Raw genomic sequence first — 566777 nt, 5'->3', positions numbered from 1 at the left:
TCCCCCTTTTGCTGTTTCCAAATACCTTGTTCGGTGGACACGCCCCATAAATAGCAACTTGGCTAAAGGGTGGGAACATCCAGCTGCTTCAACAGAAGGTCCTGGACACTTGAGATCAAGTAAGATTCATCTTGTTTTCTGGGTACTCATCACGTCTTTGTTTATCATAAGCTGGTAAATGGAAAATAGGTTTCACTTTTGATCCAAACTTATATCTATAGTTTCAAATTATGGTTTTATTTCAGGAAAACGCTGTGTTCCAAATCCTCATTCTTTTAATGACGAGGGAACGTGGAGGGATTTCAGAGGAGTGCAGAACTATGGTTCTATCTTCCTTGATTCATTTGGCTTTCAGTGTCCAATCCTGGGATGCTGGAACATCTTCCAGACACAGAGAGATGGGAGAGTGTGGTTTGCCTCAATGACTGTACGAACCACAAGAGTTTCTCCGGGATGTTCTTTTCCTATATATAAGTGGCAACATTTATGCATGTCCCTTTGTATAGAAATTTTAAAAACATGATTTCTTACTGTAATATAAAATTCATTTGCCAATAACTTTAAATTTCATAATGTGGAATTGAAAGGCTTGAGTGGGAACAGTTCTCCATGATGGCTTCTAAGTGGAAGCCACTGACACATTTTATACCTCTGCTTCCTTTAACATGTGAGCTCAATGTAGACTTTTTTTGTACCACATAGGTTTGTTTGGTTTTATTTTTTTGGTAAAATAATTTATATTTTCAGGGGAATAAGCTGTGGGAAATGAGTTGGCATCTTAAAAAATTCAATAATTCAAAAAAAACATTTTAAAAACTACATTTAGAGTAGGAATCTATGGATAATTCCTTATCTCTAATCTTCAAATATGTAATTTCCTTACTGTTAGCAGGCCAGTCCAGAGCATACCAGACATCTTTTTACCAAGAGAAGGACAATGTGAGATTGGTAGCAGACAGTTTCTTTTTTTATTTTTTTTTTCATATTTTGACCTTGAAATGGTTCTCTGTTTTTGCTTTTGAGGTATAATTGGCATAAAAATTATATTAGTTTCAGGTATACAACACAATGATTTGATATTTGAATATATTTTAAAATGATCATCACAGTAAGTGTAGTTAACACTCATCATAATACACAGTTACAAAAATTTTTTTTTCTCGCAGTGAGGATTTTGAAGATCTACTCTCTTAGCAACTTTCAACTATGCAATTCAGTGTTATTAACTATGGTCACATGTTATACATTATATCCCCAAGACTTACTCATTTTATAACTGGAAGTTTGTGCCTTTTGTCTCCCTCCCTTCACCCATTTCACCCACCTCACTCCCCCGACTTCTGACAACCACCTGACGATCTGTTCTCTGTATCTGTGAGCTTGGAAACGTTCTTCTGTGGAATCTCTTTTGTCCAAAATGCTTTCCTTGGCAAAACCGGGGAGTAATCAAAGACACCACACTCTGCAATCTCAGTTTTCTAACTGTGATTCTCTTAGTAATAAATAAATCCTTTCCAAGTCTTTAGCCTTCATGATCTGAATATGAAGGAGATTTTATAAATTCTCTTCATATAAATAAACTTTCAGAGATTTAGCTATGTACTACCCCGAATATGGCAATTTCCCAGAGTTCCCAAAATGCAGACTTTCTTTATTAAAAAATAATAATAGATAATCCTTGTAAAATGCTGTGTACCAAGTGCTGCAAAGCATTTCACAGGTGTTAATTATCACATTTATCCTGAGAAAAATCCCATAAGGGAGGCACTGCTATTATATCCATGGAACACACAAAGAACCTGAGGCTTAGAAAGTTTAAAGAAAAGAATACACAGATCGGGAGTATGAAAGAAGGTTTTTCAGAGACCAAAGCCCATCCTCTTATTTGCTATAAGACACATGGCTGCTACATATACTGCTAAGTACTGGGGATGCTGAGAAAAATCAGAGGGTCCCCAAATCTTAAAAAATTATAGGCCAATGGGAAAGATGATCAATAATTTTATTGTGACAAGAGTGTAACCAAGACAGGTACAAAGTGCAGTGGGAAAAGTAACTGAGTGGATGAAGCCATTTAAGATTGCAGCTGGACGAGAATGAAACCTCCAGGGGGGCATCCGTTGCCACATCTGACATAGATTCAGGGCAGTCCCACCGGGAGGGAGGACACACTCTTCCCTGTCAGCATCCCAGTCGTTTCCCTTGAACAGTGCTCATCAGTATCAGTCCTCCTGCTAATGATCTCTGCAGGCTGTACAATCCTTTACACATTCCAGAAGCCCTGTCACCAAGCCCTTCTTACGTGACTCTAGGAATTTGTTTGGATGTTGGTAATATTGACAACTGATTTTGTAAAAGTTAACAGCATATTAAAACAATGTTTGTGGTACCCAGCATTGATGATACTCTTTAATACTTTTTAAAATCAATGTAATACATATTCCAATATTAAAAAGTCAAATCATATTACAGAGATTATAGCAAAAAATAGCAGTGCCCTGATATACATTGCAAAGTGGGCTATTTTTTTTTTTTACGGAGTTGACATTTCTTCTGAGTATTCATGTTATTCAATAGGGTTCTGATAAGAAAACAAAGAGCAAGTCCTGCACCTGCAAGTTGCAGGTTTTGATTGAAGTCAGGGAACTCACAGTGTGTTGGCCAGTACTTCTGAGAAATAAAAGCTCCCCGATTTGCTGGGAATCACAAGAGGGAAACATTTTGACCACTGGGGGAAATGAAAAAGCACAGAAGAGGCAGTCAACAGGTAACCCCGGGACATACAGTACCAGAGATAAACATCACCAGTATCAATATTTTTCCAAGCAAATCTTGACTGGTTAAGTGAGTCCTACTGATCCATTTATTCCCGCCCGGGGAACTGGGAACATGAGTGATAAGCTGCCACCACACAGAGAAAAATATTTGGGAGCCCCAGTAGCCTCTGCCCCCCTGTCTGTTATGCCACTGCTGTAAGAACATGACTTGGAATTATTCACACTCCTATTCAGTGTCTGACTCACCATCTTACCCCCAGGACAAAGCCATCTTTTATCACCTCTTACTTGTAAATGTTTCTTAAAGCACTGTGGCAAGCTAATATTTTAAGGATTTAATAAGCAAATATTTGAAGACATGTCAAAGTAACAATTTGTAAGGTTAGATTGTGTGAAAAATTTCATTTAGCTATTTCCAAAAATAGATGCTTTAACTTCCCTTTCTACTTGAGAGTGTGTTGTCTCACTGACGGTAAGCAGAGCTTACTCCTTGACCCATAATGCTTGTAAAGGGATTCTAACAATTGGGGCACTTCTGGTGCCAAGATTCATCCAACACTCAATGAGCAAACATTTTACTGATCCATATTGCTATGCTGGGTGCTGAATTATATAAGACAAAAGTTCTTATTGATGACTTGATTCTTCAAGAAATATAAAAGTTACCAAACCTTTTTTTAGTGATTTGTGCTTCAGCATTGTGCCACGAAGCATTATCATAAGATAGAAGGAATTTTCTTAGAAAATGTCATTCAAATGTACCTTTCCAGGAAGCATCCTATTTCCCAGAACAGCGTGGGTGTGGATGGGAGGAATAGTGAGAGAATAATTGAAGTTTCAGAGAGAGAAATCTCCTTTGAAGTCATAGTTTAATTTATTGCCTACTTTAGGTTCAGAGTCAAAATATTTAGGCAATATAGTATGAGAGGCAAAATACTTTTCTGCAACTTCTACTGGAGGAATTACACTTTCTCACTTAAAATAGAAAAATGAAAAGAAAGAACTCCTTTGTGTGGAGAATGATTTGTCACCAAATTCGACTCATCTGGAGAAAACAGCACAGATGGTGTGGTTTGCTTCAGAATTGTGGTTTCATGCCCTGCATGACTCGCCAGAGGAGGTAAATCAGCATCTCATTTCACTTTGGGTTCACTGTTGTACTAATAGATAGCAATGTCAATAACATTCTTTAGACTTTAGCAGGAAAATGAAATGAGATTATTTTTCCTATAGTTAACATTCAAGTGAATGAGGCAATGCTTTAAAAATACCTTTGCAAGCTTAATAAAATTCAGGATGACTTGACTTACAAAGCCCTCTGGCTGAGGTCGAGCAAATCATTCCTCTTTTTTTTAGTGAATATCATGCTAATTTATCAGAAAGGAAAACCTGGGCTGGAAATTGGCTATACTTACACATGGTCATTTCTTAAAATATTGTCACAGGGGCTATTTCTGTGTATAATTTGCCTGTGAGAATGGATATTTAAAACATACTTCAGCATATAGATTTGATATAAATATTACCAAGAATGAATGATACATTTAATAATGGGAAATCTGATTTCCTAACCCCTAGTTCAGCAAATAGATTTATGCAACTCTGAAGAGGTTAGCTCCTGTGTGAGAAGCAGATGTCTCCCAGGACTGTGCACAGCACAGATTTCTACTTTCCTTCTGGTCATTTCCTGCATTACAGTTTATAGTTAGGAAGCTTCATTCATTTACAGCAAACCCCGTATATGTCACTGGACTGAAGCTTACTGAAGAGCAGGTTGTAGCATCTCCTGTGTTTTGGTATCTCTAAAAGATTCCATTGTGCATCAGAGAGAATAGTCCATCCGTGGGCACAGCAAGCATTGTTTACATTGTTGGCTTCCTCTGTGCCACGCTCTGTCATGGCTGCTACTAGTACCAAAACGAACAAACACCCCCAAATCCCTGAGTTTTATTTTCGTGTGGGGAAACAGGTAGCAAAGAATTGAACATATAATATACACAGTATGTTTGAAAATGGAAAGTGCTATGAAGGAAAATAAAGTCTAGTAAGGGCATAAGGAGGATTATGTGTACAGGTCATAAATGTAGATAGGTTTCCAGGGAAGGCCTCACTGAGAAAGTGCTATGGACTGAATTGTGTCCCCCCAAATTCATATGTTGAAGCCCTAATCCTGATTGTGACTATATTTGGAGGAGGTCCTATAAAGAGATAATTAGGATTTAATGAGGCCCTAAAGGTAGGACCCAATACTATAGGATTAGTGTTCTTGTAAGAAAAGATTACAGAGTTTCTCTCTCTCTCTCTCTCTCTCTCTCTCTCTCTCTCTCTCTCTCTCTCTCTCTCTCTCTCTGTCTCTCTCTCTGCCATGTAAGGACAAGCAAGAAGGAAGTCTCTCCAGAAACCACGTCAGCCAACACCTTGATTTTGGACTTCCCAGCCTCCTGAACTGTAAGAAATTAATTTTTGTTGTTTAAGCCACCCAATCCATGGTCTATTGTTGTGATTTCCTGAGCTAATATAAAGGCAATATTTGAGTAGAGAACTGAAGAAGGTATGAGGGTGCAGAGGTATGCCAAGTGGGCATCTATCTGATGGAGAGCCTTCAGGGTGTAGGCAAAAGCAAGTGTAACATCCTAGGTCTCTATGCTGTGGTAGATAATTTACATATAATTATCCTAATTCTCAGAATAGCCCTTAAAGAAGGGGAAGCTCTCACACAAGGCAAAATAATGAACTTCTAGGCCTTCCGTTTACCAAGACTCTTGCGTGACTGTTGGGATCAGCTATTTCCAAAGGCCCAACTTGAGAATAAAGTGTAACTTTCCCAGGAAATAATTAAAATCAATTATTTTTCCTTTGCCCATATTATTAGCTTCTAATAAAAAGTTGGATTATTTATTCACCAAGCAAGATATTAAAAGGGTATCATATATCATATCATCTACTGCCTTGCTAGTTCTAAAGCCACCTCTAAGAGCTAAGAAAGTGTATGATCCACATTTTCAGATAAGGAATGTAAGAGTCAAACACATTAAGTCAACTGAAAAGGACCCTGTGTCTCCAAAGGCCAAGCCCTTTGTAAAGCATGCAGTCCTGTGTACATGTCAACATGCGTGAACTACTCCAGAATTAGCTTCTCTGTCATAGCCCCCTTCTGGTTACGAATAGCTGTAAATCTTAAAGAAACTGTCAGCGGGGATATGTTTTTGTGTCATAGAGCATTTTACTACATCTTTTATTCAAAACCTCTGAACAATATATATACCGCGTTTTGACCTGTTATTGATAATTGCACCATCTGAAATGCAGAAGCTTACAAAAAATCAAAAGTACAATTTTGCCTCTCAGTCATCAGCTCTGAAGTATTCCCTTGCCATTTATAAACAGCATGGGGGAGGAGACAAAGCAATAACCATGCAATAACCCTTTATTGAACCAGGAAGAAACTTCATCTGCCTACCTAGACGTGCACCTTTCTGCGTATAGCCTTACAGAGTCCTAGACATGAATGAATATAGGTCATAGCACCAGAAAGACTTCATTGAATTCAGATTTTGATGTTGACAAACAATGTGATCTAGGTTAATTTACTTAATCAGTCTGAACCTCTGAGCTTATCCATGTAACCTGGAAAGTTTGTTATGAGAAATAACGATACATGTAAACAGCTTAGCATAATGTTTGTTGCACTCAAGATACATGACCTCTTGTATTCAAAGAGACATTCTTCCCCACAGTGTCTCCAATGCCTGCATTTTAGTTGGAAATGAACTCTTTATAAATATCAGTATTCCAGTGACCTTACCCTAACCTTAGGATTTATCATCATTTCCATTTCATATAGGAAGAAATGGAAACAAGTGAAATGTAAATGTTTTTCCAAGTTTGTGTATTTCCTGTTAACAGTATTACTGAGGCCTCTGACCATATCATTTTATTTAGAGTGTGAGTGGTTCTGAAACTTCAGTATGCATTTAAATAGCTCAGGTAGCTTGTTAAAAACTGCAGAAGTCTGGGCCTCAAACCTGGAGTTCTGATTTAGAACGAATCCAAGTAATTCTGATCGAAATTTCTGGTCAGAAAGCTAAAAAACACATTGCACCAGGATCTCTCACTATATGAAATACTAATTTACCACCTCACGTTGGAAGACTGAAAACCATCAGCTATCTAGCCTTCAAAATTAGCAACAGTTGTCTATAAGAGTAAATGCTAGAAACATTGGTAAATAATTGACAAATGCTTAACAAGGAGGAACTGGTTATAAATTGTTCTAGCCATATGAGGGAATATTATTGAATAACAATATAATATTGCAAAAGGATATTGAATGACATGGGGAAATAATTCACATTATGTTAATAGAAAAAAAGCAGTTTAAAGTGTTATGTAAAAATAGACATTATTATTGTTGAAAAAGACAAATAATAACAAGTGACTATCAATGGTTAATTTAGGTTTGGAGATTTTGAGTAATTTTGTTCTTTCTCCTTTCTGAATTCTTCAACATTTTTTCTTTGAATATATAAAACTTCTGTTACTAGATTTTTAAAGGTACTAAAAGTAATGACAACTTTTAATTATTAGGAAAACAATGTATGTCCACCTACAAAGTTATCCTGAGTAATGTTAAAATTTCATATTATGTTCATAGACTAATGGGTCATCAGGTTTAATGTTTTGAAGTTTTCTCATAGTCGAATATCCTAGTTTATGTTAGAGAGAAGAGTTAGATGAATATAATCTATTAAAAGATATTTTGTTGAAAAAATGTTGTCTTTTAGTATGCTAAACTGTAAGAGATACGATAAAACAATAAGAAAGTATATTCATGCAGTATATTTATCAAATTTCTGCTGCCACCCAGTGGCTGCCCAATCTGTTTTACATATTTTGTTCACCTAGCTAATTGACCAGTAAAGTTACTCTACATCTGTAGGTAAAATCAGCCTTCCTGGAAGAAGCCAGCTCTGAGAATGACCAATTAAACCTTATCAAGTAATAAAAAAAATTTTCCATAGATCAGCGCTAAGATGTTTTGGATCCACATAAGTAACATTCCAACAACCCTGCTTGTTCCACAAATTCTAGAATCTCTCTCTTGCTATAACAGAGTCCTTCTTAAGCTAATATTCCATGAGTCCCATGCAAGGGACAATTGCCACACAGTCACAATTAACACCTGCTCGCTGAATTGGATCCAGTCACTTTTAACTCTCAGAGAAGAGAAAAGCTGAGGATGAGGCCAAATCACACTTGGACATCTCCAGAGGGCAGCCACCTGCAATTCAATAAGGGCATAGCTAGACATAACGGGACTGGCAGTTCTGCTAAGAGCTGAAGCAAGGTCCCCAGAGCATGATATAAATGAAAATATGTAAAAAATCATGAAGGAAGAATAAGAAAATAATACCTGAACCAGTTCCAGTTCCAGTGCAAAGAAGTTTTAGAAAAGAAGCCACATCTAGAGAACCAAATGAAAAATGTAAAGGTCAGATATGTAAATCAGTGTTTACATAGGTTTGCAAAAGCCTTGGGAGAAGAATGGAGAGATAAACACCAAAATGCTATCATTGGTTACATGATGTCAGTGTAATAAAAGGAGAAAACTACCTTTCTCCTCTCTCTCCTTGTTTTGATTGTTACAGTGAACATACATAACAGTAAATGTAATTTTTTGAAAAACTCTATGAAATAGTTATTGTGAAATGAAGGAGAATATGATAAGTATTGGTCTAGTGACTCCTTCTTGTATTTCTTTGAGTAGGAAGAGAAAAAAGCAAACTGAAATTGTCTTCAGGGCTGTAAAAGGGTCATTTTGCCCAGAAAAGACATGAATGTAAGAAAGGGGAAAGGTAGAGATTCTTCCACACGAAGCCGGGCAACTTGGCGCCCAAATAGAACCAGGTTAACAAACGTAAGACAGGTATCATCTGACTGAAAGTTATCTCACGAAACTGAAGCTAATACTAAATCGAGCTTATGAAAGGGCAATGTCAAAAGTAATTTAGGAGCTAAAGGAAAATGAGTAAAAAAGTGTTTGTATGGAATAATGGCACATTTCAAATTCTAATTGAACCACAATGTCCAATAATCGTTGCTCTGAACAGGGGCAGACTGGAAAACCCTTCAGTAATTGTGAAAATCATACTCATGACTGATGCCTATGTGTCATTACTTCTAAATCAGGGAAGTGGCTTTGGAGGTTTTGAAGGGTAGAACAGGGATTGGTCGGTTGTAAAGATTTGCATCTCAAAGTCTTTCATTCATGAATAGATCTTTTTTGGCCCAGGCTGCCATTTTAAACTCAGAGGGATAGGCATGTTTTTACTTGATTGTGTGTATGTGTGTGTGTGTGTGTGTGTGTGTGTAGTGTGTGTGTCCCAGGACTCTTGTCTTTAAAACACCCTTTTTGTTTGGCTTGTTCCTGACAGATTTTTGACTTTGGATGGCTGTGACATCAAAGACATATGGAGATCTGTTGTTTATTTCTGTCTTCTTGGAGAATTAGCTTCTTACAAACCTAAAAAAGGTAGGATTTTGATTGCCTTCTTTTGACCAATTTAAACACATAAGTGATTTTTATTATTAAATTAAGAATATGTAAAATGACCACATTTTGTTTAAATTATGTTTCTGAACTATTCGAAAATCAATTATACATAATTTATCTTCTTAGTTTCAGGACAGTAACAGTTGGTATACATTTATATTACTGATGAAACTACCAATGTTGAGTAAACAATACAGGAAATACATTAAGACCAATTAAAGTGTTAGTTTCTATGTCTTTATAAAATTGAATACTTGCTGACCACCTGTATACAGTAGCCTTCCCCAGTCACCTCTCTCTCTTCCCCTTACCTGCTCTATTCTCCTCTGTATAATTATCATTACCAAAGACAAAGCTTGAAGAATGGGGGACAAGAATAAAAACTCAGCAATCAGTTATATAACATAGATATGATGCTTTCATCTTTTTCTGATCTCAAAGTTAACTCAATGTGAGATTGGTTCACTTAAGCAAGAAAAGAAAGAAAGAAGGAAAAAAGGACTCTTTTTCAACCACAAACTGTCTTCAACCAGTACTGAAATCCATCTGGGATTTGATCGATATTACTACTACTTAATTTATATTGTGATATTCTTAGACATATTCTCATTTAACTTTGTAAACAAACAAATCCAGTTTGTTAAACCTTTATATCTTATTTGTTTCCACTTTTAGTTCCTATTTGGTAGTTATATATCTTACACTGTAATCAATTATATTAGCTTGAAGCAAAGTTCTTAAGTATTAGTGTGGCAACCATCAACGTGGATGCTTGTTGAAAAGGTAGATTCTGGGTCTCAGCCATCAGAATTGGTATATCAGCAATAGAACCCAAGAATCTGTATATGCAGTAGGCAACTCAGGTAATTACACACATAGTCTAGAGATTTAGAGTATGTGATTGTCATCTGCTTTTATTATATCCAGACATGTAGTGTAACTCTAATAATCCCTTTAGAAGTCAGTAATTCCTGGAGGAAAGTGGACAATGCAAGCCATAATATCAATACCTCTGACAGGTAAGCTTACCATTGAGGAGGATGGTTTGTTGGATTTTTGGGAAAAAACATATGAGACTTTCCAAACGTATGAAATGAGGTCATTTCACAGTTTTACACATTGGCAAATGATTTGTTTTTCCTTTCCTTTGCTTTTTCAATTTAGTTTCAGCTCCAGGGTTCTGTCTCTTCCATTTTACCTTTATAATTTATTTGACTGTTCACCCCATAGGCTATTTGAGTACAGGGATAAAAGTAAGTTTTTGACAAGTTTTCACGTACTTAATATTATTTTCTATTAACCTTTTCATTCAAGAACATTTCACTTGAAAAGCAAATGTGTCCTGCTGGTTAAAAGTGAAGTCTCTTGGCTTTAATTTATTTTCCAACTTGTAATCAGCCCTTATGTTGAATCAACTAGTGTTATGTCATTTATCTCCTTGTGTAGAAACCAGAAGTACATATTTTTTTGAAAGGAAATTTATATAATTGAATAAGTGTGTTATTCTAAGTATCCTGTATCATCTTTGTTTACATATACATGGACTCATATATTACAAATTTAATATGGAGTTAACTTTACTGCACTTAATTCATAGAATTGATATTATTATATTTATAACATCCTCCAGCTAAATTTTGAATTTGCTCACAAAATCACTAAACAAGATTTTGGCAAACACTTGCCTTTATAAATACTAATACACAATTTAACAATTTAAAGTTTTGTCTTCTGAACTTTTCTAAATCATGGTGTGGAAATAAGTACAGATAGACATTTCTCCAAAGAAGGTATACAGATTGCCAACAAACACATGAAAGGATGCTCAACATCACTAATCATTAGAGAAATGCAAATCAAAACTACAATGAGGTATCACCTCACACCAGTCAGAATGGCCATCAAGAAAAAATCTACAAACAATAAATGTTGGAGAGGGTGTGGAGAAAAGGGAACCCTCTTGCACTGTTGGTGGGAATGTAAATTGATACAGCCACTATGGAGAACAGTATGGAGGTTCCTTAAAAAACTAAAAATAGAACTACCATATGACCCAGCAATCCCACTATTGGGCATATACCCTGAGAAAAACCATAATTCAAAAAGAGTCATGTATCACAATGTTCATTGCAGCACTATTTACAATAGCCAGGACATGGAAGCAACCTAAGTGTCCATCGACAGATGAATGGATAAAGAAGATGTTGCACATACATACAATGGAATATTACTCAGCCATAAAAAGAAACGAAATTGAGTTATTTGTAGTGAGGTGGATGGACCTAGAGTCCGTCATACAGAGTGAAGTAAGTCAGAAAGAGAAAAACAAATACCATATGATAACATATATATGGAATCTAAAAAAAAAAAAAAAGTTCTGAAGAACCTAGGGGCAGGACAGGAATAAAGACGCAGACATAGAGAATGGACTTGAGGACACGGGGAGGGGAAGGGTAAGCTGGGACGAAGTGAGAGAGTGGCATGGACATATATACACTACCAAATGTAAAATAGATAGCTGGTGGGAAGCAGCCGCATAGCACAGGGAAATCAGCTCTGCTTTTGACCACCTAGAGGGGTGGGATAGGGCGGGTGGGAGGGAGACGCAAGTGGGAGGGGATATGGGGATATATGTATATGTATAGCTGATTCACTTTGTTATACAGCAGCAACTAACACAACAATGTAAAGCAATTATACTCCAATAAAGATATTAAAAAAACAAAAAGTAATGGTGATCAGAATTTGAAAAGAAGAGGATATTTCAGATATTGGAAAATTAACTGCTGCGATGTTAAAAAATTGAATGTTGTAAAGTGAACTAATTGCATTTTTCTCATCCTTTAGATAATAAAATAGTAACAAACCATAACAAATTAGATTACAGGTGAAGCCTTTAAGCTTTTGATCCATAGAAACCAGAAGACCCCAGACAAAGCTCATAAAAAAACACAGAAAGAAAGATTCTTTTGATGTGAGTGATTGAATTCATTTTGTTCTCATTCCATTCCTAAGTATGGTTCTTTGAACCATACAGGTATGAATTTGACTTATTATCTTCAATATATATCTTACATGATCTGTGTCCACACTGTGGCTCTCTTTGTACCATCCCCCTGAAATATATTTCCTGGCTTTCTCAGACTGTCTGAATTTTACTATTTCTCACATTCAAGTGTGTTTTTCATAAGCATGATGTAGCTTGTTTGAAATAAAAGAGTGTTTTTATTTTTGGTTACCTTCCCAGAGCGCTTTTTTACATGTAAAGTGGAAAGAACTTGGAGTCTAGAGTCTGAAATCAGGGGTTTGAGTCACAGCTCTGCCATTAGGAGCTACGTGATTTTTAATTCTCTGACTCTTAATTTCTTTGCCTAATTTACACACATTACATTCAGGAGTGCAAAGAAAATTTATCATCTTTACATTCCAGCTGAAGACAGCATGAGGGAAATTTAGAAATTAAATTTAGTCAAATCTGGTAACCTCTGTCTGATCCAATTATTATAAATTATTTATTTAAGTAATACCCTCTTTTAGAAAAGTACTTGATTTTATTTTTTAGAACAGTTTTACATTTACATCAAAATAGAGGAGACAGTAGAAAGAGTTCGCATATACCCTGTGTTCAGTTTTGCCTATTATTAACATCCTACATTGCTATGGTATATTTCTTATAATTAATAAAACAATATTGATACATGATTACTAACTAAAGTCCCTAGTTTATTCATATTTCTTTAGTTTTAACTAATGTCTTTTTCTGTTCCAGGATCCCATCTAGTGTATCACATTACATTTAGTCAATATGTCTTCATAGGCTCCTATTGGCTGTGACAGTTTCCTGGCTTTTTGCAGTTTGAGGAGTACTGGTAAGGTATTTTATAGAATCCCCCCTGTAGGAATTTCTCTTATGTATCTGTTCAGATCATTTGTCCATTTTTTAATTGAGTTGTTTGTTTATTGTTGAGGTTTAAGAGTTGTTTGTATATTTTTAATACAGGTACATTATCAAATTTGTTTTGAAGATATTTTCTCCGAAACCATGGCTGTCTTAATTTTCTTACAGTGTTTTCTGTGGAGTAGAAATTTTTAATTTTGATAAATCTAACTTTTTTCCTTTCATTAATCATTGCTTTAGTGTTATACATGAAAAGTCATCTGCAAACTAAAGGTCATATAGATATTCTTCTATGTTTCTCCTAGATCTTTCGTAGTTTTGCTTTTTGCATTTAAGTATTTGATTGATTTTGAGGTGTTTTCTTTTTTCTGAAAGGTATAAGGTCTACGTCTAGTTTTACTTTCTGATCGTGAACATACAGTTCCAGCATAATTTGTTGAAAAGAGTGTCCTTTCTCTACTTTCCCTTGCTCCTTTGCCAAAGATCAGTTGACTATATTTGTGTGGGTCTGTTTCTGGGCTCTTTATTCTGTTGCACTGATCAATGTGCCTATTCTTTCATGAACCCCATGTTGACTTGATTACTGTAGTTTTAGTATTGGTCTATGACTATGCTCTTCTTCCTCAGCGATGTGTTGGTGCTTCTGGATCTTTTGCCTTTCGGTATAAACCTTAGAATTAGTTTATAAATATAGACAAAATACCATTTTGGGATCATGATTGAGCTTGCATTGAATCTATAAATCAGGTTGAGAAGAATTGGCAATAATATTAAACCTTCCAGTACATGAACATGGAACATATCTCCATTTATTCAAATGTTGCTTTTTTTCCATTTACTCTTTTTTTTCTTTAACATCTTTATTGGAGTATAATTGCTTTACAATGTTGTGCTAGTTGCTGCTGTATAACAAAGTGAATCAGCTATATGTATACATATTTCCCCATATCCCCTTCTTCTTGAATCTCCCTCCCACCCTCCCTATCCCACCACTCTAGGTGGGAACAAAGCATCGACCTGTTCTCCCTGTGCTATGCAGCTGCCTCCCAGTAGCTATCTAGTTTACATTTGGTAGTGTGTATATGTCAGTGCTACTCTCTCACTTCATCCCAGCTTACCCTTCCCCCTCCCTAGGTCTTCAGGTCCACTCTTTATGTTTGCATCTTTATTCCTGTCCTGACCCTAGGTTCATCAAAACCATTTTTTTTATATTCTATATATATGTGTTAGCATACGTTATTTGTGTTTCTCTTTCTGACTTACTTCATTCTGTATGACAGACTCTAGGTCCATCCACCTCACTACAAATAACTCAATTTCATTTCTTTTTATGGCTGAGTAATATTCCATTGTATATATGTGCCACATCTTCTTTATCCATTCATCTGCTGTTGGACACTTAGGTTGCTTCCATGTCATGGCTATTGTAAATAGTGCTGCAGTGAACATTGTAGTACATGACTTTTTTTGAATTATGGTTTTTTCAGGGTGTATTCCCAGTAGGGGTTTGCTGGGTCATATGGTAGTTCTATTTTTCTTTTTTTAAGGGACTCCATTACTCATCTCCATAGTGGCTGTATCAATTTACATTCCCACCAACAGTGCAAGAGGCTTCCCTCTTCTCCACACCCTCTCCAGCATTTGTTTATAGATATTTTGATGATGGCCATGCTGACCAGTGTGAGGTGATATCTCATTACAGTTTTCATTTGCATTACTCTAGTGATTAGTGATGTTGAGCATCCTTTCATCTGTTTGTTGGTGATCTGTATATCTTCTTTGGAGAAATGTCTCTTTAGGTCGTCTGCCCATTTTTGGATTGGGTTGTTTGTTTTTCTGATATTGAGCTGCATGAGCTGACTGTATATTTTGGAGATTAATCCTTTGTCAGTTGCTTCATTTGCAAATATTTTCTCCTATTCTGAAGGTTGTCTTTTTGTCTTCTTTATGGTTTCCTTTGCTGTGCAAAAGCTTTTAAGTTTCATTAGGTCCCATTTCTTTATTTTTCTTTTTATTTCCTTTTCTCTAGGAAGTGGGTCAAAAAGGATCTTGCTGTGATTCATGTCATAGAGTGTTCTGCCTATGTTTTCCTCTTAGAGTTTTATAGTGTCTGGTCGTAGATTTAGGTCTTTAATCCATTTTGAGTTTATTTTTGTGTATAGTGTTAGGGAGTGTTCTAATTTCATTCTTTTACATGAAGCTGTCCAGTTTTCCCAGCACTACTTATTGAAGAGGCTGTCTTTTCTCCATTGTATACTCTTGCCTCCTTTATCAAAAATAAGGTGACCATATGTGCATGGGTTTATTCTGGGCTTTCTATCCTGTTCCATTGATCTGTATTTCTGTTTATGTGCCAGTAACATACTGTCTTGATTATTGTAGCTTTGTTGTATAGTCTGAAGTCAGGGAGTCTGATTCCTCCAGCTCCATTTTTTTTCTCGACATTGCTTTTGGCAATAACATGGTATAGATTTGGAAGATGTGTAACATCTAGAAAAAACAGGATTCTGGAACCCCCTTAACCAGTATGTAGTGGAGAGGGAATGAATAAGTGGATGAGGGATGGGATGAGACTGAGATAACCTTTAGTTTTCAGGGTTAAGTACAAAACACACTGATATCTGTGTTATCCCACAAAGGAGGAGAGTCCATTTAGGGGAATGGTGTAAAATTCAATTTGATACATATTGACTTGGATGCGTTTGTGAGGCATCAAAATTGTAGTAGGCGATTGACTAAATGATTCTGAAGCTTTGGAAAAAGATGTGAGCCAAAGCTAAATATTAGCATGTCCTCAGCTTATAAATAATTATTCATATCATTAGAATTAAAGAGAATGTTCCAGGATAGTGTGTAGAGAGAGGAAACCATAGGCCTGAGGATGTAACTCTGGGAAACCCCTGTATAAATGGGGCAGGATGTGCAAGCACTCCCAAACGTGACCAAGAAGTAACGGTTTGAGTAAAAAAGAACAAGAAGAAACGTCATAGAAGGCAAGTGTCAGCAATATCACATGCAGCTGAAAATGCCAGCAAAAGTCAGGATGTAAAGATATCCTGTGTATTTGGAATCATGGATTTAAGATTTTCCAAATCATTTTGGGATATATATATTAAATGACTGAATGAGTACAAAATAAAATCCTCCAATTATTCAAGGTATTTTTGGAAGAGCCAGAGGTCACAACATAGCAGTTGAGGAATGAATAAAAAGTGAGAAACTAACACATATATATGGAATCTAAAAAAAAATTAAAAGTTTCTGAACAACCTAGGGGCAGGACAGAAATAAAGACACAGACATAGAGAATGGACCTGAGGACACAGGGAGGGGGAAGGATAAGCTGGGACAAAGTGAGAGAGTGGCATGGACATATATGTACACTACCAAATGTAAAATAGATAGCTAGTGGGAAGCAGCTGCATTGCACGGGGAGATCAGCTGAGTGCTTTGTGACCACCTAGAGTGGTGGGATCGGGAGGGTGGGAGGGAGACGCAAGAGGGAGGAGATATGGGGATATATGTATACGTATAGCTGATTCACTTCGTTATACGGCAGAAACTAACACATCATTGTAAAGCAATTATACTCTAATAGAGATGTTTAAATAAATAAATAAATAAAATAAAAGTGAGAAACTGAATACAGCAAATACAGACAAAAACTTGCCAGAAAACTGAGGAAAATGGGAAGACAGGACCAATAGAAAAAGCGTGATGCAAAGTTAAGAGGGTTTTGTTTTGTTTCTGTTTGCTTTATTTCTTACTTTTAAATAGAAGAGACTTTAGCATGTTTATGGGTTGAATTTCCTTCAGTCAGGGGAGAGAGACTTTGAACCTACAGGAGGGAGAAAGTGCTGGAAAACAAAGAACCAGAGAAAGTGGTGTGGAAGCGAGATGAAGATATTGGACTTCGGAGGGACAGGATCAGAGAGAAAGAAGTTAGGATGGTTGCAAATATAGACAGAATTCTGGGCTGGGGAAAAGTCCGGTCCATTTACTCTTGGAGGAAATGTGATATGCTGAGCATAATGGGGGCTGGGTATGGAATGCATATGTAAATTTTTCATGAATCTAACTAAGTAAGGATTGACTATTAAACCATTTAATTAGAAGTGCTTATTGACGCAATGCTTCAGAGCTCCGAGGCTTTGTGTTCTCAAAGATACTCAGAATTAAAACCTTTTATCTGGACTGTCAGGCAGAAATATAAAAACAAGCAGTCATAATATTGACTTTCCTTCTGATTAACCTGCCCATACCATTTTAGAGAGAGGAAGAAAAAAATCACATGATGCTTGAGAGTTCTTTATGTCCATCACCCTCTGGGTTGTGTTGCGCCGTGTTTGCTTTCCTATCTTTCCCACTAGAGGTAGTGTGGTAAAGTGGGAAGAACCCGAGGTTTGGAGCCACAGAGACTGGGTTGCATCTTACTCTTTCTGTTTAGAAGCTGAAATGTCCTGGGGTAAATTACTTCACGTCTCTGAGCCTCATTTATTAAATACATACATCTCATAAACCTACTGTGTGGGTTTGGCACAAAACACAAACTTTGAATGTTGCCCAGTGCTTGGGACTCACTAGGGCTACCAGTCTCAGTTTCTTTCCTAGGCTGTGAACCCCTAAAGGGCAGGGAGTGTCTTAGTCCTGGATTCCCAGTTCTTAGCACAGTACTGGATACACACATGTGCACACACACACACAGACACACTCTTAGAAAATATTGGTTGATTGGTTGAATGAACAAATAAATCAACTAAGGAAGTTCTACAGCTGTTAACATTTTATAATTAAAAATAAAAACTTAATGAGAACAATATACACTGATTTGTTTGAATGTCTTTAAGCAGAGGCTTTGCGGGATCCTGACCTCCCCCCCCCCGTGCCTAGCACAATGATATATAGTAATTTTTTTCTTTTCTTTTTTTTTTTAACATCTTTATTGGGGTATAATTGCTTTACAATGGTGTGTTAGTTTCTGCTTTATAACAAAGTGAATCAGTTATACATATACATATGTTCCCATATCTCTTCCCTCTTGCGTCTCCCTCCCTCCCACCCTCCCTATCCCACCCCTCCAGGCGGTCACAAAGCACCGAGCCAATATCCCTGTGCCATGCGGCTGCTTCCCACTAGCTATCTACCTTACTACGTTTGTTAGTGTGTATATGTCCATGACTCTCTCTCGCCCCGTCACAGCTCACCCTTCCCCCTCCCCATAACCTCAAGTCCGTTCTCTAGGTCTGCGTCTTTATTCCTGCCTTACCCCTAGGTTCTTCATGACATTTTTTTCCCTTAAATTCCATATATATGTGTTAGCATACGGTATTTGTCTTTTTCTTTCTGACTTACTTCACTGTGTATGACAGACTCTAGGTCTATCCACCTCATTACAAATAGCTCAATTTCGTTTCTTTTTATGGCTGAGTAATATTCCATTGTATATATGTGCCACATATTCTTTATCCATTCATCCGCTGATGGGCACTTAGGTTGTTTCCATCTCCGAGCTATTGTAAATAGAGCTGCAATGAACATTTTGGTACATGACTCTTTTTGAATTTCGGTTTTCTCAGGGTATATGCCCAGTAGTGGGACTGCTGGGTCATATGGTAGTTCTATTTGTAGTTTTTTAAGGAACCTCCATACTGTTCTCCATAGTGGCTGAACCAATTCACATTCCCACCAGCAGTGCAAGAGTGTTCCCTTTTCTCCACACCCTCTCCAGCATTTATTCTTTCTAGATTTTTTGATGATGGCCATTCTGACTGGTGTGAGATGATATCTCATTGTAGTTTTGATTTGCATTTCTCTAATGATTAATGATGTTGAGCATTCTTTCATGTGTTTGTTGGCAGTCTGTATATCTTCTTTGGAGAAATGTCTATTTAGGTCTTCTGCCCATTTTTGGATTGGGTTGTTTGTTTTTTTGTTATTGAGCTGCATGAGCTGCTTGTAAATTTTGGAGATTAATCCTTTGTCGGTTGCTTCATTTGCAAATATTTTCTCCCATTCTGAGGGTTGTCTTTTGGTCTTGTTTATGGTTTCCTTTGCTGTGCAAAAGCTTTGAAGTTTCATTAGGTCCCATTTCTTTATTTTTCTTTTTATTTCCATTACTCTAGGAGGTGGGTCAGAAAGGATCTTGCTGTGATTTATGTCATAGAGTGTTCTGCCTATGTTTTCCTCTAAGAGTTTGATAGTTTCTGGCCTTACATTTAGGTCTTTAATCCATTTTGAGCTTATTTTTGTGTATGGTGTTAGGGAGTGATCTAATCTCATACTTTTACATGTACCTCTCCAGTTTTCCCAGCACCACTTATTGAAGAGGCTGTCCTTTCTCCACTGTACATTACTGCCACCTTTATCAAAGATAAGGTGTCCATATGTGCATGGGTTTATCTCTGGGCTTTCTATCCTGTTCCATTGATCTATCTTTCTGTTTTTGTGCCAGTACCATACCGTCTTGATAACTGTAGCTTTGTAGTATAGTCTGAAGTCAGGGAGCCTGATTCCTCCAGTTCCTTCTTTCGTTCTCAAGATTGCTTTGGCTATTCGGGGTCTTTTGTGTTTCCATACAAATTGCAAAATTTTTTGTTCTAGTTCTGTGAAAAATGCCAGTGGTAGTCTGATAGGGATTGCATTGAACCTATAGATTGCTTTGGGTAGTAGAGTCATTTTCACAATGTTGATTCTTCCAATCCAAGAACATGGTATATCTCTCCATCTATTTGTATCATCTTTAATTTCTTTCATCAGTGTCTTATAATTTTCTGCATACAGGTCTTTTGTCTCCTTAGGTAGGTTTATTCCTAGATATTTTATTCTTTTTGTTGCAATGGTAAATGGGAGTGTTTTCTTGATTTCACTTTCAGATTTTTCATCATTAGTATATAGGAATGCCAGAGATTTCTGTGCATTAATTTTGTATCCTGCCACTTTACCAGATTCATTGATTAGCTCTAGTAGTTTTCTGATAGCATCTTTAGGATTCTCTATGTATAGGATCATGTCATCTGCAAACAGTGACAGCTTTACTTTTTCTTTTCTTATTTGGATTCCTTTTATTTCCTTCTCTTCTCTGATTGCTGTGGCTAAAACTTCCAAAACTATGTTGAATAAGAGTGGTGAGAGTGGGCAACCTTGTCTTGTTCCTGATCTTAGTGGAAATGCTTTCAGTTTTTCACCATTGAGGATGATGTTTGCTGTGGGCTTGTCGTATATGGCCTTTATTATGTTGAGGAAAGTTCCCTCTATGCCTACTTTCTGCAGGGTTTTTATCATAAATGGGTGTTGAATTTTGTCGAAAGCTTTCTCTGCATCTATTGAGATGATCATATGGTTTTTCTCCTTCAATTTGTTAATATGGTTTATCACATTGATAGATTTGCGTATATTGAAGAATCCTTGCATTCCTGGAATAAACCCCACTTGATCATGGTGTATGATCCTTTTAATGTGCTGTTGGATTCTGTTTGCTAGTATTTTGTTGAGGATTTTTGCATCTATGTTCATCAGTGATATTGGTCTGTAGTTTTCTTTCTTTGTGACATCCTTGTCTGGTTTTGGTATCAAGGTGATGGTGGCCTCGTAGAAGGAGTTTGGGAGTGTTCCTCCCTCTGCTATATTTTGGAAGAGTTTGAGAAGGATTGGTGTTAGCTCTTCTCTAAATGTTTGATAGAATTCGCCTGTGAAGCCATCTGGTACTGGGCTTTTCTTTGTTGGAAGATTTTTAATCACAGTTTCAATTTCAGTGCTTGTGATTGGTCTGTTCATATTTTCTATTTCTTCCTGATTCAGTCTTGGCAGGTTGTGCATTTCTAAGAATTTGTCCATTTCTTCCAGGTTGTCCATTTTATTGGCATAGAGTTGCTTGTAGTAATCTCTCATGATCTCTTTTATTTCTGCAGTGTCAGTTGTTACCTCTCCTTTTTCATTTCTAATTCTATTGATTTGAGTCTTCTCCCTTTTTTTCTTGATGAGTCTGGCTAGTGGTTTATCTATTTTGTTTATCTTCTCAAAGAACCAGCTTTTAGTTTTATTGATCTTTGCTATTGTTTCCTTCATTTCTTTTTCATTTATTTCTGATCTGATTTTTATGATTTCTTTCCTTCTGCTAGCTTTGGGGTTTTTTTGTTCTTCTTTCTCTAATTGCTTGAGGTGCAAGGTTAGGTTGTTTATTCTAGATGTTTCCTGCTTCTTAAGGTGGGCTTGTATTGCTATAAACTTCCCCCTTAGAACTGCTTTTGCTGCATCCCACAGGTTTTGGGTCGTTGTGTCTGCATTGTCATTTGTTTCTAGGTATTTTTTGATTTCCTCTTTGATTTCTTCAGTGATCACTTCATTATTCAGTAGTGTATTGTTTAGCCTCCATGTGTTTGTATTTTTTACAGATCTTTTCCTGTAATTGATATCTAGTCTCATGGCGTTGTGGTCAGAAAAGATACTTGATACAATTTCAATTTTCTTAAATTTACCAAGGCTTGATTTGTGACCCAAGATATGATCTATCCTGGAGAATGTTCCATGAGCACTTGAGAGAAATGTGTATTCTGTTGTTTTTGGATGGAGTGTCCTATAAATATCAATTAAGTCCATCTTGTTTAATGTATCATTTAAAGCTTGTGTTTCCTTATTTATTTTCATTTTGGATGATCTGTCCATGGGTGAAAGTGGGGTGTTTAAGTCCCCTACTATGAATGTGTTACTGTCTATCTCCCCTTTTATGGCTGTTAGTATTTGCCTTATGTATTGAGGTGCACCTATGTTGGGTGCATAAATATTTACAATTGTTATATCTTCTTCTTGGATCGATCCCTTGATCATTATGTAGTGTCCTTCTTTGTCTCTTTTAATAGTCCTTATTTTAAAGTTTATTTTGTCTGATATGAGAATTGCTACTCCAGCTTTCTTTTGGTTTCCATTTGCATGGAATATCTTTTTCCATCCCCTTACTTTCAGTCTGTATGTGTCTCTAGGTCTGAAGTGGGTCTCTTGTAGACAGCATATATAAGGGTCTTGTTTTTGTATCCATTCAGCTAATCTGTGTCTTTTGGTGGGAGCATTTAGTCCATTTACATTTAAGGTAATTATCGATATGTATGTTCCTATTCCCATTTTCTAAATTGTTTTGGGTTCGTTATTATAGGTCTTTTCCTTCTCTTGTGTTTCTTGCCTAGAGAAGATCCTTTAGCATTTGTTGTAAAGCTGGTTTGGTGGTGCTGAACTCTCTCAGCTTTTGCTTGTCTGTAAAGGTTTTAATTTCTCCATCAAATCTGAATGAGATCCTTGCTGGGTAGAGGAGTCTTGGCTGCAGGTTTTTCTCCTTCATCACTTTCAGTATGTCCTGCCACTCCCTTCTGGCTTGTAGGGTTTCTGCTGAGAGATCAGCTGTTAACCTTATGGGGATTCCCTTATGTGTTATTTGCTGTTTTTCCCTTGCTGCTTTTAATATGCTTTCTTTGTATTTAATTTTTGACAGTTTGATTAATATGTGTCTTGGCGTATTTCTCCTTGTATTTATCCTGTATGGGACTCTCTGTGCTTCCTGGACTTGATTAACTACTTCCTTTCCCATATTAGGGAAGTTTTCAACTATAATCTCTTCAAATATTTTCTCAGTCCCTTTCTTTTTCTCTTCTTCTTCTGGAACCCCTATAATTCGAATGTTGGTGCGTTTAATGTTGTCCCAGAGGTCTCTGAGACTGTCCTCAGTTCTTTTCATTCTTTTTTCTTTATTCTGCTCTGCAGTAGTTATTTCCACTATTTTGTCTTCCAGGTCACTTATCCGTTCTTCTGCCTCAGTTATTCTGCTACTGATCCCATCTAGAGTATTTTTAATTTCATTTATTGTGTTGTTCATCGTTGCTTGTTTCATCTTTAGTTCTTCTAGGTCCTTGTTAACTGATTCTTGCATTTTGTCCATTCTATTGTCCATTCTATCTCCAAGATTTCGGATCAACCTTACTATCATTATTCTGAATTCTTTTTCAGGTAGACTGCCTATTTCCTCTTCATTTGTTAGGTCTGGTGCATTTTTATCTTGCTCCTTTATCTGCTGTATGTTTTTCTGTTTTCTCATTTTGCTTATCTTACTGTGTTTGGGGTCTCCTTTTTGCAGGCTGCAGGTTCGTAGTTCCTCCTGTTTTTGATGTCTGTCTCCAGTGGCTAAGGTTGGTTCAGTGGGTTGTGTAGGCTTCCTGGTGGAGGGGACTAGTGCCTGTGTTGTGGTGGATGAGGCTGGATCTTGTCTCTCTAGTGGGCAGGTTCACGTCTGGTGGTGTGTTTTGGGGTGTCTGTGGCCTTATTATGATTTTAGGCAGCCTCTCTGCTTGTGGGTGGGGTTGTGTTCCTGTTGTGCTAGTTGTTTGGCACAGGTTGTCCAGCACTGTGGCTTGCTGGTCGTTGAGTGAAGCTGGGTGCTGGTGTTAAGATGGAGGTCTCTGGGAGATTTTCGCCGTTTGATATTATGTGGAGCTGGGAGGTCTCTTGTGGACCAGTATCCTGAAGTTGGCTCTCCTACCTCAGAGGCAGAGCCCTGACTCCTGGCTGGAGCACCAAGAGCCTTTCATCCACACGGCTCAGAATAAAAGGGAGAAAAAGTAGAGGGAATTAGTAGAAGTATGAGGAAAGAAAGAAGGAAAGGAGGGAAGGAAGGAGGGAAGGAAGGAAGGAAGGAAGGAAGAAAGAAAGAAAGAAAGAAGCAAAGAAGGAAAGAAGGCAAGAAGGAAAGAAAGGAGGGAGGGAGGGAGGGAGGAAGGAAGGAAGGAGGGAAAGAAGGAAAAACAGAAAGAAAGAAGATACAGTAAAAATAAAATAAAGTATAATAAAGTTATTGAATTAAAAAATTCTTATTTAGAAAAAAAAAAAAGGGACGGATAGAACCTTAGGACAAAAGTTGGAAGCAAAGCTATACAGACAAAATCTTACACAGAAGCGTACACATACACCCTCACTAAAAGAGGTAAAGGGGGAAAAATCGTAAATCTTGCTGTCAGAGACCACCTCCTCAATTTGGGATGATTCGTTGTCTAAAGGAGGGAAGGAAGGAAGGAAAGAAAGAAGGAAAGAAGGAAAGGACGAAGGTAAAGTATAATAACGTTCTTAAAATTAAAATTGATTATTAAGAAAAAAATTTTAAGATAAAACCATGGACGGATAGAACCCTAGGACAAATGGTGGAAGCAAGACTATACAGACAAGATCTCACACAGAAGCATACACATACACATTCACAAAAAGAGGAATAGGGGAAAAAATCATAGATCTTGCTCCCAAAGTCCACCTCCTTAATTTGGGATGATTGGCTGTCTATTCAGGTATTCCACAGATGCAGGGTATATCAAGTTGATTGTGGAGCTTTAATCCGCTGCTTCTGAGGCTGCTGGGAGAGATTTCCCTTTCTCTTCTTTGTTCTCACGGCTCCCAGGGCTCAGCTTTGGATTTGGCCCTGCCGCTGCGTGTAGGTCGCTGGAGGGCGTCTGTTTTTTGCTCAGACAGGACGGGGTTAAAGGAGCCGCTGATTCGGGGGTTCTGGCGTACTGAGGCCGGCGGGGAGGGAGGGGCACGGAATGCGGGGCGGGCCTGCGGCGGCAAAGTCCGGCGTGACCCTGCACCAGCCCGAGGCCCGCCGTGCGCTCTCCCGGGGAAGTCGTCCCCGGATCCCGGGAACCCGGCAGTGGCGGGCTGCACAGGCTCCGCGGAAGAGCGGCGTGGAGAGCGACCTGCGCTCGCACACAGGCCCCTTGGTGGCGGCAGCAGCAGCCCCAACGTCTCCCGCCCGCCTCTGGGGTCCGCGCCTCCAGCCGCGGCTTGCGCCCGTCTCTGGAGTCCGCGCCCTCAGCCGCGGCTCGCGCCCGTCTCTGGGGTCCGCGCTTTCAGCCGCGGCTCGCGCCCGTCTCTGGGGTTCGCGTTTTTAGCCGCAGCTCGCGCCCATCTCTGGAGTTCCTTTAAGCAGCGTTCTTAAACCCCTCTCCTCACGCACCAGGAAACAAAGAGGGAAGAAAAAGTCTCTTGCCTCTTCGGCAGGTCCAGACTTTTCCCCGGACTCCCTCCCGGCTAGCTGTGGTGCACTAACCCCTTCAGGCTATGTTCAAGCCGCCAACCCCAGTCCTCTCCCTGCGCTCCGTCCGAAACTGAAACCCGAGCCTCAGAGCCTCAGCTCGCAGCCCTGCCCGCCCCGGCGGGTGAGCAGACAAGCCTCTCGGGCTGGTGAGTGCCGGTCGGCACCGATACTCTGTGCGGGAATCTCCCCGCTTTGCCCTCCGCACCCGTTGCTGTGCACTCCTCCGCGGCTTCGAAGCTCCCCCCTCCGCCTCCCGCAGTCTCCGCCCGCGAAGGGGCTTCCTAGTGTGTGGAAACTTTTCCTCCTTCACAGCTCCCTCCCACTGGTGCAGGTGCCGTCCCTATCCTTTTGTCTCTGTTTATTCTTTTTTTCTTTTGCCCTACCCAGGTACGTGGGGAGTTTCTTGCCTTTTGGGAGGTCTGAGGTCTTCTGCCAGCGTTCAGTAGGTGTTCTGTAGGAGTTGTTCCACGTGTAGATGTATTTCTGGTGTATCTGTGGGGAGGAAGGTGATCTCCGCGTCTTACTCTTCCGCCATCTTCCTGCTCTCCCCTCTTTTTTTTTAATGTGGTAACTTTTTGCTAAGGTTGCCTTTGACACCTAATGAAAAATAACTCTTCCCCTTTCATTCTTTTTTTAATTTTGGTATAGACAAGTGGGCAAGTGTATCCCACAATGACAAAGACTTATTGACTGTGCATGTCTCTCTTTTTTCCTCGGTTTCCTCCCCAGCCTACTTGTTAGACATAAAAACTTAACATATATAAAGGTAATGTGCAGTTCTCTGCTTTGTTTTAAAAGTTTCCCAGATGCTGTAAGACAGGGATCCCAAAGAAATCTCCTTAAAGTCCAGCTTGGTTAAAAGCTCCTGTTCCTGGGTTATCAGAAACTTGGGGGAAAAGGGTACAAAATAAAGAGGGAATATTAAAACTAAATCTTGCAGAAAGCAAATTTTAAAAAAAGTATTGGCCCATATTTCCACGGTCACAGCTGATTTACTTATTCTTTATGTACAGAGAAATTTGGTAATGACATCATTAGTCACTGAGCGGTGGTTACTGAGTCTTCCAGACACAGAACAAGGCCGAGTGGGAGGCATTATGACATTTGCTCGTTAGTGGATCTTTTCATTCGCTGTTCTCTGTTTCCCTCTGGACATGCAAGGGGAAATCTGAAACTCAAACTCTCGATTCTGACACCCATCTTCTGCTCCCACTAAGGGCAGCTGAGTGGAATTGCCACCCATATCTTTTTTTTCCTCCACAGCTCAGTTTGTTGGCTCAGTGTACAATTAATTAGCCTGTTCATGAAATGCAATCATAGCTGACACTTTGTGTGCAACACAGAGGATAGTGGAAGGGGCCTGTCAGTCTTTGCTCAGGACTCAATGGATTTCTGTCCCTCGAGGCTTGGCAGGGACATTTGAGGAGCACAGGCTCCAAGGGGCAGGAGTGGAGAGCTGAAAGTCTAAGGAGATGTTTTACCTGCAATGGGTTATTTAGGCCTCCTCCTGTCTGTCTGTCCTTGTCATATGGTATCCAGGGGAGTGTTACCACATGGCCTTATTTTAGGAAACTGTATGTCTCTAGTCATTATAACTCTGCTCTGTTCAGGAAAATAGTTGCAGTGCAATCAGTGAGCAGTAATGATTTTGGCAGAAAATTTCTTTGAATGGATTTAAAGATGGATTCATACTATGTCATCAAAAGGGGAAAATGCAATTCGTTTGCTTGGTTTTGTTTTCTGTGACTTAATTGACCAGTAGAATATGAAACTGAGATCTTCCTTTTTTTTTGGGGGGGGGGCATTTAGGGAACAAAATTATCCCTGTATATAAGGACATCATCATTTATTTTAAAATGGCCTACTATTTTTCCAGTCATCAGCTTTTTCTACCTATGAGAGAAAAAGCTTTTCTTTCCTCTTTTGAACATTCTCCCCTACCCTCCCCACCCCGCAAACTTACATTTCAGGTTCTAGAAATCCTTTTTATAGGAATGTTTAAAAGATATAATTTTAAGAATAGTAAAGATAGTGAAAATGGAAAGGACATGAATGGCTATCAATAGAGGGCTGTTAATATAAGTTGTGGTTTGTGCAATGTTGTTCCCTGTAGCAGTTAAATAAAACAAAAACCTATATATTTTGATCTGGACGGGTGACAGAAGCAAGTTATAGGGTAATACATGTTGTATAATCAATTTTTATAAAAATATAGATGTGATTATATGTACATGTGGCAATGTCTGTATAAGGCTGGCAGAAAAAAAAAAGAATTCCCAGTGGGAAAATATCTTAAACTATATTTACCAAAACGTTAATAATGATTGCCTTTGAGGTCTGAAATCAGTGAAAATTTTACTTCATTGTATAAATACTTAAAAAGAAGTGGATGATTTTAAGGGTGACTTTTGTAGCTTTTGGTCTTTAAAAATTAATTTTTATTATTGTTAGTATCTGACCTTTACCTTATAAAGGTATTTTTCTGTGCTTCGGCATGGACACTCTATATATCTATAGGCCATTTATAATCTTCAGATGGAATCTTTACTCCCACTGAAACTAAAAGAAATCACCAGACAACAACAAAAATCATACATTTCTTTAAAGTTAATGAAGATCTATAGATACAAAAATATCTAAAAAACAAGCAAACAAACAAAAAAATAGTAAACTCCAGAGGGATGAGCCCTCTGAGACCAATTGCTGGAGGTGGTGGCAGGGCTTGTAGTGGTTCAAGCCTGCAGAATTTTGTTTAGACAAGGAGAAACCAGCTACCTTTGAACAAGCCCATGCACTGGCATGCTGGATGCTGGATTTGAAACTGTAGGAGCCTCAAAAGCAGAAAACAAATGTTTTCAACCAATAAATTGTCTTACATAGGAATTTTAATAAGTAAGGAGAAACTGGGGGTGGGACTGGAGAACAGAAAGAGATCTCTGCAGGTTTCTGTTCTGCAATCCTAAGTCCTGAAGTCTTATGGTCTCACAATCTCATGGTTTCACAGATGTGCATTCTTGAAGTTCTCCTGTTTTGTGATTTGGTTCCAGGGCCCTACTGTAGGGAGACAGTTAGCTCAAAGTCAAAGCAGTTGAAGCCGAAGATGAATTGAGTCTAATCAAAGTCATAACTAAACTCCCACTCTATTCAACTTGTGATGAGATCATGTATATCAGTGCTGCATCCATATAAGAAGTGGGGTTGAAGAGCAAAGAGGGATTTAGTAAACTCCTGGTGTTCTAATTCCAGTGATCTGTTAGAGGAATTAGAGCCACGACCCGACCTCACTCCAAACCAGCTCAACCTTTGATTGAATCAAGCTGAAGTCAGGTCTAGAAACTGAACTCAGCAGAACAGTAAATCCAGTTAGATTTCTGCCTACCTTACCTAAGGTATCTTTTTGAAGACAATTATCTATCAATCAAGGTTCAAGCAGAAGACAGAAACCACAGAGAAATTTGAACAGGGAAAGTTTAATGTAGATTTATCACCTTTAACAGGAGATTGGAGTAATGAGGGATGGACCAGGGAGAAGTAAGAAGAACACTTTTGACTTATTTCACTGGAGTACATACCTTGGATATGTAAACCCTAGTTCATCCACAAAAAAACAAACAGGCACACAAACCAACCAAAGTATAGATAGCTAATGAGCCGAGAGAGAGAGAGAGAAAATGAAATCGTAATAGTGCTTCATTAAAACAAAGAAGAAAAACAGAAAATAGGGAATATTATGAATATTATAAATAACTTTATACTAATAAGCTTAATGCCTTAAATGAAAATGCTGTCCACAGATATCTGTATTTAAATATTTATAGCATGCTATTCATTGTAGCCAAAAATTGGGAGCAATCCAAATATCTGTTAACAGGTGAATAAATAAACAATTTATGGCATATTAATATAATGGGATGCTAGGCAGCAATGACAGTGAATGAACTTGTGATACACACAATCACATGGGTGAATATCACAACCATGTTGGGCAAAGCAGCCTGATCAAAGAATATACACTGTATGCTTCCATTTACATGAACTTCTATAACAGGTGAAATTAAGTGTAGTTGCAGATTTTAGGTGTGGTTGCCTGTTGACAGTGAGAGGGGAAACAGGAATTATTGACATGAGAGAACTTTTTTGGGTGATTGATAGAAATATTCTATATCTTGTTTATAAGGAGCTGCTTAGAGAAGTGTATACATTTGTTAAAACTCACATAACTGTATATTTAAAACTTGTGCATTTTGTAGATAAATTATAATTCATTAAAACTGATAAAATATTTAATGAATAATTATTTAGTTCCTTCTGTGTGTAAGGCAAAATTCTGGGTATGAAATCTTAGCATACAATTTCACATTACTTACAAAAGATGGTCTTTCTCTTCTATGTAGATGTTAGTCTCCCCTAAAACTATGTTTATTGATCCCTCCTTCCTGCCCTCCACCGTTCTCACCCACATGCAGCATCAGGTATCTCGTTTTTTTATTCTTGAGACTAGTTTGATTAAAGTAAGTATAATGATCTTAAGATGTTTTATTTGCTTGTTTTGTTAGTTTTGAGAAGACGTAGCCACATCTATGTTTTTAAAAATCGGCACAATAAAGAGATGAACAGATAAGCATCCAACTTTCATTGTCATCCCTATCAGTTATTTCATGCAAGAAATCATTGAATATCAGTCTGTTATTGCCTTTGTACAGATGAAGACTCTGGTGGTCAGGCCAAATAGTGTTCTCAGATTCATATGTCAAGACCTCAAAACTCTGGGATTCAGATGTCATCATGCCCCACTTTCATATTTATGAAAAATTTGTTTTCACTGTATAATTCCATTTATATATCTCAAAATACTCCTCTATAATTTGGGGGAATAAATAGTGCTCCTTCTGTCCTACTATAAGCCAGATCACAAAACTTGCCCCTTTGCATCTAAATATCTGTTTTCCTTTTGATGTTGCTACAGATGTTAAAAGAAAGGATAGAATAAGAGAAAAAGCTGGAGTGATTTTTTTTTCACTATTTCTTTATACTCCACTTGTATAACATATAGATCTTGGCTAAAATTCTCTAATTGAAGTTCTTTGGAACTTCAGCAAGCTGGATTCAACAAACCCTAGAGATTTCTTCATAAATTTCTGATTGCATTTCTCTCCATTTGTACACTGCCAGTCTTTTAGTGGTTAGTATGACCCAAGAGAAAGTCCAAAAGTGAAAATTTACATTCTTATATGCTTCATTTATTAGGTATGAGGCACGTAACTTATACGTTATTTTATTTAAAATATATATGAATGCATGTGTTTGATATAGCACACTAACCAACTGCTTCATGTTACAGAAATTGTCATTTGCTTTAATAACAACTTTGGGGAGTTGTTATATAATTCTTAGAAATATTAAAGTAGAAAAAGAAATATACCTTGATTTTGCAGAAATGTTCTCCCAAACCAATGGTAATAAATAATTAACTTACCTCATTGGAAATATTCTTTAACCTCGGGCTAGTCCACAATTGCATTATTCTTTTTGATCAAAATAGTATAAACAAGTCATAGGCAAAATACTCTGTTGGCTTCAGGATCTGAAACAGAGTTTTGATCATTTGCCTTCAGGCCTATCCAATCTTTGTTCTTTTGGTTGAATTTTCTGTGTTTGTGATGAAAATGAAAGAACCTAAAACATTGCATGTTCTAGTGTATTTCCACCCATGATTCACAATACTCTTTATTTTTCTCTCTCCTTATCAAGGCTCAGCTTATATTGTTGTGTGTTCTTCTTGTTGAAAATGTGCCAGCTCTGATAAACCAAAGCCCTTTCCTTTACCATTTTTAGAAACAGTCAAATCTCAAGGAGACTTGTTCTGAGGATTAAACGGTGTACAAATAAATACATACTGAAGCCCAATTCATGATCATCTGCTAACTTTGAGAGTATCAATTAATTTTCTCTATGAATTAGCCTTGTGTAGTTTGACTTTTCCCACCTAGAAGTAGTGATGTGCATGTGTGTTTCAGTCAAATCCGGTGCAGAGAGATTTCTACAGCTTGTAGTAGATGTGAACAAGGAGGGGGGACATTCTCACGAACACTTTGGGGTTGTATTTCTCCCTTGTCCCTTTGTGTTCCATTTCTCTGGCCTTTGTTCCCTGAAACCTGAACTGTGTTTCTTACTGAGGCTGGGAATAGGTCTTGCCACAAATCGCAGAATCATGTATATGTGTATGGGGGGTTGGTGCTCGTTTTTCTGGTCATGGAGGCTGAAAGCTTGGATCTTTGAGTGGCCATTGGTAGCATGTTCATTTGCCCACCCCCATCTTCCATTGTGGATCTCTGATAGGTATTGTTGATCATGTAGAAAATGGAAAATTAGAGCTAAGTCATCTTTTCTTGTTATCCTCAAAAGGAGTCAGAAGACGGAAAGAGGAAGAGCAAAAAGAAACTGTCTATAGGACAAATTTAATTATCCAGATTTTCATATGGAGGGGCTTGAATCAAATGCCCTCCAGAGGCAACCAGGGAGCAAATATTACACATCTGAGGGACAGACTCAATCCTGATGTACAGCTACTAATCTCCTAGGCCACCCATATTAGGATAGGCTGCCTGAGTTACCTGGGTGTCCCATGATTGGCCAATAGTAAGGGCAGAATTTTGCTCCAGCAGGTGTAAAACCTGTTGTTTACTTAACAGTGTTGGCACTGGTCGCTGCTGCTTGTGCTGTTTCAAAGCAATTAAAGAGGGTGCTGTTTATAAGGTTGCCAGGTGCTGGTCTCCCTATGTGCTGTGACAGGTGGGGCAAAATTTTATGAAAACACCTGCCAGCCTCCAAGACAGACCTGTGCTAACTGGCTATTATGTACACAACATTTAATCTTTTATGGGTTTAGCTGACAAAGCAGGAAACGGCTACGATGCCCTCCACCAAGGGCTGAAGAGATATATGTAAGCACTTTCTTGTTCGCCACTGCAGACAAGCATATTTTGGATATTATGAAGACTTTATGACTTTACATTTATCAGTTGTATTTGGAGAGCATAGAAAACACCCCAAGTAGGAAAAAAAAGTGTTATCTAGAGACATCATATGTTAATAATTAATTATCATGACCAAACTGATTTATGAAACCATAAATACTATAAGACTATTTTCTCCCAGTGCCGAAAAGCTTCTCATTGTCTTTGCTTTTAGTCACAGTTTGTTTCTTCTTAGAATAGTTGACATAAGAAAGGTACCTAACACTCATCCTGGAAATAAATAAATGAAAAGAATTTCTACAGCTTTTGGATTTGTTTTTTGGAACACAAATGTGACTTAGGTCTTTAGTTTTCATTACACAAACAATGGAAAACTTATTGTGGAAGAAATAGAAATCTAGAGATATTCCAAAGGTTAGATCACAACTATTTTCTCTTTGGTATTAAAAACCCCCTCAGATGAACTCAGGAGATACATTTAGACTTCTTTTTAAAACATGCTTGACAAGTCTTAGCCATCTACCAAGAAAAAATTCTTCCATCAGTCTTAGAGCTGTGGAAACTCAGTAAACTCAATAAAGAAGTCTAATGGTGTTATCTTAGAACTATATTTTTTGTGTTTTTAATTTTCCATTGAAAAAGTGCCTGATATTCTGCCCCCAGACAAGGAAGCTAAACAGAGCTAACAGTTTGTGGTATTTGAAGTGTATCTTCAACCTACTCCACATGCACCCCTTTTTTCCACTTCCTTTCTTCTATTAAAAGTTGGCTTTCTATTAGGTTATTACAACTATATTGAATATAGTTCCCTGTGCTATACAGTAAATCCTTGTTGTTTATCTAATTATATATAGTAGTGTGTATCTGTTAGTCCCAACTAATTTATCCCTTCCCCCTTGGAAACAAACTGTAAGTTTGTTTCCTATGTCTATGAGTCTATTTCTGTTTTGTAAATAAGATCACTTGTATCATTTTTTTAGATTCCACATGTAAATGATATCATATGATAGTTGTCTTTCTCTGTCTGACTTAGTACCACAATCTCTAGGTGTAACTGAATCACTTTGCTGTACACCTGAAACATTGTAAATCAACTTTACTTCAATAAAAAGTTGTTTGCTTTTAAAAAAATTAAAATAAAATAAAATAGGGCTTCCCTGGTGGCTCAGTGGTTAAGAATCCGCCTGCCAATGCAGGGGACACGGGTTCGAGCCCTGGTCCGGGAAGATCCCACATGCCGCGGAGCAACTAAACGCGAACGCCACAACTACTGAGCCTGCGCTCTAGAGCCCGCAAGCCACAGTTACTGAGCCCATGTGCTGCAACTACTGAAGCCCACGCACCTAGAGCTTGTGCTCTGCAACAAGAGAAGCCACCGCAATGAGAAGCCCGCACACCACAATGAAGAGTAGCCCCCGCTCGCCGCAACTAGAGAAAGCCCGCACGCAGCAACGAAGACCCAACACAGCCAATCAATCAATAAAATAAGCCAAAAAAATTTGCCTTTCCAAAAAGAAGCTTAAGAACTTACTCATACTATTTATTCATCAATGACTGATATAGAATGTTCTGTTACTTGTTCCTAGAACATTTGCATTTTAGGAGCAAGTAATAAATATTAGGTCAAGGGAAACAAACAAACAAAACCCTAATTCTGAAATGTGAAGGATCAGCAAAGAGAGAGGGGTGTATTTGGGAAGCAAAGGCATTTCTGGTTTGCATGCACATGCTTCATGACTGGCTCTTTCATGTCAATCCTTAATGAAGCTCACATGTGTTTCCTTAAGAGAGGCAGAAGGTTGGCTGGAGCAGTGATTTGAATCCCAGTTTGGCCATCTGCCAACTAGGTCTAGCATTTTAAACTCTGTTCCTTCATCTGTGAAAATGGAGAGAATATCAACACCTTCAGCTAAAAACTATTGAGGGAATTTCAATTAAATGGCAATATATAAAAGTACCTAGGATAATACTAGATGCAAGTGAAGCACTGGAGAAATTGTGATTTTTCTTTAATTCAAATCTGTTTAAATTTCTTCAGGAGATAAAGTTATTCTAAGAGCACCCTTGCTGGTTCATATTTGGCGAGGTGGAAACTGACCACATCTTGGCATTTATCATTGTAGAGAACCACTCAGTAATGATTTATTACTTTTCTGTGAGAAAGGCTTTTGGATGAAATGTGAATCTTTGACACTCTCCTCCCCATCTTTCAAGGAAATATTTCATAACCATCTGATTTAATTGTGAAATGCAAAGTTAGTTTTATTAAATATATTGAGTTTCATATGACCTTCAACTTCCCATTTCATCTGGCATGAACCTTCATTAATGTTCACCACTGTGATTAAGGTAACATTTTAAAACTGTCACAGAATAATCGAGAGGTTATTATACCTGAGAAAAAATATGCCTCCATTTCCAAGTTTCTGCTAAGAATCTAGGTTGCCCCCATTACAAATTCTTTTAAACCATGTGGAGAAACTAATTTTTTAAATCAGGAAAAGCACCAGGTGGCAAATATACATTTTCTATAATATAGATGTGACATTTTGCCATTGTGAAACATAGGAAGAAAAGACTAAAAAGATGCGAAGGAGAAGCAGATAGAATTCACCTACTGGAAAGAAAATTGTCTCTTGCATCAATCCAAAGATATGCCCTATCATGGACACTATAAGAAGTTAACTTTATCAAATAGAGATATGGGGCAGTGGGTCTTATGGGAAAGCAGGACCATGTTTTTATAGGAAACAATGTAAAAGAGTAAAAGTCATTTTCTTGGTAGGGAGACAGGAAGAACAATAGTAATGAACGATGTGGGGGACAAAAAGATTGTAAAGAAAATATAGAACATATATGTCAAAAAATATATTTATAAAATGCCTTAAGATTATATTTACACATACTAGAAATAAAGGGGAAATGGTTCTTTGTTCACTTTAGGCTTTAGAAAAGACTCAGTACTGTAGGTTTGACATGCGTTTTTTTGTTTTGTTTCGTTGTGTTTTTGTTTTTGTTTTTTTAAATTTTTTGGCCATGCCACACAGCATGTGGGATCCTAGTTCCCCGATCAGGGATGGAACCTGTGCCCCCTGCAATGGAAGTGCAGAGTCCTAACCACTGGACCACCAGGGAAGTCCCTGCATGTGTTTGTTTTTGATGTACATATTTACAATTTTAGTTTGTTTCATTGTTGTTTTACTGGCCGCAACTACAGATAAATAAGGATACTGGGTGTGGACTGGATACTATACTACAGCACGCTTGATGTGAGTAGGATGTTGGAAGCAATGATGATAAGATTGCAAGGTCAACCTTGAGCCAAACTGACTGGCTCTGATTTCTTGCAATTCCAGCTGTGTGTTTTGGGCGAGTTGGGTTCCCTGTTGATCAGTTTCATCTTTAGTAAAATGAAATGAAATTTTATATCTCATAAGGTTACTGAAAGGATTCAATAGACAATGCAAATGTTTAAAATAGAGCCTGGCTCTCACTCAGTAAATAATTGCTAACTCTTGTTATTAACTATTAAAATTAGATTTTAACTCATTTTCTTTTCATAGGTAATTTTTTTTGAAGAAATGATTTCTACAAAACCCACAACACATAGTCCTTTTCTTTCTTGTTTAACTTCTGACCTCCAGAAAGTAAATTTTATCTCCTTCCTAGGTAAAAAAGTGAAAACTTCATATTGCAAATATAAAATCTCATAATTGGGTTTTCCTAATGTAATAATCAATGAAGATGAAATCTGAATTTATATTAGGATGTTAATGTCTTAATATTTATGGGCTTTCCATGTCAGATAGTCAATAAAAAAAGGAAACGGATGCTAAGAAAAGTGATTATTATAGTTAAAAGAATGATATTAATGATTAAGGACCTGTGGTCATGGTAGAAAAGAATAGCCAATTAGAATAAACATTTCCTCCTCATAAAGAAATTACCACCCAGGTTAGTTTAAATAGTTTTGATTTACAGAAGAAAGAAATAATTAAAATTATGCCAATACTCGCAGAGGGTGATTTTGTGTATGACGATCAGAGAAGTTTTCACTGAAATATAATTGTGATCTGCTAGGGGCACTCTTGTATTTTATTTGTAATCTATAGGAGAAAACTAGACCCAGAGATCTTAGTGTTTTTCTAACAAAGTATCCCATATAATTTATTTCTTGATATACAAGGCTGGTCAGTTCATTTTCAATTTTGATGAAAATACTCCATTTTCTGTAACAAATGTATTCTATAGACTAAATTAAAAATACAGTGTTTCGCATGCCTCATGCATGTTGAATGTTCTGTTTTGGGGAGGTGAAACAAGAACTATTTAGTGCCCCAGCAGAACAAACACCAAACTAACTTGCAATTCCCACTGAGTATCTCCGGAAGATATTGCTGCTTTTGTAGTATTATAACTAAGACTTAGCAAGAGACAGAGCCTTCACAAATGTAAATAGAACCTTTTCCCCCTTCTGACATGTCTCTTGCCCTGCACTTAGTTTGCTTTGAGTCTATGATCACCAAATATAAATATTCCAACCTTATCATTATAACTTTGAAATGTTATTGACCAATAATATTCTTCCACAGTTTATAAAATATTTTTGTGACCTATAGTTTATTTCAATTTTAACAACACTGGATCAAAATTTTACAGCTATGTTTTCTATCTCCAAAATGTGAATGTTAAACTGTTGTAAAACTTTAAATGTTAAGCAACCATTCAAGAACATAACCAGCTATCCTAGACAATCTCTGCCCTTTACCTAGACAAATCTAAAATATGGAGTAAATGCCTCTTTGAGATTTATTATCCAACTACAAAGGAAGCAAATATTTTTCAGATGGCAGATCTCCTCCTTTGGGAGTCTCCTTGAATGAGTTGTTCATTGGGTCGTATTCATGACTATACCCTATGAACAAACAGAAAACAAAACCACTAGACTTTTCATAAAGGTGTTATAATGCTATTCTAGGAATTTCTTTTCCAAGGAATTCAGGTCCCTGGGTTGCTGAACCATCATTTCATCCATTACTCTATTTACTGCCCACAGATTCTTGAGTCCTCTCTACCTTGACAATTCATTACCTCTCTACTGTAATGAATTTGAAAGGAGAGGGGATTCTTCATTTCAAAACATCAGTGTTTCAGTTTGGAACTTAAAGTCTTTTTGTTACCCTGTTTACTCTCACATTCTCTTCTTATCATTCCTCCTCATTAGTTTCTTCCTCTTGCTTATATTATTAACATATACAGAGTTTAAACATTTTAGGAGAGAGAAAGAATACCATTTTGTTCTATTATGTACATAGTATATACATTTTATGGTAAAGTACTCAAACAATATACAAATAGGCAAAGTCTAACATGAATTTTTTTCTTTGTTTCTTTTCCTCCAAATTGAGGTTGTCCCCTCTGAGGTAACCATCACTAAAAGTTTGATATGTAAACTTTCATGTGTGTTATATCCACATATACTCACATTCAAACATGCTCATTTCATTCATATGGTTATGTGATTTGCTTTCTTAAAAAGATGTTTTGGGGATCTTTCCAATTCTGTATACATAATTCTACTTCATTCATTTTAATAGCTATATAGTATTACAAAGTATGGATGTTCATTTATTTTGTAATATCTAAGATAAAAGGTATAAGGATTACTTCTGATAAAATCCTTGTCCAGTTTAAGAAATGACATGTTACCAATATCATGGAAGCTCTCTATGTAACCCTCCATGACCCTATCCCAATCCCTCCCTGTCCCTCCCCTCCTCCAGTAACTCCAAACTTGAATTTGGAATTTACTATTCCTTCACATTTCTTTGTACTCGCTACTTTTTATTACATTATTTATGTATGCTTAAACACTATATCATATTTTTCTGCATGTTTCTAAACTTTATATAAATAGTATCAAAATAAATTTGATATTTTCCCTCAGCAAAATGTTTATGATATTCATCGATGTTGAGATAGAAATTTCTAATTCATTAGTTGTTAATTTTTATTGATGTAAGATAATTTATTATATAACTATAACACAGTATATTTATTCACTCTCCAGGTAATGGACATTTATGTGTTTTCAATTTTTCAGAACTAAAAATAACATGTTGAGAACTTCTGGTTTCTGGTCCAGCATGTAAGAAGCTTGGAAGTCATCACTCCCATCCTCACAGAGGCTGAACATATTGAAAGTCAATAACTCTTCTTAGATTTATCAGAGAATTGAAGTAAAAAGACAAACTGCTGACACTAAAACTGAAGAGACAGACAGGTGGATACAGAGTATCACAGGTACTAGAACAAAAGCCCAGGAACAGAAACATTCTCAGAAATAAGTACCAGGGTAGAAAAACCTAACTTGCAATTAACAAATTGCTAGAGGTCAGGAGAGGCAAATTGAGGCGGCCCAGCCTCAGGGGGGCCTGATACTTTTGTGAGTCTTACCTCCAGAAGCCCTACCAGGTTCTCACAGTAAACATCAGGAGAAAAATTCCCTTTGTTTATGGCAGGGAGAGGAGAAAGTATCCATACTGAAATATGTCCAGGGCCTTCTGTTCTTTGTTCTTAACAAAGCTTATCATCAAGGGAAACTATTTTACCAGAGCCTAACCAACTGGTGTCTTACCAGAGACTAATGGACCTGAGACAAGGGAAACATGTAACTCGAGACCCCTCTGGCCTTTCTGTCTCACCTAAGGGGGAAACAACTGAAATGCTGGTAAAGGTCACAGACCAGGGGTACAGCTCATTAAGAGACTGAGACCTAATTCTAAGACCGTGCTATCCTCTCCCCACATCTTACATTACGTCAACAGGACTCCTGTGTAATAACAGGAAAATACAGCAGAAAGAACCGCATGAATTAGACTTATATTAAAAGTCTCTAGGAAAAACCAAAGACAGCAGCAGAGATGAAAACAAGGACACCTGAGGAAATTTTAGCCTCTGACACTCACAGTTACAGCAAACCATAAACACAGACTAACTCCTGGCCAAATGAATGTAAAACCTCACACTAAAAACTATTTCACTCAGATCCTTTAACTAAGCACATCATATCTGGCTTTCAGCAAAAAGAGGCAAAAAGCACAGTTTGAAGAGGCAGAGCAAGGATCAGAACCAGACTCAGATAGTGTAGAGATGTTGGAATTATCAGACCAGAAATTTAAAACTGTCATTAACATTATGAGGACTCTAGTAGAGGAGTGGACAAAATGCAAGAATATATGGGTGATGGAAGCAGAGAAATGAAGACTCTAAGAAAGAATCAGAAGGAAATGCTAGAAATTAAAGCAACCACACTGTAACAGAAATGAAGAATGCCTTCGATGGACCCATTAATAGACTTAATATGGCCAAGAAAAAGTTCTCTGTGTTTGAAGAAATGTCAAAAGAAACTTCCAAAACTGAAAGGCAGAGGAAAAAATAAAAAAACAGAACAGAATATTCAAGAATATGGAACAATTACAAAAGTTGGAAGTTACACACAGTGGAACTATCAGGAGAAGAAAGAGTAAAAGGAAGATAAATATTTAAAGCAGTAATGTCTGAACATGTTCAAAACTTAATGATATACACTAAATCACAGATCCAGGAAGCTCAAAGAACAACAAGTAGGATAAATACCAAAAACTACATGTAGGCATGAATATCATATTCAAACTGCAGAAAATCAAAGACAAAGAAAAATCTTGAAAGAAATGGTGGAGGGGAGACACCCTACATATAGAGGAGCAGGGAAAAGAATTACATCATACTTCTCTTCAGAAACCATGCTAGCAAGAAGAGTGTGGAGTAAGATATTTAAAAGTGTTGAAAGAAAAAAAAAAAAAAAACACCAACCTAGAATTTATCTTTCGAAAGTGAAGAAGACATAAAGACTTTCTCAGACAAAAATTGAGGGAATTTGTTGCCGGTAGACCAATCTTGCAAGAAATGTTAAAAGAAATCCTTAAGAAAGAAAGAAAATGACTTATGTCAAAAATTCAGATCTACATAAAGAAAGAATTAGAAGATAAATAAATGAAAATGAAATCTCTTATTTTTCTTAATCTTAATTTATCTAACAGACAAAATTTGTTCAAAATAATAATGGCAACAGTGAATAGCTTGTATAATGATTGAAAAAATGACAACAATGGCATAAGGAATGGGAGAGGGTTATCAGGAAGGTACTCACACTACATGTGAAGTGGTCTAGTGTTATCTGAAAGAGGATTTGGATTAGTTGCAAATGTATTTGCAAATTCAATGGTAACCACTGATGAAAGGAAAAAAATAGTATAATTGATATGCTAAGAGAGGAGAAAAAATGGAATTATTTAAAAGGACAAATTTAACACCAGAGAAGAAAAATATTTAGTATGAAAGACAACAAAAGAAAAAAAGAAACAAGGGCAATAAATATAAAACAGTAATAAGTATGATAGCTATTAATCCAACTATATCAATAATCACTTTAAATGTCAATGGTTTAAATAAACCAATTAAAAGACAGAGACAGAGGGGATAAATAAACAAGAACTAACTCTACTTTATCTACAAGAAACCCACTTTAAATATAAAGACACAGATTAAAAGTAAAGAGGTAGAAAAATATATACCTTGCTAACGTTAATCAAAAGAAAGCTGGAGTAACTCAATTTCAGGCAAAGCAGATTTCAGAGCAAGTGAAATTATCAGGAATAAAGAAGAGCATCACATGATGATAAAGCAGCCAGTTCTCCAAAAAGACATAGCAGTCCTTGACATCTATAAAATACTTCGTCCAACAGCAGAATACAGATTCTTCTGAAGCTCACACAGAGCATTCACCAAGACAGACCACATTCTGGGCCATAAAACACATCTTAGCAAATTTACAATAGGTGAATCATTCGAAGTGTGCTCTCATACCACATTACAATCAGACTAGATTGGTAAAAGAAAGATAGCTGAGAAACCCTCAAATATTTGGAGATTAAACAATATACTTCTAAATAATGCATGAGTCAAAAAGAAGTCTTAAGAGAAATTTTAAAATATTTTAAACTAAATGAAGATGAAAACACAGATCATCAAAATTCATGGTATGTAGCAAAAGCACAGTACATTGAGGGAAATTTATAATTTTAAATACATATATTAGAACAGAACAAAAATCTAAAATCAAATATCTAAACTTCCATCATAGGAAACCAGAAAAAGAGCAAATTAAATCCAAAGTAAGCATAAGAAAATAAGTAATAACAATAAAAGCAGAAATCAATGATTTGAAAATAGACTATCAATAGAGAAAATCAATGAAGTCAAGAACTGGTTATTTGAAAAGATTGATAAAAGTGATAAACTTTTACTCAGGTTTACTAAGAAAGAAAAGAGAGAAGACATAAATTCTCAATATTGATAATGAAAGAGGGGCCATCATTACTGATTCCATAGACATTAAAATACCATGAACCACTCTATGCCCACAAATTTGATAACCTAGATGAAATGAACCAATTCCTTGAAAGAGATAATCTACCAAAACACATACAAGGAGAAACAGATAATATGAGTAGATCTATGCCAGTTTAAAAATTTAACCTGCAATTAATAGCCTACAAAAACAGGAAGCACCAGGCCCATATGGTTACCCTCATGAATTTTACCACATCTAAGGAAGAAATTATAACAATTGTCTGAACTCTCTTCCAGAAGATAGAAACAAATGGAACATCCTAACTCATTCTATGAGGACAGAATTACTGTAATACCCTCAACAGACAAAGAAGTTGCTAGAAAGGAAAATTACAGGCCAGTATCTCTCATGCACTTGGTTACAAAATTCCTCAGCAGAATATTAGCAAATCAACTAGCAGTGTATAAAAAGGTTTATACACCACTACCAAGTGGGATTTAGTCCAGGTATACAAGGTTGGTTTAACATTTGAAAATCAATTAGTGTAATCTACCACATCAATAGGCTAAAGAAGAAAAATCATATGATCATATCAATAGATATAGGGGAAAAAAAGACAAAATTCAACACCCATTATGTTGAGAATTCTGAGCAAACTAGGACTAGACAGGAACTTCCTCAACTTAATAAAGAACATCTCCCAAAACCCCCCAAACCCTAGCTGCTTCTGGATGATGGGGTCCATTTTAAGACAAGTAAAATTCAGGGCGATTATACTTTCAAACCTCTTTTGCCATAAAATGTCCCAAGGTCAAGGATGATGTCGTGTGGGGTACTATGGCAGTAAATAATACATTCAGCCATTCCAAGTATTATGGTTTCGCAGCAGCATATTAGGAAGGGAAGGCAAATCCATGTCTAGAATACTGGGAACGCAATCGCTGTCAGAAGTGTTGCAAAGCAGCTAGAAAGACAAGGGGAAATACCGTGACCTATCTCTTCCCACCTCTTGCTTGCTTTCTGTGACCCTCATTAGTCACACCCACATGAGAGCCAGAAAGTAGGGACCTCCAGTCTGCACAAAATAAGGCAGAAAAGGGGAAACTGGTTCAAGAAGGGTGGAAAACTGAGAATAATAAAACACATTGACATTCTTATATTCTTCTACTTGCACCAAATGTATGATGTGCTCGGGATCTCTGATTCAGTCTCTAGTACTGCATTGGGACCAGGAGACACATTAGTTCAAACAGGAGAAGGGGTGGGACTGCCTAGGTACAAATTGCACACCAGGCAAACCAAGGAAGAGAAACACATCTTGATTGACTGTTCTAGTAAACTGTAGGAAAGCACGTGGCCAACGTGAACTAGCAATAATAAACATAAATAGATCCTTCATGTGAAAAAACAGCTATCATGGACCAAATATGGTTATTGACACTTGTTGCCTCTCTAAGAATAGCCAAGTACTAGAAGGCAAGTGATTATTGAGAAAGGAAATGTATTCTATTCACAATCAAATGAAATGAGGTGGGCCCAAAGCCAGAGAATATTCTTGATTGGACTCATTTTATTGCCCTAAATTTAGCGAGCTGAGTTTTGGTAAGTATCATCCTATTCAATGTTTGAAGTGGAGGCTTTGGCACTTATAAAATCTCATTTCCATTGCAGAGATATCATAAGGCTCTATAATTAACCCACAGAAAACAGTCTTTTTTTGGACACAACATACATAGCATACAGTGAAGTCTCAGATTATATTATTGTTAACAGGTTGCCCTGGAGGAATCCAGACATGAGGATTTGGAACCTTGATGAGAAGACATGGGGAAAAACTGTCATTTTCAAGTTGCCAGCTGTTCCTCTCTTTTCTAGAAATAGTGATTTCAACACACACTTGGGGCAGATTTTCCTTTCATGTTAAGGAAACTCCAGGAATTAGCCTTCAGTTACACAAATATAAAACACATATCTACATGCTGTGAGGCAGAATGTCATTTCCTGCACAACTTTAAGACATTTGTAATATGTTTATTTTGGTAATGTTATATTAGTATGTCTTTGAGCTTGAGCTGGGGGGTAAAATGTTTTTGGAGTTTATTAACTGAGCCCTTATTTTCCCTGAATACTCATGTTTCTAAAAAGATTTTAAAATTTTATATTTTGAAATGATTCTAGACTTAGAGAAAAGTTACAAAATAATACAGAGTTCCTGTTTACTCTTCAATCAGTTTTCCCTAATGTTAATATCTTGTATAACCATAGTACAGTTATCAAAACTAAGAAATGAACATTGGCATAATACTGTTAACTAAAGTCTTAATTTGGATTTACCAGTTCCTTCAATAACATTGCTTTTCTTTCCCAGTATCCAATCCCACATTGCATATTGTTGTTATGACTACTTAGTTGTCTCCAATCAGTGACTGTTTATCAGTCTTTCCTGGATATCTTTGAAGAATATTGGTCAGTTTTTATTTTATTTTATTTTATTTTGGCCTCACCACATGGCATGCAGGCTCTTAGTTCCCTGACCAGGGATTGAACCTGTGCCCCCTGCAGTGGAAGTGCGGAGTCATAACAACTGGACCACCAGGAAATTCTCTATTGGTCAGTTTTTAATAGACTGTATCTCAATTTGGATTTGTCTGATCATTTCTAATGATTAGGTTGAGGTTATGCATTTTTGGCAAGAATATCACACAAGTGATGTGACTTTCTTAGTGCTTCATCACATCACAGGGCATATGAGTTTGATACTTTTTTTTTTTGCGGTACGCGGGCCTCTCATGGTTGCGGCCTCTCCCGTTGCGGAGCACAGGCTCTGGACGCGCAGGCTCAGCGGCCATGGCTGACGGGCCCAGCCGCTCCGCGGCATGTGGGATCTTCCCGGACCGGGGCACGAACCCGTGTCCCCTGCATCGGCAGGCGGACTCTCAACCACTGCGCCACCAGGGAAGCCCTGATACATCTTATCAGTAGTGATGTTAACCTTGATCACTAGACCAAGGTTGTGTCAAGTTTCACACTTCCCAGTCTGACACTATCCAAATATTCTTTCTTTTCAAACTTTTGCCCCACTGGTGGATCTTGCCTGTAATAATTATTACTGGGGCATTCTAATGGTGATTTTCTCTTATTTCTTCAACACTTATTAATTGAAAGTTTGGAAGGAAGAATCCTCCATACATTCATAATTTATTCACTAATTTACATTTGTCAGTATGGATTTATGAGTATTTATTTTATTCTATGTGTTATAATCCAATATTATAGTTATTTATTATTTGCTTAAATCACTCCAGCTTTGGCCACTGGGAGCTCCTTCGGGGTGGCTCCTGTGCTTGTTCATCATGTCTACATCCTGTTTGAGAGGTTATTTACTTTCAGGCACTACTCAATGCCCCAGCCTCATCTCATTTTCCCTGGCCCATTCCTGGAATCCACTTCTTCTCCAGAGAGCCCTGGTTCTAATTTTTTTGGAGAACAGTATTTATAAACCAAGGCCTGGGCTCCTAGGTGTGCTCATTGCTAGTAGATAGAGTGTCACTATTTCTAAACCTGTCATCAAACAGAGGTTGGAATATAGGTATGTATACTAACCTATGCATGCAAACACATGTATATTTTCATGTATATATGTATGTATACTAACCTATGCTTGCAAACGCATATATATTGATACCTTTGATTCCAGTCTTAATACCACAAAGTTCATTCCAGGCTTTCCCTTTTTCTTTTCTTCCCTTTTTCTTATTTGTAACTTCCTTCTATAAGAGTGAGAAGCCTGGCTCTCATTATCTAACAATGTATTGACTTGTTTGTCCAACTCTAGTACATACATAAAGTACCTTCAGAATTTCTAACCCATATTGCTGTGAGAAACACACTTGCTAACTGCAATAGTTGTATACAAATCTTTTTGTCTTTAGCCTTTCTGCATCTGGTCAAACTATTGTTTTCCTACATGAGTAGGTTAGTTCTTTTCTTCACCATCCCCTTCGTGCAGTCATGTTATTAATAAGTATTAGTTTAATTTCTTTAATAGACATAGAATTATTCAGATTGGTTATTTCTTCTTGTGTAACTTTTGGCAGCTTGTGTATTCCAAGAAGTTGATTTGTTTCATCTGGGTTTTCAAATTTATGGTTGTAGAGTTGATCATAGTATTCCTTCATTATTCTTTGAATTTTCATGGGATCAGAATTGATAGCCCCTCTTTCTGGTATTAGTATTTCTGATATTAGTAGTTTGTGTCCTCTCTTTTTTCTTAAACTTTCTAGAGGCTCATTAATTTTACTGATCTTTACAAAGAACCAGCTTTTGATATTGCTTATTTTCTCTATTGATTTCCTATTTTCAATTTCATTAATTTTACATTAATTCTTTTTTTTTTAGTCATTGTTCCCTTTGCTTTTCTGTTTTTTTCTGTTTTTGAAAATTCTGTTATTTTGAAAATTCTCTAGCTCAGCAATTCTTTCCTCAGCTGTGTCGGGTCTACTAATAAGCTTATCAAAGGCATTCTTTATTTCTATTACAGCTTTTTTTTAATCTCTAAGCTTTCTTTTTGTTTTTTTCCTTAGGATTTCTATCACTCTGCTTCCGTTGCCCGTCTGTTTTTGCATGCTATTTTATCCATTAGGGTCCTTAGGATATTAATCATAGTTTACAAAAAGATTCCCAGTCTGATAATTCCAACATCCCTGCCACGTCTGATTCTGATGTTTCTGTCTCTCCAAATTGTGTTTTTGATATTTTGGTATGCCTTGTAATATTTGTTAGCGGCCGGGCTCAATGTACTTACTATGTATAAGGAACTGTTGTAAATAGGCCTTTAATGATGTGGTTTTGAGGTGTGTAGTGGGGGAGGGGAAGCCTTCCGTAGTCCTATGATTCGTTCTCAGTCTTTTGTGAGCCTGTGCCTCTGGACGGGAAGCTTCACAAGTGTTTCTCAGTTCTTTCCTCCCCCTTAGGTGGGATGGGGGACAGGTTGTCTTGAGTGGGCTGGAATTGGGTATTTTCGTTTCCCAGGTCAGTTAGGCTGTGATAAAACCCCAGCAGGTTAGGCTCTGGTTAATTAGTTTCTCCTGATAGGAGGCTATTTAAGAAGAGCTGCATTCTCTGGCTTATTTCAAAATGGCTCCTTTACCTCCCCCTTCTCTGATGCCCAAGGAGATTTTTCTCTGATATTTACTGTGGGAATCTGGTTCAGTTCCTGGAGGTAAACCTCACAGATTGCAGGGGGACCCTCTGACTGGGTCCCCCTGGATTTTGTAGCTCTCAGACTTGTCCACACCGAGCCTCCAACGATTCATCAGTTTCCGTTCCAGCACTTGTTCCTGCAGCGGATCCTGCGTATTGGTCTCTGCCCTGGTAAGTTGTTATTCTCTGTATCCCACTGTCAGTCTCTCCAGTCTTGAGTCCAGCAGTTTGCTCTGTATGCTCCCCTCTCTTAGGAATCCAAGAAGAGTTGTTGATTTTTCAGTCTGTTCAGATGTTCACTTGTTGTTAGAACAGAGTGGCAATTTCTAAACTTCTTACATGAGGAATTAAAGTCCGATTTCTAAAAAAGAAAAAAAAGTATATACAGGTAAAGACACTCTTTGTGGAGCACAGTTCTATGGGTTTGACAAATATATAACATAGAACGGTTCCATCACCCACCCCCAAACTCTATGTGCTGCCTCTTTGTAGAGTCACCATGAACCCCCATCTCTTACAACCAGTGATTTGTCTTCATCCTTAAAGTTCTCCAAGTCATATAAAGGGAATCGTGCAGCCTTTTGGACCTGGCTTCTTTTTCTTAGCAAAATGCATTTAGAAGTCACCCTTTTTGTTGTGGGAACTAATAATTTGCTCCTTTTTATTGCTGAGTAGTATTCTGTTGATATGACATATCGCTGGTAGTTTATCCATTCTTGGATTTAAGGGCATCTGGATTATTTCCAGATTTTGGCAATTATGAGTAAAGCTGTAATAAATATTCGCATGTGGATTTGTGAGTGAACGTAAGTTTTTATTCCCTTTGGTCAAATACCCGGGAATGCAGTTGCTGAGTCATATGGTAAATGTCTGTCTAACATTGTCCAAAACCGCCAAACTGTTTCCAGGGTAGCTGTACCATTTTGTTTTCCCACCAGCAGCGTATGAGAGTTCTGAATGCTTTGCACTCTCACCGGAACTTGGTATTTTAGCTTTTTTCCCCTATATTTTTAGCCATTTTGAAGTTAGAATTGGCATGTATCTCACTGTGGTTTTAATTTGCATTGCCCTAATGACTAATGATACTGAGCTGTGTGAATTTTTCCTAAATCATTTTTAGCTGGTTGGTAGGTGCAGGGAAAGATCGACAGTTCTCGGCAAGAGCTGGGGCACGGAGGGGAGAAGCTGAGGGATTTTTTGCTTGTGTGTGGTGGGAAGGGGTGAACTACTAGTTGTAACCTATGATAGTTTGCTGCCCAGATTACTGGGTAGATTTTTTTCCCAATCCCCACATAGAACCTGACACAATTCTGATGTCATCCATTAGGTGGAAATACTGAGATCATTGGAAAGCTGCACCCAAGACAAGAAATAACTCTATTGTGAGGGGTCCATTAGAAGAGGTTACAGTACAAGTCCTCCACTGGTTGCTGGAGCCCTGGGAGAATAACCCTGGGTGACTGTCACTCTTTATTTTTTTCTGATAGTGAAATTGGGAAAGTTAAATTTATTTTTTCCAGTTTTATTGAGATATAATTGACATACAGAACGGTGTAAATTTATGGTGTACAGTATAATGATTTGACTTCCATCATGAAATGCTTATTACTATAAGTTTAGTGAACATCCATCATCTCATGTATAAATGAAATCACACAGGTATTTGTCTTTCTCTGTCTTATTTCACTTAGCATAATACCCTCTAGGTCCATTCATATTATCACAAATGGCAAGATTTCATTCTTTTTTATGGCTGAGCAATATTTCATTTTATATATATATATATATATGTATACATATATATATATTGGTATTGGTGGTGGTGGTTGATTAGTTTGTTGATTTTAATAGCCTTTCCTTCTCTAGGGCTCAGGCCTAGTCCCTGTGGGCTCAGTTAGGAGACAGAAATTGTAAATAATGTGGCAATGAACATAGGGGTGCATAAATCTTTTCAAATTTTTGTTTTCATTTTCTTTGGATAAATACTCAGGAGCAGAATTGCTGGATCATGTGATAGTTTTAGTTTTAAGTTTTTGAGGAACCTCCATATTGTTTTTCATAGTGGCTGCACCAATTTATATTCCCACCAGCAATGAACAAGGGTTCCCTTTTCTTCACATCCTTGCCAACATCTGTTATTGGGTGTCTTTTCGATAATAGCCATGCTGTCACGTGTGAGGTGATATCTCATTGTGGTTTTGATTTGCATTTCCCTGATGATTTTAGTGATGTTGTGCATCTGTTCATGCGCCTGTTGACCATCTGTATGTCTTTTTAGAAAAATGTCTATTCAGATCCTCTGCCCATTTTTAAATTTTGGTTGTTTTTTTTTTTGATGTTGAGTTTTATAAGCTATTGTGGATATTAACCCCATATTGGATATATCGTTTCCCTCATTTCAAATTATACTACAAAGCAACAGTAATCAAAACAGTATAGTACTGGCACAAAAACAGACATGTAGATCAATGGAACAGAATAGACAGCCTAGAAATGGACCCACACTTATACAGGCAATTAAGCTACAACAAAAGAAACAACAATATACAATGAAACTACATCAAACTACAAAGATTTTGCAGTGAAGGAAACGATCAACAAAGTGAAAAGGCCACTTACTGTATGGGAGAAGATTTGCAAATGGTAAGTTTATTTTTAACTACTGAGAAAGGCATTACATTTTTAAAATACTTCTTTTCTAAGACTGTGAGTGCTTTTGGAAACACTGGATTAATTAGTTTGCGAAGTGTGATCTGTGCCGACCCTAAATTGCAGCTCCTCAGCCCCTGCCAGTAAGTATGGGCACACTGGATCTAATGACAGTTATACTCAGTGCCTGGAGTCAGAAGTGGGAAAGCTGGGGGACCAGAGACCTCTATGATTTCTGACTCCTAACTGAGCCCACAGGGACTAGGCCTGAGCCCTAGAGAGGGAAAAGCTATAAAAACCAAGAAACCAATCAACCACCACCACCAATACCAAAAATCTTAGACTATTTTTTTAAATTTATTTATTTATTTATTTATTTATTTTGGCTGCATTGGGTCTTCGTTGCTGTGCACAGGCTTTCTTTAGTTGTGGCGAGCAGGGGGCTACTCTTTGTTGTGGCGCGCAGACTTCTCATGTGGTGGCTTCCCTTGCTGTGGAGCATGGGCTCTAGGCGCATGGGCTTCAGTAGTTGTGGCATGCGGGCTTCAGTAGTTGTGGCTCGCGGGCTCTAGAGCGCAGGCTCAGTAGTTGTAGCACACGGGCTTAGTTGCTCCGTGGCATGTGAGATCTTCCCGGACCAGGGATCGAACCCGTGCCCCCTGCAGATTCTTAACCACTGCACCACCAGGGAAGTCACTTAGACTATTTTTAACAAGGACATTTTGGTGTAAATAGTGTTGCTTCAGATTCTATTAAACATTAGTGCAACAGGAGTTGGGAGAAGCCCAGACTCCTAACTGTATGTGGAACATAGCGTGGATCTAGGCCAATGAAGAGTGAAAGCAAAGCAATGCACACCCCAAGTTCTGCATGTTTGGGCCGGCAGGACTTGCCATGGAGCATGAAAGTGCTATTGCTCCAGAAAATGAGCACCAGCCAGCATGCGACTTGAAATGTACAGTGGGAACTGTCCACTCCACGAGCACATGGGAGACGTCCTGGGGCTCCCAGAAACAAATGAGGAGCCTGGGGATTGTCAGCGAGGTCCTGTGGTGAGGCAGCTATTGGCTCAGCGTCATCCTTATATGACCTCTTACACCCACAGGCTGATGCAGCCTAGTGAAAGATGGGTTACACCTGGGTCCCTCTACTGGTAGAGAATTACCTTCTCATCAGGGAGCTTGATTAGAAATGTGTGTGTGTTTAAATGAATTTAAAAAGCCAGGTTCAGGGGCTTCCCTGGTGGCGCGGTGGTTGAGAGTCCGCCTGCCAATGCAGGGGACACGGGTTTGTGCCCCGGTCTGGGAGGATCCCACATGCAGCAGAGAGGCTGGGCCCGTGAGCCATGGCTGCTGAGCCTGCGCGTCCAGAGCCTGTGCTCCGCAACGGGAGAGGCCACAACAGTTGAGAGGCCCGCATACTGCAAAAAAAAAAAAAAAAAAAAAAAAAAAATTTAAAAAGCCAGGTTCAGGACTTCATTGAAGAAAACTGAAAATTTCCACCTTATATAAATAATAAAATGAAAAAATCCAACTTCCTCATTGATGGACCTCTTTTACATGATGCACATCTCAATGGCCTTCCATTTTCCATGATGGATATGTCTCTGTACCTCTGTTCCTTATAAACAAAGCTTTTTACTGTTCTTTTAAGAGCATCATCTTTCTCTCTAGGATAACATAGTAAGGTTATTCTGGAGGTCAGGTGACCTCACACCACTCCCATAGATCAGGGAAAAATATGGTCAAATGTCTTCATTGCAGAATGAGTCAGAAAGTAAAGCTGGCATTAGTCGTGTTTTGTGTAATTACAGGGAGTGGAAAAAATGGCAACATAAATATCAGAGGCATGAATGTTTTGTTTTCACTTTTCCAATTTGAGCTCATCCCAGTGAGAGAGTTACAACAAAAACCCTGGATCCAAACTTGCGTGCATCAGAAAGACAAGCCCCTTCTCTGCTGCTTTCCTAATAACACATGTCAGTAGTCAGTGATTGCAGTTTAACCCGAGCCCTTGCTCAGATGGCTGCTTCACAAGCTGATCTTCTAGGTTGACACGAAGCTGTTGATATTTTCTTACCCTCTGCCCCCACCCCATTCCACTCTCTCCTGCTAGCAATACCCAGAAAAAAGGGGGCATGTTCCTCCTCTGGTTGGAGAAGGTGAAGGCTCTGGGGTCTGAATGGACGTGGGAAAATCAGTGACTCTAAAAAGTTGGTTCGTCATAAGAGCACATTTCAAATTTGTTACACAGGTTCTCATTGGTGCCTGTGCATCTGAGGAATGTAATTTCAACCAGAGAGGGTGAGCCAGGGTAATGATAACTGTTTCTATTCTGTGACTTCCTTTCTGTTATAAAGTAACAATGATGATTCGTAGTGCCAGACCTGGGACATTAGCAAAGCCAAAATCTCCACTATATGCAAGATTTAACATCTAAAGTACTGGTTACAGGTTTCCAGATTTAATGGAAGAATGATTTTTAAAAAAAGGAACAATTTTAATAGCTAAACAGGAATAAAAATAACAGCAATGGTTAAAGTTTTCAATGTTAATGCCATACATGTCTTCAGTCTGTCATTCACAGCTCTCAGTATCCTAAACTCAATCTACATTTGCATCCTTATATTTCTGTCACTTTCTATTCCCCCTGCTACAGACTCCACCTCCAGGATTCTGGCCACTCTGGACTACTCATCCCTCCCCTCACTACTCAATAATTTTTTGGATTTCACACCTTGATTTTCCCCCTCCTTACCCTTCTCTTTTTTATTTGTTTGTTTAAATCTTTATCATATATCAGAAACTATTTCTCATGATGGTGAAATCCACTCCAAGTCAGTAAGAATTGCTGTCTCTCTATGTTCACTCATTACATTTGTTGATACGTCTAGTTTATTATTGATCATACTTTTCTTTAGAGTTTCTGACTGTGTAAAGAATGCTTCCCAGTATCTATTCCCACCTTCTTCCTCAGTCTTTGAACTTGCAATTTTTTAGTGACCCATTTCCCAACCACAACTGCAGCCAGGAGCAGCTTTGTGGCTAAGTTTTGTCAAAGGAAAACAAGTGGAATTGGTGTGTCAAAGATCCATATAATGTCATAAAAGGAGGGAAGTGTGCCCTTTTCCTTCCCTTTCTTGTTGCTGTTCAGAATATAGATGCAGTGGCTGGAACAGTAGCCACCACACTGGGCTATGAGGAGAAAGGAGCCTCTGATCTTAATAATCATGTGACTCCCATAGTTATATTGCACTATAATGCATTTCTGTCTTATTTGAGCCTCTGTTATTTTGGTTTTATGTCTTTTGAATGGAAAGCCAGGCCTAACAATTAGACCTTTGTAAAAGTAGAACTCTCCCATGAGATTGTGATACCTGGGTGGTAGGTTTTCTGTGTTATTTTGCATCTACCTTATCACTTCCCAGCCATTAGCAAAGTGCATAACGTATATCAATTGCCAAAAGTTTTAAAATCATATGTTTGTAGAATTTAGTCAAGGTAAAAAATGTACTTTTTGATATTTTCTCAATACAAGGCAAGAAATGGAAAAATAATTGACAGTTAAAAAGTACATGGGGCTTCCCTGGTGGTGCAGTAGTTGAGAGTCCACCTGCCGATGCAGGGGACACGGGTTCGTACCTGGTCCGGGAAGATCCCACATGCTGCAGAGAGGCTGGGCCTGTGAGCCATGGCTGCTGAGACTGCGCGTCTGGAGCCTGTACTCCGCAACGGGAGAGGCCACAACAGTGAGAGGCCCGCATACCGCAAAAAAAAAAAAAAAAAAAAAAAAAGTACATGAAAGCAGTGACTATTCAGAACAGAATTCACTTAAAGAATGTGCTAAAGAAGGGGAGTCACAGTCCACACATATTATACTAGACATATATGGAAGATGGTTCAGTATGAGCATAATTCTTGTCATGGTATACCGAGTATTTAAAGCTATTTTTAAAGTGACTTAATGTGTTTACTGAAGTGTACATGTTTGTTTATTCTATCAATATAAATGTTTGGAGTATCTACTATTGTCAGGTGCTTCAACAGTCGGTAGAGATAGAATGGTAAACAATCAGGTGTGGCCTTGACCTCACGAGCAATCTAATGAGTAGTTTTTTATTATAAAAATTCTCACAGAATTATTATAAATTATTCATATAATTCATAGCATATAATTTATAATAATTCATATAATTATTTTTATGGAATTATAGTTGATTTACAATGTTATTTTAGTTTCAGGTGTACAGTATAGTGATTCAATATTTTTAGATTATACTAACTTTAAAGTTATTACAAAATAATGGCTATATTTCCCTGTGCTGAACAATATATCCTTCTTGCTTATTTACTAGATAAAAGGTTGTTTGTATATATCTTGCCTCTCCCCTCCTTCCCTCTTCCCACTGGTAACTACTCGTTTGTTCTCTATACTGGTGAATCTGTTTCTGTTTTGTTATATACATTCATTTGCTTTATTTTTTAGATTCGTATGTAAGTGATAACAGTGTATTTGTCTTTCTCTGACTTATTTCACTAAGCATACTCTCTAGGTCAATCCGTGTTGTTGCAAATGGCAGAATTTCATTCTTTTTTATGGCTGAGTAGTATTCTGTTATATATATATCACAACTCTTTATACATTCATCTGTTGATACATACTTATCTTGCTTCCTTATCTTGGCTATTATAAATAATGCTACTATGAACATAGGGGCACATCTTTCTTTTAGAATTAGTGTTTTCATTTTCTTTGGATATATACACAGGTGTGGAATTGTTGGATCATATGTTGGTCCTATTTTTAGTTTTTGGAGGAAACTCCATACTGGTTTCCATAGTGGCTGCACTCATTTACATTCTCACCAACAGTACAGGAGGGTTCCTTTTTCTCCACATCATCCACATCTGTTACTGGTGGTCTTTTTGATGATAGCCATTCTGACAGGTGTGAGGTGATTTCTCATTGTGGTTTTGATTTACATTTCTCTGATGATTAACAATTTGAGCATCTTTTCATGTGCCTTTTGACCATCTGTATGTCTTCTTTGGAAAAATGTCTATATAGAGCCTCTGCCCATTTTTTGGTTTGTTTTTGATATTGAGTTTTAGAGCTGTTTATATATTTGGGGTATTTACAACTTATTGGTCATATCATTTCCAAATATTTTCCCCCATTTCTTAGGCTGTCTTTTCATTTTGTCAAGGGCTTCCTTTGCTTTGCAAAGTTTAATTAGGTCCTATTTGTTTTAGGTTTTCGTTCACTTTTATTTCTTTTGCCTTAGGATACAGATTCAAAAAAATATTGCTATGGTTTATGAAAAGAGTGTTCTGCATACATTCTCTTCAAGGAGTTTTATGGTCTCAGGTCTTACATTTAGATCTTTAATCCTTTTTGAGTTTATTTTTGTATATGGTGTGAGGAACTGTTGTGAATGCATTCTTTAACACGTAGCCGACTAGTTTTCCCAGCGTCACTTATTAAGAGACTCTATTTGTCCATTATATATTCTCGCCTCCTTTGTTGTGGATTGATTGACCATAAGTGCATGGATTCTGGCCTCTCTATTCTGTTGCATTGATCTATGTGTCTGTTTTTATGCCAGTATCATGCTGTTTTGATTACTGTAGCTTTGTGGTGTAGTCTGCAGTCAGGGAACATGATACCTCCAGCTTTGTTCTTTTTTTTCAAGATTGCTTTGGAAATTTAGGGTCTTTTGTGGCTCCATATAAATTTTAGGATTTTTTTCCTGTGAAAAATGTCATGGGTATTTTGATAGATATTGCATGAAATCTGTAGATTGCTTTGGATAGCATGGACATTTTAACAATTTAAATTCTTCAATTCAAGAATGTGGGATATCTTTACATTTCCTTGTATCATTTTCAAATTCCTTCATCAGGATTTTTTAGTTTTCAGAGTATAGGTGTTTCATCCCCTTGGTTAATTTATTCCTAGATATTTATTCTTTTTGATGCATTTCAAAAAGGGATTGTTTTCTTTCTCTTTCTGATAGTTCATTATTAGTGTATAAAAAGTAACAGATTTCTGTATATTAATCTTGTATCCTGCAACTTTACTGAATTCATGTATTAGTTCTAATAGTTTTCTGGTGGAGACTATGGTTTTTATATATAGTATCATGTCATTTTCAAATAGTGACAGTATTACTTTTCCATTCTAATTTGGATGACTTTTATTTATTTTTCTTATCTGATTGCTGTGGCTAGGATTTACAAACTATATTAAATAGAAATGGCAAGAGTGGGAATCCTTGTTTTGTTCCTGATTTTAGAGGAAAGGCTTTCAGCTTTTCACAGTTGAGTATAATGTTAGCTGTGGGTTTGTCATAAATGGCTTTTATTATGTTGGGATATGTTTCTCTATACCAAGTTTGATGAGAGGTTTTATCATGAATGGATGTTGAATATTGTCAAGTGCTTTTTCTGTGTATATTGAGATGATCATGCAATTTTTTATCCTTCTTTTTATTAATGTGGTGTATCACATTGATTTTGTGAATATTGAATCAACTTTTCATCCATGGAATAAATCCTACTTGATCATGGTGTATGATCCTTTTTATAAATTATTGAACTTGGTTTGCTAGTGTTTTGTGGAGGATTTTTGCATCTATATACATCAGAGATATTGGCCTGTAATTTTCCTTTTTTTCTGGTGTCTGTCTGGTTTTGATATCAGGGTAATGGCCTGAATTTGGGGAGTATTCCATCCTCTTCAATATTTTGGAACTGTTTGAGAAGGATAGGTATTAGCTCTTCTTTATACATTTGGTAGAATTCCCCTGTGACGCCATCCAATCCTGGACTTTGTTTGGCTGGGAGTTTTTAAATTACAAATTCAATTTCAGTTCTAGTGATTGGTCTGTTCAATGGTATATTTCTTCCTGATTCAATTGTGGCAGGTTGTATGTTTCTAGATATTTGAGTATTTCTTCTAGTTTGTCCAATCTGTTAGTACATAACTGTTCATAGTGTTCTCTCAGGATTTTTTTGTATCTTTGTGGTATCTGTGATAATTTCTACTCTATCATTTCTTATTTTGTTTATTTGGGTCCTCTCTTTTCTTCTTGATGAACCTGGTTAAAGGTTTATCATATATTTTTTTAACTTTTTTAAAAAGCAGCTCTTTGTTTCATCGATCCCTATTGTTTTTATCTATTTTATTTATTTCCTCTCTGTTGTTTATTTTTTCCTTCCTTCTGCTGACTTGGACTTTGTTGTTCTTTTTATGATTCCTTTAGATGGTAAGTTCGGTTGTTTATTTGAAATTTTTCTTGTTTCTTGTGGTAGACCTATATTGCTGTAAACTTCCCTCTTAGAACTGCTTTTGCTGTGTCCTATATTCCCATTTTCATTTATCTTTAGGTGTTTTCTGATTTCCTCTTTGATTTCATTTTTGGCCCATTGATTTTTTAGTAGCATGTTGTTTATTCTCCAGGTATTTTTTGCTTTTCCCATTTTTCTTCCTGTAACTAACTGATTTCTAGTTTCATACTGCTGTGGTTGGGAAAAAAATGCTTTGAATTGTTTTTGGTAAATTATTTCGGTTTCATTAGTTTTTTTTTTTTTTTTAGGGGTTTTTCTTGTTCTTTCAAATGAGACAAATTCTTCAGTCTTCTCATTTTTGAATGAGAGTTGAATGAGAGGTGAAAGAGTTACCTATTGCAGTCTTGAAGGGGTGTCCTTATGTAGGAGCATGATATACAGCCTGCGTGTGCCCAGTGGCTTTGGTGAGAGAGCTGAATTTGACGTAAACACAAGTCACGTCTTTCCTCAGGGTGCTGGCAGCTATCACCTTGGTAGGATGTGGGGCTGGAGACAGAGGGGTTAAGGCCAAGGCCAGGTGCGGGCTAAGGATTCCCCTCTGCTCAGTGACTGTACTGCCCTATCTGGGGTGGGGTCAGGTCCCAAGCTGCTGGAGCAGAAGCCCTGAGAGTAGGGTCTGAGCTGGCTCTTTTCCCTTTTAGTTTGTGTTCTCTCCCCTCCTAGAACTGGCACCCTCACACTGGTGTGGAGCTGCACCACAGAGCAGGTGGGGCCTGTGTGGTCTCTTGGCATGGGTTGGGGTGCAGCCTATGGCAGTGTGGCCAGGGTCCAGACCTGAACTGCTTCTGATGCTCTACCTCTGTAAGCACCAATAACGGTTGCCCCAGCCCTGCTCAGATGCCACTTTGGGTTTGAGCTGCCTCTGTGTCTCACAGCTGAGGTCTCTCCTTGGCCTTGGCAGCCCTAGCCCCAGTGTGGAGCTGCATCATGAAGCCAGCAGGGCTGGAGTGTTCACTGGGCTCAGGCTGGGCCACACGCCGGCACAGTGATGGGAAACCAGCAGCCACATGGGAAGTTTTCAATCTACCTTCTCTGCCCTGCTTTGGAAGCGAGCAAGCATCCGTGCACTACTCACAAGAAGAATCTAGGCTTCTCACAGCTCTCCTGTTAGTCTCACTGGCCCCCTAACCAGCTAAGCGTGCTTGTCTTCCCTCTGTCAACCCCAGGGCTGGGGCACCCAAAATGTGGCTTGAACTGCTCACTCCCCAGAGGAGATCTCCAACAGTGTAATTTCCCTTTTCCTCTGAGTCCCCTCCCAGGGTACAGGTCCTGACCTAATCACTTCTCTTTTCTTCCTACCCAGTGCTGTGTGGATCTCTCTTACAGCCTTGGTTGTACAGGAGTCTTTCTGCTAATCTAGAGTTTTCAGTGAGAATTGTCCCACATTTAGATGTATTTTTGGTATGTTCACAGGGGGAGTTGTGTTCCACATTCTTCTACTCTGCTATCTTGACCTCTTCTCATAATTCATATAATTTATAATAAATATTCATTTATGTTAATATAATTTATGTTTCTATAATTTATAACTATAATAAATGCAATAAAAAAGTATGTGCATTCCATTAGAGCATTAGAGATAGAATTGAAAGACTGAAGAGCGAGAGATGGGGATAAGTATAGAGAGAATATGAGAATGAATATATAAATGTGGGGAGCTGGATTTTTTAATTATGTAAAGTCATTGTGGAGAAGAGAGTGAGGTCATAATATAAATGTTCTTCTTTGTAGTTTTGAGCGCCATTTGAAGCCGGCATTCCTGAATTTGTTTGGAGCTACTCTTCCATTAAATGTGACTTTCTCCACCAGCTCCTGGCCTCATTGATGCAGCCACAAATAAATTATATATATATAATAATAACCTAGGGTTGGAGTTTTACCCAATGGCTATGATGAAGAAGATGATGGACCAGTGAATTAAGTTATTAAGCTAGTTGCAAAATTTATTCAAATGATCACTGAAGAGATCTCAGCTACATAATGTAAAAGGGAAAGTATGAAGGTTTGGAAAAAAGGAAAGAGGTCAAGGACCTGGAAGTCCTAATGAGTTCAAGTCATGGCTGCAGTTTGGGATAGAAATGTTGGGTGGGGTGGATAGAGTGAGCGGTGACTTGTTGGAAAGACAGAAGATTGGGTGAGGGAGTGGGATACTTGAATTTGTGATTTTAGAGGTAGTACACTGTCACATGATAAGAGCCAGCCTGTGACCATGACCTTGGAGGCTTAGGTGGAGGGGAAAGAATCACTGGGCACAAGGAGGTCAAGAACCAGAGTGACCTGAGCATCCAGGGCATTGAGTGGGTGGTCCATGTTGATGTTAATATCACCAAGGATGACAGAATGTGGGGGTGTAGAGAAAGACATAAAACCAGGCGTCTTAGGCTAAAATAAATGAAGGAGACTGACCAGAAGACTGGTAAATGATCACAACAGTGGTGAGGGAGGGACAAAAGATCAGAGTGGAAACGTGTGTGTTTGTTTGCCTGTTTCTTTAATTCTAACTCTAAAATTCTATCTGTTCTAAAATGAGCTGTTAGAAACTTGATGTCACCAAATCCTCTTTTACTTCTAAATAAGTTTATGTAAAATAACTCATAAATAACAACAAGGAGCAAATGTATCCCTTAAAAATGATTGCCTTTAAATTACAATTATGATTGTAGTTAGAAGCACGGATTATAATTCTCCTCAGGATCAGGAGTTGAAAATGAAATAAACAACTGAAGCTTTTTCAATTTCTGTCTTTTTCAAACAGCCCTTTTTAGTCTAAGCTGGTTTGTAAATATAAGCACTGTAGTTCTGCTAATTAAAACTTCTGTGGCAGACAAGGTAAGACTTTTGGACAGGGAAAACAATAGGCTGGCTGAGGAGAGGAAGATCTGGAGATATTAACCCCTGTTTTATCAGCTAAATCATATTACTCCTTTCTAGTAATATGAAAGAGAAACTCAGAATTTTTGCAGGTCATTTGCAGGAAATTGAGCTGATAGTTATGTTGCATATGGAGGAAGTCCACTGAAATGAACCGGGATTAGAGATACAAGGAAAGGTCTAGAAAGAGAGAAAAACAACAGATACATGTGTGGAGCACCAGGGTAAAAACTTGTGTTACCCTTAGAAGAAGAGAAACAAGTCACAGGACCTGATATTTTGTTTCCAGTGATTTTCCCTCTGAGGACCAGCTATATCTCATTTCCTGTTCATGGATCTATATGCAGATTTCTATAGTATACCAGACCATATAGCTGCTTTTTTTACATAGGCTGATTGGATTCTTCATTTGTGTGAGAGTCTTAAGTAGAAAAGTACCCACCCCAGCAACAGACATGTTCTTCTAAAATTTGTTTACTTCTTTTTTACTTTTAAAAATACTTTCCTTAAACTCTGGAATTTGTTTTGTTGCATCATGTGAGGAAAAATCTCTACTTGATTGTTCCATGTATTTAGTCAATTCTTTCAACGTCATCTCTTGAATACTGATATTTCCCCATTTATTTCTGATGATTCCTTTGTTATTTATGAAGTTGTATAATTACTATTTCAGAGCCTCATACATTTTACCACATTAATCTACCTGTTTCCTTTTTTGTCAGTACCACGTTGTAATTAGTGAAGGATTGTGCTCTGTATTCATATTTGATAGTGGAAGGTATATTATTTTTTCCAAAAATTTAATTTCTTGCTTGTTTGATCAGCTGCAGAAACTTTAAAACAATTTCATCCAGTTACCAAAAAATTCCCTGTACAATTTTATCTTAATTGCATTAAACCTATACATTAATTTGGAAAGATTTAACATTTTATCGTATTACCTTTCTATGCAGTAATGTGGAGTATTTTTAATTTTGTTTCAAACACTTAAAAAATCTCTTAGCAAGACTGCACAGCCTTCTTTATAAGGGATCTTTACATTTCTCTTTGAGATATTCTAAGTTATTTTTTATATTTTTCTATTGTTGTTAAATATTTTCTCTGTAGTCTTTAATTCTTTATTGCTTGTATGTAAAAAGTTATTAATAGTTTAGCATTTTTCTTGTACCTTAGAGTTTATTTTGCTTTCTTCTTAATTCTAAGAGTTTTGTAATTTATCATCATGAATTCTCTAGCTATATGATCACATCATCTGCAGATAATTTTATCTCCTTTCCAATAATTATGCTTTTTAATTTTGGTTTCATTGGTCTTATTTCATTGATTAAAATGTAAAACTATTAAATAGTTAACGGTGAGCTGTGGATGGACATTCTTCTCCTATGACTGATTTTAGTAAGTTAAATTAATAAGCCACACTTCCCAATATGTTCCTCATGTAACAATAGTCCCACAAGACCATCTCTGAAAATGAAATCCAAGGATTTTATAACTGGGGAAACACTCTTCACTATTATCACCCCTCCTTGAGATTAGCAATTTGTCCTCTTCTGTCTCCTCAAAAATCTTCTATAAATCATATATTTACTAGTAAATGATTTGTATTGATTTCATGCAGTTTTTAACTTTCTTGGTTGTGGAAGCAGGATACAAAAATGAGCTGGCGTTCTCAAGGCAAGCTAGGATGAGGTCACCAGGGCAAATCAGGAGTCCCTGTAACTTGTAGATGACACAGTTGATGATTCCTTAAGCACACTTCCAAGTAGGGAATGAGATTTCATCCTCCCCTTCTTGCAGGCATCCGCAGTCTTCATGAAGTATTATTTCAAACAGCACCTCTCCCATGGTTTGTGGGAGGGGGTGCGTGCAAGGTATGCAGGCAGCATGACACTTTGCCACAGGCCAATGATTGAGGACCAAAGATTTGTCTCTTTCTGTGCAAGCCCTATTTTTCCTCTTATAGAGCCTAGAGGAAGGTGAGGGGGACCTGGGACGATGCTACAGTGGTACCATAGCCTTCTGAGGTTGTTTCTTAATAAACCCAGGGGGGCCAAGAGTAGTGTGACCTCAATTTTCATATATTTCTTTAAAATTTGAGTACTTTTTTTCTCTTTGCCTTCAACTAAGAGTTCTAATAGCCATTTCCAAGAAATAGGAAATGTTTATTAATCATGTTTTCGAGGAACACTAAAATATGTACTGTAGATAAGGAAAGTTTTTTTAATTAAAATGTTTGATATTCAGTCTGAGTTTATTGGCAGAAGAAAGTGTAAAGATCTTTCAAAAGTTCTAGGAGAACCTGCAGGGTTTCTGTAACTGGGAGCTTTGCAAATAATCGTCAACTCACAGTGAAGACTAGAACAAATAATCCTTTGAAATAGATTCCAGCTCTAGGATTATATGTTTCTGTGAAATGACGAGTGTAAACCACATCACAGTAATAATCCTTGTTATTTTGCTGGCAGATAACTAATGCTTTTCGAAGTGACAAGCACTATAATGACTATGTGACATAAGAAAAGTATATCAAAAGATGACGGAGCCATTGTGACATTATTGCTCCTTCAGTATGGTTCAAAGACCGTGAGGCAACTATGAAACTAAATAACTTCATCAGTGATCGAAAGGATAAATGCCATTTGGTTTACTCTGTGGCAGCTATAATTTGTTCTAGTATTCCTCAGGATTATACTTTGAACAGTACTGTTCATTTGTTTGTTTTACTTTATCTTATTTTGAAAGGTTTTAAGGTAGCTTACAAAGATCTACAGATTATAGCATGATAAAAATAAATGGAAAAAGAAAACAAAGAAAGAATGAGGCAAAAGGAGTTTATGTAAGATGATTTCAGCATAGTGTGGTTTAGTGGCCAAAAGACATGCCATGAAGGCCTTTCAGGGGATGATGTAAACAGAGAAACACCAAAAAGTGCATGATTTAGAGGATCCAAAATTTATATCAATCAGTTCCTATGGGAAGCAAAATTATATCCGATGCTGAGAGCTGTCACCCATTGGTTGTCATAGAGAGAGCACTTCTTATTGTAAAGAACAAGGTCCTAGATGATATCATTAGAGTAAACGCAGTAAAGAATTTCATAGGACTATGCCAGACTGTGACATTTTAAATTACTCTAAGACCACATTCAAAGAACACTCTATCATTTTTTGTGCAGTGAAGGAACCATATAATGGTAGAACCTCCAGACCTCATAACATTGTTGTCATTCATTTCACTTATCCATATGCTGTGATGACTTGACGCATTATTATTATTTTAAACTGTTATCTTTTAAATTAATTAAGAAAAAATTACTTTCAAGTTTTCCTTCTCTAGTACCCTTCCTTTCTTGATCTAGATCAAAATTTCTGACCTATGTAATTTTCCTTTCCTTGAAGAACTTCTTTTAACATTTTTTAACTGGTCAGCTGGTGATGATTTGCAACCGTTTCTGGTTTTGGTTTTGATTTTTTCCTGAGAAAGTCTTTATTTCTTCTTCATTGTTGAAGAAAACATTTCCTGGATATAAAATTATAGGTTGGGTTTGTTTTCTTTCAAAACTTTGAAGATTTCACTCATTATTGTCTTGTTTGCTTAGCTTCTGATGAGAGGTCTGCTTTCTTTCTTTTTGCTGCTCCTCTATAGATAAGGTACTTCTGCACCTCCCTGGCTCATTTCAAGAATTACTCTTTGTCTTTGGTTTTCTTTTGTATTTAAAATGTATGCCTACCTATAGTTTTCTTTGTTTTTATTAGAGTTTACATTTTACAGTAGTTTTAGGGTTATAGCAATTTTGAGCAGAAGATACCGAGATTTCCCATTTATCCCCAGTCCACAAACATGCATAGCCTCTCTCATATCAACATCCCCCATGTAGTGATGCATTTGTTATGACTGATGAGCCTACTCTGACACATCTTATCACCCACAGTCCATAATTTACATTACAGTTCACACATGGTGTTGTACGTTTTATGGGTTTGTATAAATTTATAATGATATGTATCCACCATTACAGTATCACACAGAGTAATTTCCCTACTAAAAATCCCTGAAAATCCTCTGTGCTCCACCTTTTAATCCCTCTCCTTCCTCTAATAATCTGGCAACCACTGATTTTTTTACTGTCTTGATAATTTTGCCTTTTCCAGAATGTCATATAGTTGGAAGCATACAGTATGGAGCCTTTTCAGATTGTATTCTTTCACTTAGTAATATGCATTTACATTTCTTCATGGCTTGAAGGCTCATTTCCTTTTCGTGCTGAATAATATGCCTTTGTCTGGATGTACCACCATTTATCCATTTGCCTACTGAAGAACATCTTGGTTGCTTCCAAGTTTTGGCAGTTATGAATAGTGCTCCTATATACATCTGTGTGCAGGTTTTGCATGGTCTTAAGTTTTCAACTCACTTGGGTAAATACCAATGAGCTCGATTGCTGAATTGTATGGTAAGATGTGTTTAGTTTTGTAACAGACTTCCACACTGTCTTGCAAAGTGGCTGTACTATTTTGCATTCCCGCCAGCAGTGAATGAGAGTTCCTGTTGCTCCTCATCCTGGTCAGCATTTGGTGTTGTCAATGTTCAAGATTTTGGCCATTCTAGAAGTGTGTAGTGGTATATCATTGTTTTAATGTGCATTTTTCTAATGACATATGACATGGAGCATCTTTTCCTGTGCTTATATGCCATCTGCATTATCTTCTTTGGTGATATGTCTCTTAAGGTCTTTGGCTCATTATTAAAATTGGGTTCCTTGTGTTATTGTTGAGTTTTGAGTTCTTTGTATATTTTGACTAACAATCCTTTATCAGATATGTCATTTGCAAATATTTTCTTCCAGTTTATGGCTTGCCTTTTCAGTCTCTTGACAATGTCTTTCACATTGCAGAAGGTTTTAACTTTTAATGAAGTCCAGTTAATCAATTATTTCTTTCACGTATTATGTCTTTGTCTTGTATCTAAAGAGTCATTGCCTTGCCAAGGTCATCTAGATTTTCTCTTATGTTATCTTCTAGGAGCTGTGTTTTTTCACATTTTACATTTAGGTTTGTGATCCCTTTTAAGTTAATGTTTGTGAAAGTTATAAGATCTGTGTCTAGATTCATTTTTTTTACACGCAGATGTCCAGTTGCTCCAGCACCACATGTTGAAAAGACAGTCTTTTCACTGTCAATCTTTCACTGTCACTGCTTTTACTTTGTCACAGATCAGTTGACTGAGGCATCTATTTCTGGGCTATTTTGTTCCATTTGTTTGCTTATTCTTTTGACAATACCACATTGTCTTGAATACTATAGATTTATTAGTCTTAAAGTCAAGTAGTATCAGTCTAATAACATTGTTCTTCCTCAATATTGTGTTGGCTATTCTGGGTCTTTTGACTTTCCATAAACAACTTCAGAATCATTTTGCTGATATCCATAAAAGAACTTGATGGGATTTCGATTGAGATGGTGATCAACCTGGGAAGAACTGACTTATTGACACTACTGAGTCATCTTTTCCTTGAACATGGAATGTCTCTCCATTTATTTAGTTCTTCTTTAATTTCTTCCATCAGAGATTTCCTCATTTTGAACTTGAACATATTTTGTTAGATTTATGCCTAAATATTTATTTTGAAGAAAATTTTGAAAATTTTTTCATTTTGAATTTCATTTTGAAGGTATTGTTTTAATTTTCAAACTCTACTTATTCATTGATTTTGTATATTAATTAACCTTATATTCTGAAACCTTGCTGTAATTATTTAATAATTCCAGTAGTAATTTTGTTGCTTCTTTTAGATTGTCTATAGACGATCCTGTCATCTGCAAATAGTTTTCTCTTCCTTCCCAATTTGTATACCTTTTATTTCCTTTTTTTGCCTTATTGCATTAGCAAATAATTCTAATATAATGTTGAAAAGGAGTGGTCAGAGGGGACATCTTGCCTTGAACCTTATCTTATGGGAAGGCTTCAAGTTTTTGACCACTAAGTATGATGTTAGCTGTAGGTTTTTTGTGGATACTCTTTATCAAGTTGAGAAAGTTTCCCTCTATTCTGAGTTTACTCAGAGTATTATAAATGGGCTTTGAATTTTGTCAGATGCTTTTTCCGCATCTATTTATATGATCATGTAATTTTTATTTAGTCTATTGATGTGATAAATTACATTAATTGACTTTTGAATGCTGAAACTGTCTTGCATACCTGGACTAAATCACTCTTAATGGTGGTGAGTAATTCTTTATATACATTGTGGATTTGATTTGCTAATATTTTGTTGATTTTTGCATCTATATTCATGAGAGATACTGGTTCATAGTTTTTCTGGCTTTAGTGTTAGGAAAATGCTGGCCTCACAGAATGAGTTAGGAAGTATTCACTTTGCTTCTATCTTCTGTAAAAGATTGTAAAGAATTCTTATAATTCCTTCCTTAAATGTGGTAAAATTCACCAAGGTACCCATATGTGCCTTACGCTTTCTGTTATGGAAGGTTTAAATTATCAATTCAGTTTCCTTAATAGATACAGGCCTATTCAGATCATCTATTTCTTCTTGTGTGAATCTTGGCAGATATTGTCTTTCAGAGAATTGGTCTATTTCATTGGTTATCAAAATCTGTTGGCATAGAGTCTTTAATAGTATTTCTTTTGTATCCTTTTGATGTCTATGAGATCTGTAGTGGTGCCTCTTGTTTTATTTGTGACATTAGTAATTTGCATCTTCTCTTTATTTTTCTTAGTTACCTTGGTTAAAGTCTTGTCAGTTTTACTGATCTTTCCAAGCAGCATCTTTTGGTTTTGTTGATTTTTCTCTATTGATTTTTTTATTTTTAATCTCACTGTTTTCTGTTCTAATTTTTAATTTCTGCTGCTTGCTTTGGATCTAATTTGGTTGTTTTCTAGTTTCCTCAGATGCAATCCTAGATTTTTGATTTGGGGTCAATCTCCTTTTCTAATATATATACTTAATGCTATAAATCTCACTATAAACACTGCTTTCACTGCATCACACAAATTTTTGAAATTTTCGTTGAGTTCAAAGTATTTTTTAATAGCTTGATTTCTTATTTGGCCTATGCATTATTTAGAAATGTGTTGTTTACTCTCCAGGTATTTGGGGATTTTCTAGCAATCTTACTGTTTTTGGTTTCTAGTTTAATTCCACTGTGTTCTGACAGCATGTATATTCTGATTTCTATTTTTAAAAATTTGTTGTCGTATGTTTTATGGCCTAGAATGTGGTCTACTGTGGTGAATGTTTCATGTGAGGTTGAGAAAATGTGTATTCTATTGTTGTTGGATGAAGTAGTCTATAGATGTCAATTATATCAATGTAGGTGATTGATGGTACTATAAGAGTTCAACTTGCCCTACTGATTTTCTGCCTGCTGAATCTGTCCATTTCTGAGAGAGAGTTATTGAGATCTCTAACTATAATAGTAGATTCATCTATTTCTCCTTGTAGTTCTATCAGTTTTTGCCTCACATTGTTTGACGTTCTGTTGTTAGGCAACATACCCATTAAGAATTGTTCTGTCTTCTTGGAAAATGGGCCACTTTGTCATTCTGTAACATCCCTCTGTAGGTCTGATAAATTTCCTTGCTCTGAATCTGCTCTGCCTGAAATTAACATAGCCACTCCTTCTTTCTTTTGATTAGTGTTAGCATGGTATATTGTTCCCCATCCCTTTACTTTTAATTAACATATGCCTTTATATTTAGAGGAGGCTCTTGTAGACAACAAATAGTTGGGTTGTGTTTTTTGATCCACTCTGGCAATCTCTGTTTTTGAATTGGTGCATTTAGACCATTGGAGTGTGATTTTTGATAGAGTGGAATTAATATCTACCATATTTTTTTTACTGTTTTCTATTTGTTTCTCATGATCTGTTTCTGTTTTAATCTTCCACTCTGCTTCTGGCTTTTGTGGTTTTAACTGAGCATTTTATAATTCCATTTTCTCTCCTTTCTTAGCATACCATTTATACTTCTTTGTATTAAAAATATTTTAAGTGTTTGTCTTACAGTTTGCAATATATGTGTATATCTGATCAAATTCCATTTTCATATAACACTACACCACTTAATCTGAGAACCTCATAATAACAAAAAAATCCTAATTCCTCCCTATCATCCTTTGTATCATTGCCTTCATTCATTTCACTTATACATAAGCATACAGCATCAAATACATTATTGTTATAATATTTAGAGCAAACTGTTGTCAGATCAAATAGGAATAAGAAAAATGAACAATTTTAATTTTTCTTTCACTTATTCCTTCTCCAGTGCTCTTCCTTTCTTGATGTAGATCTGAGTTTCCACCTATATCATTTTCCTTCTCTCTAAACAATTTCTTTTACTAATTCTTGCAAGGCATGTCTATTGGCAACAAATTCTCTCAATTTTTGTCAAGAAAGTCTTTATTTCTCTTTCCCTTTTGAAGAATAATTTTGTTGTGTACAGAATTATAGGTTGGTGAGATTTTTTTCTGTAAGTACATTAAATATTTCAATCCATTCTCTACTTCCTTGCATGATTTCTGTGGAGTAGTTGGATGTAATTCTTATATTTGTTCCTCTGGCTTCTCTTAGGATTTTTAAAATAATCTTTGATTTTTTTCTGTAGTCCAAAGATAATATGCCTAAGGTATAGCTTTTTTAGGCATTTATTCTACTTGATCTCTGAGCTTCCTGGATCTGTGGTTTGGTATCTGACTTCAATTGGGGGAGATTCTCAATCATTCTTGTTTCAAATATTCCTTCTGGTCCTCTTTCTGTTTCTTCTTCTCTGGTATGAGTATGTTACAACTTTGTAGTTTGTCTCACAACCCTTGGATATTCTATTCTTCAGTCTGTTCTCTTTGCTTTTTGGTTTTCTATTATTCTATTGATATATCCTCTAGCTCAGAGAGTCTTTCCTCAGTCATGTCCAGTCTACTAATAAACCTATGAAAATTATTCTTCATTTCTGTTACAATATTTTCTTTTTATTTCTGGCATTTCTTTTTGGTGTTTTCTTAGGATTTTTTCTCTCTGTTTACATTGCCCATATGTTCTTATATTCTGTCTACTTTATCAGTAAAAATCCTAAGCATATTAATCAGAGTTGTTTTAAATTCCCGGTCTGATAATTCCAAAGTCCGTGCCATGTCTGGTATGATGCTTGCTCTGCCTTTTCAAACTGTGTTTTTTTGCCTTTTAGTATATATTGTTAATTTTTTTCTTAATAGCTAGAACTGATTTACTGGGTAAAAGGAACTGTTGTTAAGTAGACCCTAGGTGATATGGTGTGAGGTGGGGGGAGGGGAAGCCTTCCATAGTCCTATGATTAAGTCGCAGTCTTGTCTTTTTTTTTTTTTTAGAGACACAGATGTAGAGAACAAACGTATGGACACCAAGGGGGGAAAGTGGGGTGTGGTGGTAGTGGTGGGATGATGGGAGATTGGGATTGACGTATATACACTAATATGTATAAAATAGATAACTAATAAGAACCTGCTATATAATAAAAATAAAATTCAAAAAATAAAACATTTATATATTAAAAAAAAATAAGTCTCAGTCTTTTAACGAGCCTGTGCCTCTGGATTGGGAACTTCACATTTGCTTCTCAGATCTCTCCCTTCTTAGATGGGACAAGATTGCTGGAGTGGGCTGGAGTTGTTTAGGCTGTGATAAAACCCCAGCAGGCTAGGATTTGGTGAAATAGTTCCTCCTGAAGGCAGATCTAATTACGAAGAAAAGAATGCTCTGGTATATCTCAAAATGGTTCCTTTTCCCTCCCCACTGCTGGAAGCACATGGCGAATTTTCTCGGAAATTCACTGTGAGGACCTGGTAAATCTCCTGGAGATAGAACTCACCTAAGTGTGAGGTGTCTCCTTGGAGTTCCCAACTCTCAGACTTGTCCACAGTGAGCCTCTAGCAACTTGTTAATTGGAGGTCAGGTTTGCTTACCCTGGCACTGGTTCCTGCCAGGTTTTCTGCTTGTGAGGTTCTGCTGCAGTTGGTTGTGATTCTCTGTATTCACTGGTGGTCTGCAAATTTGGAGGCAGTGGTTTGCCCTATGACCTCACTTCTCTTAAGGATCTAACTAAGACTTGTTGATTTTTTAGTTTGTTCAGCTTTTTACTTATTGTTAGCATGAAATGGCAACTTCTAAGCTTCTTATATGATGAACCAGGAGTCCCGTGGAGGTTTTTTTCCCATGTTTTTCTGCTTGATAACCTGCAGTTTCTATATTCCTATATGTGAGCTGCCTGTATTTGTGGTATTGTTTCTGTCATTAGTTTTTGAAAGTTCTGAGTCATTATTAATACAAATATTTCTTCTACTTTATTCTCTTTTTTCTCCTTCTGATATGCTAATTATGCATATGTTATACCTTTAAAAATTGTCCTACATTTCTTAGATATTTTGTGTTTCAAAAATTCTGTTTTTCTCTTTGCATTTCAGTTTGAGAAGGTACTGTTGTCCTATCTTTGAGCTCACTGTATTTTTTTTCTCATCTGTATCCAGTCTACAAATGAGCCCGGCAAAACCTGTTCCATTTCTGTTACCGTTTTTTTGATTTCTAGCATTAATTTTTATTCTATCTTAACATTACCATCTCTCTGTCGACATTACCTATCTGTTCGCTCTTGTTTTCTTTTTTATCCATTAGAGACCTTGACGTATTGATTATTATTTATTTAAAATTCCCTATCTGAGTGTTTTAACATCTGTACTGTATGAGTCTGGTTCTTATGCTTGCTTTGTCTCTTCCAATTGTGTTTTTTCTTGATGTTTTGCATGTCTTATAATTATTTGTTGAAAGCCAGACATATTTTATTGGGTCATGGGAACTGAAGTAAATAGGCTTTTATTGTGAGGATTTATTTTCATGTGTCTAGGCATTGGGCTGTGTTTAACATTTGCTGTAGCTGTGGGTGTCAGAGGCTTCAAATTCCTCTAGTGCTTTTGTTTTTGTTGTTTTGTTTTCCTCTTGATTTTGACTTTAAGTTGTTCTTCTCAGGGAGAGTATGCATCCTGTAGTTTGCTTAGCTGTAGTCCACTGTTGTTATACTGAAACCCTGTTAGTGGTGTGGTAAGGTATGTGGGAGGGGGAGCATTCTATCATGTTATGATTAAATCTCAGTCTTTCAGTGGGCCTTTGTCTCTGGATCTGAGCCTTCACAAGGATTTATTTCTCCATAATAGAGCTTCCCACCACCCTTAGTTGAGACAGGAAGAAATGGGGGCACAGAGTAAGAGGAATGCTTGTTCCCCAGTTCAGGTATGGCTCTGGTTAAGTCTTTTCCCATGAAGAGGAGACAGTTGCTATGCAGAATGCTCCTTGCTTCACAGTGATGACTCTTTTCCTCTTCCTAAGCCACAAAGGACTCTTGCTTGGACCTTTTACCATGACATCCAGATGGGGTTCCTCGAGATAGATTCCTGATTGTGGCCACTCTCCTAAGAATGCAATCCTCTAAGTTTCTCATTGTCATGCTAGTCCATGCTCAGCCTTCAGAAATTTGTCAAAGTGATCATTTAAGTACTTCTGCTACTTTATGCCAGTGGCTGTTCCAGGAAAGCAGATCTCAGCTGTGGCTCTCGATTTTTGGCTGTCTTTCCACATTACTAGGTAGTTCTTTTCTCTTGAGTCTTCAGTTCTCTGATGGGTCCAGGAAAAGTCACTGATGTTCAAGTTTTTCTTGTTATTAGTACAGGAGAGACAATTTCCAAGCTTTTTGCATGTCAGAGGTAAAACTGGAAGTCCCTGTTCTTGATTTTTTGGTTCTGTAAGATTCACTTTTTAAAGCAATTGTGTCTTCATGACACTTCCCTGAAGGGGGTTCTATCTTTCCATAATAGAGACTGCTAGAACTTTGAAACAAGACTTTCAAAAGACTTGAGGCTCACACAGAGAAATCATCACCTAAACATTATCTAGTTTACAGGCTACAGATTACTTCATTTAAATTTAGGGTTACCCACAGGTGACCTCTTTGCAAAGTTTCCAGTCAGCTTCTCTGTGACAAAGGTCATATTATCTCTAACCTCCCAGAGCCTTCTCAAATATTTCTAAATTCATCAAAGATCAAAGACATTGAGAGAAAGAGAGAGAGAGAGGAGAGAAATATTGCCAAGCATGTTCTAGCTGAAGATCTGATCTTTTCACATGACAGCTCCCTTCAGTGGGCAATTTGCTGTCCTACCTTGTATTATAAACTTGTCTCAAGGTCTCAACAGGTCAACCCTCCACAAAAGGTAACAATGTATCTTAAAGCAGAGGAAAATTAGGAAGGAATAGATTTATATGCCTACTGGGTAGTAGATACCCAGAAAGTGTTTATTTTTTTTAAATTTATTTTATTGAAGTATAGTTGATTCACAATCTTGGGTTAATTTCTGCTGTACAGCAAAGTGATTCAGTTATACATATGTGTGTGTGTATTTTCCATTACTGTTTATTACAGGATATTGAATATAGTTCCCTGTGCTATACAATAGGACCTTGTTGTTTATCCATCCTATATATACTGGTTTGCACCTGCTAATCCCAAACTCCCAATCCATCCCTCCATTCCCCTCCCTACCCCTTGGCAAACACAAGTCTGTTCTCTATGTCTGTGAGTCTGTGTCTGTTTCATAGATAAGTTAATTTATGATATATTTTAGATTCCACATATAAGTGATATCATATGGTATTTGTCTTTCTCTTTCTGACTTCACTGAATATGATAATCCATGTTGCTGCAAATGGCATTATTTCATTCTTTTTTATGACTATATACTATTCCATTGTGTATGTGTATATATACATATATATATGCACACACATATACACCTCATCTTCTTTATCCGTTCATCTGTCGATGGACATTTAGGTTGTTTCCATGTCTTGGCTGTTGTAAATAGTGCTGCTGTGAACATTAGGGTGCATGTATCTTTTCGAATTATGGTTTTCTCCAGATATATGCCCAGGAGTGGGATTTCTGGATCATAGGGCAACTGTATTTTTACTTTTTTAAGGAACTTCCATACTGTTCTCCATAGTGGCTGTATCAATTTACATTCCCACCAAGAGTGTAAGAGGGTTCCCTTTTCTCCACACCCTCTGCAGAATTTATTGTTTGTAGATTTTTTGATGATGGTCATTCTGACTGGTGTGAAGTGATATCTCATTATAGTTCTGATTTGCCTTTCTCTAATAATTAGCAATGATGAGCATCTTTTCATGTGCCTATTGGCCATCTGTATGCCTTCTTTGGAGAAATGTCTATTTAGGTCTTCTGCCCATTTTTTGGTTGGGTTTTTTGAGTTTTTTTGTTATTGAGTTGTATGAGCCATTTGTATAATTTGGGAATTAAGCCCTTTTCAGTCACATCATTTGCAAATATTTTCTCCCAGTCTGTAGGTGTCTTTTCGTTTTGCTTATGGCTTCCTTTGCTGTGCAAAAGCTTATAAGTTTGATTAGGTCCCATTTGTTTATTTTTGCTTTCACTTGTATTGCCTTGGGAGACTGACAGCAAGTTTTTATTCAATCGATGAATGAATGAAACTAACTCTAGGAATTTGAAGCAGAAGAAAATAGATTTGAAGTAAGGTAATAAAATGGTTTTGAATGCTTTCTGATGATCTTTATCTTCCAGAACACAAGAGGGAAATGTGGATTAAAATAAAAAAGTCTAAGGAATGGAAGGCGATGATGAGATGCAGAATTGTAGCAATCACTTGCCTTTACCAAAAAAAACAAAAAAAAAAAAACAAAAGAAAGAAGAAAAAAATGATTGGAGATATTTTGGGGCATTTGGAACTGACAATGAAACTAAGTCTGTTGCTTTAACGAGCAGAGTAGCCTAACTTGGTTCTTTTTGACTCCCTTCCAATTTGTCCTTCATTGTGCACTCAGAGTTTTCCAGAATATAGATTTGATTATATAATTCGCCTGCTAAAAATCTCTGAATTCCTACCACCTAAAATTAATAACTTAATTTTGGTGTTCAAAGCCAAGTTATTATCTTGCCTTAAATCTTTTGTTTTCCCCTAGCTTCGTCTCTAGTCCCTCAAATGTGTCCTCCAGTCAAAAATCTCATCAATTCCAACATCAACCACCAACATTTCCTATAGCTACAACACCATATTTTGCTTGTTGAACTTCTATGCATCTCTTAAAACTCAACTCATTTACTGTGTCAAGACATTACTGAAGAGTCCCTCCTTTTGGTAGGTTCAGTTGCTCTTTGCACCATTTTATTATTTAACATTTTGTAGTGGGAAAGTGAATTTATAGACTTTTATTGCTTCCTGTGGGCAGCTGTATCCTGTTAAGACCCTTTGTCTGCTGAGTACTATGGAAGATGTGGTGTGAGAAGCAGTGTCCATGGCAAAGAGCACAGGCTACAGTTTCAGTTGCCTACATCTGAAAGCCCTGCTCTATCTCAAACTATACAATCTATGTAATTTTTGTCAAGTTACCTCACCTCTATGCCTTAGTTTCCTCAACTATAAAAATGTGAATGATAAAAATAAAACCTAACCCATTGGGGTCTTGTGAGGATTAAATGAGTCAATCCTTAGAAGAGTGTTGGACACAAAAGTGCGTATAATGTTTGCTTTGCTCATGACCATGAGGATCATGATGGTGAAGATGATGAGATGCAGAATTGAGGGTACTGAATTGCATTATCTAGTAAGTGGTGGAGACATTTGAGTTTGGTGAGTGGAGGAGTGGGGAGAATTCAGTAGGGAAAAGACAAAGGTTAATGAGGCTGGGCAAAGAAGGGACATATTGTTGGTACCATAGGAAGAATGAATTTTAGAAAACAGACCCATCTGGTTAAAATTTTTAATATTTTTTTCTGTGATGTAACCTTCCCCTGTCCCCATCTTCCATACGAGATCACGAAATGTACTTTACAAATAACACTTTTGGTGCTACAAGTTTCCTTCTCAGTTCCTCTTCTCACAACCCAGATCTGTTTCAGTGTAGCATGGGGCACAACTACCATTTTGTGTGGGGAAAGCTGACTTCAGATTGCAAGTCTGTGTCTTTTAACAATGAATCCTGGAGGTCAGTACCCATGTCTTATACTGTAAACAACATTTACTCTCCAGCTTTGACTGCCTAAGAGAGAAAAATATTATTATTTTTCTAATACTAATACAGCGAGGATATTAGTATTTGTTTACAAACTCCCAAAAATAGAACTACTGGAATCCCTCCCTACACTTTCTCTTTCTTTCCACTCCAAAAAATATTTCTCAATCATCACCTGTGAGTACTCCTAAATGGTTCCCTTAGCCACACTCAGCTGGCTGATAGTCAACAATGATAATATGTTTCTTGCTGTTTTCTTCTTTTATTAGTAGTAACCCTTTGCCATTACAACTCCCAGTGTCTTCCAGTAGGATAGCCTTGTTCCATCAGTTTCTGATAATACCTCTTGTGTTTCAACTCTTTTTCAACGTTTTCATTTTCAGGCACTTTCCTTCTGAAACTTAAAATACTTCCTTAGGGCTGGTTAGAGAACAATAAAACTGATGCTTCTTGTTATGCTGCCCCCAAATTCCATCCCCAGCAATTACATACCCAGAGTAGAGCCCTTGAGGAATGACCCCCATTTATCTGGAGTGACACTCTCCTGGATATAAAGACAGCTTTGTTCCTCATTTGTGTTTGAGAGCTTAAGTCCCAAGGACAGCTATTCATTTTGACAAGTTTTATCCACATTTCTCTCAGGAGGACTCTAAGAGTCTCATGCAAACCATATCAGTCTGTTCTGATAAACTTGCACTCTATACTGGGACCCATCTCACACTCTTTACTGGACTTGGACTCTGCTGGAAGCTTGGTTTCATGTTATTCCAAGCTCAGGGCTGGTGGACTATAGCTGCTCTGCACTCCATTCCTTATCCATGTGAGTGTCAAAGGGCATGGAAACCCATCAGCACATTTGACATTTTAAGAGGTATCTCTTTATATGGATTTATTAAACCATTAACAGGACTGTGAACCATCAAAGTATCTTCATATGAAAATAATATTTTTAAATTCTGGACTTTCCTACAAATGGAAGGTAATCATATTCTAAAATGTGCTCTCCGAAATTTATGTGACCTAATTTAAGAGTATTTTACAAGGCAGATTAAGTAACCTGGTCTGAAATAATTGGCCAAAGAAACCAAGTTCAATTTAGTCTACCTTATTTATAATTTGAATTTTGTTCATTTCCTTAAAATATTTAAAGTCAGTTTATGTTAATAAAACTGACACGAAACAGAGAAATTATAATAAGTCTAAAAAAAGGGAGAGACAGAAGAAGCAGGTGTCTGGGATGAGTCAGCTATAGCAAAAGAGTGGATACACTTAGCTCTGAGCCTCCTGTCAACAGGGTCAGATGCAGAAACAAATATGTTGTCACTGTCATCTCTTGAATGCTTACTATGTGTCAGGGCCAGTTCTAAGGGTCTTTTTATGTGTGAGTTTCTTTTACTTCCACAGCTACCCTATGAGGCAGGTATTATCAACACCCACATTTTACAGATGAGTAAACTGAGGCAAAGGAAGATTAAAATAACTTGCCCAAGTTAACATATTGGATTGGCCAACAGGTTCATTCAGTTTTTTCCATAAGATGGCTCTAGTAGCACTTAGTTGTCTTTAATTTCATTCAAAACAATTTTGTTAGATTGTATGTGATAGCTGTCATATCAGCGTGCATTTAAAAAAAGACGTATCAAAATTGGTGAATTTTGGGGGCTTCCCTGGTGGCACAGTGGTTGAGAATCTGCCTGCCAATGCAGGGGACATGGGTTCGAGCCCTGGTCTGGGAAGATCCCACATGCCGCAGAGCAACTGGGCCCGTGAGCCACAACTACTGAACCTGCGCATCTGGAGCCTGTGCTCCACAAAGGGAGGCCACGACAGTGAGAGGCCCGCGCACAGCAATGAAGAGTGGCCTGTGCTCTCCGCCACTAGAGAAAGCCGTTGCACAGAAACGATGACCCAACACAGCGAAATAAATAAATTTATTTTTAAAATAATAATAAAATAAATAAATAAAAAATTGGTGAATTTTTGTGTAACCATTTTAATATTGAAGATGGAAGAAAAAAAGCAACATTTTCAGCATATTATGCTTTATTACTTCAAGAAAGGTAAAAACGCAACTGAAATGCAAACATGATTTGTGCAGTGTATGGAGAAGGTGCTGTGACTAATTGAACATGTCAGAAGTGGTTTGAGAAGTTTCGTGCTGGAGATTTCTCGCTGGACGATGCTCCATGGTTGGGTAGACCAGGTGAAGTTGATAGCGATCAAATCGAGACATTAACTGAGAACAATCAATGTTATACACAGGGAAATAGCCGACATACTCAAAAATATGCAAATCAGGTATTAAAAATCATTTGCACCAGCTTAGTTATGTGAATTGCTTTGATGTTTAGGTTCCACATAAGTTAAGCAAAAACCTTCTTAACCATATTTCTGCATGCGATTCTCTACTTAAACGTAAGGAAAACGTTCTGTTTAAAACAAATTGTGACAGGCAATGAGAAATGGACACCGTACAATAATGTGGAATGGAAGAGATTGTGGAGCAAGTGAAATGAACCACAACCAATCACACCAAAGTCTGGTCTTCACAAAGGAAACTACAAACAAGATGAAAAGACAACCCTCAGAATGGGAGAAAATATTTGCAAATGAATCAACAAAGGACTAATCTCCAAAATATATAAACAGATCATGCAGCTCAATATGAAAAAAAACCCAACCCAATTAAAAAATGGGCAGAAGACCTAAATAGACATTTCTCCAAAGAATACATAGAAATGGCCAAGAAGCACATGAAAAGCTGCTCAACGTCACTAATTATTAGAGAAATACAAATCAAAACTACAATGAGGTGTCACCTCACAGCAGTTAGAATGGGCATCATCAGAAAATCTACAAACAACAAATGCTGGAGAGGGTGTGGAGAAAAGGGAACCCTCTTGAACTGTTGGTGGGAATGTAAATAGATACAGCCACTATGGAGAACAGTATGGAGGTTCCTTAAAAAACTAAAAATAGAATTACCATATGACCCAGCAATCCCACTACTGGGCATATACCCTGAGAAAACCATAATTCAAAAAGACACATGCACCCCAATATTCATTGCAGCACTATTTACAATAGCCAGGTCATAGAAGGAACCTAAATGCCCGTTGACAGATGAATGGATGAAGAAGATGTGGCACATATATACAATGGAATACTATTCAGCCATAAAAAGGAACGAAATTGGGTCATTTGTAGAGATGTGGATGGATCTAGAGACTGTCATACAGAGCGACGTAAGTCAGAAAGAGAAAAACAAATATTGTATATTAACCCATATATGTGGAATCTAGAAAAATGGTACAGATTAACCGGTTTGCAGGGCAGAAATAGAGACACAGATGTAGAGAACAAACGTATGGACACCAAGGGGAGAACTTGGTGGGAGTGGTGGTGGTGATGGGGTGAATTGGGAGATTGGGATTGACATATATACACTAATATGTATAATATAGTTAACTAATAAGAACCTGCTGTATAAAAAATAAATAAAATAAAATTCAAAAAAAAAATTCTGGTCTTCATCCAAAGAAGGTGATGTTGTGTATATGGTGGGATTAGAAAGGAGTCCTCCATTATGAGCTCCTTCCAGAAAACCAAATGATTGATTCCAACAAGTACTGCTCTCAGTTAGACCAACTGAAAGCAGCACTCAACGAAGAGCATCCAGAATTAGTCAACAGAAAACATATAATCTTCCATCAGGATAACAAAAGACCACGTGTTTCTTTGATGAGCAGGAAAAGCTGTTACAGCTTGGCTGGGAAGTTCTGATTCATCCGCCATATTCACCAGACATTGCACCTTCAGATTTCCATTTATTTTGGTCTTTACAAAATTCTCTTAATGGAAATATTTCAATTCCCTGGAAGACTGTAAAAGGCACCTGGAACATTTCTTTGCTCAAAAGGATAAAAAGTTTTGGCAAGATGGAAGTTGCTTGAAAAATGGCAGAAGGTAGTGGAACAAAACGGTGCATACGTTGTTCAACAAAGTTCTTGGTGAAAATGAAAAATGTGTCTTTTATTTTTACTTAGAAACCAAAGGCACTTTTTGGCCAACCCAATAGCTAGTATATGAGAGTTGAAATCTGAACTCAGGCAATATGACTCCAGAGTTTATGCTGTTAACCACAGTGGTTCTTCTTACACTCCAATAAGAGTCCACCAAGAGGTAAAATCTTCTTCCCCAGATTTTAAGAAAAATGCATTTACTGTAGCCTTAGTCTGGGTAATGTAATCAAAAAATGAAAATTAAAAACTTGGTTCCATTTTTGCAAAAGAATATATTCTCCATGAGGCAACTTCTTGTGTCACTGTCTTAAAGTTAGGGGAACAGCATCCACCTAGAACTTAGAGGCATACGCACTTAGCTTTATAACGTTGCAACCAAGCACAGATTAGGTTTTAAATGTACTCGGAGATACCTGAGTGAACTTGTCTCTAGACTGTCTTGCTCACATAGTAGATGTTTTAAGTAAGATTTTGGAAGTATCTGCTTGAAATCAATGCAGAGTTGGCTTATTTAGCTAATGCTTAAAAATATATAGTGCAGATTATTGATAAAAGTCCTCTGTAGGGCTCGGAATGCTGGTTTGTAGGATGGTGTTGTCATCTGGATGAGCACAGGATTATGGGTTCGGGATGGTTACTTTATCTCCACGTGGATGACGGGTTTGGTAGTGTGACCTATGGAACTGGAAGGCACAAATCTGATGAAGAAAAAAAAGTCAGGTGTAATTAATCAGTCTTGTCTATAAAATAAACTTAATATTTTATAAGATACATTTTAAAAATCCAGGGCCTATATTTATATGTTATCATAACATTATATTTATAATATTATACATGAAATTTACTCCATTAAGAGTTAAAGAGAAACTGAAATAAATATGTGTTAATATAAGTAAATATGTATATGTGCTGCCTCTAATATTCGGAAAAATTTTTTTAGAAGTTTAACTTAGATAGCCCTTACAACTACATTCCTCAAGAGAGTGCCAGCTGGTGAGAGTTTATATAGAGATAATCATTAAACAGCTTACATTTTAAGAATAGTTCTACAGGGAAAAAACTAATTTGTTTTTAAAACATATCCTATGTATAGACTTTCTTTTTCTATTTCACTGGTAGCCACCTCATACTCCCCTTGCTTCACTGTTTATTTTGGAAGTAGAAAGTAATATAGGGGATTGGGAAAGCAATTGAGCACATCATTTATTCTAGCAAAAAGAAAATTTTTGTTTTCAAATAGAAAAGCTTGAAGTGCTTTCTCGCTGGTTACTGTTTGTTGTTACTCTCTCTTCCAGTAGGGGGCAGGATGTCGCAATTTGTGAACTCAAAGTTTTAAGGGGTTAAATGGAGAGGAGTATCACATTCATATGGAGTTACTGTTTACCTAATAAAACAGCTCTTATCTTTTTCCTGATATATACAATCTGTTAAGTCCCCCAGAGAGAGATTGTGATCATTTGAAAAATATTGTAACAAATCAATAGCTGTCCCGGTTCTGCTCCAGAGTTACCTATATGCTTTCACAGATTTCAAGAAAGTATTTTCCATTGTTTGGTAAACAAAGCAAATGGAAATTCACTATATACTCCAGTCTGTACCCAGATGTTGTATTTTAGGACAAGAAGACAGTGTAGACATTTGTTATTAACTAAGAGGGAGCCACATATCAAATACTTTGCAGCAATACTTATGCCTGGCCCTCTTCCAGGCATGCATTACAGAAATAAATGGAACAAAACTCCACCTGCAAGGAGCTTACCTTCTACTGAAAGGAGACAGAAGATCTAACAGAAGTTACCAGCTAAATAAAATGACTGTAGGCACTCATAATTGTTGAAAAGAAAATGAAATAGGTTAGAGAGTAGAAGGGTAGCCTGGTGGTCAGGAAGACCTCTCTGGGAACTGAGAAGTAGTCCCCAAATTCTATATGGGCTGCTTTCTAATAGTGCATTTTTAGGTCCGTGGTTGCCACTGAGAACTGCGTTTCCCACTAAATATAAAACATAGTGATTGTATCCTTAAAACAGCTCATAAAAAACTTGGAGTCAGAAAAAAAACACAGCAAAGCAGTGTTTGAGTTCTGGCTGTGATACCAGCAGTCTGCTTTAGACACATCTGACCTCTTTTCCTCAGCTGCAATGTCATGATCATAATATAACTAGCAAGGTTATTAAGAACATTAAAGATCATTTATAAAAGGGGCCTAATAGAGTGCCTGACATACAGTAGGAGTAGTAGATAGCTATAATCTATAATATAGTCTTCTAGACCAGGAGTTGACATTTTCTATAACGGGCCAGATAGTAAATATTTTTGGCTTTGTGGGCCATAGAGTCTCCATTGCAACTACTTTGCTATTATAGTGTGAAAACAGCCATACACAACATGGAAGTGAATGAACGTGGTTGTGGTCCAATAAAACTTTATTTACAAAAGCAATGAGTAGGCTGGATTTGGCCCACTGGCTGTGATTTTATGACCCCTGTCCTGGAAAACATGTATGGCTTCAACTGTATTTATAAAAGTATCGGTAATTGGAATATATTATAACTGAACTCAGTTGCCAGATGTAGCACTAATTCTGTGATAAAAAGCATTCAGTGATCTTTCTCAGTGTGCCAGAAACTTGTCTCCCTGCTGGAGAGATGGAAAAGACTGGGTGGTTAGCAGTGTCCCTAACTGTTATAACTCAGAAGTCCGTGGCCTGAGGCCATCCTTCTAGAGCAGAGCTGCTAATAGATAGAGTGGAGTCTCTTGAATGAGAAAGCGTTTTGGCACCTTATTTGGTGGGAAAGTAGAAGCCATGGGGTTCAGAGCTTCTCAATAGCGTAATTTTCTAGGAACATTTCGCAACCTTGGGCTCAGGGTGTCACTTTATTTTCCTTCAAACATGGCCACTTACTGGCCCATCTCTTCCGTTTCTCTGCTCTGGGCCAGAAGTTCTGAAATTTTCAAGTTGTATCCAAATGATCTAGGAGAGCTTACAACAATGGCAGATTGCTGCACCCCAGCTACTCTGTAACCCCACCCTCCAGGGCCCCATTGTGATTCAGATACAGCTATGGTGATGCTCTGGCGTCTAGATTTTTAACACATGCAAACTGGTAAAAAGATAAACTGAGGCATATTACAAATTTGAAGACTTTATTTGAGCAAAGATTGATTTCGTAGGGCAGCACCAAACCAGAAATGATTAAAATCGCACTGCCAGCAGGAGCCAGGGAAAAGACTTTTACAGAGAAACTGCGGAAGCAAAGAAAGGAAATTATTGGTTGGCTATAGCTTAAAGCCTAGTTGGCTGTTTGCGATTGGTTGTCCTTGGAGTTTGGCTTCTGCGGTAGCAAGGCATTTACAGGCTTAGATTTGGGTTTGCTTGAGAAGTAGGCAGTCATGGCTTTAGATCCTCCTCTGTCTACTGGTCTCCTTGTGTATTAATGTGACACCGCCTAGCTCATTCAGCTGACACTTTGTGAGAAAGACTGCCCTAGGGGAAGGACTTGCTTGCCGTCTGAGAGAGATGGACTGGCATAAAAATGGGCTCTTGTTCCTGAAGGAGAAAAGAAGGGCTCTTCCTTTTGTCTTCTTTCTCTCTTTTTCTCTCCTCATCTGCTACCATAGAGGCACCTCTATTTGCCCTACCTAGTAAACTTGGTGTCCATGGGAGCAAGCTGGGGAGCTGAGGGCAATGAGAGGGAGTTGAGAGGAGAGAGCAAGCATGAATAAAACATATGAGGCCTGGTGGGCTGCCTTCCCTTAACTTGGCCTTGAGGCTTGGCCCAATCCGCAGAGACAGGCCAGCAGTAGGTGCTACCTATTCTTTGCAGCTGAATAAGCCGTGGCTGTCAAATACCAATTTTGAGAGAAAGCTCAAACATTTTCACAATTAAAACACATAGCTTGCACATGTTCCCTCTGTCCTCTCCCCACAAAAAGGCCATTTAAAGACTAGTCAAAATGAATTCAGCTGTCGTTTTCTGAGAACTACCTCTCTAGGTAAAGAAGTGTTTGGGGTCAGAGATCTAGGATGGCATAAAGATGGCATTTGGGGCATAAAAAATGGCATAATTTTTGGAATTAGAAGTATCAGGGGACTAGGATTTTGGCATGTGCATGTATGTTCATAGTGAGCTCATTTTATTTTCTCATTGTAAGTCAAGGCTTTATGTGAATCTTAGGATTTTTCACTGATAGGAAATAAATGGCTAGAGAGGCAGGGGAATGTGGTACTTAAGATTCAGCCCCTTTTTAGCTGAATGGCATTGGAAAAGCTAATTTTACCCTTCTATGCTTTTGGTGTCTCATCTGTAAAATGAGATAATAATACCTCCCTCCTATATACGCTAAAGGCGTAAGAAGTCATACCTGCCAGAACAGCATGTCACATACTGCTGTTCAAGGCGTGCTGGCTGTTATGGACCAGGGAGTCATAGTCTTGACCTGGTCCTGCAGAAAATGGAATCCATCCTGCACTGACTCTACTTTTTCGGTTAAAACATTAGCAAGAGCAAAGTTTTTATTGTCTTTAGTGGGAGGTTCTTAGGGAAATACGGAGTGCATGGCTCAGGTATTTCAGCAGAGTGACCAAAATCGTGGGCATCAGAAATAATGCATGCATGGTTCAATTCATAGTAAGACTGAGAAGTAATATATGGAAAGTTCCTGGCTCCTATTAAGAGCTCAGAAAATATTAGTCATTGGCATTCTTCCAACATAAGCAGGGAGGCGGGACGTGGAGAGAATGGTATGGCACTGCAGGGAGAGGGGGGTGCTCCTCCAGACAATTTTGGTGCCTTTTATGGATAAATGATGTGGGTTTGGGTCTGGATCATAGTTTTAAAGAATTAGAAAAAAATAGTCCACGTGGCGTTTCAATGTGAATTGAAACTTGATGTATGATGCTGTTGTTTTCAAGTGTCCAATTGCCAAATAACTGTGTCCAAAACAGAGTGAGCAAACCGAAAATCCGTTGTGGCCCGAGTGTACCTTATTTTCTAAGTCCGTGTGCTTTCCCTGTACATGGACGCCCAACACGGGCCTGGTGCAAGCAGCACGTCTGTGGCTATTACTTTGCTGCCTAAGTGTGCAGAGCAGGGCTGAGAAGCATGTTTCCTATCAAATACCGAGACAAGGTCTTATGTTTTTAGCTTTCATTTGGTTATGTTCGTCCGGCAAGAATTGTTCTTATTTTCTAAAATTAAACAACACTGCTGAGGCTTTGAATAGAAATGCAAAAGAGAGTAGTGCTCTTTAATTCTAAATTTTATTTGGTGTGTACCTTAAAACCTGTTCCATTTTCATATGTACTCCCATGCTTATATTTGTGAAAGAGCTTATTCTCATTTTATGCGTGGACAGACGGATCTAGCCCAGTGGTTGTCAGCACAGGGCCTCGTGCCAAAATCCTCGCTGGTGACCTGCACGCCCTCTGCGAACATGTATTTCTTTTCTGTCTAAATCCCTTACCTCTGATGCCAGAGCAGCACGGGGTTCTGCAGGTTAGAGGCATTTCATACATTCTGGTTGAATGACTTTCCTAATGAATTTTTATTAGGAAAAAACCAAACCTACAGGCAAGGGAGGAGAGAAAATCAAAAGATATTCTGGTTTGAACGTCTCCGAGGTTATAAATGTGTCAAAGGATGGGTAATTGAGTGGAAAAACACAGATATAAGGTATGTTTGTAACACATCAAAGAAACAACTCTTTGAAATGCAATGTGATATAATGGGGAGGGGTTGGAGACAAGAAAAACACAGCATTCAGAATGAGAAGACCTGGCTTCTTGTCTTGGTGGTAACAATTAGACCGTAACTCTGAGCTTCAGTTTCAGAAAATGATTATAAAACCTTCTGTCTTCCCTGGGATATGGATCAAAGAAAGCAATGCATTATGACAGCGCTTTCTAAGTTATAAAGCTCTCAAAATGCTCCACTTAAAATTATATTTTTAAAGATAAATATCATGTGCTAGTACTTTTGGTATGTATTAAGAATACCTGCACAGTTTCTTATATTCTGCTTAATATTCAGTGAGTTATCAGAAGGAGTTTGATGAGGTGTGAAGAGGGAAGTAAAAGATTGTGTAACGTGAGTTTGCCAAGTTCAGCTGCGCTTTCCTTTCTGAGCAACCATAACTGTCTGTATATTTAGGATTCATTTCCAGTGTCAGCAGAGGTGGCCTTTCCTGTCACAACACCAGCAGCAATGTTTTGATTAATGAGGAGATGTTGTCCCGAAGGACCGATGCCCCCGTACACAAGTTTTGCTTTATATGCGGGCAGATCCCCAATTCAAATAGGTTTTTTTCATTTTCCAGCTGTTTCTCCTTACTCTCCAGCCTCACCCAGTTTGGACATGGAGTCGCTGGGGCTGAAACCTCTGCTGCCACTTCCCTGGGGCCCAAGAGCAGAGGAGGGTTGGGCTGCTGAGAGCCCTCACCCTGAGGACTCAGCAAAAGCGCACCCAACCCACCCTGCCCATAAGTGTAGAATGAGAGGGAAGATGCCCAGATGATAAGCGGCTCTGGGGAGAAGGACACACCGACTTACTCCTGTGGGGGGAAAAGTTCAGTGAGAAAGAAGTCCTCTCCAAACACGACATCGAAGTCACCAGTGAGGAGTATGGCTTCCTATTTAATTCTAAGATCTTACGTAGAAATCTGAATTTGACCTTTGGCTTCGGCAGTCTCCGAAGCCAAACTGCATAATAATGAAGAGAAGAGGAATAATTGATTTAGAGATGGAGCAGGCACGTCATCGCAGTCCTGCTGGTCTAAGATCAGCACTACTCTGCTCTGCATGGCATGTGTAGAGCACAAATGACATGTCACATGTCAGATGGTCACATCTTCCAAAAGAGACACACAATTCATGAGGAATTTTTGAAACAAAACAAAACAAAAACCCAAAATGTATACCATGATATGAGGCTGTGGTTTCTGTGCCAAACAAGTCCCCATCCAGTGCTAGGCCCACTAGGGAATCTTTGATGTTCTTGTCTCCAATCTTCAGAGGTGTTCCATGCTCTCCTTGCTCGGGCACGATGTATAAGGCATCCCTCCTATCTGTTTCAATAGTGGATAGAAAATACATGCAATAATAGATTTTTCTTTCTTTCTTTCTTTTTTTTTTAGCGCTCTTGATGAAAGATTGCTTATAATGAAAGGTTTGTCATAGGTGACATTGTTATAATTTAGGGTTATCAAATGAAGTGAGAGGTTGTTTCTCTGGTTTATAGTTTATTGTTGCAAGCCAAGCATTTATTGTAGATAAAAATGTTTTATTGGGAGATACTTTGTTTCAAATGTATTTTTTTAACTGAAAAATACTTAATTTTTATTTTTTTCAACATCTTTATTGGAGTATAATTGCTTTACAATGCTGTGTTATTTCCTGCTGTATAACAAAGTGAATCAGCTATATGTACACATATATCCCCATATCCCCTCCCTCTTGCATCTCCCTCCCATCATCCCTATCCCACCCCTCTAGGTGGTCACAAAGCACCGAGCTTCTCTCCCTGTGCTATGCGGCGGCTTCCACTAGCATTTTACATTTGAGAGTGTATATATATCTATGCCACTCTCTTACTTTGTCTCAGCATACCCTTCCCTCTCTCTATGTCCTCAAGTCCATGCTCTACATCTGCATCTTTATTCCTGTCCTATGCCTAGGTTCTTCAGAACCATTTTTTTTCTTTTTTTAAGATTCCATATATATGTGTTCACATACACTGTTTGTTTTTCTCTTTCTGACTTACTTCACTCTGTATGACATACTCTAGGCCCATCCACTTCACTACAAACAACTCAATTACATTTCTTTTTATAGCTGACTAATATTCCATTGTATATATGTGCCACATCTTCTTTATCCATTCACCTGTCGATGGACACTTAGGTTGCTTCCATGTCCTGGCTATTGTAAATAGTGCTGCAGTGAACATTGTGGTACATGACTCTTTTTGAATTATGGTTTTCTCAGGGTGTATGCCCAGTAGTGAGATTGCTATGTCATATGGTAGTTCCATTTTTAGTTTTTTAAGGAACCTCCATACTGTTCTCCATAGTGGCTGTATCAATTTACATTCCCACCAACAGTGCAAGAGGGTTCCCTTTTCTCCACACCCTCCCCAGCATTTATTGTGTCTAGATTTTTTGATGATGGCCATTCTGACTAGAGTGAGGTGATACCTCATTGTAGTTTTGATTTGCATTTCTCTAATGATTAGTGAAGTTGAGCATCCTTTCATGTGTTTGTTGGCAATCTGTATATCTTCTCTGGAGAAATGTCTATTTAGGTCTTCTACCCATTTTTGGATTGGGTTGTTTTTTATATTGAGGGGCATGAGCTGCTTGTAAATTTTGGAGATGAATCCTTTGTCAGTTGCTTCATTTGCAAATATTTTCTCCAATTCTGAGGGTTGTCTTTTCATCTTGTTTATGGTTTCCTTTGCTGTGCAAAAGCTTTTAAGTTTCATTAGGTCCCATTTGTTTATTTTTGTTTTTATTTCCATTTCTCTAGGAGGTGGGTCAAAAGAGATCTTGCTGTGATTTATGTCATACAGTGTTCTGCCTATGTTTTCCACTAAGAGTTTGATAGTGTCTGGCCTTACATTTAGGTCTTTAATCCATTTTGAGTTTATTTTTGTGTATGGTGTTAGGGAGTGTTCTAATTTCATTCTTTTACATGTAGCTGTCCAGTTTTCCCAGCACCACTTATTGAAGATGCTGTCATTTCCCCAGTGCATATTCTTGCCTCCTTATCAAAGACAAGGTGACCATATGTGTGTGGGTTTATCTCTGGGCTTTCTATCCTGTTCCATTGATCTATATTTCTGTTTTTCTGCCAGTACCATACTGTCTCACTACTGTAGCTTTGTAGTATAGTCTGCAGTTGGGAGCCTGATTCATCCAGCTCCATTTTTCTCAAGATTGCTTTGGCTATTCGGGGTCTTTTGTGTTTCCATACAAATTGTGAAATATTTTGTTCTAGTTCTGTGAAAAAAGCCATTGGTAGTTTGATAGGAATTGCATTGAATTTGTAGATTGCTTTCAGTAGTATAGCCATTTTCATAATGTTGATTCTTCCAATCCACGAACATGGTATATCTCTCCATCTGTTAGTACCATCTTTAATTCCTTTCATCAGTGTCTTATAGTTTTCTGCATACAGGTCTTTTGTTTCCTTAGGCAGGTTTATTCCTAGCTATTTTATTCTTTTTGTTGCAATGGTAAATGGCAGTGATTCCTTAAATTCTCTTTAAGATTTTTTATCATTAGTGTATAGGAATGCAAGAGATTTGTGTGCATTAATTTTGTGTCCTGCTACTTTACCAAATTCATTGATTAGCTCTAGTAGTTTTCTGGTAGCATCTTTAGGATTCTCTATGTATAGTATCATGTCATCTGCAAACAGTGACAGCTTTAATTCTTCTTTTCCAATTTGGATTCCTTTTTCTTCCCTGATTGCTGTGGCTAAAACTTCCAAAACTATGTTGAAAAACTTTCAAAACTATGTTGAATAAGAGTGGTGAGAGTGGACAACCTTGTCTTGTTCCTGGTCTTAGACGAAATGCTTTCAGTTTTTCACTATTGAGAACAGTGTTGGCTCTGGGTTTGTCATATATGGCCCCTATTATGTTGAGGAAAGTTCCCTCTATGCCTACTTTCTGGAGGGTTTTTCTCATAAATAGGTGTTGAATTTTGTCAAAAGCTTTTTATGCATCTATTGAGATGATCATGTGGTTTTTATCCTTCAATTTGTTAATATGGTGTATCACATTGATTGATTTGCATATATTGAAGAAACCTTGCTTTCCTGGGATAAATGCCACTTGATCATGGTGTATGATACTTTTAATGTGCTGTTGGATTCTGTTTGCCAGTATTTTGTTGAGGACTTTTCATCTATGTTCATCAGTGATATTGGCATGTAGTTTTCATTCTTTGTGACACCTTTGGTTTTGGTATCAGAATGATGGTGGCCTTGTAGAATGAATTTGGGAGTGTTCCTCCCTCTGCTATATTTTGGAAGAGTTTGAGAAGGATAGGTGTTAGCTCTTCTGTAAAAGTTTGATAGAATTTGCCTGTGAGGCCATCTGGTCCTGTGCTTTTGTTTGTTGGAATATTTTTAATCACAGTTTCAATTTCAGTGCTTGTGGTTGGTCTGTTTATATTTTCTATTTCTTCCTTGTTCAGTCTTGGAAGGTTATGCTTTTCTAAGAATTTGTCCATTTCTTCCAGGTTGTCCATTTTAGTGGCATATAGTTGCTTGTAGTAATCTCTTATGATCCTTTGTATTTCTGCTGTGTCAGTTGTTGCTTCTCCTTTTCCATTTCTAATTTCTATTGATTGAGTCTTCTCCCTTTTTTCTTGATGAGCCTGGCTAATAGTTTATCAATTTTGTTTACTTCTCTAAGAATCAGCTTTTACTTTTTTTGATCTTTGCTATTGTTTCCTTCATTTCTTTTTCATTTATTTGTGATCTGATCTTTATGATTTCTTTTCTTCTGCTAACTTTGGGTTTTTTTGTTCTTCTTTCTCTAATTGCTTCAGGTGTGAGGTTAGGTTGTTTATATGAGATGTTTCTTGAGGTAGGATTGTATTGCTGTAAACTTCCCTCTTAGAACTGCTTTTGCTGCATCCCATAGGTTTTGGGTCTTTGTGTTTTCATTGTCATTCATTTCTAGGTATTTTTTGATTTCACCTTTGATTTCTTCAGTGATCTCCTGGTTACTTAGTAGTGTATTGTTTAGCCTCCATGTGTTTATATTTTTTACAGATATTTTTCCTGAAATTGATATGTAGTCTCATAGCATTGTTGTCAGAAAATGCTTGATACAATTTCAATTTTCTTAAATTTACCACAGCTTGATTTGTGACCCAAGATATGATCTATCCTGGAGAATGTTTCATGAGCACTTTAGAAGAAAGTGTATTCTGCTGGGTTTTTTTTTTTTTTATTAATTTATTTTTGGCTGTGTTGTGTCTTCGTTTCTGTGTGAGGGCTTCCTCTAGTTGCTGCGAGTGGGGGCCACTCTTCATCGCAGTGCATGGGCCTCTCACTGTCGCAGCCTCTCTTGTTGCAGAGCACAGGCTCCAGACGTGCAGGCTCAGTAGTTGTGGCTCACGGGCCCAGTTGCTCTGTGGCATGTGGGATCTTCCCAGACCAGGGCTCGAAGCATGTCCGCTGCATTAGCAGGCAGATTCTCAACCACTGTGCCACCAGGCAAGCCCCTATTCTGCTGTTTTTAGAGGGAATGTCCTATAAATATCAATTAAGTCCATCTTGTTTAATGTATCATTTAAAGCTTGTGTTTCCTTATTTATTTTCATTCTGGATGATTTGTCCATTGGTGAAAGTGGGTCTTAAAGTCCCCTACTGTGATTGTGTTACTGTTGATTTTCCCTTTTATGGCTGTTAGCATTTGCCTTATGTATTGAGGTGCTCCTATGTTGGGTCCATAAATATTTACAATTGTTATATCTTCTTCTTGGATTGATTCCCTTGATCAATATGTAGTGTCCTTCTTGGTCTCTTGTAATAGTCTTTATTTTAAAGTCTATTTTGTCTGATATGAAAATTGCTACTCCAGCTTTCTTTTGATTTCCATTTGCATGGAATATCTTTTTCCATCCCCTCACTTTCATTGTGTATGTGACCCTATTTTTGAAGTGGGTCTCCTGTAGACAGCATATGTACAGGTCTTGTTTTTGTATGCATTCAGCCAGTCTATGTCTTTTTGTTGGAGCATTTAATCCATTTACATTTAAGGTATTTATCGATATGTATGTTCCTACTACCATTTTCTTAATGTTTTGGGTTTGTTTTTGTAAGTCTTTTCCTTCTCTTGTATTTCTTGAGTAGAGAAGTTCCTTTAGCATTTGTTGTAAAGCTGGTTTGGTGGTGCTGAATTCTCTTACCTTTTGCTTGTCTGTAAAGATTTTAATTTCTCCGTCTGATCAGAATGAGATCCTTGCTGGTTGGAGTAATCTTCATTGTAGGTTTTTCCCTTTCATCACTTTAAGTATGTCCTGCCACTCCTTTCTGGCTTGCAGCATTTCTGCTGAAAGATCAGCTGTTAACCTTATGTGGATTCCTTGTATGTTATTTGTTGTTTTTCCCTTGCTGCTTTTAATATTTTTTATTTGTATATAATTTTAGATAGTTTGAATAATATGTGTCTTGGAGTGTTTCTACTTGGATTTATCCTATATGGGAATCTCTGCACTTCCTGAATTTGATTGACTATTTCCTTTCCCATATTAGGAAAGTTTTCAACTATAATCTCTTCACATATTTTCTTGCTGCCTTTTTTTTTCTCTTCTTCTTCTGGGACCCCTCTAATTCGAATGTTGGTGTGTTTAATGTTGTCCCAGAGGTCTCTGAGACTGTCCTCAATTCTATTCATTGTTTTTTCATTATTCTGCTCTGTGGTAGCTATTTCCACTATTTTATATTCCAGGTCACTTATCCGTTCTTCTGCCTCAGTTATTCTGTGATTGATTCCTCCTAGAGAAATTTTAATTTAATTTATTGTGTTGTTCATCATTGTTTGTTGGTTCTTTAGCTCTTTTAGGTCCTTGTTTAACATTCCTTTTATTTTCTCCATTTGGTTTCCAAGGTTTTGGATCATCTTTTCTTTACTTTCATTACTCTGAATTCTTTTTCAGGTAGACTGCCTATTTCCTCCTTATTTGTTTGGTCTGGTGGGTTTTTACCTTGCTCCTTCACCTGCTATGTGTTTCTCTGTCTTCTCATTTTGCTTAACTTACTGTGTTTGGGGTCTCCTTTTCGTAGGCTGCAGGTTTTTAGTTTCCATTGTTTTTGGTGTCTGTCCCCAGTGGCTAAGGTTGGTTCAGTGGGTTGTATAGGCCTCCTGGTGGATGGGACTAGTGCCTGTGTTGTGGATGAGGCTGGATCTTGTCTTTCTGGTGGGTAGGTCCACGTCTGGTGGTGTGTTTTGGGGTGTCTGTGACCTTATTATGGTTTTAGGCAGCCTGTCTGCTAATGGGTGGGGTTGTGTTCCTGTCTTGCTAGTTGTTTGGCATATGGTGTCCAACACTGTAGCTTGCTGGTTATTTGGTGGAGCTGGGTCTTAGTGTTGAGATGGAGATCTCTGGGAGAGCTTTCACCATTTGATATTATGTGGAGCTGGGAGGTCTCTGGTGGACCTTTCTCCTGAACTCGGCTCTTGCACCTCAGAGGCACAGGACTTACACTTGGCTGAAGCACAAAGACCCTGTCAGCCACATGGCTTCAAAGAAAAGGGAGAAAAAAAGAAAGAAAGAAAAATTAACAATAAAATAAAATAATTAAAATAAAAATTTATAGTTATTAAAACTAGAAAAATTAAAAAGTAATAAAGAAAGAAAGAAGAGAGCAACCAAACCAAGAAACAAATCCACCAATGATAACAAGCACTAAAAACTATACTATAAACAAACAGACAAACAAAAAAACCCAGACAGACAGAACCCTAGGGGAAATGGTAAAAGGAAAGCTATACAGACAGAATCACACAGAGAAGCATACACATTCATGCTCACCAAAAGAGAAAAAGGAAAAAAAAAATGTATCTATATATAAATAAAAGAAAAAGGAAGAGAGCAACCAAATCAATAAACAAATCTACCAATGAAAATAAACTCTAAATACTAAACTAAGATAAACATAAAACCAGAAACAAATTAGATGTGGAAAGCAAACCCCAAGTCTACAGTTGATCCCAAAGTCCACCACCTCAATTTTGGGATGATTCATTGTTTATTCAGGTATTCCACAGGTGCAGGGTACATCAAGTTGATTGTGGAGATTTAATCTGCTGCTCCTGAGGCTGCTGGGAGAGATTTCCCTTTCTCTTCTTTGTTCACACAGCTCCTGGGGTTCAGCTTTGGATTTGGCCCTGCCTCTGTGTATAGGTCGCCTGAGGGCGTCTGTTCCCTGCCCAGACAGGACGGGGTTAAAGGAGCAGCTGATTCGGGGGTTCTGGTTCACTCAGGCCGGGGGAGGGAGGGGTACAGAATGCAGGGCGAGCCTGCAGCAGTAGAGGCCAGTGTGATGTTGCAAGAGCCTGAGGCGTGCCGTGTGTTCTCCCAGGGAAATTGTCCCTGGATCAGGGGACCCTGGAAGTGGTGGGCTGTACAGGTCCCTGGAGGGGTTGGTGTGGAAGTGACCTGTGCTTGCACACAGGGTGAAGGGACTTCCCAGTGTGTGGAAACCTTTCCTCCTTCACAGCTCCCTCCCACTCGTGCAGGTCCCATCCCTATTCTTTTGTCTCTGTTTTTTCTTTTTTCTTTTGCCCTACCCAGGTATGTGGGGAGTTTCTTGCCTTTTGGGAAGTCTGAGGTCTTCTGCCAGCGTTCAGTAGGTGTTCTGTAGGAGTTATTCCACATGTCAGATGTATTTTTGATGTTTTGTGGGGAGGAAGGTTATCTCCACGTCTTACTCCACCATCTTGAAGGTCTCTCTCAAATGTATTTTTAAAAAAACTTGGAGAAACTACTCTTCCATGTCTGCCTGCCTGACTTCCATTCTTTGCTGTTGGTTGGATATACAGGTGCCATACTGTTTGTTTATATTTTATTCATATTTATGGGCTATGTTCATTGTTATACTTACTGTTTCTCCAAATACAGTGTGATTAGGTTCTCCCTGACATCTCTTTCCCCCTTTTTCTTTTTCTATCTAAACTCACACTTCTTCTCTTTGACCTGCATCCTGAGGGTGAGGTATTTTGAGTTCTATCTGCTTTTGTTTTGCTGAAAGTTTGGAGAGCAGGGTTCTGGGAGGTGATGCTAGCTGTTGAGATTGGGGTAACCAGTCTGTGATCATTGTCTTCTGCAATGTCATTTGTAGTCCAGTTTCATAACTCACTCCACTTAGGCAGAACTGTGTGCTATCCATATTGGGGGATAGGAAATTTAAGATTCCTAAATTCCCCAGTTTTGCGGTGGACACTCTGGAACTTCACTTTGACAGAGGCAGTGAGATCCAGTAGCTCATTTCTCCTAATGCCTTCCCTTTCCTCCAGCACCTTTGCCTGTTTTCCTCTCAGAAGAGAAAATCAAATAAGACAACTGGACCTCATAAGTTTTGGCCACTGACTTATTAGTCAGGGGTGAGGAAGAGGTAAATGAGAGGAGAAAAAGGACAGGATGGGAAGGGGGCAAGGGAAATGCCGATTGTATCTCCATTTCTTTTTGTAGAAAGCATACCCTTGTATCACTGTATTCCTCTTTACTCTTCAGCTTGTCTTTTTCACCAGAGAACACATGAAATGGCAAGTCCTGATGGTGTTTCTACTTCTGGAAACTCGTCGGGAGGGCAGCAAGGGTCTTGCGTTCCTGAAGGTTGTGTACATACTTTTCCACAAGCTGGTTCACTCACCCCTCATTCTCCTTTCTTCCAACTAGAACTTTAATAGTGGGGTTTTCAACATTCCTTTCCATTCAGTCTCTTTCCTCAGATCTGTTTCCTAAGGACGAAGTCACATTAATTTGTGACATTTACTGAATCTTCACGGCTCCCACCTTTCAGTGGGCGTAGGACAAAGCCCATTCCTTTATTGCTCATATGCTACTTATGTAATACTTTTTGTTTTTCACTATTAGTTTTATTTAATTTACTTTTGGGGATGGAGGGAGGTCCTGTGATCTAGCATTACGTCATCTTCTTCCACTGAAGTTCCAGCAAATAGTCAACAGAGGTGCCAATGCACACTTACCACTGTGTGAACCTGCCAGGGTCTCTCCATCCTCGGCCGGACACAGCCAGGCTCCTTTGCATGGCAGGTCTGGCCCTGCATGATCTGGCTCCTTTATTCCTCTCCAGGAGTCAATCTCTTTTCATCTCAAACTCTGCCTTCTGGCAACACTAAACTGCTCAAGTGACTGCCCACCATGCTATTCCATGCCTCCTCCATCCTCAACTTGTGGCGTACTCTGTAGTTGAAAAATGTCTTTAACTCACGCATCTTTCATTCGTCCATCCTCCCTAAACAAACTCAACACTTTTGCCAAGTATTCCCCACAGCTCCATCTCTGTGACCAACTAGCTCCCTGCACCTACCCTCCCCCACTCTTATAGAGGTCTGTGCCCTCCTTTGACCTGTTTGGCATGTTTCTATCATTACATGTTACACTGTTTCTCTTTATCCTTTTGTATTATAACCATCTGTACCTCTGTCTCTCTCCTCCACTAGATGTGACCCCTTGAAGCAGGAATAGTTTTTCTGTATCAGAGCCTGATGCCCTGCACATAGTAGGTCAAAGAATATGCTATTCAAATGAATGAAAAATAAAACGGGCGAAGAGGCTTACTACTCTATGGGTTTAGTTCAAGACAGACCTCGGAATCCTTCCACTAGCAAAGGAACTAAGATTAAATAATCTGTTGTGGAATCTCTGGCCACTTGTTCCGTCACTGCAATGGAGTGCTTTACATGAGTAGAGGCATTTCTCATGGGGGGGCCTGGGGTTATCCATTCCCCAATAAACAAAGAAAATGAGAAGTCAACACTTTAGAGGGAAAAAAACTGGTGCCAATTCCACACTTTGAGTAATAGTATTTCCTCTCTGTGGTCTATGCTTTACTGTTTGTTTGCTTTTTCTCTCACAGCATTAAAAATGGTCTTGAATTATCTTTGATCTTCTTTCAGTGGATAGCAATTGAAAAGGAAAAAAAAAAGCACAGTAGATGAGGGGAAATAAAAATTTTAATATGTTAATAAAATAGTTTTCTCACAAAGAAATGGAGGTAAAGAGGTTTATTTTTTAAACTCATTTGATTATCCTAAATTCAATAGGTATGTTATTGCCAAACCCTTCCTTTTAAAAGACATGTCATCTAATAACATCTAATATTAATATATCTTTTATTCAGAGTAAATAAAACACCACTGGTAATTACCACTAGAAGTTTTATGAATGTGGTTGCTTTGCTTACAGAATTTGATTAAGCTTTGGATCCTCGTGTACCTATTCTGGTCTAATGAGATGGCCTTAAACATATCTCAGAGAATTTCTTGGGCAGAAGCACTTTCTAAGAAATCAAAGTAAGGAAAGAATTCAGAGGTATTTTTGTTTAAAAGACATGTCATCTAATAACATCTAATATTAATATATCTTTTATTCAGAGTAAATAAAACACCACTAGAAGTTTTATGAATGTGGTTGCATTGCTTACAGAATTTGATTAAGCTTTGGATCCTCGTGTACCTATTCTGGTCTAATGAGATGGCCTTAAACATATCTCAGAGAATTTCTTGGGCAGAAGCACTTTCTAAGAAATCAAAGTACGGAAAGAATTCAGAGGTATTTTTGTTTCATTTCCCTTGAAAGATTTAGCTGCACATTTACCATATGTATTTGTTTATTACATTTGATTTGAATGTGAGAAATTAAAGAAAAATGTCATTAAAATAATTTCCAAAAAACTATACCCTTCATAAGAAGAAAAAGTACAGATACGGCAGCTAACAATTACTTGTAAAATATTTGTGCTGCTGACTTAGGATCTTTACTACAGGTGAATGGATGAAATACAGTTGGGTACAGAGGCATATTAAAAAAAAAAAGGGAAATTAAGATAACTAGAGTAGGCAGACTAATGCCCCCCAGAGAGAGATGTCCACATCTTAATCATCAGAACCTGTCAATATGTTTTGTTATATGTCAAATTAAGGAATTAAATTTATAGATGAAATTAAGTTTGCTAATCATCTGACTTTAAAAGAGGTTGTCCTACTTTATCCATATGGGCCCAGTGTACTCACAAGGGTCCTTAAAGGTGGAAGAGGGGGCAGAAAAGGAGGTCAGAGTTACAGAGAGATTTGAAGATGCTAAGCTCCGGCTTAGATGATGGAGGAAGGGACCCCAAGTCAAGGAATGCAGGCAGCTTTCAAGCTAGAGCAGGCCAAGAAATGGATTCTCCCCTTGAGCCACCAGAGAGGAACATATTCCTGCTGACACCTAGATTTTAGCCCAGTGAGACTTCCAACTTAGCAGACTGAAATAAATTTATAGTGTTTGTGGTAATTTGTTACAGCTGCAATAGAAAATTAATACAAGTACATTCATACAATGTAATACTATAGTCATCAGAAATAATACTTAAGAAGAATACCTAATGATGTGGGAAGTATTCATAGTATATTTTTAGGACAGAAAATCAGATAAGGAAACACCATATACAGTAAAATCAAACAGAAGAATGTTTATATACCTGTTTAGATAAGCTCTGAAAGATATACTATAAAATGTTATTCATGGTTCTCTATGGCTGCTGGGATTATCTTTCCTTCTTTTCCTGTATTTCTCAAGTTTCTTTTGCAATCTGAAAACAAAATTAAATGTTGAAAATGATTGACCTTAAAACTGGAGATAGGTTAATCTACTAGTCGCATTTTTATCTCCTTTCAAAATATTTTTAAGAAAGGAGATTTTAATCATATTTAAATGGCAAACTCCTGTAGGTTAGCTTGTGCTCAATCTTTACCAAATTTCTGCATCTCAAACACAATTTAAAAGATAAACAGTATGTTAATGTGTTGTTTACCTGCTTTATTTTTGGAACTTTTTCTTTACAAACTAAACTTTTGAAACCTGGGCTGTACGAAATTAGAAAATATTTTTGACATAGAAAGATAAGTCTTTGAATGGTATTTGTGTTAATGGTACCAGGATTAATCAAAAGAACAAAATAGCACCCGCCTAAGACTGAAATCTCAGGTGAACAAACTTACCTTTGCGGGTTCAGCTGGATAATCCCTTTTCTCTTTCCTTACCGGATTCACTACTGGCACCCATCATTGTCTTTTTTTTTTTTTTTTTTAATAAATTTATTATTTATTTATGTCTGCGTCAGGTCTTCGTTGCTGCACGCAGGCTTTCTCTGGTTGCGGTGAGTGGGGGCTACTCTTCGTTGCAGTGTGCAGGCTTTTCATTGTGGTGGCTTCTCTTGTTGCGGAGCACAGGCTCTAGGCACACGGGCTTCAGTAGTTGTGGCTCACGGCCTCTAGAGTGCAGGCTCAGTAGTTGTAACGCACGGGCTTAGTTGCTCTGCGGCATGTGGGATCTTCCCGGACCAGGGCTTGAACCTGTGCCCACTGCATTGGCAGGCGGATTTTTAACCACTGCGCCACCAGGGAAGTCCCCATTGTCTTTTTTTTTTTTTTAAAGTCACTGCCTTTTCTTCCTGCTTTATGTATTTGATTTTCATTAGTGGTGGGCTTTATTGTAGTTCTTTATATTTGTAGAGAACATAACTTAAAGGAAATTAAACTTCTATAAGTGGGATAAAACTCTCCGTGTTTAGTCAGATCGTTTATTTGATGTCATAACTATTATTTAACTACACAAATAAAACTGCTAAACTTTAGCATAAACAGGCCTGGTTCCAAGTCAGTGCAGAATGTTAAGGATTTAGTACCTGGGAGGCAACAGATTGTAGCGACCAATAGGGGGTGCTCCAGCGCTAGGCCTACCTGGGTCAAATAATGGCTTCAAGTTCTCTCTAGCTCGGTGCTCCTGGCGGCAAGTTACTTCATTTTCTTGAGCCTTCTTGTAAAATGTAAAGTGACTATCCCGATCTCCTAGTGTTATTGTGAGAATTAAAGGAAATACAATGCCTTTTCCATGTGTAAATAATCAGTAAACAGTGGCTATCGTTCCTGGAATGCCCTTTTTACCAAGTGCTGTTCCTTAACACAATTTAAGAAAATTCAGTAACTGCTTGTGTTTGCATTCTCTATGGTTACTTCAAGGAATGTTTTCTTATTAAGTGTGATAAAGTAATACATATGTGACAAGAAACTGCTGCTGTATGAAAAGCTGTCAGAAGTGGCAGAAAATTCTATTTGACCTCCGTGTTTATGAGAGTTTTATATCACCTCATTTGAATGAGAATATGAACCTGCACCCAATTTCTCCAGAATGCTTTATAAAGGAGATGTGATCTCTATTCTCTTGTGACAGAGGGTTAAAAAGGACCAGAGTGTTTTCAGGTACAAGTTACAAAGGAAAAGGAAAGCAACATGGTACTTCGTTTTGGCCTTTGAGCTCTCCCCTGGAAACGATGGGAATCCTGGTACCCTCATTCTTTTACATAAATGTGCAAAAAGCAGAAGATGTGGGGGGAATTTACTCCTTGGTGGATGGATGTGGGAGTATAAGTGAAGATGAAAATGAAATGAAAACAAGAGCACCTTGCTGGAACTCCCTTTCTCTAATCCATTTGCTTTACTATCGCTATTAAGGATTTTTTATGTATAGGCTGATCTCAAACCGGGGTGTTACTTTGTTAAATGGTAACCATGCCAAAGCTTCCAATACTCTTACGACAAAACCCAAAGCATAAACAGGCACTTAAAACAGGTATGCTTCTCCCAAAATGTTAAATTAGGAGTGACTAAAAGAGCCAGATTACTCATGAAAAATGGGGAATAAAACATAAATTCTTAAATCAGATTTAAACAGTCAGATGAAATACCCATGGTTTGCTAATCTGCTTTACCCCTTCTTGGAATAAATTATTTATTAGACTGAATGTGGAAGCTCTGGGGGACCTTGGGATGTTCTTGAAATATATTTGAACTGTCAATTTTGTGCTAAATGTAGGTATAAAATAACATTTCATATCATTCAGAAAGTTTATAAGGTTTCACAATCAGTGTTTTAACACAGAAATCTGTTTATTAAACCCAACAAAACAGAGAAAATTATACCAGCCCTCAGTTTTTGAATTTTCATTTAAATAAGCAAACTCTAAATCCACACCTTAAAAGATGTTTGTGCATCTATGTATTTCCAAAATACTCATATTTCAATAAGATTTTCACATTATATTCACCAACAGTATCACAAAAGTTCTTTTTTGTTTTTTTGTTTTTTGTTTACGTAACTGTAAGGAACAGTAATTCTAGAAACACTAGAAGAAAAGAGCATAGCAATGTCCACAGTTACAAGAAAAAGTGCACATTACTTGGTCACAATCACAGTCATTACTTGAAAAACTATAGGTAACAAGTAGTTAAGAGATATCACTGATGTCTTCAACTTATCAAAAACCAAATGACATAAATTTTACATGAAATAAGGCAAATTCAGGAATGCACAAAGAACCTGTAATCCAACCGAAGCCAAACAACAGAAAAAAATTGTACAAGAAGCGTAAACTGATGTACTCCTCCCTAAATATTTAAAAAATAGGCTTGCCTCAGTGCACAAAGAAAACACCATTCATGTGTATTCAACACTATAAAATCAGGAAGAAGGGCAAAATATGGGGAAGAGGAGGGGACAGTTCATTGTAGATTGCAGCTGCATCCACTGAGAGTTCTTTACATCATTTTTACCTACAACTGTAAATTATACAAATTATATCAGGAGAGGTAATGGTCTTTTTGGGAACTATTTCTGAAAGAGAGAAAAGAAAACTACACACAAGAGTGCAAATTTTCAGATTGTCACTTGCAACCTCTTTAACATTCAGTCATCGACATCCAATGGCTGCTAGAGGGATGCCCATAAGACAGCAGCGGCAATCTGGGGAGAGCAGCTGTAAGAAATCAAGGTGTCATTTTTTTTCAATGATATGTCTTTTTCAATATTAAAAAATTCTGTGGTGAAAACTGCTATGGTAAAGCTGCAATGGTGAGTGGGATGCTTGAGACCAGCATGAGTGCAGAAACGCAGGCTTCTCTTGGAAGTAGTTCCTGATGCGACGATTTAAAGAACGTAGGCAAGGGTATTTTTTTGCCCCAGCATCAAGTGTTATTTTTGTAGAAAGAATTTGGAAAGAGGAGAAGGCAAAGGGAGGTGGAAAAGGTACTTACAGTAGTTTCTCAAAACAGTTTTCTTTTAGGACCTATGAAAAAGTTACCAAAGTAAAAATGACAATTCTGAATGAAAAACAAGTTTTCTTTTTATAAAAATTACATATTTTTTTAAAATACAAGATCCTTTTCATTGTTATATCCTGTAGCAATGAGAAATTTTGGCTTTATTTTTTGCCAGATACTGCAGCTTTCAGTCCAGTAAGTCAGTAGCAAATTCCACTAATATTTCAGTTGGATCTTGAACTACTTTTTATACCACAAGCTTCTTCTGTTTTATCCTTGAATTAGGAATATACAGCCTTTTTTTTTTTGCCCCAGGTATTTATGCTGGCACACTGAAACAAAAAACAGTAGGCTGGACACATTAAAGTATCTCAAGTACTTCAGAGGCCAGAGTTCCTTTGAAGCACCTAAACACATCACTTTATGGATCAAGGACAATGTGGCATAATGGAAATATTTCTCTTAAGACTGTGCAGTAAGACCAGACGCATCTCTGCTGGGAAATCAAAACGTCATTAGTGGAAACTGCAAATTTAAACCTCAGTGAAGAGGATCATCGCTGGACTCAGTTCTGTTGTAAAATAAGATTTTCCAGTTCATCTGCGGAACGCAATAAAAATGCAGCGGATTCCCGATATCCTGCAACCAGCTGTCTCACTGCATTGATTTCAGTTGGACTCAGCTGGGGTCTGGAGCTCGAACTGCTGGAGGATCCTGAGCTGGTCGCCAACTGCCTCTTCATGCTGAGATCAGTGGGTCCTAGAAAAAATCAGCACAAATTAGACATGGACAATTTTTCTTCTAGTATCTTGAACATGAGCACTAAATAAATTAGTGTTGATTTAATTCACCTATTCTTTCATGAGAAGCTACTGATACCCTTAATCAAATACATCTGCTCTCAGAAAGATGGAAGAGCAGCACGATGGGAAAAGAGTGGCTGGATTTTCTTAGACTCCTGGCCCAGACTCTGGCGGTCACTTCTGATTGTATAAAGACAGTGAAGAAATTCTCTTAACATGTGCTTTTTGGAAAATTCAATGTTAAGTCCACCTTCCACAAGTAGAAGCTTCTCTGGAGTAGTAGAAAATGATGGAATCCATTTTTTATTTGCTACATTCGATAACAAATAATTTGGACCCCACCAATTCAGAAATGAAAAGAGCCTACATGGTGAGGCTAATGACCCTAGATTACAAACTTTTCAATTTAGAACAGAGAAAACTGAGGACTGCGGGGGTTCGATGACACGTTTAGAGGTCAATAACTTTTAAGTGGCACAATAGGGACGTGAATTGCATATTTTTTTCATTTCAGGCCACTGCTTTTTCCACCAGGTTGATTAGTATTTAAAAATGTGAATATATTAGACTGAAGTTTGCTTTCAAAGTGTATTGTAAGTATATGATTAGTACAAACCATACCACAAAGAAACTAGACTTGGAATACTGCTTTAGGGTTTTTTTTTTTTTAAACATCTTTAGTGGGGTATAATTGCTTTACAATGGTGTGTTAGTTTCTGCTTTATAACAAAGTGAATCAGTTATACATATACATGTGTTCCCATATCTCTTCCCTCTTGGGTCTCCCTCCCTCCCACCCTCCCTATCCCACCCCTCCAGGCGGTCACAAAGCACCGAGCCGATCTCCCTGTGCCATGCGGCTGCTTCCCACTAGCTATCTACCTTACATTTGGTAGTGTATATATGTCCATGCCTCTCTCTCGCCCTGTCACAGCTTACACTTCCCCCTCCCCATATCCTCAAGTCCGTTCTACAGTAGGTCTGTGTCTTTATTCCTGTCTTACCCCTAGGTTCTTCATGACATTTTTTTCCCTTAAATTCCATATATATGTTAGCATACGGTATTTGTCTTTTTCTTTCTGACTTACTTCACTCTGTATGACAGACTCTAGGTCTATCCACCTCATTACAAATAGCTCAATTTCGTTTCTTTTTATGGCTGAGTAATATTCCATTGTATATATGTGCCACATATTCTTTATCCATTCATCCAATGATGGGCACTTAGGTTGTATCCATGTCCTGGCTATTGTAAATAGAGCTGCAATGAACATTTTGGTACATGACTCTTTTTGAATTATGGTTTTCTCAGGGTATATGCCCAGTAGTGGGATTGCTGGGTCATATGGTAGTTCTATTTGTAGTTTTTTAAGGAACCTCCATACTGTTCTCCATAGTGGCTGAACCAATTCACATTCCCACGAGCAGTGCAAGAGTGTTCCCTTTTCTCCACACCCTCTCCAGCATTTATTCTTTCTAGATTTTTTGATGATGGCCATTCTGACTGGTGTGAGATGATATCTCATTGTAGTTTTGATTTGCATTTCTCTAATGATTAATGATGTTGAGCATCCTTTCATATGCTTGTTGATAGTCTGTATATCTTCTTTGGAGAAATGTCTATTTAGGTCTTCTGCCTATTTTTGGATTGGGTTGTTTGTTTTTTTGTTATTGAGCTGCATGAGCTGCTTGTAAATTTTGCAGATTAATCCTTTGTCAGTTGCTTCATTTGCAAATATTTTCTCCCATTCTGAGGGTTGTCTTTTGGTCTTGTTTATGGTTTCCTTTGCTGTGAAAAAGCTTTGAAGTTTCATTAAGTTCCATTTGTTTATTTTTGTTTTTATTTCCATTTCTCTAGGAGGTGGGTCAGAAAGGATCTTGCTGTGATTTATGTCATAGAGTGATCTGCCTATGTTTTCCTCTAAGAGTTTGATAGTTTCTGGCCTTAATTTAGGTCTTTAATCCATTTTGAGCTTATTTTTGTGTATGGTGTTAGGGAGTGATCTAATCTCATACTTTTACATGTACCTGTCCAGTTTTCCCAGCACCACTTATTGAAGAGGCTGTCCTTTCTCCACTGTACATTCCTGCCACCTTTATCAAAGATAAGGTGTCCATATGTGCATGGGTTTATCTCTGGGCTTTCTATCCTGTTCCATTGATCTATCTTTCTGTTTTCGTGCCAGTACCATACTGTCTTGATTACTGTAGCTTTGTAGTATAGTCTGAAGTCAGGGAGCCTGATTCCTCCAGCTCCGTTTTTCGTTCTCAAGATTGCTTTGGCTATTCGGGGTCTTTTGTGTTTCCATACAAATTGTGAAATTTTTTATTCTAGTTCTGTGAAAAATGCCAGTGGTAGTTTGATAGGGATTGCATTGAATCTATAGATTGCTTTGGGTAGTAGAGTCATTTTCACAATGTTGATTCTTCCAATCCAAGAACATGGTATATCTCTCCATCTGTTTGTATCATCTTTAATTTCTTCCATCAGTGTGTTATAATTTTCTGCATACAGGTCTTTTGTCTCCTTAGGTAGGTTTATTCCTAGATATTTTATTCTTTTTGTTGCAATGGTAAATGGGAGTGTTTTCTTGATTTCACGTCATTAGTATATAGGAATGCCAGAGATTTCTGTGCATTAATTTTGTATCCTGCTACTTTACTAAATTCATTGATTAGCTCTAGTAGTTTTCTGGTAGCATCTTTAGGATTCTCTATGTATAGTATCATGTCATCTGCAAACAGTGACAGCTTTACTTCTTCTTTTCCAATTTGGATTCCTTTTATTTCTTTTGCTTCTCTGATTTCTGTGGCTAAAACTTCCAAAACTATGTTGAATAATAGTGGTGAGTGTGGGCAACCTTGTCTTGTTCCTGATCTTAGTGGAAATGCTTTCAGTTTTTCACCATTGAGGATGATGTTGGCTGTGGGCTTGTCATATATGGCCTTTATTATGTTGAAGAAAGTTCCCTCTATGCCTACTTTCTGCAGGGTTTTTATCATAAATGGGTGTTGAATTTTGTCAAAAGCTTTCTCTGCAATTATTGAGATGATCATATGGTTTTTCTCCTTCAATTTGTTAATATGATTTATCACATTGATAGATTTGCGTATATTGAAGAATCCTTGCATTCCTGGAGTAAACCCCACTTGATCGTGGTGTATGATCCTTTTAATGTGCTGTTGGATTCTGTTTGATAGTATTTTGTTGAGGATACTTGCATCTATGTTCATCTGTGATATTGGCCTGTAGTTTTCTTTCTTTGTGACATCCTTGTCTGGTTTTGGCATCAAGGTGATGGTGGCCTCGTAGAAGGAATTTGGGAGTGTTCCTCCCTCTGCTATATTTTGGAAGACTTTGAGAAGGATAGGTGTTAGCTCTTCTCTAAATGTTTGCTAGAATTTGCCTGTGAAGCCATCTGGTCCTGGGCTTTTGTTTGTTGGAAGATTTTTAATCACAGTTTCAATTTCAGTGCTTGTGATTGGTCTGTTCATATTTTCTATTTCTTCCTGATTCAGTCTTGGCAGGTTGTGCATTTCTAAGAATTTGTCCATTTCTTCCAGGTTGTCCATTTTATTGGCATAGAGTTGCTTGTAGTAATGTCTCATGACCTTTTGTATTTCTGCAGTGTCTGTTGTTACTTCTCCTTTTTCATTTCTAATTCTATTGATTTGAGTCTTCTCCCTTTTTTTCTTGATGAGTCTGGCTAGTGGTTTATCTATTTTGTTTATCTTCTCAAAGAACCAGCTTTTAGTTTTATTGATCTTTGCTATTGTTTCCTTCATTTCTTTTTCATTTATTTCTGATCTGATTTTTATGATTTCTTTCCTTCTTGTAGCTTTGGGGTTTTTTGTTCTTCTTTCTCTAATTGCTTGAGGTGCAAGGTTAGGTTGTTTATTCGGGATGTTTCCTGCTTCTTAAGGTGGGCTTGTATTGCTATAAACTTCCCCCTTAGAACTGCTTTTGCTGCATCCCATAGGTTTTGGGTCGTTGTGTCTCCATTGTCATTTTGTTTCTAGGTATTTTTTTATTTCCTCTTTGATTTCTTCAGTGATCACTTCGTTATTAAGTAGTGTATTGTTTAGCCTCCATGTGTTTGTATTTTTTACAGATCTTTTCCTGTAATTGATATCTAGTCTCATGGCGTTGTGGTAGGAAAAGATACTTGATGCAATTTCAATTTTCTTAAATTTACCAAGGCTTGATTTGTGACCCAAGATATGATCTATCCTGGAGAATGTTCCATGAGTACTTGAGAACAATGTGTATTCTGTTGTTTTTGGATGGAGTGTCCTATAGATATCAATTAAGTCCCTCTTGTTTAATGTATCATTTAAAGCTTGTGTTTCCTTATTTATTTTCATTTTGGATGATCTGTCCATGGGTGAAAGTGGGGTGTTTAAGTCCCCTACTATGAATGTGTTACTGTCTATCTCCCCTTTTATGGCTGTTAGTATTTGCCTTATGTATTGGGGTGCTCCTATGTTGGGTGCATAAATATTTACAATTGTTATATCTTCTTCTTGGATCGATCTCTTGATCATTATGTAGTGTCCTTCTTTGTCTCTTGTAATAGTCTTTATTTTAAAGTCTATTTTTTGTGATATGAGAATTGCTACTCCAGCTTTCTTTTGTTTTCCATTTGCATGGAATATCTTTTTCCATCCCCTTACTTCCAGTCTGTATGTTTCTCTAGGTCTGAAGTGGGTCTGTTGTAGAGAGCATATATAAGGGTCTTGTTTTTGTATCCATTCAGCCAATCTGTGTCTTTTGGTGGGAGCATTTAGTCGATTTACATTTAAGGTAATTATCGATATGTACGTTCCTCTTCCCATTTTCTAAATTGTTTTGGGTTATTATAGGTCTTTTCCTTCTCTTCTGTTTCTTGTCTAGAGAAGTTCCTTTAGCATTTGTTGTAAAGCTGGTTTTGTGGTGCTGAACTCTCTCCGTTTTTGCTTGTCTGTAAAGGTTTTAATTTCTCCATCAAATCTGAATGAGATCCTTGCTGGGTAGAGGAGTAATCTTGGTTGCAGGTTTTTCTCCTTCATCACTCTCAGTATGTCCTGCCACCCCTTCTGGCTTGCAGTGTTTCTGCTAAGAGATCAGCTGTTAACCTTATGGGGATTCCCTTGTGTGTTATTTGTTGTTTTTCCCTTGCTGCTTTTAATATGCTTTCTTTGCATTTAATTTTTGACAGTTTGATTAATATGTGTCTTGGCGTATTTCTCCTTGTATTTATCCTGTATGGGACTCTCTGTGCTTCCTGGACTTGATTAACTATTTCCTTTCCCATATTAAGGAAGTTTTCAACTATAATCTCTTCAACTATTTTCTCAGTCCCTTTCTTTTTCTCTTTTTCTTCTGGAACCCCTATAATTCGAATGTTGGTGCATTTAATGTTGTCCCAGAGGTCTCTGAGACTGTCCTCAGTTCTTTTCATTCTTTTTTCTTTATTCTGCTCTGCAGTAGTTATTTCCACTATTTTATCTTCCAGGTCACTTATCCGTTCTTCTGCCTCAGTTATTCTGCTATTGATCCCATCTAGAGTATGTTTAATTTCATTTATTGTGTTGTTCATTGTTGCTTGTTTCATCTTTATTTCTTCTAGGTCCTTGTTAAATGTTTCTTGCATTTTGTCCATTCTATTTCCAAGATTTTGAATCATGCTTACTATCATCATTCTGAATTCTTTTTCAGGTAGACTGCCTATTTCCTCTTCATTTGTTAGGTCTGGTCCATTTTTATCTTGCTCCTTCATCTGCTGTGTGTTTTTCTGTGTTCTCATTTTGCTTATCTTACTGTGTTTGGGGTCTCCTTTTTGCAGGCTGCAGGTTCATCGTTCCTGTTTTTTTTGATGTCTGTCTCCAGTGGCTAAGGTTGGTTCAGTGGGTTGTGTAGGCTTCCTGGTAGAGGGGACTAGTGCCTGTGTTGTGGTGGATGAGGCTGGATCTTGTCTCTCTAGTGGGCAGGTTCACGTCTGGTGGTGTGTTTTGGGGTGTCTGTGGCCTTATTATGATTTTAGGCAGCCTCTCTGCTAATGGGTGGGGTTGTGTTCCTGTTTTGCTAGTTGTTTGGCATAGGTTGTCCAGCACTGTGGCTTGCTGGTCGTTGAGTGAAGCTGGGTGCTGGTGTTAAGATGGAGGTCTCTGGGAGATTTTCGCTGTTTGATATTATGTGGAGCTGGGAGGTCTCTTGTTGACCAGTGTCCTGAAGTTGGCTCTCCCACCTCAGAGGCAGAGCCCTGACTCCTGGCTGGACACCAAGAGCCTTTCATCCACATGGCTGTTCTTATCCTCACCCACCAGCTCCAGCCTTGATGGCCTCCTCCTCGGTGAGAATTGCAGCTTCACCACTTACTAGCTGTGTGATCTTAGGCAGCTTACTTACCCTCTCTATGCCCTAGTTTCCAATTTTGGAATACCTCAGATTCTGACCGTCCCTGCAAGCTGCTGCTGGCTTGTCCCTGTCCCTGGGTCGTGGACCCAGTGAAATCCAGAGAAAGAAGTCCCGCGACTTCGCAGCCAGCTGCGTCCACTCGTCCGCTCCTGCTTTAGGTATTGTTAAATACCTATTTAACAATATTTATTTGCACAAAACACTCATGTGTCAACACTTTTTCCTCACATATATTTAACTAAATCATATAGGTCTGCTTTTTGATGACATTTTTGTAAATTTTTACTGAAAAAGAATTTATTAAGTGATTTAAAACTCTTGAAGCATTTGTGTTAAGATTCTTTGTATGATTACTCTTAGATTATTATATTAGGTATTTATTGTATACCTAAGCATTCATTCTTATATTTCTTACCTTTCGTTAAGCAATTGCTATAATTATTAAATTTGCAGTAATAAATTTAAAATCCTTGAAAAAATATTATTAAGCACATAAGTAAAGGCATGCTCCAAAACTGTAGTGATTCTATAACTTGAAAGTATTTTAACAGATTTTTTCCTAAACATGTTATAAATTTTCAGATAGTAGTATTCATTTCATGAACTAAAATGAAGGTTGTTATTTTATCCTCTAGTTCTTCTTGAGGCATAATGGAGACAAGTCAAGATCCATCCCCTTACATCCTCTCCCCCAAAGGGAGAGAAGGAGTTCTGTCAGCTAGGAGGCAGATGTCCCATAAGAGGGAAGTAGCTTCACTTGGAATTTAATTAGGAGAGAGACAGGAGTAGCACTCAAACTCTGACATCTGAGAGAAACTTATCTCCACTTCTGCCATGGCCTTTTCAAAGCTTTGGTTTTCTAGCAGGAGTCGGCTGCCATTTGTTCTCCTGTTCACAAAATCATGACACAGATATAACAAGCCGAAAGGGAGAGATGCAGGGATGTTACACTTGCAAATAGGAATACTGTACAAGCAAACCATTAACAGCAACTGTTTGGGAAATTCTGAGCGGATTAAGAAACCATCATGACATAATAGGAGTTTGGGTCTCTGAATGAACCAACTTTAAATTTTACTTCTTTCCTTTACATTCAAGAATCCTAGTACAAATCTTATTTATCTATATATTTATTTATTTGAAGTATAGGTGACCTACAATGTGTTAACTTCTGCTTACAGAAAAGTGATTCATTTATATACATGTATGTGTGTATATATATATATATATATATACATATATTCTTTCTCATATTCTTTTCCATTATGGTTTATCACAGGATATTGAATACAGTTCTCTGTGCTACACAGTAGGACCTTGTCGTTTATCTATTCTATATACAATAGTTTGCATCTGCTAATCCCAAACTTCCAACCCATCCCTCCCCCACCTCCCTCCCCCATTGGCAACTGCAAGTCTGTTCTCTACCTAGTACAAATCTTTATGAAAGAATTTTCCTCTCAGTTATGTAGATACCTAGTGTCTGGCTGATTGTCATTATGTCATTAGAAGGTGTAACATTTTGTGATGGTTTTGCTGTCCTGCCAAGTTGCTGACTAGCATCTTGAACTGGAATTGAGAAAGGGTGGGGTGAGGGCTCCGGTTCTTTTTGGGGTGAGAGAGGTTGTGCTTTTATTCTAATATTGCAGTTTATGGATTATTCTCCACCTCTGGCTCAAAGGTCTACACCTCTAAACTGAGACATGGCTTTTGCTTTCTTTCAGATTTTTATTAACATAGGCAAACTCTAGATAGCTCAGTAATTGAGAAGCCATTCACAGCTCTGCTAGTTTTTGTTCTGAAAGAAAGTTAACTTCATTATCTTTGTTTCTTTTAGATCTACAGGATCAGGGTTGAGAATATAAATCAAAAGTACAAGAAATTCTTTTTGCTGAATGTTGATTATTCAGATCATCAAAGTTATGAGGTTGGAGAGTGAAGCAAAAAAAAAAAAATTAAAATATTCACAAATCAATAAATTATTTAACTAGTGACTGCTCAAACAGTCCTTCCCTGTTTGTCACTAATTTCCATTTATGCCTCATTGAGTCAATGTCATACTTGACTGGTTTGGCCTAACTCAAACAATACAATGTAATTAAAATGCATGTCAACTATAAAGCAAAATTTCAAATTTTATGAAGTTGCTGAATTTAAAGAAGTCGAGAAAAGTATTCTTGCAGACCTGATCAAATCACAGACAAGGCCACTGAAAAGTATGGTTCTGGAAGAGCAGGACCAGTTAATAAGAAAATGAGCAAGGAAAATGACCCACTAGATGCTTCAAGAGAAAATGATTTGAATATCTAGTATTAAGGCACATATTCAGGAAAATTGACAAGACCAATTTTATATAAGTACAGCTGACCCTTCAACAGGTGAGGGTTAGAGGTGTCCACCCTCTGCCATGGTTGAAAATCTGCCCTCTGTATCTCTGGTTCCTCCACCTGTGTGGATTCAGTCAACTGCAAATAGTGTAGGTCTGTAGTATTTGCTATTGAAAAAAAAAATCTGTGTAAGAGGATCCACATAGTTGAAACCCACATTGTTCAAGGGTCAACTGTACTTACTTTTAACCCAGATGATGCAGACCTTCTTAATGTTCATTCTGAAAAGCTGAACAAGAAATAAAAGATATTTCGTGCCAACATACAATGTTGTTAGAAAAATTAAGGCCCACTAAAATCAACCCTTGATTTATTTTTTAAGGTTTGGGGGGGACAATTAAATTATTAGCAAATTCCAATTAAATGAAAATATAGATCCATAATTCTTTATTTTTTAAATTAAATATCAATTGAATACTTTCCCCCTATTTATGGTGCATTTTTGGCCCCTGTTTTAATTAGATTTACCTTTGTGGTCCTATTTTGGTGTCAATTATCCACAGATAATAGAAAGCCCTGGACAAAGTTTTGTTGTGATTTTTAAAAACTTTGATAACCATTTTTATTATATGTACTGAGGAAGAATGTAAGACCCATGAAGGCAGGCACCCTTTGTGTCTTACCACATTGTTCTAGGTAGCTGTGGTGGTGCATGGCATAAAATAAGGCTCAATAAATATTTGTGTAACAAATGAATGAGAAATGCCAGGTACTGTCTACAGCTAACACTCAAGAAACGGAGAATGAGTGATGTCATTGATAATACCCAATTATGGTTAAATGAAAACTAGTTAGACATGGAAAATAGTAGATTTAGTGTAACTTATTCAAGTAAAGTTACCTCTAATATACGGGAATATTAGTATTGCTCTGAAAGTTATCAGAAAAGTTATCAGAAAAATAAGTAGAATTGCTTATAACAGTACTTTCCATGTGAATTGTTGCTGAAAAAGACAATAATAGTTACTGTCCATTGCCTAAATAATGTTTTGCCACTAAATGTTACAATGAGTATTGAGTTGGACATAAAAACGTCCTAACTGCATGCAACCTTCTCCTACTTCTCCTCCTTTACCTACAACCTCTACTCCCAAGTCATGCACTCTGAAATGTTTGGATAACTGGCAATTCACTTAACAATTTTAAATAAGTTTTCAGATTCATGCTTTTAAGCATGATGGGCCAGATAGTAAATATTTTAATCATTACAGGTCAAGAGGCATTTAGGTACTCATAGTTAAAAAGTTTTGTGAGAATTTACTTTCTTTATTGAGATATAATTGACATATAACATTATTTCAGGTGTACAATATAATGATTCAATATTTGTATATAATGCTAAATGATCACCACAATAAGTCTAGTTAACATCCATTATCACACATTGTTACAAAGCTTTCTTTCTTCAGATGAGAACTTTTAAGATCTACTCTCTTAGCAACTTTCAAATATATCAGTACAACACAGTGTTAGTAACTGTCTCACCATGCTGTACACGACATCCTCATGACTAACTTGTAACTGGAAGTTTGTCCCTTTTGATGATCTTCACCCATTTCACTCACCCGCCCAGCCACCAATATGTTCTCTATATCTATGAGCTTGTTTTCATGTTTGTTTGTTTTTTTTCCCAATTCTGCATGAATTGAGATCAAACAGTATTTATCTTTCTCTGAGTTATTTCACTTAGCACAATGCCCTCAGGGTCCATTCATGTTGTCACAAATGGCAAGATTTCCTTTTCTTTTTATGGCTAAATCAAATTTCACTGTGTGTGTGTGTGTGTGTGTATTTATAATTATATATATATAATTTTATATATTATAAAATTATATATGTATAATTATATATGTAAGTATGGTTATATAATATATAATTATATGTATTCATAAATATATATATAATTTTATATATATATAAAATTACATTTTCTTGATCCACCCATCTATCAATGGACAATTGCTTCCATGTCTTGGCTATTGTAAATAATGCTGTGATGAACATGGGGCTGCAGCTATCTTTTCAGGTTAGTGTTTTCATTTCCTTTGGATAAATACCCAGAAGTGGAATTGTTGGATCATATGGTAGGGGGGTATTCAAACGTGTCTGATTCAGGATAAAATATAAACACATCTTATTAGAAATTTCTTTTAGATTTTACTGTTATGCCTTCAAATAAAGACTTTTGTTAAAGACCCAAAAAAATCTGGTCTTATGCCATATGTAAATGACTTGTTTGGTTTAGGTTTGCAGTAGAGAGGCCTTACAATTTAGGGAGGTGAGAGAGAAAAGCCAAAGTCCCTTGGATCCCAATGTGGCCCTTCCCAGAGCTCCTGCTCAGTGCTCTGGGAAGATGGTGAGGGAGGCTTTATATATATATAATGTACACACATATATGTATATAAAAATTTTTAATTTTGTTGAAGTATAGTTGATTGACAATGTTGTGTTAATCTCTTTTGTAAAGCAAAGTGACTCAGTTTATATATATATATTCTCTTCCATATTCTTTTCCGTCATAGTTTGTCACAGAATATTGAATATAGTTCCCTGTGCTATACAGTGGACCTTGTTGTTTATCCATCCTATATATAATAGTTTGCCTCTGCTAATCCCAAGCTCCCATCTCTTCCCTCCCTTATTCCCCCCTTCCCCTTGGCAAACACTAGTCTGTTTTTGTTTCATAGATATGTTGATTTGTATCATATTTTAGATTCCACATACAAGTGATATATGGTATTTGTCTTTCTTTTTCTGACTTCACTTAGTATGATAATCTCTAGGTCCATCCATGTCGCTGCAAATGGCATTATTTCGTTATTTCTGGCTAATATTCCATTGTATACCTATATATACCACATCTTTATCCATTCATTTGTAGATGGACATTTAGATTGTTTGGCCATTGTAAATAGTGCTTCTATGAACACTGGGAGGTGCATGTATCTTTTTTAGTTAGAGTTTTCTGCAGGTATATGCCCAAGAGTGGGACTGCTAGGTCGTATGGTAACTCTATATTTAGTTTTTTTAAGGAAACTCCATACTGTTCTCCATAGTGGCTGTACCATTTACATTCCCACCAACAGTGTAGGAGGGTTCCCTTTTCTCCACACCCTCTCCAGCATTTGGTTATTTGTAGACTTTTTAATGATGGCCATTCTGACTAGTATGAGGTGGTATCTCACTGTAGTTTTGATTTGCATTTCTCTAATCATTAGCAATGTTGAGCATCTTTTCATGTGCCTATTGGCCATCTGTATGTCTTCTTTGGAGAAATGTCTACTTAGGTCTTCTGCCCATTTTTCGATTGGGTTGTTTGTTTTTTTTGCTGTTGAGTTGTATGAGCTATTTGTATATTTTGGAAATTAAGCCCTTGTCAGTCATATCATTTGCAAATATTTTCTCCCATTCCATAGTTTGTCTCTTCATTTTGTTTATGGTTTCCTTTCTGTGCAAAAGCTTGTAAGTTTGATTAGGTCCTATTTGTTTATTTTTGTTATTTCTATTGCCTTGGGAGACTGACCTAAGAAAACATCGGTACAATTTATGTAAAAGAATGCTTTGCCTATGATCTCTCCTAGGAGTTTTATAGTGTCATATTTTATGTTTAAGTCTTTAAGCCATTTTGAGTTTATTTTTGTGCATGGTGTGATGGTGTGTTCTAACTTCACTGATTTACATGCAGCTGTCCAACTTTCCCAGCACCACTTGCTGAAGAGATTGTCTTTTTTCCCATTTTATATGCTTGCCTCCTTTGTCATGGATTAATTGACCACAGGTGTGAGGGTTTTTCTGTGCTCTTTATTCTGTTCCATTGATCTGTATGTCTGTTTTTGTGCCAATACCACAGTGTTTTGATTACTGTAGCTTTGTAGTATTGTCTGAAGTCTGGGAGGGTTATGCCTCCTGCTTTCTTCTTTTTCCTCAGGATTGCTTTGGCAATTCTGGGTCTTTTATGGTTCCATATAAATTTTAGGATTATTTGTTCTAGTTCTGTGAAAAATGTCATGGGTAATTTGATTAGGATCGCATTAAATCTGTAGATTGCTTTGGGTAGTACTGCCCTTTTAACAATGTTCTTCCAATCCAGGAGCACAGAATATCTTTCCATTTCTTTGAATCTTTAATTTCCTTTATTGTTTTGTAGTTCTCAGCATATAAGTCTTTCACCTCCTTGATGAGGTTTATTCCTAAGTATTTTCTTTTTCTTAATGTGACTTTAAAAGGGATTGTTTGATTACATTCCCTTTCTGATATTTCATTGTTAGTGTAAAGAAATTTTAAATTTTTGTAAAACGGATAGGGGGTGGGAACCTGCTGTATAGCACAGGGAGCTCAGCTCGGTGCTCTCTGATGACCTAGATGGGTGGGATGGCGGTGGGGTGGGAGGGAGGTCCAAGAGGGAGGGGATATATGTATACATATAGCTGATTCACTTTGTCATACAACAGAAACTAACACAACATTGTAAAGCAACTATACCCCAATTAAACATATATATATATATATATATATAATATATATATAATGTTTAATGGGGACCTTGTTTAATGAAGAACAAAGTTGGTAGTACAGGTGAGAGCTGTGGGGGCTCAGAAGAAGGGGGGCAGAGAGGACTGCAATGGTGGGAGAGTGAGCAGGACACTGCCTCCCAGCACCTTTCTCCTTGCTAGAAAGTCACACTGTCCCTTCTTGGAGTCTCTCTGCAGTTTGGTGGGACAGCAGAGCAGGATAACTTGCCCCATTTTATAACTGGAAAAACTGAGTTACAGACAGGTTCACTGGCTTTCCCAAAGCCACACAGGGTTACTGGTTTTTCTTCCTGTACCACTGTGGCCTAGCTCAGGAGAAATATTAGTAGTTGGATAGGGGAAGACAAATGTGCCCTTTAGGAATAGCAAACAAAGATGTGGAGACAAGCAGAAGTGAGCTGCATAGAGTGCTGGCTGGAGTCAAGTGGGGATACAGTTCAGGGGTACTTTTCTTTAAAGCCAGAATTTATTTCTATTTAAAACTATCCAAGAGACTTGAAAAAGGCCCAATGTCCCAAAGATGTCTGGGTTTAATACACGATTATACTGAAGTGGCGTCTCTTGGTTCCTCCTTTGCTAAAGCTTCAATTTGATCCTGGTTAATCGCATGCACTGATAATTCTTCTAATTGGATAGTGGTGATTTCCTCAGACTCCTGGCATCTTTCATAAGTGGCCATCAGACTATGAACCAAACAAAAACAATACCAGAAACACTGGAGAAATGCTTGCAGTTTCTACTTGACATACTTCTTGCATTATTCTTTGAAACCAGGTCCTCTAATTATCAGCTTGGGCAGCTGAGATCATGAGCCTTATGTGGTGTTGGGGTAATGCTGGCCTCATAAAAATGAGTTTGGAAGTGTTCCCATCTCTTCTGTTTTTTGGAAGAGTTTGAGGAGGATTGGTATTAGTTCTTCATTGACCGTTTGATAGAATTCATCAGTGAAAATGTCTGCTCCTAGACTTTTGTTTCATTGGAAGATTTTTGATTACTGATGTGATTGCCTTACCAGTAATTGGTCTACTCAGATTTTCTAGATCTTGATGATTCAGTCTTAGTAGGTTGTGTTTATAAGAAGTTTATCCATTTGTTCTCAGTTGTCCTATTTGTTGGCATGTAATTGTGCATAGTATGTTATCATCCTTTGTAGTTCTGTGATATCCTCTTTCATTTCTGACTCCATTTATTTGAGTCCACTCTTTTTTCTTAATGAGCCTAGCTAAAAGTTTGCCAGTTTTATCTTTTCAAAAGAATAGCTCTTATTTTTATCTTTCTATTGTCTTTTTCACTTATTTCCACTCTGATCTTTGTTACTTCCTTCCTTCTGCTAACTTTGAGCTTAGTTTGTTCATTTTCTAGTTCCTTGAGGTGTAAAGTAGAGTTGTTTATTTGAGATCTTTCTTGTTTCTTGATGTAGGCATATATCACTATGGACTTCCCTATTAGAATTGCTTTTGCTGTATCCCATAAGCTTTGGTATGTTGTATTTTCATTTTCATTAGTTTTGAGCGTATTTTCTGATATCCCTTTTGATTTACTCTTTGACCCATTGGTTGTTAAGTAGCATGTGGCTTAATCTCCACATATTTGTCAATTTTCTAGTGTTTTTCTTGTAATTGATTTCTAATTTCATAACATTGTGGTCAAAAAAGATCCTTAATATGATTTCAATCTTAAATTTATTAAGACTTGTTTTGTGGCCTAATATATGATCTATTCTAAAGAATGTTCCATGTGCACTTGAGCTATTCCATATATATCCATTAAGTCAATGATCTAACATGTCATGTAAGGCTGATGCTTCCTTACTGATTTTTTCTGGATGCTTTATCCATTGATGTAAGTGGGATATTAAAGTCTCCTACTATTATTGTACTGCTGTCTATTTCTCCCTTTAGGTATGTTAATGCTTGCTTTATATATTAAGGTGTTCTTATGTTGGGTGCATACATATTTACAAATGTTATATCATCTTGTTGTACTGACTCCTGTATCATTATGTAAAGACCTTTTTTGTCTTAAAGTCTATTTTGTCTGATGTAATTATAAATATCCCAGCTTTATTTGGTTTCCGTTTGCATGGAGTATCTTTTTCACTTCCTTCACTTTCAGTCTGTGTGTGTCCTTACATCTGAAGTGAGTCTCTTGTAGGCAGTATCTAGATGGGTCTTGTTTTTTTTAATCCATTCAGCCACTCTATGTCATTTGATGAGAGAATTTAGTCCATTTGTATTTGAAGGAATTATTGATAGGTATGTACTTATGGCCATTTTGTCAATTGTTTTTTGGATGTTTTGTAATTCCTCTGTCCTTTCTTCTTCTCTTTCTCAATTCATTTGTGATTTGATGATTTTTCTGTAATAGTATGCTTAGATACCAAAACCAGACAAAGACACCACAAGCAAAGAAAATTACAGGCCAATATTCCTGATGAACTTAGATGAAAATATCCTTGACAAAATATTAGCAAGCTGAAGTCAATGATACGTTAAGAGGATAACACATTATGATCAAGTATGAGTTACTCTAGCAATGCAAGGATGTATCAACATCTGCAAATCAATCAATGTGATATACCACATTAACAAACAAAATAAAGGATAAAAATCATATGGTCATATTAATGAAGAAAAAGCATTTGACAAAATTCAACATCGATTTATGAAAAAAACTGTCATGGGTATGGAGGGAATGTGCCTCAACATAATAAAGGCCATATAGGACAAACCCCAACTAACTTCAATGGTGAAAAGCTGAAAATTTCCTCTTTTTAGGAATAAGACAAGAATGCATACTCTCACCACTTTTATTCAACATGGTATTGGAGTTCCTAACCAGAGCAATTAGGCAAGAAAAAGGATCATTCAAATTGGAAAGGAAAAATTAACTGTCACTATATGAAGATGACATATTATGTATAGAAAATTCTAAAGACTCACCAAAACCTGTTAGAACTAAAAAACAAATTCAGTAAAGTTGCAGGATAAAAAATGAATATACAAAAATCTATTGTGGAAAAAAAATCTGTTGTGTTTTTATATACTAATAATGAACTATGAGAAAGAGAAATCAAGAAAGCAACCACATTTACAATTGTAGCGAAGAAAATAAAATATATTTTGTAGTACAGGTCTACTATTGAGTATTAGTGTTCTTTGTCATCAAAATCAATTGTAAGTGTTCTTTGGTTAAATTGGATCTGTACAGAGATTTTCTCTGTTTCACCTATGAAAATGGCTTAGTGGAAGATAGATTTTTCCAAATACTGATATCAGTCCACAAGAATACGATTTTAATTGAGCAAATTCATCACTTGGAAATAATTTATAGTATTCTCTTAGATTCTTCTCTCGATACGTGCCTTTTAGCACGTCAATGCATGCAGATTAATTACTTCCAATTGAAGATGAAGCTGGAAGGTCTTCAATTGAACAAGGAAAAGGATTTTGAAATATGGCAAGTTACTTTGTACTTGCATCAAGGTCCATAAAAACATTGCTGAGCCTGTGGTATGTGTTCAGTAAATATATCCACTACAAAATTGTGTGGGAATGGAATTTTAATTTCTTTTTAAAAATTCTGACAGTATGGCATGTTTATCAAGCAGCTAACCATTAATTCTGATTCAAACAATATTGGTAATCAGCAAAATGGCTTTACCACAGCTTAAGCTTCACATATAAGCACTGTTTTGCCTTGTATTTAGATTGAATTCATCAAGAAACATTGTCAATTCTGTGGCAAATGCTAATTTCTAAAGACATTTAATAATAAAGCTTGAGGACAGTTCTTCTTGCTCAGAAAAATTTCAATCTTAGCCCTGAGCTGAAAAAGAAAATGCAATAAAACTTTACCACTAACCTATCAAACTGTTGTGTGGTAGAGAAATTAGGATATTCAGATTCTGTTTCTGACAAAATTTCACAGAACTGATAACACTTAAATACATGAGGACCAATGAAGTTTAAAGCTGATATTACTGCTTCAATAACACTTGATTCAAACGTTTTCCACATTGTATCTGCCAATGAATAGTTCAAGGAATAACCATATGCCTTATGTAAAAGGAAATTTTGTAATTTATACAAATAAGCCTCATTTTGCTTCATACATCTTAGAAGATGCCACTTCAGATTGTACTGAATTAGTTTTTTCCTTAATTTTGAAAACACACTTAGCTAAAGTTGCTCTACTCATACTACTCATAGATGCTAATTCTTCTGTCACTTCAAATTCATCATTGATTCCTCAAATAAACAACAGAACAGTAGCAGAAACATCTCAATTTATTAAAAGACAGGGGAAAAAACTTAAAATCAGTTGCCTTGTTTTTAACTGACTAATGATATGGCCAATATCTCAATTTCTTCAACCCCCAAAGCACTGTTTTTGTTATACTACTAATAGTCAAAGAAGTTTATTTTCTCTGGACATATGTCTTCAGCTGCTACAGTCCAACACAACTTAATAAATTCACCATAAGTAAGTGAAGTGATTTTTCTGGCTTGCCTAATATATGAGCCACTTGGAAACTTACTTTGGTTGCAGGTTCATTTTCATTTTATATTTTGATCAGGTGTTTAAGAGGTATTTTATTGATAGTATTTTTGTACTTTTCTGCCAAATGGTGAAAAAAATAGGCATTATTCTTCAGCATCTCAGCTAAATTAGCTAATGTATATAAAGCATCAAGCATAGGGCCTGGGTTATAGCAGATATACACAACTAGACTCAATGTGCTAATGAATTACTTTTATATTCATTCACAAGTGATTGCAATATAATTTGCTTTTCTAATACTATTCTTGATGGTAGGATTACAGTAGCATCCTGTCCTTGGGTGTTTTCCATTTCTTTTCCTTTCCTCTCTTTTAGATCTGTTTGTCTAAATGAAGATTTTCTAGTCATTGAAGTTCTGGTAAAACTCATTTGTAAAACTATGTGAAAATGATTTTTTAATAATGGGTAGATTTTTATAATACTGATTCAATTTAATCAATTGGAATATCTATTCCTTTTTGAGTCAATATTGGTCAATTATATTTTTGTAAAAGAGTCATATCTCTAAATTTTCAAATATACTTGCATAAAGTCATAAATATTTTATTATTATTTTTTATGCTTCCTTTCTCTTAGTTCATCTTGCCAGATATTTTTAAAGTCCTTTCAAAGATTCTGCTTTTGATTTTATTGATCTTCTCTATTGTGTCTTTGTTTTCTATTTAATTTCTCCATTTATTTTCTTCTATATGCCACATTTTCTCTGATCTGTTTCTAACTTCTTGAGTTAAATGAGTGCCTCATTAATTTTCTATATTTTTGTAATGTGTGTGTCAAAATACCACCTAATTCCATCATTCAAACTTAATGTGTAGTGTTTTCATTCTCATTAATTATAAATATTCCTGAACAAAATGCTACCAGTATATTACTAATTCTTTGATTGTCACTACTTGTTTAGATGGTCAATATGTCTGAAAGAATGTGTATTATCAGATACCTGGGGCAGGCTTTAGATATAGCCAGATTAAATTCTAATTATTTTTTCAAATCCAAAGGATTTTTCTTTTCTATCCATCAGTTTCTGAGAGAAGTGCGTTAAAGGTCTAAGGCTATGATTACACATATGTCAGTTTCTTGTTGTAATTTTGCTATTCTTTTATTTATTAATTTTGAGGTTATGATATTGGGGTTCATAGTTTCTAGACAGTTGTGACTTTCTGATGAAATGTTCCCTTCATCATTAGGTTGTAAATTGTTTATGTTCCAAAGCCTTTGTCTTAGAGCCAGATTTTGACTTATTAGTGTATACACACACACACACAAACTCATATATATTATAAAAATTTCCTTTAAATACTTCTCCAAGAGAGACCTTCAAGATGGCAGAAGAGTAAGATGTGGAGATCACCTTCCTCCCCACAAATACATCAGAAATACATCTACATGTGGAACAACTCTTACAGACCACCTACTGAATGCTGGCAGACGACCTCAGACTTCCCAAAAGGCAAGAAACTCCCCATGTACCTGAGTAGGGAAAAAGAAAAAAAAGAGACAAAAGAATAGGGATGGGACCTGCACCTCTGGGAGGGACCTGTGAAGGAGAAAAAGTTTCCACACACTAGGAAGCCCCTTCAGTGATGGATACAGGGGGTGGCGGCGGGGAAGCTTTGGAGCATGGAGGAGAGCACAGCAACAGGGGTGCAGAGGGCAAAGCGGAGAGATTCCTGCACAGAGGATCACTGCTGACCAGCACTGACCATCCCAAGAGGCTTGTCTGCTCACACGCCAGGGCAGGCAGGGGCTGGGAGCTGAGGTTTGGGCTTCTGAGGTCAGATCCCAGGGAGAGGACTGGGGTTGGCTGTGTGAAGACAGCCTGAAGGGGGCTAGTGCACCAGAGCTAGCCAGGATGAAATCCGGGAAAAATCTGGACCTGCCTAAGAGACAAGAGACCATTGTTTTGGGGCGCGCGAGGAGAGGGGGATACAGAACACCACCTAAACAACCTCGAGAGACAGGTGCAGGCCACAGCTATAAGCGCGGACACCAGAGATGGGCATGAAATGCTAAGGCGCTGCTGCAGCCACCAAGAACCCTGTGTGCAAGCACAGGTCACTATCCACACCTCCTCTCCTGGGAGTCTGTGCAGCCTGCCACTGCCACGATCCCATGATCCAGGGACAACTTCCCCGGGAGAACACACGGTGTGCCTCAGGCTGGTACAACGTCACATTGGCCTCTGCTGCCACAGGCTTGACCCGCATTCTGTAACCCTCCTTCCCCCTGGCCTGAGTGAGCCAGAGTGTCCTAATCAGCTGCTACTTTAACTCTGTCCTGTCTGAGTGAAGAATAGATGCCCTCAGGCAACCTACACGAAAAGGCAGGGCCAAATCCAAAGCTGAACCTCAGGAGCTGTGCAAACAAAGAAAGAAGAGAAAGGGAAATTTCTCCCAGCAGCCTCAGGAACAGCAGATTAAATCTCCACAATCAATCAACTTACTTGATGTACCCTGCATCTGTGGAATATATGAATAGACAACAAATCATCCCCAAATTGAGGCAGTAGTCTTTGGGAGCAATGAAGACAGAGAAACACTCAGCATATGAAGGAGCAAGGTAAAAATCCACCAGACCAAACAAATGAAGAGGAAATAGGCAGTCTACCTGAAAAAGAATTCAGAGTAATGATAGTAAAGATGATCCAAAATCTTGGAAACCAAATGAAGTAAATACAAGAAACCTTTAACAAGGAACTAGAAGAACTAAAGAGCAAACAAACAATGATGAACAACACAATAAATGAAATTGAAAATTCTCTAGAAGGAATCAATAGCAGAATAACTGAGGCAGAAGAACGGATAAGCAACCTGGAAGATAAAATAGTGGAAATAACTACTGCAGAGCAGAATAAAGAAAAAAGAATGAAAAGAATTGAGGACAGTCTTAGAGACCTCTGGGACAACATTAAACACACCAACATTAGAATTATAGGGGTCCCAGAAGAAGAAAAAAAAAGAAAGAGACTGAGAAAACCTTTGAAGTGATTATAGTTGAAAACCTCCCTAATATGGGAAAGGAAACTGTCAATCAAGTCCAGGAAGTGCAGAGTCCCATATAGGATAAATACAATGGAAATCAAAAGAAAGCTGGAGTAGCAATTCTCATATCAGACAAAATAGACTTTAAAATAAAGACTATTACAAGAGACAAAGACAGATACTACATAATGATCAAGGGATCAATCCAAGAAGATATATCAATTGTAACTATTTATGCACCCAACATAGGAGCACCTCAATACATAAGGAAAATGCTAACAGCCATAAAAGGGGAAATCGACAGTAACACAGTCATAGTAGGGGATTTTAACACCCCACTTTCACCAATGGATAGATCACCCAAAGAGAAAATAAATAAGGAAACACAAGCTTTACTGACACAATAGACCAGATAGATTTAATTGATATTTATAGAACATTATACCCAAAAGTGGCAGAATACACTTTCTTCTCAAGTGCACACAGAACATTCTCCAGGATAGATCACATCTTGGGTCACAAATCAAGCCTCATAAAATTTAAGAAAATTGAAATTGTATCAAGCATCTTTTCTGAGCACGATGCTACGAGACTGGAAATCAACTGAAGAAAAAAAAACTGTAAAAAACACAAATACCTGGAGGCTAAACAGTGCACTACTAAATAACCAAGAGATCACTGAAGAAATCAAAGAAGAGATCAAAAAAACTACATAGAAACAAATGACAATGAAAACATGATGACCCAAAACCTATGGCATGCAGCAAAAGCAGTTCTAAGAGGGAAGTTTATAGCAATTCAATCTCACCTCAAGAAACAAGAATAGTCTCAAATAGACAATCTAACCATACACTTAAAACAACTAAAGAAAGAAGAACAAAGAAAACCCAAAGTCAGTAGAAGGGAAGAAATCATAAAGGTCAGAGCTAAAAAAATGAAATAGAAATGAAGAAAACAATAACAAAGATTAATAAAACTAAAACCTGGTTCTTTGAGAAGGTAAACAAAATTGATAAATCCTCAGCCAGCCTCATCAAGAAAAAAAGGGAGATGATGAAAATCAATAAAATGAGAAATGAAAAAGGAGAAATCACAACTGACACCGATGAAATACAAAGGATTATGAGACTACTACAAACCACTATATGACAATAAAATGGACAACCACAAAGAAATGGACAAATTCTTGGAAAGGTACAATTTTCCAAGACTGAACCAGGAAGAATTAGAAAATATAAACAGACCTATCCCAAGTAATGAAATTGAAACTGTAATTAAAAATCTTCCAACAAACAAAAGTCCAGGACCAGATGGCTTCACAGGTGAATTCTATCAAACATTTAGAGAAGAGCTAACACCTATCCTTCTCAAACTCTTCCAAAATATAGCAGAGGGAGAAACACTCCCAAATTCATTCTGTGAAGCCATCATCACCCTGATACCAAAACCAAAAAAAGACATCACAAAAAAAGAAAATTATAGACCAATATCACTGATGAACATAGATGCAAAAATCCTGAATAAAATACTAGCAAACAGAATCCAACAACACATGAAAAGGATCATACGCCATGATCAAGTGGGATTTACCCCAGGGATGCAAGGATTCTTCAAAATACACAAATCAATCAATGTGGTACACCACATGAACAAATTAAGGAATAAAAGCCATATGATAATCTCAATAGATGCAGAAAAAGCTTTTGACAAAATTAAACACCCATTTATGATAAAAACGCTCCAGAAAATGGGCATAGAGGGAAACTACCTCAACATAATAAAGGCCATGTATGACAAACCCACAGCTAGCATCATACTCAATGGTGAAAAACTGAAAGCATTTCCACTAAGATCAGGAACAAGACAAGGATGTTCACTCTCAAACCTCTTATTCAACATAGTACTGGAACCCCTAGCCACAGCAATCAGAGAAGAAAAAGAAATAAAAGGAATACAAATTGGAAAAGAAGTAAAACTGTAACTGTTTGCAGATGACATGACACTATACATAGAAATTCTTAAAGATGCCACCAGAAAACTACTAGAACTGATCAATGAATTTGGTAAGGTTACAGGATACAAAATCAATTCACAGAAATTTCTGGCATTCCTATACACCAACAATGAAAAATCATAAAGAGAAATTAAGGGAACACTCCCCTTTACCATTGCAACAAAAAGAATAAAATACCTAGGAATAAACCTGCCTAAGGAGGCAAAAGACTTGTACTCAGAAAACTATAAAACATTGATGACAGAAATCAAACATGACATAATCAGATGGAGAAATATACCATGTTTTTGGATTAAAAGAAGCAATATTGTGATAATGACTATACTACTGAAAGCGATCTACAGATTCAATGCAATCCTTATCAAACTACCAATGACATTCTTCACAGAATTAGAACAAAAACTTTTACAATTTGTATGGAAACACAAAAGACCCCGAATAGCCAAAGCAATCTTGAGAAAGAAAAACAGAGTTGGAGGAATCAGGCTCCCCTATTTCAAACTATACCACAAAGCTACAGTAATCAAGACAGTATGGTACTGGCATAAAAACAGAAATATATTCAATGATACAAGATAGAATGCCCATTACAAAAAAGGAGGCAAGAACATACAATGGAGAAAAGATATCCTCTTCAGTAAGTGGTGCTGGGAAAACTGGTCAGCTACATGTAAAAGAATGAAATTAGAATACTCCCTATCACCATACACAAACATAAACTCAAAATGGATTAAAGACTTAAATGTAAGGCTAGACACTATAAAACTCTTGGAGGAAAACATATGAAAAACACTTTTTGACATATACCACAGCAAGATTTTTTTGACCCACCCACTAGAGTAAAGGAAATAAAAACAAAAATAAACAAATGGGACCTAACTAAACTTAAAAACTTTTGCACAACAAAGGAACCATACACTAGACAACAAGACAACCTTTAGGATGGGAGAAAATATTTGCAAATGAAACAACAAAGGATGAATCTCCAAAATATACAAACATTTAATGGAGGTCAATATCAAAAAAACAAACAGTCCATTTAAAAAATGGGTGGAGACCTAAATAGACATTTCACCAAGGAAGACATGCAGATGGCCAAGAGGCACATGATATGATGCTCAACATCAGTAATTATTAGAGAAATGCAAATGAAAACTACAATGAGGTATTACCTCACATCAGCCAGAATGGCCATTGTCAAAGAAATCTAGAAAAAGTAAATGCTGGAAAGGGTGTGGTAAAAAGGGAACCCTCCTGCATTTTTGGTGGGAATGTAAATGGATACAACCACTATGGAAAATAGTATGGAGGTTCCATAAAAAACTAAAAATAGAACTACCATATGACCCAACAATCCCAATACTGAGCATATACCCTGAGAAAACCATAATTCAAAATGACATGTACCACAGTGTTCATTGCAGCACTATTTATAATAGGCAGGACATGGAACCAACCTAAATGTCCATAATCAGATGAATGCATAAAGTAGATGTGTCATATATATACAATGGAATATTACTCAGCCATAAAAAGAAACGAAATTGAGTTATTTGTAGTGAGGTGGATGTACCTAGGGTCTGTCATACAGAGTGAAGTAAGTCAGAAAGAGAAAAACAAATACTGTATGCTAATGCATATATATGGAATCTAAAAATAAAATAGTATTGATGAACCTAGTTGCAGGGCAGGAATAAAGATGTAGACACAGAGAATGGACTTGAGGACACGGGGTGGGAGGGGGAGGCTGGGGCGAAGTGAGAGTAGCACTGACATATATACACTACCAAATGTAAAATAGTTAGCTAGTGGGAAGCAGCCGCATAGCACAGAGAGATCAGCTCAGTGCTTTGCGATGACCTAGAGGGGTGGCTAGGGAGGATGGGAGGGAGGCCCAAGAGGGAGGGGATATTGGGACATATGTATACAGATGGCTGATTAACTCAGGTGTACAACAGAAACTAACACAGTATTGTGAAGCAATTATTCTCCAATTTAAAAAAAATGGCTATACTACCCAAGGTAATCTACAGATTCAATGCAATCCCTATCAAATTACCAATTGGATTTTTCACAGAACTAGAATAAGAAATCTTAAAATTTGTATGGAAACATAAAAGACCCTGAATAGCCAAAGCAATCTTGAGAAAGAAAAATGGAACTGGAGGCATCAGGTTCCCTGCCTTCAGACTAAACTACAAAGCTACAGTAATCAAGGCAGTATGGTACTGGCACAAAAACAGAAATATAGATCAATGGAACAGGATAGAAAGCCCAGCGGTAAACCCACACACTTATGGTCAACTAATCTATGACAAAGTAGGCAAGGATATACAATGGAGAAAAGACAGTCTCTTCGATAAGTGGTGCTTGGAAACTGCACAGCCACATGTAAAAGAAGGAAATTAGAACACTCCCTAACACTATACACAAACATAAACTCAAAATAGATTAAAGATATAAATGTAAGACCAGACACTGTAAAACTCTTAGAGGAAAACATAGGAAATGAAAGATTAGTAGTTACAAACAACACCACAGAAATACAAAGGATTATAAGAGATTACTACAAACAATGATATGCCAACAAATGGACAACCTAGAAGAAATGAATAAATTCCTAGAAATGTACAATCTTCCAAGACTGAATCATGAAGAAACAGAAAATCTGAATAGACCAATTACTAGTAATGAAATTAAATAAACAATCCAAAAAATCCCAACTAATAAAAGTCCAGAACCAGTCTGCCTCACAGCTGAATTCTACCAAATATTTAAAGAAGAGTTAACATCTATCCTTCTCAAACTATTATAAAAAATTAAAGAGAAAGGAAATCTCCCAATCTCATTCTATAAGGTCACCATCATCCTATTCCAAGGAAAGGCAAAGACACCACAAAAAAAGAAAATTACAGGCCAATATCACTGATGAATATAGATGTAAAAATCCTCAACAAAATATTAGCAAAGCAAATGCAACAACATATAAAAAGGACCATACATCATGATCAAGTGGGATTTATTCCAGGGATACAAGGATGGTTCAGTATTCCCAAATCAATCAATGTGGTAATCATATTATGTAAAGAAAGAATAAAAATCACATGATCATCTCACTAAATACAGAAATTGCATTTGACAAAATTCAACATCTATTCATGAGAGACACTCTCATCAAAGTTGGTAAAGAGGGAACATACTCAACGTAATAAAAGCCATTTATGACAAACTCACAGCTAATATCATACTCAACAGTCAAGAGTTGAAAGTCTTGCCCCTAAAATCAGGAAAAAGACAAGGATGACCAATTTTGCCACTTATATTTAGTATTGGAAGTCCAAGCCACAGCAAATAAGACAAGAAAAAGAAATAAAAGGCATCCAAACTGGAAGGCAAAAGTGAAATTGTCACTATTTGGAGATGACATAATACTATATACAGAAAACTCTGTTTCCACCAAAAAACTATTAGAACTAATAAAATGAATTCAGTAAAGTTGCAGGATACAAAATTAATATACAGAAATCTGTTGCTTTTCTATACAGTATAATGAACAATCAAAAAACAAAGAGCAAGAAAACAACCCCATTTAAACAACATCAAAAAGAATAAAATACCTAGGAATAAACTTAACCAAGGAGGCGAACAACCTATACTCTGAAAACTATGAGACACTGATGAAGGAAATTAAAGATTATGCAAATAAATAGAAAGATATCCCATATTCATGGATTGGAAGAATTAATATTCTTAAAATGTCCATACCACCCAAAGCAATCTACAGATTTCATGCAATCCCTATAGAAACACGCATGACATTTTTCACAGAACTAGAACAAATAATCCTAAAATTTATATGGAACCACAAAAGACACTGAATAGCCAAAGGAACCTTGAGACAAAAAGAACAAAGCTGGAGGCATAATATTCACTGACTTCAGACTATACCTCAAGGCTGCAGTAATCAAAACAGTATGGTAGAGACGAGGGGAAGATGGCAGAAGAGTAAGACGCGGAGATCACCTTCCTCCCCACAGATACACCAGAAATACATCTACACGTGGAACAACACCTACAGTACACCTACTGAACGCTGGCAGAAGACCTCAGACATCCCAAAAGGCAAGAAAGTCCCCACATACCTGGGTAGGGCAAAAGAAAAAAGAATAAACAGAGACAAAAGGATAGGGACAGGGCCTGCACCAGTGGGAAGGAGCTGTGAAGGATGAAAGGTTTCCACACACTAGGAAGCCCCTTCACGGATTGAGACTGTGGGTGGCGGAGAGGGAAAGCTTCAGAGCCGTAGAGGAGTGCACAGCAGCAGGGGTGCGGAGGGCAAAGCGGAGAGATTCCTGCACAGAGGATCAGTGCCGACCAGCACTCACCAGCCCGAGAGGCTTGTCTGCTCACCCACCGCGGAGGGCGGGGCTGGAAACTGAGGCTCGGGATTCGGTCACAGCACAGGGAGAGGACTGGGGTTGGCAGCATGAACACAGCCTGCAGGGGGTTAGTGCACCACAGCTAGCCAGGAGTGAGTCTGGGGAAAAGTATGTACCTGCCAAAGAGGCAAGAAACTTTTTCTTCCCTATTTGTTTCCTGGTGCGTGAGGAGAGGGGATTGGGAGAGTTCCTTAGAGGAGCTCCAGAGATGGGCGCGAGCCGCAGCTAAAAGCGCGGACCCCAGAGATGGGTATGAGACGCTAAGGCTGCTGCTGCCACAACCAAAAAGCCTGTGTGAGACCACAGGTCACTATTCAAACCCCTCTTCCGGGGAGGCTGTGCAGCCTGCCACTGCCAGGGTCCTGGGATCCAGGGACAACTTCCCCGGGAGAATGCACGGCGCGCCTCAGGCTGGTGCAATGTCACGCTGGCCTCTGCTGCTGCACGCTCGCCCCACACTCCGTACCCCTCCCTCCCTGCGGCCTGAGTGAGCCAGAGTCCCCGAAGCAGCTGCTCCTTTAACCTTGTCCTGTCTGAGCCAAAAACAGAAGCCCTCCAGCAACCTACATGCAGAGGCGGGGCCAAATCCAAAGCTGAGCCCCAGGAACTGTGAGAACAAAGAAGAGAAAGGGAAATCTCTCCCAGCAGCCTCAGAAGCAGCAGATTAAAGCTACACAATCAACTTGATGTACCCTGCATCTGTGGAATACGCGAATAGACAATGAATCATCCCAAATTGAGGAGGTAGACTTTGAGAGAAAGTTTTATTATTTTTTCCCCTTTTCCTCTTTTTGTGAGTGTGTATGTGTATGCTTCTGTGTGAGATTTTGTCTGTATAGTTTTGCTTCCACCATTTGTCCTAGGGTTCTATCCTCCCATTTTTTCCTTAAAAAATTTGTTTTTTCTTAATAATTATTTTTTATTTTAATAACTATTTAATTTTATCTTCCTTTATTTTATCTTCTTTCTTTCTTTCCTTCCTTCCCTCCCTCCTTCCTTCCTCCCTCCCTCTCTCCCTTTTCCTTTCTTTCTTTCTTTCTTTCTTTCTTTCTTTCTTTCTTCTGTTCTGTCTTTCTGTCTTTTGCTCTGTCTTTCGTTCTGTCTATCTTTCTTTCTCTCTTTCTACTTTTTCTCCCTTTTATTTTGAGCCTTGTGGATGAAAGGCTATTGGTGATGCAGCCAGGAGTCATTGCTGTGCCTCAGGTGGGAGAGCCAACTTCACGACATTGGTCCACAACAGACCTTCCAGCTCCATATAATATTAAATGGCGAAAATCTCCCAGAGATCTCCATCTCAACATCAACACCCAGCTTCACTCAACGACCAGCAAGCTACAGTGCTGAACACTCTATGCCAAAGAACTAGCAAGAGAGGAACACAATCCCATCCATTAGCAGAGAGGCTGCCAAAAATCACAATAAGTCCACAGACACCCCAAAACACACCACCAGACATGGACCTGCCCACCAGAAAGACAAGATCCAGCCTGATCCACCACAACACAGGCACTAGTCTCCTCCACCAGGAAGCCTACACAACCCACTGAACCAACTTTAGCCACTGGGGACAGACACCAAAAACAACGGGAATTACGAACCTGCAGCCTGCAAAAAGGAGACCCTAAACACAGTAAGGTAAGCAAAATGAGAAGACAGAAAAACACACAGCAGATGAAGGAGCAAGATAAAAACCCACCAGACCTAACAAATGAAGAGGAAATAGGCAGTCTACCTGAAAAAGAATTCAGAATAATGATAGTAAAGATGATCCAAAATCTTGGAGATAGAATAGACAAAATGCAAGAAACATTTAACAAGGACCTAGAAGAAATAAAGATGAAACAAACAATGATGAACAACACAATAAATGAAATGAAAAATACTCTAGATCGGATCAATAGCAGAATAACCAAGGCAGAAGAATGAATAAGTGATCTGGAAGATAAAATAGTGGAAATAACTACTGCAGAGCAGAATAAAGAAAAAAGAATGAAAAGAACTGAGGACAGTCTCAGAGACCTCTGGGACAACATTAAATGCACCAACATTTGAACTATAGGGATTCCAGAAGAAGAAGAGAAAAAGAAAGGGACTGAGAAAATAGTTGAAGAGATTATAGTTGAAAACTTCCTTAATATGGGAAAGGAAATAGTCAATCAAATCCAGGAAGTGCAGAGATTCCCATACAGGATAAATCCAAGTAGAAACACTCCAAGACACATATTATTCAAACTATCTAAAATTATATACAAATAAAAAATATTAAAAGCAGCAAGGGAAAAACAACAAATAACACACAAGGGAATCCCCATAACGTTAACAGCTGAACTTTCAGCAGAAACTCTGCAAGCCAGAAGGGACTGGCGGGATATATTTAAAGTGATGAAGGAGAAAAAACTGCAACTAAGATTACTCTACCCAGGAAGGATCTCATTCAGATTTGATGGAGAAATTAAAACCTTTACAAACAAGCAAAAGCTGAGAGAGTTCAGCACCACAAAACCAGCTTTACAACAAATGCTAAGGAACTTCTCTAGGCAAGAAACATAGGAGAAGGAAAAGACATACAATAACAAACCCAAAATAATTAAGAAAATGGGAATAGGAACATACGTATTGATAATTACCTAAAATGTAAATGGACTAAATGCTCCCACCAAAAGACACAGATTGGCTGAATGGATACAAAAACAAGACCCATATATATGCTGTCTACAAGAGACCCACTGCAGACCTAGAGACACATACAGACTGAAAGTAAGGGGATGGAAAAAGATATTCCATGCAAATGGAAACCAAAAGAAAGCTGGAGTAGCAATTCTCATATCAGTCAAAATAGAATTAAAATAAAGACCATTAGAAGAGGCAAAGAAGGACACTACATAATGATCAAGGGATAGATCCAAGAAGAAGATATAACAATTGTAAATATTTATGCACCGAACATAGGAGCACCTGAATACATAAGGCAAATACAAACAGCCATAAGAGGGGAAATCGACAGTAACACATTCATAGTAGGGGACTTTAACAGCCCACTTTCACCAATGGAGAGATCATCCAAACTGAAAATAAATAAGGAAACACAGGCTTTAAATGATACACTAAACAAGAGGGACTTAATTGATATTTATAGGACACTCCATCCAAAAACAACAGAATACACATTTTTCACAAGTGCTCATGGAACAGTCTCCAGGATAGATCATATCTTGGGTCACAAATCAAGCCTTGGTAAATTTTAAAAAATTGAAATTGGATCAAATATCTTTTCCGACCACAACGCTATGAGACTAGATATAAATTACAGGAAAAGATTTGTAAAAAATACAAACACATGGAGGCTAAACAATACACTACTTAATAACGAAGTGATCACTGAAGAAATCAAAGAGAAAATTAAAAAATACCTAGAACAAATGACAATGGAGACACGACGACCCAAAACCTATGGGATGCCGCAAAAGCAGTTGTAAGAGGGAAGTTTATAGCAAGACAATCCTACCTTAAGAAACAGGAAACATCTCGAATAAACATCCTAACCTTGCACCTAAAGCAATTAGAGAAAGAAGAGCAAAAAAAAAACCCCCAAAGTTAGCAGAAGGAAAGAAATCATAAAGATCAGATCAGAAATAAATGAAAAAGAAATGAAGGAAATGATAGTAAAGATTAATAAAACTAAAAGCTGGTTCTTTGAGAAGACAAACAAAATTGATAAACCATTAGCCAGACTCATCAAGAAAAAAAAGGGAGAAGACTCAAATCAATAGAATTAGAAATGAAAAGGGAGAAGTAACAACTGACACTGCAGAAATACAAAGGATCATAAGAGATTACTACAAGCGACTCTATGCCAATAAAATGGACAACTTGGAAGAAATGGAAAAATTTTTAGAAATGAACAACCTGCCAAGACTGAATCAGGAAGAATAGAAAATATGAACAGACCAATCACAAGCACTGAAATTGAAACTGTACTTAAAAATCTTCCAACAAACAAAAGTCCTGAACCAGATGGCTTCACAGGTGAATTCTATCAAACGTTTAGAGAAGAGTTAACACATATCCTTCCCAAACTCTTCCAAAATATAGCACAGGGTGGAACACTCCCAAACTCATTCTATGAAGCCACCATCACCCTGATACCAAAACCAGAACAAGGATGTCACAAAGAACGAAAACTAAAGGCCAATATCACTGATGAACATAGATTTAAAGATCCTCAACAAAATACTATCAAACAGAATCCAACAGCACATTAAAAGGATCATACACCATGATCAAGTGGAGTTTATTCCAGGAATGCAAGGATTCTTCAATATACGCAAATCAATCAACATGATACACCATATTAACAAATTGAAGGAGAAAAACCATATGATCATCTCAATAGATGCAGAGAAAGCTTTCGACAAAATTCAACACCCATTTATGATAAAAACTCTGCAGAGAGTAGGCACAGAAGGAACTTTCCTCAACATAATAAAGGCCATATATGACAAACTCAGAGCCAACATCGTCCTCAATGGTGAAATACTGAAAGCATTTCCACTAAGATCAGGAACAAGACAAGGTTGCCCACACTCACCACTATTATTCAACATAGTTTTGGAAGTTTTAGCCACAGCAATCAGGGAAGAAAAGGAAATTAGAGGAATCCCAATCGCAAAAGAAGAAGTAAACCTGTCACTGTTTGCAGATGATATGATACTATACATAGAGAATCCTAAAGATGCTATCAGAAAACTACTAGAGGTAATCAATGAATTTGGTAAAGTAGCAGGATACAAAATTAATGCACAGAAATCTCTGGCATTCCTGTACACTAATGATGAAAAATCTGAAAGTGAAATCAAGAAAACACTCGCATTTACCATTGCAACAAAAAGAATAAAATATCTAGGAATAAACCTACCTAAGGAGACAAAAGACCTGTATGCAGAAAATTATAAGACACTGATGAAAGAAATTAAAGATGATACAAATAGATGGAGAGATATTCCATGTTCTTGGATTGGAAGAATCAACATTGTGAAAATGACTCTACTACCCAAAGCAATCTATAGATTCAATGCAATCCCTATCAAACTACCACTGGCATTTTTCACAGAACTAGAACAAAAAATTTCACAATTTGTATGGAAACACAAAAGACCCTGAATAGCCAAAGCAATCTTGAGAATGAAAAACGGAGCTGGAGGAATCAGGCTCCCTGACCTCAGACTATATTACAATGCTACAGTAATCAAGACAGTATGGTACTGGCACAAAAACAGAAAGATCAATGGAACAGGATAGAAAGCCCAGAGATAAACCCACGCACATATGGTCACCTTATCTTTGATAAAGGAGGCAGGAATGTACAATGGAGAAAGGACAGCCTCTTCAATAAGTGGTGCTGGGAAAACTGGACAGGTCCATGTAAAAGTATGAGATTAGATCACTTCCTAACACCATACATAAAGATAAGCTCAAAATGGATTAAAGACCTAAATGTAAGGCCAGAAACTATCAAACTCTTAGAGGAAAACATAGGCAGGACACTCTATGACATAAATCACAGCTAGATCCTTTTTGACCCTCCTCCTAGAGAAATGGAAATAAAAACAAAAATGGAACCTAATGAAACTTCAAAGCTTTTTCACAGCAAAGGAAACCATAAACAAGACCAAAAGACAACCCTCAGAATGGGAGAAAATATTTGCAAATGAAGCAACGGTCAAAGGATTAATCTCCAACATTTATAAACAGCTCATGCAGCTCAATAACAAAAGAAAACCCAATCCAAAAATTGGCAGAAGACCTAAATAGACATTTCTCCAAAGAAGATATACAGACTGCCAACAAACACATGAAAGAATGCTCAACATCATTAATCATTAGAGAAATGCAAATCAAAACTACAATGAGATATCATCTCACACTGGTCAGAACAGCCATCATCAAAAAATCTAGAAAGAATAAATGCTGGAGAGGGTGTGGAGAAAAAGGAACACTCTTGCACTGCTGGTGGGAATGTGAATTGGTACAGCCACTATGGAGAACAGTATGGAGGTTCCTTCAAAAACTACAAATAGAACTACCACATGACCCAGCAATCCCACTACTAGGCATACACCCTGAGAAAACCATAATTCAAAGAGTCATGTACCAAAATGTTCATTGCAGCTCTATTTACAATAGCCCGGAGATGGAAACAACATTCATCATCAGATGAATGGATAAAGAATATGTGGCACATATATACAATGGAATATTACTCAGCCATAAAAAGAAACGAAATTGAGCTATTTTTAATGAGGTGGATGGACCTAGAGTCTGTCATACAGAGTGAAGTAAGTCAGAAAGAGATAGACAAATACCATATGCTAACACATATATATGGAATTTAAGAAAAAAAAATATCATGAAGAACCTAGGGGTTAGACAGGAATAAAGACACAGACCTACTGGAGAACGGACTTGAGGATATGGGGAGGGCGAAGGGTAAGCTGTGACAAAGCGAGAGAGTGGCATGGACATATATACACTACCAAACATAAAATAGATAGCTAGTGGGAAGCAGCCGCATAGCAGAGGGAGATAAGCTCGGTGCTTTGTGACCACCTAGAGGGGTCGGATAGGGAGGGTGGGAGGGAGGGAGATGCAAGAGGCAAGAGATATGGGAACACATGTATATGTATAACTGATTCACTTTGTTATAAATCAGAAACTAATACACCATTGTAAAGCAATTATACTCTAACAAAGATGTAAAAAAAAAAAAACCAAAACAGTATGGTAGACTTGATAGGTGGATTTTACCACACATTAAAGAAAAATGAATGCCAATCCATCTTAAGCCGTTCCAAAAACTTGAAGAGGTGTGGACAGTTCAAACTCATTTCATGGTGGAAGAACTTTCTGGATACCAAAGCCAGAGAAGGATACTACAAGAAAAGAAAACTATAGATCTGTATGTCTGATGAATATGGATGCAAAAATTCACAAGAAAATATTAGTAAACTTAATTCAGCAACACATTAACAGAATTATACACCATGACCAATTGGGATTTATCCCTGGGATGCAAGGGTGGTTCAATATATGCAAATCAATAAATGTGATACCACATATTAATAGCATGGCAGAAAAAATATCATATGATCATCTCAGTAGATGCAGAAGCATTTGACAAAATATGTCTTTTCATGGTAATTAAAAAAAAAAACCCTCAATAAATTGTGTATAGAAAGAACATAGCTCAACATAATAAAGGCCATATAGGAGAAAACCAGAGCTAACATTTTACTCAATGGCAAAACACTGAAAGCTTTTCATCTAAGATCAGGAACAAGACAAGAATGTTGACTCTAACCAATCTTCTTAAACATGGTACTGGAAATCCTAACTGGAGCTATTAGGCAAGACAAAGAAATAAAAAGCATCTGAATCAGAAAGTGGTCAAACTGTCATTATTTGGAGATATTATTAGTTTATATATAGAAATTTCTAAAGACTCAACCAAAAATAACAGTTGGGAATAATCAACAAATTCAGTAAAGTTGCAGAATATAGAATCAACATCCAGAAATCAGTTATGTGTATTTTTTATGGTAATGCATTTGCATTTTATTCTATAAGAAATGTGAAACCATTGATTTTTTCTTTTTTTAATTCAATTTATTTAACCTAAAAACGTGTTTATGTAACTAACAATGAAACATGTGAAAAAGAAATAAAGAAAATGATCCCATTTGCAATAGAATAAAAAATGTAATACTTATAAATTTAACCAAGTGAAAAATCTATATAATGAAAACCACAAGACCTTGATGAAAAAAAAATTGAAGACACAAATGGAAATATATTCCATGTTCACAGATTAGAAGAATTAATATTACTGAAATGTCCATATTACCCAAAGCCATCTATAGATCCAACACAATGCCGATCAAAATTTCAATACCTTTTTTTTTAGAGAAATAGAAAAAGAATCCTAATAGCCAAAGCCATCATGAAAAAGAAGAATAAAGCTGGAGGCATCAAACTTCCTGATTTCAAACTACACAATAAAGGTAGAGTAAATAAAACAGTATGGAACTGGCATATAAATAGACACATAGACAAATGGAAGAGAAACAAGAGCCTAGAAGTAAACCTCTGTATATACAGTCAACTAATATTTGACAAGGGAGCCAAGACCACTCACTGGGGAGAGTGTTGGGAAAATTGAAAAAAATGATGCTGGGAAAATTGAAATTGGAACCATATCTTACACTGCTCACAAAAATTAGCTTGAAATGTATTAAAGACATACAAGAATACCTGATACCATAAAATTCCTACAAGAAAATAGGAAAATCTACTTAACATTGGTTTGGGCAATTATTTTTTTGGATATGACACCAAAAGCACAAGCAATAAAGGCAAAAATCAACAAGTGGGACAACATCAAATTAAAAAGCTTCTGCACAGCAAAAGAAATCGTCAACAAAATGAAAAGGTAAACTACAGAATGAGAAAACATATGTGCAAACCACATATCCGATAAGAGGTTAATATCCAGAAGGCAAAAATTCTTACTCAATAACAACAAAAAAATACAATCCAATTAAAAAACGGCTCCCTGACTTGAGACTATACTACAAAGATATATCCATCAAGACAGTATGGTACTGGCACAAAAATAGAAATATAGATCAATGGAACAGTATGGAAAGCCCAGAATAAACCCACACACCCATGGTCAATTAATCTATGACAAAGGAGGCATGACTTTACAATGGAGGAAAGACAGTCTCTTCAATAAATGGTGCTGGGAAAACTGGACAGCTACATGTAAAAGAATGAAATTAGAACATTCTCTAACACCATACACAAAAGTAAACTCCAAATGGATTAAAGACCTAAATGTAAGGCCAGACACTACAAAACTCTTAATGGAAAACATAGGCAGAACACTCTCTGACATAAATCGCAGCAATATCTTTTTCAATCCATCTCCCATAGTAATGAAAATAAAAACAAAAATTAAAAAATGAGACCTAATTAAATTATAAAGCTTTTGCATAGCAAAGGAAACCATAAACAAAATGAGAAGATAACCCACGGAATGGCAGAAAATATTTACAAACGATGAGACCGACAAGGGATAAGTCTCCAAAATTTACAAACAGCTAATGTGGCTTAATACCATAAAAACAAACAACCCAATCAAAAAATGGGCAGAAGACCTAAAGAGACATTTCTCCAAAGAAGACATACAGATGGCCAAGAGCCACAAGAAAAGATGCTCAACATTGCCAGTTATTAGAGAAATGTAAATCAAAACTACACTGAGATATCTCACACCAGTCAAAATGGCCATTATCAAAAAGTCCACAAACAATAAATGCTGGAGAGTGTCTGGAGAAAAGGGAACCCTCCTACATTGTTGGTGGGCATGTAAATTGGTACAGCCACTATGGAGGACAGGATGGAGGTTCCTCAAGAAACTAAAAATATAGCTACCATATTATCCAGCAATCCCACTCCTGGGCATATATGCAGAGAAAAACATGGTTCGAAAGGAAACATGCACCCCAATGTTCATTGCAGTGATGTTTACAATAGCCAAGACATGGTAGCAACCTAAATGTCCATTCACAGGTGAATAGATAAAGAAAATGTGGTACCTATATACAATGGTACTAAGCCATTAAAAACAATGAAATAATGTCATTTTCAGCAACATGGATGGACCTGGAGATTATCATATTAAGTGAAGTAAGTCAGACAGAGAAAGACAAATATCATATGATTTCGCTTATATGCAGAACCCAAAAAAGTGATACCAATGAACTTATTTACAAAACAGAAACAGACTCACATATTTAGAGAATGAACTTAAGGTTACCAGGGGGGAAAGGTGGGGGGGGGAGGGATAGATTGGGAGTTTGGGATTGATATGTACACACGGCTATATTTAAAATAGATAACCAACAAGGATCTACTGTATAGCACAGGGAACACTGCTCAGTATTACGTAACCACCTAAATGGGAAAAGAATTTGAAAAAGAATAGATACATGTATATGTAAAACTAAATCACTTTGCTGTACACTTGAAACCAGCACAATATTGCTTATCACCTATACTCCTATAAAATAAAATGTTAAATAAAAGGACAGAGGAACAAAATAGACATTTTTCCAAAGAAGACATCAAAATGGCTAACAGGTACTTTCAGATGCTGAATGTCACTTATCAACAGGGAAAGGCAAATCAAAACCACCTCACATGTGTCAGAATGGCTGTCAAGAAAACAAGAGAAAACAAGCATTGGTAAGGATGTAGAGATAAGGGAATCCTTGTACATTGCTGGTGGTAATGTAAATTGGTTCAGTCACTGTGCAAAACAGCATGGAGGTTCCTCAAAAAATTAGAACTATCATATCATCCAGCAATTCTACTTCTGGAAATCAAAACAGGAAATTGAAGAGATATAACCACTTCCATGTTTATTGCAGCAATATTCACACTAGCCAGATGTGGAAACAACCTAAGTGGTGTCTGTTAATGGATGAATGGATAAACAAGTAGTAGCATATACATATAAACTACTTGTTTATATACCATTACTTGTGTATCCATATATATATATACACACACACACACATATATATATATACACACACAATAGAAAATTATTCAGCCACGAGAAAGAAGGAAAAATTTTTTTTGTGCATGTGAAGGGAGATGGGATTGATGAAATCAATCCATGGAGGTCAATGTCCTCCTCCAATTTCTCATCTTTGTTTTTAAGTTGCAATGAAAGCAAATTAATATTTTACAGGAAACAGAAGAAATCATGGGAACAGGCCATCGTTGGACAGAGTGGTGGAGAATAGCCCATGGAAGATGAGGATATGAATGAGGTGATTATTATAAACACAGAAGAATATGTCTGCACACCAAAAATAAATATAGTATGACTTTTCTCCTAATTATAGACACACTGCGTTTATAAATATGTTTTCAGGAACTGTGTTAAGAAAACATGATTATTCCTACCATATTTCTTCAAAGAACAATGAAGAGAAATTTATATTGCCAGAAATAGGAACCAGAAAAAAAATCCCTAGAGTAGTGTACAAGCTACCTATAGATACATTCAGAGTACTGAAGAGGATTATATTCCCTAATGGGCTTAAATTACCAGAAATAATTTGTTTCTCCCTGTGACCATAGCGATATTGGTCAGAATGTTAGTCATGACACATTTAATTTTGTAATCTTTTGTTCTGGGTCTGAGTGAGTGGACCAAATAGCAGCTCAGGAGGCAAAGTTGCACTGTGTGAATGCACAAGTTCTAGCACTTGTACCTGGATGGGAGAAAGGGTTTCAGAAAAAGCCTTTGTATATTAGTCAAGAGCCAAATGTCATTTTAAATGACTGTGTGCCTTGAAATCACAAAAGGAAATATTAGCATTCTAATTGTAATCATACTTGGAATTTGAATTTTTTAACATGCAAGAGAAAAAAATAAGGCAACTCTGGCTTTCCTACGCTCTTAGGCAGACTCAAGATCTCTAAGGAGGCTAAGGGAGCAGCCCGGTGCCTGTTTCAGAAAGGTGCATCAATACCTGAACCCAGGAAGGAGGAATATAGAAAGTAGCTAATTCAATTTCCATATAGAGAGTGGTATTTCTGACTTCCTAGAAAAGTAGAACATTCTGAACTCCCCAAGAGACCTCCTTCCTGGAGCTGAGGGCTGGCAAGGCCAGGAAATTTTAACTGGTTTGTTAGAGAGATTACCAGAGGACATGTCAAAGTTCAAAGGAGGTTGTTAAGAAAAGCAACCCAAGCCAGCCATAATGAACTCATGCCACCTGGAAAGCCCCTGAATGGTATACCAGCAGGCTCAAGAAGAAAGGTCTGAGAATACTAACAAAGTCTTTTCTTTCCATCTCTTCAGTGAGTAGGCACAAACACAAAATTCTCAAGAGGGTCTTAAGAGTACATAAGATCCATTTTACTGTAGAGAACAGGCTTTTAGAAAGCTTCTGCCAGAAAGGCCTGATCAATATTGAGCTATAAAATCAATTACATGTGCTGGGCAGTCCAGGGAAAACACAAGGTCACTCACCTCTCTTTTCAGAGCCCTTTCTCTGAGGCTCCCTGATCTACAGAAACCTGCTGGAAGATATGAGGGCTCAGTCAGATAAACTGAAAGATGCTTCATTTTATTTTGCAGATAATTCATATCATTTTCCAGCAAATGGTTAACATAATTTCCAAGCATTAAAATTTACAAATAAGCATCATCTCGCTGAAACTCTATGTGTCTCAATATACATGTGTGCAAAAAATTCAGTCTCAGTTGAATTCTAGGTTATTATTAGAGTATGTAGAAGAGCTGGAAAAACAGAATGAGCTCAGTGTCAAAATTGTGGTCACATTTCAAATATGTGGAGTTTAGGCTTGCTTTCTCTAAATGCATAATTACAAATTCTGTTACAATGAAATTCTCTAAAAATTTGTTTCTGGTTTTCAAGTAATCCCAGCCTATGCCAAAAGGTTTTCAACACCTATGTTACAAGTTATTATTAGCTCTTCTCAGACTGCTAAGATAACTGAAAGTTATTTAAAAGCTGAGTAGTTTGAATTAAAAGCATTACTATTTAAGAATCACCAATTAAGTTTTCATAAGTTTATTCACTGACCTCATTTAGTTCATTGAGGAGTGAATGATACATAATTAAATGCAAGGAGCCAATGAAATAAATGTAGAAAAGGTTTTCTGCAATAAGAAAGCCAACCAAGGGTCAATACAATGGTGTAGGTGAGACAATTAGAGCCTAGAGTCAGTGCTATTCAATAGAAATTTCTGTGGTGATTGAAATGTTCTGTGCTGTTCAATACAGTAGCCAATCACCACTTAGGCAGTTGAACACTTGAACTGTGTCCCAGTGTGACTGAGGAACTGAATTTTAAATTTTATACTCTGATTCAAAGTCAGGTCATCAAAGGAACACACATGGGAGAAATGGACTTACTTACTAAGAATAGTTACAATAATTTGGGCACAGGGATGGAAAAATCTCTAGATACAAATGAAGTTCCCACTATGTGCTGTAGAATATGCTTTGACAACTCAGTGAGGTTTACTGGAACTCTACTGAGATATAATAACTGCATAATCCCAATCATGCTGACTCCAATTGGATCACACAATTGCCTTTCTTCACATACTGTGTTATCATCATGTGGATCTTCCCCATTGTGTAAAGGACATATGAATTACCCAGAGGGCATTGCTTAACTTCTATGAACTATTTTAGGCTCTATAAAATCATGATCTACACAGTTTTACATAACAGATCTTATGTATTTTTCACACCCGAAACACCCAGCTGGTCTCCCGGAGCAAGATGGTTTTCTCTCCATGCATTTGCACTCCTTGTTTCCACATGGCTAGTGAGCCAGAACAAGTTATTAAGGAGGTAAGGTCAAAGTAAAAAGTATACCTTCTCAGTTCCCTACATAACTATGTTAAACATTTCTTTCCTGAATCAGAGGACTTAAACTGAATACGTTTTAAAACAGAACATACATGGGTATTTCAAAATATTTGTCGCAAATATTTGATATGAAATACTTTTCTTCCAGTATTGTGCTCTTTGGAGTATTAAGAGGAAAAGACAACAAACACTAAGAAGATATCCTCAACTTCAACTGATTTCCCCCATGCTCAATTAGATTTAATTAAGTTCTCTAAAGAGGCACAATATTTTATTGAAATCATTTCTTTCACTGAGTCATTCATTTATCCATTTACTATTCATTGAGCCATAATATAAGATGGTTACCTACTGACACTGATGATATGATGGTCAGAAAAAGTTACCTTGCTTGCCCTCAGACTGTACAATCTAGCATAAAAAAGAGCACATAATAGGTTAAAAAAAAAAGAGGTATGCCTACAGTATCATGGGGACATAAAGGAAGTAAAGTTAATGGGTGAAGCAACCAGAAAATAATCATAGAGAAGGTAATAGCTGATACAGATCAGGTGCAGGGGAGGGCATTTCTGTGTGAGATAACCTCAGAAACAATAATATCTGTGGGGTTGAAGAATTCACTCTTAAATAATTAAATATGAGGTTTCTTGGGATACCTGGATCAAGCTATGTGGCAGACAACTGGATATAAAATCTGAAGCTCAAGGCAAAGCATGGGGGAGATTATGCAGCTTCTGGCACATTCTGAAGTTGAAACCACGAGAGCTAGTGGGCGCTCCTTTGAGCAGTGTGCAGAACAAGAGGATTAAATTGACGAGGGAAGGATGCTAGGAGAAACCCAGCAGGGAAGGGCGTGGGTCGAGGGAAAGGACTCAAGGCAGCAGGAGAAGAATTATCTGGTGATCAGGTGACATGGAAGCCAAGAGAGTGGATGTTTCAAGCCTCTAGTTATCGACAGATTCAAATATACCCAAGACATCTGGTAAGATCAAGGGCAAAAAGCATTTTTAGTTTGGCCATAGATGGAATCACTGATAGACTCAACCTGACCAGTTTCAGCCAAACGTTGGCATAAGCAAGTTACAGTGGATTGAAGAGTAAACGGTAGATGAGGAGTGAAGACAGTAAATGAACAGAAGCACTCCTTTGGAAAGTTCAGATGAGAAGTGATGTTTCAGAATGTGGATGCTGAGGGACAGCAATAGCCACATACCAAGCCAGTCACACTATTGTGAACCAGCTCTAGTGCGGTGGTGAATCTTACGGCCAAGCTCCTTTAGGCTCATGATTAGAGGCTGTGATCCAAAGCATCTTAACAGCTGACAATCCTCAATATTAGTGAGGAGCAAAGAAGATCACAGATATAAAGATTTGGGCAAACTAGAAATTGCTATACAAATGTTAGTTATTATGGTCATTACTACAATTTGGTCTTGTTAGATTGCGATCTGTGTATCAGCCCAGTTTACATGAGGGTTGAAAAACAAATCGAAAAGTCTGCCCGATGGGGTTTGTGGAGAGGAAACATCAGTAGTTAACTTATGCATTTTGCATATAATTTAGACTCAATAGATCCAGTGGATGACCGCAGCGAACAATTGCCCTCTTTAGACAGCTCACTGTGAACTTCCTGATAGAAAGAGAGCATTCCAAAGTCCTATGTAATTGGATGTGATGATAATGGCAGGATTGGCTGCTTGCTTGCTTCTCATTTCAGTGGGATGATTTGAATAAGTTCTTTATAAAAACTGTAACTGCTGTCATTTTGATAACACTCCAACTTGAAAATTTGGATTGTTGGGTGCAGACCCTTGCCAGCTCTAAACAAATGGAGGTTGGCTAACAAAGGATTTGAAGCGCACCCTTTCCACGCTATGAAGTCTCCAACATGGGCAAGCTTTTACTATTGCTACCATATTCAAACTTAAGCAGGAGTTCATAGAACTCTTTGGAGCCTTCCTCTTTCACCCACAGAATTGTCAACTTCAACCACTGAGCCCTTTGCTTTGTCTAAGATAAACCCTTCACCCTGCCATCCAATATATATCAGTAATTCTCTTTGTATTTTTTTTTGACTTTGGCACTAGGTGTTCTATTTTTAAAAATTTATTCACTCATTAAGCCAATATGATTGAGCACTTACTATATTTCTGGCCTTATTCAAGGGATGAATAAGACAGAGTTCCTGCTTTCAAGGAGTGCACATCTATTTAGGGAAAAATATTTGAAAACACATGTCATAATACAGTGAGATAAGTGCTAGAATAAAGGTACATGCAGGAGAGTGATTAATCTTCCAAAGAGTGGAAGAGTGAGTGGCAAGGTAGAGTAAGGTTTCACAGAGGAAGTACGATTTAATTCAGTCTTAAAGAGTTTTGATGTTTAGACAAGAGGAGGAGGAATGTTTTATCTTTTTGATCTGTTAGTTTCTTAATGTCAGTGATTCTGCCTTATTCAACTTGTTTTCTCTTAATGCACCAGCTATAGATGGAATGTTTGCATCCCCCTCCCCCCACCAAATTCATTTGCTGAAATCTAATCTTCAGTGTGATGGTATTAGGTGGTAGGGCCTTTGGGAGGTGATTAGGTCATGAGGGTAGAGCCCTCATGAATGAGATTAGTGCCCTTATAAGAAAGAGACCTCAGAGAGCTCCCTCATTCCTCCACTATGTGAAAGGGGCACAGTGAAAAGATGGTTCTCTATGGAACAGGAAGCAGACTCTCACCAGACAGCAAATCTGCCAGCACCTTAATCTTGGACTTCCCAGCCTCCAGAGCTGTGAAAAAATAAATGTCTGTTGTTTAAGCCACCCAGTCTATGCTATTTTTGTTATAGCAGCCCGAACAGACTAAGAAAGTACTTATTACAGTGAATTGAACATGAGAACCCCCAAATATTTGTTAAATTAAATCCAAATGTTTTTAAGGTATCCTTTTCCGTTCTTCTGCCTTCACATTCTTCTTGAACATAGTATAACCTGCAGAGTTCATGTTCTTATTACATTAGTTTAAAAGGTTCTGCAAATACTATATCTCTTTCAATCTTTGCCCTCCTGTTTATGCTACCAACTCAAATTACCTCCCAGTTTCTCCATTAATGGTCTGAATTCTGATTGTCTTCATCTGCTTTATAAATTAAGTCAGATGTGTAACTAATTCAACTTGGTCTCTTGAAAGTGGCTGCTCCCTTCCACACTTTTCAGAATATCTCTACAAATTCTAAAATTAAGTATTCTCAAACTTAGATTAACTGTAGTTGTCAGCCATCAGATATGATGTTGGCATCTCATATCATGCTAATCTTCTGCTATGCCTTTTTAGCTCTCAAGATTTATGTATATGTATATAGTATTTTTCCCCACAGCTCCAAATCTGTTATAGGGAATGACTATTCTGATGTTTTACAAATGAAAAACGAAGCTAAAGATAATACCATGTTTAAAAGTCAGAATGTCTGGGGTTCCCAGAATTTATGAAGAAAGGCCCCAAATAAAGGGATTTGCAGGTCTGATCAATCTAGGTGCCCTCCTGTGGTTAAAAAAGCAAAAACTAAACAAAATCAAAACAGCAGGAGCCAATACCAGTGTTACAGGTAGAATGTGTTTTTGAGAAGAAATGTTATTTAAAGCTCCTTCACAACATGAAATTAACCATTTGCCTTGCTACCAGTACTATAGCTAGAGTCCTTTCTCAAACGTGAGCTAGAGAAACTCTCTTGGGTTTAAGCCTAAAGTTGCTATTTGCTTCGACTAGTCTTTGCCTTTCTTTTTCTTTTTTCACTCAATTACACTCAGTCCAAGGCCATTGCTCAAAGAAAGCCGCCTCATTTTAAATTTGCTGCATGCCATTCTGGTTATTCTCTTACTCCAGTTTCTTCTCAGCAATACACGATCTGAACTGCTCAGAGTTGTTCTTTGTTGTGTCTTTAAGAGATCTTTATCTCACCATACAAAAAGTCAGAAGATGCATTAACTAAACACCCAAAAAGTCAACCTGTGTGAGCAAGTCATCTAATTTTCCTGGCCTGTTTCTTTCTTAATAGCCTTTAAAAAATAAAGACGTTGCTATTAAATTATTTTTCAAGTCCATTTAGATTCTATCATTCTATGGTGCTGAGGTCTTTTTTTTGGGGGGGGGGAGAATTATATACAAGGCAGACCTCATCACAGCACCATAGTACCTACATTCAAACGACAAATTTATAAAAAGTGTTTTCTAATAAAACTTTCTATAAAAACTGCTCACTTATATGGCTGCATACCTGGAACCTACGCCAGATTTCCTATGTGGCTTTTGACCATCACTGAACAATACAACTGGGGACTGAATACGAGTGTATTGTGATTACATGTGTGTGGGTATATGTATGTGCACTGTGGTACATGCTTCAAGGGACAAATTCAGGATGCTATTAGAGTTATGGCTATAACCTGATCTAGACGTGGAGTTCAAGATTTAAAAATGAGCAATAAATGAGGGATGTAGGGGTAAAAAATGATCAAAGAAAACTTCAGGAGGGAGGACCCTGAGGCATGAAGAGCTGGGTAATGTCAGTTTTCTAAGAACAATGACAGCCCATAGAAGGGCTTTAGATAATGAAGTAATATGATCAGGTTTTCCTTTTCTTAAAGATTACCTTGGTTTCTCTGTGGAGAACGGGAAGAAGGGCAAGCAAACTTTTGGAGCCCTACTCATTAATAATTCATAGCAACATTTTCTCTTTAATTTCCCTCTCAATTTTTACTCTTGATCGGAAGTTGCTCCAAAGTTCTCTCCTCTCTTCTCAAAAAAACTCTCTAAAAATATTCTCACTTCTGTGTTCAATCTTTTCCCTCATTGTATATATTTTCTTTCTCCTCACCTGCCTTTTTCATCAAAACACAACGCTTCCTCCAACTTGCTGAATAAATCAAAGGAGCAAAGTGGGCCATGAAATGTGCAGTCCCACAGGATTCTGCTCAGAAATGTCTCACGATTTGTTTAATGCTCTGTTGTCACCATCCTGAAATTCTTAACTCTTAAATAAGAGGCCCCACATTTTTCATTTGGCGTTGGGCTCCCACAGTTACTTAGTCATTTATGGAGTAGAGATAAATTATTTTGGTTGTGTTTGAGTAAACATTTTTTCTATACTCTTTTTTTTTTTTTTTTTTTTTTTTTTTTGCGGTACGCGGGCCTCTCACCGCTGTGGCCTCTCCCGTTTCGGAGCACAGGCTCCGGACGCGCAGGCTCAGCGGCCATGGCTCACGGGCCCAGCCGCTCCGCGGCATGTGGGATCTTCCCAGACCGGGGCACGAACCCGCGTCCCCTGCAACGGCAGGCAGACTCTCAACCACTGCGCCACCAGGGAAGCCCCTGTTCTATACTCTTTTACGTGTCATTTCCATGTCCAAAGCTTTGTCCAGTTCTCTTCACTTTTAGTATCAACGTGATAACCTAAGTTACCATTGTCTTTTCCTGATCCTTATATTACATAAATAATTAATGTTAGGCAAAATAGACTTTAAAACAGTTTCTAGATATAAATAGGGATATTTTACAATGATAAAAGCATCAATCCTCTGTCAAGAGGATATAACAATATAAACAATATCTGTACCTAATGACAGAGTGCCAAAATAAATGAAACAGAGCTGTCAGAATTAAAGGCAAAAATAAATAATTCAACAACAGTAGTTGGAGATCCCATTACCCTTCTTACAACAATGAATATGAAAAACTAGGCAGATGATCAACAAGAATACAGAAGACTTGAACAACACTGTAAACCAACTAGGCCTAATACCATTTACAAAATACCCTACTACCAATGGCAGAATATACATACTTCTCAGGTACACGTGGGACATTCTCCAGGATAGACCATAATCCGGGTCATTAAACCAGCTTCAATAAACATGAAAGGATTGAAATTATACAAAGCCATTGACAGAAGAAATTTGGGAAATTCACAAATACATGGCAATTAAACAACATACTACTAAATAACCAATTGGCCAAAGAAGAAATGATACAGGAAATTAGAAAATACTTTGAGGTGAATGAAAGCAAAAATATAACATACCAAAAATGTAATGCAGATAAGGCAGTGCTTAGAAGGAAAATTATAGCTGTAAATGCCTGTATACAAAGAGAAAAAAAGACTTGGAATAAATGTCTTAACTTTTCAGGTTAAGACACTGGAAAATAAGAGAAAACTAAACTTAATGTAAGCAAAATGAAGGATATAATAAATATGGGAGTAGAAATCAACGAAATAGAGAATAGAAAAGCCATAAAGAAAACAATGAAACCAAATGCTTGCTCTTTGAAGAGATCAAGAAAACTGACAAACCTTTACCTAGAATCACCAAAGAAAGGGGAGGACACTCAAATAACTAGAATCAGAAATGACAATAGGAGCATCACTACTGACCTCACAAAAATAAAGAAAGATTATGAAGGAGAATTATGAACACTTGTATCAATAAATTAAATAACTCAGCTGAATGGACAAATGCCTGGAAATACACAAACTACCTACCTGACTCAAGAAGAAAGAGACAATATAAGTAGACCTCTAACAAGTAAGTAGAGATTGATTTAGGAATCAAAAACCCCCCAGAAAAGCCCAGGCACAGATAATATCAGTCCTGAATTCTACCAAACACATAAAGAATATCACTAATTCACAAACTATTCCAAAAAATAGAAAAAATATAGAATAATGTTTTAAGGAAAACATTCCATCTACAATAGCATCACAAAGGGAAATATTTAGCAATAAAATTAACAAAAGAAGTGTAAAACTCATACTGTAAATACTGTAAGACTTGTTGAGAGAAATTTTAAAAGGTTGAAAGACAGCCCATGTTCAGTCTGTTATTTCCTCAAAATGTTAAACATAGAGCTACGACATATATGAACCAGCAATTCCACTCTCAGGTATATACCCCAAAGAATTGCTAACACATATACGTTTATAGCAGCATTATTCATAGTAACCCCAAAGTGGAAAAAACCAAGTGCCCATCAGTTGAGCTAAACAATTGATGAATTGCTAAACGAAGTATGACATATCCATAGAATGGAATATCATTTGGCAATTAAAAAAATGAAGCATTGATACATGCTATAAGATAGATGAACCTTGAAAACATCATCTAAGTGAAAGAAGCCAGACACAAAAGACCACATATTGAATGATTCATTCATTTATATGAAATGTCCAGAATGGGAGAATTTCTGGAGACAGTAGATTAGTGCTTACCAGGGGCTATCACTTACTTCAGTACTCGCTTCCATTATATTCTATTACACAGATGGTCAGCTCATTGGTTTACAATGTGGCCTCTCACGTCAGAATGCTTGTGTCCAAATCCTGGCCCCTCCTTTTATTATTAAGGAGGGATTTTTGGCAAGTCACTCAACCCTCTGAGCCTCACAAAGTAGGTTTCAATCATGTTAGAAAAAAAGAAAGCGGTAGCTAGGCATGATTTTTTCAAGTGGGGGCAAGTTCAGTTTTATAAAAACTTTCCCCCAAATTGCAGAATATATCTCACAGGACTATATAAGGATTGAATGGAGACTACACTGAAACACCATAATGACACAATAGGTGGTAGTTATTGTTATTAATGTTCAATAACTTAATTTCCTAAGTGAACAATTTTTCAAATCTAAAAAATTTATGTCAATAAAATCTTTAGTGACAAAACTTTTTTTCCCCCAATTTTTTGATTTGGTGGTTAAGTTCTGAACAACCTACCAATTCTTACTTATATAAAATATTTAAAAAGAAGTGTTAGCATTTCCAGCTTTATGGGCTAGAAGAAGGCTTAGCTTTTGTTTATGTTTATGTTTTTTCTGGTCTTGGACTTGCTCTTTCTTGCTGATTTACTGTTCAAATAAAAATAAGAGTTGAAAACAGCTGAGAAGGCTCACTAGCTGGCTTTGGAAAAACTGAATATACACTTGAAACTTAATTTTTTTTTCTGAAATAAGTTGCTTTGTTTTTCTCTTCCACTTCAGGCACCCGTCTTTTGAGCTGGAGGGCAATTGATATAGACTAAATCTCAGTAATCCTGTCCTTACAGGACCTTTAATTTTAAGGCGGACCAAAGAGCCCCAGCCTTGCAGCAGAATCACTCCTGAATACACTCGGAGCATGGTTCTAGTATTGTAAAGGTAAGTAATTTTCTAGAGTATATACTCATTTGATACTAATAATGCAATTTTCTCCCAAATATATTAGAAGCTCATCAAGCCTAATTCAAATTTTCAAATTGGTCTTTGTTTCCAGGCATTTTCAGTGGAAAAAGATAGGAAGTATGTTTTTCTTTTAAAACAAAACTACACTGAGCTCTCAATGATACTACCTATTCAAATACAAGATTATGGAGTTTTTGCTTAAACTTATTGATTTTACACCTGTATCTACTTTGCCCTCTGCTGAAAATCCCAGCTTTCGCTGATACAAACATAACTACAAATTTGCTTTAAACTATAATACACAGACAACAGTTCCAAAAGAATAATATCATTACTGAAAATAGTTTAAGGTTTTATCATAAGCTTTCATGCTGTGGTGTCAAATTATGACTTTCGAAATCACTTAGAAAAGTTCCTATCTATGGGGCTGTGCCAACCACTCATTAAACAGATAACGTCCATTTGCATAATTTTTCTTTCAATATTAGGGATTCTTAAAATCAGATTGTTTAATAATTATGTAAATACTCAAATTGTTTCAAAGTTAAATTTACAAAACAAAGTATGAAAACCAAGTATACTCAGAGAATTCTGGCTTGTATTCCTTTCTTCATACTGTTCCTCCCCCATTCCTGTCTCTATGTAAATTTAAAAAATATATATATATCCTTCTTTAATGAATGTTAGCATACTATAAGTACTTTTCACTATCTGGAGTATATAAAGATACCTTACTTTTTATAGCTTCATGTTATTCTCTTATTTGGATGCACTATAATTGAATCAACTAGCCATCTCTTGATGGACATTTTTATTGGTAACCCTTTTTTGTGCATTTATAAATAACACGGTAACAAATAGCCTTCTGCATATGTCTTCTTGTATTTTTGCCAGTGTATCTTTGAGATAAACTGCTAACAAGAGATTCCTAAAGAGACTGCTAGGTCAAATGGTAAATGCATATTTAATTTTCCTAGATATTGTCAAGTTTACTTTAAATTTCTGTATTTCTGCAAGCAATGCATGAGAGTACTCATTTCCTCCACAGCATTGTCAAAGGAATATTCTGTAAATATTCAGACTTTTGTTAATCTGACAGAAGCTGCATTTCTCTTATTAGGAGTGGGTTTGAGTAGCTGTATTTAGGGGACATTTGCAGTGCTTTCTATGAGAATTGTGTGTTCATATTTCTAGCCTTATTTTTTAAATATTCAGTTTTGAGTATTTCTTTCTTTTTAGAAGACCTTCATGTATTGGCCTACTAACTCTTTGTAGTATAGGAAGCTAATAACTTTTTAGTTTATCACTTAATTTTTACTTTATTTTTTTTTGTCATGCAAAAGTTGTGTGTGTGCATGTGTCTAATTAAACTTATTTTCCCCTGGATTTTAAGTATAGTTTAGGAAAGCTTTTCCTACAACCCAGTTATAAAAAGTTCACCCATATACTGTATTCCTAATATATGTATGGCTGTATATTACACATTTGGAATTTATTCTGGTATATAAGCTCAAGAAATTCCTAAAAATTTACCAAGCATGAGCCCATACAAGCTGGTTCCAGCATACCACTCACTGCTGGTGGGACACGCCATTGTCACTGACAAGCTGTTGGCTGGAGATACATGGATTGTTTCTGTGTGTTGTTTCAATTTGTATCTTCTTAGGTATAATGACTGTGTATATTTCATCAAGTCAATAAAGTTCCTGGTGCCTCAAATTTTCCAAATTAAAAACCTCTTCGAACATTGAGAAAAGGTGTCATTATTTTTGACGAACAGTATATTACAACTTCAAGGAAAGAATGTATAACTATTTGGTAAAAAATGTTCTATTCTCTAGTTGAGATTTTTTGAATATAAAACAGCAATCATTCAGTTGCATAATAGCTGCTACTTTTAGAAACAGCAACTGAATAGGGAGATGTCCTTGTAGGGAGATGGACATTATGTGTTAAATGGTCTTGTTTTTCACAGATTGGCACTGACTACTGCTTATAACACTTCATTCAATTTTTTTTTCCTCAGCTTTAGGGAATTTAATAACTCCAAATGGACACAAAAACATAATATGTAATAAAGACTCACCACTACTAGAAGCATCGTTCAGATTTAGCAGTCCCCCTCCGAGCCCTCTGTAACTATGGTAACTGTAGGTCCCATTTCCGTTGATGTACAACACCTCCTGGGAGCCTGAAACAGCTGAGGTTGAGTAAGTGCCCTGGGCCGCCTCTGGTTTACACTGTTTGTCAGCTGGAGCAGATTCATCCTGCAATGACAATAGCATTTCATTATTTATCAAATCACTGTGCTATTTCACCTTGAACAGGACTATCTTATTGTTATCTACATGTCTGCATTGAACAAGAAGAAAAATATAGTCAACGTTAAGTCAGTACATAAGAACATTTTCAATAACTTTGCTAAAAACTAAAAAAAGGAAAGCAAAGTAACAATGTGAGACAGATTGGAGATGGAGCAATTTGCAATTTCCAACTGAATTTAAAATTACGTGAAGAGAATTGTTCACAATAGCCAAGAGAAGGAAGTAACCTAAATGTCCATTGACAAATGAATAGATAAAGAAAATATGGTATATAAATACAATGCAATATTATTCAGCCTCAAGAAAAGAAGAAAATCCTGTCATCTCCTACAACACGGATGAACCTCGAGGACAATGCTAAGTGAAATTAGCCATCACAAAAAGATAAATATTGCATAATTCCACTTATTTTCGATAAATTAGTCAAGCACATAGAATCAGAAAGTAGAATGGTGGTTGCAACGGTCTGGGGGAGGGGGAAGTGGGGAATTGTTCACTGTGTGATTCAGTCATGCAGGATTGGGGGAGTGGTTCCGGGGGAGAGGGATCCGTTGCACAAAAATGTGCATGTGGTTGACAATATTGGAAATTGTTGGGAGGGTGAACTTTACATTAAAATTTTTTTTAATTTTAAAAAGAACTAGTTAGGTTTTAAAAAATTACATGAAGAGAAATAACAATTTACAAATAAATTTGCAAAAATTGGCTTTCTTGAAATTCCTTTTTTTTTTTGTAGTCTGCTCTCTCATATGCTCTCTCTCTCTCTTTTATTTTATGGCTATAGGAAAATTTATTGTGTGCTGATTCCACACTAGGCCCATTACATGCATCACAACAGCCTGACAAAGACTTGAGTAAACCCAGGCTTTTCTGCTTGTTTTTCTTTTCTTAAGTTGCGCTGGTGTCTACAAACCATGCTTCAAAACTTCTAACCAATGAAAGTTGTATGGACACAAATTATAATTGGCAATAAACTGTATATATGTTCATAGCAAAACAGATTGAATGAATTTCCCTTCAACTTTGAGTTTATAAAGTCTAAAATATATACAACATATATGACTTGTCTACTGCATTCTTCATCAATTCTTCTTTTTTTAATTTCTTTTCTTTTTTAAGAAGGAATTAGAAACAGATTTCTAATAAATTCTTAAGAATGTTTTTCATAATCAGAAGTATTTTTCAGCTTATATATTTAGAGTGCATGTTTAGGGAAACAAACTTTCAAATACATTTTTTTTGTGTGTGTGTGGCATCAAGTACTGGAAAAAGAGGAAAAGTGAAATAAGTTTGCTCTATGGACCCAGTAGTATTGCTACAGCCAGAGATATTCTAATCTTTCATGTAGTGAAAGCATTGCCATGACTATCAGAACTATGCAGTTATGACTTTGCTCTTGTTCTTCTGATCTTTTCAACTATAACTGACCTATTCAACTCTATTACACTCAGCTGTAGATCTTAGACATGTGATTTATAAGCTTTTCATCTTTTCATTTCTAGGTAAGATTATGAAATATACAGCAAAATTCCTCAATGTAAATTAAAATGAAAATAAGAATTTTCCTAGCATTGCCCTTAAAAAAAAAACATGAGCGGACGTAAATTGGTATATGAACTAGAAAGTCTAATTGTAATTCCTTGCATTTAAACCTTAGAAATCCCTGTGAAGGTAAATTACTTTAGAATAACACTCTTTCCTGGGAGAAACTGCATTAAAGAAGGGACCCATATACAATCAGATTTTATTGGTATCACTGGCTTTACTATTTAGTCTGGGAAGACAGCAAGTTCCAGATTTTTTTTTTTCTTAAAACTGTAAGTTGGTCTTTGCTAAATACCCAACAGTGGTGGGTTTTAGACTGTGGTTCTCTACCAAAGAAGATAGGGGGCCTTCACCAAATTTACCATTTGTAATATGGACTTTTCCTAAAGACATAACAATATATATGTTTTGGGGTTTTTTTGTACTATGATGAAATTTTATATTACAAATAGTAAGGGAGTTTAAATACTCTAAGATATTGAAGATGATATTTCTAGGAATCTTTGGTTGCTGGAAGCATGTGCCATAATAAGTAGGTCTAAGGTAAATAATTATAATAATTACAGTGCTACTGTGAAAAATAACTATTAATAAAGCAACATTAGTGGTACAGAAACACAGCAACGATTCGAATTTTAGAATCTGTAACCAGCTGTCTTTTAAATGGCATGTTACAATGACCGGGTGAGTGAAAAATGGTCTAACCAATGATGATTACCCCTCAGGCAGTATCCAAAAGTCTTTCATAAAGGTACAGTGAAATGGTCTCCCATCTATAAGTGCTCATCTCCTCCCTGCCTGGGGACAGATTAATATGTGTATTTTATTTATATATATATATATATATATATATATATATATATATTCTTCCATACTAGAATACAGACATATTTTATATATTTATTGCTTGTGAAATTAGCAAAGCTGATCAGAAGACTGATAGATGAATCTGTGATATTTACATGGGTGAACTTTTTTCACATGTATAACTTCTATTTCCTATAAAGTAGTACATCTCAAACTACTCTCCATGGCTTCTGGGGAAATGCCTCAGAGTCTTCCCGAGACTATGGGACAAAGGCATAGAGATATGCTTTCATATTATGTCTTTCCTCTTTACCCAGACGAGCAGCTCTGTCTGCTGTCTTCTACACTCATAAAATCACTGCACTTAAAGCATTATGAAAAAACACTGGGCTGTGCAGTATTCTTTCTGTAGAGGCATGTAGCCATTGCAACTCTGAAAGAAGGCAAATTATTCAATACTTCAAAGCAAGTTTGATGTTCTTGAGAAGGGGCTAGCCTCAAACCCTCAAACAATTCTACCACTAGTGTAACTTCCCAGTTTCCTGATAGAAAACAACTTGGGGAGCATGATAAAATTTGAGTCTCTTGTTTGAGAAAACTCATGGCTATTATGATACATACCCAGTTTATTTTTCTGTGTTTGGAAAATGAAAACAGAATATACTCGCAGGAGAAGAGTTTCTTAATGATGAAGAAAAAGGGAGAAGGCATTGTCTCCACAATGTTTTCTCTCTGATTCTTTGTATGATAGAATTAATTTGTATTATTAAACGTGCTATTTTTTAAATGTGCCTCTGTCTTTTCATTATTAACTGTTATTACAAACCACAGTAACTGCACTGAGCAGGCAAATCATTAATCCTATTAATAATCAAAACAGGCCTTGTAGGGAGTCATTTGTAGTCAAACACAGATTTGCACTATTAATGTTTTGGCAGTCCACTATATGTTGAGAAATACAATGTATGAAAATCCCAGTAATATCTGTGCTGTAGTGTATTTTGGGGAGAGGTTTAATATGAAGTTAATTCATGTTTTTCTTGTGAATGATTACTATTGTTGGTTTCAAAGAAAGCATAAAAAAATAAGTAAATGACATAAAAAATAGATATCCCCTGGAGTCACATTTCATCTCTGTAAGCAACGTTTAATAAACATTAGTTCCTAAAGTCCTCAAATTTGACAGCTTGCTCCCGAGGTTGCTGTGAAGATTATTTTCAAAAGAGAATAATATTAATATGCTACAAGATTGCACATCTAGGCAATGAAATATATTTTATTCATCAAAAACTAGAAAAAATCCTATCCCAGATGTTACTAGACATATTTCAAATTTTCTTTAAAAAATTCCATTAAAAAAGAGAGCATCGATATGATGGGATGACCATCAGCATTGCACTAGGTAATACAGAGTTGTTTTGATTCAGATTTCTTTCATTAAAAATATACAACAGATGAAAGAAACAGTTACGGTGACTTTTATAATTAGGCTTTGGACTTATCAATAGATATTTCCTTTATGCATATAAGTATGCACCTCAAATTTAGGAAAAAATTGGGCTTAGAATAGGAAGAGGGATTACTTACAGATGGATGGCAAGATTGGAATGATTTAGAAGAGTAGGCATTGTCTACTCATTACCCTCTCATCCACACACTATTTGGGAAGAGTGGTTTGTACTCCATCCGTAGAAACTGGAAAGGACAAACTTGAGTTTGCTGAACCTGATCTGGTACTTGGACCATACAGATTGAATTCCTAACTTACTTCAGCTGCCTAAGGAATCCTTTACTCAGGTACCTTACATAGACATGTTTTTCAAAATTAAATCTGACTGGTTCCACTCAACTTTTTGACAATAGGCTTCCAAAAAAACATTGCTTTTATATCTCCCAAGAATTCCACTTTTTCTTAGCTTTTATATTCTCTACCATCTGTTAAATATGCTGTATATTTTCATTAACTTTTCTCTGCCTATAAAGATTATCAGAAAATTCTAGTAAAATTTTCTGCTTGATTCAATAATCCAGATACCTTTCTTCTGTTTGCCTTTTACCTTACATTGTTATAGCAATTGGAGTTTGCAAGGCATTTTTGCATCAATATGGAATTACATTTTTAGTTCATCACTGAGATGGTCAGGGTACCAGTGATGCACCTTTTTAAGGTAAAAAGAAAAACTTGCATAGACCTCAAACAAGCTTATCACTGCAAAATATTAAACACGTGGATAATTCAGGCATCAATTTGCCTGAACTTTTATTGTTACTAGACTTCTCCTAACTTTACATGTTCTTTGTAGTCTGTCTATAGAAGCATTTTTACTTTAAATTACTGCTCTAAATGTCCTCTTTGCTCTTCAAGTATGGATGAAGGGAGGGAGTGCAATTTATTTCACATATAAACTGCTGGAAAACATCTCTACCTTCTTCTTCCACTTGATAGCAAGTGTTCCAGAACTAAGCACATGTGGCTAAGAGTTTCCAGGGAAATTCATAAAAGATCTGAGAGAACCAGAGCTCTAATTTAAACTGCTTTCCTGCTAAGAAAAAAAAAAACCAGTCTGCACTAGAAGTAAATGTGATTATTACTTGGGATGAGGAGAAGTGATTTATGATGCCATCAAAACACACACACACACAAACACTCACACATATAACACTCAGGGAGTAACTTCTTTCATATGGTGAAGAGTATCCATACAGTATCCACTTGTTGGCCACACAAATGATTAAGATGCCAACACAGAAGACTGTTCTTTGCAAAGACGCTCCCAAACTCACTGAGAAAGATAATAAGGGAAGACATGTTTTGACTAAATCTAAGTAGCCTAATAATAAGATCTGAAATAACAGAGAAAACAGATTTGGTTACCGACTTAAGAAACCGAGATAATAGCAGGATACCTTTCACCTAGAGTTTTATCAGTGTTCCCAGAATAGGTTATGTTAACAAACTCTCTTTGTAGCAATATTTACACACACACACACACACACACACACACACACACACACACATACTGACATGATTTTATAAACAATAAATGCTTCAGAACTATTGACTTAAAGAAAAATACAAAATAAATACAGTCCTCAACCTGATATGTAAGGATACATGGCTGGCAAGAAGTAACCCAGTAGCGGCAAAGCCATCTACTCTAAAATTCTTCCTGATGGGCATAAAGTTTTGTTAGTAAAAACAAAAGTAGAGACTTAGCACTCTTAAATTACAATCTTAAATGTAACACTACGCTATTTAGTTACTGACCAAAAAAAATCAAATTTAAAAAACAGATCTTTTTTTCTATAGGTTTCTAACACTTAATTTTTAGTTCTGTTGTTAATATGACCAAAATGAAAATTTAAATATAATGTTCCTTTGAGGTCCTAAAATCTGATTGCAGATATAATTTTTTTGGTCATCGGTTTCACATGTGTAGCATAATATTTTTCACCTCAGAAAAATCAGTTTTAACAAAGCAGTACCAAATCGGTATTTTTCACATTAAATTGTAATAAATGTTATGAATAAAAAAGATTTTCTTCTAATCATAGTATCTTTCTTTCTCCTGAGTTCTCATCTTTTCGTTATTTTTTTTTAATCTACATTTAAAACAACTCAAAACATCTTTTACAAAAATCCCTTTATTTGCAGTTGGGCTCTTTTGATTAAAAAAAAAAAACAACTTCCTTAAATCATTTTTTTCTTAATCCCCTTTAACACAATATTCCCTTTTGGTAAAATAGTTGCAATACTCTATCTGGTGATTCTATGGCAGACATGGTTTCTGATATTACCTATATAACTGTTACTCTCAAATTCTCATTTCCAGTTTCTGTCTTCCCTCTGAGGTTCATGCCTGCATTTCCCATTATTCAGTTATGTCCATTTAACACTTTGAAATTAAATTTCTCTTTCCTCCAGACACCCCTTGCAAAAAATTTTAATTAAAAATAAAAACAACACCTGTTCTATTACCAATGTTTCTTGTTCGAGTTACTGCATCATGTCAAGATTTTTTTCTTCTCTTATACAGGCTTCCCTCAGTCAAACAATAACAAAGCCCTCTCAGCTCCATCTTGGAAATGACCCTCATTGGCATGCATCTGAGAAACACTCTTTGCTAATACATAACGCAGAGCACCATAATCCCTCATTTGGGCTATCGTGATAACCCCCTGACCAGTGTTTTCCCCTACACATCTTGTCCACATCTTCTCAAATGTATGTTTTAAAAATCACTTATGTTGATTTCTCTTTAAAAGTTCCCGAGATTTCTTGTTTCCTAGAGAACAAAACCCAAAGCTCCTGGCATCCAAACCCCTTCAGAGTTTGAGAACAGTCTTTCCAGCCACACCTTCTGTCACTTCCTCTCTTGCACTCTATACTCTGGTCATAGCTTAAACTGAAAAAATAAATCTTACCAGTGTAATACTCTGAGTCACCTAAATTGCCGCATATGTGCACTGACATACAGAAAGTTTCCCACCTATAATTATTTTATGTGTCATAGCCTCTGATGATGGTTTGTCATCTAAATTTTAATCTTTTTTTTCCAAAATTTTCACATATGTCTCTAACGATGAATAACAAACTCAAATTTGCTTAAAAGTTTTTTAGTACTTTAAAAAAAACTTTTGTGTGAAATCAAAAAGTGTTATGTAGGTACAGCAGACTTATGTATGCCCTTCATCAAAAGTAAGGAGGCAAAAGGATGGTATTTTCCTTATAATATAAATTCCAGATTAACAACTATCCTCCCTAAATCTCTAATCTATCCCCCAGACACCCTCAAACAAAAGAAGTAGGACCTATTTATTTGAAATTATTGTATCTCTTCTACTGTATACAATTATCTTTATGAAATAAATGCAAGGAAAGAAAATAGAAAGTAAAAGATGTCATAGAAAGAGAACGAACACTTCAATTGTATATATAAATTAGTTCTTTAGTTCTCAGATTGCTAGAGATCAAAGACCTTGAACCAAACATCCTACTGAAGATGAGGTCTTAAAAAAAACACCAACACAATTATTCTAACAATTAGAAATTTCTCCAAAGCAAGATTCTAAACACTATAGCTATGTTAGAATCTTTAGCTATAAAAATATTACAGCTGAAATCAAATCCAGAACAAATAAGTATTACAGTTGTAATAAAAATTCAGAACAAATATTTTTAGCAATTAAACTTTGAGAAGCACAACAGAGATCAATAAGATTTTTTTTTTTAGAGCAGTTAACCGTTAGTGACTACATAAGAATCCTATTAACATGGTGATGTCAGAAGATTAAGGCTAATACCTACATAATGGCTAACTAGCATATGATGCTGGGCAGCCTGGAGAGGTGCATTATTTTATCAACAGTGTGATCAAATTTGATACATAAAGCTGAGTTTTAAAGGGATTTAATAAGTTTCTGCTAGTTAATTTTAGTCTGATAATAAGATTATATTTTTTATTTTATCCACATATAACATGTATATATATTATTGTTTAATGCTAAAATAATCTCATAAGTTTTAGCACTGTTTTTGACTGTAACATTTTTGCTCAGATCAAATAAAAATAACACATGCCACTTCAGAAGATAAATTAAGAGAAACAAACTGACTTTCTTTTCATTTCTGTGAATATCAGTTTTCCCAAAGTACAAGATCAGGCTACAATTTATGTTAAAACTATGGTTGAATACGTTGTCACAAATGGCTACATAAACCGACAAAACTCAGGCCAAGTACTTTAAAAGTGACCTCTCAGATACGATTTATTTATCCCCAATGTCAGTTATTCAAAATCTTCTAGGTATGATTCTGGAAGTCTTTACTACCGGCTTAAGAAAATTAGGCTCAACTGGGAAAAAGAGCTTTGAAAAATACAATGAAAGTTTTTTTTTAAAAACTTGGCCATGGCAGACAATTTTCATCTTTTCCTATTTCTTTTTGAGTAAGCAGAAAAACTTGACTAATGATGCTATTTCAACAGGATGTTGGGAGGTAATCATAGGTGGTTTCAAAATTAGAAACAGGTGTGCCAGCATGGTTGAATGAGCAGAACAAAGAACAATCCCTTCCGAATGTCACTCTACATAATAGATTCCTTCACAGCTACTTTTAATGAACATTATGTGCAGTCAGATAATAAACATAATTCCATCTGAATTATATATCTTGAAGGAGCCATATAATTGAGATCTTAATTCCTACACACGTTGAAATAAAAGCTTACAGGTTATTATAATTTAATTTAAACTGGGTGTAAAAATTACCCATCCATTTTGATACTTCAAGTATATGCATTATGAAATAGTCAAACTAAGGTAATTAGAAAAGCCCTCAAAATGGTGATGCCTGGGGCTCCCCTGGTGGCGCAGTGGTTGAGAGTTCGCCTGCCGATGCAGCAGACACGAGTTCGTGCCCCAGTCCGCGAAGATCCCACATGTCGCGGAGCGGCTGGGCCCGTGAGCCATGGCCACTGAGCCTGCGCGTCCGGAGCCTGTGCTCCGCAATGGGAGAGGACACAACAGTGAGAGGCCCGCGTACAGAATAACAAAAAAAAAAAAAAAAAAAAAAAAAATGGTGATGCCTGAATCACTGAGTGATGATGCTTCTACATTAATGTGAAAATAAATTTTAAAGGGAACGTGTATAAAACAACGTGAAATGATCTAAAGATAATCTACTGATGAATTTAAAACACATCACTTAAGTCTGACTACATGTTGGTGTTATACGTACACATAAGTAAAATATGTTTTTTGTTAACTTTCCTCTCCTTAATAATACTGCTTCTGATTTATCATGGATAGAGTTATATGTATACAATGTTCTGATTTACCATGTTGACTGTGGGTGGAGGGTATCTAGTAAGAAGAGAAATATCATTGTTGACATATTTCTTCAAATATCAGATATAAAGTTTATAATTTTATTTCCATCTACAATGAAAAATGAATTATTAAAGAAGTCAGTAATTTTTAGGAGTTCTGTACTCTAACTTCTCAAACATACACACAAATAAACCCATTAGTGTTCTTGAAAATACTTGTATTTGAAGAGTAGTGGTAATATCTTCCTTAAGATATCCTTAAGATATTGGATTACTTATGCCTACTCCATAATAAATTTTGGTAGAAACAGTATAACTCAGCTTCTTTTTCCCTTCCATTTTTATTCTCCTGGACTCTGCTAATTTCCCTGTAAGATTTCATCCTGTTTATGACTTCATCTACTTCTTTACACCAAAGATTTACCTCTAAATCTAAATCTGTAATTAAGACCTTTACCCAGGTCCGCATTTTCAAATACCTACCACACATAACTAACTGCATGCCCCACAAGTGCATCCCACTGAGTATGTATGTCAAAATTATACACTTTATCTTCTCCACTCTTAATTCTCCAGCCATAATTTGCTCTGCCTTCTGAATTCTTGATTTCAATGAACGACACCTTCATCTATCTCTGTAGTCTCCTGAGACAGAGATTTGTGCCATATTCAACAGGCCCCTTTTTTATTATCTCATGTGTACAATCCAGGACAAAATCCTATACAGCCATTTTATTTCTTAGTGAATTATTTAAACAATGTTCTATTGAATCTCTTCTATTTACTGGGCTACACATTCAGCAAAGCAGCAGAGATAGATCCTCAGATCCCTGCCCTCAAGGGACCTATAGAGGTATGAGGCAGGGGAGAAACTAGACAAGAAGAAGAAATAAAAAATATAAGTTATAATACTAAGTTCAGTAGTGGTAACCACTAAAAATGAAATAAAATAGAGTTATGTAAAAGAATGATTGGAGATGGGTGTTCCAGAAGGTGTCTTTCTGAGAAAAATACGTATGCCAATCAGGCAAGAAATGGAATGATAAAGAAGAGGCAGTCATGTGAAGATACAGGGGAAGAGGGTGTGTGTGTATGTGAGTGTGTGTGTGTGTGTGTGAACATTGCACTGAAATCCACTCTACACTTGATATGAAACATTCCTCGTATCCAAAGAGCTCTATGATCCCTGGGGTTTGGTTAAATTAGGTAATGTAAACATCATATAGCTTAGACTAGAATTTGCCTTACAACAAGAAATTGTAACAACACATGCTTTTGCTGGTACACTGAATATTCTCAATTTTCCCCTCTAGATGCACTTTCTAACTCTGCTTCCTGGGTGTATAACCACCGTGAACCTAACAGCTGGGCTCACCTGCTCTCTGGCTGCTAGGGTTTCATCAACAGGAAGCCCTGACAGGAATTTAGAGGGGAGAGCAGGGGGCATTTATCCCCCAGTACGCTTTCCTGCCGTGCCATGGTCTGGGAGCTTGCTGTGCTCCTGGATCCTATAAGACAGTCCCTCTTCCACGGCTTTGGTTCCCATCAGGTTCTGCTAATAGTTCCCTTCCATTGCTCCTCCAGGCTTGCTAGTCCTAGAGTACTTCACCATCTCTTCTTGATTTCCTTGGCCCATCTCACACCTATGTAAATAGTCCCTTTATTAAACAGTCTCCAATTACTCTTTTGAACAGGTTACCTGCTGGGACTCAGAATGACACAGTTCTGTTCACTATTGAGCCAACCAGTGAACGACGAGTACACTTTCTTTATTCCCTCAGTATTAAAATTTTTTTGTGTGGTGTATGTATTCCAAAACACTATATTTAATTGGCTAGTATTCCAAGACACTATTACTAATTTCCCCCAAGTTTTCTATCACAAATATAAAACCTCTTGGAATATTTTCCATATCATCAAATCCATCAGGGGTTCCATCAGTTCCATATTTCCCCTCTCCTGGAACTCTTTATCCTTTTATTCCAATCTAGAAAGAGGATTCTCTAGGTCTGCGACATAGAGTCATTCTCCATATCTTTTTCTCTCTCTCCCATTTTGTATTTTCTCTTCTTGGACTCATTAACTTCTTCCTTGGGTTATGTTATTGTTCCAGTGGACAATATTCTCCAGTAACCTTCTGAGAAAGGCTATACATAAGATAGACTCCAGAAAATTATTTTAAATTATTTTTACCCTCATGTTTGATTTGGCTGGATATAAAATTTTCTTCATAATTTTGCAGGTTTTGCTCCCATATTTTTTAGTGTTGAGAATGGTTTTGCTGGTTAACATCCTCTGGCTTTATGATTCTTTATATGTGACTTTTTTTTTTCCCTCCTTGGAGCTTGGAGTTCAAATTTGCCTCTCTATCTCATGTGCTCTGGAACTTACATGATGATGTGATTGACGTAGGTTTTTTGCATTTACTGTCCTGATAACTTTATGGGCTCTTGCATCCTGCTAAAGCAGGTTCTTCAGTTTAGAAAAAAAATTATTTTTGATAATTCCTTCCTCTCTATTTTCTCTATAATTCGAATTATCCAGATGTTGGTTCTCTTAAATTGATCCTTCAAAAAAAACCCTTTGTATTTAATTTTCCATTATTTGTCTATTTTTTAAAATTTCTGGGTAATTTCCCAAATGGCCTTCCAATTCTTAAAACGCTTTTTGACTATCATGTATATTTTTTATATTCCAAGAGTTTGATTTTGTTTATTGTTCCTTTTCATGCATTAATTTCTCATTTCAAGAAAATACCTTTTATTTTTTTAAATCTTTCTGAGGATACGAACTGTTTTGCTTGACAATTTTCTTCTGTTCTTTGCTTTGCTTCTGATATTTGAGTGCCAGGATCTATAGTTCTTTCTCTCTCTGGCTCCTCAATTTTTGAGAGAAGAATTCTAGTCTCCTTAGTGGAGGGAATAACTAGGCTGTCTATTTTTGGAGCTAAAAAGTGAAAAAGACCTGTAGCAGAGATATGTAATCTTTTGGTTGAAGAATTTATTTTGCCCATTTTCAGTATATTTTTCTTGCTGCTATAACTGGTACCCCTGGGTTTTGAGCTTTTTGCCTCTATTTCTCTACAGAATAAACCTCTTATCTCCTCCTTGGGTGGGAAGAAAAAGAGGTCTCCTGGTAATACAGAATTGAGGAGGGCATCTAGGGGGTCTAATAACTTCTCGGATACACTGAATCAATTCTCTTATTTTCATATTCATGTAACTCCACTTTCTGAAATAGCTGGTGCCCTCAATTCTTAGACGTTCCAGGGTCTACAGGGATTGAATGGCTCCTTATCAGTATCTCCCTATGGTCACTTGGAGGTCAGATTTCCATTTTCCAAAAATGAGGTGAATCTCTCATCCTTTCCTGAGTCCTCCCTCATTCTCTACCTCCGTGTAGATCTAAACTTTTTATTTTCATTTTCAATCACTTTAGTAGGGTTTTAGTGGGGTAGAGATAAAGGCAAGGATTCAATTTTCCAGGTCAGAAGCCATGTACACATTAAAACTTTAATGTATGTATTAGATTACTGGTAGGAAAAGTTTGTGAAGCAATGCAATATGTTTGGCATTTGGAGAGTTATGTTAAGTGTATCTTTTTATTTCAGATTCTTGCCCTTTGAAATGGTTTTAATATATGAGATGGCAAACTCTATCTGAAGTTCTCTTTGACAGAAAAAGAAAATTTAAGATACGTAAGCAGAAAAATCACAGTTTCTATTATAATGGCAGTGTAAGTCATTAAAGTTTATAAATTAAACACTTTAAAACTCTGTTAATAGTGGTAAGAGACAACACCTAGTAAACTTATCTCATTTTCTTTGTGAAACAACTATTAATAGAAAAGCAGATCATGGTGACTTTCTATACATAAAACAAGGCATGTGGCAAAATAAGGCAGAGCTGCTAAAAGACAGCACCATGAGGATGATTCACATCTAATAGAATGACCACATCCAAAGACTAGTGAACAAATTGGTGCAACAAGAAGAAAGACCTTTAGAAGGCATGCCGCAGGGTTTTGCCCTAAACCCTTTGCTATTCAATATTTAAATTGAGACACATAAGTACAATGACGAAATACTGAACATTCAGAAACAGGATGTGAAGAAGGAGGGAAAACACTAAACAATGGGGAGTCAACAGCAACAGGATATGAACAACTTCATTATAGGCTAATACTTTATAAGACAAATTTAACAGGGCTAAAAGTATAGCCTTACACTTAAATCTAAAACATGACCTATACACACAAAGTGAGGAAGAAATATAACGTTAGCACCTCTGCAAAAATGTACAGTTATAATTAACTAAAACATTTATTAAAATATTTATTGAGCACATACAATGTGCAAGACACTGCAGTTATAGTGAACGATACAGACAGGAAGTTTGCTTCCAGTGAACTTACAGGTTAGCATGGGAAACAGGTAACACTTCAGATTTAATTATAATTGATTTAAGTCGAGCAATAGACAACGTTTAATATTAGGAATGCATAATAGGAGACTTAACATACAGATGAATTGGACAAAAATATCTAATGTCATCTTAGGCTGCATTAATGAAAGTATATAATGTCTAGAATGTGGACCTGCTGGCAATTAATTATTCCTTGAATAAAGAATGATGTTAACTCAAAAAAAAGAGAGAGAAATACTATATTATCAGGTAATATTTATTGGGCATTTACTATATGCCAGGAACTGTGCTAATTGACTGTCATATTATCTTGATCCTCCCATCCCAATGAATTAGATATTGTTAAACTCTCATTTTATAGATTGAAAAGACAGAGGCACAAAGGTTGCCAAGGGACTTATCCAAGTTCACACAGTGCTAAGTACAGTAACTGCGATCTCAATGTGGGAACTCTGTGTAGTGTGCAGGCTTAACTGATGTGCTTGGCTGCGCAACTCAAGGCTTCCTGGGAGCTGCACTCTAAACCATCATAAGCCGAACACGATTCAGGGGGGAAAAACCAGGTTGCTGGAAGATCTCAACACTTTATAATGAAGTTAAAGGAACTGAAGGTATTTAACTAAAGGAGACAAAAAGTAGTATTTGTTTTTTCATCAGGGAATTATCATGATCAGGCTTACTCTGTCAAACACTGCTGGGAACTCTTTTACAGGTGTCTAGAACAGGTAAAGGGAAATTGTTAGCCAAAGCAGATCTTACCCAATCAGTGTTCCACAGTATAAGTTAATTTTGTTAGGCACTTAAGACACAAAAGGCAGAAAAGAAAGATGGCTAGCTACATCATTTTAATACCCAATGCTTATGTATTTTAATGGGAAAGAATGTGACAATAGAATTGAGAAATTTTTCAAATAAAAACTATTCTGTTTTCTATCTGTTTACCTAATAAATAATACTATAATGGATGCTAAACATTACGTTTTTTGGCATGCCTAGTACTAAATATATCTATTTTTAGGTATATCTTCAGATGTTTTTAGGTAAAAATTAAAGCTTGTTTTTTAATCTTTTAAAATGTGCCAACTGCCCTAAATTATAGCTTCAAATAAAAACATCATTCAATTATTAAGGAAGGATTGTTTTTATTCTAAAATAGCCTTTAAAAATAAAATTACGCAAAGTGAAAAATAATGGAACTGCACAGGATGTTTCTCCATGAATTCAGCCTTATCTTCACTTCAAAACTTCTCTTTGTTGGGATTTACTCCGTTTGTTTTAACACAGGCACTGTGCAGGAGGCTGGATTTGCTCATAAGCAGTTTTTTTTTTTTTTTTTAATATCAGTACGAAATCACCAAGGTAATGAATAGTTTTTAATTTCCAGGAGCCTAAATTATGCAAATGAACTACAACTTTCTTTCCTCCTCCTTTACTTTTCATGTGCCCTTGCAAAGGGAACGATGGGATACAGTTCTGTGTATAAACCAGTGAACAGCATGTAAGAACATTCCAGTGCTCATCAGAGGCTCATCCAGAGTTTCAGTAAAATGCTGGACCCTGCCCTCCACCATTTCGGTCCTGGTGTCTTTGGGTGAACAAAGAGGTACTGTTCCATCTGCCCCGCAGAGTCCATCTAAGTAAGGTTATATTCATCTTTGTAAAGCTCTTTGATACTACAGAGTAAAATGCTGTATAAGTTGGGTATTTAGCAATATCCACCAGAAAAACCAAAATAATCATCTTCAATTCCACAGAAGGCTAATTTAAAAATGAGGACCTCGTTCTAAGATGTATGCCTTTTCGGGTTTGCTCACTGAAGGCTGCCTTTTCCTAATTGGGCTCACTCATTCCTTCCACTACTTTTTTTTTTTTTTAACACGTTTATTGGAGTATAATTGCTTTACAATGGTGTGTTAGTTTCTGCTTTATAACAAAGTGAATCAGCTATATATATATACACATATATCCCCATATCCCCTCCCTCTTGTGTCTCCCTCCCATTCTCCCTATCCCACCCCTCCAGGTGGTCACAAAGCACCGAGCTGATCTCCCTGTGATATGCAGCTAATACCACTAGCTATCTATTTACATTTGGTAGTGTATATATGTCCATGCCACTCTCTCACTTCGTCCCAGCTAACCCTTCCCCCCTCCTTGTCCTCAATTCCATTCTCTATGTCTGCGTCTTTATTCCTGTCCTGCCCCTAGGTTCTTCACAACCATTTTTTTTTAAGATTCCATATACATGTGTTAGCATACGGTATTTGTTTTTCTCTTTCTGACTTACTTAACTCTGTATGACAGACTCTAAGTCCATCCATCTCACTACAAGTAATTCAATTTGTTTCTTTTTATGGCTGAGTAATATTCTATTGTATATATGTGCCACATCTTCTATATCCATTCATCTATCAATGGACACTTAGGTTGCTTCCATGTCCTGGCTATTGTAAATAGAGCTGCAATGAACATTGTGGCACAAGACTCTTTCTGAATTATGGTTTTCTCAAGGTATATGCCCAGTAGTGGGACTGCTGGGTCATATGGTAGTTCTATTTTTAGTTTTTTAAGAAACCTCCATACTGTTCTCCATAGTGGCTGTATCAATTTACATTACCACCAACAGTGCAAGAAGGTTCCCTTTTCTCCACACCCTCTCCAGCATTAATTGTTTGTAGATTTTTTGATGATGACCATTCTGACGGGTGTGAAGTGATACCTCACTGAAGTTTCGATTTGCAATTCTCTAATGATTAGTGATGTTGAGCATCCTTTCATGTGTTCGTTGGCAGTCTATATATCTTCTTTGGAGAAATGTCTATTAAGGTCTTCTGCCCATTTTTGGATTGGGTTGTTTGTTCTCTGGAAATTGAGCTCATGAACTGCTTGTAAATTTTGGAGATTAATCTTTTGTCAGTTGCTTCATTTGCAAATATTTTCTCCCATTCTGAGGGTTATCTTTTCATCTTGTTTATGTTTTCTTTTGCTGTGCAAAAGTTTTTAAGTTTCATTAGGTCCCATTTGTTTATTTTTGTTTTTATTTCCATTTCTCTAGGAGGTGGGTCAAAAAGGATATTGCTGTGATGTATGTCATAGAGTGTTCTGCCTATGTTTTCCTCTAAGAGTTTTATAGTGTCTGGCCTTACATTTAGGTCTTGAATCCATTTTGAGTTTATTTTTGTGTATGGTGTTAGGGAGTGTTCTAATTTCATTCTTTTACACGTAGCTGTCCAGTTTTCCCAGCACCACTTATTGAAGAGGCTGTCCTTTCTCCACTGTACATTCCTGCCTCCTTTATCAAAAATAAGGTGGCCATATATGTGTGGGTATATTTCTGGGTTTTCTATCATGTTCCATTGATCTATATATCTGCTTTTGTGCCTGTACCATACTGTCTTGATTACTGTAGCTTTGTAGTATAGTCTGAAGTCAGGGAGCCTGATGCCTCCAGCTCTGTTTTTCTTTCTCAAGATTGCTTTGGCTATTCAGGATCTTTGTCATTTCCATAGAAGCTGTGAAATTTTTAGTTCTAGTTCTGTGGAAAAGGCCATTGGTAGTTTGATAGGAATTACATTGAATCTGTAGATGGCTTTGGGGAGTATAGTTATTTTCACAATGTTGATTCTTCCAATCCAAGAACATGGTATATCTCTCCATTTGATTATATCATCTTTAATTACTTTCATCAGAGTCTTATAGTTTTCTGCATCCAGGTCTTTTGTCTCCTTAGGTAGGTTTATTCCTAGGTATTTTATTCTTTTTGTTGCAATGGTAAATGCGAGTGTTTTCTTAATGTCTCTTTCAGATTTTTCATCATTAGTATATAGGAATGCCAGAGATTTCTGTGCATTAATTTTGTATCCTGCTACCTTACCAAATTCATTGATTAGCTGTAGTGGTTTTCTGGTAGGGTCTTTAGGATTTTCTATGTATAGTATCATGTCATCTGCAAACAGTGACAGCTTTACTTCTTCTTTTCTGATTTGGATTCCTTTTATTTCTTTTTCTTCTCTGATTTCTGTGGCTAAAACTTCCAAAACTATGTTGAATAATAGTGGTGAGAGTGGGCAACCTTGTCTTGTTCCTGATCTTAGAGGAATGGTTTCAATTTTTCACCATTGAGAATGATGTTGCCTGTGGGTTTGTCATATACGGCCTTTATTATGTTGAGGTAAGTTCCCTCTATGCCTACTTTCTGGAGGGTTTTTATCATAAATCGGTGTTGAATTTTGTTGAAAGCTTCTTCTACATCTATTGAGGTGATCAAATGGTTTTTCTCCTTCAGTTTGTTAATATGGTGTATCACATTGATTGATTTGTGTATATTGAAGAATCTTTGCATTTCTGGGATAAATCTCTCTTGATCAAGGTGTATGATCCTTTTAAAGTGTTGTTGGATTCTGTTTGCTAGTACTATGTTGAGGATTTTTGCATCTATGTTCATCAGTGATATTGGCCTATAGTTTTCTTTCTTTGTGACAACTTTTTCTAGTTTTGGTATCAGGGTGATGATGACTTCGTAGAATGAGTTTGGGAGTGTTCTTCCCTTTGCTATATTTTGGAAGAGTTTGAGAAGGATAAGTGTTAACTCTTCTCTAAATGTTTGATAGAATTCGCCTGTGAAGCCTTCTGGTCCTGGGCTTTTGTTTGTTAGAAGACTTTAAATCACAGTCTCAATTTCAGTGCTTGTGATTGGTCTGTTTATATTTTCTACTTTCTTCTGGTTCATTCTCAGAAGGTTGTGCTTTTCTAAGAATTTGTCCATTTCTTCCAGGTTGTCCATTTTATTGGATTAGTTGCTTGTAGTAATCTCTCATGATCCTTTGTATTTCTGCAGTGTCAGTTGTTATTTCTCCTTTTTCATTTTTAATTCTACTGATTTGAGTCTTCTCCCTTTTTTTATTGATGAGTTTGGCTAATGGTTTATAAATTTTGTTTATCTTCTCAAAGAACCAGATTTTAGTTTTATTGATCTTTGCTATTGTTTCCTTCATTTCTTTTTCATTTATTTCTGATCTGATCTTCATGATTTCTTTCCTTCTGCCAACTTTGGGGATATTTTGTTCTTCTTTCTCTAATTGCTTTAGGTGTAAGGTTAGGTTCTTTATTTGAGATGTTTCTTGTTTCTTGAGGTAGGATTGTATTGCTATAAACTTCCCTTTTAGAACTGCTTTTGCTGCATCCCATAGGTTTTGGGCTATCGTGTTTTCATTGTCATTTGTTTCTAGTTATTTTTTGATTTCCTCTTTGATTTCTTCAGTGATCTCTTGGTTATTTAGTAATGTATTGTTTAGCCTCCATGTGTTTGTATTTTTTACAGATTTATTCCTGTAATTGATAACTAGTCTCATAGTGTTGTGGTCAGAAAAGAAACTTGATATGATTTCAATTTTCTTGAATTTACCAATGCTTGATTTGTGACCCAAGATATGATCTGTCCTGGAGAATGTTCCATGAGCACTTGACAAGAAATTGTATTCTGCTGTTTTTGGATGGAATGTCCTATAAATATCAATTAAGTCCATCTTGTTTAATGTATCATTTAAAGTTTGTGTTTCCTTATTTATTTTCATTTCGGATGATCTGTAGATTGGATGTCTCTGGTGGACCAATGTCCTGAACTAGGCTCTCCTACCTCAGAGGCACAGGCCTGATACTTGGCCAGAGCACCAAGACCCTGTCAGCCACACGGCTCAGAAGAAAACGGAGAAGAAAAGAAAGAAAAGAAAGAAAGAAAGAAAGATAAAAAAGGTATTTAAATTTAAATATTTTTTAAATTATTAAAGATAAAAAAAATTAAATAGTTATAATAAAAGGAAAAAAAGAAAATAAAATAAAGAAAGAAGAGAGTAACCAAATCAAAAACCAAATCCACCCATGATAACAAGCGCTAAAAACTATACCAAAAAAAAAAAAGGACAGACAGAACCTTGGACAAATGGTAAAAGCAAAGCTATACAGACAAATTCACACAAAGAAGCATGCACATACCCACTCATAAAAAGAGAAAAAGGAAAAATATATGTATATCTATATATAAAAAAAAGGGAGAGCAACCAAATCAATAAAGAAATCTACCAATGATAATAAACTCTAAATACTAAAGTAAGATAAACATAAAACTAGAAACAAATTAGATGCAGAAAGCAAACACCAAGGCTACAGTTGCTCCCAAAGTCCACTGCCTCAATTTTGGGATGATTCGTTGTCTATTCAGGTATTCCAGAGATGCAGGGTACATCAAGTTGATTGTGGAGATTTAATCCACTGCTCCTGAGGCTCCTGGGAGAGATTTCCCTTTCTCTTCTTTGTTCGCACAGCTCCTGGGGTTCAGGTTCGGGTTTGGCCCTGCCTCTGTGTGTAGGTCACCTGAGGGCATCTGTTTTTTCCTCAGACAGGAGGGGGTTAAAGGGAGCTCTGGCTCACTCAGGCTGGTGGGGAGGGAGGAGCACAGAATGCAGGGCAAGCCTGTGGCAGCAGAGGCTGGCATGACGTTGCAACAGCCTAAGTTGCGCCATGTGTTCTCCAGGGGAAGCTGTCCGTGGATCACGGGACCCTGGCAGTGGCGGGCTGCACAGGCTCCCGGGAGGGGAGGTGTGGATAGTGACCTGTGCTTGCACACAAGCTTCTTGGTGGCTGCAGCAGCAGCCTTAGCGTTTCAGGCCCATCTCTGGGGTCCACGTTGATAGCCACGGCTCACTCCCATCTCTGGAGATCTTTTAGGCAGTGCTCTGAATCCCCTCTCCTCCCACACCCCGAAACAATGGTCTCTTGCCTCTTAGGCAGCTCCAGACTTTTTCCCAGACTCCCTCCCGGCTAGCCGTGGCGCACTAGCTCCCTTCAGGCTCTCTTCACACAGCCAACCCCAGTCCGCTCCCTGGGATCTGACCTCCGGAGCCCGAGCTGAGGCCTCAGCTCCCAGCCCCCACGCATCCCGGCGGGTGAGCAGACAAGCGTCTCATGCTGGTGAGTGCTGGTTGGCACGGATCCTCTGTGCAGGAATCTCTCCGCTTTGCCCTCCACACCCCTGTTGCTGCGCTCTCCTCCGCGGCTCCTAAGCTTCCCCCCCGCCACACCCCGTCTCCACCAGTGAAGGGGCTTCCTAGTGTGTGGAAACCTTTCCTCCTTCACAGCTCCCTCCCAGAGGTGCAGGTCCCATCCCTATTCTTTTGTCTCTGTTTTTTCTTTTGCCCTACCCAAGTATGTGGGCAGTTTCTTGCCTTTTGGGAAGTCTGAGGTCTTCTGCCGGCGTTCAGTAGGTGTTCTGTAGGAGTTGTTCCATATGTAGATGTATTTTTGATGTATCTGTGGGGAGGAAGGTGATCTCCACATCTTACTCCTCTGCCATCTTGAAGGTCTCCTCCCCTTCCGCTACTTTAAAGTATTTTATGAGCTGTGGGCTTTCAGGATGCTAAATGCCAGGCATCCTTCATTTTAAATGACTTTTTAATTTTTTTTTGGTTTGCTTTATAAATGTGTTATAATCCTAGCTTAGAGACTCTGGTCCCATTTTTAAAGTAAACATATCTTTGCTATGACCAAACATAAATAATATATTTACTTATTTGGGGACCCAGAGGCTTATCTTCCCTCTGAACTTGCCAGGAATAACAGACAACTCAGTTTAAAACCAAAATTGATAGACTCATGTCAAGGTGGTAAAAAATATCTGCCCAGTTGTTTCCCTTTCATATTTTGTGCCAAGCAAGGCTGCTGGTTTCAAGCAGCTAATGGAAATCAAGCAAAAAAAGTTAGGATTTTAAGGAAGTAAACCTTAATTCAGTGGTTGGTTAAGAACAAAATTTGTAAGTCAGCTTGAGTTTGATTTATATTCATATATTCTGACTGATGTATATTCATATACTCATAAAACCTGACTGATATATGTATTACTTCTAAAATAGCAAGTATCCTCTCAAGGGCAAAACCATATATTCATCCATGCTGAAATATAGAGAAGAGTCAAATTTAAATAGTTTTCTTGTTCCTATTTCTTATTCTTTTTTTTTTTTTGTGGTACGCGGGCCTCTCACTACTGTGGCCTCTCCCATTGCAGAGCACAGGCTCCGGACGCGCAGGCCCAGCGGCCATGGCTCACGGGCCCAGCCGCTCCACGGCATGCGGGATCCTCCCGGACCGGGGCACGAACCCGTGTCCCCTGCATCGGCAGGCGGACTCTCAACCACTGTGCCACCAGGGAAGCCCCTATTTCTTATTCTTTAAACATAAGTTTCTATACTGCCATAGAAATGTGTGGAGGAGATAGTATCTTTGCATTCATATAAGCTGGAGTGGATAAGCACCTCAAGACGATCTTATTTCTCAACCTAATTATTTTTTTCAAAGGATTAGTAAAGCTTTATTTTTTAAAGCAAAAATATTGGCACATATGTTTGGATGATAAAAGACGCAGCTGATACTAGGTATTTCAAAAGTCTTGATCTATTACAAAGCGTCAAATTCAACTGTCTCTAGGGACAGGGCAAGGTATATATGTGGTGAAGAGGTCTGGCTATGGGACAATGAGAAGATGTGGGGACAGTGGAAAATTCAAGAGCACATGTCTCATTGAAAAGCCTTCAAATGCAAACATTTTACAGCGATGTTCAGGCCAAATAAAACACGTCTGCCTTCTGCCACCCCTCCTATATACTTTTGAAATGTATAGGTTTAATGTACTGAGAAATGAATGATTCAATTCAGTTTTATTTATTTATTTATCTTCAAAATACTGGAGCAGTACTTTTCTGACTTGTTGAAGCAAGTCACATGTTACAATGCAGGGGAACTGAATTATTCCTGGAAATACTCATAAGACCTAATGAGTGTGATCGATCTTTGCATTGGACCCTGTGGCCACAGCTATAGCCCAGCCCCAGGTTCCTCCTCTGTGTCTCGTGAACAGGGGCTCCTGAGTTACTTAATACAAAAGCATCCATTATATTGACTTCACATCTGAGGTTCGAAGAACACAGGGCCCTGACATGTTACAAAGGCAGAGATGCAGGCCCTTTCTTCCTCCTGATTGGGTTGTTTGGGAAGGGATTAAGGGAAGGAATTTGCAGCCAAGCAGCCCTGATGTTGATCCCCTCAGCCTTGCACAGGGGTGCATCCGGGCTGTTAATGTGTTTGCCTTTGTGCTAAGATACACACAGTTTTTCAGACCTGCCTTGAGTGGCACCTCCATAATTAATAAATCACTGTCAAATTTTCCACAGTGCTTTCATATTCACAGAAAAGCAAAAGGTAAACAAAGAAACAAAAGACAGCAATATATATAGAGAGGTTCATTTTAGTTGGATTTTAGAACAGAATATACACATTTAAACCTTGGTCAGCACTGTAGAGCTAATGAATGGCCAGTATTTTTCAAGAAGCAGCTCATTAATAATTGGTTTCCTCCTCATCATTAAGAAGCACTTATTATTAGTCTAATTACAAATGGCCTTGATCAGGGATATATATATATATATATATATATATATATATATATATATATATATACAGGGTTTGCATGCATGAATCACTGGGTTCTGTAAGAGCTTTGTCTCTAAGGCAGAAAACAAACCATTTAAAATCTATGTAATATTCCTATTTTATATGTAATATTTATTAAAAAAAATTTTTTAACATCTTTATTGGAGTAAAATTGCTTTACAATGGTGTGTTAGTTTCTGCTTTATAACAAAGTGAATCAGTTATACATATACATATGTTCCCATATCTCTTCCCTCTTGCGTCTCCCTCCCTCCCACCCCTCTAAGTGGTCACAAAGCACCGAGCTGATCTCCCTGTGCTATGCAGCTGCTTCCCACTAACTATCTATTTTACATTTGGTAGTGTATATATGTCCATGCCACTTATATGTAATATTTATTAAGGAAACATAAACTATTAAGATGTTTTAAAAAAAGAACAGATTTTGTGGGTGTGAGGGTGTGGAGGTGTGTAAAGTACTTACTGTGTTTGACAGTAACAACATAATGGAGTATATATATGCGTTACATTTGTCAATAGGCAATAGGGCTAATATTTACCTTCTTTTTTAAAAATTGTATTTCTAATATTTGTACTCTCCATACCTATCATTGATTTCAGATGACTAGCATTTCTTCACATTTTGCTGTGAAATTTCATTTTGTATAAGAGTTTATCTACACTATGCACAAGAGAAAGAGAAAGATTATATATAACTGTCTCCTCATGATAAAACTCATGTAATTTTTAAAAACAAATAAATGATATTAGCTCTACCTCAAATATTTAAGTAAATAAAACTCAGTTTATAAATTTTTTCCATTTAAATAGCATTGGAAGTAGTTATATATTTTGCATTTATAGACACACTTTAAATTCTATGCCTTCACTAGTTCTGTTGGTAAACTCTCATTAGGTGTGACACATGGGCATAAAGCCATACACACATCCTTTAAAAAATGGAATGCAAAAATTGGAATTAGCCTATGTTATGGGTTCAATTTACTAACACAAAGGAACCGGCACTTGATGATTTGGAATATTTTCCGGATAGTGTGCTTTAGAAACAGGGTGTGGCTGGACAGCTCTGTGCCAAAGAGATTAGGTGTGTGACTTATGGGTCCAGTCAACAATCTCAGCAAAGGCTAGGGATAGAGACAAAGTTATCCAGGAAGGATGTGTCAGCTAGTGTGGATCACCTTGACATCCATGGAAGACTGATAAAGGTTTTGAGAATTTTATACCAGCAGAAAAACTGCAAGCCTGAACTGAAAGGGACAGAAGTAGGATGGAATGAAAGAAGAATGACTCCTAGGGCAATGCCGAAGATGCAGAGATCAGAGAAGGCACAGCTGACTGAGGCCAGCCAACTAGATGTCTCAGGCTGAGAGGGCAGGGCCACCATCCAGATCGGCCAGGAGGATGGGGCTGCTGCCCAGGTGTGGTGGGAGAACAGAGCATGGAGACATAAACAATTATTCTCACGCCTTGAAATCTAATAGAATTTACTCTGTTGAGTTTTAGATTTGCTTGGGATCTGTGACCCTTTTTTCCTTCCCACTTCTCCCTTTTGGAATGGGAATGTCTATCCTATGCCTCTCCCATCATTGTATTTCGGAAGATAGAACTTGTTTTCTAGGTTTCAAGGTCCACAGATAGATAGGAATTCTGAATTGTGTCATCAAAAACATATGTTGAAGTCCTAACCACTAATACCTACAAATGTGACCTTGTTTAGAAATAGGGTCTTTGCAGATGTAATCTAGTTAAGAGGAGACCATAGTGAATTAGGGTGGGTCCTAATCCAATATGACTGGTATCCTTATAAGAAGAGAAGATATGTAGACACAGATGGTCATGTGAAGATGGAGGCAGTGATGGCTGCTACAAGCCAAGGGATGCCTAAGGGTACCAGAAGCTGGAAGAGGTAAGGAAGGATCATTCCCGAGATGCTTTGGAGGCAGCATGGCCCTTCCAATGCCTTGATTTTGGACTTCTAGACTCTAGAATTTGGAAATAATAAATTTCTGTTGTTTTAAGCCACTAAGTTAGTAATACTTTGTCATGGGATCCCTAGGAAACTAATAGAGCCCACAAGAGCAAACATTGTTTTCCTTTGATCTTTCAGCATTCATCTCCTCCCCTCCCTCTTTTAATAACTGTATCTGATTTTCCTTTCCCACTCTTATTCCATGTGCTGTGTATAGCTGACTACATACATGAATTCAAAACTGAGCATGCAACCTATTCTGTTCTCCTGGCCCCAGCAGTTGCTTCAGGGTTGAATGTGTAACCCAATCATAGTCAGTCAATAGGGAAGATGGAAAACTGGAGCTTCTGCAGCCATATTGCTACCACGAGGGAGAACCTGTCAGAGAATAGAAACAACAAAGATGGTGTAGAGCCAAGAGACCTCTGAGAGAGATCCTATTTATCTCTAAGACAATCAACCACATGCATATAAAGCTGGACTACTGCTAGAATTTTTAGTTACCTGAGCTTATAATTTCCCTTTTGCTTAAACCATTTTTGACTAACTTTTCTAACACTTTCAAGTAAGAGATTTCCATGTGTTAGATCTCCTAATTCTTGGCACTGCTCTCCTGACGTTGCTTTCAGTAGTCACTGAATGCCAGATCATGCTCTCCTGGGTCAATTCTAAGTTTAAAATAAAAATAAGGTTAAGATTTTGGTATGGTGTTTCACTGATTACTTAATGAATGAAATGATTTGAAAATTCCTAATTCAAGTTATCTCTGAGAAGAAAAGTAAGCCAGGTTTCCTCATCTCTAAATGTGTACTCATTGGATACTTTCCTATCTAGCCCTCATTCTTGCAGGCTGCAGATTGCAATATAGAGATGGTTAGTCAGCTCTATTTCAATGGCCTGAGACAGCAGACAAATGTTGCTTAACGTCTTCCCAGTGGAATAATACAGGAGAGTATCTCTTTTCATATATAATATATGGATTTAGATTAGAGTGGATATACCCTCAATTTTTGTGCCATTGAGGTGAATATATTTTATGTTTTTAAATGCATTCTTAAAAGTAAGTTCATTATAATACACTAAATTTTGATATTTACATATTCTCGTGTCCAAACAAATTGTGCTTCCAGGCTTTTTGGAAAACTCCCCTAATTTTTAACCTGAGTCATAACAGAGACAAAATTCAATTTTAATTTGATATCTTAAATTTAGGTTATCATGTATTCAGATTATTCTATATGCGTCCTTTTGTAATTTCTGAAATGCTGGTTTGAAATTACTATAGCGTCAATATGTCATATTAATTTTCCTCAAGCTTTAAGCAAAAGTAAATTATTACTATTCAGATTATATTTAATATTTAGAAATTCTTTTTTTTTAAACTTTTTATTTTATATTGGGGTATAGCCGATTAACAACATTGTGACAGTTTCAGGTGCACAGCAAAGCGACTCAGCCATACATATACATGTATCCATTAGAAATTCTTTAAGGTCATGATTTAGAATATACAGGTTCTCTGCTGATCATATAGACTACTAGGATTTTGTTTGTTTGTTTGTTTTAGGCAGAAGATTTTCATATATTTTATTTATCATTGGAATAGAAATAATATTTTAATTAAAAAGTTGTGCAGTTAACAGTTTATCTGAGTGTTTAGAGATTATGCATGCATTAATAATTATAACTATTTATAAAATATGACTATATAATGAAATATAATTTAACATTGCTATTAAGGTTTTAGTTTTGGGAGAACATGTCCACATTAACACCAAATTTAGCCTAGTAAACTAAAGCAATATTTTAAAAATTCAAATGAGTACCCCAGTAATGATCCCAAAGCCTTTTTTTAACATATTGACAGATACCCTCTCCTTTTTGTGGACATACTGTGTTTACCTAGATACACATCTTCTTATAGATAACTTTAAATAGCTATCTTTTGATTATAAGACACAGATCTAGAGGTGCATGCATATATTTGGGAATAAGCAAAGAGTAAATAAGGATAAAAATTATTTATTTGATGAGAATAGACAGCATACATAGCTTTAAAAAAAAGTGCTACATCCAGTTTACAGCATCTGAAACTTTCTTTTGTTAGCAACACTGTTTAAAATAACTTTTCCCCAAGGAACTATACCCCAGATACATCACTGCAAATCCTCCAAAGGCACGTAGCTGTTGTTGCCTTTAAACATAGACTTCTTATGAAATGAGTACCTAAAATTAGATGAGTGCTGAGTAAAGGAGAGAGACGGCCACCACTAAGGAAGAATTAATATACATACTCGTATATTAATGTTCAAATGTGCTGTATTTAGGGCGCAACTTCTGTCCGGAGCCTGCAGTAGTAATTGTATCAAGCTGAGCTATGCAGCCTGCTGCTATGACAACTTCCCAAGGGCAAAGGTCAGGTCAGCTCCCAGCGTCTGGGTCTCGCTATAATTGCTTTGTCAGGAACCTAAAAGCTGCCTTCGTTTTCTCACTGAACTGTGGAAAGCAATAGTGTTCAAAGAACTAAATGTTGAGACTTCCTTTCCGCAGCTTACACCCTTCCTCCCTATCATATTGTATTTGTGACTTTCCCCATTTGGTGTTAAAACTGTGTTTACCAAGTTGTCAGACAACATTTTAAATTGCAGTATTAATTCCAATGATTCCTGCTCTATTTGGCCACATAACACCATTCTTGGGCTTGAACATTTCCTATTGTGTTGGCAGGCATCTCATTAAAAGGCTCCTTCCTTCCTTAAAACTGAACTTTTTGCCATGCTACATCAAGCCACAAATGGATGTTTATTTAATGCTTACCCTTTTCCCAGTACATAACTAGGTATCTTTGGGGCTCAAAGTGATGCCGGCCAAAGCTGTTTTAATCCCACAGAGTGATAAAAATTTATAGAGTCAATATTCCAAAAGACACCTGGAGGCCATTACAATGTTACCTGGGAATATAATCAAGTCCTCAAATATGCTGTGCTGATAGTCATTGCTACACAGAGAAGGAGGAAAGGGACTTAGCTTTGTGGGCTGCGAGTTGATCCAAGGGGTGCTTCTTAAAGCAGGTGCACTTGGGGATGGGCGTACAAATAAACACAGGAGTGGAACTGGAGCTGCCAGACTGCCTGAGCAAAGGCATACTGAAGGAAGGAGGGTGTGCTTGGAGCATTAAAGATTCTGCTCCACATTCACATATCTCTAAATCCCCCAAATGTCCTTTCTATAGAAAGAAAATAGGAGCAACAAAGAGGCACTACATTTCCTCTTTGTGTAATTTTTAGTCATGAACAAGAGCAGTAATGATGTAGACCTCTCCGAGTTTTGGGAAACAAATTAAATGAGAAAATGTATGTGCTTTCAAATTAAGGTGTAAGAGGACACACATACATTAGTATAATTATGTATGATGTGTTTCCCATACATGTCCTGATTCATTTCTCCAATATAGCTGAGATGAATGGTGAAGAACTTGGCATTTAAACCTGAATCTGGGTATCTGAAACGATTTCAACAAATTTTGTTCTTAGAATATGAATGATCAAATACATGGTAGTTCAAGAAGTTCATTTAATGTAAAAAACTGCAGAAAGGATTCTGTATTTTTAGAATGACCTCAAATGAAGGATCTTAAATAAAGAATTAAAGAAGATACATGGATAGCTGAGCAGTTCCCTGGAAAGGAAATTTTCCTCACACTTATGGAGACATTTGAAGCTTGACAGCTTCATTGGACTTCTCAAACTTGCTTCACAGGCAAAAATAAATGATAGAAAAATGCAATTGAATAAAATAATGTGGCCTTCTGAGTTCTGCGTCTAAAATAGTATTCAAATTCTTGCATGCTATGAATGTATTATGGCCTTACGATTTGAAATTTATGAAGCATTCTGATTTTCATTACTCAGAACATTACTCTGAAATCTAAAGGGAGCTAAATTCTTTGTATGTATTGGTCTGTTTTCCTTCTTTTTAAAGAGAAATTCTGTTTCTAGTGAACTATGAAAAAAATCACTGAAGAAAGAAAGAAAGAGAGAGAGAGATAGAGGGAGAGGGAGGGAGGAAGAAAGGAAGAAAGGAAGGAGGGAAGGAAGGAAGGAAGGAAGAAGGGAAGGAGGGAAGGAAGGAAAGGAAATCTAAACTGAAATTGAAATTTTCCAGGCCTGTTTCTTTTATAAAATAAACCTATTGAACTAAGTGGTCTGTGAGGTTCTTGGAAGCGCTAATGGTTTTTGAGTCCAGTATGTCCTACAGTAAACATGATAATTTAAAAATCTGAAAAAGAGGCTTTTTTGAAAAGTTATGTATGTACTAGCAATCCCCAAGTATAGCTACTCTGTATATACGCCAACATATGCAGTTCAAACACGCCACTGCTTCTGAGACTCTATTTTCCAAACGCCCGAATCGAAGGCTATGATCTTTCTCTAAACTTCTCAGGTCCCCCCACCAGAAAGAAATCATGTAGCAAAAAAAAAGAATGAATAGGAGAGATTGGCATATAGTAGAAAGCTTTACTTTAATTGCCATTTATTGATGGAAATTATAATGCCTATGAGATTCAGATAAACTTTCACTTACATCTACCTATTTTATAACTTAAGTTCACAGTTGCAAGTATGACCTCGTTTTGTACTTTTGCTCTTTGCCCTCTTTCAAGAACTCAGAACCCTGACTTCTGTTAAATCTCACTTATATTTTCATAGAGGATTTGGGAATAGGAGGCTAGTCTCAAACTTCAGAGATGCAAAAAAGTGAAGGTTACTACTGGGCTCTGGGAGTTCCCTGAGGGTCCTTGAATATCAGACCCAGAATGCATTATTATGTTTTCTTAAATAACAGAACTAGCACCAAAACCAAGAAAAATAAGAACACAGAATGTTACCAGAGAAGTGATTTAATGAGAAGTTTGATCTTAATGTAGGAATCTCACTGGACTTTCATCTTAATTGTTTCACTGAAAAGGCTATTTTGATCTTGCTTGTGTTCAAGGCAAAACATTAAAGGGAGCTTAAAAATAAATGTGACTTGGTTTTTGACCTATGTAAGTATCACTTTGCTCTTGATGAATGAGTGCAGGTAAGAGCTCTTAGAAAATAGCTTTGTATAAACTCCTAAAACAGTGAGAGGTAGTTTTCCTTATATTCTTTTAACAGGATGTAAATAAGGACAAATACAGACTGTCCAGTAGACATTGAGAAGGCATTGGATTGTTGAAGCAAGAAAGAAGTAACATTGTTGACCAGGCAAAGAACACTGATAGCATGGGAAAAATGGGGCTTCTTCCTGAGGATGAGAGATAATATGAGAGATTGATCCATTTCAGCAAAGTTAATAGGTAAAGATCAATTTTGCTGCCAAGCCTGTCAGAAAGTCAGGTTCCCCTCACCATTATGAGAAAGAGGTAAATTACCAATAAAGTGAGTTGACCTGCCTCAGGGAGTTTTCTCTAGGACAGACTTTACAAGATCACTTATTCCACCACCTGCTCTGCGGTATCTGTGTCTGTAGCTAAAGCTGATGTCAGCACCACACAATTCTTAGTAAAGATTAATATTAATAACTAAATCCATCTTTAAAGGTTATGATCCGAAGAGTTATGGCATGAAATGAAGATGCATTGAGATTTTAGGAATATTTCCACTACAAATGAAAGTAAAATCATTTGTAAGGCTAACCCACAGCTATCTAGAAAACCTAGCTCTGCAGAAACCATGCTTTCCCAAAGTGCTAAGTAACTGAAGAACAATGTGTATTACTTGAGGCCACTGGGCTTGTGGTATTTACCACCTGAGTCATGTTAAACATCATAAATCTCTTTAGGAAGCATAGCCCAATTTATCAAGCTGTCATATTATCTAATTTCATAATAAACTTGTGACTGTGGCTAAATTTCCCCAATACACATAAAATTATTGTTTCAGAGTAACTAGTGGGTTTTAAACTGGCTAGATTAAAAAGACAGGACAAGGAATGGACAGATCATGAGAAATAAATTATAAAAATGAATATATTTGGCATAAAACAAATAAGTCATACTCTTTGTCTGCTAAGCCTAAAATAACTCGTTTTAAAAGACATTAACAAAAATGCAGTCTTCATGGAGAACCCAGTAAACCATATGTTCCCTTGACTTTGGCACTAAAAAGTGTATTAACATATTATGATGAATTTCTCTCTCTGAATTCAAACCACCTACTCATATCCTGACATTGATCCACTTGAAATTAATAACATCCTAAGCCAAAGATTCACCTAAAATTAAAGAAAGAATCATTTCTAGACAAATGTGGGAGAATTCTCAATGAAGCGAGAAAACCAAATAGTAAAGCAAAATGAGTAACAGAAAGACAAAAAATAAAATCAGAAATTGAGGCTGTTCCCAGTTCCCCCCCCTTCAAAACCCCATAGATGTATCCAAAAGAAAGTTTCTTAGATTCAGATTCTCCATCCATAGAAAAGGGAAACCATGTGATCTACATGCTTCATAGTACTACTGAGAGACCAAGAGAATCATGCACTGTACATCACTACTCAGATATACGTTGATATATCATTACATAAGGAAAATACATACACTAAGGAAAAATTTTATACAGAAGTAACCTTACTCTCAATTTAAGAAAAAAAAAAGATAAAAAGTCACTGTTTGAGGAAAACCATATGTCAGTTTTTTGAGAGATCATAAAAAGAGAAAAAGATGAAAAATATTTACAATAGAAAGAATAATAATCTATATATACAGTTATATAAGTTGAAACTATAGGAGAAAATTAAACTTTGATTCCTCATTAGCTGAGCTAACACTGCAGCATGGAAGAGTAGGTATTCCGAAATCACTCATTTGTAACTTCAAAATACCTTATAGCAGATTAATCTTCATAATTACTTTTCGGCATTAGCTCAAATTTAACTACTGTTACAATTAAATAGCAAATCTGAAATGTAGGTGGTAGAGAAAGGAATTCTTGCTGAATTGGGACCTCACCTTTGCCCCACTACATCTACGTTTTGTTGTCCCTAGGGTTCTGAAGCTTCCTAAAAATTGGAGATGTCACTCTCCTTCCCACTTATCTCTGGCATGTACTTAAAGTCCAAATAACTTAACAGAGCATATAAAATGCCCACAATCTAATTTAAACCCTCATGTCCAATCCCCTCTCCTTTTATTTCTTCTCAAGATTCTCAAGTTTTACTCACAGAGATGACTGTTTTTGATACTCAGGAAACTTTCATGTTTCAAAAGGCTCCATGTGTCTGGACTATCATCTGCTAGCTCTCATAATCTCCTTCATTTCTCATGGTCTGGCTCAAATAGTGCCCCCTCTGGGAAGCCCTCCTGGGTTTCCCCAGCAGAATTAGAAGAACTCTCCTCTGGCTTTCACAACAATCTGATCACACCCTTATAATTTCATTTACCATACTAATTTCACTTGTCTTTAACAGAATGTGAGTTTCTAGAGGAAAGATGTTATGTTTCATCCCTCTGCAAAGAAAGAATAAAAACACCTGCTCAGTAGAAAGTGATTTTAAGTAAATCTAGTATCTGGTAAATCCTCAGTAAAGGTTCTCAATCCTTGTTTTGTAGCCTCTGTACCAAGCAAAATATCTTCCATATAATGATTATTTGCTAAATAAACTACTTTAGGACTACTTAGAGCTAATTTTCTCCTATTAACCATATCCCTTGCTGATACAGATACATGAGATATTTAAGGAACTCCCTGGAGCAGTTCAAACACATTGGAAAAATAAGAATTTTAAACTTTTGCCATTAAAAAGTTATCTTGCAAGACCTCAAGTTGGAAATAATACATATTTGAAGTCCAGCCACATTATTAAGTTAATGCTGAAAGAATACAGATTTGTAAAGCAATTATCTTGCTCACAAAATACCAACAGAATACAGGTCAAATATTCTTCCCTACAGAGCAAATAAATATTCCAGTAAAACTTTGGTACGTGGACCTCTCACCGTTGTGGCCTCTCCCGTTGCGGAGCACAGGCTCCGGATGCTCAGGCTCAGTGGCCATGGCTCACGGGCCCAGCCGCTCTGCGGCACGTGGGATCTTCCCGGACTGGGGCACGAACCTGTGTCCCCTGCATCGGCAGGCGGACTCTCAACCACTGCGCCACCAGGGAAGCCCTCCATTAAAACTTTTTAACTGTGTTTCTCAAATATTATATAATGTGCACAATGAACTAAAAATTTTAAATTAGAATAGTAAATATCTATTGTAGTTATCCATAAGTGATATTTTATGTATCTGTAAAACATTTTGATATATATATTTACTTTTCCTTAGTTTTTATGTTTATAAAGTTTCTATGTTTACAAAAATATAATGGAAATATATAATATTTCCCTATTTTTATCATTTAAAAATGTGATTATAACCATTCTGAGAGTCTGTTCTGGTATTATATAGGTATGATGGTTGGTTTGCAGTAGTGAGAATGTATTCAAGTCTCTCTGGATTGCTTTACTAATTTGTCCACCCCTCGGTGCACATGAATTTAAGGTCATGGTTCAATATCCACTTGTTAGCTATTTCCCAGATGGAAAAAACCTCTCTTCCTGTGGAATATGATTACTTACTAACACTGCCAGGCATTTTAGAGACCAAGTGAATGAATAGATGGTTCAGTGTACACCTGGTCACACCCTTCCAATGGTGAGTGTGCAAACAGCATATTTATGAATGATTGAAACTGATGAAAACATGCATTTTTGAAGATTATTGAGCCTTGTCTTTTTGTGGCATTATATTTGTAGCAAACTGTTGGATGTTGTGGTGTCCCTATTGTAAATGTTAAACATGGTAATTTAATTGATGGTGACTTCCAAATTGGAAAAGGATGTAACTGTAATCTCAGGAGATATTGAAAATAGCTGAACGATGAATACAAAATGGAATTATACTTTAGAAATACAACTGGAATTAGTAATCATATGTGGCTTAGTTTTTTGACTGGGGGCAGAATTGCTATAGCCATTGACACTTAATTGCTTCCTTCTTGCAAAGAAATAAAATTAAACCAAAGGGCCTGGTTAAGTTATTTTTATCTTATAGCATCCAATTTTTACTTTTAGGCTCTGGCAAATTTAAAAACAAAAAAGTAAACAGAAGGTAGAAAAAAGGATGGAGAATTCATTTGACATAATGGGTGCAAATCTATGGAAAATTGTGGGTTTCGAACCTCAAGCCCAGTCTCTTCAAAATGGGAGGAGCTGAGTTATGAATTCATTATCAAGGAATAGATCTGAGAATGTATTATTCTCATTCCTGTATTCAAATCCTAGACTAGTTGTCCATAGCAGTGCTTCTCAGAAACAGCATTACCCCTTCTAGGGGACATCTGGAAAATATATAGCAGGTGAAATAGGCATGAAGTGGGAGGACCAGCTTATGGAAAGCTCAGACATTCTCCAGGCAGTACCAATCAACTAAGAACTGTCCCTGTTCCCATGTGAATATTAAAAAGTCATGCTGGATATTTTTGTAGGTGAAAGCCTGAATAGGGTTTCCTGAGCCTAAAGTTTAATTTCATTTTAGGTATAAAAACAAAGTTTTTGTGCCTGTTTTAAAATATATGTTGAATTGTCTCAGGAATACACTACCTTGTAAATCGAGGGACTATTGTGCTGTTTTGTTTGGAACTGTACCACTAGTTTTTCACCATTTGTAAAGTTCATGTCACTGAATTCTGTGAGCCACAATACACCGGTATCAGAGGACAGTTGTAGCTGTGGCTTCTTCATTGATTTGAGGGACAGGCAGAAGCAGCTGATGACTTTATTGTATCTTCTAGTGATGTGGAATCCCCATATTTCCACACCAAAATACATGTTATTTGATTATATGTTACTTTTAAAATAAATAATGTATTATTTATATTAAAATCAAGACATTATCCTTACATATTTAAATTGTGAGCATAATTTATATTAACTATAAATTGCATTTCAGGATCTAAAAGTGGGGCATTTTGAGGTGTTTCCTGTAAAACAGACATGCTATGTTTGAAAGGTTTAGGAACCACTGGTTAAGAATCAAAGATTCTTAGAAGTTAAAAAAAGCTTTTAATAGGCATATGTTTATAAAACAAGCAGAAACGCTTATTTTTATAGGAATAAGGTAGAAATTAAGAGCATGGACCTTATATATATCAAGAGCTTAAAAAGCCTTGCTGGTTTTTGACCCAGGTCTCATAATTTATTCTAAAAAAATAACTGGCAAGGTATCCTTTTCACAGGCAAATTATGGTAGGAAAAACAAAATCAACATTTAATAGTTTGGAAAATACTACATGATGGAGTATTAAGGGGCTTCTAAAAGTAATTGATAAACTTACATAGTGATACCATAAATATTCACAACATTAAGCTAAATGGAAGGATACAATGTGATACTATTTTGCTTTTTAAAACAGGACGTTTTGCATAGATAGAGTAGTAGAAAGAATTATAAAACTGAATAGTGGAATTACTAGTCAATTATATTTCTTCTCTATACATTACTCTATTTCCTAAATTATCAAAAATAAGCCTGCATGTCTGAAAGTATTTTTTTTTAAATGTTACTATAAGCATGATTTTGAAAAGCACAAGGATTGGATCCAAGTGGGGATCCATCTTGAGCAGCTCTGCGCTAAGAGCTCTGAGCCTCAATGTCTCCACTTCATGAAAAGTGATGACAGTTACATAAAATAGGCTTGCAACCCACCTCAAACAGTGCTTCATCCATACACGTTCCTGCTGTTCTGTTGTTATTAATATTATTACTAATGAAGAAAATAAGGCCTATTACAGTTAGATGACTTGTGAAGTATATTCTATTTCAATTGTTTAAAATTACATGTGTTACAGAGGAATTACAATATATTCAAGGAACTACTCTAGGTGGTACTTTGTTTCTCTTATATTTTTTCTCCTTTGGATGAGAGGGCCGTGCTGAAACACATGTTAGAACACTCAAAGATAGAGTTTTCTTTCTCCAAAATATTGTATATAAGAAAGACAAATGCTAGAAGTAGAATGAAAGCCAAGGATGACTGAGAGTAGGGGTATGGAAGTGTGGGCTGGAAGGCCACAGAAATAGGTTTCAAACCCTATCTCAGTTACTATCACAATGTTTACATTTAAGCATAAAATCCTACTGAAAAATATTTCTTTCAATTATGCATTTGTGAAATTTTATAAACGTTACCAAAAGTACGTGCAAATACAGAAGGAAACATGAAAGGAGAGCTGCCTGACTCAAAAACAGCTTGACCGTGGTGTTTTCGGTAGTCTTCAGATACATCCATGACAAAATGAAATGCCTGTATTAAAACTGCCATTGGGTTTATGTGGCTATATTTTCAACCTTGATACCTACCATTATGTTTCTTTTAATAACATGCCCACTCATTAGCAACCTAACAGAACAAAGGAAAAATCAGGAAGAGGTACAGGTCACAGTGAATTCACCAGTACTATAGAAAACAGAGTAGCAGGAACTGTGGGCTTACTAAATATTTTTTGGTCTTGGGCCGATGGTTTTCTGTTGGTTTACTAATAGCGATTTTCTTCTTTAACTCAGCGATGCATCAGTTTTCAGTATTTTTTCCCCTGCTTTCTCACCTTTTATTATGTCACAAGCAACTAACATGCCAATTCCCCTATGGTGTTCTTTTCAGTAGAGTCAAAGGTGTCATATCACAGCCTACCATTGATTTTCCATCTGTCCCAGTCACCGCAAAAACTGTCACCCAGCACACTCGTGCTGCATTGTTCTTCATGAGGGCTGGATCTGCCGAGGAAGCCCTTGACCATTGGTTTTACGTGATCCCTTCTATAAAACTAAAAGCTAATTTAACTGAAAGAACTTAAATAGAGAAAAGGAGCCAAAGGAACCCTCACATTAATCAGGAATTTCAACAAGCCTTGGAATAGAATATACGTCATTCCTCAAAAAGAGCAAGTACAAAGCGATGGGGGATAAATGACCAGCAAGTGGATGTTTCTAATCTTTCTCACTTTCTGCCTCTGTCTCTCTGGTGAGATGAACTTAGCCAAAATCATTGAGATAGATTGGTTTTTAAGTAAATAGTAGTGAAATAATATCTAAATAACAAAGATAAAGACAATTTGAGCTATGTCATAGCAATATAAATGTGAAGTCTGACTCTGCCCATCTTTTTGAATTGCCAAAATGAAAAAGGATTTTCTGGGTAACATAAAAATCCCAGATTTTCATGTTAAAAGAAAAGAAATGCTGGGACTTCCCTGGTGGTACAGTGGTTGAGAATCCACCTTCAAATGCAGGGGACACGGGTTCAAGCCCTGGTCCTGGAAGATCCCACATGCCGTGGAGCAACTCAGCCCATGCGCCACAACTAATGAGCCTGCGCTCTAGAGCCCGTGAGCCACAACTACTGAAGCCCGTGAGCCACAACTATGGAAGCTCGTATACCTAGATCCCATGCTCCCCAATAATGAGAAGCCCGTGCACCGCAACAAAGAGTAGCCCCCGTTCTCTGCAACTAGAGAAAGCCCACGAGCAGCAACAAAGACCCAAAGCAGCCAAAAATAAATAAATAAATAAATGTATTAAAAAAAGAAAAGAAAAGAAATGCTGAGTATATTCTATAATTCATTGGGGATTGACCTCAGTCCTCAGTCATCTGATTCCTAACGAGGCAGTAGGCTCCTGCCCTTGCCTACTTGCTTCAGGGCTGAGGCTGCCTCCTCTAGACCCTGGGGCAAGGTGGACATATGAAATAAAGTATTTAACACATCCATAGTACCTTTCATGTTCATAGCTTTATAAAGCCCAATTAATTTATCTAGTTTCATAAACTCTGAAGGACACATATAATTACAGCCCTACATATGGTTAACCAGGGGCAGCAAGTAGTCATGTGTGCAGCTGAACAGAATTTAGATTTTAACTGTCTCATTTCTGAACTTTCATGCACCAACAGAAAGCCAGGGACACAATGAAGAATCTTTGAGTCACTGGAAAATTCTAAGAATTGTGAGTTGGGTTAAGAATGTGCCTAGAAAAGGATGATACCATTGCCAACACCAAAAAGAACTCTGGTTGTCTCTACTTAGGCAAAGAGTGTTTAGATCCAGTTAGGGGAGTTCCTGCTCCCACATCTCCATGCTTTGACGAAAGTGTAAAATCCAGTTGGTAGAAGCCTTTGTGCTGCGTGCCAAGTGAAGTCTATATAATTCACAGTAAGAAGAAATAACTATACATTTGTATCCTCCATTTTACAGATTAGGTCAACAGTGGTTAAGTGATTAGACCAAATATTGTGGACGACCAGCTTTGGGGAGCTTGTAGAAGGAGACAGTAGGCAGTACATAACGTGAATCAGTCATTTAATTTTCATGACAACTGCACATATGATTGACTCTATGATTCAGGGATATTCTAGAGTGTAGATTGGATGAGCTATGTAGCGAACTGACAACCAGGAGATTCCTTTCAATCCCGGAATTCTACTATTCTGATTTCTAGAATAATGATCTTTTCTCAAGTGGACTTAGTCTGAATTCAAAACTCCTAAATCTGAGATAGTACTGTTAATGCTTCTTTATAGTCTTACTGATACCAATGCAATGACAGAAAAGCTAGAACATCAATTAAAATAACTCTTTCTAGGCTGAATTTTCTTGATGCTTACTACATGCCAGGCAAATTGCTAAGTACCTAACATAAATCTATCATTCAGGGTTCTCACACACCCCTATAAGATCAGTACTGTTATTATTGTTATTTTACATATGAGAACACTAGGCACAGAGAATTGGAATAATTTCCTGAAGGTCACACAGTTAGTAAGGGTAGAGCTGAGAATCAAAATCAGTTGTATTTAACTCCAGAATATGCAGTCTTAATCACTATGCTAAATATGGTATTATATATTGGCCTGTAACTTATTTTAAGCAAGATAAATTTTAGAGATATAATAATGACAAACGTCTCAGGCTTCCCTGGTGGCACAGTGGTTAAGAACCCTCCTGCCAATGCAGGGGACACAGGTTCGATCCCTGGTCCGGGAAGATCCCACATGCCCGCGGAGCAACTAAGCCCATGCCACAATTCTGAAGCCCAGGCACCTAGAGCCCATGCTCCGCAACAAGAGAAGCCACCGCAATGAGAAGTCCGCACACCGCAAAAGTACATCTACATCACATGGATATACAGCCTTAGAAAAGAGATGTAGAAAGATGATACTTAATGGTTATACGGTAAATGATTTGTTAATGTGAAGGTAAGCCCAGGACATAGATGTTCCTTCTTTTATACCCCCATTTTATGGCTTTCTGGGCTTCAAGATTATGTTGTGTTTTCCCCATACCTAGCATAATCTATTGATATTTGGCAATGGACCAGAGGAAATTAGAGGTTCATTTTCATTCAAAAAGACCATAATCAGGTCACTATTATAAACAATCAGGTAAACTTACAAAACTACTGTAAATGATCATTTAGAGCCTCTTATTTAGATAAGTCATTAGCCTTCACATTGGATACTAAACAAAATTTTAACTCATTAATTTTACAATTGTCCATTTTTCATCACAGGAAATTTTTGTCATTGCATCTCTACTGATCTCATGGACACGCCTTTTTCAAGTTTAAATTCATATCACAAAGACAGAAAAACGATATCTCTGTGGACTTTAAATCCATTCCAGAGATTCTGCTCTTCTCCATAAATCAGATTAACTTAACCATATTTGCTATAGCTGGTGGTCACCAGACCCCAAGACTCCTCAGTACCTGTTGTCTATCCAGACGCATCCTCTTGGCGGCATTTCTACTCTCACTCTCACAGGCTGAAGCCAAGATACTCTCTGCAACTGCTGAAGTAAGGTGGGAAGGAATAGGTCGAGACTAAAAAAAAAGAGAGAAAAAAACATGAAAAAATTATTAACAGTATCATTAACAGTCCAATGCTATACTCAGATCTCATAGGATGTGCAGGAGTATCCATGTATTTCAACTCAACTGATTTCAATAGAAAGAGGAAATGGAAATTGCAAAGATGAATAATGAAAGCTAGTTAGAGGTTAAAGCTAGAGTTGCTACAGATCCATCATCCATTCCCACAGCTCCTTTGTCACAAGTGTTTAGTCTAGGCCATTAAGCTGGAGTTTGAACAGGCAGTGGTAAAATTGCTGACTGGGTTTTGCAAGTAAAACAAGTCCTTTAATTCTCTTATAACATATGACAATGCACAACAAAACAAAACAAAAACAAGTGACAGGGCTGAAACAGTTGGAAAAACTGACAGACACTCAGACCATGTCAAACAATCTCAATATGAAATATTATGACTATTTACAGTCTGAGCTGTGACACAATTGATGTGATTAAAATTCTTATAAAAAACACCTTACTTTAGCTTAAAAACAAACTAAAACTTCAGTCCTAGAACAATTTTGCTATAACAAAAATTCAGTGTTCTAGATGTGAGATGTGCATGTGTGCCTACATGCTTTGTTTTATTTATAAAATATGTGTCAATATTATTAGTGTAAGAGGTACATGTTGGATATCCATCTTCTGTGTAGCCCATGTAGAAACTCATTAACCCCCTGACTAAGCTCCTAATTAACTACAAATTGTTTGTGATTCTCCATATCATTTGTGATAATCAGAAAAGTTTTCCATTTTTTCCCATAATTACATGAAAAATTATCTAACTGAAAGATGAAGTACTTAATGATACCAGACAGTTTTTTAAAAAATGATAAGTAAATGATAGATAAGTAACGTAAAAATTAAACAAGATGAAAGAGCAAAATATGAAATGACAAAATAAGCATCTTTTAGCAACCTAGCCTATTATAATGGTATGCCATCTTAGGGTTTTCAAAGCCTGAGTCCAAAATATGTATGGCTGCCATACATAACTCTGGCATGTATGATGTGCATTAGCACACTGAACCATAGCATTTCTATCTCAAACAGTATTCTAGAACAACTAAATTCAGACCACAGTGTTTTAATAGCTACTCTTCAGTAGAATTTGTTCAGTGCAGAAAGAGACCCAGCTTTGACTTTATTTGAACTAGGAAGCAATTTCTGCTGCTGCCTCACCTGACTCCCCCATGTTTCCACCTCCAAAGTAGCCTCTGTAGGCAAAAGGTAGGAAGGGCATAGGGTGCAGTCTCCACCTGCTAACCCTGTGAGATGATGGAAATGATAGGTAGACAACTTTGCCAATAAAGCATTAGGATATTTGGAATGTCGTTTTTGCAAAAGGAAGAAAAGAAAGAGGCCCCCTGAGGTAGCAGGAAGAATAGTTTTGAGAAGGAAATTACAAAGTCAGGACTGTGTGTTGGGAACAGAGAGGGTCAAATGAAGTAAACGTTAAAAAATATTTAAATTGTCATAAAGGTGTATATATCATTTCAAAACGCATATTGCTTCATTTCATTCTGTACTTCATTGAATATGGATAAGGTAGTCTAGCTCAGAACTGAAACTATACTAAGCTACAAAAATCAGTGTTTCATTAAAAGATGGCCATAACATGGCTCAAAATTATACTCTAAACCCCATGGGAATTGGCTACACAATGTTGTTCATCTCAACTGAATTATGTTTTGAGGCAACAGTGTTACAGGAAAAATGGGAATAAGAACATTCCATTATAAAAAAATCATCTATTTCATTGTAGCTAGCATTGTTCAAATAGAAGTGAGAGTCCACACCTTTATAAACTACATCTTTAGACACTTCATCTAGTTCTAGGGATTGAATTAACAGAAGCTAACTAAAATATCAGCAGTCTCTATTTTCCTGATCCAATCATTGACAGGCACATGAAATTCAGAGACCTGTTTCTGTTCTTCATTCCTTTTATTTTTTCTCTTTACCTGGTACCTCTATTCAAAATTAGGAATATGTAAGGCTATGGAGCTTCCTTAAGCTGACTAAATTGTAGTAATAAACACATACATTCCTTGAACACCTAATAGTTTGTTGAACAGAGAGAATACAAGGTAAAATACCTCTTTAATTAGAATGATTTGGTAGCATTTCCTTTCAAATTCTTTTTTAATATTTAAAAACAAAATGGGAAATGACTTTTACTAGAACAGTATAAGTTACTGTGTGTAATAATTTATATACTTTCCTTTTTGGAGAAAATGACACAGTTGGGTTTTTACCAAGTATATTTAATTGGTCTTCTCAGAAAATAGAATAATTTCCCAGCTGAGTGGAACTAGATATTTTTTAAGGTCACTGGATAACCTCATTATTTCAAGATTTTGGGAAAAAAGTCAACTTCAAGATAAAGCAATCATGTACTCTTTCCTATTAAGTGAAAAAAATCAGTAGAAGCAAAGATACGTGATTAAACATGGCCAGAAGTTAAACAATATAATTTTGAAAATAGAGTTGTTCTGAGTTTACTATAGAATCATAATCCGATAACTGTAAATGGTCATATAAATCATTCAGTACAGTTTCTTCCTTAAAGTTTGAAGAAACTTTTTTGCCTAAGGACAAATTGAGCTAGAAATAGAAGCCAGGTTTCATGTCTCCCAATTCTCAACTCTTCCACTCTCCTAAATTCTGTGGTATACTTAGTACTTTTACAAAATTTATTATTAATAACATAAAATATTTTAGGAAAGATCCTTATATATAAAATGTTGGCTCAACCAAAAATAAGCAGACCAAAGTTATTCCTTTACATATCTGTATTACAATTATACCCGACTCAAGCTCATTGGAGAGAAGGGCAGAACGAATGAATAAAATCTATATTACAGTTTAATAGGTACATATGTGTTTTTCAAGGAATTTACAATATCCTAAATACATGATAAAATACGTACCTCCAAGGAGAAAACCAGTACTATTCATTCTAAATTAATCTTAAGATAAATATTAATAATACCTAACTCATACTGAGTGCTTAGATGTGGAAGCATTAATACAAAAATCTGTGATTCATTATCTAATTTCTTCCAAACAACCCTTGAGAAAAAGTACTTTTATCACCCATTTTAAAGAAACCCAAATTAAAGTCCTATATAACTTGCCCAAGATCACACAGCTATGATGTGGAAACACCTGAATTCATCTTTAAGTCTGATGATAAACTGGGACTAATAATCCCTAGTAAAGTTTATTGTCATTTTACAATGAAGGCCTCAGTGAGTTTAAAGAAAGCTGGAGCTCTTAAACACTACACATTCCTCCGGAGGAGTCCATGTACAGCTAACTCCATTATGCATTGAAATGAAGAATATATTAGGGTCTTCCTAAAATACTTCTCTTAAAGTCATCAAAATCCTCCTAAAACAGCTTCCTATTAATTCTTTAAAACTCTTCTTCATTAATGGCATGATAAAATGGAACTTATCTAAATTCCATCACATGTTCTAAACTGATGCAATCTAAATTCATAAGATTTTCACGTTGGAGCAACCAGAAGTGCCAAGAAATTACTGTACACGACACATAATAAAGCTTAGTTTCATGCCCAGAACGAGAATCAGGAGCCAGGCAGAGAAGTTCTTTCTCTCCTGTGAGGCAATCCTGGTAAAAATCCCCTTGGTTCTAATACTGATGAGCCAGTAATAAATGCTGATGCTCGTCTATACACACAGAGCTCAATTATGCTGTGCCCGGTTATATGATACTAAATATGAAAGTCTTTGGCTTATTTTTCCTCCATGGTGTGGCTATTATCTATTTCACAACTCAAAAGTACTTAGACCAAGAGAGTGAGAAGGAAATTCATCAGTTTTGCTCCTTATAAAAGCAGTGTTATCATAGAGAAATTTAAAACTATTATTTATGAGTTCTCAGAACGATATTCATGGGGACTTCCCCTTTCCTTCGTGACATTTACTAGTGGAAAGCTTATTCTAAAATCATCTCTTTAGTGTTTTCCTGTCAGTGTGTTAAGGGCTGTAGTCATGGGTTCCACCAGGGATAAATGCTGAAGTTTCCTTGTTACACCAGTAAGAGTGGCCATAAAACACAAAAGCTTCCACTGTAATAACTTGAAATAATATTTCACCAAAATGCAAAGAGTTCAATAGATAATTTATGGAAAACAACACTGCTCCTTCCAGTTGAATACAGCTCAGTAAATCTACTATTTAGTATATATCTTAGATATTTAAAAATAATTATTCAAAGATGTATACAATCACATATTCTACATGATCTATACCTAGATTGAGATTTGTTACCTATTTCTTTCCTGGATATGAGATAATGCTAACTAGCCTTCACTAATTATCTCTTCATAATTAACTGTCATACTCAACTGGGACAAGCTGATCTTTCCCCAGCACTGTTCTTATTGTAATAATTATCTATGCCCAAACCAACGGTGGTCGTTTCATTAAACAGATGGCTAAACAGTCACATGGGGTTTTGGAGTTTAAAAAGTCACATTTTAATTGGGGACTTAAGATATGATTGCTGTTGGCACAGTGTAAATGTGTCTTTCCTTATATAGGCATGTAAAACCTACTACCACACCAACAAACTATTCCATTTTTTGGTCTTAAAACTAAACAGTGTTTGAGTCCTCTGAACTTCTGCTGTACGCTTAGGATGCTGTACGTTTTTTTTTTTTTTTTTTTGCAATTATATAAAGTAAAAAGAAATCAAGAATATAAGCTCTGTTCATGGGTTACTGTGGCGATGCTCTCGACTCCAGTGTTCAAGCACAGCTTAATCAAGTATTAGACAAGCCAGATTGGGAGCAATGGTGACATCAACCTGAGATTTTAAGTAGAATGAGCTCTTTTAAAATAATTAAAGCAAATAATTCAGTAGTCAGAATTTAGGTAGAGTTTTAAGTTAAGATGATTTCTGCTAAACTTGTTACTTTATAAAATACATAATTTGAAAATTCTGCAGCTTGGATGATATCCTGTCACCCCAAAATGGTATACCCATGCCTGAACACATAACTGTTACAGTGTAAAAAGATGCAGCTCCTAAGGGATCCCTTTTTCTGACCAGGTAGCTTCATCTGCCAACATCAGTGGACTAAAGTAACAGTTTAGCAACTAAGTCAGACAGACCTGGATATTATTATGCAATCAGTTCCTTGCAATTTGCCTGACTACTTTTGCTATATAATCTCTCTGAGCCTCACTCATTCTGCCGAGTATCATTATTTATATTTTTATAAATGACAAAACTGAGGTTCAGTCAATAAGCTATGAATAGGAAAAATAATCTCTATATCAGGGGGCAGTTGTTAGAATTCCATGAAGTAAGGTACATAAAGTCACTGATATCTTTACTAGTTTATCCAACAAATATACTTAATGGGCGCTTTCTGTATGTCAGGAACTGTGCCAAGTCCAAAAATACGGAGATAAACAAAATCAATACTGTCTCTGTTATCATAGAGTTTACTTTGCAAGTTAGTACAATGCCTAGTACATAGGGTATAATATACACGGAACAAAGAGTGTTTATTATAGACTCACAACCTTTTATCAGTAATTCTAAGATCCTAATATTGTATGAGCTGAAATATTTCAAAAACTTAGGGTAAACTCAGTTGGCAGAAGAAACTGATATGAGAATATTTAAAAACTTTCTTTTTTCTGCTTTCTGTGAATATTCCTAGGTTTTGTGGCAGAAAGACTAATATATTTGTGCATGGGATGTTTTTCCAGACCCCAATGTGAGTGTTATGCAGGAAACAGAATATGTACTTTATCAGGTCCCCCAAATCAGAAAAGTTCTGAATTCTGGACCATTGATGATCCAAGATCTTAGATAAGCATGGTGGATGCAGACTAAAATAGCAGCTCAACTGCCTTGACCCCATCCTAAAAGGTTTGGGTGGATGTGATAAGCAAAGTCCCTTACTGACCTAACTGGCCACGTGACTTAGTCCTGGCCAATCACGGGAGCCCATCCCTTTGTTCCCAGTGACTGATCCAAGAAATGGACATATGATCCAATTAGGGCCAATCCAAGTCCTTTCATGGAAATGGGAACCTGGAGCTGGAAGATTGCTCTTGGATTGGGAGTTTTAAGAAAAGAAGCTTAGAGCTGCTGATGGCAACACTTCCCAACAGGTAGCAAGACTGAGAGTTAAACCAATACACAGAGAAGCATTGGGAGAGTGGCAAATCCCTGCCATTTGAGCCCAGCTATGTGAGAATCCTTGGACTTTCCAGTTTTCCTGAGAAAAATATCTTGACTAATTTAAAAGGAGTTTAAAAACAAAGATGATAATTAACCCCTATCTAGGCTGTGATTATAAGTATTTCATTCTGAATTAATAGTCTATGCTTCGGCCTTAATTTTAGAACATTATTGACCTTTAATAATGATCTTTCACAAACACATGGGGAATTGTTAAGTTTTATAGTTGATGCTAAAGCCCAGTTTAGCTAATGTCATCTGACATATACATCTGATCAAGATGAGATAAACTAAATTTTCAACTAAAATGACATGTTTTCATTTTAACTGACAACTTATTCAAGTCTCCACTAGGAAACATCTTTTAATTCTGAAAATAAGTGATTACATTTACTTATGATTATTTTGGACCATGACATCTTTTCTTTTAATAGTTTACTTATGAAACGTAAAACTATATACAAATTCTATTCATACAATTAATATTCACACTAATTACCAAATAGATAAAAATATTTTAAAAATAGTGTTTCAAGAGAGTTAAAATTAAACGTTATATGACGCCTTCTTTAGGAAAAAAAACTCCCTAAGATTTAAAATACATTAGGCTAGATTTTCAGTTATCAGTAGCTTTTAAAATTGAAATGCCAATTGCAGGATACTGTGAAAGAGCACACAATAAACACTAGCTTATCTCCCCACTAATTTTACTACAAAGTAACACATTAGTATGAATGTCCACTCATTCACTCATCCTTCATTCAACAATTTTAATTCCATTGAATTGAACACGGACTGAGCAGATTTCACGAGCAACTAATTGTACTGTATAAGACATAGTGGATGATACAGAAATGAACAAGTTAAGAAGCAGAGTAGTCAAGGAACGTAACTTCTTATTAGGGAGCTAAGGCCCATAAATAAATAACAGTAATATAAGACAGGATAAAATAAAACTACAGAAGTACCACAAAGTACAATTTGCACATGGAAGAAAGAGAGATTTAAGGCTGCTGTTAGCTAGAAGTGATGATTAAATAGATAAAGGCGTATTGGATTTAGTCCTCCAAGGAGTTCAACAGATTGAGACAGCAAGGGTTTCCCAGTAAAGGGAGCAGTGGAATGCAATTTCAGATTCGACTGCATTTTATCCTGTTCCTCAGAGACCAGGTACCATGCTATGCAGAAGTTTTTATATTTGTTATTTCAAGTGTTGTTGGTTTTCACGTAGAAGTGCTATTTGTTTCCATTTTTCCCGTGAGGAATCTGAACTACAAGAGATACAAGGTCCACAAGTAACAGCTGATAAAACATGGCTAAGAACCAAGATCCACTGACTAAAATCAGGGAGCTTTTCTTCAGATTTGCTCACCAATGCTGCTAATTTTCCAGTGTCTCCTTCTGGGTTGTTTCCTTTTTCTTAGAGTACATTTTAGTTCTTCCCAGAAACAGCCTGTCAGTGGTAATTTCAGTAGTTGTCTGAAGTATTTTTCTTCCTCACTCTGGAGGTAGAGTTTAGCTAGGCATCGATTTGTAGACTAAAAGTAGTTTCTCTAAAAAATTTTGAGGACTTTTTTCTCAGTATTTTGAAGATTGTCTTCCGACATCTATTTTGAGGACAAGTATTATGTTCAGTCTACTTTCCTGTTTTAGATAATTTCTTGTTTCTTCCTGGCGACATTTAAGAATTTCTTGGGTCTGCTGCAGTTTTGCCTTGATGTACATAGGTGTGACTTTGTTTTTATTTGTGCTGCTCAGGGATGGTCTGTTTCTCTGTTCTTAGTATTCATGGTCTAGTCAATTCTGAAAAATTCTTCCTCCTTTTTTGCTTGAATATTGTCCTCATTCTCTCTAATTCCTCCTTTGGAATGCCTATTAGATCTATATCACTCTAGTCCCCAAGTTAACTTCTTTATCAAATTCCACTTCTCTTTTTTCTGTCTGTGAGTAATTTCCACAGTTCCAATGTATCAATTTTCTCTTTGGTTGAATCATCTTATCTGCTATTTAACCCATCTAGTAAGGTTTTAGTTTCAATGTTTATAATGCCTGTCATTTCATTTTTTGAAGTTGTAATTTGATGCTTCCAATTCCCCTTTAATGGAAGAGTAGTCATTTCCAGGGTCCCAGCTTTTTATACAGTTCTCAGTTCATGTTCCTGCCTAGTCGCAAACCCAAATCCCCATCTCCTGAACTTGAATTGGCATTCAAATCCCAGCCCTTATCTGTTTGGGCTTAAATTCACTTTTTCTATCTTCCTACTCTGTTACCCTATCAAATTAAGGGCTTACAACTCTGGCTATGAGTTTGCTATTAATTTCAAGCCTTGGGAATTTCCTTTTCTTTCTTTTGAGCTTATATAGGCATTTAAAAATTGTTATATTTTACTCAGGGTTTGTATGTATTTGTAGAGGGAAGGTGAGTGGGGTGTGTGAGGGGGTATTCCATGAGACTCAGGTCAACATTTTGCTTAAACTAAAAGATCCACTGATGAGTAACTCTGAAAGCACTGATGGTTGTATTCTTTACACTTTAGTTACTCTTCAATTTTAGTAAATAAAATAATTTAGTAAATAAAGAGAGAATAGTACCCATGAACCCTGAGTCAGGAAAAATCAGTGAACCAAGAGAGCACACACTGAGAGAAAGAGTAGCAGTTCCCTGTGATAACTGAGACATTAAAGGAAATAATTGAGCATATTAGAAGAAAGGGTAGAAAGGGGCCAGATTATATGCTAAACATTTTATTTACATTATCACATGTAATACCTCGAGAGCCCTCTCCTTTAGAAAAATGGAGACTCAGAAACATCACATAAAATTGTACAGGAATTGAACCTAGGTGTCTCAGTTTCAAAAGGGCATACTGTAACACACTATAGTAAGAAATTTAGAATTTGTCCTGAGATGACAAAAGTTTGACAGTATCAAAGCCAGAATTGAGGAAGACTACTCCAGGAACAAAGGCAGATTTATAATAAAGCCAATGAAGTCCAGGCACCAGGGTTCTTCAACTGGATGGAACTACTGGAGTTACTGGATGTTGTAAGTATTCTAGTATTTCTTCTTTTTCTGAAGAAAAAGATTTGAATCTTCAAGATTTCTCTTTTTTAAAACAAATATTATGTGTGGCTTTTTTCTAACTGCAGATATTCATCCTTCTACCTAACTTTGTGCTCATAATTTTATATTACTTTTCTTTTGAAAAAAAGGTCCCAAATTTCATAATTTTCAGGTGCAAATCCTAGTTCTTTCTCTGCTTATGAATTAGAGGGTAGTATAAGATGGAAGTATGTAGTTGAGTTAGAAGGATTATGCAAGGGTATAGGTATGAGATTTGAAAGGTTAGAACTAAAATGATACCTGATAAAGTTCAAACTTATGGGACTGATTTGGGAAAGACAGCAAAGGAAAAATAAACAGAATTTAGCCAGTGGTAGAATGCAAGTCAGGAGTATAAGGAGAGTCAAATCTCTTTCCAAGTTTATGAACACTGGTGTACATGACAACAGTGGTGCGATTGCTGGAAATAGATAAGTCAAGAGGAATTTACTATTGATTTGGTAGATGAGGTGGAAGATCAGTGGAGAGAATGGGTGATAGAGAATGCAGAGAATTCAGTGAGGATATAACAACACATTTGCCTAGCATCTGACTAGAATGTGGAATGAAATACCAAGGCTTTGTATATGACTGGGATCTACTTTGAGAGTAGAGTACTGTATACAGGAGTAGACCTCTGCAGCTGTGGAGAGGGTAATATGCGGTACATGGCCAAGCAAAGAATCTTAAGAAAAGCCCCAAATCAAGAAAAAGGTACATGAATAGAAATAGAAAATAGAATCTTAAGAAAATGGGGTGATTTATAGTTGAGGATGCAATTTTTGGATTTGGTGCAAAGGTAGTCATGTGATCTTCATAAGAACTAATTCAATATAGTGGTAAGAACCAGAGTCTGAATTTAAGGGATTTGGTGGGAGTTGGTGGTAACAGGTGTAAACTGTGAGTATAAAACATTTCAGTAAACATGGCAAAGAAAGATGGATGCATTGAGTCCTCAAAGAAAGATTATAGAAGTTATGAGGTTAATTTTTTTTTGAATTTGGACACTTTTTATAAGGCAGAAGAGAAGAAAAGGGAAAACTCAGTGAAAAGGGAAAACTGAAAATATGACCATTGGGATGGTCGAAGAAGCCATGTTCTGAAGGAGGTGAAATGACAGGGGAGCAGAAGTGAAGCGTTATCCAGAGCAATAAGACCAGGACACTTCCTCTGTAAAGGCAGCAGGGGATACTTGAAAAATTGTAGGTGATTGTGAAACATTTTAATATAGCTTGTGCAGGCTCTTTGAGTGAAAGTAAAGACTAAGAAATATCTATGCTAATAATGGCTAGAGTGATACAGACCACTGAAACTGAGAAAGCTAAAGAACTGTGAGTGCAGATTAGCTATCAAAATTATTAAGAAAGGTATTATAGGATGTAATTAAAAAGAAATACTATGAATAAAGAACTTAGAGGATGGTACGAACGTATCCTGGGGGATGGTAGATGACATTTATAAAAGAGAGGGCAAAAATTGGTACAAATAGCAGGTGGGGAATTCAAACTAATTAGCATCAATTAAGTTAACTGGTCACAAAGAGAGAAACCTGTACAGTTGTGCTCACGATGCATGAAGAATATTGTGAATAATAATGGTTGCGCAGGTATAAAGTTTTAAACCAAGATCTTGTATGAAGGGCTCAGTATATTTCCGATCAAATTTTTAGTTTAAAGAAGCACTTTAATTCATTTTTTATAATAGCTCTATTTGCTAAAGAATGAATAGTGTCACTGTAGCTTTTGCAATGCCTATGATATCTATGAAAGCTGTGAATTGAAGATGAATTCTGATCTCTCTACTTTAGTCTGCATCAGACAAGTAGAGGCAAAGGATGTTAAGTAGTCAAATTCCCTAAAAAATGTACCATTTCCTAAACATTAACCATTTATTTTCTAATGAAAGAACTGTGAAATAAGGTCAGATATCAAAATTACTGAGGAGGGTATTATAGGATGTAATTAAAAAGAAATACTATGAATAAAGATCTTAGGGGCTTCCCTGGTGGCACAGTGGTTGAGACACCGCCTGCTGATGCAGGGGACACGGGTTCGTGCCCCGGTCTGGGAAGATCCCACATGCCGCGGAGCGGCTGGGCCCGTGAGCCACGGCCACTGAGCCTGCGCGTCTGGAGCCTGTGCTCCGCAACGGGAGAGGCCCCAACAGTGAGAGGCCCGCGAACCGCAAAAAAAAAAAAAAAAAAACAACTTAGAAGGTGGTATGAAAGTATGGTGTTTCCGTAATTAGATTATTTACACATTTGTTTTTAAATTTATATCTCATTTCCCCCCAAATAGATATCAGAGCTACCAAGGAAATATGTAAGCTAAAACAAATTAAAAAACCAGATAATTGGGACCTTAGAAAGTTTTTTGGCTCTGAACTTCCTGACAGCCACAAAAGTGAACGTAGTAAGTTAATGATGAGAAAACATAAAAGCACTCTATTTCTGAAGAAGAAACACATTTTTTTTCATTACATGCTAAAAGAGGGTTCCGAAATGAGATCATTTATAGTGGACATTAAGAAGCCTAGTGGACAATGTCCCTGGCAAATTTTACAAAAAATAGCATGAGGGGGCTTCCCTGGTGGCGCAGTGGTTGAGAGTTCGCCTGCCAATGCAGGGGACCCGGGTTCGTGCCCCGGTCCGGGAAGATCCCACATGCCGCGCGGCTGGGCCCGTGAACCATGGCCGCTGAGCCTGCGCGTCCGGAGCCTGTGTTCCGCCACGGGAGAGGCCACAACAGTGAGAGGCCCGCATACCGCAAAAAAAAAAAAAAAAAAAAAAAAAGCATGAGATTTAATTCTTCAAACAAATATAGTCAAATAAATAATATTAAAAAGCAAATTAATAGGTAAGTTTTCAAGTGGCTGAGTTTATTGAATTCAAATATCTAGGCCACTTGATCTAACTTGATATAGTGTCAAGAAATGAGATACAGGAGGAAGGATGGACAGAAAGTCTCTTAGACTAACTCCCCCAAATATTTTCATTTGAGTTCTATAAAAATACATCTAAATATATGCAGCATGGTGAAAGAATCTCTAAACAATGCAAACTCAGAAAATAAAAAGAGAATCATATCACATAACACAAATAATACTTAGGTATGGGGTAACCTCACCTTGTTTATAAAGCTTTCTTTTTATGGCTTTATCTATTATAGGTGTTCTTGAATTTAAGATCAGGACACCTTGGAGAAATACATTTCTTTTCTGAAACAATCAACAAATATTCTTCAGAAAATTAGCTGAAGTAATTTGAGAGTCAAAGCTGCATAACAGAATCAATAATGATTTGATATATTTGTCTAAGGATTAATATAAGGGCTGCTTAACTCATTGGTTCTTAAAATCTAATGAAAACTAAGACAGTACTCTGTATCAAACTTATTGGATTTATTTTTCATAAAACATATCCTTTTATGTTCAACACTGAAGAATTTATGATCTGAGATGATTGGGAACACTGAATTAGTGAAAGTGTGTAGAAAAGTATCATAATATGGTTATTTAACTTCATACATTATAGAGACTGTTTGGAGCAATGACATAAACATTTCGGCTACTTCAGCAATTAAGACCTTTGGGGTCTTAATAATTTCAGTGAAATAAGAATGCATAAATATATACTCTAATATTTGTATGCATTCAGTGAAGTCAATGAAAAGTACTTGTGTTGTAAATTCTTAAGGGATAGTGTAGACTAATTAAACATGAATAGACTTTGTATTAGCAGCAGAAAATTAGAGTGAATGTCAACACTGTCAAGTATAATACTAATATAAGTTGTGATAAACCACTTCTATGGGAATATCTCTTTGAATTTCTTAATCAAAGTCAGTAGGGAACACATAATTCAATATTTTGTGTTTTGCTTTACTTAAAGAGTCTGCTGGATTAGAGATCCTAAGTAACTGGATGAGCTAAGCTTGCTGAATGCCACTTTCATTTTATAATACGGAGTCCCCTATCAAATACTCCTACAATTCTACTTTACAAATATATTAAAAACTTCTCTAGGTTGCTTTGTTGACTTACTAAGTACTACAAAATAATTGGCATGTAAAGATAATCATATATTAAAAATGATACATTTTCTTCATGTCTACCTATAGCAAAAACAATATAAGAAAATATTTTTTAATGTTTCAATTTTTTAAAACCATGGATATTATCTTATTTTAAGATTTTAAATTATAAAGGCAAAAAAATATTAATGTACAATATTTAGTTGTAATTACTATCTGCCCTAGTCATGCCTTTTCCTATTTGTTCCAGGTAAGGATGAGTGTTCAAAATGATGACATGCTGCATGACAATGAAGTGATACATAAAGCCAATCAAAATTCCAAGTGTTAACTAGATGGCGAATTTAATTTTTATTCCAACAGTGCATTACTGAGCAATGTATTTTTTAAAAATGGGCTAAACTACAATATCAATTTTCATCTGTGTTGTTCATTTAACATTTATTTATATTAGGCCTTATATTATTACTTAAGCACTTCACTTCCCACAACTTGTAATCTCAAAGAATCATGATGATCAGGGAACATGTTAACTTTTCTTAATTAACAAGTCAGGCATCTTTTGTATTTCTCATTACTTTGCATGATGTTATGCACATTATACATATATTGAATAAGTGAATAAAAAATGAACAAATGAAAATTATTAAATATGAAATACAATAGCATTTCTTTACAGCATTATTTCCAGATTAGTTTGTAAACCTACTTGATTTTATATTAACTTCTTGTCTTTCTCTATGCATAGCACAAAGTTTACATCAAATAGATGTTCATATTTGGTAAATAAATATAACTAATAAAAAACCTGTGATTATCTCAAATACATCTTTGAGAAATTAAGAATTCTACATGACAATGATTTTTTTCTTTTAAAGAATTATTAATAAATGGAAAATAAGATAAATTTTATCAAAGAAAAGAATCTCTAAATAAAAGATTTAGAAGAAATAGTAGTGCCAGATGCTGGTAAAATAAAATCATGGTATATAACATTATTATCTTTATTGTTACTGAAAGAAGAAAGTATATATTGTGCATTGTGCACTGAATGAGACATACTTAGTTTCTACTGGAATTTTACAACAACTGCCAATTTGATGATGAACCGATGTCAAAGCCAGGATTCTGGGCTCTTATTCCTGGTTAGATATCCTTTTTGTCTGTCATCTTTCTCCTATTGGGTGACAATAACTTTTAAAGAATTCAATAATGGGGGAAGTAGCTGTATTTTCTTCAAGCAATCTCTCCTCTCTTATACCATACCACCTCAACTGTCATAATTTAATTTCATCAGGCACAGCTATGCTATTTTATTTTAAAGTAACTTAGGTACAACAAACTCCAACTTCAATATAGTTATTCTAAGAAGTAAGCAAATTCTTAAATGTAGTGTTCTGTGATTTTATAATACAAATATTTTGGGTAGCTTTTTTCAGACGATGGATTAAATAATATTTGGTTGATTATATTTTCAGAGTTCAGATTTATTGAGTGGTTACTATGTGTCAAAAATGACCTGTCGAGCTTTACATGACAATTTATATAATCCTGTCAGCACTATAAATTAGGAATTATTCTCATTTCCAGAGGAGGGACCTGAGCTCAGAAAGTTGAAGCACCTTGCCCGGGTCACATAGCTACAAACTGGTGGACCCAGAACTCCAGACCAAGCTCTCCAGGGACCGAGCCTTGTGTTAGTGACCATCTTGGCAGACTGCCTCTCTATAAGAAACAGTCGTTTTTCTTTTAAAAATATCAAAGATATTTTTAGAAGCCATTGTAGAAAAATAGATAATATAGGAGGTATTACTTGTTATTCATTTCATTTATATCTGGAAAACTATTTCTCCTGTTGGCATACTCTGAAACATCTCCTATATCTACACCAACTCCTGTTCCATCACACCTAATAAATTGGAAGCACTGATCACAAGCACGAAGAGTCCTGGTTTTTATGGAGGCTTCTCAAAAGTACAACGAAAATAGTTTCAGAAAATTTCTAATACATGTCCACTCAAATACATAAAAATATAAAGAAAGTTTTAAAATACATTGTAAAAACTACTTCTAGTATAACAATTCCATCAAGGTAAGATAGAATAAAGGTCAAATAACACTGTCTAATTTCCACCCATAAATATCTAACACTGGCATGATATCATCCATCTACAAAAAGCCCAGCTGAATCTAAACGCTCATGTTAACCATCCACAAGACAAGTACACAAATATACCGAGCACACAAAAGCCTTATTTTTCACATAAGGATTTTCATTCCCTGACCTTTCTTTTCAAGGCCTGCTATTTGTTAACTGTTGGTATGAAAATAGTATTACTTAGATGGAGCCATCCATTTCCTTTTGTCCCAGAGAAAGCCATTCTCACAGGCCGTCTAAAGTAACCACGGGTGCTTCAGTTCAAGACTTGAATAACCTTAGATCTGCTTTAGCAGTAACAGAAAGGAAACACACAAGAATGAGATGCTGGCTCTCACTGCTGTTCACTCACATGACCCTCATTTCCTAGGACATGGTACCTAGGCTTGTGAGCACTGGTCTCACAAGGTGTGTCTTATTGAATCAACAAAGGGGATAAATACTTCAGGAAGATGAAAAGGAGAAAAAACAAACAAGCAAACAAAAACCCCTTGGACCTGACGTTATGGAAAAAATTAAAAAGACACTAAGATGAAAAAAAAAATTGTGTCATGGTTACATGTGGGATTTGGATGGAATCTAGGGCTGTGTTTTAATTCAAAACTCACCATCTCAAAACCACTTCTTTTCATCCGCCTGCAGGACTTGAGGTAAGTACGTATGCGTTTTCGGGCACGCTCTTGATACTCAGGGAATTGTCGCCTGCATGAGTCAATGATAGCCTGGATCTTTTCTTTGGGCTGCTTAGAGATTGGGACCATTCGGTCCAAGTTTTCATCTACAAACAGCCTGACAAACATCTGTTGGCAAGAGGGAGACAGAGGAGAAGGGTTTGGAGGGCTGCTCTCTGCTGTTCCTAGCTTCCTGTCTTGATTACTGATAGGAAAATAGTCTTGTCTGGTTTATGCACTGGAGAACTTTGCAATGGAAAGCCAGAAATTTTAAGCAAACACCCTTTACAGACTTTCTAAATGGTTGGGTTAAAAAACAGATAGAGAAAGAGAGAGAGAAAGGCAGACAGACAGACAGACAGAAAAGTATAGACTATTGCGTAGAAAAAAATCAAGAAATAACAGTAGACTGTGACGATTGAGCACCCCATAAAATTCTCTATTAATAATGTGACTGTTTACATTGCTACACTGCACAGTATACTAATCTCCGAAAACAAACAATTGACTCTTTTTTCATGCATAATTAGATAAGCTGGGAAAGCAAAGAAAATAACGGATGACGGGCAGACGCTTCCGAGGGATAAGCTGAGGCTCCCTTCATCCGCTAGGTAAACATGCATACTCACACAGCACAAGTGCAGTTTTCAGCTCACGTTTGGCTTTAAAATTCTAAACAAAACACAGCCATTCTGGTGTCTGGTTGGCTAAGAGTGTTTCATGTACTTTTTAAATCCTTCTGTAAATTAAACAAACATGTCTCTAAAGTAGCCACAGTTACCAACAAGCAACAACATGAAAGTGAAGTGGTAAAAAACTCAGCCATAATGGTAGGGTGGCAGGACTCACATTAAAAGCTTTCAGACGCTCGGCCTCAACGCCATCTGTCTCGTTAACTTTCTCAGAATCTTCGTGGTCATCGTGGTCATCTTCATCCTCATCTCCCCTGTTTAGGGACAGGTCCTCAGCACCTCGGTCTACACTCTCATTTTTGCCCGAGTCGTAGCTTGAATAGCTATGTGCAGGGGACTGAAAAGAAAATGGGAAATTGCTGCTTTGAAATTCCTTGCACAAGCTTATAAATTTTGTTTTATTTTTAATGTCAATCATTTCTCAAAAATCTGGTTTAAATAAGTTGATAATTCTAGAGCTGTGGCTATTTTAATTTAAATCAAAATTAGCTTAAATGAAATCAAATTAAAAATTCATTTTCTCAGTCACATTTCAAGTGCTTAATAGCCACAGAGTACATTTCTATAACTGCAGAAAGATTTATTGAATGTAGCTTTTTGAGAGCAATTACTGTTTCCATTCAATATACATATTCCAAAAAAAATCCAACCTGTACTCAGTTTTATAAAAGAATCACTGAATCACATATTCTTTGAACTAGAAATGACCTCAGAGCTTAGTCAGTCTAACTGCATTAGTATTCTTGAAACAGATAAGGAAACTGAGGGGTAGGTATATTTAATTGATTTGCCCAACAAGTACTATAGAAAATACTGATACTAGGACTGCTAGGAAAACATGCTTTAAAATCAGTTTATAATTTGTCTATGAGTCTAAAGATGGCATCTGATTTTGGTTTAGAAAAAAGCAACTAGGTTTCCTCCTAGCCATTTGTTAAGCTTAGTGCTTTGTAATTTACAAGAGAAGATGAATGCCAACCAAGACAATTTTCACAAACGTTGGTAATTGTGGCCAAGACCAACCATTGGTCCTGCTGTGGTAGCTTTTACTTGTTTGTTAGCCCAGCACCTGTTCCTTTCAGAATCATCCCCTGCTTTGCCAGGTCAAAGTGCCAATCCTATGGGCAACAACCTCCTCTCCCCTAGGCATGAGTGCCTTGACTTCACCTCCAAGTGAAGAAAGTGTGCCTGTAACTAAAATCAAGTTGAATCCAGCAGAGCTAAGCGGAATAGAAATAGACCTGATAACATCATTTGAGCATCTAGATTCAACTGTGCCTGAAATTAAATTAACGCATGGACCTTTCAGCTGTGTGATACTATATCCTCTCCATCTCCCCACTTTATATTTTTGCTTAAATCTGAATTTAGATCATTTGCAATGGAGCCTGGACTAGTACAGAAATCAATCATTACAAGGTCAAATTAATAACCCAAATTTCACATATGATGACTTAGATACCCAGGTGGCCCCAGCTAAATAGAAAACAATTCTGTAAACAAGAGCAGCTATCTTCAAATCTATCAACATAGTCTAATGCTTTTGAAAGCATTTAAAATGGGAAATTTTAAATCATCAGTGTTCAAAAATGCCTCCATACAATGATAACATATGTGTTGCATGCTTTGAGGATTGCACTAATATATTATTACTACATAGTCACAGGAGGGATAACAAAACTAGAATAGGTCACTGACATTAAAAGTGAAAAAAAGGCATATTTTTATAGTTCAGATCATTAACAAGGTGGAATTACCTAATCAAATATAAGGCAAATATTCCGTAAGTTTGAAAAATATACTATATATGCTTTTTAAATGGCATGTGCAATATTTTAAAGTGTTATAGTACACTTATCTGGATGCAAATATGCTGGGCTAATCTATTCTTTTTAGATATGATGTGAGACACAGGAGCCAGCCATCTGCTACTAACAGTACCACTATGGAACCACAAAGGATTTATGGTCCTAGTCACTCAAGGTAAAGAAAACCCATCACAGATCTGAGAATATTCAGGATCTAAATCTAGAGCATAATCAAAGTGTTTTTCTTCTATGATATAAACTGAAAGTTTTGTAACACTGAATTATGTTTCTCAGATGGAGTGTCATTTCTCACCTATCTCACTGTTGAAGAACTAACTAGCTTTCCAGGTCAATCAGATTAAGTTCAATTTCCACAAAGATTCCCACTTCTACCTCAGTCAACTTCAATCTTTCCCTCCACTGTGAACTCTTAATAGCCAATGGCACTGGACACAGAATTAAACACCACAACTGCTCTCTACTTTTCTTTTCATGTTAATATGCATTTTCCTTCAAGCTAGACTGAGATAGGAATCAACATATAGTCTTCCACCTTTTCCTTCACAGCATCTAAGAAAGGTTCTCTACAGAGTTGGCACTTCAGACTGTAGTTTTCCTTTTACTACAAAGGCTTTGGTCTTAAAATATTGGGGAGTGAAGATAAGCCACAGACTGAAAGAAAATCTTTGCAAAAGACACATCTGTAAAAGGACAGTTATCCCAAACCTACAAAGAACACTGAAGCTCAACAATAAGAAAACAACCTGATTAAAATATGGGCCAGAGACCTTAAGAGACACCTCACCTAAGGAGATATACAGATGGCAAACAGGCATATGAAAATATGCTCCACATCGTATATGATTGGGGAAATGCAAATTAAAGCAGCAGTATCACTACACACCTATTAAAATGGTCAAAATCTGGAACACTGACAACACTAAATGCTGGAGAGGATGTGAAGCAACAGAAACCCTCATGCATTGCTGGTAGGATGCAAAACAGTACTGCCACTTTGGAAGATAGTCTTGCTTTTTCTTCCGAAACTAAACATATTCATCGTATGATCCAGCAATTGTGTTCCTTGGTATTTACCCAAGGAATTAAAATTTTATCTCTACACAAAACCTGCACATTAATGTTTCTAGCAGCTTTATTCATAATTGCCAAAACCTGGAACCAAGACGTGCTTCAGTAGGTGAATGGGTAAATAAACTGTGGTTGACCAGATAATGGAATAATATTTAATACTAAAAGAAACGAGCTATCAAGCCATGAAAAGACACAGAAGAACCTTAAATACAAGTTACTAAGTGAAAGAAGCCAATGGAAAAGACTATATATTGTATGTTTTCAACTGTATGACATTCTAGAAAAGGCAAAACTAGGCGCAGTAAAAAGATCAGTGGTTGCCAGGGTTTAGGGGGTGGGGAGAGATGAATAGATGGAGCACGGAAGATTTTTAGGGCGATGAAAATACTATGTATGATACTATAGTGCTGCATACATGTCATTAAACATTTGTACAAATCCGTAAATGTACAATACCTTGAGTGAAACTTAATATAAACTATGGACTTTGGGTAATTATAATTCATCAGTTTAGGTTCATCAATTGTAACATGTGTACCACTCTGGTCAGCGATGCTGATAACAGAGAAACTAGGCATGTGTAAAGGGAAGTGGGAATATGGGAAATCCCTGTACCTTCCTCTCAATTTTGCTGTGAATCTATAACTGTTTTAAAAATAGTCCTTTTTAGGGCTTCCCTGGTGGAGCAGTGGTTGAGAATCTGCCTGCTAAGGCAGGGGACATAGGTTCGAGCCCTGGTCTGGGAGGATCCCACATGCCGTGGAGCAACTAGGCCCGTGAGCTACAACTACTGAGCCTGCGCGTCTGGAGCCTGTGCTCCGCAACAAGAGAGGCCGCGACAGTGAAAGGCCCGTGCACCGCGATGAAGAGTGACCCCCGCTTGCCACAACTAGAGAAAGCCCTCGCACAGAAACTAAGACCCAACACAGCAAAAATAAATAAATAAGTTAGTAAAACAAAAGACTAGTCTTTGCCAAAGAATGATGGAAGTTAAAAAAAAAATAGTCCTTTTTAACAAATGGGGGAATATGGGTATTGGGGTGATAATATAGAATTAGACAATAATAATTACTAGAGGCCTCCTAATAACCCACATAACATATGGCAGTCATTGCCTCATAAACCTGTGCCACCTCAATAAAACTTTGGATGATCATACCCTAAACAAGCCTCCCCTTCAGGAACAATTATTTTCATATTCCATGTGTAAATCCAAAATATCCAAATTAGATCTTAAAAAATACAAAGATAAAGAATCACAACTTATGCCCTATGGAAAATATATACCTGCTTATCCTCAAAACACAGGTGTTGGTTTATGGGGACAAGATTAGATTTTTGTCTTAGTTATATATTCCACTCATTCCTCTTGAGATAACATGCGACCGTCCTTAGCAAAGACCTTCTTGGAAATATATTGGCATTTTCCTTTTCCCACATTTCACACCTGAACAGAACTGCCAGCTCCAGACCTAGAAAAATTCTCACAGATAGGAAGCTTAACTTTACTTTTAAAGAAAGTTTGCTTACTCTGTGGTCAGAGAATTTCACCTCTTTGGTTAAATCTATTCATAATTATTTTATTCTTTTCGATGCAGTTGTAAATGGGATTGTTTTCTTAATTTCTCTTTCTGATAGTTCATTATTAATGCATAGAAATGCAACAGATTTCTATACATTGATTTTGTATCCTGCAACTTCACTGAATTCAGCAAGTTATTTTTTAAAATATCAGTTATTCATTACTGAATCTACTGGGCATTCTTAACATCATTAAAAGTGTGATTACCAGACACTGTGTGCCATTTGATATGATGCAAAATGATGCAAAACGAAGCATACAGCATAACTTAAGAAGCAAGCGCATGAAAAAAAGAAAAAAGCATTTGAATTGAATCAAACCTAAGTCTAGAAACAGTGGTTCTCAAAGTGTGCCTGTTAGATCAGAAGTAACTGCATCTCCTGGGAACTTATTAGAGATGCAAATTATTGACCTCCATCCCAGATCACCTGAATCAGACACTTTGGGGCTGGACCCAAAATCTGTGTTTTAACACAGCAGTCCCCAACCTTTTTGGCACCAGGGACCGGTTTCGTGGAAGACAATTTTTCCACGGACACTGGGGTCAGGGAGGGGATGGTTCAGGCAGTAATTCGAATGATGGGGAGCGGCAGATGAAGCTTCACTTGCTTGCCCGCTGCTCACCTCCTGCTGTGTGGCCAGTTCCTAACAGGCTGTGGACTGGTACTGGTATCTGGCCCGGCTGCTGGGGACCCCTGTTTTAACTTACCTTCCAGGGGGATTCTGATGCAGCTCAAGTTTGAGAACCACTATTCTGAAGCTAACTTCCATTTATAGGAAATAAGGCAGATAAAATAACAAGTTAAAAGACACAAGAGAAAGCAGACAGACAAATCCAAACTATGAGACATTGTGCAGGACAATTGACTTTGGTTCAGCAATATGTTAATGACACAGAAAAAAACCGTGATATATTAGAAGAGATTTAAAAGGTTTAATAAAATGAAATGTGTTGACTTTGTATCGTGATCCAAATAAACCCAATGCAAAAGATAATTTTGAGAAAATTGGGAAGATGTGACTATGGATGAGGTTATTAGGTAATAACATTGAATACTTTTTTACGTATTAGATTAGATGTAATGACCTAACATTTGTTTAAGTAAATGTTTATGTAAGAAAATGTCCACATTTGTTAGAGGCAGAAATTGAGGAATGAAGGGATGAAATGATGTGGATATCTGGGATCTACTTTTAAATACTGCAGGAAAGAAAACGAAAAAAGTGGAAAAAACTGTGGAAAATAAAAAAAATGTGGAAAGTCTTAACCACTGTTGAATTTGGGTGATGGGTATTAGTAGTTCTATGTATTATATTCTCTATTTTTAAATGACTTTAAACTTTCAAAATGAATTTTAAGATGTATAAATTTTGTAATTAGTTGTGGTTTTTTTTTTTTTTTTGCAGTACGCGGGCCTCTCACTGTTGTGGCCTCTCCCGTTGTGGAGCACAAGCTCCGGACGTGCAGGCTCAGTGGCCATGGCTCACAGGCCCAGCTGCTCCGCGGCATGTGGGATCTTCCCGGACCGGGGCACGAACCCGTGTCCCCTGCATCAGCAGGTGGACTCTCAACCACTGCGCCACCAGGGAAGCCCTGTAATTAGTTTTATATCTCCTCCATTTTGAATATTTTTACATGACAGTCATTTATTCAAAAACATTTAAAGAAGCACTACTTAATACTTAGAGCATTGTTCTAGGCTCATAGGATTGAATGGATCCAAATTTTTTGAGGTCTGAAAGTTATAAAGTTTGGAGAGGCAGTGCATTTGAAAAATTAGTTAGAAAAGTGAATATTTAATTAAAATGAGAAAAGATTCTAAAAAGCTTATAAATGCTACAACCATCACAAAATGTAGAAAAATAATATTTTAAAAATTAAATAACGCCCTGGCCCATCTCTATAATACTGTTTCCTTTCCACGTTTCTTGGCTGCATGCTCTTTGATTGCTTCTTCATATGACAATGATTTTGTATTATCATATTCTATAAAAAGAATAGAAAAATAATTCAGTCTTTACTTCAGCATATCTGATGGAAATGTATCTTTTATTGTTGATAGTTTCGAAACTTTCCTTTGCTCTTCAAATTAAATATTGCTAATATCATGCAAATTGTTACATTGTTTTCAGTTGGGGAAACCTTAATCAAGTTCCTTTAATATTTAGGGCATCTTAAGTTTTCTTGGGAAGTGACTGATGTCTGCATTAAAGTGACATTTATGAGTTTTATGTTTTCTTCATTGATATCAGTATCTTTTGTCAAATCCAATGTGAAATTTAAATCTTCTTCCAACTTGTTAATATAATTCATTTCTCTTCATTAAGTGTATTTTCCTTCCTCCCAAGGAAATACTGTCTTTAGTAAGACCTGGACATTTTCATTACAAGTCACTTACTAGTCAGTGTCAAAATGCTGATCGATTTCACTTCTTATTTTTGTTGATTTTTTTACACCCCATTACTATTTTTTTAAATGTCTTTATTGGAGTATAATTGCTTTACAATGGTGTGTTAGTTTCTGCTTTATAGCAAAGTGAATCAATATAAAGACAACAAAGCCTTTATATATTTCAAATTAAGGGTCTGTAATTTCTCACGTATTTTATTCAAAAGGTCCAAAAGAGGGCTTCCCTGGTGGCGCAGTGGTTGAGAGTCCACCTGCCGATGCAGGGGACACGGGTTCCTGCCCCGGTCCGGGAAGATCCCACATGCTGCAGAGCGGCTGGGCCTGTGAGCCATGGCTGCTGAGCCTGTGAGTCCGGAGCCTGTGCTCCGCAATGGGAGAGGCCACAACAGTGAGAGGCCCGCATACCGCAAAAAAAAAAAAAAAAAAAAAAAAAAAAGGTCCAAAAGATCTTGCCACATGGCAATTGAAATGTCATAATTCCACTGTGTGAAGTGTGCACAACATATCTCTGTATTATTACTTATGCATGTGAATTTGCAATTACACATTTGTATAACCAAGGATTGGTATTTGTTATTTTGTTTACTGGTTTACCATTATGTATATGATTTCCCAAGATTGAGATTAATTCTTCATAAGCAGTTTTGGATAAAGAAGTCACATTTGATACTTCATTTTGACATTTTCCAAGTGTTTGTCCAAAAATTAATAATTACTTTGGAGATTCTCATGAAATTTTAGTTATATGAAAGTCACTCCATTTCATAACATCTGAAAGGAAATCTCTCTCACTTAATAATTTAAAAAAACATAGCTACCTTTTTGGCTCTTCAAAATGATATTAAACCTTTTTTTCAAGCTTGTTCTTCAAGATATTAGTTGGCTAGCAGGTGGTTCTCTCATTTGGCATGCATCAGAATCACCCAAAGGATCTTTTCAAATATAGAGCACTGGACCCCATTCAGTAGGTCTGGAGTGGGGCCCAAGAATTTTGATTTCTAACAACTGCCCAGGTGATGCAGATGCTGCTAGTCTTCATCCATTTGAGCTGCTATAACAAAAATACTACAGATTGGGTGGCTTAAACAAAAACACTTATTTCTCACAGTTCTGGAGGCTGGGAAGTCCAAGATCAAGCAGCCATCAGATCTGATGACTGATGAGAACCTGATTCCTGGTTCACAGGTTACAAAATTTGTCAACAAGAAAAATAAGATTATGGTTAACTGTTTAATGTCTAATCAAAGCATAATTGTCAAAAAATTTTAAATAAATGCAAATAATATTAAACTAAATAATGGATATTCATTAAATATCTAAATCATTTCCAATTAAGATAATATAGTGAAACATTAAATGCTAAACATAAGTCTATCTACTTATGGTTTTTAAATTTTTACAGAGAGACAAAAAATACTTGGGTTTATTAACAAAATGGCCTGTCACATTAAAAATTGTACTATAGGGCTTCCCTAGTGGCGCAGTTGTTGAGAGTCTGCCTGCCAATGCAGGGGACACGGGTTCGTGCCCCGGTCAGGGAAGATCCCACATGCCGCGGAGCAGCTGGGCCCATGAGCCATGGCTGCTGAGCCTGTGCGTCCAGGGCCTGTGCTCCGCAACGGGAGAGGCCACAACAGTGAGAGGCCCACGTACCGCAAAAAAAAAAAAAAAAAAAAATTGTACTATAAAAACATCTCTCTAAAAACTGTAAGTTTTTATAATTATGTATTAATAAATTTGGTAACCCACAATGTAATGCTAATATATAATAGTTCACAATTGCCTACTACCTAGTTTTCACTGGAAAATAAAGATTACTAATAGTAAAAAGTTTATTGTGCACACACCAAAAAGACAGTTCTTGAACTGAGAACACTCAAACTAAAACATGGAATGAGGCTCAGGGGGATATTGTTACAAGGCATCTTATATAGTAGGGAGGCAGTGATTATTTATTCTTCGCAGTGGTTATAATATTAGAATTTTCCTTTTTAAAAAATATTTTTAAAGATCCCACGACATGTGGGATCTTAGTTGCCCAACCAGGGATCAAACATGTGCCCCCTGCGGTAGAAGCACGTAGTTCTAACCACTGGATTGCCAGGGAAGTCCCTAGAATTTTCTTAAATGATAATGGTAGGGACTCAGTTAATTGTTACCTCATTTCAATTTTGGGTAACAGTTTAAGTTTTGCTTATGGTTTTTCAGAGACACAAGTAAGAAATGACCCAGGTCAAGTCAGTCTCGCAAAATAAGCTAAATTAAGTTTTGCTTGTATGACTAAAGTGGTCTTGTCTGCTCAGGAAATTTTCAAGATTGGTTCCACTTTATTTTATTTTTTTATATTAATGAGATAGTGTGCATTCTCTTTTTATAATTTATCTTTGAAATCTAGCATGTTTTACACTTACAGCCCATCTCAGACTAGTCATATTTCAAGTGTTCAATAGCCACATATTCTACATTTGTATATATTGTAAAATGATCACCAAACACTACCAACTACAGAGGAACTATTTTCATAAGACACAGAATCTTTGTTTCCTAGGCAGATTACATTAAAGGTAAAGATAAACCTTTTATAATCTTTTATTAAAAGCAGACCAATAATCTAAGAATTTTTGTGCTTTTTAACAGACAGAAAATTAAATCCTAGTTTTGAACTCTTTTTAAAAACACTTATAAATAAACCTATTCAATTTTAGCCAGCTTTGAACTCACACATAAAGCTTCTTTTCTACAAATTTCTGTACCTTTCTATATCCATTCAGCTTTTGTCCTATCATTTTTTTTTTTTTGCTTTCTTATTCTGCAACAATCATTTTAGTTAGGAAAAAATTACTTTTTGTCCCTTACCAAAACAAAAAAGCAAAAAAATCCCAAAACCCAATATACAAGAACAAAAAAAACCCCACCAAAAACCCAAAACCAAGCAAAAAAATGGCCTTCATACCTTACCTTATCCAAAAAACACATTCTATCTTCCTTACTTCCTTTTCATATACAGTTGTTTTTTTACCCGTATTATTACTATTAGTTTTATTTTACATATTGATTATAAATTTTAATTACTAGTACCACTGTTACATGGTGAGTCAGAAGTAGAAAAGGCAGTGATCTCTCTTGCTATTCTAAACATAAAACTTTTTATTCTGATGAATATAATTTAATTTATTCATGATAGGAAGTCATCTATAAGAAGCAATTTTTCTGAGGATGGAGGGTCTTAGAAATATGCATTGAAATCATACTGAGAGATTAAACACTAAACAGATAACAAATTATCTTAGGTATTAACGCACATTTCCAAGCACAAAATCTGAAGGAGTGAGGGTAGGGAAGAGAGTATAAGCCATCATTCTAAAACGGGTTTCGAACAACTGATTCTCATATTTTTTTCCTGGAACATGTGCCTAGGGTGCCAATGGTTACTGAAGTTTCTCTAATTGAAAAAATAATTGCACCATCACTCTGCTTATTCCACTTAGAAAGAGAAGCTGTAAGTCAAAAGTAGCACATTTTATTTGAAGTTACTATATACTTCAATGTGAAGCAATTGCTCCTGAGAGAATCTGATATGTATTTTAACCAATTTTTCAAGGTTTTTATTTTTATTTACAAATGATGACAGAAATATGTGCTAGGAATGACATTTCAGGTTTCTTTCAACCTGAAGCTTAAATGATTATACCACTTTTAAGAGGAAGAATCCAACAAACTGTATGTTCTTGAAGTTTCTAGAGATAGATGTCAGGGATACTGCTTTTATCTTTCATTACAAGGTGAGAATATAATCACATTACAGAAGTCTTTTGACCTGATAAGTAAAGATGTGAATCCCTGGTTTAACTCTTCTTTTAAAGGTTCAAACACAACTACTTAAATTATTAACTTATCACCCTAAAGGAGAAATCCCCAAAGGGCAAAATTTATCTTCCAATATCCCACTTCAGTCCTACAATTAAAATGACAAATGGTAAATGTAGGTATCATATCTCAGAACATCTAATGTAAATAATAATTAGATTTTGTTAGGTACTTTTAAAAAAATGAACAATGTTATATATGCTATTAATGTATTTTCCCCCAAACCCTAAATTTACTGTAATACTATCTCATATGTCTTTAGAAGAACATATTTTTCTTCTCAGAGTTCAAATTTAGGTGAAAGTGAGCCTTGGAAGTGAACTGAACTCCCAATCATTAATACTATCACCGACAATTCAAATGATTATAATACTGTAGTGGTTTTAAGGCACTATTACTGTTTTTATTTACAAGAGAGTGGGGTTATATAAATATTTTCACAATATTTGGTAATAATTTCACCATCCTAGGCTTTAGACAATAAAAAAACAATTGATACGACAAAATTGCCAAGCCTGATATCTATTTTAAAATCCTTTTAACTTGCATATTAAATATTTAATCTTGTTTCATTTGTCTTACTTTAAAAATAAGTATTAGTAGTAAGTGACAGCAATATCATCATCAATAATAGCAATGATAATAATAACCACATGTGGTTAGTGGCTGCTATATTAGACAGCACAGACCTTTACTGATGACCTTAAAAGAAACGTGAGTCTTTGTCTAGGGGAGAAACTCTAAATAAGATACGATTCTGTCAGAGCATCCCAGAAATCTTAGCACTGAGGACAAAATTCATTTGAATTCTTGGAATTATATGTCAGCTTTAGATCTGTTCATAGCAGTAGACTTCACTGAATGTTATCCAAATCCATATATATATGTATGTATATATAACATATATAAACATATATACTTCAATTATATCTATATATTTCAATTATTTATATAATTTTCAGATCTCACAGGAATATGAGACTGTTTTCCTTTGATATTTACTTCTGAAGGGAGGTGTCTGGGAAATGGCCAACTACAGAACAACAATATGTAATGCACATGAACTTTTACATTACAAATGTAAAATCTGAAAAGTGAGACTCAAATAGACATCATAGCATGTTTGTTCTTAGGTCGCTGGGACAAAATTAAAAACAAAATCAACCCTGCATTCCCTGTTGCATGTAAAATCATTAGAAGAAGAGGGCAAGAAGACCATGATAACTAGTAAATGAGAGTATTATTTATCAGTTATCTTATCAACCTCTCAGGTTTATTCATGCTTAAACAACATACCAGACACAATCTTATCCTTTAAAATTGTAAATGAAATTATCTGTAGACCTATTTAACCCATCCATTAAATGCCCTAACCATATTATCTGACTCCATGTCTACTTAATTATACAATAATATACTACCTATTTAAAAAGTCTTGAATTATGAAATTAAAAATTATTATTTACATGTTTGTAATCTTTTATTTAAAAGCCTTGGTCCTAGATATGTTTGGAACTTAGAATTTGTTTGGATTTAGATAGAGCATGCAGAGCATAAACTATATAGTTTGAAATATCTCAGAAGCACACTATAACATATATTAATGTTTCTCCACAAAATCATATGAATATGTATACTAAATTAGATAAACAAAGACCATAAATAGCTTCATGCCAATTCACATCAGATTTTGCCAAAAATGAGTGTGCCACAAATTTATGTTAAAAAACTTTATTTCTGAGAGCCCTTTGGTTTTTGAATTGTGGAAAAGGAACTGTGGGTTCATAATATAATGAAATCTTAAGTGTTTAAACTAGATACTATTTCTAAGCTGCCTGTTCATGAAACAGCTTTAATAAATTATAATTATTTAAATACCTCAAAAACCAGACCCAAACATGGCAGGGATGTTGGCATTATAAGACTATTAATTTAAAACAACTATGATTAATATGCGAAGGACTCTAATGGAAAAAGTAGATAACATGCAAGAAGAGATCAATAACATAAGCAGAGAGGTGATTTCCAAGAAAGAATATAAAACAGAAGTGATAGACCAGAGGACCTTCAAGACGGCGGAGGAGTAAGACGTAATGATCACCTGCCTCCCCACAAATATATCAAAACTACACCTATGTGTGGAACAGCTCCTAGAAAACACCTACTGAATGCTGGCAGAAGACCTCAGACTTCCCAAAAGGCAAGAAACTCCCCACGTACCTGGGTATAGCAAAAGAAAAAAGAAAAAACAGACAAAAGAATAGGGACGGAACCTGCACCTCTGGGAGGGAGCTGTGAAGGAGGAAAAGTTTCAATACACTAGGAAGCCCCTTCACTGGATGAGATGGGGCAGGGGGAAGCTTCAGAGCCACAGAGGACAGCACAGCAACAGGCGTGCAGAGGGCAAAGTGGAGAGATTCCCGCACAGAGGATCCCTGTTGACCATCACTCACCGGCCTGAGAGGCTTGTCTGCTCACCAGCTGGGGGGTGGGGTTGGGGGCTGGGAGCTGAGGCTGGGGGCTTCAAACGTCAGATCCCAGGGAGAGAACTGGGGTTGGCTGTGTGAACACAGCCTGAAGGGGCTAGTGCAACACAGCTGGCCGGGAGGGAATCCAGGAAAAGGTCTGGAACTGCCTAAGATCAAGAGACCATTGTTTCAGGGTGCACGAGGAGAGGAGATTCACAGCACTCCCTAAACGAGCTTCAGAGATGGGTGCGAGCCGCAGCTATCAGCACAGACACCAGAGTCTGACATGAAATGCTAACACTGCTGCTGCAGCCATCAAAAATCCTGTGCATAAGCACAGGTCACTATCCACACCTCTGCTCCTGGGAGCCTGTGCAGCACACCACTGCCAGGATCCCGTGATCCAGGGACAACTTCCCCAGGAGAACGCATGGTGTGCCTCAGGCTGTTGCAACGTCACTCAAGCCTCTGCCACCGCAGGCTCACTCTGCATTCCGTACCCCTCCCTCCCCCCTGGCCTGAGTGAGCCAGAGCCCCCTAATCAGCCGCTCCATTAACCACCTCCTGTCTGAGCGACGAACAGATGTCAGAGGGAGACCTACATGCAGAGGCAGGACCAAATCCAAAGCTGAACCCCAGGAGCTGTGAGAACAAAGAAGAGAAAGGGAAACTTCTCCCAGCAGCCTCAGGAGAAGCTGATTGAATCTCCACAATCAACCTGATGTATGCTGCATCTGTGGAATACCTGAATAGACGACGTATCATCCCAAAATTGAGGCAGTGGACTTTGGGAGCAAATGTAGACTTTGGGTTTGATGTATGCAACTGACTAGTTTCTGATTTATATGTTTATCTTAGTTTAGTTTTTAGCGCTTGTTATCACTGGTGGATTTGTTTATTAGTTTGGTTGCTCTCTTCTTGTTTTTTACTTTTTTTATTTTAACATTTTTTTTAAAAAATTATTTTAATAACTTTCTTTTCTTTTCTTTCTTCCTTTCCTTTTTTATCCACCCTTTTCTTCTGAGCCGTGTGGCTGACAGGGTCTTGGTACTCCGGCTGGGTGTCAGGCCAGAGCCTCTGAGGTGGGAGAGTCGAGTTCAGGACATTGGATCACCAGAGACCTCCTGGCTTCACATAATACCAATCATCTAGAAGTCCTCCAGAGATCTCTAACTCAATGCTAAGACCCAGATCCACTCAACAACCAGCAAGTTCCAGTACCGTACACCCTACACCAATCAACTAGCAAGACAGGAACACAACACCATCCATTAGCAGAGAGGCTACCTAAAATCAAACTAAGTTCACAGATACCCCAAAACACACCACTGGACACGGTCCTGCCCAGCAGAAAGACAAGATCCAGCCTCATCCACCAGAACAGAGGCATCAGTCCCCTCCACCAGGAAGCCTACAAAATCCACTAAACCAACCTTAGCCACTGGCGGCAGCCACCAAAAACAATGGGACCTATGAACCTGCAGACTGTGAAAAGGAGACCCCAAACACAGTAAGTTAAGAAAATAAGAAGACAGAGAAATACACAGCAGATGAAGGAGCAAGGTAAAAACCACCAGGCCAAACATATGAAGAGGAAATAGGCAGTCTACCTGAAAAAGAATTCAGAATAATGATAGTAAAGATGATCCAAAATATTGGAGACAGAATGGAGAAAATAAAAGAAACATTTAACAAGGACCTAGAAGAACTAAAGAGCAAACAACGATAAACAACACAATAAATGAAATTAAAATTCTTTAGAAGGAATCAATAGCAGAATAACTGAGGCAGAAAAAAAGATAAGTGACCTGGAAGATAAAATAGTGGAAATAACTACCTCAGTGCAGAATAAAGAATGAAAAGAATTGAGGACAGTCTCAGAGACATCTGGAACAACATTAAACACACCAATATTCGAATTATAGGGTTCTCAGAAGAAGAAGAGAAAAAGAAAGGGACTGAGAAAATATTTGAAGAGATTATAGTTGAAAACTTCCCACTATTCATCTCTTATAAAAATAAAATACAGTGTGTGTGTGTGAGGAAAAAAAAAAAAAGAAAAGAAAACTTCCCTAATATGGGGAAGGAAATAGTCAATGAAGTCCACAAAGTGCAGAGAGTCCCACACAGGATAAATCCAAGGAGAAGCAAGCCAAGACACATAAATCAAACTATCAAAAATTAAATACAAAGAAAAAATATTAAAAGCAGCAAGGGAAAAGCAACAAGTAACATACAAGGGAATCCCCATAAGGTTAATAGCTGATCTTTCAGCAGAAACTCTGCAAGCCAGAAGGGTGTGGCAGAACATATTTAAGGTGATGAAAGGGAAAAACCTACAACCAAGATTTCTCTAACCAGCCAGAATCTCATTCAGATTCGACAGAGAAATTAAAACCATTACAGACAAGCAGAGGCTAAGAGGATTCAGCAGCACCAAACCAGCTTTACAACAAATGCTAAAGGAACTTCTCTAGGCAGGAAACACAACAGAAGGAAAAGACCCACAAAAACAAATCCAAAACAATTAAGAAAATGGGAATAGGGACATATATATCGATAATTACCTTAAATGTAAATGGATTAAATGCTCCAACCAAAAGACACAGTTTCGCTGAATGGATACAAAAACAAGACCCATATATATGCTGTCCATAGGAGACCCACTTCAGACCTAGGGACACATACAGACTTGAAAGTGAGGGGCTGGAAAAAGATATTCCATGCAAATGGAAATCAAAAGAAAGCTGGAGTAGCAATTCTCATATCAGACAAAACAGACTTTAAAATAAAGACTATTATAAGAGACAAAGAAGGACACTACATAATGATCAAGGGATCAGTCCAAGAAGAAGATATAAGAAGTGTAAATATTTATGCACCCAACATAGGAGCACCTCAACACATAAGGCAAATGCTAACAGCCATAAAAAGGGAAATTGACAATAAGACAATCATAGTAGGGGACTTCAACACCCCACTTTCACCAATGGACAGATCATCCAAACTGAAAATAAATAAGGAAACACAAGCTTTAAATGATACATTAAACAAGATAGACTTGATATTTATAGGACATTCCATGCAAAAACAACAGAATACATTTTCTTCTCAAGCGCTCATGGAACATTCTCCAGGATAGGTCATATTTTGGGTCACAAATCAAGTCTTGGTAAAGTTAAGAAAATTGAAATCATATAAAGTATCTTTTCTAACCACAATGCTATTAGACTAGATATCAAATACAGGAAAAAAAACTGTAAAAAATACAAACACATGGAAGCTAAAAAATGCACTACTAAATAGCCAAGAGATCACTGAAGAAATCAAAGAGGAAATAAAAAAATACCTAGTAACAAATGACAATGAAAACACAATGGCCCAAAATCTATGTGATACAGCAAAAGCAGTTCTAAGAGGGAAATTTATAGCAGTACAAGCCTACCCCAAGAAACAAGAAAAATCTCAAATCAACAACCTAACCTTACACCTAAAGCAATTAGAGAAAGAAGAACAAAAAATCCCCAAAGTTATCAGAAGGAAAGATATCATAAAGACCAGATCACAAATAAATGAAAAAGAAATGAAGGAAATGATAGCAAAGATCAATAAAACTACAAGCTGGTTCTTTGAGAAGATAAACAAAATTGATAAACCATTAGCCAGACTCATCAAGAAAAAAAAAAGGGGAGAAGATTCAAATCAACAGAATTAGAAATGAAAAAGGAGACGTAACAACTGACACTGCTGAAACACAAAGGATCATGAGAGATTACTACAAACAACTATATGCCACTAAAATGGACAACTGGAAGTAATGAATGAATTCTTTGAAAAGCAAAATGTTCTAAGACCAAACCAGGAAGAAATAGAAAATATAAACAGACCAATCACAAACACTAAAATTGAAACTGTGATTAAAAATCTTCTGAGAAACAAAAGCACAGGACCAGATGGTTTCACAGTCAAATGCTATCGATCATTTAGAGAATAGCTAAAACCTATCCTTCTCAAACTCTTCCAATATATAACAGAGGAAGGAACACTCCCAAATTCATTCTATGAGGCCACCATCACCCCGATACCAAAACCAGAAAAAGGTGTCACAGAACAAGAAAACTACAGGCCAATTTCACTGAGGAACACAGATGCAAAAATCCACAACAAAATACTAGCAAACAGAATCCAGCAGCACATTAAAAGGATCACACACCACGATCACGTTGGGTTTAACCCAGGAATGCGAGGATTCTTCAATATGTACAAATAAATCAATGTGATAAACCATATTAACAAATTGAGAATAAAAACCATATGATAGGGCTTCCCTGGTGGCGCAGTGGTTGAGAGTCCGCCTGCCGATGTAGGGGACACGGGTTCGTGCCCTGGTCTGGGAAGATTCCACATGCCAGAGCGGCTGGGCCCGTGAGCCATGGCCACTGAGCCTGCGCATCTGGAGCCTGTGCTCTGGAACGGGAGAGGCCACAACAGTGAGAGGCCCGCGTACCACAAAAAAAAAAAAAAATATATATATATATATATATATATATATGATAATGTGAATAGATGAGGAAAAAGCTTTTGACAAAATTCAACACCCACTTATGATAAAAACTCTCCAGAAAGTAGGCACAGAGGGAACTTACCTCAATATAAGAAAGGTCATATATGACAAATCCACAGCAAACATCATTCTCAGTGGTGAAAAACTGAAACCTTTTCCACCAAGTTCAGCAACAACACAAGGTTGCCCACTCTTACCACAATTTTTCAACATAGTTTTGGAAGTTTTACCCACGGCAAACAGAGAAGAAAAAGAAATAAAAGGAATCCAAATTGGAAAAGAAGAAGTAAAACTGTCACTGTTTGCAGATGACATGATACTATACATAGAGAATCCTAAAGATGCTACCAGAAAACTACTAGAACTAATCAACGAATTAGGTAAAATAGCAGGATACAAAATTAAGGCACAGAAATATCTTGCAGTCCTATATACTAATGATGAAAAATCTGAAAGAGAAACTAAGGAAACACTTCCATTTACCACTGAAACAAAAAGAATATAATGCCTAGGAATAAACCTACCTAAGGAGACAAAAGACCTGTATGCAGAAAACTATAAGACACTGATGAAAGAAATTAAAGATGATACAAACAGGTGGAGAGATATACCATGTTCTTGGATTGGAAGAATCAACATGGTGAAAATGACTATACTACACAAAGCAAGCTACAGATTCACTGCAATCCCTATCACACTACCAATGGCATTTTTCACAGAACTAGAACAACGAATTTCACAAGTTTTATGGAAACACAAAAGACCCCAAATAGTCAAAGCAATTTTGAGAAAGAAAAACGGAGCTGAAGGAATCAGGCTCCCTGAGTTCAGACTACACTACAAAGTTACAGTAATCAAGACAATATGGTACTGACACAAAAATAGAAATATAGATCAATGGAACAGGATGGAAAGCCCGGAGATAAACCCACACACATATGGTCACCTTGTCTTTGATAAAGGTGGCAAGAATATACAATGGAGAAAAGACAGCCTCTTCCATACGTGGTGCTGGGAAAACGGGACAGCTACATGTAGAAGAATGTGATTAGAACACTCCCTAACACCATAGACAAAAATAAACTCAAAATGGATTCAAGACCTAAATGTAAGGCCAGACCCTATAAAAGTCTTAGAGGAAAACATAGGCAGAACACTCTATGACATAAATCACAGCAAGATCCTTTTTGACCACCACCTAGCGAAATGCTAATAAAAACAAAAATAAACAAATGGGATCCAATGAAACTTAAGAGCTTTTGCACAGCAAGGGAAACTATAAACAAGACCAAAAGACAACCCTAAGAATGGGAGAAAATATGTGCAAATGAAGCAACTGACAAAGGATTAATCTCCAAAATTTACAAGCAGCTCATGCCCCTCAATATCAAACAAACAAACAACCCAATCCAAAAATGGGCAGAAGACCTTAATAGACATTTCTCCAAAGATTTACAGATTGACAACAAACACATGAAAAGATGCTCAACATCACTAATCATTAGAGAAATGCAAATCAAAGCTACAATGAGGTACCACCTCACACTGGTTAGAATGGCCATCATCAAAAAATCTACAAGCAAGAGATGCTGGAGAGGGTGTGGCGAAAAGGGAACACTCTTGCACTGTTGGTGGGAATGTAAATTGATACAGCCACTATGGAGAACAGTATGGAGGTTCCTTAAAGAACTAAAAATAGAACTACCATATGACCCAGGAATCCCACTACTGGGCATATACCCTGAGGAAACCATAATTCAAAAAGAGTCACGTACCAAAATGTTCATTACAGCACTATTTACAATAGCCAGGGCATGGAAGCAACCTAAGTGTCCATCAACAGATGAATGGATAAAGGGGATGTGGCATATATATACAATGGAATATTACTCGGCCATAAAAAGAAACAAAATTGAGCTATCTGCTGTGAGGTGGATGTATCTATAGTCTGTCATACAGAGTGAAGTAAGTTAAAAAGAGAAAAAAAATACCTTACGCTAACACATATATATGGAATCTAGAAAAAGAATGGTTCTGAAGAACCTAGGGGCAGGACAGGAATAAAGATGCAGATGTAGAGAATGGACTTGAAGACACAGAGAGGGAGAAGGGTAAGCTGAGACGAAGTGAGAGAGTGGCATTGACATATATTCACTACCAAATGTAAAATAGATAGCTAGTGGGAAGCAGCTGCATAGGACAGGGAGATCAGCTTGGTGCTTTGTGACCACCTAGAGAGGTGTGATAGGGAGTGTGGGAGGGAGACATAAGAGGGAGGGCATATGGGGATATATGTATACATATAGCTCATTCACTTTGTTATACAGCAGAAACTAACACAATAATATAAAGCAATTATACTCCAATAAAGATGTTAAAAAAATAAAGTAAAATAAAATGGATAACCAAAAGAAATTGAAAACGGTGACAGACTACATTCTAGACCGTAAGACGTACCTTAGCATTCAGACCACAAAGGAATAAAACTAGAAATTGATAACAAAGATACCTGGAGAATACCAAATAATTGGAGGTTAAACAACATGCTTCTAAATAATACATGGGTCAAAGAAGAAATCTCAGAAGAAATTTAAAAATACATTGAACTTATAATGAAAATGAAAATACAAGTTATAAAAATTGTGGTATGCCACTAAAGCAGTGTTTAGAGGGGAATTTTATTGCATAGAATGTATGTATTAGAAAAGAACAAAGTTCTAAAATCAATTATCTAAGTTTTCATCTGAGGAAACTTGAAATACAAGGCAATTTATATCCAAAGTAACCAGAGAAAAGAAATAATAAAAATTAGAGCAGAAATCAATGAAATTGAAAACATGTAAATAATACAGAAAAAGCAAAAGCTGGTTCCTTGAAAACATCAGTAAAATGTATAAGCTTCCAGTCAGGCTAATAAAGAAAATAGGAGAAAGAAAGACAGAAATTACTAATTTCACAAATAAGACAAGGGTCCCTTAGATATCAAATGGATAGTAAGGAAATACTATGAACAATTCAAGCCCATATTTTTGGTAACCTCTATGAAATGAACAAATTCCTTGAAAGACACAATCTTCAAAAACTCAAATGAGAAGAAATAGACAATCTGAATCAGCTTACATCTATAAAAAATTGAATCAACAATTAACTTTCTAAAACAGAAAGCATGATGCCAAGATGGGTTCACTGGTGAATTCTACCAAACATTTAAGGACGAAATCATACCAATTTTCTACAATCACTTCGAGAACATAGAAGCAGAGGGAATATTTTCTAACTCACTCAATGAGACGAGCATTTCCCGAAAACCAAGAGTAGGTAAACAAATGACAAGGAAACTACAAACCAATGTCTCTTATGAACTTAGATGCAAAATCCTCAACAAAATATTAGCAAATTGAATCCAACAATGTATAAAAAGAATTATACACCTGATTAAGTTGTATTTATCTCAGATATGCAAGGTGGGTTCAACATTTGCAAACCAGTTAAGGTAATCCATCACATGAACAGATCAATTACATGAAAAGAAAAATTAAATGATCATATAAATAGACGTAGAAAAAGCACTGGAGAAGATCTAACATCAATTCATGATATACACTTTCAGCAAGCAAGGAGTAGAGGAAAACTTCCTCAACTTGATAAAAAAAAAAATCTACAAAAATCCTACAGTTAACATCATCACACTTAACGGTGAGAAACTAGAAGCTTTCCTGATAAGATCATGAATAAGGCAAAGATACTCCCTCCTATCACTCCTTTTCAAAATTAACATACAAAAGTCAATTATTTCTTACATACTAGCATTGAACAAATGGAATTCAAAATGAAAAACACAATACCATCTACATTAGCACCCAAACAAATGAAATACTTAGTTATAAGTGTAACATTATGTATAAGACCTATATGAGGAAAACTACTGATGAAAGAAATGAAAGAAAAACTAAATAAAATTGAGAGATATTACACCTTCATTGATAAGATTCAATATGGTCAGAGTCAATTCTTTCCAACTTGATCTAGAGATTCAATGCAATCCCAATCAAAATCCTAACAAGTTATTTTTTGATTATCAACAAATTGCTTCTAAAGTTTACATTGAAAGACAAATGACTCAGTAAAGACAATTCAGTAGTTTAGAAGAAGAATAAAGTTAGAGGACTGACACTTCCTGACTTCAATATTTACTCTAAAGCTACAGTAGTCAAGACAGTGTGGTACTGGTAAAAGAATAAATAGATCAATGAACAGATAGAGGGTCCAGCAATAGACTCACATAAATATAGTCAACTGATTTTTGACAAAGAAGACAATACAATGAAGAAAAGATAGTCTTTTCAACAAATGGTGTTGAAACAACTAGACATTCACATGTAAAAATATTTAGACACAGGCCTTACACACTTCACAAACTTTAACTCAAAGTAGATCACAGACCTAAAGATAAAATGCAAAACTATGAAACTCCTAGAATAAAAAATAGGAAGAAATCTAGATGGCCTTGTGCATGGCCATGACTTTTTAGATACAAGAACAAAGATACAATCTATAAAAAAAAATTTTAAAGTAGGACTTCACTAAAATTTAAAATGTGTGCTCTGTGAAAGACATTGCCAAGGAAGTGAGAAGACAAACCACAGACTGTGAAGAAATATTTGCAAAGACACATCTGATAAAGACTGTTATCCAAAGCAGACAAAGAGCTCTTAAAACTCAACCTAACAACGCAACTAAAAAATGGGCAAAAGGTCTGAACAGGCACCTCACCTAAGAAGATATATGGAGAGCAAATAAGCACATGAAAAGATGTTCAACATCATATGTCATTAGAAAATTACAAATTAAAACAAAAAGTAAACACCACTACACACCTATTAGGATGGTGAAAATCCAAAACATTAATAACACCAAATGCTGGCAAGGATGTGGAGCAAGAGGAACTCTTATTCATTGTTGGTGGGAATGAAAAATGGTACAGCCAGTATAAGTTCTTCTTTGAATCTCTGGTAGAATTTGCCTGTGAAGCTGAAGCCATCTAGTCTTTGACTTCTGTTTGTAGGGAGCTTTTTTTTTTTTTTTAATTTTAAATTACAGATTCTATTTCACTTCTAGTGGTTGGTCTGTTCAAATTATCTATTTCTCGAGGTCCTACTGTATAGCACAGGGAACTATATTCAATATCCTGTGATAAACCATAATGGAAAAGAATTTAAAAAAGAATGTATATATACATATAACTGAATCACTTTGCTTCACAGCATAAATTAACACAACATTGTAAATCAACTATACTTGAATAAAATAAATTTTTAAAAATGGTACAGCCACTTTGGAAAACAGTTTGCAGTTTCTTACAAAACTAAACATACTCTTATTATATGATTCAGCAACCACACTCCCTGGTATTTACCAAAATGAGTTAAAAACTTATGCCCACAAAAAAACTGAACACCAATTATTATAGCAGAATTATTTATAACTGTCAAAACTTGGAAGCAACCATCATGTCCTTCAGTAGGTGAACAGATAAATTGCGGTGCAATGAGACAATGGAATATTATTTACTGCTAAAACAAATGAGCTATCAAGCCACAAAAAGATATAGAGGAAACTTTAATACATATTACCAAGTGAAATAAGACAGTATGAAAAAGTTATACTGTATGATTCCAACTGTAGAACATTCTGGAAAAAGCAAAACTACAAAGAAAGTGAAAAGAATAGTGGTTGTCAGGGGTCAAGGGGAGGGAGGGACAAATAGAGCACAGAGGAATTTTAGGAAATAAAACTATTCTCTATGATACTATAATGGTGGATACGTGTCATACATTTGTCCAAACCCATAGAATGTACAACACTAAGATTTAACCCTAATGTGAACTATGGATTTTGGGGTGATAAAGATGTGTCAATGTAGGTTCATCAATTGTCTAACAAATGCACCATTCTGCTGAGTGATACTGATAGTGGGAGAGGTTGTGAGCTTGTGGAGACAGGAAGTGGTGGGGGGTATATGGAAATTTTCTGTACTTTCCACTCAATTCTGCTGTGAACCTAAAGCTGCTCTAAAAATAAAGTATATTAAAAACACACACAAAATCCCCCAAAGACCTTTTTATTTTAAAAATATAAAACCATTGTTGCTTTCAAACTACTCACCAGATCCTTGGCTTTATTTTTCACTTCCTTTCTTTAAATGCCCTTTAGCACTCAACTAATCTGTTCATTACCCATTCTATTTATATTAGAGTGAATCATATGAACTTGCCATTTCTTACAGTCAAAAAATGTCAAATATTGGCAATTTCAACTAGCTCAAATTAATAGTTAACAATAGAAGGAAATAAAGTGCACTAAAAAGCTAGTGCCTAACTTGTAAAAAATAAGTTTTTTAAAGATTATTTCTTTATTGCCTGTACATGATTTGAGTTAGAATAAAGAAATTATCTGGCATTAACCAAGATACAGCCTATGAAAAAATATGTTCCAGGGTCATAGGAAACTGGGTCCTCATACCTTACATATGAGATGGATTAAAATGTTTTTTTCTGCCATAGGGCCATATTTGTTCAACAACAGGAAACAAAGGATATATTATCTTTAACTAACAAATTAAATCACAATAAATTCATAATAAACAAGAAATTATGAATAAATGTAATGTAAAGCTCAATTTTAATCCAATTTTCACTCTTACCCTACCCTAGGTTCAAATATACAGGAAAATATACCTTCAGATAGACACCTCAGACTTATATAGAAATATTCTTCTGGGTTGACATTATGTGAATTTGCAAGGTTCCCAATGTTACTTAATTTTGTCATTAAAAAGCAAAAACAGAATAAAACAACACAAAACCTAGTGATTTCAATTTCTTTATCAACTCTGCAGAAATGTAATGTGGCCTCAAGTTTTCACAAATCGTCAGCATTTATTCAAGGGCTATCTTGAACACAAGCAATTTAATTCTCCCTCCCAACTTTGCTATCTGTGTGACCTTACTCTAAGTCTCAGGCTCCTCATTAAATACTGAGGATAATAATAATACCTACTTCACAGGACTGCAGTGAGGAATACATGAGATGATGTTTAAAAACAAAAATGGATTGAAAATTATTTCAATAATTTGAAACGCTGTAGTGCATCAAACTAGTGAACTAAAGTATAGGCTACAATATGATTAAATATCTAAAGACTAGTTTAAAATTATTTTAAAATGAATCAACCCTAACTGGTTACACCTGTTATAAAACTTCACATGAGAATTTTTGAGAGTGATGTTTTTAACAGTTGGGGAATTCATGCATCTGAAAGTGTTTACTGTAGCAATATATGCCCTCTTATGGATGGGGAAATTAAAACCCTCAGGCACTTAATTGTGAGTGCCTAAATACTGTAATATTCAATTTTTTGATTACTTGAGTTTTAGTATTTTGTGTATTTTAAAATGCTATAAAATTTATTTTATGTCTCTTATTGAGAAAAAAAGGTTTTATGGCCACCACTATAGTTTACCAATGGTTTATTACTCACAGCTATTCCTGATCCTCAAAAATATTTTAGACACTCTAATTTGTTTTTCTCTAGAACAATAGTTAAAAACCTTCATGTCTCAGTATTCCTTACTATTTTTATTATAGAGAAACACACTAAATGAAACAATACTGGGGGGAATAAAATGCAATCAACTATTTTAGCTTTGCAGTATAGACTGTATGTTCAATAAATTCTAGGTCAAATTCTAACCATTATCTGTCTTTGATGCACGTTGGAAAGGCATGAAATACACAGAAAGATATTTTAAATGAAGACAAAGTTCTGACTTCCTTAATCTCTCTAAACTGATTGCCACATTATCATGGATTTGATCAATCAGCCCATGGTTACTACCCATATTTATTTTATAGATAAAGAAATTGGAATATAAAGAAATTGGAATATAGATGTGTAGATGAATAAATAATAACTGGAATTGGTTATAAGTCTTTGAACAAGTCAACCACATTTTACTTCTTTATTCTTAAGGCAAAATAAAATAAAATACTAAAGAAAAACAAGTGTGCTTGATATGAAATATCTTTCTACTTATGTTGGACCACAAGTACTTTATAGCACAAACTAGGCTATATTCCTTTATATTTATCAGTTTGAAAGGTATATGTGTTAAAAAATAGTAATTTTAGCTATTTGACATATTGCTTTAAACTCTATCGATACTCTTTTAATAACTTTGGGACAAGACTAAACAATATTATTTCATTTTACAACTGGCAGGAGATGTAAACCAATGTATAATATAATGGTGTCAATTTACATGAAACAGGTTAGTCCAAAACAGCATTGTGCTAAATAAAGAACTAAATCACATACTTAATTTTTTATGAGAACTAAAATAGTTAAAGAAAAATGGAGCTGGAAACTCAGAATTGACTACCAAGTTTATGTATTATTTCCATTGCATAAGGTCTTTATAGATTTAAATAAAGATAGAATCTTCCTGCAACAGAATTAACACTGGATCCAATTTCTCCTGGACTCTTCCTATTACAAGAAAAGTTTAAAAGGAAAGTCTTGGTATAATTGTTGTCTTGTGGCAGTTAGTGATTAAAATACACCTTACTGGTCTGAAATAGTTATTGTTTTTTCCCCAAAGTTTCAAGTCTACAGATAATATGTTTCATGATAAAGACACTGACCATTTTTGTTTAGAAAGTAAAAGCTAAGCTGTTTTTTTAGGCTGATGTGGAATATTCTGCTGTACAGCAAAATGGTAGTGATCTTTACAATGAGTTTAATAAGGATTACAATATCTATAACTTGTTGTCTGTTACTTAACATTCTACAGAATAGTCAATCCTTAAGTCGTAAAAACCTAGTATAACTCTTCAAATCATTCCTTGGCTGTATTACAGATAACTTGATGAAAAATATTCTGGCCCACTTAAAGGATTTTAGACCAGATTTCACATTCAATCTACTAAATGTCTTAAAGAAGCGAGGAATAGTCACACAATTTTATTGGGATTGGCCAAAAAGTTCGTTTGTTTTTTTCCGTAAGATGGCTCTAGGAGCACTCAGTTGTCTTTAACCTCATTCCAAACAATTTAGTTAGATTGTATTGTGACAGCTCTCATATCAGCATGCATTTAAAAAAAAAACTTATCAAATTAGTGAGTTTTTGTGTAGCCATATTAATATTGAAGATGGAAGAAAAATACATTTTTGGCATATTATGCTTTATTATTTAAAGAAAGGCAAAAATGCAACTGAAAAGCAAAAAAATGATTTGTGCAGCATGTGGGGAAGCTGCTATGACTGATTGAACATGTCAAAAAGTGGTTTGAGAAGTTTCGTGCTGGAGATTTCTCGCTGGATGACACTCCATGGTCGGGTAGACCAGTTGAAGTTGACAGCAATCAAATCGAGACATTAACTGAGAAGTCAACATTATACCACTCGGGAGACAGCCAACATACTCAAAATATCCAAATCAAGTGTTGAAAATCGTTTGCACCAGCTTGGTTATGTTAATCATTTTGATGTTTGGGTGCCACATAAGTTAAGCGAAAAAAACCTTCTTGACCATATTTCCATATGCGATTCTCTACTTAGACATAACAAAAATGTTCCATTTTTAAAACAAATTGTGACGGGTGATGAAAAGTGGATACTGTACAATAATGTGGAACTGAAGAGATCGTGAGGCAATGAACCACCACCAACCACACCAAATGCCGGTCTTCATCCAAAAGAGGTGATGCTGTGTATACGGTGGGATTGGAAGGCAGTCCTCTATTATGAACTCCTTCTGGAAAACCAAATGATTAATTCCAACAAGTACTGCTCCCAGTTAGACCAACTGAAAGTGGCACTAGACAAAAAGCATCCAGAATTAGTCAACAGAAAATGCATAATCTTCCATCAGGATAACACAAAACCTCATGTTTCTTTGATGACCAGCAAAAACTGTTAGTTTGGCTGGGAAGTTCTGATTCATCCGCCGTATTCACCAGACATTGCACCTTTGGATTTCCATTTATTTTGGTCTTCACAAAATTCTCTTAATGGAAAAAATTTCAATTCCCTGGAAGACTGTAAAAGGCACCTGGAACAGTTCCTTGCTCACAAAGATAAAAAGTTTTGGGAAGACAGAATTACGAACTTGCCTGAAAAATGGCAGAAGGTAGTGGAACAAAAGGTTGAATACGTTGTTCAATAAAGTTCTTGGTGAAAATGAAAAATGTGTCTTTTATTTTCACTGAAAAAACAAAGGAACTTTTTGGCCAACCTAATACTTTTGTTTTTTGACTAGGGAAACCAAACAAAAAAGCATAATGTGGGATTAGGTGATTTTTTTTGGAGGAAGGAAATATGTTTTATATTTTAGGAAATCATGATGATGGACTCATTAGCTATAAGACCATATATTTTATTTATATATCAACAACTCTTCTTGATTCCATAAGAGAGGGTAGGACACAGAACAAATGTTGCCCCTAAGACTGGAGAGACGGACAGGTGAACACATGGACTCATAGCTTAAGAGAGCACACTCTCACAAGCAAAAACCCCTGAGGGAATCAGTGCCAGAAAAACCTGAACTGTAACTGATGAATTACTGGAATCTCAGTGTTGGTAACTCTAAAAGTTAAAAATGCTATGGGGACTCAGTTATAGCTCACTTTCCCCCATCCCCCTACCCCCCATATTATAAAAATTACCTTCAGGAGCTCAATCAAGATTCCTACACTAAATACTGGAGAAAAATCCCCTCTTGCTTCTGGCAAAGGGAGGGGGAAAGGAATCATTTTGAAATAAACCAGAGCACTCTGTTCTTCTTAAGTAGTCTGCCATCAGGAGAAACTAATTAATCACAGCCTAACCTGCTAGGGTTTTATCACAGCCTAACTGACTTGGGAAAGGAAATACCCAACTCCAGTCCACACAAGCTAGTTTGTCCCCTTGTCCCACCTAAGCGGGGGTGGAACAGAGAAACACTTATGAAGTTCCCAATCCAGAGGCACAGGCTCACTAAAAGACTGAGACCAAATCATAGGACTATGGAATGTTTCCCGTCCCTCCATACTTAAAAACCACACCACCAGGGCTTCCCTGGTGGCGCAGTGGTTGAGAGGCCGCCTGCCGATGCAGGGGACATGGGTTCGTGCCCCGGTCCAGGAAGATCCCATATGCCACGGAGCGGCTAGGCCCGTGAGCCATGGCCGCTGAGCCTGCGCGTCCTGAGCCTGTGCTCCACAGCGGGAGAGGCCACAGCAGTGAGAGGCCCGCGTACCGCAAAAACAAAAAAACCCCACATCACCAAAGGTCTATTTACACCAGTTCCTTATACATAGTACACTGAGTCCAGCTATTAAGAAAAAATTATAAGGCATACTAAAAAGCCAAAAACATAGTTTGAAGAGACAGAGCAGCATTAGAATCAGACATGGCAGATATGTTGGATATAGACAGAAAATTTTAAAACATATATGATTAATACGCTAAGGGTGTATTAATCCCTCTAAGGGATAAAATAGACAGTGTTGGAATAAAAAATAAAGAGATCAGCTTTGAAAATTCTCTGAGCATACAAAACCAGTTTAGTCATACAAATAAAGCTTAATTTAGCTTATTTTGCAAGGCTAACTTGACCTGGATCATTTCTTGCTTATGCCTCTGGAAATCATAAGAAAAACTTAAACTGTTTCCCACAATTAAAATGAAGTAACCACTAACCAATTTCTTATCATTATCATTTAAGAAAATTCTAATATTATAATCAAACACTCTGAAGAATAGACAGTATCTGCCTTCTCAATGTATAAGCTGCTTTATAATGATGTGCCCCTGAATCTCATTTCATGTTTGGTATGAATGCTCCCAGTTCATGAACTGTCTCTTTGGTGTGTGCACAATACTCGCTAATTATGTACTTTGGTGATTAATTAGTTTTGCTTCTTCTATTTCCGAACTTTTGACAACTGCATGCAAGAAGAGATGAGCAATGAAGCAGAGAGATAGAAATCCTAAAGGAAAAAAACGCTAGAGATAAAAAATCTGTAACAGAAATAAATAATGTCCTTGATAGGCTTATTAGTAGACTGGACATAGCTGAGGAAAAAAATCTCTGAGCTAGAAAATATATCAATAGAATCCTCAAAAACAGAAAAGCAAAAAAGAACAACAACTTAAAAGAAACAGAATATCCAAACACCATGAGAAAAATACTAAAATGTGTAACATACACCTAATAAGAATAACAAAGAGGGAAAGGAACAGAAAATACACTTGAAAAAGCAATTACTGAGAATTTCCCCAAATAAATATCAGACACCGAACCACAGATTCAGGAAACTCATAGAACACCAAAAACACTCACAGCCCTCCCCCCACCAAAAATACACCCAGGGATATTATTTTCAAATTACAGAAGATCAAAGATAAAGAAAAAAATTCTGAAAGAAGTCAAAGGAAAAAAACACCATACCTATCCAGGAAAAAAGATAAGAATTACATCCAACATCTCAGAAACCATGCAAGCAAGAAGAGAACAGAGTGAAATATTAAAAGTGTTGAGAGAAAAACACCCACCAATCTAAATTCTGTACCTTGCAAAATTACCCCTTAAAAGTGAAGAAGAAATAAAGATTTTCTCAGACAAACAAAAATTGAGGGAATTTCTTGTCAGTAGAATTGCTTCACAACAAATGTTAAAAGAAGTTCTTTAGAGAAAAGGAAAATGATATAGGTCAGAAACTTGGCTCTGCATAAAGAAAGGAAGAATACCAAGGAAGGAATAAGTAAAGGCAAAATAAAATCTTTTCTTTTTCTTATTCTAATGATCTTAAACCAGTTTGTTCAAAATAATAATAGCAACAATGTTTTCAATTATGTATGCTTATATATATCATATATATATATATATATACACACATATGTTTATGTATGCTTATATGTAGATGAAATGAATGACAGCAATAATATAAGGGACAGGAAGAAGAAGTTAGGATATATTGTTATTATAAGGTACTCACACTACTTGTGAAGTGGTACAGTGTTATTTAAAAATGGATTTGGATTAGTTGTAAATGTATATTGCAAACTCTAGGGTAAGCACTAAAAAAAGTTTTAAAAAGTATAATTGATACACTAAGAAAGGAGAGAAAAATGAATCATAAAATGATCAATTAAAACCATTAAAGGCTGGGCTTCTCTGGTGACACAGTGGTTAGGGATCCGCCTGCCAATGCGGGGGACACGGGTTCAAGCCCTGGTCTGGGAAGATCCCACACGCCGCAGAGCAACTGGGCCTGTGCGCCACAACTACTGAGCCTGTGCTCTAGAGCCCATAAGCCACAACTACTGAAGCCCATGCACCTAGAGCCCGTGCTCAACAAGAGAAGCCACTGCAATGAGAAGCCTGCGCACCACAACCAAGAGTAGCCCCTGCTCACCGCAACTAGAGAAAGCCCATGGCAGCAGTGAAGACCCAATGCAGCCAAAAATAAATAAATAAATATTTTTTAAAAACATTAAAGGCAAGGGGACTTCCCTGACAGTCCAGTGGTTAAGGCTCTGTACTTCCAATGCAGGGGGTGCGGGTTCGATCCCTGGTCGGGGAACTGAGATCCCACATGTCGTTCACGCAGCCAAAAAAAGAAAAATAAGCCATAAAAGGCAAAAACGAATGGAAGGAGGACTTCCCTGGTGGCACAGTGGTTAAAAATCCACCTGTCAACACAGGGGACCCGGGCTCGATCCCTGGTCCGGTAAGATCCCACATGCCGCGGAGCAACTAAGCCCATGCACCACAATTACTGAGCCTGCACTCTAGAGCCTGCGAGCCACAACTACTGAGCCCACGTGTCACAACTACTGAAGCCCATGCGCCTAGAGCCCATGCTCCACAAGAAGAGAAGCCACCACAATGAGAAGTTCGCGCACTGCATGGAAGAGTAGCGCACACCACTCGCCACAACTAGAGAAAGCCCACACGCAGCAACAAAGACCCAGTGAAGCCAAAAAAAAAAGAATAAAAAAAGAACGGAAGGCAGAAACAGGGACAAAGAACAAGGGCAACAAATAGAAAACAGCAACAAATATGGCAGACGTTAATCCAACTCTATCCATAATCGTGTTGAAGGTCAGTGGTCTAAATATACCAATTGAAAGATGGAGATTGTTACAGTGGATTGAAAAACATAACCCAACAATGTCTTGCTTACAAGAAATTCATTTTAAATATAAAGAAATATAGAACTTAGAAGTAAATGGATGGTGAAAAATATAACATGCTAGCAATTATCAAAAGAAAGCAGGAGTAGATATATTAATTTCAGACAAAGCAGAGTTCAAAGTAAGGAAACTAATCAGGAATAAAGAAGGACATTACTAATGATAAGAGGTCAGTTCTCCAAGAAGACGAAACAATTCTTAATGTGTATGCACCTAACAACAGACTGTCAAACTACACGAGGCAACAACTGATAGAATTGCAGGAGAAACAGATCAATCCATTATCATAGTTGAAGATTTCAACACCACTCCCTCAGTAAAACACAGATCCAGCAGTCAGGAAATCAGTAACTACAAAATTGAACTCAACAACATTCTCAATCAATTTGATATAATTGACATCTATAGACTACCTCATGCAACAAAAGCAAAATACACATTTTTCTCCAGCTCACATGGAATATTCACCAATATAGAGCACATTCTGGGCCACAAAACACACCTTAACACACTTAAAAGAACAGAAATCATACAACATCTGCTCTCAGACCACAATGAAACTAAACTGGAAATCTAACAGAAAGATAACTAGAAAATTCCAAAATACGTGGATATTAAACCACGCACTTCCAAATAACATATGGTCAAAGAAGATATCTCAAGAAAACTTGAAAATATTTAAGAAATGAAAACACAACTTGTCAAAATTTGTGAGATGCAGCAAAAGCAGTGCTCAGAGGGAAATTTCTCCCATTGAATGTATATATTAGAAAGGGAGAAAAATCTAAAATCAATAATATAATTTTCCACCTCAGGAAACTAGAAAAAGAAGTGAATATTAAATCCAAGGTAATCAGAAGAAAAATAATAAAATTTTAGAGCAGAAATCCATTAAATTGAACACAGGAAAACAAAGAGAAAATCAACAAAGCCAGAAGATGGTTCTTTGAAAAGATCAATAAAATTGATAAACCTCTCTTTGGGATAGTGAGGAAAAAAAAGAGAAGACACGAGTTACTAAAAATGAAAGAGAGGACATCATTACAGATCTCATGGATGTTAAAAGGATAATAAAGGAATACTAATAACTCTATGCCTATTAATTTGATAACCTAGATGAAATGGACCAATTCCTTGAAAGACATAATTTGCCAAACTCACACAAGAATAAATAGATGATCTGAATAGGCCTGTATCTGTTAAATAAATTGAATCAATAATTAATAACTTGCCAAAACATAAAACATGATACCCAGATAGGTTCAATGGTGAATTCTGCCAAATATTTAAGGAAGAAATTATACCAATTATTTATACTAACTTTTAGAGAACAGAAGCAGATCTCTCATTCTGTGAGATCCACATTACCCTAATATGAAAATCAGACAAAGATGTTACAAGAAAATAAAACTATAAACCAATATCTCTCATGAAGAGAACAAAAACCCTCAATAAAATATTAACAAATAGAATCCAAAAAAAGTGTAAACAGAATTATCCACCATAACAAAGTGAAAGTTATCCCAGATTGCAAGTCAGGCTCAACATTTAGAAATCAATTAACATAATCCATCACATTAGCAGACATAAAAGAAAGTCACATGATCATACCAATAGATGCAGAAAAAGCATTTGAGAAAATCCAACACCTATGCATAATAAAAATTATCAATAAACTAGGAATAGAAGGAAACTTTCTCAACTTGAAAAACTAATCTACAAAAAACCTACAGGTGACATCTTACTAAATGGTGAGAAACTTGGAACTTCCCCAGGAAGATCAGGTACAAGGCAAAGATGGCCCCTCTCACCACTCCTTTTTCAACATTATACTGGAAGTCCTTGCTAATCCAATAAGGCAAGAAAAGCAAACGAAAGGTATACACATTGGGAAGGAAAATATAAAACTGTCATTGTTTGCAAATGACATGATCATCTATGTAAAAAATCTGAAAGAATTGACCAAAAAAAAAAAAAACGGCCTGAAACTAGTAAGCAATTATAGCAAGGTTGCAGGTTACAAGATTAACATACAAAAGTCGATTGCTTTCTTATATATCAACAACGAACATGTGGAATTTTAAATGAAAAACACAATACTGTTTATGTTAGCACCTAAATAAATGAAATAGGTAAAATCCAGCAAAGTACGTACAAGACCTACGTGAGTAAAACTAGAAATCTCTGAGGCATGAAATCAAAGAGGAACTAAAAAAATGGAGAGATATTCCATGTTCATAGATAGGACGACTCAATATTGTTAAGATATCAGTTCTCCCAATTTGAGGTGTAGATTTAATGCAATCCCAATTAAAATCCCAAAAAGTTATTTTATGGATAAACTACAATGAGATACAATCACATCTATTAGAATGACAAAAACAAAATTGACAATACCGAGGATTAGTGAGGACGGAGAGCCACTGGAACTCGGATACTTTATCGGCAGGACTTTAATAATCAGTTTGCCAGTTTCTTTTAAATGTAAATGTGCTTATTATACTAGTCATTCACCCCACCACATACACACAATGAAAACATATTTACGTAAACACCTGTTCAGTAATGTTTATAGTAACTTTCTTCATATTGCCAAAAACTGGAGAAAACACAAATGCCCTTCAACTGGTGAACAAAAAATTACAGCTTGTCTATATAAGGCAACATTAATCAGCAATAAAAAGAAACTATTAAGACGTGAAACTAAATTATAAACCTCAAATGCATTTTGCTGAATGAGTGAGAGAAGCCAGATTCAAGGTTATCCACTATGTGACTCAGTTGATATGACATTCTGAAAATGGCAGAACCATAGAGACAAAAATCAGATTAGTGATTGCCAGTGGGGTAGGCATTTACTACAAAGAAGAAAAAGGGAACTTTGAGGGAATTTTTTTTGGTCAATGAACCTTTTGGGTACATATATACATACAGGTATATATGTCAAAACTCACAGAACTCGACACTAAGAAGGGTGAATTTTACTTTATGTAAAATGTACTATAAAACAAGACTGAAAAATAATACTAGGGCCTCATTTTATCTTTGGGGGAGTTGAAATGACCATGACCGTGATTTCAGCATGGAGAAGCAAGCCATTCCATAGCTGGAAGTGACCATGAAAGTTTCAGAGAAACATGTCATAGGAAAATGACAAATGATAACCAGGATGATTGGAAAATATTCCTCAGAATTTCTAGAAACTCCCTGGAAAGGAGAACACCCAAAGAAAAAATTGCACTCTTTGTAAATCTGGGCAAGTAGGGGCTCAGAGCTGTTATGATTTGAGCACTAAAACAACATAACCTGATGCTGTAGTATCTTAAGCTGGAAAGGAACATATTTATTACATATTATGATCCTTTGCAGCTATGATCTGAAGCATAAAGTATGTTTGGGTTTAACATTGTCTTCCATGATCCTCCTACAAAAAGAAACCAAAAAAACCAAAACCAAAAATCACCAAAACCAAAAGATAACTGGAGGAAAGAATCATTATTCCCATTTTTAAAATGAGTCATATTAGGCTAAGAGACTTTGATAATTAACCCAAAGTGACACATCTAGCAAAGGCAAGACTCATTCCCAGGTTTTCTGAATCCAAATACTGTGCTTTACCCAGTATATTAGTGATCTCCATCCAGCTAGATGGGTAGGGGCCACCTAGAGGGAAAGGTATTAATGTGAGCAGGCACCACTGGAGCAATCCCACTGTCCCAAGGCATATTAAAACCAGAAGATGTCTGCTTTTATCAGTGAAGCAGAGTGCAGTTAAAGTGCTCTCCCCAAGAAACAAGAAGAAACTCTTAATTTCTTGCCCCTTCCTTGAGTAGGTCATGCAACACAGGTGGTGGAAATGCTCACCTAGCGTATAAAGATGGGTTTCCAGCTCAGAAAATAAGGTTCAAATGTTGTTAATACAATATAAAATTCTCATGCAGATCTTAACATGGTTTTTGAAAAAAAAAAAAAAAAAAACAACTGTCATGGAGCAAGGTCTGACTGATTTTTGAGGAAAATAAAACCTTATCCAGGTAAGTAAAATGGATACTGTCAGAATTATTCTTCCAACCTTCCCTATTCCACACTGGCTACCACTCTCCTCCTCTGGAGGGCTCTCCTTCCTTCTTTGGGGTACCCAAGAAACCAGATAGAGGTGGAAAACCTCAGAGATTCAGAGGATGACAGAAGTATGAAATATTTAATGATAAGAATGTACTTGAGTCTTGATCATTTCTTTAGAGAAAGATAACTCATCCCATGAAATGGCCCAGACAGTGAAGCCCTGCTCACTTAAGAAAAGGCAAGATAGGTGGTATTGGGAGCTGACAGGGGGCATCCCTCTTTCATAGACATTGTGATCATTGACATCAGAGTCGTTGTGAACTACTGAAATAGAAGAGGCATCCACCCATGCATAACTACAGGCTTTGGGACCATGAGGAACCACCAGTATGGATGACGCAGATTATGACCTAGCTGAAGAGTGGGCAAGTGATTACTCAGATTTTCACACTATCTCAAACCAAGGTAGCTACACATGTGTTCCATGGGAAAGGAAAAGAAGACACCTAGGCCACATGGTACATACATTTTATATACTGGAATTCTGTCAAAGGCTAAAGAAAGAAAAAAAAACTACTTTGAAAACCCCCATACTACATATAACATCTTCCCTTTCTGTGGACAATGACACCAATTACAATTTGGAAAAGTCCAACAGAATTATTTAAGATAGATGTTTAAAATCAGTGGCAAAAAAGTCAGCCTGAATCAAAGCCTAAAATATAGACCGATTAGTGATATTAAAGCGATTTGCATCAATTCACCATTGCATCTTAGTGAGATGAATGGTAGCATCTGGTAATAATTATGAACCAGCTGGATCAGAAAAATATTAGAAATTTATAACACGTAATATCTTTAAACAATATAGTGAAGATAGTTTGCCAGCAGCCAAATCAATAAATAACTTTTAATACAGCATCTATTAATAGGGTTTTAAATAATTATTGTATGGCATCAGACAAAAAGGATGTTTCCACAATGGCCCAGCAAAGAATACTATGGATATTCACTTAACCTAAATAATATTTATTTTCTGCAGAGACACAGATGGTAAATGAAATTCTTATCCTCAGCATGTTTCAATGGTTGAAGCCAGACTCTGTAAAATCCAAAGCAAATTCCTTGAACTACTAAGGCAGTATAACAGTTCATCATCAATAATTAATGAGTTAATATTAGTAAAGCTATTAGAACAATTGCTGGCATACAGAAGCCCTATGTAAATGTTTGATAAAATACAAATAAGTACCATAGCTATGTTAGGGGTACTTCTTTACTGACACCTCACTGTAGCTGTGGCATGAATGTGATGTACAATATGTCATGTCCAATGTCCAATAAGTTAGGTATAAACGTTTTAGCCTCTTTTTTCTCCCACTTAGGATAACATAGAAGAATGTAATGAGTTAATTATTTTGTTTACCAAATATTTATTGAGCACTTATTATGTACCAGTCACTGTTCTGAAGACTGGAGATGTAGTAACCAAGTAAAACACAAGACCCTGCTCTCATGGGAGACTATTTTCTACTAGGGGAGGAATCTAATCAGAAGACAGTTTACCAGGATAACTTCAGATAGGGATGTGGATCATGAAAAAGATCCAATAAGGTATTGTAATAGTGATGAAAGTTGAAGTCATCAGTTCAATAATAACAAAACAACTTTAAGATAATCCCTTGTGCAAAATAGAAGTCAGCTAATTTTTCATATTTCACTTCTAATCGCTCTTGGTCCCTACCTATCCATTCTCTCAAACATCTACTATGCTATGCATTTTTCACATAGCTTACACTGCCCCATTTCTCCAGGGCAAGCACACCCTGTGTCACTTGGCGCTTTGCAGAAGACAACACACCTCCCCCCTCTCCTTGCCATATGTTGAATACAGCCCTCCTTGAGATCTCTGCCTTCTTTGTGGAGTTTATCAATTTATATCGCACATTTGTCCAACCGCTATATTTGACCTAGTCCTAGACATTGGCCTATGCATTGTTTATATATTTTATTTTCTACACATTATGTTTTGACATCTTAAAAATCTTTCTGCCTGGGAAGACACTGTCCCTCCCAGGCCCAGGCAATTCTTAGATCTGGCTTAGCCTGGATCATGTCTTTGACATGCAGACTAACCAAGCCAGAGTCATACACCCTCTATGGCTCACACTCCAGAAGGCAATTTTCATCTGCCTTAATCATCCCAGAGCCAAGTACCAGGCAACTAAGGACTACTACTATAGTTTACCGTCTGCTGAAATTATTCATATTAGCCAATCCTAAACTGTTTACTCTTCCCTGCCTTGCCTTTCACACAGAAACTCCAATAAAGGACGTGGCGGCCTAGGTTCTCCCCTTGCTCCTGTCCTTTCTTTGTCCTGAGTGATGCTGGTGCTTCCTCATGTAGCCCTGCCTGGTTTGCCGCACCTCTGTTTCCTAGGATCTGTGCGTATAATAAACTTTGTTTCCCTGAGCCTCTTCTGCATCTCCTCTGGTGGCTGCATATGACTGACCACCACCTAAAAAACACAGAACAGCCTGCCATACTCCTAGATCTACACTGCCTCTTCCAATCATTTATTTTTCCACTCTTTTGTGGAAACAGCTCTTACTCTGAAGACTATCTTATCCATTTATACAGCCCCTTATCTCTCCTCATTTGTTATCTTTTACCTATTGTTCACCTCCCTATATTTAAAGATGTGTTTATCACCTGGTCCCCAGTCTGCCTTTCCACCCCAAATGCACCATTCCTCTGAGTGGCTTCAATGTCCTTAAAGATGATGTATTCATCATCCCAGCCTCATAATTCCATGTACTCCTGGATTCAAATGACATTTGTTTTTATGTCATTTCAGCTACATACATATAACACCATATCCTAGATCTTGTAATCAAAATAAATCATTCCTCTTTGGAAATATAAAACCTCAATTTTCAATTCCCTGGTTACAACTTTTTCATTTTCTTACATCCACTGTGTCTGTTACCTGTCTTCATGAAGTATTGCAATCCTTTAGCCAAAATGTCTCCCAGTTTACCAGTCCTTGCCCATTTTAATTATCTTACCAACCTACAAAGTTAATCATAACTTTAGGCATTCCCTCACCAACATCCACAACTAACTTATCCCTTGTTCTTCAACTGAATTCAATATAAAAACCCTACTTCACTCATGGAGTCTGCCACACAATCTGAGAAAGTTACACAATTGTAAGATAAGGTATTCCCTCAAAGTTGTGGTTGTCAACGTCAGCTAAGCCTCATGTTGTCTAGCCATGCCTGTATGTGTCCCTACTCATCTACTGATTCCAATTCCTCGTCATTAGGGTCAAAACTTTCCCAGCCTCTTCAAATCCCCAGCCCTATGACCCACTTTCATTTCCCCATCCTTCACAGTTAAAATCCCTGAACATTATGTTCCCTATCTACACAGAAAACTTATTTCCTCTGTATCCACCCTCCTCTTACTCCAGTCTAGGATTTCCTGTAGACCTTTAACTCTCTTTAGTGATTTAATCACCCTAGATTTGTCCAGTTTGAACCCAGTTTCCACACAACTGCAAGACTACGACCACATTAAGAAAAAAAAACAAAAACAAACAAAAAAAACAAACCTGATACCCCTGTTTTGACCCCTTAAATTAGCGACTACCTTCAGGATCAAGTTCAATATTCTTACAATGAAACTGTCTCCAGTCAAGTTTCATGTTTTGCCTTCATGCTCACCTCCCCTGCCCCAGGCTAAGAAGCCTGTGGTTCTGCTGTACTGACATGTTTGCATTATTCTGTTCTTACCATGCCCTCTTGCTTTTCTCTTCCTTATGCACTCTAACAAGTCCTTCAGCTCCGTCAACTGGTGAACTCCTACTCACCTTTCAAAATTCTTCACAAGAGAGTCTTTACTGATCCCTGTCTGTCCTACAGGAGAGATGCCAAATGCGTTAGGCATCTCTCCTGTATATTTCCATATCACAAACATTAACGCATTTTCTCTTAATGATCTCTATTCTCTGCTCCCCTCTACACTGGAGTGCCTTATGAACAAAGTCAATTTCATCTTTTCATCCACAGGACCTACTGCAGTATGAAACACAATGCTTATTTAACAACTAATGATGATAAATTTTATATGAGCAAAACCTTCATCTGTTTATTTACGTAGACTGTGTGATGACCTACTATCTTACATTGGTCCACATTTCTTGGACTTTTCATGTAAAAACCCATCTGAGTAAATAAAACCTTATCTATAAATTAATGCATATTTCCATTTCAAATTGTAGTTTGCTTCAAAAGATAGTGAAAATAACAAGCATTCACTAAATGGTTTTATCTCTATTCTTTAACAACCACTCTTTTGCCAGCTACTAAATTATCTAGTACACTTGATTTCTCTGGGATACAGCTGTTAATCCTATCTTATTTTTAAGTTGAAATAATAGCACAGCATTTTTTTGTTTGCTTTTTACATTGACAGGTGGTGTTGAGTGTTAGTCTGTGTGTTCGTGGAAGCAGGAAGGGGAGAGGGTAGAGACAGGATAAATGAAAGAATGGAGCAGTATTTCCATTAACAAATTATTTTAACTCTGTGGTGTCCAATACAATAGCTGCTGAGCAGTATCTATTTTAACTTGTCAAATTAAAAATTTAGTTCTCAATAAAAAGATTAATTTTTTAATCATACCATCCATATTTCCTATGCTCAGTAGCCACATGTGGACAGTGGTTCCCATAGTGGACAGTGTAGAACAGAACATTTCTGTCACTGCAGAAATTTCTACTGAACAGTGTTGCTCTACCTACTGAATTCTGTACTGTACATGGATGGGTATCTATAGAGATAAAAATTTAGGCAAAATTAAGTCATTGGTTTTTGCACATTTGATACATCTGCAAGTAAAATTAATAAAATCATTTTTGTAAAATTAGTCATGTCCTCTCCAACTGTAAACAGCCAAATTTGTCAAGCAGGTATCTGTAAGCTTTAATGAAAACCACTTGACATTACAGATTCAGAGGTTAATTCTCCCATCAGTGCATGCATAAATCTTCCATAAATGTTAACAGGAGAATGTTAATGACAAATACTCCAAGATCAACATGAGAATAGGTTCTGTATTATGGAAATCTATTTTCTCTGCATTCGAATCTACTTGAAATTGTGCTTATCATTTGCATGATTCTAAATTCTGATTTATAATTAAATAAAAACCCCTTTTTAATGTCTTAACCCCCAAATGAATTTATTTTGTAGTCCAAAATTTGGGGTGGGATAGGATAATTGAGATAGTCCCCTAAAAAATATATTCAACTTAAACTGTTAATTCCACTTAGACATTTATTTAGTCAGTTTTCTGGTTTTTGTTCCTCAAAAATGACTATGATTAGCCAAACAAAATATTTCTAATAGAAATCAATGTTCTTTCTCTACATAACGAGATCCACGTAGGTGATGAGGAAAATGTTGCCTTTCTCTGAAGTTCAGTTTTGACTTAGTTCTTTCATCCCATCTGTACTGCACCTCTGTCATACACAGACTTAACCTGAGAGACATGATAAGAGGTAACAAGAATAAAAAATAATTAATTTCAAAATGAATAGAAAAACAAAATTATAAAGAAAAATGAGAGGAATGGAAAGATAAGCTCAATAGGCATGTGCATTTCTTCAGGAAAAGATGGAGCTGTTGAAGTTAAAAAAAAATGCAACCTCTGCTATGAAGTATTTTATTCAACAAAATAGTAACACGAAAACTAAACTCATGTCCCTTTTCCTTTAACATTTCAATCTCTTATTTCTAAATTTCAGACTCTTTTTTCATTATTTCTGTGATCAAACTTTCAAAGGTGGGGTGACTTCTATGCAGATAGAAGAGGGACAATTTATATTTCTCATATTAGGCTTGCTTCTATAACACTAGAAAATCTTTCAAAATTAACTGAATTCACTTCTCAAGAGTTGGCAGGCCAGAGAAACATCTGGCATGCCAACTTTGAGAGCTCTGTGAACCCACCCCCATGCAAAATAGATTGGAAAATTGGTGACAATGATAAAACAAACCAAAACCAAAACAACAACAGCAACAACAAAAGCAAAACAAAAAACAAAAATTAAAATCTCTGGAAATGGTCTTAAGGGAACACAGTAAATGAGGAAACATCTATTCAAAAAAAATCAATTAAAATTTTGTAAAACCAATTAGCATCTATGAATTTAAAGCAACCAGCCCCACACTGCCCTTTCTCAGCTCAGTGAGACAGAAATCCCATTCCAGATTGATGCAACCAGAACCACAGGATTCCCTCTCCTTACTTAATGGCAAAAGACTAAATGCTTTCACCAAAGATCAGGACCCAAGGAAGGATGTACACTCTTGCCACTTCTATTCAAAATTGTACTGGAGGCTCTACCCACCGCAATTTTATTAGAAAAAGAAATAATGGCATCCAGATTAGAAAGGAAGAAGTAGAAGTATCTCTAATCACAGTTGAAATGATCCCATACATAGAAATCCCTAATGAATCCTCTGAAACTCTGTTAGAACTAATGAGGTCACCAAATTTGCAGAATACAAGACCCATAAAAAAAATCAATACTATTTGATTTTTTTGATTATACAGTTGCAATGCAAAATTCAAATATGAAATTCAGTTTTTTTCATTCATGATAGCATGAAAAAGTACTGGGGAATACATTTAACAAAAGAGTACAAAAACTTAAACTCTGAAATCTGTAAGATATTTTTGAAGATCTAAGTAAGTGGAAAAAGATACCCTATTCATGGATCAGAAGACTTAATATGGCAATACCCATACTGATCTCCAGATTCAGGGAAATTATTATCAGAATCCCTGCTGATTTTTCTTACTTCATTCCTTCCTTCTCTTTCTTTCTTTCTTTTTTTTTTAGAGATTAACAAGCTAATTCTAAAATTTATACAAAATTGCAAGGAACCCAGAAAAGTCAAATTAACTTTGAATAAAAAGAACAAAATAGGAGGATACACACTTCCCAGTTTCAAAACATACTACAAAGCTATGGTAACCGATACAAAGTAGCAACGGCAGAGGATGGACATAGAGACAAATGGAGTAAAATTGAGAGTCCAGAAATAAATCCATCTGTCTATTGTCAACTGATTTTCAACAAGGATGCCAAAACCGTTCAGTGAGAAAGAGACAGTTTTGCAACAAATGGTTGCTGAGACAACTGGAGGTAAGTGCTAAAACTATAAACCTCAGAAGAAAACATAAGGCTAAATTTTTGTGACCTGGATTTGGCAATGGATTCATAGATGTGACATGAAAAGTATGAACAACAAAAGTAGATAAATCAGATTTCAACAAAATTATAACTTTTGTGATTCAAAGGACACTATCAAGAAAGTAGAGAGACCACCTGCAGAATGGGAGAAAATATTTGCAAGTTATATATATGGTAAAGGACTTGTATCTGGAATATTCAAAGAATTTATACAACTTAATAAAAAGACAACCCAATTAAAAATAGAGCAAAGGATCTGAATAGCCATTTCTCCATAAAAGATACAAATAACTAATGAAAAGAAGCTTGACATTATTAGTCATCAGGGAAATGCAAACCAAAACCATAATGTCATACCACTTTACACCTAACAAGATGGGTAGAATAAAAAAAGTCAGATAATAAGTGTTTGTGAGAATGTGGGGAAACCAGAACCAACATACACTGATGTTGGAAATGGGTACTTTAGAAGAAAAACCTGGCAGTACCTCAAATAGTTAATCATAGAGTTACCATATGAACTGGCAGTTCCACTGCCAAGTATATACCCAAGAGAAATGAAAGCATATGTCCACACACACAAAAAAACTTGTACACAAATATTTGTCTATTATGAATAACAGACAAAAGGAGAAAACCCAAATGTCCATCAGTTGATTAATGGATAAGCAAATGTAGTAATGTATATGCATACAATGGAAGATTATTTGGTCATAAGAAAGAATGAAGTACTATTACATGCTAGAACACAGATGAACCTTAAAAAATACTATAATAAGTGAAAGAAGCCAAACACAAAAGACCACATACTATATGATTCCATTTATATGAAATGTCCAGAACAGAAAATTCTAAGGAGCCAGAAAGTAGTGGTTGTTGAGGGCTGAGGAGTATGGGGTTTCTTTGCTCCCAGCTTTAAGATATCACTGAAATATAACATTGTGTAAGTTTATAGTGTCTAATGTGATGATTTGATACATATATATTGCAACATGATGCAGAAGGATTAGTTAACACCTTCATTAACTTAATTAATTACCATTTATTTTGTGGGTGAGAACATTTAAGCTTTACTCTCTTAACAGCTTTCAAGTGTGTAATACAAGATTGTTAACTATAATCACCACTCTCTACATAAGATCCCCAGAACTTACTCATATCTGAAAGTTTGCACCCTTTGACCAGCAACTCCCCATTTCCCTTAACCTTCGGCCTCTATTCTATATTCTATTTTCTGTTTCTGGGAGTTCAGTTTTTTAAATTCCACATATAAGTGATATCATACAGTATATGTCTTTCTCTGTCTGCCTTCAAAGTCCATCCATATTGCTGCAAGTTGCAGGATTCCCTTCTTTCTCATGGATGAGTAATATTCATATGTATGTATTATTTATATTATATATAACATACAGAATTTCATAATCTATTATAATATATAATCATAATATATTATATAACTACATATAGTATTATAATTATATACCTATAAAGAAACATCTTTATCCATTCATCTATAGATGGACACTTAGGTTATTCTTAGTTTGTTTCCATATCTTTGCTATTATGAATAATGCTGCAATGAACATAAAAGTGCAGATATCTCTTCAAGATCTGATTTCATTTCCTTTGCATATATACCCAGAAGTGGGATTGTTGGATCATATGGTAGTTGTACTTTGAAATTTTTGTGGAATCTACATACTGGTTTCCATAGTGGCTGCACCAATTTACATTCGCACCAATAGTGCACAAGGTTTCCCTTTTCTCCACATCCTGCCCAGCATTCATCTCTTGTCTTTTTGATTATTATCAAATAATAATAAGCATTCTAATAGATGCAAGGTGGAATTTCACTGTGGTTTTAATTTGCATTTCCCCAATTAGTTGAACATTATTTCATGTACCCATTGACCACTGGTATGTCGTATTTGGAAAAATATCTATTCAGTTCCTTTGTTCCTTTGCCCATGTAGTAATAATATTGTTTGGGTATTTTTTGGTTATTGAATTGCCTGTTTTCCTTATATATTTTGGATCTTAATTCCCTATCAGATATATGGTTGGCAACTATTTTCTCCCATTACATTGTTTGCCTTTTCATTTTGTTGGCTGTTTCTTTTGCTGTGAAGAAACATTTTAGTTTGGTATAGTCTAATTTATTGATTTTTGCTTTTATTACTTGTACTTTTGTGTCATAGCCAAAAAATTGTTGCCAAGACCAATGTCAAGGAGATTTTTCCCTAGTTTTTCTTCTAGGAGTTTTATGGTTTTGGGGTTTTATGTTTAAGCCTTTGATTGTTTGGAGTCAATTTTTTTAAGTTGTGTAAGATAGGGGTCCAATTTCATTCTTCTGAATGTGATTATCCAGGTTTCCTAGCACCATTTATTAATGAAACTGTCCTTTCCCCCTTGAGTATTCTTGGCTCCCTTGTCAAATATTATCTGATAAGGTATGTGGGGATTTATTTCTGGGCTCTTGATTCTGTTCCATTGGTCTATGTGTCCATTTTTATGTCAGTACCATACTGTTTGATTACTATAGCTTTGCAGTATAGTTTGAAATCAGGAAGTGTGATGCCTCCAGCTTTGTTCTTCTTTCTCAGGATTGCTTGGCTATTCAGGGTATTTCATAGTTCCATAAAATTTTAGAATTGTTTTTCCTAAAAAAAAAAAGTCATTGGAATTTTGATAGGGATTACATTGAATCTAACTATAGATAGCTTTAGTTAGTACAGTCATTTTAACTATACTAATGCTTCTAATCTATGGACATGGGATATCTTTCCATTTATGTGTGTCTTCTTCAGCTTCTTTCATCAAAGTCTTCAAGTTTTCAACGTAAAGATCTTTCACCTCCATGATTAAATTTATGCCTAAGTATTTTATTGTTTTTGATGTCACTGTAAATGAAATTGTTTTCTTTATTTCTTTTTTCAATATTTTATTGTTAGTGTATAAAAACACAAGTGACTTTGGTATGTTGATTTTGTACCTGCATCTTTACTGGATTCATTGATTAGTTTTAATAGGTTTTTGTTTGTTTGTTTTATGGTGGAGTGCTTAGGATTTTCTATATCTAATGTCATATCTTCTCACCTGCAAACTTTGCAAATCATGTATCTGATAAGGGGCTAATATGCCAAATATTTAAAGAACTCGTACAACAGCACAAAACAAACCAAAAACACAAAAAAATCCAATTAACGATTGGGCAGAGGATCTGAACAGACATTTTACCAAAGAAGAAATACAGATAGCCACCAGGTACATTATAGGTGCTCAACATCACTAATTATCAGGGAAATGCAAATCAAAACCACAATGAACCTCACACCTGTTAGAGTGGCTATTATTAAAAAGACTAATGATAAATGCTGGTGGTGATGTGGAGAAAAGAGAATACTTGTGCTATGCGGGTGAGAATGTAAACTGATGTCATCACTATGGAAAACAGTATGTAGGTTCCTCAAAAAATTAAAAAATAGAGCTACCATATGATCCATCAATCCCACTTCTGGGTATTTATCTGAAAGAAACTAAAGCACTAACTCAAAGAGATGTATGTGTCCTCATGTTCACTGCAGCATTATTTACAATAGCCAAGCCAGGGAAGCAAACCAGGTGTCCATCAATGGATAAATAAAGTTTTAAAATGTGGTATATATTTTAAATGGATTATTATTCAGGTATGAAAAAGAAGGAAATATTGTTATCTGGACAATATGGGTGGACCTGAGGGCATTATATTAAATGAAATAAGTCAGACAGACAAACAGGCAAGAAAAATACCATATGATTTCACTTACATTGGAATAATAATAATAATAAACATTGAACTCATAGATACAAAGGATAGGTTGGTGATTTCCAGAGGTGGGGGATAGGAGGTAGATGGAATGGAGGTGAAGGTGCCCAAAAAGCATTAGCTTCCAGTTATAAAATAAATACACTCTGGGGATGTAGTATAGAGCATGGTGACTATGGTTGATAATACTGTCTTGTATATTTGAAAGTTAAGGGCCTAGATCTAAAAAGTTCTCATCACACACAAAAATGTGTAACTATGTGTTGTGAGGGATGTTAATTAGAATTATTGTGATGATCATTTTGCAATATATACGAATATCAATCGTTATGGTATACATCTGAAACTAATATGTCAATTATATTTCAAAAATAAAAAAACTTGAATTGTACACATTAAATTGGTGAATTGTATGCTATATAAACTATTTGGCAATAAAATGGTTAGAAATGAAAGCGCTGATGGGATAGGTGAGGTGATCCTCCTCACAAAATAAATAATAGGATAGGTTAGCTGAACCTGTTCCAATCTGTATGAAAGCATTTTTTTCCCCCATGAATGCTTCTCAGCATTATATATATTTTGAGGTCAGGAGTAATAAAAGAAAGATAAAATGTGGCTTAACAGTCAGAGGAATAACAGAGTTAGGTAGGAAAGGGCAAAATTCCATGCTTTTTTATATTTATGGCATCCATTTTATAATTTGTGAGGAAAAAGCTAGTTTTATATTGCAAAATCCAGAATAAATGGAATTGTAAGAGAGAAAAATACTATGTAAAACACAGACAAGCATATGGATGTTATAATTTTGTACATCACTTTTCAAATACATCAAACTTAAAGAACTCAGGTTTTACTGATGAGACTCATCTAAAATTGCATAGAGGTTCAGTATCTCCATATGAGAAGTGTTGAAGAAATGTCTCTTTGCTTGTCAGTTGAATGAATGAATGAATGAATGGGAGATGCACTGCAGAGGGTCTGAGAGAGAAAACTTCCAAAGTTTACTAGAATGCACAGTCCTGTATCTAGCACATAGTTGGCCCCTGCCAAGTATTTGTTTTCCTCCTCAGCCTTTCTTCCCCTTCTACTTGCTTCACTTACATTTTTCATCACAGTAGACTTACAGTTCCTGAGTGGAATGTAAAAGAATACGGAGAAGACAATTACAGCTTTCTTGAAATGTTCGCTAAAATTCCTTCAGAAACCATAAAGTGGATTCTGTGCAGTGGATTTTTAAGTTAAAGAGAACACATAGTGCAGCTCCATCATTTTTATTCTATTTAAATACAGAGAATTTATATAGGGACACACTTCCTCATCACTTTTTAGAAATATATTCAGAAAATGCTAATTTTTTTCTAATTTTAGTATATCCATAAAATCTCAAGTTTTATACCTTAATTTGAATATGACACACTAAGAAATATATTATAAAACAACATAATATCTAAGAATTGTCTAAAGAAAATTCTGAATTTACACATTTATTAATTAGTGTTATTATGGACCTATTACTACAGGTAAATGATTATTGATAATTACCTTGAGTGGGGTGGGAGGAGAGTGATGTACCTGTGTGAACTGTGACCAACTGTTTCAGAGGCTGATGATGCTGATAATTTTGAGCTGGAGAGGGTCATCTCAGGTTTGGCAAAGGTATGACTATTCTCATAACCCATGCTCAGGATACGCCTTTTTTTTTTTTTGTACGCGGACCTCTTATTGCTGTGGCCTCTCCCGTTGCGGAGCACAGGCTCCGGACACGCAGGCCCAGCGGCCATGGCTCACGGGCCCAGCCGCTCGCGGCATGTGGGATCTTCCCGGACCGGGGCACGAACCCGTGTCCCCTGCATCAGCAGGCAGACTCTCAACCACTGCGCCACCAGGGAAGCCCCAGGATACACCTTTTAATCTTTTTTCTTACCAAGGCTGGGCAAGATATATCTGCAGACCAGGCAGCCAGTACCAAGTATTTGAAACTGAAACAAAAGATGAAAGCTATTTGCGAGGCCTAGGATAAGGATTATTCAATCGTCATATCAACGTGGAACATCTCTCAGCCAAGAAATGAGGATTAGATAGACAAGAAATAGTTTGGGGACAGGACCATGCATTTAGTATCTATTCTGACTGTCCACGAATAATGCAATTTCAAAAATATAATGTGGACCTTATAGTCAACCTGTTCAAGACCTGGTTAACTGCTGAAAGGGCAAAAAGCCAGGCAAAAGTGCCTACAGAACACAACTTGCTCTTTGGTATTACTGCAGCCTGGTTTAATTCAGAATTTGTTTAAATCATATAAAATATTTTACCATGATCTTAACACTGTTGGGAACTTAGAATTTAAATATGAACAAAATAGTGTTCTTGCTCTCTAGATATTTACATTATAATTATCATGGACTAAAACGATTGAAGTCTATGTAGGCTTTTTACTAGTCCTTTTTTACTATAATAATTTCTTTATTTTCCACTAAACTTTGGCAAAATTCATAGGGAGAGATGTGTCACCATAATTAGTTCAAGAGCTCAAAGTCCCCAGCACGCTCTTGAGATCTGATAATGGTACCAAATTAAATCAAAGAATCCCAAGGTGGTAAAACTCAAGACAATGTGAGCACTTGACAATGTGTGCTCCTTCTCGGGGGAAGGATAATGTCTGTGTCTGTTCTCAGTGCCTGGAAACTCCTCTGCAGACATCATCAAACGCTAATTTCTATTTTTTCTACTCAGGAATAGTGACAATGCTGTCATAACAAAGACATTCTTAAAATTCAACAATGACTTTGAGAGAGATGGTGATTTGATACTGAAATTATTTCCTAAAAGTAAGGAACTATAAACCTGAATGTAGAAAGTATAGCTAAAATACTATGTAAAAAGTTTAAATTGTAAAATGTGAGCTCCTCACAGAAAAATGATAATCTAAATCATAAGGAAAAACATATTCCTACATTTTATAAATCAGGACAATATATCTTGCATACATCAAGAATCTCAGCACAAATAAGAATTATTTTAATTCACTTATTCCTCGTGACTATAAGCCAAATGGTTCAGAAAGCTTAATAATTTTTATATAGCAGGGTACAATTAAATACAACTTTTCTTTAATTGAATTCTTCCCGAATAAACCTGAGAAGAGTAGCATCTCCAAGTACCACCTCTTTAACACTACAAATGATACTAACTAAATTCTCTAAAAACTGACTGTAGGTTCTTTCTACAAGATAATCCCAAAGTTCCTAATTGCCCTCATCCTTTTTTCTTTTCATACGCACAATATTAGCTAAGAACAACATGCCCTCCACCAACTTCCAGCTGGTCTAGCTGATTCAATAAACACTTGTTAGAAACTGTGCTAAATGCTTATGCTTCTGAGATGAATAATGTATGTTTCTTCTCTGTTCCAATACAGGAGAAAAACATACAAAGGAATATTCAGAACCTAACATTGCAAATGAAATATAATAACATTTAGAGCTATATACCAGTTCTTAGAGACAAGAGAAGGTGGTAACATTCATTGCATCAGGCAAGATTTCACAGCCCTAAACCAAGTTGTATGAAATAGGTAGAAGCATACCAGGTCAAAGGGATGTGTGTGTGTGTCCACATGTGTGTGTGCACACATGCGTGTGTGTGCGCTTGGGGTGGGAGGACTGGGTTAGGATGAAGATAGTAGACATAGCAAATATTCCAGGAAGAGGATATTCAAAGATGGTATTTCTAAGAGGATGGAACTCAGGTTTCTTCATAGAGAATGCTAAGCACTAAGGTTGAAATTAAACACAATATTTAAGTAATGGAGGAAGAGGAGCAGAGGGCTATGGGGGCATGAATTAGAAGAGGCAAATTTCCCCAAACCAGGTGTCAGAACAGTTTTGTGGGGACAGTGACATCTACACAGAGGCCTGCTTCAGTGATTTCTTCTACCATCTACCCAGGTACCCATGCCAGAAACCAGGTCACCAAAATAACTTACTTGGGTTATTTCACAGGTTTTTGAGATGATCTTGATCCCACCTTGGTTCATTCAGTTCCAGACCCAATAGTTTAAAATAGTCTAAAAATGAAAATCATATTATGTCGCTACTCTGATTAACGACCCTTGTAGTGACAATGTCCAAATTCATAAACAAGGACTTTTGGAATGTGGCCTGTTTACTTTCTTGGACTCATCTTTGCCAGTATGTCCCCCATAACCCAACCTCCCACCACATTGAAGTTCTTTTATTTCCTCAAAGTTGCCATGCTCTGTCTCGGCTCCAAATCTTGTCTCTGCCTAGAACCAGTTCTTTAGTATAGAATGCAATACTTCTGTCTTGTTTAGCTCCTACTTATTTTTCAGTTTCCTACTTAGATATATTTCTTCTGCAAAGAAAGTCCTGACTCTTCAAATCCAAATGACTCCTCAAATTCAAATCGGTGCATCTCCTAGTTTTCTTCTATGCCATACCCTCCTATTCTACCTCTAACTTCTCACTAATGAACAACCAGCCTTTGAGAAACAGGCACCGCCTCTGTCCTCTTCGCCATTATATTTCTAATTGCCAACACAACACATGGCTCACAGGAGGGGCTCGATAAATATTTGTTAAATAATGGATAAAATGTAAGACAGCACCAAAAATGTATTATTAAATATAAGCATCCAGATTGGTTCAAGATGGCAGAGTAGAAGGATGTGAGCTCACTCCCTCTTGCGAGAGGATCAGAATCACAACTAACTGCTTAACAATCATTGACAGGAAGACACTGGAACTCACCAGAAAAGATATCCCACATTCAAAGACAAAGGAGAAGCCACAATGAGATGGTAGGAGGGGCACAATCACAATAAAATCAAATCCTATAACTGCTGGGTGGGTGACTCACAAACTGGAGAACACTTATACCACAGAAGTCCACCCACTGCAGTGAAGGTTCTAAGCCCCACGTCAGGCTTCCCAACCTGGCTGTCCAGCAACGGGAGGAGGAATTCCTAGAGAATCAGACTTTGAAGCCTAGTGGGATTTGATTGCAGGACTTCGACAGGACTGGGGGAAACAGAGACTCCACTCTTGGAGGGCACACACAAAGCAGTATGCGCATCGGGACACAGGGGAAGGAGCAGTGACCCCATAGGAGACTAAACCACACCTATCTGCTAGTGTTGGAGGGTCTCCAGCAGAGGCGGGGGTGATTGTGTCTCACTGTGAGGACAAGGACACTGGCAGCATAAGTTCTGGGAAGTAATCCTTGGTGTGAGCCCTCCCAGAGTCTGCCATTAGCCCAACCAAAGAGCCGCGTAGGCTCCAGTGTTGGTTGCCTCAGGCCAAACAACCAACAGGGAGTGAACCCAGCCCCACCCATCAGCAGACAAGCAGATTAAAGTTTTGCTGGGCTATGTCCACCAGAGCAACACCCAGCTCTACCCACCACCAGTCCCTCCCAAAAGGAAACTTGCACAAACCTCTTAGATAGCCTCATCCACCATAGGGCAGACAGCAGAAGCAAGAAGAACTACAATCCTGCAGCCTGTGGAACGAAAACCACATTCACAGAAAGATAGACAAGATGAAAAGGCAGAGGACTATGTACCAGAGGAAGGAACAAGATCAAACCCCAGAGGGCTATGTACCAGAGGAAGGAACAAGATCAAACAAGGCAGAGGGCTATGTACCAGAGGAAGGAACAAGATCAAATGAAATGGAGATAGGCAACCTTCCAGAAAAAATTTAAGAATAATGATACTGAAGATGATCCAGGACCTCGGAAAAAGAACGGAGGCAAAGATTGAGAAGATGCAAGAAATGCTTAACAAAGACCTAGAAGAATTAAAGAACAAAGACCTAGAAGAATTAAAGAACAAATAAACAGAGATGAACAGTACAATAACTGAAATGAAAAATACACTAGAAGGAATCAATAGCAGAATAACTGAGGCAGAAGAATGGATAAGTGACCTGGAAGACAGAATGGTGGAATTCACTGCTGCGGAACAGAATAAAGAGAAGAATGAAAAGAAATGAAGATAACCTAAAAGACCTCTGGGACAACATTAAACCCAACAACATTTGCATTATAGGGGTCCCAGAAGTAAGAGAGAGAGAAAGGACCCGAGAAAATATTTGAAGAGATTATAGTCGAAAACTTCCCTAACATGGGAAAGGAAATAGCCACCCAAGTCAAGGAAGCACAGAGAGTCCCAGACAGGATAAACCCAAGGAGAAACACGCCAAGACATAGTAATCAAACTGACAAAAATTAAACAAAGAAAAATTATTGAAATCAGCAAGGGAAAAATGACAAATAACATAAAAGGGAACTCCCATAAGGTTAACAGCTGATTTCTCAGCCAAAACTCTACAAGCCAGAAGGGAGTGGCATGATATATTTAAAGTGATGAAAGGGAAGAACCTACAAGGAAGATTACTCTACCCAGCAGGGATCTCATTCTGATTCAACGGTGAAATCAAAAGCTTTACAGAGAAGCAAAAGCTAAGAGAATTCAGCACCACCAAACCAGCTCTACAACAAATGCTAAAGGAACTTCTCTAAGTGAGAAACACAAGAGAAGAAAAGGACCTAAAAAAACAAACCCAAAACAATTAAGAAAATGGTAATAGGAACATACATATTGATAATTACCTTAAACGTGAATGGATTAAATGCTCCAACCAAAAGACACAGTTTCGCTGAATGGATACAAAAACAAGACCCATATATATGCTGCCTACAAGAGACCCACTTCAGACCTAGGGACACATACAGACTGAAAGTGAGGGGATGGAAAAAGATATTCCATGCAAATGGAAATCAAAAGAAAGCTGGAGTAGCAATACTCATATCAGATAAAATAGATTTTAAAATAGACTTTAAAATAAAGAATGTTACAAGAGACAAGGAAGGACACTACATAATGATCAAGGGATCAATCCAACAAGAAGATGTAGCAATTATAAATATATATGCACCCAACATAGGAGCACCTCAATGCATAAGGCAACTGCTAACAGCTATAAAAGAGGGAATTGACAGTAACACAATAATAGTGGGGGACTTTAACACCTCACTTACACCAATGGACACATCATGCAAACAGAAAACTAGTAAGGAAACACAAGCTTTAAATGACAAAATAGAGCAGATAGATTTAATTGATATTTATAGGACACTCCATCCAAAAACAGCAGATTACACTTTCTTCTCAAGTGCACACAGAATATTCTCCAGGACAGATCACATCTGGGGTCACAAATCAATCTCAGTAAATTTAAGAAAACTGAAATCATATCAAGCATCTTTTCTGACCACAACGCTATGAGATTAGAAATGAATTACAGGGAAAAAACATAAAAAACACAAACACAGAGAGGCTAAACAATACGTTACTAAATAACCAAGAGATCACTGAAGAAATCAAAGTAGATCAAAAAATACCTAGAGACAAATTACAACAAAAACATGACGATCCAAAACCTATGGGATGGAGCAAAAGCAGTTCTAAGAGGGAAGTTTATAGCAATACAAGCCTACCTCAAGAAACAAGAAAAATCTCAAATAAACAATCTAACCTTACACCTAAAGGAACTAGAGAAAGAACAAACAAAACCCAAAGTTAGCAGAAGGAAAGAAATGTTAAAAATCAGAGTAGAAATAAATGAAATCGAAACAAAGAAAACAATAGCAAAGATCAATAAAATTAAAAGCTGGTTCTTTGAGAAGATAAACAAAATTGATAAATCATTAGCCAGACTCATCAAGAAAAAGAGGGAGAGGACTCAATCAATAAATTAGAAATGAAAAAGGAGAAGTTATAACAGACACCGCTGAAATACAAAGTATCCTAAGAGAATACTACAAGCAACTTTATGCCAATAAAATGGAAAACCTGGAAGAAATGGACAAATTCTTAGAAAGGTATAACCTTCCAAGACTGAGCCAGGAAGAAATAGAAAATATGAACAGACCAATCACAAGTAATGAAATTGAAGCTGTGATTAAAAATCTTCCAACACACAAAAGTTGGGGACCAAATGGCTTCATAGGTGAATTCTATCAAACACTTACAGAAGAGCTAACACCCATCCTTCTCAAACTCTTCCAAAAAATAGCAGAGGAAGGAACAAACTCATTCTATGAGGCCACCATCACCCTGACACCAAAACCAGACAAAGATACTACAAAAAAAAGAAAATTACAGACCAATATCACTGATGAATATAGATGCAAAAACCCCCAAAATACTAGCAAAGAGAATCCCACAACACATTAAAAGGATCATACTCCATGATCAAGTGGGATTTATCCCAGGGATGCAAGGATTCTTCAATACATAAAAATCAATCAGTGTGATACACCATATTAACAAATTGAAGAATAAAAACCATATGATCATCTCAATAGATGCAGAAAAAGCTTTTGACAAAATTCAGCACCCATTTATGATAAAAACTCTCCAGAAAGTGGACATAGAGGGAACCTACCTCAACATAATAAAGGCCATATATGACAAAACCACAGAAAACATCATTCTCAATGGTGAAAAACTGAAAGCATTTCCTCCAAGATCAGGAACAAGACAAGGATGTCCACTCTCGCCACTATTATACAACATAGTTTTGGAAGTCCTAGCAATGGCAATCAGAGAAGAAAAAGAAATAAAAGGAATATAAACTGGAAAAGAAGAAGTAAAACTGTCACTGTTTGCAGATGACATGATACTATATAGAGAGAATCCTAAAGATGACACCAGAAAACTACTAGAGCTAATCAATGAATCTGGTAAAGTTGCATGTACAAAATTAATGCACAGAAATCTCTTGCATTCCTATACACTAATGATAAAAAATCTGAAAGAGAAATTAAGGAAATACTCCTATTACCATTGCAACAAAAAGAATAAAATACCTAGGAATAAACCTACCTAGGGAGACAAACGACCTGTATGCAGAAAACTATAAGAGACTGATGAAAGAAATTAAAGATGATACCAACAGATGGAGAGATATACCATGTGCTTTGATTGGAAGAATCAATATTGTGAAAATGACTATACTACCCAAAGCAATCTACAGATTCAATGCAATCCCTATCAAATTACCAATGGCAGTTTTTACAGAACTAGAACAAAAAATCTTAAAATTTGTATGGTGTCACAAAAGACCCCGAATAGCCAAAGCAGTCTTGAGGGAAAAAAATGGAGCTGGAGGAATCAGACTCCCTGACTTCAGACTATAATACCAAGCTACAGTAATCAAGACAATATGGTACAGGCACAAAAACAGAAATATAGATCAATGGAACAGGATAGAAAGGCCAGAGATAAACCTACACACCCATGGTCAAGTAATCTATGACAAAGGAGGCAAGGATGTATAATGGAGAAAACACAGTCTCTTAAATAAGTGGTGCTGGGAAAACTGGACAGCTACATGTAAAAGAATGAAATTAGAAAACTCCCTAACACCATAGACAAAAATAAATTCAAAATGGATTAGAGACCTAAATGTAAGACCGTACACTATAATACTCTTAGAGGAAAACATAGGAAGAACACTCTTTGACATAAATCAAAGCAAGGTCTTTTTTGATCCACGTCCTAGAATAATGGAAATAAAAACAAAAATAAACAAATGGGACCTAATGAAACTTAAAAGCTTTTGCAAAGCAAACTACAAACAAGATGAAAAGACAACCCTCAGAATGGGAGAAAATATTTGCAAATGAAGCAACTGACAAAGGATTAATCTCCAAAATATATAAACAGCTCATGCAGCTCAATATTAAAGAAACAAGCAACCCAATCAAAAAATGGGCAGAAGACCTAAGTAGACATTTCTCCAAAGAAGACATACAGATGGCCAAGAAGCACATGAAAAGCTGCTCAACATCACTAATTACTAGAGAAATGCAAATCAAAACTACAGTGGGGTATCACCTCACACCAGTTAGAATAGGCATCATAAGAAAATCTACAAATAACAAATGCTGGAGAGGGTGTGAAAAGGGAACCCTCTTGCACTGATGGTGGGAATGTAAATTGATATAGCCACTATGGAGAATATTATGGAGGTTCCTTAAAAAACTACAAATAGAATTACCATATGACCCAGCAATCCCACCTCTGGACGTATACCCAGAGAAAACCATAATCCAAAAAGACACATTCACCCCAATGTTCACTGCAGCATTGTTTACAATAGCCAGGTCATGTAAAGAACCTAAATGTCGATTGACAGATGAATGGATAAAGAAGATGTGGTATATATATACAATGGAATATTACTCAGCCATAAAAAGGAACGAAATTGGGTCATCTGTAGAGACGTGGCTGGATCTAGGTACTGTCATACAGAGTGAAGGAAGTCAGAAAGAGAAAAGCAAATATCGTATATTAGTGCAGATATGTGGAACCTAGAAAAATGGAACAGATGAACTGGTTTGCAGGGCAGAAATAGAGACACAGTTGTAGAGAACAAACGTATGGACACCAAGTGGGGAAAGTGCTGGGGGGTGGGCAGTGTGATGAATTGGTAGATTGGGATTGACATATATACACTAATATGTATAAAATGGATAAGTAATAAGAACCTGTTGTATAAAAAAATAAAATTCAAAAAAAAAATATAAGCATCCAAAGAAATGTTAAATAAAAACTTCTAACACATAAAAATTAAGTCCCCATTTACCTTCTCACTCATTAAATGAAGTCAAAGCATGACTTTGGATCACTGTAGATTAATGAAACTTCCATGAAGAAGTGACTAAAGTTACTGTTTAAAATTTACTAAAGTTAATGTCTAAAATAATCATGCATCATACTTAAGGTAAAAACCTGGGCTGGGATCATTCCTTCCTAACATAGACATGTTTAACTGTCTTTATTTTACTTGTAGGAAATATTTTGGAAGTAAATAATATCCCCAGGAAAACTCATTCATGCTCATTCTTTGTATCCTTGCATAATAATATTTTTGCAAGAGGTACAGACACAATTTTATTTTACATTTTGGTTTTGGCACTTAACAATTTAGTTCTGAATCCACCCTTCTGAGGAACCTCTTGAGGACAAGTGTTAAAGTATATGATTCTCTTTTGACTTTTGTTGATGTTTTCCAGTGCTCTGAAACTCTTTCATGTGAGTATGCTGCCCAGTGAATATTTTTATTATTCCATGTGTTTTATTCTAGATAATTATCTATTGATGTAACTGTCTCATTCATGGTTTAGGCTTTTTAGAAAAGAGACCACATTTTATTAATTTCTGCATCCTCAGAGTCTAGCATGGTACCTGACTCATAGTAGACCCTCAAGACATGTTTGTTTGATGGATGAAATAAAGTTTATTTACTTCATCCCTTTTGCAAATCTAGCACTTTGACCATTTAAAATACCTTAGTGAATTAGAAGAGCATACTATCTATTTGGCTCTCTAAAATGCAAATGGAATCACATTTTCCTCCTTGCTGAAAGATCCTTTCTTGTTACTTTAATTGCTTAACCTACTGCATGGTTTCATTCATTTACAATCATAATACAAATAACGATAGTTCCTTTTTCTTTTGTCTTAGGACAAAAGAAACATTTCCAGTTTCTTTTTTTCATTTGGTGTTCATCACATTTTCCAGTTTCTTTCTTTTACTTGGCATTCACCATATTTCCCATATCCTTAGCATTTAACTCAAAGTTTTGTCCATAGAAAACAGTAAATATATATGTATAAATGAAGAATTCTAAGCAATAAGGATTATTCTCTCATTTTATGGGTAAGTAAAATTGAATTAAAGCAAGATTAAGTAATCTGTCCAAGCCCTCACAGTTTAGTCAACTGCAAAAGTCTGAATCACTTTTCTTCCCTTTTCTGGATGAAAACTATTTTCCTTTTAACACTCAGGCAAAATAGGATGTTCCCAGGAAAATATTTCCTGACCACCCCAATCTTCCACTCCTACCTCTCCTCTCAAGAAAATGAATCACCCACTTACACATGTGACTTATTTTCAATTTTAAATGACTGTACTCAGCAGACTATCATATAGTAATGTGTTTGTCTCTCCTCTTTTCTTGATGACCCTGGAGAGAAGATCTATGTCTTTTTCATTTCAGCAATCTTAGTGCTTAGTATGTAATTGGTGCTCGAATCTGAATTTGTTGAATTTGGTTGAAAAGCCAATGTTAAGGCAGTATGTTGAAATATTAACTTAAACTTATATTTCATTTTTATAATCATACTATTATTTTAACCAAATATAATTTTAAAAATCATATAAATCCAATGAACCCTTTTTTATAAGGAAAACATATATTGCCTCACACCTCAGTTCTCTGAGATCTGCCTTTGTTCTCACCACTCAGCTGAAACTGCCCTCTGGAAGGCCTCTAGGGACACCCAAGTCAATGGCTCCTTCCCTTCTCCAACTCCCCAAATGATCCACCTTGAAAATGATCCATCGCCTCCCTCTCGTACATGGGGCTGGACAGGCCAGGTTCTCTGTGTTTTCTGGCTCTCAGCTTCATCTCTACCCCTCCTCCCTGTTCTCTCTTCTTGCAGCCCGTAGAGAAAGGCTCTGGTCTGTTGGTTGCCAATTTCCTACCTGATCTCCTGCTGACACTGTGTGGATGACTCCTACTTCTTTCCTCTCTAGTCTTTCTCCTCAAGGTTGGCCTCACATTTCCACCTGGCAGCCACTCATGCCTAACTGACCCTTTAGAATCTGAAACGCCTTAAGCACAAAACAGGCTGGCATGGCTCCTGCCCCGGCAAAGGCCCCTGCACCTCTCCCTGGGAAAGCTTCCCTCCACCTCCTGTCTCCAGCATCCTCAAACCATTCCCTGTAGCACTGACACATCCATCCTCCTGCCCAAGGCTCAGTCAGTGCCTCACTCTGCTGCTCGGCTGCTTGTATTCTTCCATGGTTCCCCAAGCTCAGGGACACCAACGAAGGAGCACACATTAGGACTGGGAAATGTCTGCCCTGACTCGCTTTTATACACTCCTTAGTCCATCCAAACTCAAGGTTATTTGCTCTCAGATCACTTTGGCGTATTCTTGTTTTTGTGACTTTATTCTCTGCTTTCTGTTCAGCTCCTTAACCTTCTCTCGTCATAACTATCCTTATTCTTTGGGTTCATACAAATGCTTTCCTCCATGAAACCTTCAATTCCTTTGTGTTTTCACAGAACAGTTTTGCACATAAGGATGGACATTCATCTATTTTCACCTTTTAATTGGTTTATGTGATAGCTCCTTCAGAAGCAATTCTATAGCTTCCACAGTCTATAGTACTCTGCCCATACAGGAATTGAGGAGTATTTGGCGACTCAGACAATTCTGACCTAAAGACAATTACTTCAGCATTATAGCAGCATCTCTGATGAGAAAGCTAACACCAGGAATAATATTTTGATTAAAATGTAGAAATAAATATCACAGGTTAATTTTGATTTTTAAAAGCCTGTCTTAAGTGGTGGAGAGATGAATAGGGAGAGCACAGAGCATTTTTAAAGGCAGTGAAAACACTCTGTATGATACCATAATGATGGATGCCTGTCATTATGCATTTGTCCAAATCCAAAGAATATACAATACCAAGAGTGAACCCTGAGGTAAACTGTGGACTTGGGTGATTATGATGTATCAGCATAGACTCATCAATTGTAACACATGTACTACTCTGGTGGGGGATGTTAATCATGGGGGAGGTTATGCATGTGTGGAACAAGGGGTATATGGGAAATCTCTGTACTTTCCTTTTAGTTTTGCTGTTAACTGAAAACTAATTTGTATTTCCCTGATGATTAGTGATGTTGAACATCTTTTCATGTGCCTGTTGGTCATTTGGATAACTTATTTGGAAAAATTTCTATCTAGTGCCTCTGCCCATTTCTTAGTCAGATTGCTCCTTCCCCCTCTTCCTTCCTTCCTTCCTTCCTTCCTTCCTTCCTTCCTCCCTTCCTTCCTTCCTTCCTTCCTTCCTTCCTTCCTCCCTCCCTCCCTCCCTCCCTCCCTCTTTCTCTTCCTTCCTTTTTTGCTACTTAATTTTATGAACTCTTCATTTATTGGTTTGGCCAAAAAGTTCATTCGGGGTTTTCTGTAACATCGTATGGAAAACCCTAAACTTTTTGGCCAACCCAATATTTTGGCTATTAACCCTTTCTGATACATGGTTTGCAAAATCGTTCTCCCATTTGGCAGGATGCCTTTTCATTTTGTTGATTGTTGTTTTTGCTGTGCAGTAGCTTTTAGGTTTGATGTAGCCCCATTTATTGATTTTTGATTTTGTTGTTTGTGCTTTTGGTGTCATATCTATTTGAGTCACGGTTTACTGTGAAATATTCAAATGAGAATCTCTGGCCCAGAGAGGTAAGACTGTATACATATTACCTGGAATAGGACATATTCATATTCCATTAATTCATATTAAGACCAGAGTCAGTTGCACTGTGAGGAGTTCAAGGAAGCCAAGATACAATGTGAGGAAACTGCTACTGCGAGAAAGTGGGTAGAATAAGATCAATACAAGATATTCCCACATCACTGTATCTTTTCCCTTCAACAAACATTTTGCAGGGAGCAAGCCTCACGCATGTAAATCACTTTAGTGTACGACCACACAATCCATCACCCACCACCTCGTCCTCATTCTTCATGGATCAACCTTCTAAAAGTTGAAAAAAGAAGAGATTTTTTTCCTGGTTGAGGTAATCAAGGAAGGTGTTAAGAAGGAAGGTGACATTTGAATTGGACAAATTCCAAGAGAGTCAGGAAAGATTTTAATAAGCAGCAGTTCCAAGATATCCTAGGATCTATTTCTATGAGTACATGTTATAAATTCCCAGAAATGGGTCCTAGAATAAATGCCTGTAAAATGTCTCTGGGAATGTATTATATATTCTAGATTCCTGGAAAATAAGTGTAACTAAAACAAAATAAGGAAAAGGAGACAAAAAGAGGAAGAAAAGGAAAGTAGTACACACTAGTTGAAATAAATATGCTTCTTCAAATCATCAATCTGAGTTAAGTAATTAGTAGGCTATTAAAAATGGATATTCAACTCCCCAAATAAATATTTATGAATTGAGAACATTTTTGCAAGATTTAGCTAAGCCTCAAATTCTGGAGTCAAAAACATTCACCACAGCAATTCCGTTTACTGTGCATTTATGTGAAAAATGAACACAGCCTTATTCAATCTTCACAATTGCCTACAGGTTATTATCCGCATTTTACTGATGAAGTATCCAGGCTTAAAAAGTATAGATGCTCAAAGTCACAGAGCTGCAGTATTGCTTCCCGATCAGGGAACAACTGTGAACCATAAAATAGCAGCTAGGGGTCTCAGCATTAAGTCAAATTTGCTTTTGCTCATTTTCAGACCCTACCCCATGACCTCAACTTACACTGTAGTGGTTGAAATGTGAGCCAAATGATTTGGGGTTTAAATCCGAATTATAGAAATTCTTAGTATAGCCATATTTATAAATTCTTTGGGTCTTAGTTTTTCCATATGTGAAAAACTGGGAATGATAACTGAGCCTAATTCCATTGTGTTGTTATAAGGATTACATGAGTTAGTTCTTAGAAGAGTGCCTGGAAAATAGTAAGAACTCAATGAATGTTACCTGCCATTATTATTCTTTGGGACCAAGTTAATGACTTAATTCTCTTCTTTTAAACTCTGTTATCTGAGTTACCCTCTTGACCCCAACTAACTCCAGGATCTCCATTTCAAAAATATTTAAAAAATACTAATAACGAGGCTACAGATAGTTGCTCTTAGGGGGTATACTTTAAGGCTCATCAAATATTTAATATTAATGAAAATCATAAGCTATTATATTGAGACAAATCAGAATGTACTGCTCTCTGTCTCTGGCATTAATTTTTCTTCTTTTATTCTTTCCCCAAATTTGGGTCAACGGCAAGTGTTTCAAGGAATGCTTTTAATATCCATTATTTTGAGACATGTATAAATCACTGCAGGGTATTTCAACTACATTTCTTTCTCTTAGGGTTCCTCTACCATTCTCTCAAGACACCTACAGACCAAATTACATTTTTAACTATTTAATATTATTCCAACTGATAGAACATAAGTAAAACAGACAAACACACATACACTGATAAAACAAAATAAGAAAATATCCTCCAGAAACCTCAAAAAACACTGAACACAAAAACATACAAAATAAAACTCTTGTTTCTTTTTGAGCTATTGATGAACCATCAAATAAACACCAAGATGACAAGTGGTCCATTTTCTTTTTTTTGTACTTTGGTTACAGATACAACCTATCATTCTAACCAGATTATTTATGAATGTATGGAATTGAAGGCTGAAGGATCAGTTGAGATTGTGTATTGACCCAACTGAACTCTTAAATGTTTAGAAAGGAACTCAAAATTGATATTTTGCTGCGTATGGGAAATTAAAATCAACTTCACTTTGCATACTTCAGGATATAAATTATAAAAGTCCTTTGCCTTCTCCATTCTCCTGAGATAACAAGTGTGAAATGATCTAACATGGACTGAAACATGCATAGCAGGCACTCAAAAATGGTAGTTCTACCATCTGTTTTTCTGTAATAACTTATAAAGAATATAAGCATATATAACAGTAAGCAAGACAGCATAAGAATTCAAAAGGACACTGATTTGGGTGGTAGGAGTCAGTTGGGTTCATCTCAATTTCTTCAAATGCAAAATGAAGTGGTTCCTGATTTTAAAGATTGAATTTTTCTATAGTGTAAATAATTTTACAGTCTATGAGCAAAGCAAGCATTTTTTCACAAAAGCATTATATACTTTTAAATTTAGATTGCAAATAGGACAGATAGTATAAAACCAATTTATACGATATCATTCTTGTATATCTTTTGATTTACAAAATGTACTAAGAACAGAAGGACGAATATGTCCAATAACTAGCAGAACTGAAGTCCAGGCAACCTGTAAGAATAAAATACACTATATGTGTGTGTTTTATACACTCTATCTATATAACACATATGTAAATATATAGGTATATATGTATGTGTATATATACATATATATATATTACATGAATACTATTTTAAATTGGTAGCTAGTAAAACTTAAGCTTAAATTTTACCCTGGGGCTTTTTAAAGACCCACTCTCAGTCAGCTCCTACCCATTTGTTTTTACATTCATGCACTAAAACAATAAATGGATATTTTGTAGACTTGCTTAGGTTTTCAACAGAGGCATCTGGTATATTATTTTCATTTTGTAAAATAATTCATAAAGAAGAGCAAAAAATATATATTCGTATAAGAAATGTCACTGCAAGTATTTGCCATTTATCAAGTAACTAACTGCTAATTGTACTAGATCTCTGCCTCTCTGAATTGTTTGCCCGTCATAGCCTCCATATGGGTCCATAAACATAACTGGTCTTACACAGCATCAGCCAATGTGGGTGTAGTGAAAAGCACATGGGTTTCAGATGATCTGGGTTCAATACTAAGCTCTACCGCTTAAGTAACTATTGATATATAGTTAATTTCAGTTAAATAGTATAACATCCACTAAAATCTATGCCCTTATGTTTCAATGAGACTGGTGATTACACATTCTCTCCTTATCAGATACAATGAATTGGTTTAAGTTAAAAATACGAAAGCTTTACACAAGTGTTCATCATTATTAGAGTTGATATGGCATCCCAGTGTCATCATCCCTTTATCCTGTGGCTGTTAGTTTCTTTCACACGCAATTCTGTCCATTTAACGTTCTAAATATTTCTTAAATCTCTGCTTTCATCTTCATCCCTACTACCACCTCACTAAGGCAGGACCTCATGCTCTGTTTACAGCCTCCTCCCTTTTTATGCCACTTAAAGCCATCTTGTAAGAAAGATGCCACAATGATGAATCCCAAAACACAATCAGACCATGCTATAGTCCTATCCAACATCCTAAAGTGATTCCTTGTAAACTACAAAGTGAAGTTCAAGCAATAAAAGGGCATTCATTAGCCTACCCTAATCTCACACCTGAACTACTTCTCCAGACTCATCTCTCACCACTTCCACCCTCAACATTTCTAAACACTAACTTAATGCTCTTCTCATTAAGAATTCCCTTCTCCCCTTCACCAGGTGACTATCTCCTACCTAACTGTTACGAATTAACTTGAGGACTTTCCAAGGCATGGCTAATAGGCCTAGAAGGCATTCTCACATACAAACTAATTTCCCCGTTATAATACACCTATTTATTTATGTGTCTATCTTTCTGGCTAAAATGTGAGTTCTTAATGATGGAGACCTTTTTTTCTTTGTCCTTCTAGCACCCAGGCTAATGCCTAGCACATATTAGGCACATTTGTTGAATATATATTGTTGTTTCTATCTGAACCACATCTGAGCCAAAAATCTTTACACAACACCAAGAAGCCCGAAATTGAAAATCATCAAATTAAAACAATAATAAGCTGGAATAGCCACATGACAAAGACAAAAATAATATTATTCCAAAAGTTAATCCACCATTCCTATGTTTCAAAGGCAATCTCATTACACCTAAATATTTCAAAGAGATATTTTGAAAAAATCAACTGCTTCCATTCATCATATCTAAATAAAATCACATAGCAATTATTAATGGTAATTGTGAGAAATATTTTATAAACTTTAATTTGAATGGTAATATCCATTTTGATAAAAATTTAAAGGAAAGATTGAAAATGATGTCACATGGGCCACATTGAGGAAAAACATATTTTTAAGTGAAGTGAAGATTGAAGGGTCCTGGGAACTAAGCCAAAAACTAAATATGTAGCAACTACAGTGACACATTAACCCTCAAACAATAATTACCTTCCTACTGCAGTTATTACGTGAAAGATTATTCTTTCAGGGATTGATTCAGAATATTTTACCATATTAAGTAAAATGCAGCTGGGTCACAGATACTAAGAGAAAAAGAGAAAACCAAAAAGAAAAAAAACATCTATGATACACGTTTTTAAGTTACGTATTTCCCTCCATTAGAGTTCTAGGTTTGTTTCTGTTCTCATCTATTAATAATTTTGAACATATCTATACCCAGATTTGGGTTTTCTTGGCCTTTCTTTTTTCATATAACTAGTCCCTTAATGCTTCCTCCTGAGTCTTATCTTCCAAGCTCTTAATCAACATTTCCACTTTCTTCTGGGCTCTAATGTTACCAGTTGTCCTTTAAAAATGTGGCCATCTGCAAGTAGCAAATAAATAACTTCTAAACTCTTTTCATGCAATAGATTTCTTCTTTAGATTGGTTAATATGATTCCCAGCTAGTCCAGTAAGTGACTTTGCATAATAATAAGCAATTTGTAAATGGCCTAGTCCAGTTCAGCTATTCTTTTTAAGCATTTCTATTCACTGTTAAGTTTTTAAAATGCTTTATAATCATCTTTGCTTGATATTCTTCATAATAAAATTGTGAAATAGGTCAATATGAAACTCACTGGAATCTAAGTTTCTCAGAGATACTACATAATTAGGCTTTTATATTTCTCCAAGGTAAAACAGAGGCTAGCCTCAAAAATATTGGAAGAAAGAATTGGTAATAGTGTCACTTTATAAATTCGCACAGAATTGATGAAACATTCCTAAGGACTTGAAAAGGTACCACTGAACAGATGAGTTTGCTAAACCTTTACATGAAGGTCACCTGACAGCCTTGCGGCACTCTGCGTTTAGAGTTGGATTGCAAGAAGAATTCCTGAAGCAAAATTCCAGATGCAGTCTCCTTCACAATAAAAATGATTCAGCTTTCCTATCCAGCCTCTACAACTAACATCAATCCAATTTCCCACTAACTCTGCTAATTCTTCCTCTGTCATGGGTTTTGAACCATACTCTAAGCCTTAACTCTCCTAAACATCCTCCAGGTTTAGACCTATGTCGCTTCACCTAAGGATTACTCCATTTAACCACTTACATCAATTTTGAAATGCCCTGTATTTTGGCTTCTAAAATATCCCCTATTCTTATCTGGCTGCCTTCATTTTCTTTTGGGGTTCTTTTTTCCCTACAAACTCCTTCTATGCCACTTGTTCCTGATGGGTTTACATTCTGCAGGATGATATATTTTGAGCTCCTCTCTCCTTAGTCTATGTAATTCTGAGGTGATCTTATCAACCACAACAGCTTCTAGCAGCACTTCTCTGAAATCTTTCAAATGTCTCTCTCTCCAACCTGGATGTTTCTTCTAAGTGGAAACATATGCCCCCAATACCTATTAAACATCTCTAATGGATACTGCATAAATACCATAAACTTTATATGTCAAACCAGCTTCCTTCAAATGTTTCTCATTTTGAATCTTAGTAAACGTAATCACCATCCACTCAGGAAACAAGACCCTAAATCCTGGAGTCATACCAAAATGTTCTCTGCTTCACTTTCCACATTCAGTAAAACTTTATTTCTCCAAAATATTTGAGAAACTACTATGTACCAGATATTAAGCCATGTGCTAGACATACCGCAGTGAGCAAGGTAGACATCATTCTTATAGAATTTACATCCTAATGGAATGTACAGAGGTAAAGAGGCCATTCATATGGTAATCTATGTGAAAGACATTCCCAAGAGTTTGACAATATACAACCTATGGAGCTGTATATGGTAGTCCTGCAGACACAGTGTCAAAAGAACAAAAGTATCATGTTCGTTATTACTTTTTTTTACTATGCCTCTGCATTATAATTTTCCTGGACTGCCACAATAACTCTCTAACCATTTTCTGTCTTTTTTTCCTAGTCCCTATTGTATTCATCCACTACAACGTTGCCAGAATAATCTTTCTAAAATTCCAAGCTGACCATAACCTTAGCATGCTAAACACCACCTATAGGATACAATCCAAAGTCCTTAAACCGGCCTACAAAGCTTTCATGATAGAGCCTCTTTATCCTCCATTCCTCCACACATTCTCCACTGCGGCCATGCTAAGCTCCTTGCCAATCTCCATGCTCAGAGTACTCTCTCACTGTTCTAGGCCTCGAAACATGCTCTACCATAAATAATCCTCCCCATCTGAATCACTTCTTGCCCTTCACATTTATCCCTGGCATCAATCTCTATAAAGTCTTCCTTAAGATTCATCATGGTCCTATGGGTGTCCCAACTCTGCTCTCTCATGTCACCCTGCCATATGCCCAACATATTACTTATGGAATCAGATTATAATTACAAGTTTGCTTCTCTTTCCTGATAGACAATATGTTTTTGAGAGTCAGGGACCCTGCTTTGCTCATTTTCATATTTTTGCTTCCTCTAACAGTGCCTTGCATGTAGGAGTTCCTCGATAAATAGTTGGTGAATAAATTAATTGGTGGCAAATTGTCTACCTTGCATAATGATATTGGATTTTTCCTCATATACCATGTTATGAAGTCATACCTATCTCGGAATGGACAGTAGTTTCCTAGTCTAGGAGGCCACTCACCCTTCCTGTCTCCATTCCAGGTCCTTCACAGTGTCTAATAAGAGAATCCTTCTGAAAAATGGCAGGCTTACAATTCCTTCAAAGTACAAGACTCACTTCGTGAAGGAAGCCCTCTTCATTACTTCAATAGAAATAGTATATTCTTATTCAGAACTCTCCATGTTTTAACACAGGAATAGATATTTGCCTACTTTTTTGCTAAGAAACTTTTCTATGTATATGTGTAATAGGGAAGAACAAATCTGACTCCATACTGGATCTGTTTATTTTACTTTAACCTTCCTGTTCTATTGTTTTTGCTACAAGTTAAAAATGTTGCCTACAGCCTGAAATATACAGGATAGCCCATTCTCAAGGCTCTGAGAATGTTTAAAGGTATAACACTTCTCCATTCATATAGAGATAAAAAGTTGCAGAACAGAGAATAACATTTATGACCGGACCTGCCTGGACAGCTACAAGAACAAAGGATTCCCACACCAAGAAGTCTGCACTGACCAACCATACACCCTCCCCTTTTAGTATAAAAGAAGTCTGAATTCTAACTTGGATAACATCGTTCTTTGGGACACTAATCCACCATCTTCTTGGTCTGCTGGCTTTCTGAACAAAGTCGCTATTCCTTACCCCAATACCTCAACTTATTGGACAGTCGTGCGGTGAGCAGTATGAGATTGCACTTGGTAACGTATGTACTCTCTTTACCATGACTGTATTAAGAGCCATAAGAATAAAGACTCTTCTGTCTTTGAGTTGTCTCTATTATCTACCCATTGCTGTAAGTGTGACAGGTATTTAATATATCCTTTTTGAAAAACTTCCCTCTGGATTCTGGTCCCAACATGCTGCCACAACTATTCTTACGAATTCAATTATTTTCTATTTCATCTGATTTGATTTCTTAGCAGTGTCTATCAAAGCTGACTGCTCTCTTTCTTGAAAGATGGACTTTGCTTAGCTTTCCTATACTATGCCCTCCTGATTTGTCTTTTGTCTCTCTGGCTACTTCTCAGTCAGCTATGGAAGCTGTTCTTTAACCGAACCATTAAACCTTCTTCCTCAGAGGTGCCTCCTTCTCCCCCGGGTCCACTTCCCATCTTACTCTTCACAGCTCAATCAATCTGTGCTTTTTATAGCCTCATTTTGAAAGAGGTAGGAAAGTAACTTCATTCTGCCTAATGTATGGAAGAATGTGTTTTAATGAGCATAGTTCCTATGGTAATATTGAACAGGGGGGGAAAGAAGAGAAGAGCAAACCACTGGATGATTTTAGAAAAAAATTTCTGCAGATATATAGCATTAAAAGGACATTTTGTGATTAAGTTTTATAAAGACAGGGTTATGTGGAGGGCAGGGAAACTTAACGGTTGTTTTGTTCTGTAAAATGTAACATGGGGATTCAGATCATGTTAGCGAATATAAAATCACCTGTGTTTGTATGATCTGGCTTTAAACCACCAAAGAGAGTACTGTGCATTTACCCCTGCAAAAGTTGTAACAGCCTTCCTCAGGAAGAAGTATTTAAGTGTCTGATAATGTCCAGTAACTTACTTAAAAGAGGATAAAACAACACACCGTCAGGCAAGCAATCGGATTTAAATAGAGCCAATTTAGAAAGCATAGTGCTTTAGTAAATTCAGAAATTAATCCAGATTAAGACATTTTGCTTTCAGGATCTATTTCAAAAGACCAATTCTACAGCTCTAACTTAGAAGTGCGAGCAGTGGAGGGAGTCAAAATGTATACGCTATAAAAATCCTCATGCGTTCAAAAGCATACCTTCAAAAATTATAGAGCAAAGTCATCAGCATGAATTATTTCAAAATGATAGAAATATAGCTTATTGTTTTAAAGAATAAATCCATTGGGAATGGGGAAGATTGCAATTTATTCTGATATAAAGAATCTAGAAATTTAGATAATATATCTGAAACACATTTCTGTCTTTTGTATAACACAGTTTATGTTAAATTGTTTGTTCAAGGAGTTATTTGATCTATACGTTTCATCCAGAAAACTGACACATTTCTCCTATGCACATGAAGTAAGTTACTGACTGAAGTCCACAGATCTCTAAAGCAAACTTAAGAATTTAATTGAAATTTTATTGCCACATACGCCTATCCAATCAAGGAGAAACTAGTGATTTTTTATAGTTCAGAATTGTGTTCTGAGAGCTAAACTTTCACATCTGAGTTCAACAGACTCCCAAAGACAAGATGCATAAGATTATATAAGATGCATTAAATCAACTGATTCCATATATAAAAACCCACCACTTTGCCTAAGAGAGGATGCATTTTGTTCACTGTTATTCCTGAAATTTATTCTGTTTTTATAACATGAACACACAGTATCTATGATTATAAATTTCTTGGTAACCCATTGTTGGGATTTGTTTAAAATATTTTTAGTGACGATAATCTTTATCTCTTGTATAAATAAGTATTTCTTTGTGACCTTCATGACCAACTTAAAAGTTCTTTGAAAATCGTAACATGACCTTACCTTGCTTCCATTTTCTCTCGCTTCTTGTTCCATCTTGAGGTCAGAAATTAGCAGATTCTTATATTTGTTTTTTCCATTACTGCTGTGGTCATCTATTCTGTATTCTGAAGTCAGCTGTGCTGAGAGGGGACTGTCACTCAGGTTCAGTGGCTGTTCGTCCGGCTCCAGTCCAGTTTTGCCATCACCGTTAGAGTCGCCCATCTCCCTGCAGTGTGTTCCCCCTGAAGCAATTGAACTATGCCCCAGAGTCTCATTGCCATTAAAGCTCTCGGCAGCAGAATCATCTGTTGGAAAGAAAAATTTATATTTTGATTTTATTGATATGCTAATCAGTTTCTACTTCAACTAGCATTTTTTTTTTTTTGGTACAAGAGATAAAAGGAAAATTTATAATGATAACAGGATAAATGAAACAAGAGGTATAACAATATTCATAAACAATACCCCTAAAAATTTGCTATGATTTTGATTGGGATTGAGAACTTACAGCTTGACAATATTGAATCTTCCTAGTCATGAACGTGGAAGACATCTCTATTTACTTAGTTCTTCTTTGATTTTGTTCATCAGAGTTTTGTAGTGTTCCTCATATATATCTCATACATATTTTGTTAAATTTATACCTAAGTATTTCATTTTGGCATGCTAATGTAAATGATACTGTGGGTTTTTTTTTGTTTTTTGTTTTAAACATCTTTATTGGAGTATAATTGCTTTACAATGGTGTTAGTTTCTGCTTTATAACAAAGTGAATAAGTTATACATACACATATGTGCCCATATCTCTTCCCTCTTGCGTCTCCCTCCCTCCCACCCTCCCTATCCCACCCCTGTAGGTGTTCACAAAGCACCGAGCTGATCTCCCTGTGCTATGCAGCTGCTTCCCACTAGCTCTTTATTTTACGTTTGGTAGTGTGTATATGTCCATGCCACTCTCTCACGTTGTCCCAGCTTACCCTTCCCCCTCCCCATATCCTCAAGTCCATTCTCTAGAGAATAGACTCAACTAGCATTTATTGAGCTCCAATTGTGTGCTTGGCATTGTGCTACCTAATTTTACATATAATGTGTAGTTTATCCTTAGCAATAAACTTGTGAAGTAGCCATTCTTATTTTTAATCTAGTAGGCAAATTTAGGCACAGGAAGTGAAGTAAAATAATTAGAAGATAAAATAATAAGATGAAACAAAGAAAACAGTTCAATCTCAAATGCAATCTCAGAGAAAAGTAAATTAAAAAAAAAAAAAGCGAGAACAAGATATTTGCCAATTATTTTGCAAGTAGTTTTTGTTTTTCCAGGGAGAACAACCAGATTTGGTGAAAATTCTCTGATGAAAGCATCTTCCACCTTGCTAGTGGGGTATATACTGGTACAAGCTATGGGTGTTTAATATGCATCTGAAACATTAAAAGTGCTCAGAAACTTTGCTCCAGTCATTATGAAGACTCTTAAGCCTAAGGAGTTTAATCATTGCATGCATCTCTGTGCAGGTAAAAAGACAGTTAAATCAGTGTTGTTTATAATACAAGATTTAGAAATGATATAAATTATCAAAAATAAAAATTTGGCTTAACATATGTTGGAACGTTTAGATTATGGAATTAATCAATATTCCATTTTAAATACCCAAGAAAATGTGAGTCATGAGGCACTGACTGGAAAAAACTAGCTACAGAAAGGTATGGTCGAGATGATCCCGATTTCGTAAAAAGAAAACACATAAACACAAGAACAAAAAGACTGAAAAGTTGTAGTCCAAAACGTTAATACTGATGTCCTCTTAACAGTGTGGCACTGGATTTTCTAATATTCTCTATTATCTACTCTATGTATAACTTATAATGTATTATAAAATGTATCATTTATAATATATAATTAAATGTATATATAATTTTTCTATAACAAAAATGGAAAAACTGTAGAAAAAAGGGAAAACGGAGAAGCAGAATTAGGAAAACTTTTCTGGCTTTAAAATATATAATAAGCTTGTTTAGAAGATCAATAACAGTGTACTCAGAGTCAGAAATAAAATTTACATAAAAAATAAAATTTTGTTTCTCTTAATTTCCTCTTTACATTTATGATAAGAATTTACTATTAATTTTAAAGGATTATGATGGACAAAAGTATTAAACTGTTTTCTTTAGGGCAGGGCTATCAATGAAACCATGTAAATATCAGTGAGCAAGAGTAGTAATATTCAGTGATTTTTTGTGACTATTTTGTTTGATTTCTGCTATTCTCAAATATGCTTTCCTTTTGTAAGGTGTAATGAAATATTTGATGCCATCTAACCAATTAAATTCACAGAAATAATGTTTACATTCTGAAGGAGTAGTACAGCTCACTTCTTCATTCATTTGTTCAACAAACATTTACTGAGTGCCTATTTTTGGCCAAAAGGGGGTTAAATATTTGACCAATAGAGACCCCTGCAGCTTCAATGAGTCAATGAGTTCACAGATAATTTAAAGAGACAGAAAAATAAACATTCAACTAAACTACAGAGTAAAAAAGGAACAAGGAATCCAGAACAAGGGATAAAGGCATCAGAGAAGGTTTCTAAAGAAGGTGGCTGAATTCCAAAGCTTTAACCAGGTGAAGAGTTGGGGAAGAGCATTCCGCACCTAGACATTGGCAGGTGCAAAGTCACAGAGGCAAGAATATGCAGGGCACATGAGGAATAAGAGTAGAGAGCTGAATGCAAAAGAGAGACAGAAGAAAGGAAGACCTAAAAAGGGAGGAAGATAAGTGTTTTGTGTATCAGAGAGCTTGGATTTTACCTTGAGTGTCAACAGAAGTAATTTTAATTTACTGTGGGAAGTGATGTGAAAAAAATATGCTTTAAAGAGATGACTCTGTCTTGGATGAGAATAGTATGAAGGTGACAAAATGGAAATTGGGGAGACCAGTTAGGAGATGTAGAAGCCATCTAAGTCAGCATTGCTGAAAGCTCAAACTAAAACAGCAGCAGTGCAGAATAAGAGTGGATGACTAAACAAAATCTTAAGAATAGAAAATAAATCGAAAACAAACTTATGGTTACCAAAGGGGAAACGTAGGGAGGAGGAATAAGTCAGGAGATTGGGATTAACATACACACTCTACTATATATAAAATAGGTAACCAACAAGGACCTACTGTACAGCACAGGGAACTCTACTTAATATTCTGTAATAACCTAAACGGGAAAAGAATCTGAAAAAAATGAATATATGTATATGTATAGCCAAAACACTTTGCTGTACACCTGAAACACAACCTTGTAAATCAATTATACTCCAATAAAAATGAAAAAAAAAAAAGAACAGTTAAGATTGGTAATAGATAGACAAGGGTCCAGAACAAAGCCCAGGTTCCTTGCTCTAGTAAAAAATGAAAACAAAGGGCATTCAGTGTAATTATCAGCAAAATAGCATTTTTAAACAATTTTCAGAACCTATTTTGTGAGAAAATTAAAACGTGTTCACAGCGCAAGATTCTACTTTTAAATTACTCTGTTTATGTACCCGTTCAAGACCTCATTTGGAGAGAAGACAAGAGAATTTAGGAAACTGGCCATAAGAAATATGACGTAGCAGTTTCCATGGCTATTAATTTGAGAAACTGATAACATTCTTTTAACAAGGAAATATCAAGGTTTGAAAAACAAAATTAGGGGAATAACGTATGAGTAATTTGGAATTTTATGGATGTTCTTTTATGCTAAGTCATATGGTTATGCTAAAGTATGAAAGGTCATTTCTGATTATTTCTTTCCAAGAAAATCCAAAGAAGAGTATAATGGACACATTCAAGTCCAATTATTTAATTCATGAAGAAAACTGTGATTTAACATTTGTGAATTAGAATCCTTTAAAAAATAATAAAAGTTTCATGTAAGAAAAGTTTATCAATATGTTAAAAAATATAACTCTAAAGATACATTTAAAAACTAAATCTACGTTAGCATGAAACAAATCCAATATCAATTATAGTTAAAAATTAAACAAGCTATATCTGTTTCTTTAATCTGATATCATCATACATATTAGTAAATAGTATACCGTTTATTCATTTTTCAGGTAAGAGAAACATCATTTATCAGGAGAGTCTTTAATAAAAGTCATGTATTTATAATTTTTGTATAAAGAATAAACGAGAAAGTATTTTTAGACAGAGTGGTTCACTCCAGATGTTACCAAGGTAACTAAATTCAACAGCTTTACATATTTCATTCCTGAGTAAATCAGTACGTTTCATGAAGAACAAATTAATTATTCACTCATTTGTAACAAATACATATCCACATATTTTATCTTGTAAATGGTAAAAGAACTGATAATCTCACATGCCACTGTTTCATAAATCAAAATTTAAAACAAAGTTTTTGATGTCTGTATTAGAAAAATTTAATATAAAGAGGTGAGCAGACATTGAGGATACCGTAATGATTTTTTATTGTCTAGCTTCATAAAACCATGTTAATGGCTTTTATTCTCTCTTCCTTAAAGATACTTTTTCAGAATTATAAACCACAAATCTAAGACTCCTGTTTATCATAACAATTCACATCAGTTTACTGCTTTACATGGGAAATCTACTTCCTTACCCAACAGAGTTTGCTCCATCCTGAGTGGCTGCTGGCATATGGGTACCGGGCTGCTACACATGTAGTGTTTAGATCTGTAGATATGACCTTTAGGTTCACAGGCCCTGATCGATGGTGTTTGTCTCAAATTTCAGCCTGGGTACCATAGAATTGGAACCAAAAACTCTGTATTTGAGTCCCAAGGAAAAACAGCACCTGGAGCTTTGGAAATTAAGGTGCCCAGTGTACCTAGCAACAGAGGAGAATGTGAAATATGATGACAGGTAGTGTGGAATCTAGTGACATCAGGAGGGCAGTTGAATATTTGGGTTGTGTTTGTGCTGAGGTTAGTTTTGATGGGATGAACTTAGTGTTGCCAAGGGGGCTGTCCAAGGGAGCCTGGCTCTTGTCTATCACACTAACCATGAGTGGCAGCCTATTTGTTTACTTCTTTCTCCTTCCCTACTCCCCATTCCCTCCACCAATTAGTACAGATCCTAGAAATACCATTTGTTTAAATTATTTCTAACATCCCCACCAGCATTTTGTGTGAAGTAGTTTCATCAGCACCAGAGTCAATGGTTAGTTCTCCCTATATAAAAAGAATTAACCTATAACAGTGTGTGGTGTATGTATATTTAAGTATATCTACTAATATACATAATATGTATCTCTCTCTCTCTCTCTCTATATATATATATATACATACATATATCTATTTTCTCTCTATATGTATACATATATATGTATATCTCTATTTCTGTGTATAAATATATGTGATATATATTTGAAATCTCCCAAAGCACCTGACCTACTTTTGTATTCACTTTCAGTAGCTCTTCATTATGGCCTTTAGGCCAAGTGCCTTGGGAAAAATGAATAGGAAAAAATATATATCATCTTCGTTTTAAGATTAATACTTGGAAATTTAATCCTAAAATGCAGGTCAGATGTTTATAAGGTCCAAAAAACTATTTATTGTTTGCCCCAAAATGCAACATAGTCTCCCATCTCTAGTCCTTTGACTACATTTTGAAGTCAAAACATTCAGACTAAGGAGAAGTTTACTGATGCAGATAAAGTCATACGTGTGTTACATATGCATGCATGACTACTGCTGAAAGGTTATAGGACATTGATTTTAAAATGATCAAACCAATACTGAGAGTAAGAAAGTAACAAAGAGATTCAGTTTCCCAGTAAATTAATTATACGGAAGGGTGTTATCCTTGTTTGGGAGCTCTTAATTCGGCCCTTGCCATTGGAAGAATGGGCTCTAATTAAAGGAGCAGGATAGGGATGGCACTGAGATAAGCTACGTGTTCCAAAGCATATAACTTAAGCTCAGCACAATAATTAAATAAGACTAATTCTGATCTACCAACGAGGAAATAATGTATATTCTTTATATTACTTTCTTTACAAATTTTAACCAAATACCTATTATGTGCTAGACACTCTTCTTGAGATTGTGAGTGCATAGAGACTCCACATGGAATTTGTTCTTAGACTATAACAAAAGAATTACAATGCAAGGCAGAAAACAGTATCTATCCTACATGAGTTTCATATAAGGCACAATGAATAAACTAGGTTCTTAGGAGAAAGAAAAGTTGCCTATACATCGCTGGGGATGAGGAAGATATCAGAGAAGGCAGGTTACAAGAGGTGCAGTTTGAAAGAGGTGAGATATATGATGGTGATGGTGGAGGTTATTCTACTTCAGAGAGTATAAAAGAAAAAGAAACACAGGCAGGAAAGAGCTGGAAGAGGACAGGGAATTGAGTATATTCTACAATTCTACATACGAAGACAGGAAACTATATTTCAGTAAAGTTGTGGACCTTTTACTCTATATTCCTTTTTCTGGATCACATAAAATCATTAACGGTTCGTTCTCCCAGGGTAGGTACTTGGAGAAGCCTACCGACTATGTGAGGCTAGTCTATTAAAGTCTATCTCTGTTCCCACCTCAGAGCCACTGTCCACTGACTGATAACAAAGCATTCTCCCAGTTCTAAGAGGACCTATTTTTTGAAATGGCCATTAATGTAATAACTTATGAATGGTTTCTTAATGGTTTCTTAATTGTCTAAATAAGTTATAAACTACTATTTTCATGCTTACCATTAGCTTGTTTAGGATTTCAAAGAACTAGACATTTTATAGAAAATGATAGGCATGAACATTTTTAATAATTACAATGTAATTTGAAAATATCTCTTATTTTGCTGATGAAGTCGCAGTTACTGTGAATACTGTGTTTTACTGACTACATTTATAATACAATAAAATGTTAACTTTCAGTTAGAGGTAAGTGAAAATTATATAGGTATGGATGTATATGTATACATATATACATGTGTGTATATATAGAGTGCTTTATACAAAGTTGATGTCATTTATATAAATTTGATAATAAGACAAATGATGTCATAGATAGCAAAATGAACTAATGCAGCTGAATAAGACATTCATATAATATTATCAACTCACTCAAGAAGTTATTTACTGCTATAACTTAAAACCAAAACAATTGGTACCGTGGGTCTTTTATGTTCTGTCTCATACAACAAGCAGTATATATGGTGATAAAATCTCATTAAATTTAAAGTAAATCTAAGACAATTATAATATAGAAGTTCAATGTTTTCCATAAAAACTGACAGCTAACCACTGGAGAGAAATGCTCAAGAAAACACATTAAATGGGCAATAGAGGGGCTTCCCTGGTGGCGCAGTGGTTGAGAGTCCATCTGCCGATGCAGGGGACACGGGTTTGTGCCCCGGTCCGGGAAGATCCCACATGCCGCGGAGCGGCTGGTCCCGTGAGCCATGGCCGCTGAGCCTGCGCGTCCGGAGCCTGTGTGTGCTCGGCAACAGGAGAGGCCACAGCAGTGGGAGGCCCGCGTACCGCAAAAATAAATAAATAAATAAATAGGCAATAGAAACAAGAAACAATGTCATGTAGTATTATAATAAAGCCATTCTATTAGAAAGTGATTTGAAAATTTATAAAAGGAGCAACTCAGGGCTTTACCATGAATTATCTTAAACTGAAAACTAAGTTAAATGAAAAATAGGTGACAGATTTGGGCTAAGTGATTCTGAAAAGAAATATTCTAATTAAAGCTAAAATTAATGCAATCCAAAAGGAGTTTCCCCTAATTTGGCATTTAGACAAACAACAACTCAGGAGGTTTTTTTGCCTTGCCAGTAATAAGTCAGGAAATACTTTATCCTGAAAAGCTGAAAAGCAATGAAAAAAAAAAAAAAGAAAGAAAAAGAAGACCAACTATAACAAGCTTACTATTTGAAGCAAGTGTCATGGAGCTGGATAGGACTTTGGCTACCTTCAAATTTATCCTTACAGCAAACACTGTTGGGTCTTTCTACCTCACAGAAGCTCCCCTCTCTGGGAAGTGCCCCTGGCTCACAGTGATAAGACATAAGTAGCCATACTTCTATTTTGTCTGTTAACATTTTTGGATCTGATTCCTTCACTAACTTGAACAAATCAGCCATTATTCTGCCTAATGCATCCTTCTGAGTTCCTGTCCACCAGGTCACAACAAGCCATTTGCTTTCACTCACTGCTATGTCCCAGGATCATATTAATTCTCCGGTTCTGTACCACAGTCTAGTTCACAGGGGACTTTAACTGCCCAACCAAATCCTGCTAGAAACCACCACAGTTCTACATATGATGAAACCATACTAAAATTTCTGGGGAGCAAAAATGGTATAACCATGTCTGCCTTGGTAAGACATGATGATAAGGGATGGATGATAACTCTAAAATACAAGGACCTGCATTCTCAATGAGGGGGAATCTAGTGTTCTAGAGCATAACTATATACTATACACCCACTCCAAAGTGAAGGATATGTTGTTAAAACTTGACTTCTTTACCAATAAGAAGAAGGCACATCACCTAGTAGGTTTCGTCTGGTGTAGATTACAGTGAAAGGGGATTTTCCACTTGACCTTCATGAAGACAAAATGAATCAGGTATCTGTAGCAGACCAGGATTGCGTATGGAGCCAGCGGTAATCCCTAACAGGAGAATTTTTGTCAGGACAACCAAGGTTTTAGTGTAAGGCAATATATTTTTCCTTGAGTGACTCTGCCTTTTGATAAGAGCTCCTAACTCTTTTCCAGTTGGACATCATGAATTGAGCACACTGGGTCCACTAAACATTGTATTTAGGCATGCTCAGTAGTCCTTCCTCATCAAGTAGAAGTGCAATATATAGAAGTGAGTCTGTTCAGCCCCAGCGGCGTGTGAGCAGGTTGCTGAAAACTGTCACACAATAGTTGTTTCTTTCATCTCTGCCTAAGTGTCTTAAAAGAAGTTCTTTATAAAATCTGAGAACGAAAAATGTCAGCCTGGTTTCCATAACTCTGTGAAACACTGCAAAGGTACAGTCATTTCATGGAGAGACCCAAATATAGAAGAAAATCCACTAAATGGGCAAGACTTTGAGCAGTAAGTCTAGTTGTATATTCTCCTTAGAACAAAGATAATCTACAGTTATTTTTTACACCATTTCTTTGGCAGCAGCCAAATGGTATAGAGACGTGAAAAAGAAGAGTTTGGAGTATTTTTAAAGAGAAGTTGGAGGAAGGATGATATTTGATAGATCTTTCACAATAGGCTAAGGGCTTAAAATGTTCACATCCATGTTAATTTCCAACAAGACCCCACTAGCATAGGAGTTGAACTTCATAATCAAGTGTACAGAGTGACTTTTCCTGTGGACATCAATCATCCTACCTGCCAATCCTAGGTTTGCTCAGTGGGATCATGAATTGCGTGGCAATTAAAGTGGGGGTAGAGGATACACATGGGCAGGCACTGGGGGCTTCCATCACCATGTTGATCTGAGTACCCAGTTTGCCAACAAAGTACCCAATCTTAAGATCTTGATAAAGTACAAAAATCTGAGAAGCTTGCTAACTTCTCTGTGGCAGAGCACGTGTATTTGATGCCTTTAATTAGAGGGGATAGTTACTTGTCCTCAGTAGATGGACACTTACTTTTGACTTGGTCCTGTATTTCTTGCCCATTCTTTCTCTAACACAACTATATATGAACCTCAGAATGTTTTATATGCTACCTTTTATCCCCCCACACATTAAATTTAATCAATGAAATCACATCGCAGTAAAAGAAATGAAGCAACTGGAAGATTTCCCTTGGAGTCATTGCTCTTTTTACCTACTCCATCCCTAACAAATTACAGACCTTAAAAAATAATGGAATGAACTATTAATAACTTTAAAAAATAGCTGTGGTGGGGGACTTCCCTGGTGGTACAGTGGTTAAGACTCCATGCTTCCACCACAGGGAACATGGGTTCAATCCCTGGTCAGGGAACTAAGACCCTGCATGCTGTGCATCATGGCCAAAGTAAGTAAGTAAATAAATAAAGTTTTAAAAAGAAAAGAAAGAAGACAATAAAAAAGAAAAACATTTTAAAACATAGCTGTGACGCCCTGAGAGATATTACCTGAGCCTGAGGGGTTGCCTTTCAGGATGTGGTCATGTTCTAAACCAGCTACTGATACTTGGAGTTACCTCTCTTAGCCACAATATCAGTCTGGAAAACAAGGCTTTCCAGAGATGGAAGTGACACTTCTCACAATTCTTCTTTACAGCTGTAGGTTCTGTTGGCCTGTGGGAAGGATACGTCCAAGAAATGAGCTAGACAACTGACCATTTCACACCACGCAGGTCACTATGGGAAGAGAGAAACAGAAGAGCTATGTATTGCCTGCCATCATTGATCATGAGTACCTGGGGAATAAGATGCCCGAAAACCAAAATGGGTTGGAATGAGGGTCCACAAGAACACCTGAAGCATTTCTCATTCTGCTCTGCAGAAAGAAAAATATTGTCAAAGCAATCTTTGCAGGCAGAGACAAATCTCATTTCCTGACATGACGCACCACCTGGCAAATACCCTGAGTCGTTTAATTGCTAGTGAAAGAAAAGAAAATATGGAAGGAGTAGTGGAGCTGGTTCATCATAACTACTAGCTATGGCTTTGGAATAAGGCACAGAAATATTGCAACTAATGCAATATTTACCTAGATTTCTTTGTTTGCCATCAGCTGTCAAGTGTCTGAGGATTAAAAACAGATGCCTCATTTTCTTAAGTTTTATTTCCACTGTTGTATACAGGGGGTAGTAGCGGTACTTAAATATACTAATTAGTCCATTAACTGTAAAATTTCAATTATTACGGAGCTAAAAGAGGTAAGAATATTATTTGGTGATCTGGCCTCAGAAAGTGGGGCTTCTTAACATCACCTCTGTTTCTCTGTGCAATAGCTGGACAGGACTTAGATTTAGTTATATTTGGGGAAAATGAGGCTGTTTGTGGTTTAAGTGAAATAGGTGGTAAGTTTTCAGTAGAATTATCTTCGGATGTATAAGAAAGTTGCATGATGTGTGATGGTGTGGTGTGTGTGTGTGTGCGTGTGTGTGCGTTTGTGTGTCTGTGTGTTAGCAGAAAAATGATGCTATGTATTAGGCACCCATAGGGACAGAAACCTAGCTCATACAATCCCCTCCTAATACACAAGTGTAGGCTCCAGGAAGCATGATCACTTGCCACCCTGGAAAAATTTGGAGCTTTCAGACAGAGAAAAAGGGAGTCATTGGAACTAGGTCTTTTTGTGTTAATCTTTAGAAAGAAAGTATAACAATTATGGTCGATGGAGTTCCCATCATTTAAAAAAAATTAGAGCTGCCTTTAGTTCTTGTCTTTCCAGATTATTAGGCAACCAACTCCTTTATGAAATTTTGTGAGAAATTCCAGTGCCCCTTCCATAGATTCCCATTTTTTGTACTCTTTTTGCTTAATTTAGCCAAAAACAATTTTTAACTTGAAAAAAGAAAGCTTAGCTAATGCATAATATTTGTTTTGCTTCTGAAAAATCTGAGGAACAGAAATGTTAAGTGACTTGACTGGGTTCAGTTAAAAATACAAAGTACATGTTAAAAGGGCTTGAAGTCATGTAATAAAAAATAGTCATATAACTAGAGGATGCTAAATTTGAAAAGAGAACACTTTCAGGGGTTATAGCGAGAGATATAATTTAATCCAATATTTGAACATTTTAATGTGTTTTTGTTTTGTTTTGTTTTTGCGGTACGCGGGCCTCTCACTGTCGTGGCCTCTCCCGTTGCGGAGCACAGGCTCCGAATGCGCAAGCGCAGCGGCCATGGCTCACGGGCCCAGCCGCTTCGTGGCATGTGGGATCTTCCCGGACCGGGGCACGAACCCGTGTCCCCTGCATCGGCAGGCAGATTCTCAACCACTGTGCCACCAGGGAAGCCCTAGAATTTTAATGTGTTTTTATTACCTGTCAGAAGATTAAAGATTAGAAGTTATACAGATCAGTTTTTTGTGAAGTATATGAGAAGTCACTCTGACAAAATTATCAAAACATCAAATAAGTTTCTCTCTAGAGGTGTTTAATTATGAAATGTAAGCTATTGGAGGGCAAGTTCTAGTTCTTATTCCTTTATCAACCTGTGATTAGCACATGGTAATTATACAATAACTATTTGTTGAATTGGACAATCACAGGAGATCACAATCACATATCTATTTAGTGACTGTTTAAATAAACTGTGAGTCTTTTTACTTCTCTTTATATGTTCGTGAACTATTTATTTATTAATAAATATTGTGTTACTGCATTAGACACTGGTAGGAAGAATCTAAAAGTGCCCCTCCCCACAAGATTCCACACCCTAATTCTTAGAACCTATAAATATGATGAGATATTACTCCTGTGATTATGGTATGTCATATGGTATAGAGGATGTTTAATAGGGAGATTACCTGACTGGGCTTGATCAATTACATGAACAGTTAAAAGCACAGAGCTCTCTCCAGTTAGTGGCAGAAAAGGAAGTTAGAGAGATCCAAAGCACAAAAGGTTTCTCACTGTGCCACTGATGGCTTGAAGATGGAGGAGGTCACAGAAGAGAATGCAAGCAGTGTTAAGGGGCAGGGCTGACAGCTGACAAGGAAACAGGGACCTCAGTCCTACAACCACAAGGAAGTAACCTCTGCCTACAACTTGAATAAGCTCTGAAGTGGATTCTTTACCAGAGTCTCCTGATAAGAGGTTAGACAGGCTGACACCTTGATTTTAGCCTTTGTGACACCTGGAGTTTAGAACCTAGTTAAACTTGCTTCAACTCTTGACCTACAGAGCTGTTAAGTTTGTGGTAATTTATTACACAGCAATATAAAATGAATACAGTGAAAAACATGAAGGAATGTCTATGGTGTATTAAGATAGGTAATACCACTCAAAATTATTCAAGTATATTTCAATGATTGGTGTGTATCAGTGTTTCTCAAATTTTAATTGCTTCAGAATTTCCTAGGTAGATTGTTAACAATACAGATTCCCTTGGGCACTAAAAACTTCTAACCCAATAAAAATCTGAAGTCTTGGTTTCATTTATCTTGGTCGGGGGCAAGAAGAAATCCTAGAATCTAGAAGCAATTCTCTTACAAGAGTTTTGGGGCCACATGTGAGAAATTAATGTAGATCATCTCCGACAACTAACTGGTAGAATATGCAATTGTGGGAGGTAAGTGTTGATACTAAGAGAACGGAATATGACTGACAGCTCTCAAATCTGAGCTCAGTAAGACAGAATCTAAGTATATTTTAATGCCATTTAACAAATCTCTAGGAAATTGTCAGAAAAAGAGGCCAGCCAAATATTCTCTCCCTTGATGAAAACTAATAAATAAGAGCCAGTTCTGGGCCCACTTTTTAAAAGACTCCTTAAAGGCTATGATTTTGCCCAAAGGGCTTATTTCAATACGTACTGAAGAACTAAAGATGTTATTTTTGGGAAAAAGGATCACTTTGATTACCTTGATTAACAAACTCCTAGGCAAGAAGGTCTTTACCAAGGTCAACTGTATGTTTACAAAATCAAGAATCTTTATCCATAGAGCAGAACTGTGTACCAACTATGGGTTCACATGTGCTGAAATCATTGTCGGTTTTTGCTTGCATAGTAGGTAAAGAGTATCATTCTAGGAAAAATTGTCAAAATCTTCCAAATTTGTTCTCAGTGTCCCTCATGTTCTTTTTCCCATCTTCATGGCAAATCCACAAGCTATCTGTGTGCACACTGGCTCTCTGTAAGTCACTTCACTGAGAAACAGATTGACAGATTGACTGATTGATTATCCCTTGACTGAAATTCCCCCACAGGAAAATGCTACTTCAGCTAGGCACTTGTAATTTAAACCTTTTACCTCTAATTGTGGAATGAAAGGCTTTTCTCGTGGTATTTTCAGCCATTAGCAAGCAGATGAAGAAAAGAAATCCTGCAGTCATCTAGACCTAACTCATTCCCAGGTTTTCAGAGTAACTTGGAGGTGAATGATTAGAGTACATAATCTGTGATGTTTTCTCCTAACCCTCAAAAAAGTCCCTCTCCCTCCTGCAGTGGGTGAGCCAGGACCACTCAACAAGGAAGCTGAAACTCTCATGCCAACATCCTGAAACTTCAAGAAACTTGAGCCACCAAGCACTTCTTGGACTTAATAAGCAAATCCTACACTAAGAATTCTGAAAGGTTCTCCACACCCTCCTTCCTCTTACGCACAGGTCATTTGCTGTTTTGTTATCAGATCCATTCTTCTCCCTTTCTTTGCAAACAATTTCCCAGGTTTCCTTGACTATTGTCTTATGACTTGGTTTAAACAATGGGAGATACTGGCAGAGACAGGAGGGGAGAAAGAGAAAATGCCTGGGTATCCCCACTCCCCATCCCACACATACACCCTCTCTGATTCAGGAGACCTCTCTGTCTCCAACTCAGGGGGCATCTTCTCCATGTCTCAGCTCCTGCCAGGAAGCGTCTTCCTGCCAGGGAGCATCTTCTGTGTGTCTGTTTCCCAGCAAGTCGCTCTGGCTCTTGGCCTCTAGAAATGCCAACTCCTCCCCAGCTTTTCCACCTCTAGCTCTAGCAGAGGCTTCCTTCTGTTATTAATTCCTGCATTGCATCACACATTGCAAAGAGTGCCTTGTATTAAATTTTTCTAATGAATGACATGGAATGAACAACATTTTCCAGATTGGATCACAACTGATATAATTCGCTTTACTTTGGCCTCAAGACTTCTGTTTTCTAGCACCTGTGATGTTCTTATAGTCAATATTTTGTGACTTTTTTCCTTCATAATGCCAATTCATTATCTGATATCCAAGAAGTTTTCCCCGAGCTTTCTTTACCATCTCTACCTCTGGGGTTGAAATCCATCATCGTCCATAACAGTGGTATTAATGAACTGATTGGCCATCTTGAAGGATTCAAGGTCACTAAGAGTTTTGGTGGCAATTATAAAGTATTATTTTTTAGATGCTTGTCAAAGTATTGGTACCTTTCTAATAAATACTAAATTATTCTGACTTAAAAAGATTCATCTGAGTAATGCCAATTGTTTTGAATCATTAAACATCTTAATTACACAAATCCTTTTGGTAGTCATTTCCTTTACAATATTCAAAACAGATCTGGGCATAAAATAAGATTATCAGTCTTCCTATTTTAAAGATCTTGGTGAAGATAAAGAACTTATTTGCTCAAGTCACCTCGATGGTGACAAACATAGGATTAGAAACTGATTTCCTAATTTCAGATCAAATTTCTATCTAAATTGTACTGCTACCTCTCAGCAGGAAACACAAGTCTAGGTATTGTGAGAAGTGCCTGAAAAAGTAGTGCTACGTGGGGAAAGAAAAGACTTAACTTTCGCTTTAGGAGGCTCTTAGAGACACTACCAAATTGAAAGGTGTCATCTAAGGTTACCCATTTTGCAGTCCTTCATAAAATCAGGAATCACAGTGAATAGCCTGCTATCACCTTCCCCTCACTTAACAAAGGCATTCTGCCTACGCTTCTTGTAATTAGCATAAACTGAACAGCCATGATGTTTTTATAAATGCAGATGACCCTTCAATATCACCATGATTAGCAGAGTACTGGCTGACCAATGACATGATATTTATAACCAAAGACAATTCTATTTGACATTCAGAGCTGAATGATATCAAATGATATTATTTTAGAAAACTTGCTAAAATTTTGAGTAAGTAGAAAAAACAAAGAACTTACAATTATATGAGATCAAAGAAAACCGACATTAACATCAGTATTTAAAGGATACAGAAAATTAAAGTCCTCTTGTTGAAGGAGAACAGTAACATGTTTGTTACTTTTCTATTTAAAAAGTGATTTTCATCTCATCATCACAAGAAAACTGAAATTTGTAACTATGTGCGGTAACGGATATTAACTAGACTTACTGTGGTTAGCATTTCACGACCTATACATCTATCAAATCATTATGCTGTACACCTAAAACTAATATAAGGTTGTATGTCAATTATATCTCAATTTAAAAAAATAAAGGAGTTGCACTCAGACCACAGTTAAGATCTATGCAAAGCACCATGAAGCCAGGGGCCCTGCAGCCACCTCAACAGGGTAAAGCTCTGATGCCACTTATATTCCCACCATCACACCCATCACCCCAGATCACCAGAGTCTGGGCAAAGGATAGATGAGGGCCAATGGTCACACTCATCGGAAAGAGTATGAAACCTGGATGACCATGGATGGCTTCATTGCTATGAATGAGTATTCAGTAAGTGTACAACATGTGCATATGCCACCAGGTGCAAGGTTGAATAGTATTGTGAGTAAATACAAAAGAAATGGGGAGAAGGGGAGAAAGACCTACCCGCCCAACTCTAAAATAAACTCTGCAAAAATAGCAAACGCTGTGGTTGCAACGTAGAGAGTAAACTATAAGTCAGGGATATTTATAAATAATAAAATGTTCAACTTTAATAACAGCAGGATCCTAGAGTGTTCATCATCAGTCCATAAAGCCTTCAGACATTTGTCGCCACCCAGGGATAAAATGGTGAGACATTTTCAACAACATAGTACTTGCTTTGGCTGTATTAACTGCAGGAACTTAACAAAGAGTAAAGACAGAAGAGTTGTTTCCACATTTTACATTTTTACTTTACACTCAAAGTACTGAGTACACTCAGTATACCTGAGTCAGTTTAAAGATTTAATTTTGTTAATCCTGAATTAAATAACCAAAGGTTAGTCTTAGCACCGATTTTGGGGAAAAGGAGGATCATAGTTCAAGGAAACCGTGAAAGCCCTCAAAGAACTGACTTTGAAACCAAGCAAACTCTTCCAAGTCGTGGGTGGCTGAGGAGCTGACTCTAATTGAGCAGCCTGGGCAAAACCTGGGCAGCCATCCTGCCCTAAGTCCTCCTCTAGAGAAAGGCTCTCCCAGGCCCATCCCTACCAACGACCATGTAACAATGTTTGAAACAAGGTCAACTGGTTTAAAAAAATGGTTGGAGGGTAACAGAGGTCCTGCTCTCTGTCTGGGGTGGAGCCTAATAGGTTCATCTCTCAAACCAAAAGCTGGAACCGGCATTCCAGACCAACCTCCCAGGGAACCAACAACTAGCCAGGGTCTGTTCTTTTTCTCTGCTGAGGTCAATTGCTTTATTTTGGAAGATGATGTCCAGATCAGAAAAAAAAAAAAAAAAAAAAAAAGGTAATTTTCATAACTGACCTAATTTATACTTTATAGGGACCCAGTGAAGGAAAATTCATAGGCATTGTTTGCCCCATTTTACCAAAGTGAAAATAGTTGAGTCTTGAAAGGATCCTGTGATTCTCTAAAGGTAGCATAGTTAATGAATGACAAAGCTGGTACTTAATGGCAGACGCCACAACCAGCCCTTGGAAACCACTATGCTCTATTAGCTCTCAAGGAAGGTAGGCTTTAGAGACGGCTTGAGTATGGGGAGAGTAAAATATAAAGAAAGCAAACTAAGGAGGAAGACAAGATAAAGGCAACTTGGAACAAGATCTACAACAGGGAGACAGCCAGTAGGCAGGAGAAGAGGTACTTGGGGAAGGGCACTGAGGCCAGGAATCATGGGATTAGGAAGAAATACCCTGGGAGGTGTCAGGAACCTGGTGAAAAAAAGTGATCAAGTGATCGTCATTAGTGTTCGTGTAGGGGGTACTGAAGTTGGAGAAATACCCTCTAAGAACATAGCCTCTTCCTCTTGCTCTGATGCCCAAATCTACTAAATCACAAACAATGAAAGGCTAAACTTTTTTCTTTGCTGTGTGCCCTGAAGCTAGCATTATGACTTCTGTGGAATGTCTATTCAGCAAATGCCTCAAGAATTACATTGATTCCAAACCACATTGATTCTATTTTCTCAATTCTTGCTTTTCCTAGTTCAAAAATTTTATATTATATCATACACTAATTTTTCACACATGTAAGTCATTTCCCCAAATGTTTATGGACCTTGCTTTAACATTCCTTTGCATAAAGTAGTATATATAACAAGTCACCAAGAAGAAATATGATATTTTTTAAAAGTCAATGGAAGAAGAGAAAACATTTGGGGTTTTATTTATTACAGTAAAAGGACTGTCAAAAAGTAATGTCCGAGTGAGTTTGAGAAAAATAAAAACGACTAAGAATTAAAAGGATTCTCAGGTAATAAATATTCTTTTTATAGAAGTTATATATGTTCATTTTGATTAATACTGTTTCTATCATGATAAATCACTGAACTCTCCTCAAATCAAAAATAAAACATCTGTCTTGGTTGACCATTAAAAAATAATATCTTTAAGTCTCTGTACTGATTGTATCCACTTAAACTCTCTGAATTATACCCAAATAAGAGCTGTTTACAAAGTGATTATTTCTAATTAGCCAAGAGCTGCTCAAAATATACTCCCCTCTCCCTAACCCCCTGCTACGATACCAAAATTACTTAACCATGGCCATCTATAAAATTGTCCTTTAGCTAAAGTGCAGTGGATTCTGGTTTGAAAGCCCTAGGTTCTTGATTTCAGCCAGAGAAGAAACATTTACTGAGCTTTGAATGGCCAGTTTAGTGGGGTGTTCGCTGCTGATGGTACATTTTCATGATCCTTTCTCAGTGGCTGTCCATTCAAAGAAACGAAACAGGACAATTAATTACACTGAATACATCATTTTAGTGTATGGACATCCTCTCCATACTCCCTTCTGGAACAAATAAACCTGCCAACAGCCTACTGTCTTGGTAGCCACATTACCTCCAAGGTCAATACTGCCAAGGCAGGCACCTGACCAAAGAACCATCAGACCATAAAAGGTCAAAACCACAACCAGTGTGGTCAAACCAGAAAGGTGATTTAGGTCAAAAAGGTTCCATCTCAGAATTTGAGCTAACTCCTTTCTCCTCAGTGTGTGGGCCAGTGATGAGTAGCATCAAAATCATCTGGGAACCTGTCAGAAACACGGAATGTCAGGTCTTACCCCAAACCTACTGGATCAGAATCTACATTTTAACAAGACTCCCGGTCTATCCATGTGCATAATAAAATCTCAGAAGCCCAAACTCCTAACTGGGTTAGCAATCACAGCTGAAGCAAAGTCACAAGGAAACACTGGGCTGAAGAGGTAACCAGGGTCCATGTTCAAGCTGAATTGAGCAGAGGAAGCCAGAGCGTGCGGACAGAGGGACACAGAGAAAAGGTACGTAATAGAGGGACTATGTGGCAGGTTGGCCTCACATGGTGTCATCATAATTACTAATTGTGCCCCCATTCGACTTTCAAATGTGTTCCTGTTTGGGCAACAGATTATATGATAACTCTATATATAACTCAGTAAGATCAAAGTTAATTCACAGCCTGGCTGTTCCATACTTTCTGTTCTTGGATTCCTTAAATCACTGTCTCCCTCATGGTGACACATCATTCTTAAAAACACTGACATCTCCCTTCTGCCCTCATTATTTGAAGTAACTGATGCAAATATATTTACTGTTTAATTAGTGCCTTCTATGTACCATGAAAAATAATTAAAAATTATGTGCTGGGTACTTACTCTGTTATATCTATTCCTCAAAGCAGGGCCAGGTAATCTAATGTCACAGGGGCATATTCTGGGATCTTGATTAAATGACTTCCTCAAGGTCCCATAGGTGCCAAGGCCTGATTCACACTCGGGGCAGCTGACTCCACGGCCCTTGTCTTTTCCTTTCCACCCCATACCTCTCCAGGAGATGATCTCATGTCACCTAATTCTTCTGGTGATGCTGCAAACCCCAGCCATGAAAAGAAACCATGCTGGGATTTACCTTGTGGTCCAGTGGGTAAGACTCCATGCTCCCAATGTAGGGGGCCTGGGTTCGATCCCTGGTCGGGGAACTAGATCCCACGTGCATGCCACAACTAAGAAGCCCACATGCTGCAACTAAAGATCCCACATGCCACAACTAAGACCCTTTGTAGCCTAAATAAATAAATAAATATTAAAAAAAAAAAGAAAGAAACCATGCTAGACATGATTGTCTCTGAAGGCAGAGAAACACTTTCTGTTTAAAGGATACTATCCTCTATCTCTCAATTTTTCTGACAAAATGCTTGAGTGCTTTGTAGATATGAATTGAGCTTTACTTTTTGGACCAAATAAAACAAGACATAGATTTTTTATTTTACTCTATTTAAACATTTTTTCCAAAAAATATACCTTTTTCTTACAGGCATCAAGGTATAATAACCAATCTGTAATAGTAAATATAGTGACATAACAACGTAAAATAAATTAATGAATTAAACCAGGACAACATTTTACATTTATTCAACATGCATATCACTTAAGCTATTATTTACAGCTGTTATTAAGACAGTTCATGCCCAGGTTAAATATCTACAGAATCCTGAATTTCAATTCTCTTATTACTTTTGCTTATTTTTCCCTTTAGGGGTGGGAAGAGGGAATAGGAGGTAAGACTATAGTGGGATGCAAGGCACAATGCTTGCCGCATAGCAGTGGCTCAACAAGTTCTAAATAAATCGCCCAGTAGATGGATGAAAGGAAGGAAGGAAAGGAGGAAGAAATAAAGGGAGGTAGGCACATGCTCCTTGGTAATCAGAAAGAGGATATAATACTCTTCAAAAAGCAGGATATTGAAATAGTTCTGGTTTTGCTGACTATGATTGATAATAAGACACTAATTGATTCTACTGAATAAAGTTTCTCAGATGTAAGAATCAGAGAAAGTGAAAAACAAATGAAAGATGAAGGGGGACAGTAGGGAGAGCAAGTCATGGCAGGGGAGGGGAGGGAGGAGAGGAGAGATGAATGGGTGTAGAAGGGGCAGGGAGGGGAAGGCAGGAGAGGGGAGGGCGGGGAGATAAAGAGGAGGGGAGAAGAGAGGAGGAGAGTGGTTGAGTACGAATAACAATCACGTAGAGTTATCTGATTAATATGTGGTTCTCCCCCAGGACCCCAAGCTCTGAGAGAGCAGGGACTAGGTCATTTTCACTCTCTGTTGTTATCTACCACAGCTCCTGTGCCCGAGTACTGTGCTTCTCTGCGATAAAGAATTGGATCCTTTTATTTCCAGTCTCTCATGAACAAATAATTTGTAAAATTAAAAAATTAGAAACGTAGAAAATACAAACCCATTTCTTTGTAATTAAATTCCACAGACATACAATTGCTCTGTTCCAAATCCATTACTCGTCATGGACCAGTAACAGTTTGCAGACCAACACTGGTCCACTAATGGCTCCTCAAAGAGCTTCACCTGATAGAAACTCATTAAAATTTAGTAAAATATATAAACATTATAGATATCTGAACATTAGCAGTTTAGCAATAAATTATAGGATTATCATGGTTTTTGTGGAATTTGATCTATTTATTTTCCTCATTTTATTGCCACCACAATTCTGGGAAGAAGACAGGGTGGTAACTAGGACCCCTATTTTAAATGGTTACATTGATGACAAAGGACAGGCTTGTTTACTGTTGGGGACTCAGTAGAACAGAAGGGGACTCAGCTCTCTTGACCCCCAGGACACTGCTTTCTCTGATAGGCCTGGGTGGCTCCTTTTTTCTGCCATCAAATTGGACATGTGGCATTAATTAGTGAGCTGTAAGCACTTTCGTTTTCACTTTTGGCTAGCAGACTCCGGTGAATCTCTAATTTACATATTTCAGCTCTGTAGACATTTGCAGACCAATATTTTAAGAGCTAGTCTTTAATTTGGCTCAGCCTGCCTTCCAGTATCTATAACGTTAAAATGAGTATTTCATTGTCATTCCAGCAGAGACTCTGCCACAACTAATCAACGGTTTCCAAAAGACGTGTGTGGTCAATCCTATCCCACCCTGCTCTGGTCTGTAAATTATTAGGTCTTTGGTAGTAAAAGCTGGCATACAACAACTCGTATAAAAACAATATGAAAACAATGACAACTTCAGCAAATCACTGGCAAAATGTTCTTTACAACCACTAATTCAAAATAATGATAAAAATGAAAAACACCTACATTCAAAATCTTAGTTACCGCTTTTTAAAAAAGGGATATATCTACAATCTATCATTCATCTATCTATCTTGCTGGAAAAGTACATAACAAACTGTTAACAAAAATTATCCATTAGGAGTACAGGGGGTTGAGAGTAGAAAATAGCAGGACTCTTCCTTTTTCTTTATAATTTTTGTATTTTTGGAAATTTCTCTCATGAATGTGTATTTAAATGAATACATAATTTATTAATAATACATTGGTAATACAAGTGATTCTAGAAAGTCTAAATGTTTTATTCATGAATATGTATTTTAAAACAAATGTGTAATATTTTATTAACATCTTCTGTTACTCTATCCATTGAACTTTGAAATAAAACAACATGCAAGTCAGGTTCTCAGCCCTTCAGTAGACAGATGAGGAAACTACAGTGGAGGTACAGGGCTGAGATTCCAAGGGAAATCTATGCAATGCCAAAGTCTGTATGGCTCCCACTTCTCTATGCTGCCAGGCAATAAAAAATGAGTATATTGTAAAAAAAAAAAAAAAAGAGTATATTGTATCATTTAATGGAATCCCCTTTTCTTTCTAACTTAGGTAACATGGAGTGGATAAACAACAACAAAAAATATATCTGACATGCACCAGTAACAGTGACACAACCCAGAATTCTCTACCAAAATTGTTCATGTAAGTTTGGTCAGAAGTATATTTTATATTTTAACTATCTACTGAATTTCCCCTCTGTTATTGTTAAATCAGTAAGGGATCCATTTAGTTTCTAAAAGTTTAGATGTGGGTGCAGAGACCATGTTGAGTTTGCAAGGATCATGTAATGCACTGTGGATAATTTCATTGGATAACCAAAACTATTCTAGGATGGAGAAAGCATAATGAAAATATTTGCCAGATTACAAACCTAATTTTCTATCACATGTCCAGTAATGCATAATTTGCTTCTCACTGATAATTCCCCAAAACTCAAATACTTAAAATATATTTAAAATAAAAGAGTTACTAATAATATCATGTGAGTCCCATCACTGCTATTTCTCTTGAAATAGTTTCAACTATATCATAGTTGAAAACTATCATATAAATTTTAAGAGAGGATGGTTCACTAAGAAAACTAAGTCTTGGGGTCAAGAAGAAACAATGCTAAATTAACAGGTTAAAATTCTAAGCTCTAAGAAAACCTTAAGAGAAGAACTTGGGAAAGATATCGTGAGGATTTGTAATAAAAAATAAACAGGAAAAAAAAATCGCATTTTTGAGCCTTTTTTCCCCCACTCTCCACTGTGAAGAATGACAAACAGGAAAACTAAAGGCAAAGAAGATTCCTGATATTCTCTATTTTGCAGGTGGTAAGAGAAGCACATGTCTCCTTCCTGGTATGGGTAATAGTCATCCCTTGGGACCTTATTAGCTACAGTAAAAAAAAAAATTAGTCATCACCTTTAAATTTCCTACTTGCTTAAAGCAATTTCTAGAGAGAGGATGTTCAGGTGTAGCATTCTCTAATAAAGTCATGGCTTCTGGGATTTTCTAAATTTTGAAAACTTCTTTCCAGCTATTAGAAAAGCATTATATGTAATTTTTCATTCTTTTTCTTATTTTTTTAACTAATAGGAGTGACTGTTATTAGACAAGGTTGGAAGACATTGATAGCATCAATCAAAGTTAATTTCTTATTCTACTTTCAAAATCCACCTTAGGTTTGTTCCACAAATCATTATACTAGCTATAGTAAAATGTGGATTGCTGTCCTTAATATTTATTATACAAGGCTAAACTTTACAATCCTATAGTTAGCTCTTACTAAGAGGTATGAGATATCAGTGATTCTGTCATAGATAAAGCAATAGTTTTCAAAAAGGCTTTGAAACAAAGAGGCTTTGTTGCAGTAAGTTTTGCATGCAATTTAAAAGTATAGAATCAGGCTGCAGGATAAAATTATACATAGACATGCATTCAGGACCAAAAAGTGAAAACCTTTTTCTACAGGTCACAAAGTTTGAATATCTTTAGTACATTTTGATGTTTTGACTCAGATATTGACCCACAGACTCCTTTGTAGACCTGATTATAAACTCTACCCTTTCTTTTCTCTGGCTCTAATTTACTTATTCTTCTCTACAACACATTCAGTGAAACCTATGAATGAAGTCTGCGTAGAGAAAGAAACAAGTTCCCTAGCTACAAATGGTACCCTCACTTTTAAAAATGAAAAGCTCTCAAGACCTCCCTCCCACCAAGCCCCTTTCTCTCTGTAAGTTTGAAAAAGAAAATTGTGCCAGCAAACATGATCGTGTTTTCTAAAGTTTAAAGGAATATCTCCACCATTTCCTATCCCAATTGTTATGAACCCCAGTGTATTCACATTGAAGATCAGATGTTGGAAAAACTGTCTATGGATCTTTGATTAGAAATCTCCCAAAGTTGTAGGTAAAATGAAAGGAGAGGTAGCATGTATATTCACAGACTGTTTATGAAACAATCAAAGAAGTAAGAATAAGAAAAGGAAAGAAAATCCAGAGCAGTATTGAGACTTAAATTGGTGGATGAGGGATTGTGACTGCTATCATATATATTAAGCACCTAATACAGTGCAAGTTTCTGTGTATTAGTTAATCTCCTTTAATTCCCCAAACCATTCCTTGAAATACTTATTATAGAGAAAAATTCTATCTGCTAAAGAAAAAGTGTATCTGCTAAGGCCTTCCTAGATGGCCACCCCTACCTTGTTGCCACATACTCCTTTCTGTTAGCACTTGTATGGCACTAACCTTCATCATAGTACTTTCCACAGTTGGGCAATAGGTGGAATAATACTGTGGTTAAGAGAATGAGTTTTGCAGCCAGAAAAACATAAGTTCAAATGCAGGTGTGTCACTTACAAGTTGGGTGGTTTGGACATAATCTCTGAGCCTTAGTTTTCTCATAGGGACAACAGGGACAGGTATAGTATTTACATTACATGAAAACTGATACGAGTAAAGAAGTTAATGTTTGCAGAGCATCTAGCCCCAGTCTGATCTATATCAAGAAAGAGTTTGGTATCATATTTGAGGGGAGACACAGCCTCTGGTTATCTTCATTTTCCTGAAGTGTGCCCAGGCAGAAAGACGTCCAGAGTAATGGTTTTAAATGCTCGTTGAATGAATGAATCAATGAATGGATGGATGAATAATCTTCTGAATCTCATGACAGCATTCTTTCCATTAAAACCCCCAATTGTCAAAATATTAGACAATGTAATTTAATTAATAACTCACTTCATGTAATTGTTAATAAATGATTTTCACCCCCCTCCCCCCACAAAAAAAAAACCCTCTCATTGTCTTCATCATTTTCCTTTTCCTGGAATAGAATAAGTTTCCGTAATCTTAAGTGACTACTATCATTTATTAAACACCAAGTGTGGTGCAAGTGTCTTTACATTAGTTATCTCCTTTAATTCCCAAGATAATTCCATGATGTAGTTACTATACATAACAATTGGACCAGACTGTGTCCAATAGCCTGCTTACTTATAACACAAGGCTTATGTGTACATAGAAACCCAAGAGAAGACAGTAAAAATAATTGTTTCCTCATCATTACTTCTCCATGGAGCATCCAAAAACAAGTTTCTACAATGATTCATCTTAGAAATAAGAATGTGAGATAAAGAGTGAACTGGGGCTTCCCTGGTGGCACAGTGGTTGAGAGTCCGCCTGCCGATGCAGGGGACACGGGTTCGTGCCCCGGTCCGGGAAGATCCCACATGCTGCGGAGTGGCTGGGCCCGTGAGCCACGGACGCTGGGCCTGTGCATCCGGGGCCCGTGCTCCGCAACGGGAGAGGCCACAACAGTGAGAGGCCCGAAAGAGTGAACTGGAATAATCCTATGCTATTAGTTATACAACTTTAAAAATACTTCTTGACCTCTCTAAGCTTAACATTCCTCATTCAGAAAACTGAGACATAACAGAAATTATATGTGTCTGGCAGTATTTGATAATTAAATGCCATAATGTGTGCAAAAAGGTACACTCTATAAGGATAAAAGAATTAATTTTCTTTGAGGAGAGAGGTGGCTGCCTCCCCACCATCCCCTCCTCAGGGCATCTTTTGAAAGTATATAGGTGTGATAAGAGGACAAACCTGTTGATTTTTCCATGTAAGACTGGGACTTCTGACCCTTCAAACTGTAAATGCATGCCTCCAGAATTAGCTCAGGGCTTTCTTTCACAAGACGAACAGGAGACATCACAGATGAATCTGTTTATCTCTCAAAGAGATAAAGAAGTTGGAATTGTTTTTTATTCTACATTACTGTATAAATATGTGTGAAATTGTCCAGACTCTGTAGTCGCTTTCATGTCACCTTACATCCTTACTCTGTAATAAACTGTACTTTCTCTCTTGCTTCTATATAGGTATAGAGGGGTCTTTTAGGGGGCAGGATTGGTTTTATTTCCCCAACAATTATAAACATAAAGTACCAAAAATGTTCATTGTTGAGGCTGCTATCGTAATCATTACAATTATTATCATTTCAGGATGACAGTAATAGAAAATTCTGCCAGTTATCCAGATAAAAAAGGCAATACAAAATACTTCTGTCCCTAGCTAATTGGGTAAGCTACAAAAGTGGTTTTCTCATAAATTCAGCTAAATATATACTTTTTTCCTTTGTACTGAATTTATTTTTATCATATATTAATGCCAAGAGCAGAGTACAAAAGTTCCCTAGTTAAAAACTATTAAATTTTAGAATTATCAGACTCCAGTAATGAAAGTTAAACTTTTTTTGATCACACTAAAAAAGTTGTACTTCAAAAGGAAAATACATGTCAAGTTCTCACATATTCTAATTGCTATATACAAATATTACAGAGGAAACAAAGTACAGAGAGTAGTAAAATAAATGCTAAGATGCTAGGAAGTTTCATGTAGTAATGTGACCTTCTAAAATAAACTACATTATGAGTAAGATAACTACTATAGGGACTTCCCCGGTGGCGCAGTGGTTAAGAATCCGCCTGCCAACGTAGGGAACATAGGTTCGAGCCCTGGTCCTGGAAGATCCCACATGCCACGGAGCAACTAAGCCCGTGTGCCACAACTACTGCAGCCCGCGCACCTATAGCCCATGCTCTGCAACAAGAGAAGCCACCATAAAGAGAAGCCCGCGCACTGCAACAAAGAGTAGCCCCTGCTCGCCACAACTAGAGAAAGCCCGCACGCAGCAATGAAGACCCAATGCAGCCAAAAAACTAATAAATACAATAAATAAATTTATAAAAAACCAAAAAACCAAGATAACTACTATAATTAAATGCAGTATTTGTTTTTAAGGCTTATGTATCAAACAAGATGTCCAAAATCAAACTCACAGCTCCCTCAATTACCATCGCCACTCTCCTCCCAAACCCCCTCCTCCTCCTGACTTTCCCTCTGTCTAGTAATAGCACCCATGGGTTTCGGGTTTGAAGGTTCTTTAATGCTATCCAATCATTGGCCAAGTCTATCTTCTGCTTGTTTTATTACACACATTACCACAGATATTTTGATTTTCTATCTTACAGTCATTCTCACCAGACCGTTCTGATGAATGCCTGAACTTTAGCATTTTGCTCTGTAATTCTTACCATCTGTCTGGTCGCCTGTCACTTGGCAGAGGTCAGATAAACCTTGGTTGTATAAATTCACACATGAAGGTCCCTAGACCACATGTCTATAATTTCTTTTTCATCTCTTCCCTATGTTTAATTGTCAGTGTTTCTATGCTAGCTTAGGCTCTCCATCCTATTCATTTCTCTAACTATCACTCAGACCATCTATTCATCCTACCCCACATGTGTAGGATGCATCTTCACAGAGAACGGCTCCTATTTTTCACTCTTGGTTCACAAACGCTCATTGGTCCCCAACTGCCCTCAAAAGTATGTATCATCAAAAGCACAAAGCCCAGACTGACGTTCTGGTCTTTCGACAGCTGGATTTCAACAACTGCCACAGCCACCTTCCCCATACGCTATGCACCATGCCGCCCATTTGCTTACATGCAACCCTAAGAAAACAGAAATTTAGCATCTTACATATTTGTCCTGGGACATACAAAGTAAAACTTAAAGAATGAAAGTAAAATTTGAAGAGAAGATTTTTACATCAACATAAGTCCCAAAATTTTAAAGAGAGAAGAGGCATCATTGCTAAATCACAGTTCTCAAGTGGCCTTCCAACCGACTATGTGTCATAGAATCAAATCTTACATAAACAGTCAAATTGAACCTTAGTTTGATTTTTAAAAGCAAATACAAAAGGTGTTCATATCACAGTATTACCTTTTGTGATGAAGATTTTTATTTTTATTTTTTTTTGCTGTACGCGGGCCTCTCACTGCTGTGGCCTCTTCCCATTGCGGAGCACAGGCCCCGGACGCACAGGCTCAGTAGTCATGGCTCACGGGCCCGGCCGCTCCGCGGCATGTGGGATCTTCCCAGACCGGGGCATGAACCCGCGTCCCCTGCATCGGCAGGCGGACTCCCAACCACTGCGCCACCAGGGAAGCCCAAGATTTTTATTTTTAATATTTACTATAATACACATGCCAATCATCAACCATACTGGGTAGTTTTGGAACCTATCCTCAGTTTTCATAGTAACTGACCATTAGGAAATCATGTATTAATGCCTCCCATGTGGGTTTGTTGAATTCTCCAGCATAAGTTTATGTTGTAATTTTTCCTGTGCCATTGTTTCCTCTTTCTCTTTTCTGTATTATGGTTCCCCATGCAAAAGCTCAGACCATTTCTAGATCTGCTACTAACCCCAGAGCTTTCAGAAGACCTTTACATCCTGAGGATTTTTATCCTTAAAACTGACTTTTGGACTTTCCAAATGACATTTCAAACCTCTGACTCCTGTTCAAGAATGGAGCAACTCGCTCTTTCAAAAACTCCTGAAGCAGTGCCTTTCAAGGAATAATTAGGCTTTGGAGGATGACCTGTTCCCTCTCCAAGCAAGACCTTGACAGACTAGGAGCCCAAAGCAAACTCTGCCTCAGGGATGTGACAAATTCCCACTAGTCTTCAACCTACAGCATCTGGGTCCAGTTCAATCACTACTGTATTTCTAAAATAATGATGATGATGATGATGATAATAACAACCACAGAACACAGGAAATGGAAAATTCTAAGTGATATAACAAGTTTTGAGGGTTTTTCTTTACACTGGTTAAGAATACCTCTCAAAAAACATTGGTTAAGGTTGTGAATGGACTAAGTCCTTGACTTTTCAATTATTATTCAATTATATATTTGTACAATTCATTCTGTTATCTCAGTAAATGGTGCCCATTTTTTATTAGCCATCCTTCTTCTTTCCCAGTACTGTTCTATTCATTCTGAGCTTAGCATCATATAGTAGACCTGAAGTTTCTCCCTTTTTAGCATAAGGTCATTCATTGGTTTGCTCACTTTTGACCAATGTCTATGAAGAGAGATAAGTAACTCTAGTTTGCTTTCTGCAGGGCTGGGCGTTGAGGATGGGGGTTGGGGGGAGAACAGCAAATTTGCTTTTCCTGTCTGTGATTTTTAAGGGTCCTACCCTGAACTAGTGATAGAAATCATAGAAAAGAGGTTGTTGGAATAATTTGCAATCTTTTAATGAAAGGGGTTCCTGACTTCCTGCTTTGTCTCCATTTTCTTGAGAGCACCAGGCTTCTGCATGGTGACAAGTTGAATGCTATTAAACCAAGTACCACCCTTATGGTTTTGTGTGTTTTTCCTGACATATGAAGAGAATAATTTTACGTAGCCTTTTAATATAATTGCTCCTTTAAATCTAAGACATGTAGTCTATTCCAGCATTAAGTTTAAGAGAAAAGCAGTATATGTGTGATCTGTGCTCTGCTTTTCCAGCAACACCTAAATCTCATTCATTCTGGTAAAGCAGCACATATCAATTGGCAATTAAATATTTTTTATGATAATGGCTGTATTTAGCATAGACTGTGATGGTAGTTGTGTGCTAGTACATTAGTAGCCTAGGATTTGGTCCATGGGAAACAAAACTCACTTTCTAAATACACACTATACATATATGGTCACAATCAAAACATCTGAAAAACATGATGAACACAACATGATACAGTTTTTACCATGAATGCTTTAAATAAAAAAACATATATACTTTCAGGGTAATACACACTGATAGTCAAAACCACTCAGTTTACATATTAGTAATATCATATGTAAAATCTATATATTTTTGGAAAAGAATATTTTAATTTTCGGATGTGGATTAAAGTGTACTTTGAAGTAATTAAGTTTTTGAAAGACTGGGCATCTCCACAATAGCTATCAAAATCAAACATTTCAAATCCATAACAAGGTTTCCCAGCACTTTAGCTGGAATACATGCAATCCTTACTAACTGCACAAAAAATGTACAAATTCAACCAAGGGGGAAAAAACTCTAAATAAATCCATATAGACAGCCCCCCAGAACAAAATGCATTTGAGGCAAGCAACAGAAAATCCTGAAAGATTTACACATCGCACATGCTTTATGCTGAGAAGTTGAAGTAGCAGCTCAAATAGAAGAGCTAAATAAATTAATCTTAAATAAATTAATCTTACCCAATGAATACCTTTTTATAATTTTATAACTACCTTAAAAGAACTCTACCACTTGTATGCTTCTAAAAATATTTTCAAAAAATGTATGCATAACAGAAAAAGAACATTTACAATCCTAAAATGAATTCTCATCACTTTGAGTGTTGAAGAAACACACCTGCTTAGACATATTGGTTTTTTCATGAGTTTCTTTTTCTTTCTCACAATGAAATTTTAAATGCACAAAAACCTAGGGTAAATAAATTAAATGCCCAAAGCATATAATACATATATATATATATATATATATTTTTTTTTTTTTCCTATCTAATTTTGACTTGCTCCCAGGATTTTAGATGGACATTTCAAAAGTATTTAAAATTCTTCCTCAATTCCTGATGTGGTCAACCCTTTAAATACCATCTAAACTAGGAAAACATTGGCAGTCTCATCAGAGTCTCCTGCTGTCCTTCTACTGCTGCATGGGACAGTCTTCAACAAGACTTAGACAAACCTCATTCATCAATATTCTACTCTGGAGGAGCTGACACTTACTGTGAATTCTGCTCTTCAACTTAAATACCAGTGTCTGTGGCAGGCCAATTCTATCATGGCAGAGACAGCATCCCTCAGGCGAGGTCCAACCTTTCTCTCCAAGTGCACCCAGGGATTAGTCTGACTTCCCCTAAATTCTCTCCTCTGCACAGTAAGAGCTAATCTTTCCTGTATGAAGCAGGAGATGGTGTTGCTATGACAACAGAGCACATTCTAGCAGTGGGACTACGGAGATGAGCCTTCAAAGACTCAGGGAAACATTCACTCAGTTTTCCTCCAGGGCTATGGGCTCCTTCCTTTAGGATTTAATCCCCCAACAAGTTTACTGACAGGCTAGGTTGCTGATTATCTATGCATTTTGCTACGGGGTGATCACTGGTTAAGAGCATGGCTGGAAGATCACAGCACTCTTTAATAAAAGTGCCATTCTTGGTTATGTTAAATTTCCAATTTTAAATGGTCTGTATAGCTCTTTTAAAACACTGCCCTCTCTTAAATTTAAATCATCCTCCTTACTCTAAGTTTTTCTAAAATGCTATTAGTATGTTGCGAACGGCATTATCAAGGGGAAGGCTTTATCTTTTTTTGTTGTTTGTATATCATCACCACTGTATCAACTTGAAGGGTAGATACACACACACACACACACACACACACACACACACACACACACACACACATCCATTTTCTCTCTCCAGCATAAACGTCTGGAGCCTGGAGGTTTCAGGGTGGGGGAGGGTATATGCTAACATAAGCAAATCCTTGCAGCTACATTTTGCATACATATATTAGCCAGAGAATAATCACAATAAGCATTAATCATTAAGAAAAATAATCATCAGTGGAATTTAACTGTCTGCAACAGCAGAAGAGATCTAGTATCAGGTCATACTGTATGAGGGCAGATTTATATATCATTTTCAAACAGCACTTATATTTTTGGAAAATAATTAACATATACATTATTAAATATTTTAAATAGTCATTAATGCATTTGAACTGCCCTAATTGTGTCCTATTTTGAATATTCATTTTTCTTCAGAAACATTCCTGTGCATTCAAACACATCCATTTCCTTCACTGAAGGGAAAGGACACAGGGCCAGTTTTCCCCTCTGCAGCCAAGGTTCAGTTTACTACCACCGTGAATGAGGATTTCACCCAGGGAGTCATCCACACTGTCTTTTTTACTCCTTGATTTCCCCATTATCCTTTCCATTTCTCAGTCCTTTATGTCAGGAGCAGCTCTTACTAACCACCACCCTTCCCCCACAGGAAGCTGTGATTACTCCCCTTTGTGGCTGAAGCAATAGAATCTGCATCATCTACATCTACTCTTTCCAGTAAAGAGGGGAAACAGGACCTACGGATGTTGCTGTCACTCAGAGGTGAGGGAATCTACAGGTTCAAAACATTCAAGGTCCTACTGGTTTTCTAGGAAAATCATCAGGTTGTCTTTAGTTATTTCTTGTTTACCACCCAAATATGTATGAAATGCTCTAAGATATTAACAAGAACATCAATATTGCAAATAACACAGATATTTACATTTAGTAATTCATATCAAATGAACAGGGCATTTGAAAACTCATTTTGATTTGTGGTTTTGATTTCTAACATAGTAAGAAATAACAGTTAAATTTGTTTAATGTGTACCTTGGGATATATCTCCAGGACATGTATGTACTCACCTCATAGGTATATGCAGAACTCTTCCCCCCCAGGATCCTACCCCCAGAGCTTGTTCTGAAAATACATTCTCATAATTCAAAAACTTATGGCACCTGTTTTCATTATGTTCATTATTATCTAATTAGTAACAGGCTGTTGTTTTTTTTTTCATTTTCACTCTCATCTTCAGGGAAACTGGATAAATGCCAAAGCATGTAAACAACATATGGTTTACTTTCAAAATCAACCAACCAGAATTACTTATTCCTAAAGAATCCCTTAGCTCAAAAAAATATGGTGAAGAAATAATTTCCTGCTCTAATAGCTAATGTTTACCATCTGCTATTCCTTTAAGACTAACTACCTGGAAATCAATCATGCTATGTATTTTCCAGCTCCCCTACCCCCAAAAGACAATATTATTTATTTTTGAAAAGTTTTTTAAAGTAGGTCATGCTGAAAGTGTCACAACTTAGATTTGAATTTTGCGAGTTATAACCAACCAAGCTTATATGAATGCCAGCAACCACAGCTGTTAGAAGTTTATCATTTTCTCCACTGTATTATTTTTTGAGCCCCTGTTTTTCAACAAAATATCAGTATATCTGTTAAACTATAACAATGTTTATCTTAGGGAAAGCTGGTGGGAAGAGTAGGGGAGAGAGCATTTTTCTGAAAACTCATCTTGAAGATGGACACCAAGGCAGTTCTGAGGAAAGAGGTTACACTAGAGCCCATGGAAGGGGGCAAAGAGTGGGTCAAAATCCTTTTTTTTCTAAGTAGCCCCCTTTTGTAGAAAGGCTTAGATACAGCCTCTAGACTTTAGCTGGACAGTGAGCACAGACTCCAATGACAAACTATATGACTAATCTCTCTGTGCCTCAGTTTCCTCCTTTCAAAATGTGGAAAACAATAGCATAATAGTACTTATCTCATGGAATTCTTATAAAAATTCAAGGAGTAAGTATACATAAATTTCTCATGAGAATGCCCAGCAAGAGAAAATGCTACTTAAATGTTAGGTAATATTTAGGATTTGGAAGCGAGAGACTAAATATTACTCATCTTTGCCCCCCCGTTCCTAACGTAATATCTGCGATAGGATATGTACTCAATGTACAAAAATATTTTTCATATCATTTTTATGGTGTTAATATATAATAAAGCAAAGTGACTATATAATAACTAGGGATTCTAAAATAGATCAGATACAGGTCAATATCACTGATGAACAGAGATGCAAAATTCCTCTACAAAATACTAGGAAACAGAATCCAACAGCACATTAAGAGGATTGTACATCATGATCAAGTGGGGTTTATCCCAGGAATGCAAGGATTCTTCAATATATGCAAATCAATCCACGTGATAAACCATATTAAAAAATTGGAGAAAAACCACATGATCATCTCAATAGATGCAGAAAAATCTTTCACTAAAATTCAACACCGATTTATGATAAAAACCCTCCAGAAAGTAGGCATAGAGGGAACTTACCTCAACATAATAAAGGCCATATATGACAAACCCACAGCCAACATTGTTCTCAATGGTGAAAAACAGAAACCACTTCCTCTACGATCAGGAACAAGACAACATTGCCCACTCTCACCACTATTATTCAACATAGTTTTGGAAGTTTTAGCCACAGCAATCAGAGAAGAAAAATAAAAGGAATCCAAATTGGAAAAGAAGAAGTAGAGCTGTGACTGTTTGCAGATGACATGATACTATATACAGAAAATCCTAAAGATGCTACCAGAAAACTAATAGAGCTAAACAATGAATTTGGTAAAGTAGCAGGATACAAAATTAATCTCTTGCATTCCTATACACTAATGATGAAAAATCTGAAACTAGAAATTAAGGAAACACTCCCATTTACCATTGCAACAAAAAGAATAAAATACCTAGGAATAAACTTACCTAAGGAGACAAAAGACCTGTATGCAGAAAACTATAAGACACTGCTGAAAGAAATTAAAGATGATACAAACAGATGGAGAGATATACCATGTTCTTGGATTGGAAGAATCAACATGGCAAAAATGACTATACTAGCCAATGCAATCTACAGATTCAATGCAATCCCTATCAAACTAGCAGTGGCATTTTTCACAGAACTAGAACAAAAAATTTCACATTTGTATGGAGACACAAAAGACCCCACACAGCCAAAGCAATCTTGAGAAAGAAAAATAAGGCTGGAGGAATCAGGCTCCCAGACCTCAGACTATACTACAAAGCTATAGTAATCAAGACAGTATGGTAGTGGCACAAAAACAGAAATATAGATCAATGGAACAGGATAGAAAGCCTGGAGATAAACCCACGCACATATGGTCACCTTATTTTTGATAAAGGAGGCAAGAATATACAATGGAGAAAAGACAGCCTCTTCAATAAGTGGTGCAGTGAAAACTGGACAGTTGCATGTAAAAGAATGAAATTAGAACACTCCCTAACACCATACACAAAAATAAACTCAAAATGGATTAAAGACTTAAATGTAAGGCCAGACCCTATAAAACTCTTAGAGGAAAACATAGGTAGAATACACTGTGACATAAATCACAGCAAGATCCTTTTTGACCCACCTCCTAGAGAAATGGAAATAAAAACAAAAAGAAACAAATGAGACCTAATGAAACTTAACAGCTCTGCACAGCAAAGATAACCATAAACAAGATGAAAAGACAACCCTGACAATGGGAGAAAATATTTGCAAATGAAGTAACTGACAAAGGATTAAACTTCAAAGTGTACAAGCAGCTCATGCAGTTCAATATTAAAAAAACAAACAACCCAATCCAAAAATGGGCAGAAGACCTAAATAGACATTTCTCCAAAGAAGATATACAGATTACCAACAAACACATGAAAGGATGCTCAACATCACTAATCATCAAAGAAATGCAAATCAAAACTTCAATGAGGTATCACCTCACACTAGTCCAAATGGCCATCAATAAAAAATCTAGAAACAATAAATGCTGGAGAGGGTGTAGAGAAAAGGGAACCCTCTTGCTCTGTTGATGTGAATGTAAATTCATACAGCCACTATGGAGAATGGTATGGAGGTTCCTTAAAAAACTAAAAAGAGAACTACAATACGACCCAGTAATCCCACTACTGGGCATATACCCTGAAAAATTCATAATTCAAAAAGAGTCATACCAACATGTTCATTGCAGCACTATTTACATTAGCCAGGACATAGAAGCAACCTATGTGGCCATCAACAGATGAATGCATAAACAAGATGTGGCACATATATACAATGGGATACTACTCAGCCATAAAAAGAAGTGAAACTGAGTTATTTGTAATGAGGTGGATGGACCTAGAGTCTGTCATACAAAATGAAGCAAGTCAGAAAGAGAAAAACAAATACCGTATGTTAACACATATATATATGGAATAAAAAAAAAAGTTTCTGAAGTACCTAGGGGCAGGACAGGAATAAATACACAGACGTAGAGAATGGACTTGAGGATATGGAGGGGGGGAGTGTAAGCTGGGATGAAGTGAGAGAGTGGCATTGAGATACATACACTACCAAATATAAAATAGCTAGCTAGTGGGAAGCAGCCACATAGCACAGGGCAATCAGCTGGTGCTTTGTGACCACCTAGAGGAGTGGGATAGGGAGGGTGGGAGGGAGATGCAAGAGGGAGGGGATATGGGTATATATGTATATGTATAGCTGATTCACTTTGTTATACAGCAGCAACTAACACAACAATGTAAAGCAATTATACTCTAATAAAGATTTTTTTTTTAAAATCTAGAAAGATATCAAATGTATTTAAACAGATGATTGAAATCATAAGCACTATACAGTTTTGTGTTATGATTTTTTTTCTTAATATTGAATAAAAGTCATGGGGTTGTAATGTACAGCATGGTTATTATAGTTAACACTACATCGAATATCTGAAGAAAGAAAGTAGACCTTAAAAGTTCTCATCACAACAAAAAAAATTTGTAATTATGTGTGATGATGGATGCTAACTAGACTTCCTATGGTGATTATTTCATAATATATACAAATATCAAATTATTATGTTGAACTCCTGAAACTAATATAATGTTATATGTCAATTATATCTCAGTTTTTAAAAAAGTAAATTTTAAAAAAACATACTTTTTTTGGGGAAAAATATATAGGCAGACTCTTAGGATGAATTGATTTCAACTGTATATTTTAACAATAAAAATAACATTTTTGAACTCTGCTTTGAGATAGTTACATGGAGATTCAAAGTAATGCCTGTTTAAATTTTTAAAATAATGGTTGTGAATAATTCATCTAAAAAAGAAGACAAATTTGTGACAAACCTTTTTATTTACTTCAAAATTAAAATATTTTTTTCTAGATGAGTCTGTCTTGAGAATTATCAAAATATCGCTCGAGATTTTTATCTTTTCATTACATTAAAATGCGAAGTTCTTTATTGCTATTCTTAAGCATGAGCAGTTACTCTTTTTTTTTTCAATTTCTGCTTTTCCCCCAATTATTTAAGAGTCTTTACACTTGATTAAAATATGGTTATAGGTATCACTATGAATTCAAGTATCCTTGAATTTGCTATAAAGGGAAAAATTATTTTGGAACATTGTTATAAAAGTATTAAATTATTTACATGGAATTTGAATGTTCAAACTTACATTGTAGGCCCCACAACATTTAAAAGCAGCATGTAGTTGCCAGTGAAGAGCTGATGTGTCAAATCAGTACTAAAATATTCCAAAGCTGTCTACTATGCAATATATTTTAATTCCTTATATTGGAAAAGTGCTTTAACATTTGCAAAGCAGTTTTTTTGAGGATGGAATACAAATATATGTTCCTTTTCTGAGGGTAACACTTAACCTTCATTCAAGAAAATTGTGTTTGCTTTTTCTATTCTAACTGTAACAATAATCCCCAAACTCTAGCACAATTAATATAAGATAATAATATGAAGGGGACAAGGGGGTCACTGTAAAGCAACGAAACCTCTTCATCTTTAGATTGTCACCGTATAAAGACTCAGGTTGGCAATATGAATCAACAGCCAAGTTAGAAAAAAACAGCTAGTAAAACACAGACTCATTTTTAAATACCTCTATGTGTCGGGCATTATTCTATGTATACAGCAGTAACAAAACAGGGAAAAAAACCTCTTTTACCCCACTTATATTCCAATGGGGGAGGAAAGAAAATAAAACAAAATACTAAAGTAAGTTACATATAGTTGAAGAAAATAGTGTTACATGGCAAAATAGAGTGGAGGAGTTGTATAGGATTTTCAATTTAAATAAATTGGTTTTTAAGACCTCACTGGGAAGATATTTGAGCAAATCCTCAAAAGAGGCAATGGGGCAAGCAATGCAGATATGAGACTCTCAGATAAAGTTAACAACAATCACAGAGAACCCCGAGGCCCTTGTATACCTGGCATGTTTGAGGTACAGCACAGAGGTCATTACAGCTAGGACATACAAAGGAACTTAAAATTTACACTGAGAGATGGGGAAGCCTCTGAAGGGTTTTGAGCAAGAGTGACATGATCTGACTCAAGTTTCAAAAAGATCACCCAGGTTGAGAATATAATGTAGGATAGGAGAGGAGACAAGAATGGAAGCAGAGAGACTAGGTCTGAGGCTACTTTAATAAGCCAGGCAAATGATGTTGATGGTTTGGACAAGGATGGTAGACTTAGAAATGGAGATAACTGTTCAGATTTTGGATATGATCTAAAGATGAAAGGAAGAACCAGCAAAATTTCTGATTGACAGCATGCTGGGTATTATAAAAAGAAGGAAGCAATAGATGACTCTAAGTATTTTGGTCTGAGCAACTTGAAAGATGGAATTACCATTGAGGTGGAAAAGACGGCAGGTGGAGTAGGTTTTATTTATTTGTTTATTATTTTGTGGAGAAAAGTTCCATTTTGGATGTATTAAGATGTTTATTTTGAACTCAATTGGAAATGTCAAATAGGCTATTGGGAATACAAGTCTGGGGTTCAGGGTAGAAGTCTGATTTGAAGATTTAACTATGAGTCATCAGTGCACTGATGATATGGAAAGACAAGTCTAGACGACATCACCATAGGAATAATTGCACACAGAAAACAAAATATTTAAAAACTGAGCTACAAGGCACTGCAAGTTTATGACATAGGAGAACTAACAAAAAATTAAGGAACAAACTGAGAATAATGCCAGTGAGACAGAAGGAAAAACAGGAGATGAGAAAAGAGTTACTACAGCTTCCATTCACGGTAGTGGACATGAATGTGGATGGACAGTAGAGGAGCAGACCTGCTACAGATGGAGAGACTTCGCAGGGATGAAGAGAAATCAGCCAAGACAAGATGACAATTTGGTCTGGCAGAATGGTTTTATAAACTGAAAATAGCCCCAAATATAAAAAATACCTTAGTATGTCAATTCTCCTTCCTCCTCTCCCCAAATTTTACCAAGAGCAGCAGTCAAGGGGAAACAATGCAAAGAGAAATCGCTTATTCCTAAGCATTCTTGCAGTAATTGTATTCCAAAACCCTTTGCAATTGGAACCCAATAGTAAACAAACATACTTGTGACTACAATACACTCTCCTCTCAGTCCGAGTACTGACAAGATGAAAAACTCCTGGGAGGTTAGGGGTTTGACAAATCAAAGATGAACTCAGTATATTTAAAACTATGGCTCAGCCATAAGAGGAATTTGGAATGGCTAGTCCCTTACCCTAACCACCAGACAATGGAAGAGACTTTATTACCTGGGAAATAAAACAATAAAATGGTATACTTCAACCACTCCTTTACAACAATGTCCAGAATACCATAAAACTTTAAAAGATATATGAAGGAAAATTTTACCCATAATAAAGGGAAAGCAAAGTAAATAGAAGATCAACAGATAAATCAGTTATTGAAATTAGCATGCCTGGACTTTAAAATAATCATTACTAATATGTGGAAAAAAATTTACAGCAAAAGATTGATATAACAGGTAAAGTGATAGTGTATTTCAGTAGAAAATTGGACACTCTAAAAAAACATCAAATGTAAATTATGGAATTGGAGAATACAGTGTCTTTGGATGAGTGCAACATGCAATTTTACAACTGGAATATCAAAAGGAGAGAAGAGAGGAAATGGGACTAAATTTTTTTTGGAAAATAAAAGTATAAAAATTGAAGAAACTGATGAAAAATCTCAACCCACAGATCTAAGAAGCTCAACAAATCCTAATGAGAACTTACACACACACAGACACACACACACACACACACACCTGGGCATATCACAGGCAAACTGCTGAAAACCAAATATAAAAGAAAATCTTAAAAGAAGACAAAGACAAAATACACATAACTGAGAGAATGAACATTCAAATGGGCAATGACCAGGCCAAATACAAAAATAGAACTCTGACCCACATCTGCAGCAACCATCCCACGAAACCAACCTATTTTGTATGGTAACTAGACCAGGAAGTCAGCCTACTTTCAATAAGTCAGACTTGTAGGAAGTCAGACAACTATCTCTAGCAACCAGCCTAATAACCCTAGTAAACAATAACCCTAGTAACAATTGCCTTAAAATGGCCAGGACTTGATTAATTACTGACAGCTTCCCTAATTTTTGTCCCCATGCCCAACTTAGGACCAACCAGAGAAAGCCCTATGCACCCCTAACTACTTTCATAGGATGTACCACTTTTAGTTAGCCCACCTCCAGCTTCTACATGCTAATAGCTTCCGATCAGGGCATATCTGAAGCCTTTCCTTTTTTTCATTATAAAGCTTTCCATCTCTTCTCTCTGCCTCTGAGTCTCTGTCAAACATGAGTGATGGTGGCTGACTCTTATTATAACAAGTTCTGAATAAATAGCCACGGCCTATTCTTATTTAGTTGGTCTTCATTTATTTCCACCTAATGTACAGAACAGGAGTGACTGCTGACAACACATAATAAACAATTCAACCCAGAACAACAATCTTTAAAGTACTGGAGGGAAAAATACTTGTAATCTAGAATTCTACCATCGGTAAAACTGTCCTTGAAAAATGAATGCAAAATACAGATATATATATAACAAATAACAGGCGAGAGAATTTGTCACTAGCAGCATCTACACAACAAAAATAATACAGTAAATACTTCAGTATGAAGGTAAATAATTCCAGATGGAAACTCAGCCTAAAAGAAAACTGAAAGAAGTTATAAATATATAGGAAATACAAATGACTATTTTCAATATTTCTTACTTTCTATAAAAGGCTATTAAAAGCAAAAATAGTATTATGAACATGGAGTTTATAAATTATGAAGTGAAACATGAAAACAATAGCACAAAGAAAGGGAACAACTGGAAATATATAATTTTAAAATTCTTACATTAAAAATAAAACAGTAAAGTATGATTTCGAGTTGTGCTATAGTAAGGTAGATACATATTGAAATTTCTAGATAACCACACACAAAAACCAGTTAAAAATAGAACTAAAAATCCTCCAATTAAAAGATATTGTCAGGCTGGAGATATATACTTAGATCAATTGATCTGTCTATCTATCTATTGAGAAAGGCAGTAGGGGACATTCAACAGTATGGTGTTATACAGAGCTATTTTAAATATAAAGAAAAAGAGAGGTAAATAGTAAAATGACAGAAAAACAAGTAGATAAAAATCAGTGAGGGTTTATATTTGAATGACACTATTAACTAAGATGACTTAATTGACATATATAGAATATCACAAAAACAACTACAGAATATTCTTATTTTCAGGTGCATGTGAACCTTTCATCAAGTCAAATCGTATTCTGAACTGTGGAATAAGTCTCAATAAATTCAAAAGTATGAACATCATACAAAAACACTTTTAAAAATCTAAAACAAACAAACAAACAAACCCTCCGAGATTTGGAAACTGAATACTCGCTTCTAGTTAAAACATGAGTCAAATAAGAAATCGCGAGGAAATTTTTAAAATATTTTAACCTTAATTAATATGTAACAAAATGTACCAAAACACACATGAAGAAGCTAAAGCTGCACTTAAATAGAAATATATAGTTTTCAATGTTCACATTAACAATGAAGAGTTTAAAATTAAGAAGCTAGAAAAAGAAAAACAAATGCAAACTAAGCAGAATGAAGTAAATCATTAAAACTTAAAAGGGGTAATAATTTAAATGGAAAGCATACAAAATATAGAGAATAAGCAACACAGCTGATGTTGGTTCTTTGACAATATTAATAAAATTCATAATCCTTTGGAATAACTGTTAATGAAAATAATAAAAATACATGAATTACCAATATCAGAAATGAGAAGTACAACAACATGGATATATCTAGAGGGTGGATCTTGCTAAGTGAAATAAGTCATGCAGGGAAAGGCAAACACTGTAAGATCCTAGTTGTATGTGGAATCTAAAAAACAAAGGAAAGAAACAAATAAAACAAAGTGTTAAAAGACTCATAGATACAGAGAACAAATGTGTGTTTATCAGCTGGGGGTGGGGGAGTAAGGTGTTGGGTGAAACAGATGAAGGGAAGTAAGAGCTGCAAAACTCCAGTTATAAAATAAACAAGCCATGGGACATAATATACAGCATAAGAAATATGGTCTATAATACTGTAGTAATTGTGTTTGAAACAGATAATTATTAGACTTGTCCCCGCAATCATTTTGTTACTTACACAAATGTCAAATCACTATGTAGTACACCTGAAACTAACATAATACTGTAAGTCAACTATATTTCAATTTTAAAAAAACACAGAACCCAACAGTATATTTTCTGTAAGAAATTTACTTTAAATACAAAGACACATATAGATTAAAAGTAAATGGGTGGAGAAAATTATCATACTAATAAGAATCAAAATTAAGCAGAGTCGCTATATTAATTTCAAGAAGTACAGACTTCAAGGCAAGGAAGGTTATCAGGGATAAAGAAGGGCATTATATAATGATAAAGAGGTCACTTCTCCAAGAAGACATAACAAGTCTTAAAATGTATGTTCTTAACAAAAGAGTGTCCAATTATGTGAGGCAAAAAGTGGTAGAAATGCAAGGAGAAGTAGATGAATACTCTATCATAGTTGAAGATTTCAACATCCCTCTCTCAGAAATGGACAGATCCAGTAGCCAGAAAATTGGTAAGGACGTTGTTGAACTCAACACTGCTCAATTAATTATATATAACTGACATCTAGAGATTATTTCATCCAACAGTAGTGGAACATACATTCTTCTCAAGCTCACATGGAATATACACTAAGATATATCACACTCTGGACCATAAAACACACCTTGAGACTTTTCAAACAAGAGAAATTATACAATGGATGCTCTCAGACCACAATGGAATTAAACTAGAAATCAATAGCAGAAAGATAACAGGAAGATACCTAAACATGTGGAGATTAAACAACATACTTCTAAATAACAGGTGGGTCAAAGAAGATACCACCAGAGAAATTTTAAAATAATCTGAACTAAACAAAAGTGAAAACACAGCTTATCCAAATTTGGGGGATGCAACAAAAACAGTGCTTAGAGTAAAATTTATAGCATTAAATGAATATATTGGGAAAGAACAATCTAAAATCAATAATCTAAGTTTCCACCTTAGGAAACTAGAAAAAGAAGAGAAAATTAAATCCAAAGGAAGAAGAAGAAGAAGAAGAAGAAAAAACTACAACAGAAATCAATGAATTTGGAAATAAGAAATCAGTAAAAATGAAACCAAAAGATGATTCATCATAAAGATTAATAAAATCAATAAGCCTCTAACTAGGCTAAGGAAAAAAACCCCAAAAGGCATATTCTACTAATATCAGTAATGAAGATGGGACATTACTACAGGTCCCATGGACATTAAAAGGATAACAAAAGAATATTATGAACACCTTTATGCCCACAAATTTAATAACATAGATGAAATGGAGTGACTCCTTGATAGACACAAGCTGCCAAACTCAAACAAGAAGGAGAAGACTAAATAGGCTTACATCGATTAATGAAATTTAACCAATAATTAATAATACTCTAAAACATATGGGTTTAATGGTGAATTCTACCAAACATTTAATGAAGAAATTATACCTAAATGGTGTTGGGAAAACTGGACAGCTACATGATGCAAAAGAATGAAATTGGACTACTCTTTCATACCATGGACAAAAGTAAATTCAAAATGGATTAAAGACTTAAATGTAAGACTTGAAACCATAAAACTTCTAGAAGAAAACATAGGCAGTAAGCTTTTTGGCATCAGTCTTAACAATATTTTTTGGATATGTTGCTTCAGGCAAGGGAAACAAAACCAAAAATAAACAAATGGGCTAAATCAAACTAAAAAGCTTTTTCTCGGAAAAGGAAACTGTCAACAAAACAAAAAGGCCACCTACTGAATGGGAGAAGATACTTGCTGCAAACAATACATCTGATTAGGGATTAATATCCAAAATACACAAAGAAGTCAAACAACTGAACATGAAAAAAAGAAACAACCAGATTTAAAAATGGGCAACAGATCTGAATAGACATTTTTTCCAGAGAAGACATACAGATGGGCAACAGGCACATGAAAAGATGCTCAATATCACTAATCACCAGGGAAATGCAAATGAAAACCACAATGAGATGTCACCTTACTATCAATCAGAATCGTTATTATAAAAAACATAACAACAAGTGTTGGTGAGGATGAGGAGAAAAGGCAACCCTTGTGTACTGTTGGTGGGAATGTAAATTGGTAAAGACACTATGGAAAACAGTATGGTGATTCCTCAAAAAATTAAAAGTAGAACTACCGTATGATCCAGCAATTCTACTGCTGCATATTTATCCAAAGAAAATGAAAACACTAATTCAAAAAGATGAAGTCACCCCTATATTCTTTGCAGCATTATTTCCAAGAACCAAGAAAGATATGGAAGTAACCTAAGTGCCTGCTGATAGATGAATGTATAAAGAAGATGTGGGGTATGTGTGTGTGTATGTGTGGGTGTGTGTATGAATAAAATCTTGCCATTTGTGACAACATGAATGGACCTAAAGGGTATTATGCTAAATGAAATAAGTCAGACACAGAAAGGCAAATACTGTATGATTTCACTTACATGTGAAATCTTAAAAATAAATGAACAAACAAAATAAAACAGAAACAGTTAAAGATACAAAGAGCAAATGGGTGGTTGCCAGAGGGGAAACAGGTGGTAGGAGGAAACAAATAGGTGAAGGAGACTAAGAGACACAAACTTCCAGTTGCAAAAGAAACGAGTCACAGGTATGAAAGGTATAGAGTGGGGAATATAGTCAATAACCATGGAATATCTTTGTACAGTGACATCTCATAGCTAGATTTATTATGGTGATCATTCTGAAATGTAAAGTTATACCAAATCACTATGTTGTATAATAGTAACTAACATGGTATTGTATTTCAATTTTACTTCAAAACAAAAAAAGATACAAATTCATAGAAAATATCAGATTTGTGGTTCCCAGAGGTAGGGCATGGGGGAAGGGGGACTTGGATGAAGGCAGTCAAAAGGTAAAAAATTCCAGCTATAAGATAAATAAGTACTAATGAAGTAATGTACAACATTATAAATATAATTAACACTGCCGTATGATATATATGAAAGTGGTAAAGAGGGTAAATCCTAAGAGCTCTAATCACAAGGAAACTATTTTTCAATTTCTTTAATTTTGTATCTATATGAGATAATGGACGTTCACTAAACTTATTGTGATAATCATTTTATGATGTATGTAAGTCAAATCATTATGTTGTACACCTTAAACTTATATAGTGTTGCATGTCAATCATATCTCAATAAAACTGTAGAAAAGAAAACATATGAGTCTTTGGAAAAAAAGAAACCAATTCTGTATAATCTTGTTCAGATTAGAGAAACAGTGATAATACTTCTTAATTCATTCTATGAGGTCAGCATAATCCTTATACCCAAACCATAAAATGGCATTAAATGGCATTAAATGGCATTAAAACTACTGATCAATATCGCTCATGAACACAGATGCAATAAACTATCAGCAAATCAAATCCAAAAAAAGTATAAAAAGAATTGTACATCATGGCCAAGTAAAATTTATCCCTGTTATGCAAAGTTAGTTCTACATTCCAAAGTCAATGAATGTAGCCTATCACATCAACAGATTGAAAAAATTACATGATCATATCAACAAAAGCAGAGAAAGTTGAGAAAATCTAAAACCTCTTCATGATAAAAACTCAGTAAACTAGGAATAGAGAGTTACTTTCTCAACTTGATAAAGTCTACCTACAAAAACCACACAGCTAACATCATACTTAATGGTGCAAAATTCAAACCTTTCCCACAAAAGCAGATACAAGGCAAGGATGTCTCCTCTTACCTCTCCTTTCCAACATCATACTTAAAGTACTAGTTAATGCAATAAGGCAAGAAAAGGAGGTAAAATATATACATATTGGGAAGGAAAACATAAAACTCTCTTTGCTTACAGATGACATGTCTGTATATGTAGAAATTCTGAAGAATTCACAAAAAAACTCCTAGAACTGAGTGATTATGCAAGGTGGTAGGATAGAAGATTAATACACACAAGTCAATTGTTTTCCCATATACCAACAATGAATAAATGGAATTTGAAAATAAAAATGCAATATCCAGCCCTCAAAATGAAATACTAAGGTATATGTTTAACAATATATGTACAATTTCCTTTTTAAGAAAAACTGCAAAACTCTGATGAACAAAATCAAAGAAGAACTAAATAAATGGAGAGATACTCTATGTTCATGGATAGGAAGATTCAATATTGTTGTCAGCTTTCCAAAATTAATCTATATATTCTATTTAATCCCATTCAAAATTCCAGCAAGTTATTTTATGAAAATAGACAACCTGTTATAACATTTACATAGAAAGGCAAAAGACTCAGAATAATAAATACAATCTTGAAGAAGAATAATACAGTTGAAAAACTAACACTACCCAAGTGAAAGGTTTACTATAAGTCTACAGTTGTCAAGACCATGTGGTACTGGCCAAAGATTAGATAAATAGATCAACGAAAGAGCACAGAGAGCCCAAAAATACATACACATAAACATAGTCAAGTGGCACTTCCTCTTGTGAGAGCACCGGAATTACAACTAACTGCTAAAGAATCATTGACAGGAAAATACTGGAACTTACCAAAAGGATACCCCACATCCAAAGACAAAGGAGAAGCCACAGTAAGATGGTAGGAGGGGCGCAATTACAGTAGAATCAAATCCCATAACCACTGGGGGGGTGACTCACAAACTGGAGAAAAACTGTATCACAGAAGTCCACCCACTGGAGTGAAGATCCTGAGGTCCACATCAGGCTTCCCAACCTGGGGTCCAGTAACAGGAGAAGGAATTCCCAGAGAATCAGACTATGAAGGCTAGTGGGATTTGATTGCAGGACTCTGACAGGACTGGGGTAAAGAGACTCCACTCTTGGAGGGCACACACAAAGTAGTGTGCGCATCAGGACCCAGGGGGAAAGAGCAGTGACCCGATAGGAGACTGAACCAGACCTACCTGCTAGTGTTGGAGGGTCTCCTGCAGAGGTGGGGGGTGGCTGTGGCTCACCATGGGGAAAAGGACAATGGCAGCAGAAGTTCTGGGAAGTACTACTTGGCATGAGCCCTCCTGGAGTCCACCATTAGCCCCACCAAGAGCCTGTAGCCTCCAGTGCTGGGTTGCTTCAGGCCAAACAAACAACAGGGAGGGAACTCAGCCCCACCAATCAGCAGACAAGTGGATTAAACTTTTACTGACCTCTGCCCACCAGAGCAACACCCAGCTCTAGGCACCACCAGTCCCTCCCATCAGGAAGCTTGCACAAACCTCTTAGACAGCCTCATCCACCAGAGGGCAGACGGCAGAAGCAAGAAGAACTACAATCCTGCAGCCTGTGGAATGAAAACCACATTCACAGAAAGATAGACAAAATGAAAAGGCAGAGGGCTATGTAGCAGATGAAGGAACAAGATAAAACACCAGAAAAACAAGTAAATGAAGTAGAGATAAGCAACCTTCCAGAAAAAGAAGTCAGAATAACGATACTGAAGATGATCCAGGACCTCGGAAAAAGAATGGAGGAAAAGATCAAGAAGATGCAAGAAATGTTTACAAAGACCTAGAAGAATTAAAGAACAAACAAACAGAGATGAACATTACAATAACAGAAATGAAAAATACACTAGAAAGAATCAATAGCAGAATAACTGAGGCAGAAGAATGAATAAGTGACCTGGAAGACAGAATGGTGGAATTTACTGCCGAGGAACAGAATTTAAAAAAAAAGAATGAAAAGAAATGAAGACAGCCTAAGTGACCTCTGAGACAACATTAAATGCACCAACACTCTCATTACAGGGTTCCCAGAAGGAGAAGAGAGAGAGAAAGGACCTGAGACAATATTTGAAGAGATTATAGTCGAAAACTTCCCTAACATGGGAAAGGAAATAGTCATCCAAGTCAAGGAAGCACAGAGAGTCCCAGACAGGATAAACCCAAGGAGAAACATGCGAGACACACAGTAATCAAACTGACAAAGATTAAAAACTAAGAAAAATTATTAAAAGCAACAAGGGAAAAATGACAAATAACATACAAGGGAACTCCCATAACGTTAACGGCTGATTTCTCAGTGGAAACTCTGCAAGACAGAAGGGAGCAGCACGATATATTTAAAGTGATGAAAGGGAAGAACCTACAACCAAGATTACTCTACATGGAAAGGATCTCATTCAGAGTTGACAGACAAATCAAAGTTTACAGACAAGCAAAAGTTAAGAGAATTCAGCACCACCAAACCAGCTCTACAACAAATGCTAAAGGAACTTCTCTAAGTGGGAAACACAATAGAAGAAAAGGACCTACAAAAACAAACCCAAAACAATTAAGAAAATGGTAATAGGAACATACATATTGATAATTACCTTAAATGTGAGTGGATTAAATGCTCCAACCAAAAGACACAGGTTCACTGAATGGATACAAAAACAAGACCCATATATATGCTGTCTACAAGAGACCCACTTAAGACCTAGGGACACATACAGACTGAAAGTGATGGGATGGAAAAAGATATTCCATGCAAATGGAAATCAAAAGAAAGCTGGAGTAGCAATACTCATATCAGATAAATAGACTTTAAAATGAAGAATGTTACAAGAGACAAGGAAGGACACTACATAATGATCAAGGGATCAATCCAAAAAGAAGATATAACAATTATAAATATATATGCACCCAACACAGGAGCACCTCAATACATAAGGCAACTGCTAACAGCTATAAAAGAGGAAATCAACAGTAACACTATAATAGTGGAGGACTTTAACACCTCACCCCAATTGACTGATCATTCAGACAGAAAATTAATAAGGAAACACAACCTTTGAATGACACAACAGACCATATAGATTTAATTGATACTGGTAGGGCATTCCATCTGAAAACAGCAGATTACACTTTCTTCTCAAGTGCACACAGAACATTCTCCAGGATAGATCATATCTTGGGTCACAAATCAAGCCTTGGTAAATTTAAGAAAACTGAAATCATATCAAGTATCTTTTCAGACCACAAAACTATGAGACTAGAAATCAATTATGGGGGGAAAACCATAAAAAGCACAAACACATGGAAGCTAAACAATACGCTACTAAATAACCAAGAGATCACTGAAGAAATCAAAGAGGAAATAAAAAAATACCTACAGACAAATGACAATGAAAACATGATGATCCAAAACCTATGGGATGTAGCAAAAGCAGTTCTAAGAGGGAAGTTTACTGCAATATAATCCTACCTCAAGAAACAAGAAAAATCTCAAATAAACAATCTAACCTTACACCTAAAGGAGATAGAGAAAGAAGAAAAAACCAAACCGAAAGTTAGTAGAAGGAGAGAAATCATAAACATCAGAGCAGAAATAAATGAAATAGAAACAAAGAAAACAATAGCAAATATCAATAAAACTAAAAGTTGGTTCTTTGAGAAGATAAACAAAATTGGTAAACCTTTAGCCAGACTCATCAAGAAAATGAGGGGGAGGACTCAAATCAATAAAATTAGAAACGAAAAAGGAGAAGTTATAAAGGACACCACAGAAATACAAAGCATCATAAGAGATTACTACAAGCAACTCTATACTAATAAAATGGACAACCTGGAAGAAATGCACAAATTCTTAGAAACGTATAAGCTTCCAAGACTGAACTAGGAAGAAATAGAAAATATGAAGAGACCAATCACAAGCACTGAAATTGAAACTGTGATTAAAAATCTTCCAACAAACAAAAGCCCAGGACCAGATGGTTTCACAGGTGAAATCTATCCAACATTTAGAGAAGAGCTAACACCCAGCCTTCTCAAACTCTTCCAAAAAATTGCAGAGGAAGGAACACTCCCAAATTCATTCTACAAGGCCACCATCACCCTGATACCAAAACCAGACAGAGATACTATAAAAAAAGAAAATTACAGACCAACATCACTGATGAATATAGATGCAAAAATCCTCAACTAAATACTAGCAAACAGAATAAAACAACACATTAAAAGGATCATAAACCATGATCAAGGTGGATTTATCCCAGGGATGCAAGGATTCCTCAGTATATGCAAATCAATGAATGCGATACACCATATTAACAAGTTGAAGAATAAAAATCATATGATCATCTCAGTAGATGCAGAAAAAGCTTTTAACAAAATTCAACACCGATTTATGAAAAAAACTCTCCAGAAAGTGGGCATAGAGGGAACCTACCTCAACATAATAAAGGCCATATACAACAAACCCACAGCAAGCATCATTCTCAATGGTGAAAAACAGAAAGCATTTCCTCTAAGATTGGAAGAAGACAAGGATGTCCACTCTCACCACTACTATTCAACATATTTTGGAAGTCCTAGCCACGGCAATCAGAGAAGGAAAAGAAATAAAAGGAATACAAATTGGAAAAGAAGAAGTAAAACTGTAACTGTTTGCGTATGACATGATACTATACATAGAGAATCCTAAAAATGCCACCAGAAAACTACTAGAGGTAATCAATGAATTTGGTAAAGTTGCAGGATACAAAATTAATGCACAGAAATCTTTTGCATGTCTATACACTAACAAGGAAAGATCAGAAAAAGAAGTTAAGGAAACAATCCCATTCACCATTGCAACAAAAGGAATAAAATACCTAGCGATAAACCTATGTAAGGAGGTAAAAGACCTGTACTCAGAAAACTATATGACACTGATGAAATGAATCAAAGATGACACAAACAGATTAAGAGATATACCACGTTCTTGGATTGGAAGAATCAATATTGTGAAAATGACTATACTACCCAAAGCAATCTACAGATTCAATGCAATCCCTATTAAATTACCAATGGCATTTTTTTCAAAGAACTAGAATAAAAATTCTTAAAATTTGTATGGAGACACAAAAGACCCCACATAGCCAAAGCAATCTTGAGGGAAAAAAGCAGAGCTGGAGGAATCAGACTTCCTGACTTCAGACTATACTACAAAGATACAGTAATCAAAACAATACGGTAGTGGCACAAAAACAGAAATATAGATCAATGGAACAAGATAGAAACCCCAGAGATAAGCCCATGCACCTATGGTCAACTAATCTATGACAAAGGAGGCAAGGATATACAATGGAGAAAAGACAGTCTCCTCAATAAGTGGTGCTGGGAAAACTGGACAGCTACATGTAAAAGAATCAAATTAGAACACTCCCTAACACCATACACAAAAATAAACTCAATACTGATTAAAAGCCTAAATATAAGACCAGACACTATAAAACTCTTAGAGGAAAATATAGGAAGAACACTCTTTGATATAAATAACAGCAAGATCTTTTTTGACCCACCTCCTAGAGTAATGGAAATAAAAACAAAAGTAACAAATGGGACCTAATGAAACTTAAAAGCTTTTGCACAGTAATGGAAACTATAAACAAGACAAAAAGATGACACTCAGAATGGGAGAAAATATTTGCAAACGAATCAATGGGCAAAGGATTAATCTCCAAAATATATAAACAGCTCATGCAGCTCAATATTTAAAAAAAACCCCACTTAATCAGAAAATGGGCAGAAGACCTAAATAGACATTTCTCCAAAGAAGACATACAGGTGGCCAAGAGGCACGTGAAAAGCTGCTCAACATCACTAATTATTTAGAGAAATGCAAATCAAAACTACAATGACCTCACACCAGTCAGAATGGGCATCATCAGAAAATCTACAAACAACAAATGCTGGAGAGGGTGTGGAGAAAAGGGAACCCTCTTGCACTGTTGGTGGGAATGTAAATTGATACAGCCACTATGGAGAACAGTATGGAGGTTCCTTAAAAAACTAAAAATAGAATTACCATACGACCCAGCAATCCTAGAGCATATACCCAGAAAAAACCATAATTCAAAAAGACACATGCACTCCAATGTTCACTGCAGCGTTATTTACAATAGCCAGGTCATGGAAGCAACATAAATGCCCATCAACAGATGAATGGATAAAGAAAATGTGGTACATATATACAGTGGAATATTAGTCATAAAATGGAATGAAATTGGGTCATTTGTAGAGATGTGGATGGACCTAGAGACTGTCACACAGAGTGAAGTAAGTCAGAAAGAGTAAAACAAATATCGTCTATTGACGCATATATCTGGAATCTAGAAAAATGGTACAGAAGAACCAGTTTTCAAGGCAGAAATAGAGACACAGATGTAGAGAACAAACGTATAGATACCAAGGGGGAAAAGCGGGGTTGGGGTGGTGGGATGAATTGGGAGTTTGTATACAAAGAACTCTCAAAACTCAAAATTAAGAAAGCAACTCAATTAAAAAATGGGCCAAAGACATTAACTGATGCCTAAGCAAAGAAGACACACAAATGGAAAATAAGCATATGAAAAGATGCAAATCTATGTCATTAGTGCAATACAAATTAAAACAACAATGAGATACCACTACATATTTAGTAGAATGGCCAAAATTCAGAACACTGACTTTATTAAATGCTAGTGATATGGAGCAACAAGAACTCTCCTTCTGTGCTGGTGGGAATGCAAAATGGTATAGACATTTTGGAAGAGAGTTTGACTGTTTCTTAAAAACTGAACATATCTTACCACACAATCCAGAAATCTTGCTACTTAGTACTTACCCAAAGAAGTTGAAAATTTTGTCCACACAGAAACCTACACATAGGTGTATATAGCAGCTTTGTTCATAATTGCCAAAACTTGGAAGTAACTAGATGCCCTTCAATAGGTGGATGGATAAATAGACTGTGGTACATTCAGACAATGGAATATTATTCAGTGTTAAAAATAAATGAGCTATCAGGCCATGACAAGACATGGAGAAACCTTAAGCGTATATTACTAAGTGAAAGAAGCCAATCTGAACAAGCTACATACAGAGTGATTCCATCTACATGGCATTCTGGAAAAGACAAAACTAGGTAGACAATAAAAAGATCAGTGTCTTCCAGGGGTGAGGAGTGAGATAGAAGAATAAGCAGAGCATAGAGAATTTTTACAGAAGTGAAAATACTCTGTATGATATTATAATGATGGATATATATCATTATACATTTATCCCAACCCATAAAATGTACAACATCGAGTGAACCCTAAGGTAAATTATAAACTTTGCATAATTATGATGAGTCAATGTAGGCTCATTGGTTAAAAAAAGAAGTACCATTCTGGTGAATGATTTTGCTAATGTGGAAGCTATGTATGCGTGGAGGCAGAAGGTGTGCAGCAAATCACTGTATCTCCCTCTTAAGTTTGCTGTAAACCTAAAACCGCTCTAAAAATATTTTAAAAATAAGAAACAAAAGATAAAGTTTTGTATCTGGTTTTCAGGGAAAAGAATTGGCAAAACCATTTTATCTTTCATTTTTGCAGCAGGAAAATAGGAAGTAGTCATGTTCCCATTACCTATAGGAAGTGTATGGTGTTTTTTTTATAGTTTTGAAAAGAATGTACTCTATGAAACATAAGAAACCCAAGTTCTTATACAGTTTTACTTACCTCAACTGATAAAACTTTTAATTACAAGTTTTTACAGTAGTCATTCTTTTACGGCATATCTAATTTTATAAGCAATATTTTATAAATTATGGAAGTAACTCAAGCATGAAGAATCATTAAAGTGTATTTTATAACAGAGTATGGAGGAGTACAAGTTTCATAGCTCAGGAAAGATTGATTTTTCTCAGGTACCAAGAATTTTAAAAAGAGTGGAGCAGAGTACAACAAACATATAGATACTTTTTCAGACTTTTCCTCTTAGTTATTAAACAATTTTAATAAAACATTTTCCTTTCTCGAAAGAGAAACTTGTATTTCTGATTTTCTTTTAAAAAGTAGTTTTAATGGTCCATACTTCCTCTCATATACAGGACTTAGTGTTTTATTTTATATCTTATAATTAGGTTTTCTTTTGTTAGAATATAACCTCCAAGATAACAGTTATGCTGTCTGCCTTGTTCATTGCTATGTTCCTAGTAGTAAGAAGTACCTGGCTCATAGTAAGGGCTTAATAACTAAGGAATAGGTAAATTATTTTAAGGCCATTATATTAAGAACTATAAGTCCTTTCAATCATATTTATTAAATGCTTCCAGAAGTAGTAAGTGAAATAAATTTTTTCATTCATTATATCATGTTGCTCAGAACTGAACAAAAGGAGAGAAGGGACTAATCTCCATATATTTTCCACCATGATCGTGGCACGGCACAAGAGGCATGGCCAAAGTGATGAAAAATTCTGAAAAGTCAAAAGCATGTTTTCTTTCAGTGCTCTTCTTCCCCCAATTTAAACAGTCTACAAGTGAATAACTTTTGAAGCCAGGGGATGAGTACATTCTGCTATGAATACATACGTATGGTACTATTTTCTCTATTTGCGTATGTGTTTGAAATTTTTGTATATATTTTATGCACTTTGTGTGTGTATATACATATATATATAATATACATATAAACAGACATATAGCTTTTCCATAAATGAAAAATAAAAAGCCTTTAAGTTACCGTAGAGCCTTCCCAGTTAGAAGTTGGTAATTTAAATTTGGACAGTCATTCATATTTGCAAAGGTTTCACTTTGAGGGCTGTATATTTTAATTTTGATAAAGGAGAAAATATAAGAACCTCCAGAAACCAAAAGTACAATGGTAAAATCTTATACACCATGATAGCTGAATGAGGATGATACTTTAGTAGGGGCAGGCAGTAGCATGCACATGGGGTTCCTTGAGCAAACTACGGAAAGGCTGGCTACTTGCAAGAGGTGCTTCCTCTTGACAGATGAATTATAAAAAGATGCCCATTCTTCTGGGCAGATGAAGACTTGCACCAGCACATTTGGCTTGGCAGAGCCAAACACAACCTGGAATCAGCCTTCACTCACCCCATGGCCAGCAGCCTTTGTAAAGTGCACAAAGGTCATCACTTCATACCCAAACACAGCAGCCCAGGGGAGCCATTTCTGGCATCCTCCATATCCCTAACATCAACAGTAGCATATTCTCCTTACTCAAAAGATCATCCTGGATACTGTAAAATATGATTATCCAGAAACATGTGGCAAAAAGCAATTAGTGCTGGCTAACTGGACTGAATGAAAGTCACCCTTCTGCTGCATTCATAATGTTGCCCCTGCCTCTTAGGTAGAGTGATGTCTGAAAATAAATTCAGTTCACTAAATGGTCCCCCCAAATGTAGATGTGATATTTCCTTAAATTCAGATGGTTTTCTCTTTATTGCAGATTGCAATAAATTTTGCTAGCTGGGACTCTTCAAAGTGCTGTAGGTGCAGGGGACTCCTGGACTACTGGCTGTTTCTTCGTTCAAATGTTCACCTGTGCTCAACTACAGGAAGACAGAAAAGTCACCTGAACAGTATGAACTGAGCTTCTCCTAAGCACGAGAGTTCAAAGAGGAGCTCCTTAATTCTTTCATGCAGATTTGAATTGCTACCTTCTTTTATATAAAATAATGTAAATGGAAAAATCCCACTGAATAGTACAGTAACATTTAACACTTCCAGTGTTCTCAGACATACATTTTCTACAAAATGGTGGCTAGCCAATTTACTATTTCTAACAAAATAGAAAGCATCTATTTTTAGCAATGTGACTGACTACGACATAAGTCTTTGAACGGTGAACTCTACTTATGCTTGATTGGAATGTACACTGCAAATTCCCTGGAGGTGTATTCACAAGTCAATGTGAAAATGTGTTATACCAGACAGTAAGTTCTTTCTTGAATCAAATGGAATTCATACAGTCTACAGAATAAAAGCAAGACATATTTCTTTTTAACTGTTATAATATGTATATATATACACATGCATATATGTGTGTGTATACTTAAAGTATCCAATGCCAACCAATCACTTAAAAGTTAAGTTTTCCTAAAAGTTAGTAGTCATTATATAACATTTAAACACAAGAGACAAACAAAACAAAACACAATTCAAACAAAAACAAAAATACTGCCAAGTACCCTCAATTTTAAGTGGAATTAAAGTCCACAGAATAAAAGATATGTAACAAAGAAGAGGAAAATCACTTTAATTCATGACATAATTTTAAATATTTATAGAAATGAAGAATGTTGGTAGAAATTTGATATCAGTAGACCTCTAGTGGTTATTAGAGTAATTGATAATTTTACTATTTTCCATTACTGCCTATCTCAGCATAAAACAAAAAGTGTTCAAGTGTTCCAGGATATTACCTTCCATGGTAATAGTGCAAACAGTAGCAAATATCTCTTCATGTCTTTGGAAAAACAATTTAAAAAATAAAACTAACTTCCAAAGTAGGTTGGCTACAAACTACCAAATAAAAACATCCTAATCTTGCTACCCTTGAAAAATGCCTTTATACATTTGAAAATCCAGATATTTAGCTTTCTTATCACAAAATAACTTCCATGAAAAGAGGAACCCAATGCATATTTGTGTTTTATTTCTTTTCATCTCAGATAGTTGAAATATGCTAGCATTGTCTTGAAGCCAAGATACTTTAGTCTAAGTTTAAATATGTGAACAATGAATACATGGTTTTACTTATAAGGTAGACAATAAATACATGTTTTCTCTTTATATTAGAATGAAATAAATGTCAATTTTGGAGGATGATGGTTATAAACCTCTCAGCACTGGTCGGATCACAGAAATTCTCATTAGGTGGACATAAATCGGATTCTGATTGAAGCTAAAATACCTCAGGTGAAGTTAATTTCCTTCCTCTAAATTTAAGTCATTGTTATTAATGATGTCTTCTGCCCTTTACTGATAAAGACAGTTAGCAAAATGCAAAAGCTATCTTGAAGCAGCAGCTCTCTTCGGGTAACACTAGATGTTGTAGAGACAGAACAACTCCCAGGAGACAATGCCACACAGCGTCAATACCACACTTTAACAAACCAATTACCTCCCACAAGAATGTGTTCCTTTGCTACATATTATCAAATAATTCATTCTAAAAATGTAAGTGCATGGGGTGGTGGTGGTGGGTGGGATAAACTGGGAGATTGGGACTGACATGTATACACTAATATGTATAAAATAGATAACTAACAAGAACCTGTTGTATAATAAAGAAATAATTTTTTTTAAAAAGGTAAGTGGAGAAGACAAAACATTTAGTAAGTCATGTTCAAGATAATTATGTGTACATAATGACAAGCCAGTATGAAAAGCAGTAATTCGGTGATTACTCTTGGGATCAAAATATATAGTTTTAAAACATCTGTTTTGATCTGGAGGAGGATTTCTAGCAATAAAATGCCTAGTGATCACTTATAAAAGAACATAGGCATAAAGTGAACCTTTATCCAATTTCCTACAAAGTATTTCAAAAGGAGGGAAACTGATCAAGATGATAAATTTAAGGTAACTGTGAAGGTCCCTTAGAAATGTTAACTTTGGGCTTTTTGTCCCAGATTTAATGACGGTTACTACTGACATGGTCACCAACTCAAGTGTACAAAAAAGAGAACATTTTCCTTTTTAACTGATTTCAGTTTATTTGCCCCACTTCTGGTCAGGGAGGGAAATTTACGCCAAGTGAAAGTAGTTCAGTCATTTCCAGTGAAAACTCAGTCTTTTCTGTATAACTACTCAATCTCTCTTGTAAACTAATCAGGATTCTAACCTCCACCGGCACCCCTGCCCCTTCTCCCTAGGAGCCTCGGTGAACTTGTGTTGTATGAAGCTTGGAAAGGGTAGGTGAGAAGGAAAGAGAGACCAGTTTATTCTGCCTTGACTGTTTCCCCATGGGAGAGTAGCTATCTCATGAGATGTCTATTCTTATTGGATTTGCTGATGATGACCAGTGATAAATTCAGAACTTTTTCATCCCAACCATGAGATTCTTCCAGCTCACTAGACCTTTCACCTGCTTCTTCCTGTCACCCCATCTCATGCTGGCACGTGTCTGTGAGACTTTACTTTAATCTATTATCTTAGTACCTCATGCTACCGTTAATGCACTCTTCAGATGTGATGTTGGACACATGGCATCTATGAGGTCTGCAGTCTTTCTGAATACACCCTGGGTAATGAGATCCACACTCACTCTATTCTTTGATCCTTCAAGCATATTCCAATTACCCTGCCACCCTGTCCATGGCCACTAGACTTTTCCCAGAGAACCTTGCAGCTCATCCCTCTAAATTGCACTTTTCCATATATAGTTGGATCATTAACTTATTTGGGGAGGAAAACAACAGTTCTTATGTAATTATGCATTCTTATCCATTCTATAATTTATTCATTCAGACTTCTAGGCTTTTGCTCCTATCTTAAGCCAATTTCTTAGAATTGTATTCTATGTTTGGATCTTGCCAGTGAAAGCCATGGTTTTAAAGCTATATATCTATGCTATTAATTTTAAAATATCTACTGAAGTACTCAAAAGCCAAGCAATTGATTCATTATTCTTTCTATCCCATGCTTAGCCTGAGGACAGTTCATTGGGAAAGCCCTGGATTCTGCTTGAGAGGAGATGTGGCTAGCAGAAGCAGGATTTGAAACACCAAGGACACACAGTTTAACATCAAAATATTGCCCCATCACACCTTAACATTTACAAAACACATGGCCTTTGCACATGCTGTTGCTTCTGTCTGAAGTGCTCTTGTGTCTTTTTTCACCTGTGAACTGTTTTTCATCTTCTGGATCTAGATCACTTCTGAGTGGTATTTCCAGCTCCTCCATGGTCAGGTTAAATCCGTGCCACTGCTGTATTCATGAGGGAGTATACTCCTTCTCCTCATAGTGGTTGTTATAATTTGTAATCATAAATTTAGTCATATATCACCATCCCATTAGACTCTATATCAATGTTAACAGCGTAAAACCCTTGTATGCTTCTAACCCTTGTATGCTTTGCGCACTGCTGAACTTCATATAGCAGTTCTCACACATAGTAGATGGTCAATAAATTTTTGTTGTAAATGACTATATTACCTTATTGGTTCCTATCACAGACTCTGATTTGTAAAGCAAGCATTACCCCTACTTGAAAATGGAGGGCTCTTAGGCTAATTGTATGTGAAATGGCATGTATCAGGACACACAGGTCACGTCATACAACTAGGATCTAAACTTTGGTCCTGTGAACCCTGGTCCACTTCTGTCCATCATACCATATCCTTGTCCATTGTCACTGTCATCTTCAATAATAGTTTGGAATCCGGTATATAAAGAATTCTTAGTAAATGCTTGCTGTACAAGGTAAAATATTATTTTTAGTAGCAAGCAGCAGTATGGTTTAATGGAAAGAAAACAAAAGACATGGTTTAATTTTGCAATGAGAATAATATGTAACCCAAGAAACTATTTTGACTATTAAACAGCATGATAGTATTATAATAATATCACCACAAAAGGGTAAGAAACGTTTTTCAAAAGAAAGTGAAAATACCTAGTGTATCTGGAGCTTATTTACAAATTGTTCATACCCAGAATAACATTTTGTAGTCTTCTTTTTAAGAAAGCAGGAATATACCCTTATCTATAAATGTAAAAGCAGAAGCTAGCCTATTTACAGATTGGCTGGCTGACAAGTCCTAGAACACATGTAGGGATATTGACAATTGTTAGACAAAAAATATGCCCAAGTAGTAAATGGTTCTATTATTAACCACTCAATTTACCAAACATAGGTTCTCAAAACCAAAAGCTCTCACAATCATCTAATAAATTTTACTGGGCTACTTTTATTCTTTTTGCAAATGCAAGTAATTTTAATTTATGATATTAAAAGGTTTCTTTTGAAGTTTGATGGTTTGTTTTATTTTGAAAGTTTGCTCACATCTGGGTAGGGCTGAATATCCCATTGTCATACAAGTGTACTTCACTTAATCTGGATAATTTCCACTTTCTATAACCTTTAACATTCATTTTTAATGTTTTCGTTACATTAACATGACTATTATTGTTATATAAAGTATGCTATTTTAAGACATGTGACTTGTTTGAATTATATTTCAAAATAGTCTATTTACATGGATGCTTTATGCAGGAAAATGGTACTCTTTATCCAAAAATGAGCACACTTTATTGTTATTTCACACAAAGCAAAGCTGAAATGTTACCCCAAAAAGCTTATAAGATAAAATAAGTCATTATGGGCATGAGTGGATGGTCATGAGTGACAAATGGTATATTTTTTTTCCCCTTCGGCCAAACCTTGGTCGTCTTATTTAGAATAAAGCACAGTAAAATAAAATGAGAAGATTCTAAATAAGGAATGCAGTAGAGGAGGTGAATCACAAATTCTCATTGCCCTTTCCATACAAGGAAAGAACGGGGGAAATGAAAGAAATTTTCAAAAGTCAATTACATATTTAACAGATAAAAGGAAATATGAATTTTAAACACAGGGCAATTATTGGCAAGAGATATTATTGAAATAAACAGAATTTAAGTTTGCTACTTCTGTTTTAGAAAGCTAAGTGAAACCAACATATTTCAATGGCTAGAAATAATATCTTAATTTCTTCTTAACAATGCAGAAACAAAGATACCTGCATGAAAATAGGGAAGTATGGGGACACATCTACAAGTAGCTATTACAGACAGATTATAAAGCACAGCTAATAGTGAAATATTAGTCAGAATATTAATGCTCTGTCCAGGAGATAAGAACTTGATGGGATGGTTGAGCATGCATGGCATAAAATAATGCGTGTAAATAAGCATAGTTACAGAATGTAATAAATACAATGAATACAGACCTGGGCTTGGGGCAACTTGGAAACTCATCTTTAAAAATGTAGGCTCCAGATCCAGAATGCCTGTGTTCCAATCCTGATTCTACCACTTAACAGTTGGGTAATGACAGTTACTTAGCCTCAGTTTCTTCATCTATGCCATCAAAATAACAAGCCCCTACTTCATAGGATTGTTGTGAAAACCCACAAAGTTAATTCTTGGGACAGTGTCTGGCATACGCTAAGCAGTGAAGACATTTTATTTCTCCTCATCATCTATCTTCACTTTCATTTGGAAATATGTCAAACAATAATCTGATTTTTAGATGGTTGGATCCAGAGGAGAATTTGGATCTTTTTCATCAACTCTAAAATAGAATTATGCACATGACATTTTAGATAGATAAACCACTGATGCTGTGGACATGCATTAAGAGAGTAAGCATGTCCTCACTGACACCAATTTAGAACACTGACCCCAGGGTTCAGGGTACTAAACACCCCCATACCTATAATGCTAATCTGATTTTCCTGATTGCCTTATCACAGATTTGAATAAAGACAGAGCTAAGTAGTTATGAGCTGTATTTTTTATTTTTATGATGCTAGAATCTATTCTCCAAGACGCTGTTATACCGTAGCAATAGTAAGATGTTAGTGGATATATTAGTGAAATAAATCTGCATACTGAAAGATAGGCTGATTGATGATATTTGATTGTCAAAACACTCAAAATTTCTGAAATGTATACAGACATTTGAAGTTGTCAAAGCTTGAATGATGTTGCTATTGAAGGAAATCCCAAGACCCTCCAGTACCTCAGGACCTCAGGACAAATTTTATGAAAAACACTTGAAGGAAAACAATCATTATTGCTGAAAGCACTAAAACTCTCATTCTTTCTCTCTCCCCCTCCCTCCCTCCTTTTCTCCATCTCTATATACACACATACATATATATGCACATGTTTACGTACACACATACATTTGGGAAGGAATAGGAATAAGCGTTCTTATAAATGATGTTCATAAAGAAGGGGAAAAGAAGGGAATGCTAATTTCACATTTTAGCATATAATACCCATGAGTCTTTGTGTTGAACACAGTTTCTTACCAAAGGCACAGAAGACTGGCAGTAAAAGGAAGACAGAGAATGATTCTGGGTGACTCCTGCAGTCAAGGAAAGAGGAAAAAACTGGGAGAGTGGGAAGTCTGCTCCTTCAGCAATCACACTGGTTTTCTAAGTACTCATCATATGTGTATCTTGGAATTAAAATGGCTCTTTAAAGATGGGAAAGGCTGCTGGGAGAAGGATGGGGGTGTCTCCATCATTCTTTAATCCCTTTTCTCTAGCATGACAAAACACTTAAACCAGTTTAGAGACACATAGAAAACAATGGAGCCCTGTTTATTTTTTAAAGGAAAATGTTTTGTCAGGATGAAGACAACAGAAAATGTTATAGATGAAAAAGAGAATCCTAAAAGGGTGAACACTCAGAGTGTTCTGGGGCTAGAATGAATCTTACAGAGGGTTTATCTAAGCTTCTCACGTTCAGATGTAGAAATGGTTGCCCAAATATGTTAACAGTTCTTAAATAAGGCTGCAAAATTAGTTACTGGCAGAGCTGGGCCAAGAAATCAGGTGTCAAGATTTAAAATTAAGAGTTGCTTTAAAATTAAGAGTTGCCTTGTGAATGAATTCAGTTCCAGATCTCAAAGTTACTTTATTGTTCCATTGCTCCTGACAGGATTTAGGAGGTAGACAAGGCAGACAGCACAGGCATCAGGAACTCCAAAGAAAGGAGTAAAAAAAGACAGGTGACTACTCATTCATGTGCAAGGAAATCAACTAACTTCCTGTCCAATATTTGGCAAGAAAGACTCAGTCTAAGAGTTGAGTACATTTTCACTACAGAAGTAAGCAAACGAAGAAAAAATCTCAAAACACCATTTCAATTCAAAAACTACATTCTACTATATGTCAAACACTGTGCTGGCCTCCAAGGCAGTAAGCTAGGATGCACAAGATACACTCTGTTTCCTGCCCCCCAAGGCGCTCCCCATCAAATAAAATGAGACTGATAAGAAAACCATTATCCCATAAATTTATAATGAATAAAATGAAATATCCTTTCAACTGCTTTCTTTAATACCCTCCAACTGTTATTTCCTTCTATCAACCCACCATCTAATTATGATCTTTGTAAACCTAGTAAATAAAGATTGTTTTATGGTCAATTTAGCCATTTTATAACTGCTTTATCTCTCTATACAACTCTCTTGCAACAGCAGCTTCAAAGCCCTGCTCAACACTGAGATTATTTTTGCCTAAAGGCTAAAACTTTTATTAAAAAATACAGCTAGCTGACCCACATTAGCAACAAGAACTTTGGAAAGAAACACAGCATGGTGTTGGCTTTACAGTGAGAGCTTATAAAGGCTAGCCAAGCGATAGTAAAAGGAAATAAAACAAATTAGAAAAAAAAGTTCGTGGCTCAAGACTTTCAAATTGGGAAAATTCAAGTGGTTCTGATTCTATAATATGGTAAAGATTCGTGGATTTACAGGTTCAAATTTTATTTGAATAAATTAACAAAGGATATGTACTTTCTAACATCTTTCCACTGTCATGTGAATTCTTGACCTTATTTATGCATTATCAGACAGATAAAAATCAATTATTCAAAACCAAAAATCAATATTCAAGGACTAATGGGTCTAGCATCTTCTACTTGATTCCAGTAGAATTTTGGCCTCTCCCAGGGACACTGAAACATTGACCACTGGATCCATGTGTAAAAAAATTAATAAGCAGAAACCTCAATTAAAGAGTTGGGAGACCAGAAAGGGGAGCTCTCATACCCTGCAATGATAGCAGCACCCAATGGGAAGAAGAAAGATACCTCTTCTTTACTGGCACGAACTCAGCCAACAAAAACCCATGACTCTTTGTTGACTGTAGTCCTCCAAATTCCCTTTTCCCTTCTGTAAAAGAGTACTCCTTCCCTTGCATGTGGGGGACTTGTGTGAGGTTCCTCATGGCTAAAGATCCTAAATTATAATTGTATAATTCTCTGCTCTTCCTGAATAAACCCATCTTTGCTGGAGAAATTTCTGGCAGTCTATTTGTTTCACGTCGACGTCTTGGTGGCCGTACAGAGACCAGAGAAGACCCCTGAAGGCTCCTGGGCTGGTGGGCAAATGAGTGTGGTATCCATAATTGAGCCCATTGTTGTTCACTGTTTTCTTGCCAACCTTGAAGTTTGAAGGTATATCTTTCTCCTAGATCTGAGTTCGCAACCTCTTTGTGTTTGAAGCTCTCCAGTCTGTATCTGAGATCTATTTTACGGTTTTTGTCTATCTGGTTAAGGCCTTGTTCTGTATGTGAGTACTCAGTGCTACGGTCTGATTTTGAGATCAGACTGTTTCAACCAAAGCTGGCTGAGAAGCCACCTGCCCATTCCTTTGGGAACAGGAGCTGCTTCACTAAACCTGTCAAAGTTCAGCCATCCTGCTGGCCCATTCTTTTGGAATAGAGGCTGTTCTCCGGCAACTGGCTGGAAAGCCTTTGGTTCCTCCAGGACAGTGCTGTTTCCTTAGACTAGCTGGTGTTAGGCCTTAAAGGTTATTCAATTTGGAAACTGTTTAAGTTGGAAGCTGTCTGAATTGAGGTGTTTAAGCTGTAGGTTACTTAAGCTGTTTGAAAAGCGTTCTTTCACTCTAGAAAAAAACCTCTAAGAAATGGGATCTCAGTTATCTAAATATTTTGAGGGTGCCCCCACCAGACTATGGCCAAATTTATGCTTAAAAACCACGGTCTTTCCACATGTACATCTATAATTAAATGGACTAACTTGACCAAAGACAATTTAGAGTATCGAAGGCCATTATGGAGAACTTTGGAAATTACCAAACTTAATATCCTGAAAATGGAATTGGACTACATAACTCAAAAATTTCCAGAACGGAGTGGAATACTTATTTTGATTGGTACTTTCAGGCTTTCTAACATTATGAGGGGTCTAAAATTGCCTCTCTGAAAATTAAGGTTTTAAGATTAACTGAGGCAAGCAAATGATTAAAGAAAGAAAAATGGCTCCCAAAGCCTCAGGCTCTTCTTCCTTCAATTGTTTGTCTCAGGTTTGGCCTCTGGTGCCATCTTGCCTCTCTCCCTCAGTTGCTCATGGTCAGACTCCACCTCGAGCACCATCTTCCTCCTTCCCTCCTACTACAACTATGCCTCCTCTATGCCCTCAATTCCCCCACACCAATTCTCTCTCCTAACTTCCCCCTCTTTCTGAAGCTCTTTCCTCTCCCTTTTTCTCTACACTTACCAGAATTTGCCCCTTTAGAATTAAACCCTCTGAGGATCCAGAGGCTAAACACTTCGTTTCTTATATTCCCTTGACTAAAGCTTAACGGCAAACCATAGCCCAAAATTTTCCTACAGTAACCAAAGATCTTCACGGACTTGCTGAGGAATTTAATACAGTCATTTAAACTTACCAACCTGGGTTCTCAGATTTGTATCAGTAGATCTAAGCCTGTTGGTAAAGGCCAGGCCCAGCACTGGATGAAAACCACTAATTGGGAAAATCCTGAAAGGTCTCTGGAATTAAAATAGGGAGACCAGCCTGCTAACTTATATAGGATCAGGCTTGAACAATTGTTAGGCAACTTCATCAGGCAATTCGCAGGGCTTTTCCAAAGCTTGTTGATTGGAACAAGATTCAGGCCTGCAAACAAAAATCCAATGAACCTGTTCATGACTTCACAATTGACGTCAGATTATTTTTAAAGAAAATTCTGGTCTTCTTTCAGATGTTGGTTCCTTCCGGGTAGCTTTTAACTCTGTGCTTATTAAAGGGCTGAACCAGGACCTTTCCCTGCTAGTAAAAAGGACAGGATGGAATGGGAAGCTATGTCCACCCCGGATTCAGTTGATCTAGCAAAGCAGCTCTCTCACACCCTAGATAAGTCACCTAAAAGGAACACCACCAAAATTCTTAATCTTCACATCCAGCAAACGAAGACTCCTAAGCGAAACCAAAACCCTCTTAGTTTCTGCTATCATTTCAAAGAGCCAGGACATTAGAAAAGAGACTGTTATAAACTTAGGCACTTTAGGTGCTTTCTAACCAGTTTTTCTAACGTTCTGCCGTCTCTCAATGACAAGCCTCCAAAGAACTATAGGGATCTTCCCAATCCTCCCTCTTAATTGGCTTGGAGAAAGATTTTTCCAGATTCAAGATGAATTTCTTCCAATCCTAACTGACACTGGAGCCACATTCTTCGTACTCAAACACACTGCTATAAAGCAGCCCCTGTCTCAGAATACTGGAACAGTTCTAGTGGGGATCTCTAATGAAGCTGTCTCTGAACCTACTCCCTTTTGTTTAGGCCCTTTGAGAAATATACATCCTTTTTTCCCCTTTAGTTCCTCAGTCCCTATACATTTATTAGGCTGGGAATTCTTAGGGAAGTATCATGCTGGGATTTTTTTTCTCCCAAAAGGGGTAAATCATTCTAGAATTTCACAGTAGTCATCAAGTAACCAACCAGGTGAAATAAATAACACTTTGGCATATATCATTTGTTCCATTTCTGATGGTACTAGAGCTGATTCTGGAAACACTCTTTGTTCCCATTGAATTAGCTACCATACTCCTTATGGGAAAAATCTCCAAATGATACTGGCAAAATTCACAGCACACCTCCCGTCAAAATTCAAATAGATCCCTCAAAACCTCTTCCTAGAATCAATCCATACCCTATAAGTAAAGCAGCCCTTCAAGGCATAAAACCCATAATAGAAGATTTCAAGGCTTAAGACCTCATTATCTCTTGTAGTAGCCCCTGGTGCTACTATTCTACTGGTGCGAAAACCTAAGGGCTGAGGGTGAAGGTGTATCTAGGACCTCTAAGTAATAAACGATACTGTTAACCCTCTACACTCTGTTGTTCCTAATCCTCATAGGTTACTAATATCTATTCATTCCTACAAGAAGTAAATTCTTTACTGTAATTGATTTATACAGTGCATGGTTTAGTATTCAAGTATTGATGAAGCTGGTCAATACCTTTTTGCCTTCACTTGGGAAGAAAAACAATTCACCTGGGCAGTAATGCCTCAGGGTTTTACTGAGAGTCCTTCTTATTTCTTGCAAATCCTGAAGGCTGATCTGGATGATATAAAGTTCTCTAGAGGTTCTATTTTGTTGCAAAATGTGTACGATTCGCTTCTTTGCTCTCATTCTCAAGCCTCCTCACAGGAAGACTACATCCATGTGCTAAAGCTTTTAGCCTTAAAAGGACATAAGTTGCCAAAACAACTGCATTTTTTCCAAACCCAGGTTCAATATAGCATCTGATATCAGAACAAGGGCTACACCTAGATGCAGACAGGCTTCGAGTTGTCCTAAACTTCCCTAAACCCAAAGCTCAGTGCCAGCTGCAAGGCTTTCTCCGGCCAGTTAGTTATTGCTGAAATTGGATTCCAAATTTCTCTCTTATGGCCAAACCTCCATAAGTTTTACTAAAGAACAACAACCCTGACCCAATTCTATGGGAGTAACTAAATGGCACAGCCGTTAAAGGAGAGTTTGATGAACCTATTATCAGATGACCTTTGTTCGTTTTGTACATGAAAAGGAAGGAAATGCCCTTGGAGCACTTGCCCCAAAACATAGAGACCACCATCCACCCAATAGGGTATTTCAATCAGCAACTGGGCCCTGCCACATAGGGCTACTCCCCTTGTCTTAGAGCCATTACCACCACTGTTCATTTGGTTAAGACCATTAAGAAAATGGTTGTGGGACTTCTTTTCACCATTTCTGTACTTCACGCATTTTTGTACTATTTTTGTACCGCTCCTGAATTCTCATCACACTCATCATTTCTCATTCAGCCACCTCACCTCCTATGAAGTCCTTTTATTAACTGCTCTTCACATAACTCTTTTACATTGTAGCAACCTTAACCCTACTACTTGCCTCCCCTCTGTCACTGATGAAGTCCCTCACAACTGCTTAGCACTGATGAATCACCTCCTGACTCCTCGAGATGATCTACAGGAAACTCCTCTGGAGCAACCTTTTCACAGTGTGCTATCAGGAGGTGAAGACCTTATGCATTGCACCTTGTAACTTGGAGATTTCATCTACTGGAAAAAAACACCTCCTGAAGAACTCCTCAAATTCGAGAGAGATGTCCCTATCAGGTACTTCTAACTAACTCCTGTCTCACCAAATTCCCAGAAATAGATTCTTAGATTCAAATGACACACCTACAGAAAGCACTGAACCCTGAAGGGACCTACACATCATCTGGTGACATGAAAGTAAAGATTTCCTGGAATTGAAGCAGGTGACATTTGATAGAATAACTTTCCTAAGATATCAGGACCAGGTCTGTTGGAAGGTATCTGGACCAAACCTTTGATGGTGACATAACACTTCAGATGATATCTGATGTCTATGATCTTGATAACATATGGACCTTAGATAAAATGTGCCTGAGAGTTCCCCCTACTACCGTTCCTCATTATTCAAATGTGACCTCAATAGTTTTCTAAACTGTGCACTTTCCTTCTGCCATGAAACATTACTCCTAGGAAAGGTCCTTCTTGGAACTGAGGGACAAAAAGCTGCTAAAACGAGAAAACTTTATGCTTGATCAGCGATGCGTTCAGAGAAAGAACTTGTTCAAAAGGGGGACATGAAAAAAATAAATAGAAACCTCAACTAAATAGATTTGGGAGAACAAAAGGGGGAACTCGCATGCCCTGCAATGACAACAGAACCCAAATGGAAGAAGAAATACCTCACTTCTTTCCTTGGAAGGACTCAGCCAATGAAAAGCCATGGACTCTTTGTTTATTATAACCCTCCCAACTTTGTTTTCCCCTCTATAAAAACATTCTCCCTCCCTTGCCACTAGGGGACTTATTGCTACTTTGTATGTCTCACCATGATTGCAGACCCCAAATTGCAATTCTCTGCTAATCAGGAATAAACCCATCTTTCCTGGAGAAATATCTGGCAATCTATTTGTTTTAGGTCAACACATTCATGAACCAACAATCACTACCATGAAGAAAATGACAAACCACAAGAGCAATGCTTGAAAACAAAGAACTAAAACCCAGAAGTAAAATTCCAAGTTAATTTGACATCCTTTAATGATCAGATTAGACTCTCCAAGGCAAGCCTGGAACCAAGTCAGTTTCCCCTGATTTTCCAGAGATCCAGGACCTAGCTAAGATTGGATTGGTCTCTGGGGTGTGCAAACTTCAGACTGAAATCAATAAGCTAAATTTCTATCAAGCACTCACTTATATGAAAAATCACTTACGTAATACAAGAATCAAAAAGCAGAATTTTAACCTAAGAGAAAAGTAAATTTCCAAATAATATGATGCTAAATGCAAGAAGAAAATAACATTCCCCACAAAAGTATACTACATAAATGCATAATTCAGCATCTTTTTTCCATACTTATGCTTTATATGTAAGTCAAGTTGCTATTTCTTCTTCTGCTTTTGGAAATAGAGAATTACTACTTAAAAGCAATTTCAAATGATTAAATATACAAACACCAAGACACACATACACACACACACACACACACACACACACACACACACGCAAACACAGGCATACATAATATTACAAAAAAATCTAGCAAACAAAATTTCCTCTAATTCATAGTAACATTCTTTATAATTAATTATCAATTTTCTTTATTTAGCTTATAATAATACTTTATATTTCTGCAAATTATAATATAATTACTTGTAGAGCAACTGCAATGAAGAGAAAGCTCTCTAAAAGCTTCATCAGCTTAACTACCTCAACCCAGAATAATTAATTCAATAAATTTACCATGAGAATTACTTTTTAATCAGGCATTAGAACAACTTGTTCTAAGAAAAAACAGCAGCACTGTAACATTTTCATGTATTTTAAGTCCATAAGTGTATTCAGCTTAAAAATTGAGAACAGTAGCAGTGTTAAGAATAAACTGAAATTTGGAAGTCAAAAACTTTATTACACTTATGTAAAAAGAAAATAAATCAACACTCTTTTGACCATTTTTGCTTTATGCAAAGTTTCCTAACAATTAGAAACAGTTAAAAGAAAATAAAGTTGTAGAACAAAGAAAATGACTTGCACAAGACAACACAACCTCAGTAGGGAATTTGGTGTTCAGTCTGAACAAATTTTAATAGCTTTTCTACTTAAAACTCACCATCATTAAAAATTAATTACTAAATTTAATTTTCTATTATGTATACTGTTTTACATCATTTTTATTAAAAACATGTTTTATTAGATTTTCCAACTAAATTAAATGGCAAATAGTTGTTTTATTGCTGGTTTGTATACTTTAATAATTACCAGAAACTATTCTATTCAGCTAAATTAGATGCAGTTTTAGTCACAAACATATTTTTACTAAAATTGTATTAACACGTACACAGAGAAGTAAAAAAGTATTGTGTGTGTGTGTTTTCTTGAGTCCAAGGTGTACAATATTCAGATAGATCAGACTGCAAACAGACTATAAAACATAATACACTAGTAGAAGGATGTTTTCAAAAGTAATAAAAAATGCAGTATGCAGCAACTTTCATAATGAAGAAAACAATGTTAACTGAAACCCATAGAAACTTGCACAATCCTCACTCAGAAAGTGACTCAGAAGGTACCACTGACCAAAAACAGCATTTGAGCATCTGAACTACACCCACCTGACTCAAATCTGTTGTCATCTTCACATTCCAAAACTGCCAGGTAGAAATGTGAGGAGTATCTTCAAAAGTATAGTCTGGAACATCAGCACCACCCTCTTCCCCACACCTTAGTCATCCCATCTGAGGTGGGTCCCCTAGATCTGTATTTTTAAAATAAGTTCCCCAGGTAGGAGTCTATGCTGTCAGCTCAGCATATAATCTAAACAAGGACAGAAAAAAAAGTGCAATGGCCACTACAATATCACTTTACCCAGTTATTTACCTCCCAACTAAATTGCTATTTTTAAATTCACTCCCTTCCATGTTTACACTCAAAACAAGACTATGGTCATCTTAAAAGTGTACTAGTCAAGATACACAATATTTGTTGTACATGTGTATGCATCACTGCTCTGAAACAATATATTTTGAAATATATTCCAATTTCAGAAACATTTTGCTTTCATAATTTTCATGTTCTATTTTATTTTAAGTTATTCTAGAGCTTAAACTATTAGGTTCAGTCAATATGGCAAGTTTATATGGTTCAACCTAATACATCATGTTCATGTTTGGACATTAGAATTCAAAATATTTACCTACTACTTGGAGATAATGCAGGTTCGGTTCTAGACCACCACAGTAAAAATGAATACTGTAATAAAGCAAGTCATATAAAATTTTTGGTTTCCCAGTGCATATAAAAGTTATGTTTACACGATACTGCAGTCAATTAAGTATGCAATAGCATTACATCTCAAAAAACAATGTACATACCTTAACTTAAAAGTACTTCATTGCTAAAAAATGTTAACTGTCATCTGAGCCTATGGTTAGTCAATCTTTTTGCAATAGTAATATCATTGATCAGTGAGCTTTTGCATCAAAGATCACTGACTGCATATCACTATAACAAATATAATAATAATAAAAAGGTTTGAAATATTACAAGAATTACCAAAATGTGACAGAGACACAAAGTGAGCAAATGCTATTGGAAAATTGGCACTGATAGACTTGCTCAACACATGGTTGCCACAAACCTTCAATTTGTAAAAAAAAAAAAAAAAAAATCTTCAAAGCACAATAAACTGAAGAGCAATAAAATGAGGCATGGCTGTATTTAATTACCTATAATATATTAATAGCTTATATGAATTATTACTTAATTTTCACTAAACTGATATTTATGTAAAAAATTTACCTGCTCTTAGCAGTGAAGTAAGACCTAAAGTTCTTCTAAGTCTATTATAATTAAGCATTATTGTAAGACATATATATGATTATATATACACACACAGTATTCTAATATTTGTATGCACATTAGCCAATATATTCCAATTCATTTTTTCCTGTTTATCAAAAATGGCCTAACCAATTGAAGCATATCAAAACATTTCTAGAATATAAACATTATACAGAAAGAGGAAGATTTTCAAATTCTGGCAAATGAGCTATGCATTTCTAAATGATATTAGAATTATCAAATACATCTTTGAATGAAAAAGTTGCCTTAAATACATTATTTACAAGTCCATCATGGGTAGAAATTCAAGTAAATGTTGATGAATGCTTTAAGAGAATTCTTAACTCTCAAGTCTTTCTCCCTTTTTGTTGTTTCTAGACATTACAACGCTTTGCTTGGCACATGGAACATTGTTAATTTTCAATGTATAAACAAGTCATTGTTTGATACATTAGTGAAATACCAAATATTGCAAAACAAAATTATGTTAAAAAATATATCTACATAACTTCATTGAGTCGAGAGACAAGGCAAGTTCAACACATTCTCCTAAGGGATATATATCCTGTAATGTCACAACCAAAACAAAACAAAATGAGGGCCAAAGAGAAATGCATACTTTTTTTTTCTATTGCAGTCCCTTACTTTTAAAGCTGATTCAGCTGATGTGCAAAGAGTTGAAGGTTTCGACTTCCTTTTGTATTCCTATAATCTTAAAAAAATTGGCAAAAGGGAAAATACAATTTGTTGTGACTTAAAAATACAGAAATCGTTTGCTGGTAACAACCTAATAATATTTTTTGAGTTTCCCTGGTGGCACAGTGGTTAAGAATCCACCTGCCAATGCAGGGGACATGGATTCGAGCCCTGGTCCAGGAAGATCCCACATGCCGCGGAGCAGCTAAGCTTGTGGGCCACAACTACTGAGCCTGCACTTTAGAGCCCGCGAGCCACAACTACTGAGCCCACGTGCCACAACTACTGAAGCCCATGCACCTAGAGCCCGTGTTCCACAACAAGAGAAGCCACCGCAATGAGAAGCCCATGCACCGCAACGAAGAGTAGCCCTCGCTCGCTGCAACTAGAGAAAGCCCGCACACAGCAACGAAGACCCAACACAGCCAAAAATAAATAAAATAAATTAAAAATATATAGATATTTTAAAAAGCACATATATTCCCTTATAAAAAATATCAATAGTATACAGTATGCTATTAACTCAGAAAAGCAATTAAAATGGTTCTTAGAAAAGTATTTCTCTATCAGAAGAAGTTAAATATTTATTTTGCACTGTATCTTTGTTTCTAAATCTGACACTTTTGCCAGACATCTTTTAATAAACAACCTAAGACAACAACAAAAAATAAATCAGCTGTTTTTAGACTGTACAAATTCAGAATAAATAATTGATTAAGAAAAAAGAATACTATTTTGAGCTAATCCATGTTTCAACAAATTTCTAGGATCTCAGATTGGAAGACAAGTCTTAAGTGACAGTATTCCTACTTATAATCCATCGAAATGGATGGCAGAACAAGAACACTTACAAACTGATGAACATTCGAGTACAGAGCACCTTTAAGTTTTTTGAACCAGGAGCGCTTTTTGGAATTCCATCGACCCCAGCCACTATAGAGCAGAGCCTCTTTCACAGTAAGCCCCTTATATTCCACTGCAGCTTAAAGGAACTCACGCTTTCATGAGTAACTCAAATAATTATACAATCTTTAAATGATTTTAAACTAAAGGTATTATTTTAAGACTGCAAAAAAGTTTTAAATAGCATAATATATTTTACTCAAAAAATGGGTGAGGTGGTCAAAAGATAAAAACTTCCAGTTATAAAATAAATAAGTCCTAGGGCTACATTGTACAGCATAGAGTTAATAAGACAGTATTGCATATTTGAAAGTTAGAGAGTAGATCTTAAAAGTTCTCATTACAAGAAAAAACCATTGTAACTATATGTGGTGATGGATGTTAACTAGAATTATTGTGGTGATAATTTCAAATTGTTATGTTGTGTATATGAAAATAATATGATGTTATATGTAAATTAGATTTCAATTTTTTTAAATGAGGGTAAAATGCTTCCTATGCAAAGGTTCAAAGTTTCTGTGCATTTTCTATCTTCATATTTTCATTGAGTTAGGGGAGCATTATAAAGTTAAAATAAGCAAAAGAAGTTGAATATTATACATCAATTGACACATTTTTCTGTTTACCAAATTCCTCATTCTGGTTTGTGTCTTCTTCACCTTTACCTAATTATCTAGCCTGGTGGCAAGATATTTCCATTCTTTTCCTCCCTTTCCCCAATATGCATAAGATAATTATATTTCCGAAATGATCTATATTTTATATTCTTTCTTTCCCTTGGTATTGAATAGATTTCAGATCTTTTATAACCATAGTGAGATGAACACTGAAAAAGTTTTTTTCTATTTTATGGAAATATGCGTCCAATAACACATTGTTATACTAACTTGTGTTATAATTAGTGGGAAGGATTCCTAAAAAATCACAATATGCTATTTCAATTTCTTTACAATAATATCTTAACAGTAATCACTTAGTGTTAATGAAAATAGAACATTTAAATTCAACCTTCAAAAGTTTATATTGTTCATATTTTACGAATATTAAACTGGAGTTTCAGCTGTTAAAAAATGAATTTCTCTTACAATATGAATTTCTCTTACAATTTCTCCAAAGACTTCAGACACATCTAATCCAAGGCTGCAGAGAAAGGAATTTAACTGCCAAGTCAAAATAAAATAATGCTCTAGACTACACTGTCCAATAAAGTAGCCACCCGCCACACGTGGCTATTGAAATAGAAATCAACATTAATTAAAATTAAGTCAAATAAAATCAAAATTAGTCTCTCCATGTACTAGTCAGATGTGAAGTACTCAATAGCCATAGTGACTATCGGTACTGGACAGTGCAAATAGAGAACATTCCACAATCTCAGAAAGTTGATTGAGCAGTGTTTCCTAGACTTTCCTTCTCAAGGAGAAGCGTGAAGAGAAGTCACTGAACATGTAAGGGAAGGCTTAGGCTTAGGTTGGAGAAGGAACAACTAGGTAAGTCCTTAACCTTGAGGCATACATCAATGTATGATGAGAAAGTGCTTTCTCCTAAGAGGAAGCAATATTTGACATTATTCCACTGCATTGTATTGATATAGATTTATATCACATCAGCTGTCCCCTAGCCAAAGATCCACCATAAACAAATCAATCAAGAAAACAAAGAATTTCTGTCATAAGAGATATCCTCTTATTATCTATGGTCCTCAAAATTAAGGAATAAAAAAGATGATGGTATAAACAGGCAAAATACATGGATAAATATTAACAGAGTGTGATATATATATAGTTATTAGTTATATACAGTTATATAGTTATTATTTTTATATAGTTACATAGTTACAGTGTTATTTATATATATATATATATATATATATATATATACACACACACACATATAGAGAGAGAGGGAGGGAGTTATTCCATCATCCTGGTGCTACACATTTTCCATTAAAACTTAAAATCTGAAGATCTGCTAATATTTTAGAAGAAAAAAAGTAATTTATACCCACACCAGAAGAACTACATTCTTAAAAATTTCCCAAATAAATGTCATTTCTATTGCAATAGCTATTTTATTATGTAGTGAATAATATATGATTTTAAAATCGCTGATGATCAATGTACTGCTTCTTCCTCGTAACTCATGCCAACAAGGACACCAACATCTTTTAGACGCATCTGAAGTGGGAACAAAAGCCCCCTTGCCTTTTTAAAGACTTTTTGTATGCTTAAAATTAGGGATTTCTAATATGACAACATAAGAACACAAACAGCAGCTAGAAATGCAGCAATCTTTTGTAACCAGTTTTTAACAGCAAGTGTCAGAGAAAGCAAGGAAAGATCTTTTTTTGTTCTCAACAGATGTAGGCACAAAAATACACAGCCAGAAAGCTCATTTAAACTTGCTAATTACAGGAATAATAAACTAATTTTGAATAAAACTGGACAATTTCCTTCTATTTGTAACCCTGAATTTTCATCCACAATTACCCAAGTAAGGTACATTTACTTGCATACATAATTTTATATTTACATACATAATTTTATATTTATAAAGACAAAAATCTACAAGGATAGTTTTAAAAGATCTCTGGATATATTAGACCTAAAGTGTTAACTGCTAAGTCTACTTTCTCTACACGTCCAGTTTTCTCTACTTTAACTGTTCTATCAAGAACAGTAGGATGACTCAGGAATCTTCAATGGACCCAGGAATAAAAGATCACCGTCTGTCCTTCCTTTACAGCTGAATAAAATAGCTCAAAATCGCAGCAAAAATCTTCTTACCCAGCAAAATCCCTATGGTAAAACTGTCCTTTTATAGCAATTGTTTTTGGCAAAAACTTTGTCTTTTAGTAAAATTAAAACATCCAAATTAATCTTTTGACCATTTTTAAACTCTTAATTCAGTCAGGAGAATAATGGCCCAAGAAATGAAAGCCAGAAGACATCACAGAAACCCAAACTACATTGATAGAACTCATTTTAAGTTCAGACAGCAAAACATGGGCAAGCCTGGATTTTATAACCAGTATTTGCAGTTTTAAACCAAGTATTGATACTTGAATCTAAAGATAATGAAGCGGATAATATAACCTGAGTGCACAGAAAAAAAGTCTCCATGGAAACAGATAAAAAATTAACACAAGAATAAGAAGTTGTTTTAACAAATTCTGATTCAGGTTTTTGTTAATGTTTTGTTTTGTTTATTTGTTTGTTTGCTAAATTTGAAAGCCTTACCATCCTGCTGGCCGTGAAGAGCCTGGGGACTTTGCATCCTTTCCTCAAGATTGGAGCTAAGGTCAGAGTTCACAGCTGACATCCGTGTTGAATCACTCATATCAAATTCGTCACTTTCTATTGAACTTTCATCCTGAAAATTGTTTTAAAATATCATCAAGTATCATAAAATATAATACATTCAGATAATGACCATTTTATCTATAGGGTCAATTAAAGTTTAGCCAGTTAGTAAGCTTTTACAGAACTCAGTAAAATGTTACACATGAATAGATTCTTGAAATAACAAATAAGAAATTTGAAAACGTGTGAAGATTCAATGTTCTATGTAAAAGATGCAAAACAAAAAATAATGTATTTAGGAAGGACGTAGTTGAGGAATTATCTGAATAGTGAAAGAATGGATTTTTTTTAATTAGTAAAAAACTTCCTAAAAGAGTCAATCACAAAACATAGCATAAAAAGAAATACATGTTTTAATTTTTTAAATAAATGACAATAAAATATTATAAGCAAAAATCTGACACGGCAATAAAAAATCTTAACTAAAAATTTTTCGTTGGTAAACAAAATGGAATCTAAAAACAGACAAACTTACATGGCTAGATTCAAAGTCCACATTTGCTGGAAAACAAGTTAATCTTAGCACAACCTTTCTTTCTTTACAAGGGAATATAAATGGCATTGCAACCACAAAAAGTTCAAGGTAAAAGTGTGCAAGATCCATTTACCAAAAGCCAGATCAGCAAATGGCTAAATTACCAAAAGGCAAGTTTGCCAAACGGTCAATTCATCAAAATCTGTCAAATATTAACTTAAACCAAATCTATGCTATGTTGCTATAATCATTTCCTTGAAGCAAACTCCTTTTTTGCTTTGCAGAACTGATTTTTGGACAAATGCTGTGCTTATGTAGGCAGGAAGGCCTTAGAAACCTGTGTAAAATATCATAAATGTTTAATTGAAACCACCAGGTTTAACTTCAATTTGTAAACATTTGATCTGAAAGTCTAACATTAATGTAATGATTACCAGTAGCAGTAGCAAATTTATATTTGCTTACACACTTCATCTTCATCACAGCCTGTGAGTTAGGTGCCAGCATTTACCCAATTTTACAGATTGAGAAATTGAGGCACAGAGCTGTTAAGTAATTTATTATACTATTATATACCAGAACTGGGATTCATTATGATGTCTCCCAAACTTAAGAAAAGAGCTTCTTTGAATAGGAAGAGTTCCTCTGGCTTCATAAATGACATCTTGGCATCAGCAAAGAAGTTGCTATGGTTAAGGTACAGGAGCATTCTAGCAGACTTACAACGGGCATTCTGATCCCTAGGTCAGGCCCAGGTGATTTGGGTGTTCTTCCCTTACCTACGGTCTGATTGTGTCTGGGTCTACTGAGTAGCACTAGCTCTTCATTAATTCAGCGAGGAAATGCCACCCTGGGAGGCCTCTGGGCAATCAGCCACACAGACTTCTCCCAGCCACGTGCCCTCTCGGTACATTATGTTATCTCCAATTCTAAATTCTAAGAAAATCCAAAGCATCTAAATATTAAATACGTATGTTCAAAAGAGAAGAAAAATAACAGAATTCAGTGTACACATCCATGTTATCAATGTGTACCATATACATATATGTACATATATACACACACATAGCTAGATGATATAGATATCCATTATATACACTCTATAGAGTGTCTGTAATATCACAGTGTTTTAGAGCACATTCTCTGGAACCAGACTGCCTGGATTCAGATTTATACTCTGCCACCTATTAGATGTGTCTCCTTAAGCAAATTACCTAACATTTCTGTGCCTCAGTTTCCTCACCTATAAAACGGGAGAAATAATAGTATCAATCTCATAGGGCTATATAATGATTGAGGGGCTATAATATATCTAAAGTAGTTAAAACAATGTCAGATCCATAATAAGCACAAAACTGTTTGATATTGTTATATAGAATATGTAACAAATTCTACAGTATGTAAGATTCATATTTATTATATGAACACATACAAAAATAAATGTAATGGTAAAGATGATCAATATGTGTTTATAAAGTAGCTGTGGATACTATATGAACATAGTCTTTATAAAAGCATTTATTATATACCCTACAAAGAGCTAACTAGATGTAATCTAGTAAAATACTGTTTCCATGGTATGTGTATGTGTGTGTACGTACACACACAACCATCTGAGATATATGAGGTATATGTATATATATATATGTGTGTCTATGTGTAAAAGCTATGTGTGTGAGGCTATGTGTGTGTATGTTTAAGAAGATCTAGACACAAAGATTGAGGCTGCAGTCTCTGTTCTATAGAATGGTTAATACAAACTGCACACTATGGCTAATCAATGTAGCTAGTGTGACTAAAGAACTGACAATTTAATTTTAGTTAATTTGAATTAATTTTTATTAAATTTAAATATCCCTGTATGTCTAGTGGCTACCATGTTGGACAGTGCAGATTCAACATTCCTCACCGTTGGATATTTCCAACCATCACTATTAGCAATACAATAAACATCCTAACACTTAAATTGTTTTGTGCAACAAATTCCTTAGTATAAATTTTTAGTCAAAGCATATAAATAACTTTTTAAAGTTTTAAAATAATTATTGCCAAACTCTCCCCCAGAAAGTTTGTTATGGTTTAAACTCTCATCAACAGTTTGTAAGAAGGTCAACTGACCTTACTTTGGATACAGTATTTTGTAATTTTAAAGGGATTCCCATTCTTGGCCTTCTTTATCTCTCTGAATAGCATTTAGTATTGTCCTATATAAATATTTTCATTATTTCATTATTTCATTATTTACTTCCTTTATTGTCTGTTCTCCCACCACCACTAGAAGATAAGCTTAATAAAGGCAAGAATTTTGTCAATTTATTCACTGTTTATCTCCATTACCTATAAGAGTGACAGTTACAGAGAAGGTACTCAATAAATATTGATTGAAGTAATTGAATAAACATTTATTAAAATTTAACTCATCACAAAGGAATATCTTACTTGATTTCCATTTTAACATGACTTATGTTACTTAACCACCTTCCTTTCTTTCAATAATCACAATTTCAAAAATTTCATAAATAATCTAACTCATCATTTATATGAATAGTTTTAAGACAGTGTACACCCAAGTTAGCATTTTTGAAATGTAAAGATAAGAGTTATTTTCCTAACCCAGTTATAATTTAAAAGGATCTGTCTCTCTTATGTGAAACACTTAGGATTTTTTAGAAGCCAGAAGGATTTAGCATATGTGGACCCTACTGCTGGCACAAAGTTAATCTTACTTTTTGGCCTAGAAATAAACAGATCAATATCTACATGAGTTTCCTACAAATAATTTGACAGCTCTAACTAGTTTATGAGTTTTTAAAAAAGATTTTCAATTATGTGATGACTCATGGGAATAATATTTTTATTCTCAGGGATGGATAAACAGTAATATTTTCTTAATTGTCTTTCCTGTCTTTGAATGATCTTATTACTAGTTATTCAATCATTTATATACAGCTATCTAATAATATGGAATCTGATACTGCCACTGCACTAATACAGATATTCTTACAGAGTGTACTTTTCATAAAATCTTGAGATAAAACAATTTTATAAACATAGATTTGAGATTAAACCTGCTCACACAAAGAGGAAAATCAAAAATTTGATTTCTGGGCTTCTCTGGTGGCGCAGTGGTTGAGAGTCCACCTGCCAACGCAGGGGACATGGGTTTGTGCCCTGGTCCAGGAAGATCCCACACGCCGCAGAGAAGCTGGGCCTGTGAGCCATGGCCGCTGAGCCTGCGCGTCCAGAGCCTGTGCTCCGCAGCGGGAGAGGCCTCAGCGGTGAGACGCCCGCGTACCGCAAAAAAAAAAAAAAAAATTGATTTGTGTTTTATGAACAAAGTTAACAAAGTAATTGTAAAAGAATTTAATCTTTGATAAAGGAGCCAGGAATTTACAGTGGAGAAAGGACAGCCTCTTCAATAAGTGGTGCTGGGAAAACTGGACAGGTACATGTAAAAGTATGAGATTAGATCACTCCCTAACACCATACACAAAAATAAGCTCAAAATGGATTAAAGACCTAAATGTAAGGCCAGAAACTATCAAACTCTTAGAGGAAAACATAGGCAGAACACTCTATGACATAAATCACAGCAAGATCCTTTCTGACCCACCTCCTAGAGTAATGGAAATAAAAACAAAAATAAACAAATGGGACCTAATGAAACTTCAAAGCTTTTGCACAGCAAAGAAAACCATAAACAAGACCAAAAGACAACCCTCAGAATGGGAGAAAATATTTGCAAATGAAGCAACTGACAAAGGATTAATCTCCAAAATTTATAAGCACATGATGCAGCTCAATAACAAAAAAACAAACAAACCAATCCAAAAATGGGCAGAAGACCTAAATAGACATTTCTCCAAAGAAGATATGCAGACTGCCAACAAACACACGAAAGAATGCTCAACATCATTAATCATTAGAGAAATGCAAATCAAAACTACAATGAGATATCATCTCACACCAGTCAGAATGGCCATCATCAAAAAATCTAGAAACAATAAATGCTGGAGAGGGTGTGGAGAAAAGGGAACCCTCTTGCACTGCTGGTGGGAATGTAAATTGATACAGCCACTATGGAGAACAGGATGGAGGTTCCTTAAAAAACTAAAAATAGAACTACGATATGACCCAGCAATCCCACTACTGGGCATATACCCTGAGAAAACCATAATTCAAAAAGAGTCATGTACCAAAATGTTCACTGCAGCTCTATTTACAGTAGCCCAGAGATGGAAACAACCTAAGTGTCCATCATCGGATGAATGGATAAAGAAGATGTGGCACATATATACAATGGAATATTACTCAGCCATAAAAAGAAATGACATTGAGCTATTTGTAATGAGGTGGATAGACCTAGAGTCTGTCATACAGAGTGAAGTAAGTCTGAAAGAGAAAGACAAATACCATATGCTAACATATATACGGAATTTAAGAAAAAAAAATGTCATGAAGAACCTAGGGGTAAGACAGGAATAAAGACACAGACCTACTAGAGAATGGACTTGAGGATATGGGGAGGGGGAAGGGTAAGCTGTGACAAAGCGAGAGAGAGGCATGGACATATATACACTACCAAACGTAAGGTAGATAGCTAGTGGGAAGCAGCCGCATAGCACAGGGAGATCAGCTCGGTGCTTTGTGATCACCTGGAGGGGTGAGACAGGGAGGGTGGGAGGGAGGGAGACGCAAGAGGGAAGAGATATGGAAACTTATGTATATGTATAACTGATTCACTTTGTTATAAAGCAGAAACTATCACATCATTGTAAAGCAATTATGCTCCAATAAAGATGTAAAAAAAAAAGAATTTAAATATATCTCACCAAATAATGCTGTATTTAAAAATAAATACTTAACCGCATTTCCTGTTCTATAGAAATTTCAGAAAGGAGAGAATGTATTAGCCTGAGAAACTATCCCTAATATAGTTACTCTGAATGTGTATATTAATTAATGGCTACTAACTAGTTAACAAGGATTTACTAAGCCCATATTGTTATAAGTGTTTTGGGGAATATACACAGGGTATATATATATAACTTAGTCCCTACCTTTGAGATACTTCAACAAAACTGGTGAGTTAATTAATATTTTAGGGAAGAATATTTAACAAATATGCATTTAGTATCTAATATACGCCAACAAGCACATTGCTAGACTCTTACTATACAAATTAAACAATTTGAAACATCAAAAAAATCTCTAGTTAAGAAGAATCACCACAAATTGTAGAAAATGCAGAGAAGTAGACAAACAAATACTTAGGATAATGATTAACTGAAAAACAACTTTAAAACATACACAAGATTTGGATGGTGGGGAAATGGTTATATTTGAAATACCTATGAAATTGAACTTTCTGATTTCCAGGTAAAATAGCCTTAGTACTAAAACTTCCCTAGATACAGACTTATTTGGAATACTCTCCCCTGAACTTTCTAGCACTTTACCTAGGTTTAGCTCGATGGTGGGCTACTAAGGAAAATGAATGTTTCTGGGGAATGAGCAAATTCCCACACAGCACTAAGGCAGAAGTGGTAAGATAGGGTATCTCTGTTGAGCACTAGAAATTTCTGCATATTTCTCTATCTGTGCAGTCCTAGTGACACTCTTTTCATTAAAAATAAATAAATTACCATCTTCAAAGTGCCATCCTGCTTAACACAACAGTCATGGTTATCAAACCTCATTCTGACTCGTGATATAAGTGTACATGTTTCCATTTTACCTCGTCTTGCTGTGAGTTTAGCAGCTGCAGTTTCATGTGCTTCATGTAGGCCATGGTAATTGGCATGTTGTAGTCAATCATGCTGGTCACCAAAGTGGGAGGTTTTCCATTATCTGGAATAAAACATTTTTAATGGGTAATGAAAGTGATACTGCATTCTACCTGCAATTTCAGAATGATCCAATTTGTTCAAATTGAAATAAGATTCTAGATACCAAGGGTTTAGGAGATTGGTAGCATTAGAGATGGATTGTAGAAAAAATAAATAACTGGTAAGATTCAACAAAGGTGTTTTGGGACAAATTAGCACTATGGATAAATCTGTTATTTCTAACTACAAGGGGAGATTTTTGATATCCTGGATAACAATGAGTGACACTAATAGAGTGATTAAACAAAATTATTGGTATTTTTGTATTTTTCTCCTTTGCTGCACACTTACTTTTCTTTTCTTTGGTTGTGCCGTGTGGCATGAGGGATCTTAGTTCCCTGACCAGGGATCAAACCCGTGCCCCCTGCAGTGAGTCTTAACCACTGGACTGTCAGGGAAGTCCCCAAATTTGCTTTCTACATGGACTACTTGACCACAAGAGGAAATTTACTTTTTATTTTTTGCTGTTCCACCCATTCTGCAACACAAGGGAATAGGCTAGCCTAAATGTATCTTTGAGATTAATCTCTGAGAGAAACTCATACATTAGGAAAATAATCCAAATAATTTTTAATGAAAGCCAAAGCCAAACTATAACTTTTCTGTAAAAATTTTCGGTGAAAGAACTCCATACTATTCATTACTTTTAGAAATAAGAAATTGGTAGATTTAAAAGAACACAGATGGAACATCAATTTCCTTGCTGAAAATATCTGAAATACCATGAAATACACACAATAAATGAAAATTAAATATTATTATAGGAAAAAAGTTATTTGCTACAGTCAAAACTGCTTTTCTTCTGAGAAAGGACACTGAGTTGTTTTGTAGTGAATCTTCAACATTCACTGTCTCCTGCTTGAATACATGAGACGATCTGACTCGTTAAACTGTTTCTGTCTACCACATTCTTATAAAAATGTGGGGTATAAATTGCCATTATGAATAAAATTACTTGAAATCTCACTATTTGACACTGCGGCTACCTTTATGATCTGTTCCATCTGGGTTTAAATGCATTCTTTTCTGGCACTCTGAGCAGCTCATTAGAAACCGTGTCACCGCTTCTCTTGGTAGGAAGGCATAGCTCTCTGAAATCTGAAATGATTCACAAAATAGAGGTGTTATTATATAAGCTGACTGGGCATGATTCAACAGAAGTGATCATTGTATTTCCAAATAAGACGCATTATTCCATAATGGCAGGAAGCACAATGAAAGCATGCACTGCATATCATGCATCATTTCAAGAAATATCTATCCAACTTGATTGCATGTCTCTTAATAATTGCTAATAATGCAATGTGGAGGAAAAAAATCAACCACATCTGGATGGAGAACTGTTTATATTTCTGCATTTCTTTTAGGAAAAATAATCCCAGTGTACAGATACTCTAGTGAATTTTCCTCATTAAAATTTGTCCACGATTGTTTTGGCAATTAAACTTATTGCTAGCACCATTAAAATTTTATCCAATTTTACATATATTTTAAAAAATTTAGCCCCAAGGTGAAACAGTAAACTTTAGATTTTGCAGTAATAAGCATTTCTTCATTATTGCTTTTCAAAGTACTTTAAGGAAAGATAAAAAATAATCTGAACAGAACTCATGTATCTATTTACTGCAGTGAATCATCCCTTCCACAGAAAATGACACACTTGGAATGCATTCTGGCCACCTATTTCAGTTGCTATTTTATGTCAGTTTTTCATAATTTATGTCCACAATAGTTCACATTGATTGTCAGAGCCAGCTTTTCCAGTGCCCTATACAGAGCTTCTCTTTTCAGAACCATGATCCAGAATCAAGTTAGAAATCAATACTCTTGTCAGTGATTCTTTAAATATTACCTTTTCAAAAACCAAGGTATTTCTCTCAAGAAAGCAAAGATTTCTAAAGTGAAACTGACAGATTGTTAAACATCTCTAAATAAAAGCTGACGGTGCCGCTAAGAAGTCTGATGCAGGGCATTAGTTTTCCACCATACTGTCACTGACACTGGTCCATGAAATATGAGGTAAGCAAAAGGAATAAATGAGTTGTAAATCAGACATAATTGCCATAGACGATTCCTCAGGTGCATGCAGAGCTGTTATGAACGTTGATGTATTTTAAGCTTGTAGAAGGAGGAAAATATGCACCTTGCATATAATTGAGTGCAAATCTGCGCCAATTCCATTAATGGTGATGGGGTTAACTTTTGCTGGAGCACAGCATCGAGGAAACCTCACATATTAAAATCCAAAATTGTAAAGCATATTTTTCCCTGATTTTCATGTGAAAATCAGTTCACATCGCTTAGTCTATCTCTTTGACTCTCAGGGAAAAGAAGCCGTAAGAATGTCAAAGAGAAGGAACAAGTCTACAATTAAAAATCTGCCATGGATGATTCGTACACAGGTAATCCACAGTCGACTCTACTGGGATTGAAATATGAAACTGATGTTTAATATAACTATCATTTGTAAATTAAGGTGTTGTCCAGTTTAAAAAAAAACAAACTTCCTTGTACTATACAAGGAACTGCGGGAGAAAAGAAGCAGAGCAATTTGAAAGTATTTCATCAAAATATTTTATATAAGCTATTGAATAAAGAAATACATAAATGCAATATAAATGTTCACTCATTCTCGATCACTCTCTTTGTCTCTTCACACAGGCACACACACACACACACACACAAATTTGATTCCTATTCATCTATTTTTACAGAGGGAACTAACACTTTAATCTGATTTATTTATCTGATTAGAGATCACTTTTTCCGACTCTCTGAAAACCTTTTTTACAATTATTCAGAAGTTAAGTCTCTGATTCATGCCCAGTCTGATACTTCATATTTTAACTCACATGGAATTATAATCCATGGGAACTAATAGAGCTGACCAGTAAATTCATTAACAAACAGGATTTGAGAAGAATGCTCCATTGATTTTCATAGAGGATTTCTATTAAGGCTCTTCTCTCCTTAAATAAAAGAGAAACCTTCAATTGAAAAAAAATGGCCAACTGGTGGAGTTAAAGAGATGCTGCATTTGCTTCGACGGTCCTGATGCTCTCCACAATCTGCCCTTTTCTCAGTGCTAATAAAGCACTTATGTAGAAATCCCTTCTAGAGAGCTTTATCATTGACCTGACTCAATTGTATTATTTGTCCTAGCACTACTTAGCTCCAAATCAATTTTTTCTTGGAATCATTAATCATATTATATTTCCTTTACACTTTTACTCTGAAAAACAGGTACTTGTATTGACCACAAATATAAGTGGATAAATATGCTATGTGTACATGTGTGAATGAAATATATAAAGTCCCACCTTGTATCTTAGAAAAGATTTTTCAGTGAGTATTATATCGCATTGTTCTCTGTGGTGTTATTCTGGGCACTATATGTTATATAAGTGGATAAAATCCCTTATTTGGGGGTACTTTCTTGGTGTTCAGAACCCACTTATAGGGAGACCTGCTGAGACACCCCACTCTCATCAGATCTTTTCTACCCCACCTCATGTTCATTGGGGCCCAAGGATCTCAGAGTATTCTTAGGCACAGGGAGAAGAGACCCTCAGAAAGTCTCACACTCATTTCTGAAACAATATTTTTCCTGCCATGGAAGTGAAGAGGGAAAATGATTCCTTTTTCTTTATCTCGGCTCTTTCCTCTGCAGCCTCTTTGAAATTAAGGGTCCTGGGCAACCTTCACTGCTGAAGTTCTCAGAACATTTTTAAACAATGAGATGTCCTTTAAAAGTTCTAAAATTATGGTGCATTTGAATAAGTGCATTTCACAATTAAAGCCCATAATGAAATACTGTGGTGGTCCTGTCAATATCCTTCCATGACCCCATTCAGAGATTATACAGAAAGCCTACATGAAGACTCTTGAACTTGAGGCCTGAGCTAAATGCTCCTTTGGCTCTTGCTCTAATGAAAGGGTCTGTTTCTGTGAGTGTTTGAAATGCTAAATCAACTTTAAATAGATGTTCATAAACGGTGATAAAATCAGGGACGTGTTCTTCTAGGCTGTCTATTCATCAAAGTCCTATCATTCTTCATACAACATGTAAAAGCAGGTGCAAATAAAATATAGAAGGGACAGAAATTGCAAAACATTTTTATTTATAACATTTTATTTATCATGTAAATAATTGTGAGGCATCCCTTTCCTAGAAATGTTATTTCTAGGAATCCAGACTTGTTTTCTTAGATTTATATAATAGTTTTCATCGGGGCTTGCATCCATTATTTTAGACAGTGGCTAAAATAGATTTTACAGTAATTTTTTGACAATGGGATCCACTGGTATAAAGAGGTTAAATGAATCGCCATTGTTACACAATAGAGGGCAAAGCAAAGAGCTGGAAATTGAACCTGGAACTCTCAAATCCTGGTCTGTTTCTATACATTGAAGGGACCATGGTGGGTTCATCCAACAGACAGATTAGACAAATGCATAGGATCCAAGGAAAGCAGGAACATCAAAATAGATTTTTTAAAACTTTGGTATTTCAAAAAAAAAAAAAACCAAAGTATCAAAGTGTTACCAAAGTCAGGACTTGGGAACTTCTTCTTTTTCTGCTATCACTGTTATTTTTTATTATAATACGTATTATAGCTACAAAGCTCTATATGATACACATATTAAGTTTTAAAATTAATTTATTTTTTCTATTCTTTTCCAAATTCTTTTCCCATTTAGGTTATTTCAGAATATTGAGCAGAGTTCCCTGTGTTATACAGTAGGTCCTTGTTGGTTATCTATTTTAAATATTCCTTAAACTTGAGTTGTGGCTGAAGATTTGTTGTTGTTGCTATTTTTTAACTTTGAATTAGCTGTGGTTGAGGGGTGGAAATGCTGTAGCACAACACAATTTTTTCATTGCTTATCATTTCTAAAGACCGTAATTCAACTGTGTATTAGACAACATTGATACTGTTTTCAATGAAAATATTACATTCTAAGTCTGTTAAGACTGGAATTCATCAGTAATGCAGAAATAATAAATTGCATTATCATCCTAAATTAGAAGTAGAAATCACCTCTCCAATTAAATAATATGGTAATACTTCTTCATAAAAATAATTGAACTGCAGCATCTTTTGATGGACTAAGTCAAATCAGCATCTAGAGCAAAGATAGTATGATGTTAGTGATCTAATGATAAACCTATGCACCTGAAGAGGGTATCATGATTAAATCCCATAAGGAGCACTGCTATTGATCTTGCACTTGTAGGTTAAAATAAAAAAATTTAAAAACTAACGGGAATACATTTCTGAAAAGTTTACTGACAAATATTATAGTTGAAAGGAGGATGAGCATTTTTACCTTGCCATGTCCCTGTCTTCTGAAGGAAGAAGAAACAGTACCTTTTTAAACACTACGTTTATAAAACCAAATTCTGGCAGTTCTCAAGTGCCACTCACCTTCCCCTCAACAGCTTGGTTAAAGTAAAACTGTAACTTATTCAAAAGAACTGATATTTTAAAAATCAATCGCAGTCAAGTTAGTTTGCAAATCTCATCTTATAAATTTGATAATATATATAATTCCTAAAGTTTTCTTACATTTACTTTTGAATAGCACAGTTTTATCTCCAGAAATGTCTCCTTTCTTACTTGGATCTGAACATATGAAGCAATATAAAATTAGAAAAAAGTTTAAAAATTAATTAATCAAAATAATTTAATAACAAATTGTTCCTTTGCTGTACATTGCCAGACTGTACGTCACAATTACATGATGCTAACTTGAGCCATTAGGTTTTATAAATTATGAGCAAAATTGATAACAGACAAAAATTTTGAAACAGGACTGTTTGTCCTGTCCCACTTCCTCAGTCCCAAGCATTCTTCCCCTCTAATTTTAACAGTGTTTAATTTCTGAACATTTTCAATAGGAAGGCCCTCAAAATTGACTCAGCTTGTCCATAAACCTGCAATTCTCTGGCTCCTGAAATGGTAGAAAATTGACAATTCTCTAAATTAGGATTCTCATTAACTGTATGACAACTATTACTTGCTTTGGCTGTTTTACACAAAAGGAAATGCTTCCTAAAAGAGTATACAGGTGTTTGTTTCCCATTGATTGAGTGCTTAATAATAATTATGCCAAGTAAGAATTTTATATGGATTTTATCATTTAATCCTCACATCAGTCCCAGAAGAGATTACTATCATCACCATCATAATCTCTGTTTAACAGATGAGGAAACTAAGCTTCAGAGAGGTTGTATAATTTGTCAAACAAGGAGAAGAGACAGGACTCATGTGATAATCTGGTTTCAGAGCCTATCTTTTATTCACTTTTAATCACCATATTTTATAGCCTCTCCTGGTCATCAGTATTAAAACTGAAAGAGACTGTCTCATCCATAAAAAGTGGGAATATTAACCTTACAGCATAGGTTAATTACACTAAAATGTTTATAATGTTCCCTGGTGTGAGATTCTTTGTAAGTATAAAATGCTCTGACTGGTTTGATGTGACCCTTTTGAATACAAGGCCAGTCAAGGGCCCTGTACCTTGTCTCAGGTTACAGAGTTCCACAGGAAGCACACCAGACTGTGCAGTTACAATACAGAGCTCCACCTGGAGGAAATTAACTGACCATCTGTCTTGTTCCAGCAGAACTGACTGCTAAAGTAATGGCTTTGATGATGGCCATTCTGACTGGTGTGAAGTGATACCTCATTGTAGTTTTGATTTGCATTTCTCTAACGATTAGTGACGTTGAACATCTTTTCATGTGTTTGTTGGTCACCTATATGTCTTCTTTGGAGAAATGTCTATTCAGGTCTTCCACCCATTTTTTGACTGGGTTGTTCGTTTTCTTGATATTGAGCTGCGTGAGCTCCTTGTATATTTTGGAAATTAATCCTTTGTCAGTTGCTTCATTTGCAAATATTTTCTCCCAATCTGAGGGTTGTCTAATGCTGAAGAAGGTGTGGAGAAAAGGGAACCCTCGTGCACCATTGGTGGGAGTGTAAATTGATACAGCCACTATGGAAAACAGTAGGGGGTTCCCAAAAAACTAAAAATAGAACTACCATATGACCCAGCAATCCCACTACTGGGGATATACCCAGAGAAAACCATAATTCAAAAAGATACATGCACCCCAATGTTCACAGTAACTCTATTAACAATAGTCAGGACATGGAAACAACCTAAGTGTCCATCGACACAGGAATGGATAAAGAAGATGTGGTACACATATACAATGGACTATTACTCAGCCATAAAAAGGAACGAAATTGAGTCATTTGTAGAGACGTGGATGGACCTAGAGACTGTCATACAGAGTAAAGTAAGTCAGAAAGAGAAAAACCAATATCGTATATTAACACATATGTGTGGAATCTAGAAAAATGGTATAGATGATCCCATTTGCAAAGCAGAAGTAGAGACACAGACGTAGAGAACAAATGTATGGATACCAAGGGGGAAGGGGGGAGTGGGATGAATTAGGAGATTGGGATTGACATACATACACTACTATGTATAAAATAGATAACTAATGAGAACCACCTACTGTATAGCACAAGGAACATTACTTAATGCACTGCAGTGACATGAATGGGAAGAAAATCCAAAAGGGGATGTATGTATTTGTATGGCTGATTCATTTTGCTGTACAGTAGAAACTAACACAACACTGTAAAGCAACTGTACTCCAGTAAAAATTAATTTAAAGAAATGAATAAAGTAATGGCTTTGCAATAACACTGTAACAACCAGGAACTAAATGCAGAGGACTTCCATTTTTAATAGAATATACAAGAAGGAGTGTAAGTAAACTATTTCTAAAGGAAAAAGACTTCTAATTGTTCAAAGAAATTCACCAGTAGAGAAGTTATTGTTGCGTTAAGATTTGAACCTAACACATGAGCTGAAATAGAGACATCACATGACATGGGTAAATCATGAGCATTAGCAAAGCAGAAAAAGCTAAAATCAAAAGATTTATCAACCAAAATCACACCATTTTGTCCTAAGTTCCCTAAGGTCTTAGCAAAAGGAAAAATCATAATTAATGTTACTAAATATTAGTAGTTTGGAAAAGCAGCAGGCAAGTGCTGAATTTCATTATAAGTAACATTCCTCCACAGCTTGATGCCTCTGTCTATAGTGTGCTCCATTGCAGACACCGAGCTTTAGAGCAAAATAAAGTTGGTCTAATCACACTACTTTTTAAGTTACCTTCTCCACCTTTGCTCTATAAAATGAATTTAGAAAATAGAAATAACACCTTTATTTCACTGGAATAATAACATTAAAACTTTTTTTTTTTTTTTTTTTTTTTTTGCTAAATATCATGCAGTACACTCATGGAAGAATTTGCCTTTAGGGCCGAATTTTTAACATTTTCCCTTGTGAAACTCTTGAAATTATGAATAAAGAAATAGTCTCCTAATGAAATTTGTTTATCATATCGCTATTGTGATATTTAATATTTAATACTGTGATATACTATCACAAACCACCTGCAATGTACATAACTGGATAATGAAGCTGTAGAAAATTTATTTTTAAAAACTAATAAAATTAAAATAGGGGCTTCCCTGGTGGCGCAGTGGTTGAGAGTCCGCCTGCCGATGCAGGGGACACGGGTTCGTGCCCCGGTCCGGGAAGATCCCACATGCCGCGGAGCGGTTGGGCCCGTGAGCCGTGGCCGCTGAGCCTGTGCATCCGGAGCCTTGCTCCGCAACGGGAGAGGCCACAACAGTGAGAGCCCCAAGTACCGCAAAAAAAAAAAAAAAACCCAAAAAACAAACAAAAACTAATAAAATTAAAATGTAATTGAACAGAATCTATAAATCCAAACGCTATTAAAGACCTCATATGTCCTGATTCACAAAGACACCATAGTCCAGAGAGACCCCTATCTAAGGAAGGGAAGTCTTGTTTATGGGCACTATCTCCAGTTCAACAAGGGCCACTATGTCTTTACCTGGTTTATACATTGTATATTTTTGAATACATCTGAAGAGAGGGAATTAGGAAAAAAAATACATATATATATATATATATATATATATACACACCCATATCATATACATATAAAGCTTTACAAACACTATAACATTTGGCCCAGATATTTTTATAGATGTGTTACAAAACTGAAAATTCCAGCCAATGGCTTTCTCTTATATTTATATGGATTCTCTTTTACCCATTGCATGCGTGAGAAAAGGTAAGCAGCGAACATCATTATACTTCTACAGAGGAATTTATTAATCTGGGGAGTTGCACATGGAAACAGTCTTACACAGATGAAGACATTTTTCATCTAAACATTTATTTACTGAACAAATATCTATTAAGTGCACAGGCATTATAATTATCCCTGAATACTGTGAGATATGGTTCTACACCACTAATGTGCCCGGCTATATCAAATTATTGGAATCACCTGTTGGTAATTGTTTGGTTAATTTTGAAGAGATTCCGAAAAATGCTTTGATCAGGACTCAGCATCAACACCCTTAGGTTAAAAAGTGTATTCATAGCAATAATCAATTAAACAAAAAGCCAGACATTTGGCCTGCCTAATCAAATTTGTATTTACTCTGACCCTCAACAATTTTTGCTTCCAAACCCTAACTACTATTTCAAAAACACTTCCTGTTTAATTGTATCTGTTTGACCTCTAAACACCTGATAAATAACCAAATGAATTCCTGTACCTTAACAATATCTCCAATACTGAAACTAGGATGCCGCCAGATTTGCTCTTCAGCTCCAAACGTGCCACTGCCCCCCTGGTGGCAGATTCTCACGTTTTAGTTGGGCTCCTAACAATTCCAAAGTATTGCTTATTTTGTTGCACTCTGGTACTGTTATCACCTACTCCAACATGCTATTTTCAGTTCATATCACTGTCTATTATTTACCTTCATTCTTCTCTGAGTACTTTCTATATATTCAATCATCACACTCATTCATCAGCTCCTCTTGTCTTTTTCATTTAGTTAAGGGGGAAGGGGGTGGCCTAGCCCAGTCTGAAATATCTTGGGTTGCTTTTTGAAGAGTATTAAGGTTCCTAGATAAAATCCAGCACACACAATTAAATGTGAATTCCAGATAAACATGTGATATTGGGAATAACTTATATTAAAAATTATCATTTATCTGAAATTCAAATATAACTGGGCATCCTGTATTTGTTAAATCGGACAACCTTATACGGTACATTTATCTAAGATGAATGAAAATATGGGTTAGAGTCCAAAGGTAATCTTAAATGTGGAACAAATTGTCATGTCAGGAAGATCTAAGAATATACCAAGAGCAGAAGTGAGAAGCAGGGTAGGTGGAAGTGATTATTGGGCATCTGTAGGCAATCTGAAATCACAGTGCCCATTGAAAGCAATATTTTCCAACTTTGTAGACCAACAGCACCGGTAGAAATATATTTTATATCATAAGCCAGCACATATACACATTTCAACAATAAAACAGACCATTTCTATTTTCTTCTATTTCATTTTTTAAAGTTATCACAACCCACTAAATTGGCTTGAAAACTCACTAATGGGTTGTGACACATAATGTGAAAAACACTGGTCTAAAGCAGAGGGATGCAGCCTGTCAGTCCAAAGATATTTGCTGTGGTGTTGACAGAAGATGGTAGTTATGTGGTCAAGTTTAAAATGAAGGCTGCAAATTCAAAGGAGGTCTAAAGCAGGCAGGACTATTTTTAGACAGTTCGGGTCAAATTTTAGACAGCTAAAAGCAAGTTGGAAATCTGAGGCAAATGCATCAAATGAAGAGCAAGAGGAATAAAAAGTGAACGAGGTGCAGTCTGTATCCTCCAGGGATAGGGTAATGGTACAAGTGCGAGGCAAGAGGCAAAGACTGTGAACCTGGGCCAAGGCACAGAAATCTGCTATATGATGAAAAGGAACTAGAGGAGGAAAACAGAGAGCGGGAACAGCATTCCAGGGCAACCGTATGTATTGGGCACCACATCACCATGCATTAGTACATCGAGGTGTAGGCAAACAAGAAATAGAATGTGATTTAAGTTAATTATAGCTAATTCCTTTTTATTAGAAATAGTTTTTGCTCCACTGATAACACTTCAAATTTAGCTATATTGCTTTGCAGAAAATAACTTTATTTTCTACTGTTTTATCTTCATTATAATGATGAACATCTTTAACTTGGAGTTGTATCTTACAATTATTAAAATAGTCATCAACTGAGCAAGTGTGACAATATCGAAAAGAGAGAGAGTCCAATAATCTGGAGGTATGTCTCCAAAGTTATGGGTAATGTTTTTGTGTCTCTTTTTATGTTAGAATATCTGGCTGTTAAGGAACAGATTGTCATAACGGGGAATTCTTACATTAGATGAAAAAATGAGCAGATGGGCACTGAAAAAGTTTTTCTTCATATGTGTTTCCTAATAGTAAAATAAAGAGAATTTTTAAATGTTGCATGTAAATAAAATGGCTCCGCAAAGCAAATATTTATACAATTACTTGCAGCATGAATAGCTACATTAAAATATACAATTACACACATGGAAGAGTGGGGAAATGACTCCTTCTCTTGATGTTTCCTGAAGAATGTATATTCTGTGATATATTAGTGGTTTTTTCTGGGGCTTAGGGGCGAACAAGTTTCTGGCCTAGAATTCAACGGCATGTTCAAGTTTTCCCGGGCTCCTGTTGCAGCTTCCTTGGTTAAATGTTACCCTCACTAAGACCTGCTAGGCAGTGGGAAGACAGCACTTCTTTTACAACAGGTGACCAAGAATACTGCTGCCACAGTCAATTAAAGCAGGCAAGATTTAGCCATCTTAGAGGAAACGGAAGAAAAATAGAGGTGAAAATTTTGCCTGAAGATGGCGGAAGAGTAAGACGTGGAGATCACGTTCCTCCCCACAGATACACCAGTAATACATCTACACGTGGAACAACTCCTACAGAACACCTACTGAATGCTGGCAGAAGACCTCAGACCTCCCAAAAGGCAAGAAAGTCCCCACGTACCTGGGTAGAGCAAAAGAAAAAAGAATAAACACAGACAAAAGAATAGGGACGGGACCTGCACTAATGGAAGGGAGCTGTGAAGCAGGAAAGGTTTCCACACACTAGGAGGCCCCTTCGCGGGCGGAGACTGCAGGTGGCAGAGGGGGAAGCTTCGGAGCCGCGGAGGAGAGCATAGCAACAGGGGTGCAAAGGACAAAGCGGTGAGATTCCTGCACAGAGGATCGGTGGCAACCGGCACTCACCAGCCCGAGAGGCTTGTCAGCTCACCCACCGGGACGGGCAGGGCTGGGAGCTGAGGCTTGGGCTTTGGTCGGAGCGCAGGGAGAGGACTCGGGATGGTGGCGTGAACACAGCCTGCAGGGCGTTAGTGCACCACGGCTAGCCGGGAGGGAGTCTTGGGAAAAGTCTGGACCTGCCGAAGAGGCAAGAGACTTTTTCTTCCCTCTTTGTTTCCTGGTGCACGAGGAGAGGGGATTAAGAGCGCTGCTTAAAGGAGCTCCAGAGATGGGCGCGAGCCGCAGCTAACAGCGCGCACCCCAGAGACAGGCATGAGACGCTAAGGCTGCTGCTGCCACCTCCAAGAACCCTATGCGCCAGCACAGGTCGCTCTCCACACCCCCCCTCCAGGGAGCCTGCGCAGCCCACCACTGCCAGGGTCCCGGGATCCAGGGACAACTTACTCCGGGAGAACGCAGGGCACGCCTCAGGCTGGTGTAACGTCATGACGGCCTCTGCTGCCGCAGGCTCGCCCCGCACTCCGTGCCTCTCCCTCACCCCGGCCTGAGTGAGCCAGAGTCCCCGAAGCAGCTGCTCCTTTAACCTCGTCCTGTCTGAGAGAAGAACAGACGCCCTCCAGGGACCTACACACAGAGGCGGGGCCAAATCCAAAGCTGAGCCCCAGGAGCTGTGAGAACAAAGAAGAGAAAGGGAAATCTCTCCCAGCAGCCCCAGAAGCAGCAGATTGAAGCTCCACAATCAATTTGATGTACCCTGCATCTGTGGAATACCTGAATAGACAACGAATAATCCCAAATTGAGGAGGTGGACTTTGAGAGCAACATTTATTATTTTTTCCCCTTTTCCATTTTTTTGTGAATGTGTATGTGTATGCTTCTGTGTGAGACTTTGTATAGCTCTGCTTTCACCATTTGTCCTAGGGTTCTACCAATCCATTTTTTTTTTCTTTAAAAAAATTTTTTTTTCTTAATAATTATTTTTTATTTTAATAACTTTATTTTATTTTATCTCACTTAATTTTATTTTATCTTCTTTCTTTCTTTCCTTCCTTCCCTCCTTCCTTCCTCCCACCCTCCTTTCTTTCTTTCTTTCTTTCTTTCTTTCTTTCTTTCTTTCTTTCAACTTTTTCTCCCTTTTATTCTGAGCCGTGTGGATGAAAGGCTCTTGGTGCTGCAGCCAGAAGGCAGTGCTGTGCCTCTGAGGTGGGAGAGCCAACTTCAGGACACTGGTCCACAAGAGACCTCCAAGGTCCACATAATATCAAATGGTGAAAATCTCCCAGAGATCTCCATCTCAACACCAGCACTCAGCTTCACTCAACGACCAGCAAGCTACAGTGCTGGACACCCTATGCCAAACAACTAGCAAAACAGGAACACAACCCCACCCATTAGCAGAGAGGCTGCCTAAAATCATAAGTCCACAGACACCCCAAAACACACCAACAGACAAGGACCTGCCCAGCAGAAAGACAAGATCCAGCCTCATCCACCAGAACACAGGCACTAGTCCCCTCCACCAGGAAGCCTACACAACCCACTGAACCAACATTAGTCACTGGGGACAGTCACCAAAAACAACGGGAAGTACGAACCTGCAGCCTACGAAAAGGAGACCCCAAACACAGTAAGATAAGCAAAATGAGAAGACAGAAAAACACACAGCAGATGAAGGAGCAAGATAAAAACCCACCGGACCTAACAAATAAGAGGAAATAGGCAGTCTACCTGAAAAAGAATTCAGAATAATGATAGTAAAGATGATCCAAAATCTTGGAAATACAATAGACAAAATGCAAGAAACATTTAACAAGGACCTAGAAGAACTAAAGATGAAACAAGCAATGATGAACAACACAATAAATGAAATTAAAAATACTCTAGATGGGATCAATAGCAGAATAACTGAGGCAGAAGAACGGATAAGTGACCTGGAAGATAAAATAGTGGAAATAACTACTGCAGAGAAGAAAAAAGAAAAAAGAATGAAAAGAACTAAGGACAGTCTCAGAGACCTCTGGGACAACATTAAACATACCAACATTCGAATTATACGGGTTCCAGAAGAAGAAGAGAAAAAGAAAGGGACTGCGGAAATATTTGAAGAGATTATAGTTGAAAACTTCCCTAATATGGGAAAGGAAATAGTTAATCAAGTCCAGGAAGCACAGAGTCCCATACAGATAAATCCAAGGAGAAATACTCCAAGACACATATTAATCAAACTGTCAAAAATTAAATACAAAGAAAACATATTAAAAGCAGCAAGAGAAAAACAACAAATAACACACAAGGGAATCCCCATAAGGTTAACAGCTGATCTTTCAGCAGAAACTTTGCAAGCCAGAAGGGACTGGCAGGACATATTTAAACTGATGAAGGAGAAAACCCTGCAACCAAGATTACTCTACCCAGCAAGGATCTCATTCAGATTAGATGGAGAAATTAAAAACTTTACAGACAAGCAAAAGCTGAGAGTGTTTAGCACCACCAAAAAAGCTTTACAACAAATGCTAAAGGAACTTCTCTAGGCAAGAAACACAAGAGAAGGAAAAGACCTACAATAACGAACCCAAAACAATTTAGAAAATGGGAATAGGAACATACATATCGATAATTACCTTAAATGTAAATGGACTAAATGCTCCCACCAAAAGACACAGATTGGCTGAATGGATACAAAAACAAGACCCATATATATGCTGTCTACAAGAGACCCACTTCAGACCTAGAGACACATACAGACTGAAAGTAAGAGGATGGAAAAAGATATTCCATGCAAATGGAAACCAAAAGAAAGCTGGAGTAGCAATTCTCATATCAGACAAAATAGACTTTAAAATAAAGACTATTAGAAGTGACAAAGAAGGACACTACATAGTGATCAAGGGATAGATCCAAGAAGAAGATATAACAATTGTAAATATTTATGCACCCAACATAGGAGCACCTCAATACCTAAGGCAAATACTAACAGCCATAAAAGGGGAAATCAACAGTAACACAGTCATAATAGGGGACTTTAACACCCCACTTTCACCAATGGACAGATCATCCAAAATGAAAATAAATAAGGAAACACAAGCTTTAAATGATACATTAAACAAAATGGACTTAATTGATATTTATAGGACATTCCATCCAAAAACAACAGAATACACATTTTTCTCAAATGCTCATGGAACATTCTCTAGGATAGATCATATCTTGGGTCACAAATCAAGCCTTGGAAAATTTAAGAAAATCGAAATTGTATCAAGTATCATTTCCAACCACAGTGCTATGAGACTACATATCAATTACAGGAAAAGATCTGTAAAAACTACAAACACATGGAGGCTAAACAATACACTACTTAATAACAAAGTGATCACTGAAGAAATCAAAGAGGAAATCAATAAATACCTAGAAACAAATGACAATGGTGACACGAAGACCCAAAACCTATGGGATGCCGCAAAAGCAGTTCTAAGAGTGAAGTTTATAGCAATACAATCCTACCTTAAGAAACAAGAAACATCTCGAATAAAGAACCTAATCTTGCACGTAAAGCAATTAGAGAAAGAAGAACAAACGAACCCCAAAGTTAGCAGAAGGAAAGAAATCATAAAGATCAGATCAGAAATAAATGAAAAGAAATGAAGGAAACGATAGCAAAGATTAACAAATCTAAAAGCTGGTTCTTTGAGAAGATAAACAAAATTGATAAACCATTAGCCAGACTCATCAAGAAAAAAAGGGAGAAGACAAATCAATAGAATTAGAAATGAAAAAGGAGAAGTAACAACTGACACTGCAGAAATACAAAAGATCATGAGAGATTACTACAATCAACTCTATGCCAATAAAATGGACAACCTGGAAGAAATGGACAAATTCTTAGAAATGCACAACCTGCCAAGACTGAATCAGGAAGAAATAGAAAATATGAAAAGACCAATCAAAAGCACTGAAATTGAAGCTATGGTTAAAAATATTCCAACAAACAAAAGCCCCGGACCAGATGGCTTCACAGGCAAATTCTGTCAAACATTTAGAGAAGAGCTAACACCTATCTTCCTCAAACTCTTCCAAAATATAGCAGAGGAAGGAACACTCCCATGCTCATTCTACAAGGCCACCATCACCCTGATAGCAAAACCAGACAAGGATGTCACAAAGAAAGAAAACTACAGGCCAATATCACTGATGAACATAGATGCAAATATCCTCAACAAAATACTAGCAAACAGAATTCAACAGCACATTAAAAGGATCATACACCATGATCAAGTGGGGTTTATTCCAGGAATGCAAGGATTCTTCAATATATGCAAATCAATCAACGTGATACACCATATTAACAAATTGAAGGAGAAAAACCATATGATCACTTCAATAGATGCAGAGAAAGCTTTCGACAAAATCCAACACCCATTTATGATAAAAACCCTCCAGAAAGTAGGCATAGAGGGAACGTTTCTCAACATAATAAAGGCCATATATGACAAACTCACAGCCAACATCGTCCTCAGTGGTTAAAAACTGAAAGCATTTCCACTAAGATCAGGAACAAGACAAGGTTGCCCACTCTCGCCACTCTCATTCAACATAGTTTTGGAAGTTTTAGCCACAGCAATCAGAGAAGAAAAGGAAATAAAAGGAATCCAAATCAGAGAAGAAGAAGTAAAACTGTCACTGTTTGCAGATGACATGATACTATACATAGAGAATCCTAAAGATGCTACCAGAAAACTACTAGAGCTAATCAATTAATTCGGTAAAGTATCAGGATACAAAATTAATGCACAAAAATCTCTTGCATTCCTATACACTAATGATGAAAAATCTGAAAGTGAAATCAAGAAAACACTACCATTTGCCACTGCAACAAAAAGTATAAAATATCTAGGAGTAAACCTACCTAAGGAGACAAAAGACCTGTATGCAGAAAATTATGACACTGATGAAAGAAATTAAAGATGATACAAACAGATGAAGAGATATAGCATGTTCTTGGATTGGAAGAATCGACATTGTGAAAATGACTCTACTACCCAAAGCAATCTACAGATTCAATGTAATCCCTATCAAACTACCACTGGCATTTTTCGCAGAACTAGAACAAAAAATTTCACAATTTGTATGGAAACGCAAAAGACCCCGAATAGCCAGGGCAACCTTGAGAACGAAAAACGAAGCTAGAGGAATCAGGCTCCCTGAATTCAGACTATACTACAAGCTACAGTAATCAAGACAGTATGGTACTGTCACAAAAACAGAAAGATAGATCAATGGAACAGGATAGAAAGCCCAGAGATAAACCCACGCACATATGGTCATCTTATCTTTGATAAAGGAGGCAGGAATGTACAGTGGAGAAAGGACAGCCTCTTCAATAAGTGGTGCTGGGAAAACTGGACAGGTCCATGTAAAAGTATGAGATTAGATCACTCCCTAACATCATCAAACTCTTAGAGGAAAACATAGGCAGAACACTCTATGACATAAATCATAGCACGATCCTTTTTGACCCACCTCCTAGAGAAATGAAAATAAAAACAATAATAAACAAATGGGACCTAATGAAATTTCAAAGCTTTTGCACAGCAAAGGAAACCATAAACAAGACCAAAAGACAACCCTCAGAATGGGAGAAAATATTTGCAAATGAAGCAACTGACAAAGGATTAATCTCCAAAATTTATAAGCAGATCATGCAGCTCAATAACAAAAAAACAAACAAACCAATCCAAAAATGGGCAGAAGACCTAAATAGACATTCCTCCAAAGAAGATATACAAACTGCCAACAAACACATGAAAGAATGCTCAACATCATTAATCATTAGAGAAATGCAAATCAAAACTACAATGAGATATCATCTCACACCAGTCAGAATGGCCATCAACAAAAAATCTAGAAACAATAAATGCTGGAGAAGGTGTGGAGAAAAGGGAACACTCTTGCACTGCTGGTGGGAATGTGAATTGGTACAGCCACTATGGAGTACAGCATGGAGGTTCCTTAAAAAACTACAAATAGAACTACCATATGACCCAGCAATCCCACTACTGGGCATATACCCTGAGAAAACCATAATTCAAAAAGAGTCATGTACCAACATGTTCATTGCAGCTCTATTTACAATAGGCAGGAGATGGAAACAACCTAAGTGTCCATCACTGGATGAATGGATATAGAAGATGTGGCACATATATACAATGGAATATTACTCAGCCATAAAAAGACACGAAATTGAGCTATTTGTAATGAGGTGGATGGACCTACAGTCTGTCATACAGAGTGAAGTAAGTCAGAAAGAGAAAGACAAATACCGTATGCTAACACATATATATGGAATTTAAGAAAAAAAAATGTCATGAGGAACCTAGGGGTAAGACAGGAATAAAGACACAGACCTACTAGAGAATGGACCTGAGGATATGGGGAGGGCGAAGGGTAAGCTGTGACAAAGCGAGAGAGTGGCATGGACATATATACACTACCAAACGTAAAATAGATAGCTAGTGGGAAGCAGCTGCATAGCACAGGGAGATCAGCTCGGTGCTTTGTGACCACGTAGAGGGGTGGGATAGGGAGGGTGGGAGGGAGGGAGGGAGACGCAAGAAGGAAGAGATATGGGAACATATGTATATGTATAACTGATTCACTTTGTTATAAAGCAGAAACTAACATACCATTGTAAAGCAATTATACTCCAATAAAGATTAAAAAAAAAAAAAAGAAAGAAAAATGGAGAAGGTTAGTCTTCACTTCTCTAGGGAGTGCAGTGAGTCGCACAACCCTCATATGTTTGTGAAAACTGCAGAGTCTGTGAGATGGTAATAATGAGATAATGGATGCAGAATTCATTGTCTGCATTGTTCAACTGCTCCACAACTGGCAAATAATGAAAACATTTTTCTGAGATACCCAGTAAAGAACTAGCCACATGGTTTCCTTTAGAAAACAGCTCTCAACTTGCGTGTTTACTGTACTCTAGAGCTTACAATAGGGAAGAACAAATCTGGCTCCATATTAGATCTGCTCCTTTTACGTTAACCTTTGTGCTCTGTTGCCGGTGCTTGGTCATGCTGGCCTTGCGCCTTTACTAAAAGAATGTTGCCTACAGCCTGAAATATACAGGATAGCCTATCCTCAAGCCTCTGACCTTTAAGAGTCCATTCATATAGAGATAAAAAGTTGCAGAGCAGAGCATAGCATTTGTCTTGCTGGAGGTTTGCAGAAACATTGTAACCTGACCTAAGTGGACCGCTACAAGAACAAAGGAATCCGACACCAAGAAGTTTGCAACAACTAACCACACCCCTCCCTCACCTTGCTTTTAAAAGTGCTTTACTGAAACCCTTCCAGGGGTTTGGGGGTTTTTGGGCACAAGCCACCTGTCTCCTTGCATGGGCTTCCAATAAACCTTTCTCTGCTCCCAACTCCAACGTTTTGGTTTATTTGGCCTCACCACGTGTTGGGCACATGAACTTGTGTTCAGTAACAAGGTGACTTTTGAAAAGGGAATAACTGCGACTTGTGTTGCTGGAACTTCGACCCCAGGAGTTAAGGATAAAGCTCTGAGTACTTGGGGCAATGCCAACTGTCCGACCCCGAAGTCTATAGTGCCCTACTGAGAAATATTGCTTTAGACTACACAAATAACTATGCAAACTAATACATATAACAAAAGATATCACTTTCATATGTTCTCCACTGAAGAATTAAAACACACCAAGACAGAAATTTCTTGGTCCAAATTCCAAATTCTCAAAATCTGTTTCTTTCATGATTCACCTCCTTTCCAATTGCTAGGGTTAAGGAACAGAGCAATGCTCAAATACGGCTGTGATGTGGGAGAGGACATTCCCAGAAAAATGAAGGTAGAGGAGAGGATGAGGAGTAGAGCAGATAAGCATAAAAAACAGGTAAAGGCTTGTCACTCATTACTTATGATGAACTGACTAAAATTGCAGCAGATGAAGTTAGTGAATAACACTTTCAATTCTGGAAAAGTCATGAATGAAGACATGGGTGCGTGTTATCCTTGGGACACTGGGGATCACAGATGATACAAAGAAAGAAATAGACCTCTCAATATCTAGTTAATAGAAAAAAATCTGTTTATAGCATCTGTTACCCCACAAACAATGCCATATTTTTTTAAAAATAACATTATCTCACTATCATAATATGTTTGAAGCAGTTATTAAGTTAAAACCTTTACATACATTATTTATGAGCCTAAAAGCAACCCTAAAAATAACACATACCCAAGTCACACATACAGAACTTACCTAACCAGGATTTGAACCCACGTCTAGCTGACATCAAAGCTGGCACCATTTTCTTTCTATTACTTCACACCAAGAGCCCATGTCCTAGCCCTCTTTCCTATTATATTTTATCCCAATTAAATACACATATAGGTATTTATACAGGTGCATATACTGTAAGAAATTCAGGAGATTTTATTTATTACATCATCACAGTACCCAGGAACCTCTGGATCTGAAGAAGAATCACCCACTAGTAGGTACTAATCTTCCGAGTAGTTTTAAAAGCTGCATTGGCACATTTTCACCACAAGGGTGCACTGAAGTAGCAATTTATCAGGCTGGACATGAAGAGTTAATGCTGTTTCTCCAGAAGGTTAATTCCCTTTCAAGGAATATACCTATTCACAATAATATGAAAATTATTAATGATAGGGTTTGTGACATTAGTTGGTGATAAACTGGTTTGGGTGAGTTATGTCTTTTGACGGTCTCTACTACCTAAACGGTTCTGAGTATACAGGATTTGCACTGTTACTCTGCTCACCTGTGATAATTCTCACTACACCTATATAAGAAATAAATCAATTTTGATGACTGGCAGAACACTATTCTTCTAACATTGTTATTTAATAACTCTAATTCTCACGCCACTGATTTATTTTTTCCTTCTGATATGATTTTACACATCTGACTTCTTAGTCTGAATAATATTTTTAGTTATCTAAAACAATGAAGCTGTTCCTACATAAATGTAGGTTTAATATTATGTGTACTGTGTTTAATAGCTGTTCAATATTTAGTAGTAATCACCTTTATAAAACCTATTATGTGTGTGGGGGGATATGTGGATATGGGTGTGCATCTGATAAGAAATAAACCAATGTGTGGAAATGTAAGTGATGTGTTTATATCCTGCCTCTAAGATGATAGCATAATTTAATGCAGCATCAAAGTTTTCCCTGAAAAGCAAGGGGGAAGCACTTGCGTTAAATAATTTTGTTACCTTATTCATAGCCTGCAAAATTGTAGAAATCCAGGGTGCTGTTCAAGGTAAACATGAGTTGTGTAGTGCAGGGTCTTTACAGCCACCGGCTACAGCTCTGATCTTATTTCATTATCTCTATTTATAGTAACATCTACTTAGTTGGTATCAAAAAGGCGAGGACTTCACAGAGACGAGTTAATTTTTTTCCTTCAACGAGTACCTATGGAATACTCTACCATGAGACGGTTCTTTTACTAAGCTGTGATTATACAGTAATATGAGAAACAGACATGGTCTCCCACCATTAGGGACTACAAGACTTTTTTAAACTTTGACCCTAGCTATAAATAAAGAAAAAAAATAATGAAATTTTTCCATTTGCAGCAACATGGATGAACTTGGAGGGCATTATGCTAAGGGAAATAAGTCAGACAGAGAAAGACAAATATTGTATGATATCACTTATGTGTGGAATCTAAAAACTACAACTAACTAGTGAATATAACAAAAAGAAGCAGACTCACAGATATAGAGAACAAACTAGTGGTTACCAGTTGTGGGGGGAGGAGCAATATAGGAGTGGAGGAGTGGCAGGTACATACTACTGGGTGTAAGACAGGCTCAAGGGTGTACAATATGGGGAATATAGCCAATATTTTGGCTCATCTTGAGCCAAAGCTCAAGATATTGATGAGCCAATATCAATTCATGTTGATAACATGAGTTCTCAACTTCTATAAGATACATGCCAAAGGCTATTACTCATGATGCCACACTGGGGTTCACACAAAAATCAGGACGATGCTATGCTACTTGGAACATCAGTAGGTCTATGTATGGCATGTCACACATTTCTTTCCTATCTATTCTTGAGTTAAACCCAGCTAGATAGGAGAGACAAACACATTTACAAAATGATCATACAAAATGTCAATGACTGCTATCAGCCTAATTTATTCTCTAGCTTCTCTTGCCCAAGGATATTTGAAGTCCATATAAAGATATATAGGTCAACACTTTAATCTAAAGAAATTAAATTCTAATTGTAAACCTTGAGTAATTGTGATAGGGAAGGGAAATGTACATAGCACGGCGTTCCTGGTACTAATCACAGAAATAGATATAACCCCCTATTTCAACAGTGTCTCAGACTATAGGACTATAAGAGAAGCAACACTGATGTTCACAGGATCATTTATGTTTACAACGATATTTTAGGTGTGGTCACATCTGTTGCACTCCCGCTTAAAATCACATTATAACTTAAGTAGCCATCGTTGACAACGTGGTTCAGATTACTGCAAAATTTTTAACAAAAATGGAGAGCAGTGAAAATCTGCTGACACTTGAGAGTCATTTTTATGGCCTTTCTTCTTATATCACTATTTTAAAATCCTAGATATAGGAAGTCTAATGACTACAGATCCTTTTCGTGATTATTACCATCATCATTATTATTATTTATAGGAGAGCTCTCTAGATGATTATGAAGCTAAAATCTTCTATCTCTCTGCTTTGCTCATCAGCCAATCTACTTTTCCAAGAGCAGGAGGCATTTCCCTATGTTTGAACATTTCTTGTGCCAACCTATTTGCTCACTTTGGTTACTATTTTCCTTGTGCCCCTTCCACAGTAATAGCTCCACACACACCATGAAAACTGCTGTAATTCCTTCAGAGCTGGAAAAAAAACAGAAATATAGCCCCCTCATTTTATATGTGCAAAAACTGTGGCCTAAGTCAAAAAGAGGGTAAATTAATTGCTAGGAACTTTTGAGTTTTAATTTAGTGTTATTTTTTTCACACCACAATGGCTGCAAATTTTGGTCATTTGCCTCATTCTAAGTTGACAAGAATTCTGGGAATTTTGATATAGCAAATTAGCCCAAATGGTGCAAGTTAAAAAAAACCCATTTAGCAGTAGAGACACCGAACCAATAGATATTAATAAAACAGAAGAGGATAAAATGACACTAACTGAAGTTTTAAGGTTAAGAGTTGTAGACCTGCTAGAATAAAGACTTTTCCTTTTTAACATTCAGAGTAGGGATACAGACATTCTGCCTAATATATTATTTTTCTACAGCATGTCCCTGGAAAGGAATATTCTATTCATATTGAAAGCAAATTCTTTAAAGAGATCCAGTTTTAAAATTTTTCAGAAAAGCAATTTAAAATTAACGTAAGACTGAAACTTGGGTAAAAGCAAATGAAATAACTGAAAATCTCATAAACTTCATCTAGCAGGAGAGCTCCTAAACACAGGTAACCTGGCTTCTTCCATGCTTCCCTTCAGCCCAGTCAAAGCTTGGAGAACAGTTACACTGTGGACTGCCAGAGATAGTGACATTTATAAGATGTACATAAGAGAATGCCTAACTTATTACTATTCATCTCTCTCCCAACACGGAGGCATTGGGGCAAGCAGAGGAAATTACATCCGTAATTATAATTAGGGCAACGATGGAACTATGTTGATTGTCCCGTTTGTCCTTCTACCTGGAACATGACTAGTGATTGGATAAAGGAGAAAAAACATTATTCAAAAGTTGACCATAAGGAAAGCACTTCATGCATATTAACTCATTTATTTTGCCACACCATGCATATCATTATCTCCCTCTAAACAGGAGGAGAAAAAAAGTAAATAATTGGCCAAAAGTGACACAGATAGGAAGTACTAGATTTGAAATTTGAAGCTGAGTTTGTCTGGCTTCTAGCCTATTTTCTTTTAGCTATAGCATATGCTCTCCACTCGGAATTAAATGAACGTAATTATTGGCAGCTATGTATGTGAGTAATACATGTAAACTTACTGCATCACACCACAAGTTGTGTGTGTGTGTGTGTACATATACACATATATATGCAGACTGTTCTCTCCACTGAAAACACTGACTTTCCCTGCTAGTTCCTGGATTTCCACCAGTTACTTTTATTTTACATGTAGCAAGAAAGAGTTTTGAAACTTTATCTTTAATCAGACCATAACTGAAGAAACCTTTCTGGAAAGGCAGCTGTGCTTTAGCCAGTGATGAAATGCAAGACATAAAAGACAACTAGAGAAGAGTCATATATTCCCTGAAGGTAGAATTCAGACAATAGCTGAGAAAAGTTAAGGACAGGAAGACAACTTCCTGCATTCATGATTTTTTTTTAACAATGTTACCACATTAATTTTGAAGTCACTTTCCAAATTGCTAAGCACACTTGCATTCAATTTTCAGTAGAAAGATATACTCAAGTTCAAATATAAGTGATATCTGAATGATTCACACTTCTTCTCCACTGTTAATGTAGATAATCAACCAAAAATATTGAAGGAAACACATTCAGTGCACCAGTAAAGGTTAATATATACACAGGGACAAATGAAGGGGGAAGAAAAGACCTAAAAGACACTAAAATTCAACAATGACTAAAAAAAATTACTTATGATAGCCTTTACATATTCCTAAAATGTGTCATTTTATGTGGATTTTTAAAAAGAGCTCATGAGTAACAGAATATACACCCTCCAATTTTTTTCTCTAGTCAGATCAGATTGCAATAAAATTTAAGTTGTATAACGACTAGATATTTCAAGGAATGATATACTGCAGATAGGTAAAAACAAATAGCATTCAAAAGTTAATCCAATATTAAAGGACCACCATTTCCTGCAGAGTGAAAACATAGAAAGATTTGCAAAAAAGGCAAAGTAAATAAAATGACCGCTAAATCTATTGGTAATCTTATTAAGACAAAATGACACGTTTTAATGATTAGTTGTATAAGTATGGTTTCTTGGCCATGTAGGATAAGGGAGAAAAAGAAAGTCAATAATCATGCATGCTCTATGAGCTAATGTGTTAGAAGTAGGAAAAAAATATTAATCTTAATGGGAACCATTATAACTGCGATAGGTATCTAGCTAATTCTACCAGTGACTAGCCAATTCCAGCATTAGTATTGAGAACTAAATTCTGACCCAACAGTCTAGGGCCCTAATAGCACTACACCATTTCATTTCAAATTGCATTTAGTTTTATGCCCCATTAGTTGAACATTTATATCAACATTAGAATTAAATTCATTGTGGCGTCATGTGCACAGTTTTGCTGGCAATGCAGCAGTGTTTTTTTCTTTTTTTTCCTACAATCTATTATTAATCCATAAAATGGAAATGTTTTCTAGTTAGGATTCAGTTGAGAAATACCAGAAGGCAGAAAGTGAGGCCAGAAGAAACCTTCATGATATTAGGAAAAGGTGAGACTACTTTAGATGCGGAAACAAAAAATAAACTTGGGAAAGAAAAGAATCTTCAAATAGGACATTCTCAAGAGGGAATGGATGATGTTTCAGATACTATTTATACATTCCAAGTTGGTATCCAGCCCTACCCCAAAATGCAGAAAACATCTTCAAAATGTTAATGCAAAATGATGTATGTTGGAATGCGTTTACCAATTTATTGGAAGTGTTCAGCATGCATTACGGCAGTGGGTCAGATTCTCTACATTGCATTTAGGAAAAACACCGGGTGAGAGACTTGGGTTTATGTCATATTTCTCTTTTAATTAAAGGTCTCTAATAAGTGGATTTCAAAGATTAAATCACTTTAAATTGCTTTTGGCACCTAAACAGATTTGGCTGCCACGCTATTCCTGACAGTGAAGCCACTTGTTTTTTGTTGGTTTGTTTTCATTGAATACAACTGAACTTATGTATTCCTACCTTACAAAGTCCTATCAAGTTTAGGTAGCTATTTTGTGAAAATGAATTATCATAAGAGTACACAGTTAGTGATATTAGTAGATCAATATACAGTTTTTTTCCCTATTAGTATCCAGAGATACAACCCTGGCTTAGGAGGCAGGCAAAATGAGTATGTTCAGTAACATTAGTCTACACAAAAGTATCTTAAGAAGCTAGGTCATTATCATTAGTCATGATAAAGATGTCTCCTCAGATATGTAAGTCAAAAGAAAGTTTATGTGGCAGAGTTATGTAAGGAAACTTACAATAGTGCCTGCCCACAAACCATGCAATTTGGAAACAGCCAAGAAACAAAACCATAGAGAAGGAGAGATAAATACAACATGTATTAGGGGTTATTATGCAACTATAAAGATTCAATATGACCCTGGAGATATAGCAAAAAATAGTTATGGAAAAGAAGCTATTTCTTATGCTCAGTAGCTAATTTTCAAACATATGTACCTGTATTTGAAACTTTGAGCATTTCACACATTTTTCTGTATCTGAAAAAAAAATGGATCCAGACTGATATTGTGTATAAATATAGCTGAAAACAGTTAATATAAAGGTAGCCAAAAGCAAAGTTCAATAAGAATTTTAAAAAAGGATATTATTCTGATTGCTGATAAAGTATTTCTGATGTACACTTTGCTCATATTGGAAAAGAATAATTTACTCTTCAATTTTCCTAGAAAGGATGAATTATCTATAGTAAGCTGATTTCATAAAATGTTTAATTAAATAAAAAACTAGATTAAAGTGTCTAGATCGAACAGTAAGTATAATTAAGAGCTTTAGAAATAATATATAACTCCATTTTGACAATATATATTCAATATCTAACAGTTAGTTACATCTGTTTTCTAGATAATTTACAATAAAAGCATTATATATTTTCATTTTTAAATGTTCAAGGGCACTAGGCCTATGAAAATAACACATATTTTTAAATAACTTATACTGGAAAATTAAGAAAGGCATACCCTTCAGGGCAAATGTATTTAATATAAGGTAACATAAGAAAAGTACATAAAATTTTCTTATTCATGTGACTATAAGTATTAAATAAGAAATATCTGAACATATTAATATGTTTTGAAGGGGAAGGACTGTTAAGACAATAGTGGTAGTACAAAAGTTCATATGTTCCAGTAGATAATTTATATATTATGATTTGAACACATATTATATATTGAATATATAACACAACTAATCTTCCCATTTGTGGGCATTTGACTGGGACTACCACATTTTATGCACATTTAAAGAAAAGAAAATGATAATGCTAGAAACAGGTTTCTAGCAATATATGCAATAGACTTAGTGAACATACAACCAAAATAGAATTCAATAATAATAGTTTAAATGTTGGGTGTGACCATGATATAGTCTAATTTATGTTGAAGATAGAACAGTCATAGCTATTTAACCCATCTTTAATAAGCATATAATGTCAAATTTCAAAATGCATGCCTTTTTCTTTTCTTTTTTTGTTTTTTTAACTTACTGCTTTGTAAGTTCTCTTTTGTCCAGCATGTTTCCGAATTTGTTCTCCATTTGGCCCTGTTTCCACATGCATCGAATAGATAATGTCAAAGAAATCTTCAACCACAGCTACCCGCCGCAAAGATAGCTTCTCATCTACCCCTACGCCATCCTAGAAACAAAGCCAAAAAAAAAAAAAAAAGGCACAAGATTAATAAAGAAATATGGAAATATGTATTTAATATATAAGGTTGACACAGAAAGTTCATTAGACAAAAACATTTTAATAAACTGATCCAAATCATCTAGATAATAAAGTTCAAAAAATTATGATTGAATATCTCATTTTATATATTATTTACATACAAAACTTTAAGAAACATGAAAAAAGATATTTGGCATAGTCAATCACGCTTACCCATTAATGCCACCTTTTAAATTTTAAAATGACTTAGTTGTAACCATCAGTGTAACTTTCTTAAGTTACTCTGAAATACATTATTAAGGTCCAGTAATTTTTTTACTGTAATAATTTCTTCTAGATATTGATTTCTTATCTAATCAATATCTATCGTGTCCCTGGGTACTGGGCATTGTGATTAGAGAAATGAAAGAAATAATATGAAACCTCTACTCTTAGTATCATACAATCTAGGAAAGAAAATTCATCTACTCTGCTATCCATATTAGACTAAGGGAGAGTATGGGTTAAAGGTTAAAAATGTGAGCTCTGGAGATGATCTAGGTGTGAACTTTAGATCATCCACTCAGAAGTTGTGTATTTTGTGCAAATCTTTTAAACGTCTCGAAATTTGTTTTCTCACCCGTAAAATAGGGATAATAGAGCCTCCTTCACAGACCTGTAATCATTAAATGAAATAATGTATGTAAAGGATATAACCCAATGTTTGGCATATAGTGAACAGTCAATAAGTGGTGGCTTTTGCCATTTTGATGATCATGATAAAAATATAAGTCAAGTAGTAGGGGAGTTCAGAGAATAAAGATGTCACCTTTTACTGAAGCAACTTCATGCAAGAAACAGAATTTGACATGGGTGGGAGCTGAAGCAGGGGATAAGTCATGGCAGTGGGAAAGACAGCAAAGAGCCAAAAGTTTCCGTACATGACTGAGAAGAATAAATAATAAGTTTGGAATGAGATAAGAGATAAATTTAATCTTACATGGCTGCCACATGAATGAATTCACTACTTCTAAGTGGATGATCCAAAGTTAACACCTAGATACTCTCTAGAGCTCCAATTTTTAAGCTTTAACCCATCTGTCCCTTAGTCTAATGCTGACAACACAGTAGATGCATTTTTATTTCTGAAATGAAAGGGTTTCCTACTTGCAAACACACACACACGCACACACACACGCACACACACACTCTCACACAATGTTCTTAGTCAGACCTTGAGGCATAACCTGAAGTAACATGACAGCTCCATAAATGCTGGCATACAACACAAGAAGATGATTAACCTGAGCAAATCATTACACAGTCAATGAATCAAATGGCAAAAGCCTCTTTGAACAGTAGTGCCAGAAGACTGAGCTTACTGCAAAACTGAAAGCAAATCACCTGATGCTTTTTGTTAGTTTGGTTTTTATTTCATTCATTTATTTCTTCTGGTTTACAATAGGTCTCAGTAGCAGCAGTGCCTAAAGCAGGATATTCAAATAACTATATACATTAAGTCTTATATATGGCCAAACAGCCAGGCATTCCACCTTTGTTAAATGTGAAGTGCTCCCTCACAAATTATCTGTGATGCATGTGGTTCCTCACTAGGTTTCAGACCTTTCTGACTTCTCTCCTTTAACATCTTGAGCCATCTCTTCTTCTACACTGGGCTCCATGGATAATCCTTCATTGCCTTATGATGCAAGACCAATCTGCAGTGAGAGGACAGGGAAGCTGCACGAATCACAGCAGTGACCAGCCTGGAAATTAGCTGAAACTTAGAGGATAGTGTCAGGGAAGCACCATTTTAGATGTCCACCCACCAGCTCTCCTGGCCCACCCCCTCCTCCTCAGAGAACATCCACTCTTCCTAGGCTCGAAATCCAAATTCTAAGTCCACTGACTAGCAAAACTACCCTCAAAACTTCATCTTTTCTCTCAGAAATAAAACTTAGAGTTTCCTCTCAGTTCCTTTGCCAGATAACCAAAAATACAGTAATTTCATACAGTTAGTAAACTATGAGTGATGTAGGGATCATAGCCTATGAATTCATTCCTTCAGCACGTATCCTAAAAGTACCAACTACTGCCAAGCCCTCTTCTGCTAGGTGCTGAAGTTATCAAAATGTATGAGACAGATAACCCAGGTTTTTGTGGGTTTCAGTCTAGTAGAGAAAATATTAAACAAATCATTGCTATGACTATATATTAATTTCCTGTAGCTTCTGTAACAAATTACCACAAAATGGGTGGCTTACAAAAAAGCAAATTACTGTAGCTTTGTAGTATAGTCTGAAATCAGGGAGCCTGATTCCTCCAGCTCCTTTTTTCGTTCTCAAGATTGCTTTGGCTATTCGGGGTCTTTTGTGTTTCAATACAAATTGCGAAATTTTTTGTTCTAGTTCTGTGAAAAATGCCAGTGGATAGACCTAGAGTCTGTCATACAGAGTGAAGTAAGTCAGAAAGAAAAAGACAAATACCATATGCTAACACATATATATGGAATTTAAGAAAAAAAAAATGTCATGAAGAACCTAGGGGTAAGACAGGAATAAAGACACAGACCTACTGGAGAACGGACTTGAGGATATGGGGAGGGGGAAGGGTGAGCTGTGACAGGGCGAGAGAGGGTCATGGACATATACACACTAACAAACGTAAGGTAGATAGCTAGTGGGAATCAGCCGCATGGCACAGGGATATCAGCTCGGTGCTTTGTGACCGCCTGGAGGGGTGGGATAGGGAGGGTGGGAGGGAGGGAGACGCAAGAGGGAAGAGACATGGGAACACATGTATATGTATAACTGATTCACTTTGTTATAAAGCAGAAACTAACACACCATTGTAAAGCAATTATACCCTAATAAAGATGTTAAAAAAAAAAAGCAAATTTATTCTCCCATAGTCCTGGAAGCTAGAAGTTCAAAATCAAGATGTTGACAGAGCTGGTCTCCCTTTAAAAGCTCTAGGGAAGAATCCATTCTTTGTCTTTTCCAGGCTCTGGAGGTTGCATTCATGGCTTGAGGCCTTATCACATTGACTTCTCTTTGATGTGTTTCTCCTCTGTGTCTCTCATTTACAAGGACCCATCTTATATGAGGGAATGTAGGGCCTGACCAGATAATCCAGGATAATCTCCTCCTATCAAGATCCTTAACTTAATTGCATCTTCAAAGACTTTCTTCCCCAAGTAACTTTTACAAATTCCCAGAATTGGGATTTGAAGTCTTTGGGCAGGCATTATTCAACTGACTACAGGTAATATGTATCAGAGTACAGAAGGTACAAGTTGTGCTATGGGAGCATATATCGGAAATGGCTTACAATTATTGGCCAAGAGTAAACACTCCCTGATTTCAGACTACACTACAAATCTACAGTAGTCAAAACAGTATGGCACTGGCATAAAAACAGAAGCATAGATCAGTGGAACAGGACAGACAGCCCAGAAATAAACCCATGCACTTATGGTCAATTAATCTACCTCAAAGGAGGCAAGAATACACAGTGGAGAAAAGACAGTCTCTTTAATAAGTGGTGCTGGGAAAACTGGACAGCTACATGTAAAAGAATGAAACAAAAACGTTCTTTAACACCATATACAATCTCATTTACTATTGCATCAAAAAGAATAAAATACTGAGGAATAAACTTACTTAAGGAGACAAAAGACCTGTACTCCAAAAACTATAAGATGCCAATGAAAGAATTAAAGGTCACACAAACAGATGGAAAGAGATACCGTGTTCTTGTACTAGAAGAATTAATATTGTTAAAATGACCATACTACCAAGGCAATCTACAGATTCAATGCAATCTCTATTAAAATACCAACGGCATTTTCACAGAACTAGAACAATTAATTTTAAAATTTGTATGGAAACACGAAAGACCCCAAATAGCCAAAGCAATATTGGGAAAGAAAAATGGAGTCGGAGGTATCAGGCTCCCTGACTTCACACTATACTACAAAGCTACAGAGATTAAAACGGCATGGTACTGGCAGAAAAACAGAAATATATATATAATGGAATATTACCCAGACATAAAAAAGAATTAGATGTTGCCATTTGTGACAACACGGATGACCTAGAGAGTATTATGCTAAGTGAAATCGTTCAGAGAAAGACAAATACTGTATGATTTCACTTACGTGTAGAATCTAAAAAACAAAACAAGTGAACAAACATAACAAAACAGAAACAGAGTCACAGACACAGAGAACAAAGAGATGGTTGCTAGAGGGACAGGGCATAGGGGATGAGTGAAATAGGTGGGAGAAATTAACAGGTTAAAAACTTCCAGTTACAAAATAAATGAGTCACAGGGATGAAATGTATGGCATGGGAAATATAGTCAATAACAATGTAATATCTTTGTATATTAACTAGTCTTATTGTGGTGATCATTTTGTAATGTATAGAAACACTGAATCACTAGATATGCACCGGGAGCTAACAGAATGTTATAGATCAGTCATACTTCAAAAAGCAAACAGTCATAGAAAAAGGAATCAGATTTGTGGTTACTTGAAGAGAAGGGTAAGAGTAGGGGAAATTGGATTAAAGTGGTCAAAAGGTACAAACTTCCAGTTATAAGTCCTAGGGATATAATATACAACATGATTAATATAATTAACACTACTGTATGTTATATATGAAAGTTGTTAAGAGTTTTCATCACAAGGAAAAAATTATTTTTCTCCTTTTACTTTGTATTTATATGAGATGACTGATGTCTACTAAACTTATTGTGGTAATCATCTCATGATGTATGTAAGTCAAATTATTCTGCTCTACACCTTAAACTTATAGTGTTGCATTTCAATTATATCTCAATAAAACTGGATGGCCAAAAAAATAAGAAAAATCTCAAATCAGATTCCTACCTTTCCACCTTAAGTAAGCAGAAAAAGAGTAAAGTAAAATGAAGCAAAAGGGGGAAATATTTAAAAAGAGGAGAAACAAATAAAAGAGAATAAAAAACAATGAATAAGATCAGTAAATTCAAAGAGTAGTCTTTGAAAGTTTTTTAAATGACAAAACTTTAGCTTTACTGCTCCAAATAAAGAGGGAGAAGACTCAAATTACTAAAATCAGGAATAAAAGAAATATCCCTACTGACCTGACAAAAATAAAAAAGGGTTTAAAAATATTATAAACAACTGTATGCTGACAAATCAAATAACCACATAAAATGAACAATTCCTAGAAAGATGTAAATTACTGAAATTGACTAAAAAAATAGAAAATCTGAATAGGTTTGTGACAAGTAAAGATACAAAATTAGTAATGAAAAAACGCTTTCACAAAGAAAAGCCCAGGTTCAGAGGGTTTTACTGGACTGAACATTCAAGGAATAATGGCCAATTCATCAGAAAAACAGATGAGAAAACACTTCTGAAATCACTCTATGAGGCCAGGATTACCTTTATATCAAAACTAAATACATCACAAGGAAAAAAACTACAGACAAATATATTTTATGAATATAGATATACAAATCTTCAACAAAACACTAACAAATTCCAATCATATATATAGTAATTATTATTATATACCACAACCAAGTAGGATAATCCCAAGTTGGTTTAACTCAAGAAAATGAATTAATGTAATAAACCATTTTAATAGAGTAAAGGGAAAAAAGCATATGATCACCTCAACAGATGCAGAAAAATATTTGACAAAAGGAACATACTTTTCTGGCAAAAACTTAGTAAACTAGGAATAGAAAGGAATCCTCAATCTGATAAAGGACATCTTTAAAAACCCCACAACAAATATCTTATTTAATGGTGAAAGACTGAATGTTTTCCCTCTAAGAACAGGGGCAAGACAAGAATGTCTGCTCAAGCCACTCTACTTAACACTGTATTTTGAGCTTCTAGTCAGGGCAATTAGGCAAGAAAAAGGCCCCTAGATTGGAAAAGAGGAATAAAACTATCTCTTTTTGCAGATGACATAATCTTATACATAAAAAGGCCTAAGGAATCCACTAAAAAAACTTAGAATTCATAAATGAGTTCTGCAAAGTTAACATTCAAAATCAATATACAAAAATCAGTTGTATTTCTGTTCATTAGCAATGAACAACCCAAAAATAAATTAGGAAAAATAATTCTATTTATAATGGCATATAAAAGAACAGAATACTAGGTATTAATTTAGATTTAACTAAGTTATAGTTAACAAAAAAGTGCAAAACTTGAACATTGACAGCTGCAAAACATTATAAGAAATTTAAAATCATCTAAATAAATGTAAAGACATCCTATGTTCATGAATCAGAAGGCTTAATATTGTTAAGATGGCAATACTCCAAAAAATAATTTACAGATTCAATGCAATTGCTATTAAAAAGCTAACTAGCTTTTTTGCAGAAATTGACAAGTTACAATTCATATGTAACTGCAAAGTATTAAGAAAAAACAAAATAGTCTTTTAAAAGAAATTTGGAGGTCTTACACTTCTTAATTTCAAAATTAATTATAAATCTAAAGTAATAAACATAGCATGGTACTGGCATGAGAACAGATATATAGATCAATGGGTTAGAACTGAGCTTCCAGAGATAAATCCCTACACTTATTTTCAATTCATTTCCAACAGGAGTGTCAAGTTAATGCAACTGGGAAAGAACAGTCTTTTCAACAAGTGGTGCTGAGACAACTGGATACCCAATGCAAAAGAATGAAGTGGAATCTCTACGTCACACCACAAAAATTAAATCACAATGGATCATCTATCTAAGCATAAGAGCTAAAACTTACAAGAAAACAGGAGTAAATATTTTTAATCTTTAGTAAGGCAAGGTCTTCTCAGTTATGACACCAAAAGCAAAAGCAACAATAGAAAAACTAATAAATTGGACTACACCAAAATGTTTTTTAAATTCATGCTGCAAATGATACAATCAAAAAAGTGAAATGAGAGCCCATAAAAATGAGAGAAAATTATATGTCTAATAAGAGACTTTCATCTGTAATACACGAAAACACTTGCAACTCAATAATAGAAAGAAAAAAGACCCAAATAAAAATTGGTAAAAGTCTTACAGACATTTCTCTAGAGAAGATGTTCAAATGGCAAAAAAGCACAACAAAACAGGCTCAACGTCATAGGTAATTAGGGAAATATAAATCAAAACCTCAATAAGATACTACCTCACATTCACTGAGATTGTTATAATCAAAAATAATAAATATTGGTGAGGATATAGAAAAATTAGAACCCTCATGCATTGCTTATGGGAATGCAAAATAATGCCATTGCTTTGGAAAGTTTGGCAGTAACCTGGAAAATCAAACGTAGACTTACCAAAGGACTCAACAAGCCCACACATTTGTATATATCCAAGAGAACTGAAAACATACATTCACATAAAATATATTGTACATAACAAAGCAGCATACTCATAATAGCCAAAAAAGTGGAAACAATTCACATGTCCTTGAACTGATGAATATATATAAAAAAGTGTGTTTATTCAAAACAAAAAACTATACAAAGAAATAAAAAGAGATGAAATATTGATTCATGCTATGCCATGGAAGAACCTGGAAGATACCAAGATAAGTAAAAGTGCCAGACACACAAAAAAACACATATTATATGACTCCAGAAGAGGCAAATTTACATAGATATATTTTACATTTGGTAGTGTGTATATGTCCATGCCACTCTGTCACTTCATCCCAGCTTACCCTTCCCCCTCCCCGTGTCCTCAAGTCCATTCTTGGTTGCTTAGGACTTGGGAAGAGGAGAGAATGAGGATTGACTGCTAACGGGTACAAGTGTCTCTTAGAAGGGACAAAAATGTTCTAAAATTAGGTGGTGGTGATATTTTTATACCCTGTGAATATGCTAAAAACATTGAATTGTATACTTTAAATGAATGGATTGTGTGGTGTGTGAGTTATATCTCAATAAACCTGTTAACTATGTGACCTCCAACAGTTTTGGATTTTGAGTTTAAAGATGCAAAAAAACAGGAAGAGGAGCTCATACAATACAAATTTAAACAGTCTGCAAACACATGAGCATCCGGTACAAATAGAAGTGGTTTAATCACCAAGGCTTATAGTTGTATACTGGTAAGTGTTTAACAGCTGTCTCATAAAAAATAAATACATAAGGTTACTGTAAATTTTAATGATATAAAAGATGTGTAGCATGTAACTTATAAATAATAATAAAATATACAATATTTTTTATTGTAAATTCCATATAGACAATTAGCTCCCATGAGCTAATACAACCTAGCTCCAGGATTCCACTGTTTTTATGTCATTCAAGATGAGTGAATGACATATTTAACGAATTAAATGAGTCATTTATAGTATAGTTCCTGTGGTTAACCACTGACCAAAAAAGCCTCTGATAACAACAACAAAAAAAAATTAACTGATCTAATGTGACAATTCAGGGTGCCATAAAAGAAGTACAGCTTCTTTTGGATAAACTTTATATTAAAGCTAATATAATAGCAAAACTAATCAAGTTTGTAAATTGAGTCTGTGATGGCAAATCTGTGCTTAAAAAAAGATTTTTTTAACGCCCTTACTGTATTATATTAACATATTAAAATTATACTGAAGGAAAACAATGGTTAAGCTCAAAAATGAGTCACCCTCACTTACTTTCTGCTAGCTTACTGATTGCCAATTGTTAAGATGATACACATACACATAAAAATTTAAGGCAATCATATGAAATTGATAAATGAGAGACACCAAGCCTAGAGATGCTAACATTATTATGATGAAATCAAAATGTCATTCATGTTAAAAGACCACCATGTAGATCTACATGTATCTTCTTGGCCCTACAGGATCTGTTGTGAAGATACTATTCCTGAACCATTATGGGATAGATCTCTCTCCTGAAATCCTTCCTGACTACCATTCTCCACAGGAGACTGTATCTGCTTGGGAGGTAATATGGCAAGACATGGATACACATTGACACTAGTATATCACTCAAGCATACTATTCAGATCAAAACAGGAACATTTATGAGAGTTTTCCACTCAATTAAAAATTGTAATTTGGGACTTCCCTGCTGGTGCAGTGGTTAAGAATCCACCTGCCAATGCAGGGAACACGAGTTCGATCCCTGGGCCGGAAGATCCCACATGCCACAGAGCAACTAAGCCCACGCACCACAACTACCAAGCCTGCGCTCTAGAGCCCGCAAGTCACAACTACTGAGCCCGCGTGCCACAACTACTGAAGCCCACCCACCCTGCGCTGTGCAACGAGAAGCCCATGCACTGCAACGAAGAGTAGCCCCCGCTTGCTGCAACCAGAGAAAGCTCATGAGCAGCAAAGAAGACCCAATGCAGCCAAAAATAAATAAATAAAATAAAATAAATTTATTTTAAAAAATTGTAATTAAAAGTCCAAATTTTGATACATCAAATACAACATCTACTGAAATAATTTTCTTTTAAATTATAATAGAGAATTCAAACTAAGGTCAATGAAGCCCATATACTGCCTAGAAATCAATGAATGAAAATTATCACCTTCTCTCCCTCAGTCCAACTCTTATCAAACAGATATTCTAACTGGCAAAATCATTATCATAAACTAACTGATGTGATAGATAACAACTTTAGTGAAATATCTGGAAATAAAAGCCGTATGATGGGTTTCCAATTCATAAGCAACAAATAAAACAACATAATAAAGAAAAAAGAAGAGATAGTGAAATAAATCTAAATCCTGAAAATTCAATTTTCAAGAGTCCTAAACTCAAGAATTCGCAGAGAACATCTATAGATAATCTAACCTAATTTTTACCAATACCTTTGAGGCTCCACCTAAATTGAGAGTTAGCCTTGCTCCTATCCTGTTCTGTTGACACCTTCTGCTCACTCTCCATTGGCAGATTAGTTGTCCTAGGCTGAGATACAACGATGAAAGACGAAAGAAGAGGGTTCAGTCTGCGAAGACTGAAAGGTATGCAAAACATAGCTTACGGCAACTACATAAGGACACCCAGATGCTGTGGAATACAGCTCTGTAGGAGAGAAGCAATCAGGAAGCCCAGCAGTGGGGCAGTATGAAATAAAGGCAAGGCTTAGGAATTTACCTCTACTATGTGCAAGATACTACAATAGATCTTTAGCTGATTTTTTTTAAACCAACTTGTATTTGTAAGATGTATTTCCCTTCCTGAAAGAGCTTGTGGTCTACCACTAGAAGTTTTGATGAAGTATGCTGAAAGAGACTATAATTAGTAGAGTATGATAAAGCCAATGTGCTCCAAGACGAGTTCCCAAACTTGGCTACACACTGGGATCTCCTGGTGAACTTTAAAGAACAGCCTGATACCTAGATTCCTCCCACAGAGAATGTGACTGAATAGGTCAGGGGTGCACCTCGGCATGGGTTTTTTAAATACCTCCCTCAGTGATTCTGACATACAGCCAAAGATGAGAAATCAGGAGAGGGATGAATTAGAGATGAGGATGGAAGAGAATGCTGGGCTCATGGACGTCAGACCTGCTAGTCATTTATTACTTTACATGCAGTGGGAAACCATTCAAGGATTTTTTACCATGAGAATTCCAAAATAGATCAGTGCCCTGAAACAACTCCTGTAACAGTAAAATGTAAAGTATAACCGGATTAAACAAGGGAGGTAGTGACAAGAGAGGAAAGAAAGGCAAAGTTAAGAGAAAATTTGGGAAGGTAAAATTCACCCATTGCTGGTGATGGCTACATGTAAAGGTGAGCTGAAGAATGAATGGATTTAAAATGAGGCAGAGAAGTGAATGAGACCAAAAAGGCGGGGGGTGGGGTGGTAGATGGGGTGGAGTAAAGAGTAGAATGAAAGGGAGAAATTGGTAGATGAAGTAGAAGCCAAGGGGCTGAGGTTAGAGGAAACAAGAAGCACAAGAGCTGCTTTGCCCTGGTCCCTGCTACAAGGTGGTTACCCTTGTAGCTACTCTTGGGGTCTGACAATGCTGCTATTCCCAGTTTACATACAGGACACTGGGCACAGAGTAACTTTCTCAAATCACTAGACTGTGCTAGGATACAAGGCAGGACTCTGGAGCACAAGCAGTTACCCCTATGAAGGGGAAAAGTGACAGGACAATACCCACCTCCACTCTTATTCAAGCAGAATGTGCTCATTTTCAAAGAGGCCATCTGCAGCCCTAAACTCTTTTTAACCTTAGGGAAGATCCTGCCACTTGGCCCTCAGGGCTTCAGTTTACTCGTATATTTAAAAAAAAAAAAAATTTGATAAATAATTTACAAGAAGCCTTCAGCTAATAAAAAATTTTGATTTTATGTATTGATTATTGAAGAAATTCACCCTACTTATGTGTGAAATATAGTATGTTTAAAAATGAAATTAAAAACTTTGAATCAGTGGCATTTTTTAGCTAACACCTTCTAAAGGGTTTGAGTTACTGACTGTGTTTTAAAAACGAAAATAACATGTAGAATTTTAAACAAACAATATTTCAGGGGAAAAACAGTACAAAGTAAAGATAGCATAAAGAGAAAAATGAAGCATTTCAACCTAAAAAATACATGTTCATGTGAAAGGCAAACCTCTACAAAATGTATTAATTTTGTACCAGCAACTTATTTGCAAAAAAATAGAGAAAACTTAATTCTACTTCTTTCTAAAATTGATGATTTACCCAAGAAAACAGCATTGAATTCCAAGCTTATGTTTCTTCAAAGAGAAGGTAAATTATAATTATTTATGTGGAATATTCATCTTCTCTGCAGCACAAACAAAAGTCCAAGTTACTAGGAGGCCAATCCCCGCCAGCACAAAGAAGTCTGGAAAAACATTGCTTTGCCATATGTTCAGATACTGGCAAAAGGAGCTCTCCTTGTCAGATACTGTCTTATAGGAGGGACTTTTCACCATATCCCTCACAGACGTTGTCGCTGCCTTTGAAGTACAAATAACTTTCAATTTTGAGGTTCTGATTAACCAATTAACATTTAGGCTGCATGTTTCTTGCTTTTCTCATTATTTCACTGCATTAGCGTCTATTAAACAGTCTATGTAGTAACCAACAAAAAGGTAAAAACTAAATATCTCTCCTTGACTGATATGTTTAATATAAACTGAGCATTCATCTGGAGATTTAATCATTTGAGCTATCTCTTTTAGTCATCACTGTGGATCATTCTGTATTTTGCTCCGATTTGAGAAGTTCAAATGCATCTTCTTGCATTTTCCATTAATTAACAGTCACAATCATTACCTAAAAGAGTGGTAAAGTCCCTTCTATACTTTGGTACCAGGAACCTAGAGCAAGGCAAATAAAAAATGAATTTTAGAGATACTGGTACTCATAGCAAACTTAAGGATAAAAAATTAAAAGGTCAAAAGATGTATAGTGTTCATGGCCAATAACCTATAATGCATGAGTATATTCAGAAGAAAATGATAACAAGAAACAAATCATTTAAAGCCTTTGGAGATAAGAAGGCTATCTTTTGAGTCACAATCCCGGGGTGGGGGGTGGAGAAAGACTTAACTTTAGGAAAACTCTGAGGGCAGTAAGTGAATTGGTTACATATGGTCACACAGCAAGAATTTTTAATCTAATTACAAGGCAAGGAATTAAAGCCTAGAAAGAAAATTTCTTCGCTTCAAATTGATCAGAAGAGCTGCAACAGAGTTTCACTGGGAAGTAAACGTGAAGATTCAGCTAGTGAGGTGTATAAGTAAGATCTCTGTCAAAACTTTATCAAAACTATAATGAGGTATCACCTCATACCTGTCAGAATGGCCACCATCAAAAAAATCTAGAAACAATAAATGCTGGAGACGGTGTGGAAAAAAGGGAACCCTCTTGCACTGTTGGTGGGAATGTAAACTGATACAACCACTATGGAGTACAGCATGGAGGTTCCTTAAAAAACTAAAAATAGAACTACCATATGACCCAGCAGTCCCACTACTGGGCATATACCCTGAGAAAACCATAATTCAAAAAGAGACATGTACCACAATGTTCACTGCAGCACTATTTACAATAGTGGACATGGAACCAACCTAAGTGTCCATTGACAGATGAATGGATAAAGAAGGTGTGGCACATATATACAATGGAATATTACTCAGCCATAAAAAGAAATGAAATTGAGCTATCTGTAGTGAGGTAGATGGACCTAGAGTCTGTCATACAGAGTGAAGTAAGTCAGAGAGAGAAAAACAAATACCGTATGCTAACACATATATATGGAATCTAAAAAAAAAATGGTTCTCATGAACCTAGGGGCAGGACAGGAATAAAGACACAGACGTAGAGAATGGACTTGAGGACACGGGGAGGGAGAAGGGTAAGCTGGGACGAAGTGAGAGAGTGGCATGGATATATATACACTACCAAATATAAAATAGATAGCTAGTCGGAAGCAGCTGCATAGCGCAGGGAGATCAGCTCGGTGCTTTGTGACCACCTAGAGGGGTGGGATAGGGAAGGTGGGAGGGAGACACAAGAGGGAGGGGATATGGGGATATATGTATACATATAGCTGATTCACTTTGTTATACAGCAGAAACTAACACAACATTGTAAAACAATTATACTCTAATAAAGATGGTTAAAAAAAAAAAAAAAAAAAGACCAGTCAGGAGTGTCTCCTGATGGATCTCATAAAGGGGACATAGTGTCCTTAACAACTTCCTGACAATGGTCATGACTATGAGACATACAAAGTTAGTAGAATTACATGTAAGTTAGTTAGTAAATGGTTCCTTTCTAAAAAAAAAAAGAATAAAGCTATGGATAAACAACAAGGTCCTACTGTATAGTGCAGGGAACTATATTCAATATCCTGTGATAAACCATAATGGAAAAGAATATGAAAAAGAATGTATATGTGTGTGTATATGTATATATATATATATATATATATACACACATGTATTAAGAGTCACTTTGCTGTACAGCAGTATTTAACAGAACATTTGTTAACTCAACTTTACTTCAAAAAAAAATAAATTAAAAAAAACCTTTATCACACTTCCCCAACACATTCTATGCCCTGTGTTATTAATATTATTACTATTATTATTATCATCATATTTTGATTAATAGTACTGACACCTAGACTGGCAATCTAGAATTCTGAATCTTCCTCTTACCCAGTAATCAAATAATTCTACCTCTGGACTGGCTCTCCAATCCACTCCTACCCCCTTTTCTACTGGGCTCTTGATTTACTAGTCCAGGAAATGATTTTTGGAGTCTAGACCAGGAATTGCAGATAGGTCGAATTGCATCGCCAAATCTATTTTTGATGGTGGCTATAAAGTATGTAAAGCCTCGATCTGGGCTGATGAGGAAGAGTATTTTTCTGAGTTAGCACTGTCTCCTATGGACTCAAAAATATGAGGTGGCACATGTACTGAGTTTCTGCCAACCCTGGCATTTTCTTTATCCCTTTTCCATTAATTTCGCTCTTTTCCACTCTGTCCTCAAATGACTAAAATAGTCTTCCTTAAAAATGATAACCATATCAACTTATGATTTATAAATTTCTATTAGGCTTTCCTGCCTATAAGATAAAATTCAAGCTCCTTAATTTATTACACATAAATCTTAATTTGATTCCAATTTACTTACCATGACCCAACTTGTCTCTCACTATCCAACACACGCTAATCACAATGAACTTCTCAACATTCCCTGAAAATTCCATAAACTTGTGACTCTTGACTTCCCCACTAGAATCTAAGCTTTCTGCAGGCCAAGACTGAGTTTGTCTTTTTTGCGGTACACGGGCCTCTCACTGTTGTGCCCTCTCCCGTTGCGGAGCACAGGCTCTGGACGCGCAGGCTTAGCGGCCATGGCTCACGGGCCGAGCCGCTCCACGGCACACGGGATCCTCCCAGACCGGGGCACGAACCCGCGTGCCCTGCATCGGCAGGCGGACTGTCAACCACTGCACCACCAGGGAAGCCCCTGAGTTTGTCTTTTTACTGCTATATCGCAAGGACCTAGAATTGTACCAAGCAGAGAATAAATGGACCGTAATTTCTGAGCAGATACATGAATAAATTAAGGAATTAATAAAGAATATTATCTGCTTTCTTCCTAGAATGTCTCTCTTCAACTGGTAAATTCCTGTTCACCCTTCAAAATCCATCTCACACATCCAGCGTTCCATGAAGCTTTCCCTGATTCTTTAAAGTTAAGTTACTCACGTATCTCCCGTGTTTCTACCTCCGTTTGTTCATTCCTGTTTTTAGCATTTAATATGCTATTTGTTTTTTTTTAAATTTTCTTATAATTTATATACAGTGAAATGCTCAGATCTTAAGTATACTGTTCATCCAGTTAAGAAAAAGGCATCAAACAACAAACATTTCCATCCTACAGAGTTCTTTCATAATCCTTCTTATTCAATTCCTTCAAAGCAATGGCTAATGATTTAAATCCCCAGAGGCTAATATTTGCCTATTCCAAATGTTTATATAAGTGGGATTATACAGTATGTATGTGCGTACTTGTGTCTCATTTCTTTCATTTAGCATGATGACTTACAGATCTATTCATGTTTTGTGTGCATGAATAGTTATTTATTTTTATTTCTGAATAATATTCCATTGCATGACTAAGCCACAATTTGTCCACTTTCTAGTTGATGGGCATTTAGCTTGGTTCCAGTTTGGCACTATTATGAAAAAAAGCAGCTATGCTGTATTTTAAACGGTCCCTTCACTATAAGGTCCTTAATCTGCACAATGAGTTCATCCAGAGAAGATGTTTGGTGACAATTATTTTGAAATTTTAATACTTAGAGTAGTCCATGGCATACAGTACTTGATCAGTAAAGGTGCAAATCAGAGTATAAATCGTATTTCTATAACCTGGATAATTTGTAGAATCTCTTTGTCAAACAGCTGGCTCATGCTGTAGGTATTGGGAAGTGATACCACATTTTGCCTCTTTGAGGCAAACTACCATATTCCACCATTTACTTCCTAAGTTTCCTTGGGAAATTCTGTTACATTTCTCAAGGCTTTGGTTTCCTTATCTGAAACATGAAGATAATTATAGCACTGACCTGTTTGAGTTAATTTGAGAATTACTTTAACTTTACATATAATTTAATAAGGACTCAACAAAGGTTGGTTGTTACTTTATTATAGATAATATGTATCCTTCAACTATCTGACTAGGTCTTTTAATAAATAGACAGTTTGGGGGATAGTTCTCTAAAAAATGTTAGAAAAAGTAAAAGGTGCCCAGAAGGGCCAACACAGTATTAAAGGAGAAGAACAAAGTCAGAAGACTGACACTACCTGACTTCAAGACTTACTATGGGGCTTCCCTGGTGGTGCAGTGGTTGAGAGTCTGCCTGCCAATGCAGGGGACATGGGTTTGTGCCCCGGTCCGGGAAGATCCCACATGACGTGGAGCGGCTAGGCCCGTGAGCCATGGCCACTAGCCTGCACGTCCGGAGCCTGTGCTCTGCAATTGGGAGAGGCCACGACAGTTAGAGGCCCGCATACTGCAAAAAAATAAAAAATAAAAAATAAGACTTACTATGAAGTGATCAACAGTGATCAAGACAGTGTAATATTGGTGAAAGGACAAATAGAACAATGGAACACAATATAAAGTGCAGAAATAAATCTACATGAATATAGTCAACTGGTCTTTGAAAATGAGGCAAAGGAAACACAATGGAGAAAAGATATTTTCAACTAATGGTGTTGGAATAACTGCACATCTATAGGTGAAAAAAAAAAGAAAAGGAATCTAGACACCAGACCTTATATTCTTCACAAAAATTAACTCAAAATGAACCACAGACCTAAGTGTAAAATTCAAACCTATAAAAACTCCTAGAAGATAATATAGGAAAAAAACTAGATGACCCTAGGCATGGCAATGATTTTTTGGTACAACACTAAGGGTAAGAAATAATTGATAAGCTGGACTCCACTAAAATTAAAAACTTCTGCTCTGTGAAAGACAGTATCAAGAGATTGAGAAGACAAGTCATAGGTTAGAAGAAAATATTTGCAAAAATATCTGAGAAAAGATTGTTATCCAAAATAGACAAAGAACTCTTAAAATCCAACAATAAGAAAACCAACACACTGATTTTAAAATGGGCAAAAGACCTGGACAGATAGCTCACTGAAGAAGATATATAGATGGAAAGCAAGCACTATATGTCATCAGGAAAATGAAAATTAAAACAATAAGATACCCCTACACACTTATTAGAATGGCCAAAATCCAGAACACTGACAACACCTAGTGCTGGTCAGGTTGTGGAGCAACAGGAACTCTCACTTATTGCTGATGGGAATTCAAAATGGGACAGCCGATTTGGAAAACACTTTGGCAATTTCTTACAAAACTTAACATACTCTTGCCATGTGATCCAGTAATTATGCTCCTTGGTATTTACTCAAAGGAGCTGAAAATTATGTCCATATAAAAGCCTGCACACGGATGTTTATAGCAGTTTTATTCATAATTGCCAAAACTTGGAAACAACCAAAATATCTTTCAGCAGGTGAATGGATAATAAATTGTGGTATACCGTGCTAAAATGAATGAGCTAGCAAACCGTGAAAAGACATGAAGGAATCTTAAATGCATACTGCTCATGAAATAAGCCAATCTAATAAGGCTACACACTATACTATTCAAACTATATGAAAAGGCAAAACTATGGAGACAGTAAGAGGATCAGTGGCCACCAGGGGTTAAGAGGGAGGAAGGGACAAATAGGCAAAGCAAAGGGAATTTTTAGGGCAGAGAAACTATTCTTTACAGTATTGTAATAATGGATATATTTGTCAAAACCCATAGAATGTATACCAGGAGCGAATCCTAATGTAAACTATTTATTTTGGATAATAATGATGTGCAGTGTCAGTTCCTCAATTATAACAAATGCACCACTCTGGTGTGGAATGTTGATAATGGGGGAGGCTGCATATGTGTAAGGGCAGGGGTTATACGGGAAATCGTAGTTTTTACTCAATATTGCCATGAACCTAAAATTGATTTAAAATATAATTATTTTTAATAATTTTAAATTATTTAAAATTTTATTAAACATATAAAATTTAAATTTAGAAAAAAATTATAAGTAGTTTAAAATATATATTTTAAAAGAAAAAATGTAAAAGGCCATGGACTCCTTTGGAGAGTGAAAGCCTTGTTTTACTGTGTGACACAGTAGGAAGTTATTCAAGGGGACCAAAAATCAATTCAAGACATTTTTTGTAAAGTAACCTTGGTCAATTTTTAAAAATCAATTGAAAATTCACAGAAAATTAAAATATAACAAAAATCTATTATACCTATTTTTAACTATATACATATTTCTAAAAATATTTCTTCATATTCTTAGAACAATTCATATTGAAAAATAAAAATCTGCCAAGGATCTAAAACATCCACTTCCATTATTATTTTTTTTTTTAAAGAAATTTTCCACCAAGTAAGGCAAATTTCTAGGGTCATGCGAACAATGACTTAAAACAGAAACCATCACCTAAAAACAGGACTCAAGAAAAGGTTAACACATATAGTGAAAGGATGGGGTAGAAAAAAATCCGCCCATTTGTAAATAGAGGCGACATGGTGACTTGTTTTGCTTTCATTTGTCGCTTCGTTGGGGGAAACATTGAGGGAAAATTGATAGAGCTATTAGCCCTCAGATTTAAGAAATACAAGGAATCCCAAACAGGATAATTTTGTTTTAAAAAATACACTCTTGAATACGTCATAGTAAAATTGCAGATAACTATAACAACGAACAGCCAAAAAGATACGACAAATCACTCTTAAGGACCAACTCTGTATCTGACTACAAACTTCTCAATAGTCACAAAGTCAGAAGACAGTAGAATCGTAGCTTCATGATTCTATGTGCAAATACATATTAATTTAGAGTTGTATAGTCAGGTAAATGATCATTCCAGAATGAGAATTTTCAGACAAACAAAAGCATTAACCACCCTATTCAGAGAATTTAAAGTACTTTAGATACAAGAAAATTGCTAGACGATTCTAGAAAATACTCAGATTAGAAGTATAATTTATTTGTAACATGTTTTTAGTAACTTTTCCCATAGCACTGTGTAATATATAAGTCACATTCTTAAGGAGTCAACAGTCAGGAGTTATTATCCCCTATATTTAAGGGGAAAGAGAACCATGGGACAGTTAAAAGAAATATGCCAACATTAAGAGCTAGTTTTGCTCCTATAGATAGGAAACGACTGAGTCACTTCCATTTGTCTATTAAAAAGAATTCTGCTGTGAATCTTTTGTGCATGGTTTTGGAATACTCATGCACTTCTTTTGGATATATAACTAAGGTAGAGTTGCTTAGTCATGAGTATATTTATGCACACATTCCACTATTTCCAATATTTATGAAATTATAACAAATTTCTAGAAGGCCTGGATCATAAAACAAGATGAGCTAGTCTTTTAAATCCCCTTATCTTGGGTATCTCCCTCTAACATACACTGATCTTCTATGCTGTGCCTTTGCTTAATTCTATAATGTCATGAATGTAAATGCAAACTATTATGTGAAAATAAGACTATATCTGTGGACAGCTTAATATGTACCCCAGGCTGTGCTTAACATTTACATGTATTATATCTTCTAATCTTGATAATAATCATGTTATTCCCATTTTACAGATAAGGAAGCTGAGGCTCATGGTCACATATACAGGAAATGGAAAGCACTGCAGGAGACAAAAAATGAATATGGCACAGCCTGGAGGTCATTTCAGTAGGAACCTAGGAAACCTCTGGAAAGAGTGATTTGCCTCACTTAATGGACAGAAGCACATAATGAATCACAATGTTTACGAAATACTAAGTGTGCTAAATGCAGAGACTAGCTTGTAATAAACAGACCTCAAAATGTTGTAGCTTAAGTGAGATAGAAACATATTCCTCTCTCATCTAAAGTCTAGTGGGTCAAAGCCAGCCTGGTAGCTTTGCCATTAGAAGCATGTGACTTCTGAGGATTCTCCAGACATCGCTAGTTCCCACCCAGAAATAAAAGTAAAAAAGAGAAAGTATAGTGAATAAGTTGCATTCAGCACGGCTGGTTACATAACACCGGTCCAAAATTAATCACAGGGCCACACCTAGAGGCAAGGAAAGCTACAAAATGTAGTCAGTAGATTGGTCAAAAGCAGTCAGGTGTCCAAGTGAAATTCAGAGGGTTCTGCTTCTAAAATGAAGAAAATGATATATATGAAGAACAAATGGAAGCTTCTGCCTGATTTACTAATCAATTCTGATGGAAACATGGGACTTGTGCAAAGATAGAAGAGGGATGGCCTGGAAAACTAAATTACAATCCAATTAGGGGAGGCTTGAACGCCAATCTGGAGTAACCTAATACAACAGTTAATGAGAAGTCTTTTTTTAAAAATAAATATTTTAACTGAAATATAACACAGAGTAAAAAATGCACAAAACGTATACATCCTGATGAATTTACACAAATTAAACACACCCATATAAAGATCACTGAGATTAAGGGCTTCCCTGGTGGCACAGTGGTTGAGAGTCCGCCTGCCGATGCAGGGGGCACGAGTTCGTGCCCCGGTCCGGGAGGATCCCACATGCCACGGAGCGGCTGGGCCCGTGAGCCATGGCCGCTGAGCCTGCGCGTCCAGAGCCTGTGCTCCGCAAAGGGAGAGGCCACAACAGTGAGAGGCCCGCGTAAAAAAAGAGTAGCAGCATAATCACAAGCTTCCTCATGCCTCTTCCCAATCACTAACTTTGCTCACCTCCCCAAAGATAACCACTACCTTAACTTAACACAGATTAAGGTTGCCTATCTTGTTATGCCATTATGTTTGTGGGATTCATACACGTTGTAGTGTAGAGCAGTATTTTTTATCTATTACTGCTATATAGCATTTATTCCATTATAGAATATGCCATAATTTACTTAACCATTTCCCTCAAGATAAACATTTATGTTGTTTCCAGTTTTCAGCTATTAAAAATAATACTGCTATAACAGTTTCCTTTATTTATTTATTTTTTGATTCACCCATCACTCATTTCTTTTTAGTATATACCCAAGGAGTAGAATTTCTCCATGGAGATTCATGTATTCAACTTCTGTAGATTATGCCAAACATCAGTATTAATTTACTGTCCCACCAGAGTATCTGAGCATGCTTCTTGTGCTACAATCTCACCAACACTTGGCAATGTCATTCTTTCTCATTGCAGTCATTCTGGTGGGTATGATTTTCATTTCTCTGATGACTTTCTTGTGGTTTTTTCATTCTCTCATGACTAATGAGACTGAAGATCCTTGCTTTCATTTATTAGTCAATTGGAGAGCCACTTTTGTTAGGTATCTCTCATAGTCTCTTGCTCAATTTTTTATTGGGTGGTCTGTCTTTTTAATTTATAGTTCTGTATATAGTCTGAATATGAATCCTTTGCCAGTTTGTAACTTTCATCTCAGTGAACAGCTTTTGAATTTTTTGAATGAAAGAGTGACATGAATAGCTGCATACTTTGAGAAAATTAATCTGCCATGAATATGTAAAAGTCAAGCAGAGAGATTTTAAAAAGATAACACATATATTCCTGGAAAGTGAATGAGGGTCTAATTTAGACAGAGGGCAACAATAATAGAAAAACAAGGAAAATGATGAAAATGATACTCTATAATTGATTAATTCATCCATTTATTTATTCAATACTGAGAAGCCTTGATAACTGATTTGGAAAATTATGGAATATAGGTCATTCATGAAGGACAGTGATTACTTCATAAAACAAGGCAATCAATATTGGCAGATGAGAACTTAGGAAAATGGAAGTGTGGAATTACTGAGGAGCCTTTAATATGGAATCAGCAAGACAAAAAAAAAAAAAAGATCACCAAGTAGCAACAAGCCCCAATTTTTCCCAACTTAAAGACATTCTGTCATCCTCGCCACAATTAAAATTCCATATTCCTTTTTCTTGCAGATCACTCAAATAAGAAAAAATAAAATAGCAAAACACAGGCTTAAAAAATCAGAATGGAAGAAAAAACTCTTTTCTCATGGTCAATTTTTCCAAGTAGAGATATTTGAGGGGCAGCAACCCTAGGATGCCTGTCTGTCAAAACATTTCCCATTTCCTTTCACCCTAAAGTTTAGCCATAATGCCCTTCCTCTTCCGATTCTTAGACTTACTAGTAAGTTAAAAGTAAAGGCTGTAGAACTTCCCTCTAATGGTTACATTCAAATGCTCATCAGAGTGAGAGCTCAAGTCATCTATCATTATCATTAGCACCAGCATCATCATCTAACACTTACTGAGCACTTACCATGTACTGTGTATTATATGTATTAGTTAAGCCCTCTAAAGTCCTGTAAATAAGTATTATTACTATGATTCCTGTCGTATAGCTGGAAAAGATGAAACAGAAAGGTTAAGCAATTTGTCCAAAGTGACACAGCTAGTAAGTCATGGAGCTTGGATAGGAGCCAAGGCAGCTTAACTCTAGAACCTGCTTTCCTATCTATTATCTTTCTTTCTTATCTACCTAAATTCTCCCTGTCAGCTATCATGTGACGATCACTGACAGTTAAGGTTTTCAAAGAATAAGGCCTTATTCTTTTAGGAGGTAGTAGTCAGGACCTGGGTGTGGGAAGCCCCAAATGGCACAGTACACTCTAAGGACAGAAATGAGATTGAGACCCAATTGAGTGATAAAAAAGACCACTGAAAATACCTCGTATTTGTTCCCTTATCTCCCTTTCCATGCCCACACCCGCACTGTCACTAACCTGGATCACTTCCATAGTCATTAATTTCCTCTCCACCTCCAAACTGTCACCTCCTCCAATTCATTCTCCACCCCACAGCCAGAATCATCTTTTAAAATGATAAAACAGTTCATGCCACTCTTCTTAAAAACATTCAGCAGCTTTCCACTGCACATAAGATGAAATCCAAACTCCTCAGCAAGGCGCACAAAGTCCTGTAAAATCTGTCCCCAGCCTCCCTCTTCACTCTCACTGTGCCCCACTTTTCCCAACATGAACATTGGCTTTTATGCCAATTCCTTGAACACAAGAAGCACTTCTCCACCTCAGATCGTTGTGATGCTCTGCTCTCTGCCTAGACTGTTCTTTCTCCAGCAACTTAAATGTTCACCTTCTTCTCATCCTTCATTGCAACTTAACACACAGAACTTTGCTTTGATCATCCCATGCTCCTCCCACCTTATTCTTTGTCATACAGCACCTCAACTTACTTATGTAGTAGACTTTGTCAAAAGCTGTCATTTGATTACTCAGTTGTAAGTGTAGCCCTCTGTCTTTCCCACTAGAATTAAGCTTCATGACAGTGTTGGCCTGGCACATGCTAGATACCAGTAAGAAATGTGATCAGATAAATGTAAGAATCAATAAATGCCTCTCATGGTTCTTATCTTGGGTAACTGGGGGGATAGGAGGGTCACTCATGGAGATATAAAATACAGTTGGAAAAGCAAGTTTTGGAGAGGAACGTAGTTCAGTGAGAGACAGGTTGAATTTGAGATGCCCACAGGGAACACAAGTAGAAATGCCCATGAAGTAGCTAGAAATAGGGTTCTAGGGTTCAGAGAAAAGTCTGCACAAGATAACACAGATTTAGAAGACGAGAATAATAGGGCCGATGCAGCTATGGATGTCAACAGCAAGGCCTGGGAAAATATGCAGGATGGATAAAGCAGAAGACCAACAAGTAATATTGAAAAAGGAAAAGACTATGAAAGAGCCTTCAAAGAGGTCAGAGAAGGGCCAGGAGAAGGCAGGACAGATTTTCAAGGAAAATGAGAGTTTCAATCAAGAGGGTCAAATTCTTGGGAGAAGTCAAGTAGGATGACAAACGAGAGGGGGGAATCAGATTTATTGTTTAGGAAACCCTAGTGTCCTTTGGAAGAGGTTGCAACCAAACAGATTTGGACACCAAAGAGAAAAGTGTTTCCAATTCATAGCTTTAGCTAGGGCTTGGACTCTATAAAAATCTTTTTCAGTGGCTTTGAAAACCCTGGGACACAGGAAGTGTGACAAAATGAAATTATTAAGTACCTTGCCTATCAGCTTTAGGAAAAAAATAGTTACCCTGCATTGTTGGGATTTTCTAAAGAGGTACCATTAAAGTCAATTGAAAAGGCTGCTCTATTCAAAACTGCAGAACTATGTAAGGAAACTCATGATTAACAGTGGCAAAAGCTACCAGGGTGCTTTCAGAGAATGAAAGCTGTATGATATACACATTAGACAGGAAAGAAATTTGAAAGGTAAGAGGTTGTGACCAACAGCAGTTCATAGAGCCTGCCAGGGTATGGCTGGCAATTCAAGATCACAGATGTGTCAACTTGCTCTAATCAGGGAGAGTCCTTCTTGCTAAGTGCATTCATGCTGGTAGTCAGTAGAGATGCAACCATGCACTAAATTTTGAACCTGAGCAGAGTATAAGTATTCTAGAGAATTTAATTTACCCCCCCCCTACTTCAAAGACAGACACATGCTAAAATAACCCCCCTTGCAAAGCCAAAAATTGATCTCAAATGTGGATGGAATAGAGCCCAGAAAAGAGAGATTTTAGCACTGGACTGGCATAAAGAACTGGAAAAAAACAGGGAAGGGGCTTCTGAACAGTCCATTCTCTCTCTATTATGATAGATATTCTGACACATAATTATTCCACTCATTTGTCCAAAAGTGGTTAATTTCAGTAAAAAGACATTCCTATAAATATTATCCATATACTATAAATGAAAACTAGAAATTTCACATATCTACGGTAATTAAAAATAAAAACAATTTAAAATCCCTTTCTGTTGATAATTAGATTTGGCCCAGGACAGTGTTCTGTGGAACTAAATAAGCTGTTAAGAGGTGTAGGACAGACGCAGTTAAGTATCAAGGGAGCCGCTTTTTCATCCTTCCAGACCGGCTATTGTGCAAGACACTGAGATATAAAATTCTGGGTGGAAAGCTGAATAAAGGAAGACATGGTGGAGGAACTCGAGGCGAATTTTGGACGTCTGCCCTCGTTTCCTGTTTGTGGGAGGCGAGCAGTGGCAGCTGCTGGGTTAGAGTTCCTGGTAGAGACCGCTGGGGCAAAAGAGGGCTCCGGTATCTGTTTCTTTTACTTAGGCAGCAGCAGCTGCAGCAACGTGTACAGGTGAGGGTGCCCTGACGGTCTCCATGGCAACACTGGAGGGGTGGAGGTGAGAAAGGCGCCCTCCATCCGGCAAACCTCTGCCTCGCCAACCCCGCCTCCTGTCCGCGACCTCGAGCTGGCTCTCGGCTAGTCCTCCAACCACGCGCACGCTCCGCAAAGGGGATCCGAGCTCCAGCCTCCCTAGCGTCCACCGCCAACTGCACGGTTGCCTTGGCAACGATTGGGGGGAGGAAGGCCAAGGCCCTTTCTCCTCTGCGTTCTCCGCCCCCATGCCCAGAGTGTGAGGGCTCACAGGAGATCTGAGTCCTTCCCTAGCAGGGCTGGGCCACGCAGGGCACTCAGCACTCAGAGGACAAGGCGACGCAGGCTGGAGACCCCGGCCCCGACTCAGCAGCCACCAGGGTAGCAGCTCAACCTCCTGGCCCTGGAAAGGCATCTCTCTCCTCACTCCTTGGGGACAGAGGCGCAGTCATGCTGGGGGTGTGATGTCACCTTCCAAAGGTCCAAGGACCAGAAAAAAGCTTGCCTCAACCTAGTCCATCGCCACGTTCCCACATGGAAGCAGGAAGCAGGCCGCCTTCCCAGGGAAATAGAGGAGTCCCTGCTGGCCATCGGCTCTCTTAGCGGGATTCCCTCCAGTCCCAGCAAGCTCAGCCGTACCCTCTGTCGGCCCCTTCCATCCACTTAAGGTTATCTCCAAGGACTAGGACACCGAGTCCTCTCCCTATTCTCTCCTCTTCCCTGGCCTTTGGGGAGCGAAGGGTAGAGGCCCTCGGAGCCCTGCAGAAGGCAGCAGGACGCCAGGCTTCCCTAAGGTCAGTGGCTCCGCTCTGCCTAGGCCTCCCATGGGAGAGGGACGCGGGAGGGGGGTTTCCAGTAGGCAGTGTCCTACCACCCCCAGCCAGGTAAATCGTGTCTGGGAGAGGCACCCCTGAGGGATGATTCAGTATTGCATACAGAAAGTGATTTTGCTCAGAGCCTAAAAGAAATAAGTTGTGTGTTTATTTACTGGAGCAAAACAAGCACAGGTGGAGAAGGGTGTCTCTTCTGGCAGCTAAGTCACCGGACATGGTTGCTTTTCTTTCAAATGCATCAGAAAGCACCATGATTTTGAAAGAAATTATTGTTTGGATGTAGACAAAGAAAAAGCCAAAGAAACTACATTGCCTCCTCTAGTTGAAATTTTGAGGACAATTTTTCTATAGTTTACAATATAGACCTGTCCTCTTCTTGAGCAGTAATTAATATTTTATTGCTATAACCGGGAGTTTTCATAAAGCTTTTATTATCTTTTTAATAAGATGCACAAAATTTGAAAATTAATCATAAGCAATACCTATGTTGCTGAAAATACATTGTATCATTGATTTTTCAGAATATTTATGGAAATGCTTGATGAATCAGCTTGTTGTTAAACAATTGTTTGTTACCTAGCACTTATAGAAAAGATTATATTTAACTGGAGAAAATATGTAAGAAAACGAAAAGTATGTATCAAATAGAATTAAGTTTAACAGTTTGCTTAAGAAATTTGAAAGTGATTTGTTTTATATATATACATAATTTGTTATAAATATATATATATGTTTGAATACTAAATAAATTTGGCTACCAAAACATAAAGGATCTTTGAGTTAAAGTTCTTAGATTAGATATAAGCTTTAAAATGCAAATTGAAGTGTTATCTGATTGTTAACTCAGATATGTCCTGTTGTCTTTGCACTGAAATATTCAACTTTACAAGGTAGTTATTTCAAAAGATGATTTAATAATTAATAAAGTTAATAATTAATAAAGATAATCTTCCTTTAATCACCTTCCAAACTGCCAAACTATTTCAAATATTACTGGTAGAAATGTTTCTACTATCTCCCTAAGGATATTATCCATGCTCTTAATGCCAGATTTGTTCCCTTAAAAAAAATTTTTTTTGCCCACATTGATTAAAAGTAAATGTATGTTTCAATTGGGAGACAGATCTGCCTATAAGTCATGGAATGTATACTGACTGATGTTTAATACCTCGGTTTATGTTATCAGGATCCCACAGAAGGAGGCTCATGATCAGAGCACCCCATGTTACAATGTGAAGTTTAAGTGAATGGGAAGTGAGAAGAAAAGGTTTTAGCTTTCTGGACTGCTGCTTTTGCCATTTGGAAAGGTTAGCCTCACCTCTCACCACTATTATTTCACATGGTATTAGAAGCTCTCAGCAGGTCTGGCATGCCTTCAGTTAGGTGTCAATGTTTGCATATTCAAGTACTGTTCGACTTCCTCAGGGTACAGTATATACTGGGGCATTAAAATATAAAACTTGAAACAGAGCTGCTAACTAAAGCTTTCAAAATGAGTAATTATCTGATCATTTAATATTAGTGTATACTAGAACTGAGGAAGCTGGGAAAAGCAAAGTATATTAAGAAATGATTTTAAAGAAACATATATCATATATTCAATATGTAATCTGTGTTAACAGATGTCTCTAGATAGTAGAACAGTAGTATTTTTCTTTCATTTTTCTTTACTTTTCAAGAAATCTATAATAAGCAGATAGTAATTTAATAATAATAAACATAATATATATTTATTATTAATAAATGTCTACACTTTTAAAAGCACATGTTTATTTTAATTTATTAGTTGTGACTAACAATGTTGTATTTTTTCAATGTTTAAAATCTTTAGGTTGTACTATGTACTAGAAAAAAAGTCAAGTGAATGAAAATTTATAAAATATATCTTTGTAAGAGTTGGGAACATTTCCCAGGTTCTTAAAATCAAATACAGAAGGAGAGAAACTTGTATGCATATGTCCAGCTTACTCACTAAACAATGTTATATTACAAGAAATTGTTATATTTTAAATGTCCATTAACCTTAGTACAAGACTGTCAAACCCCCGAAGTATCATATAATGGAAAGCTGACAGTTTTTATCCACAGCTCTATCAGAATATAATCACATCACAGTTTATTTGGGTCAGTAGATACCAACTACTTTAGAAGCTGGAAATAAAATGTTTGCTAGAAAGGCATTAATAAAACAATAAAAGGACACAACATAAAAATAGCCACCTTGTAATTCTCACTTCAACAGGGTGTGCCACCTGAATTTGAAGTAAATAAACAGATTCTGTCATAGGTAAGCAGGGAGGAATAGAAAGATGTTTGTCTTTTACAGAAAATAGATTACACAAAAATTTGTCTATATCCATTTCCCCAAAGTCCATTATCAGAGGTATAACATTTGAACTTGAGCTAATAATAAACATCTATCAATGCAATAATGTCCACTAAAGAAATAGAACAATATTAACTATAGTTTATAAATTTATAATGATCAAGCTGTTACCCCAAAAGGTATGTAATAATTGATATACAAAGTTCTGTTAAGCTTTAAAATAGTCATCTTTGACTTTTTGCACCTCCCACATAATCCATATTAAACTGTTCTCTAATCTGCTGATATCTGCCTGTATCTCTTGCTTGGATTACTTATTCAATTTACTACTTTGTTCTACTTGTTTTATTTCTGATTCTTACAATTCATTCTTCTCAGAGTAGCCAAAAGTATCTTTCTAAAATGAAAATCTGAGACTGCTTATTTAAGTATTATATAGAGATAGATGGGGAGAGAGAGAGAGAACACAAGCATCTTAAATGTATTATTGAGCTCACTCATAAGTACAGGTAATCCTCAAGGACCCAAAAATTAAAATTTAAAAGAAATGGCAAAATGAAGCCAGAGGAGTAAGCTATAACAGAAAACTAAAGCTTAATTTTCTCTGGGAGCAATTGCCTATACCAGGAACCTACAGCTTCTGGGACTGGAGAGAGTGGGGGGAAGAAGAGACTAAACCTTGGATTCTGGCGAAGTAAGGAAAATGAAGCAGATTTCTAAGTGCAAGGAATTAGAGGGAAAGGAATGAATGAACAATGACTGCATTTGGGGAAACATCTGCACATCCAGATTTTGCTTCATCAATTCTCTTTTTAATGTTATCTAAATTTCTATTGAAACCTTAGAGTTCCTACTTTCTAAATTTGTTTTTTTTCCTCTTTTATTATTTTCTAAATCTTCCTACTCATTTTTACATAACTTCTTTCCCTCTTTAAGTTTAAGAAGATAATAATTCTCCACACTGATAAAAGTCATGAATTCAGAAGTTTAAAAAATATATATATCAAAAAGCATAACTATTTTGAAGTCTCCTCCTAGACACATTGTAGTGAATCTGTAGAACACCACAGAATGATAAAGAAAAAAATGTGAAGACCTTCAAGAAAAAGAGACAGATCATCTACAGAGAGGACAATAGGACTGACAGCACATTTCTCAACAGGAGGTATAATGGAATATAGAAAATAAAATAACCTTTTTAAAAAGAGTTTAAGAGTTAATAGGTCTAAATAAAAATATTTTCAGCTAGAAAATTAAGAAATAACCAACCACTGACTAACTAAAGGAACTTCTAAAGCACTAATTTTAGGGGGAAAAAACACCTGCAGAGGAAAAAACCAACTGACCAGAAAAAGAAATATGGAAAGAAACTAGTGAATTTGGATATAAGCCTAAAAACAACTGGATTTATAAAATAAAGATAAATAATCTTTATATGTTATATATAATATATATTTAGAAGAAATAATTATATAAAAGAACAATAATATTATCTACATTCTGGAGTTCAAAAGACTAAACAAAACAATTGTAATCCATGAAAATATGGTAAGAGTAAAATGACTAGCAGGAAGGTCAAGATGTAGAATTTAATAATTATGCATGATCTTGAATGTAAATGGCAAGCACTAAGACAAATCTAGTGTATAAATTCCAAATTATAAATGGGAAATGTGAATTAAAAAATAATTTAAAATGTCAGTGTAATGGAAAAGGGACATTAAGAAAAGCAAGGTAAATAGAAAACAAAGAATGAGATTTAAAATATACAGACATGTATAAATAATCACAGTATCTTTTAAAAATGAGGAAAAGATATACTGTCAGACATACAAAGCCAAAAGAATTTGGCTAACAGACCTATACTATAAGAAATGTTAATATCCTTCATGGAGAAATGCCTTTCAGGCAGAAAGAAATGATACCAGATGGAAATATGGTTGTATAAAAGGAATGAAGAGCACTAGAATGGTAACCACATGGGTAAATATATTTGAATATTATTCTTATTATGTAAATATCTTTAAAGATCATTGATATCAGAACAAAATAATGTATTATGGGATTTATCACATACCTATAGGAAAAACACTGTTAATATATATTAATAGCATAAATGTCAGGAGTGTACTGAAAGTGTACTATTATAGGCTTCCTGAACTATACAATTTGTATAATTCTTGAAGGCAGACTTTCATTATTTAAAGATGTACACTATAAACTGTACAGCAACCACTAATATTTAATTCAAAAAATGCAGAGAAGAGGGGGAAAAGAACAGACTGGACATATAGAAAGCAAACAGCAAGATGACAGACTTAACCCAAACCACATTAAATATAAATGTTCTTATGAACACCCAATTGAAAGGCAGGCATTGTATTAGAAAAGCAAGACCCAACTATATGCTATTTATAAGAAATGCGTTTTATATCTGACCCTTGAACAAGTGTCTTAACTTCCTCTAGTTCCATCTCCTAATATGTTGCTCTGCAGTAGCTTTGATAAGTAACAGCCCACATTATTAGTGCAGCCTTGTAGCCACCAGAAGAAAGAGAATGGAACTGCAACTTTTTTGAAGACTTAGTCCCAAAGAATGTTCACATTATTTTATCTGTCTAGTAGTTCCCTGGGAGACTCCACTTAACAGTCTGTCTGAAGTTGAATGACTTGGAACTTACCTAATGTGAAAAGCCCTTCCCTCAGGAGCATTTATGGAAAACAATTACAGGAAAATGTTTTACTTTCATAGCTGCCTAAGACAGTGAATAACATCTGGGTCAAGCAATAGACTAAACAAAAGCTTAAAAATAAAAACTATGGGGCTTCCCTGGTGGCAAAGTGATTGAGAGTCCACCTGCTGATGCAGGGGACACGGGTTCATGCCCCGGTCCAGGAAGATCCCACATGCCACAGAGCAGCTGGGCTGGGCCCGTGAGCCATGGCCACTGAGCCTGTGCATCCAGAGCCTGTGCTCCGCAACAGAAGAGGCCACAACAGTGAGAGGCCTGTGTACCGCAAAAAAAAATTAAAAAAATAAATAAATAAAATAAAAACTATGAAATGAGATGTCCATACAGTTTTGAAAGACTCCAACATATTCCCTAGGAATCCAGAAGAACACACACATGTATAGAAATGTGTGCATGCTCAGAGAAGGTCTAAGAAGGACCTAGGTTCTCACCTCTAGCTGACCTTGAGGTTCTGTACACACAGGAAGTAAATGTTAAGAAAGAGCTGTCGGCTACCCAGCTGAGTGTCAAAGGTTTGCCCTAATACACACAGAGAGCCTCTTAGCAAATACTGGGAGATTTACTGGTTCCAGGAATTTAGGAGCAAAATTTTGTATATTGAAATTATGCTGATAAAAATCCTAACTAGACTGCTATATATTAAGAAATTTTTTAAAAAGAAAGAAATTGATGGTAATCCTCACAGCAACCACTAAGAAAATAACTCAAAAATGTATAGTAAAGGAAACAAAAAGAAAACTAAAATGGTACAAAGCAAATAAGTATTGAATGAAAATAATAAGGAATTAAGAAACAAAAAAATGACATATAGAAAACAAGTAGCAAAGTAGAAGAAATAAGTCCTTCATTATCTCCTCATCAGTAATTACATTAAATGTAAATGGATTAAATACAACAATTAAAATACAGATACTGGCAAAATGGTTTAACAGAATAATTCAAAAAGACATCTGCAATAGACATACTTCATATTCAGGCACAAACATGCTGAAGGTGAAAGGATGGAAAAAGATATACCATGCAAACAGAAACCAAAAGAGAGGTAAAGAGGCTATATCAATGTTAGACCAAACAGACTTTAAGATAAAAATTATTACTAGAGGCAAAGAATGACACTTTATAATGATAAGACTGACAATCCTTCAAGAATACATAACAATCATTAACATATACATGCTGAACAGAGCCACAAAATACAAGAAGAAAAAACTGACAGAATTAAAGGGTGTAACAGTTCAAAAATAATAGTTAGAGACTTCAATACTCAACTTTCAATAATGCATCAAACTAGACAGAAGATCAGCAAAGAAATAGACAACTTGAACAACATTATAAACCAACTAAACCAGGAATCCCCAACCCCGGGGCCACGGACCAGTACCGGAACCAGGCTAGAAGGTGAGCAACGGGTGAGCAAGTGAAGCTTCATCTGTATTTACAGCTGCTCCCCATCATTCTCATTACCACCTAAGCTCCACCTCCTGTAAGATCAGCGGTGGCCTTAGATTCTCATAGGAGCACAAACCCTACTATGAAAGGCACATGCAAGGGATCTAGGTTGCATGCTGCTTATGAGAATCTAATGCCTGATGATCTGAGATGGAGCTGAGGTGGTGATGCTAGGCTGGGGAGCGGCTGCAAATACAGATTATTATTAGCATAGAACTAATGTATGGTCTCTTCACAGAGACCATAGTAAATCAATTGTTTGCAAGCTCATATCAAAACTTTATCAGTGAGTGCCAAGTGACAAGCTGCATCTTATGGAGTAGACTGGACATAAGCAACACACTTTGGGTGTCACTGTGTCCCATCACCCCCAGATAGGACCATCTAGTTGCAGGAAAACAAGCTCAGGGCTCCCACTGATTCTGCATTATGGTGAGTTGTATAATTATTTCATTATATATTACAGTGTAATAACAATGGAAATAAAGTGCACAATAAGTATAATGCCCTTGAATCATCCCCAAATCATCCCCCCTCAGCTGGTCTGTGGAAAAATTGTCTTCCACAAAACTGGTCCCTGGTGCCAAAAAGTTTGGGGACTACTGAACTAAATTGAACAGGTATCTTTAGAGCCCTCTGCCCAACAACAGCAGAAATACATATTCTTCTCAAGTGCACATGCAACATTCTCCATTATAGGCCATATACTAGCCCCCAAAATAAGTCTCAATAAATTCAAAAGGATTGAAATCATACAAGATATGTTTCTACAACCATGATATAAAGAAATTAGAAATCAATAACAAAGAAGTTTGGAAAGCTCACAAATATGTTAGAAATAAAACAACACACTCTTCAATAACCAATGAGTAAATACTTTGAGATGAAGGAAAACAAAACCATATCAAAATTTAGGGGATACAGAAAAAGAAGTGCTTTGAGGGAGTAAATTTATACAATTTATACCATTTAAATTTATACCATTTATAGTGGTAAAGGCATTTACTACAGTTTAAAAAAGAAAGATCTCAACCTAATTTTCTGTCATAAGAAATTAGAAAAACAGGGCTTCCCTGGTGGCACAGTGGTTGAGAGTCCACCTGCCGATGCAGGGGACGCAGGTTCGCGCCCCGGTCTGGGAAGATCCCACATGCTGTGGAGCGGCTGGGCCCGTGAGCCATGGCCGCTGAGCCTGTGCGTCCAGAGCCTGTGCTCCACAATGGGAGAGGCCACAACAGTGAGAGGCCCACGTACCACACAAAAAAAAAAAAAAAAGAAAAAGAAAAACAAAAGCAAGCTAAATGTAAGACATGCAGAAATAGAGTATAGAAAAACGAGAGAAAATCAATGAAAACAAAAATTCATTCATGGAAAATATCAAAAACACTGATAAATCTTTAGCTAGACTAACCAATTACAAAAAGAGAGAAGACTAAAATTACTAAAATAAGGAATTAAAAAGGGAACACTGCTACCAACCTACATAAAAAGGATTACAAGGGGATAAGCTGCTTACAAAAAAATAGATCATATAGATGAAAGTGGACAAATTACTAGAAAAACACAAACAACCAAAACCGACTCAAGAAAAAGTAGAAAATATGAATAGATACAGAACAGAAAGAGAGATTGAATATCAATTTTTTTTTAAGTTACAACAAATATGGGCCCAGGACCATACAGCCTCACTAATGAATTCTACCAAATGTTTAAAGAAGAATTAATACCATCACTTTATATATATTCCTCCAAAAAAAAGAGGAAATACTTCCCAACTGATTCTCTAAGGTCAGTATCACCCTGATACCAAAAGCATGCAATGACATCACAGTAAGACAAAATTACAGATCAGTATCCCTTACCAATACAGATACAAAAATCTCCAACAAAATAATAGCAAGCTAATTTCAGCAGCATATAAAAAATTATATACACAATGACCACATGGGTTAGTCACAGGAATATAAAGCTGATTCAATCTATAAAAATTAATGTATAAAGAATATTCTTACAAACCAACTGAAAAACTGATAGGATTAGTAAATGAGTTTAGCAAGGTTGCAGGATACAAGAACAATATATAAAAGTTGTGTTTTATACGCTAGCAATGAAAAATCTGAAAATGAAATTACTAAAACAATTCCCTTTGCAACACCATAGAAAATACTTACGAACAAATTTTCGAGAAGAAATTACTTGAACACTGAAAATTTCAAAATACTGTTGAAATAAAGGAGACTTACACACCTATTTTACACAATATTCCAAAATCAACTCTAAATGGATTAAACACTTGAATGTAAGACCTGAAACCATAAAACTCCTAAAAGAAACATAGGCGGTAAGCTCTGTGACAGTGGTCTTCGTAATGATTTATTGGATTCGACACCAAAAACAAAGGCAACAAAAGAAAAAGTAAACAAGTAGGACTATATCAAATTAAAAACCTTCTGCACGGTAAAGAAAACCACCAAGAAAATGAAAGGGCAATTTTAAAGTCTATTTTGTCTAATATGAGAATTGCTACTCCAGCTTTTTTTGATTTCCATTTGCATGGAATCTCTTTTGCCATCCCCTCAATTTTCCATCGTATGTGTCCCTAGGTCTGAAGTGGGTCTCTTGTAGACAGCATATATACGGGTCTTGTTTCTGTATGCATTCAGCCAGTCTATGTCTTTTGGTTGGAGCATTTAATCCATTTACATTTAAGGCAATTTTTGATATGTATGTTCCTATTACCATTTCTTAATTGTTTTGGGTTTGCTATTGTAGGTCTTTTCCTTCTCTTGTGTTTCTTGTCTAGAGAAGTTCCTTTAGCATTTGTTGTAAAGCTGGTTTGGTGGTGCTGAACTCTCTCAGCTTTTGCTTGTCTCTAAAGGTTTTAATTTCTTCATCTACTCTGAATGAGATCCTTGCTGGGTAGAGTAGTCTTGGTTGTAGATTTTCACCTTTCATCACTTTAAATATATTGTGCCACTCCCTTTTGGCTTGCAGAGTTTCTACTGAAAGATCAGCTGTTAACCTTATGGGGATTCTCTTGTATGTTATTTGTTGGTTTTTCCTTGTTGCTTTTAATATTTTTTCTTTGTATTTAATTTTTGATAGTTTGATTAATATGTGTCCTGGCGTGTTTCTCCTTGGATTTATCCTGTATGGGACTCTCTGCACTTCCTGGACTTGATTGAGTATTTCCTTTCCCATATTAGGGAAGTTTTCAACTATAATCTCTTCAAATATTTTCGCAGTCCCTTTCTTTTTGTCTTCTTCTGGGACCCCTATAATTCGAATGTTGGTGCATTTAATGTTGTCCCAGAGGTCTCTGAGACTGTCCTCAAATCATTTCATTCTTTTTTCTTTATTCTGCTCTGCAGTAGTTATTTCCACTCTTTTATCTTCCAGGTCACTTATCTGTTCCTCTGCCTTAGTTATTCTCCTATTGATTCCTTCTAGAGAACTTTTAATTTCATTTATTGTGTTGTTCATGATTGTTTGTTTGCTCTTTAGTTCTTTTAGGTCCTTGTTAAATGTTTCTTGTATTTTCTCCATTCTATTTCCAAGATTTTGCATCATGTTTACTATCATTTCTCTGAATTCTTTTTCCGGTAGACTGCCTATTTCCTCTTCATTTATTTGGTCTGGTGGGTTTTTACCTTGCTCCTTCATCTGCTGTGTGCTTCTCTGTCTTCTCATTTTGCTTAATTACTGTGTTTGGGGTCTCCTTTTCACAGGCTGTAGGTTCATAGTTCCCACTGTTTTGGTGTCTGCCCCCAGTGGGTAAGGTTGGTTCAGTGGGTTGTGTAGTCTTCCTGGTGGAGGGGACTGGCGCCTGTGTTCTGGTGGATGAGGCTGAATCTTGTCTTTCTGGTGGGCAGGACCACGTCCGGTGGTGTGTTTTGGGGTGTCTGTGACCTCATTATGATTTTAGGCAGCCTCTCTGCTAATGGGTGAGGTTGTGTTCCTGTCTTGTTAGTTGTTTGGTATAGGGTGTCTAGCACTGTAGCTTGATGGTCGTTGGGTGGAGCTGGGTTTTACTCTGAGATGGAGATCACTGGGAGAGCTTTCGCTGTTTGATATTACATAGAACCAGGAGGTCTCCGGTGGACCAATGTTCTGAACTCAGCTCTCCCACCCCAGAGGCTCTGGCCTGACACTGGCCAGAGCACAAAGACCTTGTGAGCCACACGGCTCAGAAGCAAAGGTAGATAAAAAGAAAGAAAGAAAAAAATAAAATAAAATAAAGTTATTAAAATAAAATTATTAAAAATAAAAAATTTAGGGTTTCCCTGGTGGTGCAGTGGTTGAGAGTCCGCCTGCCGATGCAGGGGACGCGGGTTCATGCCCCGGTCCGGGAAGATCCCACATGCCACGAAGCGGCTGGGCCCGTGAGCCGTGAGCCATGGCCACTGAGCATGCATGTCTGGAGCCTGTGCTCCGCAATGGGAGAGGCCACAACAGTGAGAGGCCCACGTACTGCAAAATAAAATAAAATAAAATAAAATAATTTAAAAGTAATAAAAAGAAAAGAAAGCAACCAAAGCAAAAAACAAATCCACCAATGATAACAAGTGCTAAAAACTATCCAAAACAAAACAAAACAAAAGTAAAAAACCATGGACAAACAGAACCATAGGACAAATGGTAAAAGCAAACCTATACAGACAAAATCACACAAAGAAGCATACACATACACACTCACAAAAAGGAAAAAAACAAATATATCTATCTATATATTAAAAAAAAAGGAAGAGAGCCACCAAATCAATAAACAAATCTACCAATGATAATAAACTCTAAATACTAAACTAAGATAAACATAAAACCAGCAACAAATTAGATGCAGAAAGCAAACCCCAAGTCTACAGTTGCTCCCAATGTCCACCGCCTCAATTTTGGGATGATTCAATGTCTATTCAGGTATTCCACTGATATAGGGTACGTCTAGTTGATTGTGGAGTTTTAATCTGATGATCCTAAGGCTGCTGGGAGAAATTTCCCTTTCTCTTTGTTTGCACAGCTCCTGGGGTTCAGCTTTGGATTTGGCCCTGCCTCTGCATGTAGCTCGCTTGAGGGCATCTGTTCTTCGCTCAGACAGGATGGGGTTAAAGCAACAGCTGATTAGGGGGCTCTGGCTCACTCAGACTGGGGGTAGGGAAGGGTATGGAATGTGGGCCAAGCCTGAGGCAGCAGAGGTCAGCATGACATTGCAACAGCCTGAGGTGCACCGTGTGCTCTCCAGGGGAAGTTGTCCATGGATCATGGGACCCTGGCAGTGGCAGGCTGCACAGGCTCCCAGGAGGCAGGGTGTGGATAGTGACCTGTGCTTGCACACACAGGCTACTTGGTGACTGTAGCAGCAGTGTTAGCATTTTGTGCCTGTCTCTGGCATCCACGCTGATAGCTGCGGCTCGCACCAGTCTCTGGCACTCATCTAAGTGGTACTCTGAATCCCCTCTCCTCGCGCACCCAGTAACAATGGTCTCTTGCCTCTTTGGCAGTTCCAGACTTTTTCCTGGACTCCCTCCTGGCTAGCTGTGGTGCATTAGCCCCCTTCAGGCTGTGTTCATGCAGCCAACCCCAGTCCTCTCCCTGGGATTTGACTTCTGAAGCCAGAGACTCGGCTCCCAGCCCCCACCCGCCCCAGCGGGCAGGCAGACAAGCCTCTCAGGCTGGTGAGTGCTGGTCGGCACCAACCCTCTGTCCAGGAATGTCTCCGCTTTGCCCTCTGCATCCCTGTTGCTGTGCAAGCCCTCTTCCATCCTTGTCGAGGGGACTGCTAACCTTTTCTCCTTTTATACAACACCCATGTTCACTGTATTATTCACAATAGCCAAGATATGCAAACAACTTTGTCCATCAATGGATGAACACATAATGAAAATGTGATATATATATACACATACATATATATATATATATATAATGGAATACTATTCAGCCCTGAGAAAGGAGGAAATAGTACAATTTGCAACAACACTGATGGACCTTGAGGGCATTATGCTAAGTGAAATAAGCCCTACAGAAAAAGACAAAAACCTCATGGTATCATATGTGGAATCTAAAAAGAGAGTCAAAAATCATAGAAACAGAGAGTAGAAAAGTGGTTGGCAGGGAGGCTGCATAAAGGGTACAAACTTTCAGCTATAATATGAATAAGATCTGAAGATCTAATGCAAAACATGGTGACTACAGTTGATGACACTGTACCATATCATTGAAATTTGCTAAGAGAATAGAACTTAAATTTTTTCACCAAAAAAAAAGAGAAAGCTGATGTATGTGTTAATTATCTAGATGGGAAGAATCTTCTCATCATGTATATCCAATCACCACAGTGTACACTCTAAGTATCTTACAATTTTATATGTCAATTTACCTCATAAAGCTGATTTTAAAAAATACAAATAAATAGACATCCCAAGTTCCAAGATTAGAAGACTTAATATTGGTATGATACCAATATTCCCCAAATTAATCTACAGATTCAACACAATTATATCAAAATTCCAACTCCTTTTTTAAGAGGTACAAACTATTATGTATAAAATAAGCTACAAGGATATATTGTACAACATGGGGAATATAGCTAATATTTTATAATAACTATAAATGGATTATAACCTTGAAAAAGTGTTAATCACTATATTGTACACCTGTAACTTATATAATATTGTACATCAACTATACTTCAACAAAAAAATAAAAGGTTAAAAAAAAGAAACTGGCAAGTTGATCCTAAAATTCATTGGTGATGCAAGACTCAGAAAAACGAAACCCATCTACAAAAAAGAAAGTTAGAGAAGTCACTCTTCTTGATGTCAAGACATACTACAAAAGTGCAATAATCAAGACAGCATGCTACTCCCATAAAGATAGACATATAGATCAATGGAGCAGAATTGAGCACTCATAAGTAAATCATACATCCATAGTCACATGGTTTTTGACAAGGTTGCCCAGACAATTCAATAAAGCAAAGAATAGTTTTTGACAAATGGTGCTAGGACAACTGGATATGCATGTGCAAAAGACTGAACTGGATGCCTCTCTCATACCATATCCAAAATGTAACTCAAAATGAATCAATAACCTAAATGTTAGAGCTAAAGTTATAATATTCTTAGAAGAAAACATAGGTGCAAATCTTTATCACCCTGCTTTAGGTGACAATTTATTAATATGACACCTACAGCATAATCAACCAAAGAAAAGAGAGATAATTTGGACTGTATCAAAACTAAAAATTTTACGTGCTAAAGAACACTATCAAAGAAGTGAAAATCCAAATCACAGAGTGGAAGAAAATATTTGCTCATAATATACTGGATAAGGATATAGTTCCAGAATATATAAAGAAGTCTTAACAGTTCTACAATAAACAGGCAACACGATTTTTAAATGGGCAAAGAACTTGAATAGACATTTCCCTAGAGTAGATATATTGTACAAATGGTCAATAAGCACATGAAATGATGCTCAACATGATTAGTCATTTAGATAAATGCAAACCACAAGATGATACTATTCCATATCCACTAGGATGACTATAATTTTTAAAAATGGGAAATAGCAAGTGTCGGTTAACATGTGGAGAATTTGGAAACCTCAAACGTTGCTGTGTGAATTTAAATGGTAAAGCTATTTTGAAAACAGCTTGGCAGTTCCTAAAATAGTTAGAGTTACCATATGACCCAGGAATTCCCCTCCTGGGTATAAAACAAAGAGAATTGAATAATATGTCCACACAAAATTTTGTAGACAAACGTTCATAGCAGAATTATTCATGATAGCCAAAAGTAGAAACTACTCAAAGTATCAATCAACTAAAGAATGTATAAACAAAATTTGGCATATCCATACAATGGAATATTACTCATACATAAAAAAAAATGATGTACTAATTCATGCTATGTCATGGTTGAACTTTGAAAACATTACACTAAGTGGAAGAAGGCTGACATAAAGTCCACATATTGTATCATTCCATTTATATAAAATTTCCAGGATAGGCAAATCCATCGAGATAATTAAGTTGATTAGTTTTCAGGGGCTAGGAGGAGGGAGAAATGAAGAGTGAATGCTAATGGATATGAGCAATTATTTTCAGGATGATGAATATATTCTGCAATTATGTAGTGCTGACGGTTGCACAGCCTGGTGAATATACTTAAAACCACTAAATTGTTCATGTTAAAAGGGTGAATTTTATGGTACATAAATTATATCAGTAAAATAGCAATATAAAAATACATTTGTGAATGGTTTCATATCTTCCCCAATTTATTGTAAACTGAGTGCAGAAAGAATAAAGTGTGGAAAGCAACACACCAAAATGTTTAACAGTGACAATTTTGGGGTGGTGGGATTAAGGGTTATTTTTTAAATTTAACTTCCTCTTTCTCATATTTTTAAATAATTCAATTAACCTTATAATCCTAATAAAATGAATTTAATAGAAAACAATAGACATCCATTAGCTGAAAAGCACATAAAATTTAACCCACCCCTCATACTTTATTAACTCAAAATGGATCATATAATAAATGTAAAATGTAAAACTATAAAATGTCTTACTAGAAAACACAGGAGAATCCCATGACTGGTAGAATTTGATCCAGGTATGCAAGGTTGGTTAATCAACTAAGGTAATCCATCATGTCAACAAACTTTTAAAAAAGAAAAAAAAATCACATGATCATATCAATAGATGCAGAAAAAGCTTTTGACAAAAACCAGTACACATTAATGGTAAAAACTTTCAGTAAACTAGGCGTAGAGAGGAGCTTTCTCAACTTGACAAAGACTATTTACAAAAAAACTACAGCTAATGTCATATTTAATGGTGAGAAACTCAAAGCTTTCCCACTGAGAACAAGTACAAGGTAAGGATTTTCCCCCCTCACCACTCCTTTAAACATTGTACCGGAAGTCCTTGCTAATGCTATAAAAGGCAATGAAAGATCTACAGATTGGGAAGGAAGACATAAAACTGTCTTTGTTCACAGATGACATGATAATCTGTGTAGAAAATCTAAAAGAATCAACAACAACAACAATAAAAACTCCTGGGATTTATAAGCAGTTATAACAAGGGTGCAGGATAAAAGGCTAAATATGCAAAAGTCAACTGATTTTCCATATACTAGCAATGAACAAGTGGATTTGAAATAAAAACAATATCATTTACATTAGCACCAAAAAATAAAATACTTAGATATAAACCTAACAAAATATGTACATGATCTACCCAAGGAAAACTACAAACCTCTGGTGAATAAAATAAAAGAAGAACTATATAAATGGAGAGATATTCTATGTTCCTGGATAGGAAGACTCAGTATTGTCAAGATGTCAGTTCTTCCCAACTTGATCTATGGATTCAAGGCACATCCAGTCAAAATCCCAGCAAATTATTTTATGGATAGCAACAAATTGTTTTAAAGTTTGTGGGAAGAGGCAAATGACCAAGAAGAGCCAACACAACATTGAAGGAGAAAAACAAAGTTGGAGGAATGACACTACCTGATTTCAAGACTTACTATAAAGCTGAAATAATCAAAACATTGTGCTATTGGTAAAAGAATAGACAAACAGAACAATGGAACATAATATAGAGCCCAGAAATACATCCCCATAAATATACCTAACTGATCTTTGGCAAAAGGGCAAAAGTACTAAAATGGAGAACAGACAGTCTTTTTAACAAATGGTGCTGGAACAATTGGACTTTCACATGACGAATCTAGACACAGATCATACACTCTTCACAAAAATTAATTCCAAATTGATCACAGACCTAAATGTAAAATGCAAAGCTATGAAATTCCTAGGAGAAAACCTAGATGGCTTCTGGTATGATGATGCCTTTTTAGATACACCGCCATTGGCAGAATCCATGAAGGAAATAATTTATAAACTGGGCTACATTAAGATTTAAAACTTCTTCTCTGCAAAAGAAAATATCAAGAGCATTATAAGCTAAGCCACAGATTGAGAGAAAAGATTTGCAACAGACACATCTGATACAGAACTATTATCCAAAATATACAAAGAACTCTTAAAACTCAACAATAAGAAAAACAACAACTCGATTAAATCATGAGCCAATACCTTAACAGACACCTCACCTAAGAAGATATACTGATGGCAAACAAGCGTATGAAAAGATGCTCTGCATCGTATGTCATCAGGGAAATGCAAACTGAAACAATGAGATACAACTCTACACCTATTAGAATGGCCAAGATCAGAATAATGACAACATCAAATGCTGGCAAGGATACGGAACAACAGAAGCCCTCATTCATCGCTTATAGGAATGCAAAATGGTACAGCCATCTTGGAAGACAGTTTGGCTTTTTCTTACAAAACTAAACATACTCTTACCTATGATCCAGCAGTAGTACTCCTTGATGTGTACCCATAGGAGTGAAAAATTATGCCCCCACAAAAACACTGTGTGTGGACGTTAATAGATTTGTCCATAATTGCCAAAACTTGGAACCAAGCAAGCTGTCCTTCAGTAGGTGAATGAATAAATAAACTGTGGTACACCAGACAATGAAATACATTCAGCACTAAAAAGGCATGAGCTATCAAGCCGTGAAAAGACATCAGCAGGGGTTAGGGAGTTTAAATGCATATTACTAAGTGAAAGAAGCCAATCTGAAAAGGCTACATACTGTATGATTCCAACCATACGACTTTCTGGAAAAGGCAAAACTATGTACACAATAAAAAGATCAGTGGATGTCAGGGGTTGCGGGAGAGAGATGAATAGAGCAGTGGAAATACTCTGCATGATATTATAATGATGGATATTTGTCATTATACATTTGTCCAAACCCACAGAATGTACAACTCCTAAGTTAAATTATGGACCTTGGGCGATTATGAGGTGTCAATGTAGGTTCACCCCTGGTAAACATTTTTTAAGGACCAAACTGGGGAGTGATACTGATAATGTGGGAGGCTATGAATGTATGGAGGTAGAGAGTAAGTCTTAAAAAAGAGCATATCTGTTCAACCTTAGTTTAAGCAGAGTCCTTCAGCATGATACCAAAACATGATCCATGGAAGAAAAACTGATAAATTAGATATACCAAAATAATACCTGTTCTGTAAAAGATACGGTTTAAAATGTGTAAAGACAAGACACAGACTGGGAGAAAATATTTGCAAATCACATTTTTTTTTTTTTTTTTTTTTTTTTTTTTTTTTTTGCGGTACGCGGGCCTCTCACTGCTGCGGCCTCCCCCATCGCAGAGCACAGGCTCTGGACGCGCAGGCTCAGCGGCCATGGCTCACGGGCCCAGCCACTCCGCGGCATGTGGGATCCTCCCGGACCGGGGCACGAACCCACGTCCCCTGCATCAGCAGGTGGACTCCCAACCACTGCGCCACCATGGAAGCCCCTGCAAATCACATTTTTGACAAAATACTTGGATCTAGGATATACAGTCAACTCTCAAAAACTCAATAATAAGCAAACAAATATCCCAAATTAATAAATGAGTAATGAGCAACCTAAGTGTCCATCGACAGATGAATGGATAAAGAAGATGTGGCACATATATACAATGAAACATTATTCAGCCATAAAAAGAAACGAAATTGAGTTATTTGTAGCGAGGTAGATGGACCTAGAGACTGTCATACAGAGTGAAATAAGTCAGAAAGAGAAAAACAAATACCATATGCTAATGCATATATATGGAAACCAAAAAAAAAAAGGTCTGAAGAACGTAGGGGCAGGACAGGAATAAAGACACAGATGTAGAGAATGGACTTGAGGACACAGGGAGGGGAAGGGTAGGCTGGGACGAAGTGAGAGAGTGGCATGGACATATATACACTACCAAATGTAAAACAGATAGCTAGTGGGAAGCAGCCGCATATCACAGGGAGATCAGCTCGGTGCTTTGTGACCACCTGGAGGGGTGGGATAGGGAGAGTGGGAGGGAGACACAAGAGGGAGGGGATATGGCGATATATGTAAATGTATAGCTGATTTACTTTGTTATAAAGCAGCAACTAACACACCAGTGTAAAGCAATTATACTCCAATAAAGATGTTAAAAAATAAAAAATAAATAAATGAGTAATGATCTAAACAAACACTTCATCAAAGAATATATGTGGATTCAAGGAAACATAGGAAAAGATGCTCAATACCACTACTCATTAGGACAAAGGAAAGTAAAACTACAATGAGATACTACTACATAGCTATTAGAATAACAACAACAACAAAAATCCTGACAACATCAAGTATTAGTTAGGAGTGGAGCAACTGGCACTCTATACTTTGCTAGCAGGAATGCAAATGGTACTGTCACTTTGGAAAACAGTTTGTCAATGTCTTATAAAAGTAAACACACATCTATCATATAACATTGCATTCGCATTCCTAGATACTTATCCAAGAGATAAAAACGTATTCACACCAAAACCTGTATGCAAATGTTTACAGCAACCGTATTCATAATCACCCAAAGTGGAAACCACTCAGATTTCCTTCAATAAAGTAAATGGATAAATTATGGTATATTCACTCAAAGAAATAGTACTCAGAGATTTCTAGGAACAAAGTATTGATTCACACACCATGGATAAGTCTCAATTTCATTTTGCTAAATGAAAGAACCAGAGCCAAAAGTCTACATGTCGTGTGAGGCCACTCATATGATATCATGTAAAAGGCAAAACTACAGGGACAGGGAATGGACCAGTTGTTGCCAGGTGTAGGGGGTGGGGACAGGAGTTGTTTAAAAAGGGAAAGAATGAGGGCGTTTCAGGTGTAATGGAACCATTCTATTTTATGGTTGTGGTGGCGGTTACATAACTCTATGCCTTTGTCAAAACCCAAAGAACTGCATGTCATAAAGAGAATGTTACTCTATGTGAGTAAAATATACAAATAAAAATGAATAAATAATATCTTAGAAGAAAAACAAAATAAGCAATTGGTAAAAGATGAAAAGCATTAAATAATTGTAATCACGCAAAGGAACTCTATCTCAATTCATATACAAGCACATAAGCTTATGTATACATACTAGGCCTGGAGAGAAAAGTAATTTTTGTCTAAACGTTGAACATATTAGCCCTGCCAAGGAATTTAAAGCTTCAACTGAGCTCTTCTAACTGCAAAGAGAAATTCAGAGCTAATTTGAGTAAGTGCTGAATTGTTATGAATAAGAAAATAATTTACATTGTTACTATTATTGTTACCATGACAATGTTATAATATACAAATTATATATTAAGTATATACAGTATATACATAAATATTATATATAATAGCACATTATAATTATGTTTCTAAGAACGATGTATCAATAAAAAAGATAGAAGATGGGCAAGTAACCAAAAGAGGAATCGAAGAGCACTTATAAGAGGATAACTGACACTTAAGAGTTGCTTGAATTACTATGACACTTCCCCCAAATAATGGTAAACTCTACAACAAAGACAGAGAACATGGAGTGGGGCAGGTGCTACTCAAGGAAGGGACTGAGTTTCACGTTTGAGTGACATCAGTCTGATGATAAAGGAAGAGCCACTAGGGACAGAATAAATAGCAAGAAATCTGAGGAGACAGGGATTCAGATCCAAAGGTGACGTGGAAATAAAAATCCCCTCATTAATTCACAGAAATTTGTGGGAGAGCATTTGACTTTTCAAATTTCATAATGGAGGGAGGCTCAAACCAATCTCTTAGGAGAAGGGAATCTCTAGTTGGCATATGGGTTACATATGGGATATCTGGGAGCAATCAAACTGTTCACTGTCAAATAACTTACAAAAATAAACCACTAGAAATCAAGTGTTTGTATAAATCAAGAAGTGAAGAAGACATATAAGCAATAAATTGGTGAAATTGAAATTGGAGAAACCAGAAGTTAGTATTCAAAGGTAGTAAGTAGAAACTTCTATGAAGCTTATACAGTACCCCAGATTAGGGGTCCAAAATTTTCTTACTCTCCTGTCACCCACTCTCTCACTACACTCACTCTCTATTTTGTCCCTGGTTAAGACTTTCGGTTACCTCACACTCTCCTCTCTTCCCAATTATCAGTCCACTTTTCAGTTTCACTTGCCTCCTTACCCTAGGCCCCCATAGGCAACCATTAAAACACAATGTCTATCTTAAAATCTGGATAATTCTGTCAAGAACTGTGAAGGATCTGAGATTTTCCCCTACTTGCAAGCTAATTCAGCCTGCCACAGTTTCATGGATGGTGGCAGAAGACACAAGACTCCTGCATTAGTGACAAAGGGCCACTGGCCATTATAGGAATAGTAGTAGCCAGAGTACCAACACTTGCATCAGTTCCCCAAGTTACAAGACTCACAGAGCAAAAAGAAAAAGGCCAGTTGTCACCTGCACACATAGTGGGATACATACAGGAAAGAAATCCCGAGCTCAGGGAACCTGAATCTTTTATAATGGGTAGTAAGTCAGCCTAGACCTCGCCCTGGAGGAAGATACCATCTTTATTATACTGAACAGTCAGCAAACCAACCCTTTTTCCCAAGGGGAGACATTATCTTTTTTGTCCAAGCCTGTTCACTCTACAAATATCCTTTAGAGACAGTTCCAAACAAAGGCAGTCAGTGCCTCTACTCACAAGACATGCAGAAATGCTAGCAGCCTTCCAACAGTCCCCAAATTTTCTCTCTTGGTTTGGGGGTCTTATATTTACTCTAGAAATTTATTAAATCACACCCTACAGCATCCTTTATGAAAAAGAATTTCAGGTGGTCCTCAGACACTCACCTTTATCATTTTCATCTTTTGTCTATATTAGAGATGTCTGACTGCTCACCTCTGATTCGCAGAGAACCAATGATAATCTGCAAAGGATGTCCTCTAAACCCTTACCACATAACTGTCCCTAACTGGACCAAAGTCTCTCTTCCCAAGAAATTGCACTTGAAACAAAAGACTGAGGCAGCCAATACGGTGCCATGTGCAAACTGAAGACACAGAAGATAACTAGCAAAGTCTTACTTTCTAAAAAAGGTAATCTTTAGAGAGCAGAACGGAACAGTCATGCAGTGGGAAGCATTTCCAAGCCACCAGGCAATCCCACAAAGGGGAAGAAAAACAAGCTTTCTTGCTCCAATGAGGCCCAGCTCTATTATCTTCGACTGTGCTCCACGATAATTTCTTGTTTCCCGTGAAGTTCCCTACAATACCCCCAAGTAGTTTTACATTTTCTTTAACTTTTTAGTGTAGGTTTATAGTCTGCACCTATCAATTCTTGAATAACCCTTAAATACAATTTACCTTCCTAAGATCATCAAGCCACTCAAATCGTGGCCCAATCTCCTTCTTCACTAAGGAGATAAAGGTAATTGTCATGAGCTCCTCTTACTCTACCTCCAAAGACCTATAATATCATCTATCTATCTAGAACACATACATGATAGCAATTTTTACTTTACACTGTATGCCTAATATGATGTGACAACCAGCAGTCATTTGATCAAAGAAATTATTTTCCCCTTTGTGTTAAATAGGCTTATAACTAGCTTTACAACATGATCAGAAATAAGCATGTTTGTTTTGGCAAAGATATCTTCAGCTCTGAAAAATGTCACTTTACTTTTAGAATCTCTTTAGCCTTTCATGACAAAAACTGATCCGTTTTATTACAAAAAGTGTTATTTTACTCTTTCCCTGAAAGACAGTTTTGACTGCTTTACAAAGAGATCGTTATGCTTCCTTTTTTTGGAAATTTAAGCGAAAACTTTCATGATGTCAAGCATTGTTTGATAGTTTCATTATTGCCAGGGTGCCAGGGAAAGAGGGTAAGTAGATACACAGTCAAAATCCAATTTTCAGATGTTTATCATCATATTTTCTATGTAACTCTTCTTTTTGGGCTGCCTGGTGGAAATAATACACTTGTAAATCCACTTATTTTCTCTTCTGTTTACTTTACTGTGAGTTACATTAGTCTCATACTTTGACAAATCATCTTATTTCCCTGGTCCACTTTTGTGAATTCGGGATATAACTCAATAAAATAATATGCAAATTTCACAAATATAAACAATAGCATGAAAGCACCTGACCTTCTCCTGGCTAACCGAATGTTAGCAAAGACCAAGTGAGCAATATTTCCCTCACAGTACCTGAGCAACCAAGGATATAATAGTCATGAACCATTACGGAGAATGCAATTGAGAGTGTATTGAGAAAGTAATCTGATGATGATATCATAATTAATCCTGCATTTCATATTTATTAAAGCTATTTCAAGCAATGTTTCATCCTTTTTCCCCTCTGGACCATTTGATACTCAGCCAGATCGTAAAGTAGGTCAAAGATTTTGCTTTGAGAAACACTCATCGGTTAGCTACCTGAACGCAAAGATTTTCACCCATTCCTTTGACTACCACACACCTAGACCAGCAGAGAACTAATATATGCCTAATAAAAGGTCACAGTCCTTAATGTGTATATTTCAAATTTTGTCCTTTCCCTTCCTTTGCCTTAACATCCTTTTGACTCCAAGAAGACAACTTTTGTAAGCATGACTTTTCAATCCAGTTTAGCCTCTCTGAATTTCTAACCCTTATTGCTACTTCCCTGCTGGAAAATTTCCACTTATGTGGTAAAAATTATCAAGTTTAATATTTCCAAAACAAACTCATCACTATGTACTACATAACATAAAAAGCGCCTCACATTTCCCCCTGCCACTTGTCACATTATTCCATTAGTAATCGAGGCTCACCTTCTCAGCTTTTTATTTCCTCTTTCTCCCATATCTACTGTCAATATTAAAGCCTTATTATCCTTTTAAAACTTGTTTATTTTATTTATAGTTAGGTTTAAATTACAACTGTAATATGGACTTATTTGAAGAGCTAATACAATCCAAACCTGCATAATAAAAGAGTTGATAGTTCAACCCCAACATCCATGTCCTGCCCCTTCTACACAATCAGGGTTTCAAGATTGTTACGGCACAATGACTATTGTTACTTAATTGATACCCAAATTCATGCCAAGCCTCTTTCCAGTTCTACTGCAACTACCGTAACTCAGGTCTGCTCTATCAAAATGACCATTTTTCATGTTTGAGTCTTTCCACTTCGTCCATAATCTATTCTGCTCACTTCCAACATATAGATCTTAAGATCATGTTCTATTTTGCCACTCTCTAACATAACAAAACAAAAACAGCAACAAAAAACACAGCCAGTTGAATAAACTCTAAACTCCTTATTTTAACATTCAAGGATCTTCTATAGTTGCCAAGGCATAAAATAACAAAAATTTGGATTAGGAATTAAGTGAACAAACTTATCCATTACTAATTGTGTTACTCTAGGATAACACAATTAGTAATGTGTATGATTACACATTCTATTCTAAGTCTCCTTCTTTCCCTATAGAATGAAAAATGAGTATATCAAACAAACATTCTAGCTAACTTTAAAATTATACAAGTCTATCTTTCAATTCTTAGCTTTCATTATTCCACTAAGTGTTCTCTACTTTTCAGTCCAATGAAACTACAGTTGACCCTTGAACATGGGTTTGAACTGTGTGGGTCCACTTACAGGTTAAATTTTTCAATAAATATGCAAAAATGTACATGTACAACATAGTGTGCAAAACTTTTATTGAAGCAGATAGCCTATCCTTACAAACACATAGGGTGAGTGACATTTAATGTAAAGTTAATAATGTGTTAGTTTTCTGTTTCATAACTTTGCTTTCAAATAATTACATTACTGTATGGTATGCTTCTCTCTCGTAATTGGAGAAACTTCATATCAGCCTATCATCACAGGTAAGGGAGTTTTTTTAATGTAATGATGTTTCCAATACTGTACTATGAATATGACTGAAACATTGCATGCTATAAAAATTGATAATGATTCATTCATTAGTGTGCAGGATAGGCTACTGTGAAGCAATCATATGTATTACACTAGGCTACCATAAAACAATCATAGTTCTGCCCCTTCATTACCAATGCATGAATCGTTATACCTGTAAATAAATATCAATTTCTTTTTCATATTATCTTTTCATTTTTGATGTCTACTGTTAGTAATATGTATGACATCTAGTGTTTTGTATCTTGTAGATAATACTGATGTAGGTACTGATAGGTGATTCATCTTATAAACAGAGGAAATAAACCTAGGTTATGGATAAATATGATACAGTACTGTAAGTGTATTTTCTCTTCCTTATGATTTTCTCAACATTTTCTTCTCTCTAGCTCACTTTATTGTAAGAATACAGTATGCAATACATATAACACACAAAATATGCCTTAACCAACTGCTTATTTTATCAGTAAGACCTCCAGTCAACAGTAGGCTACTAGTAGTTAAGTTCTGGGGGAGTCAAAGATTTTCAACTGCATGGAGTCAAGTGCCCCAAATCCCCACATTGTTAAGGGTCAACTATATGTGCCATTTACTCATACTACAACTGCCAGAGTTTTTGCCCTTGCCATTCCTCTCTGTGAGCAATACTGAACTCTTACCCTTAATAAAATATTATCTATACATCATGGTAACATTTTTCAGAAAAAATTTCCTTAACCAGGAAAAAACTATCTTCTATAAAATCCCCAAAGCATGTGGATTTTGCTTCTAAACTGCTTACTTTTTTAATATAGATTTTTAAAAAGTAATTTATAGTTTAAAACAGTTTTAGGTTCACAGAAAAATTGCGTGGAAGATACAGAGATTTCCCATATACTCCCTGACTCCGCACGTGCACAGCTTCACCCACTATCAACATCGCCCCCCAGAGTGGGACATTTGCTACAGTCGATGAAACTACTTTGTCACCCAGAGTTCATAGTTTACATCAGGGTTCACTCTTGATGTTGTACACTCTATGGGTTTAGACAAATGTATAGTGACATATACTTATCATTATAGTGTAATACAAAATAGTCTCAATGTCCTAAGAATCTTCTGTTCTCCACCTATTCATCCCTCCCTCCTCTATAACCTGTAGAGCCCACTCATCATTTACTGTCTCCACAATTTTGCATTTTCCAGAATGTTGCTGGAATCATACATCATGTAGCTTTTTCAGTCTGGCTTCTTTCACTTAGGATTGTGCATTTAAGGTTCCTCCAGGTCATTTCATAGCTTGACATCTCATTTCTCTATAGAGATGAATAATATTCCATTGTCAGGGCGTACAACAGTTTATTTACCATTCACCTGCTGAAGTATAGCTTGATGGCTTCCAAGTCTGGGAATTATGTATAAACTGCTATAAACATCCATGTGCAGGGTTTTGTGTGGACATAAATTTTCAACTAATTTGGGTAAATACCAAAGTTTACAACTGATGGGTTGAAGGGTAAGAGAATGTTTAGTTTTGTAAGAAACTGGCAAACTGTCTTCCCACGTGGCTGTACTGTTTTGCATTCCCACCAACAATGAATGAGAGTTTCTGTTGCTCCATATACTTATCGGTATTCGGTGCTGTCAGTGTTTTGGATTTATTCCATATTCTAGGAGTGTGTAGTAGTGTCTCATTATTGTTCTCATTTGCAATTCCTTAATAACAGATGGTGTTGAGTATTATAACTATTTTTGTACACATATCTCCATTTTAATTATGGACTTCTTAAGGGTAGCCAAAGTTATTTACCTTTCTGTCATCTACTGAATGTAACATAATGCCTTAAAATAATTAATGAATAAATGCTAGGATTTTAGTGAAGAATAAAAGAAAATTAAAAAGGATTGTCTCAGTTAATTAGAAGGATGAATGCAGTCTCCCAGGTTTCTAAGTTATAAGGCCAGAGTCAGTCACTGCTAGAATGGTAGTAATTTTCTATATTTGCAAATATTTATGTGTATATTATTTGTTCACAGATGATATTCTTTCTTGTAATGAAATAGATTTGTAGGTCCAAGGTACATGACCTTAATGTACTACTCTTGGTGCTTTGTTTGTTTGCATAGACTGAGAGAGATTAAAGGGAAAATGAGCTATACTTCCAATATGTTAACTCCTATCCAGGATCTCCCTAAACCTTCAGTAATGGCAATCTAACATTCAAAGTTAATTCATACAGCAAAGATCTATTATTTACTATATACTGGGCACTATTCTAGAACAAGTTAACACACTGTGAGCAAAACCAAACAGTTTCTATTAATGATAAAGTTGATTACAGTAAAGTTAATGATAAAGCAAATGTAAAGATATACATTTCAGCTTTTCCCCCTATATCTAATAAAATATTTCAAGATCATATGCCATTCAGTATATTTTAAATCAATGTTATTTTAGTTTAGAAATAAATAAATCTGAAAAGAATAAGGTTAAAACCCTTTAAACCAAGTTCAAAATATTTACTTTATTTCTGTTCTTCATTTGCAAAATAAATATGTATATTTTAATTTCCTTATGGCTGTGAGACAGTTGAATCTAGAAGACTCATTTTGACATTTGGACTTGAAGACTCATTTTTAACCACCTTTTTGCTTTTTGCTATGACTTCATCAGGTTTCCCATCCAAACTATATACTGGAATTTTTTTTTAAGTTAAAAAAAATTTTATATATATATATTTTTATATATATATATATTATATATATATATATATATATATATATACCACTGCATACAGATAGTATCCAAATGAATTTCAACATCTCTGTTTTGGCAGAAATTCAGATTTATAAACAGCAGGCTTCCATCTGGAATTACAGTCTATATAAAGAGGGAAAACAGATTGATATTCATTCACCATAGTTTACAAGAGCTGAGAATGCTTATCTCTTGATAAGGATGGCTGGAGGCCATCTGTAACAGATCACATGCAAATAAAAGTTTGGAATGTAAATTAATCTCTTAAAATACAATGCAACTGGAAAGTGATATATATGATATACATCCAATGCTCTTCTATAAATAATTGTCAAATAATTATAAATTTAGTAAAATTCTATTACGTGTATGTACTTAATATTTGTATGAATGAATGTGCTGTCCTTTATATATGAAGTTAAAATTATCCAGTCACCATGAGTTAAATGTGTGATTTGAATTGTTGGTAGGATTTATCAGTCTATAGTGAGTCACAGTCTTTTAATCCTCTTTATGGTGTATACTCATAAACTGGCTGGAATGGGTCAAGGAAAGAGTTCATAGATAGTATTAATATACAAAAATATGTAATGGAATTTTAGGTCTTGATAGTTTAAAATTTAAATAATATTTTCATTTGAATACACATATAACTACGTTCTGACAATGATTTTAAAGTTATTTTGCATTTTATTACAGTTATATGTTTATTTTCTACTCTAAAGAAGTACTATGATATATTCAGATCAGGACACTATAGGAACTACTTTGTATTTTAAAACAAGTGTAAATGGTATATTATACATAGGTCTGGTACACAATGCAAAACTGTTTCACACACAATCACACAAATATGCTAACAGAGCCAAAGAAGTCCATTGGGGCCCAAGAGTCATAAACATCCCATGTTTTTTAAAATCCTCAAATAAGCTAATATACTTTAGCTTGAAATCACAGCACAGAAACAAGAACTCAACTTTAGCTGTGTTTTGCTCAAGATGGCTATGTAATGATGGCACACAGTTTCAGAAGGTCCTGGACATATGTGATAAAGTAGAAAAATTCCATAAATACTTGAGTGTATCTCTACTCAACTGTAATTACTTAATCATTTTAGAACATACTGTCAATTGAAAAACAGTGATTAAGTTGCACTCTCTTCATTCTGATTGGTCTAAATGTTTGGAAAAGTGAGTTACATAATACTGAAGGAAAAAGCACACACACACACATATATATATATATACCCACCCACACACACACACATATATATATATACACATATACATACTGACATAAATGTGTGTAGGTATATATATATACACACACACACACATCTATGCACAGTTTTATACCTATGCACATTTATATGTATGTATATATATATGATAAGAATTGATCACTTGTGTCAATTGACTGTGCTGTAATTAACAGATTAACCACCTTAAAATTATTTATACATCTAATACTTTGTACACAAAAATTTCCAGAGGCAGAGTTGTTTCAGATTTGGTTCTAAGTCAAGAAGGTATTATTATGACCCAAGTAAATTCTTTCTATTGGTCTCCTCTGTTATCCTCCCCATATCAGCTCTATCTCTCATGACTGCAAGAAGGCTTCAGAAATCCCAGACTTCATGTGCACTCACTGCCACAACCACCAAAGAAGACTGTTTTATGCTTTTCATCTCTTTTTATTTGCGGAGAATTACCTTTCCTGACACCTTACAAAAGACTTTCCCTTTCCATTTCCATTGGCATGGTCAAGTTTATATTCCAATCTCCTAGCTGCAAGGGAAGTGGGAAAGCAAATATATAAGCCTACAAGGGTAAGCCAGCTCTGCCAACAGAGAAGGACCAGGAGAGGGACAGGGGTTGGGAGAATTATCTGCAAGTCTACCACATATCTAGATTTGTCTAATTTATCCAACGTTGTTCAAAATTCATCTACATACCTACCTATCCCCCTTTTTTCTCTCTCCCTCTTCCCCGCACCAGAGACACACATACACACATACATGCACACATGTGTGCACTTTTTCCCTGCAATTATTAGCTGTGTAAGGGAGATGTTGTTTATTATCACCTCTCTACTATACCCAGATTGTAATTAAAACTCTTAGGGGAGAGGGGGAAGATGGCAGAAGAGTAAGACGAGATCAACTTCCTCCCCACAGATACATCAGAAATACATCTACACGTGGAACAACTCCTACAGAACACCTACTGAACACTGGCGGAAGACCTCAGACCTCCCAAAAGGCAAGAAACTCCCCACGTACCTGGGTAGGGCAAAAGAAAACAGAAAAAACAGAGACAAAAGAATAGGGACGGGACCTGCACCAGTGGGAGGGAGCTGTGAAGGAGGAAAGGTTTCCACACACTAGGAAGCCCCTTCGCGGGTGGAGACTGTGGGTGGCGGAGGGGGAAGCTTCGGAGCCGCGGAGGAGAGCACAGCAACAGGGGTGCGGAAGGCAAAGAGGAGAGATTTCCGCACAGAGGATCGGTGCCAGCCAGCACCCGAGAGGCTTGTCTGCTCACCCGCCGGGACAAGAGGGAGCTGGGAGCTGAGGCCCGGGCTTCGGTCGGAGTGCAGGGAGCGGACTGGGGTTGGCGGCATGAACACAGCCTGCTGGGGGTTAGTGCACCGCGGCCAGCCGGGAGGGAGTCCGGGAAAAAGACTGGACCTGCCGAAGAGGCAAGAGACTTTTTCTTCCCTCTTTGTTTTCTGGTGCGTGAGGAGAGGGGATTAAGAGCGCTGCTTAAAGGAGCTCCAGAGACGGGCGCGAGCCGCGGCTAACAGCGCAGACCCCAGAGATGGGCGTGAGATGATCAGGCTGCTGCTGCCACCACCAAGAAGCCTGTGTGCGAGCACAGGTCACTGTCCACACCTCCCTTCCGGGGAGCCTGTGCAGCCTGCTACTGCCAGGGTTCCGGGATCCAGGGACAACATCCCCGGGAGAACGCACGGCACGCCTCAGGCTGGGGCAACATCACTCCAGCCTCTGCCGCCGCAGGCTGGCCCCAAACTCCGTACCCCTCCCTCTCCCCGGCCTGAGTGAGCCAGAGCCCCCGAATCAGCGGCTTCTTTAACCCCGTCCTGTCTGAGCGAAGAACAGACGCCCTCCGGCGACCTACATGCATAGGCAGGGCCAAATCCAAAGCTGAACCCCGGGAGCTGTGCGAACAAAGAAGAGAAAGGGAAATCTCTCCCAGCAGCCTCAGGAGCAGCGGATTAAAGCTCCACAATCAACTTGATGTACCCTGCATTTGCGGAATACCTGAATAGACAACGAATCATCCCAAATAGAGGAGGTGGACTTTGAGAGCAAGATTTATAATTTTTTCCCCTTTGCCTCTTTTTTTGAGTGTGTATGTGTATGCTTCTGTGTGAGATTTTGTCTGTATAGCTTTGCTTTCACCATTTGTCCTAGGGTTCTATCCATCCGTTTTTTTTTTTTTTTTTTTTTTACTTTCTAAAAATTTTTTTTCATAATAATTATTTTTTATTTTAATAACTGATTTTATTTTACCTTATTTTATTTTATTTTCCTTTATCCTGTTTCTTTCATTCTTTCTTTCTTTCTGCTTTTTCTCCCTTTTATTCTGAGCCGTGTGGATGAAAGGCTCTTTGTGCTGCAGCCAGGAGTCAGTGCTGTGCCTCTGAGGTGGGAGAGCCAACTTCAGGACACTGGTCCACAAGAGACCTCCCAGCTCCACGTAAAATCGAATGGCAAAAATCTCCCAGAGAACTCCATATCAAAACCAATACCCAGCTTCACTCAACGATCAGCAACCTACAGTGCTGGACACCCTATGCCAAACAACTAGCAAGACAGGAACACAACCCCACCCATTAGCAGAGAGGCTGCCTAAAATCATAATACGTCCATGACACCCTAAAACACACCACAACACATGGACCTGCCCACCAGAAAGACAAGATCCAGCCTCATCCACCAGAACACAGGGACTAGTCCCCTCCACCAGGAAGCCTACACAACCCACTGAACCAACTTCAGTCACTGGGGACAGACACCAAAAACAACAGGAACTACGAACCTGTAGCCTGCAAAAAGGAGACCCCAACACAGTAATAAGATAAGCAAAATGAGAAGACAGAAAAACACACAGCAGATGAAGGAGCTAGATAAAAACCCACCAGACCTAACAAATGAAGAGGAAATAGGTAGTCTACCTGAAAAAGAATTCAGAATAATGATAGTAAAGATGATCCAAAATCTTGGAAATACAATAGAGAAAATGCAAGAAACATTTATCAAGGACCTAGAAGAACTAAAGATGAAACAAGCAATGATGAATAACACAATAAATGAAATTTAAAAAACTCTAGAAGGGATCAGTAGCAGAATAACTGAGGCAGAAGAACGGACAAGTGACCTGGAAGATAAAATAGAGGAAATAACTACTGCAGAGCAGAATAAAGAAAAAAAAATGAAAAGAACTAAGGACAGTCTCAGAGACCTCTGGGACAACATTAAACAAAACAATATTCGAATTATAGGGGTCCCAGAGGAAAAAGAGAAAAAGAAAGGGATGAGAAAATATTTGAAGAGATTATAGTTGAAATCTTCCCTAATATGGGAAAGGAAATAGTTAATCAAGTCCAGGAAGCACAGAGTCCCATACAGATAAATCCAAGGAGAAATACTCCAAGACACATATTAATCAAACTGTCAAAAATTAAATACAAAGAAAACATATTAAAAGCAGCAAGAGAAAAACAACAAATAACACACAAGGGAATCCCCATAAGGTTAACAGCTGATCTTTCAGCAGAAACTTTGCAAGCCAGAAGGGACTGGCAGGACATATTTAAACTGATGAAGGAGAAAACCCTGCAACCAAGATTACTCTACCCAGCAAGGATCTCATTCAGATTAGATGGAGAAATTAAAAACTTTACAGACAAGCAAAAGCTGAGAGTGTTCAGCACCACCAAAAAAGCTTTACAACAAATGCTAAAGGAACTTCTCTAGGCAAGAAACACAAGAGAAGGAAAAGACCTACAATAACGAACCCAAAACAATTTAGAAAATGGGAATAGGAACATACATATCGATAATTACCTTAAATGTAAATGGACTAAATGCTCCCACCAAAAGACACAGATTGGCTGAATGGATACAAAAACAAGACCCATATATATGCTGTCTACAAGAGACCCACTTCAGACCTAGAGACACATACAGACTGAAAGTGAAGGTATGGAAAAAGATATTCCATGCAAATGGAAACCAAAAGAAAGCTGGAGTAGCAATTCTCATATCAGACAAAATAGACTTTAAAACAAACACTATTACAAGAGACAAAGAAGGACACTACATAATGATCAAGGAATCGATCCAAGAAGAAGATATAACAATTGAAAACATTTATGCACCCAACATAGGAGCACCTCGATACATAAGGCAAATGCTAAAACCCATAAAAGGAGAAATCACTAGTAACACAGTCATAGTAGGGGACTTTAACACCCCACTTTAACCAATGGACAGATCATCCAAAATGAAAATAAATGAAGAAACACAAGCTTTAAATGATACATTAAACAAGATGGACTTAATTGATATTTATAGGACATTCCATCCAAAAACAACAGAATACACATTCTTCTCAAGTGTTCATGGAACATTCTCCAGGAGAGATCATATCTTGGTTCACAAATCAAGCCTTGGTAAATTTAAGAAAATTGAAATTGTATCAAGTATCTTCTCCGACCTCAATACTATGAGACTAGATATCAATTATAGGAAAAGATCTGTAAAAAATACAAACACATGGAGGCTAAACAATACACTACTTAATAACGAAGTGATCACTGAAGAAATCAAAGAGGAAATCAAAAAATGCCTAGAAACAAATGACAATGGAGACATGACGACCCAAAACCTATGGGATGCCGCAAAAGCAGTTATCAGAGGGAAGTTTATAGCTATACAAGCCTACCTTAAGAAACAGGAAACATCTCAAATAAACATCCTAACCTTGCACCTAAAGCAATTAGAGAAAGAAGAACAAAAGAACCCCAAAGTTAGCAGAATGAAAGAAATCATAATGATCAGATCAGAAATAAATGAAAAAGAAATGAAGGAAACGATAGCAAAGATCAACAAAACTAAAAGCTGGTTCTTCGAGAAGATAAACAAAATTGATAAAACCATTAGCCAGACTCATCAAGAAAAAAAGGGAGAAGACTCAAATCAATAGAATTAGAAATGAAAAAGGAGAAGTAAAAACAGACACTGCAGAAATACAAAAGATCATGAGACATTACTACAAGCAACTCTATGCCAATAAAATGGACAACCTGCAAGAAATGGACAAATTCTTAGAAATGCACAACCTGCCAAGACTGAATCAGGAAGAAATAGAAAATATGAACAGACCAATCACAAGCACTGAAATTGAAGCTGTGATTTAAAATGTTCCAACAAACAAAAGCCTAGGACCAGATGGCTTCACAGGCTAATTCTAACAAACATTTAGAGAAGAGCTAACATCTATCCTTCTCAAACTCTTCCAAAATATAGCAGAGGGAGGAACACTCGCAAACTCATTCTACGAGGCCACCATCACCCTGATATCAAAACCAGACAAAGATGTCACAAAGAAAGGGAACTACAGGCCAATATCTCTGATGAATATAGATGCAAAACTCCTCAACAAAATACTAGCAAACAGAATTCAACAGCACATTAAGAGGATCCTACACCAAGATCAAGTGGGGTTTTTTCCAGGAATGCAAGGATTCTTCAATATATGCAAATCAATCAGTGTGATACACCATATTAACAAATTGAAGGGAAAAAATATATGGTCATCTCAACAGATGCAGAGAAGGCTTTCGACAAAATTCAACACGCATATATGATAAAAACCCTCCAGAAAGTAGGCATACAGGGAAGTTTCCTCAACATAATAAAGGCCATATATGACAAACCCACAGCCAACCTTATCCTCAATGGTGAAAAACTGAAACCATTTCCACTAAGATCAGGAACAAGGCAAGGTTGCCCATTCTCTCACCACTCTTATTCAACATAGTTTTGGAAGTTTTAGCCACAGCAATCAGAGAAGAAAAGGAAATAAAAGTGATCCAAATCGGAAAAGAAGAAGAAAAGCTGTCAGTGTTTGCAGATGACATGATACTATACATAGAGAATCCTAAAGATGCTACCAGAAAACTACTAGAACTAATCAATGAATTTGGGAAAGTATCAGGATACAAAATTAATGCACAGAAATCTCTTGCATTCCTATACACTAATGATGAAAAATCTGAAAGTGAAATCAAGAAAACACTACCATTTACCACTGCAACAAAAAGAATAAAATATCGAGGAGTAAACCTACCTAAGGAGACAAAAGACCTGTATGCAGAAAATTATAAGACACTGATGAAAGAAATTAAAGATGATACAAATAGATGGAGAGATATACCATGTTCTTGGATTGGAAGAATCAACATTGTGAAAATGACTCTACTACGCAAAGCAATCTACAGATTCAATGCCATCCCTATCAAACTACCACTGGCATTTTTCACAGAACTAGAACAACAAATTTCACAATTGGTATGGAAACGCAAAAGACCCCGAATAGCCAAAGCAATCTTGAGAACGAAAAACGGAGCTGGAGGAATCAGGCTCCCTGACTTCAGACTATACTACAAAGCTACAGTAATCAAGACAGTATGGTACTGGCACAAAAACAGAAAGATAGATCAATGGAACAGGATAGAAAGCCGAGAGATAAACCCACACACATATGGTCACCTTATCTTTGATAAAGGAGGCAGGAATGTACAGTGGAGAAAGGACAGCCTCTTCAATAAGTGGTGCTGGGAAAACTGGACAGGACATTTAAAAGTATGAGATTAGATCACTCCCTAACACCATACACAAAAATAAGCTCAAAATGGATTAAAGACCTAAATGTAAGGCCAGAAACTATCAAACTCTTAGACGAAAACATAGGCAGAACACTCTATGACATAAATCACAGCAAGATCCTTTTTGACCCACCTCCTAGAGAAATGGAAATAAAAACAAAAATAAACAAATGGGACCTAATGAAACTTCAAAGCTTTTGCACAACAAAGGAAACCATAAACAAGACCAAAAGACAAGCCTCAGAATAGGAGAAAATATTTGCAAATGAAGCAACCGACAAAGGATTAATTTCCAAAATTTACAAGCAGCTAAGCAGCTCAATAACAAGAAAACAAACAACCCAATCCAAAAATGGGCAGAAGAAATAGACATTTCTCCAAAGAAGATATACAGACTGCCAACAAACACATGAAAGAATGCTCAATGTCATTAATCATTAGAGAAATGCAAATCACAACCACAATGAGATATCATCTCACACCAGTCAGAAGGGCCATCATCAAAAAATCTAGAAACAGGGCTTCCCTGGTGGCGCAGTGGTTGAGAGTTCATCTGCCGATGTACGGGACACGGGTTCGTGCCCCGGTCTGGGAAGATCCCACATGCCGCGGAGTCGCTGGGCCCGTGAGCCATGGCCACTGAGCCTGCTCATCCGGAGCTTGTGCCCTTCAACGGGAGAGACCACAACAGTGAGTAACCTGCATACTCCCCCCAGAAATTTAAATTAAAAATATCTAGAAACAATAAATGCTGGAGATGGTGTAGAGAAAAGAGAAAACTCTTGCACTGCTGGTGGGAGTGTGAATTGGTACAGCCACTATGGAGAACAGTATGGCGTTTCCTTAAAAATCTACAAGTAGAACTACCATATGACCCAGCAATCCCACTACTGGGCATATACCCTGAGAAAACCATAATTCAACAAGAGTCATGTACCAAAATGTTCATTGCAGCTCTATTTACAATAGCCAGGAGATGGAAACAACCTAAGTGTCCCTCATTGGATGAATGGATAAAGAAGATGTGGCACATATATACAATGGAATATTACTCAGCCATAAAAAGAAATGAAATTGAGCTATTTGTAATGAGGTGGATGGACCTAGAGTCTGTCATACAGAGTGCAGTAAGTCAGAAAGAGAAAGACATATACCGTATGCTAACATATATATATGGAATTTAAGAAAAAAAAATGTCATGAAGAACCTAGAGGTAAGACAGGAATAAAGACACAGACCTACTAGAGAATGGACTTGAGGATATGGGGAGGGGGAAGGGTAAGCTGTGACAAAGTGAGAGAATGGCATGGACATATATACACTACCAAACGTAAAATAGATAGCTAGTGGGAAGCAGCCGCATAGCACAGGGATATCAGCTCGGTGCTTTGTGACCACCTAGAGGGGTGGGATAGGGAGGGTGGGAGGGAGACGCAAGAGGGAAGAGATAAGGGAACATATGTATATGTATAACTGATTCACTTTGTTATAAAGCAGAAACTAACACACCATTGTAAAGCAACTATACTCCAATAAAGATGTAAAAAAAAAAAAAAAAACCCTTAAATCTTGGCTGGATTTTTACCTACAACGATTACAGAAGCCTTTCTTGGCATCTGTAAAAACAAAGAGCTGTCACAGGTTTGTAGCTCTTAAAAAAATAAATAAATAAAATAAAAAGGAAGAAGAGAAGAGAAAAGCAATAAAAATGTGTGCTGGACTCATGTATTTCTCTTATAAGTTAGTTGGGGGAAAATGTACCCATTCCCAGCATTGCTAAATGCCTTTATTCAAAATTCAAATATTAAAAGATGTTACACATTTTGTTTCCCCTTATTCATTTTTTAAGAGCTACTATGTCAGCTCTCTCATCTTCAGCAGTTTTGGGATTATAGTGTTATAGTTCATTTTTGCATGTAATTAATACAGAAACAACTCACCTAAATATAAGTATCTTTTAAAGAGCTAATATTTAACATACAGATATTTAACTGACTCCAATGCAATTGATTCAAATTAATGGCAAGTGTACAGTGAAAAGGATTTTCAAATGACTTACCAGAATCTTATAATTACATCCTTGTGTTAAATCATTTATAAATAAAATTGAAAATTACGCATCAGAAATTACTGAGATGGTTTTCATGAAACACTGAAGCATGACTGTATCATTTTTCTCAAATCTACATTTTATGATTTGCTACTGACAATTGGTATCCTGTATATGCTCTTTCTAATTACACTCACTCAAAGTTGAAATTAATAAAAAGAAAAACCCAAGGATGGGTCACAAATAGCAAAATTAATATCTCTCCACACAGAAACCCAAGCAGTTAAGTAAAATCGTAAGTTGCAAATCTTGGTGTTTCTATTAATGCAAAATAATGAAAAGGCCAAACTTCATTTGTATAAATTTTATGTGTGTATTGACACATGGTGACCTTTTAAAATCATAAAAGCCATGTTTTCCTTTATTTGAAGTCTCAGTGTTTGTAAAAGAAATGTTAGTTTTTGGGGGTTTTCTTTCCAAAAAGAATGCTATTTAACTTCATATGTACCTGTCTTTGCCAAAATAGCTTTTATGTTGCCATTGCATTGAGGCCAATTATGCCTGTTTTACAAGTGGTTGTATGCATTTTATTTTCCATTAGCAATGGTCAAGATATCTGAGACCTTGGGCTTCCCTAGTGGCGCAGTGGTTGAGAGTCCTCCTGCAGATGCAGGGGACACGGGATCATGCCCCGGTCTGGGAAGATCCCACATGCCGCAGAGTGGCTGGGCCTGTGAGCCGTGGCCGCTGAGCCTGCCGTCTGGAGCCTGTGCTCCGCAATGGGAGAGGCCACAACAATGAGAGGCCCACGTACCGCAAAAAAAAAAAAAAAAAAAAAAAGCTTTAAGAAAGATATCTGAGACCTTAATAAGAGTCACCTTGTCTGGAATTCTTTACCAGCATTGCTTCAGTAAGGTGAAGTAGCATAATATTGGCGTAAGGTACAAAAATGGATCAGTAACCTATTTTTAAAAAGTCCCTTCCAGCATGTAAAGAATTTACTTTTCTACTCTGCAAGCTAATCTCTACGCAATTTTCTCACTTAAAAATAGTTAGATAACTGCAGGGAATAGATATATTCATAAATACCCCAAAAAGGTAGTAAAATCTTATTTTCTGACAAAATGAAAAGGATCAATATGTGAATGAACCTTCTCTTTTTTCTTATGTTTGAAAATTGCATTAATTTTTAAATAACAGATTCCCTTCTGGAATGTCTATGCTGAAGACACTGTTTCCCTCAATATTCCTTGAGGACACGGAGCAATTTATTTGTACTATTGTATCCGGTTCATGAAATATTAAAGCTACATGGAAATGGCTGCTTAAATGTGTGCATATATTTTTCCTCATAGAAATCCTTAGTCAACTATATTACAAAGACTCAATCTCCCCATTTTAATCAAAGTACGAAAATCTCACACCTTATGGAAATTGCTGATCAGAGCCATTTGAGACTGGAAACCACACACATTCACAGCATTTTAAACTGTATACAGCAGCGGTCCCCAAACTTTTGGGCACCAGGGACCGGTTTCATGGAAGACAATTTTTCAACAGGCAAGGGGTGGAGGGGGTGGGATTCAGGTGGTAATGGGAGTGATGGGGACTCAAGCAAACCTTTCTGAGGAGATTTCTTCACACTCTGTTAACTGCAAAACAGATGAATCTGCTGCAAATTTCCACACAATGGAAAGATTATTTGGCATTTACAGAATCCACCAGGAAGGGACTTACTCCTTGCAACAGTTTAACTTATTTTCCATGAACTTTTGTCTTTCTCCATGCACAAAAGTCACACTGAAAAGTTCAAGAAACTAAATAATATTCAACAATGGGTATTTCCTCTAAATCGAATAATTGTTGTTTAATTATACATAGTAAAAGAATCACAATGTTATAACTTTTTAGATATTTTCAATAGCACTTTTGAGAAGGTTTTGTTAAACTGCTAGGCAGATACTTTAGAGCTTTTGGAGATGGATTTCTGCTACCTTCACAGTCTCTCAAATGTACTTAAAGTGTAGATATAGCTAAGAATATAACTAAGTAGATATACAACTTCCTGGGTTGCAGGGGTTTGGCGGAAGGTGGGGAGGAGGATGTAATGATGAATTTGTACAGATCTACTACTCAGATAGAGAAAACAATATAAAACAGCACTAACTCATATATAAGAATTAAGCAAGTTTCAGTAATAGTCAATATATTATTTCATTTAATTTAGTCTTTACGATTAAGAAAATGTAAAGAAACCTGAATAGTATCATCTTTATCCTTTTCTCCTAAGTTCGTCCTTTTAAACCAAGGGTAGATGACAAATGGCATTTCAGAGTTGAACAGATCCACAGGGAAAATCTAATCCAATACCTTCATTTCATAGTTCAGCAAGGTGAGGTTAAAAAAAGAGACAAATTAATATTTGACTTGTCTACATTAAACACGTGCGTGAGGGCTGATAATACTCTAAAAGAACAAAGCCATATGTTTTTATTCAACATTTACTGTATGCTTGCTTTGTGCCAGGGGCTACACAATAGTGGGGAGAAAGGTAGATTCTGCCTGTTCCATGAAACTTATCTCATGGAAATGACAAGCTTTAATTAATTAATCACACTGAGGCCGGAGATGGATGGGCTCCAGATTAGACATTTACAACTGGCCTTATGTTTACATTTCATGGGGCAGGAAAAAGTGGGCTTTGAGCTGGACACTTGCAACTAGCATCCTGTTTGCATTTCCTGAGACAGGAGATAGGCGGGCTTCAGGTTAGACATTTAAAATCAGCCTCCTGTTTGCTCTCCGAAATGGAAGCAATGACAGAGACAGGGTAAATAGCCAAGCTTTATCTCTGGTGGATGATTTAAGATAACAGTTGTGGCAGGAACAAAGAGAGGCAAAACCTTGTCTGAGTAAAGGATCAAGGGATTTCCACTTCCCCTCTCCTTGGGGCAAGGGAGACATGACACCTGCGCAGAAAGGCTGCTTGGGAGTCAAAAGTCAGGGAACAACCCCAGGCCATGGTGACTCTTGCTTCTCTCAGATGCCTTCGTATCGGGGTCCATTTTGGCTGAGAGGTGCATGCGCGCCTAAGGGGAGGGTCCTGAGACAAATTAGCCAGGGGTTACAAAGCAAGATGATTGGCCAGAAGGAAGACAAAGACCTGGAAAACTGCCCCCTTATAAAGGATTTAAACTTCCCAAAGGTGCGACTCTCTCTCTGAGTTCGCCCATGCATCTTTCGGCATGTACTCCGCTTTTCCAATATACTTTTTACTTTTCTCTTTACCTTCTGCCTCCATGCCTGAATTCTTTCTTGACAAGGCAGGCAAGAACTGGGGGCTTAGGTCCTAGCAGCTGGCCTCTGTGGTCTAGCAGTTAGGAATCCTGGTCTGGGAACTAAAGTCTTGCTTCCAGCTGCCAGTAAGTTGCCACTTACTGCAAGTTGCCGCTTACTGCTGTGTGCGTCCAAAATCAATACTAGCATATGTATTATCATAAAGTGAGATAAGTGCTAAGAAGTAACGTTAATGAGACAGAAACCTATCTTAGGTTTGAAAAAGGCATTGCCTGAGATGATACCTGAAGAATGTATCATGTATAGGAGTTAACTAGCAGAAAGAGATTATGGGAGAGTGGTTCGATTTCCTGGTACAGGAAACAACGTATGCAAAGGCCTTTGTGGGGTGAGAGCATCATCAGTTTAAGAATGTGAATACATATAGATCTACAGAAATCACCTAAGCTGAAGAGAGAGAGGAAATGGATTCAAGAAATGAACACAGCTTCAAAGCTTTATGGGAAAATATCAAATGTTCTATCCTATGAGTAACTGAAGTCCCAGAAGACAGGAAGACAGAGAATGGGGCAAAGGAAACATTTGAAGAAACAGTGGGCAAAAACTTCTCAAATTTGATGAAGACATAAACTTACAAGACTCAATAAGCTCATTAGACTCCAAAGAAAATACAAAGAAAACCCCAGGTAATCATATCATAGTAAAACTGCTGTAAACCAAAGATAAAAAGATCATCTTCAAAGCAACTAAGTAAGAAAACATTATTCCATACAGAATAATAACAACTTAGACTACTGTGGATTTCTCGTTAGAAAGCATGCAAGTCAGAAGTCAGTGGGAAAATATCTGAAAGTTCTGAAGGGATTTATTAGTTTCTACTCTTGTATTATTTACTTTCTCTGGATTACTTTTTTTTTTTAACTTCTCAAATTTAACAGGATATCTCATTGATTTTCAGTCCACCTCATTCTGTATAAATAGAAGCACTAAAAGTGACAAATACCAACGTGACTGCATCACTAACTTTCTGATATAATTTTTATCACCTAGTTTAAAATATTTTCTAATTTCCATTTTGATTTTTTTCTGCAATGCATGAGTTATTTAAAAGTGTGCTTTTAAAATTGCCAATTCTATTTTTTTAATAATTCACTTTTAACTTTTAATCTGAGTCAAAATGGAATGTATGAATCAGAGGTTTAGAAATTCATCAACACCTGTTCTTATAGTATAACGCATATCTAATTTTTACAAATGATTTTTATATTCTTGATAACAATGTGAAGGCTATAACTGCTAGGTACAAGCTAAATATATATGCTTATCAGACCAAGCTTATTTACAGTTGGATCAAATCTTGTATTTCTTTAGTAAAGGATAATAAAATCAGACAAAAATTAAAAGGGAGATATGTGATATACTTCTAACTATCATGGTGGCTTTGTCTATTCCATGTAATTCTGTCAAATTTTTCTTTATATATAATAAAGGTTACACTATTAGTAGCATACAAGTTAATAATTATGTTTTCTTTTTATGTTTATGTAATGACTCTCCTTATCCATAATAATATTGTTACTAATAATGAAATTGTATTTAGTTTGCCATAAATATACATTCACCTGCTGTGTTAATATTCACTGAAATCTATTAATTTTAATTTGTAACTTTATAATTTGATACATCACTTCTAAAGACCAGATTAGCTGGATTTATATTTTTATCTAATGTTCTCATTTTTCCTTTTTAATCAAAAATTTATTTATTTTAATGTATTTAATGATATATTTAGATTGAATTGTATGAGTTCATTTTGTGCTCATCTTTCTCCTTTACATACATTTCTTTTTTCCTCCATTTATACAATTTTTAGAATATACTGAAGTTATTTTTTATTTCACTTTTGTTCTCTAACAAGTTGAACATTATTTTTTTCTATTCTTAGATGATTAAATTTATAAGTTTTAAATGCATATTTAATAAAGTCCAACCTAAACAATATTTCAGCCCTCCTTTTATTCAATACAAGCTTAAATTGCTTTAAATTCCATAAGTCATTTTCCATTTAAGATGTTATTTTTGTTCAGAACTTTGCTACCACCTTTTTATTTCCCAGTATTACATATTAACATAATTATTTTATGATAATATTTAGTATGCCCTCATGTGTTCTAATTTTTATGTTCACAGTTTATTCTGACATCCTGATCATTCTTGTTGAGATCTCTGTATTCCTTCTTCCCAAAACATACCTTCTAAAATTTCTTTGGTGAGGGTCTATTAATGGTAGTCTCTCATAGGAAAATGTCTCATTACACCTTCTTATTTCTTCTCAGCATTTTGAAGTCATTTGGTTTCCATTACTGATCTTCAGACATAAGCTATCTGTTTACTTAATTGTTCTTAAATAGTATTTTTTTCTTCCTTTCTGCTTTTAAGGTTTTTCTCCTTTTCCATGGCTTTATGATATTTCACTACTATGTGTCTAGTTACGAATTTCCTTTTTTTGTCCTGCTCAATATTTGCTATATTTCCTGAATTTGTGGATTCATCTCTTTCAAAGATCCTAATTCTAAGAAAATATATACTCAAAAAGCTCATCTCCTTTATCTTCTACCTTCTACCTGTGGAACTCTAATTAAATTTTTGACCTTCTCATTTTATCCTCCATGTGTCCTAATCCCTCTTCCTTATTTGTTATCACCATGTCCACCTACTACATCTAAAGAAATTATCCAAGCTTACCCTTCAGTTCACAAATTCAATATTAAATTCTGTCTACATAGAAAGGCACAACCTGCCAACAGTGAATCAGGAAGAAATAGAAAATATGAACAGACCAATCACAAGCACTGAAATTGAAACTGTGATTAAAAAATCTTCCAACAAACAAAAGCCCAGGACCAGATGGCCTCACAGGTGAATTCTATCAAACATTTAGAGAAGAGCTAACACCTATCCTTCTCAAACTCTTCCAAAATATAGCAGAGGGAGGAACACTCCCAAACTCCTTCTACAAGGCCACCATCACCTTGATACCAAAACCAGACAAGGATGTCACAAAGAAAGAAAACTACAGACCAATATCACTGATGAACATAGATGCAAAAATCCTCAACAAAATACTAGCAAACAGAATCCAACAGCACATTAAAAGGATCATACACCATGATCAAGTGGGGTTTATTCCAGGAATGCAAGGATTCTTCGATATACACAAATCAATCAATGTGATACACCATATTAACAAATTGAAGGAGAAAAACCATATGATCATCTCAATAGATGCAGAGAAAGCTTTTGACAAAATTCAAGACCCATTTATGATAAAAACCCTCCAGAAAGTAGGCATAGAGGGAACTTTCCTCAAAACAATAAAGGCCATATATCACAAACCCACAGTCCACATCATCCTCAATCATGAAAAACTGAAACCATTTCCACTAAGATCAGGAACAAGACAAGGTTGTCCACTCTCAACACTATTATTCAACATAGTTTTGGAAGTTTTAGCCACAGCAATCAGAGAAGAAAAGGAAATAAAAGTGATCCAAATCGGAAAAGAAGAAGTAAAGCTGTCACTGTTTGCAGATGACATGATACTATACATAGAGAATCCTAAAGATGCTACCAGAAAACTACTAGAACTAATCAATGAATTTGGTAAAGTAGCGGGATAAAAAATTAATGCACAGAAATCTCTGGCATTCCTATACACTAATGATGAAAAATCTGAAAGTGAAATCAAGAAAACACTACCATTTACCATTGCAACAAAAAGAATAAAATATCGAGGAGTAAACCTACCTAAGGAGACAAAAGACCTGTATGCAGAAAATTATAAGACACTGATGAAAGAAATTAAAGATGATACAAATAGATGGAGAGATATACCATGTTCCTGGATTGGAAGAATCAACATGGTGAAAATGACTCTGCTACCCAAAGCAATCTACAGATTCAATGCAATCCCTCTCAAACTACCACTGGCATTTTTCACAGAACTAGAACAACAAATTTCACAATTGGTATGGAAACGCAAAAGACTCCGAATAGCCAAAGCAATCTTGAGAACGAAAAACGGAGCTGGAGGAATCAGGCTCCCTGACTTCAGACTATACTACAAAGCTACAGTAATCAAGACAGCATGGTACTGGCACAAAAACAGAAAGATAGATCAATGGAACAGGATAGAAAGCCGAGAGATAAACCCACACACATATGGTCACCTTATCTTTGATAAAGGAGGCAGGAATGTACAGTGGAGAAAGGACAGCCTCTTCAATAAGTGGTGCTGGGAAAACTGGACAGGTCCATGTAAAAGTATGAGATTAGATCACTCCCTAACACCATACACAAAAATAAGCTCAAAATGGATTAAAGACCTAAATGTAAGGCCAGACACTATGAAACTCTTAGAGGAAAAGATAGGCAGAACACTCTATGACATAAATCACAGCAAGATCCTTTTTGACCCATCTCCTAGCAAAATGGAAATAAAAACAAAAATAAACAAATGGGACCTAATGAAACTTCAAAGCTTTTGCACAACAAAGGAAACCATAAACAAGACCAAAAGACAACCCTCAGAATGGGAGAAAATATTTGCAAGTGAAGCAACTGACAAAGGATTAATTTCCAAAATTTACAAGCAGCTCATGCAGCTCAGTAACAAAAAAACAAACCCAATCCAAAAATGGGCAGAAGACCTAAATAGACATTTCTGCAAAGAACATATACAGACTGTCAATAAACACATGAAAGAATGCTCAACATCATTAATCATTAGGGAAATGCAAATCAAAACTACAATGAGATATCATCTCACACCAGTCAGAATGGCCATCATCAAAAAATCTAGAAACAATAAATGCTGGAGAGGGTATGGAGAAAAGGGAACCCTCCTGCACTGCTGGTGGGAATGTGCATTGGTACAGTCACTATGGAGAACCCCAACTATGGGAGTTCCTTAAAAAACTAAAAATAGAACTACGATACGACCCAGCAATCCCACTACTGGGCATATACCCTGAGGAAACCATAATTCAAAAAGAGTCATGTACCAAAATGTTCATTGCAGCTCTATTTACAATAGCCCGGAGATGGAAACAACCTAAGTGTCCAACCTAAGTGGATAAAGAAGATGTGGCACATACATACAATGGAATATTTAAGCCATAAAAAGAAACGAAATTGAGCTATTTGTAATGAGGTGGATAGACCTAGAGTCTGTCATACAGAGTTTAGTAAGTCAGAAAGAGAAAGACAAATACCATATGCTAACACATATATATGGAATTTAAGAAAAAAAAAAGTCATGAAGAACCTAGGGGTAAGACAGGAATAAAGACACTGACCTACTGGAGAACGGACTTGAGGATATGGGGAGGGGGAAGGGTGAGCTGTAACAAAGCGAGAGAGAGGCATGGACATATATACACTACCAAACGTAAGGTAGATAGCTAGTGGGAAGCAGCCACATAGCACAGGGATATCAGCTCGGTGCTTTGTGACCGCCTGGAGGGGTGGGATAGGGAGGGTGGGAGGGAGGGAGACGCAAGAGGGAAGAGATATGGGAACATATGTATATGTATAACTGATTCACTTTGTTAAAAAGCAGAAACTAAGACACCATTGTAAAGCAATTATACCCCAATAAAGATGTTAAAAATAAATAAATAAATAAATAAGTTGTGTCTAATCTACTGTTTAACTTCTCTACTGACACTGAGAGAATGCCCCCTGAAGATCGTCACAGCCAATGAACACCAAAAACTGTCAGTAAACCATCAGCAACTAAAAGAGTGATTCTCTCTCCCAGCCCTTAGAAGGAATCCAGCCTGCTAACACCTTTATTTTGGACTTCTAGCCTCTAGAGCTGTGAGAAAATATATTTCTGTTGTTTTAAACCACCCAGTTTTTGTTACTTCTTTATGGTAGCCCTAGAAAACTAGTACAAATTTTGGTATTTTTTCATTTTTAGAAGTATCTGGTTCTTTTGAAAATCTTCCTGTCTTTTTTTGGATGAATATCTCATTTCTTTCTTACATTTTGAGTCTATATTTTGAAAGGCATATAAAACATATTCCCCATATATGTTGTACATAATAATTCTAATATCAATTCTAGGAGGTGTGTTTCTTCTCTTTGCAATTTCTGCTGACTCTTGGTGATGAGTGCTTGTTTTACAATTTGTAATTTTGGCAAATTCAAGTACAGTTGAGCTGTATCTATTGGAATCCTAAGAGGTGTGTGATTAAAGTAGATCATTCTAAAGAGAGTATGCATCAGCTTCTGCCAGTCACCCTCAGGTGCTGCCAAGTCCGATTCACTTATGTTAATTTCTTACCTTGGGATTTCCAAGAGCACACTGCTGTTATATATTTGAACCCCAGATCAACATACATGGGGAGGTCTATGGTTATAAATTCTCCTAAGAAGTTTTCTTTCCTTCCAGAGCCAAATCTGAGTAAAGATGTTTCCTTGTTATATCCTAGTCTACGATTCACTAAGAATGAAATTCTTTGATGGTTTCAGCTTTACTAGGAATCTTAATTCCAATTTTCTACCATATAAGGTCCCAGGCCCATATCTCCTGGCCCACAGACAGCTGTTAAAGTGCCAACTTTAACATAATTAATACTTTAAGTAGATGAATCTGGTTAAAATAGGATGGTAGCTTCAAATGAAAAGAAGAGCAAGAGTGACCTAAAAAGGACTCGAAACCTGTTCAGCTTTACCTCTGCATGCACACAAAAAATGAGCTCCTTAAGGGAAATAAATCTAGACTTATTTATCTCTGTATCCACAGCATTAAATGTAGTTTTTACTACATTCTCAACCAGACCAAACCATAAACACCATAAAACATTTTATATAACACCAGAAGATGAATCCTTCAAAATTCTATAAATTTATAATTCTAGTTATCATGCACAAGCATATAAATAAGTGGTATGGGTTAATTATGGGTTTGAATATTCTGGAAGTTTCTTTATTATAGCATTGGTAGAGAAAAAAATATAAGTAATATCAGTTAATTCTAGGAGATGAGAAAAAGTCTTCCTACAATCAAAAACTACCAAAGTTTTATTTAATTGTGCATATTAAAATATTGTTTCACATGAAGCAGGTGCAGTTTGGAGAGGGAGGGGGTGGATTCCTGTAAATATACAGTAAAAATGGTGGCTGGTGTCCACTGACACTTCCCGGCCTACTACCATAACTGGATACCAACAATAACAGCAGCAGCCTCTGAAACTGAGAGAAAAAAGGGTTTACATTTACCATTCCTTTTATAATTTCTACTTTTTTTCTTCACTTTTCATCCTAGTAACTGTTAAGGTGTTTTTCAGCCCCTGGCACCATCGACTGACTATCATTGCAGCAGTAAGCAAATAAATAAGAGTTGACGGGGTTGAAAAGAGTTGAAAAGATAAGGGTTGAAAAGTTACTGTGTTACTTTCTAAACAGCTCTTTAAAAATTTCATTCTGAGTCATGGCTTTCACCATTTTATAAACTGGACCACCAGTCACATTGATTTAACAGCACATCACTGGCTTTCCTTTCATAACCAATAGATCTTTAGAAACAAACCCACGAAATATGTGCCCATAAAGGGATGTGGTTGTCCCATTTCTAGCATCAATCCATGATATGGTTCTTACCACATCATGGTAAATAATAAAGTAAAAATTAAGTGAGTTTTTCCTTAGGTTAAACTTATTCCATTTAAAGAGCTGTCCTTCATTCTCAAATTGTCCTTCCTAGTTTCTGTTGTTGTGGTTTGTTGTTGTTAGGTTAAAGTGTTTTTATTTCACAAAATGTTGTTATAATAGGTGACACAGTTTTTGTTTTGTCTTGTCTTAATGTTCTTATATCCTTATATGGCAAAACAAAAATTTCGCAAATTTGTTTTAGTCTCATGTTTAAAAAATGTTTAATTTACTAATCCAGGAAATGAAAAAGTCTCCAGGAACCTCTCTACAAAAGCAATATATTGATATATTGCACACAAAGGACCCTAATCCATTCAGGTCAGACACTGAAGCCATGCCACAGTGGTACTTAAAGTCAGCTGCTAATAGGGGAGAGCTGATCAGTTGAAAGGAATAGAAAATGTTTTCGGAATAAGTAAATTGGCTAATTCAATGAAAACATTCAATGTAATATTTCTATATGGCAAGAGGAATTCCCTAAGGAAAGGAGTTGGTTGTTTTTTTTCTTTTTTCTTTTTGTTTTTTTCCAGAATGGTCTTATGGTCCTAGCCAAAAGAACAGTGCCTTATGATTAGAAAACATTTCAAAACTGAAGATCAGCTTCTGATCAAAAACAAATACTCATTTTTGTCTTGAAAAAATTAACTTTCATAACATTTTTCTTTTAACTTTCAACCTATTTATAGGGTTGCTGCTTTTCTGTTATAAGATAAAGATTAAGAGAAATAGAGACACAGAAGAAAAATATAGACAGACGCATAGACACACAAACACATACCACACACACACACAAATAGAGAGAGAGAAGAAAATGATATTCTATTGTCTTTCTGCATTTTCATTTCCAAATACACAATTTTTACTTAGCAATTTTACTTCTATGACATGTACTATGCATCAGGCATTTCTCTAGTGTTTTAAAAATATTAACTCATTTAATATTCATTAAAAAAAGACCCATGAGGTAAGTACTATCTTCGGTTTATATATGAACAAAGTGAGGCACAGAGATATTAGGTAATTTGCCAAAAGTCACACAGCCAATATGTGATAGAAGTGAAAATCAAACCCAGGCAGTTATCTGTCTTTAGAGCTCATGTTCTTAACCACTACCACTGCTGCCACCATGAATTAATAGTAGGCACTGTATATCTCAAGAATCGGGAAACCAAAACAACCACATCTAAGGATTGTACAGAGTTAGTAATATAAAGTATAACAAATAAATCCCAATTGTCTGATACTTTTCCTCAGCAACCTTTCTCCATTAGAAATAAAATATTATGTCTCTTACAGTTCCTTTCACAGCTCTGTTAGCCCACCCAAGTGAATATTGGGCCACATCCAATAAATTTCCTAGTTCAAAAAGTTTTGTCTGGGGTTCTCAGTTCAATAATAGTCTCTTGGAATTTTTCAAAATTCTTTTAATGTCTGAATTACATTTTAAAAAATACTTGTAAATTTTCTATTTAAATCTATTATATATATATAATAGAGATATTATAATCAGGCATATATATATATATGTATCATAAATGCAAATTTTATATTTGGTGCCATGAAAATACCAACATTCTACAGTGATGTTCTAGTCAAGAAATAAACTACCTCTCCTCTTATCTAGATCCACGTTTAATCCATATGGAAAATTTGCTCATTACCTAGATTTGTAAATATATATTTTTCTTATCAATAAATGTATTTGCTTATTTTATTTTTTTAGAGCATTAAAAAAGTTAAAGTAAACATGTTATTGAATTCTATTTGCCCTGACTCTAGTAACCAATCAGACTTATGACTGACAAAGTTGATTTCAACTTATATTGACCTAAAAAAAGGTCAAGGGCTTCCCTGGTGGCCCAGTGGTTGAGAGTCCGCCTGCCGATGCAGGGGACGCAGGTTCGTGCCCTGGTCTGGGAGGATCCCGTGTGCCATGGAGTGGCTGGGCCCATGAGCCATGGCTACTGAGCCTGCGCGTCTGGAGCCTGTGCTCCGCAACGGGAGAGGCCACGGCGGTGAGAGGCCCGCACACCACAAAAAAAAGGTCAAAATCCCACTTTTGCTACAGTCACATTCTTTTATTAAATATTTATCAAGCACTTACTGTGAGTTAGATACCACACAGAGTTCTAGGGATACTGAGATTAATGTAAGTATTGCTGCTGCTCAGAGATAAATTTTGGCATGTCCATTTAGTCCATCAGACTGAAATCATTAGTTAACAAATTACAGGTCTACAAAAATTAACTGTAAACTAGATTATTCACTTCAGTATCTTTGTCCTAGAATTAAAATCGAATCCTTCCTTTCATTGCCTATAAATATTAACATATTTCTTTCTATAGCTTCCATTTTATGAAGATAGTTACTGGCTGGGTGTTAACGTTGATTTTTCTAATTTTGACTATACAGACAAGCACTACTAGGAAACTTTTCAAAGGCAGTGAAGTCCAACCTTCTAGGCAATAGATATTAACACTGGAGATGAATAAACTCAGTAAATATCCATGACTTTCACAAAATAAAAATTGAGAAAATATTACAATCATACCTCTCTATGGTCTTATTTGCCTTTGTGATGGTTACCTTCAAACGAAAACTACAAACTGGATAACAGCTCAAAGACAAAGTAGCACTTCCTTTATGATGTTATTGGTATAAGTTATTTTTGCTATTACACTAAAAAATGGATAGGACAAGAAACTATATCATGCACACACAGCCAGCAGGAAAGTAAAATGGTACAGATGTTCTGGGAACCAAGTCTGGCAGTTTTGCAAACCAAAGATGCACTTACTCTGCAACACATCGGTTGCACTCTTAGGCATTTATCCCAGAGAAATTAAAACTTACGTTCACACAAAACCTATACACTAATATTCATAGCAGCTTTACATGTAACATCTCCAAACTGAAATCAGAGCAGATATCCTTCAAGAGATTAATGATTAAAAATCCATAAGGTAGAGTAAGTACTACGCAGCAACAAAGAGATACAAACTATTGATACACACAAGAATTTGTATAAGTCTCCAGGGAATTATACTGAGTGGAAAAAAAAAAAAGCCAACCTCCAAAGGTATGCTGTATGTATGGTTTCATCTTGAAATTGTAAATTTTAGAAATTTAGTATAGATTGTTGATTGGAAAGTTACAGTTAGGGGTCATGGGGTGGGTAAAGGGGACAGGAGAGAGATGAGTATGATTATAAAAGGGTAGACTGAGGTATCCTTGTGTTGTTGGAACTATTCAGTATCTTGAGCATGGTAGTGGATACAAAAACCCAGACACATAACGAAATTATGTGGAATTTAACACACACACACAAACACACACACACACGTGAGTACAAGTAAAAGTGGGGAAATCTAAATAAGACCGGTGGACTATATCAATATAATTATACTGGCCTGATATTACACTATAGTTTTGCAAAATGTTAACCATTAGTGAGAAGTGAGTACAGATGAATCTACAGTGATCTCAATGAAAATTTCAATTAAAAAAAGAGGGGACTTTATAGGGAGGAACCAAGATGGTGGAGTAGAAGGACGTGCTCTCACTCCCTCTTGTGAGAACACCAGAATCACCACTAGAGGCTGGACAATCACTGACAGATAGACACTGGAATTCACCAAAAAAGATAGCCCACATCCAAAGACAAAGGAGAAACCACAAATAAAACAGTAGGAGGGGTGCAATCACAGTAAAATCAAATCCCATAACTGCTGGGTGGGTGACTCACAGACTGGAGAACACTTATACCACAGAAGTCCACCCACTGGAGTGAAGGTTCTGAGCCCCACATCAGGATTCCCAACCTGGGGGTTAGGGGGAAGACAGTAGAAGCAAGGAGAACTAAAATCCTGCAGCCTGTGGAACAAAAACCACATTCACAGAAAGATAGACAAGATGAAAAGGCAGAGGGCTATGTACCAGCTGAAGGAACAAGATAAAACCCCAGAAAAACAATTAAATGAAACGGAGATAGGCAACTTCCCAGAAAACAATTCAGAATAATGATACTGAAGATGGTCCAGGACCTCGGAAAAACAATGGAGGCAAAGATCGAGAAGATGCAAGAAATGTTTAACAAAGACCTAGAAGAATTGAAGAACAAACAAACAGAAATGAACAATACAATAACTGAAATGAAAACTACACTAGAAGTAATCAAGAGCAGAATAACTGACACAGAAGAACAGATAAGTGACCTGGAAGACAGAATGGTGGAATTCACTGCTGCAGAACAGAATAAAGAAAAAAGAATGAAAAGAAATGAAGACAACCTAAGAGACCTCTGGGACAACATTAAGCACAACATTTGAATTATAAGGGTCCCAGAAGGAGAAGAGAGGCAGAAAGGACCCGAGAAAATATTTGAAGAGATTATAGTCGAAAACTTCCCTAATATGGGAAAGGAAATAGCCACCCAAGAACAGGAAGTGCAGCAAGTCCCATTTAGGATAAACCCAAGGAGAAACACGCCGAGACACATAGTAATCAAATTGGCAAAAATGAAAGACAAAGAAAAATTATTGAAATCAGCAAGGGAAAATGACAAATAACGTACAAGGGAACTCCCATAAGGTTAACAGGTGATTTCTCAGCAGAAAGTCTACAAGCCAGAAGGGAGTGGCATGATATACTTAAAGTGATGAAAGGGAAGAACCTACAACCAAGATTACATTACCCAGCAAGGATCTCATTCAGATTCGATGGAGAAATCAAAAGCTTTACAGACAACCAAAAGCTAAGAGAATTCAGCACCACCAAACCAGCTCTACAACAAATGCTAAAGGAATTCTCTACATGGGAAACAAAAGAGAAGAAAAGGACCTACAAAAACAAACCCAAAACAATTAAGAAAATGGCCATAGGAACATACATATCGATAATTACCTTAAACGTAAATGGATTAAATGCTCCAACCAAAAGACACAGGTTCGCTGAATGGATACAAAAACAAGACCCATATATATGCTGTCTACAAGAGACCCACTTCAGACCTAGGGACACATACAGACTGAAAGTGAGGGGATGGAAAAAGAAAATCCATGCAGATGGAAATCAAAAGAAAGCTGGAGGAGAAATTCTTATAGCAAATAAAATAGACTTTAAAATAAAGAATGTTACAAGAGACAAGGAAGGACACTAAATAATGATCAAGGGATTGATCCAGGCAAAAGATATAATAATTATTAATACATATGCACCCAACATAGGAGCACCTCAACACATAAGGCAACTGCTAACAGCTATAAAAGAGAAAATCGACAGTAACACAATAGTGGGGGACTTTAACACCTCACTTACACCAATGTACAGATCATCCAAAATGAAAATTAATAAGGAAACACAAGGTTTAAATGACACAACAGACCATATAGATTTAATCGATATTTATAGGACATTCCATCCAAAGACAGCAGATTACACTTTCTTCTCAAGTGCTCAAGAACATTCTTTCAGGATAGATCACATCTTGGGTCACAAATCAAGCCTCAGTAAATTTAAGAAAACTGAAAACATATCAAGCATCTTATCTGACCAAAAAGCTATGAGATTAGAAATGAATTCCAGGGAAGAAAACGTAAAAAATACAAACACATAGAGGGGAAACAATACGTTACTACATAACCGAGAGATCACTGAACAAATCAAAGAGGAAATCACAAGATACCTAGAGACAAATGACAATGAAAAGACAATGACCCAAAACCTATGGGATGCAGCAAAAGCAGTTCTAAGAGGGAAGTTTATAGCTCTACAAGCCTACCTCAAGAACAAGGAAAATCTCAAATAAACAATCTAACATTACACCTAAAGGAACTAGAGAAAGAAGAACAAACAAAACCCAAAGTTAGCAGAAGGAAAGAAGTCATAAAGATCAGAGCAGAAATAAATGAAATAGAAACAAAGAAAACAATAGCAAAGATCAATAAAACTAAAAGCTGGTTCTTTGAGAAGTTAAACAAAACTGATAAACCATTAGCCAGACTCATCAAGAAAAAGACGGAGAGGACTCAAATCAATAAAATTAGAAACGAAAAAGGAGAAGTTACAACTGACACCACAGAAATACAAAGCATGCTAAGAGACTACTACAAGCAGCTCTATGTCAATGAAATGGACAACCTGGAAGAAATGGACAAATTCTTAGAAAGTTATAACCTTCCAAGACTGAACCTGGAAGAAATAGAAAATATGAACAGATCACAAGTAATGAAATTGAAACTGTGATTAAAAATCTTCCAACAAACAAAAGTCCAGGACCAGATGGCTTCACAGGTGAATTCTATCAAACATTTAGAGAAGAGATAACACCCATCCTTCTCAAACTCTTCCAAAAAATTGCGGAGAAAGGAACACTCCCAAACTCATTCTATGATGCCACCATCACCCTGATACCAAAACCAGACAAAGATACTACAAGAAAAGAAAATTACAGACCAATATCACTGATGAATACAGATGCAAAAATCCTCAACAAAATACTAGCAAACAGAAGCCAACAACACATTAAAAGGATGATACACCATGATCAAGTGGGATTTATCCCAGGGATGCAAAGGTTTCTTCAATATAGGCAAATCAATCAATGTGATACACCATATTAGCAAACTGAAGAAGAAAAACCATATGATTATCTCAATAGATGCACAAAAAGCTTTTGACAAAATTCAACACCCATTTATGATAAAAACTCTCCAGAAAGTGGGCATAGAAGGAGCCTACCTCAACATAATAAAGGTCATATATGACAAACCCATAGCAAACATCATTCTCAATGGTGAAAAACTGAAAGCATTTCCTCTAAGATCAGGAACAAGACAAGGATGTCGGCTCTCACAACTATTATTCAACATATATAGATTTGGAAGTTCCAGCCATGGCAATCAGAGAAAAAAAAAATAAAAGGAATACAAATTGGAAAAGAAGAAGTAAAACTGTCACTGTTTGCAGATGACATGATACTATACATAGAGAATCCTAAAAATGCCACCAGAAAACTACTAGAGGTAATCAATGAATTTGGTAAAGTTGCAGGATACAAAATTAATGCACAGAAATCTCTTGCATTCCTATACACTAATGATGAAAAATCTGAAAGAGAAATTAAGGAAACACTCCCTTTTACCATTGCAACAAAAAGAATAAAATACCTAGGAAAAAACCTACCTAGGGAGACAAAAGACCTATATGCAGAAAACTATAAGACACTGATGAAAGAAATTAAAGATGATACCAACAGATGGAGAGATATACCATGTTCTTGGATTGGAAGAATCAATATTGTGAAAATGACTATACTACCCAAAGCAATCTACAGATTCAATGCAATGCCTATCAAACTACTACTGACATTTTTTACGGAACTAGAACAAAAAATCTTAAAATTTGTATGCAGACACAAAAGACCCCGAATAGCCAAAGCACTCTTGAGGGGAAAAAAGGGAACTGGAGAAATCAGACTCCCTGACTTCAGACTATATTACAAAGCTACAGTAATCAAGACAATATGGTACTGGCACAAAAACCGAAACACAGATCAAGGGAACAAGATAGAAAGCCCAGAGATAAACCCACGCACCTATGGTCAACTAATGTATGACAAAGGAGGCAAGGATAAACAATGGAGAAAAGACAGTCTCTTCAATAAGTGGTGCTGGGAAAACTGGACAGCTACATGTAAAAGAATGAAATTAGAACATTCCCTAACACCATGCACAAAAATAAACTCAAAATGGATTCGAGACCTAAATGTAAGACGGGATACTATAAAACTCTTACAGGAAATCATAGGAAGAACACTCTTTAACATAAATCACAGCAAGTTCTTTTATGATCCACCTCCTAGAGTAATGGAAATAAAACCAAAAATAAACAAATGGGACCTAATGAAACTTAAAAGCTTTTGCACAGCAAAGCAAACCATAAACAAGACGAAAAGACAACCCTCAGAATGGGAGAAAATATTTGCAAATGAATCAACACACAAAGGATTAATCTCCAAAATATATAAACAGCTCCTGCAGCTCAATATTAAAGAAATGAACAACCATATCCGAAAATGGGCAGAAGACGTAAATAGACATTTCTCCAAAGAAGACATACAGATGGGCGAGAAGCACATGAAAAGCTGCTCAGCATCACTAATTATTAGAGAAATGCAATTCAAAACTACAATGTGGTATCACCTCACACCAGTTAGAATGGGCATCATCAGAAAATCTTCAAGCAACAAATGCTGGAGAGGGTGCTGAGAAAAGAGAACCCTCTTGCCTGTTGGTGGGAATGTAAATTGATACAGCCACTATGGAGAACAGTATGGAGGTTCCTTAAAAAAACTAAAACCAGGGCTTCCCTGGTGGCACAGTGGTTGAGAGTCCACCTGCCAATGCAGGGGACACAGGTTCGTGCCCCGGTCTGGGAAGATCCCACATGCCGTGGAGCAGCTGGGCCCGTGAGCCATGGCCGCTGAGCCTGTGCGTTCGGAGCCTGTGCTCTGCAACGGGAGAGGCCACAACAGTGAGAGGCCTGCATACCACAAAAAAACAAAACAAAACAAAAAACAACAACCTAAAAACAGAGCTACCATACAACCCAGCAATCCCACTACTGGGCATATATGCAGAGAAAACCATAATTCAAAAAGGTACATGCACCCCAATGTTCATTGCAGCACTATTTTCAGTAGCCAGGTTATGGTAGCAACCTAAATGCCCATCGACAGACGAATGGATAAAGAAGATGTGGTACATATATACAATGGAATATTACTCAGCCATAAAAAAAACGAAATTGGGTCATTTGTTGAGACGTCGATGGATCTGGAGACTGTCATACAGAGTGAAGTAAGTCAGAAAGAGAAAAACAGATATCGTATATTAACCCATGTATGTGGAACCTAGAATAATGGTACAGATGAACCGATTTGCAGGGCAGAAATTGAGACACAGATGTAGAGAACAAACGTATGGACACCAAGGTTGGAAAGCTGAAGGGGAGTGGGGATGGTGGTGTGATGAATTGGGTGATTGGGATTGACATGTATACACTGATGTGAATAAAATTGATGACCTGCTGCATAAAAAAATAAATAAAATAAAATTCAAAAATTAAAAAAAATACAGGACAAATAAAAAAGAGGGATTAGGGAGCTGGAGGAGTCTCAGTATCCTTTCTCTGTCTCTGTGTCTCTCTCTTTCACACACACACACACACACACACACACACACACACACACACACACACACACAGTTTTCTGCCTGGAAAGCAGCATGTCTACCAGAACTAGAGCTGCTCCAGCAAATGAGGATGAAAGGTATATGACAAATGGCAAATAGGAAAATAGGAGCCTTGATTCTTATGACATCAGGACTTTGCCACGTCATCCCTTGACTATCTACCTTTAGACCTTTTTTTGAATGAGAGAAAAAAATCTTCTGCTTGTTTGAAAAATGAACACAGTGTGACAAGTGCTAATAAGGCAGCATAGAAAATATATTCCTCTCCTCATTACATCCTGCCTCATCTGACTCCACTCTGTACAGTTCTGACTCAATAAAAATGCTATTTGTTGAGAACTAAAATGTCTCTCAACAAAACCTACATCTGTGTATACATAATACACAAATATAACACCCTATTGCTCCACAATCTCATACATGATCTCGTTCTCAGGATCTCTGCAACAAGAGGAGAATCTATATCTCTTGAGAGTGAGTTCTAGACTTTATCAAAAATAATCTCAGCCAGTGATTAGTTCTTGTGGTCTGCAATGAGCGTTTTTAATCCACTGGTCCGTACAGCAATCTTTATAATAAAATTCTTTATAATACTTGTCTTATATAATTACTTTGCATTTCAGTTTTCTGTGGTTCCCTAATGCTTCGATTTTTATAATTTTGAATATATGTACTATATTTCAAAGTAATCATTTGGTTTATATGAGGAGACTTTTAAAATGTATTGTGGTCAAACTCTCTCCTGGATAATAGGTAAGACAAAGAACAGATGAAGGAAAAAATCAGTCCCTACCCTTCCCTTGGCCATTTGTGTTCTATTCTAGAGCCATGAGCTTCTCCTCAAGCATCTTATTTTCCTGAATTTTTTCACATAATTAATAAACTCTAAGACACCTTTATATTCTCCCTAGGCATAGGTGATACTTCAGCATTGTATTTATTGACAAAAGGAGGAGATGACGATGACAAAAAGGGGAAAAATTAATATTTAAATTCTTGGTTGTCTGAAACTGACAGATGAATCATATGTATTGACTCATTTAATCATCACAATAACCATGTGAAATAGCTATCATTTACTCTCCTTACTTAACATATGTTAGAACTTTTGAATTGTTAACTGATTTCTTCCATTTGACTTTCTATGTGTATCTTGTTCCTTTCCCCAAATTGGGTTGTTAGGGCTATCCATAGTGACTCCCCTGGGGAAAGGTTGTGATGATGACACGCATTATTTAAAAACGTTCAAGTCTCGGATTTTCAGTTTCAAAAGTTTACTTGGACTTGCAAGAGCCTGAGCTTTGGAGCTTTAGAAACCTAAAGCCTGGAGACCCATCACATGATATGTATGCCATAAGAAACAGACCTGAATAAATGCTGAAAAAGTAATAAACAATTTCACACTTCCTATGAGATAACAATTCTCTCAGTGGGTGAAGACAGACACAGAGGAAAATGTAAGCTGCATATTCATGAGTTCCTGAGAAGTTTCCTGCTGTCTATGCCTCCCTAAAGTCTAAGCCTAAGAGTTTTGAGAAGCTAAACCCAGATAGCTTTGGGAATTCCTGAAACGCCAAATATAATAGGTGGGTGGCTTGTTTTTAAATCTTTTTCTGCATCTGACATAGTTTGTGAGCAACAGAACAGAGACAGCCAAATGTGATGCATATTAGTGTGAGACAGTCTCACAAGTTCCCGAGAGCAGGTGAACTCATCCCATGATATCAAATAAGACACTCATGCAGCTCAATATTAAAAAAACAAACAACCCCATCAAAAAATGGGCAGAAGACGTAAATAGACATTTCTCCAAAGAAGACATACAGATGCCAAGAGGCACATGAAAAGCTTCTCAACATCACTAATTATTAGAGAAATGCACATCAAAACTACAATGACGTATCACTTCACACCGTTTAGAATGGGCATCATCAGAAAAATCTACAAACAACGAATGCTAGAGAGGGTGTGGAGAAAAGGGAACCCTCTTGCACTGTTGGTGGGAATGTAAACTGATACAGCCACTATGGAGAACAGTATGGAGTTTCCTTAAAAACTAAAAATACAACTACCATATGACCCAGCAATCCCATTACTGGGCATATAACCTGAGAAACCATAATTCAAAAAGCATCATGTACCACAATGTTCATTGCAGCACTATTTACAATAGCCAGGTCATGGAAGCAACCTAAATGCCCATTGATAGACAAATGGATAAAGAAGATGTGGTACATATATACAATGGAATGTTACTCAGCCATAAAAAGGGACGAAATTGGGTCATTGGTAGAGACATGCATGGACCTAGAGACTGTCATACAGAGTGAAGCAAGTCAGAAAGAGAAAAACAAATATCGTATACTAACGCATATATGTGGAATCTAGAAAAATGGTACAGATGAACCAGTTTGCAAGGCAGATATAGAGGCACAGATGTAGAGAACAAACATATGGACACAAGGGGGGAAAGCAGGGTGGGGGGTGGGGGTGGGATGAATTGGGAGATTGGGATTGACATGTATACACTAACATGTATAAAATAGATAACTAACAAGAACCTGCTGTATAAAAAAGTAAATAAAATAAAATTCAAAAAATAAGACAACAAAATACCTAAGAAAGTCCCGTATTTGCAAATTCCCTATATTCAGAAGCAAAGTGAACCACATTACCAATCTACATGACAGGAGTAAATTGAATGGGGAAATGTACATCTCAGCAGATACCGTTACCATCATCAGATAAACAAGGCCCAGCTACCTCTCACTCTAAGGCTGTGAAACTACATGAATCATCCTCAATCCTCAGAACCCCAGGCAAAGGGGTATTTTAGACTTACTGAGATTATCAGGAATTAACTAAAATTAAGTTTCTGCTTTCATAGGGTTTCATTTGCTCTTTTTTATCTAGTTACTTAGGTGGAAGCTTAGAGTATTATTTTGAGACATTTCATCTTTTGTAATATAAGCATTTACCACCATAAATTTTCCTCAAAGCCTTGCTTTAGGTTCATCCTGTAAATTCTGATATGCTATACTACCATTTTCATTCTGTTCAAACTATTGTCTAATTTCCTTTGGGATTTCCTCTTTTGCCTATAGATTACTTAAAAGTATGTTGTCTAATCTTTAAATACTTGGGGAATTACCAGATAATTTTCTCTTATTGATTTGTAATTTAAATCTTTGGGTTAGAGAATATCCTTTGTATATTATATATATTTATATGTATCACATCTACATAGATTTTAAAACCCCATAAGACAATGCTATAATTCTTGCTTTCAAGAGTCCTATATATTTTAAAGACTACAGAAGATGAAAAATAGCCTATTTATAATTTCTGTTGCTCTTCCTTTCAATCAAATCAAATAAAAATGGGCAAATTAATTAAATAAATTTTTCAAAAGATAGTTATGGTATAGATACTTGATTAGGTATTTGTAAAGCCATAAAAATAATTATCAAGACTATTGGGAAAATTTTAATAATAATTAAATGAAAAAAGCACAATTCAAAGTTATATTAAACTATTATTATAACCCTATAAAGTATGCTAAGTACCATATTTTAGAAAGCAATTTAATCAGAAGAGAGCAACCAGAACATCAAGGGAACTGGAAATAAGACAGAATGATTGCCTAGAAGGAAGATTTCTAAATGAGTCAGATAACAGACCTCATTTTGTTGCCTCCCTAGTACCCATTTTCCCCTTCCCATCTCAACAGCTCTCCAACGTTCTTTTGGAGATCTCCTCAGTGTATATAAGTTGATTAGATATAGAGGCTCTGAACTCCACCCAAACTGACAAGAGATAATAGTATAAAAACTAAAATTACTTCACTTATACTGAGAAATACAACTTAAATATTCCCAACATTGGCAACAGTTTGACCAGTGCATTCTCTCTTTAGTCATGTGGGAACCCAAATAATCAAAAGGTAGCTTGTTAAATATGGGTTTAAAGAGGGCATAATAATTTCACATGACTACGTTAGGTCATTTGGCTCATCTGGATGGAAACATTTTCTTCCATAATAGGGATATACCTTCAGGAAGCACTAAGTTCTTCGTTATCATGACAGTATATTATTTTATCAGCACTGCCAGTATGTGTATCCTTAACTCATATGTCCATGGCTGACCAAACACCACTTATTATAACTTTCTATATTGGTGCATAATGGTCTTGTTATCCTTTGTGAAGTTGTCCACTTAACATAGAAAAAGTTAAGTGAAGGACAGGAATAAAGACGCAGACATAGAGAATGGACTTAAGGACTTGGGGTGGGGAGGGGGAAGCTGGGGCAAAGTGATAGTAGCATTGACATATATACACTACCAAACGTAAAATAGATGGCTAGTGGGAAGCAGCAGCATAGCACAGGGAGATCACATCGGTGCTTTGCGATGACCTAGAGGGGTGGGAGTGAGAGGGTGGGAGGGAGACGCAAGAGGGAGAAGATATGGGGATATATGTATGCATACGGCTGATTCACTTTGTTGTACAACAGAAACTAACACAGTATTGTGAAGCAAAATTAAAAAATAAAATAGATAACTAAAAAAACAAAGTTAAAGTCGGAAGGCAGAGAAGATGATATATACACACTTCAATATCAAATTTTCATTTAATACATGCTAATATATAATTATTTGTTAAATTTATGATAAGACAAAGATCTCTTCTTTACGTATGGGTCTACTGATTGACATTCCAAGTGTATAAGCTCCCCAATAATGCATTGTCTATGACTTCTAGTTTCAGTTACTTTAAAGTAGAATGAGAAGTTAGTTATTACTTGTAAAGTAATCAAGGCTGTGCAGAAACCTAAGTTTTCTTCTTTTTTTCTCTATTTTTCCTAATTGTTTTTTAGCAATTAACATTTATTTTGAGCCTTTCTAAAGCACTGAATTTAAGTTCATGCACTCAATTCATCAGTTTATGAAATATTTAAATCACAATTATGATAATAATTGAAATTCACTAAAAAGGATGTGGGAAAAACATAACCAGTAATATGCACACAACTCAATTTTATGTGCACAAGGTATAAGTAACTACAGGGTAGACTACTGTGAATGAATCTGTCCACACCCTGGGAAGAGAGAGTTTTGGTTAATTCACTAGTTAGTGAAGTTCTGTTAAGATATCTTTTATTATATTTTCAAGCAAAATGCCATCTAGCCTTGATTTGAAAATCGCATCTAGTTAGGTCAATTGGTTAGAGCATGGTGTTATTATGACGAAGCTAGACATTAGATCCTCATATATGTCACTTAGCTTTGCCCCATGTTCCTGGATTAAACCCCTAAAGCCCTCTAGCCATCTGGCAACTGCAGTCATGTTCACCTATAAGTATCCTCTCTGTACCCCCTCACACTGGCATCCAACCAAAAGAAAAAGAATAATTTCAGAAATATTGGCCAACCTTATTTCAATGACTACTATCTTTATATATAAGACCCAAATATTCAAATAATATTTTCTGAAAACATATTTTAACTTTTAAAAAAGAAGGAAAATAACTACTAATAACAAAAACACCCACTCTCTGCCTGTAAGACAAGTTATTCTTTCTTATTAGCAAAATGAATTTTCCAACTTCCTGAACTTATATTCTGAATCTCCTTCTCAACCTTGCAGTTTTCTAACAGCTATGTAACTGTGAGAATAACTAGCACAGATGAATACTCGATTAAAATTAGGAAGAGTGGAACATAAGAGACTATTGAATGAACCTCAGATAGAGAAAAAAGAAAAAAAATCAAAATAAAGATTTTCTCTTCTCAACAGAGAGGGGAAAATAATTTCCAGTTCCAGCTAATATCTTAACAGAAGAAGATATACCTATTAATATTATTTTCTATATTATATTCCCCAAATACTAGGCAGGTCTTCTTTATAAGGTATAATATTATAACAAAATAATAATTTAAAAATAAAATTATAGAATAGTTATTTCTAATAAATGATAATGGATGCTATATTTTGTTATTTTTCTCTATATATTCAGGAATACTTAAACATACATTAATATAATTATATGAATAATAATGTCTTTTGATATGTGCACTCCTCTATCTCTATCCTCCCATGAAAAACCTAAAACTGTAAGCCACCTCATATTCTATTTAGGAGACAGAATGGAATATAATGGAATATATGATGGAAGATAATGAAATAAAAAGTTTTTAAGTAAAAACGTTGAGAAAAATCAAAATAATATACATGTGTATATATATATATATACATATGCATATATGTTATTAGGAATATATATATTCCTAATGTGATCAATCATTAAATATTTCAAATGATCTGTTAGAAATTATATATTTCACTAAATTATGGACCATCTCATCAAAAACTATTAAAATGGCAACACATTAGGCAAGAATATCATTTAAATTATTCCCAGTTGTATCTTAAACCACAAATAATATTAGTCAAATATGCTTTTTAAAAAGTTGTTTTAACTGAGCAAATGCTTTTTGGAAAATTTAGACCAAAAAATTATGTATTAGTTTTCTTTTGCTATATAACTGCAAATTGGTGGTTTAAAACTTCACAAACTTATTATCTCACAGTTTCTGTGTGTCCAAAATCCAGCACATTTTAACTGGGTCTTCTGCTCAGGTTCTCTTAAAGCTGAAATCAAGTGTCAGACAGCTGCATTCTTACTTGGAAGCCCAATTAGGGAAAGACCCACTTCCAAGCTTCCTTTGATTGTTGCCAGAATCCGTTCCTTGTGGTTGTAGGACTTAGGTCCCCATTGTTTCGCTAGCTGTTGGCAAAGCATGCTCTCAGCTCCTAGAGGTTGCTCTCAGCTCTTAACCACATGGCCCCCTCCATCTCAGCAATAGAGAACCTCCCTTACATTGAATCCATCTCAGACTTTGAAACTCTCTACTTCTGCTATAAGCCAGGGGAAAAAACTCTGCTTTTAAAACGTTAATGTGATTAAGTCAGACCCACCTGAAAGAGCCCCCCTTCTTCAAGCTAACTGTGCCATATAACATAACATAATCATGGGAGTGATAGCTCATCATATCCACAGGTTCCACCCACACTCAAAGGGAAGGGAATTAAACAAGTGTGAGGGTTATTGGGGAATTATCTTAGAATCCTGCCTACCACAGTATACAAAAATTGAAGAATCATAGGGAAGACACTTAGTGGCAGAGACTGGCATGTGGATTTAAAATCACAGAAATCTGAGCAAGAAACAACTTGGAGTAAGATTTAGAATACTGCCTTAAAGTATAAAACTCCATATTCTAAGCAATATTTGAAACAGTAACTTTACTTTGAAAAGGCCTGTGCTTAAATAAGTATTCTGTATCGATCTCCCCTGGGTTTTTAGAAGGATTTCTCTGGGAAATCTTTGTAGTTGTGGATGTAGTAACAACTAAGAGGTCAAAAATTACTTCTCCTCAACTCCAAAAACAAAACAGTTTATTATAAGATGATTTGATCCGTATTCCTTTTAAATGCCTTTAAATCTATTTTTTCTTATATTTCACAAATCCTATTTTTAACATTTTATTGGAATTAACAAATTTGAAATTTTGTACAGCATGATTCAATTACACAACAATATCAAGCTATTGTATTATATTGAGTTACTGCTTGATAATTTGATTTCAATAACTGTATAACATTTATTTATAACTATAATATTTCAAACAATATATTGAACCAAAGAAACTAACTTTTATTCATCTGATTTATATTCTGCAGCATAAACCAAGGAGAGACCTCAAGTCCCTACCTATAAGACCTAAATCATAACATCCCTGCTCAAACACTTGGTAGCTGCCATTCCCTATAGAATGAAGGTCAAACTTTTTAACATGGCAGTAGAGGTTTTCCATGATTTTGTCCCAGCCTACTTTTCCAACTTCAACTTTCACTGTACCCTCACTTCAGCTATTCTTGATTGTGTACCATCTCCGCAACTTGCCTTTGATGAAATAAACTCTCACCTCAACCAAACCAACAGCAAAAGTGTATAACTGTTTTATGGGTGTCATGGATTTGAATGGCTAAGAAATTATTTTAATATTGTGTTGATTAAGTACAGAGGCACCCCACCCTGTAAGAGAGGAGGTGATATTTTAGCTGAAGTGTAAGGTCTTAACCAAAGTGATTTACTGTGAAGCAACACTGTACTAGGAATTAGAGTAATTGTCTCCAAATTGGCATGTGCACACCCCAGGGAACGCAAGAGATGACCTACTGAGATGAAGAAAAAATATATGTTTATATCTATTTAATATCAGCCTTATATATATTTTTGAACATGTGTTATCTGTTAACTATTGATACAGAACTATATGTAATTTATAAAAATACACATACTGGGGGAATATTTAATTTTTTTAATTATTGGAATGCATTATTTTAAAAGTTTGGAGACCAAAGCAAGGACTTTGGAATCCCACTGAAATAGTTTCTTATCCCAGTTCTAACACTTAGAAGCTGTGTGACTTTAGAAAGTTATCTTAACTGAAACCACAATTTTCTCAAGTATGTAATGAAAAGTGTTCATACTGTAGGACTATTGTGAATATTAAAGGGGACTTTTTTTAAAGGTATTAGCCCAATCTTTAACCAATATATATTAAGAACTTGATAAATGTAAAGCATTATTATAACATTATTATTAATCATTACATTCAATACTTGCTATTGCCTAAAGAAAAAACATGCTTGTTAAAGAACTCTAGATGACAAGCAAAGTCACTAGTTTCTCAGCCTTAAAAAGAGCCCATCCTTGTGCCCTGTTGGTGGGACTATAAGATGGTATAACTGTTAAGGAAAACAGTATGGAAGTTCCTGAAAAAATTAAAAATAGAACTACTATGTGATCCAGCAATCCCACTTGTGGGTATACATCCAAAAGAATTGAAAGCAGGGTCTTGAAGGGACATCCTTCACACACCCATTTTCATAGCAGCACTATTTTCAACAGCCAAAGGTGGAAGCAACCCAATGTCCATTGACAGATGAATAAACAAAATGTGGTAAATACATACAATAGCATGTTATTCAGCCTTTAAAAGGAAGGAAATCCTGTCACACACTTTAACATGGATGAATATTGAGGACATTATGCTAAGTGAGATAATCAATCACAAAAAGACAAACATTGAGTAGTTCCACTTATATGAGGTATCAAAAGTAATCAGATTCACGGAAACAGAAAGTAGAGTGGTGGTTACCAGGGGCTGGAGGGAAGGGCAAAAGGGAAATTGTTGTTTATTGGGTCTAGAGTTTCAGTTTTACAAGATGAAAAAGTTCTGGAGATCTGTTGCACAACAATGTACATATACTATTGCACCATACACTTATACATGTAAAAATGGAAAATATATATTATGTGTTTTTTACCACAATTTAAAAAAATAATTATAATTTTTTTTAAAAAGAGTTCCCAGTATGGCTATAAAACTAGTTGTGTGGTGGTAAATAAGAAGTTCCCATCTGTGGTATTGGGCTGGGAGGTGATTTTCATTTATTCCATTAATACTGAGCACTAGTGAGGTATTACACATTGCGCACTCCCTTCCTTCAAAACAGGTTTTGGAAAAATTACCAAATTATCAAGCAATAGACATACTGCATGGTATGGTGTGGTAAGAATATGGTCGGTCAATTCAAGAGATATTAAGTTGGTAGAATCAACAATACACTGTCAAGTACTGACTATAAGGAGGGAAGAAAAGGGAGAAATCAAGCGTATCAGACAGATTTTTCACTTGGATAGGTAAGCAAATTGTGTTGCCATCCATGGAAAAAAATTTTTTTAAGAATTTTCTTTTTTGAAAGAGGTCAGCTTGGAGGACCTAGGATGGGGGAATGGAGAGAAAAGAAATTCATTTTTGAATTTGTTTAATTTTAGGTGCTTTGGAATATCTTGATGGAAACATCTAGTAGAAAACCCAAAACACAGATCTGAACCCCAGAAGATGTGCAGTAAGTCCCCAGAACAGAGACACAACTGAAGCCATGGACATGAGTATCATTACTCAGGAGAAAGAAAGAGTGAGAAAAGGAATTCAAGACATACCTTAGTGAAATTATTTAATTTCAAGGATGCCTGAGTAAACAATCCATAAAATCTGGAAAACAGGTTTGCCTTAGATTTTAACAGAGCTAACACACTATCTATAATGTCTGGTGGAAAGAGTGAAATGAAGAAATGACACCTAGCTAAGGTTGCTCTTTAGGTACAAAGACAAAGGACAAATATTTTCAATTGCATATAAACCTTAAAGAATAGAACAGAGGAACTCTTCTATAGGAAAAAAAAAAAAAGATGATCAGGAATCACAATCAACTGATGAATTAAAGAATTTAGAAGTAAAGAAAACCAGGTAAAAGAATGGATGATAAGCATTTAAGTACAGCAAAGGAAAATATCAATAATTGTAAGAAGCAAATTACGTACTATAACATAAATATAAAAAACCTTGAGAGTAAAAGCAATTAGATAATATAACTGATATAATAAAATCAGATATATAACAATTATAATATAATCAATGTAATCGATTATACACAGGGAGGTAGTAATAAGGAGGTGAGAAGTGAAAATATATTTGTCTCTTACCTACCATTGGAGAAAGTCAATTATATGGTATAAAACTGAAGTCTGTAGTTAAAAAATAAATGTAATTCACTCTCAATGTTTTTCTTAATCTTTTCTATTAATTTTAGGAATAAATACCTCTGTGAAGAAGCCTTTATTAGCAATTTTTTGAATTTTGTGTATTTCTTTTTCTTTTGTTGTATTTTGGTAATATTATATTTTATTCTTCTTACTTAAATTAGCATATAATTATCATACTAGTTTCAGAAAATTACTTTTCCTGGTCCATATACAGTATCACTATCAATCAATATGTCTCATCTTCTTTTGGCATATATGTTTAGAGGGACATCTATAATCATGTTCAAAATTAGCTAATGGTGGTTATACCTGGGCAGGAGATTAGCATGAATTTTTAGCATTTTTTTCCTTTTCCCTTAGATTTTTGAAATAATGAGAATGTATCACTTTTAAAAAGACAAAGTCATTTTTATTTTCTAAAAATGGAGTAGGCAGAATAAATATGTGAAAAACACATTAATACATATATATATATGTATCTTGTATTTTAACTCTGTTACAGTGTGATTTTTACTTCAGAACACAAATTATAATTACATCATGGTGTTCTTGCTTTGTTAATACTTAGAACATCTTCTGTTTTTATAGTATTTACTATGTGCCAGGCATATGCTATATATGCTCTATGTTTAGGAAGTATGAATTATGATTATTAATTCCTATCCCAAACTAATTAGGCAAGTAATATTATGTAAATTTACAAAGAAGAAACTGTGTCTTTAGTTAAGAAACTTCCCCTAATTAACAGGTTCAATAAATGTCAAATCCAGGATTTAAATCTTGTTCTAAAATCTATACCCTGCCCACTATAACATGTTTCCTGCCATCCATGCCATCCATGTTATCTTGTTATCCCAGGACTATGAAAATAAACGTAACCTAAAACACATTAGATTCACTTTAATTTTCCCAGTTAGATATAAAAAGTCTTGGCAAGTACAACAGCTATTAGTGAAAGGTCTTTATGATCTTGACATGGAGATGGAAACTTTGGAAGTTCTGTTGCCACATCCCTGAATTTCCTTCCTCATCTTTCCTTTATCCTACGCAAAGAGTCTAGAGTTAAAATCTTGACAAGCAGAATCTCCGCTGGCTCAGGAGGTTTCTAGAGAAAATATATATGAGTGCCGAGTCTTGCCCCTCACCTCCACTATAGTTACTAGCAAGACAAGGAAGAACCAATGGAAAAGTCAAGGGCTGGTGTCTTCGGAAGTAAGTGTGGGATAGTCCTCATATACTAAGAGTGTCTGATTTCCTCCTAAAATTCAGGGGAGGGCTTCCCTGGTGGCGCAGTGGTTGAGAGTCCGCCTGCCGATGCAGGGGACACGGGTTCGTGCCCCGGTCCGGGAGGATTCCCCGTACCGCTGAGCGGCTGGGCCTGTGGGCCATGGCCGCTGAGCCTGCGCGTCCGGAGCCTGTGCTCCGCAACGGGAGAGGCCACAACAGTGAGAGGCCCGCGTACCAAAAAAAAAAAAAAAAAAAAAAAAAAATTCAGGGGGGTTATCTCTACAAGCCCTTTGCCCCTTAATCCTCACGGCCAACTGGCCTCTAGTAAAGGTACCCACATTCCCTGAGAGACTTAAGGAGGCTCTGTGCTAGGGACTTGTCATGGATGACTTATCCCTCCCAACAAACCACAAGGAACCACTTAAGTCAGCTTATAAACCACAATGCTGAGAATCATACTTGGGATCTCTTTAACCCTCCCCCCACCAGAGACCTATGGTAGAGAGTGTCCCAAAATACTTAAATGAAGAAAACAAATGCATTGGTCATCAATAGCAATTCCCACTAGTATGGAAGTATTAAGAGATAAGCAAAAAATTGCTCATATCTCAGTGACTACTATTATGATTTGTCTCTGTGTCAGAGTTACAAAGTATCATCATGTATAGCTGGCATGTCCCTCAGCTTTGTTTTCTATAATTTCTATAGCAAATTCCAGATCAAGGCCCAATACATATGATGTGTGCCTCAGGCATGGGGTTAGGCCAAGTGGAAATGTATACAGACTCCTTACGTACTATTGCCTTCACTCTGACGTGGTATAAAAATTAACAAAAAACCATAGAGAACTAAAAAAACAGTAACTGGTTATGAACCCGTCCATGAATATTCATTCTAATCACTGTACAATAATCAATTAGTAGTATACACAGCAAGAAAATATGAAATTTGAGGCTACAAATTGCAGAACTGAATAAATCATCATTTTGAAATGACATAACTAGAGATAATGCATTTTCTTTTCTGGATGAAAGATTCATTTATGTTTCCTAGTGGAATAAATAAAGGGGAAAAAGACACATGAATGGTAAAAAAAAAATTAAGCCAAAGTGTCTGTTCCTACAAATACAGGTCAAGAAAAGCATTGCTCACATTATTTGATTTTACAGTTTGGATATTCATTACCTTGTTTTCTTAAGACTGAAAAAAAAAAAAAGAAATGTGAGTTTACTGAATTTCCTAATGTTTTATACAATGCAGTCGACTTTTTAAAAAATACACGTTAGCGGCTTCCCTGGTGGCGCAGTGGTTGGGAGTCCGCCTGCTGATGCAGGGGACACGGGTTCGTGCCCCGGTCCGGGAAGATCCCACATGCCGCGGAGCGGCTGGGCCCATGAGCCATGGCCGCTGAGCCTGTGCTCCGGAGCCTGTGCTCCGCAACGGGAGAGGCCACAGCAGTGCGAGGCCCGCGTACCGCAAAAAACAACAAAAAAAAAAAACGACGTTAACACATTAACAATATTACTAACGAAAAGTTGTAATGAAATTTCTGGTTCTTTTCTAAGTTTACCTTTCCTAATATCAAGTGGTAGAATGTGCTCTGGTGTTTTACATTTTAAATGTGATGTTTCAACTAATGTTGCCAGAAACAAAATGTCAATGAGGATGCAAAGCTTCTAAAAACAAACTAAACTAGAACTATCAAAGACATAAAATAGAGTAACCATAGTAATGCTAATTTTAAACGGTCACTGATTAAACATTTTTTTCCTAATCAATGTCAGGCATTTGCTATATCTTTTTCAGAACTGTTTTTAAGTTATTCATAATTTCATACTTCTAAATTATTTCTCACACCTTTAATGAAGGAACATAAAAATAATAGTGGTAGCGTGGAAAAGAACTTAGATGCAATGCTCAGCAAACCTTACATATGTGTGTGTGTACGCGCGCACGTGCACACACACATTCCCACTCCAGACCTAAAATGGCTGAGTTGCAGGATATTGTTGCTTGGTGACCAAACAGTATCTCCTCAGCCACACAGTAATCTAAACAGTGACAGATATGTCTCCTCAGTTTTAGGCATGGCCAGGACAAATATTAAAGGGCATGTTTATCTTCTCCAATCTTCCACATTTTTAAGTCAGTTGTCACTTACTTGATTTTATCATCAGTTATATCTAGGCTTCAGGGGGGAAAGTATTTGCAAACCTACATACGTTATTTTGGAAAAACAAGAGGCAGAACCAAGCTTCTTTCAGACTGAAAGATAGTCCTGTTTCAGTTAAGTCTGTGTGGTGTCTGCTCTCTTCTAGTCCGACCTCCCAGTTGCTATCAGTCTCCCTTTCTTTCATTAAACACAAGAAGTTAATTAGCCCCAGCCTGTCCTCTCCCCTTCTCTCTTTCCCTTTTTGCAGTAGTAATGATGTCTAATTACCGGCAACAGTGGGTTACTGAAACACCAGGCGCAAATCTCTCTCGATGAGAGCAAAGCCAGCCATGAACCTTCAAGCCTCAAAAAGCTAGCATGCTTCTTAGTCTACTTGAAAATACCATTCAAATACAGTACTTTCTTTCAACCGATATATGCCTTTGAATGAAAAGACAAAGATATTCTTTGTCTTTCTGGTGACTGCACTCCTGTTATCATAAAGAAAAAACATATTTTTAAGGAAAAATATTTTGAGATGTGGGGAAACACATGATAAAAGGGGATCTTTATTTTTTAACTCATTGAAATGATGATTGGCTGCCTCTCAGAGAAGGAGGAGCCTATAATTCTATGTCAGGAGCAGCATAAAAATTTCATAAACAGCTATAGGAGAGTTCATGAATTAAAAACATCTGCAACATTTCCAAACGGGTCTGAATGAAGATCAGAGCTCTTAAATACTACACGGGAAACCATTATCCAAGAACATCACCTGAAGGGTTACATTTTCTCCCCTAACTATATGGAATCCTTACTGAAAAGAGACACACGTGTTACTTTATTATTAACCCTGGAGTTGTTACTCTATATTAGATGTCTTAGCAGCAGTTCTTTAACAACTCTGCATTAATTTTTCAATGAAAATATGGTATCTGAGCATGTGAATGCTGGTTTGAATTACTGGCATCCATGTTTATCTTAGCGCCTCTAGAACCATTACAGAATTTACGTTAGAATTTTGAATCAATGTTTTAAAAAGGCACACCTGTTTATACATACAGTGGATGTAACAAAATCCATGCAAGTATAGACTCACTGGTGCAATACACAAGTGAAGCTATCTGACACGTAAACAGAGGTGCCTAAGCATAACATAAAAAAATGAAAAGCAAACTCCCAAGCTAGCAATTTAAAAAGACACAGAATTATTAAATAATATTCAGGTAAATATATCTTAAATGATTATTATATTCATCAATTAGCCCCGTATTGCCCAAAGGAAAATATATTCACATGCTGTGAATTCTAATTTACTTTGTCTACCAGTAAGTTATTTTTTTAAATCAGGTTCTTCATGTTACTCCCAATGCAAATGAATCAAAGCACTTCATTCTCTGTGACAGACTTCTGGCTCATCCAGATGTAAAGAAACCTCAGTTCATCCGTGCTCATTACTTAGTAAAGCAATCTCACCATTGTCTTTAGCAATGCCACATGTTAAAAGAGAAGGCTGCATTTATAGATCGACCTTCTAGAAACCTTCCAACAATGGTACATTTTTTTAAAAAACATCAGAACTTTTATGTGTGTTTCCATTTCACCTTTATTTCCATGTCCCATTTTCCATATAAATTTCGAGAGAAATATACTCCCTTCAAACAACTACCCCTAATTAATCTCAAGAAACCATAAACTGCTTTCCAAACATAAAAGAGTCCTCCAAATAATCCTTTGAAAAACCTTTCATGCACATATTTCCAATTGAATATACCTCCGTTTGATAGAGAAGAATAGCTTTCAAGGCATCTCGTTTCTAGCATCCTCCAGGAATACTGCACGAGAAACAGTGGCCAGTAAGGAAGGGAGGAAAAGGAGCAAATGCTCAAGAAACCCGAAAGCGAGGCAAAAATGTACAGGATGCCAGATACCCTCCCCCACCCCTACTCCAGACGAGTACCCACCTAGCATGATGAAGAAAGAGGTCTTACGGATCTGATCTGCAATCCTACTTGTAGCCCACAATTCCCATCTTCTTAAAAAGGAAATTGACGCTGCCGCCGCTCCCCAGCCTCACAGGCTCCTGCCTAGTAGGCTGAGGTATACTGAGCTCTCAATGCCAGCGCCTGGGCTTAGAGCTTTGTGGCCATGAGACTAGAGCCATCCCAGAATAAGGAACAAATACGTACACCACTTGACTGCGCCCAAACCCATCTCGCTTTGTTGTTCATCATGTAGCTGCGGCTTTATTTGTGAAAGGGGGAAGTGAGGAAGGGAATGGGGGAAATAGGAGGAGGAATCTCCAGGACCTTATCTACAATCTAAATAGTCGTGGTAAGATCTCCGGGAGTGATAAAGGCGATCGGACAGCCCGGTGTCTCCCAATAGCGGCGGTCTAACAATAAAACCTGATAGTGTCCGGGGGAAAAGCCCACATCCACGACCAGCGCCACGTTTGGGCTTTGTGCCAATAAGGAGACACTGTAGACTATCGATCAGAATCGTCTATTATCAGAGCGTGCGTCTGGGGTTCCAGCGTGGCCTTTATGAGCGGTGGCGAAGGCGGGACACGCGCCAGGCGCCCAGCGAAGGACGTGGGACAATGGCCCAGCCCGAGGACGCGGGACGCCGCCCGACCAGGGGATGGAAGCTCCAGCAGCGGATCCGGGAGCCCGGAGGCCAGGAGGGCTGCGCGCTCTGAAGGTGCGCTGCCGCTTTAAAATAAAGGACCACAAAGATTCCACGTTGGGGGAAACGCGCCTGGCTCACGCGACTGGGGACGACTTGGGGAGGGGGTTGAGAAGGGTAGGGGCAAACGAGCCAACGGTGGCTCACGGCTCCCCCTTTCTCCCCCACCCCCCCCCCCCCCCCCAGCGCCGGGCTGCTCGGGCAGACGAATAACAGAGGAAGGCGAGTCACTCACCGTGGTCTTGACCGGCACGTAGAGCACTTGCTTTGCGCCGCCGCCCCCGCGGACCTCGTCCGGCTGGCCCAGCTGGAAACCCTTCGATTTGACCCAGAATTTAAATTTGGCGTTGTCCGTGGAGCTCGACTCGCAGCCGTTGAGGAGCTGGACGATCCGCTCGTATTTTTTACGGGTCACCGTCTTGGTCTTGCCTGAGTCCCCGTAAGTCCTGAGGCACCAGTCCTGGAACTGGCGGTACATGTCGCGCTCACTCTCCATGTTCCCTGCTCCCGGCCGCCGGCCGGATGCTCCCAGCGCACTTCGCACCTGTTCACCCCGGGCTCATGAAAAATGCAGCTCCCGCCACGATGTAGGGACGCGAGGTCCCGGCCGCCGCCAGAGCCTGCCTCGGGTGTGTGTGGGGGGAATGGGGAGTGGGGAGGAGGGTCGGTTGGGCACCAGCGATCAATGCCCTGTGCTACCAAGTCTCTGGTTCGTTCGTAATTGCGACGGATGTCTTGGACGCTTTTCTCGTCTTCTTAGTGATGGGTCTCTTTAATACTGTAGGAGTAGGACCATCCTAACAGCATCTGGCCCGGAGGAGCTGGGTTTTGAATAATTAAAATCCCATTCCTTGGTTTATCAAAAACCCACTATTGACTTGAGGTGGTCCCTCGACGCCTCGCCCGGGGCTGTGTCCGGGGCAGGCAGGTGGAGCGCAGCGCCGCCTCCCCGCGCGAGCCCCAGAAGCTTCCCCAGCCTCCGGCCCCACGGTCCAGGAGCGAGGGCTGCGCCTCTCTCAAAAGCAGCTGCCCGGCCGAGCGCCTGAGAGCGCGCTCCAGGGTCCTGTTCCGCTTCGGCCTTTCCCTGCGTGGGGCGTTCAGGGACTAGAAAGAGAGAAAGTTCTTACCTGTCATGTTGTTAAACCTATCAAATCCTGCTACACAGGAAATTTTTTAAGGTATTTTTAAAGCGGCATACAATGTCATTTCTTCAGATGCATTTAGGCTAAATTCCAGTCCCGGAGGTAGGTTCCAGGAGTTAAGTCCCAGAATTAGCAAAGCATTCACGAAGATTTGGCCATAGTTCTATAGGATAGCCTGTGGTACCCCAAACAGATATCCGTTCCAGGGGGATGTGGGTAAACGAAGGCAGGCCGCTGGCGGCGGGTCTCCCGGATAATGATGGGGTCCCCAGACAGGACTCTGGTCTCTGGCGAACTGGGTACAAGGCATAGAAGTAAGTTTATGATACAGATGCTTAAAACCCTTTGCATGAAATTAGAATATAGCGAGGTATCATTTTCCCATTGCTTGGTTACAGTTTGCAGTTCACACGGGAGGTTTCGGATGTCTATTTTCCCCCTGCCACGTCATGGACACCCCCTCCACACCTCAGAGTGGCCAAATATGAGTTCCTCCGGACGATTTCTCAAGCAAATGAAATCAGCGGTTCCTCCATTCAGGATTTCCATCCGTTTGTTACAGAGCTTGGAATAGGAGAGTTCCCATCCTCCTCGCGCTGCGATTGCGGCCGCTCCTCTTTATTCTACTCTCTGCGGAGGCCCGCGCCCGTCCCGGGAGGCGGCTCTGCCAGCAAGGCGGCCCGACCAGCGCTCAGCGCCGGGTCCGCGTCCTAGCCCACCTTCGCCCCTCGTCGTGGTCTCCAAGACGAAAGCCCCGACTGAGAACGCGGAGTGTTTGTACCCAGTGCGCCGCAGCTGGTCCCGGCACTTGCAAAATGGTCAGTGGCTCCTGCTCGGCCAGGCTTAGTGTGTGCGTGTGTGTGAGCCAGGGAGCGAGGGCGTGCGGTGTGCAGGGGGTGCGCCGTGTGTGAGCGCGTCTCCGGGAAGGTCTCGCGGCGGCTGGAGCCGGGACTGACAGCCCAGGCGGAGCGCGAGCAGCTCCACACACTAAACCTCTCGCCTCTCCCCTCACCCCCACCCCTCCCACTCCCCTCTCCTCCCGCCCCCCCCTTCCCCGGCCCCTTCCAAGCTCTCTGATTGGCCAATGGGACAAAAGTTTCTGTGGAGACGGCTGGGCGCTGACGTCACGGACAGAATTGTCCCATTTAGGGATCCCGGGGGCAGTGCGCATGCTGCAGGCTGCAGGTTAAAGGCAGGAGGAGGTAGCAGCGGGCCCGGCGGCAGCCAGGTGGCGGAAAGGAGCACTCAGCATCCAGGTGGGGGGACGACTCCAGCAGGGTTTCCATGGAGATTCCTCTGGGTCTAGCCTAAAAACAGCAGATCAGCTGACACCATTAGCTCAGGACCTAATTACTGCTTATTGGAGCAACAAATGAGGGAGAGGGCCAGCTGCAAAGGAAGAGTTTTTATCCACCCCCCCTCCCCATCTCCTCCTCTCTCCCCTCTCTGGGGGGTTCTAGAGTCCCGGGTGAATTCTCATTAACTTGCAAGATTGCTGCATCGACAGCTCCTCCTCTAGAGGCTACCTTGACTGCTTTTATTCTTTTTATTCCCTTCTTTTGTATCAAAAAGAAAATGCTAAAATAAATCAGTTGTCCTGAGTCCTCGAATTATTTTTGCCCAATAAATATTACACCGGTAGAGCTCAGAGAATCCACCGGCCAATAGAAGTCACAAGTGGATCACATATAAGGGAAGGATCACTTTCAGTTTATTGAATTGGGTATTTATCTTTAGGCTTTTCACATTAAAAATTTTTTTTCAATATCTTAAATAAATATTTGGAACAAGCAATTGGACAGAATAGTATTTTCCATCACCCTTCTAAATGTGAACCTCACAGGAACAACTCTCTTAAAAGTTTCCCTGGTGATATCAGAGACGGAGGATGATTCCAAGTCAAGAGATCTAGATTTTCTGGTATATTGGTCATAGGTTTCCTAGGAGATTCTGGAAGTATAGTTGGTCACAGGGTGGTCATTCATTCAAGATTAAGCTGGTTCTATAGAGTTTACTTTCTCTTACGGTTATAGCTGAATTCGCAATTTTAGAATTCGTTTTGGTAGCTCTTTCATTTGAAAAGTCACCCCACCTCCTCTAAGCCTCATTCAAGTACCTTCAGAACCAGAAAGACTTCCTTTCTTGACTTACTCAAGTTAAAGTAATCTGCCTCTCTAAACTCCTCTGGATAGAGTCTTTCAAACATTTTTTTTAACCTTGTCTCATAGTAAGACATATTTTACTTTGGCAGAGTGCATACATACATCTGTCCTCCAAAAATTTTATGCAATAAGTATTTTTTTATTACATGCAATACACACTATTTGCCATTTTCTCCTATTTATTTATTTTATTTGGTAAAGTATTGTCCTAACTCAATAAATTTATTTTATGATCCAGCAAACGATGACTGGCAACTATAGTTTGGAAAACATGGTTTTAGATCACAAGAACTGCACTGCTCCTCGTACTATATATTTTCATGTAAGTATGTTTCATTATTCAAATAGAATCTTGCTTGGAAGACTCTTGAGAGGTTGCATTTTCTTGTTTTCCAAGTAACTCCAACACAATGAACAATGCACACAGTAAGTACTTAATAAATATATACTGAGTTAGTTAATTACTAAAGGAAGGAAAAATGAGGAAGGGAAGGAAGGAAGAAGCAGGCAGGCATAATTCTTGGCCATTCCTGTTGCCTTTTGCTGGGTGGTGTTTGGACGAAGTTGGGCCCCACTTAAGGAAATCATAGGGACTGACCACATACACGTGTTCATTCTATTTATGGTTATACTTGACACACCAGTGTATGGAAATTAGAACCCTTGAGACATAAAGGATTCACAGAATACAAACAAATATGTCATCAACCCCTAGTCATATTAACTAGATTTTGTATGTAAGCAAAAAAAAAAAAATTACAGAATTGAAAGAGATCATGTAAGACACATTCTTTTTCGAAGGAAGAGGTAAATTTTAACTATTGAAAGAGTATTCACATTGGACTAAAGGAAAAGAGAGTTCTAGGACTTTGAGAGCCAAGTTTCTCAGAGCCCTGTGGATTCTCTGGTCTCCAGTGTGCTCTGTCCTGTACTTGTACTCATTATTAGTTGGGGGGCTGGGTCAACATCTTTTACCATATCTTATCTACATAAAAGCATAAGCACTTGAAATATCTAAAATCTGCTTCAGCAACTCACTCTGGATTCATTTCTCTCCTTTACTTTTAACTTCTCTAGAAGTTCTTCCCAGCTCCACCTAGAGGGTCATACTGAGCCTTTCCTTCAGCTAAATTATTCATTGAACAGGCTGCCTGGAATTTAATTGGCATTTCCCCCAAGTCACTTTCTTCAGAATTGATTCTCTACAGAGCATCTCTCTCCAAAAAAGTGACTCTTTACCCCTATATCTGAACACCAATCACTAAGCCCTGGCCCAGGGTTCTGCATGCCATTTATAGGGAGAGGAAGTCAGAAATTATTATATCAGAATTGTAATATATAGTAAAATATATATTATATTTTAATGAAGGATAATCCAAATTTTGAAATACAATCAACATGATTTTATTATGAAAGTAAAATTTCTTCCAACCTCATGGTCAGTTTGCATATGACATTTAAAAACATCTGGAAAATCTTGCATTTTAATATCCATCACAAATAGTCATGCAACACTACATATTCATCAGCAAAATGTTACAGTGCAAACAACATATAATCCGTAATCATAAAATAAAGATTCAAAGAATAAACAAGGCTTCATTCATCCATCCATATAATTATACTTTCATTCAACAAATATTTACTGAGCACCAACTTCTCTGATAGGCCCTAGAGTTAAAGTAGTCAACAAGACTGATGTATATATATGGCCATCATCTAATGGAACTTAAATTTTTTAAGGAAAACATAATAAGCAAAGAAATAAATAATTAGCCCTTGAGGTAAGTGTCAGGAGGGAAAAAAATGGTGCTATAATAGAAAACAGTGGCAGAGTTAGAGGGACTTGGTGACTCAGGGAAGATATATCTGGGTAGGTAACACTTATTGTGAGACATGATGGATGCAAAGAAGTCAACCAGTCAAAAAGCCAGGGAGGGGAACTACAGGCACAGCACAAAGGCAAGACCTCTTGGCATGTTTGAGGACTAGAAAGAAGACCAGTGTAACTGGAGCTTATTGAGCTTCAAAGGGAGAGGTAGGCTATGAGGTCTGAGTTGTCTTTTGCTGCCATATCCTATAGGGCACTGGTCACCATGATAAGGAATTTGCATTGTATTATTGGTCCAGTGGAAAATCAATCAAGTATTTAAAGCAGGAGAAGTATGTGATACGAGATGCATTTTTAGAAGTTTCACTGGCCACTTTGAAAAGAAAGGATTAGGAGGAGGAAAGCATGGCCAATTAGGAAACTTGCTGTAGTTGTAGTAGTTTAGGTGAAATATTATACTAATGGATTAGAAAGGTAATGGTCGAGGTACAGGGAGAGAAGTGAAGGATTGAAGATGCGTTTTAAAGATAGCAGAAGGCTTGCTGATGGATTGCATGTGGCAGGTGAGAGAAGAGATTGAGTCAAGGATGACCAGATGGCTTCTGGCTTTAGTAGTATGGCTAGTGAGGACACTGAGAGAGGGGGGTTTGAGAGAGGAACAGATTGGGAGTTGGAGGCTGAGGTAGAAGCAGAAGTAGGTTGGGGTGGAGAGGCAGGAAGAAAAATTTAATTTCAGAAAAGTTAAATTTGAAATATGGAAAGAGTTGTTCATGTAGGAATTTGAATATAGAAGCTTGAACGACAGAGGAAAGTCTGGGCTGGAGATATAAATACAGGAAATTTAAAGCCATGGGAATGAAAGACATCACCTCTATCCACATTCCTCCATCCCCCTAAAGGGAAAGATTCTATCTTTTGATACTGATTTTGTATAAACTGATACCCTAGTGCTAAAATGGAATGTCATGCACTGACTGAACAGCAAAAGTTAGCTTCCCATTGGTGTAACTCTGATGATGGGAAAGCCTGAGAAAAATAGCAAAGCAATTTGAATCAATCCTTGGCTGGACCTAAACTGTTAGTGAGTTCCAAAATTTACATGGCCCTAAAATCATCTAAAGTTTTTTTTTTTTTAATTTATTTTTTATTTTTTGGCCTCACTGTATGGCTTGCAGGATCTTAGTTCCCAACCAGGAATCAAACCCAGGCCCCCTGCAGTGGAAGTGCAGAGTCCTAACCACTGGACGGCCAGGGGATTCCTAATCATTTAAATTTTAAAAAGGAAAGACAAATACTGTATGATATAACTTATATGTGAAATCTAAAAAATACAACAAACTAATTAATAAAACAAAAATGAAGCAGATTCACACATACAGAGAACAAACTGGTGGGCACCAGTGGGGAGAGGGAATGGGGAGGGGCACTATGGGGGGGAAGGGTTATTATAGGATTATATGAAATCATGTATGTGAAACTTTTGAAAATTGTAAAGCACTATAGAATTTAAAGTATCTTTCATTAAATTAAAAATTGAATTAAATCTTTAAAAAGTCAAAAAATAAAAATAAATAAAATTTGACTTCAAAATAAATAAAGAAAATTTTTAAAGCTTGAAAACTTTGGTTAGACCTGTTCTACATTAAATCAGGACATGGAGGCATGCTAAAATAGGAATCTATGCTTTGAAGATGGCCTATGAGCAAATCTGTCATTGAAGGGATCAAATAAAGCCTTTGTCTACAGAGTTAAGTCAGTAAGAGAATTCGAGCCCTTTAGCCAGACCAGAGAGTGTGATAGATGGTCCTTGCTACTTTGAAACCTGGAAGTTCTAAACATCATTATGCATCCAGATGTTTAACCATCTATAAATAACTCCTCCATGGAAAAGGAATTTGTAAAGGAAGCAAATGGCCAACTCAGTCAGCAACTTGATTACCGTACAGCATGGCAACTTTTCAAAATGAAACAGAATAAACAAAGTTAAAGTAGAAAGGTACATATTGTGCCAATAGGGAAATTTGAGACTACATAAAAAGTGTCACAAGTCTGATTTTATTAGTTGACTTCCATTATGATGATTCTTCTTCCAAATAATCTTGAAAAGAGCTATCTTTAGTATGCTATAGCTATCTTTTGGTTCAGAAAAAAAATGATTTTTAGAAAGTTTAAATATTGCTCTGATCTTTAGGGCTGTCATTACTAAGACACACCAAAAAAGTGTTGTTTTATTTTTTAATTCGTAAGCTACAGTATCAGTATCTTTATTCCATTTTCTAACCAAAAGAAAAAAGATTAGAAATTTAATGTTTTTTGCTTGGCCCCAAGTTGATTGACTTTTATGTTTGTTTGGTGTGATCACCATTAAATATGATACATTGGTCAGCAGTTAATTTCCATATATACTTGTGTGCAAACTAAGAACAAACTAGATTTTACAGGTCTAGTGGATTTGCTGAATTTCTCTTTAGTTTCTACCTTTAACATCTCTGTATAAACAAGTCCGTGGCACAGCCAATCCCTACATTTTAACAGCCACATATGGATTCATTCAACATTTATCCACCTGACATTTTCATCTAGCTGTCAGAACTATGATGAAGTCCAACGCTAAGTCTGGTGTTCATGTCCCTTGTAACAGAGAAGAAGATACATTTTTTTCTGGCCCCAAATATTGCTTTATTTCCAGTAGCCATATGGCTTATCTTTTCTTCCAAAATATATGGCTTAAAACAGTAATCCACATATCATCTTCAACTCAGTGGACAGCACGATTATAGAATTTCTGCATTATTTTTAGAACAGTTATTTTGTCATGGAAAGTAACAACTCTTCAGGGAAGAGGGAACAACGCACCTCTGCCCAACTCCCATTATACTTTTGCGCGTTTCCAGTTTTCACTCCTATTTCTATTGAATGAACCAATTAATATCTTACCGCCATCACCTAACCCTCATATCTTATTTACAATATATTATTAATAATTGTAGGACATGTGTTTAACTTGCAGGCTAAAAGTGACAAGAACGGACACACATATTTCTTGGCTAAAACCACAGACTCTAGAAATAGTTTTCACGGGAAGACATCTGAGTTCTAGTATCAGAATCTGCAAAATAGCTGTAACAATGCAAACATACTGTCCTTTGGTGTGGGGGGGAAGAAGTTGAAGGGAAAACTACCCCTAGTTTTCCTGGGACTATTCTAACAGGCATTGAAAAGCAAGGCAGAAAATAAGTTTTAGATTTCTCTTGTCTCTTTTCTTCTAAAATGAACATCTCCCAAGTCTTTAGAAAACTCTTTAATTAAACTTCTTGATCAAAAAGCAGAGTAACCATTTAGAAGCTCCAAAAATTTAAGTTCTTTCTCTAGTTTGTATTGAGTTTTGAAAATGAGAGTTAACTTTTAAAACACGAAGTATTCATTTATATGTAAAAATACTTCTTAGGCAATTCAATTTTGAACTGTCTGCTTTGGTCATCTTGATAGCTTGGAAAAGCAGAACACCACTATGGGGGTGAGAAACTTCCATTTATCTTAATAAATTGCAAATTTTAGATTGAACTAATCTTCAAGGCAGAGTTTTACACATGTGTGCATCAGATACAAATTGCTTAACATATCATAAAACATAATTTATTAAGAACAACCTCACTAGGTACAATGAAGCTGTGAGCCAATCAAACCTTTGAGTCATTTTAGCCATTAATTTGTAATTGGGTGTGATGATTGAAATAAGCCCCAACATACAAGGGGAAGATGAAACAGCTCCTTGAGGGCCAGTGGTAGAGAATGGTTTACAAAGACAGCTATGTTTCTGAGCATATTTATGCATACATGTCTTCTTGTAGAAAAACAATTATACCTGAATTTTGAAACAGCAATAGTCTTGAAATCTCAAGATTTCTTTGACTCAAATAAAATCTGAGTATATCATTTTGTTGGAGTATTAAATTTCCTAATCCCAAGTAAAATGATTTCATGACTTACACATTTTTTAACTGTTTCCAAATATTTATATGACCAGTACTTTCTAAAATAGCAAAAAACTGTAACTTTTAAGTATCAATCAGTTAATTAAGAAACATACAGTGATGATATTGGCTCACTTTTTTACTAATACCCATTAAGGTAAAGGCATAGTATTGATTTATACATTTTAAGAATGAAATTAATGTGGATTTCCGATTCCAGTGCTATAGCTGACTAGAGACGCTAAGAGCCCTTTTTCAAGAAAACAACTCAAGGATTCATAATAAGTAGTTTTGATTGCATGACTGGGCTCACAGGATGTGAGGAAAGGATCTCGCTCTCCCCTCCCACAAAAAAGTCCATTGAAAACTGATCAGTGAGCAGTCAACACACCCAAGAGGCTAGAGGATCTCATGAGCAACGTTAGTGTCAACATTATGGTAGAAAGACTGAACATTAGATCAGCAACATAGTGCTGGAGCTGTTCCTGAAAATCCTATACGAAACCGGAGACACTCGAAGGGTATTAAAATAGTTATGAAGTTGGCCTTGCCACCTGGCTCATAGTAAAAGTAAATACAAATTCTCTGTAGAGGAAAACATCCACCATTTGAGTAATCAGGTTTGTCTAAGTTTAAGAACATCCAAATATGAGCATACAACTTGAAATGTCCAAAAATAAGAAAACCAACTATCATCTATGAAAGCCACCATAAGTAACAAGAACAAAAATAAATTCCCAAAGATTTTATTCAAAAACAAACTGTTTACTTTGATTGTAGTAACTGGTGGAGGACACTAAGAGGGTTTCTAAAATGGTAGTAACATGCAGTTTCCTGAACTATGTGCTAATTATACGGGTGGTTCACTTTAAGAAAATACATTGTGTTATATACTTATTATTAGTACACTTTTCCCCATGTATGTTAATATTTAATTAAGAAGTTTATTTTTAAAACGCAATAAACATGCAAACTCTGTAGGCCAATCACTAACAATATTTTTTTAACATCTTTATTAATAGAGTATAATTGCTTTACAATGGTGTGTCAGTTTCTGCTTTATAACAAAGTGAATCAGTTATACATATACATATGTCCCCATATCTCTTCCCTCTTGCATCTCCCATCCTCCCACCCTCCCTATCACACCCCTCTAGGTGATCACAAAGCACCGAGCTGATCACCGTGAGCTATGCAGCTGCTTCCCACTAGCTATCTATTTTACATTTGGTAGTGTATATATGTCCATGCCACTCTCTCACTTTGTCCCAGCTTACCCTTCCCCCTCCCTGTATCCTCAAGTCCATTATCTAGTAGGTCTGCATCTTTATTCCCATCTTGCTCCTAGGTCCTTCTGACCATTTTCTTTCTATTTTTTTTTTTTTTTAGATTCCATATATATGTGTTAGCATACGGTATTGTTTTTCTCTTTCTGACTTACTTCACTCTGTATGACAGTCACTAGGTCCATCCACCTCATTACAAATAACTCAGTTTCATTCCTTTTTATGGCTGAGTAATATTCCACTGTATATATGTCCCAAATTTTCTTTATCCATTCATCTGTTGATGGACACTTAGGTTGCTTCCATGTTCTGGCTATTGTAAATAGAGCTGCAATGAACATTTTGGTACATGACTCTTTTTGAATTATGGTTTTCTCAGGGTATATGCCCAGTAGTGGGATTGCTGGGTCATATGATAGTTCTGTTTTTTGTTTTTTAAGGAAGCTCCATACAGTTCTCCATGGTGGCTGTATCAGTTTATATTCCCACCAGCAGTGCAAGAGGGTTCCCTTTACTCCACACCCTCTCCAGCATTTATTGTTTGTAGATTTTTTGACGATGGCCATTCTAACCGGTGTGAGATGATCTCTCATTGTAGTTTTGATTTGTATTTCTCTAATGATTAATGATGTTGAGCATTCTTGCATGTGTTTGTTGGCAATCTGTATATCTTCTTTGGAGAAATGTCTATTTAGGTCTTCTGCCCATTTTTGGATTGGGTTGTTTGTTTTTTGATATTGAGCTGCATGAGTTGCTTGTATGTTATGGAGATTAATCCTTTGTCAGTTGCTTCATTTGCAAATATTTTCTCCCATTCTGAGGGTTGTCTTTTTGTCTTGTTTACAGTTTCCTTTGCTGTGTAAAAGCTTTTAAGTTTCATTAGGTCCCACTGGTTTATTTTTGTTTTTATTTCCATTTCTCTAGGAGGTGGGTCAAAAAGAATCTTGCTGTGATTTATGTCATAGAGTGTTCTACCTATATTTTCCTCTAAGACTTTGATGGTGTCTGGACTTACATTTAGGTTTAATCCATTTTGAGTTTATTTCTGTGTATGGTGTTAGGGACTGTTCTAATTTCATTCTTTTACATGTAGCTGTCCAGTTTTCCCAGCACCACTTATTGAAGAGGCTGTCTTTTCTCCACTGTATATTCTTGCCTCCTTTATCAAAGAGAAGGTGACCATATGTGCATGGGTTTATCTCTGGGCTTTCTATTCTGTTCCATTTATCTGTATTTCTCTTTTTGTGCCAGTACCATACTGCCTTGATTACTGTAGCTTTGTAGTATAGTCTGAAGTCAGGGAGCCTTATTCCTCCAGCTTCGTTTTTCTTTCTCAAGATTGCTCTGGCTATTCAGGGTCTTTTGTGTTTCCATACAAATTATGAAATTTTTTCTTCTAGTTCTCTGATAAATGCCAGTGGTAGTATGATAGGGATTGCATTGAATCTGTAGATTGCTTTGGATAGTAGACTCATTGTCACAATGCTGATTCTTCCAATCCAAGAACATGGTATAACTCTCCATCTATTTGTATCATCTTTAATTTCTTTCATCAGTGTCTTATAATTTTCTGCATACAAGTCTTTTGTCTCCTTAGGTAGGATTATTCTTAGATATTTTAATCTTTTTGTTGCAATGGTAAATGAGAGTGTTTTCTTAATTTCACTTTCAGATATTTCATCATTAGTGTATAGGAAAGTAAGAGATTTCTGTGCATTAATTTTGTATCCTGCTACTTTAATAAATTCATTGATTAGCTCTAGCAGTTTTCTGGTAACATCTTTAGGATTTTCTATGTATAGTATCATGTCATCTACAAACAGTGACAGCTTTACTTCTTCTTTTCCAATTTGGATCACTTTTATTTCTTTTTCTTCTCTGATTGCTGTGGCTAAAACTTCCAAAACTATGTTGAATAATAGTGTTGAGAGTGGACAACCTTGTCTTGTTCCTGATCTTAGTGGAAATGGTTTCAGTTTTTCATGATTGAGGATGATGTGGGCTGTGGGTTTGTGATATATGGCCTTTATTATTTTGAGGAAAGTTCCCTCTATGCCTACTTTCTGGAGGGTTTTTATCATAAATGGGTGTTGAATTTTGTCAAAAGCTTTCTCTGCATCTATTGAGATGATCATATGGTTTTTCTCTTTCTATTTGTTAATATGGTTTATCACATTGATTGATTTGAGTATACTGAAGAATCCTTGCATTCCTGGGATAAACCCCACTTGATCACAATGTATGATCCTTTTAATGTGCTGTTGGATTCTGTTTGGTAGTATTTTGTTGAGGATTTTTGCATCTATGTTGATCACTGATATTGGCCTGTAGTTTTCTTTCTTTGTGACATCTTTGTCTGGTTTTGGTATCAGAGTTACGGTGGCCTCGTCAAATGAGTTTGGGAGTGTTCCTCCCTCTGTTATATTTTGGAAGAGTTTGAGAAGGATAGGTGTTAGTTATTCTCTAAATGTTTGATAGAATTCCCCTGTGAAGCCATCTGGTCCTGAGCTTTTGTTTGTTGGAAGATTTTTAATCACAGTTTCTATTTCAGTGCTTGTGATTGGTCTCTTCATATTTTCTATTTCTTCCTGGATCAGTCTTGGAAGGTTGTGCATTTCTAAGAATTTGTCCATTTCTTACACATTGTCCATTTTATTGGCATAGGGTTGCTTGTATTAATCTCTCATGATCCTTTGTATTTCTACAGTGTCAGTTGTTACTTCTCCTTTTTCATTTCTAATTCTATTGATTTGCGTCTTCTTCCTTTTTTTCTTGATAGGTCTGGCTAATGGTTTATCAATTTTTTTATCTTCTCAAAGAACCAGCTTTTAGTTTTATTGATCTTTGCTATCGTTTCCTTCGTTTCTTTATCATTTATTTCTGATCTGATCTTTATGATTTCTTTCCTTCTGCTAATTTTGGGGTTTTTTCTTTTTCTTTCTCTAATTGCTTTAGGTGTAAGGTTAGGTTGTTTATTCGAGATGTTTCTTGTTTCTTAAGGTAGGCTTGTATAGCTGTAAACTTCCCTCTTAGAACTGCTTTTGCTGCATCCCATACATTTTGGGTCATTGTGGTTTCATTGCCATTTGTTTCTAGGTAGTATATTTTGATTTCCTCTTTAATTTCTTCAGTGATCTCTTGGTCATTAAGTAGTGTGTTGTTTAGCCTCCATGTGTTTGTATTTCTTACAGATCTTTTCCTGTAATTGATAACTAGTATCATAGCATTGTGGTCGGAGAAGATACTTGATATAATTTCACTTTTCTTAAATTTACCAAGGCTTGATTTGTGAACCAAGATATGATCTATCCTGGAGAATATTCCATGAGCACTTGAGAAGAATGTGTATTCTGTTGTTTTTGGATGGAATGTCCTATAAATATCAATTAAGTCCATCTTGTTTAATGTATCATTTAAAGCTTGTGTTTCCTTATTTATTTTCATTTTGGATGATCTGTCCATTGGTGAAAGTGGGGTGTTAAAGTCCCCTACTATGATTGTGTTACTGTCGATTTCTCCTTTTATGGCTGCTAGTATTTGCCTTATGTATTGAGGTGCTCCTATGTTGGGTACATAAATATTTACAACTGTTATGTCTTCTTCTTGGATTCATCTCTTTCTTGATCATTATGTAGTGTCCTTCTTTGTCTCTTGTAATAGTCTCTGTTTTAAAGTCTATTTTGTCTGATATGAGAATTGCTACTCCAACTTTCTTTTCATTTCCATTTGCATGGAATATCTTTTTCCATTCCCCTCACTTTCAGTCTGTATGTGTCCCTAGGTCTGAAGTGGGTCTCTTGTAGACAGCATATATAAGGTCTTGTTTTGGTATCCATTCAGCCAGTCTATGTCTTTAGGTTGGAGCATTTAGTCCGTTTACATTTAAGGTAGTTATCGATATGTAGGTTCCTATTACCATTTTCTTAATTGTTTTGGGTTTGTTATTGTAGGTCTTTTCCTTCTCTTGTTTTTCCTGCCCTAGAGACGTTCCTTTAGCATTTGTTGTAAACTTGGTTTGGTGATGCTCAATTCTCTTAGCTTTTGCTTGTCTGTAAAGCTTTTAATTTCTCCACCAAATCAGAATGAGATCCTTGCTGGGTAGAGTAATCTTGGTTGTAGGTTTTACTCTTTCTTCACTTTAAATACATCCTGCCACTCCCTTCTGGCTTGCAGAGTTTCTGCTGATAGTTCAGCTGTTAACCTTATGAGGATTCCCTTATGTGTTACTTGTTGTTTTTCCCTTGCTGCTTTTAATATTTGTTCTTTGTATTTAATTTTTGATAGTTTGATTAATATGTGTCTTGGTGTGTTTCTCCTTGGATTTATCCTGTATGGGACTCTCTGTGCTTCCTGGACTTGACTATTTCCTTTCCCATATTAGGGAAGTTTTCAACTATAATCTCTTCAAATATTTTCTCAGTCACTTTCTTTTTCTCTTCTTCTTCTGGGACCCCTATAATTCGAATGTTGGTGTGTTGAATGTTCTCCCAGAGGTCTCTGAGATTGTCCTCAATTCTTTTCATTCTTTTTTCTTTATTCTGCTCTGCAGTAGTTATTTCCACTATTTTATCTTCCAGGTCACTTATCTGTTCTTCTGCCTCAGTTATTCTGCTCTTGACCCCTTCTAGAGAATTTTTAATTTCATTTACTGTGTTGTTCATCTCTGTTTGTTTGCTCTTTATTTCTTCTGGGTCCTTGTTAAACGTTTCTTGTATTTTCTCTATTCTATTTCCAAGATTTTGGATCATCTTTACTATCATTATTCTGAATTCTTTTTCAGGTAGACTGCCTATTTCCTCTTCCTTTGTTAGGTCTGGTGGCTTTTTGCCTTGCTACCTCATATGCTGTATGTTTCTCTGTCTTCTCATTTTGCTTAACTTACTGTGTTTGGGGTCTCCTTTTTGTAGGCTGCATGTTCGTAGCTCCCATTGTTTTTGGTGTCTGTCCCCAGTGGCTAAGTTTGGTTCGGTGGGTTGTAGGCTTCCTGGTGGAGGGGACTAGTGCCTGTGTTCTGGTGGATGAGGCTTGATCTTGTCTTTCTGGTGGGCAGGTCCACGTCTGGTGGTGTGTTTTGGGGTGTCTGTGGCCTTTTTGTGATATTAGGCAGTCTCTGTGCTAATGGATGGGTTTGTGTTCCTGTCTTGCTAGTTGTTTGGCATAGGGTATCCTGCACTGTAGCTTGCTGGTTGTTGAGTGGAGCTGGATCTTGGCATTCACATGGAGATCTCTGGGAGATGTTCACCATTTGTTATTACGTGGACCTGGGAGGTCTCTTGTGGACCAGTGTCCTGAACTTGGCTCTCCCACCTCAGTGGCACAGCCCTCATGCCTGGCTGGGGCACCAAGAGCCTGTCCTCTACACAGCTCAGAATAAAAGGGAGAGGGCTTCCCTGGTGGCGCAGTGGTTGAGAGTCTGCCTGCCGATGCAGGGGACACGGGTTCGTGCCCCATTCTGGGAAGATCCCACATGCCGCGGAGTGGTTAGGCCCGTGAGCCATGGCCACTGAGCCTGCGTGTCCGGAGCCTGTGCTCCGCAATGGGAGAGGCCACAACAGTGAGAGGACCACGTACCACAAAAAAAAAAAAAAGAAACTGAGTTTAAATATAAGAATTCATATAGATTAAAAGCAAAGGAATGGAGAAATGTATACCATGTTAACATAATGGGGAAAAAGAAGCTGATCTATACTAAATTCAAAGAAACAGACTTTGGAATAATAAAAATCATCAGGCATAAAGAGATGCATATCGTATGATAAAGTGATCAGTTTTCCGATTACATATAACAATTATTTATTTATTTATTTATTTAGTGGTATGCGGGCCTCTCACTGTTGTGGCCTCTCCCATTGTGGATCACCGGCTCCGGACGCACAGGCTCAGTGGCCATGGCTCACAGGCCCAGCCGCTCCGCGGCATGTGAGATCTTCCCAGACCGGGGCCCGAACCCGTGTCCCCTGCATTGGCAGGCAGACTCTCAACCACTGCACCACCAGGAAGCCCTACATATAACAATTCTTAATGCACATGCACCTAACATCAAAATATGTCAGGCAAAAACTGATAGAATTGCAAGGAGAAATAAATCCACTACAACAGGTAAGACTTCAAATGCTTGGGAGAAAAAAATATGTTTATTTTAACTTAATTTGCATGAAAATACACCTTATCAAAACTTCTGGGATGCAGCAAAAGTAGTGCGTAGAGTAAAATTATAACATTAAATATATATTTTATAAAAGAAGACAAATCTAAAGGGAGTAGCCTACCTTTCACCTTAGAAAACTAAGAAAGAAGAGCCAGTTAAGCCAAAACAACAAGAAGAAAGGACATAATAAAATAGTTAGAGTTGAAATGAAATTAAAAATAGGAGAACAGAGAAAATCAACAAAATCAAAAGCTGTTTCTTTAGAAAATGCAATTAAAGCAATACACCTCTAGCAGACTAACCAAGAAAAATAGAGAGAAGACACAAATTACCTAATTCAGAAATGAGAGGTCCTTACTACTTATCACATGGACATTAAAAAGATAATAAGGAATTACTATGAACAACCCTATGTCCACACATTTGATAGCTTAGTTAAAATGGACCAATTCCTTGAAAGACAAAAACTACCAACACTCACACAAGGAAAAATGGATAATCTAAATAGACCTATATCTATTAAAGAAATTGAATCAATAATTAACAACCTTCCAAAAGAGAAAGCATCAGGCCCAGATGGTTTCACTGGTAAATCTACCATTTAAAGAAGAAGTAATCCAAATCTACAACCTCATCTAAAAAACTAAAAGCAGAGGGAACAGTTCCAAACTTATTCTATGAGACCATCACTACCTTAATACCAAAACTAGCTAAAGACATCTCAGGGAAGAAAAACTATAGACTAGTATCTTTCATAAACACAGACGTAAATATTCTCAACACAATGTTAGCAAATCACATACAACAATATATAATAAAAATACACCCTGACCAAGTGGGATTTATTCCAGATATACAAGGTTGGCTCAACATTTGCAAGTCAGTTGTAATTATCCACCACATCAAGAGGCTGAAGAAGAAAAATCATATGTCCATATCAATTGACACAGATAAAACAATTGACAAAAATCCAACACACATTCACTATAAAAACTTGGAATAAACAGAACTTTCTCAGCTTGATAAAGAACATCTACAAGCCTCCTAAAGCTGACATCACACTTAATGGTGAAAAATTTCTCTAAGTTTTAAGACCAGGCAAGAGTGTCCCATCTCACCACTCCTATTCAACATTGTATTATAAGTCCTAGCTAGTGCAATTAAGATATTTTAAAAAAGGAAAAGAAAACATAAGGTACACAAATTGGGAAGGAAGAAATAAAACTACCTTTTCAATGGATGGCATGATTGTCTATGTAGAAAACTATAAATAATCTGCAAACCAAAACTCCTGGAACAAATAATAAATTACAGCAAGATTGCAATACATAACGTCAATATGCAAAATCCAACTGTGCCTACAAGGTATCACTGAACACTTCTAATTTGAATTTTTTTAAATGCCATTTATAATAGCATCAAAAACTTATGAAGTGCTTAGGTATACATCTAAAATATATATACAAGATCTATATGCAGAAAAAGATAAAATTCTGAGTCATTTTGTAGAAATCAACAAATTGATTTTTAAAGTGCATTCAAGAAGGCAAAAGACCTAAAATAGCCAGCAGTATAATGAAGAAGGAAAACAAAGATATAGGAAACACAAGACCCAATGTCAATACTTAGTATAAAGCCACAGTAATCAAGACATTGTGGTATTGGCTAAAGAATAGAACACGTAGTTCAACTGAGCAGAATAGACCCACCGCCAGAAATGCACCCAAGCAGATATACTGACAAAAGAGCAAAGGCCATTTAGTTGAGAAAAGATATTCTTTTCCACACATGGTGCTGAAACAATTGGACATTCGTATGTGAGGGAAAAAAAATAACCTAGACACAGATTTTTGCACCTCACATAAAAATTAACTCAAAAATATCACAGAATTTTATGTAATATCTAAAACTATGAAACTTCTAGGAAAAAAATCCATGCGACCTTCAGTTTGGCAATGAGTTTTTAGATAAAACACCAAAAGCACAATCCGTGAAAGAAAAATGTAATTTGGATTTTATTAAAAATAAAAACATCTGTTCTGTGAAAAACACTGTTAAGAGAATGAAGAAACAAGCCACAAACTGAGAGAAAATATTTGCAAAACATATATCTGGGCTTCCCTGGTGGCGCAGTGGTTGAGAGTCCGCCTGCCGATGCAGGGGACACGGGTTCGTGCCCTGGTCCAGGAGGATCCCACATGCCGTGGAGCGGCTGGGCCCGTGAGCCATGGCCCCTGAGCCTGCGCGTCCGGAGCCTGTGCTCCGCAACGGGAGAGGCCACAGCAGTGACAGGCCCGCGTACCACAAAAAAAAAACAAACAAAAAAAAACAAAAAAAATCATATATCTGATGAAGTGCTTGTATTCAAAGTATACAAAGAATTCTTAAAACTCAACAATAAGAAGACAAACAATCCAATTTTTAAAATGGACCAAAACTCTACATGTATATCTTACCCAAGAAGGTAAACATATGGCAAATACACATATGAAAAGATGCTCAACGTAATTTTTCATTAAGATTTCACTACACACCTATTAGAATGACTAAATTAAAAAAAAATCTGACACCACCAAATGCTAGCAAAGAGGAACACTAGCGAGAGGAACACTCATTCATTGCTGGTAGGGTTTCAAAATGGTGCAACAATTTGAAAGACAGTTTGTCAGTTTCTTATAAAGCAAAACATAGGTTTGCCATGTAATCCAGCAGTTGCAATCTTAAGTTTCTACCCAACTGATTTAAAAATCTATGTCCACATCAAAAACTGCTTGCGAATGTTTAATCTAGCTTTATCACCCCAAAACTGGAAGCAACCAAGAGTCCTTCAATAGGTGGTTGGGTAACCAAACCATACTACATCTATACAATGGAAAACTGTTCAGAAATAAAATAGGTGAACTATCATTTCATTTTATAAATGAACATCCATACAACGGAATATTGTTCAGAAATAAAAACAGAAATAAATAAAAAGGCAAATAAATCTTAAACTTAGCATACTGCTAAGCGAAAGTCAGTCTGGAAAGATTGTGCACTGTCTCTTCCTAATTATATGATATTCTAGAACAGGCAAAACTATAGAGTGTTTGGGGATTTCTTGATGTTTGGGTTGGGGACGGTTTGAATAAATGAAGAACAGGGAAACTTTTATGTTCGTGAAACTATTCACTGTGACGGTACAATAGTGGATACAAGACACTATACATTTGTCAAAACCCATAGAACTTTACCACACAAAGAACGAACCTTAATGTATGCAAATTTTAAATCATTTTGGAGGTCACGAGGTCCCAGGATGGAATGCAGAAGATGACAAAACAATCTGTTACAAACGTATGAATACAGTCTCATTAAGGGGAAAGAGATACTGACCTAAGTAAACTTGGAAATGAGTGAACCTTATGAAAACTAAAGGCAAAAAGCAATTTGTTCAGGTGATAAATGTATTGAAAGTGCAAGTCTACAATTCTGATACTTCTGTACATGTATAGTTGAACAGTTAAGCAAATGGATGTCAGATGGTTGAAGCCACGTCTCTCACTGTTGCAGTGGAAGTTTACAGATAAGCAAAGGGAGAAAGCTAGAATGACCCAGAGTTAAGATTAGTTGGATTAGAGTAGGAGACATCAGTATGAACTCCAGTTTGACTTAATACAGATACAGATGTTTATACATGGAAACATTTATGTAGATGTAGATACATAAATTAGTATATACAAATATATATTTCTTTGCTCCATTATCTGAGAGGGCCTAGAATAACAACACCCCAGTAACAGTGAACATACCTAAAACATCTTGGTTTTTAATACCCTTTTAAAATAGAAGCTACTAGGGCTCCTTAGGGAAATGACTGATTATTGGACTGGGGCAGGAAATTAAAAAAGATGATCCTTGAGCATCTTGTAGTGTCAGAAAGTACAAAACAAACAAACAGCAACAACAAAAGATGGGGTATGTCAAAGGGATACAGGAGCTAATTGTCAGAGCTGCCAATGGCTCAAGATGGAAAATCTGAGCAATCAGTAAACATGGAAATCAATATTATGTCTATGATCTATTTATTCTAAAACAGCTCTCTTCTGGGTAAAGGAAGGTCATTCCAAGGCACCATGATGCAAGGTCAGTGCCTGAGTCAGAATCAAACTTGCCTTTTTTAAGCCTCTCACTGGAAAATACCCATCTCCTTGCTGCTATGTGGTATTTTAAATTGAGGTCTGCTTCAAGCCTTTGCAGAATGAAAAGCAAAGCCTGTATCTCAATCACTTAATGCAGAGATTATTGATGACGTATAGTGAGTCCCCAAAGGAAAAGAAAAACTTCTCTAAAAGATTTTATGTTTATTAAAGCAATGACAATAAGAGGCACTTTTCAACTGTATGCCACAGTGTCTGTACCCTGAGATTCTTAATGCATAATTTTCCCATCTGAATAGGTGGGTAAAAAAAGTTATTTTCAAACAGTCTAAGAGATACATACAACAATCACATCCAAAAGTAGTACATCAGTCAGTCTCTGTTGCTTTCATTCTAGTCCTGCACTATCACTCCATTGAACATATTCTGGATCTTGATATACAGAATCATCAGTTTGGATTTGGGGGAATCCCCTGCCTTTGAAACAGTTTGGTGGTCCACAATCCATGAGATATTTAGAGCTGTTTCTGCATAAACTGCAGAAGTATTAAATTAGAAATTAGAAAAGCAGAAAGATAGCACCAAAATAAAAGTACTTGTGTATAACTCTAACAAAATATATACAAGATCTATACATGGAAAACTACACAACTCTGATGAAAGCAATCAAAGTAGATATTAAAAAATGGAATGATATCCCGTGTTCATGGATTGGAAGACTTAATATTAAAATGTCAATTCTTTTCAAATTGATCTATAGAGTCTATACAATTTCAATCAAGATCTCCACAAGCTGTTTTATAGATAGGAACAAACTGATTCTAAAATTTATGTGGAAAGGCAAGCAGACTACAAAAAATAATATAATGTTGAAGAAGAACAAAGTTGGAGGACTTACATTTTCTGATTTCAAGACTTATTATAAAACTACAATAATCAAGCCAGCATGCATGTCATTGGTGAAAGAATATACACATAGAACAATGAAACAAAATAAAGAGCCCAGAAATAGATCCAAACAAAATATAATCAACTGATTTTTCAAAGGTGCAAAGACAATTCAATGGAGAAAGGTGGTCTTTTCAAGGCAGTGCTGGAACAATTGGATATCCATATACATAAACATGAACCTAGACACAGACCTTACACTTTATACAAAAATTAACTTAACATGAATCTTTCCATTCCAGCTATCTTCCTGTTATTGATTTCTAATTTAATTTCATGTGGTCACAGGACATACTTCGTATGATTTCTATAGTTTTTAACTTTGTGAGGTGTGTTTTATGATCCATGTTGGTAAATGTTCCACATGAGCTTGTGAAGAATGTGCATTCTGCTGCTATTGGATAGAGTGTTTGAAAAATGTCACTTAGATCCAGATGATTGATGGTGCTGTGCAGGGCATCTATATCCTTAGTGATTTATGCCTGCTCTGTCCATTACTTAGAGAGGGATGTTGAAGTATGAAACAGTAATAGTACTTTTGTCTTTTTCTTCAGTTCTCTCAGGTTTAGTCTCATGTATTTCGAGACTCTGTTGTCAGCTGCATAGCATTAGTGTTTGTTATGTGTTCTTGAGGAACTCACCCGATTATCATTATGTAACTCCCCTCTTTATCCCTGATAATTTTCCTTACATTGTTGTGTGCTTTGTCTAAAATTAATATTAGTACTCCAGCTTTCTTTTGATTAGTGTTAGAATGGTGTATCTTTCTCCATTCCTTTACTTTTAATCTATCTGAGCCTTTATATTTAAAGTGGGTTTCTTGTAGACAACATATAATTGGGTCTTGTTTTCCTATCCATTGTGACAATTTCTGTCTTTTTATTGTGAATTTAGACATTCACATTTAAAGTGATTAACGATATAGTCAGATGAATACCTACCATGTTTTTGTTTTCTACTCATTGCATTGCTTTTTGTTTCTTCCCCCATTTCTTTTTCTCCCTTCTTTAATTTTAATAGATTATATTATGATTCCATGTTGGTTTAAACAATGGTTATCTTTTAGATCAGTTAAAAAGAAGACAAAGAAAATATTTCACTTTACTTTCATTTATTCCTTCTCCAACACTCTTTATGGAGAGCTGACTTTCTGACATTCCTTGCAAGGAATGTCTACTAGTGATGAATTCCCTCAGTTTTTGTTGATTTGAGAAAGCCTTTCTCCTTTACTTTTGATAGACAATTTTGCTGGATATAGAATTCTAGGTTGGTAGATTTATTTTTTCTTTTAACACTTTAAAAGTTTTATTCCCAGGGCTTCCCTGGTGGCGCAGTGGTTGAGAGTCCACCTGCCGATGCAGGGGACACGGGTTCGTGCCCCGGTCCAAGAAGATCCCACATGCCGCGGAGCGGCTAGGCCCGTGAGCCATGGCCGCTGAGCCTGCGCGTCCGGAGCCTGTGTTCCATAACGGGAGAGGCCACAACAGTGAGAAGCCCACGTACAGAAAAAAAAAAAAAAAAAGTTTTATTCCTCTATTTCTTGCTTGCTTTATTTTTGACAAGATGTTTACTATAATTCTTATGCCTGTTACTCTATAGATAAGGTGTGGCTTATCTATAGAGTAACAGGCATATATCTGGCTTCTTTCAAGATATTTTCTTTGCCTTTGGTTTTCTGCAATTTGAATATGATATGCTTAGCTGTGTGTGAGTGTTTTTGTTAGCTTGGTGTATTTGTTCTCTGAGCTTCCTTCTTCCCGGATCTGCGGTTTGTTGATTCTATTGACATACCTTCAACTCAGAGATTCTTTCCTTGACACGTCAAATCTACTGATGACCCAACAAAGACTTTCTTCATTTTTGGTACAGTATTTTTGATTTCTAACATTTCCTGTGTATCTTTCTTAGAGTTTCCATCTCTCTGCAGCTGTAACAGAATACTACACACTGGGTAACTTATAAGCAACAAGTCTCCATTTCTCACAGTTCTGTAGGCTGAGAAGTCTGAGATCAAGGTGCCAGCAAGGTCACACACTCCTTCGGGTCCATAGCCAGCACCTTCTCACTGTGTCCTCACATGACGGAAGAGGCTGGGGATCTTTCTGAGGCAACTTTTATAAAACAGTAATTTCACTCACGAAGGTTTCACTCACAAGACAAACACTTCCCAAAGGTCCCAGCTACTAATCTCATTACATTGGCCATTAGGATTTCAAGGTTGCCATGAACTAGTTTGTAGTTTTGTAATATTTATGTTCTAGATTAATGATAGGATGATGGGTTAAAATGTAGTTAAAACAAGCTTTTTAATTGGTCTTCATATTTATATACACTAGAAACAATGGAAACGTAGATACACTAATCCTACAATTTCAGATTATTTTCTAGACCAGTGTTTGTTGTGATCCCAGGGATAGCAGGGTCAGCCTCACCTGGAAACTTGTTAGAAATACAGATCCTTAAACCCCATCCCAGACCTACTGAATCAGAAACTCAAGAGGCTGGAGCCAGACTCTTCATTTTAACAAGCCCTCCAGGTGCTTCTCATGCTATCTCAGGTTTGAAAATCACTGATCAAGACCAAATTATATTTGCACTTGTAAGTGGAATATAGTTATAATTTTCTAATTGAATTGTCTGTTAGCTTTGTACCTCTTGTAAAAAAAAAGTTACTCAATTAGTCACTATTAATGATTCAATTACTCTGGAGATTATCTCAAGCAGTTGCAAAATGAGTTCCTAGAATCATACAAGGTTTGAATGTGTGGAAATAGACTGTCAAATTTACAAATTTTATGTCTTCTTGTGATTGGAAGGGAAGATTCCATTTTATAAGAAAAAAAATATATATATATATATATATATTTTTTTTTTTTTTGCGATACGCGGGCCTCTCACTGCTGTGGCCTCTCCCGTTGCGGAGCACAGGATCTGGACGTGCAGGCCCAGTGGCCATGGCTCACGGGCCCAGCCGCTCCGCGGCATGTGGGATCCTCCCAGACCAGGGCACGAACCTGTGTCCCCTGCATCGGCAGGCGGACTCTCAACCACTGTGCCACCAGGGAAGCCCAAGAAAAAATATTTTTGATTAAAATATTTTAATTTTAAGCTTTTCATTGCAAAATAATTTTATACTTGTAAAAATAATACAAAGAATTTCAATATACCCTTCATCCAACTACTGTAACAGTTAACACTTTACATAACCATAGTGCAAAGATTCATATCTGAGAAATTGAAAATATTATTAAATAATCTGCAAACCTTAGTCAGATTTCACCAGTTGTCCCATTAATATCCTTTTACAAATCCAAGCTCTAGCTAGGATTGTACATTGCATTTAGTTGTCATGTCTCCTTAATCTCCTCTAATCTTGGACAGTTCTTTGTTTCTTTGTTTTTCAGGACCTTGAAAGTTTTGAAGCATGTAGGTCAGCCAGTTATTTTGTCTATAACCTTCAATTTAGGCTTGTCTGATATTTTCTTGTGACTAAATTCAAGGTATTCATTTCTGACAAGAATACCATTAAAATGATACTATGCCCTTCTCAGTGCTTTGTAACAAGATGTTACTGGTGTATTACCTTTGATCGTTTGGTTAAGGTGACGTCTACCAGGTTTATTCATGTAGTTACTACTTTTTCCCTTTATAATTAATAAGTATCGTATGGAGAGGACTTCCCTGGTGGTGCAGTGGTTAAGAATCCGCCTGATAATGCAGGGGACATCGTTTCAAGCCCTGGTCCAGGAAGATGCCGCAGAGCAACTAAGCCCGTGCACCACAACTACTGAGCCTGTGCTCTAGAGCCCGCAAGCCACAACTACTGAAGCCCACGTGCCTAGAGCCCGTGCTCTGCAACAAGAGAAGCCATCTCAATGAGAAGCCCACGCACCGCAACGAAGAGTAGACCCCGCTCACCGCAACTAGAGAAAGCCCATGCACAGCAATGAAGACCCAATGCAGCCAAAAATAAATAAATAAATAAATAATAAGTATTGTATTGGGGGGAAATACTTTGAAATTATGAAAATATTCTGTTTCTCATAATTTTCCCATTAATTTTACGACTCACTGACGATTCTTTTTTTTTTTTTTTTTTTGCGGTACGCGGGCCTCTCACTGTTGTGACCTCTCCCGTTGCAGAGCACAGGCTCCGGACGCGCAGGTCCAACGTCCATGCCTCACAGGCTCAGCCGCTCCGCGGCACGTGGGATCCTCCCAGACCGGGGCACAAACCCATGTCCCCTGCATCGGCAGGCGGACTCTCAACCACTGCGCCACCAGGGAAGCCCACACTGACAATTCTTGCCTACAGTAATTATTACTGTGTTATTCACCAAATGGTGAATTTTTTTTAAAAACTCCATCATTTATTCTTTATTTGTTAATTGGAGTTCTACTGTAATGAAGTGCTAGCCCTTACCTCCTTTCCTTTTTGTATTCAATTATATATTTATATCAGTATAGCTCATAAAAATTTACTTTATTCTGTGGATTATTCTCCATTGCTATCTCTATTTCATTTGTTGCTCAAGTTGACCCAGATGCAGCCACTGGGAACTACAAGTTGGCTGCAGTATCCTTTCAACATGCTGTCATTGTCTTTTGAGCACTTGAATACTCTCTGACATCACACATTATTCCACGCTCATTTTGTACTTCCCCCAGCCCAGCCCTGGATTCAGTATTTCTCTGAAAGCACTAGTTCATTAAAGGATTGACATTTAGAAACGAAGATCTGAATATAAGTTGTGTTCATTCCTAATAAGTTATCTTTGCTTCTAGGTACTCTCAATGGAGGGAGTATATACACTTAAATGCATCTATGTCTATTTCTCTATCTACATATCAAATCATATTTAATACTGATTCCCACACTTCCAAATCTAATACCACATGTTTCATTCTAACTATACTGCCTTCCTAATTTATAACTACTTTCCACGAAAAAAAAAAGAAATTTGGCTTTCATTATTCAAAATATACTTATTTTCTTAGTCCCAGAATACACATAAAATAATTTCAGTATTGCTAACACATACCTCTGTGGAAAATAATTTATAGTCTAGAGTATTTGTGTTCAGTACATTTTAGAATAACATATTGTAAAGACCTTAACGTTTCACACCTAGGAAGTTCTATACTTCCAAAATTTTGTACTGCTATTTAACATAGTTGAACATCTTCAGCCCAATAAGGATCAAACCAGGTCTAAAATTTTTGACTTTTTATAAACAACAAGTTCCTACTGTATAGCAAAGGGAACTATATTCAATATCCTGGGATAAACCATAATGGAAAAGAATATAAAAGAGAATGTATATATGTGTATAACTGAGTTACTTTGCTGTACAGCAGAAATTAACACAACATTGTAAATGAACTGTAATTCAATGAATAAATAAAATAAAAATTTCTACTTTTAGCACCTAATGAGTTTCAATTATATAAAATATGTATCCTACACTTCTCATATTATTAAAGAATTTTTAATTTTTCTATTTTTTCCCTCATTTTTATTTAGAAAAGAGAACAAATTTTAACAGCATATAAGCTCCACAAGGACAATGATTTTATTTTGGGGTTTTTAAAATTTTCTTTTTCTACTGTAGTTCTAATGCCTGGAAAATAATTTGACATCTACTAGCCATTCAACAAAAATTGGTTGACTAGAGTGTTCAAATAATTATACAAGCAGGTGTATAACAATGGCAGTTCTGCCAAAACTAAGCTATTGGTGAGCAAGCAATCACCACTAGGTGACAGTATAAAACATTCATACCTTAACTAATGCACCAATTTTCTAAATGGGCCCATGAAAGGAAAGTTAGGGACGTCACTATGTGATGTGTATAGCTTGCTTAGAAAAATCTAGTGGTACCTGTATAAGGAAAGCAGTAATTCAAAGGTACAAGCCTACTAAGTGCTCATCTGTGATAATAGGATGAACATTTTAGGAATAGCAGTGCTGTTAGAAAAAAGTGAATTTGGCCTCAGAGAGCTTTGACTTTATTGGAGGACATGAAATGTGTAATAAGAAAAGCAGAGAATGAAGTGGAAGCTGCTTAAGCCACAGGGACAGTATGAAGATATGCATTAACCAAGGATAACTCGAGGACTCTGATATTCAGTGGAGTGGAAAGTTATTGCCAAGTTGAACAGTGAAGTAATATGTAGGGAATATTGGTACTATTTTGTCTGTTTTTAAGAAATGAGGATATTTAAATGAGTGCTTATCTAATGTCACACAGCTATTCTGATTCCAGAATTGCTGATTTCTCTCACTATTTAAACAACCTGTTGCTCCTAATTCTTTTTTTTTTTAACATCTTTATTGGAGCATAATTGCTTTACAATGTTATGTTAGTTTCTGCTGTATAACTAAGTGAATCAACTATATGTATACATATATCCACATATCCCCTCCCTCTTGCACCTCCCTCCCACCCTCCCTATCCCACCCCTCTAGGTGGTCACAAAGCACCAAGCTCATCTCCCTGTGCTATGCAGCTGCTTCCCACTAGCCATCTATTTTACATTTGGTAGTGTATATATGTCAATGCTACTCTCTCACTTCATCCCAACTTACCCTTCCCCCTCGAACCTAATGAAACTTTAAAGCTATGGCACAGCAAAGGAAACCATAAACAAGATGAAAGGACAGCCCTCAGAATGGGAGAAAATATTTGCAAATGAAGTAACTGACAAAGGATTAATCTCCAAAATTTACAAGCAGCTCATGCAGCTCAATATCAAAAAAGCAAACAACCTAATCCAAAAATGAGTGGAAGACCTAAATAGACATTTCTCTAAAGAGACATATAGATTGCCAACAAACACATGAAAGGATGCTCAACATCACTAATCATTAGAGAAATGAAAATCAAAACCACAATGAGGTATCACCTCACACAGGTCAGACAGGCCATCATCAAAAAAACTACATCCAAAGAGACCTTCAAGATGACAGAGGAGTAAGAAGTGGAGATCACCTTCCTCCCCACAAATACTTCAGAAATACACCTACATGTGGAACACCTCCTACAGAACACCTACTGAATGCTGGCAGAAGACCTCAGACTTCCCAAAAGGCAAGAAACTCCCCACGTACCTGTGTAGGGCAAAAGAAAAAAGAAAAAACAGAGACAAAACAATAGGGACAGGACCTACACCTCTGGGAGGGATCTGTGAAGAAGGAAAAGCTTCCACACACTAGGAAGCCCCTTCACTGGTGGAGACGGGGGTGGAGGGGGCGGAAGCTTCAGAGCCACGGAGGAGAGCACAGCAACAGGGGTGCAGAGGGCAAAGCAGAGAGATTCCGGCACAGAGGATCGGTGCCGACCAGCACTCACCAGCCCGAGAGGCTTGTCTGCTCACCTGCCAGGACGTGTGGGGGCTGGGAGCTGAGGCTCGAGCCTCGGAGGTCAGATCCCAGGGAGAGGACTGGGGTCGGCTGTGCAGCCTGAAGGGGACTAGTGTGCCACAGCTAGCTGGGAGGGAGTCCAGGAAAAAGTCTGGAACTGCCTAAGAGACAAGAGACCATTGTTTCGGGCTGCGCAAGGAGAGGGGATTCAGAGCACCGCCTAAACAAGCTCCAGAGATGGGCGCGAGCCGCGGCTATCAGCGCGGACCCCAGAGACGGGCATGAGATGCTAAGGCTGCTGCTGCCGCCACCAAGAAGCCTGTGTGTGAGCACAGGTCACTATCCACACCTCCCCTCCTGGGAGCCTGTGCAGCCCGCCACTGCCAGGGTCCTGTGATCCAGGGGCAACTTCCCTGGGAGAACAAGCGGCACGCCTCAGGCTATTGCAATGTCGTGCTGACCTCTGCCACTGCAGGCTAACCCCGCATCCGTACCCCTCCCTCCCCACGGCCTGAGTGAGCCACAGCCCCCAAATCAGCTGCTACTTTTTAACCCCGTCCTGTCTGAGCGAAGAACAGACACCCTCAGGCGACCTACACACAATAGCGGGGCCAAACCAAAACCTGAACCCTGAGAGCTGTGCGAACAAAGAAGAGAAAGGGAAATCTCTCCCAGCAGCCTCAGGAGCAGTGGATTAAATGTCCACAATCAACTTGATGTACCCTATATCAGTGGAATACCTGAATAGAAAATGAATCATCCCAAAATAAGGTGGTGGACTTTGGGAGCAACTGTAGACTTGGGGTTTGTTTTCTGCATCAAATTTGTTGCTGGTTTTATGATTATCTTAGTTTAGTATTTACAGTATATTATCATTGTTAGATTTGTTTATCGATTTGGTTGCTCTCTTCCTTTTTTTCTTTTATATATAGATATATATATTTATTTCCTTTTTCTCTTTTTGTGAGTGTATGTGAATGCTTCTTTGTGTGATTTTGTCTGTATAGCTTTGCTTTTACCATCTGTCCTAGGGTTCAGTCCATTTTTTTTGCGTGTTTTTTTTGTATAGTTTTTAGCACATGTTGTCATTGGTGGATTTGTTTATTGGTTCAGTTGCTCTCCTCTTTGTTATTTCTATGACTTTTTACTTTTTTATTTTTAATAATTTTATTTTAATAACTATAAAAATTTTATTCTTTCTTTCTTCCTTTCTTTCTTTCTTCCTTCCTTCCTTCCTTCATTTCTCTCTTTCTTTCTTTCTCTTTCTTTCTTTCCTTCCTTCCTTCCTTCCTTCCTTCCTTCCTTCCTTCCTTCCTTCCTTCCTTCCTTCCTTTCTTTCTTTCTTTCTTTCTTTCTTTCTTCCTTTCTTTCTTTCTTTCTTTCTTTCTTTCTTTTCCCTTTTCTTCTGAGCCATGTGGCTGACAGGGTCTTGGTGCTCCAGGCGGGTGTTAGACCTGTGCCTCTGCCTCTGAAGTGGGAGAACTGAGTTCAGGACATTGGTCCACCAGAGATCTCCCAGCTCCATGTAATATCAAACAGCTAAAGCTCTCCCAGAGATCTCAATCTCAACGCTTAGACCCAGCTCCACTGAAGGACGAGCAAGCTACACTACTGGACACCCTATGCCAAACAACTAGGAAGACAGGAACACAGCCCCACTCATTAGCAAAGAAGCTGTCTAAAATAATAACAAGGTCACAGACCCCCCAAAACACACCACCAGATGTGGTTCTGCCCACCAGAAAGAAAAGATCGAGCCTCATCTACCAGAACACAGGCACAAGTCACCGCCACCAGGAAGCCTACACAACCCACTGAACCAACCTTACCCACTGGAGGCAGACACCAAAAACAATGGGAACTGTGAACCTGCATCCTGTGAAAAGGAGACACCAAACACAGTAAGTTAAGCAAAATGAGAAGACAGAGAAACACACATCAGATGAAGGAGCAAGGTTAAAATGCACCAGACCAAACAAATGAAGAGGAAATAGTCAGTCTATCTGAAAAAGAATTCAGAGTAATGATAGTAAAGATGATCCAAAATTTTGGAAAAACAATGGAGAAAATACAAGAAGCATTTAACAAGGACCTAGAAGAACTAAAGAGCAAACAAACAGTGATGAACAACACAATAAATGAAATTGAAAATTCTCTAGAAGGAATCAAGAGCAGAATAATGGAGGCAGAAGAACGGATAAGTGACCTGGAAGATAAAATAGTGGAAATAACTAGTGCAGAGCAGAATAAAGAAAAAAGAATGAAATGATTTGAGGACAGTCTCAGAGGCCTCTGGGACAACATTAAATGCACCAACATTTTAATTATACGGGTCCCAGAAGAAGAAGAGAAAAAGAAAGTGACTGAGAAAATATTTGAAGAGATTATAGTTGAAAACTTCCCTAATATGGGAAAGAAAATAGTCAATCAAGTCCAGGAAGTGCAGAGAGTCCCATACAGGATAAATCCAAGGAGAAACATGCCAAGACACAGATTAATCAAACTATCAAAAATTAAATACAGAGAAAAAATATTACAAACAGCTAGGGAAACACAACAAATAACATACAAGGGAATCCCCATGAGGTTAACACCTGATCTTTCGGCAGAAACTGCAAGCCAGAATGGAGAGGCAGGACATATTTACAGTGATGAAGGGGAAGAACCTACAACCAAGATTACTCTACCCAGCAAGGATCTCATTCCAATTCGACAGAGAAATTAAAAGCTTTAAAGACAAGCAAAAGCTAAGAGAGTTCAGCACCACCAAACCAGGTTTACAACAAATGCTAAAGGAATGTCTCTAGGCAGGAAACACAAGAGAAGGAAAAGACTTACAATAACAAACCCAAAACAATTAAGAAAATGGTAATAGGAACCTACATATCGATAACTACCTTAAATACAAATGGAGTAAATGCTCCAACCTAAAGACATAGACTGGCTGAATGGATACCAAAACAAGACCGTATATATGCTGTCTACAAGAGACCCACTTCAGACTTAGGTACACATACAGACTGAAAGTGAGGGGGATGGAAAAACATATTCCATGCAAATGGAAATCAAAAGAAAGCTGGAGTAGCAATTCTCATATCAGACAAAATAGACTTTAAAATAAAGACTATTACAAGAGACAAAGAAGGACACTACATTATGATCAAGGGATCAATCCAAGAAGAAGATATAACAATTGTAAATATTTATGCACCCCACATAGAAGTACCTCAATACATAAGGCAAATGCTAACAGCCATAAAACGGGAAATCAACAGTAACACAATCATAGTAGGGGACTTTAACACCCCACTTTCACCAATGGACAGCTCATCCAAAATGAAAATAAATAAGGAAACACAAGCTTTAAATGATACATTAAACAAGATGGACTTAATTGATATTTATAGGACACTCCATCCAAAAACAACAAAAAACATTTTCATCTCAAATGCTCATGGAACATTCTCCAGGATAGATCATACCTTGAGTCACAAATCTAGCCTTGATAAATTTAAGAAAACTGAAATCATATGAAGTATCTTTTCCAACCACAACGCTATGAGACTAGATATCAATTAAAGGAAAAAAAACAGTAAAAAATACAAACACATGGAGGCTAAACAATACACTACTGAACAACCAAGAGATCACTGAAGAAATCAAAGAGGAAATCAAAAAACACCTAGAAACAAACAACAATGAAAACACGACAACCCAAAACCTATGGGATACAGCAAAAGCAGTTCTAAGAGGGAAGTTTACAGCAATACAAGAAACAAGAAACATCTCAAATAAACAACCTAAACTTACAGCTAAATCAATTAGAGAAAGAAGAACAAAAAACCCCAAAAATTAGCATAAGTAAAGAAATCATAAAGATGAGATCAGAAATAAATGACAAAGAAATGAAGGAAACAATAGCTACTAAGATCAATAAAACTAAAAGCTGGTTCTTTGAGAAGATAAATAAAATTGATAAACCATTAGCCAGACTCATCAAGAAAAGAAGGGAGAAGACTCAGATCAATAGAATTAGAAATGAAAAAGGAGAAGAAATATTCACATTGCAGAAATACAAAGTATTATGAGAGATTACTGCAAGCAACTCTATGCCAATAAAATGGACAACCTGGAAGAAATGGACAAATTCTTAGAAAAGTAAACCTTCCCAGACTAACCAGGACGAAATAGAAAATATAAACTGACCAATCACAAGCACTGAAATTGAAGCTGTGATTAAAAATCTTCCAACAAACAAAAGCCCAGGACCAGATGGCTTCACAGGCAAATTCTATCAGACATTTAGAGAAGAGCTAACACCTATCCTTCTCAAACTCTTCCAAAATATAGCAGAGGGAGGAACACTCCAAAACTCATTCTACAAGGCCACCATAACCCTGATACCAAAAACAAAGATGTCACAAAGAAAGAAAACTACAGGCCAATATTACTGATGAACATAGATGCAAAAATCCTCAACAAAATACTAGCAAACAGAATCCAACAGCACATTCAAAGGATCACACACCATGATCAAGTGGGGTTTATTCCAGGAATGCAAGGATTCTTCAATATACACAAATCACTCAAAGTGATACACCATATTAACAAATTGAAGGAGAAAAACCACATGATCATCTCAATAGATGCAGAAAAAGTTTTCGACAAAATTCAACACCCATTTATGATAAAACAACCATCCAGAAATTAGGCATAGAGGGAACTTACCTCAACATAACAAAGGCCATATATGACAAACCCACAGCCAACATCGTCTCAGTGGTAAAAAACTGAAAACATTTCCTCTACGATCAGGAAGAAGACAAGGTTGTCCACTCTCACCACTATTATTCAACTTAGTTTTGGAAGTTTTAGCCACAGAAAACAGAGAAGTAAAAAAATAAAAGGAATGCAAATCAGAAAAGAGGAAGTAGAGCTGTCACTGTTTGCAGATGACATGAAAATATACCTAGAGAATCCTAAAGATGCTATCAGAAAACTACTAATCAATGAACTTGGTAAAGTAGCAGGATACAAAATTAATGCACAGAAGTCTCTTACATTCCTGTATCGTAATGATGAAAAATCTGACAGAGAAATTAAGGAAACACTCCCATTTACCACTGCAACAAAAAGAATAGAATACCTAGGAATAAACCTACCTAAGGAGACAAAAGACCTGTATACAGAAAACTATAAGACACTGATGAAAGAAACTAAAGATGACACAAACAGATGGGAGATATTCCATGTTCTTGGATTGGAAGAATCAACATTGTGAAAATGACTCTACTACCCAAAGCAATCTACAGATTTATTGCAATGTCTATCAAACTGCCAATGGTATCTTTCACAGACTACAACAAAAAATTTCTCAATTTGTATGGAAACACAAAAGTTCCCAAATAACAAAAACAATCTTGAGAAAGAAAAACGGAGCTGGAGGAATCAGGCTCCTGGACTTCAGACTATACTACAAATCTACAGTAATCAAGGCAGTATGGTACTGCCATGATAACAGATATATAGATCAATGGCACAGGATAGAAAGCCCAGAGATAAACCCACACACATATGGTCACTTTTTTTTTTTTTTTGCGGTACTCAGGCCTCTTAGAGTTATGGCCTCCCCCGTTGTGGAGCACAGGCTCCAGACGCACAGGCTCAGTGGCCATGGCTCACAGGCCCAGCCGCTCTGCGGCATGTGGGATCTTCCCAGACCGAGGCACAAACCCGTGTCCCCTGCATCGGCAGGCGGACTCTCAACCACTGTGCCACCAGGGAAGCCCTGGTCACCTTATTTTTGATAAAGGAGGCAAGAATATACAATGGAGAAGAGACAGCCTCTTCAATAAATGGTGCTGGGAAAACTTGACAGGTACATGTAGAAGAATTAAATTAGAACACTCCCTAACACCATACACAAAAATAAACTCAAAATGGCTTAAAGACCTAAAACTAAGGCCAGACACTATAAAACTCTTAGAGGAAAACAGAGGCAGAACACTCTATGACATAAATCACAGCAAAATCCTTTTTGACCCACCTCCTACAAAACGGAAATAAAAACAAAAATAAACAAATAGGACCTAATGAAACATAAAAGCTTTTGGGCAACAAAGGAAACCATAAACAAGAAAAAAAGACAACCCTCCAAATGGGAGAAAATATTTGCAAATGAAGCAACTGACAAAGGATTAATCTCCAAAATATACAAGCAGCTCATGCAGCTCAATATTGAAAAAACAAACAACCCAATCCATAAATGGGAAGAAGACCTAAATAGACATTTCTCCAAGGAAGATATACAGATTGCCAACAAACACATGAAAGGATGCTCAACATCACTAATCATTAGACAAATGCAAATCAAAACTATAATGAGGTATCAGCTCATACCTGTCAGAATGGTCGTCATTAAAAAGTCTAAAAGTGGGCTTCCCTGGTGGCGCAGTGGTTGAGAGTCTGCCTGCCGATGAAGGGGACATGGGTTCGTGCCCCAGTCCAGGAAGATCCCACGTGCTGCGGAGCAGCTGGGCCCGTGAGCCATGGCCGCTGAGCCTGCGCGTCCGGAGCCTGTGCTCCACAACGGGAGAGGCCACAACACTGAGAGGCCCGCGTACTGAAAAAAAAGTCTACAAGCAATAAATACTGGAGAGGTGTGGAGGAAAGGGAACCCTCTTGCATTGTTGGTGGGAATGTAAATTGATACAGCTATTATGGAGAACAGTACGGAGGTTCCTTAGAAAACTAAAAATAGAACTACCATATGACCCAGCAATCCCATTACCGGGCATATACCCTGAGAAAACCATAATTCAAAAGGAGTCATGTTCCACAATATTCATTACAGCTCTATTTACGATAGCCAGGACATGGAATCAACCTAAATGTCCATTGACAGATGAATGGATACAGAAGATGTGGCACATATATACAATGGAATATTACTCAGCCATTAAAAGAAACAAAATTGAGTTATTTGTAGTGAGGTGGATGGACCTAGACTCTGCCATACAAAGCAAAGTAAGTCAGAAAGAGAAAAACAAATATCATATGCTAACTCATATATATGGAATCTAAAAAAAATGGTTCTGAAGAACCTAGGGGCATGACAGGAATAAAGATGCAGATGTAGAGAATGGACTCGAGGACACGGGGAGGGGACAAATTGAGAGAGTGGCATTGACATATATACACTACCAAATGTATAATAGATAGCTAGTGGGAAGCAGCTGCATAGCACAGGGAGATAAGCTCGGTGCTTTGTGACCATCTAGAGGGGTGGGATAGGGAGGGTGGGAGGGAGAAACAAGAGGGAGTGTATACGGGGATATATTTATACATATAGCTTATTCTCTTTGTTATACAGCAGAAACTAACACAGCAATGTAAAGCAATTATACTCCAATAAGGATGTTTAAAAAAAAAGGAAATAAACCTCAGCAAAGCCACCCCTGGAATATTAGTATTAGGGAATGGTAAGGTCTAGGTATCAAAGTAAGAAATCAGAGCAAGTCAAAATTTCTAAAGCTGGAAAATCGAATTCTTATATATGAAATTATTCAATCACTTGTCACGGTTTCATTTTATTACACCAACATTTTTCCAAAAGTGCCTATTAAAAACAAAAAACTAAACAAATGCAAAATATTACCTCATGAAAGAGTCCATAGGCTTTACCAGAGTACCAGAGGGGTTCATGGTACAAAAAAGTTACAAATTCTGGTGTAATTTAAATATTAAGTTAAAGAGTTTTAGGGCTGTTATCTTCTTCTTTACCTGGAAGGCTAAGACATTTGAGCATTTTTTATTGTTCATTTTAAGACTTGCTAGATAGATGGAAAGCAGGATAGATAAAGTAATAGAAACAAATGGACGAATGAATAGACAATTGGATAATGCATATCTACAAAATGTTGATCTATTGACTTGCAAACACATTGACTGTATATATTAGATCTATAATTACCAATACATCTTAAGTTTATCTACTTTAATAATTCTAAATTTTTCATTCTGATGTCTCTACTGTCTCAGATATTTTCACTATGGCTTTCCCTTAGCAGTATCTTTCCCTGTTTTAGGCAATAAACTTACTGAATCTGGTCATTGATATAGTAGAATTTTCCAATATCTATATAAACTTTCCTTTTAATTAATGGAAATCTATCATATGCTCATCAGGACTTTCAGTGGAAGATGTCAGATTTAATGCAAACAACTCTGTCCACTTTTTCTTCATGTGTGTGTGTATATATATATATATATATATATTTTAATGAAAATCACAATGTTTAGAAATTAAAAAAGAAATTGAGCCTTCAGTATACTAGAAAGCTTGAGGGAATCCTAGCTAATAAACAGAATCAGACTGAAGGGTAAAACAAGATGGAGAAACCTCAGCCCTAAACACTAAATGAAATTTCTGTCGCCAAGATAACCAAGGATTATCTCCAAATTCCAACTCAACAAAGATAAAAAGCAGGAATGGATCACTTAATTAAAATGCTTTATAATGTTTTAATTAAATAAGTCAACTCAGAGCAAAATAACTTTATAAAAGAGGGAGTTGATCTGCCTAGGATAGAAACCTACTATTCCTATGGGAGCCCAAGAGAGAGGCTAAGAGAAAGGATTTCAATAGACACTGAAGATGCTGAGGAAAGAAAGGGAAGGGGAAAAGCAGCTCTAAAGAGAGATATGCACTAAAGAGTTTTAATCTGGAATAAGGCCCTCTTTTTTTTTTGTTTTGTTTTTTGTTTGGTTTTTTGGGGGGTTTTTTTTGCGGTACGCGGGCCTCTCACTGTTGTGGCCTCTCCCGCTGCGGAGCACGGGCTCCGGACGCGCAGGCTCAGCGGCCATGGCTCACGGGCCCAGCCGCTCCGCGGCATGTGGGATCCTCCCGGACCGGGGCACGAACCCGTGTCCCCTGCATCGGCAGGCGGACTCTCAACCACTGCACCACCAGGGAAGCCCAAAGCCCTGTTTACTTTGCCTAATTATGCAAGTCCCCAGTCAGCTATACAAGTCCATGCTTAGCAACCTACAGAGCAGTAGTAACTGACACTTCTTCTCTATGTAAATGGATCATTAATCATCCTAATCCTTTATTCAATAAATACAGATTTTTATCTAAGAATCACCACATACTGGAGGAAAACCAGTGACATCCATGGTAAAAATCGCAGTGAATAAACTAAAAAAAATAACCCTATAGGAAACAAAAATAAGTTAGGAACCAAAAGGAAAGTTTAAAATATTCCAATTAGTTTCCTCAGAGAAGTTTAAGAGGATATTGCGTCCAGCAAACAAGGATAGACTCTTATTTCTTTAAAAAGGGAACCACTAGAGAATAAGAGTTAGTGGAATTAAAAAATTCGTGATCATGAAACAAATTAGTCAAGGCACTGAATAAAAGAATAATCAAGTAAGACCAAGGTTAATATTGGAAAAATTATGTTTAAGAAATTTCTCACACTGTAGAATATATATATATATATATATACACACATATATAATTATGTTATATATAAATAAACATTTTATTTATATATAATATAAATATATGTAAATATTGTTTCTTTATAACATGGAGGTTCAATTCCAGGATGCCAATGTTCATCTAATAGGCATTCCAGGAGGAGTTAATGATTAATGAAGGTAGGGAAATAATCAAACAAATAATGGAAATATTTTCAACTGAAGGACCTATCATGTACTGAGTTGGGTATACAGAGGAAACCCACATATCAATACATTTCTGTGAAATTTCAGGGCTTCAAGGATAAAGAGGAAATCAAGAAAACTTCCAGGGAAAAGATAATAATACAAAAGATATGTACAACAAATGAAATCAAGTTGATTTTACCAAAATTATAGGCTCAAAGACAGTGGAAAATGCTATCAAATTTGAGTGGGAAAATGATTTAAAATAATAATTCTACATATAGTTAGTCTATCAATCAAACTTGAGAAAAGAAATACATTTTTAAGATGAAAGGACTGAGAAGGTTTACAGATCATCCCTACTTACTATGAGTAAATAATGTTTTCAAAATAAAGAAATGCAAGAGAAAGAAAGGCATGAGCAAAGAAGGCATCAGCCTGAGTTTGAGCCAGAAGAATTGTCCTCAACCCTATGCAGACATTAGAATTTCATCTGGAGCTTTTAAAAATACTACTTTTCAAAGAGAAGGGCATCTGAAATGCTGGTAATGTTCTATGTTTTGGATTACTGGTATACAGATGTGTTCACTTTGTAATATTTAGTCACAAAAAATTCACACTCCTAATTCCTACCCCAGACTTATTAAATCAGAAAATCTAGGGGTTGGGTACAAGTGTGGGCATTTTTTAAAAGTACCTCGGGATATTATAATTTGCATCCTAACTTGAACCACTGCCCCCCAAAGAGGCTAAAGTGCAAACAAATTAATATTTTTGAATCCCTGGTGCAGGTTAAGTTAATCATGCTCCTTAATTCATAGCACATTAAATACTCCCTTGTTTTATTCATTTATTAATTTATGTATTCCTTTATTGTCTTCCCATAGTCCCATTTTCCATTCTTCCCCAGATAACCATTCTACTGTTTTAATGTATATCCTTTTGTGTTTTTTATAAAATATGAATTATTTTATAAAATATGAATATGAATTATTGTGTATGCTTGTGTAACTTATTTAAAATATATTTGTCTTTGATAACTTATTCTTTTACTTTAGATAGGTACTGTCTAATATGATAAATCAAAAACTGGAACAATCATTATGAAACCTAGCAATATAAGGTTTAGCATCAAAATGAACTACACAAACTTAGAATATTTAATTTTAGAGAACAGAACTAGGCAAGGCAATAGAGATCTTTCATCGTATTAAACAATGATTATCAAGATGACTTCTTTCTCAGAAAGATTAAATCCTTTTACTTTTGAGGGCATATAGCACCATTATGGCACACTGTATGTAATTTAGCTATTCTTCTTCTTCTGAAGTTTTAATTTGAGTATTATAGGACTTTCTGGTTTATTAGTGTCATGTTTTGGACTAATTCTCATGTTTGTGCTTAGCACAGCATAGCATGCTTTCAAAATCCATGGAATGGTTGTAGGCTCTTATATTGAATGTGAAGACATTTTTCACAAGTGATAGTTTTCTCTGATTGCATTGCTTTGCTGAAAAACTTCAACTTGCAACCAAGAAATTTGTGATCTCTTGAAAATAGCATACTAAAAATGTGGATCTGTCACTGGACAAGTATCATAATTTGATTTTAAATAACAGCACCTATAGTTGTGTGTACATATGCCAGTATAAACACACAGGAATGCATTCAATTTAACACATCTAAATAGTAAAGCATGTGTAAAACCAGGCAAAAATAATAAAAGATGTAGAAAGACACAAACTCTTCAGGTATCTATAATATTCTGATCTCCCATGAACATATGTGGAATGATAAGATAAATTCTTCCATTCTGCAGATGCCAAAATATTAAGAAGATCTTCCAGCTGCCATTAGGAGAGACAGCTGCTACTTAGCCAAGGATGCCTTAGGAGTTGGCCAAGATGGTCAGGCAATGAACACCAAGAAGAACCCCCAACAAAAGGAAAAAGCAATTTTATATTGTCATTCCATTAGTGAGTTTCTTCTTGAAAAACCTATGTAACTGAAAAGTTAGAATGTCAAGACCATGCTGTGATATGATATGGAAGATTAAATAGAAGAAAAAATTTACAATATAGAACAGAAATGCACACAGGCATATACATATCTGAAAACATTGAACATCACATCAATGGAAATTGGTTTCTTAATTTTACCCATTTATTACTGAATTTTTTTTAAAGTTCTCATTGGTGAAGAAATGAAGATGGTGTGCATCTTTGGAAGCTGAATTACTCTTTCACTGGAAAAGAGAATTAGCTGAATCTGTATTCATCAGATAGTTATAAGCTCACAAATGTACATACATAGACACAGAAGGCATGGTGCATTTAACTTGCGGCAAGATTGAATCTGATGACCCTATTACCAACCTATTGTGTACATATTATTACAGAGGAAAAAGAATGAAGTCTTACACTAATTTGAAAAGGTATATGCACCCGAATGTTCATAGAAGCATTATTTACAATTGCCAAGATATGGAAGCAACCTAGGCATTCATCAAGAGATGAATGGATAAAGAAGATGTGATATATATATATATATATATATATATATATATATATATATATATATACACAAACAATGGAATAGTACTCAGACATAAAAAACACAAATTTTGCCATTTACAGTAACATGGATAGACTTGGAGAGCGTTAAGCTAAGTGAAATAAGTCAGAGAGAGAAAGACAAATACTGTATGATATCACTTATATGTAGAATCCAAAAAATACAATCAACTAGTGAATACAAAAAAAGAAGCAGACTCACAGATATAGAGGACAACCTAGTAGTTACCAGTGGGGAGAGGGAAGGGGGGAGGGGCAACATTGGGGTAGGGGAGTAACAGGTACAAACTATTAGGTTTAAAATAAGCTACAAGGATATATTAGACAATATAGCCAATATTTTATAATAACTATAAATGGAGTATAACCTTTAAAAATTGTGAATTACTACATTGAACACATGTAATTTATATAATGTTGTATAACATCTATACTTCAATTTAAAAATTAGCCACCAAGATACAGAAACAACCTTAGTGTCCATCAGCTAGTTAACAAGTACAGAAAATGTAGTATAGACACACACACACACACACACACACACACACACACAATGGTATATTATTCAGCCATAATAATAAAAAAGAAAAGAATGAAGATATATATATATATATATATATATATATATATATCCATATATTGGGTGGGCCAAAAAGTGCCTTTGGTTTTTTAAGTAAAAAGACACATTTTTCATTTTCACTAAGAACTTTATTGAAAAATGTATTCACCCTTTTGTTCCACTACCTTCTGCCATTTTTCAGGCAACTTCATTATTCCATCTTCCCAAAACTTTTTATCTTTTTGAGCAAGGAACTGTTCCAGGTGCCTTTTACAGTCTTCCTGGGAATTGAAATTTTTTCCATTAAGAGAATTTTGTAAAGACCAAAATAAATGGAAATGCGAAGGTGCAATGTCTGGTAAACATGGCGGATGAATCAGAACTTCCCAGCCAAGCTGTAACAGCTTTTCCTGCTCATCAAAGAAACATGCAGTCTTGCTTTATACTGATGGAAGATTATAAGTTTTCTGTTGACCAATTCTGGACGCTTTTCACTGAGTGCTGCTTTCAGTTGGTCTAATTGGGAGCAGTACTTGCTGGAATTAATCGTTTGGTTTTCCGGAAGGAGCTCATAATAGAGGACTCCCTTCCAATCCCACCATATACACAACATCACCTTCTTTGGATGAAGACCAGCCTGCATTGTGGTTGGTGGTGGTTCATTTCGCTTGTTCCACGATCTCTTCCATTCCACATTATTGTACAATATCCACTTTACATTGCCCGTCACAATTTGTTTTAAAAATGGAATGTTTTCATTACGTTTAAGTAGAGAATCACATGCGGAAATATGGTCAAGAAGGTTTTTTTCGCTTAACTTATGTGGAACCCAAACGTCAAAGCAGTTCACATAACCAAGCTGGTGCAAATGATTTTCAGCGCTTGACTTGGATATTTTCGGTATGTCGGCTATCTCCCACGTGGTGTAACATTTATTGTTCTCAATTAATGTCTCGATTTGATCACAATCAACTTCAACTGGTCTATCCAACTGTGGAGCATCATGCAGCGAGAACTGTCCAGCATGAAACTTCGCAAACCACTTCTGACATGTTTGATCAGTCACAGCACCTTCTTCGTATACTGCATAAATCTGTTTTTTTGCATTTCAGTTGTGTTTTTACCTTTCTTGAAATAATAAAGTATAATATGCCAAAAATGTTGCTTTTTTCTTCCACCTTCAATATTAAAATGGCTACACAAAAATTCACCAATTTTGATAGGTCTTTTTTTAAATGCACGCTGATATGACAGCTGTCACATACAATCTAACAAAATTGTTTCAAATGAAGTTAAACACAACTAAGTGCTACTAGAGCCATCTTATGGAAACCGAAGGAACATTTTGGCCATATATATATATATATATATATATATATATATATATATCCTTACACTACATTATTTTATTAGATCCATTCAATAACCCTGAAAGGTATATGCACCAATATTGAGTATTTCCACGTTATAGGTGAAGAAACTGAGTGAAGTAAATGACTTGCCCAAGGTCCCACAGCTAGAGACAGTGTAAGACACAGAGCCAGGCCATCAGAGTCAATGTGACTCTGCTATGTGTTTTATCTTATGACTTCAAACAACCACAGGAAGCCACTGTCTTATGTACATTTACAAAGTAGTCACTAGGTCTCTGGTTTTTTAGCAACATCATCCTCGATTACAACCTCATACTGCAGAATAATTGCCCCCGAAGATGTCCATGTCTTAATCATTAGAACTTGTGAATATGTTAAGGTTACAGGACAAAGGGAATTTAAGGTTGCTATTCAGCTGACCTTAAAGTTCAGAGATCATCCTTAATCACTGAATGAGCCCAGTGAAATCACAAGAGTCCTTAAAAGTGAAAGAGGCAGGCAGAAAAAGACAATCATAGGGAGATGTAACTGTGGGAAAATGGTCAGAGAGATGCAGTGTCATTGGTTTGAAGAGGGTGGGAAGGAACCACCAGCCAGGGAATGTGGGCAGCCTCTAGAATCTGGAAAAGGCAAGGAAACAGATTCTCCCCTAAAACCTCCAGAAATGGACACAGCTCTGCCAACACCTTGATTTTAGCCCAGTGAGACACATGTTGGATTTCACCTATAGAACTGTAAGATAAATTTGTGTTGTTTAAGCTGCTAAGTTTGTGGTAATTTGTTACAGCAGCAGCAGCAATCAAATACATATACCTTATTAGTTTACAATGGCACTTACTTCTTGTTCAAATACCTGAGGTCAGCAAGTCAGCTGTGGCTCTGATTGGTTCTGTTCAGTTCTTCTCTGTTAATTTTCTCATTTTGGAACCAAGTTCAAAGAATTAACTACTGTCTGGGTCATGCTCTTTTCAAGTAAAGGGTGGGCATAAAAGATACAAAACCAACACTAAATAAGCATATTTAAAGATGTGCTCAGATGTGGAATTCAGTCAGCCCTTGTATGGTGGATGCAGGAACTTGAGCATCCTTGGATTTTGATATCCAAGGGAGTCCTGGAACCAAACCTTGATGGATAGCAAGGAATGACTGTATATCATATCTGCTCACATTCTACTGGCCAAGGCACATCAAGCGACCAAACCAAAAGTAATGGAATGAGAAGGATATGGTTTACTCCACAGAAATGAAAGGGAAATGTAATTGGTGAATATATAATACAATGTGTCACAGATATAAAGAACAGTGTATCTAGGGAATGAGATCTAAGCTAAATTTTCCTACTTACCTTTTCCTAAGCTAAAGAGGGTTAAAGTAATATGTGCTGGTGACTCTTTTCCATGATTCCTCAGAGACAGAGTGTGACTGTTCTTAAAGGAAAAATAGTACAGAAAGATTGCTAGCTACACATGCTTTTATAACTCTGGCTTCAGGATTAAAGTAAACCTACATGGAGATATTGTTTTACACTTAAACTTCCTTCCCCTCTACATAATTTTCACTCAACACATATTCACGTGCCAGGTACTGTTGTAAACACAGGATAGAGTATTTTGCTGCAGAGAAGAATATAACAAATTTTATATAGGGTGGGGTGGGGGGAACTTATGAGGTTGATCCAAAGCAATGTTGCAAAGTGAATTAAATGTGGTTTTGTCTTTGATACCAGCTTCATGGTTTGTATATTCATTTTCATGGCAGTGCCTCTTTCCCTACACTAATGTCAATGTCAGGAACTCATGCTACACCACGTCTGTCTGTTCAGGACCATGACACTGCCCCGCCCTGCCCCGTCCTCTCTCGAGGACATCCTGTGCTCTTTTATATCTCATTCCTCTTTTGTGCTATCAAACTAACTTGTCCTTTGTCCAGGTTAGTAGGGAATTTTGAAAAATTGTGAATAATTCTTAGTTGGTCCTTTCTCCAGTCTCCTCTCCGCCACACTACACATTCATCAGGAGCCATTACTGACATCATGGACTCCTACAGGTCCAGAACTATCTAATTGAAGATGCAAATGTGTTCCCTGGAAAGGATACTACTTCATTTCCACTAACAAGTTCACCCATAGGTGTTTATTAAGCTTGCATTTTATTTGAGGTTGTGTGAAATGAGCAGGGGATGCAAAGCCGAAGAAATGCAGTTCCTGATTCTGGGCAGCTCACATTCTTAGAGGAGAGACACCTATATAAACAAGCATGAATGTGCTGTGTAGTGGTCCAGGGCTGGTTTGCCTTCTGATGCCTCAACCCTGCCCTGTTCTATTCACAAGTGGCCAAGACCTGCAGGTTGTGGTTCTCCGGATGCTCTGTCAGCTGGCTTTCTGCTAGATTCAGCCAAAGGTAGGTGCTGACTAGAGATTGGAGGGCATTAAAAAAGGATGAAAAATTAAGTAATGAAAATGGAGGCGTGGAGAAATTAATAACTTGCTAAGAGAACGAATCAATAAAGAGCCCTCTTTCCTGCTATCCTATATTTAACACAGTAATCTAATACTACCAGTTGCCACTTTGCAGAGCTGTGAGGAAGTGAAACAGGGACAGATTGACAAATAAGTTCTAAAGAGATGTCCAGACATAGAGAAGATCTCAGAACATGAGAGAAGGACGAGAGAAGTTACCTACATGAGATTTTCTGTGCGGCGTCTTAATGTAGTCAAAGAATGAGATAGAGGAAGGGGATTCAGGTAGAGGCAGTGATGGAAAAGATGGGGTAAGTTAGAAGGAAGTGGAAAATAGAAGGTTCTTAGGGCTTATCCTAGGTGGAGGTGAGGAAGACTTAAGGAAGAGAAAAGAACAGAAGAGGAGCAGTGCACAAATACTCTCAAGGGTCCTCCTATGAGATGGGAGACTATCAGCTCCAGGTCCCAGGCAGAGGGCCTAGGAGCTCTTCCTTTCATGCCTGTATGCTCACCACCAACTCAGTCATGGGAATTGACTGCAGGACAGGCACTTTTCTCTGAGTTTATATATATTAACAGCCCTCGCTGCAAATGATGAGCCTACAAAAGAAAGCAAAGGCACCATGTGGGGTTACATAGAAACCAAAAAGAGACAACTAAGACTTTGTCTTTTTAGAGTTTAGGTATTAGTTGAAGAAGAAGAACAAACTAAACGTGGGTAGAATAATGAGTGCTTGTCTGTTTTAAAAATACTGACATTACTGTAGTACCCTTGTCTCTTCTCATAGCCTTGCTTCTATTTCCCTGGGAATTTACTCTCCGCTCCACCTTTCTCCCTGACCAGATGTTAGAAATGGATATGACTATAGAAAATAAGTAGTATCTGAATGAATGGGACCTAATTAAACTTAAAACCTTTTGCACAGCAAAGAAAGCCGTCGACAAAATGAAGACAACCTGCTGCATGGGAGAAAATGTTTGCAAATGATATGACTTTTAAGGGGTTAATATCCAAAATACATAAATACCACATATAACTCAATAACAACATCAAAAAAATGATTAAAAAATGGGCAAAGAGCTAAGTAGATATTTCTCCAAAGAAGACATACAGAAGGTGAACGGGCATGTGAAAAGATGTTGAACATCACTAAACATCAAGGAAATGCAAATCAAAACCACACTGAGATATCACCTCATACCTATCAGAATGTCTATCATCAAAAAGACAACAAATAAAAAGTGTTGGCAAGGATGTGGAGAAAGGGGACCTTAGTACACTGTTAGTGGGAATGTAAGTTGGTACAGCCACTATGGAAAACAGTATGGAGATTTCTCAAAAAACTAAAAATAGAACTACCATATGATCCAGCAGTTCCACTCCTGAGTATATATCTGAAGAAAATTAAAACACTAATTCAAAAAGAAACATGTACCCCAGTGTTCATAGCAGCATTATTTACAATAGCCAAGATATGGAAGCGACCTAAGTGTCCATCAACAGATGACTGGCTTAAGAAGATGTGGTACATATATACAATGAATATTACTCAGACATAAAAAAGAATGAAATTCTGCCACTTGCAACAATGTGGATGGATCTAGCGAGTATTATGCTTAGTGAAATAAGTCAGATGGAGAAAGACTTACTTATGGATATTATCACTTATATGTGGAATCTAAAAAATAAAACAAACAAATGTATTGGGTTGGCCAAAAAGTTTGTTCGGGTTTTTCCATAATATCTTACGAACTTTTTGGCCAACCCAATATATAACAAAACAGAAACAGACTCACAAATATTGAGAACAAACTTGTGGGAACCAGTGGAGAGAGGAAATGGGGAGGGGCAAAGTAGGGGTACAGGATTGAGAGATACAAACTACTAGGTATAAAATAGATAAGCAACAAGGATATATCGTACAGCGCAAGGAAACATAGCCAATATTTTGTAATAATTTTAAATGGATTCTAATCTGTGAAAATAGTGAATCACAATGCTGTACACCTGAACTAATATTGTAAATCAACTATACTTCAATTAAAAAAGAAAATAGTTATCTGGATCAAGATAGTTCTGACTGATTAACGTGTAATGAAAACAGGAAAGAAAGGAAAATTGTACATACTTATGTGTCTACGTCAAATACAGCCATTCGAGCTAATAGGCCCACATTTATTTGCAAACCATGTTATCGAGCTAAGAGGAAGCCATCGAAGATACTACAAAATTCTACATATATACAATTCCATAAATATATGAATAAGTGAAACGTATCAAAATATGCAGCTCTGGCCCTACACTGTACCTTCTTTGGGGGAGGAGGTTTGATGTGCACAGAACAAGCTAAAGCATTATGCTTAACCTCCTGGCTGGGCGCTCAGGCAAAGAAAGCCAAACGCTAAAGAACCTGTTTCCTCCCTCTCCTAGACATTGTTCCCATAGAGACTACAGGGAAAGCACAGGGGTGACTTGATACAGAGGGCTGTGCACCACCAATGCCTTTCCTGGCTGTTCAATCAGTAGCTGTAACAAGCAGTAAAAAACAACTCCAGAAAAACCTTCAATCATCCATGGATTTTCAGCACCCACTGTGTGCTACCTTATGTGCCAGGCTTCGGGGATATGATGGCAAGTTAAGTTAGGTACGCTCCTGGCTTTAGAGGCCAATGAGGAAACTGAAGTTTACAGAAATTACAGTTTGGAACTTGCCGGCAATCACACAGCTCATAAAAGTGGAGCCAAGATTCACACCAGCATCTGACCTTTGAAGCTCATTCCCTCCACCACTAGCCTAGACTATTTCTTTCCCTTTTTCACTCTGAAATTTTCTCTCCTGTCAATTTCAGGGCAACAGTCTATATGGGGCAGGTCATCCAGTACCTAATGAATGTTTCTTTAAATATGAATTTGAGAGCCCCTGGTATTGTATCCAGTTGCAGTTTTGTCTTAACTGATGAACAGTGCAGGGCCGAGTCTGCCAAGCCCTGGCTTGATGGAATGAATCAGCCCGAGGCTGTCTCAGGGAAGCCTGCAATTCTGCAGTAACTTTCCCCATACAGATGGCCCCTTAGCTCTCAGAATGCTGAGGGAGGTCTGGCTCGGCGTTTCAGCAGCAGCCTGAGTGGACCCAGAAGCCCAAGCAATTGTATTGAGTCTGTTTCCTGTCATTTCAACCCAGTGTCATTTATTATTCATCTCAGAGTGTATTTCGGAGATTCAATTTGTAGGGTATATGACACCTATAGTAAATTGGTACGTATTATCTCAGTTCATTTGCTGGAGGACAGGTGTTCACATCATAAGAACCAACAGCTCCATCGACAGTAATTGGTGCCTTGGCTGCCAGTCTGAGCCTAGAGGGCAAAGATTAAAAGTGCATGAAGAATGAACTAATAATAATTTCCACATGCGATATCGTGTGTTTTACTTGAGGCTCCCAGAGAACATTCTGGGCATTCATTCACCCTCACTACCACACTGCCTGGACTTGCTATTACTCTCCTGCCAAAGCTAGGAAAACAAAAGCAAAGAAGGGCAGACTCAAGTTCACAGAGGAAAACAATGGCAGGACGGGGATTACAAACTCAGGAGGCGTGAATCCTTGTTCTCTCTCCTTGGAATCTCACCACTTCCACTCTCCTCTCATTTATTATTGAATATCTTAGCCAGTGTATTAGTAGGAACCCAGACTGGTAAATTCAACTGCTTTCAGGTTAATTAATTTCAAAACGTTTACTAGTCTTCAAGGTGCACTAAATCACACTTAACACAAATGAAAACAAACAGCAACAATATACATATAGATCTCATAGTAGTTACCATATGTTTCAAATTTGTGTAGCATACAAACAATAATCACAACAAACCCACTGAATACACTTTCAGTAACAGGCAGGTTGTGTGGTTCCATATTCCTGTGTGAACAGAGGGCAGTGAGTCTGGGTAAAATGTAAGGATTTGTGCGAAGCAAAGAAACTCCAGAGCCTAGGTAAAATCTTAACTACATATCTCATGTCATTTCAGAGCACTTTGCATGCTAAATTCACTTAAAAATGTGAAATTAGAAAACCTTGTGCTTGTGGGTTTTGCTAATAATGAGCAGGCAGAAAAATGGAACTTTTGCCCTGGAGCTCCGGTGAAAAGACATAATTAAAAATACTGCACTGGAAAAAGTGATTTTTACTTCCCAGGTGGCATTTGGTTTCTGCATACTTACAAATAGCCATCTATAACAAAACCAACACACTCAAGCTCCTTCCACTTATACCAAATGAAGTTTATCACCAGTTGAGAAGTTCCAAAGGATAAACTGAATAAATGGAAAAACAGATGACTGGCATCTTTTCTATTCAAGGGTAAGGTATGCAAATAATCTGAGTTTTCTGACCTTTGGGAAATTAAATTTGACCAATAACATGAGGAAGACGTACAAAGTCAGTACCCACGATCAGTACCTGGTACAACTCCAGGGCACCTGAACATACCCAAGGCTCAGATTGGAGACCCTGGGTTTGAGCACGTAGTGCATCCTGACTATCTTGAGAGGACAAAATGTCTTTTATATTAAATCCAATTTATCTAGTTAACTGATCCAGCATAAGTAGAGTATAAAATTCTCTAAAACTCTTCATAGAGGACAAGCAGTTGTTAGCTTTTGTTTGACACAGTTATTGATTTATAATGAATGATCTCTACCATCACAATGCTTTCAATATGATTCTCAGTTTAATCCAAAATGAAAGTCAAAAGAAAGGAAAAGGGGGTCCTCAGAATAGCAACATAGTGTGGGGAGAAAAATGGCTCAACAAGAGAAGATCATTAGCGCAAATTGGTCATCAGAAAAAGCTAGAAAAGTATGACTCTAAGGACCATGATTTTCCAATTCCCTACAAGTTCTTGGATTTCATACCACTGAGAAGCGTGACCACCCTATTTAATGAGCTTCCCCCAAAGCTAGGTTCCATAGCTGAGTAGAGTGAAACTCTATTTGCCGAGTAAGCCACATTTGTAGCTCTGGGACCAAATTGTCGAGGGGAACAAAAACGGAGTCAAGCCAGGGACTCAGTGTCTCCCTAGCCTCATATTCTGCTCTAGTAACTAAGCCATCACTTTATTCTGGAGACATAGTTCCCATGTTGTAGCCCATCTACAGTGACCACCTGCTGTATATTTTGATGTCTCAGTCCCTCCCTTGAAATTCAGCATGCCTACTTTTCTCATTGCCTTGCCCCAGTCCCCTGCCAGGACCTGCCTGGTTCCTGGACCACTGCCTCTCTTTTGTCACCATGATCTCTGGCTCCTTCCAGCCTATCAACAGCTGCAGTTGTCATCGGGGAAGCCAACTCCCCAACCCAAGAAAGTGGAGCAATCAAGAATATCAAAGCAAATAGCAGAAAGAATCTGTTTATAGTTACCGTATTATCATTGATATTAATTTCTGACTTTTCTTCCATTTGGTCTTGCCTTCGTCCCACTTTTTGGCACCTGGAACAAAGGTGATCACTGAATTCATTTCCTGGCTACATGTGTCTTTTTGTTGGTCCCCTTCTCTTCCATCAATGAACACATTTATCTTCTACTCATTAAGTCAGCTGGCGTGAGTTTGCTAGCATATGTTCACTGGAAGAAATTTAAATGATTGTGACCTTAAACTCAAGAGAACAAAAACATTAGTCATTTAAAAAATTTTTTTTAAAATTTTAACATAGTGTACTAAATGTTTATTATGTTATCTGAAGACCAGACATGCCTTTATTCATTTTAACACTAAGACATGTCAAATGGATTTTGATGATTTCTATTTTTCATTAAGAACAAAAGATTACCTCGTCCGTGCCTGTCACATCTAGAATAGTGCCTAGCACATAAAAGGCCCTCAATAAATACTTGCTGAATGAATAAATTAGGTAAATAAAATGTATTTGGATGGCAGATTTCTTCTCTCAATATTTTTTTTCCTCTTGCATTCACCACAATATGAACCAGAGCTTCCCATACAAAGGTGATGACTATCAAATGAATAAACTGATGAATGAGACGCAATAACATCAGTTATAAAATATCTGTATATGATCTCAAATATATCCAAACAATCATATGTAAGCATAAAAAATTTGTAGCGGGAAATGTAGCCCAATATGAAGAGTAGTTATATACCTGTGTTCTGTAATTATGTATCTTTTGTTTCAATTTTTCTAAAATTAATAGGGATAACCTTAATTTATACTACAAAAGTGATTGTAGTCATAATAAAAATAATTTAACAAATATCAAATTTGTTTAAATATAAATTTTGTCTTCATCCCAAACCCTAATCTCCAAAGATGAATGTCATTAACACTTTGGTATGAAGTCACACACACAAAAAATATATAAATATAAAATGGCTCGGTCATACTATACATACCATAGTGTAACTTGCTTTTTCATTCAATTATATGGTGTGTGTATATGTATATTTTTGAAACTTGTTGACTGTAATAAATGTACCATTTCATACTTGTTCAATTATTTTCTTATACAGCATTCCTATGAACACACTTGTAATTCAAGACCATATCTTTTTCCCCGAGCTTTACTGAGACATAATTCACACACAACACTGTATAAGTTTAAAGTGTACACTGTGTTTATTTGATACACCTATATATTGCAAAACAATTACCACTGTAGCAATAGCTAATACTTCCATCATTATAATCATGTCTTTATCATACGTCTGTGTGGAACCAGCCCAGTTCTTTGGTGATAATGTTACTGCTAGTTGCTTTTCTCCCAAGAATATGCAATAATGGATGATCAAAACCATGCAAGAGGGCTTCCCTGGTGGCGCAGTGGTTGAGAGTCCGCCTGCCGATGCAGGGGACACGGGTTCGTGCCCCGGTCCGGGAAGATCCCACATGCCGCAGAGCGGCTGGGCCCGTGAGCCATGGCCGCTGAGCCTGCGCTGCCGGAGCCTGTGCTCCACAACGGTAGAGGCCACAGCAGTGAGAGGCCCGCATACCAACAGAAAAAAAAAAAAAAAAAAATGCAAGAACCAGACCTTCACTTCCACTTACAACTTACTGACAATCAGGTAGTTTCTAGGTAGTGTTAATATGACATGGTTATGTTTGTTTTGCTTTTACTCAAATGTTTCTTGAACATTTGAGTGTTCTTTTTTGGAAGGGTGGCATGATGAAAATCGGTTTTCCTTAGTTATATGTGCTTACTTTTACAGGAACATTAGCCTATTTTTATTATTTTTAGTTGGAAGCTATCAGGTGGCGATAGGAGCACACCCGAGCACTGTGAAGGCTGCAGGTAGGGCGCTGAGACCACACAGAGCCCCCGTGGGGGGAATGAGAGAGCCAGAAATTGCACCAGTGATAGGAGCAAGGTGAGTTGAGCACCAGGCAAGTCAGAGATCGCAGAGTAGGCAAAGGTTCAGACAAACAGGTTGGTAAGAAGACAAAAGTCGTAGAAACCCAGACCCCAGGGATGGCAGTTCAGAGCCAGAGTTCATTCTTTAGAATTTGGAGTAAGTATCTAGACAACAAAATAAGGACTTGTGTACTAGAGTATAGTATATGAACCAGGAGAATCCAAATCAGTAACCTCCTCAATCAAACACAGTGAAACTCATTACACTAAGCTGTTCTCTAAGCAGAGCTTTAAGTACCTACTTGACAGTGATGAGCTCTAAAAGAGAAAGGTATTTGTGATCTTACTTCAGAGTAAAAGGTCATTAGCCTCAAAAGTTATTTTACGCTTGTTTTATGATTTATGCCTAGTTTTTGCCTCAGCAAATCAGAAAGTGAGAGCAAGAGCGTTTGAAATCTTCACTCTTACTGATCTATTTTCCTTCAGTATTATTTAATGGCAGTTTTGCTCATGAAGTCCTTTTACTTCTACAATTACTGCTTGGTTTTCAGTGGTATTTGCAGCATCTCCTAATTTAGAATCATCTACAAGTTTAATTAACACAGTGGCCACTCCTATAATTAACATGGATGTTAAATAAGACAGGCCATAATACCCATGTCATTAGCCATCACACCTTAACTTGACATTGCCATTTATTATTAACTTTGTTTTTTATCCTTCATCCAGATTTCAGTCCTTGAGATGGTGCTTGAATCTTATCCAATCTCAATAAATTTAGCAAATAGATTTAATAAAACATGATCCTGAATGTTACTCATATCATGGTTTAGTATATGTCTATTATTTCCCCTTCTGATAGAATCAGAATGACAGCTGCATTTTATAAATATGGTTTGTCCTTTAAAACAGTGGTGTTTGTAATTTTTAAACATTATTGCCAAGATTAATCATTAGGATCTGGTTATGTATATTGTTTTACTGTTTTTGTTTGTTTCACGTACTGCACAAAAAGCTGTGTACTTATGGACTCTTTTATGAATTTATTTATTAAGATGCCTTAAATATCTACCACATTGAGACCATGTCTCCTTTCCTTTTCAGTTATAAATATTTGATTTAAAAATATTACCAAAGTTCAAATCATGTCAAAATCCTTTATGAACATTTGCTAAAATATATGAGGAATTACAAAAGGCATACTATTTTCTTTAGAGAGATTTCTTCCTCATTTTTATTACCACTTTAAATACTTTAAATTGCCATGTTGAACTAGTTTTATTTTTTAATAGCAGTAATTCTTTTTATTATCAAATAACTTTAAACATTTTATACACACACACACACATTTCTCATGGCAATGAAATTCTGACATGAAGTACTAGTTCCAATGGAAAAAAAAAACAGTATGTTTAAGGAAACCAGAGAAGATGCATTAGGAACATTAAGATGAATTCTTATATTAAAAAGACAGGACCATAAAATGGAAAATGTCACAAAAAAGCTAAAGTAAAATCAAATATTTTTAAGAGCTTGTGAGAAGAGTTTCAAAAAGATAAAAGCTCAAGATGGCATGAAGCTTAGGGGGAAAGGGGTAAGAAAAATATACATGGCTTAAAAAAACCTTGAGATATACTTACGTATGGTAAAGTGTAGGCAGATTAAGCACATGTTGATAGTTTTAGGGTGAAGAAAAAAAGGCAGAAGTAAATTTTGGTGGTTCAAGCTATTCTCTGAAAGTGACGCATGGCACTTGTGTTTGTATTTCATTGGCCAAAGCAAGTTCCATTGTCAAGCTTGATGTCCGTTGGGAGGAAGGAAATATTCCTTCCTCCATGGAGAGGGACAACGAATGTTTTAACAAAAAGTACGATCAACTATAATAAGGTATAACTTTCTAGCAATTAGAGCTGAATAGCTGTGTACTGATCAATGAAAATATCTCAATAGAATCTGAAAAATCATTACCATCATGATAAATACACCTACCATGTATAAAGTACATTATAAGACCCTAGACCCCTGCCGCCATTTAATCTTCATAAAACCTAAGCAATGGTGGAAACTGTGGCTCAGAGAGGCACTTTACCCAAGATTATACAGCAATTAGTGACAAAGCTGGGATTCCTATCCAGGTCTGCCTGAATTCAAAGTCCAGGGTTTCCCAATGCAAAACACAATGAGAGCTATAAAATGGTTTCACACAGCAAGCGAGAGAAATTGGATTGATACCCTCCTACACTGGCTTCACCAAGGTTCTTTCCCTGATTGTGGACATTTTAAATTAGAGACTTTAAGGAACTCTTTATTAGGGCTAGGATTCAGTGGATGCAAATTGGAAAAATTATATCAGTTGTTAAATATTTTAAAACATTTGTTCTGGTTGGTAAATAGCATTGTCTAAAGCCCCCCAAGGACCCCTTTTAGGCATGGCCGAGGACCCCCAGGACTGCATTTTGATTCAGCAATGAATGTGTTAATTCTACCCCATTAGGGTTAATCTAGAGCCAGGACCATATCCTTGGCCATTGGTCAGTGCTTGTACTTTACTGGTTGTTAAATATTCTGAATATCACTCTCATTAGTAACTGTTGAGTCATAAATGGGCTAAGTAAAGATTAAAACATATTCTGAAGGGAATAATTAGTCAATTGGAAAGAAACTGTTCATCAAAAAATTAAGAGAAATTAACTATTAGTTGAGAAATATGAAAGGGTCATATGTTTCAAAAGGCTTAACCATGAAAATGCATAATTTAAGTTATTCAGTTGCAACGAATCAGATTGATAACTTAATAGACACATGGTTTCATTTGTTGAAGATAAAATGGGAGCTCTGTACAACTAGTCCGTGTTGTCTTTCTTACAGCCTATTTTGTGTGACTGTTTGTATCAAATACAGTGAAATTTAAATATTCTTCTATCAGTAATTGGTGTCATGTAGAAATCAGTTTCATGAACTCAAAATATAGCCACATTGAAGGCTGAACATAGCACATGGGGAGACCATTTCAATGTCTCCCTATGTCAGTGCTTCTCAATCTTGGCTACACATTGGACTCACCTGGGGAAATTGTCCAGGCCACACCCCAGAACAATTAAATCAAAGCTCGCGGTGGTGGGACACAGGTAGTTTTTAAAGCTCCCCAGGTTATTCTAACGCACAGCCAAGGTTGAGAACCACCACCCTATATCCAAAGGCTACCCATTTCTTCCTTTTTGAGATTATGCTCCTTAGCTAGGATCAACTGCATTTCCCTACTTCTCAGGTTTCTGCTGTACATCTGCAAATAGCCCCTGGAAAAGGGGGGCAAATAAACCAGGAACTACTGTGATCAAGATCCTGGCTTGCCAGGGACTACTGGCTTCCCAGGGTGCAGGACTTCCAATATTAAAACACTACCCAGAAAAATTTCCTTTGCCCTTTCTCTGAAGGGGTAGCTTACTTAGGTCCGCTCTCTGGAGTCTGGGATCAAGAAATAAAAGTGACAAAATTGTAAAGGGAATTGTTATGTCCTTTTATGAGTTTACAGTCCATAAACAGTATAGAAAGGGTGACACCTGTGAAAACTCTAGAAGAGCAGAATTTTTCCATCATCAGGGGTTTTATTTTGTTGAAGCCTAAAATATTAGCATATATAATAGCAGTCAGACTTTCATTTTTTTTCTTAAGCCCTCAGGCACTCGATTCACTGGCCTCTGCTAGGCTAGAATTTGGCAAGCTTTGCCAAAATAGGCCAATTTCATCAGCATTTAAAAAAAACTATTTAAGGGGCTAGACTGGTTTGGGTGGGGAGGGGAGGAAGCGGCAAAATTGTTCTGTAACTTCATGGCTTTCTGTTTCTGTTTTTTTTGAACAAGTTACATCTAGCATTCTAATGTTTAGTCTCACACAACTTAGTAACATTTGCATATAAAATCCTTTGCTTTTCCAGTTTGCATGGAGCGCAGAGAGAGGTGTTTGCCGGCAGTTGGGGGAAGTCTGGGATCGTGGTGTAGGACAGTTTATATGTAACACTTGATTACAGCTCTACTAACATCAGCACTTTACCCTATTAAGCTTATCTTTTCTCTGATAGTGAGAACGATAGTGAATGGGCCACAGACAGCTGTTGGGTTGCCTTAAGCATGACAGTGAATGTTGATGTGCTTTGAGACAATCAAAATAAAAGGAATTTAGCTTGCCTTCTCTCTAAATGTTTTCTTTTGAGATATATGAAGCCATGTGCATACCTACAGTGTTTCCTCAATCCTACTCTTTACTGTGGCACAATGATGCCCTGTGGAATCATAGAGGTAAGCACCGGGATGCCTTTGAACTTGACTCCCACTTTTTCCTTTTTTTCACTGCCACTATCTCGGTGCTATTCCTTCTACTCTATGGAAATTCGTTCCCCTCCTTTATCTTGACTTCTCTCTTCTTCCTATTTCTTCGATTCCTTGTATCTCCTGTATCTGCACACCAGCAACTTGGCTTTAAAATGAACCGTGTTTCCTTCCGGTCAGTGAACTGACCAGTTCCCTGATGTCAGACACAATCTTGGGAGCATCTTCATACTCTTCAACAGTGTTTTCCCAGGAGCTGTTCATTCCTGTCAGTGTCTGTTTTTCTGGTTTAGGCTTTCCACATGCTTTCAAGTTCCACAAAGATTTCTTTCTAGAATCATGAGGCATTTTTATGTTTTTGTATTTTTAAGCATTATGGAATCATGTTGTTCAATGAAGTGCTTACCTGAGTCAAGGACAAAGTTCTATATTTTGGGAGAAGATTCCAAAATTAAGTAATTATCCTCAAGTAAAAAAAATGATGGATGTAGTAAGGATAATTTGTAGATTATTACACTTAGGCTTTCTTTTATTCCATATGTATTCATTAAACACTGCTCTGTCAGGTACTGGGTTGGGTGTTGGCAACATAAAGCTGAACAGGTTATGGTTCAAATTCTCTGTGAAACCTCACATTCAACTGGGAGATAGACTTAAGAACAACTAATATTTCATTTTCTTTTAAAGTTTCTATTTATTCATTTATGAAATTCTTTTTTAAAGCTTTGATTTTAATATGTTTTCTAAAATATCTTTTCTAACAGTAAAAGTATGAGACTTCAAAAATACTCTACCAAAATTGACACTACACCTTCCAGATATAGACATTAATTAGAGGATTACTTTTGAGGATTGCTTGGTATTTAAATAATTTAAATATAGGCTATTTGAAATTAATATTATTCATAAAATGAAATAAATGGACATTTGAGATCACTGAGAACATTGTAATCTTTTGATAATGTTACTAAGTGGTAGGAAATGTATTACATTTGGGTAAAAAATTTGAATTTATTTTCATTGATGATTTTATACTGATTATAAAACAATCTGACTATGTCTAAAGGTACAAGGCATGGGAAATAAGTAATCTAATACCTGAGTGAATAGAAACTTTGTTATTCACAAAATATTGTGTACATATGTGCTTTTGTGTGTGTGTCTCTCTGTCTGGGAGAGAGATGAGAAAAAACAGATATTTCAAATACCTGACCTAAAGTTAAACTTAACAAACAAGTAAAAACATGGAGTATAAATCTTAGGTCTAAGCTACATTATCATTCTCTTTGGAACATAGATTAATATTTAGCAGATACCTTGAAAGGGCATAGCTTTTGATGTCTCATTATAAACATGTTAGAGGGTTAAAATGTTTTAATAAATAGCTTTTGATATTTTGTTCTAAAACTGACATACTGGCATGAAGAAAGTGCTGAATCTTCCTCAAGTTTTCCATAAGATGACATATCTTTTTAAAAAAATTTTATTCAGGTATAGTTGATTTACAGTGTTGTGTTAATTTCTGCTGTACAGCAGTCACTCACTTATACACATATATATTCTTTTTCATATTCTTTTCCATTATGGTTTATCACAGGCTATTAAATTTAGTTCCCTGTGCTATAAAGCAGGACCTTGTTGTTTATCCATCCTATGCATAATAGTTCACATCTGGTAATCCCAAACTCCCAATCCTTCCCTCCCTGACCCCCTTTCCCCTTGGCAACCACAAGTCTGTTCTCTATATCTGTGAGTCTGTTTTTGTTTTGTAGATACAAAACAAACCAACATTTGTGTTGTATTTTATTTTATTTATTTTTTAACATCTTTATTGGAGTATAATTGCTTTACAATGGTGTGTTAGTTTCTGCTTTATAACAAAGTGAATCAGTTATACATATACATATGTCCCCATATCTCTTCTCTCTTGCATCTCCCTCCCTCCCACCCTCCCCATCCAACCCCTCTAGGTGGTAACAAAGCACCGAGCTGATCTCCCTATGCTATGCAGCTGCTTCCCACTAGCTATCAATTTTACGTTTGGTAGTGTATATATGTCTATTCCACTCTCTCATTTTGTCACAGCTTACCCTTCCCCCTCCCCATATCCTCAAGTCCATTCTCTAGTAGGTCTGCATCTTTATTCCCATCTTGCCCCTAGGTTCTTCAGGACCATTTTTTTTTTTTAGATTCCATATATATGTGTTAGCATACGGTATTTGTTTTTCTCTTTCTGACTTACTTCACTCTGTATGACAGTCTCTAGGTCCATCCACCTCACTACAAATAATTCAGTTTTGTTCCTTTTTATGGCTGAGTAATATTCCATTGTATATATGTGCCACATCTTCTTTATCCATTCATCTGTTGATGGACACTTCGGTTGCTTCCATGTCCTGGCTATTGTAAATAGAGCTGCAGTGAACATTTTGGTACATGACTCTTTTTGAATTATGCTTTTCTCAAGGTACATGCCCAGTAGTGGGATTGCTGGTTCCACATATAAGTGATATCCTATGGTATCTGTAGATGACATATCTTGAAGTCCACTGATACTGGATTCATCTGTGATTCTGCTAGCTTAATACATATATGAGATAGGATCTTTCCACTCACCTTCCTTTTGGAGCTGTCTCTGTGGGGCTCATTTTGTGATACATTTTTTTACAATTGTATACTTTCAATCGGATCTTGAGTTATTCCATTTGACTTAAATTCTTGTAGAAGTTTTTCAGCATTCATTTTATCAACCATTTATAACACACTCTGGTATTCATCAGTTGAAAGATACTATTGAGGGGGAGCTTAATTGGACGAGATTGATTCCACCACACACATCATTACACAGGCTACAGATATGTGTACACAGCTAAAGGATAAACGGGGATATGCTTTTCTCTCTCTGACATACTATTTAAATAACACTATTAACTGATTAATCAGTACAGGAGCTACATGGAATGTATGGCTTTGGTTTTCTGAATTCTGATTGATACTGGAAATCAAGTGGTAGCTCTTTTGAATTGTTACTGACTGGTTTAGAACAGATGCAAATCCATCTAGAATGAAATAAAATCTTCCCGAATAATCAATTCAGCACAGTTATTTGTAGAGAATCAGGCTGTGTCTCTAAAACCAAGTAATCATATTGCAGCATGGGTAAACTGGTTATTTAAATTAGGATGGCTATACCAGCTATATGATTAGCAAATACCGTACATTAATAAATTCTAAAATAGTCTGAATAGACTAAATAATTTTTCCTTTTCAAATGGATACACAGTTTCCAGTTACTACTAGGGATGGAAAATGAAGGGAAAGCAAAAGAATTTCATCTCACATATGCCTTCATAAAAGGTTCTACTTTATACACAGATGTCAGAGTCCAGCATTTGGGGAAGTGATAAAGGGACACAGTAAAGCCTTCCTGGGAGGAGAAGAAATCTAGGACAGAGGAGAAAAATAGAGCACACAGGGCAAAAAAAAACCCAGAGGAGTAGAATAAAATGCACAGCCAGAGCAGGAGTGTCTGAACACAGCTAACGATAAGCATATATATACACATGAAAATACACGTCCACTCCCATGATCCAGAAAGGGGACACAAACAGAAAAAAAAGTTAAATTAGAGGACCTCTGTTGTCTTAGCTCAAGACACTCCACGATGCTGAGCCTGAGATAAAACTTGCGTTCAGGTAGTTTATTTTGGAAACTGATCCCAAGGATCAAGACAGAAGGCAGACAAGGTTGATTTGGGGAAGGAAAAAAAGCAAGTCCAAGGAATTGTATTGAACTGGTTCCCACTGTGGGCCCCTGTTGGGGACCTTCTGAAGAACAATAGAATGAGACTCAGAATGGTCTGCTCAGGGAGAAGGGAAATGTTTATCCACTAGCTCCTGCACTGATGGCTCAAGACTGCCCATAGCACCTGCAGGTTTGTGTAAACATCAAAATGGCTGAGTATGTTCCAAGACATCCAGGGAGCAGAGGAAGAGAACCCCATGGCAGAAAGCAAGGGATACTCAGTCCAGCTGAATGAAGGTGCAGTCAAATTACACTTGCACCTAAAATGTATTACAATACCAACCAGGAGAAAAAGATGGGTGGAAAGGATCTGAGGAGGGCCTGAGAGGTGTCTAGTAAAGGCAATCCTTGCCCTGCTGAGACCCACTTGCTCCTTACACCGAGTCCAAGATGGTGGCCGCCTGTAATGTCTACAGAAGACTTAACATGCACTGACATGGAACAAGCTACAGCCCCGACAGCTGTGACTGATCCCAATGCTGTCATCAATATGTATCTTTCTCCTCCATCACCCATTTGGAGTTGTCCTTTAGACTGGATTGTTTGACTGATGTCAAAACTTGATTTTATTCCCCAAGGGTCAGAACCCTTAGTTGCTTGTGGGCCATGGTTGTTGACACTGTCCATTTACGTCTTTGTTGGTTTGAGAAAGTTTATTTTGTGACTGAAAGTTACATGCTGAAAATTAAATTTTTGAATTTCATAAGTCCTGCTGAAGTTGTATTTATATAAAATGTCACTGTATGTCACCACTGATCTTCATCCTTCATTTGCTTAATTCTTTCAGTTCTTCAGATACTTTTAAAATCCTTTTCTCCTAACCTCCATATCTATTTATTTATTTATTTTTGATTTCTTTTTTCTTTTTATATACAGCAGGTTCTTATTGGTTATCTATTTTATACATATTAGTGTATACATGTCAATCCCAATCTCCCAATTCATCCCACCACCACCACCTCACGCCTCTGCTTTCCCTCCTTGGTGCCCGTACATTTGTTCTCTACATCTGTGTCTCTGTTTCTGCCCTGAAAACCAGTTCACCTGTACCATTTTTCTAGGTTCCACATGTATGCATTAATATACGATATTTGTTTTTCTCTTTCTGACTTACTTCACTCTGTATGACAGTCTCTAGGTCCATCCAAGTCTCTAGCAATGACCCAAGTTCATTCGTTTTTATGGCTGAGTAATATTCCATTGTATATATGTACCACATCTTCTTTATCCGTTCACTGTTGATGGGCATTTAGGTTGCTTTCCATGACCTGGCTATTGTAAATAGTGCTGCAATGAACATTGGGGCACATGAGCCTTTTTGAATTACGGTTTCTCTGGGTATATGCCCAGTAGTGGGATTGCTGGATCATATGGTAATTCTACTTTTAGTTTTTTAAGGAACCTCCATACGGTTCTCCATAGTGGCTGTATCAATTTACATTCCCACCAACAGTGCAAGAGGGTTCCCTTTTCTCCACACTCTCTCCAGCATTTGTTGTTTGTAGATTTTCTGAGGATGCCCATTCTAACTGGTATGAGGTGATATCTCATTGTAGTTTTGATTTGCATTTCTCTAATAATTAGTGCTGTTGAGCAGCTTTTCATGTGACTCTTGCCCATCTGTATGTCTTCTTTGGAGAAATATCTATTTAGGTATTTGCCCATTTTTGGATTGGATTGTTTGTTTTTTTTAATATTGAGTGCATTATCTCTTTATATATTTTGGAATTTAATTCTTTGTCCATTGATTCATCTGCAAATATTTTCTCCCATTCAGGGGGTTGTCTTTTCTTCTTCTTTATAGTTTCCTTTGCTGTGCAAAAGCTTTCCTGTTTCATTAGGTTCCATTTGTTTATTTTTGTTTTTATTTCCATTACTCTTGGAGGTGGGTCAAAAAATATCTTGCTGTGATTTATGTCAAAGAGTGTTCTTCCTATGTTTTCCTCTAGGGATTTTATAGTGTCTGGTCTTACATTTAGGTCATTAATCAATTTTGAGTTTTTGTGTATGGTGTTAGGGAGTGTTCTAATTTCATTCTTTTACATGCAGCTGTCCAGTTCCAGTCCCCCTCAGCACCACTTATTGAAGAGACTGTGTTTTCTCCATTGTATACCCTTGGCTCCTTTATCATAGATTAGTTGATCATAGGTGTGTGGGTTTATCTCTGGGCTTTCTATCCTGTTCCATTGGTCTATATTTCTGTTTTTGTGCCAGTACCATACTGTCTTGATTACTGTAGCTTTGTAGTATAGTCTGAAGTCAGGGAGTCTGATTCCTCCAGCTCTCCTTTTCTTCCTCAGGATTGCTTTGGCTATTTGGGGTCTTTTGTGTCTCCATACAAATTTTAAGATTTTTGTTCTAGTTCTGTGGAAATTGCCACTGGTAATTTGATAGGGATTGCATTGAATCTGTAGATTGCTTTGGGTAGTATAGTCATTTTCACAGTATTGATTCTTCCAATCCAAGAACATGGTATATCTCTCCATCTGTTTGTGTCATCTTTGATTTCTTTCATTAGTGTGTTATAGTTTTCTGAGTACAGGTCTTTTACTTCCTTAGGTAGGTTTATTCTTAGAAATTTTATTCTTTTTGTTGCAATGGTGAATGGGGTTGTTTCCTTAATTTCTCTTTCTGATCTTTCATTGTTAGTGTATAGGAATGCAAGAGATTTCTGTGCATTAATTTTATATCCTGTAACTTTACCAAAATCATTGATTACCTCTAGTAGTTTTCTGGTGGCATCTTTATTATCTATGCATACTATCATGTCATCTGCAAACAGGGACAGTTTTACTTCTTCTTTTCCAATTGGTATTCCTTTTATTTCATTTTCTTCTCTGATTGCCATGGCTAGAACTTCCAAAACAATGTTGAATAATAATGGCGAGAGTGGACACCCTTGTCTTGGTTCCTGATCTTAGTGGGAATGCTTTCAGTTTTTCACCATTGAGAATGATGTTTGCTGTGGGTCTGTCATATACGGCCTTTATTATGTTGAGGTAGGTTCCCTCTATGCCCACTTTCTGGAGAGATTTTATCATAAATGGGTGTTGAATTTTGTCAAAGCTTTTTCTGCATCTATTGAGATGATCATATGGGTTTTAGTCTTCAATTTGTTAATATGGTGTATCACACTGATTGATTTGCGTATGTTGAGGAATCCTTGCATCCCTGGGATAAATCCCACTTGATCATGGTATATGATCCTTTTCATGTGTTGTTGGATTCTATTTGCTAGTGATTTGTTGAGGACTTTTGTATCTTTATTCATCACTGATATTAGTCTGTAATTTTCTTTTCTTGTAGTATCTTTGTCTGGTTTTGGTATCATGGTGATGGTGGCCTCATAGAATAAGTTTGGGAGTGTTCCTTCCTCTGCAATTTTTTGGAAGAGTTAGAGAAGGATGGGTGTTAGCTCTTCTCTAAATGATAGAATTCACCTGTGAAACTATCTGGTCCTGGACTTTTGTTTGTTGGAAGATTTTTAATCACAGTTTCAATTTCTTCACTTGTGATTGGTCTGTTCATGTGTTTTATTTCTTTCTGGTTTTGTCTTGGAAGGTTATACCTTTCTAAGAATTTGTCCATTTCTTTCAGGTTGTCCATTTTATTGGCATAGAGTTTCTTGTAGTAGTCTCTTATGATGCTTTGTATTTCTGTGGTGTCCATTGTAACTTCTTTTTCATTTCTAATTTTTTGATTTGAGTCCTCTCCCTCTTTTTCTTGATGAGTCTGTCTAAATGTTTATCAATTTTGTTTATTTTCTCAAAGAACCAGCTTTTTGTTTTATTGATCTTTGGTACTGTTTGTTTCTATTTCATTTATTTCTGCTCTGATCATTATGATTTCTTTCCTTCTACTAACTTTGGGTTTTGTTTGTTCCTCATTTTCTAGTTCCTTTAGGTGTAAAGTTAGATTGTTTATTTACGATTTTTCTTGTTTATTGAGGTAGGCTTGTATTGCTATAAACTTCTCTTTTAGAACTGCTTTTGCTGCATCCATAGGTTTTGGATCATTGTGTTTTCATTGTCATTTGTCTCTAGGTATGTTTTGATTTCCTCTTTGATTTCTTCAGTGATCTCTTGGTTATTTAGCAATGTATTGTTTGGGCTCCATGTGTTTGTGTTTTTTACGTTTTTTTCCCCATAATTGATTTCTAATCTCATAGCATTGTGCTCAGAAAAGATGCTTTATATGATTTCAATTTTCTTCAATTTACTGAGGCTTGATTTGTGACCCAAGATGTGATCTATCCTGGAGAATGTTCCAAGTGCCCTTGAGAAGAAAGTGTAATCTGTTGTTTTCGGATGGAATGTCCTATAAATATCAATTAAATCTATCTGGTCTATTGTGTCGTTTAATGTTTGTGTTTCCTTATTAATTTTCTGTCTGGATAATATGTCCATTGGTGTAAGTGAGGTGTTAAAGTCCCCCACTATTATTGTGTTACTGTCGATTTCCTCTTTTATAGCTGTTAGCCGTTGCCTTATGTATTGAGGTGCTCCTATGTTGGGTGCATATATAATTGTTATATCTTTTTCTTGGATTGATTCCTTGATCATTATGTAGTGTCCTTCATTGTCTCTTGTAACATTCTTTATTTCAAAGTCTATTTTATCTGATATGAGTATTGCTACTCCAGCTTCCTTTTGATTTCCATTTGCATGGAATATTGTTTTCCATCCACTCACTTTCAGTCTGAAGTGGGTCTCTTGTAGACAGCATATATACGGGTCTTGTTTTTGTATCCATTCAGCAAGCCTGTGTCTTTTGTTTGGAGCATTTAATCCATTCACATTTAAGGTAATTATCAATATGTATGTTCTATTACCATTTTCTTAATTGTTTTGGGTTTGTTTTTGTAGATCCTTTTCTTCTTTTGTATTTCCCATGTAAAGAAGTTCCTTTAGCATTTGTTGCAGAGCTGGTTTGGTGGTGCTGAATTCTCTTAGCTTCTGCTTGTCTGTAAAACTTTTGATTTCTCCATCGAATCTGAATGAGATACTTTCTGGGTAGAGTAATCTTGGATGTTGGTTTTCCCCTTGTCACTTTAAATATATCATGCCACTCCCTTCTGGCTTGTAGAGCTTCTGGTAAGAAATGAGCTGTTAACCTTCTGGGAGTTCCCTTGTATGTTATTTGTTGTTGTTTAATAATGTTGCTTTTAATAATTTTTTGTTGCTTTTAATAATTTTTCCCTTTTTGTTTTTAATAATTTTCCTTTAATAATTCCCTTGTGGCTTTTAATAATTTTTCTTTGTATTTAATTTTTGTCAGTTTGATTACTATGTGTCTTGGCATGTTTCTCCTTGGGTTTATCCTGCCTGGAACTCTGCGCTTCCTGGACTTGGATGGCTATTTCCTTTCCCATGTTAGGGAAGTTTTCGACTATAATCTCTTCAAATATTTTCTCAGGTCCTTTCTCTCTCTCTTCTCCTCCTGGGACCCCTATAATGCGAATGTTGGTGCATTTAATGTTGTCCCAGAGGTCTCTTAGGCTCTCTCCATTTCTTTTCATTCTTTTTTCTTTATTCTGTTCTGTGGCAGTGAATTCCACTATTTCGTCTTCCAGGTCACTTATCAGTTCTTCTGCTTCAGTTATTCTGCTATTGATTCCTTCTACTGTATTTTTTATTTCAGTTATTGTATTGTTCATCTCTATTTGTTTGTTCTTTAATTCTTCTATGTCTTGTTAAACATTTCTTTCATCTTCTTGATCTTTGCCTCCATTCTTTTTCTGAGGTCCTGGATCATCTTCACTATCATTATTCTGAATTATTTTTCTGGAAGGTTGCCTATCTCCATTTCATTTAGTTGTTTTTCTTGGGTTTTATCTTGTTCCTTCATCTGGTACAGAGTCCTCTGCCTTTTCATTTTGTCTATCTTTCTGTGAATGTGGTTTTCGTTCTGCAGACTGCAGGATTGCAGTTCTTTTTGCTTCTGCTATCTGCCCTCTGGTGGACAAGGCTATCTAAGAGGCTTGCGCAAGCTTCCTGGTGGGAGGGACTGGTGGTGGGTAGAGCTGTGTGTTGCTCTGTTGGAGTAAAACTTTAATCCTCTTGTCTGCTGATGGGTGGGGCTGCGTTCACCCCCTGTTGGTTGTTTGGCCTGAGGCCACCCAGCACTGGAGGCTACACGCTCTTTGGTGGGGTTAATGGCAGACTCCAGGAGGGCTCATGTCATGGAGTACTTCCCAGAACTTCTGCTGCCAGTGTCCTTGTCCCTGTGGTGAGCCACAGCCACCCCCCACCTCTGCAGGAGCCCCTCCAACACTAGCAGGTAGGTCTGGTTCAGTCTCCTATGGGGTCACTGCTCCTTCCCCTGGGGTTTTGATGCTCACACTGCTTTGTGCGTGCCCTCCTAGAGTGGAGTCTCTGTTTCCCCCAGTCTTTTGAAGTCCTGCAATCAAATCCCGCCAGGCTTCAAAGTCTGATTCACTGGGAATTCCTCCTCCTGTTGCTGGACCCTCAGGTTGTGAGGCCTGACGTGGGGCTCAGAACCTTCACTCCAGTGGGTGGATTTCTGTGGTATAATTGTTCTGCAGTTTGTGAATCACCCACCCAGCAGTTATGAGATTTGATTTTATTGTGATTGTGCCCCTCCTACCATCTCATTGCAGCTTCTCCTTTGTCTTTGGATGTGGGGTATTTTTTTGGTGAGTTCCAGTGTCTTCCTGTCGATGACTGTTCAGCAGTTATTTGTGATTCTGGTACTCTTGCAAGAGGGAGTTAGTGCACGTCTTTTTACTCTGCCATCTCGAACCAATCTCCTCTCCATTTACTTTTATGCCTGTGTGTAGAGTAGACGAGACAAACTCCATGCAGTTCTTTGGGTTTCAGAAATTGTCCTAGTAGGAACTGCCTAGTAGCAATCTTAACCCTCCATAGTAATCAGGTTCAATAACCCTCACCAACATGGCAATTCCTTTCTTCGCCTTAAGACCCACTAGCACGAGGAGCCAAAATCAAAAATGACCAAATGATAGTTACAGCTTTAGGTTCAGTAGAATCTTTATTGGGTCCCCTAATGGAAGCATCTCTCTCTGCCAAAGAAACAAGTTATCTTTTCCAACATGGCCTAGTACAGAAAGCACAAATTTCATAGGTGGGTAGCTGGGGAGATGAGAGAGGCCAATCCTCCTGCCACCCACTGGTTCTCAGATATGTGTGTTCTAGCTGTTAAGGACACAGTGCCTTAATATTATCTGGTGTATATGCCACATCCTTGAGGTTAGTGCTCCAGCCCTGCATTGTCCCCAAACTGGTACTTTTGTTGAGTCTTTTATAAATGATTGCATCACGCTTTTACACTGTGTACTTCAGGTAATGTAGTATATGTTAGGACCAGTGGATCTTATAGTTATGCATGCATTGTTACCCTCATTAATTGTGAAGTGTGTCCCTTTGTTTGAGATAATGTTGTGTTGCATCCATGTTGTTAAATCAGACATGAAGTAAGCTCTCAGATAATGGTGCTGGTAGACGCAAATCTATATTTTCGACTTAGAAAAGATAATCGTTGCTCCTTGAGAGTTGAAGGAGCTGATGTAATCAACTTGCTATCAAGGAAGGAATGGTGCCATATTGAGGTTCAGAGTCAGTCTCTGCTTTTGGAAGCTTGGACAATCAGCATAGCTGTGACTAACTAGATCAGTCTTAGTGAGAGGGCCCAAACTTCGGGACCTGTGCATAACCTCCATTCCTGCCACTTGGGCTATTCCATCTGTCAAAGCATTAGGATAGTTAAGGGCAAAGACTGACTGATAATCACTGGACAAGTCACCCCGCCTCCCTGGCGGGTGAGTGCCCTTGCCACCACAGATGCTCTCTGGTTGACATCATCAGATGACGCAGAGATCCTCATGCTTTGGACTCCCCTATGTCCATCCCTGAGGCGTAGTATGGTGACAGCCCATTTTCAGCTAGCACCAACATATATATCCAATCCATTTCCAAATCACCTTTAGGTTTTTGTCCTCTGTTAGTTGGTAATTAAGAAACTGCACCCCACACCATGAGGCCATAGATGTAAATTTAGAGAGCGAAGGAAGTGGTACAACAGAAGTAAGTGATACAGGAATCTAACCCACTTGGTCATGTGGGTTAGATTATAGATCTACTGGGCCAACACCCAAATGCACTATTTCCATCATACAGTAAAACGTCTATTGCACCTGCTCAAACTTTTTACTTGGTGGGTGTGTTAACACTCATCTTATGCTGGGGAGCTCTGGGCACATAATAACCTAGTGTCCCATGATTAAGAACTCAGCCTATACTAGGGCTTGGAAACATATCAGAAGCTGCTTTATCAAATGGCAAGTACTTCTCTGACCCATAAGGTATGGCTGCCTGATGTTGCTTAAGGATCCTAGGCATCTGTGCTATGATTCTCCTCTTTGGTCTAGACAGAGACAGTACATTGCATCACATCTGCTAGTCACATGGACCAACAGGTTACAGAGTCCTCTCCTACTCTGGGCCCCACTCCAAAGCATATGCCTTCCAGTATACCCAAGTAGTTAGTTACAACAGAAATCCCAAGCACAGAATATGCACATTCTAAGATCTAAAAAAAAAAAAAAATCTCACCAAGAGCTGTGTCCTTTTTGGTAGGGGCACATGGGCAACAACTCGTCCTTTGCCTCAGAGGGAATGGCAATATGGTCCAGACAATCAGAGTCCAAAATCTTCACTGATTCTGCAGGTCCCTGAATCTCCATGGTGTTATTCTCTCACTTTCTAGCCCACATGTATCTTACAAGGGAATATGCGGTACTTGCCACTTCCTGATCGCCAAGTCCAATTAGCATATTGTTATCAACATAGTCGATCAATGTGGTATTCTTCAGAATATCAAATTGATCAGGATTCCTGAGAATTGTACTGTGACAGAGAACAAGGGAGTTAATGAAGCTCAGGCTAGGGAGGTTTTTGGTCTTCTTACATAACAGAATTGTTTCGGATCTTCTTTGCTAATGGAATTGGGAAAAAAATGCCAATTCAATCATCACATATGTAATTCCTGATACTGTTCTAGTAAAGAGTCCATATGCAGCACAACATCTGCAGTTAGGACCACCATTTGGTTAAGTTTATGGCAATCCCGCATCATGCACCACAACCCACAGAGGTTTTGTGGAGGCCTTACAGTTAAATGGAATGAGGACGTAATAGAAACCACCACTTCTGCATCCTTTTAAGTCTTTAATGTTGGCTCTAATTCCTTTGATTCCTCCTAGTGTGTGATTTACCATCTTAGCTGGGCTGGGAATTGGGAGGAGCAGTAGGTCAGTTTCTGGGGCTTCCACTTGGCCTTTTCTTCAATAATGGCTATTACTCCATAGATCAGGGAACCAATGTGAAAGCTCTTCAGGCTGCTAAGTAGATTCACACTAATTATGCATTCACGAAATGAGTAAATACCCCCAGAGTGGATCCATAAACCCAACAAACTCAATATTGAAGAGACTTGGGCCAGGACTTTATCTCCTGGTCTCTAATCACTTTAACCACTCTAAAAACTGTTGGGTTTCTGAGTGTCAGATCAGATCTGGTACCTAAAAACTCAAAATTTCAACATATTTCCTCCGAACGTCCCGTTGGGAGAAGATTATGGGAATGATTATTGAATATATTTGCAGTAGCATTGCAGAGTTCTTCCTCAAGGGGACTCTGCTTCTACCTCAATCATCAGTAAGTCTGGGTCTGAGAACTGGCTGAGATCTGGAAAGTGGTGGTGTCATGCCCTAACTTACCAAAATGTTCGTAGGAGGCTGAGTGTGATGGAAGAGGAAGCATTGGCTTTTGTAATAGCTGAGCTGCTTCAACAGCACAAGGACATTGATAAACGTAGGGACTGTGGAGTTGACTGGCTTGTATAAGTGCTTTGAGAGGCTTTGAAAATGGAAAATGGAAAGCTCGAGTCAAACAACTAAGTAAGTAGAGACACATAAAAAGAAGCCATAAATGAGATCTTCCTTATACTCATGCTATTGGTAGCTTGCTTATTTAGGGCTAAGCTTTCTAGCTGGCCTTCCATTAGCCCATAAGCTTGCAATATGTTGAGATTTCATGAATAAAACACTAGAGCAGAAATAACTGGTCAGCTCATAGCCCTTATTACCTTGTGTTCCTGATATGCACTGGTGGTTTTACGTGAATGGCTCTACCCCGGCCAGACTGCGTGTTCCATGTCACGTGTGCCATGGGAACTGCCTGTTTGCAGTTTACTCTGGCACATTGCTTAGTAATGGCTCAGGTGATCTCAACGGAATAAAGAACATATGAATCAGCTGGTGAAAAGTCATGGTTTCATGTCTCAAAGCAAGGTTTAGGTAAATAGATTTGGCGGTTGGATGAGCCTATTAACGGAGCACCTGTTGGATCAGGTTTGCTTTAACTGACCGCCATTTGTGTGGCATATTGTATAAAACCACACTGTGGGTGGGATCATTCCTGGGGTGAAAATGCTGTTTCACAGTTTTGGATGATGTGATACATGGGAGCCGTGAACAGAAAACAATAATGGAGATTTGAGTGTTTTCTGTTAGTGTTTAGAGAGGTGTCTTATCTATTAAAAAATCAATCAATCATGGGCTTCCCTGGTGGCGCAGTGGTTGAGAGTCCGCCTGCTGATGCAGGCGACACGGGTTCGTGCCCCGTTCCAGGAAGATCCCACATGCCGCGGAGCGGCTGGGCCCGTGAGCCATGGGCGCTGAGCCTGCGCGTCCGGAGCCTGTGCTCCGCAACGGGAGAGGCCACAACAGTGAGAGGCCCGCGTACCACAAAAAAAAAAAAAAAAAAAAAAAAAAATCAATCAATCTCACTGATCACTCAAAGAGATGTAGTCTTTGTCTCAGAGGAATAGGAAAATATTTTAACTAGAGACAGAGAAAGAACAGAACAGGCACCAGGAGACCCCTTCTCACACCAGCTCTGCCACTGCTTGTCTGAGTGGATTTTAGCCAAGTGTTTTCACCTTGCGAAGCCTCAGTTTGCACATCTGTGATTGAATGAGATGATATGCAAAGCTCCCTTCAGCCCAAAGGTCAGAGACACCAGGAACCCCCATCTCATGTTCATGGATCTCTATATTATACACATCCCCTGGAAATGTAGTTCTATAGCTGAACAAATGTGACTCAGGGCCCCCAACGCTTCCTTGTGATGGGAAGGCAGCAGCGACCCTGATCAGGTATTGGAAGAAAACCTGAGTCCTCTCTCCCGTTTGAAAGCCTCCTTCCCGCTTGCACGGACCCGAACCTTCTCTTATCCCCATTCTCCCTGAATGTGCATTTCCCTCCCTTGCTCCCTGTTTATAATTCACCTCTAACCAAAAATCAACATCCAGTTAGGGAACAATTAATCCAGCCTGGACTTTCATGAATTGTCCACACTTTTGCTGATGGTCAGAGATTTTCAGTGACTCATTCTGCCCCCTGCCTTTGGGCTGGCGTCCTCACTGTAGAAGCCACCCCAGCATTTTCGTCCTTTGAATACCTTTTTGAAGTTTAACTGGCTCTGCTCTTCATGTTTGCTTACACAAAAGTTCCCTGGCCCATCTTCTGGAAATGCAGTCTTCTGACCTCCATCAGAGGCCCCCTGACCTCCCTTCTTCCCCCTGCTTCCACCCTACCTTCCAGCAAGGCCCTCAATGGGATCCTAATGTCCTATTCATTAGAGCCCCCTGTCCTCAAGCACGGGGTGTCACTCTCCAGCTCTGTCCTGATCAGCCAGGGTATTTTTCTGGCTGCACATGGAGTTAATCTTTAATACCAATGTATTTTGGACTGTACAGGGGACAAAGGTGTGGCTTTCAGAACCCAGCGGTGCCAAAATATTCAGCCTCTCTCTCTTTTCCCAATATATTGATTTTAACCAAAATATAGACTAAATGCTCCATGATTCAAAGCTACTTTAACAAGACCCATTGCAAAGCAAAGTGAATGTGGGCGGTGTCTGGTACTCTTTCTAATTAGCAGGTTCTCTGAGTTACTGATTAAGTAGCTGAGAGACGCACTTCTTACCCTGAAAGCTGGATCGGGCCGTGGCAGCTGCCACTGCAGCCTGGGCCTGTGGTACAATTGTGCTGGGGCTTCCCGAAGGCCGGTCAAAGCTGTATACAAAGACTGCCTTCTGAGAAGCAGAGACCCTTGTACAAATTAGCCATCCAAAGCTTGATAGCGTCTGACTTCAGATTTACATTTAGCGTTTTTGTTTTTAAGCAGGTGTACATGAAGGAAGGCAGGCACTGCTTTCTCTTTACTACATCGCCTTCACATGCCCAGACGATAATCCACTCTTGATTCTAAATAAACAAATACACTGTATTCCAAGTCTGGAATTTTGCTTTTATCAAACCAGTACCTGAAACACAATAGTTTGGTTTGGGCTGAAAGAAAAAGGACTAAACTCGGTTTCAGAAATAAATATAAAAGCTCTGTTTTCGCAGAAGCCCACTGGAATAGAAATCATATACCAGAGAGAAAGACAACAGATCCTTACGGCTCTGTGTGTATAACGAACACAAATAGTCATAATTATCCCTGCCCCAGGGACTTAACCCCTTCCGGAAAAGGCCAGGCTTCCAGCCTCCTTATCAAACTAAAATCCTTTTGAAATAGATTTATCATGTCCTCCAGCTCTGTTTAGAAATATTTGTAGATAGATACTGTTTGTTGTTGCTTTTTTCTGCCTTCATTTTGTTTCCAGTGTTCACAAGGACAATTAAAACCCAGGCTGTAATAAGGCATCTGTTGTAAACAAGTTCAGACAAAGGAAGCAATTTTTCTGGCAAGCAGGGGGCATGCGGAGATGTGGAGGCCTGCGTTATAGAAAGCATAGATGAAAACAGAATAAACCCTTTTTACCTCCACAGCACTCCTTCAACCTTGGGGATCTTGGTGGCTAAAATTCTCAGCTGTGTAAGTTGTTTTGGGAAATGTTAGTCCTCAAAAATATTGTTCATCTCCAAAATGTGCATTGCTTTTACTCTTACGGGTTTAACCGCATCCATTCATAGATTTCCTGGGATCTGTCCATTCTGCACTAAGAACAACTAGGCCTCTGTCTCCATCAACAGAAATACATCCCGTCTGCAGTACATGTGCACACACGCACACACACACAGGCGCACAGACGTGCATGCACAGGCGCACAGATGTGCACAGAGAGACACAGTGCATGGATGTGTACACCTTTGCATACATACAAGAACACACGTACGACGAATCACACATGCACAGGCACACGTGTGTATACCCACATACACCCACATGCGTGCACAGGCATGCAGAGGGACACACT

General features: G+C 36.7%; 1 protein-coding gene and 1 pseudogene across 6 annotated transcripts; both read right to left on the bottom strand.

Annotated features, from left to right (window-relative positions):
- Window positions 1–99504: 99504 nt before the first annotated feature.
- On the bottom strand, window positions 99505–493929 carry NOL4 (nucleolar protein 4). 6 transcript variants are annotated; one of them, XM_067699379.1, is made up of 11 exons: window positions 492586–493929; window positions 392029–392178; window positions 390984–391046; window positions 365276–365387; window positions 364139–364251; window positions 357804–357936; window positions 280804–281087; window positions 209829–210008; window positions 192646–192759; window positions 152549–152729; window positions 99505–101431 (listed from the first exon to the last, which is right to left on the bottom strand). In XM_067699379.1, exons 1-11 carry the CDS (start codon window positions 492844–492846, stop codon window positions 101238–101240), a joined length of 1785 nt encoding a protein of 594 aa, XP_067555480.1. In that variant the 5' UTR covers window positions 492847–493929; the 3' UTR covers window positions 99505–101237. The 6 variants fall into 6 exon arrangements, with proteins under 6 accessions (XP_067555480.1, XP_067555475.1, XP_067555477.1 ...); XM_067699374.1 differs by lacking the exon at window positions 390984–391046 and adding an exon at window positions 208917–209108; XM_067699376.1 differs by lacking the exons at window positions 390984–391046; window positions 492586–493929 and adding exons at window positions 208917–209108; window positions 491627–491824.
- LOC137204227 (U6atac minor spliceosomal RNA) lies at window positions 430515–430572 on the bottom strand (annotated as a pseudogene).
- Window positions 493930–566777: the final 72848 nt, after the last annotated feature.

This window comes from Pseudorca crassidens, chromosome 12 (genome assembly GCF_039906515.1).
Source record: "Pseudorca crassidens isolate mPseCra1 chromosome 12, mPseCra1.hap1, whole genome shotgun sequence".
In the NCBI taxonomy this organism is placed as follows: Eukaryota; Metazoa; Chordata; class Mammalia; order Artiodactyla; family Delphinidae; genus Pseudorca; species Pseudorca crassidens.
This window is presented reverse-complemented; position numbering and strand designations above follow the sequence as displayed.

Coding starts and splice junctions, on each gene's coding strand:
- NOL4 (XM_067699374.1), bottom strand. CDS start 492,846: ATGGAGAGTGAGCGCGACATGTACCGCCAGTTCCAGGACTGGTGCCTC. Junction 392,179..492,585: donor ACGTGCCGGTCAAGACCACG/GTGAGTGACTCG, acceptor CTTTGTTTCTAG/GATGGCGTAGGGGTAGATGA. Junction 192,760..208,916: donor AAAGAAGTGGTTTTGAGATG/GTGAGTTTTGAA, acceptor CTTTTTTTTTAG/TCTCGACCTATTCCTTCCCA.